General features: G+C 40.8%; 7 protein-coding genes and 2 long non-coding RNA genes across 32 annotated transcripts; 4 read left to right on the top strand and 5 right to left on the bottom strand.

Moving 5' to 3' along the window:
* Nucleotides 1-126,190: 126,190 nt before the first annotated feature.
* LOC110964455 (uncharacterized) lies at nucleotides 126,191-138,712 on the top strand. Its single transcript, XR_002596591.2, has 2 exons — nucleotides 126,191-127,056; nucleotides 136,610-138,712. It is a non-coding gene; the product is annotated as an uncharacterized LOC110964455 (long non-coding RNA).
* LOC110964452 (histone demethylase UTY-like) lies at nucleotides 138,642-173,544 on the bottom strand. Of its 5 annotated transcripts, XM_022213179.2 has the most exons (30): nucleotides 173,041-173,544; nucleotides 172,840-172,903; nucleotides 165,562-165,670; nucleotides 165,328-165,377; nucleotides 164,803-164,861; nucleotides 162,636-162,756; nucleotides 162,244-162,298; nucleotides 161,490-161,524; nucleotides 160,643-160,736; nucleotides 160,336-160,462; nucleotides 159,225-159,323; nucleotides 158,911-159,130; nucleotides 155,773-155,910; nucleotides 153,845-153,976; nucleotides 153,678-153,749; nucleotides 153,481-153,588; nucleotides 151,714-152,109; nucleotides 150,132-151,030; nucleotides 148,783-148,912; nucleotides 148,517-148,622; nucleotides 148,222-148,427; nucleotides 148,044-148,105; nucleotides 144,139-144,213; nucleotides 143,856-144,004; nucleotides 143,640-143,754; nucleotides 143,371-143,558; nucleotides 141,952-142,093; nucleotides 141,683-141,809; nucleotides 140,393-140,563; nucleotides 138,642-139,951 (listed from the first exon to the last, which is right to left on the bottom strand). In XM_022213179.2, the coding sequence occupies exons 1-30, from the start codon at nucleotides 173,217-173,219 to the stop codon at nucleotides 139,922-139,924; spliced, it is 4,458 nt and encodes a 1,485-aa protein (XP_022068871.2). In that variant the 5' UTR covers nucleotides 173,220-173,544; the 3' UTR covers nucleotides 138,642-139,921. The 5 variants fall into 5 exon arrangements, with proteins under 5 accessions (XP_022068871.2, XP_022068870.2, XP_022068874.2 ...); XM_022213178.2 differs by having other exon boundaries at nucleotides 138,642-140,563; XM_022213182.2 differs by lacking the exon at nucleotides 155,773-155,910.
* Nucleotides 173,545-173,984: 440 nt separating this feature from the next.
* Nucleotides 173,985-179,145, top strand: LOC110964454 (FUN14 domain-containing protein 1). Of its 2 annotated transcripts, none has more exons than XM_022213184.2 (5): nucleotides 173,985-174,128; nucleotides 174,398-174,566; nucleotides 175,446-175,521; nucleotides 176,736-176,864; nucleotides 177,749-179,145. In XM_022213184.2, exons 1-5 carry the CDS (start codon nucleotides 174,104-174,106, stop codon nucleotides 177,824-177,826), a joined length of 477 nt encoding a protein of 158 aa, XP_022068876.1. In that variant the 5' UTR covers nucleotides 173,985-174,103; the 3' UTR covers nucleotides 177,827-179,145. The 2 variants fall into 2 exon arrangements, with proteins under 2 accessions (XP_022068876.1, XP_022068875.1); XM_022213183.2 differs by having other exon boundaries at nucleotides 176,736-176,870.
* A 778-nt stretch (nucleotides 179,146-179,923) lies between these two features.
* cenpl (centromere protein L) lies at nucleotides 179,924-183,894 on the bottom strand. Its single transcript, XM_022213206.2, has 5 exons — nucleotides 183,533-183,894; nucleotides 182,264-182,432; nucleotides 181,904-182,158; nucleotides 180,487-181,059; nucleotides 179,924-180,408 (listed from the first exon to the last, which is right to left on the bottom strand). The coding sequence occupies exons 1-5, from the start codon at nucleotides 183,550-183,552 to the stop codon at nucleotides 180,334-180,336; spliced, it is 1,092 nt and encodes a 363-aa protein (XP_022068898.2). The 5' UTR covers nucleotides 183,553-183,894; the 3' UTR covers nucleotides 179,924-180,333.
* Nucleotides 183,895-186,761: 2,867 nt separating this feature from the next.
* On the top strand, nucleotides 186,762-233,135 carry LOC110964456 (peripheral plasma membrane protein CASK-like). Of its 17 annotated transcripts, none has more exons than XM_022213191.2 (28): nucleotides 186,762-187,772; nucleotides 197,905-198,017; nucleotides 204,700-204,805; nucleotides 205,818-205,895; nucleotides 205,983-206,055; nucleotides 211,467-211,569; nucleotides 212,423-212,601; nucleotides 213,821-213,943; nucleotides 214,261-214,344; nucleotides 214,592-214,691; nucleotides 215,670-215,687; nucleotides 217,828-217,952; nucleotides 218,118-218,195; nucleotides 219,408-219,488; nucleotides 221,043-221,231; nucleotides 221,614-221,692; nucleotides 221,968-222,053; nucleotides 223,468-223,536; nucleotides 223,633-223,701; nucleotides 223,785-223,820; nucleotides 224,306-224,344; nucleotides 224,756-224,952; nucleotides 225,145-225,260; nucleotides 227,560-227,625; nucleotides 228,784-228,864; nucleotides 229,207-229,421; nucleotides 229,799-229,882; nucleotides 231,232-233,135. In XM_022213191.2, the coding sequence occupies exons 1-28, from the start codon at nucleotides 187,708-187,710 to the stop codon at nucleotides 231,406-231,408; spliced, it is 2,829 nt and encodes a 942-aa protein (XP_022068883.1). In that variant the 5' UTR covers nucleotides 186,762-187,707; the 3' UTR covers nucleotides 231,409-233,135. The 17 variants fall into 17 exon arrangements, with proteins under 17 accessions (XP_022068883.1, XP_022068884.1, XP_022068878.1 ...); XM_022213186.2 differs by having other exon boundaries at nucleotides 186,763-187,772; nucleotides 227,545-227,625; XM_022213189.2 differs by having other exon boundaries at nucleotides 186,764-187,772; nucleotides 212,423-212,598; nucleotides 217,831-217,952; nucleotides 227,545-227,625.
* On the bottom strand, nucleotides 201,377-210,378 carry LOC110964458 (probable G-protein coupled receptor 34). The gene is made up of 3 exons (XM_022213205.2): nucleotides 209,703-210,378; nucleotides 209,498-209,609; nucleotides 201,377-208,964 (listed from the first exon to the last, which is right to left on the bottom strand). Exon 3 carries the CDS (start codon nucleotides 208,927-208,929, stop codon nucleotides 207,652-207,654), a length of 1,278 nt encoding a protein of 425 aa, XP_022068897.1. The 5' UTR covers nucleotides 208,930-208,964; nucleotides 209,498-209,609; nucleotides 209,703-210,378; the 3' UTR covers nucleotides 201,377-207,651.
* A 6,831-nt stretch (nucleotides 233,136-239,966) lies between the features above and the next one.
* Nucleotides 239,967-253,919, bottom strand: LOC127531933 (uncharacterized). Its single transcript, XR_007939148.1, has 4 exons — nucleotides 253,529-253,919; nucleotides 250,108-250,264; nucleotides 249,803-249,847; nucleotides 239,967-240,397 (listed from the first exon to the last, which is right to left on the bottom strand). It is a non-coding gene; the product is annotated as an uncharacterized LOC127531933 (long non-coding RNA).
* On the top strand, nucleotides 247,494-249,099 carry LOC110962284 (nuclear receptor subfamily 0 group B member 1-like). 2 transcript variants are annotated; one of them, XM_051942394.1, is made up of 2 exons: nucleotides 247,494-248,092; nucleotides 248,724-249,099. In XM_051942394.1, exons 1-2 carry the CDS (start codon nucleotides 247,549-247,551, stop codon nucleotides 248,957-248,959), a joined length of 780 nt encoding a protein of 259 aa, XP_051798354.1. In that variant the 5' UTR covers nucleotides 247,494-247,548; the 3' UTR covers nucleotides 248,960-249,099. The 2 variants fall into 2 exon arrangements, with proteins under 2 accessions (XP_051798354.1, XP_022065900.2); XM_022210208.2 differs by having other exon boundaries at nucleotides 247,505-248,092; nucleotides 248,718-249,099.
* Nucleotides 253,920-260,765: 6,846 nt separating the features above from the next.
* On the bottom strand, nucleotides 260,766-526,027 carry LOC110962283 (interleukin-1 receptor accessory protein-like 1). 2 transcript variants are annotated; one of them, XM_051942388.1, is made up of 11 exons: nucleotides 525,933-526,027; nucleotides 446,414-446,693; nucleotides 423,263-423,449; nucleotides 419,523-419,676; nucleotides 374,763-374,837; nucleotides 296,914-297,046; nucleotides 281,026-281,171; nucleotides 275,827-275,973; nucleotides 267,939-268,109; nucleotides 265,078-265,122; nucleotides 260,766-261,809 (listed from the first exon to the last, which is right to left on the bottom strand). In XM_051942388.1, the coding sequence occupies exons 1-11, from the start codon at nucleotides 526,012-526,014 to the stop codon at nucleotides 261,082-261,084; spliced, it is 2,148 nt and encodes a 715-aa protein (XP_051798348.1). In that variant the 5' UTR covers nucleotides 526,015-526,027; the 3' UTR covers nucleotides 260,766-261,081. The 2 variants fall into 2 exon arrangements, with proteins under 2 accessions (XP_051798348.1, XP_051798349.1); XM_051942389.1 differs by lacking the exon at nucleotides 265,078-265,122.
* Between the last annotated feature and the right edge of the window lie 50,689 nt (nucleotides 526,028-576,716).

Below are 576,716 nucleotides of genomic sequence, written 5' to 3'. Positions count from 1 at the left end.
AAAGCGCTCTCGCGGGCCTCATAGAGGAGCCATGTATCATTTGGAGGCTGCCTTTGTTTCCTTTTGCTCTGGAAAAGGTATATATCTCCTGTCAAGTGTTCCATGAGGTGCTTCTCCACTCCAGCACAGGACACACTGCGATGCACGCATGCACTTGCACCCATAAACACAATGATGTATGCACAACGTTCCTGCCAAGACACATAATCGTATCTGCTGCTCGGTATAGACTTTGTGGCGTGCTGGACTTGTGGAGGGTGGTTGGGAGGTTGATAACGGCAGCAGGGCAGTTTAAAATGGTCTGCTGAGAGAAACACAGCCACATATGCACAACTCAGCTGCTGTTAGACCACAAGCTGTGCAGAAATACACAGTGCACTAAAGCAGGAAATTAATTTTTTAGTCAGACCAATGCTGGTTTTATTTAACTGATATTATGTGAAGGTTAAACTGCAGACAGCAACATATCTGCCTATACAATAATGGTGATTGTGACTATCTAAAAAGAAAAGATGTGGAGCTTTCTATACCATCTTCAACATATTTTTTTTCCTTTGACTCCTTGATTTTTATTGTTATTGCCTTTTACTATTATTGGCATTGTGGCTTTTCTCTACAACCCATGACCTTGGTTGTAAACCCACAGCATTTTTCTCACCCACAATGCACTAAAAAGACGCGCTCCGTTGCGGACGATCACAAATGACCGCATGGTATATGATGGTTCACCCGTCATTTGTCATCTGACTCTCGGGAATAATTTTGCCTCCCAAACAGAAAGCACAGCTGTACACGGTGCACACAAACACACAGCTAAACCACGTCTGTCCACAGCTGCCGAGGCGCACACCCTGCACGTGCTCGGACCCGCAAACACCCGCATACACACATCACTTTAAATCATACGGGTTTAGACACATAAACAGGATTTAGCTCTCTAATTCAAACACAAGCTGAAAAATGTTCCACCATCTGACCAAAGCCGAAACCTGATTTGTAGTCAAAGCTATGTTTACATGCGAAGGCGACACGAAATGTAGGTCAAACCAGAGAGGCCGAAGCGGCGGTGAGCGAGTCGAGAAAAGCTTCATGTACCGTTCAATCCATCCACTCTGCAGGACTGGTTTTATCTCAGACTGAGGGGCAATGTCCCCACTTTGACATTCAATCCTTTGATTGATGGATATCCTTTGCTGTTTCCACTGGTGACTCACACCTTGTGTTTTTGCCACTTCTCCACAGCAGCGAAAATCTTGCATTTTGTCAAATAACCGCAACAAAAAGAAGAAAAGGGTTCCCTGAAATTGGAGGTTGTGTGTGTGTGTTTCTATGGAACCAGAGGTCTGATTTCCAAGCATTATTCACCTCCAAAGTCTGTGTTTTACATCGTTTGCCAAATTGTCAATTACTGTAAAAGTTAGGCCCTTTCAAAGTTGAGTATCTTTCTTATAAGGCCTTACAGAAAAAAGCACTAGTATTCAGCTAGCTACAATGATATTTGTAGAGAAATTAAATAGCATTCTAGCAACTCTTTCTAAAAACACAATATTAAAGTGGCTTATATAATAAAACAGAAGGACAATAAGAAGATCAAATGATCATGCAGGCAAGTATTTTTTGCCTGCGGCTCAGCAAAAAAATTGTCTTCAATCATCAGCCTCCTTTCAAACTGTTTCCTCCATCTTTCCGTGTGCCTTGCTTGCTTCATCTGGCTTCGTCCTGATTGCAAAACTTTTCTCGGTATCTGTAAAACCGAGCTGCCAGACAGGTCGGTTGGATTTGCCGTCACTGCAATCCAAAAGGCATCAGAGTCGAGTTCAGAATTTAGTGGCTTTTCTGAGGAGTCGTCCCCCATAAATTACTTTAAAACCCCTATTTGCTCCTGCAAGAAGTGAGCAGAATATAGTGAGATTTAGCTGCTGCTAAATAAGCATGGGGTTTTCTACAAGTTATATTTACACACTTAATTTGCAGACTCATTAGAACAGCAGGATCTTTTTTTTTCCAGCATCAAGACAGCAATGTGAGCATCTGTAAAGGTCATATTGTAGGAAGCGTGATGTGAAGTAAAGCAAAGTAACACAAGCACACCAAGCTACAACTGTTTTTGCTGCTTGATACAGAAAGAAATCTTGCACAGTTCTCATTTTCCATGACTAATCTGACTGAACATAATTTACTTTGATTTAAGGCTTCTTGAACACACAGAGGTATTTTTCTTGAACTCTGTTTACAAAACACAGAGTTTGTGGACATGCAGGTTTCACATGTGGACAGAAAAATGAGTGAAGAACGAGAGAGAAACACTGAAAAGTAAAAGGATGCACAGTTAATGGCATAAACTGACATGATTGACCATGGTCAAAATGTGTGCGCCGCTCAGAGAAAATGGCCCATGCAGCTAAAATCACGTCAGAAAACCACATCTGACTCTTAAAGCAATTTTTGGTCACACCTGTCTATGCTTTGCTGTAGTAACAGTGTGGGGAGAGCAGAGGCGCAGTATTTGATTTTTTGGCTACATAAATAATACCGTCAACCAAAAACAGGTGCATTGTTTCATCGTGACTTGTCCTTATATTGTGACTTATTGTCCTTTTATTGTGATCTTTTGTCTTTTTATTGGGACCTATTGTCCTTTCTTGTGACTTATTGTCCATTTATTGTGACTTATTGTCCTATAATTGTGACCTCTTGTCCTTTTATTGTGACCTATTGTCCTATGTTTTACTGTTATGTTTTTTTTAACCTGCCTAGGGACTGCGGATGTAAATTAGCATTGTTGCTATAATCTGGCATATTTATGTCTACTGCTGTCTAAAGAGACGTTCATTAATGTGCACTGTCTCTATCAAATAAAGAAATAAACTGTTTAACCACGTAAATCTGCACCACAAAAGTGTTACATCATATGAAAAAAAGCTCAAAACAACTCACGCCCAAACTTATCACAGTAACTTTATTTAAATTAGTTTCATTTTCTGCATAAACGCACTTCTTTTACAATATCCCTGAAGTGCATCTTCAACACTCTGACTTGTAACAACTAAATGGACATTTCAGGTGTTGGCAGGGACTTGAAGCACAAAGTTTTTTCCACCACTAAGCAGGCGAACTCCATGCACACACAACAACCTACACAAAATGCTGCAGATGATGACTCTCATCTCTTGCAAATGCCATTAGATCCCTTTTGCTGGCATGCCAGTGAGCAGGAAGCTTTGCCAGGCCAGTGTGTGCCGCCGAGTTCAGATGGAGGTACCGAGGCCAAAATGTACAAACATCGAGCTGCTGAAATCACTGGAGCACACAAGCAGGTCAATACTGAACATTGTGTGCTTCTGCCTCTAGAGGTTAATATACTGTTTGACTGCATGGCTCTCTTTTCTCTCCCTCTCTTCTGTTTCACACACACGTACTCGCACACTGCTGTTATGTAACTCACTAACTCGTTGATAGCTGCAGAGGGGCTTCAGTAGTTTTAGCCTTATGTAACATCTAAGTACAGAGAGGGACTGCTTCTTAATGTCTCCAACACCTCGTATTTCTCACTTTGAAGTCTCCCTGCACCCTTAACACTCACGCAGAACGAGGAAAATAACGCTGTTTTCATTGGGAAGTACATCTCGTCATAAATTATGATGTATTTTTAACATAAAAACAGTCTCGTTAATCAATCTTGTTATTCTGAATAAATCTGATTTTGATATTATGTAATATAGTGGTTTCTTCGATTTGAACATCTCTCATATTGAAGACGTTGACTTTACAGAAGCATTTTAGTTTCCAGCGTGTCTTTTCAATATTTTAAGCACATCCCAGCAGGGTGGTTATATGGGAGCATATTGCCTTTCTATAGTGATGCCCTCAGGCTGCTAACAGGACTTGCATGCAACATTTCAGTTTGTTGGTTGAAGGCAGGGGAGCATTTTTAGTTAGTTTTCTGGACTTGATGTTCCAACCTAGCCTAGCCGCACTAGACAACCCACGGCAACGAATTTAATTCTCTCCCAGGGTCGGTCTAGTTACCGTCGGTAAGCCTCGAGGTTGGATGCTCCTAAAACTGGCCGACGAATCACCATGAAGTGTAGAGTCAGAAGGCGGGCATAACTAAGTGACGACAGAGGCGCGACGATTCTGACAGAAACAACTGGAAACAACCATAGAAACAAGGATAGACAAGAAGATGGCTGCGCACAATAAACAGTTATCTTTCGACTCGGCTTTGGCCACACCCCTAAAAATTTGAAGCTAAAATTCAACTTGAAAGATAAACAAAGGATAATAACAAAGATAAATGAGGGTTCACCGAACTCTCGCATCTTCTTATTTCCGGCGCTCTAGGAACTACGTCAGCCTATTCGTTGCGCTGATTGGTTGTATACCTACCCAATTGCTGCAGAGTGATTTGAAAGACAACCTTTTAGCCCGCCTCCCTCCCTGTCGAGAGTTCCTAGACCCTTGCGTCTTCAGACCTAGGTCTAGCGCGGCTAGGCTAGTTCCAACCTTCATTCATATGTACCACGATGCATTTTCTTTGGACACTTTGATGTATGAATTGCAGAAACAAAAGCCATGGAGCCTGATGGGAATACAAGAAAAATGCAGCTGCAGCTTAAAGATTTGTGTTTATATATTAGTGAGTATGCCTCACTCTTATCCAGTTGAATCATAAATCGAGAACCCCCGTATTGGCCTTTCTTGACTACCCGTAACTGACATCAACATCAGCCGTGAAAAAAAAACAACATATCAGTCGATTCCTTATTCTGATGTGGAACAGTCTTTGCTAGAAGAATGAGCATTCAAGAAGTGGAAATGAAGCAAATTAATGAATTCCCAGCAGTCAACCCTAACCTTTGCTCAGCAGACATGAAACTGGGGCTGCAAATGCGTGCACACACACATAGAAATCATAGAGTTGAAAGGATGATTTCCTTTCATACAGCTGGTTAAGTATTCCCAAAGCCTGTCTTACGTTTTCCTCTACAAATGTCTCTCTGGGCTCTGAAGCGCACACAGCCACAGATTTCACCGTCACCATCTTTGGCAGACCTGCGGGGTCAGCAGTGGACATACGACTCCACTGGGCGTCCCAGTCCACCTGTAATATCAAACACTCCTGAATGTTCCGAGTCATACGTTGAGTGAGATATCAATCCCATCTCTCCTTCCGCCTCATGGCTTTAAATCATTTCCTGGTCGTAATGACTGCTCGGCGTTGCTCCAGAATCGACTGCACCTGCAGACCCGTGTGTGTGTCACACAAAACCGTGGCACAAAAATAAGCTCCGCATTAGCCGCAGTTTTACATGACGGTCGGCGCTGTTACATAGATTAACCGGAGGTATTTCATTTCACGTATATATAAGCCCCTTAAGATCGCAGTGAAAATACAATAAAACACATGAGGGATGAGGAATGTGGGTTAGCGTTGGTGAGTAAATGCAGATGATGTGGTGTGATTTTGTGTGCATGTGTGTCTAACCCATAATGTTGCGTATACCATAGTGTTTAGTGTAGGGTCTGCAAACAGGTGAAGAGGTGTTACATAGCAGCTCATAACTTACAAAAAACAATCATTTGTGCTAATGAATATCATTATATGGCGTGAACAATAGTGTGTGTGCCTATATATGTGTGTGTGTCTGGTGCTGGTGATGCCACAATGTCCTGGCACCAGGGTCGACATGTGCTTTGTCAGCAAGTGTTGAATTTGGAAACAGGCATTGTTACTTTCAGCAGGGATTTGATTATGATGTGGCGAACGTATGAACGAGGAGAGAAACCGTGTCAAAGCCAGTCAAAGCTTTATGTCACTCCTCCATGTGCTTCTTATTAAAATCTTGTTTTATATTTTGCGGTTTTGTGGGGACGGAGGCACGGCTGAATTGACTCCTCAGCTTGTTTTTAATGGAGTGCTGCTGGCTCACATGTCAGTTATTAGAGATTTGAAGCTGCTACACTGCAGCTTTGATTATCAGGGACCGTGTTGATTGACGCTGGACTGATACTGGCACAGATGATGTGTCGAATAAAGTGGATGTTAAAGAGCGCCGCCATCTTGTTATAGCCTCATAAATGATTCTATAACTGTCAAAAATAAGCATTCGGGCCTGGCTCTGGCTGGAAACAGGTTTGTAATATTATAGTAAGTCAATCTCGCTAGCTAGCCAGGCTAACTACTTTACCCTGTGTATGGCCGACAAATCTGTTATTACAGGTTATAAAATGGATGTAAAACTTTGGAATTCGACTGCCAATTTAAAATTTGGAAACATAAGATATAATTTTGTCACTCTTGCAGTGTGAACGTATTAAATACCACAAAAACTGTTACAATTACCATGAGAACAAGGTTTGTGTGTACTGGAATAGCAGCCTTTTCCTAACACGTAGAAATCATGAGCCATGAAGCAATCAGAGACATAACGTGTGTTCTGTTACTGCTAGAGGCTTTGCTTTGTCTTTTGTATCTCCAAAAAGAAGAAGAAAAAGAAATGCGGTCATCAGCTCATCATGTGATATCACATTTTGGATATGTGATAACACTTTTGATCATTTCTGCCTTGATAAAGATCTTACACGGTTGACCAGCCAGTGCTTTAAAGCATTGCTAGCTTTTAATAAAAATTCTCCTTGTTCTGCCTGCGAGCGCCTGAAGAATGCTTTTATTGAAAGAGACAACCACATAAAAGTTAACCGTGGCAGTGCTGACAGCAAAAAGACAGTCTCAGCATTTGCGTAGCAGTGACGCCGAGGTCTTTTGCTCCTTGGCCGCTACAAAGCCTTTATGCAGCTTGTATCGAACAGCCAAAGAGCTCATCAAAACGAAGCGCTCCCTGAGCTAATCTGACAGTTGGCACGCTGAAATTCATCTCAGCCTCCCATATGGCGGACGACTTCAAAGCCCTTCTTCTGAAGTCTGCCCTGACAAGCTTTGAGGCTCGTGCGCCTTAAAGAGACCGTTGCTATTGGATAGAGTAAAACACACTAAATGTATAGCAATGATCTCCATATAAATGTTGATGTTATAAAATGTGTGACCTCAGATGCACTCCAGTCCTTGTCATAACAGCGCTACAAAAATGGCTTGCATGAGCAGAGAGACAAAATAAAAAGGTTGTGTTTTTGCCAAAAGTTTTACATAACATACACGTTCAATGTGCGTGTTCCCGCAAGTCCCCCCTCCAACATATCTAATATGTCACCTGAAATCGTAAGCCTCTAATACAGCACACCTACATGATGCCTGGACATATTGAGACCTGTCAGAAACAGTCAAAACTTGACATTGTTTGACAATTTAAACCTGGAACACAGCACAAAGAAGGAGTTAAACACTGATATAAGGTTTCAGCAGTGGTGGTGTTTTCACTTCCTCCGGGTAAGAAGGAATCCCAGGACAACCACACATTCCTGGAGTGATAATACCACCATTGTACTTTCAGTCTATGATTAACACCCCTTGTTCATGGTGTCTTTTCGCCTGTTCTCCTCACGCTTCAGGTGGACAACGGGATATTGTTATTAATCCTTCAGCTCCAGGAAAGAGGCTTAATGAACAGGTTTCGGTCATCAACTGCAGCGACGAAAACAGTTGGAAGGGAAACAAGACAGCAGTCATTACAGCCAAGTGTGGTCTTCTTTCATATCAAAGCTGCTGAGTGAAGATTTCCCAGTGTGAGGATGTGGTGAGCGAAGTGACGAAATCGGACATGAAACGCACACAAAGTTAACTTTGACAGCATTGCAAACACAACACTGATACGCCAAAACGTACACAAATCTAAATTTACACAACAAAAACATGAGCACACACACACGACTTTGTAAGCAGATCAGCTGTACTGACAAGTGTGTTTTGTTTCGCCTTGCTCAGCATGGCTCCAGGGTTTCTTTACCCGAGTCTCCAGCTGAGACGGTGTAACACTGCCTGACAGCATATTCACCTCATCACACTTGTGTGCCTGTAGTTCAGCTGCCATCCTGAAAGTGCACACACTAGCAAAAAAGTGTGCAGACACTTGACAGGCAGCTTACGTGATGTGATAGATGGTGTGTAGACTGACGCCGCTCAGGGCAGCAAAAAACGGCAGCTTCCACGATTCATTCTTACAGGAGCTCACGGTAAGTCTATGATGACCTCCTCATGCATAATTTGGTACAGCATTAATGTAACACTGGCACGAATGACTCAGAATATTGTAGCATTAGTCTGATATTATTATACACACGTGGACAAAATTGTTGGTACCCCTCAGTTAAAGAAGGAAAAACCCACAATTCTCACTGAAATCACTTGAAACTCACAAAAGTAACAATAAATAAAAATTTATTGAAAATTAAATAATCAAAAACAGCCATTACTTTTGAATTGTTGATTAACATAATTATTTAAAAAAACAAACTAATGAAACAGGCCTGGACAAAAATGATGGTACCTCTATAAAAGATTGAAAACTATTTGACCAGAGTGACATGATTAACTCAGGTGTGTCATTTAATTGACATCACAGGTGTTTCCAAACTCATAATCAGTCAGTCTGCCTATTTAAAGGGGGACAAGTAGTCACCCTGCTGTTTGGTGAAAAGGTGTGTACCACACTGAACATGGACAACAGAAAGCGAAGGAGAGAATTGTCCCAGGACATCCGAAAAAAAATGATAGACAAACATCTTAAAGGTAAAGGCTATAAGACCATCTCTAAACAGCTTGAAGTTCCTGTGACAACAGTGGCTCATATTATTCAGAAGTTCAAGACCCACAGGACAGTAGCCAACCTCCCTGGACGTGGCCGCAAGAGGAAAATTGATGACAAATTGAAGAGACGGATCGTTGGAATTGTATCCAAAGAGCCCAGAGCAACCTCCAAAGAAATTAAAGGTGAACTCCAAGGCCAAGGTACATCAGTGTCAGATCGCACCATTCGTCGTTGTTTGAGCCAAAGTGGACTTCATGGGAGACGACCAAGGAGGACACCACTGCTGAAAAAAACTCATAAAAAAGCGAGACTGGAATTTGCAAAAATGCATGTTGACAAGCCACAAAGCTTCTGGGAGAATGTCCTTTGGACAGATGAGACCAAACTGGAGCTTTTTGGTAAGGCACATCAACTCTATGTTCATAGACTCAAAAACCAAGCATACGAAGAAAAGAACACTGTCCCTACGGTGAAACATGGAGGAGGCTCAGTAATGTTTTGGGGCTGCTTTGCTGCATCTGGCACAGGGTGTCTTGAAAGTGTGCAAGGTACGATGAAATCTGAAGACTATCAAGGCATTCTGGAGAGAAATGTGCTGCCTAGTGTCAGAAAGCTTGGTCTCAGTCGCAGGTCATGGGTCTTCCAACAGGACAACGATCCAAAACACACAGCCAAAAACACCCAAGAATGGCTGAGAGAAAAGCGTTGGACTATTCTAAAGTGGCCTTCTATGAGCCCAGATCTGAATCCCATTGAACATATGTGGAAGGAGCTGAAACATGCCATTTGGAGAAGACACCCATCAAACCTGCGACAACTGGAGCTGTTTGCTCATGAGGAGTGGGCCAAAATACCTGTTGACAGCTGCAGAACGCTCATTGACAAATACAGAAATCGTTTAATTGCAGTGATTGCCTCAAAAGGTTGTGCAACAAAATATTAAGTTATGGGTACCATCATTTTTGTCCAGCCCTATTTCATTAGTTTGTTTTTTTAAATAATTATGTTAATCTACAATTCAAAAGTGATGGCTGATTTTGATTATTTAATTTTCAATAAATTTTTATTTATTGTTACTTTTGTGAGTTTCAAGTGATTTCAGTGAGAATTGTGGGTTTTTCCTTCTTTAACTGAGGGGTACCAACAATTTTGTCCACGTGTGTATTGAAATGAATTATGAACAATACAGCCCTGTCTTCAGAAGAACACTGCATGTCTGGGAGACTTTTCCCTCCATGTTTAGATTAAAAAGATTCAGAAAAACTTTATTGTTGATGAAAATCTAGAAAGCAGAAAGGTAGCGGTGTACAAAACCTAGGCTAATAATGGTTCATAGTTAATCCATGATCTGTACAGATTCCCACCCAGTTTGGCATGCATTAAGCTTCAGTGTACCGCCGGCGGTACACCTACTAATTTGCATAGGAATTTCAAGAATGTCCGACGGGTGCAAACGCGATTATACAAACACTATACGCCGATGGAAAGCTTAGATTCTCATGAATCCGCCGGTATAAACCACTTTCAGATGCGATTACCACAGCGGGTGAGAAAAACACATTTGTCCGACAAAAACAAATATTCATCCATCCGTTCTCTATACACGGCTTCAACGCACACAGCGCGACTCATATTTCCGGGTTTATTATTGCACACAGAAAAAAAGATTCCACAAAAAACGGCCATAATCCAACCTTTTACATCCAGATGACACAAGCCATTAAACTATTTTGTCCAAAACATGTCCTGAAGTCGGTATAAAATCCCCGAATCGGTCGTTTTCAAGGAAATACACCTCCTGATGCGCGTCCAATATTCCCCGTATTTTTCGTAATTTTTTTATTTAAAAATAGAATATTAGCGATTTTTTTGTACTGAAAACGGCTGGAATTGACTGAAGCTTAAAGGGTTAACCCTGGATAAACTGCAGATTAACCATCATAAAGTACAGCATAGAGTACTTTCCAAAATAACAAGACGGACACTTGAAGAGCTCAGTCTATTGCCCGTTCTCACAATTAAAAACAACGTGATCTGTACTAAGATTTCTTTGGCTCTGCTCCGTATCTGCACCTAGATTCATGAAATTTGGCTGCATAGTTTTTGTGTAATCCTGCTTAAAAACAATTGAAACTATACCTCTGTAAGGAATAATTGTCTATATCTCGCTAATGTGAAGGATAATTTACGAAATAGTACATTAACACTGACAACATGATCATCTAGATAGATCTCAGACACGTTATCCAAGTTAAAAAAAACTTTCAGATAAGCTTTTAGACGACCAAAAATGATAAATGCAAATATTACATTAAACAACAATATAACCAGCTGATTAGAGACGATGTTGAACAGAAGGAAAAATCTAGTCGTACATTTACAAAAAGAGCAACTACAATACTGATCAATATCTCCACAACTTCAAAAAGCTCTTGGCTTGAAATGTATAGACAGTATGTGTCTGATCATTTGTCGTGATCCAGGAGGATCAAAGCATTACCTTTGTTTCCACACAATTTTTTTTTGTTTTTATCTGGTGTGATGATGCCGTAACCCTATATTCTGACATGGCATAGATTACACTACAATGGATTGAAAAGCAGCAAAACGGTCACACCAAAGTGTAAAGCTGTGCTCTTTTACAGGAAATGAGGGAAAAATGAGAAATCAGTCACTAGAGCACTACAGGCAGAATTTAAAAATAAAAAACTGAAGGGGAGCTGCAGAAACACAATCTAGGATGAACGCTTATTCTTGATTTTCTATTATCAAATACTGCACTGTAAAGTCAATCACTCATAATCACTTTCTTTGAGCCAACATAGCTCTTCTTTTTCAATATGGCAGCAATAATAAAGCATCTTTATATGGGGCATCTAAATGGGAAACACGTTGACAAGCCACCTTCCAACTCTTATTACCTGCTAGTGTGCATGAATGCATACGTATGTAAATGCGTGCAATCTGTTCATCTCTTGCATGGTCCGTTTCGGCTCATAGCTTCACCTGCTCTTAGCCTCTTCTGTTAGTTTAAGATCACCTATCTGCATGAGAACCCGCTCGCACACATGCACTGATGGCTTAATTCTCCATGACTGCACACACGGCTTTCACTTAAGGTGGAACAAAAGGAGGAAGATGATAGGCTTAACAAGAAACAGCGAATAAAGAGGTGAAGTTCGGACAAAAAAAGAGCAGGGGCCAATTATCCATCTGGGCATCAGTGCCGAGTGGGTTGAGTGAGCAGCAGATCAATAGATAGGCATGATGGATAGGCTCATATGTTCCCTGATGGGGTGGAGATAGGGATGTACACATAATTTCCAGACTCATGCACACACTCGAAGAAGGTTATGCAATCGGGCCTTCAGTCATGCCTGCACTCAATCTCTGGACTCCTCTTTCAAGACCTGGTCTCACCTCAAACCTTCTCGCTTGCCCTTGATCAGAGAGTTCAGCTCCAACACTAGCCAGCTGGACTTTAGAAGTTCAGTTGGCTTCTCAAGTGTGACTGATTGTTCCACCAGCTCCCGAAACTCAGTTAACTACATCTGCAGTCTCTCATCTCATGTCCTTCATCAGCATATTCCAAAACAAACTGAACATCACTGGATGAAACCACACAAGTAAAGCCAAGTTCAATCAATGCCACATTTAGGAAGCTACGCTAGCTCTTTACATGTGACGGCAGCATCTACACATTCAGATGAAATGTATACGTACACACACTAACAACCTCTCCTCACCACCGCTTTATAGCTTCCTGAATGCAAAAGCTGCAGAACAAAGTAGACCTCAGTGGTTTCTCTGTGGGCGACAGGAAGGAAAGAAGCTTTGTGGTGTGTAGGTGATAGGAAGCACAGGAACAGTATAAGAACTTAATATCATTTAATAAGGCAGCATTTTTTTCCCCCGAGATTAACACACATGGGTCCCAAAAAATTTACCATCAGCATCTTCGGAGTGTTGTTTTCCCCTATGTACACATTTATGCCTGTGGAGTCACAGGGCTGAAACAGTAGGTAATAAAACCTTTCTAATACGAAGTGAAACGGCTGCTACAGCTTAGTGGGTGGGCTGTTTATGTCTGTTTGCTGTTAACAAAAGTAGATGCTGGAAAGTTCAGCAAAAGATATGTCTGACCAGACTCGTTTTGGTGTCATTTTTTACCAAGATTGCACATTATGTGTATTTTCTTTCTGAAATGTAGTAACTTTGTAAGACCCAAATACAGAAAAAATGAGTAAATCCAATTATAGAAGAAAATTAGCAAAAAATAAAATACAATTAATAAATATAAATAACAATAGATATATATAAAACAAACATTAAAAAATGAGCAAAAATAATTAAAACCCACTGTCGTATTTCTGCAACAGTGAGTTTTACAGAGTTGAGCCGTAAAAATTAAATTAAGACTTAGAATAGTTGGTTAATGAGGACAAATGGCCTAAAAAGGAGAATTACATACATTTGTGGGAAATCAGGAGGTAGATAATAATGAAAGTTGAAGTGCGTAAAGAGAAAGGGGAACTTTTATTAGGTTATTTATCTATTAAAGTATTTTCACTTTCAGTATTAGATTGCAGTGGAAATGCTCCCTTTAGCTCCATTTAAATTCTGTGAATCAAAATTGTGTCTAGGAATCATTTATGTTTCAGTTTCCAAATGAAAAATATGTATTTTTTCTGCATTGTAGCATCTCATTGTATGTCAACAGTTCATAATGCCCTATTTCCACTGTCAGTTTTAAAACCGTCAGATTTTTTCTAACTTAAAACTACTTCTAGCTCATAAATTAATAAAACATCAGTTACGTAACCTCGTCATCCCGCTGCGACAACACACTTCCTCTGCACTACTCTACGTGCAACATAAATAGAACCATTTTATGACCAAGACCACTTAAACGTAGGAAAACCTTGTGTTTGCAACTTTTTTCTTCACTCAGAGGTAAGAGTTAATGGGAAGCAGCTCTAAATGCAGCACAAACCCCACACGTACAACATATACACTGATTTATATAGTGTGCCTGTCCTGATGTGGGGGTAATGTAGTCCTAACAGTCGTAGGCTGCTGCCATGCCTATATAAGGAGAAACGCCACTGCCATGCTGGCAGGTTAATTGCATGTTATGTTGAAGTTTGAAGTCCTTCTTTTGTGGTCGCCTTCTCAGAAATGGAATTTGCCCTATCCTTTAAGATATTTATACAACTTTAAACAATAATACTGGTTTTACGCTTTAAAATACCAGTACGGTTCTAATTAGGTCTAATCCAGACTCGGGAAGAAGGCTCTGTTTTAGTTTTTTTTTTTTTTTTTTAACATTGAACCCCCTTTTTAAAGCCATGCTGCCCTGTGCTTGAGTATAGGGACATGATGAACCATTGTTTTTTCAGCTTTAACACATTGCAGTGTATCGTATGATTTATGGTGCCCCGGCCTTCAGAGACGACACACACACACACACACACATCCAACCTTTAACTGCCGTTTCAAACTATCGCACCTCATTTAGAAACGAGGAGATTCAACATTGTTCTGTTGCTATATTCCACGCAGGGCTGCACTCCAGCTATACATTAGAATAATATGATGTTAAAACGTTACGGAGCACACAGGGGGAACTCTGTAGGACCGACTGTGATCCAGCCTTTTGCTCGTGTGTAGCTGCCAGATTTGGCAAGCTTTTGTTGGTTTGAACCTGAACTAATTTGGGCTCAGAATCAGCCTGAGCTAGCAGCGGTCCGTCGTGAAGGGATGCGAGTCATTCATCACGATCCTGGCGTTAGTCTGACAACCAGGTGTGCACGTTCAGTCAAGTGTTGGACTGAGCAACAGTTAGATACCTGTAAATTTCTACAGAGACAGACTCTGACACTTATTTCTAATCTCAGCAGTTTTATTGTGTTGTGAAGAAATGAGCCCCCGTGCAATCGCTATACTGCCGAGTCCTGACTTTAGAAATAACTGGAAAAAGCTTGAGGGTAGACACCGGGTTTGGATGTTGTCACTATGACAACTGTTTAAAAAAATAAATAAATCACATATAGAGAGGCCACTTCATGTGAAAACTGTGACAAACGCAGCCGCTGGTTCGGGCCGCCGGTCGCTAGTTGTTAGCTTTGGATTTCATGCTCATTTCACAAGTTCTGTGTGAAATGAGCCGCCACATGTGCCTCCACGCTCGCTGCCAAAAGTGCTCCATCCATCACCAATACATCCATCCATGCATGTTAAAACAATGCACAATAGAGCAGTGTGTATGTGTCATGCCACGCCCTCTCCCCACTCAAGTGCCACGATGAGACAGGTACCTAATGCCCCTATTGTTTCCTCCTTAAGACACACACACACTTATATATGGACACGCATGCACACCTTAAAGGATATGTAAGTCCCTGAGGTATTTCCTCTGTCTAAGCTGTGAAGTGATGACTTGTCAGACCCTGGTGATTTGAGGTATGATTATATAGGCAGGTAGACAGAAAAAGGAGCTCTGCACACATTTTCTTCTCCTCTGCAAGTCCTGTGTGGTCCAACACACACCCATGAAACGGCGTCACAATGAGGCTATTGTCTCTCACGGACAAGCCCGAGGCAGCCGGAATGAATACGGGAGAAGAAGAGTGTGAAACAGTGTGAGGAGATGAAGGACAAAAAGGTGGGAAATGAATCGAGAATGAAAAGAGGGAAAAAGAAAGGAAGGTTGAGAAAATGGCGCATGCTACAAGGAATACAAAGAGTAAACTATCAGGAGAAAGGATTGAGCGAGTGGATTATGAAAGGTTATTATATATAGCAGCTGTTCTTGAAGGCTTTGTATGAATTTTACTGACTGAGCATACATTTGGCTTGGAGACGGAGCTAAATGATGACACTCTGTAAATAAGGATTACATTGTACAAGCTGTTTTGTTAGCAGGCGTGTTCCGACTTCTGCTGAAAAATGGAAATCGTTGCTGTCATTTGACGCAAATATAGAAAAGAAAGAGCTTATGTTTTTTCTTTCTTTCACGCTTCTGTATATTCAAACATCCACTGGTAACCATGACATAAAAGCCAAACTATTTCAGAAGACGTTCCTGACAAAGACTGACGGTTTTCGCCACATTTTCGCTTAAGTTTACTTAATTAGCTCACCCCGGCAGCCATAATCGCATCAAAGGGCACCCGATTTTAGCATTCTCTTTTTGAAATAAATCAACCTGCACAAAAGCTTTAGAAAATCTATTTCAATTGGCATCAGGCTTGGCTATTCAATCAGCTTACACATTCAAAGCTAAACATAAAAACCATGAAGGGAGCGGTCTGTAATTAAGATACTTCAAATATCAAGACACTCCATTCATATATCACTCAATAAGGAAGTAATATATTTTAATGACTGAGTCTTGATGCACCGCTTAAGGCTCTTAAAGCTAAAACAGTGCAAACAAAGCAATTGCCTATTAAATAGGAAGAGATAATATTTTATTACCCGATTTGATTACAATGGATGAAGGCAGGAAATCCCCAGAAACCATGATTACAAAGCGCTCGTCTTTCAGTAGGAATTAATGGAAATGGCTCGGGTTTCTATGGCCGCATTCTCACAAATATCACAGACGCATGAATTGCTACCAGGCACTATAAACTCTGCGTTAACTATTGCTGACTGGATTGCACGTGTTTGATTTCAGATGCATTTTTAGAGCTTAAAGGCATTAGAGGAGATTTAATTTCCTACGACTTTGAACGTAGCATGCGCATGCGCACATACAACCTCTCCCTCACCCCCCTCTAACCTCCCTCCTCTTAACATTTACGAAGAAACGCCCCACTCCAGAAACTTGCGTAGCACTCGTGAAGTTGTCTTTTACGGCTGGGTCCCCCTGGATCTTTATCTGCCATTATGTAAAAAAAGATGAGCAAAACAAGTCGCCAGCTAACTACGAAGCTATACCAAAGCAACACATACAGAAAACACGTAAGTCCAAGGCGTACGTAATCTACGTAACTAGGCCTGAGCCGGAAGATTTTTGATTGACAGGAAAGGGAGCAAACCAAACGCCTCGGTCCGAGCGCTTTGATTGGCTGATGTTTTTCAGGTCCTGCCATGTCCACAGTTATTTTTTTTTAATTTTTTGAGACCATACATACAAGTCTACTAAAGGTCAGTATATTCATTTTATGTGAATCAAACACCGAATGGATTTTTAAGTTTGCATCTGGTATGAAAGGGACCGGTTTGCTGCGAGAGCGTGCATGCTTTGCAGACGGCGAGTAAAAAACAGATTTTCTTACTTACCTCTAGTGGTATCATGCAGATTTCTTGGTTTTGGTCCACGTTTTGACATATCAGCTTGCGGGACGCATGGCTCCAATTTCGACGCTCACAACACTGAAAAATCAGCTTTTACTGGAGCAACTTTCTGCAAAAGAAAAGGTCTCTATCAGGACTGTTGACAGTGGAGACGGACGATTTTTCAACGCAGTGAGCACCATAGACGTGTTTTTTATTCATGTCTGGTGTATTATGTCTGAAGGCATCAATCTCAGAAGCATCAAAAGCTTGAATAAATAAAATGAAAGCTATCTACAGGACAGACTGAGGTAAATGAGTATAGCCCCCATTTCTATGCACCCAAATAGATCTGCAACAAGTAGATATAAACTGTTAAATTCACTCCCAACTAACTTTCGAATCAATTCATTGATTGGAGTCATAAAGAAAAAGCAAGTCAAGTTTCTCTGATTCCAGCTTCATAAATATTATTTCTTGTTGTGTTTTTTAAAAAATCTATCACAGTAAACTGAATATCTCTGGACTTTGGACAAAACAAGTCATTTTGTATGCACTTTATAGACCACACAATGGGTCAACTAATGGACAATGAAAATTACTGTTAGTACAGATTTCAATTACGTAAAAGTTCCACATTTTGCAACATTTATTTCTCACCCAGAGTTGGATGAGATAAGTAACGTCGTAGCACAAAGATCAAGAAAGAAAAAGTTCGTCTGCTTCTGTTTAAACCTGAAAAAAATCCAAATCCTACCAGCACCACCAAAGCCGACTGATCACTCCGATTCGTATTGATTGGTGAGGTTCACAGATGTCGTTTGGTTGAACAATTTGACAGAACCGAGGTTAACATTTCCCCACATTTCCAGTCTTTATGGGACGTTAAGATAAGGGTTGTTGGCTCCAGTTGCAAGGAAGTAAATTCGCATTTTTGCCAAATGTTTGATTATTTCGCTCAGTAATCTTCTCTTTTTGCAGTGAGTCCAACATCCTCAGTGAATGAAGCAACATGAAAATTAACATATGATTGAAGGAAAATTAGGAGAGAGAGAGAAATGGCAAGTTTTAGCCAGCAACAAAGCAAAATCTGCTGTTTAAATCAGTGTGGCTAAATGGGGTATCACACAGTCACACATAATAGACGTTTTTATCAAACAACGTAACACAGGCACGTCGCCTTCACTGTTCACAGACTGATCATGGTTACTGTCCTCCACGCTGACCCCCAAAAGCACATTCTGAGCCAGGAAAAATCCTGCTGTGGGGAGTACAACTAAAGCACCACATGGCCTGGATTACATAAATTTGTCTGTGTGTCTGTGCTTTCGTGGTGCTACAGGTGAACCCAACGCTGAGGCATAATTCACATTGTAATCTGGTTTATGCAAACCTTGTGTCTTTTCACGTATGAACTTTATCTGGCTGGCAGAACTCCAATACGTACTGTTATAGCAGAGACAAAAGCAAGCACACTGATCAGCCACAACATTGAAACCACCTGCCGAATATGGCGGTCGGACCACGGACAGGGGACCTTGTATGGTGTCTGGCACGTTGGCAGCGGATCCTTTGGGTCTGGTGGGTCGCTTGCCTGGGGACCAGACAAGCCTTATATTGTGTATTACAAATACACATAAAGTCAGTCTGGAACTGCTCCATTAACCAATCTAGCCCAGAGGCGGGACTACTGATCACAGCTTGAATTGGAGAGAGCCAATCAGCGTAACATGTGTGACGCAATCACTAAGCGACCTAACAATTGCCTTTCCGCCATTGATGTTTTGTAGTTTTAACAGCTTCCTTCGCCGTACAGGGGTCCTGAGGAAAATCTAAGCTCTCCTTTCAACAGTGGAGGGCGCATACGCATTCTATCATTACAGCCTGCCGGAATTAAAAATACATCCTTTTTAAAAAGAAAAGCTTTAAGAGCTGCTTCTTGTTGAGGTTTTAAGGACAAATTCAGCCCGTGCAAAACAGAGGAAAGCGCACGAGCGAAACCTCGCTCTGTTGCGGTCGCCAACTCGGCCCTGAAGATGACGCATCGTTAACTCCCGCCTCTGGTGTTCTGATTGGTTCGGTCTGATCTGCTCGGAGCTGTGAAAACCTGTCAAAATGTGTCAGTGGAGGAGGGCTAGACCGTATCCCGTATATCCCTTATAACGGAATTACAGTCTAGCTAAGCTAGGCTAGTGGGTCGCAGGTTGGGGCCCTCACGAATCATGACTGTCCTGGTGTTGATGTTTTGTTGGATTAGTATTAGAGTTTGAAGAACGGGCTCTTTGTCATGTTCCTTGAGCTTCTCCTGATCAGTTTTGGCAGTGTGGGATGTGCTAGATCTGCAACAACATCAAAATCCACATCAGGAACCAAGGTTCCAAGCAGAAATTCGCACTGTAAGATAATCAATGTCATTCATTCAGTAGTTCTAATGTTGTGATTGATCAATGTCTATTTCAGATATAACAAATGAGACTAATTTTATCAAGAAAAGTTTACAATAAGCATGATGGTCAGGGATTAACAGCAAATATAGAGACAAAACTAAGAGAATATTCAACAAAACCATAAATATCTGAGTTAAAGCATAATGTTTGTGCACTTAGATCACATAGAAATATCCAGAATAAAGTAAAACTCAGCAAGTATGTCCTTGTAATGCATACTTGTAGCAGGTCTTTCTCAAGCAGATGAAATGAAACGACGAAAATGAAATTGTAGCACTGTGTCAAACAGACGACAGTTGAAGGCCAGAACAGAGCACACAATGGCAAACAGCACTGTTACACCTGAGACGAAACCCACACAACAACACATTAACACACAAACAGACTCAGACACAACACAGACGTAGACTAAATACACAGACACACACGCCTGGTCTCACACACCAATGCGGCCACACAAAAGCCATAAAAACAGACAGACCGAACGACACAGACAGACAGCCACTCACATTCACACACTCCATCCATAACATAGACAGAATATTCACACACAGAGACAACTATAGATACAGACACAGAACACACTGAGCCCTCGGGTCATCCACTGTTATTTTTCTGCCACATGGCTGCTCCAACTGTTTGAGAAATAAAGGCAGCGCATCACACCAGTAGAGCTGATTAACCGTCCAGTCGGGCTATTCACAACCACAGGCCATGTGTCAACTGCAAGGCCAGTGTGAAAACACTGAGAGGGGAAAGGTTAGCTAAAGGCTCCGTAAGCTGACAGTCAGGCTAGTTCAGACGTGCACCACTCAGGAGCATAAATCAGCCTTAAGCAACTTTAAGTCAAGAAGGAACGAGTTAAAGATTTTCAGTGATGCATTAGCAGTCTGTGCAAGCAGTAGGACACACAAACCCTCAGTCGACTTGACCTATTTCATGCTTTCATGTGGTACAAGTCAGAATTTATGTTAATCATAGTTATTTTAGTGGCCATGCAAACTGCTGCTGCTTAGTTTACCTTCTCCCTGTCACGGCTAATCTTAGGCCTGATTTGTGATGCATTTTGTCAAGCTGTTATTTAGTCATCCGGTACGATTTAAAAGCAAAATGTTATGGACCTGATGATCTTTGTTTGAAACGCTCTGGGAAAGATGGGGAGAACACAGTCACCACAGTTTGATTCAGTGCAAACTTTCCTGGCTTTTCCTCTGCTTTAGGCCAGACTGCATTCACACTACACATGAAGCATGCAAGAGTACACTTGGAAAGGAGGCCTCTGGCTGTCTGACAAGTTGGACTGATCTGATGTGAGAAACGCATGACCAATATGCACATTTGAACCTACAGAACAGGGCAAGAAATGTCGGACAAAGGGAAATTTGCGGATGTTACAGGCCTTTTAGGAGGAGTATACTCAACCTGTGAACAGTGCACGATGTCTTCTTTGAAGAGCGGTATCCTGATAGAACATGAGATTGAAAGATTGGATATCTCACCTCCCCTGCTACGCTGAATTTAACTATTGTTTTATTAGCCATGTTAGCAACTACTGACCACCTAATTATCACTACAGGGTGGGCCATAAGTTCCATATATTGGAACAATAAACATTTTATGTTGGACAACCTATATTTATATAATTGCTCTATATGATTATCATTGTCTCCAAAACACATATTACCCTCCTATTGTCCTCACCAAAAATGATTGTTTCTTGATATGAAAAATCCAAAAATCAGCTAAAAAAATCTCCAAATTTCTGAAAATTTGCAAACCTTCAGGAAGAAAATTCCAATAATTCATTAAAAGTTTTATTTTTTAAAAATCCCCCAAATTTTGGCAAGAAATTCTTGTAAATATTTTCAAATAGGAGTAAAAATCTTCCCAAAAAATCTACCAAAATCTAGTGAAATTCACTGGATTTTGGCTGATTTTTTTTTGTGAATGTTCTTAAGAAACATTTGTAACATTTCTTTTTTCCCACCAAAAAACTGTTCAAGATTTTCCAAAAATGTTGAAAATGTGGACATCAGAAGTTTCACTGTGAAAATGTGTTTTTTTCCCACATTTCAAACTAAAATGGTTCAATTTTGACCTGCAGGACAACACGAGGGTTACACAGTTGATGAACTTGCATTAGCACAGTTAAAGTTATGCTTGTAATGGTGTTGGAGATATGTTCCTTGAGATGATTTATGTCTCGTATCTTCACCTAATGCACCGTGGCCTTCAAATGCCCCAAAATAGCATCAAACCTATCTTCCAGGTATCTGAAACATAAAAAAATATATGTTACACATTTTCCTATGTATGGAAACTTATGCCCCACTCTGTATAATAAAGAAATGAGTGTGATCAACTTTGGAGTAGCATATATGTGGAAAAATATGAATCTACCTAAAACATCAATAGCACAAATCTGGTAAAATCGTGTTAGAACAGGAAAATATACAACACCGATGCAAAATACAATGTAACAATCACAACACTGTGGCTTAAAATGAGTTCTACCTTTTCGTCACCAACCCCTTTTGAAAATGACCCTTTGAAGATGAACAGAGACATACAGTATGGAGCACAAGGAGTCTTGTGCCTTGTGTTCTCCTGCTGACATAAAGCTACAACCCAGTGAAGCTTGACCTCTAACGCTACCACCTTCCACCTTCTCTGCCAAGCTCACGTTCACACACATGAGAATCTTTGCACACACAGAAGTCCATAGTAACTGTTGCTGTTTGGCTCCTCCAAGTCCACACAGAGCCCACCACCACCTCCAGCCAACCTTTGCTCCAGCGACCTCCACACATGTACACAACCAGAGATACGATGGCTGTAAACATACGGCCTTCAATAAAGCATCTGTGATATCGTGTCATTCTTACAGGAACAAGCAATCCACTACCTCTGAGCATGTGTGCATACCATGCATGCAAGTGTGTGTTTGTGTGTGGCCACAACAAGCTCCGACCCTGATGAAATCACAGTAATCCTCGGGCCGATAAAGCCCTGCTGGTGGCAATCCGGGAGGCCCCAGGCGCTCGCCACCCGGCCCAGCCAGGACCAAGCAGGGACCAGGAGCTGTAAGCTGCTTTCTCTGTGTCAGCCACCACATGCCGCACCAAGACCACAGCCAGCACTGGTGCTAGCAGTCAGTGGAGGACATGTACACAAAGACAGAGGCATAAACATGAGCAGAGAGATGGATCTGAAGCTGCAGAGAACAGTTTCAGTTCAGTATTATAAAAATATTTATTTAAACACTCAGCATGGCCCCCATACATTGTTAACCATCAAGCACTGGATGTTTCTGACTACGAGTTTCAAACCCTTCACAAACCACCTTAAAAACAGACCCTCCTCTTGGCTCAGAAGTGTCTGGAGAGGATTTTTCCAACAGCACAACACTGACCCAGCAGGCAGAAATGAACAACTGCATGCAAAAATCTCTTAAGGTGGACCGGCATGGATTGTGACTGAGTTTTTCAACAGGCTGAAAGCTCTGCTGAGAAGCTGAAACCCTCTGGCTGGCACTGAGGTGATACTTCACTTGTCAAACAATACAGAAATGTGAATTTGATTGGATTGGAACAAAAAGTCAGAGTTTCAACAGAAAGTGCTTTCATTGTTTCACCAAAAGAGGGAAAACATTGGTCGGGGGGGGGGGGGGGGGGGGGTCACACAATCAGTGGCAATGGCTTCAAGCTCCTCACACACACCAACACACACACACAGAGTCAAGAGCTACAGGAGATGCCAGCCAAGAAGATGGATCCGTCGTCCAAAGTAAGGCATAAACAGAAAATGTGTGTATCAGCACAAGCACAGAGTCTTCACATACAGGCTGAGGGTAAAGATATGAACCCGTCAGCCAGAAGACACATTCGGCATGTAGAAAAGGTCAAATGTCAAGCAAAAGATGTTTTTCTGTGACTACGCGCCGTTAGAATAAAATGGGGAAATTCATTCGGTGATTAATCAAGTTAAAGAGGAAACTGCACAAAGCAACAGCTCCAACACACTCACAGTTTACAGTCTGTTTTACAGCCATATATGGCAAAGCCGACATGGTGAACTTGACATGGAACAAAAACAGAAAATACATGTTTAGTTTTAGCGTATCAGCAATCTACAACTTGGGGGGGGGGGGGGGGGTACACATCGGACATGCTTCCAGCTTGTTTATTCAGCTTACAGCCCTATCTATGTATAGGGATGAAAGACCGACATCAAGCACAACAGACTAATAACCTGAGGGGCCTAGAAGAGAGGCAGGGAGCAGATTAGATAAAGTAGAGCAGATTGGAGACACAATAGTCAGAGGAGAGAGACGTGAGATAAGGAGGATCAGCGAGACACCGCAGGACTGGCTCTTTGACAGGACCTGCAGGGAAGTTTAGGCCACATGCATCAAATAATCCCATGTCAAGATGCTTGGATAAACATACCCTTTCACAGTGCATTGCGACACCAGAAGGAATTTCAAAAGACTATTAACCCTCCTGCTGTCTTCATTTACTAGCAACAAAAAATATTGTTTCCTTGTCCGAAAAAAAAAAATCAGCAAAAAAATTCACCAAATTTCTGCAAAATTGCAAAACCTTCATGAACAAAATTCCAATAATTCCTTAAAGTTTCTCCTGAGAGTTTTCTAAAAAAAATAAAATAAATAAAAATCACCCAAATTTAAAATTCTTGTAAATATTTTCAAAAATTAGTTAAAATTCTCAAAAAAACCTAAAAATACCTAAAAAGGGAAAAAAAAGCAGTTTTCACTCAAAAATAGATTTTAAGTTTCATGTAACCTCCTAATTTGACATGTATTAACCCTCCTGCTGTCTTCATTTACAAGCACCAAAAAATATTGTTTCCTTGTCAAAAAAAAAAAAAATCAGCAAAAAAATTCCCCAAATATTTGAAACTTTGGAAAATTTTCAGGAAGAAAATTCCAATAATTTCTTAAAAGTTTCCCTTATAAATTTTATTTTCAAAAAAATAAAATCCCCCAAACTTGGCAAGAAAATTCTTGTAAATATTTTCAAAAAATTAATAAAAATATTCCCAAACAATCCTAAAGATGTCTAACATGTTTACATATATATCAGCAAAACTTCTGACTTTTTCTTCAAAGCATTCACAAAAAATCACCCAAAATCCTGCGATATTTGCTGGATTTTGGTTGATTTTTTTCTGAATGTTCTTAAGAAACATATTTTTTAACTTTTCTTTTTTTTCCCCAAAAAATGTGCAAAAATTTTCAAAAAATGGTCAAAATGTAGACATCAGAAGTTTCATTGTGAAAATATTTTTTTTCCCCCCACATTTTCAAACTTTAAAACTTGTCAATTTGACCGGCAGGACGACACGAGGGTTAATACAGGAGTGCTACACACGTTACACTTCAAATTTTCATGAAGAAAAATGACAAAAACAGGACATACCTGCACATGAATGCCACTACAACAAACATATACCACTGCTCATTCACTGATTGTCTTTGAACTTAATTAAAACCTGGAAATAACACAAACATCTCTCTCCAAGAATATGACACTGCTAATGTTTTGTAACATTGCAGCAAAACTTTTCCGCATGACTGCAAACTGTTTTTACACCATTAGCATAACATTTCTGTAACAATACAAACACACCACAGCAGCTGTATTTACCGTCTGCCCTCGCTAATGCCACAAAACAAGCTTCAAAGTTTAACAGCAACTCAACCTTTTTCGCGCAATACTTACTATTTACTCCATTATAGCTGTTTTAGTCTCTTTCTGCTTTGCTAATGTGCTCACCCAGCTAGCCTAGCATGCTAACATTAGCATTAACGGCCGCACAGTTACAAACTCTCACCTGTTTTGAGCCTTTTTGAAAAGTCCAGTCCACTTCTGTTTTCCTAGAAGCTTTGTGTAACTCTTTATTTTTTGACAAGTTTCAGCTCCTTAAATGTCTCCTACTTCCGCCTAGAGTGCCTCTATAATCAGAGTCGCGACAACTGGGGATTTGACGCCATTTTGTTTCCATTCACTCAATATGGGACGCGCAGCGCGAGGTGCACATTCACGAAAACTATGGATTGTTTACTGATTTCAAGACATGTTTTGGACAAAATAATTTACTGGCTTGTTTTGTCTGGATGTCCAAGGCTGGATTATGGCCCTTTTTTGTGGAATATTTTCATCTGTGACTAGTTTTGAGCCTTCAAAGGTGAGTTGTGCTGTTTACGTTATTTGCTGTTTGTTGGACAAATGTGTTTATATTACCCGCTGTGGTAATCACATCTGAAAGTGTGAGTGTATACCGGCGGATTCATGAGAATCTAAGCTTTCCATGGGTGTATAATGTTTCTATCATCGAGTTTTGCAGCTTCGGTCAGTTTAGTAAAATACGTTTCCCGTCCGCCTGTACGGTGCTGCAGCTATGGCTAACAGCACCCTCATGCTAACGGCGGCTAACAGCCCAGAAACAAGTGAACAACACGGAGCCTGTTCGGGTCATATGAGGCTGATAAGTGACTGCAGGTTGGACGGAAAACAGAAAATAGGAAACAGAAACTGTCAGCTTTTTGTTGAATTGGAAATCATGTGAATGAACAGGGAGGCTGTTGTCGAAGCTCAGATGGGCCGCTGAAGTTTAATGGGGTAACCCGTTAAACTTCAGCGGCCCGTATTTCATGCATCTCCATGCATGAAAATGGTCAAAGTCAAAATAACCACAACTGCCTAAAATCACATCAAACTTTTCTATCTGTCATTCACCCATACATCATAACATGAAAGTACATACATGGGACTAACCTGGCACAAAAATCATGATGTAGTCGGTTTCCATCCCACTCTCCGTACTTTATTTTCCCACAGTTTCATTCTTTCACTACTCCTGGGAAATCTAAACATGTGTAATCCCTCCTCCGATCGATTTGTGCACCCAAAGGCCCAACAGCCCGTCATTTTTCAGGTATTTATGAAGCCAAAAAGACCTAGAATTACTCTCTACGTTGTAAACAACTTTAACAGGCATAACCGGCGTTCATGAATTGGAAACAAAATGGCTCCTATAGATCACGTGACCAAAATTTTTTGGACCCGTCATGTCGCCACTCTGATTATACAGGCACTCTGCTTTTACCAGTGGTTTTTTTTGTTTTCTCTTATCAAGAAGGCACAGCTGAAGCTCGTTATACTACTGACCAATCAGTGTCCACCAACATCAAGGATAATTTTCTCATTGTAACTTGTTTTTTTTTAATTGTCAGTATCTTGCAAAAATAACTTTGCTACAACTTAGGTATCAGCTTACGCCAGGTACACGTTTCACATCTACTATTCTTGGTTATTTTATTACATTTTATTGTCATGTTTTGCAGTATTTGTCAAAATAATTTACCTCAGGATTGATAGAGTTCTGTCTTATCTTATCCTATCTTATCTTATAGCCATCTGTTCTGTTAATTGTGATGCTATTTGCAAAGATATGGGAACATGTTGGTATTTCTACAGCAAAGTCTAATACAGTATAATGTTATCTGTAATTATCTTCAAATAGACTGTAAACAAACTACACTGCAAGTTTAGCCAGATTGCTTAAAGCTGATAGTTAATTATTTCATAGTTTCTGTTAAAATCTATCTAATGCTGCTCTTCTTTTTGATAATGTTGTGCTTGTGTGTTATTTTGTGTGCTAAAAACTGTGAAAAAAGACCTACTTTGAACAAAAAACTGAATTATCCTTTAGCATTAGCATCAGCTAATGTGAGTCTGTGCACGTGAGGCGTCTGCCGTCCTTTCCTGCATGTCTGTCTGTCTTCATGTGCAGCTAATGAATGACTCCTTGGCAGGAAGTTGTTGTGTTTTCTCCCTCTCTTCCTTCATTTAAGTGGGATCAAATCAAAACAACCCGATTCGGCGACTCCTCTCGTCTCGACCAGCAAATATGCTTTGTCTCTGTCCTCTTTCATTTTTTGACACAGATTAGTGCACTCTGGCGGATGAAATATGCTCGATTTCCTTCAGGGAGACGTGGCCTTAATGAAAACAGATTGCATGAGTGGAAATCCGGAGCGCTGGCCAAAATTGCAAATCTCAGGCACAAACTCGAACAACAAAACCTGATTGCGGTGAAATTGTAATTACAGGACCTAAATTGGGAAAGGCTTGGAAATATTATTATATTCCTCTTCTCAGATAAAGCTGACGAGTCAGTATGGTGGTTAAAGCAACAAGAAGATGTGATGTCAAACTTAACTCGGAGAACTTTTGTCCCCGTCATGCTCGTCACACGGAGAACAGCTGATTCATGTCCAGCAGGATTATGACGGAGCTTCACAACGTCACAACAGTCCACTCATTCACCAATCACACCACTTCTGGACGGAGTTTGCGAGCTTGTTTTGCGATCAACCGACGTCAAATCCGCATCTTGCTAACGTCACAACAAATCTGAGTGTCTTTTGGAGCCGAGAGCTGACTCTGCGGCCAAGTTAAAGCCGAGATAAACAAGGATGAGAACTGACATGTTTCGAGAAAAGCAAGAGAGCAGAACTGGAAGCCCCTGACCTCTTTTTTTCTGTCGTTGCTGTTTGGGTTTGGACATTGCTCAAACTTTAAAACACAGCTGTTTGATGACTATTATTTTTTTCCTGCTTTGGGAAATGGGAGTGCACAAAGCCAAGGATGAAGGCTTTACAGTAACTCTTTAATGCACATCTGAGTCAAGAGTTTTCATCTAATTTCCATGTAATAATCACCAGTGAAGCTCCCACTCATTGGAGTTGACACAGGTTTTACCAGAAAAACAGCAAATTAGGGGTTTTGGTGGAATATCCCTGGAAATTCTGCTGATAAATAATATTTTTGGCCCGTGTCAGTGCAGGGAACAGCCCTGAAAGTAATTCTAAAGTAACTTAGATCCTCTGGTGGAGCTCTTCTAGCTGTTTCAAGATTGAGCTTTAAATTTCAAGGTGCTTTAAGGCAAAAACAAGGCACAAAATGGCAAAATTGAGATGCAAAATGACAAAAACAAGGCACAATATGGCAAAAATGAGGCACAATATGGTAAAAATGAGACATAAAATGGCAAAGAGGAGGCATAATATGGCAAAAATGAGGCACAATATGGCAAAAGTGAGACACAAAATGGCATAAACAAGGCACAAAATGGCAAAAACGAAACGCAAAATGACAAAAACGAGACACAAATTTGCAAAAACCAGACACAAACTGGCAAAAACCAGACACAAAATGTCAAAAATGAGACACAAAATGACTAAAACAAGACACAAAATGACAAATACAAGACACAATACGGCAAAAATGAGATACAAATGAGCAAAAATGAGGCACAAAATGTCAAAAATGAGACACAGTATAACAAAAAGCGAGATGCAAATGGCAAAAACAAGAGACAAATTTGCAAAAATGAGATACAAATGATAAAAACGAGGCAGAAAAACAAACAAAAGTGAAATAAAATGGCAACGAGATGCCTTATGCTGTGAAATGGAACTGTATAAATAATACTGAACTGAACTGAATGTCCGAGTGTTGTAGAAAGAAAGAATTTTAAGATACAATCCAGGACTCCCAGAATCACACAGAAAAACTTCTTACAGAAGAGCTTGGCGTGGATGGTTCAGACTCTAAAGCTGAAAGGAAACCATTTGTTTTCCAGAAAAAAAGTTATTATCATTGAATCTAAGTGACTTTGGAATATTATTCTATTCTTCATCTCGTGCAGCTGATTAGTTACTGTGAAGGTTCTTTAGTGGTTCTTGTAATCATTTGTTTTAGTTTATTACAATATACTGGAGATAATGCAACAAGGTAGACAGTTACCAGAACCGTAAAGTCATACACCCAACGGTGACTAATTTAAACATGACACTGGTGTGAATTTGTAATACATCCTTGTTCCATGTGTTTTAATGTATTCAGTTGTGCCTGTAAACACATGGACATGACTCTCACCCTCCTCCTCCTCCTCCTCCTCTGCTCTTTGTTGTCTTCTCCTCCTGCTTCATCTTCACTGACCACCAACCTCCAGATGAGGGGATTTGTTTGCCACGGGGGTAAACAACCAGAGTCTGGGTGGCTCCTGGACTCTTCATTCCCTCGTCTTCATAGCCTTTTGAGTGCAAATCGATGAAGCCACAGATTTATTAACCCTTAACTCACTACGCAGGCAAAACTGACCATGACACATTGGGGGGTTTTTTTTCCCACTAAAACCTAGTTTCATATTCAGATGTTCCCAGCTGCTGTAAGCATTCACAAACCACCAGGGTCAGAGGCCTGCCTCTGTTCCTCTGGGGAGCCATTTCTCCCTCTGTGATTTATCCCGTAACATAAAACAGCATGTTATTGAAATCATCAGTTCCATTTATGCGTCTTCTCTTATTCGCTTGTTTACAACGCCTTGCACTTGTTGTACACTCATGTTGGACACCGCTAAGCCGCCGCACACACTCCGATGTGTTTTAATACGATCAGAGGATAACAGTTTATGTTGGCCGGACTCGTCTTCATCGACTCACTTCCTTCTTGTGTCGCCTTATTTTTGGCCCTGTCAGCTCTCTGCCTCGTCCATCTCCCTCGCCTTCACGTTTCGTCCCCGTCTGAACTTCACATTTGTCTCGTCTTTTTGAACTCTCTCGTCTGTTCCTGTCTGCTTTCCGACCACCCAGAGCCATTAACCGCCGGTTCGTGTAACTGTCCCATCAACAACACCAGCTGGGAGGAAGTCCTATCTAAAGTGACCCTCCTGACTGTCAACATGGTCTCTTAAGGTTGAACGTACACAGAGTCGGATGTAAAGCGACAAAGCCTGTAAAGTGAAGAATGTTATGCAAGGAGGTGAAATCTGACTGTGAAAACTCATTCAGATCCGATGCAGTTGTTTATAAAACTGTACGTACAGCGCAGAGGAAGTTCAAAATGGCAAAAATGAGACATAAAATGGCAAAACGAGGCACAAAATAGCAAAAATGCAAGGCAAAATGACAAAAATGAGATACAAAATGGTAAAAATGACAAAAATGAGAGGCAAAATGGCAAAAACGAGACACAAAATGGCAAAAATGAGGGGCAAAATGACATAAATGAGACATAAAATGGCAAAACGAGACACAAAAATAGCAAAAACAAGACACTGAAGGACAAAAAAAGACAAAAAATGGCAAAAATGAGGCACAGTATGGCAAAAAATAAGACGCAAAATGACAAAAATGAGACAAAACGGCAAAAACTAGACACAATTTGACAAAAATAAGACGCAAAATGACAAAAATGAGACAAAACGGCAAAAACTAGACACAATTTGACAAAAATGAGACACAAAATGACAAAAATGAGACACAAAATGGCAAAAAGAAGACACAAAATAGCAAAAACAAGATGCAAAATGACAAAAACAAGACACAAATGGCAAAAAATGAGACAAACGACACAAAACAGAGACAAAAAATTAGACAAAAAATTACATAAATGACACAAATGAGACAAAACATTTCAGAAATGGACAAAAAATGAGAAAAGTGAGAAACAAAACAACAACAAAAATAGACAAACAGCACACAAAATGACAACAATAAGACAAAAAACAGAAGCAAGACAAAAAGAAAACACAAAACAATAAAACAACAAAAAAACAACTAAAAACTCAGACAAATGACAAAAGTCAGAACAAAAAACAACAAAAACAAGACAAAGTATTACAAAAAAGAGACACAAAACGACAATGAACAATCCAGCATTTCACTTTATCATCCAAACAACTTGTCATGGTCTAGAAATTACTTTAAATTTACAATTTTACAAATTTACATTTTGCTGTTAATGTCTTCTCTGTAATTTTTACACTCTACAAAGTCGTCCTGTGGGCCGGATTGGACCCTCTGGAGGGCCGGTTTTTGCCCCACGGGCTGCATGTTTGACACCCCTGATCTAGAAACAAAAAGAAAATGAATCCTTAGATTTTGGTGCAGACGAGAAGAATCAAGACAGCAAAAAAAAGAGGGGACAGAGTGTATGTGTGCTGTATCTTGTGTATTCGCGTGCACGTCCTGCTCATTGTGGCAGAGTGTGTTCTCTCGCCATGTTCTCTCCCTCGTGTCCATTATGGCGATAAGGCTTCCATTGAAGTGCTGCCAGGCCTCAGATAAAGAGGCACAGAGAAACTTTCTGTGAACATGCCGCTCCTGCAGACCACCGCCACCCCGACCAGTGCCAGGCTCCCATCAACATCCCCCCCGAAAACCCCCCCAACCCTCCACTCCACATCACAACTCATCTGCTCCCCTTTATTCTCCTCGTATTCTTCATGCCAGACTCCTTTCCTTTGAGCTAAGGAGAGGATATTCTTACACCTTTGCAACATAGAATATGGACAAACGACAAAACCGAGACAAAAATTACATAAAGGACACGAACGAGGCAAAAGTGAGAAACAAAATGACAAAAAAATAGACAATCAACATAAGCGAGACAAAAAGGAAACACAAAACGACAAAAACATGAGACAAAAGTCAGACATAAAAGACAGTAGCCAACAGTATACTACAAAACTGAGACACAAAACGACAAAAGCGACAAACAAAATGATAAATGATGAGACAAACGATACGAAACAAAACAAAAAAGAGACAAAATTAGACAAAAAAGTTACAAAGCGCCACAAAAAATGGACAAACGACAAAAACTACATAAATGACACAAATGAGGAAAAAGATGGCAAAAGCGAGAAACAAAACGACAAAATAAAGAGAAAAAACAAGCGAGACAATATGGAAACAAAACAACAACAAAACATGAGACAAAAAATGACAAACAACAGAAAATTACAAAAATGAGACACAAAATGACAGAGACAAACAACATAAGTGGGATAAAAAACACAAAACGACAAAAACGACACGCAAAACAATAATACAGCAATAATTTAATTTATAACAAAACAGAAGCACTGGAATACGCTCTATGGGGCACAATGCGACCTTTTCGACTAAAACTGGTTTGATTTCGACTTTTACAAAGTTCGTAAGCGCTCTCAGAACTGCTCTCCTCTCTCACATCATTGTTAAATCCGACTCAGTGCACCAATTAGTCCACAGTCGCTTACTTACTGTCCACAGACAAGTTTTGAGTGCGACCACGCTTGGATAAATCTTCACAAACGCTTTACACATCGCAAGTTTTGTCGTCTCACACGCACTCTCTCATCGCTAATCAAACGGGCTGATATGCACATGCACACCTGGAGATAAATGCATTCACTCAAGCAATGAACATTATCCTCCCTACACACACACAAACACACACAGAGTCGGTCTTCAGCTATTGGAATCAGATGTACTGTGTGTGTTTGGTGCTTTGATGTGCTGCCGGGTGGGTTGGAGCCACACATGGAGGGGCGCAGCAGGGAGGCTGTCATGCCACGCTGGTCCTCCCGTTTCCTCAAAGGACCCCTGAGACCCAGCATGCCCTGCGGCGCTATTTAGCAAAGCCTGCCGACAGAAAGCCAAATTAAAGCACCAAAGAAGCTGGACTGAATGTCACAGGCGCTGCAGGAGAACCTGATGTTGAAGCTTCTACCTCTGATGAACCCCATATCTGATGTTTGTCATTTCAGTTAATAACACTAATGCTGACCGAGGAGCGGCGCGTTCATCTTTTAGTCATTTGGACGATTTTGCTGGAAAACTTTTGACAGAAAAAATGACAGCAGTGATAGCGAGATGCTAATGCATGGTTACAGAAACCAAAAGTTGGGGTCGTGCACTAGAGTGTAGCTTCAGCAGGCTGCTCTCGTTTAAAATTCAATTCAAAATTGCCCCGTTTCAAAGTTTGAAAGTGTGGGAAAAAGTATATATTTTCACAGTGAAGCTTCTGATGTCCACATTTTCAACATTTTTGGGAAATTTTTGAGCATTTTTTGGTGGAAAAAAAGAAGTGTTAAAAATGTTTCTTAAGAATATTCAGAAAAAAAATCAACCAAAATCCAGCGAATTTCACTGGATTTTGGTTGATTTTTTTGTGAATGTTCTTAAAGAAAATATTACAAGTTTTACTGATATAAATGTAATCACTTTAGATATTTTTAGGATTTTTTTGGAAGATTGTTACCAATTTTTTGAAAATATTTACAAGAATTTTCTTGCCAAATTTGGAGGATTGCAAATTTTCAGAAATTTGGGGAATTTTTTTGCTGAATTTTTGGATTTTTTTTTCAGACAAGGAAATGATAATTTTTGGTGTCCGTAAATGAGGACAACAGGAGGGTTAAATCCAAAATGTAAAACCACAAGTATTACTGTTTATTGTCGCTTCAAAAAGCAACCAAATCGCACCTATTACACTCAAAAACAGGATTCTTCTTTATAGTCTCTCGTGCTTACTGTACTTTCACGGTTACTTAGAGCTCTGACAACAAGCAGACGAGTTGTCAAGTTCTTCTCAGATGCCAGAGGAGTTTCATTCCAGCCACCTCTGACCCCTTTTTATACACAGAATTACTTCTGGAAGGAATCAGCGGAGAAAGTTTTGGCCACGCAACAATTTGAAATTTTTGTTATCGTCCACAGCGTGTTGAGAGGAAACACAGATTCTCATGTGTTTATGTGGACAGTGTGCTCATCCTGGGTGACATCAGGGGTAGGAAAAAGAAAAAGAAAGAAAGAGATGCGACCCAGTTTGTGCTCTGCCAACGCAGAGTTCGCTCTGGGCTCATCCTCCGGACCAATGGAGACAGGAGCAGAGAGGTGGAAAATCCACTAAAAGGGGTCGCTGGATGGAATGAGGATCTTCTGCTCTTCTGTGTTTGTCAATAAAGTTTCCCCTCCAGCTGTGGGGGTGCTCTATTTGGGTTTTTTCCACAGCTGTACACAACAATCCACTGGACGACTATACATCCCCACCTCCTATAAACATACATTCACAGGGCTTACTATTGATTTTCTGAGCCACATACGTCTTACTTTGAATTTATTTGCTGATTTATTTTGTGCTGCCACACATGATTAATGCAGAGAATGATCATTTAAAAACTGTAAATAAAAATAACGGTAAAATTCCAGCAGCTGTGGTTGTCAGAACTCTGCCGTAAAATTATGGTAAAACATTTTCTTCATGTACAGTCAAACACGACTAAACAACATCAAATGAGCACAACTTCCTCTAAACTTCTGTCTGAGAACGGGAGTGAAGTCTCAGTTCCTGCGCTGGATATGAATCAACAATGAGCAAAATTGCAAAAGTAAATCTGCCTATTTACCTCCAACCACTTCGGCAAACTTTTAATCTACTCGTGTGATTTTGTATGAAACGGTATTCCTGGAATAACGACTTTTCCATTTCTACTTGTGTTTCATACAATGACGCAATCTGACCGAGCAGTCCATTAGGGCTAATTAGAGGCCACACAGAAACACTCCAGCTCGTTAAATGTTCAGTTTTAAAGACTCCCTCTAGTGAAAATCAAGTCTTTTACCCTGTTAACATACCCATGCGGTGTGTCTTTTAGATGCTGGAAGACGCACGATGAGCGACATGAGCAGTCGACAACCTGACTGAGCATTTCTAGCATCTCAAAAACATCCTGGGTTTTATACTGAGCAAATCCAAAGAACCAATCCTGTCAGCTCACAGGATGGTGCTTTCTGTATCATTGCTTCTCTTAGGAATTGGTTGTAAGGCTGACTTACTTCAATATTACAACCGCTGTGACGCGTAGAGTGGTTTGACTGTTCAGTCATTTTAATGCAAGAAGAGATGATTTACTGCTAAACATGCAACTCTGATTCACAAAGATGAGTAGCTGGGAGTTAAATCAATGACCAGAGATCAAGTTGAGGTGAACATCTATGCCTTTTGATGATAAAAGGATCACTTAAAGAAGCCAAACAGACCTAGGAAGTGGATAAACTCCCAACAGAAAGGCCCAAAACTAGAGGCCTCTTACCTTCATCTACACCACTATTTCCATGCTGGCTACACAGAAGATCAATACATGTGCTACAGCTTTACGTCACATCGCTTCACTGCTCAGAGTCAGTCATTGTGGCAACATCAGAAGAGCTGGGACAAAGGCAACGAGGTACATTTGAAGAGTGGAAAGTGGGCACTCCAAAACAATCGCCCTGCTTCGTTATAAACTAACTGTCGGAATGTGTCGACAGCGACGTACTGATGATGTTAAAGACTGTCTGTGGGTGTTTTTTTTCCTTGTTAAAGCCATCCTGGTAGAGGGAGGGGAGGGCAACGTACAGAACATAGTCTTCAGAAAGTGGTTTGTCATTTCTTGCGGTCTGCTGCACTCAGTTTTATTTGTTTCTTGTTTGAGCTCTTCCCGGCAACCGCAAAGCTCAGAGACTTGAAAATGTGGCAGCTATGCTGGCTGTAATGACGCCGATTGGGATGTTTCCAAACAAAAAATTCATATATATCTTATAAAAATAACTTGACGCCTCTTCTGACACCATTTAGAGGCCGATTGCACACTGTTCCTCTGTTCACTGAGGAGGAATGGAACAACTTGGATGGAAAAATCTTCGAGTTAATCAAATTAGTCAAATACAAATAGCCTCCTCTTTTATTTAGATTAAGTAAGTACAGTAAAGCCGCTGTGATTGCATGAAATTTTTTTAAGGGAAGCATATTTTTCCGTTACTGCTGAATGTCTGCTCCAAAAAGGTGGATTGCATTGAGCTCTAAAAGCAGAAAAATCCATGTAAATTATATCTGATACTCGTGTGCTCTGCAAGCGTGAAAGGTGCAGAAGGGTGCTGCCTGTGAGAAGATGTCCTTGGAAAAGGCTCAGGTCAAATCATTTTGGCGTTTTACCCTTAATGGAGCTGAGGAATGGTGGACTCTGCGGATTTAAACAGAGGCAGTGACAGGAAAATATTACCTTCTTATCACTGCTGTGATTCTCCTCTTCGTCAGCCTTTATTTCCACCTGACCTTTGACCTGAAACTGACTCAACATATGAGCATCACTTACATGTGTCTGTCTGTGCGTCAGTGGTTGACGTATCCATCATTTCTGAGCCTGTTTGCAGTGACGACACAAGACGAACCGAGAAAAAGTGTGGAGCCTGGAGCAGTTTAACCTAGTCTGGTGCATATGGCAGCTATCTGGCTTAATTGCCAGGGATTTCCATTGCTTCTTAGCAGTTTAATCATCTCTCGCCGATTTTTGTGGGCCATCTGGAAATGATATGCTCTCAATTAAGTCTCCTCTTCCCTGTTCAAGGTTTTAAGACTTTCTTCCACTTTGAAGTCGCTTCCAGGCCTACAGCAGACGGGCTTTAGTTGAGCTACACCTACACTGCGATGTGAGAACTCCGTCGACGGAGCTGCTGCTACTGCCACACATCACTTATCTGCTGGCCTAATTTTTCCTCCTCTCTTGCTTGCTTTGCTTCACGAGCCTGGTCTTCATTACGTCCAAAAGTGGAAAATAGCGAATAACTGTTGGATGAAATTAGAAGTGGGGCATTTTTGGTGGAGTTTCTCATAAACAGCAGGTTGAGACGTCAAAGATTGCTTCACCAGCAGCAGCTCTGTTTCTGGGTTTCCCCTCGTTTTTTTTACTCTATTTTTCGTTTGGTGTGATCATCTCAACAGACAGCCCCTTCATTTCACTATCATTGTGTGATCCGGTCAGGTGTGAAACTCTTGGTGAAAGTGTCTAGTTTTACGCTTTTCCAAGCCAACATGCCTTGAGTGTTGGGTATCTGGCGAGTCCGTCTGAACGAAAGAACTGCACGTTTCTTTCGATTCCAATCTGCCACCCTTAAATAAGAAAACAAGAGCAAACAACAAAAACGCTCGTAAAAAATTATAAACGAGGATGGAAAAAGTGATGGATGTTTCACTTCATTGCTTTCTGACTCTCCTTGCCAAGGCTGTAATTTGCATCCATGCAGCGATGTTTATTTAGGAGCAGATGTGTTATTGAAAATTCGGGGGCAGTGCGAAGCTTCAGTCCCAGAGTCAATCGCCCCAGTGGCCTTGTTTTGGTTAGAAGTAAATGAGAGAATGCATATGATGGCTTTTGTCTGCGCGCCCGCATGTACACGTTCGAACCACATGTCTGGGATTGCTCTGGGAACGGGGGGAAAATCTGACTTTTTGGGTATGGCGAGCAGCTAGCTAGGTGATGGCAGCAAGCCAGCCTTCCACCTTTTGATGAGATCCATGTATCTGGTGCAACACGTGCGAGGAAAGGTCAGAGAATACCAGCGCTGCTGCATCATCACGGCGGCTGGATGACCCCCATCGTCTGTCCCTGATCCTCTCCTTTCTCTCCATTATCTCCTTCTCAGCTTCCTCGACTGCACCGTCTGGGCTCCTGTGCACGTGGGAGTCCATATGTGGGGCTGAAAAGCAGGTCACGGAATCTGGGAAGGCTTTGTTTATGCGCAGAGGTGAGCATGTCACAACAGGATTGAATGCTTCCCGTGGTCCTTGACACTCCATAGGGCCCCCTGTTCCCCCTCAGCCCTCTGTTTAGATAAAGGCCCTCCCGTCCTCCTTTCCACGGCCCTCAAGCACTTACAGCTGAGATGCAGGCTGGACTGATTATTTGGACGGGGGGACGTACACGTGCTCGGCCCCTCCTCTGTAACATTTTATGCTAGCAAACTCACCAGCTCAGCATTGTGTATCCCCACCAGTCTTCGATTTGCACCTTTTCTGGCCATTCAGATGCAACAAAAGCCTTATTGTTTATTTACTGCCGGCTTTACTGCGGCATAAAGCGCTAATGAAGCTGCTGGTCAAATTACTGAGGACCAGTGGGATTAGCAGAGTGAGTTACAAACGTAAGAAAAACGGCCCCTCGGGGTCGAAAGCCGCCACAAATCTACGAGGTGTTTAATTCTCACCTGTTTAATGTTATTTATAGCACTTACAATGCTTTAAAAGTATCAGTTTCAACATGTGGCTCTCAGTAAATGAGGCAATTTTGGGGGAAAAAAGCGTATTTCATCCCAAGGAAAAACAAAAACAAATCAGGGCCTGGTATTTTTCACGCTACACCAAAAAAAAAGGGCACATATTGACAGCTTGCATGTGTAATTTTCAGCTTTTAAATTGATTTCTGCAGACATTTAAATCCAAAAATAGTTCAGTGAGCATCACAGAGAGCAGCAGAACAGAGGAGGGAGTATAAATGAAGAGTTCATTTGCAAAAACAGGGAACTCCGTTTTCAGAAAACTCTTTTTTTTATTATTGTTTACTTGAGATACTAATAATAATAATAACACTAATAATTTATTTTTTCTCTATTTTGTCATGTATTTTTCTACTCAATCAAATCCACTCAACTTCAGTTTGATGGATATTATCTGACGTAAACAATAAAAAAAAAAGTTTTCTAAAAATTTATCAAAACGGAGTTATCTGTTTTTGCAAATGAACTCTTCAAATAAAGATTAAATGCACACCAGTGTCCGAACTTTATCAAGCTCTGTGCAGTATTATTACACTTGCTAGCTCTTATAAGCTCATCAGATCACATTAAAAAGGAGAGGTTTCATTTAACAAAGAATCCCAGCCAGGGCCTCAGTGTTCCAGACTAATTTCTAAGATCAGGAGGTAATCTTGTGTCTTTACAGCTACTCCCATCAGCTGTAAAGACTCGTGCGATCCCCTCTTAAACCTGTTTGGAACTTTTTTAAGCATATAATTCAAGTTTGATCTGACCAGGATCTGGATGCTCGTCCTTTCTGATTGCATGTGCACTGTTAGGGTCCAAAATCATGACCTGAGACAGCTTTGGCATTTTGGGAAACTCTTTTTTTGCATCTATGTGCGAATTGTGAAGCTACAGACTGAGGATGATTAGCATAGCTTAGCATCAGACGGCTGTGCTGGGGTCTCAAAAGGCCACAGGAAACAACCATAGACTGTATATAAAGTGGACGTAGCATCTGGCTCCAAAATTGAAGCCCACCTGGAAGTGTCAAAAACTTGCAATATCACGCCGTCCGCCAGGGTTGGCTCCAAAAAGCTTTTGCTCCATAGACCCCAATTCATTTTTGGAAAAAAATAAAATTTGATAGACTGATGTTCTACAGCTCAGGATTTTTTTCCCGTTAGTTTTCATGGTCAAAATGAGAGATCAGGTGGCCGATCTTAAAATAAATCAATACTGAATTTTAAATAAATCGTTAAAGTTGGGTGCGTGGCTATACTTGATTGACAGCAACAGAAGCCTCTGCGGTAAAATGTGGGTGGGATAAGAGAGGCTTCAGCCAATCCTGCCCCTAGTTGCTCTCTGGTCCAGTCTGTTTGATGACGCTTTTTACGTCACTGGCTCCAAAAAATCCAAAACGGCGACCAGGAAGTAGCAAAATCCGGGCTTCATTTTCTCGGTGTTGAAACCAACGGGTGACGTCACGGTTAGTTCACGCCTGGAAACAACAAGCTAATTAGTGACCTTTAGAAGTGCTGAAAGGTGGATTTTTAACCTTTTAGAAGCCTCATTTCTAAATAATTGTCAAGCAAATATGGAAATGTCACCGTATTTTTCCAAGCTATAGTTGGAGTAGAAAATGGTTTCACAGTTATTACTAACTTCCTCAGTCTCTGTTCAGGAAAATAGCATCTGCAAAAAGTGGATGACATATTTTCCTCTCTCACACTGATGCAACAATGGGGTTAAATTTTCAGATTTAGGCATGTGGGCATGTTTCCACTTCAAACTGAAAATTTGTTGAGGATCCATTTCCACACCACAAATAGTAAACAGTTGTTGAGAAAGTCCTCTCCAGCGGTTTCACATATCCTGAATGTGCAGTTCTTTCGCTCAGACGGAGTCGCCAGATACCCACTTTGATGAAAACCGTAGCGTAATGAGGAATGGCTCATATAGCCATGACTCACTGTGTTTATCCCATTTTTTAAAATGCCTGACCTCCACGGACCTCTGTAATTTATCTAACAGAAAGAGGTCGCATTTTAAAGTGTTTTTCTGATGTTCTGTTCATCATCTTTGGGGTATTTTGTCTCTGTGAGTTACCCTCCTCCTGCTGCAGAGAGGTCAGAGGTCAGGGTCGGAAAGTGATTTAAAATTCTACTCAGCAACACTTTGAAACCAAAGATTGCGTCCATTAATGTGCAATATTTAATCGACATGTCGTATTATGTTGTCTAATTTAAGCTACTTTTCCGTGAGCGACCCTGAATGCGACTGGGTGTTATTAAACAGGGAACAGAATATGTCCACCTGAGCCATTGAGGAAAGCCAACACGTTCCACAGATTCCTGCCTGGTTAAACAGGAAAAAAAAGAAAAAGAAAGAAGAAAAGATCATTTGTGGATAATTGCAACCACATTTTCAAGACGCACTCCAGTTCTGGGATGACCAACGAGATCAGACAAAGAAAGAGTGACGGGTGAAACTGAGGTAAAGCAGCTCCTTTCTGCCGTTCATTTTCAAAAACTTTAAAGTTCAGACGTTTTACGGCCTGCGGTCCTTCGCCTCCCTCTTATCCTCCAGTCCCACCGTCTGCAGCTCTTATCTCTGTCATATGTTTGGAGGATGAAGGGATGCCCCATTACAAGCTGCAGAAGCGAGCTTATTCTAGTAGCCATCTGGCTCCAATGAAACAGTCGCTTTGTGAGCCGGACTAGTAGTCTGACATGTCAGGGGTCCACTGTGTTGGAAACATGTTTACCGACTGTAGAAAAAGCCAGTCAGCAAAAATGTCTGCTTCCTAAATCTCATTTCAAACACTGAAATCCTGAAGGGATTATCAGCAACAGGAAACACTCTCCCCGATGTTTAAGTTGCTAATTCGATGAATGAATTGCCAACTAATTTGACGTTGTGAAAGCCGCTGAAGTTTTATCAAATGTGTATTTTAAAAATGCCTGACTAAAGCCCGGAGACGCATCTTTCGCTTAAACTGTGCAGACGCCTTTTAATAACCCTTTCTGCACAGTCAAAACACACAACTTCTATGGATCGCAGCCAATTCATGCTTCCCCGAGTTCACAGAAATGACGTTTGCATGCATGCGGACATCCGATTTATAAAGACACAGGAGGTGATGTATGTGCACATGTATAATATACACAGACATGTCGATTGCAAACATGTACACAGACACGTGAGCCTCCCAAACAGAATCCAGGTGTGCTTAATGCTGTCGTCAGGTCTTCAGTATCGGCCGTGCTTTCAGTCATCGCTCACACACAGGGGCTCCGAGTTCCTTCAGCAAATACCTCACAAAACCAGCAGCTCCTCCACACTCCATGTGGATGCAATTCTTGGGTATTTAGAGCGGAAAGTCTCCACGGGGCTACTGGAGAGAAGTTGAAATTAAAGCGCAGCACAAACACAGTACATCTCCAGTGCTAATTAGCAGTTACAAGTCCCTTGTGTCTACTGTTTGACAGCGAATAGTAAACAGAGACGCTCTTTGTTGCTGATTGATCGCTGCTTTTTTGTCCCGTCAGCTAAGATGTGGGGTGTCTCTGGACATGTGGGAATACAAATTTGCCCTCTTTCGGTGCTTCAAAGTCCCTCCATTCATTCGCTGGCAGAGTGCAGCGAGGCGTAAATGAGGAAGATCAAACCCAGTGCAGAGACAAAGGGAAGAAGAAAAAGAAAAGAAACCCTGGCACGTCGTTGGGTCTAGGATGCCTTCCTTGTTGATGAGCTGCACTCACATGTCCCTGAACTCTGGAGGACCCCGCTTTGATCCTGCTTTGTGCGAGCAGTCACCTGTCTGTGACCTCCTGACCTCTGCTCACCAACAGCTGTTTAGTTGTCAAAGCTCAGTCGATTTGTGCCATTTCACGTAATCTACACCAGGCCCCCCCCCATCCCGAGGTATATAGGGTAGTCTGAGAAAACACAGAGCGGCTTCACTGCGAAGATCCAACTTTGTCCCATTTACAAGAAACCGAGAAAGGCATCCATCCGTCGGCCCCGACATCGGCCCCATAACTCAGCTCACAGCCGGGCCGTCTGTTCACTCCCTCTTTTCTGTGCCTCAACTTGGGCCATGTGCTGCCCTCGTCCTCGGCTCTGTTTGTATCACATCCATTCATGCCTGTCTCCCCTCTTTCATCTCATCTGTCTTTCTCTCTCTGCACATTTCTCCGTCCTCTTGATGGTGGCGGAGGCTTTGTTTGTTGTCAAACTCACATTCTAGCCCAGATCTGGGCTCCTGGGTGGAACTTTCTCCGTTTCTTTTCCATGCCGGCGTCCTGAGGGAATTCTTTTCTTGTGTTATTTCCCTCGCAAGACTCATTAAAAACTTTAGTAAATATTTTCCACTCTATAAAAAGAAATTAAGTTTGGATCTACAGATTGTGTAAAAGGCAAGGGGAATACAGTAAATTGGGATAAATAGTACGTTTGATGATGCTTAAACTACAGAGGAACTCCTCATTTGATGTCTGGCTGGAGACAGAGCTACCTGCCATGAATAAATGGACTAAACAGAGCAGTCCTTGTTTCTGCAAGTCTGTGCATCAGCTCTTTTTTTCTCCCCCCTCCTTTAAACTCATATTCCTGTCAGGGGCCTCCCATATGTGCTGTGCAATGTGTGCTTTGTCAAGGAGGAAAGAGACTGAAAAGAAAAGGAGATAGATCTTCAGGGAAGGTGCAAGCACTCTCTTTTCACTGTCCTGCCTCCCTTAACGCTGAGCCTGCACATTTCACCGTCCTCCGGATTGTAATGGAAAGTTCTGTAATGGAAGAATAACCCCGACAGATCTGACACATAAGTCGAGCTACTAATTGGAGGAATGCAGTCAAGGCAGAGCGGCCGCATTGTTTTTGACACTGATTTCGAGCAAAGAGAGGCTACTGTTACTTTAGCAATTAAGATAACATAAACCTTGGCAACAAAAGGCCGAGTAAAGGGATTAATCCAAGCTACTAGATAATGTTACCCTCCTGTTTAAAGTCCTAACACTGCTTTCTTCTATATCTTCCAGTGTGTATTATACCTGCTGCTTTTGTATTGAAATCGTGACTTTAGAGAATTGCCTGTTGGAGCGGCAGAGAGATTTCTCTGCCAAACTCCACTTTGATTCCAGAAACTCTGCATTCCAGCGTCTCCGCAGCCCCGCTGATCGAGCTCTCAGAAAAACGTGAGCGAGAGGAGCTCTTTCTATTGATTTTTCTTCGGTTTGGAAAGCCATTTCCTTTCCCGGCAACCCTCTCATGTCCAGATGTTGGCTTTGAGGTGCCCAGCTGAGGTGCCCGGCCAAAGGTACGGGTCAATTTGTCTGTCAGTCAGGATAATAATAACTGCAAAGCTAATATTGCTCCATTTATGGGGTGATTCAAGGCTGCGCTGTACATCCTCAAAGCTTTCTGGAAATGTTGAGACATTTCAGATGATTTCAGGAAGCTCTCGTGTTACTAAATGTGTGACACTAACTTGTTGAGGTTTCAAATGAGGCCTCATTTTGGATTGAAAATTACTGCCCAAGTGGCAATTCTTCAGTGGTTCAACAAGCTTTACAGGGACTCTCTCAATGCCAGTAAATGCCTCGTGCAAACTTTCTCGACTGCAATTTGCGGATTCATGAACTCCAAGTTTCCAGTTCCAACAACACCCCTGATTATTGATCTTTGTCTAACCTTTGACCTCAACTTGAGAGAAAATTAAAGGCTCCAGGCAGCACTCAGTGCAAGTGGCCAAGTCTCCAAAGGATTAGATACAATATCAGCATCGAGGTTCATGCACTAGCATCAACTTGAAGCTGAACAATCACACTTGACCATTCCAACACCATTTATTTGGAAATTTTCTGTCAGGACCACTCATGCAAAACGACATCAACAGCCAAAATCTGTGCAAGCTAACCGCGAAAATACTGAACAATACTCTGCTATTCACCAGGATTGTGTGAAACACAACTACTCAGCAAAAGAAAATGAAGAAGCCAGAGGAACAACTGAAATGATGCGACATTTGACAACAGCCAGAGCCTTCAACATCTTCTATAATGACAGACACTATATTAAGAATAATAAAATTAATATGCAAAAGAAAAGATTTTAACAAGACCTATATAATATTTAACAGGGAGATGGAGATCTATTGTATGCTGGTTTCAGTTCTGCTGAAAAGAAACAGGTGGGCCCATATGCCTCCAGTTATCTCAGATTCTTGCTTCATGAAAGGAGAACTTTTGTTTCACATTCTCGAACATGTTGGGTTCATTTCAACCAGCATTCAGAGAAAATACATAGAGGGAAGTGTGTTTCTGACTAAAGGTTCTCTGCTTATTCAAGCAGAAGCCGTTGGTCAGATTCTAAGTTTGTGGGCTTCTACGTGCGAACCAGTTTTAGACGAGGACAAACACAATGAACTTAGAGTTACAAGAGAACTATAAAGTTGTTCATCTTTGCTGTTTTAGTGCTAATGCTGTATACTACTGTGCATGTATGCTTTTACATTTAAAATGAGCACAAATGGACGAAAAAGTCAAAATTTTGTGGATATAAATGCTGACTTGAGCCAAACTGGATTACAACTGTGGTCCAGAATTTGACCCCAGATCCAAAGACCCTCATGTTTGAAGGCTGCACCATCACTATGTTAGCTGGTGGTTTCTGCAGATTTATTTGTCATTACAAGGGCTGAAGACAGGGTTCTCGCCAGCACATTTCAGCGTAACGGGCCGTTACGCTGTCGTAAAGGCCGTTACGCTGATGTAACGGTCCGTTACGCTGTCAGTTTAAAAGATTACGCTGTTGTTATGAGAGTGTGTGGCTCCGTCATGAGAGAGGGAGAGAGAGCAGCGTGTGTGTGTGTGTGTGAGAGGGGGAGAGCGAGATGTCCGAGCGACCCTGAATGCAGCGCGAGGCAGAGAGACGGCAGTCGGTTCGGTAGAGGAGGAGAGAAGGTGTGTAGTTCTGGGTTGGCGGTACTGTGCGGTTCAGCCACTGTTTATAGACAATAAAGGCTGCAGTGTTCTTCGATACGGCTGGGCTCCTGTGTCTTTGCCTCTACGGCTGATGATGAAGTGAAGGGGGTTAACCCTGGGCTTCCTGACCACGGTCGGGGGCCGAACAGGAAGGGTTAATACTGTGATTAGGGCCGCTGCGCTGTTATTTTGACAGATAACGCCATGTGCGTTTGTTTTTATCGACTGGGTGCCTATCTAGGTTAATTTATGTCTCCCCACCTCAGCCGTACTTTCCTGTCGATTGACTCGTTCCCGTCTAAAATTAAGAGTCGCTTCCAATCTCGGGGTTACAATTAGCATGTCTCGGTTGTTTCTGTGAGCCATGTATGGTGAATAGTGACCTAAATCACAAGCATTTGGAGCATCTGCGTGATGCTCATTGGCTGACATCTGGGCCGGCCGCTCGCAAGATTTAATGAAGGCTATTGCGCGTGCGCATGCGGGAGGACCTGTCGTTACGCTGTAAAAAAATCCTGGTGAGAACCCTGGAAGAGTTCCTTGAATGTCCACTTGAGGCTGTCTGTAAAACTGAGTCAATCCCTCTAGACTCTCGTGTTAAAATGTCCGACATCAAAGCAGAAATAAACAAGTTTACTGCCTGGTACAAAGACGGTTTTGGTCTCTACAGCTTCATAATTAAGGCTTCATTGACAGGTGAGTGTCCAGGGCCAACAAACATTTGCATGACTCACCTTATCTCCTCTCATCCTCCATTTTTTGGTTCATTTATGGATTTGCTATGAGATAGGCAGAATGCCTTGGTGGTTTGCACTTTTGCCTTGCAGCTAGAAGATCCCCAATTTGCGTCCCGGCCTTCTTGGGATCTTTCTACATGGAGTTTGCATGTTCTTCATGGAGTTTGCATCTGTTTTCTCCGGGTTAATTGGTAGCTCTAAATTTGCCCATATGTGTGAATGCGTGTGTGATTGTTTGTCTCGATGTGTAACCTTTGCGGTAGATTGGCAACCTGTCCAAGGTGTCCTCTGCCTTCCCCCTAAGTCGGCTGGGATAGACTCCAGCCCCTCTGCAACCTGAATGAAGATTAAGCAGTGTGTAGATAATGGTCGGATGATGGGCAGAATCTGGCTCTTCCAATATATTGTCGACTGCTCCTCAGACCTATGAACGTAGGCGCCCACGTAGGATTCACCCATCATGTCTACAGTCACTCATAACAGCATGCATTTTTGCAGAGGTTTGTTTGGTCCTGACTGCCCTACAAAATCTTTTCCAGCAAGGTTTTAGCTTTTCAACCTTACAAGGTGTAGCTGTTTTTGAATTGGAACACTCTCAAACTGACCTGGCATCAGGTTTTGGAAAAAAAAAAAAAAACTGCCAACGGTTCAAAGCAGTGAGTGGACAGTGGAGTGGAAAACATGATGCAAGACATTTGATTTGTCAAGGGTTTAAACACTATAACTACAAACCTAATCACTGGCAGCTAAAAGGTAGAAATGTAACAGGGTATATATTGTTACATAAATGCATAAATATCTCATAATATGAATTTGCACAGAATTAGTGAAGTGTTGATTTTGATTTGCTGTTAAACAACATAAATGAACTTGTTTCTGGCAGAGTGGTGGACATAATTCGTGGTGAATGTGGTCACCAGGAGCCTGTTGCTCAACACATCCACCTCCGGAAAGTGTGAAACAATGACTGGAAGAGTCATACTGCCCTCTGTTATGGACCAGGGAGTTGAAACACACCGACATTAGTCAGCCCTCATTGCTTCCTCTTTTGTTTCCCAACGAGCCAAGGCGTGGTTAATGAGCTTCATCAAAAAGCTCCTTTCTCGTCCCTAGTCTTGGTCACCATCCTCTGCCCGGCTCTTCCCACAGAAACAAAGGGCAGCGTCTAGGTGCAATGAGCTGCAGAATGGCGTCACCGGTGATATCAGAGGGGAAGTTGTGGTTGGAGGAGGGTATTTTCCCTCTTACTGGCATTGAGGATTCTGGCGTATGCCAAGTTCAGGGATGATTGCGACATGATTTCTTCGGGGAAGTTGGCAGATTGGTCATTTTATGAAGGATTTCCCCCTTTCTTTGTTTTTCTCAATGGATGCCATACTTAACAGTTTGTTTTAATATCTTGTTCTTGTGAAATGAAAGAGGATGTGAATCTAGGAGCTGCTTTCTTCCATTTAAGGCACTATTTTAAAGCTGTGATGTGTATGGCCATCCATTCATTCTCAAAAACCTCCCATTTCGGCACTGTAGGGTAAATAAAAAAAGCTTTGATAGAAGGTGCAGCCTTTAATCACTGCAGTATCTACTATAAAACTCTCTCCAATCCCTCTCTTTATCTTTTTGCATCTTGCTCCGTTTGTCTCTAAAGGGTAGCGTGCTTAGGTGACTCCATTAGTATTCAAACTTTCCCTGGGAAATGGTCTCATAAACAGCTGGGAGTCACAGCAGGGACTCGGCACTCAATGCACAATGTGTTTGTGAAACTGTGACTTCATATGCCAGGATGAGCTAAAGGCTGACTCCTCCATTACACACCAACCGATGCACACTAAACGTGCCAAAGTCACCTTTATTAACCGCTTGTGTTGATGTTATTTTCACCGCGAGGCACCCAGGGGTGCACAGCGGGGCAGCTCGCATCACGAAGCACAACTCGTGACGTAGTTTGGGCACGATGCATGCAACGACGGGCTTGAGTCACAAAACAAAGAATGTTATAAAAGCAATGTGACATTTCCCTTCCTAAATACCCACGTCATTTAACTAATGATCTACTCGAAGAACTGCTGGGTGCCTGGTTAAGAGCTTTCATTGTTCCATGCCACCGGGCAGCTTAAATTGAAAGATTGCTCGGAAAGATTTGAGAAAAGTGAGATTTTTCATCCGCAATCAGGGGGCTGGTGGAAATATACACATGAGAAATACTCCACTGCACTGCTAAGCACTGGAATTTTACAGAATTGTTATTTTTTCAGTAGTTTTGAATAAAAATATCAATATATGCATTGAGTTGAATTTAACAGTAACCATAAAATTTCAACTTTGGGATAAAAATCACAAATTCATTGTATTTTCATCAATATTTCATGTTCATGTTCATGTTTCATGTTCAACAGATAAAACTATTAAATTCTAAATTCTATGCTGCAATTAACTGAAACAGAAGTGTTATAATTAGACTATAACAGATTATTTTCTGTTAAATGAGACTTTTGTTGTATAATCAGAGGTTTTCACTACAAATATGTTGAATAAATGTGTTTATGTGAAATATTTGGTGAGGTGCAAAAAATACAGTTTTAAATATTAGATATATATAATATATATATATATCATTTATCACTCTTTCAGCCCATTTTTCAGCCCACTGAAAAGCTATTTGATTCAGAAAACAGCACAGTCAACACCTTCGGGGTTTCCAAATAACCACAATCTTTACATAAATTATTTGAACTGGTTGTCTCCGGCTTAAAGGAAGCACATAAAGTAGCCTCCTGCACAGAGATGTAAAACTGCAGCTGAATCAGAATATATTGGATTTTTTCTTCAACTACTTTATTCTTCATAATCATAATTGAGCTCTAGTCATAGTTGCCGTACTCTAATATTGTAAGGAATGGTTCAGTATTAACATTAATGGATATCTACAGTATATCTGTCTGTAAAATAATAACCTGGATTCACCTCAGTGCACCTCATGAAATGTGCAACTGTTCCCTGTTTTTTCTTCCTCGATGTGTGTTTTGTTTTTTTGCAGACATATTTCAACAGTAAGCTTCTGTGACCGTCATTATTTACAACTTGGCGATGACTGTGAATGTTTGATCCGTTTCTTCGAAAACCGAGCAGGATGGACAACTTGAGGGACGCGATGTTTGGGGTTACGTAGAAGTTAAAGATTTATGGAGCCAAGTGTTCATTCAGACAGCCTCTAAGTGGGAGGGAGTGGTGACAGCTTGCCCTTTGAGTTGACATCCCTGATGATGGACATTTTGCCAGGGTCAACAACAAATTCTCAAGTTGGCTATACGAGACATGACAGCTCCTTATGTAATGGACTGTTTTCAAGGTAGGGGCTCCTGTTTGGCCATATTTCTAGAAGACAGCAGATGCTATGGCTGATAAAGAATGATGCCTTAAAAGACAGAAAAATACCATCAAAAATAAACTTAATTGGAGCAAAACAGGGAGTATATGCTGCTTAGATTGGCGGCAACTTCAAAGAACATGACCAGGCATCAAAAAAAGACCGCGACAAGTGGCAGGAACTTTAAATCACATGAGCTTGAAGTAGCAGCTTAGCTCATCTTTGAACACTTCAAGCTTCAGTCTCCTCCCCCCTGAGTGTGTGATGGTCTCGCTGCGAGCTTCGCATTGCTCTCCTCTCGCTCTGTTCCCAAAGCGGCCAACGCCTCGGGCCTCGGCAGCGACCGTGGTTACATAACCTGTGCTAAAGCTGTATATCTCCGCGACATGTTTACCTGAAACAGCGTGACCCCTGCTTGACCACGCAAAGCAACAGCACCAAGTGAGGGCCGGTTTACCAGGAATCGATGCATTTCATGAACGCATTCCCTGAGATTTTATGGGAGAAAAAAACCAACAGCTTAGCTTTTAGACACGTTTTATTTCATTAATAAAGTGTATGAAATGTATCCCCGAACTGTGCGGAGGGATGTTTGTTCAGCTTTTCGGCACTCGACACGGCTTGAGCCTGCTGAGGCCTTACCCCAACACTGGTTCAGTTAATCAGGGGCCAGCAGCTCCCACTGACAGTTGCACTCAGTTTGGGTTTACTGCCTTCACACATACCAGGAGGATGGAAGTGACCCATAGTAGTCTACTGGGCACCATAACACTGAACGCTGTATGGATTTCTGCCTCATTGTTCGAGCACATCGTCAGTAAGCCATGGAATATTCAGACTCAGAGGGCCTTAATTGTATTTTAAGGCTGTTTTTGAACCATTACGAGGCACAAATTTACTGACTCCTTATGATGGATATGTTTTGCAGTGCGAGATATAGCACTGGGCAGAGCTCCCCATTCTTTCTCATGCTTCGAATTATGCGAGGTATTTGGGGGAAAAAAAATGGAACCAAAATGTGTCCCCAGTGAATCCAGAGAGCGCGAGGGTATAAACTCTCACTTACGAAAAACACAGAGGAGATGTCATTAAAATCAGAGAGGAAGCACAACAGATGGGAGAGACGAGTTATTACCGGGAGGGAAACACAGAGTTAACCGACTCCGTAACTCACTCGGGCTCTTGTCTCTCCTCCCGTAATGAATGTCTTCTCGTGAGCGCCGTCGGTAATCCTGCCCTCCGTCGTCGGCCCACACGTTAGACATCAAAACAGTCCCAGAGTACGCATGCTTAGATAATTACTGTGTAAATCATGCCGATCAATTACCCAAGTAAGGGAGGTAAGGAAAACAAGTCAGGGAGAGTCTGATGAGGCCCTCGGTGGAAAAGAAGTCTGGTGGCACACAGGCACATCCGCGAACTTCACACACATGCAAAAGTAAAAAAAAATCTAGGCTCGGACACATGCACGGCTCACGCCCAGGGTCATGTGCCAACATGAGATGGCATCACTCAACCTCCGCTCGGGATGTCAAAGACGCATACCTGCACGTTAAAGTGAGAATGGGGGTCGACCTCCAGGACACAAGGTTAAGTGACGTGTCGGTTCACACACATTGCAAGTGCTGTAATTGTGTGTATTTGTTAATATCTTTGAAAGCATGCATGAAGTTTATGTGTGTGTGGGAGAGCGCCTGCAGGTACCTTGACGTCAAAACACTCCAATCCTCCTCCTTCGTTTAGAAACCGTCCCGTGCTGGAACTCGGGCGGCGGCAGAAGAGCTTCTCCCTGCGTGTAAACACAGTTATGTAATTGTACTACTGCGGATGATAAATGGGCAGAGGTAATGATGGGAATCTCGCGGCCGCCTACGTCAGCGCAGAGTGAGAAACCCCAGCGCCGAGGCTCCACATGTAATCATTTTTTGTGAGTATGTGTGTGGCAGACAAGAGAAGAGGAATGAAAACGGGAATGAGGGATGGACTGGCTGCCTGGGCCAAGGAGGACAAGAAGTCCCATGAACCACAGATAGAGATAGAACAAAAATAAATGAGAAGGAACAAGGCCAAGGACTGACGTCTGCTTGACCAAATGAGAACAGTCAAGATCAGAGATGGGCTCAGAAGTAGGATTTTCCACACTGTGTCGTTCGATGATTTATTCCTGCCCTGTTCTCCAGCACTCTTTGTGGTGTACCTTTCTTGTCTGTACATTCTGGAGGTATCACACGATCCCAGAGATGAGCACCGGAGCTAACAGACGTTTGGCTCCCGGTTGGGTTGTTATACACACTCGGCACATCTCCTCCCCGCCTTCCAAGCCGCATATTTAATCTTGGCGGAGGGAGGTCTTTCCAAGAAGGAGAATGAGGAGTTATTGCTCTCTCCTGATGCAGTGGATGACCTTTTTTTTTTACTCTCAACAATCAGTAAATCAGGGGTAAAACCAAAGCAGTGAGGGGTTTCATGTGCAGACTACGGACATCTGAATCTACAGAGGAGAGACGGAGTATTAAAATTTATTGTATCTTGATAGGATTTCACATGCAAAGCCAATGCATTCACATGGGGTTTAAGAACATGTCTGCAAGCTCAAATAATGACCTAGAGCAGCGGTGACAAACTCATTTTAGTTCAGGGGCCACATTCAGGACAATTTGATCTCCAGTGGGCCGGACCAGTAAAATCACAGTATAATAACCTATAAATAATTTGTTGCCTTTTGTTTTAGTGCAAAAAAGTACATTCTGAAAATGTTTGCATTAAAGGAATTAAATAATTATCTCATTAACCTGAAATTTGCTTAGAAAATAAGTTTAATTTATGCCTCAGTTTATGATTTACACATTACAACTTACAGATCACAGTGTTTCTACAAAGGAAGACAACATTTAATCACAGTTATCTGGAACTTAATTATATAGGATTTTACTTTATGATGAAAATGACAAAAGTCAGACCAAAAAACGACAAAAACATGACAAAATATACAAAAATGAGATGCAAAATGACAAAAAATGAGTGAAATAACATGAAACAAAGCAAAAAAGAGCCAAAAAAATTAGACAAAAACATTACAAAGTGGCAAAAAAAGAGACAAAAAATAACACAAATGACACAAATGACACCATTAAATTAAAAAAGCGAGAAATAAAATGACAAAAAAGAAGACAAACAACACAAGCAAGACAAAAAACACACAAAAAACAGAAATGGTGCACAAAACAATGAATAAAGCAAAATACAAAATGACAAAAATAAGACAAAAAACACAAATGGAATAAAATGTTAAATTTAATCCTCACCCTAACCAGTCGAAGCAGATGGCTGACCTCCCTGAGCCTGGTTCTGCCGGAGGTTTCCTCCTACTGTCACTAAAGTGCTTGGATTTGTTGGGTTTCTCTCTATAGTTTTATAAAGTCTTCACCTTCAGATGTAAAGTGCCTTAAGATGGCATTTGTTGTAATTTGGCTCAAGGAAAATAAATCCAAACTGAACTAAAGGCAACGAAATGTCAAATGGTGAACGGGTTTAAGAGCTTGTTTAGTGCCAGAAGTGATCTACTGGCTACCATCCGTGGATCTAGTGTCAGATTTATGGTATTTGCAATAATAAGCAACAGAAATACAATTGATTGCACTCAACAATCAAAGCGGACCTCCAATAAAAAAAAGTTCCTCCCAGCCGTCAAACCCCACCGACTGCTTCTTTCGAGCTTCTTTCCCCTCCGAATAACACATCTGAAATTTCCTCACCACACGCAACCCGGGGCCGGCAGCAGTCATTGTTGAGGGCGAGCTTCCGGTCCTGGAAGCCGCAGAGAACGTCGGCAAGGCCCTCCGACACCCAGCCCAAGAATGCAAGGTGCACGAGCAGCAATTTCCCCCGTTCTCGCCGTCTGTCTTAACACGCCACACACGGAGGCCGTCATTACTGCTGCAGCACACTGGGTTTAAGAGCTGCAGCATGAGGAGGGAGAGATGGAATGAAATAAAGGATGTGATGGATGTTACAGCAGATTTGGAGGCAAACTGAAGATATTTGCGATCTTTTGTGCGAATCGAGACGGGCTGCAAACTGTGTGGCCTTGAACCGGAGCTGGATAGAATCTGGGCAGAGTTACAAGCGGCACACTGCAGCATGTATCCTAATTCATAATTCCATATTGTTGTGTTTGTCCAGGTGTGTAGCAGCAGTCCACGGGGCTTTAAGGGGGACGTTGAAGGGGTTTATGGGGGGTCTTGTTTCTAAGATAACACAAAAACACAACTAACCCCCCATGACACACGAGAAGCACTTCCTGAGCCTCCGCTACACCGGCAGCTTCCCCTGCCAGCCATCGCTAGTGAGGGGGTCTATTGTGAAAAGGTGTGCTTACCTTGGCCTGCACTCACCTTTTTTGGCATGACCTCCCTCCTTCCCTCCCCCCACTGCACACACATACACACACACACACGGACACGGTGCCGAGTCTGCAGATGAAACCCAAACGTTCTTGCAAATTACCTTTATGAGTAAAAAAAAACCTCTCTCGCCCCTCCCATCTCCTCCCCGAGAAACCAAATGTTATTTTGTTGAATTTCCCTGGCAATTTTTGGTGCATGCTTCCCCCCCACAACCTCTTCAAACCCTGCACACACACACACACACACACACACACACACACATTCCTGGCAAAGTGCTGCAAAATAAACGGTGGGCCACTAAATTTCAACGAGCTGAGATGGAGCGGGCGAGAGAGAAAACAAGCACACGCCACCGAGAAAATGGGCGACTGGTAGAACGCAGGGCTCTGATATTTGTTGTTACAGATGGCCACACTCTTAGCAGGCCTCCCTTGATTTTCATTGTGGGGGGGGCAGAGTGAAAAAATAGAATAGAATAAAAGAATCGATTGTGAAACGCGAGACTTGGAGCAAGCGATCTGTGCCGAAGACGCTGGAGAATTTGTTGCTTTTGAATTAACCGTACAAGCTTTACAAGCACGAGGGTTCGGGCCTGAAAAGAGCTTTGTGGAACCTGGCGGAACACGAGTGTGAGCCCTTTTGTTGTGATGAAGAAGGCCATAAAATGATGGATACAGTGGAAGAGGTTGGTTCCGTAAAGACTCTGAGAACACAGACAGTAAATGTACAACATACACTGCCGTCAAACAGACAGTTTCATGTTTTCCATGAAAACTCCCACTTTTATTCATGTGTTAACATAACTGCACAAGGGTTTTCTAATCATCAATGAGCCTTTCAACACCATTAGCTAACACAATGTAGCATTAGAACACAGGAGTGATGGTTGCTGGAAATGTTCCTCTGTACCCCTATGGAGATATTCCATGAAACATTTCCAGCGAGAATAGTCATTTACCACATTAACAATGTCTAGACTGGATTTATGATTAATTTAACGTTATCTTCATTGAAAAAAACTGCTTTACTTTCAAAAATAAGAACACTTCTAAGTGACACCAAACTTTTAAACTATAGTGTGTGTGGGGGACCAAAAACACAACAGTATAAACTTTAGAAATCGATAATATGTGATGGCTACAGCCAAGGGCGTCAGTTTGTTTTTAAAAGTGGGGGGGGTGGAGACCACAGCACTTTGAGAAAATGTCGAAGAACGGCGGCAAAATGCCACAAGCTGGGCTCGAACTCACAACCACCGCACCAAAGGCGGAGGCTTAATACTATTAATTAATACTAATTCTCCCGTGCTGAAATTTTGCCCCTGCATGCCTCTGGTCGGAGCTTCCACTTGGCACAGGCGCAAATTTAGCATCTGCGCGTTTTTTTTTAGGTTTTTTTTTTTAACCTCACGAAGGTGTACTGCGTGTCTGTGCAACTCTTGGCCGAGTGCGGATGGTGCGTTCAGGAGCGTCGGAATTTTCTATACTACTGAAAATAACTGGGTTTACAACGGCTTACATGTGAAGAATTTGAATGTGTTGGAGACAAAATGACCCCTGACAAAAAGTGGGGGGGACACGTCCCCACCGTCCCCCCTAAACTGACGCCTATGGCTACAGCTTGTTTCTGCAAATTCAGGAGGTTCCCAACACCAGAAACCCATCTATCAGAAGACATTGTTGGGTCGAAAAGGTTCCAAACTGCTGCTTTTCTCTCTGGTGTGTATCCTAAAGCTGCATAACACGAACAAACTGCTACTTGTTTCTGTATGTGTTGTTTTATGAGCGGTACACATCAAGGCATCGGTGTTGAAAGCAGGACGATGAAGGTTTACAGTGAAGAAAGTGACGATCCACAGCACCTTTGGACCATTATTAGATGGAGCTGAACCTCTTCTTTTAGCACAGCTTAAACACCATATTCTGCAAACCTACTTACACACAAAACCATCTATTTGTGGTCGGCTGTGTGGCCCGATCTGTAATCAAAGATTTGTCCTGCGGAAGTCATAAACGCACACACACACGTGTACATCCACGGATCCAAATCTGCCGTGTGTACAAGTTGATATAAGTGGATGTTCATGCATCTACATCTGTGTTTATGCGTGTGTGTTTTTTTTCAAAAGCGACAGAGAGGGAGGTGAGGCAAGAGCCAAACAGCTGGCTTCACACCGACTCGTGCTCCGTGGATGCTTCGGCACCACATGCCAGCAGAAACAGCTGGAGTTGTCACAACTTTAGCATGCAGCCACCTGGAGGAAAAGCGAGAAGCGCAAAGCATTTCACAGCAAAAGGTCCTTTTGGTGCTTTGCAGACGAGCGAAGGGACATAAACAAAGAGGAAAGAGGTGGAATTGAGGCACAAAAACACATCTGCAGAGTGGCAAGAAACATAGGGAGAGCTAACCCCAACGTGGGAGAAAACAGATCATGAGGAAATGTCAGTGATGATTCTCTGCAGGTAGAGTTGAGCTTCATCACATTCAAAATGGAGAGAAATGGTGAAAGGCTTCCAGGCTGAAGTTCAAGCTCCCTTCCTCTTAGCTCTGTGGTTGCAATTTCCCCTTCTTCACTGTAACCCAAGCCCAGGCATCTCGTATGAAAACACTCTATCTGTGGGCTTGGAACGCACTTTGACGTCAAAAGGGTTTTCCCGTGAGGCCGTGGGGACCCTTCTCAACAGCGCCTGCCCACGTCAACAGAGCTGCGACCGCCAAATCTCTCTCGTCCAATTGCCAAATTACTCTTACACTCAGGACGTCCCACTGTGTGTATTGTGCTCCTCCGGGATGAAGATTCTGGCCTACATCACTGACGTGTGATTGTTATTTCCAAATGAAACATGGGCCCTCTCTGTGGTAGCGATCAGCTGTAAGATCTGTGTTTTGTTATCGCAGCAGATCTTGACGTTTTCTGCCGCTGCTCTGACATAGAAAGTGATAATTGCTTTTTTAGGGGTAAGCACATTTGCTGCTCTGGTGTTTTTGCATGGTATATTTTCCACAAGTTCTTTCCTTTGTGTATTTACCTATGGAATTTCATGCTAACTAGTTGGTTACTTTGTAATTTCTTGGATGCGCGCAACAGATCAAAACACTGACTAATAAAGGCATTACATTTTTTCTTGTGTAGATCGGTTATTTAGTTGACATTTTAGTGATGTCCAGTCATTTTTTATTAATAAGTGATTGTTTCCATATATGGAATTTGTAAAAACATGATCATGATGGACATAAAAAACATAATTTTTTAAACTTTTAATAAAAATGTACGCAAGATATATCCCATGGACTTCAAAAGTCCCTCAATTATATACTGACCCATCTCTACTTTATGTGCCAGAAAAAAAACAACAAATGCAGATACATTTTTTTCTGATGTCTCTTTTTTTTCGAGAAAAGTTGGATGTTTTCTTCCTTCTAGCACTTCATCACAAACTTTGTGAACAGTCGCTGTGATCGAATGCTCTTCAGAATGTCAAGCAGGTTCACTGCAAACTCAGACAAGAAAACAGGCCGAGACAACATCTGAGGGTTCAAACGTTCCAGGTTCAAGTCCAGCACTGATACATAACCTTGTACTCCTGCCTGGGCCTATAAAGGTCAAGCAGGAAGCGCAGGTAACACCTGTTGACACTCTCCGTCCAATAAGCAACAGCATCAAGCAAAAACAACAACAGTGACCGAGGCCCTCTAATCTCTGCTTGGTTCGGCCTCCGTCACAAGCGTGTTGGTCCATGCTGGCGAAGGCGGGAGGACCGGCTCTGCTCTGTAATCATGTCTTCTCCCTCCTAACTGACAGCTGTGTAACCAGGTGAGTCTCGGAGCTTTCATCCTAATGACAACCCCTGGCTGACTGCTGTCAACGAGGCTAAAGGGGCTTAAGGCCAACTGCAGGGAGGATTAGGAACAGGACTGGGAACAGCAATAGGTTTTCCATGCAGTGCTTGGCTTTGTTGCGTAACGAAAATCTGCCTTTTTGGAAGGCGGGCGGCCGCTGTTGGAGATAATTCTGCTGCTGATGCTGCCGCTGGTTCGGCACATAGAGGCGAGAGGCGATACAATCAGCGGCATCGAGGTGTTTTCACACCAGACGGACATGGAACCAGGTGCGTCTTATAAAAACCGAACAGTGAGGTGACTGACATTGAAAAACACACATAACGTGAATGTCAATATACGGCTAAATCCAGCCACATATCAGCGCCTGACATGTCCACACTCCCACACTCACATATGGACGGAGAAAAAGTTAATAAACGTGTGTGTGTGTGCAGGTGTAAATACGTTCCCCACACACTGAAAGGACCTGCAGGTGGAGACCAGCGCAGGAAATGTCCTGCTGCCAATAAAGTTATGAATGTCCTCAGGGAGACTTAATGTTCCCGGCTGGGTTTCGCCAACGTACCACACACGGCACCAACAAACACCACAACCGTTCCCAACGCAATCATCATTTGTAAGCAGATCTGGACAGGTGTTTATGCAAGCGTGGTGATTTGCTGAGGTGGATTTCTGATACAATATGTTCCCCCAACAATGTCACACTTGATTTCAGATTAAAAAGAGCATTAAATATCAATAATAAAACCACAGCGGAACCAATAGCCTTGGAGAGCAGCCACACAGAAATATCAGCCGTCTGAGTCAATTCTGAGTAAAAATTTAGCTTTGCATGCATTTTTTTAAGAATAATTGACCTTCTATTGCACTCTTTTCTGGTCTGCAGCTTGCATATCTTGACACTGACATTGTCCATGTGTCAGCTTCCTCCTCACACACACTCCTCCCTCCTCTTCTCCGTCCATTTCTTGGAAGAGGCGCTGGGGAGATCTGGACAGAGCATAGGCCTCCCATTCACCGTCGCTGTCCAACCTCTCTCTGCATTCAAAAGCAGCCATGCAGACCAGCCTAAATGCCACTTTTAGCCAGCTCAGATGCAAAGAAAACGTTCATAGTTTGCACTGTAGGAGACACCAAGGCTCATTCCAGGAAGACGGAGAGAGGATTTGCTTTTAATTCACAGTTCAACATGAACAGATCTCCACCAGAAGCATGTAGCACTGATGCGGTGACTCTGATATCATTGTCTTATTGGCTATTATCTCAGCCAATAGCATCATGGTGACGCTGCACTCCGGTCAGCTGAGGTTACTGTCAAGACCTGAAAAAGCTATTTTCCACAGTGCATTCCTCCAGGAGTTTTCAGAGATGCCCTTAATCTATTGACTTTTAAAGACACAGAGATCATTTTACAGGCTTTTATCTAAACACACCTGGATTACTGCAACAGACTTTTTACCTTCTTGATCGATTTTAGACTGAGCAGAATTCAAATACGTCACTTTAAACCAGAACTTGAAGGCATGACTACATTGCTCCTGTTTTAGCCTCTTTACATTGGCTCCCAGTGTGTTTTAGGATAGATTTTTAGATGTCTGAACTCCCTAAAGAAGTCTTTACTCTGTTCCAAGGGCCTGTCTGAAAAGTGAAGGGGGCAGAGGTCAAGTTGGCTGAGTTCTTAAAACATGCTTTCATTGCAGAGCTTTTCCTCATTTTACTTTTGTTGTATTTTCTATCTCTCTGTCTTTGCTATTCTTATCTTTTCCAGCATTGCATCGGTTTTTATGCACCAAATTTAGATCTTGTCTGTGTTCATTTTGCTGCCCTGTAAACCTCTTTGTTGCTTGAATTCCACATGAACAAAACAAATCTGAAGGAGCTGTATGTTTGGTAGCTATGGTGCTTTGTGGGTGGATATCTGCTTTACAATAGAGGTTTTATGTCCATATGCTAGACTTACACGTTGTGAGGAAATGCCTGTGAGTCACTGCCTCAGCAGCTGGATGACCCCGTCTTGACAGGTTGTGGAACCTTTTAGCAACTTCAGCCGAGGCCTCTCTGCAGCCGTCTCCACCTGCTGATGAATCCAGCGAAGTGAGCAAATGGACCCTGTAGGGGCAAAATGCAGTCTTAAAAATGTGCCGGATTTACTGAAAGCATCACATTAATGGTGTCTGCATGAGCCAAACAGTCACTCTCTGAAATCTGTGTTTAGTTTCAATGAGGATTTTCGAGCTTCACGGATATTTTCAAATGTGCGCACGGTAATCTAGATGTTAGTTTCTTAACTCTGGCAGTTTGGCATAAACAGCAGGGTCCAGCTCCCGAAGGAACCGTCTGCTGCTGCGAGAGGAAAAGTTTTGGTGTCAGAGTGTGTAACGTGAGAGCTGCTGCAGAGGCTTTCGTGCAGGAGGGATGAAACCATACTGCCCCCTAGAGACGGGCAGGAAAACTTCTCAAAAAAAAAAAAGATGCACAGTGAAGCATTTTGTAGTCACATAAAGGCAATATTCTGCACATGCATGGATCTTAGTTTGATTTTTAACCCTCATGTTGTCCTATTGTTCTAAACTGACCCGGTTTAAAGTTTGAAAATGTGGAAAAAAATATATTTTCACAGTAAAACTTGTGATGTCCACATTTTCAACATTTTTGGGAAATCTTTGAACATTTTTTGGTGGAAAAAAAGAAATGTTAAAAATGTTTCTTAAGAACATTCACACAAAAATCAACCAAAATCCAGCAAATTTTTGCAGATTTTTTGTGAATGTTCTCAAAGAAAATATTAGAAGTTTTACTGATATATATAATCACTTTAGATATTTTTTTGGAAGATTTTTACTCATTTTTTGAAAATATTTACAAGAATTTTTTGCCAAATTTGGGGAATTTTTTAAAAATAAACATTTTAAGGGAAGTTTTCAAGGAATTATTTGAATTTTCTTCCTGAAGGTTTGGCAAATTTCCAGAAATTTGGGGAATTATTTTGCTGAATTTTTTTTCAGACAAGGAAACGATATTTTTCGGTGCCCGTAAATGAGAACAACAGGAGAGTTAAATAAAGCTTTCATGATTGCTAAAGTAGCACAAGGGATTAATCTTTTTCAATTAAGGAATCACAGATGACTGCTGACTTCACTTTTACTGAGATTCTCCCACTCGTGGACGTTCACAGCATCCTCTGTCAAGCTGAGAAAACCCATCAAAGCATCAAGTGGCACATTCTGATGTCTCCTTACTACTGCAGCTCTTCTTCACCGGCCTCAGACATTAAATGCAGTTTGTTATCGCAGTCCTGGAAATTCATCGTTAAATATTTCATTACAAGGCACTGCTGAATTCATTTCCAGCGGCCAGATTTTGTCGGGTTAATGCAGCCGGTGTCTGAGCTTAATTCTGTCCTTGCATAATTACGCCTCTGTGAAGGATGTGTTGGTTTCAGTGTGAGGGCCGCGACAAAGCAACCACCAGACTGAGGTTTATGATGCTTAGACTTGCTAATTAACTGACTTTAGTTGCCTGCTCAACGTCGCACCATTCAGCCACATGTGCGCAGCAGCTCAGGGACAAGTCAAGGCTTTTATGCACCAAATACAACCGAGTTTCTTCCACTGAACCATGCCCTGCTGCCTTTCAGAAACCTTTTACCTTTGGAAATAATGTGATTTAGAAATATCCCGTGTTGAAGCTGTGATACTTTTTGCCATCTTTGATATAAGCTGATGTTGCCTGGCAACTACTAAAAGCACAACTAATGGAAATTGTTCAGGATGTGCCACAAGTTTTGGGGCAAGAGTGTTAGTAGATTCTTAGTCATGCAGATAATCATAAGAGCTGAACTGAAACGCAACTGGACTTGATTTTTTTGGTTCATGTTTTACAAGTTGTGTCGCATTGGGAGGTTCGGCAGTTTTTCACAGGCGTCATTGCTGAACTGAAGAAGATGAAACGTCTTCAGGAACCACAAAGAGAAGCTTTTTATTGAGCCGTGGATTAAACTTTTGAATTAAAGAAATATCCAGCGGGGGTTGACTAATTATCAGCTTCACTGATTTGCAGCATTTGCCCAATTATTTTTCTTAATTTAACCGATATCTGGTAAAAGAAATTGATTTAAATGTGCTACTTTGTCTCTGATGGAGTCTCCTCTCTATATCTGTATTCATTGTTCTTCATTATTATTATTATTCTGTGATCTCAGGCAATGTCCAGCCACAGCTCGATCTGATTCGTACTAAATGTTCAAAAGCTCTGATGCAGAATAAGCTTTGCATTGGATATTGTGTTGATACCAAGATGTATGTCTATTCCAAGAATCAGTTATCAATCTCCTGGACAGCAAATATTCAGCATCAATCCTGAAAATGCCACCAGCTGTCCGGTAATGTGTAGAAATGTTGATTATCATGCTTTTCTCCACTAAACATGAAGCTAGAAGGCTTGCAGTTTAGCTAAGCGTTGTGTGAAAACTTGTAATTGCTGGAAAACCGCAACTGTGTATTTTCCACTTTTCATTTCATGGTTTAGTTAAACAAATAAAACAAAAGGAGGTGATGGTCAGCCAGTCTAGCTACTTCCCCTCATTTCCAGACTTTATGCTAAGCTAAGCTAAGCAAACTAGCCGCTTCTTGAGTTCTCCAAAAAGGTCAAAGAAGTCCTTCTGGAAACTGATTAGATCTGCAGCATTAGGTTAAGTAAGTTTACGCGTCGAGGAGGTTTCTACCATATCGTAAATAAACTTAACGCAAAGCCACCCAGAACTCGATTCAGATGCAACAACAAAACTTGCTTCCATGAATGATGAAATAACTGAAGAATTTTGACTAACTGCAGCGACGCCGCTCACCAGTTAGCATCGCCACAATAACCACTATTAACTACCATGAAAGCTCAAAACATGTTTTATGCCCCAAATAAGTGGTTATGCATGGCTGCTGCACACGCTCCATTCCGTGCAAGAGTCTAAATTGTCTCATTCAACACTTGACGCCGACAGGCAATATAAAACATACATGCATAAAATCTTTTATTGCTGGCCATTAGCTGGAAACATGTTGGCTGCGATGAGGGATGTTTCACTTTATTGCAAATTGATGGAGCGCTCCATTGTTTCAGCAGCTTGTTACCACTTCAGGCTGCTTTGATTTTGGACTGAGATGAACTGTAAATACTCTTCTAATTGTCTCTCTTATAGGAAGGCGTGACCTGAGTGGTGGCATCACTTTGTTCAGGATGAGGGAAAAACCTCAGAGGCCGTCAGCGGTGAAAGACGAGCAGTCGTAGCTTCATGCACGCCGCAAATCAGGCTTTAAGATCACTTTCCTGGAGAGTCAGAAATCTAAATGTGGACATGCAGGGATAAAAATGGTCAATCAAAATGAAGCTACAGTGACAAAAACACTTTCTCTTTCAACTCTTCAGCCTACTTTCTAACACCATCGTATGTTCCGATCTGCTGCCCTTTAGTCTTTTTTGTCCCTCCGAATCTCTCATCCCACTTTTTTCTCCCCTTCTCTGCTTTTCTACGCCTCTTCCCATGGGGTGAGTGGGTAGGATGTGACTGTTAGAGTCATAACAAGCCGGTGGAAACGAGTCAGACATGGGAGCCAGCGGAGGAGCCCTGCTGCTTCGCCCACCTTCTGATGACTTTACAATGTGACAAAACCGCTCATCCTTGTTTTACTGAAGGGGACGTTTGCACTAACGCGAGGTGGAGCACCCAGCGTAAAGAGATATAAAACGATATTAACAATTTGGCAGGAGATTGGGGAAGACAAATGAGTTGGAGGCGAGTTTGTGCATGCAAGTTCTTTGTGAATGCCGCCGCTCCCACACACAGAGGAGCACCAAAAGGTCCAGGAAGCCCAGCAACACGTCAAAGCTTCCTTCCTTTGGGAAAACCCACCATCCCATTGACTCACTGACGAGCTCAGCAGGCATCAGGAGGCTCCAGAGTCACCATCTATCTAGCTTTCTGTCTGTAAATGTCTGTAGATATTAGCTAGTTAGAGCTATCGGGCCATCTGTTGGGTAAACTACTGAACTTTTAACCAGAAGTCTACAGTTACAACTCTTTTTTGCTAATTAGCACTAGCCATGAAGCACAGCTCTGACATTTGTTTTCTTTTGAAGAGCTGAACGTTTCCCATTTTAAGATTATTTTCTTTTGATCAATAAATTGTTAGTGACGTTTAATACACAGTTTGGCTTGAGATTATTCACAGCAATCATGTCCTCAAGTGGATGTGGTTTTAATGTGGCATATTTTTCCTCTAGTTCTCATCACATTGACTGTTTTGTGTTGCTGCTGCCAAGTTCACACGCCGACACCAGAGAATTCGCTATCAGCTTGTACCTCACAGATACAGAATGTGTCTTGTTTTCTCTCTAGTCTCAGTGTAGTTGTAAAAATCGGCTGTCTGAGGTTTGGCTGATGATTAATTAAAATGCAAAAACAGAACACTGAGTGCCAAGCTTGAGAAACCCAGATGTGGGAGATGCTGAGACGTTTAATCTGATAGTTGAAATCTACCGGTGGAGATTCAAAATCCTCACGATTTATCTTCTGGGGAACTTGAATATCATCATCAGTGTCTTAAATTCCATTAGAAACACAGCAAAAACCTTTATAGGTGCATTTTTATACATGCTTTTTAAAGAAAATGTAAATATTTTGAAGAGTTTAGAGGAAACATGATAGTTGAAAGCTTCTGGAGGCCAGGGGAGATTCAAAATCCTCATTATTTATCTTCTGGGGAACTTGAATGTCTATATCAATGTGTTAAACTCCATTACAAACACGGCAAAGTCTTTATAGGTGCATTTTACCACATGCTTTTAAAAGAAAATGTGAATATTCCTAAGAGTTTACAGCAAACGTGTGTGTGTGTGAACATCTTTGTTCATCTGAAACCAGGGAGATTTGTTGCATATCTCTGAATTTAGTGTCCATATATCTCCTATTTGTAGCAAACGATGGCTAAAAATACACTAAAATGATCCTAAAACAAAACAGAGAACCACTAAATAGACATTTTGTGCTATCTCAAGTAGATGTTTTCTTTCGTTTTATTGAATAAATGTGTCTGCCCAGTCTGACCATGTGTGGGCATAAGAAAAGAAAGGCAGACAAAAGCTAGTGTTTAGACTACCACGTCTGTTATTTTGTTTTGTTGAGCTATCTAGTGGACTGCAATCACATTGCGGTGTGCGGCAGCAAAATGCAGATGCTGCGTCTATTCTGACGGAAATTAAACAAGAAGAAGAAACAGCTCCTACTGTTAGGCAAGTTTTTGGCCAAATGCAATAAAATTTTAAACAGTACTTATTTAAAATTTCAGAAATTTCCCACTTTTTTATGCACAGATTGGAATTTGGCTCAAGCACAGCTGGGCGGAAATATTCTTCAAGTACTTTTAATACTGTGAAGGTCCTAAAGCAACACATTAAAATGCATATGCAGTGCAACAAGAGCTTCTCCAATGAGAACCTGCACACTGCGGGGGTCCTGCTGTGGTCAAGCCAGCAGCAGGAATGCAGACAGGTATCCCAGGGGCAGTGGGTTAAGAATCTCTGTCTGCGTCTCTTTTTCTCTCCTCCCCCCTCCAAAACACTGCAAGGCCGTGGAATGGTGTTAAAACAACAGGGCTCTCTTAAATTAGCCCAGTGCAAAAGTCCAATTCAGCGTTTCCTTCACGGTTCAAGAAAAGCTCGTCTTCTCCAGGCCACGGCTATGTAAACTTAATCCCAGCAGCCAGGTGATAGAGATGGAGGCCTGGTGGCGCTTCACTTTGATGGCAGTTGGCCAGCTGACCCACTTTCCATGGGACCAGTTTGTTTAGATCTCTTCACGTGTGCACAAACAATGCATGATGCAACAGGAACAACCTCTAGTAACTATCAATAATTAAGATTTAGTTAAATTCAATAACACTTTCAAGCTGAGGCCTGCTTAGTGGCTTTCCATCCACTGTCAGACCTAACAGATGGTGGGATGTCTGTTGTTTTGGTTGTATTTATCCAGACTTTATGAACTCAATGCCCGGTCCTTGGAGTGATGCTAAGCATATTGTCAACTCATCAAAGGGAGAGCTAACTGCCGGAGCCAGATCTCCAGATCTGCAATTCTCTACTCGAGCGAGTCCCTTGCCGTTTGTGCCATACCGATGATGAAGATTGATTTATCTACGTACCGTGACTGGGCTAAAACGGGATGCCGGGCTGGCTGATTTGCTTTACATCAAGTCGCGGTCCAACAGTGTGCATCTGTGCATGGTTTCCTCCCGTGTCTGTCATTTTTTTGTCTCTCACACAGTCGGATACAGGCTTGGGCTGATCCAAGTTTTTTCCCCAAAGTCAGACTGTCTTAATGGCTGCTGCACTCCAGTCAGTCGCCCACAGACGTCTGACCTGCTGACCACGAGGCCCGTCGGGGTCACGGTCATCCAAACTAATGACAGAATGGGGTCGTGACCTTGACATCCAGAGCCAAAGTGGTCATAACCAGTCATCTAGCTTCTCCCCAGAGTTCTTCTTTTCCACTTTCCTGTTTTATCACCCTCTCTATCTCCAGCCAAGACACTCTCCATATGTTGGGGTGAAGCAGATGCATCAAAACAAGCCGCGTGGTGTAATTTTTCAAGTTCGCCTCGCAATCCCGGGTGTGCACGTGACATTAATGCAAGAGGGACTGTGAATCAATCTCCACAGGCCGTCTCCTGCTCTAACACAGAACTCTCATATTGCCAAGGCTCATTACCGGCTAAAGCAGAGGCAGCAGATCAAGGGAACTCCCCAGCAGGTTAATTTCCTCAACTAACCAAATCTCCTACAGCAAATGGATCATCTTTCACTCCACCTAAGCTCTGGAGCTCTGAAGTCTGCTACTGAAACTCGGAAGACCTCCAACTTTTACTTTGAAGTCGTCGAAATCAAAGTAAAAGCCATTTGAGTAACAATACCTTAAAAAGGCATTTATAAGGAAGATAAGCTTATCAAATGGGCCGCAATTTCCTTATGAAAGATACTCCCCGCTATAATCTTGAAAGGCCTCAATTTCTGAATGATCCCCCTGTACTGTTTTAAATTGGAGCATTTCTCAATCACCGTGGCAGATTTTGCTGAGTCACAGCGCCTTGCCCATATTTCCTACGAGCTGTGTCACCTATTGTGACGGACTTCCTGACCTCCCTCCTGTATATTTTATGTGTACTCCGTAAAGTCTAATTTCCCGGTTCCTGGCACACGCCCATGCCCTTCCACAACTGCTGGGAAGAATCAAGGTCGGCCCGGCCTCCACCTGGCGTCCAACATCTGCGAAGCTTTTCACGGTTCACGCCGTGCCGTTTGGGTGTCCCAGAACAACAACCTTCCTGCACCGTGAGCACGAGCAGGGGTTAGTCAGTAACATGTGAGATATGGGAGGAAATCAGGGTGTGCTTCTGGGAGGCATAACGTACGACTTCCTCAGACAGTGAAGCGAGGTTACATATTGTTCTCGCACATCATACTCAGGTTATGACATATTCGACTGTTCCTTCCCCGATCGTCCACAGCTGAGTAATGTTATGACGGATTAATTAATACAACTGAACTAAAGATAGCAAAGAATAAAAACAGAGCATAAATTAGAACAATAGAGCTTAAGAAGTCAGGACAGAGGAGTTAAAGCGAGCTAAATTGAACTGAATGCAGCATTCAGCAATTCCCACTGTGGGTGTTGAAAGCCTCTCTGATTTGCAGTTTAGCTCTCGGTCCACAGAAGCAGCAGCAGGCAGTAACCCCAGAGTCTCTGAAAAGAGGTCAGCCTTCTGTTTGGATAAAAGCTCGCTCCAGCTGATCAATGCTCTGGGAGTAAATGGCAGAAGTCTGGAGATCAAAAGGCTTCCGCTCTGAAAAAGACTGAAGTGTGTAACATCTGAGATGTTCCTCCCTTCTTTTGAAATCGTAAAACTTTCAGATTTTATCAAAAGTGAAAAGCTTGGCACGTCTTTTTAAGAGTTTCAAAACAGCCAGAGAGCTATTTTAGAGGCACGTGAGGAAGAGTTTTAAAGAAGTCCAAAGAATGGCCCGATTTAAGCAGCGTGTTTGTGTTGCTAATGATTAGTTTAAAAATAACCTACGCCAGCTATTTTACTCCGTAAGTGGACACACATTTATTTTCTGTAAGTTCTCCAAAGTCATCATTGTGCAGGTCCATGAGTACAAATCATAGACAAGCACAGGGAACCACATCTTGAGCCCAGTTTTGCGTTCAGCACCTTGGGGCGTACCGCTAGTGCCTTGAACCACAACTTTAATAACACTTATGCTACTGGTTGGCCGGAGTGCAAGTGGAGTGGAGAGTCACAGAGAGCCAAAGTTCTTGGCTGCTCCGCTTGAAATTAATAAAGCTGGTGGGATATTTTCACTACTTCCAAAAGCAACCGATGACCCTCAGACATGTTATAAAACTAGTTTAGCTCATTTATTTCATAAATACTGGCGATTTTCTGCTTGACTTAAACAAGAGGAGAAAGTGGCGGTTTTCTTTCTGCCAACTTACTGAAAACAGGAGAATACACAATTTGCAAACTGTTTCTTGGAGTGAAGAAGTTTAAGAGATGTCATAGGAGCCTGTAACCTTTCTAAAAGACACCAGCATGATGACGGCTTACTAATGCTGTTCATATCCCCAGGCTCTGTGCTTAACAGCAGATGTTTCGTGGGACATGTGGCTCCCCAGCATTGTTCTGAACTCCTGTGTGGTGCTGAAAATGAACAACAGCCAGCTACACAATCTAGATAGGCAGAAATAGCTCCCATGTGTTGCTTATCTGTGCTACAACCCAACAATGGAGCCGTGAAAACCTGCAGAGATTGAGATCTTTGTTGACAATAACAACAACGCAGTAGGTAAGTGGGCTAATGGCGCTGGCCTGAGTTTCAGCCCCGGTGATCTGGCACATAATCGATGATTCAGTGCTTTGAGACGTTTGTCAACAATCACTTAATCACTCCTCGAGCGGCAGCTAAAGATAACTCGTTTGGGTTTCTCTGAGTGTAACTCTGCAGTCCCACAAGCTCCTGAGCCTCAACAGCCAAGGTGTTGACAGTACTCCACCTAACTGGCCTGTACTTCTTGGCAGAGGCCGTGAGGTGGCCCCTACGCCAGCCCCCCGCTCTCAACTGCACGCCCAGTCCGGTAAATGATGTCAGAGAAAGTGGCACCACCGGAAAACAACGGTTCTGTAACAACCGGGAAACCGACAAAGAGTCACCTGTTGCTAAATGTCACTCAACCATCTAAATCGGTTGACACTGCACCAAGTGGCCAATCATATTAGATAAAGAGTGACAGCATTGTGGAGGCGAGTCTACAGCCTCAGCATTTTCACTCGCTATAACTCACATCCCACGGGGAGTTTCTGTTCTGGCAGAGCTCTTTATGTTCTGCAAATTCATAGCCGACTGCCAAGGAGCCTGGGGGAAAGGAACCATATACGCAGAGGCTGAATTGGGATTCATTCAAGGAGTCTTCTTGTGTAGCACAAATGCAAAACAGGGGAATTGCTGCACTTTAAAGTTTGGAGGGGTCGAGATCAAGGGGTCTCCTGTGTGGTGTAATTCAAACCTTAAAGCTGTGACAGGAAATACAGTTATAGCCCCACCATGACAATCAATGGGGCTGTAATTATCCTTGATGCAGCCCAGGAGTCTAGTAGCTGGGGAAAACGATGGTGATATAGGATACAGACGACGTGCAACACAGATGCTTCCTGAATATCAGGAGCACACACAAACACACCGGAATCGACCTCCTTACCATTACAAATACCCTTTCTCTTGACTGGACAACAGGTAATGGAGCTCAGGTTTGATCCACGCTGATGACATGGTGGAGGAAGATGGAAGAAGAAGAGAGAGATGGTGACAGAAACCGAGAGAAAGAGGAGAGGGAGGTTGCTTCTACTCGTCAGTTTAAGGCGATGAGAGGAACAGCTGTCAGGAGCTTCCTTTTTGGCTCCGTAAATCCACACGCCCCCCCATACGCACACACACATCTTTATTCAATTGCTAAGTCAAAAGGCCTGAGCTCTCCTGGGTGGGGTGATGATGGAGGGTAATTGCAGTGACACCTTGCTGACACCCCGCAGCTCACCTCACAATCGCTGGATCTCCACTCGTCTTCCTGCTTTCTCGTCCGTCTGCAACTACCGCCCTGCAGTCCGGTGGGTTTACCACCATCAAATGGCTTCCTGACCCATTTGTCTGTAGTGGAGGGTGGGGGTGCTGCACGGGGAGGATGCACTGGGTGTGTGGACAGTGGAGGCGTGGGGAGAGGAAGGTTCAGTAGCTGTATTTTGGCATCGGATACCAAGGCCCTTTCGCTTTTTTTCCCCTCCCCTTCCTGTGGTTTTATGGCCTACTTACTGGTAGCAGACTTTCATCTGCTTATGAGAGTGGGATCTGGCAGATCTGTTGCAGAGATTTTGACAAGGGCTCCAGGCGGAAAGGGATCTCCAACAGGGCTTCTGGGTTGGGCCGGATGACACAGGGGGACTCTCTAGTTCTGGCTCGATTTTACACCCCTGGGTGGCCTGTTAAGGTGTGAATGTTAGGTAGGCCTGGTTGTGCACAAGATACTTTAGCCCAGATTGTTTGAGGACAAACTTCACCTCAGAATATTCCAAAACAGTCTGAAAACAAGATGCACTCATACCAGAAAGATCCTAATTTTGTTGGCAAATTATTCAAAGTTGCACTGATTCATGTTTGATATATCATTTTTATATTTATCTAAGTTTATTTTCTTACTTGTTCTGAGTTAAATTACCAAAGTTCATGTCTGAGTACGGGCTGCACAGTGGACGTAGTGGTTAGCACTTTCGCCTTGCAGCAAGAAGATCCCCGGTTCAAATCCCGGTCTGGGCTTGGGATCTTTCTGCATGGAGTTTGCATGTTCTCCCTGTGCATGCGTGGGTTTTCTCCGGGCACTCCGGCTTCCTCCCACAGTCCAAAAATATGCTGAGGTTCATTGGTTACTCTAAATTGTGAATGTGAGAGTGACTGTTTGTTTGTATATGTAGCCCTGCGACAGACTGGCGACCTGTCCAGGGTGTCCCCTGCCTTCACCCGAGTCAGCTGAGATAGGCTCCAGCACCCCCCGCAACTCTAGTGAGGATAAAGCGATGGATGGATGGATGTCTGAGTGCTAAATATGATACTCGAACCAGGACATGTCTAGCTTATAGTAAAGACTAAAAGCAGGATGACACAGTTTGCCAAATCCCAATCAATGTCCATCTAACAGCACCTCTTAAGTTCACTAATTAAGTAATTTACTAATTCATTAATGTTTTCTTGTGCAATTTCATCATAGCTTACCATGTAGCTGAATTAGAAAGGGAAAAAAGAGCATGTTTTGACTTCCCTTTGCAAACTATTTTGGTTTTACAGCACAAAACCTTATTCTTTGGTTCAAGTTAACCAAAAACCTGTTAACATAGCACATTTGGCCACTAAAGAGGCAGATATTTTCTTCAAACACAGAACAATAGTAAATATTAAACCTATATTTCTGAGGAGAGCAAGGACAAGAGTCCAAATAAATGCTAATGTTGTTTTTGTGTGCTCAATGTACAATAGGAAACTGTTTGCCAACACATGCTAACACCAATTTATTTCAGGTTGCAGTAATTATTTTTAAGTTTATTTATTTGCTTGTCTTGAGTTAAATAAGCAAAAGTCGTGTCTTTGAGTAAGGCTAACCACATAGCTCCATACAAAGAACTGACTGGCATGGTTAACCTTGCTCTAGTACTAGCAATAGCATGTTTTAGGCTCTTTAAGCTTGTTTTTTTCAGCTTTGCCACTCACAACTTTACTGCTTTGGGTCACCCAGACTCAAACTTCATCAGAAAGCTCGTATCAGAGCCAAAAGAAAAGGCTGATAAAACCTTAGTTTAACTTTAAGTTAAACTTAGCAACATAGCGAGACAATTAGCAGCTTAAACGCCAGTTAATTCTCTGGGGGATTTAACAAGGCTTAAAAAGTTGTATAAATGTTAGACTTGGGTTCATGAGATGAGCAGAAATGCATCTCCAGATGAATGTGACATTGTTCTTTGTTTGAACAATAGGCAACTGTTTGCTAACATATTAGCAAAAATAGCTTCATGAGCTTTGTCAGATGTGGCTTTTACAGCTTGTTCCACTGCATCCAAGTGGCCAGTAAAAGACTCTATAATTTACCTAAATATTTTCCTCTTTTTATCCTGTTCTCATGCATTATTTCGGACACTCAGGAAGAATCAGCGAGGGGACAATCAACACGCAACCTTGTGCAAACTCTCTGAGAGCCTGTAAAGCGCGACTTGGTTACGCCGCACACCTGAAACCTATTAAGCAATCGACTGAGCAGGGAAGACTGTTAACAAGTGACTGTACAATGTGAAAGCATGCACAAGGTAAAGGAACCACACACGTAGAGCAGCTTGCAGCAAACATCCAACATTCACCCTAAATGCCGTTTAGGGTGAATTCACTTCATTAGATTGGCTTTTTCCCCAGAACTGTGTATAATAATTCAACCTTGATCTATTCTGTGTGTGCAGAAGGAAAAGTGACACCTGTTTTGCACACATGGAACATGTTTTATGCAGAATTAGACATGACATGGATAATTCAAATAGGTCTAAGTGCTCTGAAAATGCAATTCTCAATAATTGCATCTATTATAAGGGGAGGTTTGTGCGAAACAGATGCAAAAATGGCTTCTATTGTAGTCAGTATGTGTTACAGCGATTAGTGGAGGATGGGTTTAATTACTCATACGGGCCACCCAGACATATAACTGCAAGCTCATCGAGTCGCATATATAATATATGGTTAACACACGCACACATACACATATATATTTTTTATGTAGCATATGTTGACATGCTTCTGAAGCCTGACATTGCAGGTTAACCCTCCTGTTGTCCTCATTTACAGCACCAAAAAATATTGTTCCCTTGTCTGAAAAATATCCAAAAATTCAGCAAAAAAATCACAAAATTTATAAAAATTTGCAAAATCTTCAGGAAGAGAATTCCTTAAAAGTTTCCCTTAAAGTTTTTTTTAATCCCCAAATTTGGCAAGAAAAAAAATAAAAAAAATTGAAATTGTAAATATTTGCAAAAATGTGAATAAAAATCTTCCAAAAAATCCTAAAATATTTAAAGTGACCCCATACATATCAGTAAAAGTTCTAGTATTTTTTTAAGAATCAATTTTTTAGAATCAACCAAAATCAAGCAAAATTCGCTGGATTTTGGTTGATTTTCTTCCGAATGTTCTTAATTAAAATTCCTTAAAAGTTTCCCTTAAAAGTTTTATTAACAAAAACTAATTTGGCCAGAAAAATTAAAAAAAAATTAATTGTAACTATTTTTAAAAATATGAATAAAAATCTTCCAAAAAAATCCTAAAAATATCTGAAGTGAAAAAAAAATCTACCAAAAAAATCTACCAAAAAAAATCAACCAGAATTTTGCTGGATTTTGGTTGATTTTTTTCTGAATGTTTTTTTTAACATTTCTATTTTCTCCACCAAAAAATGTTCAAAACGTTTTCCAAAAATTTTGAAAATGTGCAAGTTTTCACTGTGATTTTTCTTTTTCCACATTTCAAACTTTAGATTGGGTCAATTTTGACCTGCAGAACGACACGAGGGTTAAAGCAGGATTATGACAAACTGGACGTGGACAGTTGAGAGAAAATTCCGAACATAATGACAAGTTTTTTCTGTATTTTCACATGAGCTAACAAAAGATGACGATAAGCCTTGTGTTTCTAATATGTAAAGGGCCAACCCTGGGAGGTCGTGTGGGAAAACCTCTCTGCAGAGTCCCAGAGCCTGAGGCCAAAGTCAAGCATGACACATTAAGCACCGTGATCTGGATCACCTGAGAGAAAATGTGTGCATGAGAGACATGAGCTGACGCAGAGAAAGGTGGGAAAGAACGAGGGCAAAAGTCTGATCCACGCTCTGAATATCACGCTGGGGTTGTTGTCAAAACATCAGCGGGTCTCCATGTGTTTCAAAGTCTTTAAGGGAGAGTGATGTAGGTGGCATATCTGTGCTTGTAGGTCAGTGGATGGGTGGGCAAACATCTCCCAGGCAACCTCCTTTTTCCTCTCTTGCTTTCCCTTTGTCATCTGTGCATCAGGAAAAACGTGACATTTTGCAGATGTTTCACAAACTGTTATGGTTCTTCACTTTGACCGGGCACAGCATCTGGGCTGAATAAGGCCACGGTGTGTTTGTGCAATGATCCACCGCTACCTTTCCGTACCATCAGTTCAGACGACATAAATCATGACATACATTCGCGGGTAAAGTGATCCAGGGAGGAGGCACGTTTTGGTTTTGAAAGGAAGACGATCACTTAACAAGCCAATTAATTGCAGTTTCTGTGCATGCTTCTTAGATGGATGCCTTTCACTGGAGCCTAGCACGTGAAATGGCTCATCAGATGAGAAGAGAAACTGTAATGCCGATGGAATATACAGTACATTGATGCTCGTAAATGTCCTGTGAAAGTGAGCTCTGCTAGCGTCTCACCTCTAGAGAAAAAAACGGATGGAAATTGAAACTCATTTGCCAAAAGTTTGACAGCTACATTCTCCACCAACAGCCATTATTTTAACAGTTTGTATGTATTTATTGTGATCAAAGCACTGCACTGTTGTTTTATGAGAATGAAAGCTGTATATTTTAACTGTCCTGTGTATGTAAAAGCTCAGCTAGGGACAAAAGCTAAAGCCTCTGGAAAAGTAGAAGACAGGTAAACACACATGCACACACACACCAATTAATAACGGAACAATAAAACACTGAAGAACACAACAAGCTTATTTAGCTCTCCTCCATCCACACTGAAGGAACAACTCTGCTCATTTTAAGCTGCAGCCGAGACACCACACTATAAATAAGCTAACAAGGTGAAATAAAGAAGCAGACGGTGTTGACTTTGTCGGCAACAATCTTTGGACTGTGGGTAGAAGAGTGAAGAAAACGAACACATTTACACAGAGAACACACAAACTCCATCAGGTGGAGTGAACCGGCCCCCTTTGATATCCAAAATAAACCAGTTTTACCCAAATAAATCAGAATACAGTCAAAAACACTGCATCCTACACTCCTCAGAATGCACATTCCCTACATTAAACCCATGTCCCATGGCCCACTTTTTAATATTACATCTATAATTGGCTGAAGACCTTTAACTCGGTCTTCATCTCCTTGGATTTTCCTGAGCTTTCAGCCTCATCTCAAAATCTTTCCATCAGAGGATTTTATAGAAACCATTTCCAAGATCAACATCGGTGTCTCATTAGTGTAGGTTTACCCCAGCTAAATAAGGGATTGTAGAACAAAAACACCACAGCTACCTGCGCTGTGTGATTTACTATTGAAAGCACAATTCTTCTTTCTGTTTTGTTTGGTTTTCCATTTGACAGGTGTTTGTTTGGGACCTCGCTAGTCACCATTTGGTTCTCTGGTGCGCCTCTCTACCTCTTCCTTGCAGCATTTCCCCTGCTGGTACACAGAGTATAAACATTTAGACTTCATTGGGTAATTTTCCTGTCAAAGAGAGATTATGTGTCTGCTCCACAATTCCCTCCGGTCTGCTCGCAGAAGTGTGTCACCGAAAAACAGATTCGACCAGAAATCAGATCACTTTTGTTTTTCTCAGCAGTGCAAATATTTTGGGAGTGGAGAGATTGGGTTTCTAGGGGTTTTTTTGTCTTGCTTTTTTTATTTAAACACCCATCGGTCCAAATTGTCGTATTGGAAAAAAATCCTCCACGTGGAGTCTGAGCCAGGAAAAGTTTTTCCCCCAAGCGGCAGTGGAAGTCTGTTTTTATGGTGCGCTGAGAGGCTAATTGGCTTTGCAGACGGCCTTTCCCCACAGTGACCCACGGTGCTAATGGCCTCCACGCTCATCCAGCAGTGACAGCTTCACTTTAGCCGGCTGATTGGCCTGGGAAAATCAAAATTACTCCGTGGTGCGCGCAGCTTGATGCATGTTTGTGCAATCGTATATGTGTGTGACAGGTGAGGAGCCTCGATGACGAGCCACCGGGAGACCATTAGATCCAGAAACCTGCCTCAGCAGCTTCTGGAAAACGTTTCGACCCAATGCACTAAAAGGCCGAGTAGGACGGGAGTGATGTTTTTGTTAAGCCCATGTGTCTTTCACTTGTCATTTCTGCCTTTCTTTGGCTCCCCGCGCTGATAGAAATGGATTAGCTCGTTTCAAGTCCCTGACAGCTTTTAAGGCAAATCACTTCCAAACCTCCTACGTGCAACTGAATCACTCCTCATGAGAGATCTTTACAGTTGGCAAAGGCGATTTTTTTTTTTTAAATTTTATTTGTTTTAACTGACTCCCACATACATGGCACAGACACGTGGTATTCTTCTGTAATCCTGTGTGGGAGTCGAACCTTTGCCAAACCATATTATTCAGCAGTATACTGATGTATCACGGTACTACAAACCCTCACTGTCACTGAGTTACATTTTTGGATCAGAATTATCAAATAACTCATTCAGTTTCAGGATTTTAACTCTTTAACTGTAAGTTTGTTTACTGTTTGTTTCTTTCTTGAATAACAGTCTAGTCAAGTGCAAGACTTCGGTGACTTAAGGACAAAAATTCCCACGTTAAAAAGAGAAAAAAGCGATAGAAATATAAGATTTTGAAACTATTTTTCACTTTCACTCAGTTACCTACGTTCTGATGATAACTATGAAATGTTAATTCATTTTCAGGGTTTTACTGTTGTGTTTTTCGATAAAAAAAACAAAAAAATGAATTATTTCCATAGAAGTGATACATTTTTTGTTTGTTTTGTTCTTTTTGTGTAGTTTTGGATTTTGTTAAATTTAATTTTTTTTTTTAAAAACCTTCACACTTAGAACCTTAAGGGCAAAATTGTCCAAGAAAATGAATAAAATCAAAACTATTAGATATTAATAACACTTTCCACTTTCAGGATTTAACAACTTTGCTTATACAATAAACAAAAAAGTCACACTGAGCACCATGAAGACAAAACTGTCAATGTAAAAAACAAAAAATAACATTAATACATTAGATATTAATATAGTTTTCCACTTTCAAGATTTTAATTATTTAAATACCACTTTGTTTACATTTTGTTTACACGATGTTAAACACAAATTAATTATTTTCCGTATATCGCATATGGAAAACTTTTCTTTTGATTATCACTTTCTGATAGATGTCACTGATCAGCAACATTGATCCTGTTCCGGTAAAACTTTGTGCAGTGTCATATTTTTAATAAAAAGTTACACTCAGGGAACAAGAAGACAAAAATTCACCTCAAAAACTTGCTATAAAAGTATTCTACATTAAATTGTAGGAACTATGTGTGATGGTTTGATGTGAGAACACGTGAGCAGAGAGGGAGAGAGTGGGAAACAAAGATGGCCTCTCCAAATGAGCTGTGACCTGAGGCCTCGGCAAGGTGGGAGTCCCATGAGGCGATGTGGGCCAAATGAGGGCAGGGGGAGGGAACATGAGACGGTTGATGGGTGAGTGTGTAGATATGTGTGTGTGTGGATGCAAGAGTCTGTAGACGACTAAGTTTACATGGAGATCCAGTGCAGGGCAGACAGAGGCAGAAAGTGTGTGCACGTATATGTGTTAATCCTCAAAGACACTCTGTCTGCTCTCAGACCCTCTCGTCTCCAGCTGTGAACGCGTAAAAGTAGGTCACGTTTCTATTGCGTTTAATTATGTTTTGTCGAAGCCAGAGGGTTTAAGTTACCCCGGAGGATTTAGGGATGGATGTCAGGGAAGCCTCTGAACACATTACGGCTGTGAAGTGTACATAAACAAAACAGCACATAAGAACAAGAACAAACAGGAATGCTGCGACGCTCCATTTGCTCAGGAGAATTCCACTGACACGCTTTGTACATCAGGGAAAGGTCATTCTTAAGCTACTGAGAAATACAATCAGCTCTGCAGATTCTTCAATTTACATCCACGGACTAACGCACAACAAACATTTGTCATTTTGGAGCCTTTATTTGTGATTGTGTTGTCTCCTAAAAGAGCTTTTTGCATATTGTGCAATGCAGTGCACTTAAACTTCTGCAATTTATCATAAACTCAAGAGCACACAGCCACAAATTCCGCCCTATTCCCTGACAGCTCCTTAGTCATGACTCTGCCACGAGAGATTTAGAGAATGTGCACATAATCCTTATAGAAAATGATCTTTTCTTGATTGTGAGCTTCTCATGTAAATCTAAAAAGGGACAGAATTTGATTTTGTTTTGCAGTTTTCAACCGCATCAAGACAATCCCAGGACTCTTAATGCAATTATATGAACCGATTCCTTTGTAAACAATGAAATCAGTGACTCCCAGCACTGTTTATAACATATTAAATAGATGATCAGAAGATGCAAGCCTCGGAAGACAGCAGAAGAAAAGAATACACTTGAGATTATTCAGCTAGATATATTCTGTACGTACAATGTTTAGCTGTGTTTGTTTTATGATTTTTAGGAATAAAAGACTGTTTTAGTCACCATCCTGTTCCTTAGTTTTACAGTCATTGGTTTAGTCTAGCAGTAGTTTCGTAGAATCCTCCTTATCTCCACAAAAAAGTCTGTCTCGATTGTATTTTTTTTAACCAATCACAATCACCTTGGTTGATGTGAAGCCCAGAATGCAGTGATGGTGCCCCTTCAAAGCAGTGAGGAGGGAATTGTTTTCTTCCCCCCATTGTTCTCCCTGCTTTCCCATTTGCCCCTGTACTCGTCCAATAAGGCCAAAAAAGAATTACTTCAAATAAAAATCTTGCCATTTTAACCCTTTTATGCACAAAATGGGTCAAAAGTGACCCAAATCCGATGGAAAATGGGTATAGTCGGACCCACACTGCACGTCAAAAGGTTAAGCGTGTAGGGTGCTGCTCAGATGTTGTCGCTTCTTTTGGAAAAAAGTCACACAGATAGCAGAAGGGAAGGAGAAAGTTGTAGGAAACACTCAGGACAAATGACAACCAAAGTCCCCATCTGGTGAGGGAGATCGGTCCAACATATTGCTCATCCCTATATCTGACAGAACAAGGTGTCAGAGTTTTAAGTCCACTTTTTTGCCTGGCAAAAGAAAAAATACACTAGCTAAAGGTAAATGTGTGTATTTGGGCTAAAAAGCTAATGTCAACATTCAAATGTTCACAATGAAATGCTGGCATTTAACAAATACAATGACTACCATGACTGTAGAGGCTAAGCCAATGCTTGAAGCCCCTGAGGTGTTTCACTAGGACTTAAATAATTGACGAGATGACAAACTTTACCGCATCTGATGAAGAGAGCCCAAGACAATAGCTTGTGTTTCCATAATCTGTGTATTTATTGCTCCAAAGCAATCGTATTCCTACATTCTTCATCTCAATCAAACAATTCACCAAGACCGGCTTCTTCAGCGGTCAAAACTGTTTTACCTTCCAAGCAGAACTCCTGCCCAAACAAGACTGGTTCCTATTTATAATGTAGCACTCATTGGCTCCTACAATGATGATCACCATCTTATTTTAGCATGTTAGCCTGCTTACACTTACTAAATATGCATTTGGTGAGAAAGGAAAATATACAAATATCTAAATGATGGTGGTGCACAGGGCGAAAGTCATGGGATCTCTGAAGTTAGTGCAATTCAGTTTGAGAGAAAACACGTCAGTGCCACATGGTATGCTAACTTCACTCAAAATGAAGTGGAAAGGTGAGGAAATAATGAACGCCACATGATGCATTCTCAGAGGGCCGTGGTTGTCTTGTGAAACATCCCAAGACACTTGAGGCTGCTGCCAGTCTTCCAACAGTCTATGGCCCAGAGCTCTTTGGGAACCCTAAGGTTGACGTCAGAGGATCTTCATATACAGTCCACGATCCGTCCCTGGAGACGTGCCATTAGCACTACCAGAAGTACATACATTTACAACTGTCCATGCATCCACCTGCACAAACACTTGCGCTGCATCCTACAGACTGTGATTCAACATTTCCTCCCAAACCCACACTCTAACCCCAAACCTAAACCAAACCACTAACTGTAAAACAACCTCTGCTGAAAGTCAGAACCGACCACAGTGACTTAAATGTCCACAAAAATCCTAGAGGTTGTCCAGTTCAGAAGAGTACCTCAAGAGTTTGAATACAAGCACTAAACCTACCCAGAGGTCAAATCCAGCTGTTTTCTATTCGAACAAAATATGCTTATTGTCATGATGGGAGCTTTTCTGCACAGTTTTATCTTATTATCACCTTCTTGTATTGCTTCATTGTGTGTTTCTAAAGCCTGAAGACATCTTTTTCAGACGAAAACCTCAATTTCCTAAATGTCTCAGTTGTATATTTTATCACCAGATGCCTCCCTTCTCTAATGGATCTGTCAAAATTTCCTGTTCTTGTTTTCACTGTTTACCCAACTGCAAGAGGAGACAGCGATTCCTCTCATTGCTCCATAAAGCTGTGTGTCAGCATCACATTTCAATCCCCCATCAGCAACACTCTGCAGCATCTTGATCCAGTGAGTTGGTTGTTTAAAGTCGATGTCTTCGTTGGACGACGTGCTCAAATGCAGGTCAGCAGTTGTTGATGTGTGTGTGCGACTTGAAGGAAGAGGGGCTGGTAATGGCTGTTTTGGCTTGTGAGTGTTGGCAACTTAAAGCGTGTTTATGGGCCGACGTGCACCGCTTCTGACCGAGCTATCCAAATGTACAGTGTAAATAAGCTGTGGGGGCAAAGCAGGTCCACAAGCCACCTGTAGAATAAGCCGAGTGTTTGCAGAAGTTTGTGGATGTACAAGCAAGTTTTATTTGTAAACTCTCCAAGAAGAGGCATGTCTTATTGAGGCTAAAAGCTTTATTATCATCTTTCCAGTCTATCTATACTGAGCTGGTTGCTTGCCCTGACATTTGTTCTCAAAAATATACCTAATTTCATTCATTAAAGAGCAAATTTGTAGCAGGGCCGTATTATTACATGCAAATTAGGTTGGTGGTAAAATTTGTTGTGTGCTTGTCGTTAACATATGGCAAGCAGTTGGTTTTAAATCCTATTTTTTTGTTGCAGGTGTGCTACAGTGTTCACTGTTTGCAGCAAATTTCCTGCACTTTCATGTATACATACATGACCGTTCAAAAGTTTGGAGTCACTCAAAGATGTCCTTATTTTTGAAACAGAAGTGAATGTAAAGAATGGAAATTCAAACCAAATACCAATGTGGAAGTAGAGCTAATGCCTAGCCAGAGTGCTAGTTTCCCCATTCAGAAAACTGTACAGGTGGTCAAACTTGATCTCATTCATGTATTTAGGATTCAAGGTGCTGTTATGGGACAGTCTATGGGTGGGGGATGTTCGCATGGTCCACCTCACTTCCAATCAACTTCTTTGCTCATTCTTGAATTAGCCAGGTATTAGGAAGAATCAGCCTCTATTCAGAAACCCAGTGGTTGACGTCATGTTGTTGAGCGTTCATCATTCTCTACATTCAGTCAGTATTTGGGTCTGCCATCGGGATTTCGGATCAAATGTGACTTTTGTCTGTTTCTGATCAGATCGCTTGTTAAAAGATTTTAACATATACACATAAGAGCGCCTGTGCGCTTTCCGCCAGTCCATTTTGATTTGTTAGATTGATTTGTGTGAAGCTTTTATGGACATTTTCAACATTAAACTGGACGACGAGAACAGGCACTGAAATAGTCAAAAACACCGGTTTGCAGTGGCGTTCGTTTTAGAGGACTCGTGGCAAAAAGCAGCAGCAGAAATAGTCGATGTCAGCATCTGGATGACCTTCTGACACATTTCACCAGAGATGCATCTATTTTTTTAAGCAATGTTGCACAGAAACACTCAAATATCACTGCTGAGTCACACCAAACCACAGTTCATAATGGAGAAAACATGTTCCTTTGTAGCAGCGCTGGGTTTGTGCACAAGACATATTAGATTATCATTAAAAGTCCATTCGCTGGTTGTTTTGATTTGCCTTTGCTGATTTTATCAAAGAAGTCTGACACATTTGGCCGTAACTCCAGAGAACTGTAGATCTTGTATTGCTAACGGGCCTAACAAAGGAGTAAAAGTCAAATTAAGTGCACTCCTGATGTGTATCTGTTCGCCTGTTTTGGTTCTCATGAACTCGCTGCTGTCGTCTCACTGTTAAGCCCAATCCAACCAAGCACCTAATCGGATTTTGAGCATTGCTCGCTGCATGACTAGACGATCTCAAACAATGCTTATGTTATTATATTCGGCCCCTCCTAATTTTTCTTTCACTGTAACTCCTTTACTGGAGCTCAAAAATTAGGGCATGCTGTTTTGTTTCGGTTTTTTTGCTCCAAATCTGTTGACAATCTGAGTCCGAACTTTCGCTGGCCGACAGATTATTGTGTAATTTGAGCAATTTAAGCGGCCAGTTAGCTTACTAGTCAATCATACTTAACATTTAAACACAAAACAATGAGTTTTCATGTGTGTACAGACTCCAACTTACGTCCGCTCACGTGCAACAGGGATGCCTGGGAATATGGAGCTTTGTTTGTGCAGACGTGGCCCTGACCACCTCTGAAGCTCCAGAAACTGTCCAGCTGCTTCACACTGCTTCACATCTGGGACGAGTCTGTTCGCGGTTAAGATATGCACACGTAGACTCCCCCACACAGTAAATCCCCTTACACATCCATACGTACAGGAGACATTTCCCCTGAAAAACTGCCTACCTCAGCGATGTACAATTGTTTTTCTACCGCAGCCTTGTTGTGGCCTGTGACCTCCTTTTTCAATTTCTGTAAAATGTGAACAGATTTCATGTGGAATGGGGGTGAATAAACACAGCCACTGGCCTCCACTCTCCTCTTTTTTTTCCCCTTCACCTCCTTCTTCCTATACAGCTCCATCACTGTTTGTCTCCAGTAAGACTGACCCACTTGGCAGAGGAACAACAGTGTGGTTAGAGCAGGATAAACACAGTATCCTGAACCCCCACACACACACACTTCTCACAGGCTGCCATCAGGTACAGTATAGGAAACTGTGGCATTGTTTGTACAATGCTGATCAGAAGTCCGCATTTAATCACATTAGTATTAAACTAGCTCTAATGAATACTCTGCTTTCAAACATGTCTTTCCAATGAGCAGTAAGCAGCTCAAAGAAATTGCTTACAGAAAAAGTTTAATTTAATTTGGAGTGGATTTTTCTTAGACCGATAGATGTAAAAGCTTAATCCATTCATGAAAATGACCTTCTAGCTTGCCAACTGTTTTTAATGATCTCTTTTTACCTCTTTATTTGATTATAATAATGTTTTTGTGTGTGTTTCACTTCCTGCAAGGTCCATTTTGTAAAAACATGTTTGTGTCAGATTTGCAGCAAATTTGTGGCTGATTTGCAGGAAAGACACTCGTTTTCCAGAATACGTTGGCACATGTTTGCCAACGTTGGCCACCAGTGGTTGTAATGAGTAATAAACCAACAACTTGAAAACATGTTTATCGGTGGTTAGCCACCTCATCTTGCCAATAGTTCTAAACTTCTAGGAACCTTCTGGTCGGCTTGCAGTTGTTTACCACAGGTAGCATTTCAGGAAATAATAGTCTGTGGGAGACAGCTGTAGTTAATCTTTGACAATGTTGCTGTGAATCTGAGACAAGGTCATATTTTCAGTTGTAAATTAGATCTGTGGCAAACTAATGGTGGACTTCCAGCTAACTTTGTGGAAAACTTTTGGTTTTAAAGCTTTGATGCAAGAAGGTTGTGGGTTTAAACCTGCTAGTCAGCTGTTGTCCCTGTCATGAATCAGATATGAAAGGCTAAATGGTGGTCATCGATCTGAATGTAATGAATTAAATGATTGTTTTTTTTGTAGAAACCAAACACTTTTGAAAGAGTGAGCCTCCAAATTCAATTATTAGCCCACTGTGTGATTCTTAACCTCAATTAAAGCACATTTTTGTTGTTTAAAGTGTGATTTCTGTACAATATTGATATGAGAAACAGAAAATAGAGTCATTTACTACTGGGGAGTTGAGCTTGTTACCATAAATTTGGCTGAGAACCTAATATCATTCTGTTGCTACCAAAACAAATTGACTTTTTTAATCAAATGTGAAGGTTTCTAGCTCATTTGAAAGCCAGTACACACTTGCAATATTAGCAGTTAACTCTGTGGTCCTGATGAGTGACAGGCATAGCTAAAAGATTGATCATTCTTCGGTATGTTTACGACCATTATGAGGCCTTAAGTTTGGAATTTGGTCATCTACATCTTGGTCTTTTGAGAGAGGACAAGTGAAGGGGTGAATCTGACTGAGAACTTGAAGGATACATTGCACAATCCTGCTTTAACATCTATTTCACTCTGAATGGGGCCATAATTGACAAAATGAACATCATGCCGCATCAAAAGAGACTCGAAACTAACAATCGAGGCATTAAACTTGTCAGTAAAATGTTTGCTGAGCTAATAAACAAAGTGAGAAGTATGGTCTTTTTCATATACTTTACAATGAGACTTATTTTTGGAGCTGAAGGCCCCTGCTGGCCGTTAGACAGAATGCAGGTGTGAGTCACTTCCTCACTTTTCAAAACCAGAGCTATGGGATCTTTTACAGTCTGCGGTGACAGATCATAACACTGGAGCCTTTTTCAAATTTTCTGAAGCTTTGTTTGACTTTTCTTGGACAAACATACATTCAAACCATGAATGTGGATTCTAATGAGCGTAAAATGTGCGTGTAGGTGTGTAATTCATTTCACTTGTTGCCCTCTTCAACAGCCTTCTGTGTAAAGCCTTGCAGGGAATCTCATTAAGAGATTTAAGCAACAAATACACAATTAAAACAAATAACATTAAGATTAAAGGTTAGAGTGAGCTAAGGGGTTCGCTAATTTTATAAGAAATGCGAATTTGAATACACAGCTGTGCCATGGTTGACACAATTTTCAACAGCTTCTTTTATGCCGCATATCGATACATTAATGACATCAATCTAGTTACTGAGATACATACTGACTAATTAAAATCATATTTTACAAAAATGTCTTGGTCCTGTGATATAAGTAAAGTCTTATAATGCAGTATTTTTTAGTACTGAATGTCTGAAACTCCACAAATCCACTCACTTAAGCACACACTTGCACACACATGGTCACATTAGAGTCTTGTCCACACACACACGAAGAGACACTTCATTGCAAAGATAGACACTTGACATGAGCCTCTAACTAGACAAACCAATGCGCAGACATGAATGCAAACACACAGCTCCACCGTCGCCCTACCACACACTCTCTCGCCCTCTCATCTGAAGCACAGGGCGGCTTGTCAGTGTGTGAAATGAGCTGGAAAAGAGCGAAAACAAGAAGAGCACAAGCGGCGGAGAGGAATTCATCAAAATCTCCCAACACGGAGCAAAATCGCTGCCCGACAAAACCGTCCCGCCGCAGCCAGGAGCGAGCTCGCCTTGCAGGAATGCAAATACGCCTGAAAATGATCAATGTGGGCACTTCAGTGTGAACTCGTCTTCTTGAAGGCTTGACAACTGACTCATAACTTTTCCTTTTGGCCCTGCACAGGGGGCTTCCGAGCGGGATGTTGTCCCTAATTGCAGCGCCTGCCATATGCTGCAAGACGGGGAGAACGATACATCATCATTGGACACATGCATACAAACATCCATACGCACGTGGAAGCATGCACGGCGAGGCCTGAGCTGTGCCAAGCCATGATAAATCTATATCTGCGAGGTGTGCAGCAGGAGAAAGTTTTCTTGCCTGTCACATCAAAATATCAGGCCTCATAGGAAATACTGGAGTACCTGTGTGTGTGTGGGCTTATGGAATTGTTTTATTCTGGTTAGCTGCCAGATGGGTGAACTTTTTCCTCAGAGAACAACACAAGAAGTGCCAGAGAAGTTTCAGCAGTCACCAAAAAAAGAAAAAAAGTATTTGCAAGTCATTTTAGGAAACTTTTCTGTCTGAATTTCCATGATGCGGGAATACCACAGATCTGGCGCTCGAATCGGGTCAAAGCAAAACAAAAAAAAGAGGCGGCATGCGTGTGAGTGAGGATGAATGAATGAATGAATAAATGAATGAAGCCATTATGCTTATGATGCTCTATTCTGGGCGCTGTGTGTTCGCACAGGAGTCGGTGCCGTCCACCGCCGGGCCCCCTGTTCCTCCTTTAGTTACACTCACACAGCAGGCTTTGTTGGTTTTGGTCGGACTGACGTTGTCACGCAGCGGGAAGGCAGCGCCTCGCTCGCGCTCATTTCGGGGTGGAAAGTCACTGCTGTCTTCCTCTTTAGAAAGAAGCCAAACAGAAATAGGTGATCCTGACTGCCAGAGACCCAAACCCAAGCTCCCCAAAACCAACCCTTCACTGAGGACACCACTGTTCCTCTGTAAGTCAGCGAGGGCGTTCGGATTGCATCCTACACTGGAAAAAAAGCGCCTCTCAAAACAAGAACAAAAAACTTATTTCAAAGAACTTTTACCTTGAAATAAGTGAAAAATCTGCCAATAGAAGAAGTGAAAAATGACTTGGTTAGATTTCTTGAAATAAGATATATTTAGAATCTTGAGACCTTAAAATTAGCTGGGGAAATTTATTTTAAGCTCTATTTTACCAGGATTGTCAAGCTTAGGTGTCTTAACCCTCCTGTTGTCTTCATTTACGGCACCAAAAAATATATTGTTTCCTCCTCTGAAAAAAATCCAGAAATTCAGCCAAAAAATGGATAAAAAAATTGCAAAATCTTCAGGAAGAAAATTCCTTAACAGGTTCCTTTAAAAGTTTTATTTTAAAAAATCCCCAAATTTGGCAAGAAATGAACATTTAAAGAATGTAAACATTTTCTAAAAATTGCAAATATTTTCAAAAAATTAATAAAAGTTTTCCAAAAAAAATGTAAAAATCCTAAAAATATCTAAAGTGATTCCATGTATATCAGTAAAGTTGTAATATTTTCTTTAGGAACATTGGGGGAGGTGGGCCTGGGATCTTTCTGCATGGAGTTTGCATGTTCTCCCTGTGCATGCGTGGGTTTTCTCCGGGTACTCCGGCTTCCTCCCACAGTCCAAAAATATGCTGAGGTTAATTGGTTACTCTAAATTGTCCATAAGTATGAATGAGAGCGTGATTGTGTGTCATTATATGTAGCCCTGTGACAGACTGGTGACCTGTCCAGGGTGTCCCCTGCCTTCACCCGAGTCAGCTGGGATAGACTGCAGCACCCCCCGCCTCCCTAGTGAGGATAAAGTGGTGTATAGAGAATGGATGGATGGATGGACATTGGGGGAAAAAATCAATCAAAATCCAGCAAATTTTCTTAAAGAAACTTTTTTTAACATTTGTTTTTTGTTCCACAAAAAATGTAAATTTCCCCAAAAAAATAGAAAATGTGGAAATTTTCACTGTGACTATATATGTGTATATATATATATATATATATATATATATATATACATTCCACATTTTTAAACTTTAAAATGGATCAGTTTGACTCACAGGACGACAGGAGGGTTAAAATAAGATAGTTTCAAGATTGTTTGACTTAAGATATTTAAGATGCGCTGTCTTAAAACAAGTCCCTCCATCTTGCTAAATTGTCACTTCTATCCATCCATCCATCGCTTTATCCTCACTAGGGTCGCGGGGAGTGCTGGGGTCTATCCCAGCTGACTCGGGTGAAGACAGGGGACACCCTGGACAGGTCGCCAGTCTGTCACAGGGCTACATATACAGACAAACAATCACACCTACGAGCAATTTAGAGTAATCAGTTAACCTCAGCATATTTTTGGACTGTGGGAGGAAGCCGGAGTACCCGGAGAAAACCCACGCATGCACAGGGAGAACATGCAAACTCCATGCAGAAAGATCCCAGGCCCACCCCGGGATTTGAACCAGGGATCTTCTTGCTGCAAGGCGAAAGTGCTACGAACCACTACGTCACTGTGCAGCCCTAAATTGTCACTTGTTAAATGAATTTATCTTAAATCAAGTGGAATGAGACATTTTGACTAAAAATAAGACAAACAGACTTGGAAAGATTTTGAGTTTTTGCAGTGTATAAAGCAAAGTTCTCCGCTTTGTTCCAGGGAGCTCATAACCTTGATTTGCAGGGATTTGAAGACTGGGATCCTGCCGTGTAAACACAATAATCTGCTTCCAATTATCTGTGGTAACTTTAAAACCAATTCCCCTGATATATATTGGATGCTTGCTGTTGAGTCTGTAAACAAGGCCAAAAAAAAAAGCATTAAATTTTCAGGATTAGACACAAACAAGAGGCAGAATGTTGCGATACATCTTGTGAGGACTCATTCTGTCTGTCACTGATGATTAAGTAACACCCACAATCTCGTGTCAAACCTGCAAATCACTTATGACGGGGCCAAGCATGGCGGGGCACACATTTCCATCCATTACAGTAGGTCACATTCACAGCACGTGTAAATTTCACACACATTTGTAGGTCAGCTATGTGGGCATGGAAAACAGCAAAAAAAAAAGAAAGAAAGAGAGAAAACAACCCACATGAGGCAGCCATGTGCCAATCTTGTAGTCAAAGCGTCCTGACTGGAAATTCCCCAACTTGAACTTTCCATGGAGGGTGTACAGAGAGGTACTGGTGCTGCTACTACTGTGATTCATTATTCACCTTAAATGGGGTCACGGTTTGCTCACAATATTAGGCATAACCCCAGATAAATGTGCACCACGTAGCATTTTTCAACTGCACTGTATCATTGTCAAATTAACGGTAATGCCTTGGTGAAATTTCCCTTAACGGATGAAATTTGTAGCCCTCTTTTTCATGCCAGTGGCAGAGCTGCAGCTAGCATTTCTCACACTGATTTCCCATAAAGCCTCCGCTCCGGTGACGCTGCTCGAGTTTGTTTTTTGTTGGCTTTGTTTGGTTTTTGTGTGTCCATTTGCAATAGACGGTCATTCATGAGAGTTTCAACCCTTTTGTTCTGCCTCCCACCAAAGAAACAGTGACTCATCGAAGCAAACCCCAAACCTCTGTGACAGAAAACTTTTGTCCTAATGAGGTAGATGAATGGCAGCGCTGAGCCCATTAAGGTTAAACATCCAAAGCATAATTGATATAAATGTTTCGGAGACATGGAGCCTTTGCCGTTTCTGCCTCGAGCCATTAAACAGACACAAGCCAAAGTTTAATATCAGAGGAGACAGAGAATAAGAGCTTTAATGCATCTGCAGCCATTGATCCTTCAGTGATTGTACAAAATTTCATTATGAAGCAACTCTGTGACATCATCGTCTTACTTTAAGGCTCCCACGCTGCGTTACTTTCATGCTTTGAGGATATTTTTGTTTGTTTTTTTTATTCTACAGCGGGCTAATAGGAATACTAGGTGGCCAATTTAAATGGCCCAGACTCAAAGCCCAGAGGTTAGAGATTGAAATTAGTCTTTTTGTATCGTTCCTGATAAGCTGCATTTGAATTTGAACTAACACTGAGAACAGCAATTTGTTCCAATCTTTTACCTGCTTTGCATGCTCTAAGAAACACTCTGCATCTGGCAACTTTGGAGGTGGGCTGTAACTTTCTAACTAGAGCAGAAGCTTGAGAATTTTCTGTGTTGGTTTTCTGCTGACTGAGCATTTAGGTGCACATATGGGTGGCCTAGTCCCACCCAAACCCCTACATGGCCAGGCCTGGTTTAGTTTGGCTTGGTCATGTGTGGATTAATGGTTCGTGCGCTTGCAATACAGCACAGTATGTATTAGATTTGTGTTTAATTACAGTGAGCAGTCTTTGGCTGATGTGAGGCATCCATATTTGTTTGGATTTCAGGCAAGATTACCTCATAATGGGCCATTAAGTTCCCATTCTGAGCTTCCCAGTTGTAATTACAGCGTAGGTTTTGACATCAGCAATGTTTACAAGCTGCTGGTAATCGCAATATTAATTTAATATGAACTTACGCTATTAAATGTCCAATTACACACACGATTGTTCAAAAGTTTGGTGTCACCCAGACAATTTCATGTTTCCCAAGAAAACTCCCACTTTTATCCATGTGCTAACATAACTGCACAAGGGTTTTCTAATCATCAGTGAGCCTTTCAACACCATTAGCTAACACAATGTAGCATTAGAACACAGGAGTGATGGTTGCTGGAAATGTTCCTCTGTACCCCTATGGAGATATTCCATTAAAAAATTTCCAGCTAGAATAGTCATTTACCGCATTAACAATGTCTAGACTGGATTTCTGATTAATTTAATGTTATCTTCATTCAAAAAAAGCTTCTTTTCTTTCAAAAATAATGACATTTCTAAGTGACCCAAAACGTTTGAACGGTAGTCTTCTTGTACCTCCAACTTTCACAGACTTTGTAGCTTTTTTAAAAAAAAACTGGAAGCATGTACTAATATTTCAAAGTGTCACCTTTCATGGAGGATAATATCAGCCTTTAAAAACAAATATAAAAATGATAGCTATTGCACCCAATGCTGTCGTCTCATGGCACCTTTTTGGAGCATGAAAAGCCTTTTATCTTGAGTTGACTGATGCGTCTTTGCTCGACTTCCCCATTGGTATTTGATTTGGATTTCCATTCTTAGTTGTTGTTATTGTCCCTTTTTGTTCTGTTACTATGTGAACTCTTACAGCAGAACAGGTTTCCCCCTAGCTGGACAAGACACTGTTTCATGCAAATAGATCAGAATAAAACATTAAGTACGAATGCAGCTGATGGAAATGTCATGGAGTCCCCAACAAAGTGAAATTTTGACCTGATTAGGATTCATCTTTTGGGGAGTGTACACATCTGTACCCAATGTCATGTTATAAAATTTTAAAGCAACACACTGATGATGCTTAGAGACTAGTTGTGGCAAGATGGGAAACCATTCTGGCCAATCAGATGCAAGCTGAGCCTATGTTTGGATCTTTCAAATGGAAATTTGGCGTTATAGTAAATGATTCATTTGTTTTAGTCTCACAATGGGATTAGGGTTTGTCCTGAGGGTAGCACTGATGTAATGCTTGATACATTATGATTACAACTCTGGAGGCCAGTAATATCCGCAGAAAGTGTCCGTCATGCTCTGAAAAACCTACAACAGCGAACATGAAAGAAATCACTGTGATTTAAAATGGCATTTTCAAAGGAACTCTAGAGCGATAAAACAAAAAGAATCAAGCCACGACCTTGGATCTGGAAACCTTTGATGTCTCGGTTATTGTGTTACTAGATCATACCTGCACATAGTCTCCATAAAGAGGCTGACAAAATGATAGCCATGCAAATAATGATAAAAAAGACAGATGGAGCAGACGGGGGGAGAAACGGCGGGTGTACCTTTCACACCAATTAAACTGCCTAAGCCGATCTGTAACCGTAGACAGCACTATATGGTTCAGCTGTATCTCTTTCCGGATCAAGACGTGCTCCTTCAAGGGGCGTAGAAAATGAACAGGACAAGTTGATCTGACCCAGTTTGCTGTTTCAGAGAACAGAACATCACATCCTGACTGTTTTCTGACCTCAAAGCAAACAATTACTGGTTCCTCTCCTCCCTAAATAAAAGCCTACAGCAACGGAGGTAAAGTGATCTCAGACAGCTGGAGCGAAATCCAAAGTGATAGAAAAGATTACGGTCCGGTCGGTTTAACTTCTGCGAACACACACACACACACACACACACACACACACACACACAGCTGCAGACACACTTCTTCCCATCTCATGATCATCCTGCCTTGACCTTTAAGCGGGTAAACCACATCTGTACCTGCGAGAGATTAAAAGCGTGAATGAAAAATGGTGTGGAGGCACTTTATCTTCAAGAGATTAACCGCAGCCCAGCAATTAGTCACAGCCAAACCTTGTAAAAGCCATCTAGTGAGGTTTGGCGTATTCCCTGGTAGGCCTGACGGGAATGCCACTGGAACGACGGCGATAACGAAGCAAAGAGTGTGTGTTCAGAGCGCTGCAACGCTATGATTAGGAGGCAGCCATTGCTTTTATTGGCGCTCTGCTGAATGTAGGCCAAGAACTGGGTTTATGAGACCTCAGCACACACACATACACACTGTCCGTATGGCCCCCTCACCTCTCCAGCTAATGCAAGGCTGGCCCTAACAGTCTGCAGCTGTTTGAGCCCAAAACAGTGAGATGAGGCTCACATGATCAGCACAGACACGTAGAGACACCCACACATACAGCAAATGCACATACGCAGAATGACACTGACTATTTACAGCAAGCAGAGTTATGAGAAGGTTGAAATGGCTGCACTGCACACCTGCATTAAAATGATTAGTCAGCTGGCAGTCATGCAGAAGCTTATGTCAACTAACGCAAGCACGATTACGGATTACAGAGCCTCCATTTAATGTGCATCCTGATATTTCTCTGATGGCCATCCAGCCGTAAATGTGCCCAGTTTAAGCTGAAACCGTTTAAACGAATATTGCACATGGATAAAAACAGAACTTATCATTTCAAAGAACACACTTGTTAATTTAGCTTTTGTTGAAGTGCGTAGGTTTGATATGTTGCGCTCACATTTAGTTAATTTTTGTATGTTCAGCATCACCTATTACTCAGCCAAAGAATGCAGCAGAGTTATGTGTGGATTAGCGTACGTTGGTTTGTCTGTCTGTCTGTTAGCAACATTACTCAAAAACGGACTAACAGATTTGGATGAAATTTTCAGGGCAAGTCAGAAATGACACACATTCTATGTTGCCATGATTTCTGATCAACAATAACCAATAAAAAAAATGCTGCATTTCTGACAATGCCATATGGTGGAATGAACAGCCCGTGATCTTTGAGTCCTTTTTTTGTTTTAAGCTGTACTAGTCTTTTGTTCACCATTGCTGGAGTATCCAGTGGTTGTCTGGCTTTCTTCAGACAAAACATGTCATCAGGGAAGCACCAGGCTTTATACCAGAGCTGCCAATTGGACCATACCAAGTGCTGCCACTTCAACAGGTGGAACAAGTTTGCTTGACTTAAATATTACTGTATACATGTGATTTGTGCTGGATTATCAGACATATTTGGATTTGGATACTGTTATTTGTTGTTTAAGCAGATTTCTTTGTTGTTAGTTTGTGTACTGGTGTTTTATTGTTTCCGCTATTGTGTGTAACTGGTCTGATCAGCCAAGATGGATGGATGGATGGATGGATGGATGGATGGATGGATGGATGGATAGATAGATAGATATTTTATTACTTTGTCACTTGGGGAGGAAAAAAAGTTTTTGAATTCACCTACAAGTCCTCATGCTTTGCAGCTCAGTCCCTAACAGGCTACATGTAATTAAAATAAAGTCAAACGACCATCTTCTCAGACTTTCTTTAATGGTTTCCTGTGTATAATAGCTAGAGCCAATACAGCAAAGTACAAATACTCGACTACAAGTAAACATCTCAATGGAAAATCTAAAATAAAAGTACATATGTGTTAAAATCTAAGTAAAATATTGAAGTTCCTGTGATAAAATAAGATCATTAATAGCAAAGCATCAGTGTGTCAGTAGCATGTTGTACATCTACTTATACTACTTTACATACAATTTTTATGTGAGGGTTCATGAGATGAATAATAGGAGAGTTCTGATAGAACAAATCTGTTTTCAGTTTTTGGGATTTTTTTCTAATCTTTGATTTTAGTGAGATATTTGATCATTTGAACATTTATTGAAACGAAAAGGTTAGATGGAAAAATCACAACTTGGCAGAGCCGTTTACAGCTCACAGACGTCTGAAATGTCATGTCGATTACACGCCGCTTTCTGTAAGAAGAGAAAACACTGGAAACTACTTCTTAAAATTTAACAATGTGCTGTATTTTAAATGCTTATTATATTATCCATTGTGTCAATTCTTCAAAATAAAAGAATTTAAAGCTGTCAGAAAGCGTTGTGGAGTAAAAAAGTGCAATGTTTACCTCTGAAATGTAGAGGAATGGAAGTATAAAGCAACATAAAATGGAAATACGCAAGCAAAGCACCTCAAAATTGCACTAAAGTACAGTACTTGAGTAAATGTAACTTACTTGCCACCGGTGATCTGTCTGCCCTTGTGTTTCAGAGGTGAAACATGTCTGGTTACAGGGCAATAACAGAGCTTTCTGGCGTTTCATCTGAGCCTTAATCAAAAGCAATATTCACTTTCTGTTGGATCAGGGAGGAACATTAAGTTTTGGTATTATTCTGTGCATTTATTCTCAATGGACAAAAAGGAAGAAATGTCCATGAATCAAGCATAAATATCACCTGCTTATCTTGAACGAGCACAGATGAAATGAAACAACAAATACAAACAGAATCTGTATTTCTGAGTTTGGTTTTACTCAATATTTTACTCAAAATTTGTTGATTTGTTTCTAATTCTGGCCTGATGTCACTAATGTGAGTCAAGTGTGCAAATCCCATTCACCCTGCTGTTGTTTTCTTTTGTAATAAAAGCTAAATACCGAGGATTTCAGCTTTATGCTCTTTTGAAGGAACCATGCTTAATCCTTGTTTTGTTTACATTCAGTCTGTCACATTATATGAGAAGCTTGACTTTTATGATTGCGGGTTTGCAGTGATTCTCTTCACAGCAGTCAAAGTTGAGGTCGGAGGCCTACAGCGCTGCGGCTCTCGCCTCGGTCGCCTCTTTTCATGGTTGACTTTTACAGGAGGCTCATTGGATTGTCCTGGGACGCTAACTGGCCACAAACTGACACCACGACTGGGCCGCCTGGTCTGTTCATCACCAGCCTTGGGTGAAGTGGCAGAAATTCCTTGTGTTTGTTTTAATCTCCTGTGAGTAGCAGATGGGTGGGGTTTTTGCCACATTAAGACATTTGTTGTTAATTGAGGCTTGCATTCTTTTCTAAGGCTATCATAACTTTCCAGCATTTGCTATATTTTCCGACGGGACACCACCCAAAAGCACACAACATGCAACACGCAAAAAACCCCAAAAAACAATATAATCTATTATAGCAAATGCAGAAAAACATCGGCATTTACTGCAGAGGCTGTGCAAGAATCACATAAAGAATGAAGGAATTTTTTAAATTTATTTACATGAATTCACCAATCTGCAAAAGTGGCATCAAGCTTTCATGTGCCGTTAAAACGCCAGAGGCATTTAAACCGTCGAACACCTGAGTCCGCCTCACGTGTGTGATATGGGAAAATGCATCCCATCGGCACTCCAGAGAGCCGGTTCCAAGGGAGAAAAAAAGTGTCTTTGTTCATAAGCTCTTTGCACCGCTCCAAGGTTGCGGTCGAATAGTCAAAAAAATTACATCCTATGTCTTTTCCTAAACACTTTCCCTTGACCTCGATGGAAAACATCGTGAGGTCAAGGGAAAGATGTGACGGAGAATTCATGAGGGCTTCGGAAAAGGCGACCGCGGTGCTGAGAGACAGCGCACCGGCAATCATGCAGTTTCAGATGTTGTTAGTGCATCATTATGAAGGAATTATCTGCTTTCTTTTTGTAAAATACGGACCAGTGCACCTAAAAAAGACAGGAAAGAAGCTCTGACTTTGACCAGCTCTCTCGTGGCTGCAGCTTGGATGCTTCAGGGCTATTTCGAGCAGTTCCAAAAGAAGAAAGACTTTGCAACTCTGAAGAAAAACACCTATTAGAGTATCTATCTTTATTTTTAAACACTGCTTTCAATGCCTGGATTAGTGCATCAGCCTCTTTGGACCAAATCTCTATTGATCAGCTCAGCTTTTAACCAGTATCAAGAGACGTGATCACATCTTTACACTGTCTCTCACTATTTTACAGATTACTGTGAAGGCCCTTCTCTCCTCACTATGTCTCAAACTCTTTATACTCACCAATGTGTACTTTGCATGCAGACGCCTTTAATCTGTTTCTGAAAAGTAAAGAGGATGAAGTGTTTGAAGGCAACAAACTACCAGAACAATCTGCCAGAAGAAATCGGGTTCAGTCACCTCTTTTATCGACTGTCTTTCGTTCCTTCTAAAAATCGACACTATATTGGTTTCTATGACGCCAACTTCTCTGGTAAAACCTGACGATTTTATGCTGTCTTCTGAATCAATTTGTAGCTTTGATTTTGGAAAGTGGTCTGCTAAAAAAAAAAAACTTATTTCAACCTTTATTCAGGACCGGAAATGAGTAGAAAAAAGAGACAGTAATTGATGAGCATTGGAGTAGCTTGGAGGATGGTGCTTCTTTTCTGCTTGTGGTGTGAATGCAAGTGTGATTGTTTGCCTCTATATGTCGCCCTGTGACAGACTGACCCCAACGAGGATTAAGTGGTGTATAGATATTGGATGGATTTTTTATGTCGCATTCACTGAAAACTCCACTTTTCCAGTGCAGATCCATGGCAGCTTTGGCACCAAAAAGAATGGCAATTTCAAGCAAATAGACTAAATCCTGCCACCGAGCCACAGATGTTTGTCCTTTGAGAAAAACAGCAGTCTGTGACAAAATGCAACACAGAAGGCCTTTTCTTTTTTGAATAAATTAACTAAATCCTTAATGTGTTGAGGCGGCAGCAGAAGAAGCAGTCTCCAGTGTCGATGCCCACTGGCCGACGGTATGAAACTGTGGTTACACTGGGCAGCTCCTAGGGGGAAAAGTGGCTATATGTGTAATCTTTCCCTGCAGCTTCCCTCCACAAGCTGTTCCTGTAAATAGGAGAGTACTCTCAGGTAAAGTGTCCAGGGTAAATGAAACAGGCTTACATCTAGATAAATATCACACAGTTTAAATCTCTGCCGGGATGAATCAGCAGCTTGCGACTGTCTGCTGAAAGTTTGACGCACGCAGCCATGACACAAGTTGACAAAATCTTCCATCCCATCTGGTCCAGAATCACGGGAAATCACAGTGAAATTAAATGTACTGTACCAGGACTGGGATTAGCTGTTTTTCAATCTTTCCCCGCGCTCGCCGTGATAAAATCAATCGCTGACTTGCCAGTTGCTTTGGTCCTGATAATCATCACTCATAAAGATGCCACTCTGACATCTGAGAAAGGCAATTAAAGGGGAGACGAGGAACTGAACATCGCCAGTGCCATCAGTCTCTATTAGCGTCACCGCTGGAGAAGGTCTCGGCAGTGGAGCTTTTTGCAAATCCTCCTGGCTCAGGAGTTTATACGCCTGGTGTGAATTAAATTGCCTGATTTTGTTGCTGGTAAAAATCAAGAAGAACAGTAACGAAGCACATGAGTGTGACCTTCGATGACCACAAAACACATCAAAACAGAGAATCTTCAGTTCTGCATGTGACTCAGGCACATGTGCTCGTACTTTTCTTACCTTTGCTACCGGTTTGTTTTGGGGGAGTAGAGTGCAAAGAGTTTGTTCTAGAGAGTATTTTAATGAGTGACTGTGAGGAGAACAGGACATCATTGTGATCAGAGATGGATGTGTTCATGAAACAGTGGCAGAAATAGAGAGAGGAGGGGTGAGGGGAAACATGGGGTTGTAAAGATGTACACTGCCCTCCAGTGGAAGTGGGTGGAAAGAGTTTAATAGCAGTGATCATTATTACTGTGGACTGATCATAAAAAACATATTCTGTCACTCAACTGCTCCTGTATGTAGTAATTAAGGTAGTGCTGGTCTTATTTTCCTAAGTTTTAAATACCTTCTAATCAGTGAAATACAAATTAATTGAATTTAGTTTGTTTACAGCAGCGAAAAAGTGCATTAAAAATTTTTCCTCTCAAACATCACCATCATCTACTTAAAATTCACCATAACAGCCCCTCTATTGTTCTACTTCTCCTCATTGAACTCCACAGGAACCACTATCTGCCCTAGTTTTAGCCTACTAAGGGTGAATGTTGTTGTCGAAGCTGCTGGATCCTCCTATGAAGTGGAAACAGAAAGGCTGAAAGGGCCGATTTGCAGGTAAATATTGCCACCTGAATGCCACCTAATGTCAAGCAAATGTTAGGACATGCTAGACTAAGAGGTTCACTCCATTTTATAGATAGTTCATTGTTTGTAGCCTCTGTCATTTAGGTGTCACACAGAATTATCAAAGTGGAACAAAACATAGCATGAGTCCCTCTATTTCCCTCAGGGTGCTGCTATTACAGCTACAACTAAATCTGCAAGTTCATAAATGGTTATAAATCCCTAAAAATTACATTTATTCCCACTCAAGAATAAACTACTTAGTGTATTCATTATTGGGAAGTGATTTGAGAATAACCGTAATCGGTCTAATATATAATTGAGAGACTTTTGAAGTCCATGGGATGTATCTTGCATACATTTTTATTAAAAGTAAAAAAATAAAAGTTTTATTTTCATTATGATCATGTCTTTACAAATTCCATAATTATTTATTTTGAATACAATCAATAACTAATAAAAAAAAAGACTGGATATCACTAAAATGTCAACTCAATAACCGCCTGAATTTAATAACAACCACTTTCTAATTAACAAAACAATAATAACATGAGCAAAAAACAGTTTCGATTGTGTTCTTTTTATTAAGTTAAGTGAATCATGACAGATCTTTCTTGTTTGGTAATATATCAAATTTTATATGGAAAATAACAAATTGTATCTGTGTCCGAGAAATCACTTTCAACTAAGTTACCCGTTACAAAAACTCCTCTCCAGGAAGTGTGTTAATTCCAGATCACATGACCTGCTCCACATGATGTCATTTCCTCCTGAAGAAAAGACCGGAAAGACTCCAAGGCTTTCTGAGTTATTTAATATAAAGTAGTGTGTGAGCCAAGAATGAACAGGTTTACTACAATATCTTGTTCTGGTCTCTTTATCTGTGTTAATCTAATAAACTGATTACTATTATTGACATGAGCCCGCACAACACATAGATGTGGTTCAAGTATACGACTCCTTTTGTTTTTCAGCTCAGCTCCATTTGACTTAAAATGCCCATTCTATTTTTTTTTTTTAAAGATGTGTATTTTCTTCTATTTCCTCTGTGGACACTAGAGGGAGGCAAACCCTTTAAGTCCACATGAGGGCTAAATCAATGCAGCCAGCTCTACTTTCAACTAATACATATTTGTCAGTCTGACAGCCAGCAGACCTGGCTGCAGCACTATTAACAAATATTCACCTTAATACATATTTAGTAGTTGCCAGAGGGTGCGTTCTGCATTATGACATCCTCCAGACAGAATCAAGTAATGTAACCCCGGCTTTTATATAAATATTTGCAGTTCCCTGGATGCTCATCTTTTCTCTCTTTGGCAAACTCCTCCCAACTGGTGCCACAAGCGCCGCAAAGCAAACACTTCTAATTATTTGCGCATAGTGTTTGCTCTCAGTCTGAGTGCTGTGCTGCAGTCTTTAAACTGCACAGTAACAACCTTGGCAGGAAAAACAACAAGCTACTGTAAGTCTGTGTGCTCTCCACTAGGGGGGAGAAGAAAACAAGCAAGAAAAGTAAAGGACTGACAACAAAGTCTATACAGTATATGTGGTTGTTTGTCTCATTTTTAAAAGATTTTTGCTAAGTTATTTCCGGGTAACTTTCCACATACCGAGAAGTTTTCATCAAAGAAATTTGCAGAAGACACCAGATTGGGTGACAGATGTAAAAGTTACACTCAGATTAATGCGTTGGGCAGGTTTGTGTGTCTTTGCTGCATTCTGATTTGTAATCGGTATGTGGTATGCTCAAGACACACACAGATGTTGTGTCTGAATTCCCTACATGCCCATTCCTAATGCTACCAAAGTCATCTTGTCACATGCAGCATGTGACAATAAGAATCCCATCTGGGGAGAACTTGGCAGGGGAAGTGAACGAATAAACCCCCACCATTAAAGTTTTTCCCATTAGACAAAATCTAAATTAATGCAACTTTAACTGCTAAATAAACCCAGGATCAAAAGTCGGCTTATCTTTGAACTTCTTTAGCTCAGACGGCTGAACCTATTGATCCGTCCAGGTTAAAAGTCTTGTTGGTGTAACCCTCCTTTAAAGAGGTAAACTCTCCCTTCTCCATTTTTGTTTATTTGCAGTGTTTGCTCTGTCTGGCACTCAGGGCTCATCCATTTCTGGGTGTTTGCTTTACACTTCCCATAGATTACTTGCCAATCAAACAGTTGATGAAGTTTTGTCTTTCCTCATAAATAACCTCCCGTTATTGCACCCTTTAACTCATATGAACATGCTGTCTTAAATATTATAACTGTTTTTACTGTCAGATACTGTGTGTAGTCGGATTTTTTGGTCCTCTCAGAGTCCCACATCAACACCTCCATCGGTTTGCTGTTTCTTCTAAAACGTAGGAGGTTGTTCTTCTGTCATTTTTGGCAGGCATTACTCTTCTATTGAAGCAAACACTCTCCTCAGTTACTTCTATTCAAACCTATCAAGTAGTGTAATGTTCTGGTATTCTCGATTAGAGAGTGTGTGTTCTCCAAACTGAGCCACTTTAAATTCAACTGTCAAACCACCTATTAGTCAGTAACCCCACATTCCCGCTGTGACTAACTCGACTGATGAGTCCTCTTCTTCTGACTGCTTGTGGGCAGTACAATAGGATCTATGTAATCATCCACAGCCACACCATTTTGAACACTTTAAGTTAGTCATGTACTTTTTTGCTCTATTTGTTTTTCATAACTGTACAGTGTTTTCATAGCTGCCAAATGGTGTTAGCACACCCTGAAATGAGGGAACCACACGGAGCAACTGAAAGGAGACCTAGTCATCCAATTGCAGAGCTCCGGTGGTAGCAATTTCAGTCCTGCAGCTTCAACCCAATATTATTTTTACTGAAAGGCAAAAAAGACACATTTGTAACAAGAACAAATCTGCAGAAATGAAGGTTCTTTAGCTGTGACACTTGTGCCACCTGCAGCCGGCTGTACGTACAGTGGTGCAATAGAACACCTGATCTGACCACACCTCAACAGCGATGCAAACTCAAAGCCTTTTATTTTCAAAAGCAGCATCTTCATGTCCTCTGCTACAGAGGAGATTCTATACGAGGGATTCCCATGATGCACTGGGCTCCTCTCCTCTACGCTGCCACAACATTATGACCACTGACAGGTGAAGTGAATAACATCGATCATCTTGTCATAAAGGAACGTTCAGCTGGGAAATCTTGAGTCCTGACGTTCATGTGGATGTTTGACCTAAACCACCCATCTAAGCATTGCAGGTCAAGAAACCCTCCAACCCCCATGGCAACAGCAGTTCTTGATGCCAGTTGCCACCCTGAGCAGGACGATGAACCCTCACACACCGCAAAAACTCCTCAGGAGTAGCCAGGTGAACACGACAGAGCTAAGGTATTGTCTGGGTTCCACACTCCCCAGATCGAAATCTTATTGTCTGTGGATGTGGAGAAGCCTGATCTAGGTAGGTCTCCAGAGGTCTTTTGTCCATGCCCCACAGGGTCAGAGGAGTTTTAGCAGCATAAAGGGGACCGACACATATCAGGCAAGTGGTCATAATGTTATGCCTGATCGGTGTATGTCACCTTTAAATTCACTAACTCTGTGTTTCCCCCGAGGTCCGGTGTCCTATACTTATTCTCTCTGTGGATGTCTTGGATCTGGAGCTTTACATCCCTGATCTGTCACCACCTGCTGTCCTGCCACTTCCCACCCCAACACCTCCTGCTATCCCAACCCCCTCGTCATCACTTTCACCCAACAAGTCGAGGCAGATGGCCGCTTTCCCTGAGCCTGATTCTGTCGGAGGTTTATTTCCCCCTCCCCCTTTTTTGTTCCTTTGCACCATCACTCATAGGGAATCCAAAAGCAGCTTTGCATTATTGGGTTTTCTGTTCTCTGTTTTGAAGTCGTAAGTTTTGTACGTTACAATGCTAAGCGCTGTGAGACAGCATTTGCTGTGAATCTGAGGTATACAAATAAGACTGAACTGAATTGAACCACAGACTTTGTATAAAAGATGAATGCAGTGACCGTGAACTTCTGAAGCCTCAAAATTGGAATTTTTTGATCGTAACGATTTTGGTTTATTGAAGCTAGAGAGGGGTGGTTATGATTGAGAAGTCAACAAACACATAGAAAACATTCTCTCTGCTCTGCTTGGTCATCTGTTTTTTTTCATCATGTTACCATAATGTAAAAAATTAACATTCTGTGTTGAAGAAGTCTTGAAACAATAAACTCTTCGGGGAGTGGTCCACTGAGCTAGTAAATCAAGTAAGGACATTTTTACATAGACCTCTATTCAATCTGATGTCTTTTCGCAATCAGATGAGTCGCCCCCTGCTGGACACTCAATAAATGCAGGTTTAAGACACTTCTGTCTTTCAGGCCTGCAAGCTACTTCCATCTTTGATATGCAGTCTGTATGTACAACCTGCCTTACCAAGAGTGACTTTTGGATACCTGCTGAACATGGATGTATTATTTGGTAAGCTACGAGCCACATCTAAAACAAATCTGCAATATCACTTTGATGCACTCTCTTGTGATGGATGCCCATTTTCTCCATATCATTTCAAGAAAAGGTTCTGTTGAATTTCCACCTTTTCCATTCTGAATAAAGTACAGGTATGAGAAGTCAAACTTTTCCCCGATGACTCTGACTCTGGCATCAACTTTTGTTCTCAAACTTGCAGTCCGCCCACACATCAGTTTCCCTGGTCACTCAGCTCTATAGGACAAGAATGGACTCCTGGTGACTTTTATTGTGTGGCCTGTCGTCTCTTTGCAGGATCACAGCGATAACTAATTGAATTAGGGTATGTATTTTTGCCCAGGGATGGTTTGAAGTTGGACTGTGTTTGTCCTGGGAACAAATCTATACCTTCTTTAACCAAGTGAACCACCATTACATGTGACAGAGGAAGGAATTCAACTCTCTCAACAAGTCAGCCTCACAGCCTTACAGCCTTACAGCTTCTTTTTTTGCTCAGTTAACACAAACTTCACATGATTCAAGAAACTTCATTGTTTATACTTGTGAGACGTCTTAAAGAAAATCCTCCTCCCCAACTACTGTAAGCGAATTAAAGGGAATTGACCCCAGCCCTGCATGGTACTGCTGTTATCTTGTGATAAGCCCTGATACAAACACTGTGTTTCCCCTCCTCAGCCTGTGTGGAGGTGTGAGAGGGGGGCCGATAAAACCCCTCTCTATTTGCTTTCCCCTCAAAGGGACTATGTGAGGAATGCCGGGAATTTAACTGATCCCAAAGTGTCCCGGTATGGCTCCCAGCACTCCTGCCTGCTCACGTTCTGGGAACAGCCGAGCTACCTGAAACTGGATACCGGTTGACCACCCCGCCGTGGGAAAGCGAGCAGAACGAAAATACATTCATGAAATTGTCTCAAGTAGAGCTCCAGCCTTACTCGTGGAGTGCTTAAGATCACAGCGCATTTGTAGCGACTAACGGTGCAAATATCACCGGGCTCATTGAGGAATTCACTCTGCTGACGATATTGAATAAAGCATAACTTGGAATTTATTTCCTGGCATCTTCACCTGAGAAACACAATAAGCAGGCTCTAAAAGCACAGCGCAGTAAGCTAAAGCATGTGTTTCTCTGATATATATTTTGCCTGTGGCACAGAATATTTAAAAAGGCCCAAACATCCACGAGCAAAATTACTTTGGGAAAAGCAGACACCCACCCACGACTGAATATAACAAAAACACAGAAGAAACACTTAAGTTGGACACAAAGCCACAGATGATGAAAACTGGGCGCCATATTATTCCTGCGATGCTATGTGGTACTGTAATGAAGGCTCAATTCAATAGAAAAACCTCAAGGCTGCAGTCTAGTGAGAAGCAATGAATTTTCCTTGATTAGCCTCCATAACAGCCTGAAAAAACTGTTTGAAGATGTGCCGGCAATCACAGTAAATTACTGAGGTAATAGCTGAGCTAAAGCTGCTGCTAAATGAGGCCTTATCATCTTTTTTTTTATCAGACAGGTTTGCTTTATAATGTTCTGAGTATTTAAACATGAAAGTGCCACATAGATTCCTCACAACAGCTACAAGGAGATCCCAGTACCATCCTGATTCAAGATGGAAAATGCTAAATCAATGGGAGATGCCAGTGTTTACAAACAGTGACGTCACGAAGTCACGTGATTACCGCGCTGGTTGGCAAGAGGAACCAGAGGAACAATGGCTGACGATAACAATGCGAACTATTCTTCCGTGAAATTGTCCGATTATGCTCAATCCTTATCACCTGAGGGCCGACAAAGATACGTGAGTAAGCTGAGATCTCAGGGAAACAGTAAAACCTTGCCAGATCCCTACAATTTGAAGACTGGGTGGGTTGACGATCCTTCATTGTGGCCGGACATTTCCTTCACCAACATTTATTTTTACTTGACTGACACCCCTGGGCAGTTCACCCACCCAAAAATATAAAATTATTAATAAAAAATAATATATCTTCTGTTAATCTTCAACAAGATGTCAAAGAAACGTCAAGAAGTTGCTGTACTTTTTGTCTGCAGTATGGCTTCTATGTAACAGTAACAGACCCACAGCATTGGTGATCGAAAATAGGACAATTCTAAAAAACGATCGCTAGCCACATACAGAAACAAATATGGTTACAAATATGAGGCTGCTGGCTTAAGGAGATGTTATTGAATATGCTTCATTCGACTTTAGTATACTTTCATCGCCTAAAAAGCGATCGGTAACACATGACAACACTGAACCAAACCGAAAGTGTAGAGATCGCTTCACGTGAAGGATGCGACACTAAATCAATATCTTTTGGTAAATAAGCTCAAAGTTGGACATACTAAACATGCTACACTGTTGAATAGTTTACCTGAAGAAAAGTGAGAGCCACAAACACGATCTCTGCTGCTTACTGGGGTCCAATTTTTCCTGTTGATGGCTGAAGCCACCGCCACCTTCTCTCTCCTGAAATCGGTATTCGGTGAAATTTCAAGCCTGATCCCTTCTCAAAACGCTTCGTACAACCAACAACCACACACGATATTACCATTGTGGTAAATACATGTGCAATTTCATTCATGAAAAGCGATAATTTTACGTATTTGTTTCAAACCCGATACCGTTCTCGTAGCAAGCTGTTAAGTTACTGCTGGTTGTTGCCAACCAGCAGTAGTCTTGTACCACATGACCGTAACAAATGACGACACGCTGGCATCTCCCATAGTGAAGCATCCAAATGAGACACATTACACATTTCTTGACACAATCTTTCTGTAATGGAAATTGGCTTTATCCACTGAGAGTGACTGAGATGTGGTAACTGTAAACAATGGCAAGACCAACAGGCTAAGGGTTAGCATGTTAGCATGCTAACAACTGCTAATTACGACTAAACACAGTGGAAGACAGCTTTGTAGTGCTCAAGATCAGTCAAAACTTATCTCAGAAGCACTTTTGAAGGTTTTGGCATCAGTCACATTTTTACTTGTCCTGATCTTGGTCTCATAACTCTTCAGAAATTTCTTTAGTCTTCACCTACCCTTGTCTGTTCTTGGTCTCAGTCCTTCAAGGTCTTGGTCTCAGTCCTTCAAGGTTTTAGTCTCAGTCCCTCAAAGTCTTGGTCTCAGTACTCACTAATCTTGGTCATGAGTTAGTTTGTGTCTAGGTGGTCTTGACGAAAACTCTAGCTAAAGGTGATGGAGATGATGACCTATGGTGGCACCACATAAAAAGTCACATCCATCTTTGGGTTGCAAGAATTCGAGCGCGACAATATTTGTTAACATCAAATTTTGTACAATTTATCATCTGGACACCATAAATGTCAGCCAAATGTTTCCAAAATCTGTTAATTTATTTTAAGTCTTTATATATAAATATATTTGTTGGTATCTTATATAGAAATGGGCTTCTAGTTTGTGCCTTCTTTTAAATGTTTTTCTTTGTCTATCATATTGTTTTATAATTGTTTAAAATCCATATTTGAATTACTACCACATATGTCTCCTTTGTGGTCTTAAATGTCCTAAAAATACGTTTTTAGAAGCCAATGAACTGCCAGAGGTGATATAAATTTGCAGAATTTGGCTGAACTTTGAGAGAACAGACACTTGTATCTCTCGCAGAAATCCAAAAATGATCTTTTTATAAAGACAAACGCTGAATGTATTTCAGAGTTCCGGTGTTTCAGTTTTTGGGATTCACAATTGATCTTCTCAGCTTGTTCACTTGCTCGAAGCCTGCTTTTTTCCTCACCTCTCTTTCACACAGTTTCCTCCAAAATCACTTCTTGCTGCCTCTTTTCTAAACTTAATTTACACCTGTCTCATCCTGCCACACAATGTACAATTAGATTATCGCACTATCTCAGCCTGTATACAACAAAATATTGATCCTATGCACCTCCACCTCGCCTTTGACCTCTTCACCGACCTCTTCATCGGGTCATTCTTTGACGGGGATTGGTTGGGGGGGTTGGGAGGTGGAGGTTCTCGTAGCAGCGCGGCAGAAAGGGATTGTGGGAAATTGTGGAGAGGCCAATGAGAGCCCTCCAGACGGATCGCTGCCGGGCATCGCCACCCACCTATGACTGCTCTCCAGCCGTTGCCTTGGCAACAGCAGCGCTTGTTGAGAGAAGATTTTCGAAAAGAGAAGTGTATGTGCCAAACTCCTCACTGTTGACCTTGAGACTTAACAAAGACGCAGAAGCACATGTCATGACCTTTAGTTAGATAAAGTTAGAACACAAACCAAAAAAAAATAAAAACAAAACCTACTGCTGGTCCGGACGCAGTATTGATTGATTTATTTCTTCTTCTTGATTCTGGAAAAGCATCAAAATCGATTATTTGTGTGCATGTAGGTAAAGGGAAGTTTGAAAGGGAAGTGAAAAGATTCAAAGAGCTGAATGCAAAGTAATGTGCTTGTGCTTGTTTTATTAATCATTTCCCCTATTCTGAGAGAAAAGACTGTCTGTCCCGATATGTTTATGTGCATTAAAGGGAGGCAAAGAGATTGGCGTGGGTTGAGGCGTTCATGTTTATTCATAGCAGTGTTGATCTCTTCACAGGTTTGGCTACCATTTGCTCTTTTCTCCCGTCCCTCCCCCTCTGTCTGTTTCTCCCTCCATCATTTTTTATTATATCACATCCTTTCATTTCTCTCTATTGCTCGGCCGAGTCAAAGTGACCGCAAATTATGTCTCGCTTTCCTGTCTTTCAAACACTCTCTGACTGCTGTTTCCACGCTCTTTCTCTCGCCGTCGTACAGGTGTGGGTAGCTCAATAGGAGGCAGAGTTTTACAGAGCCTACACACACACATTTGGAAGTGAGTCGTGACTAGTGTGGAGTTGCAAGACATCCGAATGCACTCTTAAATGGTCCCGGACTGTGGCGAGGAAATGTAAAATGAGACAATGTGAAACAAAAAGTCACATTTTGCTCAAAACAGAAAGTGCTGTTCCCAATGACAGATGGGGGAGAAAAACACTACTAGCACATTTCTGTCCTCTTGAATAACACCAAATTCAACAGAAGATGGGTAGATAGATGGCACACAAAGAAGCGACAATGGGAGATGTGGCTGTTATCAAGGAAAAAATTGCAAAAATGTTCTCATTTTAGCTGAATTCCAAAATACATTCAAGATCTGATTATACTGCGGTTGTTTTTCCACATTCTAGGGTGTAAAAATAGCTCATGAAATTGGCAAAATTTGAAAAGCAATTTTTCGAAAAACTTGCTCACCAAGGTTTGTCCCCTTTAACAAAGAGTGAAACCTTTTTTAATAAAATCTGATATAGCGAACATTTAGCTCACTAGCGCTTCTTTAGCTTAGCTTCTTTGTCATCATACAATTCCAGTAATTACAATTTGTGCAACTGAAAACAATTCATTTTTCTCTTGTAAATGGCAATAATTTGATTTCTTCTTCTTTGCTGAGGTTTTCTTGGATTCCAAAATTTTACTTACCACACCTGCCTTTCCAAAATACGCACTGTTGCATGCATGTGTTAAACTGGGACATACAGCTTTGTCTTAATATTGCGCCTTAAGCTTTGACTGGAACACTCGTATATCCTCCAGCCTGCAAAGGGAAGTCACCAAACTGTACTCTCTCAGCAGCTCAAGCTTATTCGAGATTGATAGATGGACTTCTGTGACGCATCTTCCAATGTGCAAGGTCAAGATACTGCAAAAGGAAACAGGAAGTAGTAGGATCTACTGTTACTTTTGGCAAACTGACTTACTATGTATTGAGACAGACTAAATATTATTCTGACACATTATATCGTATGATGGTATAGGTACAGGAAGAAACCTCTGATGTTGTTTCTGCCTTCTTTTACTTTGTTTATTGCAGATGTGTAAAGGTGCATGTACTGCCACCTTCTGACTACACAATGCTGTTTAGATGATTCGTCTAATTTGCATTTTCTTTTTAAAGAATCTTTTGCGACATTTCAGAAGTTGTTATTAAATTTGCTTGACATTTTAACAGAAATACAGCTAGCAAATATGGGCTTAGCGCAGATTCTCACCTTTAATTTGAGGGTATTCACATCAAAATTGGAGGAAGAGTTTGAGAATTACAGCTTTTTAATACTCCTTTTTCCAAGAGTAACCCTAACTGACTGAAAAGCTGGACAGATGTTGCGAGTATTCCCTTATTTTTTCTTTACAAGTCAAGCACATAAATGATCTAGAGTCACAAAATCGACAGTTAGGTCAGCAACAGTGAGCTCGATAACAGAAATTTCTAGACGACTGTGGAAGTCAGCAGTGGTAGATGATCTCAGCACTCTTTCCACTGTAAATTAAAACCCCTGCACAACATCCAGTTAAGTCAAGAATACTCTCCAAGAGGTGGGTGTATCATTATCTAGTTCTACCATGATGAGAAAACTTCACAAGAGCAAATATTGAGGGTTTACTACAAGATGCAAACCCATTCCTTAGCATCAAAACTAGAAATACCAGATTAAATTTGACCAAACAACATTAAAAAAAAGCCAGGCCAGCTCTGGAACAGCATTCTTTGGACGGATGAACCTGTAGCCGGTGCATGAGAAAATAAATGGGCATATTTGGCTGCCGGTGGAATTGCTTCACTGGTGTTTATTGATGATGTGACACTAGAAGAAGCAAATTCTGAAGCCTATCAGAACATACTGTCTGCTAAGACTCAGGCGCACGCAGCAAAGCCGATTGGACGACGCTTCGCAAGTCCAGATGGACAGCGAGAGAAAACATAATGTCAAAGGACCTCAGGAGTGGAATATTCTGCAACGGCTAAGTCAGTCAGTAACTCTCAACACAACCGAGCTGATTTCCACCGACCGAAGACAAAACAGAGAGCAGAAGGAGCCCCAAACAAGCAGCAAATGAAGGCAGCTGCACTAAAAGCCTGGCAAAGCATCTCAAAGGAGGAAGCTCGGCATTTGGTGACGTCTCGGGGTCCCAGACTTTCAGGCAGGCATTGGCTGTGAAGCATTCTAGAAAAAGTCATAAAAATGGACCTCCATGAAAGCGAGGAGCTGTGCTTAAAATGGTTACAATTCATTTCTGCATCAAACCTCCGTCATTGTCCACATCTATTGGACGTAACTGTGTGTGCCACAAGATGCAATGTTTAGCATTTTATGTATTTTTTTAATGGCATAAAATGACACAAAAAAAAGCTTAAAATTTGCAGACATGACGTGTGAAAAATGTACCTTAAATGGAGTGCTACTTATTAGCAATCTCATGATGTCATGTTATGTTTTTGTCACAATTCCCTCAATACCTTTAGCTATCTTTTAATCCTCGTGTCGTCCTGCGGGTCAAATTGACCCTTTCAATGTTTGAAAATGTGTGAAAAAAAATATTTTCACAGAGAAACTGGCGAGGTCCACATTTTCAACATTTTTAAGAAATATTTGAACATTTAAAGTTAAAAATGTTTCTTAAGAATATTCACAAAAAATCAACCAAAATCCAGCAAATTTATTTGGTGAATATTCTTTAAGAAAATATTAAAAATTTTACTGATATATATGCAATCACTTTAGATATTTTTTAGGATTTTTTGGAAGATTTTTACAAATTTTTGAAAATATTTGGAAGAGTTTTTATGCTAAATTAGGGGGATTTTTAAAAATAGAACTTTTAAGGAATGACTTTAATTTTCTTCCTGATGGTTTTACAAATTTTCAGAAATTTGGGAATGTTTTTGTGGAATTTTTGGATTTTTTTTTCAGTCAAGAAACAATATATTTTGGTGAAGACAACAGGCGGGTTAAATGAACTCCTCTCACTTGTAGCTAACCATTTAATTCAGTAAATTAAATGACTGGCTGCTTTGTTAATCACTCATACACATTGTGCAGATGAATCTTGTTTCTTAACAGGAAGAAAGAAAAAATCCAACCGAATTGGAAGGAAAATCACAACTCTGAAAGACAGTAACACAAAATGCTTGGCACAGATGTGAATTAAATGCTATAAAATGTGCAAAATAATACAGTCAAGAATTAAGATGTCATGGGAGCAATGTGAAATGTAGCGCTTCTGCACAAAGCACTTCACTAAGTCAGACTTTCTCAAGTTCTTTGTCGGTGTTGATCCTGTAAATTCGCTCGGCTTCCCGACATTTTGCCAACTTTCTGACTTATTCATCTTTGTTCATTTACATAACAAAGCCAGCCATTCATTCATCTGATACCGCAGACTCTCCCCGATCGTTAGGTAATGTGCCACAGCCCTAACGCCCCGGCATCAAAACTGATCTGAAAGCCGTCAAGCAGCCTTTCTTCTTCATCACCTGCCTCCTCTTCCTCCTCCTCCACATCCTCCTCCTCTTTACCACTTCCACCCACGCTCCGCTTTTGTGGACTCTTGTCCTAAGTGAGTGTGTATCTGAGCGTGCGTTTGTGTGCCTTTTTATTATGACATTTCCCCCTCTTTTTTCTGCATATTCTTTTGACATATTTCACTGTGAATGTGTTGGAGGATTCACAGTTTTTTCGCTGTAAAAGAGCTTCACAGTCGCGGTCTGGGAGCTGCCCAGGTAGAGGAGGGGATCGACTGCCACAGCGCGTTTTACTCGGAAAAGAGAAAACAGGCAAATATGTTAATCATCATCCTTAAAGAAGCAAGAAAGAGCTGCTTCGATTTGGTTCACCGGCTTTCTAAATATATGGGATTTTGATGCAAATATACATTATGAGTGGGTGTATCTCTCCTCACCCTGTCTGAGAGAACAATAGAGATGTTGGCATGGTTTGAAAGTTTAAATTGTAATCCATTACATGTCGCTGAATGGGATTTTTTTATTTATTTCAATGCTATTTTTGTGGTTAGTTTGGGTTTGCACAGCTTAAGCGACATTATTATTACCATTACTGACAAGAATTTCTCATATTATTAATTCTCTGTGTGAGCCAACAATGGATTGCCTTTTCATTGGTATTTAATTTCTGTATCTGCATTGCGTTGGCAGCGTTTTGCCAGTCATTGCAGCAGACTACATGCAGGAATTAACCAACCAATTTCTGTACAGCACAAACACACTCTTCTCATCAACGGGATTCACACTTGACTGTTGCCATGGCTCTGCGAATCTGCCGATGTCTATCCGTCAAGGCCAGAGTGTTTGACAAAGATATTGTCTGGAACGATGATTCACTTTGCACTCAATAGCGGAGATTTGTGTGTATTGCTTCCTGTGACTCTGTGTGTGTGTGTGTGTGTGTGTGTGTGTGTGTGTGTGTGTGTGTGTGTGTGTGTGTGTGTGTGTGTGTGTGTGTGTGTGTGTGTGTGTGTGTGTGCTAGAATGCAGACTGAATTTGTGTTTGTCCAATCTATCAGGGGAAACAAGTATATGAAAGTTCAATACAGTGCCTTTCTCGACAAGCAGGAGCTCCAATAAAAGAGGATTAGCCAAGGATTCGGCCTTCGAACTTGTGTTTTTTCTGCTGTTCAGCGAGGTTAACGCTTAATACATGTAATTCACGTCACAACATAGAAATCTTGACACCGCATGCTTCGCCTTGGCTCGTTTCGCCGGAGTGTTAAAAACGCTGGATTTTAGCATCTAGGAAAACTTCCTGTTATTGTTCACGAACAAATCCATCAGAAACCAGATTCACTTAGCGACAGATTCCTGACATTCTCAGTTTCATGTTGAGAATCTTAACTGGCAGATATGAAATGTAGTGTTTCTCGTCTTTGTAAAAGAGGCAACGTGGCTGTTCTTTGCCAGAAGACGCCCACGCGGCCCATGTGTTCTTGTTTGCTCCTCTTGTACACAAGACACGCACACATATAAATGCTTCAATATACATAAAATTCATACTCTGCACAGCGATGTGTCTCTGCAGACAGTGGGAGGTGATGATAAAAGTATACAGTAAATGCTCACGTCTGTTTATCTATCTATCTATCTATCTATCTATCTATCTATCTATCTATCTATCTATCTATCTATCTATCTATCTATCTGCAGTCATTTTGAAAGCTTTATTATTTTATTATTTTTCTTCACTTTCAGCTTGTGAAAATGTACCTGGCTTTTCCAGCAGAAAACTGGTTTTAAGTGCCCCCAAAGAAGCTTTAGTCAGCATTGAAGGAAAAGGAAAAGAAAAAGAAAAAAACAGACAATAAAAAAAGCAAATACAATTTTCAAGCAGTTTTACAAATTAGATTCCATTTACTCGAACATTAAAAGTGTGTATAAACTGGTGATGACCGTGTATATCGTGAGTCTCCAATGACTCCTACAACTCTTGATTTTCGATCATGGAAGGGTTATTATAGATATTCTGTAAATAGGACAAAATATTCTCTGCAAAAAAGTATACTTAAAGTAATGCTAATATTTGGTTAAACCTCATTTGACCATTTTCACCTCAATGAGTCACTTTTAGTAGCCAACCACAAGCTTCTGGTTGTATCTTTGACCACTTGTCTTGGTGCAGTTCAAGTAAAGTTGTTACTTTTCTGACACAATCTTGTTTCTTCATCACAGTCCACTGGTTCATGATGGAATTTAAGTCAGTGTAAAACCTTAATTCGAGCCAGATTTAGCCATTTCTTTACCATTTTTACATTTGGGGTTATCGTCTTGTTGGAACACCCAACTGCGTCCAAGACCAACCCCATTCAACCCAAGAATTTGGAGGTCATCCTGCTTCTTCATTAGTATTCAGGGTTCTCGCCAGCGCATTTCAGCGTACCGGGCCGTTACGCTGTCATTTTAAAAGATTACGCTGTGATTAGGGCTGCTGCGCTGTTATTTTGACAGATAACGCCATGCGCGTTTGTTTTTATCGACTGGGTGCCTATCTAGGTTAATTTATGTCTCCCCGCCTCAGCCGTACTTTCCTGTCGATTGACCCGTTCCCGTCTAAAATTAAGAGTCGCTTCCAATCTCGGGGTTACAATTAGCATGTCTCGGTTGTTTCCGTGATGCCATGTATGGTGAATAGTGACCTAAATCACGAGCATTTGGAGCATCTGCGTGACGCTCATTGGCTGACATCTGGGCCGGCCGCTCGCGAGATTTAATGAAGGGTATGTAGGACCTGGCGGGAGGACCTGCCATTACGCTGTAAAAAGATCCTGGTGAGAAACCTGGTATTGTTTACAAGGCCCAGTTCCAGCAGCAGCAAAACAGGCCTAGACTATAATACTACCACCGCCATGTTTGATGCCTATTTTGTTTCATCTGGTCAGAGAACTTTCCTCCAAAAGGTCTTTTTTTGTCTTTGTGATCAGCTGCAAACTTCACCTTAAGGTCCTACTTGTAGAGCAGTAGACTGTAGATACTGTAGACACTGAATAATTGCATACCTGGTTTTTGGTGAGTCTTGTTGTCTTTGCTTTGGTTGTCCCCTGAGCATCCTGATTAACTGTTTCTCAGCAGCTTGTCTTTTCTTTCTGATTGTGGTGGGGACACAACTGTACCTTGCACTTTAAGTTAGAAACATTAGTTTCCACATGTGATTTCTGATCGGTAGCTTACTTTCCTGACTTATTTTAGTGAATGATCAGTTTTTTCAGATCTGAGATCTTTAGACTTTCCCACTGTAGTCTTGGTGATTGAGTCAAATGAGTATCTTATTTAAATGGGTCTAGAGAAATCAGCAGTTGTAGTCAATAATGAGCAAGCTAAGAAAATTTGGTTATAGCAGCTTCACCAAAATGAATAGTTCAAGTTGATATAAGTGCATTTTTGACCCAGTAGATATTGCCATTTTTCCTGACAATCTATAATAAATCTATGAAAGAACCAAAGCGCATGACTGTTTTTTGTTACATAGACATATGATGAATTTAAAATGTAAAATTATGAATTATAGGAGTCAAGCCAAGACAGCCATTGATGGCATGGTCTTCACAACTGTATGTCAAGTGTTGTTTACGACATATAAGGGAATAAGGTGACGCAGACTCACTGATTTTGCTGTACACGGATTGATCATGCTGATGCTGCTGTTTGTAGTCACTAAAGGCTAATTCCAAGCCAGGAAAAACCCTGATCTATATATATGATCTATGTAAAGGTGCAGGAGCATTTCAACTGTATGCATCTGGTATTAAAATGCAGCCCAATAGTAAAGCAATTATGTACCTATTGGAAAAAGCTGCATATTAATGCTCATTCCCACTGCAGGAGATAGTGAGCTCATGTAGCAAAGCAGTAAGTAAACCAGTTTTCTCGCATGCTTTAAATGAAGTGTTGGTCACATGGTTGAACGCAATTATGGACACCGAACAATGGTATGTGGAACCGAGGCGTTATGGCTCTCTCCCCATTCATTAAGATTGGGACATGGTCTTGTTATCCCGAAATAACAGGCCGGAGGTGTTACCACGGTGGCTGCCGGGTGGCGAGACTTTCTTTTAAGAACTCTGTTTAGTGTCCCTCTCCATCACATTGCTGCCTGTCCTGTGCACAACACTCTCTAGAATCGAATTGTGCAGACTGACCCGAGCCACTTTATTTTAAATTTACAGAGCCACAGGGCTGCACGCCAACATTGGATTATTTTCACCTCACACACAGTATCACTCACTTTACATTTAAATTTTAAATTAACATAGCTGCGTTGACTTATTTGATTATCAACTCAGCAGAAACTACAGGGAGGCATGTCCAGAGCGACTAGCTTCAGCAAATGGTCCATTTAAAACGGACATCTTTCACATTCTCAATACATAAACCTAATGTCGTGATGTTCTGTCCAAAAAAAACATTCATGTAGTTTTGAAATAAAGACACTCGATCTGCATTAAAGCTGTTTTTCATCAGTAATTATTCGTGTTCGTGTGGAGTGTTTTCAGAGCAGTAGGCTGTGCCTAAGTGCCTCTGTCCTCCCAGTCTATCATCACTCCAAATCTAAATTGTTTGCTGCTTTTCAATTAACTCACATTTATGCACTTAAACACGTTTTTCATTTTAGGCTCTTAAATCCAATTAAAAGCACAATTTTCCTACCTGTATCTCGGCACACGTGTTCGTTCACCGAGGCTTTTTTGCCGGAGGTGGATTTGAAAATTTCAATATGTTTGTGCATAGTTTGAATGTTGTAGAACTGGTGAAGAATCCATCTTTGAAATAGCAAAGGTTAATACATTAAATGCCGGGTATATGAAATACATTGATCTCTTTTTCTGTCTTTCACTCAGCGCTTCTTTTTCCGACATCCAGGTTTGATTTTTGCATTGCTGCTCAGTCTAGTTTGATGCTCTATGGGATTGTAAGATTAAAAACATCCTCAGAGAATAATATATGATGTACGCTTCATAATCACACCATATGGTCCACTGGTAAATGAGTCCATTTGCATATTAATGTAGAATAACAGATTTGCTTGGTTCTGGTCACAATAAAACAAACAAAAGAAGTGCTTAAACCTTCGTTTTTTTTCCACATAAAGTTAAGAGCTCCAAAAACAGTGCGTCTTCTGACAAGTTGTATTAAAAGATAATGGTAAGAAAGACACAAAAAAATGCACAAATCTACATAAATTGCTCATCTTTCTTAACCACTACCATCTACTTCCCATTCATAGATGATGATCCATCAATGCAATGAGACAAGGCTTTAAGAAAAGGTGACTTGCTTTCGGAAACAATGAAGTTCTGGCTGCTTAGATGTTATGACAGCCTACAATACGAAGACGATGTTGCACAAACATTGATTTTGAGTCACATTTTTGGCACCTCTCCATGTTTCCTCACATTTGTTTTCATTGCTAAAGTGTGAATTCCTTGCATAACAAGCCATGTTAGCTTTGCGAGGTGGAACATGCATAGTCTAAAGTTCCTCTCCTGTCATTGGTTAAACTGCTAAGAACTTTTGGAGCAAAAGAGAGGCACCGAAGCAGGTATGAAATTCTTGACAAGAAAATTAGTCGACAGGTAGAAGGTGTAAGTTTTGAAAGTTACTTTACAATGCGTTACCACATCGGCAATAGAAAAGCTATTTATTTCCATGTAAACTGCTTCACATTCTGCTTCAGTTTTGCAGGAACTTGGTGAAAGTATTGGATAAGTAGAAAATTAGCATGACGATCACGCCTCAATTCATGCATTTTCATCTGACAGTGAACATTTCAAAACAAGCTGCTGGTGTTATATGAAAAGTCAGCAGCACAAATGTCCATGAAAATATACTATTTGAACCAATCTTCATAGCAATCTTTTGTGATTTTTCATTGTCGACAAAAGTGGTGGACCGACTACTTGACTGATTTTGGCCTCCCACAACAAAAATGACCGGGAGAACCTGAGATTTTTCAAATTAAAGCAAATTGAAGTTTATATTGTAATTTCAGTTTTAAGCTGCCAGGATTCTTGACAGATGTGCTAATTGGATTGTCAGAATGCTTCAGAAACCCCTTTTTCTTTGCACCTTTCAGAACTATAAACACTTTTATTACAGTTGGAGCTTAACCTGACCCTTAGGCCACAGCTGGTCGCAACACCTCGGAGCAACTCCGACAAACTGTCAAACTAATCATATTTCAAACTGACAGAGAATTTGTTTCTAGTCTTTCCACCGGTTCGCTCAGCAAAAGTAACAGTGCAGGTTTATTTCTTGAATAAAAAGATGCAAGTATTGACCTACTGGACGGTATAGTGATGCTACAATGGTATTGGATCGGAACCCAAGTGGTAAATGAGCCGTTTAAATGGGAATGTTGGAGTAGAGGTGAGCGTATGAGCTGCTGTTGTTTTCTCTGTATTTTTTCGCTTCAGGACTATCACCCGTGTAATAGCAGTGATTGCACGTTGGCCTCTGAACGCGTCCATAACACCGCTGACCTACAGCTCAGACCTACTGCGCACGAGCGCCCCAGACGATGCATCAGAGCTGCCGCCGCTGCTCACACCGTGGTTTAAGCTTCACCTTGTCCTGTGCAGGTCCACCACAGCTATATACACTGCAACTTCACCATCAGAATATCACACATTCATGCAACCAGCGCGTGCAAAATAACATCTTCCTGCCGGTAAATGAGATCGTCCATCGATTCGACGTAACTGTTCAGTCGACAAACATGGAATGCTGGAAACAGATGAAAAGATTTTGAAGCTTCGTGGCGTAATTAAAGACATATTTCTTGGCGCAGAGTGAAAAAAAATTGATTGATGTTATTTATCTACCTGAGCGCTTGAGTTTTAAATCTGCTTCCTCCAAGGTCAGTGATCATTTATTCAGCATGACTCATTTGCCTAAAGCACAAATTCCTTGAAAGTATGAACTGCTGGTAAAACGAATGCTGCTGCTCTCACACTCGCACCCACACAATCCTGCTTGCCCACACACACACACACATAAACACACACCAGGCATGCTTGCACGTGTGACTACATACACGCTCGCACACCTACAAAAACGTGCACTCGCAGACCGTGCGTGGAAGCGAATGTTGTTCATGCATGTCTAGTAGAGTTGAGCTATGTGGAGGGGATCTTTGATCTCAGCCAGGCAGCCTACCAGCTTCTCCACTATTTGCATTTAGTCTCCTGGGTCTGTTGCCTTCTTGGCCCCTCACCAGCTTCAGATGCAGGTTACAGAGGTAGCCAGAGGGAGATTCCCACACATTCCTGTTTGCGAGAGCGTGTGTTTAAGGTCGTGCTCGTGCGATTTCGTGCGCGCACCGGCCTCTGTTGTTGTAGGGCTAAGAATATAGCCGTGTTGTGTGAGTGTAACAGAGGGAGAGAATGAAGAAAGAGGCCAGGCGGGAGTACCTGGGCCAGCACCACATCAAAGTACAGCAGCCTGACGGAGCGAAAGAGCGAGTGAGGAGGAAAGGCAAAAAGAAAAAGAGAGTGGGGAGGAAAAAACAAGCTCTGAATAGAGGAAGAGAGAGAATAAGATACAAATAGGGAGAGAGAGTGTGGACAAATAGAGCGAGAGGAGAGGGAGAAAGAGAGCGAGGCCTCTCCAGGAGGTCACTGAGTTTCTGGATCTCCGCTCCTTTTGTCCCACACCACATTCCATAGCAACAATCTGACCAGCCAGCCAGGGAGCCGCAAAAATGAAAAGAAATATAGAGGAAAGAAAAAACTCTCAGCCCACCTCAGAGTGGTATAGAAACATTTGCAGAGGAGTTACTGTGCAGCACAAATTTGGTTCGAGTTTTTAATAGACAGGCTTCAGTCGCATTCATATTTGCACTCATTGGGATTATTTACCCAAAAACTCTTCAATACTAATAGAAAGTCATCTTCAGATTTCACAGTTGTTACAATATGTGATTTTTCCTCAGTTGTTTAGGTGGAGCTCCTCATTGATTGCTTTAATTTCAGCTATAAACACCTCTGAGCTGTACGAAACCACTAAATAATAATCCCATAATAGCTGAGCATCATTTATATAATTGCTCATAATATTTTCTTATTGACATAATTGCTGCATATTGAAGCCTGAACACTCCTTTGACACACCTTCAACAGAAATGTTATTAAGTGATCTCACAGCAGTCTATCATGTGATTCGTTAAACCAATGAAGTCAGTCCCTTCATCGACTGAAGATATCCGGGGCCTGACTGAAATGTCTCAACAGCTATTGAATGGATTGACAAGATACTGTATTGATAATCCTGATCTCCAGAGGATGAATCCCCTGCCATCATCAGGTTACATCTTTACTTATCAAGTCAACGGTCTCAACATCTACTCAGTGGGTTCACACAAAATGTCAAATGAATATTCCACTCAGGAGGAGTTGCACCCAGACGGCACAGTACTCCACCAAGGCTGCTCAGTCGTTGTGTCATTTCTGACGGCTTAAATCTTGAAAAAAAAAATCATAGATGTACCCACAAACAAAACGACCTTGCGCTGAGCACAGGTGTGTGTTATGCATGTCTACGTTATGTACAGATACCAAATCGTGTGACCTAAATATGTAGCGGGAACTGATGAAGCACCAGTGGAAAAAGCACCATTTGAGATCAAGCACAAACTGGTGACAAGAGGTGGGTGTGCGGCTACCATCAGGAGAAGAAACAGCAGTTTGTATCGTGGAAAAGCCTGCTGTTTTCAAAAGCGATCAAGGTGAGTTGGGTGATAAGTGTACTGAGAGGATCCAGTTTTGTCCTGAACGTTCACTGGGTTGTGCGCCAGGAATTCGACTGTCAGGCCAGCGATTTATGGGAGCATCCTAATGGAATACGGTCACTTCAGTGCTCTGTTTTCCTGCCTATTTGACAGACTTTGCTCCCTGAGACTTCTTTGTCTTCTCCAAAACGAAATTCAATTAAAAGAGTTGCCTTTTTGACAGTTACAGATTCAGGAGTGCTGCGTAAAGACACTGCTTCAATGGGGATGACAAGTTTTTATAGGAACTTTTTCATCATGCCTTGGTTGACAGTAGTTGGTTCTAAAGCACTAAAAAATCTTGGAGTGGTTCGTCAGTATTACAAATTCCAGTTTTAGGATGTTAGAAAGCTCCACATGGTGTCTTTCTCTCTTCCCAATAACAGTGAACCAACTCTACAGTCCCACTCGTGATATATTTCTCTCTCTTGGGTTTTCGCGTGAAACTCTTTGGAGATATTCTGCTGATTCTCAAAAATAACTCCACATGAAACACGGCGGACAGTTTGAGGAAGTAAAGCCATGCAAAAAAAACAAACAAAAAAATCTGATTTGTTGTTCAGTGGAGTGGCCCTTTAAGCTGGTATTTTCAGCTATGCAAATCAGCACAGCCTAAACACAGGAATTCTAGAAATTACCTATTGCTCACTGATTTCAGCACTCTTAATGCATTTCCCTGCGCACCAAAGTCAGGGAGTTCGCTCTTGTTCCCATCGGTAATTTGAAATGTAATTACCCATCATTTCAGAGTGCTTCAGGAGCCTGACACCTACATCTCCCTTTCTGCCTCTCTGTCTTTCTTCCCCCTCTCTCTCTCTCTCTCTTCCTGGCTGTTTTTGTATGCTGCTGAAGGATTGTATATTTTCCACCCCCACACATTTTTTGAGCACTACCCCTACCATTACCTATGTAAATGACTCGGGCTCAGACAGGCGGTTTACAGAACCACCTCTCCTAAACCATGGCTAAATGAGTGCTTATACATGCACACAGGATAGTGGATCATATCCCTACTGAGGTTATGTTCAGGAAAATCTGTTTATGCGCATCTTCATGCAAAGATGTATGAATGAAGCATGTGTCAACACGGTTCAAATGAACTGGACGGGAAACAGTAGTAGCACACAGAATGAGCTTTTTGAGCTATTATATACAACAAAAAGACATTTCTAAATGTTGATGAGGTTGCTAAATTGAAATATAACATAAATGCAGACTTGTAGCTCTGTAGATTTTGTGGTTTTGTTTAGAAAAATGTTCCCAGATCTACTTTTATTATTAGCTAACAAATCATTTCCATCAATTTTACATTTGCTTGTCATGATTACCACTATTCAGTCTGTTAAAAGAAAGTTGTATTGTACTATACTGAATGTAGCGCTGGGTGTAGTTTTCTAAAGTTACAAAATAAAATAAGACTGAGAAGTAAAATTTTCAAATGCATTTTGAAAGACAGGAAGTGTCTATGAAAAACGGCTTTACGTTGAAAAAGCAGGATTCAATGTGTTTTGTGTGCTCTGTAAAAGAAATAGTTATTTTTACAGTTAAATTACAGCAGCTATGGTTGCAAGAATGCTACAGCAAAATTACGGTAAAACATTTTCTACACTTACAGTAAAGAAATGTATTGATATTATTGATTTTACAGTTAAAAATCATTGCATATTTTACTTTAAAAAAGTTTCAACCTTTAAAGACTTGAACCTTTAAATGAAAATATCATATTAAAAAAGTTTGTGTAATTTATAATTAATTCTAACTTTTTCCATTTTCAGAACAACAGTTGGTGCACTGTAAAAAAATGTTAGCAAATTTTACGGTGAAAAACTGTCAAACCATGACATTCATAAAGCAGTTTGATGCAGTTTATTTAACAATGAATCACCGTAAATAAGTTAATTAGGAGAAAACTGTATTTTTTAAACTTTTTTTCTTGAAAGAATGCGTTTCCCTTCTCTTATTCAGTTATTTAATGGGAAAATGATGTAATATTTGTAATTTTTGCATTTATTTTTCAAAAAGAACACCAGTTTCTACTAATAATGGAAACATGCTATAATATTTATAACATTTACAGCATTTATTACATAAAAAATTGCATAAAAAATACAGTTTGTACCAGCTAAATTGATGCACTTTTGTGTTAATAACAGACTTCAATATGTATGACAGCTATAACTGCATTTTTTGCATATATGTCACACTAAAAATACACATATTAAATGTTAATAAAAACACTCACTGTTGAGCTGATAATGGAAAAAATGCTGTAATGTTTATAACAGGTCACACAAACTTTATATTATTTGGTATTTTCATGTATATTTTAAAGTAAAGCTAAAACTTTGTTGAAGGTTGCAACTTTTTTATAGTAAAATATGGAATGAAGAACAGATTTATACTGTAAAATGAAGAGTTTCAATGCATTTCTTTTTCCGTAAACGAAGAACATGTTTTCCTGATATTTATGGTAGTGTTTTGCCATTACATCTGCTGAAGTTTTTCCATAAAAATAACATTTTTTTTACAGTGTCTCACATTACAGATACGTACTTTTAACAAAAATTGTGATTATGGCTGTCATAAATATTAAAGCATGTGTCTTTTATGAACACAAATGTACAATAATTTTACAGGTACAAACTGCATTTTTATATCAAGTAAATGCAAAATCGTCGGGTTACTTGTTATAAATTTTACAGCATGTTTCCATTGTCAGTAGAAACTGTGAAAATCGGTATTCTTTTCGAGAAATAAATGCAAAAATTACAATACTGATGTTGTACATATTACAGCATTTTTCCATTAAATAACTGTAGAGGAGTCAGGAAAGAAAGAACTTTTAAACAGTTTTCTCCCGATTAACTTATTTACGGCGATGCAGTGTCAAATAAACGGCATCAAACAGTTTTAGAGACGGTTTTTCACCGTAAAATATTCCAACATTTATTCCTCGTGTGCTTCAATTTCTTTAAACTTTCCCCTGATTACTTATTTTTTTTACAAACTGAAAAACATGTCCAACATTTCTCAGGTGTTACCAACACTACACATACTACAGATATTGAACTACTTACATTTTAACAGCCTCTATATCTGTTTCACACTACTCTGCACGTCACCTGTAGGAAGATGTTTCCCCATGCTGAATGTATCTTTCAACAACTCCTAATTTTCTGGAATAAAAGCACTAAATTACCGGAGTAGTCCTTTAAATTTTGGGGCTGGAAGGTTGTAAAAAATCTTGGCTGGTGCTTCAGTGCAGTCTTTCACTTTCTAATTCACTTTACTTGTGTCTAAAATCAAATCCCATTACTGCCAAAAAAATAGGATACAGTTGGGGTTGCTTAATGGAATATGAGTGGGTGGCTTGTATATTATAATATCCACTCTGGCCCTTATGTTATATAAAATCTGTACCAAAGACACCATGTTTCACCTCAGAGGGTGGAATCAAATTAGTCAGAAGAATCTCGAGTCCCTCAGATGTAATTCTGAAGTTGTACATTTTGCATCAGAGGAGGCATTCTGTCATTCTGTGTGACGTTTATTCTCTAATTCCGTCCCTTATTTAACTATACCACAGTGCACTATCCATACCCTGCTTTGTAAAAGTCTTCCCAAGTTCAGCTTTCAAGATGAAACATATTAAGCTTGGAAAACATCCGCTGAGGCTTTCAGAACTCAGTCTGCCGGTTTACTAATGAAGCAGGTCCAGGGTCCAGCCAGGTCCAGGCCGGGGGAGAACTGAGGCCAATATTATTACAAGTGTCCACTCTGCACAAACAGCAGACATTTTAATTCAGCACCTCGCACTATCTGCACCAGCATCACCTCTCTGAGAGACCGACTGCGATCCTAATCACGGCAGAAATTAAAAATCAGCTTTCTGCGAACACGACTGCAATCCAGTCGTTTCTGGCTTCCAGCTGTGATCAAAGGAATTGTGGAAATTGTTTGTATTCGGTCACATTTTCTGGAGCAGACTGATAGGAAGCGTACCGGTAATTTCCCGTTCAGCTGTATGTCATGACTGTCACTTTCACTGTGTGTATATAAATGCATTTCCATAATAGAGTGAGTGTTGTAAACATGCTGGGTTGTCTCTTTTGTGTGCTGAAATGTGCAGTGAGTCTTTGATTTGTCCGATTCATCAGACCAACAGCCACTCTAGTGTTCCTTTTTTTTTTTTTTTTTTAAACATCTTCGGCATCTTGGATTTTTGTCAGCATGAGAAAGCACTCATGCGTCACCAACTACCTGCAGAATGTGTGTTTTTCACCATGGCCTTGCTTATATTTACAGGCGTTTGCATTCACCTGCAGACAAAACAGTGATGACACGCACTCTGTCAAGTCAACCTGCCACCTCTGTGGTTGTCATGGTCAAATATTCTACTCGAGCATAACTGGGCAGATTTAATCTAATTAAACAACACTGGTGTTAGTGCTATGTCTGATATAGAAACCAATAAATAGCTTCATTTTAAAAAATTCTGATAGATTCTGTTGCTGCAACTAAACTCCTATTAATGCAGATAAATGCCAAAAAGAGAAACTGATCCCATCATATATTGTTTGTTATTTGTTCTCCAGTTACATCATGTTTTTCTCTCTTAACATTATATGGATCTCAAGCATTTAGTTTAAGGTTTAAATGCTGATTTATTTTTCTCTATCTGATTTGGCGACACCTGTGGTTACTGGCGGTAATGCAACGAGCAACAAGTTGAAGAATCCCTCTTTGAAATTCCATGTTTACTGATCTCTGAGAGCAATAAAGTGAAACAAAAGAGTAAATTTGTTTGTATTTTATGAGGACAATGTGACACTACCGTTCAAAAGTTTAGGGTCACTTAGAAATGTCCTTATTTTTGAAAGAAAAGCAGTGTTTTTTTTCCAATGAAGATAACATTAAATGAATCAGAAATACAGTTTAGACATTGTTTATGTCTTAAATGACTATTCTAGCTGGATATTTTTAACAGAATAGGGGTACAGAGGAACATTTCCAGCAACTATCATGCTACATTGTGTTAGCTAATGCTGTTGAAAGGCTCATTGATGATTAGAAAACCCTTGTGCAGTTATGTTAGCACATGGATAAAAGTGGGAGTTTACATGGAAAACATGGAATTGTCTGAGTGATCCCAAACTTTTAAATGGTAGTGTACATGGAAAGGCTACTACAGAATTAATGGCAGCTGTAAATAGTTAATGATGTCTTTGTTTGTTTTTGTTTTGTTTAGCTTTGCACATATTTAAGCTTCAATTATCTTCCAGCATGCTTTCTCTCGATGTTTTATTTATTTGTCATAATTTTAGCATCCAGTCCCGGCAACAAAAGTAAGATTAACGTTTTCATGGATCTAATAGTGCGCATTTAGGGTTTTAATACTGGCTGATATGACATCTACGGTTCCTCTTGGTATTGCGACAAGCAGCAAGTCCCAGAATTCAATTTAAACCAGAAAAGCACTCAGAGAGCGCAGTACTCTGTCGCATGTTTAGCTGGACAAAAGAGTAATTCTGCAGCAAATTACCTCCACAAACATACGTTAGCTAAGTTCGATTTAAATAAATCTTGCAAAAACACTTAAAATCAGCGGGGTTTTTTTTTTGTAAGGCTGCGTATGTTCGTGCATCAGCATCAACATTGCGATGTAAAATAAGACGGATGAACTCAAAAACATCAACTGCTACAACTTCTTTCCCCCGTTTTCAACATCTAATCACAAGAGAAGTCTGACAATCTGACTCTGTGCTGCTATCTCACAGAGACAGAAGTCCTGAACAAATCTGTGGATCCAGGTTATAAAGCGCATCGCTGTCAAAATCGAATCACTTGGTCCTCGTGTCTTTTCTGACCTTCCTTAAAAATTTCATTCAAATCCGTTAGTCTGTTTTTGAGTAATGTTGCTAACAGACAGACAGACGGACAAACCAACGACTGACGACATGCTTATTGATTACTAAAAGCAAAAAAAGTGAGTCTGAAACGTCAACTTGTGCATTTGTTTTTCAGAAAATTAGACTCCGAATATGAAAATGAAGACAAAGCAAACTGACAATTCAAACTACGATATGGAGAGGTAAACATTGAGTTTAAATAGCTGCAAATATGAAAACTGGTTGAGAATATAATCCACATGGACGGGAAGGATCAACATCAATGCCAGCATGAAACAAGACGAAAGATGCATTTAAATTTTGAACCACCACTTAACTGGCTCATCTCTTACGAATCTCTCATTTTTTAGATTTGAAATAATGTTGTGAGTGAACATTGTCCTCACAGAAATTGTGCTTTATCTATATGTTAAGGTAATTTGTTTAAAAAAAGAAAAGCATGGCTGCGGTTCATGACACTTTATTTGAGTCCACGTCTTCGTACAGACACCCACCTGATGAACTCCAGTTACCTAACAAAGCTTCCTTTTTGAGGTGCTGCTATTGGCGGCGTGTGGCTTCCATATAATTACGGGGCCCTGTGGGATTGCAAATTATTCTCTCTGGCCATTTTGAACTGACAAATATAGATATAGCTGTAACCGAATTAAAGGTAGCTCACTTTTCTTTTTAATTTTTGCCGCTAAGTGCTCAATATTACAGAGTTTTTGCTTCCGAGATGCATGAAACCTAAATCAAACGCGCATATTTGTTCAAAACAAACTAATCAAATCATTTTTAACATCCTACAGCTCCGAACGGCTGCTTCTCGATGCTTTTAAGGGTGGCAGTCTGGGTCCTCAAACCAGTAATTTCTTGGCTGTTATTAGATTTAACCCCTCATGATGCCACCACTCCACTGAATCACTTGCATTTATTCTCATCAGATGGCTTCTTCGCCTCACACAGCAGCCAGCACAGGATGAATTCAGATCACTATTTATAACCCTGTTGCGGTGCAGGTTGCTCAGATTCTCTTCGCCGAAGTATCGAGCCTCTTTCGCTTATTTCAGATTTCTAGAAATCCTTCGAAAGAGCGCAAATTGTGGGATTCTTGTCCGTCTTTGCTGACGAAAAGCGAGCATTTCTGTAATGTTCTGCTTTGCCGACAACATCGTAACAAGATAAGATGTTCGCCAAAGTTGCCTGATGCACTGTAGCTGCCTTTTTTTTCTTTTTTTTTTACCTGCTAAGCCACCAAGTTATGCATATAATGGATTTAACTCCATTCTGATCTGCTCTGTGGGAATCGAGATGAGTCACAAGTGTTCGGAGCTCTTTGCCAGAGATGTTTGGCGGCCCTTCTTGAGACGTACCCCCCTCTCCTCCCCCAAAAAACCAACTTCAGGTGACACTGAAATGTGGACTTTGCTTTTTCATTGCCCCCCTTTATGTGTAGGTGTGCGCACACATGCTGACAATTGATGCGTAGGGGTGTGGAGTGGTCAACTGATGAGGCACTGTGGAGGCTGAGAGCTCTGGAGAGTGGTGTGTGGGTTGGAAGCCTCCTCTCCTCGCAATGAAACACACAAACACACACACAAAGCTGGGGGAGGTGGAGGCAGCAGAGCTTGCTTCGCCGGCTGTCCATTGATCAGTGGAGAGGTTGGTAGACTTAAAAGATCAGTGTGGAGACCGGTGGAGAGCAGAAAGAGGAGATGGAGAGGATGTAGACGGAAAGCAAAGGGGGGACATTTAGAGGAAGAAAGACAGACAGAAAGAGGCAAAGTGAGTGAGGAGGCAGGGATGATAGGGGAAATAAAGAAGCAGATCACGCCGTCTGGGGTTGCCCCGGGGTTTTTACCCAGCCTGGATGAAGCCTGTTGGTAAGCCCCCTTGCTGTTTCTCGTGTTTGTACGTGTAATGCATGTGCCACATACCCCACCTGGGTTGCCCATTTGTATGCCTGTGTGTGTCTCGTGCTGCCCATGCTTCGGTGTTGAGCCACTGCAGAGAGAAAGAGAGAGAGAGAGAGAGAGGGGGGAAAAGGGAGAGAGGGGAGTGAGATGCCAGGCGTTTGTCTTAACAGTGCAGCAGCAGGAGTACAAATCTTCCAGGCTTTCCTTCCACTGCAGACAAACCCATTCAGTCTGTGTTGTGTTCAATTAAAAACAGCAGCGCTCCCCCGGACTGCTGTTTCTCCTGCTGCAGGATTCATTCAGATTGTGTGTTTGAAAAGGGCTCAGGGTGGGAAGAAATCACACCCAAAATTTGCAAGTCTGCGAGGTAAAGAAGAGTTTATTCCCAAGATGCAGCTTTGTGAAGGTGCGTGTGATTTATGTGAAGCTGGCACGTTGTTGGCAAATCACCACATTGTGTAGTATTCCTGTAGTGACTTAAAACATGCGCTTCATGGTGTGTCTTCAGCCCTGTGATGGAACACAATGATTCAGGGCATTTTCTCTTCTTTACAAAGGCGCTGAATGTTGATGATAACAGAGCCGCAGTCCCACCATATTTGGAATTTTTCACATTTTTTCTGTTTTATTCGATATAAAAGTCGTCTAAAAAAATCAATCGATGTGTGTATGTATTTTTGAAACAATATATAGAGAAAACAGATAGTTCTGCTGCTTATTTCTGATAGGAGGAGCTGTTGTTAAATAGCCAATGGATGCACATGTGCAAAAAGTAATATGCACCAACCAGAGATGAGCACCAGTGATGCCATTTTACACAAAAATGCTTTACTTTAGTGAGGATTTTTTGACATAATTTTTGGAACTGATTTAAAATTATGCTGCATTTTCAAACTTGCTGATCACATACCTGTGCATTCACTTGAATTCTCATTGGCAGCCCTAATAGCCTATTAGATGGAGGGATCATTCTGACTTTAATGAACTGACACTGATTTTATGCATCATTACCTCTGAGCTCTTCTTCTACATCACTTCAAACCGCAGCCACTTGTGGCTCGTTGCACTTCCACACTTCTTCTTTAAATCTGAGGGGCCCCTCGGAGGTCCCCGGACCCCAGTTTGTGCACCACTGAGCCAGGCAGCAGCTGAAGAAGCCCCCTTATGATATGGAGGCAACGCGCGTTGACGTGTCGCGCTGCGCTTGCGACCACTAGTCTGGGTATGCGTCTTGTGCACACACACGCACAGCGCTCTCATGGGGACATGCGGCCAGTAGACGCAGCCACGGTAAGTGGAGCTAGTTTCTACGTACACTTTTACCTCCAGGGAGGGTAGAACAACTTTCCCCAGCCTCGATCTCGTCGTTGTTGTTGCTGCCCGTGTTGGAGAAAGGGAAGTTTAACAGACTTTTATTTTCTCCTCCTTTTCGTTCGTCGGCACCACTCCGCCGTTCGCTGCTCTATCCATGCAGATTGCGCAACGCGGCGTGTGATAGCGCGGAAAAAGCGTGAAAACAATTCAGTATTTTTATTTTTATTCAACGCCAGTGTCGCTTACTTCGGCCACCTCATCATCTTGCTTTGCTTTGGCCATGCGGGGCTTCTCCGGGGAGCACATTTCAGCCTCTCCACTTGGCTAAAAAGGGGGATTTTTACGCAACAAATGTCGTTTTTCTCCAACCCAAAGCCACATCCACGGCTCTGCTCGACATTCACTTGAGTTTTTCTTTTTCCCCAACTTGAATGTTTCGTTACTTTGAGGGCCAAGTGTGGCGCTCGGTCCCGTGTGTGTGTGTGTGTGTGTGTGTGTGTGTGTGTGTGTGTGTGTGTGTGTGTGTGTGTGTGTGTGTGTGCGCATGTGGGGGGGCAATGCGCAAAGTGTGTGGTCTCCAAGCTCTCCACCCCCGCAGAGACGCACGGTTTTTGCGCGCACGTACGCACACACGTACACGCGCGCACATTAGTCGCACACGCGCGCGCACACACACAGACACACACATTCTGCCCGTGTCGGTCGGGCACGGGTGTCTCTGGGTCTCAGGAATGCGCCCGGCGTTTTTCTCAGTATTTTTCACATTAGGAGCAGTTTGGGAACCGCTCTCAAAGCCGCTCTCAGAACCGCTGCCACCAGCGTCAAGTACGGCAAAGTGAAACGTGCACATGCGGTTACGGTTTTCAGAATAAGTCACCCTTAAATGCAAGGATGATATGACACAAGCTCTCAGGACTTTCTGATCTAAATTATTGTTTAACTTGCATCAGCTTAATCTCAATTATTTGACTGTTTTCACTTCTGATTAAAGTAACTGCATCATTAGAAACTGCACTAAACCTTTAAAAATGCTCCTTTACACACAAGTGCATATAAAGTTGGCCACTAAAGCTCATTCTTATTATATTGTCGTTGCATTGATTGGGCTTGTTTGGTCCATGAAATGTCAAAAAATGCAAAGTGGATGTCTTAAAACTCAAGATGTCTTTGCAGAACTTTTATTTGTCCAATTAAGAGTCCAAAACCCAACAACCAACAATACAGAAATCCAAGAAAAATGGTAAATCCTCTCAGCTGAGAAGCTAGAACTTGGTTATATTTGGTTTATTTGTGGTCAAAATGATTCAAAATGCGCGACTGATTATCAAAATAACTGCTACACAACTAACTACCTTACCATCCAGCTCAAATATGCAACAAATAATAGGATTATGTGCCTACATATACAGTTTTTTTAATGTAGGTTTGGCATTTATCCATATGTACTTTTACAGAAATCCAAAAAATGCAAATCTTTTGCAATATTTGCTTGAAAATGTGTCAAAAGTTTAACTGATTAGAAAAGTAACTGCCTAACTAGCTAATATATACCATGAATAACAGCACTACAGGGCCGTAGTTGCTATTTTAAACAGAAATTTACCATTTATCATTTATTTATTTCATTCTGCACTCAATTTACAAGACTTCAGAAGTTAAATGATCATTATTAATTTACTTTTCCCCCTTGTTTTCATTGTCCAGTAGCAATAAAAGTTCAAATCTTACAGATACTCCAGTTACTTGTAACATTTTTCATTACAGCAGCAAATTTTCCTCCATTTCCCCAAGCTGGGTGCTTTTATTCTGAATGCAAACAGGCATGTAGTTCCCGGTGAACTCCGGTTGGCTTGACGCTCCAGAGGGAGGGGGGTAGCCCCTGCCTGGAGAGGAGAGAGGGGGAAATTCTTGTGTTTTTGGTATGCGATCACCCAGCGGAGAACCCATGACTGAAGGGGAGGAGGAGGAGGAGGACTGGGGTTGAGTTTAGGATAAATTCCTCGCCTTCCTCTTTAAGGTAACCACATTATTAGAGCTGCTGACATGTTGCCTCCTCACATGACGCCCCGACCAGCTGATGCATTACAACTGGACAGAGTGGTCAGATGACCTCAGCACTGACAACTACGGTGCACGGATAGCGCCGGAAAACGACAAATCCTAATCAGAAAAACACCACAGTCATCCCCGAGAAGAATAAAACAAACACAACTCGAGCGAGCACTGAAAATGCAACTTGTAATGGTCATGATTTCACCTTTGTTGGTTCACTAGTGGCAGGTTTTCAGTCTCTTCTGATTGATGATGATTTAGGGACTGTATGAAAATTACTGGCATCAATAGGAGGAGCTAAAACGATGAACGTAGATTTCAAAATGCAAGTTCTTGTGAACACAGGAAAAATTGCAGAACCACTTAATTGAACTAATTTCAAGCATACTATATGAACAGTATTATTTTTTACCCCAAAAATGTACTAAATATAAATTTTAACGTAACAGAGAGCAGTTAGCATAACAGCTACGCTTCAAAAAATAAACTGAATGTTGGCTTTTAGTTAGGGATGTCCAATATTATCGCCCCGATATTGGAATAAAAATGTAATATCGGTCAATATCGTTATGTTTTTTTTTTTTTTTGCCAATCATGAAAACCAATAAAATAATTCCTGGATTTCAGCGGCATTTACCGACACGCAAATAATGACATCATCAAATTGCATTGTGAAGCGTGTAAACAAGTGTACCACATAGATCGGTATCGGCTGCTATCGGAATCGGAAATTGAGAGTTGGACAATATCGGTTATTGGCAAAAAAGTCAATATCGGACAGAAAAACAATGTTCAAGCCTTGTTAGTTGTAAAAATCCACATTTTCTGACATATTTGTGACAAACTAGCTTGTTAAAAATAAAAAAAAACCCTGACAAAGACGTGATTGTTGCTCTTTTTAATGATTGATGGCGCAGATAAAAAAGCACGTAGCTGTTTTGTCAATAAATTTATCAACAAAACAGTTAAAGTTGACATCAAAAATAAGAAAAATCTCCTTTTCAGACCACACCCAGCACTGATAATTTGCACGCAGCCCCTTAAAAACTACGTCCACGTCATTAATTCCATCAAATTTCTTTTTCTGTTCGTGACATCTGCCTGTAAACCTTCAGGTGGTCGCACACACACACAAAGACATCCTGGTGTTAACGTCAGAAATTTCAGAAACACGGCGACATTACATCTGACATATTAAATGGTGCTTGCCAGATTTGCATAACACAAGCCGAGCGCTGCCTGTTCTTCAGCATCTCTGTCGAAGCCATAATCGCCCACTCACTAACGACAATTACTATAATGGACTGATTGTTGGATTATGCCGCGAAAGTGGTTTTAGCACACATCTGCATAATTGTTCTTAGCATATACGCGCTCGTGGGCTCCCGGCTGCCATTAGCCGTTGCGGAGAAGAGAGTGATTGAGGAGTCGCTCGACGCTCGAAGAACAGCGGCAAATTGTGTACCGACTGTGTGGGTGTTTTAAGTGTGGGGAGACTGTAGCGGGGTGGAAATGCTCTGAAGCATTGTCTTGTTTAAGATCGCTTTTGGATTAGAATTGCTGCCGACTGATTGAGGAGCTTCGTGAGGGGGTGAATGTCAATGAAAGTTCAATCTAGGGGTCAGCGTTGACTGCAGATCAGTGGCGACTCGCTGCTGGTGCACAGTGCAATGGGGTGGAAAAGTATGAATAAAAAAAGGAGCATCATGCTGAGTCAAGTTTATAAATAAAGGGTCAGAAATGAAGGTTATCCAAGTAAACATGTCATCCTCACGGAATGATGCAAATGAGCCGAGAGCCAATTAGAGCGCTAGACGCGTCCTTCCTCAAGGTTTATCAGCGGGGTTTGCAGCTAAACTGGAAATTTCAGTTGAGGCTCAACCAGATGGGCTTTTTCACCCTCGTGTCATCCTGCGGGTCAAAATTGATCTGTTTTAAAGTTTGAAAATGTGGAAAACTTATCTATATTTTTACAGTGGGACTTCTGATGTACACATTTTCAACATTTTTGGGAAATTTTTGAACATTTTTTGTTGGGAAATGTTTAAAAAAATGTTTCTTTAAGAATATTCACCAAAAAAATCAACTAAAATCGAGTGAATTTCGCTGGATTTCGGTTGATTTTTTCTGAATGTTCTTAAAGAAAACATTAGAAGTTTTACTGATATGTATGTAATCACTTTACATATTTTTAGGATTTTTTTTGGAAAGATCTTTACTCATCTTTGATAATATTTACAAGAATTTTCTTGCCAAATTCGGGGGATATTTTTCAAATAAAACTTTTAAGGAATTATTGGAATTTTCTTCCTGAAGGTTTTGCAAATTTTCAGAAATTTGGGATTATTTTGTTGCTGAATTTTTGGATTTTTTTTCAGACAAGGAAGCAATATTTGTTGGTGCCCGTAAATGAAGACAACAGGACGGTTAAACATCCTCAATTCATCATTCCTATTAGCTTTGCCACATGTGATCATATTAAGTAACTTTTTAACATTTATTCATGAAAGGTTTCACCAACTTATGCAAAAGACGCATTTTACTGAAAATGCCACGACTTCTTTAGTGATGTAATTGTTAAATGTCAAATATTAGCTGCGCTTTAAGAGTAAATACAGAATGAATAAGACGACTTTATGCTGTGCGGTCTTTGTTCGAATGCTGGTGCAGCTTTTGTCAGACATCACATTAGTGTAGCTAACGTCACATGACCAACAGATGGACAGACACATCCGTAGAGCATGGGGGACTGTAGCAGCATGAGCCAGATCAACAGCTGAACACAGCTTTCCACTCACAGTCTCTGTATAAACATGCAGCGAGGCTTCAGGAGGGGGGCGCAGAACAGAGCAGCAGTGAGGAAATCTGTCCCGCTCTCTCCTCCGTTAATTTCTTTATCAAATTCAGCGGCGCAGGGATTGAGGAAAAAAAAGAAAGAAGTCTGCACCGGTGTCTTAAACAACACCTGAAACCTGCAGAGAACGGAGGCCGCCGGTAACTTCATCTCCTCCTCGTCCTGCTCTCGTTGCTCATCTCTTGAAAGCAGGCCAACATCCCACACACACAAAAAAAATCATGCTCCCTCTTCCTCTCTCCTTTTCTCTGAACAGCACTCTGTGCTAATTACTCTCCGTTTCCATGGCGATGGGTAGCACCTCGTTTTTTTGGGTTTTTTTTTCTTTTTTTTGTTAACTTGGAAAGCCCATCACAAACATGCCACACATCATTCGACAGGCAGGTTTTGCCTTAAATCCACGTTCATTAACATTATCTGTAATTTGTCATATAATTGAGGGAGTTATTTTGTATTTATTAGTTACTTAGTGTGGCAAATGTCGGTAAAAAAAGAGTTAGAGCATCACTTACTCGTGAAAAACGGGGCAATTTCTCTCAGAGCAGTTAAAAAATCAGTTTTAAAGTCAGATTTAATAGCATGGTGCTCCCATTTTCTCTCATTATGAGTTCTGGCTTTTAGCACATAGCACAATATTCATCCAGAGTTTTGGTTATTTGGCAAGTTTCTGCGTTTGAGTTTCCATCCAGCCCTTTTCTCGCTGCCTCGACATGGGAAGTTGTGAAAGATGTGACGTCTATTCAAATGTAATGACTGTTGTCGGGTTGTTGTTGTCAAATCTCATCAATCCGGTCCAGATGAGGCAGATTTATTTTGTTTAGTGTTAAACTTTTGCACGTTTGATGCCCATTTAGTGAGAAATATTTAAGATCTGAAGCCAAGTTTTAGAGTTATTTTCTTTAACAGCGCAAACGTATCTTTTCCAGCAAATGTAGTAGCATTATTACCACCAATTATTATTGATTAATCTGTTAGGGATTGACGTTCTACAGTATATTGAATCATCAAAGGTCTATTCAGAGTGCATGAATGAGTCGCTCCCTCCCCTCCATTCAGATATAGGGCTCTGGATGTCACACTTTAGGCTGCACATAAGTGAATCATTTTGACACAGTCGCACATTTCTATATATAAACGTGTAACTCACGAGGGGCAGAAGGCGTGGGGGGCGGGGGGTAACATTGAAACCGGTCAGAAAACTAGCAAGGGTGGTAATTACAGGGAGAAGAAACAAGAATGGAGTGTCTTTGAGTAAAACCTGAGAGCAGGATGGAGGGGTTGAAAGAGCGATAGCCTGAGAAAACGAAAAAAAAAAGAAGGAGGGGGAGATTATCGCAGTCTGAGCGGCCCTCGGTTCATTACTTATTAAACACACAGGAATGTGATGTCTCCGGCTTAAGGCAGCGGGACTGAAGCTGAATTTTGACTCAAATTTGAACAAATGCAGGAGAGAGATTTAGCATCTCAGGGCAAATTGCAGATTCAGATCAGATAACGCCACTAATGTGCAGAAACATCCTCAATAAACCCCATAAAAGCTTCAGTTTCTTGTTTTCCTTTAAATCATATTTGAGCGACGTTAATTTTGCAACATCAAAATGCGGTTGAAATGTGGCTGGAGATAAAAAACGTGGGCCTACACCCCCTCCTCTTTGTGCATGCCTTAATACCACATTATCCTCAATGACCCTGGGTTTTATGAATGGGTAGCAGGGAGCTCTGTCATTGGCTGAGAGCGGCAGCCAATCCGGGGGGATCATTCGCCACGGAGGTGGGAGTGGATGAATGGACATGTTGGACATTTTTAGAGGTCAGGACCCAGTGTGTATGTGTGTGTGAGTGTGTATTCCTCATGCTGCGGGGACCTAAATGTGTGTTCAAAGTCACATTAAGGGGACAGAACAGGAAGTCCCCATAAGCCACTAAATTTTCACCCTCTTGTCGTCCTGTGGGTCGGAATTGACCCGTTTTAAAGTTTGAAAATGCGGAAAAATAAATAGATTTTCACAGTGAAATTTCTGATGTCCACATTTTCAACATTTTTGGGAAATCTTTGAACATTTTTAGTGGAAAAAAGAAATGTTAAAAATGTTTGTTAAGAACATTCACAAAGGTTTTGCAAATTTTCAGAAATTTGGGGAATTTTCTTGCTGAATTTTTCGATTTCTTTTTCAGATAAGGAAACAATATTTTTTGTGCCCGTAAATGAGGACAACAGGAGGGTTAAGGTGAAGTTTTAAGGTTAGTTAAGGTCTCTAAATCGATGAAATGTCCTCTGAAGGCATGGAAACACAACTGTGAGCATTTGTAGATGTGCATGTGCGAGTCTCACACACTGACCTACTTGGTTTATTGCAGGCATCTATACATAGCTGTGGGAAACACAGCCAGACAATCGGCCCGGTTAAAATTAGCAGTCATGGCCACCTGTCTGCTTCTCAGAAAGGCGGAAACGCCAGAGCAGGGATGGAGGAGAACAGGCGAGGACGGGAAAAAGAGGGATGAGGAAGGGGGAGGAAGGGTTGCAGGGCATTGATCATTCTGCCGGTTTAACTCCTTCTCTCTTTTTTTTCCTCCCCACTGCAACACAGGGAGACATTGTTAGGTGGTCGGGATTCGAGGACGACGGGTTGGGGGGGAGGAAGGGTTGGTGGTCCGGGCCAAATGGAGTTCACATACCACTCTGCTGGAGCTCTGCCAGATTTCACAGTCCATATAGGTGGAATATGTATATATATATATATGAAGGGAGAGGAGCAACTTTTTTTGGGCCTTTATCCCATTGAACACCTTGCATGGTGACTTAACCCCACGACATGCTGAGCTAAAAATGATGATGAACGCAGTGAAAAGAAAAATAATTTGCACATAATTGCACATCCATTCCTCCACTTGCACCCCTCCCCACGCCATTGTCACTGTAATCGCAAAAAAAAAAAAAAAAAAAAGAGTCAAGTTTCCTGCCTTTGTCGTTTCAGACAGCCAGCAGGAAGTCTTCATCTTCTTAACTGACGTTCACATAAAAACTGGCATCTTGTTTCCTAGAATCACGATTTCTCAGCCCACACTTTGTTCCTGCGCGCCTCCGCCCAAGTAAAAGTGGGTGGAGAGGCAAAATGCTGCAGAAAAGCGAAATACAACAGCAAAAAAAAAACAAAAAAATGAAACAAAAAAGTACAGTACTCATCCACACTACTTTTAATTACCAAATAAATTGACTTTTGAAGGAATGTAGGATTCTGTTTTCCTTTTCGTCCACTAATATTATAAAATACTCATCTTGACATATTTCTTTTACAGGACTCCTGTCAGACGTCGAGCAGGACAACAACTCTCCAGGAAAGACGATGGAAAAAGTCGGACAGCAGCGTCCATCTGTCCCCAGGAAAACTGATGCTGCCATCCGGGCTCAGTCAGCCATCTTGTTTTGAAGTAGAACAACTGTAGAAATGAGATGTTGGAGGAAATTTAGCTTCTTTCCCACATGCACCTCCACATAAATGTCCTTTACAAGGTTAAAGCATTGCTGTTAGATACATTAGAGCCATGCTAGCAGCTACATAAAGCTGTCTTTTGACATAGCAACACTGTTAGCTCAATGCTAACAGTGTTGCTATGAGTGTTGTTATGAGTTGTGATTACAAGATGTTGTGTAAAACCAAATGTTTAGTATTCATGAAGTAGCATTAGACAGAAGTCATGACAACGCTGCTGCCAGATAGTGGCGACAGGGATGTTACTGTTGGCATTTAGAAGCTAATCCTATAGCAGGCTAACTAGCAGGATGCTTCAGGCATAATGAAAAAATGTGGCCACTGAAAGTGTTAACATTTTCCCTACATGTTACAAAATTACAAATCAAACCTCTCCATGAATAAAATGACAACATATGAACTTACAATCCAGTGAAGAATGAACTTCCCCTGCCTTAGCAAACATGCCACATCAGCCTGCTAGCATACCAACGTATGTGCTAATTAGCATATTAAGAACACCTTATGTAAATATCAGTAGTTTAGCAGGTGTTGTTTGATGAAATGACATGCTAGTAAGAGTTATCTACTGGGTAATACACATTTCTGTGCTACCATGGCTTAAAAAAATGCATATCCTTCTTTTAACAATTATCGTTTAGTGTATTTAGATGTTAGCATGTCAGCTACCATCATTTTATGACAACAGGACATATAGTGCGTCTTGCTAATAATATTTACTTGTCACCCCTCTCCAAAGTGTCTCCAGAGGTTTTTAGCAGTTAAAGCTGTAATTTTAGTTCCTTATTTATGCTTTGAAAGGTAATATAATCTGAAAAACTCACATAGAAACACACAGACGAAGATGTTTTTCCACTGCTAGATAAACATCAAACAATACATTCTCACCTGTGAGGCTGCAGGAAGTGAGAAAAAGGTTTAATGAGCCCTGCAGAGCCAGTACACCGCAAAAAAAAAATATCTCTGATGGAAAATTGACTCCAGCAAACCAACCTTTTCACATGTTTCCGACAGAGGAAATGCGAAGAGTGAAGGTGCAAGTGGGAAAAAGGCATCTTCTGAGTTCAGACTATGAATCAATTGCATGATTTTTTTATTTTGTGAGGACATTTTGTAAATAGGGAAAAAAATGCCTGCCAAAAAGCATGAATTTTTTGTTTCATTACAAGCTGTACCCCACATCCTCACCTGCATTACATCAGCAGTGGCCTCAGCATGGATTTGTTTTCCTCCTCATCATTTCCTGTCTTGGCCGGGCCACCATTTTGGCTCCAACAGAGGAAGTGGAATCACAGGGCGCCCAGCAGTTGCTCAGTAGTCAGTGTAGATCCTGTGGGGCTGGCAGCAGCTACATCTGGCTACTGGGTCTCTGCTGGCAGCCATGTTATTCAAGAATCCTGACTGTACGCTTATCATATGTGCGACTGCTTTTCTGGTGTACTTTGAGGGCTGTTTCTGATGGGATTAGCGTATTATTTCCTACTGGTGTTTTCTCTGTGTAGTTCACACCCTCTCTCTTTTGTGATCTTGAGCTTTTAAGTTTTCTAAGAAATGTCTCAAATGCCCACCCACCGCGAGGAGAAAAAGCCCCCCGTGGAGTTAATCCGAGGGTGCACGGGTACTTCAGAGGACAGCGGGAATGTGTTTCTTGAAATTATAATGAAATTGATGTACTGAGGAGCGTGGTGAGTTCTGGACCTGGCATACAGTGTAGGATTCTGTGTGTGTCAGTCTACAGCTACATTGTCTGCTGGGTTTCAGGCCTGTACTCGAGATACATCTGTGTTTTTTTTCCAATTTTTGTGAAGTGTCAACAAACATGTATGAAACAGCATGGATAATTTGACAACTTTGTGTTTATTGACTCATCATAAAACATTCTTCAAACAATAAAACAATTTTAAATGTCCGTTTCTGTACAATGCTTGCTAAGCAATTTTATTTATATATAGAAAATGTAAGAGGAGTTGTGTTAAAATGACAAAACTCCTTCAAATTTAATGGCAGGTACTCTGGAAAAAATAACAGCATTCCATCAACAAATATTTTCAAGCAATAAATATGTATTTATAAATAGTGTAAATTTACATCAAGATTAGAAACATAACGAAACAAAAAAAATCACAAATTAAACTTAATTCCATAAGTCTATGTGCAACCCATTTTCTTTGTGACTTGGCTAGTATGTTTTTTTTCAATTTTTTTTATATATATATTTTTTTACCTAAGAAACAGAAACAGTTTTGAAAAGAACAAGACAAAAGATAAAACATAAAAGCTGTAAAAAAAAAAAAAATAAAGGAGGAAGAAAGAAAAAAAATCATCTAAATTCTTCACATTACAAATTTTTTTGGAGATTTTGCTGTCCAAAGAGTCTTAAAATTACTATCTACCATAGAAAAAAGACCAGTTAGGCTAGTGCTCCTTAAGAAGGAAATAACCGAAGAAAATTTGGGGAAAGTTCTACAAATCAAAGCCAACATTTCATCCTGTTACCAGAATAGAAAACGAGAAGAAAAAAAAGGGACAGAGAGGGAAGAAGGGTAGTCAAGTCAGTAGTCTTTTTACGGGTGGTGTTGCCAGTTGTGACAGTTAACAAGTATCTACAAAACATTTTTAATCACGCGTTAAGAATCCCACTCCTCCCCCTCATCCCCCCCGTTCCCAACCGTATTTGATTGAGTCCTCCATTAAAACAGGGCTGAACCATTGTCTCTAGAGGGGGCTGGGGAGGGGGAGGAAGGGAAAAGAGAGAAAACGAGTCCCGTTATCGAGCTAGGTTGGCGCCCCCTTCTGGAAGAGGCCCCGAGCCCCGGCGCTTCAAACAGGTTGCATAGACAGACACACTCGGCCGCCTCAGCCTCCAGCCGTCGCTATGGAGACCAGCCATATGGGAGGGGGGGCGGTGGTGGGAGGGGGGGCGGTGGTGAGAGTGGGGTGTAAGGGGGTGGATTGTGGGAGGGGGGGGGAGACGGCCTTGGCTTTCCTGAATATCAGAAATGGTCCGTGTATGTAGATGTTTTTTTTTCTCCTTTTTTAAAAAATCTTAATACAAGTTCCTGTAAATGGGCGTTTTCATGGCTCCACAGCAGAAGAAGGTAAGAGGAGTCACCTAATGTCAAGATGAAGATGAATGAAGAGGAGGGGCCTGAGGAGGAAAGTTGAGACAAGAGAGTCAGCGAGGCCACTCAGTTCATCAACGTGAGGCCTCTGGAGTAACTTCCCTCATTGTTAATACACACATATAACAGCTGTACGTGTTTCTGTTGGCATGAAATGAAATAAAGTGTCGAATTTAAACATCTAGCTTTAGGCTAACTCGTCAAAAATCACTTCTTGTAAGTCGTGCAATCCTAAATGGGAAGGCAGCCCTAGAAAACCTGCTGTTAAGTCCAAACATAAAAAAAAAAAAAAAAAAAATCACTTGATCACTGGGTTTTATTTGGATGCCATCAGCACAAGTAGCACATAAATTAATTCCACAATATATGTGAAAGAAAAAGTCATATCACGTGCTCATTTTTTTTTTTCAGTTCACACAAGAAACGAGTGCTTTAGGTCCGTCCCCTCCCTTGCTCCGATGACTTACTAATGTGAACTGGTCGTAGACCTGCATCAAGTCGTCCATCCTGTGCTGCTCCAGCACCACAAAGTCGTCCAGCGTGGCGCTGCCTTTGCGGGCGCAGTCCTGGCAGTGGACCACGTACTGCTTCTTGGACAGCAGCTCCCGGCGCACGAAAAGCAGGTTGAACACCTCCACCTGCAGAGCGCACAAACACACACCAGATGTCTGTCACACACAGACCGAACACTGGAGCTGATCCGTGGGCAAAACAAAAAACTGAGAGCAGACGTTTAATGGGACATGGCTGAAAACCCTGTGTTCAAATAAAACCATTAGCATACCCCTTAATTAAGTCAAACAAAAAGCACCTCGATGCTGTCCAGAATCAACAGAATACACAGAGAGTGCGACAATGCATGATGAATTACTCTCATGCGCTGATTTTCCTATATGATCAGATGCTTGATTGATACGTCAGAGCTCTCAGCAGTGGGATGAAACTGATTTAACCCTCGTGTTGTCCTGCCGAGTCAAAATTGACCCGTTTTAAAGCTTGAAAATGTGGAAAAAATATATATTATCACAGTCAAACTCCTGATGTCCACATTTTCGGGAAATTTCTGAACATTTTTTGGTGGAAAAAAAAGAAATGTTGAATGTTTCTTGAAGAACATTCACATAAAAATCAACCAAAATCCAGCGAAATGGATTTTGGTTGATTTTTATGTGAATGTTCTTCAAGAAAAGATTAGAAGTTTTACTGACACATATGTACCACTTTAGATATTTTTAGGATTTTTTTGAAAGATTTTTGCGAATTTTTTGAAAACATTTACAAGAATTTTCTTGCCAAATTGGGGGATTTTTTTTTTTTTAAATAAAACTTAAGGGAAATTTTTAGGAATTATTGGAATTTTCTTCCAGAAGGTTTTGTCTCCCTCAATTTTTGGATTTTTTTCAGACAAGGAAACAATGTTTTTTGGTGCCTGTAAATGAGGACAACAGGAGAGTTTAATGTGTCATCATCGACATTTAACCAACACTATATAGACAGACACCTGTGCTGAAACGCAACATCAGTATTTGTGAATCCTGAGTTGCCAAACTGCAGCAGAAACACAATCGGGGGACAAATACGTTTGGTTCTAATCCAACATGCGGGGCGGAGAGGAATAATCGGGATGTGAGCAGGAACACGAGCCAACACAATTATTTTCCACTTGAAAATAAGTGTGAGCTGCAGAGCTAGAAAATGTGAAATCCTGTTAAAATTCACACCCCTGATGCTGAAATGTTCCCGGTGAGCTCACTGACCTCGCAGATGGTGCAGTAGTGGGCCGGCTCGTCCCTGGTCCTCGGCCTCAGCACCGTTTCCTTGCCGGCCGACGCCAAGGCTTCCTTCACCCACTGGCACTGCTTCAACGTCCGCAGCAAGCAGTACCTGTGACGAGGAGACGACCGTCAGTGCCAGATTGAAAGAAAATAAAAAATAAAATATCCAGTTGATGCAAGACGGCCGCAGAGCCAAACATATAAGACAAACAATCTGCTCGGAGCTTAAAGCGACGGATCCTGTGACTCACTTGATCATCTCAAACAGCTTGTGGTCGGACACTTTGATGTTGCGTGCCATGTTCCAGGAGAGGTGCACCATGGGAACCATGGATTTGACGCTCTGGAGCTTATTCCACTCGTATCGCTCCACAGCCAGCTTGTACTGGTGGGCTAAAAAAAAAAAGAAGAAGAAGAAAAAAAAAAGGAAGTTTAAGATGCAACATTTTGTGCAACAGTGTACATGTTTGTAAAGAAGCAGGTGTAGTTTATACTGTAGGCCAAGGCTGTCAAACATGAGGCCCGCAGGCCAAAACCGGTCCTCCAGAGGGTCTGATCCGACCCTCAGAGTGTAAAAATTACAGAGAAGACATTAACTGCAAATTTTAAATTTGTAAAACTATAAATTTAAAATAATTTCTAGACCATGACAAGTTGTTTTGATCATACAGGAAAATACTAGATAGTTTATTGTTCTTTTGTCGTTTTTGTAATATTTTGTCTTGGTTTTTTTGTCTCTTTTTGTCAGACTTTTGTCGCCTGTCATGCTTTTGTCTTTTTGTTTCTGATTTTTGTCATTTTGTGTTTACTTTTTTCTCGCTTGTGTTTTTTGGTCTTATTTTGTATTTCATTTTTTTCACTGTTTTGTGTGTCATTAATGTAATTTTTTCTCGTTTTTTTTTTGTCTGACTTTTGTCATCTTGATCATAAAGTCAAACACTTTATCTTTCAGTTCCAGATACCTGTGATGAAATGTTTTATTCCTTTGTAGATCCACTGTGATCTGATCGGCTGTAATGTGTAAATGCTAAACTGGAACATAATGTTGTTGAAACTGAACTCACTTTTCTTAAAAAATTTAAGAATGTTCAAAATGTTTTGTAAAAAGATAATTCCTTAAATGTGAACTTCTTTGCACTAAAACAAAGGACACATTTAGAGTTGTGGTTATTTATGAGTCATTAATTGTATTTTACTGCTCTGGCCCACTTGAGATCAAACTGGGCTTAATGTGGCCCCTGAACTCATAACTTTAACATCCCTGCTGTAGACCAACAGCTGTGAGTGCTTTGACAGTTTTAGAAAAGATGTAAGCGTAGTAAAGCCATCATGTGGATAAACAGGTGCACTTAATTAACATGGAAGTTAATTCAGGCATACAGACGACTGAAAAATACATCTGATGCGCATCTGGAGAGAAAATTCAGCTGTAATCAGTTAAAAGGGCAATGATCTGCTGGGAAGAGATTTCAGACGGTATGATAAAGGTCAGGAGCGTTTCAGACATAATTCCTATTCAACAAGATCGTCTAATTTGGGTATTTTTTGGCTGGTGAATGCATTTTCCAGTAGAGCATGTATGGCAAAAAAGGAGGGAGAGGATGTGCCCGTCAACATAAGAGTGTGTCCGATGTGCGTGGAGTTGCCGATTCCCATCATCCCAGACGTACCGGTGAGAGGTCCTACGTTCCAGGCGATGTTGTTGCACCAGCCGATAGCCTGCACCCAGTGGACGGTGCCCGTGTTGAGCCACACCAAGTCGCCCGGCCGCTGGATGAACCGGTAGACGGGCACGTCGGCCTCGTACAGGTCCTCCAGGTTGGGCCACCACGAGCCCATCAGGAAGTTGATGTTGTTCCTGGAGGGGAGGAAGGGAAGGAGTTCAGAGGTTTGCAACGGTGAGAGGGTGAGGGAAACAATCCTGTGCGGTCCGTCTTACTTTTCACAGAAGTTGCTCATCACTCCCCAGTAGGGCTCCGGCACAGCAAACCACTCACAGTCTCCTGGTCCGATGTTGATGTTGACGGCACAGAAGTTGTTGTGTTCCTGGTGACCTGGAGGGACAAACAAATACAAAGAAAAAACTTCACTGCACCATTCTATACGCCAACAGAGGCATACAGCTAGCACAGTGGAGTAATAACATGTTCCAGACCTGGTATCCTGCTGCCAGGCACCTTCATGTACAGCTGCACCGTGTTCATGCCCAGGATGGTGTGGCCCACGTGGCTCAGCAGGTTGCCGGCCGACACGACTCGAGCGAAGGCCGGGAGTTTGCTCAGCTCCTGGAGTTGCTGTTTCCACCTGGTGGAGAACGTGCGAGAGACGAGTGGGCATGAGGAGATCGAATATGAAATGTGTCACGCATCTTAGAGAGAAAAAAAAAAAAGGTGTCAGCTTGGAGATGTGGCAGATGGTGAAATGAAATCCATACTCACTTTCTTTCGTCCGACACGTCGATGTTGGTTCCAAACTTTATGTGTTTCAAGGGCCCTCTTCGTTTGCGTGCAGCACTGAAGACACAAAGAAAGAAAAAGATTAGTAATTAAATTAACCCTCGTGTCGTCCAGGGGGTCAAAATTGACCCGTTTTAAAGTATGAAAATGTGGAAAAAAAATGTATATATTCACAGTGAAAGTTCTGAAGTCACCAAAATCATAATAAATAATGCTGGATTTTTTTTGTGAATGTTCAAGAAAATACTAGAAGTTGTACTGATATACAGTGCATCCAGAAAGTATTCACAGCGTTTCACTTTTTCCACATTTTGTTATGTTACAGCCTTATTCCAAATCGGATTCAATTATTTTTTCCCTTAAAATTCTACACATAACACCCCATAATGACAAAATGAAAAAAGTTTTTTTGAGAGTCTTGCAAATTTATTAAAAATAAAAAACAAAGAAATTACATGTACATAAGTATTCACAGCCTTTGCCATGAAGCTCTAAATTGAGCTCATGTGCATCCTGTTTCCACTGATCATCCTTGAGACGCTTCTACTGCTTAATTGGAGTCCACCTGTGGCAAATTCAGTTGATTGGACATGATTTGGAAAGGCACACACCTGTCTATATAAGGTTCCACAGTTGGCAGTGCATGTCAGAGCATAAACCAAGCATGAAGTCAAAGGAATTGTCTGTAGACCTCCGAAACAGGATTGTGACGAGGCACAAGTCTGGGGAAGGGTACAGAAAAATTTCTGCTGCTTTGAAGGTCCCAATGAGCACGGTGGCCTCCATCATCCGTAAATGGAAGACATTTGGAACCACCAGGACTCTTCCTAGAGCCGGCCGGCCATCTAAACTGAGCAATCGGGGGAGAAGGGCCTTAGTCAGAGAGGTGACTAAGAACCCCATGGTCACTTTGTCAGAGCTCCAGCGTTCCTCTGTGGAGAGAGGAGAACCTTCCAGAAGGACAACCATCTCTGCAGCAATCCACAAATCAGGCCTGTTTGGTAGAGTGACCAGACGGAAGCCACTTCTTAGTAAAAGGCACATGGCAGCCCGCCTGGAGTTTGCCAAAAGGCACCTGAAGGACTCTCAGACCATCAGCAAAAAAATTCTCTGGTCTGATGAGACAAAGATTGAACTCTTTGGTGTGAATGCTAGGCGTTTTGTTTGGAGGAAACCAGGCACTGCTCATCACCAGGCCAATACCATCCCTACAGTGAAGCATGGTGGCGGTAGCATCATGCTGTGGGGATGTTTTTCAGCAGCAGGAACTGGGAAACTAGTCAAGATAGAGGGGAAGATGAATGCAGCAATGTACAGAGACATCCTGGATGAAAACCTGCTCCAGAGCGCTCTTGACCTCAAACTGGGGCGGCGGTTCATCTTTCAGCAGGACAACGACCCTAAGCACACAGCCAAGATAGCAAAGAAGTGGCTTCAGGACAACTCTGTGAATGTCCTTGAGTGGCCCAGCCAGAGCCCGGACTTGAATCCAATTGAGCATCTCTGGAGAGATCTGAAAATGGCTGTGCACCGGCGCTCCCCATCCAACTTGATGGAGCTTGAGAGGTGTTGCAAAGAGGAATGGGCAAAACTGCCCAAAGATAGGTGTGCCAAGCTTGTGGCATCATATTCAAAAAGACTTGAGGCTGTAATTGCTGCCAAAGGTGCATCAACAAAGTATTAAGCAAAGGCTGTGAATACTTATGTACATGTGGTCTCTTAGTTTTTTATTTTTAATAAATTTTCAAGAATCTCAAAAAAACTTTTTTCATGTTGTCATTATGGGGTGTTGTGTGTAGAATTTTAAGGGAAAAAATGAATTGAATCCGATTTGGTATAAGACTGTAACATAACAAAATGTGGAAAAGGTAACGCGCTGTGAATACTTTCCGGATGCACTGTATACACACGTGGACAAAATTGTTGGTACCCCTCAGTTAAAGAAGGAAAAACCCACAATTCTCACTGAAATCACTTGAAAATCACAAAAGTAACAATAAATAAAAATTGATTGAAAATTAAATAATCAAAATCAGCCATCACTTTTGAATTGTTGATTAACATAATTATTTAAAAAAACAAACTAATGAAATAGGGCTGGACAAAAATGATGGTACCCATAACTTAATATTTTGTTGCACAACCTTTTGAGGCAATCACTGCAATTAAACGATTTCTGTATTTGTCAATGAGCGTTCTGCAGCTGTCAACAGGTATTTTGGCCCACTCCTCATGAGCAAACAGCTCCAGTTGTCTCAGGTTTGATGGGTGTCTTCTCCAAATGGCATGTTTCAGCTCCTTCCACATATGTTCAATGGGATTCAGATCTGGGCTCATAGAAGGCCACTTTAGAATAGTCCAACGCTTTTCTCTCAGCCATTCTTGGGTGTTTTTGGCTGTGTGTTTTGGATCGTTGTCCTGTTGGAAGACCCATGACCTGCGACCGAGACCAAGCTTTCTGACACTAGGCAGCACATTTCTCTCCAGAATGCCTTGATAGTCTTCAGATTTCATCGTACCTTGCACACTTTCAAGACACCCTGTGCCAGATGCAGCAAAGCAGCCCCAAAACATTACTGAGCCTCCTCCATGTTTCACCGTAGGGACAGTGTTCTTTTCTTCGTATGCTTGGTTTTTGAGTCTCTGAACATAGAGTTGATGTGCCTTACCAAAAAGCTCCAGTTTGGTCTCATCTGTCCAAAGGACATTCTCCCAGAAGCTTTGTGGCTTGTCAACATGCATTTTTACAAATTCCAGTCTGGCTTTTTTATGAGTTTTTTTCAGCAGTGGTGTCCTCCTTGGTCGTCTCCCATGAAGTCCACTTTGGCTCAAACAACGACGAATGGTGCGATCTGACACTGATGTACCTTGGCCTTGGAGTTCACCTTTAATTTCTTTGGAGGTTGCTCTGGGCTCTTTGGATACAATTCCAACGATCCGTCTCTTCAATTTGTCATCAATTTTCCTCTTGCGGCCACGTCCAGGGAGGTTGGCTACTGTCCCGTGGGTCTTGAACTTCTGAATAATATGAGCCACTGTTGTCACAGGAACTTCAAGCTGTTTAGAGATGGTCTTATAGCCTTTACCTTAAGATGTTTGTCTATAATTTTTTTTTCGGATGTCCTGGGACAATTCTCTCCTTCGCTTTCTGTTGTCCATGTTCAGTGTGGTACACACCTTTTCACCAAACAGCAGGGTGACTACTTGTCTCCCTTTAAATAGGCAGACTGACTGATTATGAGTTTGGAAACACCTGTGATGTCAATTAAATGACACACCTGAGTTAATCATGTCACTCTGGTCAAATAGTTTTCAATCTTTCATAGAGGTACCATCATTTTTGTCCAGGCCTGTTTCATTAGTTTGTTTTTTTAAATAATTATGTTAATCAACAATTCAAAAGTAATGGCTGTTTTTGATTATTTAATTTTCAATAAATTTTTATTTATTGTTACTTTTGTGAGTTTCAAGTGATTTCAGTGAGAATTGTGGGTTTTTCCTTCTTTAACTGAGGGGTACCAACAATTTTGTCCACGTGTGTATGTAATCACTTTGGATATTTTCAGGATTTTTTTTTTTGGAAGATTCACTTTTTGAAAATATTTACAAGAATTTTCTTGTCAAATTTGGGGGATTGTTAAAATTTTTTAAAGGAAACTTTTAAAAACCTTTAAGGGAAATTTCTAAGGAATTATTGGAATTTTCTTCCTGAAATTTGGGGTATTTTTGCCTGAATTTTTGCATTTTTTCCAGACAAGGAAACAATATTTTTTGGTGCCTGTAAATGAGGACAACAGGAGGGTTAATGACAATACAAAGCAAAAAATCTAAGCATGTGCATAGGATTCTCAGCTAGAAAAAAATGGAGCCTAAGGACGATGACATACCTCTCTGCTGACGCTGGCTCTGTGTCCGAGGGCTCCTTTAGTGCCTTCTTTTCATTCTCCTCCTGAAAACAAACCATCTATCACATTAAATCATTGCCAAATCTTTTTTCTGCATCTTTAAATCTCTCTGAAGTCATGCAGATATAGGAATTCTGCATGAGAAGTGACAGAAACACACCCGAAGGGATTCCTGGAAGGAAGCAGCCTGATACTGGGCATATTTGGCGATGGTCGTGTGGGCGCGGGCGCTTTCGCAGCGCCACATTTTCTTGGTGCCCGTCGGGTCCCAGTTCTCGTCGGCGGGCTGCGAGAGCTGAGTCCAGACCTCCACCAGGTGCTCCGGGTTGGCCTCGACCAGCGTCTTCGTGGAGAACAGACCCAGATCTGAGGAGACAACGAAGCAGGAAACGACTCAAAACACTGACATTTGCTGTGATATTAAAGAAAAACACATTTCAATAAAAAACATTTACCCAGTTTGAGAGCTCCAGCCAGGCCTCTGATGACAGTGACGGGGTTGGAGGGGTTTGTGCAGAATTGGTGCAGTGGGGGGAAGAAAGCATCCCTCTTGTTCTCCAGCTGCTCAATAGGGCAAGAAACAGGAAGTTGAGGGATTTCACAACAACCTGCCATTTACAAAGCCACTCAGCTACTAAAAATTATATAAGACTTTATAATTTCCTCCGTTTTTCTAGGTTTTAAAACTCAATCAGCTTTCTTTTCAGTGGGTGATACTCACGTAGATGCTGGGCGTGGGGGGGTTAAGCTTGTCTTTGGGCAGGGCTGGCGAGGGCGGAGGGGGCAGCCGTGGCGGGGGGCACTTATCGAGGAGTATACTGCTGTTGGAAAGACCGTTCTTCCCCAGGTTTCTGCACAAATAACACACAGAATGCTGTCATTCAGGGTAGACAGGTAAATGATATACTGACAAAGTAAAGCTAACAGGACTTGCAGGATGTAGAAAGTAGTGAGAATCACAGCTTATATTCCCAAATAAAGTGCTACCACAATAAATCAATTTTTGTATAAACTGCAGCCACCATCGATGCTACATCACAATATATATGCAACTGAAGATGAAAAACAACCCTAAAAAGGCCAAAAGCAGGACTTCAGCATTCATTTACCGCATTGTGGGGCCAGTTTGTGTTTGCTGTCAACATTAAGGTTTAATTCAGTTAATCGTGCTGTTAATTGCCCCTTTGAGTTTCTTCTTCACCACATTTTTCTTAATTTCCATTCACTTTACCCCCAAAATTGATCAGCATCACAACAAAGAGTGACCATTAAGCAGTGACTCTGGTAAGTGTCTGCATGTTTTATTCAAAATATCAATATTTAGTACCACCTGAAGTGCAAGAGAACATCATCAGACATCTACAGAGGGATATCAGCGGCATTAAAATGAAATTCAAGAGTGTGACGCCAAATTTCGTCAAATAAATGCAAAATATAGAGCACTGGTTTCTGCTTCAAATGAATATTCTGCGCTGACTGATATCTGCATGGCAACAAGGCTGCCCAGTAGCCTTCGGTGTTGTTCACAGTTACATAACTATTAGCCTCTGGTTCTGTAGTTGCGCTGTAATTCCACTGGGAGGAGACATGTTCAAAACAAAGCGCACACTTCAACACAGAGCTAAACTCTGCTGTCAGTTTGGAAAACAGTGGTGCTCACAAGCATCTGTAAAGCTGAAGATAAAGTGTTGAGTGAGTAAAGTGAACACATATTCACACTTCATACTTTTTTCCACTAAAGCAGCCTCACTTTTCTTCTAATCAAGCTCATTCACGTTAGCACACAAACACTGTTGAGCTTGTCCTTGCCAGAATCAACTCAGTTGACACTTTAAGCCCTGCTTAAGTTCTTGGGAAGTGGAGAATTTTACACACGCCAGAAATGTGGTCCAAGGCTTATGAACTTTGTGACCTGACTGTGTGTGATTCTGCTTTTGTCAACACACCGATCTGCCTGCCAAGACGATCCTTCCTGCCAAAAGGAATTAAACAGGGCCAGCAGGTTACAGCCTGAGTTCATTTGCAGGACACCAGGACGTGAATAAAAACAACGAGGCATTACAGTCTCACCTGCAGGCCTTCAGCACGTCTGTGGAGCTGGGGTAGATGGATATCGAAGATGATGACGATGAAGACGAGGAGCCGTGTCCGTGTGGAGGCGTAGCTTTGAGACTGGTGACGGTGGGTGGCTCAGCCTTCAGCGGGCTTTGAGAGTCCTCCGAGATGCCTCCCTTGCCGTTGCCGTTAACGGCGGGTGCAGTAGACAACGTGGTGGTGGAGGTGGTGTTAGTGGTGGTGGTGGTGGTGGGACTGTGGGCGCCTGCTTGGGTGTGTTCTGAGGATTTGGGTGACGGTGTGGCGGTGGATATGGCAGAGATGGGCGAGGAGGCAGCCGAGCTGCCCTGTGCGTGGGGGGTGGAGGGCAGGACGGCGGGGTGAATGTTATTGACTTTCTTGTGGGACTCTGGCGTGGCGGCTGCTGTGGATGCAGTCCCTTCTGACAGCCCCTCGCTCTCCTCAGGGCCCTTCCCCCCCGCCAGCAGGGCAGATAGCCTAGGATTGTCTGCGCTAAGGCTCGGCTTCTCGCCACTTTCTGCCGCCTTGCCGCCATCCCCCGAGTGGACGTGATTGGCTAGGCCGTCTGCCTGCGCCATTTTGCCGTCAGCTGACGGCAGCGGCAATGGCGTTTTGCCCTCGGAGCCCCCGTTGCCGAGGGACGCCGCTGTGGTGTTGCCATCTTTGGTAGCGGACGCACCAGGTCCTGCTCCACCTGAGGTAGAGGAGTTGGGGAGGGAGGGAGGGGATGGGAGGTGGTTATGAGGCTGCTGCCGTGGCGATGGGGCATTAGTGGAATGTCCAACCTGATTGTTGGGGTGCACAGGGGTGGTGGAGTTGGGGGTCTGGGGGTGAGAGAGGGTCCCCTCACTGCTGGAGCCTGTCGCATTTGGAACAGACCCCTTCTGAAGCCCCTAAAGAAGAAAGAAAAAATAAACGTTACACCAGAAGCAGAAGTGCAGACAGAGTAAAGCTCATTAAATCTGTAGAACATCACTCTTTCTGGTGAGGTGCCCTTTTATTGGGACCTATTGTTCTGTGTTTTATTTTATGTTTCACTGTTGTGTTTTCTTTGTGTACTTCTTGCAGTGTGCTTTTATTTGTGACTTACTGTTCTATGCATCACTGTTATGTCTATTTCTGTTTTTCTTTTTTTTTGCCAAAGGACTGTGGATGTAAATTAACAATGTTGCTATAATCTGGTGCATTTACCTCCATTGCTGTATAAATGTTCATTAATGTGCCCTGTCCCTACCAAATAAATAAATTTACGTGGCTATACCCCTGGGTTAATTTGTAGATGTGACTTTAATACATGCTTTGGCTCCATACCAGAGATTAGGGATGCGCGGAAGAATTCCTGCATACTTTAATTTAAGAGTCTCATGGAAGGGACTTCACAGCTTGTTTCATAAAAATCACTTTATTCTACTCAATGGTTTCTGACAGTTTTTACAACAGAGCCAAGTAGGTCAGTAGGATAAAGCAGATTTATATCCATTACTTAACTGAGCGACAGTGAACTTGCCAGAGGGACTTTTAATTTTGCATGTTCTGTCACAGGCGCTCAAACAAAGATGAATAGAGAGCGTCTAACCTGAGAGGAGTTTAGGTGCAGGGCCTGGCGCGGCATGGCGTCCTGTGTTTGCGTGCTTGTGCAGGTGTGAGGTAGCAGTGCTGCGTCGCCGCTGCCGGCAGGTTGCAGGTAAGGCACGTCTCCGTTGGGTCCTGTGGCCGTGGGCCCTGGCTTATTATTACTACTACTGTTACTACTACTGTTACTACTGTCACCCACAGGGAGAGAGTCCAAGTGTCCATGTGTCCCGGAGCCCACGGGCCCGTTGGCCAGCGGCTGAGGCGGGCACAGGGGCCGGTGGGGTCCGAGGTGGGGCCGCGTGGGGTGGAGGCTGGGGTTGGGCGAGGGGAGGGAGTTGGCGGTGGGGCCGTTGGGAAGCGAGGGGCGCACCTGACCTCCTGAGGCATTCTGTCTCATCTGTGGGAGAGGAAAGAAAAAAAAAAAAACAGTTTGAAATTTAGTTACAACTTATCTGTTATTTATTATGTTTGTCTGAATCCGGTCTGAGAACCAGATGGGCGAGCTGAACCACCGAAAGACGACTGAGTCAGTTGAAAAAACAAAAACAAAGATGTCGATGTTCATGTTCTTACCTGCACTCACTTGTGGTTTGGCACCTAATACTACACCACACACAGCGAGAGGGTTCTGAGACGCCTAAATCAGATCTGAATAATACCGTAGGATCATAAATCACAGTGTTTACACACACTGGATTAGAGAGTTTATTTACTTTAAGATCACAGTTAAAGCCTTTAACCGGTCTGTACATACAATCTCTATAGTCTCTGCTTAAAGGGCTGAAGAGCGGATCTGCTGCATACATGTAAAAATAAGTCTGTTTGTAAACTGATGTTTAGTGTAAACATCCATGGGTACACTGTAAAAAGTGTTTGGACATTTTATGGTGAAAAACTGACGGAAAAAATCTGTTAACTCTAAAACAGTCTGATGCAGTTTATGGAACACCCAATCAAGTTAATCAGGAGAAAGGTGTGTTTTTTAGATTTTCTTTCTCTTGAAAAAATACATTTCCCAACTCCTGCACAGTTTTTAATGGAAAAATACAGTAATATGTATCGCAATATTGTAATTTTTGCATTTTATTCTAAAAAAAAAATACAGTTTTTCCCAGTTAAATGTGCATATTGTTAACATGGCAATTTCTGCGTTACCAGTCAAACTGATGTAGTTGTGTTAATAACTGACATATGCTTTAATTATGCTGTGCAATTTCACAGAAATTATGCTGTAAATACTGCGTTCTTTTCTTCTTCTGAAGAAAATATCTTTATTTACATATATATGCACTGTGTGCTGCACTCTTTTTATTCAAATGTTCTATTTGCTGCTGTACACTGTAAATTTATTTATTATTATTTTATTTATTTGTAAATCTATCTAATATTCATGACAGCTTTAACTGCAAGTTTTGCTAAAAAATGCACAGATTCAATGTTAAATACATAAACTATTCTGGTGATAATGTAAATGGAGTTTTCTAACCATCAGTTAGACTTTTAACACGATTAGCTAACACAATGTAGCATTAGAACACAGGAGTGATGGTTGCTGGAAATGTTCCTCTGTACCCCTATGGAGATATTCCATTCAACATTTCCACCTAGAATAGTCATTTATCACATTAACAATGTCCAGACTGGATTTATGATTTATTTAATGCTATCTTCATTTAAAAAAACTGCCCTTTTTAAAAAAAAAAAAAAAAAAAAGGTGATTTCTAAGTGAGCCCAAACTTTTGAGCGGCATCTGCTGTAATATCTTTACCTGGTGCTGGTGCTGCTGCATTATGGCGAGCTGAGCCTCCAGCTGCTCCAACATTTGTAGCTGTGGGGGCTTCAGGTTGGCCCGGTTACTCCGCAACTGCTCCAGCACCTGTAAGACAGACGGCAAGAGTCGGAAACCTCGCTTGACCTCTGAAATGGCTCAAGTTAAATAATAAAGAGATAAGAAATATTACCAACCTGTAATTTCTGTGGGGAGAGGTACCAGCTGGGGACTGGCTGCTGTGCTGGATTACTGGCCCATGAATCGCCCTGAGGGGGAAAATACATGACGATAAGGTGGAATGAAAGACTGAAATACAAAACTGTAAACTGGTTAAAAACGATGCCGCCGCTGTCCTATTTACCTTGGAGGGACTGGAGGCTCTCCTCCTCTTGGCCGGGCAGGACGGGTCCTCCACTTGGCCCAGCGAGCCCACATGAGGGGGCAGAGACTGACCCGAGCCCCCGCCCTCTGCACTGTGATTGGGCTTGCAAGCCTGGGGGAGGGGGAAGGGGGATGGAGGGAGCGCAGGAAAAAAAGGGAAGCAAAACAAATGTAAAGAGGAAAAGCAGAGAGACGCAAATGGACGAACAAATAAAACAAAAGTTACGGAAGAGGAAGAAGAAGAAGTGGGGAAATTAGGTGGCGAAAGCAACGGAAAATTTAAAATAAGATGAAGGGGGGGAGTGAAAAGAAGCAATTAAACGTGTTATCAGAAGGTAGAGCAGCAAAGGGAGAAAGCAAGCAAGAGGGAGAGATGGGAAAGAGAGAAAAAAAACGAGAGCAATACTGTGATTCTGAGTCGGGAGCTTTAAAAATCACGTAGAACAAAAACACTCCTTTGTGTCTAAAAGGTGTTGCATCATAGGGCAACAACAGCCCCCGGGACATTACTCCAATTTAGAGGAATGCTTCTAGAAATTCACCACTGCTTCTTATCAACATCTGCAAAAATAATGCTGTCGGTATGGCCAAAATCACTGCACTTGTAGCCATTTAGAGGCGCAAATGCATAACTTAACCTTTTAAGCGAAAGGTTACGACGCTTCCCACACACTATCAGCCGTACTATTAGCTCTGAGGAAGCCTGCCAGGCTGATGTGACTGCTCAGAAATTTGCCATGTTTTGTTACAGCTGCTTTAAAAATCAATACACTATGAGGCCTGCTAGACTTTTCCTGTCTGAGTGTGGAAAATAAACAGCATTTGCATTTTAAAAAAAGCCGTACGTTTGCTTAGTAATGTGCCATTTTTAAGTTAAAGTCAATTTCCCCAGCTGCCAAATCAACATATTCCAGTTCAGTAACACAACAATGATCACAGACAAACAAGGAAACACAGCAGAACTACCGGCATCTACCGCATGATGGGCATGACTGGATGAAAAGTGGTAATGGAACACTAGGGGGCACTGCTGGGGCATTGTGAGCGGCTGCAGGACATCTAAGGTCAGCCACTGAAGGGATGGTGGAGGAGGGGGGAGGACGACGGACAGAGCCAATGGGAAGCCTGGGAGCGCTCTACGACAGCACGACCTCACCGATCACACTTTTCTGGCCGGGTCAAAAGCCAAAAAGGCCAAAATGTCACAGCCACTTCACTTCGAATACTTTTTAATCTCTTCCGAATCGAAATAAAAAAAGCAGATTAAGAGCAAACAGCAGTGTGTGGCAAAGGTTCAACTGGTTTGCCACCTTAAACTGGATTTGTTAATGAACTGTAGGGTGGTAGTGGAGGAGGAGGGGTAGTAATCCTGAATTCCACATTAGATTAAAAGCAGGATTAAGAGAAGGAAAATAGGAAAGAATGAGCGAAAAGCCTCTGTCGATTTGTCATTTTGCTTGAACTGAGCGTGATGGGTGAAGCCGAGCGGCTGCTGCGGGGAAAGAGAGGGGGTGCAGGAGTGGGTAACACTTGGCTGGATCTCTCCCTCGTGTCAAACGGATGCCATAAAGCAGCCACGATTTTCAGGAAGCCAATTGAAACGAAGCACAGCAAGTAGTTTATCGTTCACACATAACAAATCTCCAATTTGAGTGCAACAGAAGGTGTTTTTTGCCGGCTTCTTTAGACATCCGAGTTCACACAAACACGCAGACGAGGTGGAAGGCGGAGTGAAGCTCAAGCGTTACCCATCGGTGCGAAAAAAAAAAAACAGTGCATGCGCATGTGTTGACCTTCTGTGTGGTGCGTTCGAGTGCCTATATGTGTCTAAGTCAGAGGGAAAAGAGGGGAGGAAGGGTGGGGTAGGGGAGGGAAGGGAGGTGCAAGTTGCTCTATCTGGTCTCTCACCTGCTGTGGTGCACTGCTCAGGCCTCCCTGCCTGGAGGTTAGCTCAGCTGGGATTGGTAGACTCCACGCCTCCTCAATAAGAGGGAGCATTTTACTTTTACCCTGTGGGCTACTGAGCTGGGGGTTATTCAACTGAGCCTAGGGGAATGGAAAACGACGTGAAAAAACAAAAAAAATAAAAAAAATAAAACACAAGCCTCATGTTTTTTTGTTTTTCTCTTCAAAAAATTAAAAAAAATTAAGAAAAACGATGACCTCAAAACAAGGAAATGATCAGCAATGGTAAATAGGTAGAGGTTATAAAACAAGTGAAGCTACGTTGGAAACTTTAAATTACTCTGGCTGCATGGTCTGAATAATAAAGCTACATTATGTATCAACCACACAAGGAGGTACTTGAATGACATTCAGCAACAGTAACACAGTCACAGTTCCATTAAAACAAGCCGCTGAGCTTGTCTTAATGCCATGAATTTATGCTAACATAACTGGTGGAAATGTAACATTCCTTCATGCATATGCAAAGGAAAAATGACACCGCTCGGACAAAAATATAGATGAACAACTCAACGCATGAGGTATGGGGGCTGTGCGGACCCCGTCTGGTCAATCTGTGGGAGGCTAAGGGCGAATTTGCTCAGCTAGCGTTAGCTTCAAGGGGACAATTAATGCCTAATTAATTATTTCTCAAGGGTGCTACCATGTTGATTCTCCCTCTTCCCCTGAAACTATAATCTACAGTACAGAACGGGATTAGAGTCACTGTAACAAAAAAAAAAAAAGATTTCTGACTTTTGTTTCAGGATTCTGAGTTCATCTGAGTTTAAACTCAGAAGACTGACTTTCAAAACATTATCCCTTCTCTCTTTAAACTTGGAATTTTACTTTTATTTTCATCATTCTGCTATAAAACTCATAATTCTGACTCACAATTAGCTCTTTAAATTAATAACTATGGCTGTACAGGGGGTCCTTGAATTACGCTGGCATTCCGTTCCTACTGAGCTCCATTTTAAGTTCATTTTCAGAAGTTGGACCCCTGACAAAAATGTAAACAAAGCTGTCTAAAGGCTGGGTTACGCTTTCCGCATGAACGAGCCGCGCGGAAATCTGCTCGAGAGAACATGTGGCGTCTGCTCCCAAACTGCAGGGGGCAGTGTATCTCAAACACACTTCTCCCCAGTCTACTGTGGTACTAGAGTAGAAGAAGTTTGCCATTGTTTACAACACTTACAATATGGCATTTTACCGAATAGTTGCATTTCAGCAATTACCGTAGTTTTAATTTCACTCCATCGATTGCTCATAACCCGGTTGCCATGGTGATCTCTGTGTGATGAATCGTATAAATGCCCGTATTTTTAAAATTCTGTGGTCAGGAGCTCCTGTTCTTCCGCCAGCTTTCCGCGCGTCTCTACCCGCGTAGTTTGAAAGATTTGGAGGTGCACGACACGGAAATTTTCTGCTTGAGAAGAGCAGTGTGAGCAGGCATGGCTGCTAAAACGATGTAATTCGTCCACACGAAGCCACACGGACCTCGCGGATGCAGTAAGCATAAAACAAGCTTTATAACGCCGCGTGACGACGTATTCGTTCCACGTAACGAGTTCCGACATAACGACAACACGCCGTAGATTGAGGACGTCGTAAGCCGAGGACCCGCTGTATTCTCATAATTCTCACTTAAACCTCATAATTTCTCCTTCAATATCATACATCTCACCTTAAACTCAAAATTCTGACTTTCAACATATTATCCTGACTAAAAACTAATAATTCTGACTTTAAACTGATGTCTGACTATCTCATACTTCTGACCTTTTAATTAAAGTTTTCAACATATCATCCTGACTTCAAACTAATATTTCCGTCTTTAGACTCAGAATTCAGACATTTAACTCTTGTCTGGCTTTAACCTCATATGATTTGCTTCTATTAGTTCTGACTGTGTTCTCATAATTCCAACAGTTTTGCTCAAATGTGTCACAATTCTGAAACAAAATTCAAAAAGTTGTTTTTTTTACAGTGGCCCTAATCCTACTAGCCAATCATCCAATATGAGGTAAGATCTTGAGAGAATGGGACAAGTACAGGATATCAGAATTAAAACAGCACCAGATTCTATTCTAGTTTTTCCTTTCCTGTGGGATTCCAGGCCCTCAAAAGTCTCCTTTGTGCCTAACAGACTCGTCCAATTACATCCCTGAGGATCAACCATTTTATCATGGACTCACAGGGATGTTAAAGAGCAGCAAAAGGCAGAAGAGCACAATGATGGTAGTACAGAAGAAACCTTGAGAAAACCCCATGCTTTCGTTCCTATGCAAGTGGAAGGGAGTTTTAGGTTTAGGAAGGTTCAGAAAAGGGAGAGGCTGCTCATGCTGAGGGGTGTCAGCCTGCACTGGTTTGTTGCATTAACACGCTAAATCAAGGAAGTTCAGTTATCAGTCAGTGGCACAGTTCTGTTCATGTTTTTTCTTTGCCCACAGTCCACACACCAAACTGCTTTTAGTGGGTGAACCGCAAAGCTGCAAGAGCAAATAATTGGCTGCCAGCAATCAGGGACGTCCCCGACTAAGACAGGTGATGTTGATGGATCTGTATTTGCTGTATTAGCCTGATAAGTGTCTGAAAACGTTGAACCCAGTGGAGCAAAACTAGAGTACATAATGAAGAAACGTCAGGGTGCATTTTCAATTAATGAGATGACCGTGTGCATCAGGGAGTGTTTGGAGCAGATGTTCTCCTCTCCGCACTTTCAAACAAAATACGACGGGACACTACAAGAAATACAAGGAGGAGGGTAGTGAAGTCAGACATTTAACCCTCCTTTTTCTCCACCAAAAAAATGTCCAAAAATTTCCCAAAAATGCTGAAAATGTGGACATCAGAAATGTCATTGTGAAAATATATATTTTTTCCACATTTTCAAACTTTAAAAGGGGTTAATTTGACCCACAGGACGACATGAGGGTTAAACTGCTTCACTACCATGGGGACATCCCTGCTACTGTTGCTGGTAGATGACTGAACTTGAACTTCTGTATGCTGCCACATCTTCCTCATTTGTGAAATCAAACCAACCGAAGCCATCCAAACAGCCACAGTTACGGCCGCTTCCCGCCTCTCTCCACCCACCTGCAGGCATTTGATGCGGTGGGTTAGCGCGGTGGCGTTGGTGCAGCCCTTGCTGCGTGTGGCGTTGATGTAGCACTTGATGGCGTCATGCGGCTGGTTGCAGGACTCGTACAGCGTGCCCAGATCCATCCAGGCGGCGGCGTGGCTGTGGTCCAGCTGCACGGCGCAGATGTAGGCCTGCAGAGCGTCCATGGGCTGGTTCTGCTGCTGGTACAACACTCTGAAGGATGGAAGGGACACATGAGGGAAAGGCAGAGGAAAATGTCGCTTCAAAAAGCAAAAGAAAAAGCTGATAAACTGAAATGATCACTTACCCTATAGAGCACCAGGTATCTGCACTGGCCTCTGATTTGTCTATGGATTGCCGATAGGAGATGAAGGCGTCCTGGACCTTCCCAATACTTGAGTAGCACCTGGAGGAGACACATGCTGGTCAGGTTTGTGTTACAGATATGGAAAAAATTTTCAAAAAAAAAAAATAAAAAATAAAATTTTCCATGGGCTGCACAGTGGATTGGGGTTTAGCACTTTTGCCTTGCAGCTAGAAGATCCCCGGTTAGTGTCTCCACTATGGGTGGGAGTCTTTGGGCGACTCACAATTGGATAGTAAATCGATTATTGATGCATCTTTAATGTATGCATATTGTAGAGCAAGGGTGTTAAACATGCAGCCCGTGGGCCAAAATCGGCCCGCCAGGGGGTCCTATCCTGCCCGTGGGACAACATTGTAAAGCGTAAAAATTACAGAGAAGACATTAACCACAATTTTTAAATTTGTAAGACTGTAAATGACGGTCAGCCATGTTTGTTTTCCTCTTTGCCTGTCGGCGTGTCTGCTCCAGGTGCACATCCCAAAGCGTCCTGGAAATGACGCGTTATTCCGCATTATTTGGAACCTTCTGTATTACTTTAACAGATTTAAATCAGCGAAATCTGGACATTTGTGAATCGATTCAGATTCGTTCACGTCCGGATCGCGACGCATCGACGAATCAGAAATTTCCCCCACCACTAGTTTCCACCTTCCTGGGATCTTTCTGCATGGAGCTGTGCATGTATGGCCTTCCTCCCACAGTCCAAAAACATGCTCAGGATAATTGGTGATTCTAAATTGTCCATAGGTGTTAATCCGAGTGTGACTGTTTGCCCTGTGACAGACCGGTGACCTAAGTCTACTGGAATAGACTCCAGGACCTCCATGACCCTAATGAGGATTAAGCGGTGTATAGATAATAGATGCATGGATGTATAATTCATTCTAAAAATGCATCCCCAACTCTGCATTTGACCAAAACATTCATGGCTATATATTTGACTGCTTTCTTACAACGGTGCCAGAGAGGATTTTCTCAGATGACAGACCGACTCTGTATGACAGCACCTAAATCAACATCATTCAGATCATCATCTGTATGAGCAACACACCTGCCAAGGAAGTACCAGGACTGTCCAGAGTTGGGGTCAGCCTCCAGAGATTTCTGCAGACACTGGATGGCATAGCTGTCCCTGCTGGCTCTGTCCCCGAGCTGTTCCACTGTGTGATGCATCCAGCCTGGGGGAATAAAAAAAAACGTTCAACTAATCAGTCAGCATTTTGCATTAAGAACTTTCAACTCTCAGAATCAACACTTTCTCTGAGACGGACGTGAGATTTCTCAGTTTCGCAAGAAAATAAAGTTTCCGCAGAATATCAGTGTGCATGGCTTTCACTGCCTACACAAAATGATCTTACCTAGCTGCTGCAGGGTAGTGGCCTTCACCTGTGCAGGAAGATCCTCCGTCTGCAGAAGGCTCTCATAAGCCTCCTTGGAAGCCCGGTATCTCTTCTGGATATGGGAAGTAATGAGGCAGGACAAAGGATTGAACAGAGAGGGGTTGGTAGAGGGTGATAAAGGGCAAACAAAGGCAGAAGTTACAATCAATTCAAATTCAAATCACGACTTTTGCTAAATCATCTCTGTTTCCCATCTTCCCACTGTGCTGCAAGACAGGAATGCCTAAGTAATCACACTGATGGCCCTCCCCGCTCGTCTAAATTTAGTCACACTTTTGCATCTCTGCAAACATTATGAGACTTCCACTGCGGTGTTGTGTTCTGACACAGCACTAAAAATTAGTCGTGAAGCACTGCCTCTGCTGCTGCTCCCCGAGCTGGCGAGAGCTACTGTACCTCTCCACTGAAACCCACATAAAGACAGCGAGAGAGAGGGAGAGAGAGACCACCAGCATACAAAAGAGGGGGAGACAGACTTTCTTGTTTCCGTGGCAACCCCGTCGATCGGCTGAGAGTAATCTCCTATCCCCTCCCGCAAACCACCCACTCACGCACCCTGCTCCCTCCTAAATTTGTCTAGTTCAAAAAAACACACACACACAAAAAAAACAAGCAGGGCTATCCCCGGCGTTCACACACACCCCGTGATTTACACTTCTAACCGAGCTTTTTGCCTCTGTATTGCACATTCAATCAACATGCAGCACTTATTCTCCCAAAACACAGCGGGAAAACAAATCTAGCCTTGTGCCCTTGGGAGCGAGCAGAGCTGAAGCGCAGGTTGTGGAGAAGAGCGATCACTTACCTGAATCTCATATAAATGAGCAATGTGGAACTGAACTGTGGAAGGAGAGAAGAGGAAAAAAGTGTTAGAGGTTATTCAACATTTGAGAAATACAAGAGTCAGAGTCAGCCCTCCTCATTGTCTTCTCAAGTCTTTGGAAAGTAGTGCTGAGCTGAGAGTAAATAGGTGCGAGAAACCCCAAGGTTGCCCATCTACGTTAAGAGTACCAAACCTAATAGGTAGCTGTGCTCCTGGCGGCACCTTCCTTTGTCTGGAGCGCTGCAGTGTCTGATCTAAGCTGCCTGAGTGACTCTCAGCAGATGGAGGAAGAGAGAGAGAGAGAGAGAGAGAGAGAGGGAGAGGGAGAGGGAGAGAGAGAGAGGGAAGAAAGATGGGGGCTGCCCTTGCTACGTATGAGTGAGTGAGAACAGGAATGAGGGGGACACAATGAGGCAAAGGCAAACAGCGAGAGGCTGGGCGAAAAAAAAAAAAGGATATTGCTGTCGCCAAGGTAACAGGTACCGGGGCGGGAGAGATGAGATGGCAGCAGCATATCAAATAATACCAGCAAGTCTGCCTAGACGGAGCCGAAGCAGCTGACCACGATCTAATACTCTCTACGCTAGACGGCAAACACAAGGAGATGCCGAGTTTCCCTGCTTTTGTTCCCACTGCTGTACAGGCAGAGGGATTCCTCCATTTTATGAGCAATTGATATGAGTGTGCAGGCTGAGAATGACAGTATCATGGAAAATAATAAGAAAAAAAGGCTTACTTTCAGCTTTGGACAAAGTGCAGGGATTGGAGTCAATCAAAGCCAGCTGAAAATGCTGCGAAAACACGCACAAAAAGAATGTTTTTCTCATGGTTAATTGCACATTAACACACACACACACACACACACACACACACACACACACACACACACACACACACACACACACACACACACACACACACACACACACACACACACACACACACACACACACACACACACACACACACACACACACACACACACACACACACACACACACACACACACTACAGTAGAGCCACTGAATAGAATCCCTGCTGTTTCAGTGGCTGTCCATGATCATCCAACTCCTCCTTTGGTTGCTTCATAATGAGGTTGTGAATGAAGAGCTTCGGTTTTGGACATACCTTTAGGCTTGACTCGTAGTCTGTGTTGACCTTGAACATGAGGCCCAGGCGTAGGTGGATCTCCTTGGCCCGGGAGAACCCTGGGTCAATGTACAGCACCTCCTGGAATGCTTTGATCGCCCTGCGAAGGAGTTATATTTTAAGATAATTACCAAAAACAAGAAGCCAAGGAGGGGAGGAACATAAAGGTTTACATTCAAAGACAGACTTCAGGTGTGAACGCAACCTAAGCTGCAGCACATCTCGGCTGGACAGACAGTCGCTGCTCATTCCGGTCATGCTGCGTGACTGCTACCTTGAACTGAATACCAAACAGGTTCCTGCCACAGCGACTGAGACAACCAGAAGCAAAAATGCAAGCTTTGATTATCCTATCGTGGCAGTAGGAATGCTGAGGGGCGGCACTTAAGTGGGAATTTACAACAATATCTGAGTGGAATCTGCCTGCAGCTGCTGCTCAGAACAACGGCTGTATTTGCTGATCTTGCATCTCCAGTGTTTTTATGCGTGCAGAGGTTTATAGCGGCCTGATTCTTATTGGTAATTCACCCACAACTGACTGGTTGTGGCGTAACTATGGAAACGACATCAGTCAGCTTCTCTTCAAAGGCGTTTTTCCCCAGCTGATAATAACACACACACAGATAAACACACACTACAACGGAGCCGTGCGATCCTGATCTTGCATTCACAGCTTCTCTTTGATAAGCGATCTCCCTTGAATGGACCTGTCATTCTATAGTGACTGTTTACTCTGTGTACAGTACAAATGGGAGTGATTTATTCAAGGAATAAAAAGCACAAGTCATTTGTTTTGACATTTATGAAGTATTTCTGTGTGTCACCAACAACAGGCTGATCTGAATCCAGGTAGAAAAACGGGATTTTGCTTTATTTTTTAACATATTTTATCTTCGTATGATTCTTATGAAGCCACTTTTTCTTCTCTATTTTTTTTTTAAAAAGATAAATTTGCCTTTTAATCAACCAAAACACACACAATTCTACATCTGAAATTCCATACAGACTACTAACTAAAATAGAATGTGAGTTTATTTAGCATGCCAAGTGCACTTATGCCAGCTAAAATATCCCATAATGCCATTCAGGAGTAAAGTAAAATAAGGGGGTCATCAAACACGCCAGCTCGGCTTTAATGTCTGCTACTCTCCAATTTACGTCTCAGATTTCGGTGTGTAATGAGTTGACAGTTCTGTCTCATATGAGGCAAGCAGATGCCGGCACAGGAACAGGGAATGAGGTTGGTGGGTTACCACGGCAACGAGGGTTTCAGGAAATGATGTGTGATTAAGCCCAGCAGTGTGTCTGAACAGACACTGAAGCGTGTGTAGCAACAGTACATGTATTGAATATGTAGGACATAGTATTGAATTTTGGACGCGGCTCGTGTTTTGGTGATTTTCCCAGAGTAATTTGTCGCTGGTTGCCTGGCAACTGCTCCTAGCCGTGGAGTAATGATAAATGGGATGGATAAACAAATGAGATATAAGGTGTCAATTAGAGAGCTTTGGAGGTGGATTTTTTTTGATGTTGTTGTTCAGACCTTATGCTAAGCTGTGCTAAAGCCCTTTCCGGACACGGAATATGGAATATTATTGGTTTCACCGACTTCCCTCACACATTCATCCAGACATCCCCACATCAGCGACGGAGAGAGACACAGTACGTGGCATCACTGGTCGGTTGATCATCCAACACCAGCGTTTTCTGCTGGGATTACAGCACCATTTTCACAGCATCACTTCCTAGACTGTTGCGTTGCCCTCTGGGTCGCAGTGTTGTAATCCTGTGTGTGTCTAGCTGTTAAATTGAACTGTGTGTACTTCAAAACTTGCGCTGTGTTGACACTGAAATGACTGAAAAGCCTACGTTTCAGAGAAAAGTGATCAAAGCGCTCATTCAGACAAGAAGCACACAGATTAATGGAAGTAAGTGTATGTCTAGCAGACCATACTGATATGAGAATAGTATTAAATGCCTCATGTAACTCGATTAGTTCAAATAAAACTAAAGGCTTCTGTGTCTTCATATGGATTTCCCCAAGAATTACACACAATGCATCAATAAATAATTGCCCACAACTGATTTAAACTCACTAGGCTGCTCCGTTGTTATGCAAATGGACATAAAGAATGTTGATACTCACCACTGAAAGGCATTATAGTGGAAGTAGACCATCCCGAGGCCATACAGAAAGGCAGCATTCTGAGAGGGATGGAGAATTTTAAGAAGACATATTCAAAAAGATCAGACAAAATTCTCAAAACTTCTCCAAAAAGGTCATCAAAATTGTGCTTGGAGGTGTCATTTCCTGATGTGCAATGAAAACGTACAACTTTGTCACTCAACTAAACGAAAAGAAAATCAAGGTGGCAGAAAAGTCCCAGCGGTTAACACCTAGACGGCTCATCGCATGACCTTGCGGTCACCTGATTCAGTTGAATAATTAGGGAAACCAATAACTAGCATTCGGTCTGACCGCAAAGAGTCACTTTAACAAGGAAAAAACTCAAAATGACTCTGACATGAAACCTGAAACCACAGCTTCTAACCCAGCTGAGACCATACAAGCTTCCTGTGTATGTGTCGGGGGAGAAAACAAGGTGATGTGTGTGTGTGGGTGACAAGAGGTGAGAGAATCAATGTGAGCATGCCAACACGTGTGTCTTACCTTCCAGTAGTCTGACTGTAAACTGTAGTACCTCTGGTATGCTGATAATGCTGCAATTAGAAGGTGAGACAAGCAGAGAATTAACCCACTGATCATGAGCAGTTTACAGTCTACGGAAGCCACTCAATGGGATGATTGATCAAGCTAAAGATGGAGATCAGAGCAAATCATTTTCCAAGCATCTCTGAAGAAACTGTACGAGTCACTTGCAGGTGAACAGAAGTGATGACTCACCTTTCGGATAATCCTCCAGGAGGAGGTTGAAGTGGCCTAGCTGGCAGAATAACTCAGGCTCCACTTTGCCCTCGGCCTTGAGGATGAGCGAATCGTAGCAGCGGACAGCCTGGGGAGAACACAAAAATAACAACTTAGTGTGTGTGTGTCACAGACGCATTTGGACACAGCACTTGAGAGAGGCTGGGGTGGGGTTGGATGGGAGAGAAAAAGAACTGAAAAAAAGGACGCAGCCATCCATGTCTGTGTTCTGCAAAGAGTGGAAATCAGAGCGCAATGTCACACAGAACTTCTGAAAGTCACAGCACGGCTGACGTCAGCCTCCAGATTCTGACCAAGTGGGCTCAAATCCTTTTCAGCAGATAAAAATCACGGCAGGAAGTAGGTTTGTAGGAGATAAGGAATTTTACTTTTATGATGTTTCAGGAACAAAAAAAATCTATTACAGATCGTTTAGTTCAGATAAACAGTGGATACAAAAGCAGCCGATTCCTCTGAGGGGGGAGAGATATGAAGTCAGGAGCTATACTGGTGATTATTTTAACCCTGTAAGACCCACTGCTGCAGAAATACAGTTTTTTTGCTCATTTTCTTTTTTGCTCATTTTCTTCTATATTTATGTTTACATATTATTATATTTTTTGTATTTTGTTGCTAATTTTCTTCAATATTTGAGTTTACATATATATATATATATATATATATATATATATATATATATTTTTTTTTTTTTTTAGTTTATTTTATTAATTTTCTTTGCTAATTTTTCTATACATCTTCTCTCTCTCTATATACCGGTATATATTTTTTTGTTTTGTTTTTTCCCCCTCTCTTAAATATTTGGGTATACACATTGTCATTATTAGTATTTATATTTTTAGTTTTACTTTATTATTTTCCTATTGTTTTTCTATAGTTGCGTTTATATATTTTTTGTACATTTTTTTTTTTGTTGCTCATTTTCTATTTTAGGTCTTACGGGGTTAAACACACTTCTGAACATCCCTGGTGCTTTTATTGACATTCACAGACGTGTAATACCAGTCATCAGGACAGTACAAAAGAGCTACTTCATTAATCCTGTTGAGGGATTTGTCGTGTGCATTTCATCAATCTCAAATTCTATTTCTTTTAAAAACACAACATAGCTTAATGTCCACCTTGTGCACACTCACAAAGCAACATTAAGTGATTTTTTTTTGCATTGTGGCTCCTGGTATGCTAAGTTTTATGGAGAATTCTAGGGTTAAATGAGATGCAACTGTTCATTTTCCTGTTCTCCCCTTTATAATTAGCACAATTTCTGTCTCAGATTAAAGCAGCATTTAACCGTGCACTGATGTAGGTCCAGAAACGGGCTGTTTGGAGTCGTTAAATCTCCAGTTATCCTGCAAAAATGTGACTGAGCCCACCAACATCAAGCATATACTGTCCCTTCTATCAGGCTCATCAAAGACGGCACAGCTGGTCCTTATGTCGGCCGCCATTCTGCCAAAAAACTGAGGACAGGCAGCCACAGAAGCAAGTGAAACTGAGAAATGACTTGCAAGTTTATACAGAGCTGGATATTATTTCAAATCAGCCTCGACCACGACTTTTAAAACAGAGGACTAACCTTCAAACAGACGAGGTTTGCTGTTTGCCTTTGGTGGGTTGTGTTGCCGTTTCCACAAAGCAGTTATGTAATCAAATACATTTATTTTACACGGTTATCAGCATCGTGAAAAGACCAAAGCGGCGGATGTAGCAGCAAACATCACCAGGGGAAGGGAAACGGAGCAAATCCTAGCGAGTGATGGAACGGCCGAGGACAGATGTGCGGCAATAATGCTAAAGCATGTTTACACTGTGGAACTGTGGCTTTGTCAGAGCGATTCTACAGCCAAAAAGTGAATTAGAAAAACTATTCTTCACAAGTTCAATGCAAGGTCTTTCCTTTTAAAGATGACGTTTAATATTTCAAAGGCAGAGCGGTGTTTGGAGCGTGACAATTCACTGTTGGACACGAATTCGAGGATTATGGGATATCGTTTTAAACTAAAAGCATGTCGTGTTTAAAATAAGTAAAAATGAATTCAACTTGTATTTAGCGCTCACAAAATGTACATATAGCCGTCTTATCTAGACAGAGCAGCGATGGAGCAGAGTAAAAACTAAACGGAACAGTGAGGCCTACTTCACCTTCCTCAACGCCTACTGATCTAATGATGGCTTTTCACCAAATCATTCCTGGCAGGGTTAGCAGCCCAAGCTGACTAATTACAGTACTTTCATTAACCACATGTTCTCATCACAACAACCGTAGCCCAGAATCGTAGCTTTATGTTTGAGGACATAAATGCCGGCTGTTGTGGATGTCTTATAATATCACATTTCTATAGATTTCAAAGCCTGGCCTGAAACATTTCAACATTTCTATTTGTTTAACGTAAAGTCACAAGTTGAAACTGAGCTCTATTTAGCCAATTATCGCATTAGACCTGCAGTGCTTCGCTGATTAATCAATTAGTTGGCATTTATTCAAAAATAATCAGCAGCTATTTTGATAATTAATCAGCTCAGGCAATATTTTCTAGAAAAAGGCTGATTTCAGCTTCTTAAAAAAACAATGTACTGGTTTCTTTTAACACTCATCGATGATACGACACATTTTAGGATGTCGTGCTTGGAGAACACTGACTAACATTTTTAAGGTCAAACAACTAATTGACTCATCTACAATTAAATTAATTGCTAGTTTTGGCCTTAAATACCATTTATTTACCAATTACAAATTTAATCTGACCTATATTCCATAGCAACACATTTAAAGAGGTACTGCACCATCATTTAACACAACATTATCATGACCTCTAAAACTCACAGGTCAAGATGCAGCCTACATGTTAATGCATCCACAAAATATGGAAATACATGCATATTTATGTGTGCATTCATCTGACAGCACTGTAACATTATTTAACCTTGGTAATGACACAGTTTGCTCAGACTTATTTAAATGCAGAAACTGTGTGCACCGTAACATTTGGGCAAAGACTTGCTTGGTAACATTGAAACTTGGATTTTTTTAAAGACTTTATTCATGCATCAACCAATACAAACTGCACAAATCTAACCATAGCTTTATGAAGTAATAAATGAATCTCAAATAAATGAGCGACATTCATTTAATCCTACAGTCATTAAGGCTTAGTGATACTGGAGATGACTAGAAGATCACATGTGATTTTGCCATCATGTAAACCATCTTAAAGGCCGTCCAAAACCGAGTTAAAATTCATGTTTACTGCGACAATATCTGCATTATTAATCTGTCTGTGTGACCTCATTTGACAGAAATCTGAGCCTTTTCTTTTTTTCTCATAATTTGTAAAACAAAATTGTCCATTATGGCTGAGTAAAACCCCATTTAACAAACTAATTCTCTCTCTTGTCAGTGTGGTGCTGATGATTTTCCTTTGGCACTGGAAAAAGCTCTTAAGCGGACGCCAAAAACTTCTCTACGCAGGAAAAACTGCATTTTCATTCTGTCAGAAAGCTCTGAATACTGCATCCAGTATTCCATTTTCTTCCCCTTAACTACACCAATAAGGTCAAAAGAAATGCTGAGCAATCACTGTGTCACAGAAGTAAGATGGAAATATACACAGACTGAAACCAGTGATGTAAACATTGACAGCGACTCATTATCAGCAATTCCACTTTCTAATATGAGCTGAGAACTAGGTCAAACGCCCAGTAATAGGACAGTTAGACAGTGTTATGTAAGAATTTGATAATGTTACTAATTACCATCAGTGCACATGAAGCTACAGGTAGGTCGCTTCACTGTCAGATGTCACCATGTTGTTTACATTAAGCTGTCCTCAGTATCCTTTAATATGAATGGAGTGTACTTGTGAAGATGCATCTTTACTTTTCACATTTTTAATTCAATCCTTTCACGGTAATACACCTTCGGCTGTTGATCTACAGACAGCAAGCAGACAATCTGAACATGTAAACATAACAAGTCAGTGAGTCACGTTCAAAAGTAGGAGTTCTGCTCGAGTGTGTAGACATACTCTTCACCATCAGATCAACTAGTCTGTAGCCGCTATTTGGAAGACTTTCACTCACTCAGAAGAAATACAACCAAACACATCGTCACTCATCACTTTACTGCCATGATATCGGTCATGGACAGTGAGCTTCCACAGGTAAACAGAAGTGAAACACGCTATTTTCAGTTCCATTTCACTGATTCAAATGAATGGAAGACACAGACTTTTGAAGAACAGTCTGGATCACCACACTTGTGTACATGCAATTAAGTGAAACAGTTTGTCAAGTGTCTGTAAGCAGCGAATATTATTTAACTTAATCCCCGTGGGGAAAGCTGTCCTCTGCAAATGACCTAACTATTTTGGAGAAGAGGTCAGCCATGGTGCCCAGCCGCTGCCTCAGTCAAGGGCAATGCAAGAGCACTCCTAAAGCCTGGCAGGAATGTCTTTCAGCGTGGTAGGCCTGATCTGGAGGAAACCCTTTGCAAACATGGGAAGAACAGGCAAACTCCACCCAAAACTGCTAAATTGTCAAAGACCCTAATTGCCTACAGCGTCATACTAACAATGTCGACACACGAAGGAAGTAAAAATGAGTCGAACAGCTCTTCCGTTTAGCTATTTTACATCATTACCACCTAGTAACTGCTGGTGATACAGTGACCCAGTTCTGTCAGCAATGGTGAACCAGCTCTCATCTGCAAGTAGACAGAGCAACAGAGCAGCGACATGACTATTACAAAGTGCCAAACGGGGTTATCACTCAAAACTATTAAGTTACGAGCGGAAATGGAGTCATAAACACAGTTTCTACGTGGAAAAAAAGATGTGACCAAATGAGCTTGAGCAAACTGAGTGCTTTACATAATTCTCAGCAGGCTCAAACAAGAGCATCTCGCTGCAAGTTAATGGCTTGTGAGGTCACGTTGTGGTTCATTTTCCATTTTGTTTTCATCAGCCATGCACAGGTGAGTGTACAAGAGCGCTATTAAGAGTCGATGTGCGACAAAGCTTTAATGCTTTTCCTCTGGGGAGAGCAAAAGCCACATGGTATTAAAATTTCCATGTACAATACTGTGCTCTGTATAACTTAATGGTCGACAATACAGATATATATTCAAACTCTAGGTATTTGCATGTACTTTTTGTCTTTATCAATATCTTGTCTTTATCAACAACAGAAGAACACAAAATTGCACTTCTGTAATGTCACAGAAACACTGACAAAAAGATAACTGCACCAAATTTCTCAACTATCTTCTATGTTGAGTTAGATCAGTATCAGCTCTGTTTATATCTGATCTGTGCATCACTGCAAAATTTCGCTCGTAAGACCTGGTTAATAAATACAACACCTGTGAGGGTGGAGAGATTGTTGATTGATATAAATGTGTAATATTAAGTCCAGTACTTTCAAATCTTACATCTACACGGTGAGCAGATATAAGTGCACTGGTTGCTAACACCCAGGTAGCCACATGCTACTCTCCAGTATCCCATACAGCTTATATTAAGTGTTATTTAATCGGATCTCCCGTGTTCAGACAGCAACACAATTCACAGGCTGTGAGTTAGCCAGAGTGGCAGCAAGTGCCTGCAGAAGCTGTGTGCATGTATTGTATAAAAAAGAGCAGGGTTGTAACAGGAAAGTCTGGCGACAGATGCTGCGTATGGAGCAAGACCAGGCTTATGACACTATCAAACGGCATCGGCAGCACAATCACAGCACATGAGGCACAAAATAACCGGTTTGTACCCACTTATACCAAAGCAGTTGCACAGGATGTGTGAGAAAACATCCCCAAAGCAGGCAAGACGGGCTGTTTCAAGATGGCAGGTTTACTAGAAAACAAGGCATGCAAAACACATCAACGCCAATGCATCTGTTCCCTGATTAAAATCCAAAAGGGAGACAATTAACATACACTGGGCAATGCATTTTTATCCAAGCCAAATGCATTAATTGCCCACATTTTCTTGCTAGTATGTGGCTCTCTGCTTGTGTGCAGTTAATGCAAGAGGAGTAGTTACACTTCCTAGGTATCCCACACCACCTAGCGAGGGGATTCATGGATGGGCCCTCAAACCATGAGCTGTCAGTAGCACCATCTTCCACACATCATTCACAAGAGAAGGGGCTTTGCTCTTTGTTAGCTCGGCCATGTGTAACGCACAGGTAGGCAGTGGCTGTTTAACACGCAGCTTTCTGGTCCGAGGGCACATGCAGAGCTAAACACAGCCAATGAAACTGTAAACAAAGGACCCTGACACCACCATGGTCAGCAGCAGAGACGCATTTTTACAATGAGCCAAGACCCGAGAGGAAACCTGGGACACACTTTAGCCAAACACGGACGATTCTGGGAAATATATCCACATCAAATTGGTTATATAGCTATCGGTGTCACTCCGCCATGTCCCGCCATCTTGGACAGGCAGCCAGCCATTAACGTTACTTGTAACGTTTGTCAACTCGTTCACACGCACTCCCACAAAACAAAACGAGCAAAACACGTCCAGAAGTGCTTTAAATGAGGCGACGCAGTGCTAAGAAACAACGCAAGAAAGCGTGTTAATGAAAAAAATCAATGCAAACGCGCACGGGCTCTAGCTAACCTCGCCAAATAACGTCAATGTGTGAAGCTTGTGCACCTTGAAGAAAGCTACGTTACTCCCACCAACGTTGTATCGGTCACATAGGGATATAGACGAGGTTAGATGGGACAGGCTAATTCTTGCATTTCCACAATCACACGTGAAACTTTGCTCGTTAAAGTGCAACGTTTCTAGCTACACAAAAAACCGTGACGACGTTGTGTTGTTGGTGGTACAATTGCAACTACACAAGGATACGCTGCATGGAATAGCTATCCGGCTAACAGGGAAGGGCGGTTGCCTGACAAACATTAACATATGATAAGGTTAAAGACTAATAAAATCATGAGACACAGCGAGGTGGCTACACGGGCCACCGACACAACATAAGAGTTAGCCGCAGGTGCAGGGTCGCCGATCATCGGATGAGAGGAGCTAACTAGCGAGCTAGCCGAGTGGCTAAAAGAGGGGCTGCGGCTAGCTGGCCTTGGTCTCAGTAGCGAGTGGGCCACTTGCATTCAGTGCTGGCTTGCTATTCGGGGAGCAAATTCACAGTCGTGCACGATAGTTGATGGTACGAGTGGGTCCCGTAGAGCAGGGCGCTGCTTGATTGTGAAATACATCCAGTTATATTAGGTACCTTCATCAACAGGGCCTTCGTTCTGGCGCCATCTTCATGAAGCTTCTGAAATCCAAACAGTGAGCTGCAAGCAAGAAGACAACATAGACGGCTCAGTATCACTTGCAGAGAGGCTCGGGGACATATACGACACGGAAGGAGAGAAAACAATTAATTTTCAAACTGTGCGTGTATGTGAGTGCATGGGGTTGCTATTCCGACCTGTCGATCCCGACCAAACTGTCCCTCTCCGGGGCTGTCAGTGTCGGAAAGTCCTCCTCTGTTTCACTCGCTTTTCCCGCCGCCATTTTCTTTCCCTCATCACCACTAGAAGAAGCCGAGCCGAGACTCCGAGCAGCAGCGCAGGCAGCAACGGCGAGCGACACACCGCACGATTGCATGGAAAATCGCGACGCGGGGACGAACGGTTTGCTCCGCTGAATCAAAGAAGGAAAACTGAAGGAAACAAAATGATCAAAAACTTTTTCCCAGGATGAAAAGATGCGATTCGATGTAGTAAATCCGTTCGGGGGGACAGAAGCGCTCTCCGGGTAGCTCCTCAAACGTCACATTTTTCATCACAAAGTGATATTGTGCCGCTGTTTGAATGCGAATAACTGAGTACAATATCCAAGATGTGAGTATTTGACAATAAAATGCGTTTCGGCCGCGAAGATAAAGTTGTTATAATTGTGTCACCCAAGCGAACCCACGCGCCGCTCTGGCCACGCCCTCTCTCCCCGCTTCAGCCAATAGGAGCGTCCGCATCCCCCCATATGACCTCCCTGCTATATCATTCTTTTATCTTATATATTCATTTTCTCCCCGCAAACCACTCATCTTTTAAACCACGACTACTTTGAAAGCATTAAAAACACATTTATCCTCTTATTACGTCTCTCATGTGAATTTAAAACTCCGTATTTAACTCATGAATGCAATAAATCCAATTTTCCACATCAACTTGTGTGCAGCAATATACATATTGACACTTGCATGTCAGTTCTCGTTTTCTCCCAGTGCTGGTTTAAACGGGAACTGCAATGCATCATTCCTTCCGCCCCTTTCCCGCTATCCAACCGCTCTTCTCAAGTCCCATCCTAATTCTACAATATCTTCCCCACACGAGGTTGGAAGGTTGCATAATTTTGGTGATAAAGTTGCTAAATTGCTGAGTCCAATCAAGTGAAATGAAAGCAGCTGAACTGACGTGGCAGAGCGTCATCATGATGGGGGCGGGGCTTAGCATTGTCAACATCCTGGTGACATAACTGCTCTCTCCAAAATGGCGACGGCTGAACAGAGGGAAGGTTAGTGGGTTTGTTTGTTAGAAATACCGGTGTTATTACCCTAATTAAGATTTTAGTTTACACATTTTCCACCAGCGACAACGCAATTAGGTTATGGTCTGTATATGTGTGCATATATGGCTCTGAAAATGTTTATCTCGTGCGCACGACATGCAATTGGGAGCCATTTGACGCTAGCCAGCTAATATTAGCTTCCGAACTCATTTACATAGAACAGACAGCCCCCAAGGACTGTGATAGCTAATTAATGTGTTATTCTTGTCTCATAGCTGGTCAGGACGACCCAGAGAGCGAAGATGAGGTTTACGAGGTTGTGGACCTGACAGAATATGCTCGGAGGCACCAGTGGTGGAGTAGGGTGTTTGGGAACAACTCCGGCCCCATTGCTGAGAAGTATTCTGTGGCCACTCAGCTCATGATGGGAGGAGTGACTGGATGGTAAGGACTAGACTGACAGCTGTCATACATGTGGATCCAGTATAACATGTTCTGCTCTGTTGACAAGAGTACAGAAACTCATAAACAACTTTTAACAACAGAACAAAATGCTCCAAGCACTGATAATGCCACAGCAAATAGAGACTCAGTGGATGTGATTTAAGTCAGCACCAGTATTTGAAAAATTGACATTGCAATATGTAGTTTTTCTGCAAGATGACTTCAATAATGCCATTGGGAAATAATTCATTATTCTAGTGTGACTGCAGTGATTGTTTATTCAAGTGTATCTGCACAGAAAGTTAAAATAACCTTTCCCATATGGTGTTACACTGGCAAAAACACTAGATTTTCTTTGCATGGCTTTCAGATCTGCCTTCGCACTCATCATACAAAGCTTTATACAGCTGAATTGAATAGTTGGAAAAAGTTGTATTGCCTCATACGGGGGCATCAATCGGAAGACACTGCCGACAGAGGGCCAGTTTTTAGTGAACATCGCCCCTTTTTTAGCCAGAATATTTTCATAAAGCAGATGTTGTGTTCATTTTTGCAATCAGATCTTCCCTGTTGGTGCTTCTCTCCTGTTTCTCATTTAGTTTGTTGTCCAGATGTCACACCAGCATGTCAACAAACTCTGTGTCTTTTGTTCAAGAGTCCTTGAATCGGAGTAAATTATGTTCTCATACAGACTTTTATAGTAGATTACTTTTAGCAGATGAGAACCACACGAGATTCCTTTTCATGTAAGGAGCGAGTAAAGTTACAACATAATATTTTTGAGTTAAGCCCAAATATGAAGTGGAATTAAACGGTTCTAATTGGGTTTTTACTTTGATCATTTAAGGAAACATTCACCCTTTTTCTCAAAACTTCCAGGTGTGCTGGTTATGTCTTCCAGCGAGTTGGGAAGATAGCAGCTACTGCTATTGGCGGAGGTTTCCTTCTTTTACAGGTAACAACTTCGTAACGCTGTGGCCTCGTTAACTATATATTTACTATGTCTATGTTGTCTCAAAGTGCATCCGTTGTAAGAGTCACACTTTGCCAACTTCATTGACAACTGAAGATGCCAGCTGCACAGCATGCTGCTCAGCTGGTCGCCTCTCTGCAGCAGAAAGACCAGCATTGTGTGTCAGCTGGCGCTACATGGACACAGGCCATCTGGATGCTCATGGGGCATCGCAGTGTCTTATTTTGTCACTTAAAAGCAATCGTCATTTAATTTGACTAGCAGATTGAGTCAAAGACAGCCAGAAGATCTGAATGTAAAAAGTAGCTTGACAGCTGGTTTGTAAGAAATTTTAAAAATATTAAAAGTGAATTCACATTGAACAATATTTAGTTTTACAGCGTTGCATCTCTGAGTTTTTATTTAGGTCGACAGTCTTTCATGTTACGAAGAAACACTGAATTTTGCACCCACAGAGAAAAAAGACAAACAAGTATTTGATTGTTTAAATTGTTCATTAAACTGTTGATTATTTTCTTGATTAATCCATTGTTAAGTCAATTTAAAATCAGAAAATACGGACAAATGTCGATCAGTGTTTCCTGAACACAAACATATTTAGTAAACTGTCATAGAGGAGTAAAGAAACCAGAAACTATTCAATTTTAAGAATCTGGGATCAAAGATTTTTTACTTTGTTTCTGATAAAAATCCCCAAAGCGATTAATTGATTATCAGAATAGTTGGCAGTCCATTTACTAGTTGACCACTAAATGATTAATTGATGCAGCCCTGACAGTCAGGGTCTCAGGAAGCAATTACAGTCATTCTGATATGAAGTTTTGTGTTGGTGTTTTCTAATCAAGGTCAGAAAAAAACACCTCCTTGGCTGGATGCCTTCTAAAATCATTATTTCTACCATTTTAAAGATGACTGCTGCTTCATGTCGCCTCTTTAAATTGAATAAAAGATGACCTGCAGAGTTAGACACCAGTGATTATTCACAGAAGACAGTAGCTTTTAAGAATTGCCCGCAACTTTTAATGAATTTGAATGTTTTGTTTTAAATCGATGAAGGAAATTTGGTTTGCTGTCTGGCTTGCAGGGTGTCCATAAATCTTCATAATATTTCATACCAAAAACATTTATTGAACTTCAAAGTTGAGAGCTGAGACAAGAACAGAGGAGTGCGAATGATCTATGACTGCTTCTTACAGATCGCCAATCACAGCGGCTACGTTCAGGTGGACTGGAAGAAGGTGGAGAAGGATGTGAACAAAGCAAAGAAGCACCTAAAGAAGAAAGCAAACAAAGCAGCCCCTGAAATAAACACATTCATTGAGGAGGTAAAGGTACCTGTAACAACTCTTGCTTTCCTTCTTTCTTGCTTGCTTTTTGCTCGTGATTTAATAGAATTTTGCTGAATCTTTATAATCTTTAAATGAGGACAAATTCTCCACGCCCAGCATACTTCCTGATTTGTAATGAATAAAAACTAATGCATGTATTTTAACCCTCGTGTCGTCCTGTGGGTCAAATCGACCCGTTTTGAAGTTTGAAAATGTGGGAAAAAAAATATTTCCACAGTAAAGTTTCTGATGTCCACATTTTCAACATTTTTGGGAAATGTTTGAACATTGTTTGGTGGAAAAAAAAAAGTTTAAAAAAACGTTTCTTCAGAACATCCACAAAAAAATCAACCAAAATCCAGTGAAATTCACTGGATTTAGGTTGATTTTTTTTGGGGATGTTCTTAAAAGAAAATATTAGAAGTTTTACAAATATATATGTAATCACTTTAGATATTTTTAAGATTTTTTCTGAAAGATTTTTACTCATTTCTTGAAAATATTTACGAGAATTTTCTTGCCAAATTTTTGGGGATTTTTTTCAAATTAAACTTTTCAGGAAAACTTTTGAGAAATTATTGGAATTTTCTTCCTGAATTTTGGGGATTTTTTTTCAGTCAAACAATAATTTTTGTGGCCCATAAATGAAGACAACAGGAGGGTTAATGTGTTCTGAGTTTTTTCCCTTCTCTTCTACAAACCAGCAGTGCACTCTAGTGTTCCGTTTGCGTTACTACACCCAGTAGCTGTGACACAGCAGGCTCAAAAGAGAGAGATTTGAAACCAGTGCGGATGTTTTGCACTTTTTCTAATCCTGAATAACCTCATTCGATTCAGAATGTTGGTTTTGACGAATTTTCCATCCTTTTCCCTCCCCAAAGGCCACAGATTTTATAAAGAGGAACATCGTCTTGTCCAGCGGGTTTGTCGGTGGCTTCTTCCTGGGATTGGCCTCCTAAAGCTGCTGCACACGCTGGAGTCTCCACTTACTGTAAATCACACTATGACATAGGTCACTTTCCTCTCTGTTGTTTACCTCTCGGCCCCATCCGTTCAAAGGTTCATCTGTTTAATGACGTGAACAGGGGGGTTACGTTGAACATCATAGCATGATCTGTTGTGACAGTGGTATTAACTCGTTGTTCTTCTCCCCCCCTGTTTTGAATCATCCTAGCTAGCTATTTCCTTTTTCTGTTTGAGTGAACATTTTGAAGAGTGTGTGCCAGAGCCCTCTTGGCATATCTGGATTGTACTGTGAAGAACTCTTCTGTGGGACCCTCTGTGGATCTTTTTTGCTGAATATGTCAAGCGGCCACAAATTTCGCAGATTCATTTGTTTGCTTTTTGCAAAAGTTTAGATTGTCCTGAGTGTTTGCCTGGAGGATTCTGGTCTCAGAGGCAAGTTGGCAATGTGTGGGCGCCGTTGTAAATATATAGCCAACCCTCCTTTTCAGAGCTGTAAATACACACACAAGAGTAAATATTATATAATGGAACGCGGCAGAGTGGGAAGTTAACGCCAGCCCCCAGTCTAGTGCCTGGAGGCATTTTTTATGTAGCTGTGAAGTCTGTTGGGTTTTTAAGATTTGCCACGCTGGCTGGGGGATTGGAAAAGTTTCCACTCTGAACTCCTAACTGATGCACAACACATGTCACGAGCCAGTTAACGTTGCTTCTGTGAATATCCTCTGCTTTACAGACAACAATGACTCTTAAAGATCCTGTACTTTACACAACTCCCAGCTCCACAATGCCCTTTAATGACAGGCCGAGCATCTGCTGCACCCTAATTACCACCATCACAAGCTAAACACCAAAAGAGCCGCCAGTCGGGTCATTAAAGAGCATAACTGGGGAGCAGTTGCGACTCCTCACGCCCTCACTGTTGTCGTTGTGTGTTTAATAGTGTCAGTGTAGCAATAACAAAACAGCAATGCTGCCGAGTTGTGCTTCATCACTTCAGTTATCTAGATTGGACATCCACTCACAGGAGTCCGGTTCAGTTGATCACGAGTTGCTTACTTTATATATATATTTTTTGCCTTTTTTTCTACCAGTGCAATATACAGTATTTCAGATATGAGTTGTTTTTGCTTTGCAAGAGCTTGTTATGTCTCCATCTGGTGTTTTGTATGATCACGTTCCCTCATTTTTTCTGTTTAACGTTTTTTTGATAACTCCTATTTGAGTTTTGGTGAATTTGGTTTGTGTCTCTTTTGAAATGAAGTTGCCTCATTTTGTTTTAAGTAACAGTAAAATGTTTTAAAAAAACCTCAAACGTTTTCTGTGTGAAGTTTCAGGGATTGGTGGGGACAAAAATGTAAATGCTTAACTCTCGTGTTGTCCTGCAGGGCAAAATTGACCAAGTTTAAAGTTTAAAAATGTGGAAATATATATATATATTCAGTGAAAACGTCTGATGTTCACATTTTCGGGAAATTTTTGAAAATTTTTTGGTGGAAAAAAATGTTTCTTGAGAACATTCACAAAAAAATCTACCAAAATCCAACAAATTTTGCTTGATTTTTTTTTTGAGAATGTTCTTAGTTTTACTGATATGTGTGTAATCAGTTTAGATGTTTTTAGGATTTTTTGGAAGACTTTTACTCATTTTTTGAAAATATTTACAAGACATTTCTGCCAAATTTGGGGGATTTTTTAAAATAAAACTTGTAAGGAATTACTGAAATTTTCTTCCTGAATGTTTTACAAATTTTCAGAAATGTGTTTTTTTTTTTGCTGAATTTTTGGATTTTTTTCAGACAAGGAAACGATATTTTTTTGGTGCCCTTAAATGAAGACAACAGGAGGGTTAAACAATTTTATCGTGTAAAGAAGCAGAAATGAAGGAATTAAATACTCCATAGTAAGTTGACTGACAGAAAATGGATCAAACCATGAAGTGATCAATCTTTTAGGACACAGTAAAGCAGATATTCAGATTTGAGAGTGACGATTTGGTAATTTTTATCTGTTTCATGCCACTGTTTGACATACTGAACATTTGAAATCAGTAGAACTAAAATAAATCAACAATAAAAACACTCAAACATTAGTTGCAGCCAAAGCATTTGTCAGTCAGACTACATATTTTTTTGCTTTTATTTACAAGTTTAAAGGACAAAAATATACATGCAGGTCGACATGGATTTATGTATAACATATTTACAAAAGGCAGTGGACAACATGGTGAACTTGGAATGCACAGATTTTCTCCTCATATACTCACAATTATGGGCTTCCGAGGTTGATTCATGTTCAAGGCCTTGGTCTGGACATGAAACAGAAAAATAACCAGAATGCAACTGTGGAGTTTTTATGAAAGCAGGTTTAAAAAAGCTTTATACAAAAAAAAGAAAAAAAGAATCTGCAATAAAAGGCCACAATTCTGGTTCCTCCTGGTGGTAAGTGTTTTGAAAAAATGAAGCTGTGATTGCAATGTTTCATTGGCTGTTGCTGGAACGTCTCAGATGGGCATTTTGAGGAGGGCACATTCTGTTAGTAGTGTCAGTGTGGTGATCATGTATCTGCTGTTGGAGATCTGAAACGGAAGGAGACAAATATTTAGAGCACAAACGTCGAACTCAAAAGGTCCAAATTATGAGAAAAGCTGCAGTACCTTAATCTTGCCGCTGGACTTGGCTGATCCCAGCGTTGTGGAGACCTGGTTTAGGTTTCCTGCTGACAAGTCCAGCCTGAAGTGTCTGTAAAAGTGGCTCTTCAGCCCCTGCACGAACCTCACCACCTCCTCAATATCAATGCTCCCCGCCTCCGCCTCCTCCTCAGTCCTCTCTAGTCGATCCTTCCTCACGCTCATCCACAACTCCCACGCGTCCTGGGGGTTCACGGTGTAGGTGACCTGCAGCGGTGGCACAACTGGAAGAGTCCAGATCATTTTGAGGTGCTGGAGGTTGGACTCCGTGTGGCAGTTAGTCCATAACGCCGCCAGCCACTGCAGGCTGGTGTGGTTGATTTCCAGAGGTCCGAAGCAGCAGTCGAAGGTCCGCTGGAACCAGGATTTGACCAAAGAGGTGAGAACTTCTGCTCCGCTGCCGCCAAAGAGTGGCAGACAGGTGAAGCCTTTGGGAAGAGACTGCAGGTATTCTGGGTTGCCGTTGATGCAGGTCAACCAGCCGCTCCACACCGACTTCTGTGGTTCATCCTGCCTTGCAAACACTGGTGTTGAATAGATCTGTGGACCATTAAAGACAGTGATATGCGGTTCAGTTTCATATATGGAAATGAATTGATAATTCAGTGTTAAATATCTTAACATTTAGCTTGAGTCATGTGTCAAACCAGAACCAAGCATTGGGGCCGTGGATGTGTGATCTGTTTTATGACAATTCACTGAAGAAAACAGCGAAAAGGACATTTTGAGAAAACTTTCGGGGGTCATATCACCATGTGGTTGGTAAAAAAAAATTAAAATTAAAAAAGCAAATGAAAAATTTTAGCTTTACTTATATTTTAAAACTAGGCTAATCTGATAGGTATGATTCCACAAAAACAATAGTCTAATGTGAGATGCCAAGACGACACATCATCACAGTTGTTTACAATCTGGTCATGGAAACAGGCTCAGCACTGTCAGAGCAGAATTTAAAAAAACTTTCAATCAAGCCCTGAATTCTCCAGACCTTTGAGAATTGATCAATGCACTTTATTTATATCAAACATGTGAACACCAATGTTTGTTCTCACAGCCTTGAGTTGCATTCTTGAGTTAAAATAAGCCTGTGTGGTTAGAAGATTGGTGGTGTAAACTAATTAAAAATAAAAAGATTTTGGCTTTAGATTGTGATGTAAAACTGACCCACCCCTATGTACTTCTAGGGCTTTTAAGTGGCAAAATATGAAGGTAAAATTTATCATTGATACATAAAATATACTGCAGTTATTGCACAAAAAAAATATCAGTTGATTGTAAGGTTGCTATCGTTCATGGACCACATAGCTGATGTTGATTTAAAACCTTTCAAAAAGGTAAAAAAGTGACACTATCATCCTGAAAATCTCCTCTCTCCTGTGCTCACCTGTATAAGGACAGTCTCAGCATCATCATCTGTCGCTGCCAACCCCTGCACCACAGAGAAGGAGACTCTGAAGCCACTCTGTGATCCCTCCACCTCCATTGCCACACCTTGCTGCTTTTCTGCAGCAATGAACGCAGAGAGCTGCCTCGAATACCTCTTGAGCTGCGTGTGTCTGAACTGGTGGAGAGGAGTGACGTATGACAGCCGCCACTCTGTTTTCACCAATAATGCCAGGTGCTCCGGATTCACTTTTTCCTTTAACAAGAAAAGGACAGGATAGAACACATGACCATTCAACGTTTCCCTTTGCAGGTTTAGTAGGACATAGAATATAGTCAGGGATGGATTGGTATGACTCACAGTTATAACATGTGATTTCAAAGCTCTTCTGCTGCTGTTGAGTCTCCGTGCCGTCAACCCTGGAGTCAGGCCGAGCCTTGAAGGAGCACCTAAGCAGCTACGGTATGACTGCCGGTAGCTCTTGCTCCTCCTCTGAACTACTGTACTGTTGGGGGGAGTCCTCACCACACTGAAAATCACACACAGAGCATAACATCAGTCGTCTGTAGCGTTCTGCTGAAGTTAGAAACACAGGAAGACGTTGTATAATCCACTGTAAAACTTTTCTTACATTATCGAACTATGCACTTTTAGATAAGGAGAGAATTTTTCCCACATGCTGTGAATTATTCAACACACTTGAGAAGAAAATATTCTTTATCTTTTCCAATGTGCATCATAGACCCATCAATGTATTACAATCTGCTAATTCTCTGCATGTCGTGTTTACAATAAGTCTATCATCAATGTCCTCGGAGCATGCAAAGCGATGCTAATCTTCATTTACCATAACTGCATTTAGCTTTTGTGATTATGTATTACTACATGCATATTTAACCTATGTAAACACACGATAGGTTGCATTTATATTTACACATACTACACATATTATAGCTGTAGTGCATTATAGCAACTTGTCAGTCCTCAGGGGGGTAAATATTTGATGCTCAAAGGATATTGGATGAAGGAAAACTTAAATATTAGGTGGTCCTTCTTGCAGGAATGTTACTTTAAAAGCAGCACCAAGACTACAGACCAAAGGCTACTGTAAACATAACATAAAGAACCCACCGTTCCAATGGTGTAGATGGATTATATTCAGGTTTGTAGATAACATAACGTGACATTTAAACGAATAAATAGGTAAAATTATCAATCGAAGTGAATACAAAACAGCTTCAGTGCGCATTCACTTCTATTTGTATTATTCTGGAGGAACACAATTGTAAAAACCTGAGGAGAAACTACTCCATCCACTACAGTGCTCCCCTTGGTAAAAGATAGTAGCCGAATTGAAAATTGAAAGACAGCAATTCGTAAAATGTCTTGTACAGCATTATATTAGGTTCACGTATTTCACCAAAGGCAAGTAAACATTAAATTACTTGATTGTTGAATGCTATTCGGCGTGACTGTCTCTTTATACGGACGAGAACGGCAGCTACCAAAGCTAAACGAGCTGTAACGTATTGCTGGCTAAATCTAGCTGTTTTTGTCGCCGCAAAGGCAGACTTATTGTAAAAATAAAATCTTTAAAATGAAATTAGGTAAGACAAGTCAGACTTCTACCTGCTTTGAAGGCGCTCCATGTCAAGCAGACCGACCGAAGCTGAAAGAAACGGGAAGCAATTTTGAATGCCGCGCTTTCCCAGGAGTCTGCGCGGTCGGAATCAGCCAATCACGTCGCGTCAAAGATGATATGGGATTTGTAGTTTTTTTTTTATTTGACAACAGTTCAATTCACAATCAAGATAGGTCAAAACACTAACAAAACGGTTTCGTATTATAAAGGAAATTAATTAATTGAAAAAATTGAACAAAGATAAATGATAGAAGGGATGAATTAAGCATTTTCCAGTAATAATTTTAGAATTAATAACATTTATTGCAGTCTATAATCTTTATGTAAACAACAAAACACTAAAAATGTCCAAACTGTTTGACAAATGATGTACGATTTGGTCAATTGCATTTTAGAGTTCCCTGACCATAAATGATACATTTCAGTATAGTGGAACTCACCATCCTTTGAAAAACTGTGTGAATTTTAACAAAAAACATCTGTGACATGTTAAAATCTAAATAAAATGAAGAAATAAAAAATAAACAAGCTGTTATTTGCAGTAGAGTAAAAAAAAACAAAAATGCTGAGTGGTTGGAATTTTAAAAGGTCAGTATTTTTGTTAAGAACAACGCTTGTAAAGAACTTCCTGTGGATGTGTTTTCTCTTGTCGGTTATTGCTCCCAAGAGAAGAATATGAAGCTTTAAGCACATAGCAGCTCGAGTAGCTGCCAGTTCAGCACTCACAAATTCAAAAGACTAAATGTCCTACATTTGTGCACTGAACTGCTGTCTTATTTGGGTTGTTGCTATAACTACAGACGATATCTCAATGCCACGAATCAAAGAGTGAGTAATTTTATAATAAGATATTACATGAATGACATAAATATATTAATAATTAATCTAAACCAGTCAGGAAGGACAGCAAATGTTCTAAGACTAATCAAAACGGACTAAAGTTTAATCATCAGGCCTGAAAGAGCTCTTGTCTGCCTCATACACATTACATTTTATTATGCTTTTTGTGGTTGAGAATACCAAGGTTTAGGTCAAGTTCAACGAGCAGTGAGGTTAGGTGTGCAGTTCAGTTTCTGGGGGAACAAATGCAAGCAAATGAAACCTCCTTGTTACAAATGTGTATGTGTATTAGTGTGTGTGTGCATATTTCACTGCCAGTTTCACATGCAACCACCAAAACTGTTCCCCTCCCTGTTACCATGGAAACACTGCTCTTTTCTTTTTTCTACACACATATGGTGCCTTTCCACTTGTACTGTTTGTTCCAACTCCCCTCTTTCTTCTCATGCACTTTTGTCCTTATTTATTCTTTCTTGTCTGGTCCGGCCACCGAACCATAAATTTTCTTGTGTGTGTGTGTGTGTGTTTGCGTGTGTCGATTTGTACGTGCTGCAAGTTACAGTGCATTGAAAGGAGAGGCTGTTCAATAGCAGACAGTATGATGACCACATCAACAGCCAATCGGATGATCAGTAGCTGCTGGTGGGCTTCAACCAATGGGGGAAGCTTGCAGATGATGTGTGAGGAGAAGGGATGCGGCGCCATGGAAACTGCAGAGGGTGCCCCAAAGAGAAGAGCGCACTCTAGTGGCACCAGATGTGTTTGTTTATCCTTGTCTGCATGGTTGAGTTCATCCTTCTGCTTGAGAGAACTTCTGGTGCCCTGTGGGACTTATTTACCTGTCTCCCAGCTCTTTCTATCCTTTTTTTTTCTGAGCCAATTTTTAATTTTTGTTAGATACTTTTTGTCTCTGACTGGCACTGGAGATACACCTGAATGATCTGTCTGCTATATTCTGTCTTATTTAATTATAACAAATAGGAAGAATCATTTAAAGAACATGTCTGACTGCAAGGCTAAAAAAAATAGCATTTTAATGTCGCCACATATATTTATCCCTATTTCTTTATTATGTCATTGTTGCACTACCTGCTCTGTATGCCTTTTAAATTGTCCTCTGGGTACAAATTAAGTTTTCTGAATCTGAATCTGAATTAGTAATGCAGGTTTATATAAACCTTTGATGTATGTTTGTGGAAAGACTTGAATTCCTGATATAAACATGCAGATAAATTAATGAAATAGCAGAGAAAAATAATTGTATATAACATGATCTGCTGAATTCTGAATCTGATCTTGGTTTACTATTTGATTCATTTTAATTTAGATAGCACCAATTCACAATGTTCGTCATCTCAGGGTGTTGACAAGACCTTACAATATTGTCTTATGGCGAGAAAAAACAACAAATCCAAATGATTCCTTTTAGAAACAACCTCCAGCAGAACCAGGCTCAGGTAGGGTGCACACCCACCTAACCAGTTGAGGTGAGAGAGTTTATGATATGACAATATTATTCATGATGAATAGTTTAAAAATGGATCAAATTAGACCCAAATATTGTTGTAACGTGATTTTACACCATATTTTTTCTTTTTAAAAATCTCCCATTTCCACGATGGTTTATTTATTTCTTCCCCCCTCATTTTGTGGTGAAATGTGTTGCATTACCTTAGAGGGCATTGAAAATGGGGGCAGTGGGAGGCTACAACTCCTGACATTGCCTCTAGGGGGCATCACTGACACATCTCCGCAATCTCCGCTTGCCTTCCCATACCTGAGGAAATTCCACCTGCACCTGCTACCTACCCCAGAGGAACCCCCCTACCTGCAGAAAGATTACACGGAAGTAAATGAGACTTAATCCTAACATTATTACACTCTAATCGTCTCTAACGCTGGTCTCCAGAGTCTTTGGCCAAAATGTTCCCAATTTCAAAAAAGAAAAGACTCTAGTTTGGGTGGATAATCATACAAATTCCATTGGGTAGGGTTTTTACACAACAATACACACACCTGTGCCACTGTCTAACTATCAGATTATTTGAATGATATATATATACACTAAGCTGTCCATCATTTTTGCAGAGGAACCTCCCTGAGGACCCAGGAGAGTTTGGAAACCACAGAAAACTGCATCCATCAGTCCTTATTTTGTTATTACGAAATACATCAATTTGTTCATATGGCTGCCAGTAAATATGTGGGAAATAAGTTATTACTGAGAGAGGAGGTAATTTAGAGAGCAATAAACTGCATGTTAAATGATGGAGATGAGAAGGGGAAAGGCTGACGTAAGGTGATGAGGTTTGGATGGACCACGCCTGCGCGGGATACGCTGGATGCAGCCGTTGGAGGAGATTAGGAAACTGCGCCTAAATCGGACCCCCACTGACCGCCATCTTGGCTCCACAGGCGCTCAACCGGGACTCTGGGCCCCCTGCTCTCCCTGGCCATTTCGGCTCAGGTCGGACCAGTTTCCTGGACGATAGAGGGAGGAGCCTGGCATTTCTGGAAGTCGGAGAAACATCCAGTCAAAGCCAGCCAGCATCTGAGCCAGCGTAAGAACTGGAGCAACGGTGGACGAAGGAAGCTGTGTTGGAATATAATTCCTATATTCTCCAGCGCAGACGGTGTATGCAGCGGGGCCGTCGTGGACATGAAGCTCTCCTATTTGGGCTCGGGAAGCTGAAGCATATTGCAGCCCGGCCACATTCGGTTTTTCGGTGGGATAAGCCATCTGTGATACACTGGGTGTGCACAGCGCAATAACGGCGCGAGCCAACCGGTAATTCCATCGACAGCTAGCTCGCATTAAACCAGCTAGCCGACCATTTTCGATAGCCCCGTTAGCTTGCGGTGAAGACAGCATCTTTGGTCGGTGCGGTGAAAGAAGTGTCCGTGGATGCTGCCGGGGGAGTCCTGTACCAGACGACACCCACCAGTAAGATACAAACCCGAGGCATGCAAAGAGGGGTGTTTTTTTGCAAACGAGCGAGGAAATCTCCACGCCCTGGGGTCTGGTCTGTGGTTACTATTTAGCTAGCTCGCTGGCTAGCCAGCCTACCAGGAGAGTAGCTCGGGAGAAGGTGGGGCCGCGGAGTGACAGTCTTGGACGCCAGCTAATGTGGCTAGCCGGCTAACTTGGACTCTTGAGTGGCCACTGTTATTCCTCTCTCTGACATTTTGCGGGGTTTAAACTACCGGGAGTGTGTGGGCTGACACGACAGTAACCCCATTCAGCGAGAAAATACGGTGTCATTGATTCCTTCCTAGCCCGTGTGGGTGGGATATCTGGTGGAGAGCATCCTCGTCTACCCGAATGACCATGGCGGACGACGACGTGCTGTTCGAGGATGTCTACGAATTGTGCGAGGTGATTGGGAAGTAAGTAGCCATTATATGCCACTCGCTGTTTGCTGGTGTTTGTCAGTTTTTTTTTTTCAGGTGTGATGTATTGCCCTCTCATATTGCCACACACACATAACACAGCTGCAGGGGCATTGCTGAATTTGGCTGTTCTGATGTTTTGGCCAGCAGGTTTTTCAAGGGGAAAGTTCCTTGGGTGGGTGAAGTGAGGTCAGTGTGGTGCCATTTAACTTCACATGGGATTTAATTGCAAGTATTTGTAAATATTTCAAGAGTCACACACTGTGCCAGACATCCTGACCTCTATGCAGAAGTTTACACCTTCTACCTGAGGTGAACTTTTTCATTACAAGCTATAAAGGTGTAGTAGCTGTCATCTAACTTGTTTACTTTCACTGATGCCATTTATTGCACTTGCTGAGGAGTTTAATTGTCATTCTGATCTGACAGACCGAGTTTGACACGGGCCATGTGGACGATTCTTCTGGCTGCTCATTCAAAACAATCTGCCAGCCGCCTTTTTCCTTCTCGTAATCTGCTTGTTTGACAGTGGCCACACCTGCATGTAATTGCAGTCAGACTCACTAGCCAAACACTTGGTGGAAGTGTCAGAGGGGGCGTAGCTTTGTTTGATTTCACAGTGGCATGGACCAGGAGATTGGCACGCTGAAACCACGAGGGGCAAAAGTTTAAAGTGCCATGAAATCTGATAATTGCCACAGTTTGCATGTTGCTTCTGTGTGGTCAGACATGGCTCCTCAAGTCCTGGAGGTGAGGCGGGAAGCCTGAACAGGCCTGGCCTACCAGTCAGTCCCCTCCCCCTTGCAAGCTTTCCCCCATTGGATGTCTGAGGGTCCATTAAGTTTGTTGAAGGAAAAAGACACGCTCTCGTCTGACCCTTGGGCCCTTTTCTTTATCCTGAGAGTTCGTGTTGCCTTGGTTCCTAATTGATGGTTCATCCAGGAGCACTACCTTGGAGTCTCAAAGAGATAGATATTACAAACTCTGTATTTACATTGTTGTTCTACTTACTTACTGTTATAAACTAGGGCTGAGTGAAACATTATTGAAATTTCTTGTGGTAGAGTTTTTCACAGCTACCTTTCAATGTGTTTTCAGTATTTCTACATCCTGCATCAAGGACCACATTTGTAAAGGTAGATATACACAGGTTATCTAAGTAGGTGGGATATATTAACCTCTACCTGTGCAGTACTCCCTGCAGACAGCGTGGTGCAGTCGTGCAGGTATTGTCACTCAATCCAGACGAGTCAGTGGAAGAGTAGAACTTGAGCAAACAATAGTTTAAGTCATAATTTAAGAGTGGCGCCACATTTATGTCACAGAACAGACCAGAAAATCCCTCTCATCCAGTCAGTTCTTTTGCGAAACTGCAGTTGATGGATCAAGTGTGTTGAGTCCTGGTGTCTTGGGATGTGTTGCGGGAAGAAGAGGGGGGGATCATTTTTCCTCAGCCCTGAGGAGGAGGGGAAGAGGCTGAGGGAGATCAATGGAGACAAGTGGAGTTGGGAATGTGATGGCCCTGAGGCAAAGGATATAAATAATGCCAGCAGACATTGACTGCAGCACTCTGCCATCTCCCACTTTGTTTTTAACCTTCTGTTTTACTGTTGACACTACTGTAGGTAGTGGACAGTGTGGCGGACTGCGGTGAAACCTGAGGATGTTAATTAAAATTTGAAATGGAGGTATTTTTAATAACTACATAAATCCATCATTAAAATCTTTCCTGGTTTGTGGGTATTCCTCCCTCATTTTAGCGTAAATGTGTTTTGTAACAGAAGCCAGGACATTTTGTCATGTGAGGGGATAGTCAGATTTATCACCACGCAAAATGGATTGAAAGCAGCCTGACAATTATTTGACTGTTCATTGGGTTAAATTGATTGATAAAATAAAGGGTGCCCCTCGGCTTTTCATTACCTCATTACATTTCATTACATTTTTCAAGTCCTTGCACCTCAAATACAATTCAGAAAGCTTTTTTTTTAAGTTTCTTGAACTCAGGCTTATCTGCAAGTTCACAAACATTGAACCATTAATGAAACAAAACTGCTTAAGGAAGTGTTTCATTAACAGAATAAATATTTTAAGGAAGTGAAATTGTCTAATCCGAATAACTTTCTATTAATTAGTTTGTCCTTTACGTCCTTTGTGCGATGTAATTGTTGATTTGTCTCTCATAACTGGATGATCCTTCGCATGTGTCTCCTACTGACCTTTAACCTCAGCTCCTTTCAAACTTGTACATAAACCCTTTTATCCAGTCCGCTTCTCCCTCACGCTGCTATTGTTGTCAGAAAAGTCGTCTATTATTGTCCCTGATCGGCTTGTGTCAGAGAAGAGCAGCCCGGCTGGGTGGGATTGAGAGCATCACTGTCCAATAATCATCTCTACTAAACAGGGATTGTACAGAGAGCCATGTTCAGGGTGATTTCTACTGAAATACGGTTAGTAGCTTCATATAGAAAAAGTTTCTTAGATGAAGCTGTGACGTTATACTCTAGTTTTCCCTTTCTAGATTTTCCTGATGTAGCTGATCTCCGTTAAGTTGGTCTTGTGTTTAAGGTGCACACAGTATCCTGACTCAGGCTTTTTCTCTGCTACATTTCTCTCCTTTACCTTGTTGTTGTCATTATTTTCAATAGAAAGATGCGCTTTTGCTTTTCTGGCAGCAGTCCGATCTTTGCAAGGTTTCAAAACTGTGAGCCAAAGCACACAAAGTCAAAATATATGAACTTTTAGCACGTCAGATTCATCAGGGTTTATAGTTGCATGGCAACGGCAAGAGCTGCATATGTCTGTGTAGCATTGCTATAAAGACAGACATGGGCTGTGTCTGACTTTTACAACTCCTGTTTATAAATGTTCATTTAATTCCCCTGTCGTTATTCTAGCCTTATTTCAACAGAGAAAGATCAGACAGGTCAGGTGTCGGTTTGACTCCTGACTAGATTAACTCTGGTGAAAGATGACACGGGCTATTGACCAAGTGTAGGCAGTCCAGCCCTGCTCTTTATGTCCTCATCATTTGTAGTTTACATAGTAAATATATGATGAACATACTGCAGTAACCGCAGGCCTGTTTTTGAGATTTCAGCTTCAGTTGAAGTGTTGGTGAAGCACTGAGGCAATTTAATCCATTTCTGTCTGTAATGATTCTGTTTGAATAGGACTGAGGTTGTTGAGAAGCACTGTTGGAGTCACAGTGCTCTTTATTTCAGCCCTGGGGTGCTCATTAGAGCCAAGGATATTGGGATGTGCAACTCACTCTGAACCAATGAAGTGATCAGTCCTCTGGCTTTTTCTGAGTTGGATAATTAAATTGCTTGGGCAACATTTAGATCTCAAATTTTCATTGATTATTTTGTAATTTTTAGTGGTCTAATGATGGTTTCTTCCCAAACAGATGTAGCCTTTAGTGTACAAATCTCAGAAAAAATGCTTCTCTGCGGGTTAGGGTTAGTAAATAATATAAGGAATACCATTCTGGTTTTAAATTCATCATAGGACTATTATTTTTTCCATTAACCTGTAAATCCTTCACTTAAAAAAAAAATCAGAAAATAGCATAAATACTGTATGTTGTCATATTTTCCCAAAACACAAAGTGGTGTCTGCTTATTCTGTTTGTGGAAGCAAAGATATTCCATTTGTGGAATTTGCTCTAAATGTTAATCATTGAAATTCTTCGTAGCTAATTTCCATAAAACTGAGTGGTCATTTTAAAGCTATTACATTTAACTACAACCCATTTGGCTGATTTTGCATTGTCTCACCTCTTTGTTATGTACACAGCTTTAAGGCAATCTGCTGCTACTTCTGACTCTATGAGGGATTCTTTCATGACGTTTTTGCTAACATTGTTTCAGGGAGGTGTTAATTAGTCTCTGTAGAGATTTTGAAGGCCACGTTTGGTGTTTATGCAAGTTTAGTTTGCATGTGACGACATGTATATAGTATTTTGGTTCCTTTATGTATGTAAATGAGATTTTGGAGGCTATTGTTCAGCTGGAAAACCCAGGGATCAAGTCCCAGGGTTGGCAAGCCCTTCAGTGTCCTGAAGCAAGACACTGCTGCAGTTCCTGCTGGGATCAATAAAGTATCACATTACTGACTGTGTCATCTGGCCATCAGTTTTGTAAAGGAAGCCATCAAGAGGAAGTCATTTCTGCTTCATTAAAAAGTCATGCTTCTACTTCTTTTCAGGTTGTTTTTAGGTTAAAAAGTGACATGTATAAAATGTGACTTTTGTGGCACTATGTAATACAAACACTATACTGTTATGTGTCTCTGCTAAACTTCTACTCTCTACTCTACACTTTCCTCTCCATGTACAGTATATGCTCCTTTTAGCTGCCCACACACAGCAGATCAATAGTTGTGAATGGATGATGTAAAGTTGAGGCTTCCTTTCAGACTACAAGGCCAGACTCTACGGGGAGGTTTAAAAAATCCTGGATCCTCCTTTGGCTTTTGGAGAGGAAAGGATTTTCTGGCAAAGCTTTAAAACCTCCTGAGGGTATCTCGGCTCTGAATTTCAGTTTGTAACCCGAATGCTAATTTCACTGCTAATATTCAAAGGGTTGTTTCCCTAATTTGCATAAAGAAGTGCTGTGGATTATTGTTGCTCAGACATACACAGACTGCGGTTGCACAGCTCTGAACTTTGTTGAACTTGTTTAATTGAAATGCTTTGCTCTTAAGCTCTGTTTGGGCAATAGGGCAAACAACAGTTAGCTGGAATTTGTCGGCTGGAATCACTATTGTGTGCTCACATATTTCAAAGGACATTGCTCTGTAGAAATGTATGAATAGTCCCAGCTTTGTGTGTCTGTAGGCATCACTAGTCTTAACTAACTGTGACATTTCAAGTGTAAACCTTAAAATCAGCTGCATTTGTGGTTCACAGCAAAACTTTGACTTTACCTTTCTGGTCTGCGCATCGTTTTTGTGTGCGTTGATTTCACTGTGCCATGAATTATAGGTGTGTTTTCATAAAATAGCAAAGTGGGGGTGTGTAGAAAATTAGCACTGTAGGCTTGTCACTGATGATAATACTGAACAGGACAAAACCATACAAAATGCAATTTATAGCCCTGCACTAACCAACACCAATATTTACCTATTCTGAAAATTCATACAGATTATATTACAGTATTTTGCAGCTGCACAAACATTATCTTTCCCCAAATTTCTGTTACAAGCTAGCAGTGAATTATGCTAGCTGCTGGCCACAGCTAAAGAGCAAAATGCTGCTTTAAGCAAAGATTGTCGCTCTCAAGAGAGCAGTACCAGTAATGTGGAGTGTGCAGCTACAGATGTGCTATGTCCATGTTTGGGAGAGGAAAAAAACCAGACACCTGAGAGGAAATTTGGCTCCTGTCCATTATGGATGTTAAAAACGCACCTAGCACGCAGTCTTTGATTTCCATAAAGCAGGGAGCTGAAATGAGCCGAGGAGCAGTCTGTAAAGATTGCCACTTCGGGCTAATGTTTGATGACTGCTGCTGTCGGATGTGAGCCATGTGTGGGCGTTTTGTATGAGCCCACTCAGCACAGCTGCGGTGATGTCAGTGTGGCATGCGGCCTCTCGGCTTCCTCACACTCAGACAAACACACATTTGCACTTGTGTCTTTGTGAGGGCGCTCATTGACAAATGCATTCCCTGGCCCCTTCCTAAACCCTTCATCAAACCGAATAACGCATAACCTCAGCCTGAACCCAGCTGCAACCTTAAGTGTAAAACCAAATCTGAGCCTTTACAAGGTTTCAGGAAGTAATAAAAATGTCCTCACTGTCCTAAAATGTCCCCAAGGTTTCGAGCGTGTCCTCAGAAGGATAGCCAAACAGCTACACATGCATGGATGTTCACTCTCTCTTTTACAGTTGCTTGCCCTCTCATAGTGCCTCAATAATAGGTACAGTGCATGGCTGAATGGTCTTTTTTATTTTTTTTTAATTCCTCATGATGAGATGAATTACATTTTAATTCATTAAACTAGAAGGCATCTCCCAACCCCCTTTTCTCTTTCAACACACGTAATGTAAAAACAATCCATACAGTCTTGCAGGTTCACCCAGCCCCACCTCATTGCTTAATGGAAGTAATGACTTTTATTGACACGCTGTGTGTCCTCAAATACAAACTGGGGCCCTTTATTTACCTCAAATGCAGAAGGTAGCAGGCCTTTATTTGAAGCGGGCAAGCTTTAATTTAGTCAGCTTGACAATTGCAGTTGGTCATGTTTTAGTGTGAAGCCTCATTTTGATGCACTTCCGTATGCTGTTAATACAAACTCAACACCTCCTGTAACTGTTTAATATGAATTTCAGTGGACAGAAACTCGTATTTTCTTAACATTTGTGGGCATATCATGTGCAACAACAGCCAGATGGGATTAAAGGACAACAAAGGAAAGTGGATGAGAATGAATTAACCAAACGCAAATGCAGGAGGCCCTCGGTTTACGATGTCCTCGACCTGTAGTGTTTGCCACTACGTCCGAGCTGGTTACGTGGAATTAGTTGGTGAGTGGAGTGGACGAATAAGTTGTCACACGGTCCTATAAGACGGCTTTGTTTCCATTCGCCATTTGTAAGCATTACAGGATCCCCTGTAATGTGACAGTTGTAAACCTGTAAAATGTCCTCCTCACACAAAGATGACAGTATTGTAGACAGGTTTTATTTGTTTGAGTCAACCACGCCCCAAGTCGTTGTTAAAGACACTGCTTTTAATTGATTACTACTTTTTATTTGAAAATACAGTTCAGTCCCAAGATGGCTGCATCCTCCGACTTAACTTGCCCAGACCTTTACCAGACAGATCAGAAAAGATTGTGGTGTTAGAACTGGGATGTCAGAAGCTCCATCATGCACTCAAACAGCACTCTACACCTCCCATTTAATAATGGGTAAACACAGCTGCTACAGCACATCAGCCCAGGAGGGCAAGGGTCACCGGGGCTGTCGGATCATCAGTGGGATTCCTGTGGACTCTAAAAGGGAAAAGTGTTGCATTTTACAGTTCTCATGGCCCACAAGCTGCTCGCCTTTGTTTGTATGGGTTAATCATTACAGCAGATGTGAGAGACAAATGTGAGAGCGAATCAGCTGCAGCTCCCACACTCACAACAGGCACAGACGCCTGAACTGGATAGCTTTGACTGTTGATTTGACACTAAAATTTATTTGCTAATTCGGTTAAAGCAGTGCCCGTTAATGGCCACCACTTTGCTTCAGCAAGTGGGTGTTGCTGTGTGCGTGTGTGTAAATGGTTTAAGTCTATTTGTGTGTGTCTCTTTAGTAGCATTGGTTACACATCTGAGGATTACAGACCTGGGAGATGTAGAGACAGCTGTAGCACGGCAGGGGTTTGTGTATGTGATTGTGTCTTAAACTCTCACAGGACCACGACACAGAACATATGTAAATGTCTCAGATTTCAGTGCCTGTTCCCACAGATTTATTTCCTTTGTTCTAATGACAGAATGCTAACTCTTGAAGACTAATGAAACATAAATGTTGTCGTTCCTGCATAGACTACAGGTCAGAAGTTTGGGGTCACTTAGAAACGTCTTTGTTGTTGAAAGAAAAGCATTTTTTTCAATGAAGATGACATTAAATTAATTATAAATCCAGTCGAGGCATTGTAAATGTGGTAAATGACTATTCTAACTGAAAATCTTTAATGGAGCATTTTCAGCAACCATCACTCCTGTGTTCTAATGCTACATTGTGTTAGCTAATGGTGTTGAAAGGCTCATTGATGATTAGAAAACCCTTGTGCAGTTATGTTAGCACATGGATAAAAGTGTGAGTTTTTATGAAAAACGTGAAATTGTCTGGGTGACCCCAAACTTTTGAATTGTAGTGTGTATCAGGGCTCTGGACTAACATTTTACTGGTTGCACCTCTCACCTTGTCACAGGCAAAACTCATCACTTGCTGAACATCTCCTTATCAATAGACACTACAATTTACCAGTGTTCCCTAAACGCCCCACATTGCAGGCAGCTGTTTTTGAAAATGGTTAAACTCGGGTGTTCTAATGTCAGAGTTGTCCCAGATAAAACTGAGTAATTTTTTTCTACATGTGGTCTTTTCTATGAGCAGCACATGTAGGTGCGTTTCACAACAAGACCGCATTTTTCAGCATAAATGACGCAGTACTACTTTCCACCACTGTGGTTAACATAGTAGCTGTCTGTGTGGGTTAGAGTGACACTAACACAGTTTAATTACCATCATGTCCTCCCACAGTGCGACCACTTGAAATTTCAACTCACATGCTCTTAAAAAAAGTTACAAATGCGACCAGTCTGGAGCCGTCATACATGGCTCTGACCTGTTTGTTGTCATGAGGAATTGCACTTCCTGTAGATTGGAAGGAACCCAGGAGGAATATTTGTAGGAAACTTTGTAGGAACATCCAATAAATTAGTCTTTTGTTTTTGTAATAAGCAGTGTTGTAATGATTTAGGTAGTAACTACTTAATATGCTAGTCAGTCAACAAAAAATCAATCCAAAATGATGTGATGAGTGGAGCAGCCAGAATTAATCGACAAGTTGTCATCTTTTAAATTAGTCTCCAACTATTCTGATACCAGATTATTTGGTTTCAGAAAATCGTGAAGCTTCTTAAATTTAAATAGTTTTAGGTTTTATTGTACCTATTCACAGCTAAATACATTTGAGTATGTCATCTTGAACTTTCTGAAAGACTGATTGGTATTTATTGCCATTTTCTAAAAAAAAAAACAACCCAATCAGTCGAGAAAAGAATCAAATATGACAATAAAAGTCAGCAGCAGCCTTTGTAATTAGTAGTTTGTAATTCATCAATTAATCATTTTTAGATTGGATAAACAAATACGTATTTATTTTAAAAAAATAGAATTAAAACCAACTCTAAAATTTAGTTTGTTCCAGTGAGCGGCAGTCTTTCCAAGCGGCCTTCTGATATCAAACACTTGATGGACAGCAGCCATCACACCCTAACGTCTGACAGGAAATTGGAAAAGTCATTTCCCCCAATATGTTTGGCTACATATGCATTCACTGTTCTGGCAGGTTTTTTTTAGATCCTGGCTTTAACCTACATTCACAGGCAGACTTCCAACAGAGAAATGTTACAGAAATTCAAAGCACAACAATTTGCGTGGGACTAAAACGTTTTGGGTTTGCCACCAAAAAATTAACATCTACAGTGAGTGTCTCACGTAGTTTGGAGCTGGCCACTATTATTGTTGTAATTGTCCTCTGCTTGAAATTCCTATTAGATGTCAGACATAGTATTATTTAAAAGAGAAAATAAACCAGAGAATAATAGCAAGGGTTAAATTTGAATGGCATCAATATATCTTGGTGCAGTTTCTACTTTTTGTCAGAAAATAGATTAAATAATTATCATGTGATCCAAAAACCATGCTGTTTGGATATTACACCTCTTACTGTCTCAAGTTGTCCAGTGTTAATTTTCTAAAAATACATGAAATCTATACGTGGTGTTGGAATAGCAAACAGTGAGTTGTTTTGGAGAATTGTGTCGTTGAATACAATTGTTGATTTATTTTTTTTATGCCACAGAGCAGATTTTCTTGTTAGAATACAACCAAAATACTCTGTAATACGTTGCTGGACTACTCTCTTCATCTTTAATACAAACTTTTGAAAATTGCTTTTGGAAATAGGTCAGGAAAACTTGCTTTATCACTTCCACATGTCAGCCCCTATACGCCTATATGAGGAAACACAAATTTGCAATATGTACCTCCTCCTTTGCCCAGAAATAAACCATGCAGGGAAGGTCTGTCTTGCACAGGTCTCTATAATAAAGCTTTTATTTTAGTTTTTACAGCTGCGCTGCACCACACTGCTCTATAATTCCCACTGGCACGAGCATGGAGGCTACGGAGCGTAGCTAACCACCCACTGTAAATCCAGAACATTCTCAGGAACAACACTATGTCTGCCCATTGCACTAGGCTGCTGTATGTTCATTATTATGCGTTTATGTTGAGCGCACAGTGAACTCAGAGCTATTCCTGTGTTTCAATGTGAGGAATCGCACAGAGATTATGTGTTTTTGTAGACGACTAACTCAGCATGTGTGCGTTTTGCAGGGGTCCCTTCAGCGTGGTGAGGCGCTGCATCAACAGGGACACCGGCCAGCAGTTTGCTGTAAAGATCGTCGATGTGGCCAGCTTCACCTCCAGCCCTGGCCTCAGCACAGAAGGTGAGCAACACGGCAGACCTGGTTTGAACTGTGGCTGCGCTTAAATCTCGTGCTTGTTGCCGTGCACTTTGAGCACCAGATGGGTGGGGTTAACAGAATCAGCACAAGAGAGCGTAGTTGTTCTCAGAGTCGGTGAGTTACACTTTTGAATGGATATCTTTGAAAAGATAAAAGATAAAAGAAAGAAACCTAATGTGTGATCTGCTTTTTCTGCTGTTACGCAAACCTCACCCACCTGCTTCCCTCTGTGTCTTTAAACAAATGTTGGGAATAATCTGCAAATACTCTTTGGATTCAATATCAAACATGGAGGCACACACACAGAGTGTATAATCTCATTGTCGCACATAAACAAACGAGGCATAATGTCACGCATACTGCGCCCAGATGAGTAATATGTTGGAGCTGCATGTGTTTGCCTGTTTGCATGTGTGTTGTGTAGGATGTGATGGTGAATATGTGTGAGATACTGTGGCATGCCATATCTCACCATGTGGTTTTGTGATTTGTCACGCTGAGGTCTGTGTGTGTTTGTGCGTCTAAGAGGGAGGAAGAGAGATTGAGACAAAGATCATAGGTGTGTGTTTGTGTGTGTTGGTGTTAAAGTTGGCATTCAGTGTGAGCCATCTGTGATGCCCCAGTCAGAGATTAGCCTGGCAGCCAATAACAGCAAGACAAGGAAATGACCCAGGGGAGGAGAAGCAAAAAGGAGGAGATTTACACCAGTGTTTCCCTTAATCTACAGCCCAGTTAATTTGGATGCTAAATATATTCACCTCAAAATATAAACCACTCACATTAAAGGTTTTTTTTTTTTTAACCTCAGAAGCATTCAGACGAGTGTTGTGTGTGTGTGTGGTGTCATTTTGGTTTCCAACATCAGATGCAGCGATGGGAATGTCAAAAAGGGTGTCGAACTCTTCAAATAAATGATGGTATGATGAAGAAACACAATGATATGCTTTTTCATGTTGCGATAAGCACAGGGCAGGTCATTTCAGAAATGTGAGGGTTTACAGGTGGAGGCTGTTTCATATTGGATCATTTCAGGCTCTGTTTTGTAAATAGAAGGCAGGGTTTTATTTGTGATAGGCATTTCATTACTGTCAGATAGATACTAGTATGAGTAATAATTGTAAATCGGTGTAGAAGAAAATGCAGCCAGTTCGGAAAAGACTGTCATATACAGAAGTGTTTTCATTGTCAGTTAATTTGATGATATGTTATTATTTTGTGTTTAAAAAAAATCTGAAATGGCTGAAAGTTGCCTGAAAATGTTCCAATTAAAGACATGAACAATTAATCAATTCTTCAGTTTATTTTACTGCTTCATATTCTCTGTCAGCTCCTTAATTAACTGAGTAACAATTTCATCTCTATAAATTCTTTTTGTTGTCTGTATTATCTATAAAATTTTCTTAAGCAGTTGATTCAAATGTCATAAAAGGGTAAAAAAAAACGTCAGTGTTTCCTAAAGCCCCTAGTGACATTCTGAAATGACCTGTTTTGTCAACAACCCCGACATGTTGCTGCTTCAGATTTTTCTTGAAGTATCTCAGGGCAAAAATCACAGATCTATTTTAAGTAAAAATGTAATTGTCACTTTTCTGACATACACACGTGGACAAAATTGTTGGTACCCCTCAGTTAAAGAAGGAAAAACCCACAATTCTCACTGAAATCACTTGAAACTCACAAAAGTAACAATAAATAAAAATTTATTGAAAATTAAATAATCAAAAACAGCCATTACTTTTGAATTGTTGATTAACATAATTATTTAAAAAAACAAACTAATGAAACAGGCCTGGACAAAAATGATGGTACCTCTATGAAAGATTGAAAACTATTTGACCAGAGTGACATGATTAACTCAGGTGTGTCATTTAATTGACATCACAGGTGTTTCCAAACTCATAATCAGTCAGTCTGCCTATTTAAAGGGAGACAAGTAGTCACCCTGCTGTTTGGTGAAAAGGTGTGTACCACACTGAACATGGACAACAGAAAGCGAAGGAGAGAATTGTCCCAGGACATCCGAAAAAAATTATAGACAAACATCTTAAAGGTAAAGGCTATAAGACCATCTCTAAACAGCTTGAAGTTCCTGTGACAACAGTGGCTCTTATTATTCAGAAGTTCAAGACCCACGGGACAGTAGCCAACCTCCCTGGACGTGGCCGCAAGAGGAAAATTGATGACAAATTGAAGAGACGGATCGTTGGAATTGTATCCAAAGAGCCCAGAGCAACCTCCAAAGAAATTAAAGGTGAACTCCAAGGCCAAGGTACATCAGTGTCAGATCGCACCATTCGTCGTTGTTTGAGCCAAAGTGGACTTCATGGGAGATGACCAAGGAGGACACCACTGCTGAAAAAAACTCATAAAAAAGCGAGACTGGAATTTGCAAAAATGCATGTTGACAAGCCACAAAGCTTCTGGGAGAATGTCCTTTGGACAGATGAGACCAAACTGGAGCTTTTTGGTAAGGCACATCAACTCTATGTTCATAGACTCAAAAACCAAGCATACGAAGAAAAGAACACTGTCCCTACAGTGAAACATGGAGGAGGCTCAGTAATGTTTTGGGGCTGCTTTGCTGCATCTGGCACAGGGTGTCTTGAAAGTGTGCAAGGTACGATGAAATCTGAAGACTATCAAGGCATTCTGGAGAGAAATGTGCTGCCTAGTGTCAGAAAGCTTGGTCTCAGTCGCAGGTCATGGGTCTTCCAACAGGACAACGATCCAAAACACACAGCCAAAAACACCCAAGAATGGCTGAGAGAAAAGCGTTGGACTATTCTAAAGTGGCCTTCTATGAGCCCAGATCTGAATCCCATTGAACATATGTGGAAGGAGCTGAAACATGCCATTTGGAGAAGACACCCATCAAACCTGAGACAACTGGAGCCGTTTGCTCATGAGGAGTGGGCCAAAATACCTGTTGACAGCTGCAGAACGCTCATTGACAAATACAGAAATCGTTTAATTGCAGTGATTGCCTCAAAAGGTTGTGCAACAAAATATTAAGTTATGGGTACCATCATTTTTGTCCAGCCCTATTTCATTAGTTTGTTTTTTTAAATAATTATGTTAATCAACAATTCAAAAGTAATGGCTGTTTTTGATTATTTAATTTTCAATAAATTTTTATTTATTGTTACTTTTGTGAGTTTCAAGTGATTTCAGTGAGAATTGTGGGTTTTTCCTTCTTTAACTGAGGGGTACCAACAATTTTGTCCACGTGTGTATGTTGCGATGTTGATTTGATTTATGATCTAATTTATTTTAAGCTTCAGTTCAATATTCAGCGCGCAAGACATGTGATAGCATCAAAACATGACTGTCACCACAGAAACAACACTTCAAACCCTGAGTCACATGTGCAACATCACACATAGACAAGGGAAGTTTATTTGTATAGCACAGTTCATACACAAGGCAATTCAAAGTGCTTTACAGTTCAGAAAAAAAGATTTAAAGATAGGCATACATTATAATCATAGAAATATAACATAGGAGTAGACATTCAGGTCATAAAAATGTATTAAAAGGCAAGAAAATAGATTGAACATCTCGTAGAAAGCTGCTATAAACAATATAGTTTTCAGGCCTGATTTAAAAGAGGCGACAGTTTGAGCAGACTTCAGGTGTCCAGGAAGTTTGTTCCACAGGTGAGGAGCGTAATAGATGAATGCTGCTTCACTGTTTCTGGTTCTGGGATCACGCAGTAAATCTGTCCCTGATAAACTGAAGGCTCTGGCTGCTTCATGTGGAGCCAATAAGTCCATTCGGTACTTTGCAGACCAAGAGTAACGTTTTCAACTCTATCCTTTGAATAATAGGAAGCCAGTGTAGTCAGAACCATAAACTGCCTTTCAGTTTTAAAACATGTCTACCCAGATGAGTGACAAGTTTGAGTAACATCAGGTGGTTTGGTAAGATGTGAACAGCTTTAATGCACCTTGGAATTTGTTCTCCACGATCTCTGTAACTCTACTGGAGGAATGAACACACACACAAAAAAGATATTCCTTCATTTGGTGTTTTGTTGATGGTCATAGAGGGATGTTCTAACATGTCAGCCCAAAATCTGCCATAGCTGTTTGATTGGGTGAATGTGAAGGTCATAGTAAACGCTTCACATTATTTTCACATTCATCAAATTATTCAATGACCCCCTCATTCCTTCTGGATAGGTGAAGAGAGCTATTTAATCATAGATCAATTAAAGAATAACTGTATTGATTTGACCCAAACAATGCTATTAAAATGGTCAAATGTTCCTGTTTCTGCGTTTGTCACTTGTATGTGATGTAAAAGCAGAATTTGCATGAACGTGCAGCATCTTACCGACTTAAATCTCAATTATTTTAAATGTTGAGTGAATATTTCAATCAGAATTTGTCAGTTTACCCTAAGATTAGCATAAAGATACATTCTAAAGAAGACACAAGAAGAAATCGTCAAATTGGCCACTCGTGGCGACGAGGTAGAGAAACGGATTGCAGCCAGATTTGGAGAGTGGTTCTCTGAGACCACATACCTTCGCTTATTAAGAAAGACTCTGCGTCAGCATAAATGTGAGTGAAAAGGAGACAGAAGTGCTGGCTGGGCTGAGCTACAAGCTGGGGACCGAGCATTTCCCAGCCATGTATGAATGCATTTGTGTGTGAGCGTGCGAGAGCGTTGGATGAAGAAAAGATACATGGGATAATTAAGAGTTTGTGAGTACTGTATTAAAGAAAAATGAACGAGTGTCCGCATTTGTACGATTTTAATAAAGCTGGATGTAGAAAGCGAGCTAGTGAGCGCTCTCCATCATCATTAAAGCTTCATGGGAATTGAATTTCGGGGAAAAATACAATAGTGCAATTTGCAGTGTTATTAGTTAGATCTGTGTTGTAAGTTTAGGTAATGAAAAAAGTGGGAAGTAATTCATCAAGAGCCTAGAAAAAATAATACCAGTGCACGACCAAGATTTAAAAAATAAGTGTGATATGTGGACACTGGGTTCATACTGTAATCATAGGATCAGAATAAGAGCAAGATTGTTTCCCCTCGTCATGACAGACATCAAAGTGGAATAATTGAACATTACATCACAATAGCGTTGGCTTCATTCAGGCTGTTCCAGGCCTCTCTGGCTCCCTCCCTCTGTCTGAGTGGTTTGCTCGCTGCTGCGTCGACACTGGGCAGCATTGTTAAGCTCAAGAATAGATACTCGATGAGACGGGTGAGGATGAGTGTAAAGAGGAAAGAAATAATGGCAGCAAAGGGACAGCAGAATGGGGGCTCTGTAGCGGGGACACAGCATCGTTTCTCTGTGTTGCATAATGATACTGGTTTGTCACGACACAAAGAGCACACACACACACACACACACACACACACACAGATCAGTAGACTTGCAGATGGGGAGTGGAGTGTGTAAATGAGGTTTTTATGGACTGAGAAGCCCAACAACAGCACATTATGTCTGTCAGCTCGCTTCAGCAGTCTGCGTCTCCCTCTTAACCACTTATCTTGCCAGTTGTTAGTCAGCCTACTCAATATTGTGCGTTTCCTTTTTCTTTAAAGAGAGAAGGCTGTCCACTAATCTTTAGTGGTTTCCCTTCAGTATTGTTTTATTTAATGAGGCAGTCAAAATGCAAGGCATGCCACAGAGGCATGTTGTAATTGTATCTGCAGCGTGATCCGGTTGTAGTGATAATGAGAGGGGATGGTGTTGATGAGAGTGAGCCAGATGTGTATTTAAATGTGCAATTAAAACGGTATTCCAGTGGTAGTACGTCTGGTGATGATTGGTTTTCTGTCAAAGACCAGATTGTTCGCTTGTTTATCTGTCAGGCCGACATGTGAAAACTCTCCCCGAGTATCTCATCTTGAAAGGGGTCCCTCACTGTAAACGCTCTGTACCTCCCCCTGGTGGCGAAGTAGAGACATGGCCGGTGTGTTTAGGTGTGAAAGGAGGAGTGTGGTGTGCATGGCCTGTTTTCATCTGCTTAACCTGCCACCTAGGGTCATGGAAGGATTTAACATAACACCAACTGACCGCAAATGAGCATCTCTGCACATCTATTTATTTGGTATGTTTTCGTCACAGTGTTTTCCACCTTTCAATGAAGATAAAAATAAGAATAAAAGAGTAGAATTTAGTTTTAAACATTTGAAAAAGGTGAACGTTGAAGCCTCTCAACGGAAATTGTGCTCAGATTGTATTTGTCATGGGTGAAGATATTCACTCGGTGGGTGTCTAACACTATTTTTTGCACCAACTTAATCTTCATGCAAGCTTTTTGGCTCTCCCACCTCGTGTTTTCATAGATTTGGAGTATGGCATGAAGTCATAGCTGTTTCCCAGTGCAGAAATTCAGCTTTAATAAAATGAGAAAGCTCACACCTACTCGAATGAATGAACGCTAAATCTAAAAATGTACACATAAATCGACTTTCAGAGATCGTTTCTTCGACTTCCCAGCACCTCATTTCCCCTCAGTTTAGGTCCATATGTGCTTTGAAAATCTGCATTACAGTCACTGTTGCAATATCATGGCCACATCTTGTCATGTATTTGAGAATTAACACCTTCCCTCACAACCTATAATTACACTGGAGTGAAATGCTAAATGTTCAATGTGAAAAGTGTCTCACCATGCTGGGTCTAATTTCTGTCTGCCAGATCTGAAGCGAGAGGCCAGTATCTGCCACATGCTGAAACACCCCCACATCGTGGAGCTTCTGGAGACCTACAGCTCTGATGGCATGCTCTACATGGTCTTTGAATTGTAAGTCTGTAATGCACACTATCAAATCAGGACCTCATTTTTTAAATGATTTTGTATATTTCACGCATGGCCGTAACCACGGCAGGAAAAACCTTTATTTTTTCTTCCTTTTTTTTTTTTGTAAACCACCACCACAGCTGCTGATAAGTTCTACATGGAAAAATACTGTTTTCAAAGGCTACAAAGCAATTTATAGACGCTTTGTGGTTACCTGCTCACGCTACTGGAAAGTAGACTAACAGCTACAGACTAATTTTATCACGAGTTGGCAGATGGCTCGTGCTGGTGATTTCACACCCTGTCGCAAACACTACCTACCCCCTCATTTTGGTGCTTGCAAACTTATTAGAGCCCTTGACGGAAGCCAAATGTGTGTTGTAAGTGTGTATTTGAGGATTTATCTAGGCCAGGGGCTGTATATTGTCATGCAAGTATTCACAGTGTATTTGATTATATTTGGGACAGAGAATATTATTCTAACTCAATAGATTTAAGCCATTTTGAGATTTGTTTTGAGATTGATTGTAAGATTATGTTTTAATTTTAAAATATTGTCAAATACTGAAGGTGCACGCCTTTTGTGAATTCATCAAACTGAATTTGACAGATCTTATTCTTTTAATACTAGTGATAAAAAGCATAAGTTGTACTGCTATAAGGAGCGGCTCTCTACTCGCCCCCGGTCTTTATAAATAAAATTTTCCGAATCAAATTGCATGGTTAATTTGTTTCCTCTGCGTGGATTTTATGTTGTAAATCTGTATCCCATATCCTGTTGAAAGCCTCCCCGAGGACTGTAGAGGCTGAAAAGTGCTGTAATGAAAATACAGTGCCTCTGTGTTTATGCAAGTGACAGCAGGTCATAAAACTGCTCCCTGATGGATGTAGCTTTATGCTCTTCGTTATCTCAGCAAGTTGCCAGTTCATCTGTTCTTGTGTAAATTGCTATCTATAATTACTCGCCGCCTAATTTCGACTCGTGTCAACTCTGATCTGTTCTACTCTCTCCTAGCATGGATGGAGCAGACCTTTGTTTCGAAATTGTGAAGAGAGCCGATGCTGGGTTTGTCTACAGTGAAGCAGTGGCCAGGTAGGAGCCACAGCCCGAAACATTACTGGAGCTTGAAACGCACAACAGTTTGCTCTAAATGATCTCCTCTGCTTTCTGTCCACCCAGTCACTACATGAGGCAGATTTTGGAGGCCCTTCGGTACTGCCACGATAACAATGTGATTCATCGCGATGTAAAGGTGAGATCTGTCTCATGCGTCATGATCTAACCACACTGCAGCTAGCAGCAGAGGCCCCGGATGGTTTAAACCTTTACTAAAGATTCTCCTGGAACTGCCTTCCACTCTGGGCTGATGGTAATCTACACTATCTGTGGGCAGAGAAAGGTCGAAAGCCTGACGCGGTTTATCAGAAAACTCTTATCGACGTCCGCTCATCATAATACACCGTCATCATGATTCGGGTTTTGGAACAAACATTTTTTGCCTCAAAGTGTCCCACATTTGCAGAGCAGCGCCTCAGCAAGATTCACGTATCACACGTCAGCCGCCTGGATTTGTTAGTTCTTATTGCCAGATTAACAAGAACCAGTGATTGCAGCAGGATTAGCCAACCAACGCAGGTGACAGACACTAGCAGAGCAGATGGAGCCGTCCTGAAGCAGGTCTTTATCCACACAGGAGCCTAAGACTAATAGCTGTGCATAGTGGTGGGTTAAAAGTAGTCATGAAGTCTGTCGGAGTGATGGATGAGTGGTTTTAATTATTAAGAATGAATCAAATGCGATTATTTGACTTGATAGATGCACAGTGATTGACTTAATTTTGCAAGACTGAGGTCTTTTGAGCATCATGTGGTAAAGGAAACACTCTTTTTGTTATGTGTTTAGGTCAGTTTTTGTGGCTTTTTTCCCTCCACAAAAGCATGATTACATATCTAGATAGACTACCGTTCAAAAATTTGGGGTCACTCGGGCAATGTCATGTTCTCATACTTTTATTCATGCGCTAATTGAAGTGCACAAGGGTTTTCTTTTGTTTTTTGATTATGTTTTTGGCCTTTTTGCCTTGATTATATAGGACAGTGGAGAGAGAGAGAGACAGGAAATGTGTATAGAAAAGTGACATGACATGCAGTAAATGGCCATGGGTTGCATTTGAACCCATGACCACTGCGACGGAGGCTGTAGCTCCTGTTTTTGGGTCACCTGCTGCAAGGGTTTTTAATCATCAATTAGCCTTTCAACACCATTAGCTAACACAATGCAGCATTAGAACACAGGAGTGATGGTTGCTTTAAATATTTCTCTGAACCCTAATGTAGATATTCCATTAAAAATTTCCAGCCGTAATAGTCATTTACCACATTATTAGTATCTAGACTATAGTTCTGATAAATTTAATGTTGTCTTCACTGAAAAAAACTGCTTTTCTTTCAAAAATAAGGACATTTCTAAGTGACCCCAAACATTTAAACGGTAGTGTATATTTCAACACATGTTTAGACACACTCAATTCATCATGAGAATATCACACATTTACTTGTGAAACTTTAAAGCATTAAAGGTATTTTTAGACAAGCTGCTCTCACAGTAGTTGCTGAAGTACATCACTGAAGTGTCTTTCACACGTTTAAACAGCGATTGACCACAAGGTACAACGAGAATAACTCAGTGGTTAAAAAACATATGTATTAAATTTTTAATAAAAGACATTTGTATCTGTAGGAGTTGTTTTTTTCAGTTTGACAGACAATCAGTCAAACAATCCAGTTTAAATGTCAGATATTTAGTTTTCGAGTCTTCATGCTTACTTGGCAGCGAAACAAAGTTGCCGTCACTGTTGACCAGTAGGTGGAAGCGTTGTAACTCCTGTGCGACGGAGCGTGGAGGTGATGACACAGATGCTCGTTCTCGGGGTGAGCGACGGGGTGTTGAGGTTCGGCCCGGGTAAAGCCATCGGCATGGACGGTCGTCTAAACTCTGTCGTGGAGCTGTTAGATGTGGCTTCCTGTAAGAAGGGAATCCGGTTGCCAAATCGGTGTCCAAGTGCTTGGAGGGCGGTTTTGCGCACTGAGCCAGATAACAGCAAGTACATGATAGGATCCAAGCAGCTGTTGAAGGCGGAGAACAACAGCATCACCTCGTTGGTACGATCCACCAGGTGCAAGGAGTAACACGATGCTGTCTCACTGAGTTGGGCCAGGATGTAAATGGGCCGGAAGGCGTGGTAGGGGCCGAAGCAGATGGTGAAAAGAAAAAGCACAAAGAAGGACTTCTTGGCGGTCCGTTCATATCTCTTTGCGTTAGGAAGGTCCGGCCTGTTCCTTGAGACCCGCAGCAGCTGGGAGGCGATCTTGTAATAGGAGACGACCAACATGGTGAAGACGAGCCAGAACAGCAGCACCAGAACGGCGTTGAAGTAGGCTTTCCACCCCACTTTGACCCGGTGCTTGAACTGGAAGCATGTCTCACCCTGCTCTTTGTCCTCCGCCGTGGCGATCATTGGCACGACCCCCATCAGTGACACACCCCACAAAGTGCCGCATGCCACCCAGCTCCATGGCTTGCTGTGTCCCCACAGCCTCATCCTCATGCCTCTACGTGCTCGGCCATTCCCCTTCAGCCTCAAGTATCTGTCCAGGCTGATGAATCCCAGTAAAGCAATACTGATGTACATGTTCATGTAAAATAAGTTTCCCACCAGCTTGCAGGCTACAGATCCAAGCACCCACCGGTTTCCATTAGCGTGGAAGAACACCCTGAAGGGCAGACACGCCAGCAGGACCAGATCAGCCACCGCACAGTTGATGAGGAACACCCGCACTGAGTTGCGGCTTGAATGTACAAAGAGGAAAACCCACAGAGCGAAGAGGTTACCCACAAGCCCAAAGATGAAGAAGAGCGAGTAGAAGACTGCCATCGGCACACGGATGGCCATGTCATTAAATGAACATTCAGTGTGGTTTGTTGAGGAGGGAGAAGAAGAGGTGGCTGACAGGAGGGACGACATTGAGGCAGGGAGGGATGAAGTAGAGTCAGAAAAAGAGGAGTTAGACGATGCTGAGGCTGAAAGAGCTGGTGTGAAAGAGGAGGCAGCGTAAAATGTGGTCATGACGTGTAAGGACTGATGACTGCAGGGGTGTTAACCTGAGAAAGAAGCAAAAATCAAGAAATAAATACACATTGTCACTGAACAAATGAACAAGAACATGTAGATCATAAACAGCCAAAAATAAAGGTAAATGAAACTGCGCTCTGACTGTAAAGTGCAGCTGTGTTTTCTGATTTTGCGAGTAATGTACAGACAGGTGAGTAATCTGTAGGCTGTAGTTTTATGTTCACACACGTAATACTGAGTAATTTTTTCACTGCAAAATGGAAAGTATTGTAAGTTTCATGAAAAAGGTACAGCACCTTATAAAAGAGGAGCCCCAGAAGCAGAGTATTGACTGTTCTGTAAATTATACAAATTTTACGCAACTCAACTTTGATTTAGGTTTTTACGAGTGGGAACTGGGGTCATGGTTAATTGAAAGTTTCATGGCTGTTTTCCACATAAGTTCTGATTTCACAGCACTACACTGGAGGCTGGGGATGTGAGTGTGGACGCACAAGCATGTACGCTCACACACGGTCGCTTTCTGACTGCTACACACAGATGTTTGGATTAAGGCACTCACCGTCGATGCTCCTTCCATAGGAGATTCAACACAGCTGCAGTTTAAATGTGTAGGAATGAACAGAGAGGCATGAGAGCACAGCAGTCCAGAGTGTTCTCCTCCATCAAATGCCCTGTTTAAGAGAAATGATTTTTAGTTGCATGGATGGTAAAATCTAATGAAACTGCCATTTTTGTCCTGAGCTCATTTCTTTTGCTGTCTTCACCTTTCTCATAAAGTCTGGGGATGAGTCATAACTCCTGCAGACTTGTCTTTTTTCACATCGTTTTCACCGCGTCTGCTCCTCCCAGTCCTCTTCTCAGCTTTCTGTTCTCAGCTTGCCTTCAGTCCTTCTCTGTATTAGTCCTTGTCCTCGCTTTAATTTCCTTACAGAAAAGCTTTTTCTCAGCCTCTCCACTCTCTCTCCCTCTCACAGATATGACAGTTTAGTCTGCCGGTCCTCTCGTCTTTGCCTCTTGTTTCCTCTCTCTCTAATTTTGCACCACCTCAGTCGACATCCTCCACACCCCTCAACTCCTCCGTTACAAGAAGTAAAGAAATGTGAAGACAGGAAGCGAGCCCACCACCGCCACCACCACCGCCGCTGCTGCTCACTTTTACCACGTTCCTGAGCTCATTTCTTGCACTTATTCTCAGCGCTGCCCTGAACTGTCGCTTTGAAAATAGAATTCCTAGAATTAGCAAGAACACCAGAGTGTATGCACAGATCGGTGATGCTAATCTAATCCAGAGCACACACAGAGTATGCATGCTTTTCTTTAAATTAGTCCTAACACCTCTCATGTTGGTGATCCTCCAAGAAATCTTTACTTTATATTTGTGTGTTCAGCTGCATCTCTGAGGTTTTGCACTCAAGGGCTTGTGAGCCACTTTAGTGTGGGGTTTAGATTCTATATGACAATGGAAGAAGCTTGTGGTAACTTAATAGACGTCAAAAATACATTAATTTGGAGATCAAGACCCTGCTAGCTCGTCGAACGGAGTCTATAACGTCAGCTGTCTTGGCGAGTCATTTAACTATTTGTCCAACAAATTAGGTATTAAATAAACTGTTGTAATAATATTGTCTGAGCAATTTTACAAGCCTGCTGTTGAATGCGGTTGGCTAAATATCCTTTTGCTTTATGAACCACCTGTTGCAATTCAGCAGCCACAACCGTGGAAGACGGCAAATATTTTATTACCAGCCTCTGTTCTGCAATATTAATCCTATATAAGTAGATGAGAATATGTTACCAACACTCTTGTGACAATTAAATACATAATGGAAAGAGAAGGGATGACAGACATGCATTATTTTATAGCTCGGAGCCTATAATGGACTATATTCTACATTCTTTAGCCTGTTAGATTTGTTGTGCCAAAGTTCTTGCCCACTTTCTAATTAACCTGATCTATCAACTAAGCAGTTTTACGGCTCCAGCGCTAACGCATATCATTGCCATTTGCAGATCAAGAATAGTTCTCCTCTGTGCAGTAAATTGCAGCACGAGTTAATGTCAGATATTTGTTAATTTGACATTACTCCTCATTCTCGGAACTGGATTCAACTCAGCGCTCTGACCTTTGAAAACATCATGCATCTAAAAAAACAAAAAACGCTCATTATCCTGCAGGCGATGACTAAATCCTGGGGTGATGGCTGTTTCCTGTCTGTATTGGCATCATAATAAAAATGTGGTTACCATTGCGCGGGGTTGTCTTCTCATTGTGAAACTGAGGTTCACTTAGCAGCAATTGAGTATCTTGCACTTTTGCACAGATAAAACCAAGCTGTGCTTTGCACAAACTCTGCAGACTGCACAAAACTGTTTTCTTTCTTCATCAGTGGAGAAAAAAAAAGAAGACATTCTAGTTGTTAGGTTGTTCACAGGCTGCTCCAGTTTAACAAGTGAATAAGAATAAAGGTGCACTTGGATGGAAATCTGTTGGTTTAACTTGTTGAAATGTGTCTTTTATTCCTATGCAGCCTCATTGTGTGCTGTTGGCCTCAAAGGAGAACTCTGCTCCAGTGAAGCTGGGAGGTTTCGGAGTGGCGATACAGCTGGGAGAGTCTGGCTTAGTAGCTGGAGGTACAGTGACACGTATACTGAATGATTAACAATCAAAACAACAATGAATATTAACAGTATTGACAAGGAAAAATCAATACGTTAAGATTAGCACGCTTATTTAAACTCCCTCGTTATTCCAATTTATTTACTGGCTGTGATTCAGACGACGTGGAGTGAAATGACTGAGGCAACAACATGAGCAATATTTTAGATGCGAGTATGTTTGTGTGGGTTTCCTCCAGCAGCTCGAGGTCATTCCCACAGCCCAAAAGACGCTCCGATTAGATGAATCAGAAAGTGTAAACTGTCTGTAGTATTCAGGGTATACCCGGCCTCTCTCCCGTTGGATGGTGGGATACACTCGAAGCATTTGCAGGCCTGAAACGGACGGCATTTGTGAAGTCATAGAGAATTTGATATTGAAATAAAAAAAGCAAGTTGGTTTTAGCAGACCTGTCCAGGGTGTCCCCTGCCTTCGCCCGAGTCAGCTGGGATAGGCTCCAGCACCCCCCGCGACCCTAGTGAGGATAAAGCGGTGTATAGAGAATGGATGGATGGATGGTTTTAGCAGACAGCATTTAACTACATAACAACAGACTATTAATCAACAAATATTGTGTTTTTTTCTTGCAATTATCTATGAATTAACAGGAGTAGTAGAATATTTTTTTTTAGTTTGAGCTGTTGTTTAATTAAAACAAGCAATTGAAGATTTGTCAACAAAATCATCAAAATAAAAAAGCCAGATTAGCCTAAATATCTATTAAATTGCCACCCTTCACTTATGCAAAACCCTGTGTATTTTCATTCCCTTGTTACACCAGTTAGTTCTCCAGCATCTTCACTTAATCACTCCAAATTTGTCTCCCAGGTCGAGTCGGCACTCCTCACTTCATGGCCCCAGAGGTAGTCAAGAGGGAGCCGTACGGCAAACCGGTGGACGTGTGGGGATGTGGCGTCATCCTCTTCATCCTCCTGTCTGGCTGCCTTCCTTTCTATGGTACCAAGGAGCGCTTGTTTGAGGCCATCATTAAGGGGAAATACAAGGTAGTTGCAGACTAACAAAACGCTCTCGCTGTCTGTCAAATGCACCAGAGCTGTGCCCTTTAGCTGAAGCTGAGCACAATACTGAACTCCTCACCGTCACTGTGCTGCAACGACTGTCAAACATAACGATGAGCTGTATAGTAATATACTGCGATAGTAGTATTTGTGCTAGATCATTTCAGAACATGAGTGTGGTGTCAACTAGGGCTGGAACTATCGATTGTTTTAGTAATCGAGTGTTCTATCGATTATTGTGATTAATCGAGTAATCGGATTCCCCGCTTGACATGCACATTACAGCATCAAACGTGGAAGTATTGTACATATATAGTATAGAATAGTACAGAGGTACTATGAGTTTGAAGCAGAAAGTCTGAGTGAACAAATAAAATTGAAAACCACCTTCATACCTCTTAACTCTGACTGAGGTTTTAGTGTTTGTCAAGCCGGCTCACACAAAGAAAGCATGACTATGTCAAACTGTAATTGTAGTTCAGTCTTCTGACCTGCTAAACACCGTAAACAGTATAAAAGCTGTGCCGGTTAAAATAGAAGCGTCGCTATAAATTTAAAATCGGATGAAGTGGTAACCATGGACCGCCATCTAGTGACCTGGAGTCTAGCATGCAGTGGATTTAGTGAAGCCTCGATTCAGAGAATTTTAGTAATCGAATTTCTAAATGTAACTGAGTGGGAAAATATTAACATTTGACACTCGGGCTGAAACAATTTCCTTGAGTTATAACCTAAAGTTAACATGAGACTGAATGACACGAGTCAAATCTTAGCAGGTCTGTGAGATCAGTGTTGAATTTTTGTGTCCAAAAGTATTCTGTCCAGACCTTTATTCTTCTGTTGCCTTTGTCCCCTTTCGAAAAGGAAAAAAGAAAAAGACAAAGGTCTGTTAGATTATCTGTTTCAATCGAGTATGAATTTCCTGCTTTGTGCACTAATCTGTGGCAGATGCAGTCACAGCAGGCGACTTGATGGACGATACCGTGGTGTCGTCCATCAAGCTGCTCCTGAGCAGCTGCTGCTAAATTCACAGATATTATTTTGAAGAATCAAAACTCAAAATGAAAAACTCCGCCAGCGTTGGGCAGCAGTGCGGCTCGGTTTTAGATTAACGTTGCAGACAGTGAATTAATAATGCAGCTTTATCTTGGTTGCTTCATATACTAAAAGTATCTGTTCGTCCTCTTGGGCCTGTGCACCCGTCCAGATGAATCCCCGCCAGTGGGCCCACATCTCAGAGAGCGCCAAGGACCTGGTGAGACGCATGCTGATGCTGGACCCCGCTGAGAGAATCACTGTCTACGAGGCCCTGAACCACCCCTGGCTGAAGGCAAGATCTCCCTTTCACACAACCCCAACCCGAACCCAGAGCCGCCAGTATTAAAATGCACTGAACAAATGTTGCTAACTTTAGAAGGTCATTGTCCTCTAGCTTCCTGTCTGATATTTGAAAACCGACAAGCAGGCGTGTACCTTCATGTGGATATTCCGTGTTAAAGTGAACACATTTTGTCACCTTTAGACACGCTGAATCAGCCACACTTCCTTCTGCTTCAAACCACAGCTGTGCTTTCACATCCGCCCGATGACTGCTTTAATGTTTTTCTTTTCTCATGTCCCTGCTTTTTTATATTTCAACAACTTCAGGAGAGGGACAGGTATGCCTACAAGATCCACCTGCCCGAAACGGTCGAACAGCTGAGGAAGTTTAACGCCAGGAGGAAGCTGAAGGTCAGCACGGGGGGTTGATTTTCAACCTGACAGATGCAGCACAATTCAAATATGAGATTAGAGGAAGTGTCACCTCTTGCACACTGTGAAGCTGTCTCTAATGACCCAGATAAATTTCCTGGCAGATGTTTTCTGTGACTCTGAACAGGCCTGTCCTGATTCATACCACTATATGTTTACATCTCACAATGTGGGGCTGTGTAGGGATGCTATCTCATACCTGTGTTCTCGCTACTCTGTATCCCAGGGTGCAGTGCTGGCTGCTGTCTCCAGCCACAAGTTCAATTCTTACTATGGTGACCCCCCAGAGGAGCTCCATGACTTCTCAGATGACCCCACTTCCTCAGGTAAAGCGCACAGGAGATCATAATGTGGGTTCTTTGTTACTGTGTTAGCCAAAAAGAGGAGGCTAGTTTTGCATGACTGGATATGAAGAAGTAGAAACACACACTGAATTCAGCTTCAGATTGATGTTGTCGTTATGTAGGAGTTATTTAATGCGGTGAAAAGATGTTTAAAATATCTGCAGCGTCACGTCAGGTCAGAGATGAAACATATCAACATGTATCTGCACCAAATTACACAACTGGTGTGTTCACTTTCTTGCTCAGTTTCTGCTCTCAGTGTTTCTATTCTAGTATCTTAATGTGACAGCTGGCTGTCTGTGTAGAAGTTCCTCTGCTTAAATGAAGACAGATGTTGCCCAACAGCCTCACTTCCCTGTCTCAGCTTCGGACTTTCACTTCCTTTGATGAGAAGACTGCAGGCCATACCTGTCGATACTTATCAGCATCTAGGAGCCACTTGTGTCGGATTAGAAGCAAAGAAAGTAAAAAGAGCAGTGTGTTTCAGCCCAATAGGTGGTGGCAGTGTAATGAGCTGAGCTTTCCACACTTTCTGCATAGTTTTACACGCGGCCAGATATCCGTGTATGTCCGTTCTGCTGAGGCTAGCAGTCTGCTGCAGTCATGCTTCCTGGTGACTATTTTTACAGTTGCAGGGCTCCAGACATGCTGCTGGTCATTGACTGGACTATAGTGCAGTAGATCCCTGCAGCAGCTTGCCAGTTTATTCATAGATTTGGCTGCTTTTGCTGATTTTTCTCTCTTTGTCAGTGCTCTGTCCTTATTTCCCTCCTGCCTCCTTCTACTCTCTACCTACCCCCGTGCTTCCTCACTCTGGCAGCTCTCTGACTCTTTGTTCTCTCCTTTTCTTCTCTCGCTTTGAGGTGTTAAACTCTACATCCATAGTTGCTGTAAACCTCCTCTAATATCAGCCTCTCTTTGTGTGGTGGTGTCTTTTTTCTTCTGCAATGCTGTCTCTAGGACTGCTAGCTGCTGAAAGTACGTATCCCCCTCCCCACCCATAGATGTATGATACCATCATGACATCACTTGCTTTTTAGCTGCATTTTTTTCCCCTTTAATGTTGAACGATGTGGGTATTAATCCACCATTCCTCTGTCTCCCTCTGTCTTCTCTGCTGTCTTCCTCCTGAGAAAACCTGTTTTGGTTTGATGTGTGTGCTTTATTTACTCCAAATGCTTCCTCCTTGACCCGTAAAGACGACATATTCTGTTTACATGCATCTTCATTACTCCATAAAGAAACCAGATTGAAAGGGCGTACTGATAATTAACTTGTGAGAAGAACAAAAACAGAGGTAATAAGGATAATAACAAGCTCATTTGCTTCAGTGTCCTAACAGCGTCACAGTCAGGTTTTAGTTTGAGCTAAAAGTCATTTACAAAATACTATGAGTAGCACTAAAGAAAAGCTCTAACATTCAGTAAGGATGTTGGTGATTAACTAATGATTGAACTGTAGGACTGGTCAATACTGCGGCACATTTAACTACTAATAAACATTTATTTGTAGGCATTTCGTTCAAAAAATGCCATAGTATAGCTCATTGTTCAAAGAAGTCCATAGTGTGGCCTGAATGTTTGTTTATACGTAACAGCGGTCGACCAATTATAGCCCCGGTTTGACTACTTGAGCTGAAATTTAGCTGTTTAAAAGACTGTATTAGCCTTTTTTAAACTAATTCCTAATATATATATTTTTTAATGTGCTATTTTAGCTTGTTTATCTCTCTGTCCTCATCACTGTTTGGAGGCACGTGTGACGCACACAGCATTATCTGATTGGTTACAAATTCTGAGTAATAGTCTGAAAGATAAATAATTGAAAGTTCTTTTGAAATGACGCATAACCTCTATTTGTATCAAACTGATTACTGATACTCATTATCAGCCCTGAAATAAACGAACATACTAGTCAACTTTTAATTCCTACGGTGAGCAGATGTAATGTAGAATTTTTTTTTTTTTTTTTTTGCCTGGCATCTGAATGTTGTGTTTCATAATCTTTTATCAATAATAATTGATCTGCACAAAGCTGATTGACATTATTATTCCTTATTGGAGCAGTGTGATGCATATGAACAGACATATAAAATGTTTACCTGACGTTATTAACAGCTTAAAAAGCATGTTTTCTTCTCTGCTGTGTCTCTTTCATGCCTCACAGTAACAGTAATATAAGATGCATTAGTTTTTATTCTTTTTAATTAGCGCAGCATTACACATATTTGTAATTGGGATTATTTTCTAGAGTGGTGGCTCAGTTTCCTCTAAAGCGAGCATGGCAATAATTGGAGTCAGGATTTTAAAGTTGAAAGGGCTAAGTAACCCCTATACTCTTAATTTAACCTGAAATATTTTTAGATTGTTTGTAACAGATAAAATGTCATGTTTGACTGTAGAGACCTTTGGAAACTCCAGTCATTGTCATCATTTTCCCCTCACCTGCCATTTAATACGTGGTTACTTACTCAGTCAGATGTTTACGTTTTTCTTTAAAACTTTAGAGAGAAAACCACAGACCACTGTTCTCCATCTTCTCACAGTCTCACTTATTTCGCCTCAGGGCCACAAATGCTTCACAAAGATATAAAATTTAATATATTATTGCATACATTAAATATTTAATTTCCACTTTAGGTACCTTAATGTGTTAGATTCTTTCTTTAACTTGCTGCGCTGCATATTTTTGCATTTTTCTTGGGTGTACTGCTCCTAATCCATCATCCACACTGTGACTTTCTGAAGTGACTTTCTCCTGATGTTGTATTGATGCCATGTACCGCTGTTTCTCTGGTTTTGCTGCATGTGTGGGCGATGCAGCAGGTACTTGGGGTTCAATAGTTCTGAGTGTTTGTGTCTGTTTTCGTGTGTGTGTTCGTCGTGACTTCTGTTTTTGTGTGTTTTATTTTTTTCTTTGTGTGTTTTATTTTTGGAATTTATTTGTTTTTTGCCTGTTTATGGATGTATAAAAGGTGGTAAAATGTCATGTTCGGTGTTTGCATTTTGTGTAGCGTTGAATGCTTGACGGGACTGCTTGGTGTAGTTGAGAATGTTTGTATGTGTTCTGCGTCTCAGTCCGTGTTTGAGTGTGTTACTTATGCCCGGGTGTGCATGTGCAGGGGCAGTGTCGCAGGTTTTGGACAGTCTAGAGGAGATTCACGCGTTGACAGACTGCAGTGAGAAAGACATGGATTTCCTGCACAGTGTCTTCCAGGATCAGCACCTCCACACCTTGTTAGATGTAAGTACAACACATGAGAAGCTTTTCTTCTGTAATACCACAAGTGTCCAGTAGGTGTCAGGACATATCAAGAATCAACCACATGCTTCACCGTCTACTTGCTTACTGTGCTGTAGGTTTTTTTTTTGTTACCATCTGGACCTAATTAGATGTTTTTTGTTGCAGCTTTATGACAAAATCAACACCAGGTCGTCCCCGCAGATCAGAAATCCTCCTAGCGATGGAGTGCAGAGAGCCAAAGAGGTGAGGAAATCATCATTGCTCTAATTAAGGGAAGCTCTGGAAACCTGATTAAGACGTGCTGATGATGAGCTTGTGAGATGAACAGCAAGTTCTTTGTGTACTACTAACGAAAAGCTCCAACATTCATAAAGGATGTTAGTGATGAACTGATGATCGAACAGGAAGACACATTTAACTACTACATTTGTTTGTCGGCTGCAGCTCATTTTGTTCATATTAAATAGATTTTGAGGTCCTGAATATTCAGTCGTACTTAAAAGCGACTGACTGATTGTAAGCCTTCCAGGAAATCGCTCTTTAACTGAAACTAAATGAGAGGATAATTTAAACTAACTAGACACATTCCCAAAGTCTCTAAGTGTAGCTTTTTGATGACTACACTGATATTAAATAATTTACAGCTGTACTAACTAGGGCCCTGATGGACTCTAAGCTCCGTGTATTGGACAAACGATGCAAGGACATCATTCTGCACGACTCCGACACTTAACAATATTTACTGCTTTATGAGAAATTAAGAATATATCAGCTTTTAATCGGCACATCTGCGGCCAATGATGATTATTTTGAAAAGAGCTATAATCAGCCGGGCTCCAGTATGGAGCAGTTTGTACCAGGTCAGATTACCAATCATGAATATAATGTTAGCAGAAGCTGCCAGCTATTTGTCGGAGTTCATTAAATATCTACATCAAGAGGATCCAGATGAGTGTCTCCAAAGCAAGAGAGGTGTGCCAATTAATTTACACACATGGAACAATGGCGGCCACTTCATTAATTATTTAGAATCATAAATTATCCCGAACAAGGAGACGGGATCGATCAGGATCCAACAGCAAGTCACAATGTGTACTTTACTTCACTTCAGACGGATGAGCTGTCAAAGTTTATGAGCTGCAGTTAATTCATTTGTAAAATAGTGGAACCTTCTGAACTCCTTCACAGCTGGAGCAAATACCCCTTATATTGATATTTTACTGTTGGCAGGGCAGTAGTTAGATTGTCGTCACATCTGGACAGGATTTTCAGTGTTTAGGAAATCATAAATATAACACGCTGTTGGTTATTTAGTTTACATTTAGTCCTTTGTTTTGTATTGTGCATCACTTGGTTGGACAAATTGTTAAAGCTGTGAGAAACGTTAAAGTCTGAATGACATGTATCCTGTTTCTGAAAAGGGCTTTTTTGAGACTCTTTCCTTTCTCCTCGCAGGTACTGGAAACCATCTCCTGTTACCCAGAGAACATGGAGGCCAAGGAGCTCAGGAGGATCCTCACACAGCCACACTTCATGGTGGGATTTTGCACAAACACACGGCAGCACACACATTCTTAATTTGATCCTGAGGCTGCTTTGTCTGTTTATGTGGAGCATGCTTATTGGTGTGTGTGATTACAAGCCCACTCAGTCAGAAGTAGGGTTCTTTTGACAATCCACATAACTCCTTTAGCCCCAAAGCAGCTTAGCACCTGAGCTTGGCGAGCCCTCGAGCAGCAGATAGACACATGCAGGAGCATTAGAGGAGCAGGAAGCGCCGAGGAGGATACATGGTGAATGGCTACAGCCTACATCCTGGATGGATACATTCACTTTTGCATCAGTGCTGCCATGCACATCAGAAGAGTCTCGTAGCTGAAGCAGACCTTTGACGAATAAATGGGGAGGATACTGTTGGCAGACTTGGAAAGAAGAAATCAGTGGAGTCTTTAGTGCAAAGGTATAATGCTGTCCCAGTATGGATCGAGTGTAGCTTGTTTGGTGTTTTCGGATGCAACGGTGTAACAGCAAATAATAAGTTCAGCAAGACTAGGCTTGTTTACTCTGTCGATGTGTAGATGTTTTGGCTCGTTGTCAGTTCCTCTGCACAGCAGTTAAATGTGGTCTGACGCTGACATTATTTAGCTCGGCTAGATGCACTCAAAGTGGAGGTGTTTCCATCTGCTGATTCAGTCTGTGACACTTACTGAAGCTGTCACGCTTTAGGTTTGGTTCAATCCAATTAGCCTGTCCTGCTCTCTGACCTGACTGGCTCGGGTTGTCATCCTGCCACACACATTTAATGGCGCCGCAAGCTGAATGGGTGTTAGGGGATTTAGAATGGCAGCACATGCGGGAAAAAAGCACGTCTCACTCCACATTTGTCTTTCTTGTGTGACTACATGACGCAGTGTTGGAAGGACATCTTTTGTAGCCGTTAATTGTGAAGTTATTTTGCGGTTCTTTTGTGGGGATTCAGCGTCAAACACTTTCAGTCCATTGTTGATGCATTTGTAAGTGCCTTGTGAAGATCTGTTTTTAGCACTTGTTCTCCTCAGCCACTCAGTTTGCTGTAAGTCAGAAGCCTTTAGCGCCAGCTGTTCCAAGGCTGTATGGCTGTCATGCATCATCAGTGTACACATTGTTGCTCTGATGAACAGATGTGATCATTTGGCAAGCTGAGCTGCTGGATGTTTGTAAAAACTCACAGTGTGTCAGTGACATGATTAGTGCCCAAAGAGGATTAGTGGAAGCCTCACTCTTTCCAATGCTGCCATTATTTGTGCAATGATTGTCTTTTTTTGCAACCACTCGTACCTTCTTCCTGTCAAGAATTTGGTCAGATTTCTTTAGGTCAACTTGAGCCATTTTTGGATTTCAGTCAAAAATGTGATTTTGTGCTTCAACACCGATGCTTGCACTGATTGCTTACATTGTTTGTGTCACCCGTAAGCATTGTCGTGGGTGAACAGCGTGGCATTAATACCGTGTTAATGGGTTTGACACCCGCCTGGTTCATTTACAGAAGCATTGCAATACTTTGCACTTGTTTGCACGTCTTAACATTCGTGACTGACTGTGTACATTCAGGCTCTACTGCAGACTCATGATGTGGTGGCCCACGAGGTCTACAGCGACGAGGCTTTGAGGGTGACCCCCCCACCTACTTCCCCATACCTGAACGGAGACTCTCCGGACAGCACCAACGGAGACATGGACCTGGAGAATGTCACCAGGGTCCGCCTGGTCCAGTTCCAGAAGAACACTGATGAGCCCATGGTGTGTGGATAGAAAGATTCTTGCAGTAAATATGAGATATAAATGAATGTAGATGGTCGCTTTTTCATCCGATCAAGTCACTCTTTTCTGTCTTTACCGATAATTTACACTTCAAAATGACTGAAAATGTAAGATGTAGGTCAATTTCCATCACACAGCGAGTTATCACTCAAGATTGAGTCCTTGGCCATTTCTCAGTTGAAGTATTGTAATTATATGTTGTGAAGCAGCATTACAAATGGAATTTCCTGTCAAGTCACCAGAAAGATTATGTTTAAGTGTGCAGCTCTGGGACTAAACTGTGTCTAGCCGTCAGCACTGCCTTTCTCTGCTGCAATAATCTGCAATTAGTTCCCCCTCTGACCCTCTCTCTCTCTTCTAGGGTATTACTCTTAAAATGAACGACCTCAATCACTGTATTGTGGCCCGCATCATGCATGGCGGAATGATTCATCGACAAGGTTTGCATCCACCAGTGATATCATATGTGAAGAGATTGCTGCTTTTAATATTTGATTAAAGTAGGCAGGGTAAAAATTCTTCTGTTACACTCTCATATTTGACTGACTTCTGGTAATGTACCACTGAAATGGAACTCTTCCTTACATTAGCCGGGCTCCCCCTGGAGCCATCCCATCAGCCCCTGGGGTTTTTCTTGGCTTTGTGAAGCACTGATGTTTAAACACCCAAGATCCTCATTTGTAGCCTTTATTAATTCATTATTTCTCCCCTTCAGGGACTCTGCATGTAGGAGATGAGATCCGAGAGATTAATGGCATCAGCGTTGCTAACCAGACAGTGGAGCAGCTCCAGAAGATGCTGGTAAGTCCAGACTCTCCTCTTTACATTTGAACTGTGATTCAAATCTTTCAGCTTCTTTTACCTGATATTAGGCTGCACTGTTATGACCAAAATTGTCATCATTAATTTGGGGGGCAAAATATTTTTAATGCACATGTACATTCAAATAAAAACAGCACCGTTTCCCCTTCCATGTTTTGCTGCATTCTTGCTAGTTTACAGAAATATTACTTGAATTAAGTGCACCTCCAAGAAGCAAAATACGAAATTCTAATGTGCCAAAAATGCCTTCCTTGTTGAACATGTGCTTATTGATAGACGCTGCAATTTATCAGTGTTTTGTAAATGCCTCCTATGCAGGCTATGGCAGAGAAACTTTTATATTTAGTGCTACTTAACAATGTTATAGTAGTGTTTGTCTACGTTACTCTGACTGAATACATCGGGTCCTGAGTTTACGATGTCCTCGACCTATGGCGTTTTGTCATAATGTCAGAACTGGTCACGTGGAACAAGTTGGTGAGCGGATCGGACGAATACGTCGTCACGCGCTGCTATAAGACGGCTTTGTTTACATTCTCAGATTGGGCTACATTCGCTAACGTTTTGCCCTTCATTTTGGCTCACAAGTGTAAATCAGACTCTTGTGATGCTTCGAAGAAAAGGAAAACCATCTCCATGTGTGCTCTCTTCACTGCAGCGTAAAATCTGCAGCTGTCCAGCTAGTTAAACTTGTGCTGGCAAAACGAATCGTGAGTCGTAGCAAAGTTGACTTCTTTACTGTAGCTCCTGATATACATTACAAACAAAATGAAAACTGCAACAAAAACAGAATAAAACAACATAAATACATGCAAATAAATCCTTTCAACTGAACCAGCAAGTCCAAAAATGAAATTAATTACTTATGACGTTGCCTCTGTGGCGTTTACAAAATAGAAAGCCGTGCATCCAGAAAAGCACGTATGTGTGTAAAGCTAAACATCCAAATCGCGGACAGGAAGTAACAACTGTCAACAGACAACTTCCAAATAAAGGCTTTTTCGAAATAAAAGTACATTGATAACTCTGCCTTAAGGGCAACACAACATGGAAGTGAAATTAGATTTAATAAAACGCTCAGAACAGAGTGAAACACCGACGAACATCTGTATTATTAGATGAAGCTGTAAAAACAGTGCAACATATTCTGTTATCTTCTTGTAAAACATCTCATACATGCATAAAAGTTATTGGTGTTCATGACTTTTATGAAGAACTGATCAATATCTTGATGTATGTAACGGCTTTGTTTACATTTTCTCTGAAGTTCCAACTTATGGCAAAAATCAACTACATCAATCTGTAGGAACGGAACTCTGATGTAAGTCGAGGACCTCCTGTATTGTGACTAAAAATCACATTTTCCATGCATTATTTTCCCTTGTTTCCACAGAGGGAGATGAGAGGTAGCATCACCTTCAAGATTGTGCCCAGTTACCGATCCCAGTCGATGTCGTGTGAGGTAGGCAATCGTCACAACACACCAAAAAATACTCCAACAAATTGTTTAATATTCATTGAGGGCAATTAATTGATCATTTTGATTACTGACTTGCAGAAAGAGTCACCAGATCTGTCTCGACAGTCGCCTGCAAACGGTCACGCTAGTGTCACCAGCTCCATCCTGGTAGGTTTCCTGACAGAAGGTGGTCATTCATGAAGCCACATGTTCATCAAATCATGACTAATTAACGTTTTCATTCCCTCCAGGACCTGCCGTCAACGATCCAGCCCAAAGGCCGTCAGGTGAGTTTTCCTAATTCTCCATACCGTGACTGCACTCCTCCAGTTCAGTTGTCTGCTCCTTCCTTTGCTTTACAAATTTCTGCACTCCAACACTCATCATGACAAATTTGCATGCATGTACTGACGTGTATGTACTTTAAAGCACTCATGTTCTTCTTTTTTTTCCCCATTCCGTCTGTTTTGTTTACATCACGTACTACTCTCCGGTGTACGGTCTTGACTGTAGCGTGCCTCTTCCTTCCTTAACCACTGGAGGATTCCTGCAAAGTTATAGAAATGAGCATATATTAGAGAACAAAAGATGATAGTTGTTTTTGTCTGCTGCATGGTGCTCCAGCGTCACACTCACACAAGTATGAAATGTACTAGATTCAGCATCCGATTACGGGTCCCTCATCGCACTTCCTTTGTTTCTGCCCCCCAACATTTTCTACTGCATGATATATGTGTGTGTGTGTGTGTGTGTGATGCTCTCAACCCCATAGATCTCCAGACCTGCTGTCAAGGACAAATTGTCCATCAAGGTAAGATGCATCTAAGTGGACCCTTCGTAGACGTAGATCCCAGCTCCTCCCACCCTCCCCATCGCAAAGTTTGGTTCCTCATCATAGTGGTGTTCAGATCCCATGTTAGCTGTCAGAGCTTAGCCGTCATACTGGTGCGTCAGTGGACATGAAAGGCAACAAAACATGTGGATGTATGCGCTCAAGTCACCGGTAAAACGGATATACTCGCAGACAGAGAAGCTTAAAAAAAAAAAAGAAAAGGCGCTTTGTTGAATCATTTCTGTGCTGCTGTTCATCAGTCTAAGTGTCTGTGCCTTTTCCTGCTTCGGCTTATATACTCTTGATTTTCCCCGCTACTGCCTTTTCACTGTTAACAAGTGTCAGCAGCGCATTTGATACATTTTTTGTCTCACTGTCCTGCCCCCACAGATCTACGTACGCGCCCAGTTTGAGTACGATCCGGCAAAAGACGACCTCATCCCTTGCAAGGAGGCAGGAATTCGCTTCCGGGTGGGTGACATAATTCAGATCATCTCCAAGGACGACCACAACTGGTGGCAGGGAAAGCTGGAGAACACCAAGAACGGCACGGCAGGCCTCATCCCATCTCCTGAGCTGCAGGAGTGGTGAGTAGAAGACACTTGTTCATCTGTACTGTATTTCTGAGATTACAAAAGGTTATTCTGAACTAAAATTACAAAAAATGGCGTAAAAACACATTGACTCTTTTATGGGTAATTTGTGACCCACTTATGGAGTAGTGTAGGGTCCAATCACTCGTGCAGGTGAGAGTGAAACAGTGCATCCATTGTTTCCAGGCGTGTGGCATGTATAGCAATGGAGAAGACCAAACAGGAACAGCAGGCCAGTTGTACCTGGTTTGGCAAGAAGAAGAAACAGTACAAAGACAAATACCTGGCCAAGCACAATGCAGGTAAGCCAACGAACACAGTAGCATGCTAATGGTGCAGCGGTGCTCCACTAACCCAGGATAAGCTGTTAACTTGTTAGCTTGCAATGCAAAACAGTTGAACTTGAAGCCCATTTGTTTGTACAGTTGACAGAGTTTAGATATTATACATCAGGCTGTGGAGCACAGATTGAAGCAGCTAGGTGTAACGCTCTGAAGGGTACTGCATTCACAAAAGAAAATATGTTGGAGAATTTGTGGGATTATGAATTATCATTTTGTATAAGAGGACAGTGGGTCCTGATCAAATGCAGTGAATATGAGACAGACATTTTCTTCAGAATTTAGAATTACATGCATATATTTTTATTGAGTCATGTTAAAAGTCATCACTTATGTAAATGCAAACTTTTCCATGAAGCGAGAAGTATAATGTTGCAGAGGATGTGTAACATGGCCCCTGTTTTATATTGGCTTATACACTGCCTGTCCAAAAAAAAAAAAGCTGCCACCTGGATTTAACTAAACAAATAGGTAAGAGTCTTCCATTGGATACTTACTGCAGTGATGAATACGTTTCAGCTGCAACAATTTATTAAACCCTAGCTGATGTAGTGAGGAGCTTCTCATTTCTTAAACAACCATGCTGGAAGACACATCCTGTGGTCGTGGAAAGGATGTTAATCTGTTTCAGAAGGGCCAAATTATTGGTCTGAATAAAGCAAAGAAAACAACTAAGGAGATTTCTGAAACTACTAAAATCGGGTGAAAACCCTCCAACATATTATTGAAACCTGGAAGGGTAGTGGAGAACCATCATCTTCCAGGAACAAACTCTTAGATGATCGTAGGAAATCAACAGTAGAACTCATGGGTATGTTTAATAGTGAAAGAAAGAACATTTCAAAATGCACAGTACGAAGGGAACTCAAAGGATTGGGACCAAACAGCTGTAGCTCTAAAAAAACACTATGCTTCCTTTTCCTTGTAGAAGTTTGTACATATATTCTCGTGATGACTTTATGAAACGCTGACATTTTAGTTGAAGCTTGTATTCACTAAATTAAATCGGGTAGCACTATTACTCCTGTCTGTGATAACAACCCACACCTTTCCCCACAATTATGAGTGAAGGTCTCTTGTTTATTTCTTCTGTGTGCAATACCCCTCCATGGTAAAGAACATGTGGGATAATCACATGTTGCCCCTTTTGTGGTTAGTGTAACTGATCCAGAATGTTGCTGCATGTCTGTTGTGTTTTCCCTCTGACAGACCTCTTCTACTGCTGTCTTACTTCTTTAGTGACTAACACCGTTGCAATTAACAGCTTGTGTTACGGTGTTTTGTTTATTTTTTTGTTCAATTTGTGTTCTTATATGGTGTCTTTTTATTAACCCTTCCGCTCCCACCCTTTGTCCATATTTCATGCTGTCTCTTACCCAATGACATGGCTGCATGTAAGTAACTCCAGAGAGCTGGCATCCAGCTTCTGTGTTTTTCTTCCTTCTCTCTGCTTTCATACCTCGTCCTCTTCCTAATGTCTCCTTGACTTTTGAATGACGGCCGCATTGTTAGGGTTGCTACGAGCCGCTCTGCTCCGGTTTATTACTCGCAATGTATTCAGTCTGAAGGTAGATGCTAGTCAGCTTGATCCTGTTTTTCTATTTGGCCAAGGCTAGTGCAAATAAGCGGGTTTTAATGCTTTCTCAAGGCATTTGACCTTCATCGGGTCTGCTTGCTGCTTGTTTGAACCAGTAGTTGGTGTACATTATGGCATCATTTGAATAATTCAGCTCTAAATATTAAAGCCCATCCAACTTCAGAATCTCAGGCTTGATTTAAGCCACAGGGACAAAACATTGGAATTAATGTTAATCTCATTAGCATCGCTCATGTCCCCTCTGATTCTCTATTAGATTTGAATTTATTTTTGGAGATATGTTTGTGTCCACTAAGTTGCCGGTCTCCCAGGTTAACCCAGCTAAAATCATCCCAATCTGATACAGCAGCGTTGTGATTAGTTTTGTGTCATGAAGTAACCTGAAATGATAAGAATCAACATCTGTGTAAACAGTAGAGCCTTCAAGAAGTCCAGCTAACCACAGAGCTGTTTTATTAGACTGCCTCTTAAACTGATTACTCTGCTTGTTTACCACTGCTTTCACAATTCACTGTTAGACGTAGAATTTTTAGATTGTGACTGTTGTCTTTTTAATTTCCACTTATCCTCTGAGCTTTACATGATCCATCCTGTTGGCCTTTCACAGCTAATCGAGTATTAACCGAATGTTTTTCCTCTTTTGTGCAGTGTTTGACCAACTAGATTTGGTGACGTATGAGGAAGTGGTCAAACTGCCGTCATTCAAGAGGAAAACGCTGGTTTTGCTTGGTAAGTAGGCTTGACTGTAAAAATCGGATTAAAGTTAACAGATTTTCATTCATAAAGGTATATTGTAACATACGGTTTAGTACCTTTTAATGTTGGTTTTGTTAGGTACGCATTTATATTTGTGAACCCAAATGGTGTGCATGAAAATGGCGCTCGTTGCCGTAATCTTTCATGTCTGATGTACCTGGAATTTCTGTTGTGAACATTTGTATATTCATGTAGTAGCTTAAAGGTGCAAAAATGAATGCACAAGCATATATATTTGGAATAAAAAAATAAAATATACCAGCAGAAGTACTGACCTAAATGTGTTCAAAACCAAAATTCCAAGTACACGTGTACATAAATAGCATTACAGCAACAAACCTATATTTTCTAGCACACTTCCATAACTTTTCCATTATTATGTGAATGAAGATAATTTTACAGTTAGCGTAGCAAAATAGTGTTTAGATGGATTTAGCAGATTATTTTTTAAATCTATGTTTGTAGTGCAAAACTTGTGAGGACAGGGAGATGATGCCACTTCATTTATCGTAATAAATGAGATTTTTCCTTCAAACTTTGACAAGAAACAAGTTCGTTTCCATGGATACAGTGAGGTACACGGTGGGCAGCAAATTGCACAGCCGAATACAAATTATAAAATTTAGCTCTGAGGGACAAATTACAAAAAAAAAAAATCACAACTAAGAAGATATGTGGAGTCGAGCTTTAGGAGGTTGCAAAGTCTTATGAACTTGATCAAAGTTTTGACGTGAACTGGGAGGTTTACTCTTAAGTATGAAGCATTGAATTCAAATTATAAGATAAGGATAAATAATAAAAGTCTTCAGACGTATTAAAAGATCTCTGCTGCCACATCTTAAAGACACAAGGTGGAGAACTTGACTGGCAAATGGTTGACACTACAACAGGAACAGCAAATGACAAAATAAACGCCAAACTAAGACCAGCAACAATCAGGAAGGGATTTAAGTCAACGTCAGACGTAGAAAGATAAAAGGGACAACTCACTGCCATCGCCAAAAAACATCGTGCAACAGAGACGACCTTCTGTGCAGCGAGCTTCTACCAGGCTGCAGCTATTTGAATCATTTACTTCTACTGATTGACCAACATGTATGATTTAACCTCCTCTTCTCTGCTTTGATTCAGGTGCACATGGAGTTGGTCGGAGGCACATCAAGAACACACTCATCACCAAACATCCTGACCGCTTCGCCTACCCAATCCCTCGTAAGGACACACAGAACGCGTGGTGAAGGGGTTTAAATGTACAGAAAACCTAAGCAACACGTCTGCACTGCTGACAACAACAGCATACATTTATGAAAATATTCAAGGACAGAGATTTGTTCATACCAACATTTAAAGTAACAATTGTAGATGCAGCTGTTACATCAGCGGAGTGATGGATCTGACATTGGACTCAAGTTTAGTCTTGTGTTCAAGCCTTGGAAACACAAACAGACTCAGCATCATCATGGTCTTTCAGTCTACCCATTATGTCGAGTTATTTCAATCCCTCTCTTATCCCTGTCGCTCATTGTTTGCCCATCCATCTGTCTCCCTGCTCAGACACAACTCGGCCTCCTAAGAAGGACGAGGAGAACGGAAAGAACTACTACTTTGTCTCTCACGACCAGATGATGCAGGACATCAGCAACAATGACTACCTGGAGTACGGCAGCCACGAAGACGCCATGTACGGGACCAGGCTGGAGACGATCAGGCAGATCCATGCCCAGGGCATGATCTCCATCCTGGATGTGGAGCCACAGGTAACGGACAAGGTGTTTGTTCTTTCTAAATGCACTGACAGAAAATAAAAGTTTGCCCAGTCACAGAAAGACTACAACTACCTTCAGTTCATTAAGTAGTATTTCTTCAGCACGCAGAAATTAAATCCACTTAATAATCTAGAATTACCATGAACTAAACATTTTAATATGTGGAGAAGGTGTCACAACCAGAACATGTCATTTTTAACTGGGCACCGCTGGTCTTTAACCCTCCTGTTCCAAATAGTAGTAGTTTTACTGATATATATGTAATCATTTTAGATATTTCTAGGATTATTTTTGCAACATTTTTACTCATTTTTGATGAACATTTAGAATAAAATAACTACTGAATTAAAGTGAAAATACATTTTTTTTCCACCCACCAGGCACTAAAGATCCTCAGGACTGCCGAGTTCGCTCCCTATGTCGTCTTCATCGCAGCTCCCACCATCACCCCTGGCATGACTGAGGTACGCTCACATAGACTGTGCTTTCTCCTATGCTTGTTCATGTTTACTTCATTTTTTTAACCTACTAACTTTGATTAAGTAACCACTTGCACGGCTTTTCCGCTGACTTTCTTGTCTGAATTCGGGGGCATTTCACGCAATACTGATCATAAAAACACTCCTCAAACTTAAACTGTGTTGTGCTGCGGAAATTTATGAACAGAGAATTAATTTCAAGCCCAGTTTGATCCGCAAACGGAAGAATCTGCTTTCCATGTTCTGACAGACATTAACTTTAACAGTCTGAAAGCAGACCAACAGAACTGATGAGCCTACTGCATTCAAACAAGCAAACCCAGTGTGAAAACGGCATTAATTTCTGTTTCTGTCGTCCTCATTAGTGTTTCTCTCACTGCACATGCCCTGTTTACTTTAAGCATGTTTGTATTTTCTTTGGCATGCCTATTTTCATTTGCACTCAAGGTCCCAAAGTGGTGCAGGAAACTGCCTGTAAGTACTGATTAAATGGTGTGAGTTCAGCTCCTGTTTGGAGATTGTAGAAAAGCCCATCTGGCCTCAGTGTTTGTGTAACTAGCAGCTGTCTAGCTTTGTTCACTCCTGTTCCTTTTGATTTCCTCTAATTCCTCTAATCCCCCCCCAATGATCCCCTGATTTGGGTGCTTTCTCGGTGGTGTTTCTTCATTTACAATGCAACTTAATGCATTGTTGTCTCTTCCTGCCTCCTCCATTTTTCCCTTCTGTCCTGTTTTTCCACAGTTTGGGGTAAACGTCTGATTTGCAATTTTCTTGATCAAGTATTGCAATTTAGATTTTAGGTATTTTCCCAAAAATTTGAATACGCAACGCTTAATGAAATTTATATTTGACATTATCAGATAAAATCACTGTTGCTGGCCTTTGTTTCCAGACAGAAAAATAAAGCTTAAGTATACTACTAGCTTTCTTTAAATATTGAACTAACTTTTGACAAGAGGTTTAGTGAAAATGTTGCTTTTAGGGCTGCAGCTATCGATTATTTTAGTAATCGAGTATTCTATTGATTATTCTGGCGATTAATATAGTGTATGGATTTCTCACTTGACGTGTGCGTTACAGCATCAAAAGTGGAAATGAGTGTGCTGTGCAACAGAAAAAAAACCGTCCTGGCCAAACACGGGCAGACATCTACGGTGTATTGTACATATGTAGTATAGTACAGGGGTATTCATCTAAAACTCAGATTGGCTAATTCTGTGTCCACACACCACAAATGGAGTCTTTAGACGCCTCAAAGAGAACAAAAACACAACAACGTTTCGACTCCGGTCAAAGCAAAGCGTTGACTTTTGTTTTTCCCGTTCGGCCACCAGGACGACTCTCTTCAGCGGCTCCAGAAGGAATCGGAGATGCTTCAGCGGACCTACGCTCACTACTTTGACCAGACCATCATCAACAACGAGATTGATGACACCATCCGCCTGCTGGAGGAGGCCGTAGACCTGGTGTCCACCACCGCCCAGTGGGTCCCCGTCTCCTGGGTCTACTGACACACAATCAACGGCAGTTAGCTCGTCACTCTGAACGATCCATCTCCAGTTCATCACAGAATCTAAACTCTGTCGAACCACCTCGAGTCACGTCTCTCATCACATTTCTGTAGATAAACTGTTGTTGAAAAAGAGGGAAACAAAGAAACTTAATGACTGACGCCTCATCAAAGAGACTTCATCTTTCCACCCCGACCCCCTTTTTTCAACAGCCTCAAAGGCATATTGTTGTGTACATATATACATATATATATAAATGATAAAAAACTAAGTGAATATGGTTCTGTCCTCATATAGTTGAAGGGTGGGGAGTGGTGGGGCAGTGTAGTAGAAATTTTGTACTTTTCTTTTGTAATTGATGGATGGATGGTAATATTGGAAAGGCAATAGCGAGCATGACCATAAAGCAGTCTTATGGGGGTGCCTGTGTGTGTGTTGACCTTTAAGGCACTTCTTGTGGTACTCTGTGTCCTCCTCTCCCACCCCCCCACTCTCCTCGGCCCCTGTGTCAAACAGGCCGAACCTTGAAGCACATTAGAAGCTGCTACAGTGGCGACAAGTAACTCCCTCAGCTCCAAATGCAAGTTTGAGTGAAGCAAAAAGCACAGGAAACTTGGCAGTTTCTTTCTCCCTCATCCACCCTTATTTTATTTATTTCTCCAACCCTCCGTGCCTTTCAGTTTGTTGAAGGAGCACACTGCATCCCTTTTCGGCGTCTCTCCCCTGTTGTTGCTATTAGCCTGCTGTTCTATGCTTCCCTCCCCAACCTTCGGTGGTCTTTGTTTACATCTCAGTTTGCACAAAAATGGACAATGAAGAAAACATGTACTGCATTTTGTCAGCTCAGTTTTCATTATGTCTTGCCTACTCTCTCTGGCTGTCTTTGCCCCTCCTCCCTTGTACACAAATTGCTAATCAGTGGTCAAAAAAGACCTGGAATGTTGTTTCTGGGACACTTATCAAGCTATGAAAAAGCACTGACATCCACCACTAAACATGGCTCCTGAACTGGAAGACGACAAGGAAAAAAAAGAAGAGAATAAAATGGAAAGGAGAAAAACTGCCTTATCAGAGCCTCGGGGGATGAAGTCGGTAACACCTATGCACACCCCTGGTTCCTGCCAGGCAGACCGCCACGACAACAATTTTCTTCTTTCCTAACACTCCGATAGTGAGCCATGCTTGTTAAAAATGAAGTGTTCATAGGAATGTCTGTGTGGATGGGTAGGGCCTCATGTAGGTGGGACAAATCCAATCCTAGAGCCACCATTTTGGAACTGTTAACTGTTGTCTTTAAAAATATAAGGAGTATTCTTGTTTTGGGGGAGAGAAAAATAACAAAATTTTGTGTGTAAATGTTTCAATGGTGCGTACGTCATATGAGTGAATTACCAAGAGCCAGTGTATATTAACCCTAAAAAGAAGCTCAGTATGTGACATAACCTCTTCATGCTTGACCAAAAGTGGCACAACGCTCTCCCACCTGCAGTAACTCGGTGCGTACGGCGCATCAGTCTGAAGGCTGGAGAAAATGAAATCAAAAAAGTAAATATTTTAAACTGTGGTGCGGTTGCCGTTTTTCCACTTTGAGTAAAGCGTTTTCATTTCAAGTCCTGTGTAAATTACCTCTGCAAATGACAAAAGCAGCTCTTCTGTATGAAATGTTGTTCTTTTTTGTTATTTCATTTTTAAAAAAAATATATTTCCTTTTACGTGTTTAAAGTAAACCGACTCGTCTTGATTCTTCTTTGAAATGTGGGTGCAAGTGAGTTAATGCGTTGGTGTAATTTTGTTTTTTCTTTGTACACAAGAGCCAACAAAAAGCTATCAAACTGTTATCCCTTGCTAGCACTGTAAAGTACAGTAAAGAAAGCTGCTTTGTGGGTGAAGGGTTTTATTAACTCATATTAGCTTACATAAAACTATTATATTTGTTGACTTTTTAAAAATTAAATCCACAGAATAGCACTCTTCTATCCAGCAGGTGGGTGTAAGGCCCCCTGAGACACCCGAGACTGCGCATGCGCAACACCACATCCAGATTCTGCTGTTTGAGTTTTGAGAGCCTATCGGAAAAGCTGCTATTTCTATTAATACACGGTAAGTACATCAATACTTTTTAAACTAGTGGCGTTGTTTTGTTGTACGTTAGGTTAGCGATACGTGACATGTTGTGTTGTCTCGTGTTTGAGTACTTTGGGAGAGCAGTGTGTTCGGACGCGGTTGCGAGCTCAGCGGCTAGCTTAGCCTGCTAGCTAATTGACACAGCTGTTAGCCAGCCAGCTCGTTAATTAATGAACACCTGCGTGAATTAGTTCCGCAGCTGTTCGTGTTTATTATAGGAGAGCGGCTCAACCTGGATCTCTCCGTTGTATGGCTGGAGCTTTACGCCTGCTTGTTCTTTGAAAAAGTTATTTTACTTTCTGGTTAACTGAAACCTAATTGGATGCATTGGAGTTCAACGTCCATTGGTTTGAATTAAACCGCGCTTCACATTGTGTAGCATTACTGTTGGAGTAGATAAAAAAATTTAAAAATGATGTAAATTAAAATAAATTGCCTCTTTTAGTTTCCATAATTTGATCACACCCCTCCTTTCTTGAACTGCTCAACTTCAATACAGTTTATGAAGTCACGTAAACAGGAAATAAACTAACAACCATTGCTGTTTGTATTCACAGTAGATAAATATAGATAGTCCATGAGTCAAGTGGGTAAAATTGGGGTCATCGGTACCACTTTGGGGGGCAAATTCTCATATGCGTTTTTGTTAAGGGCAATATCCCTCGTAACTATTCCTGTGTGATAGATATGCACAAGTGGCAGTTTTCCAACTGTGGGCCTGAGAGGGTTAAAAGAATTGTGCAAAACCATGGTTATGGCGAAAATCACAAATAAGTGATAAAGCTGTCCCATCTTAATGTACTTAAATTATCCCAATGTACATTTTAGTACCACTTACGTTTGGCCACCTGAAATGGTTCCAGAATCTGTCTGGTCTATTTGTAATGTTAACACCAAGGAAAGCACACAGCGTGCCCACGGTCATAGCAACAGTATATACTCAGCCAGTTCATACATTAGGGAAAACAGCTTATTACAGGAAAACAATAAAAATATTAGAATTAGGTCATTTTTTAAAAATTTAGATAGCATTAAGTTCTGTTTTGAACACAAAGGGCCATTCCAAAATGTACTCTGGAGCATTTCTGGAGATGTTCAAGACATTCTTCCCAAACTAAAGCAAGGGATAGGCTGGTAAATGGTGAGCCCTTTTGTTCTAATGGGACACAGTCTGCAAAAACTTGCGACTTGCATAAAATACATTAAGCTGCCACTTTGAGAGGTCCATCATACCAAATTGATATATGCATGGGTAGCATAATAAAATGGCAAAGGTGGCAATTTGCCCCCCTGAGTGGTACCGACCAACCTGTCTGGCTCATGGACTATATAGCAAACATGGAGGTCTTTAACTGCACAACCCATAAAATCAGAAAAAAAGAGCATTTAGTAAATCAGTTCAACTAAAAGAAACAGGATTTTTAACTGTCCAGATTCATATTTTAGCATCTAAAACTGGATAAAACAGCAAAATTTAATATTTTTTTTCTCAAGTGTATTCTATTAACTAGTCTTGCTTTAGTGAGTTCATTGCTCGTTATGTTGGCCCTAACATTTTTGGGTTTATGACCCAAAAATAACCCCCAAAATTTCTGATTTGTATTTATTTTTTAAAATTATTTTGTATTTGTTTTGCGATATTGTTGATCAGTTGTAGCTGTTGTACCTGATTTTATATTTAAGAACTTGTATCTGGAGAGTTATATGTATATTTTTCCATCATAGATTTATGATTTTAACATAAATGCTCAAATTAATTACTGTTTGGATTAATGTTTATGTGTTTTTATTTTTTTTATCAATATTTATTTTTTACTTAGTCATCCTGTTGTCAGGATTTAAAGTCCTGATGATGTATTCCCTGCATTCCCACAATCTCAGATCTGACTACTGCAACCTGATGAGAGTAAAGTTGGTACAGCATCTTCCAGGACGATGATGAGTTCTGGTGGTTGGGAGTGTTCTCTGCAGCAGAGGTAATTATGAACTGCTCCTTGAAGTGGCTATAAACAATAATCAAAGGACAGTGTGAAAGGTGGTTTTGGCTTTATGGAGCTTTATACCGTCCTGTCCAAAACGTTACGACTTTGGAAGATCCCTCGTTCGAATCCTGGGATGGGCCTGGGATCTTTCTAAGTTTGCATGTTCTCCCTGTACATGCGTGGGTTTTCTCCGGGTACTCCGGCTTCCTCCCACAGTCCAAAAATATGCTGAGGTTAATTGATTACTCTAAATTGCCCGTAGGTGTGAATGTGAGTGTGATTGTGTGTCTGTATATGTAGCCCTGTGACAGACTGGTGACCTGTCCAGGGTGTCCCCTGCCTTCGGCCGAGTCAGCTGGGATAGGCTCCAGCACCCCCCACCACCCTAGTGAGGATAAAGCAGTGTATAGAGAATGGATGGATGGAAATAAAAAGGACACACAGAGCACAGAAAAAAACCACATACGACCGCAGTCGTGACACTTGGCTGTATCTATCTCAGTGTTCCACAGTTTGCTTAAGGCCTTTTTACAAGTTAAAATACTTAACTTACTTATAGAATCACAGTAGTGTATGTGACTGTTTTGTTGGTGTTCATGATGTTTTCAGTTGGAAGCTGAATTTGTGAGCGTTACTCCTGCTCCCATCGTCTCTAAGGTCCTTGTCCATCCTTACCAACAGGCTTCCCAGTTCAACAAGAGGAATCTGCACAAAGGAAAATCAGCATCACACAGGTATGCTTTGCCATTAATAGGAAATGGAAATGTCAGGTTATTATAAATACCTGTTGACTGGTCTGTGTGATTAGCCATAGTTGCCGGATGACCTGCCAGAAACCCATTACATCTGTGACTCTACCCATTCTTGTACTGACTTCTGCGACGTCCCTTTGTCATGCTACTGTAGTATGTCGCTCAAAAAACGTCACAGTATAACCTTTGATTAAAAAACAAAGTCATAGTATAATATGTCGCTCAAAAAACGTCACAGTATAGCATGTCACTTAAAAAAAGTGATAGTATAGCCTTTGGTCCAAAAAATGTCACAGCATAGCATGTCACACTTGAATGATCAGGGAGAACATGCAAACTCCATGCAGAAAGATCCCAGGCCCACCCTGGGAACACTTTAGGACACTTCCTACTAACATACTCCATTAAGACACTAATTTACTCTATGAAGACACTTTCCACTAACATACTCCATGAAGACACTTCCTACTAAAAGAAGCATTAAGACACCTACTACTCAGTTACTCTATGAAGACACTTTCTACTAAACTCGAAAACGAGAAAAAATAGATGATAAATGTGCAAAAAAAAGAAGGATAATAAGTATCTCAGCGAGTAGCTCAGGGGGATAAGAGGAGAGACTACTGAGTGGAAGGTAGCAGGTTCAAGACCCGGCAAACCCATTAACTGTCTGAGTAACAGCTCAGATAAAAAGAAACAACACTCCATTTAGACACTTTCTACTAAACTAGAAAATGACAAAAAATAGATGATAAATGTCCAAAAAAAGAAGAATGAGTATGTGAGTGAGTAGCTCAGGGGGATAAAAGGAGAGACTATGGAGTGGAAGGTAGCAGGTTTGAGACCTGGCAAACCCTTAACTGACTGAGAGACAGCTCAGATAAGAAGAAATAATACTCTACTAACTTACTCTATGAAGACACTTTTGACTGACAGCACAAAGAAAAAGAGTCCAACTGTGAAGGGGCCACGGTAGTGCGGTGGATTCAACCACTGAACGCTGTCTTGGACAAAGCTGTCCTGGAGCGTACAGAGATCTCACTGCTACAGAGACTGCGGGGGGGGTTGTTCCCCCCCTGGACTTTCTGAGAGATATCAGTGGGGGGGTAGTGACCGACTAAAGTTTTGATCAAAAGTTAGTACCTGACTTACAATAGGAAGACATTTTCTACTAACTTACTCGATGAAGACCCTTCCTACTAAGATACTCCATTAAAGCTGCTGTCCGGAGTTTCCGTTTGTTTTCAATTTATGTATCATTTTTTAACAAAGCTTAAATGTGTTAGTCTAGTTCGATACTATAATATAAAGTTAGTATAACGCAATATGAAAATTTATTCCTGAGCTCCGCCTTCCTCTCATAGACCCCCATGTTATTCCAAAAAGCGCCGGTCGCTGCCGACCAATCAAGTTCGAGCTTCAGCTTTGTCATGCTGTCAATCAACGGTTACGCGCACAGCAAGCAAGCCCATGCAGAGGTGGGCGAGCTACGCACTACGCAACCGCGTGCACATTTGTTTTGCTTGTGGAGGAGAGAGCATCAGGGCTCAGCAACTTCCAGAAAAGTTACCAATCCCACGGCTTGTGAGGCCAAGAGACTGCAGGACGTTTTTTGGCTCGGGGTGCTCGTGTCGCTCCCCGACCACGGCCTCCATAGCCCGCCTGACGGCTTCGTTTAGATGCCCGACCTCTGGAGGAAGATGTTGATGCGTCTGGGACATACTCTTCGTCAGAGGAGTCATGCAATTCTGAACTCTAGATAGAAATAAATAAACAATGTAACACATATACACGCGTAAATGCACTAAGTTTGATAAACGTCATCGAGAGGGATACACGAGTGTAATCACATATTGAAACTTTACTAGTTCGTCCTAGCAGATTCATGTTATTTTGGTATTAGGACAAGTTAGACTCAATACAGCATTCTAACGTAATTCCTTTATTATTTACTAAATGTACTAAATGTAGAAGAGGGGAAAACAGCAAAACAGGTAAGATGCTGCAGCACTCCGGGCACTTCTCTCATGTACTCCGCGCGTGCACAAATAAAGGGGCGAAATCAGAGGGAGGGACCAACAGTGTTTTGGGAGACGCTGCGATTCAAACTCCGGACAGCAGCTTTAAGACATTAATTTACTCTATGAAGACACCTTTCTACTAACATACTCTATGAAGACACTTCCTACCAAAACACTCCATTAAGACACCTACAACTAACTTATTCTATGAAGACACTTTCCACTAACTTACTCCATGAAGACCCTTTTGACTGACATCACAACAGCCAAAGTGAATGTCAAAAGCACAAAGAGAAAGAGTCCAATTGTGAAGGGGCCACGGTAGTGCGGTAGATTCCACCACTGAACGCTGTCTCGGACAAAGCTGTCCCAGAGCTGAGACGTGAGTTCGATTCCCATCGTAGCCGTCGGTCCTGGAGCGTACAGAGATCTCACTGCTACAGAGACTGCGGTGGGGGTCGGGGGGGGTTTGTTCCCCCCCGGACTTTCTGAGAGATATCAGTGGGGGGTTATCGATCTCCACGTAGTGACCAACTAAAGTTTTGATAATACAATAGGAAGACATTTTCTACTCAACTCGAAAACAACAAAAAATAGATGACAAATGTGCAAAAAAGAAGAATGTGTGTGTCTGAGTGAGTAGCTTAGGGGGATAAGAGGAGAGACTACCAAGTGGAAGGTAGCAGGTTCAAGACTCGGCAAACCCTTAAAACCCGTTAAACTTCAGTGTACTGCCGGAGGTACACCTACTAATTTGCATAGGAATTTAAAGAATGTCTGAAGGCTGCAAACGCGATTATATAAACACTATACGCCAATGGAAAGCTTAGATTCTCATGAATCCGCTGGTATAAACCACTTTCAGATGTGATTACCACAGCGGGTAATATGAACACATTTGTCCGACAAAAACGAATGGATCCATCCATCCGTTCTCTATACACGGCTTCAACGCACACAGCGCGACTCACATTTCCGGGTTCATTATTACACACAGATGAAAATATTCCACAAAAAACGGCCATAATCCAACCTTGGACATCCAGACGACACAAGCCAGTAACATATTTTGTCCAAAACATGTCTTGAAGTCGGTATATAATCCACGAATAGGTCGTTTTCAAGGAAATGCACCTCGTGATGCACGTCCAATATTCCCTGTATTTCTCATCATATTTTTTGTACTGAAAATGGTTGGAATTGACTGCAGCTTATATTTGATTCCCACTGTAGCCGTTGGTCCTGAAGCAGACAGAGACCTCACTGCTACAGAGACTGCCTAATTTACATTTGGCCAAAATTCATGATGATTTTGTTTTTTCCAAAGAGAACCTTACCATTTACATTATTTCATCATATGGCATATTTTTACAACATGTTAAAAAAAAATCTCATTTTTCTCTTTGTGCTTTTGACATTCACTTTGGCTGTTGTATGTCTTAGTGGAGTAAGTTAGTAGAAGTGTCTTAATGGAGTATGTTAGTGGAAAATGTCTTCATAGAGTAAATACTTTAATACACTTAGGAAAATACATCAAAACACTTAGAAATATTAATATACTTTCATACACTTATATAGATTAATACACTTGAAAATATACATTAAAACACTTTCATGCACTTAAATATACATTAAATAATATAAAAATATAGATTTAAAAAAGGACATTAAAACTCTTATATAGATTAATACACTTAGAAATATGAATATACTTTAACACACTTATACATTAAAACACTTTAATACACTTAAAAATATAGGTTAATACACTTTTACACACTTATATAGATGAATATACTTTAAACACTAAACATAATATTTAAACACTAACTAATTTTAAAGACAAATATATTTTTGAACCTTGAAAAAGTAACTGCACGGTTCCAGTGCATCAACTGTGTGGTGAGCAAGGCTGGGCCGCATACTTAGCGCCTACACAGGTTAACAGATCGCTTGTTGTCACCGTTAGGTTACCACAATCTTGCAAATGTGGGGAGGGGTCAGGTCCAACAGCTTTGACGGGTACGTTTTCTGACTCCAGTTTGCAGTCAGTCTCAACATCCTCATGATGGTACTTCATCTTTCTTCACCATCAGTCCTCTGGATTTACCTGGAAAACATGCAACATGCATTTTTAGATTTACATCTTGTTCACTGCACAACATTTAATAATAAAGAGACAACTTTTACATCCTGAACTACGGTTTTGTTTTTTTAAATCTACATACCATACTACAGCAATTTTTTAACAATATCCTATATTATGAAGGTGTTGGAAGAAGATGCCAATCTCCACCACATCACAAAAGGATCTGGTGACTGGAATACAGTGAACTCATTGTCATGATTCAAAAGGTCAGGGAAAATTGAAGTGGTGCATTATCCTGCTGGAAGTTGTAATCAGAAGATGGGTACATTGTGGTCATAAAAGGATGGACATGGTTAGCAACAATACTCATGTAGGCTGTGGTGTTTAAATGACGCTCAGTTGGTGCCAAGTAAATATCCCTCACACCATTACATTACTCTGCTCAGTCTCCCAGGTTTAATTTGAGGTGTTTTAAACCATAGTGAGGCATGCAATCAGATGGGGAACATGCAAAGGCCTGAAGAGGAGGTTTAGAGGACTCATTCAATATTTTGAATGAGTTTCAAAGCATTTATCATCTAACAAATATGGAAACACCTGCTTCACACTACTAAGTGTTACCACAGGACTGAGATGTGGTTGAGAGGTGAAACTAGGTTCCTGTAAGTCGTCATCGCTGGAATTACAAGGTTTAGTTCTTTATTCAATTATCATAATGTAGAATTCTTTCTGCTAAAGCTCTATTCATATGGCACAATTACACTCAGTGACACCGACACACATAAGGCCAGTCCAGGCTAATTTTTTACTTAATCAGCTTAAGAGATGCTCCCACAGCCTTGACTATGTAAATCTACTCTATATTCAATGTCCTGCCCACAAGCAAAGCACCGACAAGGTCTAAATAAAATCACAGGCTTCTTATAAATAATCTAGTATGGCTCTGTTTACAACTCCAGATTCTACACCAACACCCTTCTTTTAAACTTATTGATATCTTAATGCAAAAAATAAAGCTCGGTTCAATAAGCTGCCAGGCTCTGGTTAAATATACAGAAACACGTAAAAAACAATATTCTTTCTGTGTCTGGTCAGTGAAAGCAGATTGCATCGCCTCAATGGAATGTTTTTCATCATTTACTGGTTAAATCCAGTAAATGGATTTAACTAATAATTCTTAAAATTAAAGTAATACTTATTTTTATATGCAAGTTAATTAAAAAGGCAACAGTTTTCCAAATACTCAGTGATTAAATTCTATTTTGCCATCACCAGTATAGTTCAGAAATTTAAATGGTTTAAAAAAAAACATTTAAAATTGACCAAAAATCTATGGCATACTGTTATTCAAATAATCTTTGCATTGCTTGTGGCTAAAGAAGATATATTTTCAATTCTAAAAGCAGACTAATTGATATTTATTTTAGTTGTTTTGTTCTCTTTGTCTGTTCAAGACATGAAAATCTGTTTTTAAAAGTACGCACCGGTTGCCCTAAAGCACAAAGATAGACATTGCCTGAGTTCACACCGAGTTCAGAATAATGAATATCAAAGTAGCAGACTAAGGTTTGGTCATCAAGGACATGCTGAATGTCTGCCTGCAGGCTGCAGCTTCAATCCCACTGATGTAAGATCCTGCATATTAAGAGCTGCTCAGTTTGATCAGTGTTATTTAGACAGGAAGCAAAAAGGCAAGTCAGACACTCTGAGGCCCCACAAGCGGATATGAAACTGTTGTAAAACTGATCAAAGAAGAAAGGGACAGTTCATTTAAATTATGAAACACAAAACAACACTTCCTCACATCTAGTACTGTCTAATCAGGGCTCAACATTAATTTTAGAAGTGCTAGTTCTACACACGTCACTTTATCTTCACTTGCTGTGGCACTACAGTCACATGAATGGGTGAAATTGAAATGTAAACTTGTAGCAAAAGAATAGTTTTGGGTGCTTGAAACTTTCACTACTCTGCTTAACACTTAATTTCAATTGAAATATTTCATCATTTGAGTGTTCAATGATACTGAATTTCAACGTGCATTGTAAAGTCTGATCATCTTTCCTTCCCTTTGTGTTGATAAATATGAGCAGAAGTGGTTCAATTCAATTAAAATGAAGGCAATTTATTAAATGACCAATAATTGCAAAGTATGACACTTATTTTCTTTGGTGAAAGCTCAGGTTGCAAATCCACGACAGCCATCAGTGAAGATGTTTTCAGAAACATTGGGGATGTAGAAAATGAAAATCCCTTAGGTTTACCCACTTTGTCATTAATTAAACAGTGAACATTTTTTCCTCAACTTGTTAAAAGCTGACAGGAGATAAAAGATTTCCCCCTGACAGTGGTGATACGCTGCCTGTATGCTGTCCTTGTGTCCAAGGTTGATCCTTTCAGCTCAGTGCGACGCCCTGAGCAGATGACTGATGTTTTACCTCAAGAGACAGACAGGCCTGCTGGAATAACTTGGTGCCAAATGGACCGAGGAGTATGCTGCCTCATCTCACTTCACGCTGGACTGTTGTCTTTCCTCCACAGCGTGTTTGCAGAGAGGGCTGTTTGACAGTGTACCCCAGCATCGGAGCACAGATAAGTCACAGCTCGCTCTCGCAACTATGAATCGGTCGCTTTGAGCTGAGAAAGCAGGAAATCCTGCGATATGATGGGAGGTCAGAGGCTGTTTATCAAAGGTTGCATCTTCAGATTTTGCAACTCTTAACAAAACAGCACACTGGAAAAAAATCTGCCAATAGAATAAGTGATAAATGGCTTGGTAAAACTTGTTGAAATATCATATTGAGATCTTAAAATTAGCTGGGAAAACATATTTTAAGCTATATTTGACCAGGATTGTCAAGCTTAGGTGTCTTAACCCTCCTGTTATCCTCATTTATGGCACCAAAAAAAATGTTACAAAATTTCCCCAAAAACTTTGAAAATGTGGAAGTCTTCACTGTGAAAATATACTGACAGTCAATAGAAACTTTGAGGTAGAAACGTACGCAGAATTCTACTTGTAGGGGGGTTGTAATTATTCATTGTGGATTTACTGATGATCTAGTGCCCTGGTAGTTGAGATAACGATGAGTTGTCATTTTGTCATGATTCATTGCACATGGGTTGGTCACTTTGCAAAAGTGAACCAAATACACACCAAGCAATACTCAGTGAGTATCTGCACAATTTGAGAATGGGTTTTGAAGGCCTATATAAAGGCCCAAAAAAGGCCACCATTGTTAGTCCAGTGAACAGCATCATGCCGCGTCTATCACATGAACAACGTCTCCGGGCACTGGGTATGGTGGAGGCCGGTTTGAGCTCCAGTGATGTAGCCAGGCGTATGGGCTGTTCCCAACCCACAATCAGAAGCCTGGTCCAAAGCATGTGCCGACGGATTGCTGCCTGCATCGAAGCAAATGGAGGCCATACTCGGGATTGACTGTTGTGACTTTGTGTTTGGCAGGTGCCGTTTTCTTTTGTGAAATTCTTTATTTTGAAATCATTCTTGAAACTTTATATTTTTGTTTCTGTATGCCAATATGCTAAACAAATGATTCATATGAAGAAAATCCAGTTTTGGGCTTCAAAATAAAAATTATGTTGAAAAATATGGTCTCAAAGTTTTTAATGACTGTCAGTGTATATATTATTTTCCACATTTTTAAACTTTTAAATGGGTCAAATTTGACCCGCGGGATGACACGAGGGTTACGACAAGATATTTCAGATGCATTGTCTTCAAAAAAGTCCCTCCGTCTTGCTGAAATGTCACTTGTTAAGTGAATTTATCTTAAATCGAGTGGAAAGAGACATTTTGACTAAAAATCAAACAAACAGACTTGGAAAGATTTTGAGTTTTTGCAGGGTACATAGATGAGAAACAGCAGATGATATTGATAATATAGTATTAATTTTGGTAAGTTATCAAGCTACTGAATATCTGCCAAGTATTCAGGTGAGTCATTTTAAACTGTATTCAGCTGAAAACTGAAACAGTAAAATAAAAAGGTACATAACACTGTAAAAGAGCACTTTCAATGCATAATTTAGCTTTTTAATACCTTGGAAAGGACAGCAAATTGTTGACCACCCACTCTAGTGTATAATATGTTCGTAGATGCACTGTATAAAGTAAGTAACACAATCAGTAAGCAAGCCAATCAGTCCTTCTGAAACACTCCTGGTTTACAAAAACGGCTTATGAATGGACCGCATCATAAATTTCTCTCGCTCCAAGCCATCAGCAGAAGGTCTCCTCATAAACTGGATATAAAGACAAAACTGAAACAAAAAAAGAACTTTCTATGCTTTGACTCAAGGCTTTTCGCGGCATTGGAGCTTGTTTAAGTGCATTGGCGAAAGGTGTGAAAGGCCCTGACGATGAATGAAACTCTTCATAAACAACCCTGAGAAATACAGAAAAGGATCATTAGCAACGACTTTGATGAAAAGCGTTCGAGTCCTTCAGAATTCTGCATAATATTCATCCCACTTACATCCCCGAATGATCTTTGTATAATCATCACGGTTTGTTCTTGTTTTGAATTCAGACGTATGTTTTCTGCTTCACTTTGTTACTATAGAAACGGATTCCTGCACAAGGAGAAACGTCTGGCCTTGTCAGGTAATTACACACCGAGGGCAGCTTTCCTTTTATGCTTGTGTCGGTCTGCTGCTTTAAACCCTATGGTCGAGGAAATGGAATACAACTAATGGCAACACGCCTTTGTCGGAAAAACAACTGATCAGATAGAGAACTTTAGTGTCCTTCACGGTGTGTCAACAACTGAACAACAATCTAGTTATGACCTCGTTTTTCAACCCTTTCGGCTCGACTCGTGTTCAAACCTGATTTTTTGAACTACAAGGCTGTATGTGTTCAGACACCTGTGGCTAACATTAATTAGGTTTTAAGCTGATTAAGTAAAACTTAGTCCGTACTGACCTTAGGTGCACTGGTGTCACTGAATGTAACCGTGCCATATGAGTAAAGCTTTTGCAGCAACAATTAGAAGTTAAGATAACTGAATAAAAAAAACAATAAACCTCACAGTATAGCATGTGGTTCAAAAACATCACACATCAGATTTCAGACTGTCTAAAGACTAACAACTACACCCCACTGTTCTTAAACAAAATAGGAGAAGTTTTACTGATATATCTGTAATCATTCTACATATTTTTAGGATTTTTTTTGGAAGATTTTTACGAATTTTCTTGCCAAATTTGGGGGATTTTTAAAAAAATAACATTAAGGGAAACTTTTAACCCTCGTGTTGTCCTGCAGATCAATCAGATCCATTTTAAAGTTTGAAAATGTGGAAAAAATATGTCTTCACATTGAAAACTTTCACATTTTCAACATTTTTTGGGAAATTTTTGAATATTTTTTGGTGTAAAAATAAAGGTTTCTCTAAGAACATTCACAAAAAAAATTCAACCAAAAGCCAGCGAAATTCGCTGGATGTTCTTAAAGGAAATAGAAGTTTAACTGATACATCTGTAATGACTTGAGATGTCTGTGTAGGTTCTCATTCATCCAGGTCATGGTTATCCAAAGTATAAAATCAATCCACTGGACTTTAAGAAAGTTCCTTTCACCTCTCATCCAAGAGGCTTCTTCAGTTCTGGTGGTGGTTGGTGTTGCCTCAGCTTTTAAACCTCTATGAGGTGTTTTCAGGGCTTTGAGTGTCCCAGTCTATGTGGTCCACCTGGTCTGTGGTATATCCCACATAATTTTCCTTGAAGGAAAAATGCATATGGGTTCTTATGGGTTAAGTGGCTGTTTGGTTTCCCCTATGTAGAGATCTGAGAATTCCTCGCTGCATTTAACTGCATACACCAGGTTGCTCTTCTGGCTGTGGGGTCTTTTGGGTGGACCACTATTTGCCTTAGGGTGTTATTCGGCTTAAAAAAGACCCCACACCACACAGGGGGGGGTGGTCTGCGACATCATCTTTCGCCAATTTACAATCAGGTCCTTTCAAAACTCTCCAAAAGAACTACTCAGCAGACTCATGCTAATGACCAAAATTAGCACACGAGGGCTCAGTGACATCTGTGCATTTCAACGACCCCCACCAGAACTGAAAAAGCCTCTTGGATGAAAGGTGAAAGGAACTTTCTTAAGGTTCAGTGGATTGATTTAAACTACTTCGGATGACTTCGGATATTTTTAGGATTTTTGGGCAGATTTTTTAAAATAAAAATTTTCAGGGAAATTTTGAAGGAATTATTGGAATTTTCATCCCAAAGGTTTAGCTAATTTTCAGAAATGTGGGGGACCTTTTTTTTGCAGAATTTTTGGATTTATTTCAGACAAGGAAACAATATTTTTTGGTGCCCATAAATGAAGACAACCGAAGGGTTAAAGTACAAAAACTGGAGTAAAAATAATAAAAATGAGTCTGCTGTGATTAGACATTGCTTACTTCAGTTTCTGGCTCCAGTCATTAGTCACCACAGGTTCTGGGTTTAAGTTTCCAAAGACCAGAGGCCTCCAAAGTATTGGACGACGTCAAATTATCACAAAACAAACAACAGCAGACAAACAAGAGAAACACACCGATGCACTGCCTTGAAAAGCTAAACCACTGTCAATGTTTTCTGATCATTAGTAGGGAAAGATTTTTAATATCTTCTGTCCTTGTAGCTGCTAAATACCAGCATAAAGCCCTAAAGTCACCTGCCTGCTTCCTTCTACATCCATTAGTGTTTGAGAAAATTTTTCAGTTATTTGGGCTGATTCTACTTTGACAAACGGTTGCTGGAACATGCACTTTCCTAATCTAAAAAAGTATTTAATTTCTGCTGTTATTTCAAACACATTTCTGTGTGTAGCCTTCATTTACATTTTGTCTTGTGGCAAAATAAAACTACTATCATTAAAATGCCCGCTTTATGTTTTTTTGTTTGTCTTTTTGAAGAGAAGAAAAACAAATCACATTATTGGATCAAGCGATAAAATAATGAACATATTATTTGGTAGAAAAAAAACGTTTCAACTGCATTAATATAAATTGCATTTTTACATTAGAGGGGCTTTTTTTTAAGGACTATACTTGTCAAGCTTTTACTGCGAAAATACCAGTGGTGTGCGGGAGGGCTGTTGCCACAAGTGTGCTCTATAAAACACGCTCACAATCAGCGTGTGCGCTTTCAGAGGCGTCATGTCGAGCTGCGAGTGTAAAGGCACGGAGGACCCCGGTCAGGGCAGCATCCTCTACAGCATCCTCAACAGAGGCGCTCGGTGCCCGCAGGGAGGCGCGGAGACGCCCGCAGAGCACCAGCTCTGTCCCTGCGCGTCCAAGAGGAAACTAGTGGCCATTCGGGCTCCGCAGCGAGTTTTCAAAGCGGCCTCCGAAGTGCTCGTAAAAACTTTCAAGTTCGTGAAAAACGTGCCGTGCTTTCGCGGTCTGCCGGCGGAGGACCAGCTCCGGCTCGTGCGCAACAGCTGGGCGCCGCTGCTGGTTCTGGGTTTGGTGCAGGACTGCGTGGACTTCGACACGGTGGAAACGCAGCAGCCCAGTCTGCTGCACAGAATACTAACGCACGACACAGAGCGACAGGAGCGCGTCGCCGCCGAGGCTCGAGACCCCGGGGTGCCCGTCGGTGATGTGGAGAGCATCAAAATGTTCCTGGTGAAATGCAGAGGGCTGAGGATCAGCGTCAAGGAGTACGCCTTTCTGAAGGGAGCCATACTGTTTACCGCGGGTGAGAAATGACAACATTTAGCTCCAACTCCGTTAAAAGTTCGCCATTCTGACACGTCTGAATCTAAAGCACTTGAGAGTATTTATTTTCTGGTTTGTTTTGTCTTGTATTCCTGTTATGTACTTTTTTAGTCACCTGAGATATACTGGACTTATGCTGCACTCGGCTCATTACACTGACTGTATTTCTTACATTAGAGATTTTCTTCATCTTTTGTTTGGTATAAATGGCTAAAAGGTTTTCACATAGCTGTACATTTAGAGTAATAGACAGTATTTAAATAATTTGTACTAATTCCCAACAATCAGTGAGCAAACGTTGGATCAGCAGTAAAGTATAAAGCTCTGCACTATGGTATAATGTATAGTACAATCTATACTGTATATACACTGTTTGTTCTTTGTTTTATTCTTGTTATTGATATTTTTATTGTATAGTTTTTATCGATTGCTGTTGATTTTTATGACTTTTATGCCTCTGTAAAATGTCCTTGAGTTCCTTGAAAGGTGGCTTAAATAAAATGTTTTATTGTTATTATTATTATCATTATTATTACAGCAGATTTTAATGTAGGGTAGTTAGATAAAGTCACACTTTGCTCCATTTTTCTCTCCCTGCCTGGTAGAAACAGCTGAGCTGGAGTGTCGAGACTACATCCAGGCACTACAGAGAGAGGCAGAACGTGCACTTTACGAGCACGTGAGGACGGTGCACTGGGGGAGCACCGGTCGGTTCGGCAAACTGCGAACGGTCCTGAACACCCTGCGCTCCATGGACCCGGAGGCGGTGGCAGGACTCTTCTTCAGACCCGTCACTGGGAGGAGCAGCATAGACGAACACGTGCTCTCTATGTTCTTTGAGAGGTAGAACCAGAGCAACGGAAGGACACGTTTGGGACCGACTGACTGACACATCGGTGTTCATTTAATGTATTATACGTCTGTCTTTATTTCTTTTTGTGGGGAAGCAGTGCAGACACATTGACCTGAATAAAAGAGTGAATAGCAGTGACAAAGAGAAAATGTTTCTTTCTTAAATTTCTCCTACCCTGATGCTTCCAACTGATTTTAAAAGCCAATATTTAGAAGTGGCTGAAGCAGCAAACTAATCCTCTACTGATTCTATGGAGATCCATCTATGAGACAGTGTATAAATACAACACAGCTTCAATTTAAGCATCACTGACATGACAAAAGAGCAACTAACCGGTCAAGTTCAAATGCTTTTCTTTCTCCTTTAATTTATTATAGCCATCAGTTGCTGTACAAAACTATAACGAAATCACAAAATTCTGGGTCATCATCATCACCCAAAGCTCCACAGCTGCACAGCATCTGCTTCCAGACAACAAGAGGCCTATAAAGCTTCTGTGAAAACGAGACCAGAGACCACAACCAAAGGCAGTAACAGCAGGTAGGCATCGACTCACGTGTGTTTTAGAAAGCAACAAGAAAGCACTGAACGCGATATTAATCAATAACCATGGAGAGCAAGAAAGCACTGCTGCATGTGATGTGTGGCCTCGCATTTGAAAACATACATTCAGATAAGAAAGCAAGAGAACCACTGACATCAACTGAGCGCTAAATGAATCAATAAGCACAAACAGCGAGAAAGCACTGCCTCCTGTGTTCCCCAGGCATCAGAGGAATTAATCTGAGAGAAGCAAAGTAAGAGAGTAAAGATGAAGTAAGAAGAAGCACTTCCTACCATTGATGCTCAGTTTGACTTGTGGAGACGATCATCAGTCACTTTCTGGAGAACATAAGAATACAGTAAGTGTTAAAAACCCAACAACAGCTACAATTTTATCCTTTGGTTTTTACAAGTAAGTTTGAAAAGCAAGTCATCTAAATTTTACAAGCATCAGAATAGTCACAGCTTGCTTTGTCACATCTACTTTATTAATATCAAGCACATAGAGACACACTCTTCCCTTATAAAAAAAAAAAAGAAGAAAATAAGTTATGGTTGTCAATTAAAACAGGTGCCAGACGGGCTACATTGCAACACACCGGTGGTTTGGTTTCCATCTCTCTCCTCTGACAGCCTCAGTAAATATCCGCTCATCCAGGATTCGCTTGACGCCTGGTTTCATTAAGAGCACTGGGAGGCGCCGCCGAGCTGCTTCTCGTCTTCCTGCTGCTCCCAGGTGGTGGACGACGCTGCTACCTGGGAAAAAGCAGCCTGGATTAAAGCACATCTTATGATACCGCTCTCCACGCTGTGTGTTCATAATGTAAATTAACATTTTCTGTTGAATCACCTCCCAAGATGCACACTTATTTCCCACCTTTATCTTAGCTTCAGGTTGCTTTCTTTGTTATTAAAACCCTCATAGTGGGTGTGATTGGAACAGAACTGCCTCACTAATGTGTCTATTTCTCGAATGATTTTTCCACACATTTTGAAACTATTGATCCAACAGTCATGATGTGACAGCTGAACTGGTTATGATGGATTTAAAAGTCTCCTCATAGGTCATTTATAGAACTGCAGCTAACATTTATTTTCGTTATCTAGCAATTAAAGTCCGACTTTGGCATTTTCAAAGCTCAAAGAGGCATCTTAAAATTGTTATTAAGTCCACATAACAGTTCAAACCAAAGAAGAATTCTGTTCTGATTATATAAAACAAAGCAAAGCTGCTTATCTGATATGTGAGAGACTGGAAATTTAATAAAAGTTTGCTGCTGTTCCTCTCAAACTATTTTCACATTAGAAATTCCATCAGACATTAGAATATACAACATTTATGTGGTCGAAAACAACATGCATCTTAATGGTTAAGTTGCTCAGGGCATTTTGAGCTCCACCAAGTCAGAAATAAGCTGCTGTTTCTCCAATGCAGAGATTTAAAAATTTTAAGACTTTTTGCCATAAAACCAGCGAGCAGTGGAAGCATGACCCTGATCCAGTCCACTTATTAGAAAGTCAAAAACGAGAAACAACTGCAAGGCTGCTGTAACTTTACAAATCAGGGCTCCAGACTAACTTTACCAACTGCACCACCTCCACCTCCTTATTTTGGTTCGGCATTCACACAGCTATTAATCCACCACGCATGCTGAACAGCTGTTTTTGCATGCTTGCCTATTTCCTCCATTTTGGTTGAGGAACGCACAACAGCTAAACAGATCATTTTCTGCTTCAGGCAGGAAAACACAGATAGAGCCACGGAAGCAATAAAAGCCATACTGTCTACGACTATAACCCTCTGATGTGCAACATGGGTCAAAAGTGACCCAAATCCAACGGAAAACTGTAATCTCCTCACCCACACTGTGCCTCAGAGGGTTAAAGCAACAACAAAACAGCTTAATGATGATCACTCACTCACACGAATCCGACCACTAGAAATTTTAACTTAAAATTTGTGCACCTCCTGAAATATTCTGGTATTTTAACCGCAGTGACCGACTGACATTTCTGACTGCTTTACTGGAAGCTTCTCGGCTCAGCGTTGTTCAAAGTCAGGTATCACAGTCTACAAGTTCCCAACTCCACATTTACTCTGGCTGTGACAATAAGCAAATGCTGAGCACAGCTTCTGAGCTTGTTCTCCCAGGGCTTTTCTTTCCTCCGGATGCAGCCTTTCAAGGCAGCAATAGACATTTTAAGCCTAGCCTTGAGTATTAGCACCACAATCTTCCAAGCATTTGCATCAACAGCTTTTTTCCCCCCCTCTCAGCTATTGAGACTAACACCAGCTAAGCTCGTCTGAGATCACTGCGCTTCCTTTTCGTACAGGATCTCATATCAAAAACAACATAGCCTGTGGGCCTCAACATAAAACCTCAGAAATACAAATCCCAGACACTCATGTACGTAAATGCACCTTAAATGTGGACTCTCCACAAATGAACCCGGAACTTTAACACTGACATGGGATTATTACTTATTCCGATGAGCTGACAGAAAGGTACTTTGAGGAAACTACTTTGATATTCAATTAATCATTAGAGTAATTTAATAAGCAAAAGCACAAAACATCTAGTCAAAGCTATTAAAATGTAATTACTTCTTTTCAGAATATCTTTAGACATAATGGTTAATGCTGAGGATAATTTATCATTCTAAGTAATGGTTGATGTTTTTGTTCTTGCACACCTATGTATGACAAATATTACATTTCTACTGCGCCTCCCTCTGTCACTATGGTGTAAATATCTGAAGAAAGTCATGAAAACGTTAATGTAAAGTGATCTAGTACTAAAAAAAGCAAAAAAGAGCAATTATCCTCATGTTTCAGCATTCTTTTATCTCCTATGCGTGCTACATGAACAATTTCAGCCCTTTTTGCTGGGCAAAAAAGCCTTAAAGGACCAATTCAACTCCTATTACATAATTTTCTACTTGCTAAGGAGTGATGGCATTAACTACAATGTGACTGGCATGTTATTAATGCATCAGAATCACTACATGTTATTCACAAGAGTCATATTTTAGAGATATAATCCATAAGACAATCGTGAAAGACAACATTATCCACTAATTTTGTTACTTACAGTTGAAACAAGGACATTAATCACATCAAACACACCCAGTCTGAACGATATAGATAAGTATCATCTATATTTTCATTATGAATTAATCTGTTGATTAATGTATCTGGTTTAGCTGATTAGTGCATTGATTTGTAAAATCTCAAAACGGTGAATAATGTTGAAAACTGTTTTCCAAAGCTCAGAATAATGTCCTCAAATGTCTCGTTTTGTCCACAACCAAAGGACATTATGTTTTCTTTCATATGGCAGTAGAGAAACAAAAAAACACGCATATTTAAGATACTCTAAGGAGATTGTTCCCCTTAAAAAATGACTCAAACCAGTTTATGGATTATCAGACTAGTTGGCAACTGATTTAATAGTTTACAACTGAACAATTAATAGTGATGGCAGCTCTGTGTATTTGCATGTTAAGACTGTTTGATCCCTGTAAAAGCAGCTATAGACGTGCAGAAACCCAGAGACAATCAGTTTTTGGCAGAACACCTGCTACATCCAGGGATTCACAACTAGCTGTTTTGCTAACCTGAGCAAGCTGTTTGGCTAACTGGCGTATTTGCCTTATTAAGCTGCTTTGTCGGCCTCAAACTCGTAAATAAAACAAAACAAACCACAACAACACGGTTAAATTTAAAGGAAAGCAATCAGATGTCCAAATAGTCAGCACAGATACCTAAATTTACTGTTTCTGTCGTTGTTTATTCGCGACCCTTGGTCAAAACAGACGCTTACGACAATTGACACACCTGAAGCGCTTTACGTTAATGAGGCAACCGAGTCCAATTAAACGTCTTTCCGTGAATTAAACTAAAAAATACCTTAATGTCACAATCAGCGACTTATTTATTATTCATTACAAGTTCTAGGAAGAGCAACTAGACTCTCCAAATATGCTTCTAAAGTGTAAGGTTCGCGTTTATGTGCTTACCTGGTGGGACAATCCCCCAAACTCTGGTCATCCACTCTTCGTATCCAGACTGTGGTCCTGGTGCCTTGACCAGTCTATGGCCTTGACCCAATCACAGAAAAACAACAAATCCACATTACCCACAACGCCTTTCAACCCCACCTTGTGGGACCATTTCCTGTTTTCCTTTCTTCGTGTTTTTTTTTAATTAAAATAAGCAAATAATCAATTTTAAAAGTTATATCTCTGTCATGTATTGATATACGTATTACGTCATGACGTAAGAACGCATGAGAAGTGAGAATCTCGCAAGCGGCATGTTGGTGGTCCGCAGTTTTTTAATAAAAGTACCGAAAAGACAGTGCTGCATGTCTTGGTGTTTTACCTAATTCAGTACTAAGGTAGACGGTACACAACAATCTCCACACAGATATTTAAAAAGCAAGTGAAGTGAAGTTTTTGTAAGATGTAATTTCTAAAATGTAAAATACTACAAACTAATTATTTTAAGTATTTGCACCCAATATATCTCCACATATACAAACATTTTATTTTGATAGAAAATTCCATTCATTTGAAAGGATTTGATCTACACCATGCAGCATAAGTTAACATGACACAGCATATCCTTCATTATATATCCACCCGGTGCTTGGTCTGTTACTCAGACTCCAAATAATAAAAAAAAACAAAACAAATCATTGCTCATTTGGGAGCCATAAAAAGCTTTGTAAGTAGGCTAACAGCAGCAGTTTATCTAAAAGCAGGAAATTGTGCAGTCCTCCATTCATCACAATTATAGGTTTGAAATGGCAAAAAGATTTCAGCTGGGGCAATTTAGAGAAGATGTGTGTGATTTTTATCATGACTGAATGATCTACCCATCACTCCACTTTGCCCATAATGGCTCAGATTGGGCCCTTTCCTCCCAGCATGCCTTGCGAGGAGAGGTGCAGGGTGAAATATGTCCAGCAGATGACAGCGTTTCACTTTGAATTTCCTGAGGTGGCCGGTTTCCTTTCTGCATCTTCCAAGCGGAGAACAAATTGGCTCCTGCTCAAATGCAATGCTGCAACATTTTATCTTTCTATTTATAATTTAATATGACTCCACTTAGCTTTCTTTCTTTTGATATGTTCAATTAAGACATGGAAACTGCAGTAAAGCATCCTTTGATAAACCAGGCGGCTGTAGCCACAGATCAATACCAAACATTCACCTCACCGCACAGACGTCGATAATATTGTAAAATAATAAATAATTAAACATGGAGCTGCTCTTGCAAGAAGTGCATTGAAGGGCTTGGTAAGTGATCAGTGATCCATGACTTGCATCTTCCCACACACACACGCAGGCAATTATGCCGTGCTGAACCATGGTGAGTTCAGAATTACTCCAAATCTGGGTTAACAGCTGCCTGCATGCACTATCCAAATGCTTTCAGCTCTCTCTCTCTGACACACACACACACACACACACACACACACACACACACACACACACACACACACACACTGCCACCTAGCCCTGCACAGACAATTGGCCTGGTTCTTGGAGTGGAAGACATGTCACACAGGGCACAGAGCACAGGGCTCCGAGTAACAAGGCCCTGTGGGACACGGAGGGCCATGGTATACCTGCCAGAGTGAGTAATACTCCTCACCAGTAAGTGTGCACATGTGGGGAAACAAAACATCTGTGGACGTACGTGCACGCTCACAGCCTGGTCCGCTCCCGCTGCAGTGAATATCTGCACTCAACCCCCGTGTCACATGCTTTTGTTCAGGGAGCTTATTATGCGGTTGACACTGTAATGAAGTGAAAATGATTTCATTTGGGGGGGAAAGTGCCGCAGCTCAGGAGCTCCCTCTTTTCGCAGACACACACCATATGGCGACACGTCAGCTCGTATGAAAACATCTGCCGGCTCTCTGCGTTCGCACGGTCTGGATGATTAGAATGTAGCTTCATGTTGCAGGCATTATGGAAGGAAACTGGATGGAAACGGGGAACATCATGCGCTCTCTAGCTCTGTTATGTATATGAGTGCGTGGCACATTCTGCAGCTGACACAGGGAAACAGCAGTCTGACTCATGACTCCTTTCAGCGTCTTCACAGTTCTGGGAAGAAACTATAAAAATGGATGTGTACGAGTCTTGAGATGAATATATTTAGATAAAGTAGGGACTTGCCCCCAGTGTGAAACATTGTACAGAAGAAAACACTGCAAGGGTGCTTCAATCTGACTTTATAATTGGTACTAAATGAGCTGTTGGACTGTCTGTAGCTTTAAATACAGCTTCAGGAAGAAGACTCTCTCTGCATCTGTGATTGACAGCATGACAGAAAGAAAAAGTCACTTATAGCTTATTCTCTGATTTATAATATGACCAAATTTAAAACACAGCCAGCGTTTTTACCTGTGTCTGTTGCAACGTTGCAGTTCAAAAATCAGTTTTTCAGAGGAGAAGCTTCAAAAAGGTTCTGAAGTAACTGCTAGTCAACACACAATCTTAATGGACGATGATTTGGTCACTCTTTCATACTTGTTCTGTTGAGAGAACAGCTTTATTGGGAATATTAAAATGCAATATGTGAGAGCACATCGAGCATGAGGGAAGCAAAAAGATGTAAACATTAGGTGAGTTTAGGTGCCATGAAAACACAGTAACCCACCCAGTCCTTGTTGTTCTTGCGGGGAAAAGCAGTGGTAAGCATGTTCTTGATCTCACAGCTGTCGTATTGCATCTCCAAGTTTTTTGGACATTAAAAGTCTGGATGATGCTTCTTCATCGATACCAACTCATTAAAAAAGCTGTTTCCACTTAGAATTAGTGTCCTTTTTGCTAGTGGCAGCTCCTGCTTCCAGTGAAGGTTAAGATTTAGGTCAGAATTGATGAAGAAAATAGCACACCTTTTGCTCCAGATACCTTCTACTGTCACTCCATTTCATTTCCCACAGTTATCCACAATTCTTTTAGCTTTTATTTGTTACTGTCTGTCAGACCTCCTCTTACCTTTTGTTGTCTGACAGACCTCTTGATTAAATTACCTTTTGTTCTTTGTTGTCTTACCTTCTGTCACTTATTAGCAACCATATGCAAATTAACCACTATTCACCCTTGTATTTACATACTGCCCCCTTCCTACTATCTGACCATCCATTTTAAATGTGGATTCTGCAAATGTTCTTGGTCAGTTTACCTTCACAGACTCATGCTCTGGGTTGGTAAGCCCACCGTATGCCGGAATACCAATTAACACCCCACTACGGCAAACTTCAAAGCACCAAAAGTGAAATTTCTTCAACAATATGATGCCATGACCCAGACTCTTTTCCCCGACCAAGGACACACCAGTGGCTCATCATTCCAAATTGTATTGAGGTGAGGGATCCTTTTGAAAAGCCAGTTATTGTCACTGTGTGTTGTTGGAGGTCTGTGGAACTGACCTCCAAGAAGTTGACGCCATTCATGCTTTTGACAAAAGTTTGCTGTAAATGGTTGTGAACATGGGGAGTTTAATTATTAGTTAGCTTCTCTGTTTGTATTTTTGCTTGTTTTTTTAAGGGAAAAAATGCAAGTGAATCAAAGGTTCTAGCAATGAACAAAAGGTGCAACAACAAAAGGTAAGGGGGGGGGGGGATCTTACAGACAGTAACAAATAAGAAAAGAAAAAAGAATTGTGGTTAAGCACATGGAAGTGAACTAAGTTGCACTTATTACATTGTGTAGAACTTTAGGTGGACTGGATTGTGTCACGAGTCAAGAAATAGAGTAAAAATTCTAGGATAATGTGCTTCTTCCTTGGCTCACTACAGCATTCTCAGGCAACCAGTGAAGAATAACTGCATCAGGATAAGAAATAATACAAAACCTTTAACTTCAACGGATCAAACAAATGAAGCATGGATTGTAAATTAAGGAGACTGTAGTAAGGTTTTGCTAATTTTCAACGGAGCCAGGCTAATTGTTTCCCCATTTACAGCCTACTACAGCTACGGACTGCTAATGCTATTAGCTACATGCATTTTTAATATCAGTGTTTTATTTTCAGTCGATCGTACAGTTGTGAAACCAAACCAACTCGTCATCATTCAGGACGATGCACACGGAGGCTAATTAACTCTGTCAAGCAGGATTTCACGATCATCCCTCATGTGCTTCCCTTTTCCCTCCGATGCTCTCGCTTTGATCACAGCGAAAAATAAGTAAACGGCTACACTACGGGCACATCGCTGCGAGGCAGAGGAGGGAAAAAAAAGGAAGGAATTGTTTATCTGCCTCGAAGCACGCTGAAAGAAAAAGAATCCTGTTTTCTTAGAGACATTAAATGTGACAGTTTTACTGAGCAAACTTGCCTGTAGTTTTCAACGGACTAATTCCCACTGAAAAAGCCATGAAGCGGTGAGTCTAGAAACACAGCTGCATACATTACGGTGGAAACACAGTCAAAACAGAAAAATATATTCAAACATCTGCATGATCACATGAAATGACTGGTGCATCTTTTACACAAACAACAACTGCATTCTCTGTGCATCTGTGCCAGCTGTCTGTGATTGCAGCCAAAAGTGCACTAAGGTCAAACAACAATCAGGACATGGAGGTTTTTAAAGTGTTTCTCGATGCATTGACTCCCCTGATTTAGTCTTATTCTAAAAATGAGGCCTGGCTGATTCAGTCTCTGAGTGGAATAAGGAGACTTATTGATTGTTGTTTCAAGGTTTTACGGGAGACGGGAGAGTTATGGCAGTTGGGTCTGCGTCGGCTCCCCGCCAAGGAAAGGGATCCGGGCATCGTCAGCAATCTACGCCGCCTCTCCATAAACAAAGTGAGCCGGGTGGCATCTTAAATGTTTTTTTTTCTGAACAAACACAGCCTCTCACACAGCACACGCACACACAGCACGGTGAAATAACGTTACCATTAATGTGGTTTTATTAATAATAACAGTATCTCTTTTAATGAACATTGCAGATACATAATAGAAAATAAATCAGAAAACAGGAGAGACGTCGTCTCAAGAGTCGTGAAAGTGCCTGGAATAATTCTGTGCTATATATTGTCATTGTTATTCACCATCGTTATCACCTTTCCCATCAAAGCCACATCACCAGAAAGTCGTCATGAAACAAAAGTGTGTGTGTCGTCCCGCCCAGAAAATGTTTGTATTCACAGAGCTCCCCAAAGCAGCAGACTCCTGTCGAAATCTCATCGATTCGTCGCGTTTAAAACCTCCAGTCAGGATTAGGATTTCTGCTTTGAGAGGCCTTGTGATTCAATGATTGGTTTCATGAATATGGCTCGATTGTCTTCATCTTAATCATGTCATTGTCTTGATTATATTTACACAATGCCTTATCAAAGAGCACAGCAAACTGGTGGTGCTCTTAATCCATGTGTTACTTTTCATACGAGGGGAAAGAGTGGATAAATATCGGCCTGGTTTAAATGATCTATTTGAAAAAATCTCCAATAACACTGAATATCCCCCAAAAAATGCAGGCCTGGTTTGAAATATTCTCTGAAAGTAGAATTAAAACAAAGATTTGAAGGAGATAAAAAGGGGTGGGGGAAGGAACACAAGTTGTCATTTATTGTTTACATGTTCAACACTTTGCATATTTTATGGCACTAAATGAAACATCTATGAGATGTTGCAGGTATTTTTAGTATGAGGTTAGTTTCTCGAAAACAAAATAAAAAATGACATGGCACAGCTGCAGGAGGATAAGTGAGAATAGCTCTTGATTGGATGAATCACGATGGGGGAAAAAGAAAAAGCATTTTGTAAATGGTTTACTTTAGCTTGCTTTGGTCTAAAGTAGCATTTCTATTGTAGTTACATATACACCAGGATTTAATTTGCATTTCGAACAACATTCTCGTCACTTTATTTTGAAGGGTTTCATTCTAAAAGGCTTTGAGGAAAACACGCCTCATGTTGATTATTGGTCAGTAGGGCAACGATATAATCCTCTAAATGTTACTTTTATATTAATAACTAAACAATCACAAGTTGTTTTGGAATGAAACTCTTCATCATCATCATCTTCATACATACCCAACTGTGATGTGAAAGCCCTATTTTATTTATTAGAGAGCGCAACTCAACAAGAGGGAAATGGCGAACAAGTAACAGAGCTGTCATTTAAGAAGAAAATGAACGACTTTTGTAGCCCTGGACAGCCTTGTTTGGTCCTACAGAGGAAACCAGGTAGAGTAAATGCTTCGATGGATGCCATGGCTTTCTCCTCCATCCGCACTGACATCGTGGAGAGCTCCGTCCTCGCTTGTGAGTTGTTGCAGTGGCTGTGAAATCAACAAGAAATAGAAAAAAAATACAAACCCACAAAGCCTGCTGAGCTGCGATCAGTTGTGTGGTTGAAATGTCAAAAACGCCCCTTTTTTAAATGATGAAAACAAACTTTTTTTTCTCTTGCACTATAAGACATTTAGTGAATGACCTATCGATTTTCGTGAGCTATGCAGTTCCACATAACAAAACATTGTTCTTTTTTTTTTTACCCGAATCCTTCTATCACAAACTTTATAGGTATAACTTCTCTAAGCAAATATCCCTCAGTTACAAAAATAGACTTTTCTTTTTTCATAAAATAATACACATAATTACTTTTTCAGTGATATAATCATCTGTTAAGGTAAATAGCAAGGCTGTTTTTTTTAAAAAGTAAATGTTATCGTGAGAGAAACAGAGAGATGTGAAGCCTAGCACCATGTTCTTCATTTCCCCCTTCACAGAATTTTCCGAAAGCGTTCCGTCAATTTGGGTAAAAACCCGTCTGTTCCTCCGCTCTCTGGCCTTCAAGTTTTGCATATTCTGGTTGAGCCCAGATCCTCAACCCTTTACAGCAGTCAGCGGAAAACTCAAATCTCAAGTCTTACGCATCTCCTGAAGGCTTTTTGACCCTTCCCACCCCCCGAGAAAAACCCCAAAAGCTTTATAAACTACACCAGCCAAGAAATAAAGATAAAGGTAACAACGGTTTAACCAACACATCTCACAGGCCATTGCTTCACTTTTGTACAAACTGAAACAAAAAGAAATAAAAAAAAAGAGTCCAAAGTGATGATAAAACATAAAGAAGAAACAAGTCCCAAACACTGTTGCTACAAAGAATTAGAAAAACGTATGTACAGGACCCTGTATTCCTTGACTCTCTGGATGAATTATCATAGGTGTTGGCTTGTGTTACGTGAGTGTTTATACAGGCATACAAAAAGTTCTCCTTGCTTCTTTTTTTTTTTTGTTGTTCAGTAGAACTTTTGTGGTTCAGTTTCAATAAAAGCTCTTATTGGACCAAAAACAAACAAAACAAAACAAAAATCTGCCACCACCTCCTCCAGCTCCAGTTTGTCCAGTGATGCCCCATCCTCCCCTCCCCGTCCCCTCCTTTTGTTTTTATCTGGTGCAAATTCAACAGCAGCAAGTAGCTTAGTGCCATTCCGGTCCATCCGGTGCGTTCAGGGTCCAAGTGCCAATTGGTGAGTCCTCCCTGTGTTGGACATCGTTTAGATCCACAGTCTTACCCCGCCCTGCACCGTCCCTGTCACCAGATGACACTGGATATACTGGTCTCTCTGGGGAGCAGCGGCAGCATGGCGTTGTTGCCGTGGCCTTCCTCCAGACTCTGCTGGCGTGGTGACTTGGACTGCGGCCGCTGTCCGTTGATGAGCGTCATGGGGATGTTGCAGTAGGTGTGCTGGTTGCCTAGCGAGGAGAGTGGAGGGAGCGTGCCGCCGGGTGGCAGGTCGTAGTCGTAGCTACGGTAATAGTGTTTCTGCCTCATCTGGGTGTGGCAAGAGTTGTGAAAGGTCGAGCGCAAGTCCGGGTGTGCCGTCGCCATGGCGGTGGAGGTGGCCGCTGCCATGGAGATGGCCGAGACGGTCTGAAGCTCGCCGAAGGGGCCCTGCTCGCTGACGTCCAGCACCTGCTCGTGGGAGATGCTAAGGGGCTCCATTCGCTTGAAGGGCATCTCGTAGAGCAGCTGCTTCCAGAACTTGGAGTTGAGCTTGTTGCTGGACGAGCCGCGCCACTTGATGACCGTCAGCATCTTGATGGTGTGTTTGAGGGCCTCCACCTCCTGGTAGTTCATGATGCCTCGTAGCTCGGCGCACTCGATCAGGATGACTTTGATCTCGCCGGTCACCAGCATGTTGCGCAGCCGCGTCTCCAGCTCAAAGATGCTCCACCCCCTCCGCACCACGTAGCTGGGCGTCATGACGATGATGAGGCGCTTGCTCTGGTCCACGCAGCGCGCCACGTCCTCGATGTAGGCTGGACACACAGACAGAGACGGAGACAGGGATGCCTCACTTTGACAGATTAAGAGGACAAGTAAAATCCTGTTTGCTGGTCGATTCAAATAATCCTGACAAGTTTACATGTAACTACACAGAGTTGATGAGTGATGAAAATATGATGAAACATTACACAGGCTATTTGAAGAACTCTCTTGGCCTCATTGCGAATTTGTACCAAACTACTCTCCTTTTATCAAAGTTTCAAACAAACAAGGCCAATCAAGATGAGAATAAAGTGCAAAGTTTGAAAACAGGATTAAAAAATTGAAGATGTAAAAACAACATTAAACATCGGATGGATTATAAAATGCTCACTGGCTCTAAATTATTCCACCATCTGGTGTGCGGATGATGATACACGAGATGAGGATAAAACAGATCTGTGATTTTATATGCTAACTTAAATACGCAGCTACATAATCTGCGGCATTTAATAATACAGAACAAGAGAATCAATTGATTTTACACTCAAAGCAAAGCGAGACACAGGTGTCAGCTTAAACTCTCATCCGTCACGAGGAGGTAAAATAAGTTTACAGTAAATACAGTATTGTGCTCACGTCCCTAATGGGTAACTCAGCTGCTTGGGTAATAATGAATGTGATTAAGTTTCTCCCCAGGCCTTTCCTCGGTGTCAGGAGGAGGAGGGAAGTGTATGAATAGAGGCGTGAGTGCAGCTAATGCCTGCTTTTATCCCTTTCTTGGCCAAGACAAAGACAGAGTGGCTCCTCAACAGCAGGTACGCCGGATTAACTGGGCTTCGCTTCCCGATCAAAGCTTGTGACCCTCTTGTGTGTGGAGAAAAACTGCGATTAGAGAGAAAGTGTGGGCGAGCGAACAATTTCTTGGTCTTAAAGCAAACAAACGCCACATTTTTCATCTCTGACCTCCACTCCGTATCTCAGATAGCAAACTGCTTCTTTCATGTCACGCTCCCGCCTGAGGCTTGGTGATGAGAGGCACCTGATTAAAGTAAACTTGGATTTGAAGTTGCCCTTTACTTTGGCATGACAAGTCAATCTCTTTGCTGTTTGGTAATTGGTCCTCAAGCGGTAATTCGCTGCCATGTTTCCCCCGGAGCTACGGCTCCCCTGTAAGGTTACAGCCTGCTCAGTTGAGGTTAAACCAACTTTTTTCTCTTATCTTATCATGAATAAAACAAATGGGAATGGATAAATGGATACTATATAATTAGCTAATGAGCTGTAATTTCTTTTTATGTTTTGAATTGATTAAACTGAAAGTAAATCTGCCCTCTCGGGGCGCTGCCTGGTAACTTTTTATAGCTTTATAGATTAACATCATCCTTTCAGAGACTTTCAGCTGTGCAGTGTAACCGCTGCACGTGTAATAATAGAGCCATGTCTACATAAAGACTAAATCAAAGTTAAATTAAATTGGGCAGAAAATCAGTGATGCCCTGCTTTATAGTTTATCTATTTTATTAAATGCATCCAAACCACAAAAAACGATCCTGTAATAAACAATCTCTGGATAATCTCAACAGTACACTTGTAGTAAAAGACTGCATTAAAGTCTTGCTAGCAAAATAAAATCCCCTAGATATTACCAATGTTAACACGTTCCTGTAGTCACATTACATTTGACTGTAATTCAATAATTACAGCTCCTGAATTCAGTAATCACATTACAGTAACTTGTTTCTTGGAGTTATTACATTTGGTTTGACTCCTACTCTGATTCTTTGTGCTGGTGTTGATGAACTTTGGAGTTTCCTTTGCGAGAATACTTTATTCAAGAACTTAAAAGGTAGAAAGATCTCGAGTATGTTGTTCGACGTAGTTTAAAGATATGAATTTGTGTTGACAACATGAGCATATTAGGTCCTTAATAATACCAGATATTGTGCTAATATACATAAAGAAATGACTGTCTTCAGGATTAAACTGTCTACACTAAAGGACTGCATTGCTTCTTTAAAAAGTAATGTGAATAACAGTCTCATAATTGGGTATTGCAGCATGTACAGTACAAAAACTACACACATGCATTATTTAAATGTTTCCTATGCTAAACATCTGCATTTTTGTCATGCAGTCATCTTCCCTACATATTTTGTCTCTGTAAATATGAACTGTATATTAAAAGTGGATGTAGCCTCAGAATTGCTTTAAATCTGCATTCTTTATAACAGTCAGCAGGGGGCGACTAACCTGCTTGCATAAGGAGGTCTGATTGTATTGAAGGCTGAGTAAAAAGTAATTTCTCACTTGATTTCTTACTTCAGCAAACATTTTCCTGATCAGTTTATGGTCTTATATGGTATAGAACGATGTTAATGTAGTAAATTACTGTCTCATTTAGAGTAAAATAGTGGATTAAGATTATTAAGTTACTTTAAATGAAGCCATTTTTTTCCCGTATATTTGGTATATTTAAGGGCTTGACTCCTTGTCTTCACAAATCACTATGTTTTAATGGTGTTTTGTGTACTTTAAGTAACAGACAGAGGCCTTGTTTGCCTGTTAGGTCTGGTTTGAAACGCACAAGATGGCAATGACTGAATGCTTTCCATAAACCAGTCATAACTTCCATCTTTTATCTATTGGGGAAATCCTGACTTCCTACTTTGATTGGCAACCAACCATAGTTAATTCCAGTGAAGCAGCAGCTACACTTTAAGTGCAGGTTAGACAGTATGACATTTCACCTACAACCCCCTTCATTTATTTTAATTGTGCCTGATGTGTGATTGGTTAAGTTTACATCAGATATTCTGCAGTATTTAAAGTAAACTTTTCCTCATTTTTAGACATATTTACTGCAATTACATGCATGCCAGTTAAGACAACACAGAGCCTTTAAAATACATATTGTGACTTACATCTATTTACTATAAAAACACCAAAAAACTTTGGATAATTCTTTAACTCAAGTAATACCCAAGTGGAAAAAAGATAAAGAAATGATCATTTTGTTGGTCATTGTAAATAATTCATATATTTACAGCTAATGTTTTTACTGATGGTTCCGTTATATTTCTTCAATACTTAAAATATCAGTAAATACTGCGTGGTCAAGAATTAATTATTCATTGCCAATCTTGACAACGTAAATTAAGCTGTTCACCACTTGGGAAATCATTATTACCAACCTATAATCCCTCACAATTTATTACAAAGCGCCACCAAAATCTTTTTAGACAGAATATTACTGGTTTGATCAGGAAATCTGTGTCGGTGTGTGTTGACACGAACGTTAAAAGTCTGTGGAGAAAGTACCTCTAAGTAGTCTTGTGTCATCCTGGAAATGATCATTGGTGAAACCTAAACATAGATATTTACATTCAAAATTTGATCAAAAGATTTGCAGAACATTTGTTTTGCATTAAAAAAAGAAAACAACTCTGTCAATGTGGGGACATGGCTCTGGCATAAACTGTGTGCCTCCACTGATGCGCTACTGGCGATTGTGAAACGGTAATCGCGCTGACCAGTTTATTCCAGTTTAATATGGGACATGTAGCATAAAAAAGCAAAGGAAAAGAATTTTATTTGGGTGGTAGGAGTTCAGCAAAGACTCGTCCTGTGATAAAAACTACTACACGTAAACTAGAACAGTATGGGAGAAATGCACCAGAGTGGCGAGATGCTTAAAAATAATCCAGCATACTGTGGAATAACAAGTTGCTAATCAGCAGCTCAGGAGAAGGATTGTTGACATGCTGAAACCCCCAAATGGCCAAAACTGTGTTTATCTATAGCCCAGGATTATGCTTTATTATATCAAATGTTGAGATGCTAATACATTCCCAATGGGAGCTAAATATTTCTACACAGACACAATAAACCAGCGAGCTGTGCCACCAAGCTGGAATTGTGGGAGACGTACTTCTGATTCCTCTCAATCCTTGCATTTTTATGCCATTTTTCCCATATTACAACAGTCCCCCTGTACTGAGCACATAATCACAGCAAGGGATTCAGTTTATAACCTTGGCACAATGCCACTGAAGAGGAACATAATTAGTAATGGCGGTATGTGCGGGAAGACAGGCAGATGCAAGTATTCAAATGGAGGCTAATAACATAATGATATTATCAAACTCATCTGTGTGATGAGTTAATCAAAGGTAAGCATAGGGCATGGTGAGAGGCTCCACTAGATATACACTGTGGTACAACATGCATTAATACCCATGCAAAAGGAGGGCCTTTTTGTTTGATTGTACAGCTGACATCATTGCACAGCAGCATGCAGAGGCACAGCGTGTTTGGAGCTGGATCAGGAATACGGACTAATAATAGGCTGCTAATTATGTTGCATATGTAATATAGGTTATTATGCCTCCCACGGGCTTTAACAGTGTAGATCGCGCACTTTTAAAACTTTGGTACGGAAAGACTGAAGTAGTAAGTCCAGGGACTGTCTTGCATTTTAATGTGGTGTTGAGTGGAGGTGCAGTGTATTATGTCTGGCTAGCTTAATTAATCTACAACAATGTATAACTGCATGGAATTTAGTGAAGTAGAAGTGTAAAGCAGCACAAAATGGAAAAAAGGGACATGTCATTAGTTACTTTCCACTTTCCACAACTTATAATTTAGCTATTTTCCATTAATCTCAATCTATGGCATAAAATGTCTCAAGGATTAATAGAGCAGCTATTATATGACCTCTGAATCTATCTGAGCTCTTCCGTTGGGTGATTAACAGTTTAATGACCAATCTTTCATCTCAACATGTGTACTACAAAACACTAAAACCAAGTCAAACTAAACCTCAGAGGTGCTGGTGTACTTTAAAAGCTTGTATAATTGCTTGAACTAAAGGCTCCTTGAACAGCCACATGAACAGCTTCTTTCTAGGAAGTAGAACATTTGTTGTGAGATGCTTTTAGCAGAGGCGCCAACCCATACATTCAATAACTATGATTTGTCATTGATTTGGAGCACTCAGATTTAACGTTGCGGTCGAAGCTGTCAGATCCTACACAATAAAAACAGAAAGGCAGAATGGACCAATTATTCCAGTGCTTCTATAAAGGGTTACACCATGTCACACCTGCGGTGTAAAGTTCCCAATAGACACTACCAGTCATTTAAAGTGGACGTTTTTCTCTGGAGGGTTATTAAATGTCATCAATGACATAAAAATCTATCTTGCTTTTTGTTTGTTTTTACAGCTTAAGCGTCCTTGGGTGTGTTTTCATATAAAAGTTAAGCAAATTTTGAGTAAACTTTTGAAATATGTTTTCAAATATTGACAAAAACTTAAATGCGAAGAAGCTTGTTTGCAAGGCTTAACAGTGCCGTCAGAAGGTGGTGGTAAAGGTTCCATGGCCGTAATAAACAGAGTAGAAGAAGCAATTTTACCAGCTGTCATAAAAACTTGAAGAAGAAGAAACAAACTAAATTTAAATTGAGAAAAGTTCTTAGGAATTGTTTTGAATTTGGCAAATTGTAGTTATTTCACATCAGCTGGATTCGGTCACTTGAGTTAAATGATTGCTCCGTTTTTTTCAAATTTTGCAACCTACGCTAACCTTTTCAAGTGCAGTACTTAAAAATGGAAACAATGAAACTATAAGGCTGATATTGAAAAGACTGTTTCAGCCTTGTATCTACTTCTAGCAGAGAGTTTCAGCTTCCCTTTTAGTGCAACAGATATGATCAGTTTTATTGTTTTAGTTCCTTTCATGAATCTCGGCCGATATGTTTTCTCATGCTAAAGTCTTACCTGGGTTTCTGCATCCCAATATTTGAAACTTCTTTTATGAGCTGTATATTTGATACATATCTTACTGCTGACTACTGGATAAATACGATGAAAACCATGAAATTCTAATCCTTTCTTGTTTGTTTTTAACCCAAAGTTTAAACTGAAGAACCCTTAAATGAACCCCTTTAGGACACTGATCCACTTCAGTGCAGCCAGCGGTTAGAAAAAGCTCATTTCGTAATGATCAAATGGAAAAACAATGATGGTCTTACAGGTCGGTGTTATGCCACAACACAAATGCATAACAGAAAAAAACAACAAACAAGGCATCACCACTGCACTGACAACAGCAACACGAGCAACACCAAGCGACAAAAAACATTCGACACAACTTGACATCGCCGTGAGAGAGAGAGCTTACTTCCTGTGGGGATCAAATCCCTGTCTGGAATGAAGAGTTTATACCCATAATGCTTCTCCAGCACGTCGGGGAGGATCTCCAAGGCAAAACGCTCCTCCTCCCGGGTCTCCTGGCTCCACTGGTCCGGGTCCACTTTGGTGTAGGACAGGTAAGCATCATAGTCCTTGTTATCTGCAGGTAGAAGGAGGAAGGCAGATGCTGACATGGGTGTTTCGTAATAAAGCAGAAGCAGGGAGAGAAAAATGAAGCCTTGGTCTCAGAATAAACACGCTGTTCCCTTGAATACTCGCACCGCTTCATGTATGAGCAATAAAAAGCTCCCAAAACCACTTTGGTTCAATTAAATGCGCATACATTTTATGATTCCAACACAATGTTTCCTACGTTGGTCAGCAAAGTTACGCGGTGCTATCTCCCAGATGCACACAATCTATTTTCATACTGGTGCACAGAGAGCTATTCATTCACTGGGAGGCTTCATTGAGATGGGACGCCTCCGTTACACTGACCTCTGGGCACCTCTGCCCATCTGAGTGCTTTTCATTACAGCTCCGTCCCCACTGATGAATAATGTTGCCTTGATAGCTACTTTGCCCACTGCAAGCAAAACAAATTAGACTCCAGCCTGAGCTAAACGCCCAACGCTGCCTGCTAGGCCGGCACATGGCGCGCTTCCATCACCCACATGAAAGCTCTGATTGATGACGGGTTTGAAAGGGCTGAGCTGAGAGACGGAAAGTGAGAGTTGGGGGAAGACTTAATGTTTGAATCAGGAGAATGGAAGACATGAAGGTGACAGATTCCAGAGCTCTCGGCTAATACATATGAACCAATGGCTCGCAGCTCCTATGCCAATCCACAACTCTACGGCAACAGTTTGAGAAGGTCCTCAGCACAAAGCCGAGCTTGGTGGCCAATACGATGTGGAAGAACTTGACCAGCATGCTCAACTCACTGACGTTTAAACTGGACATTCCACTGCAATAGAGATTCATATTTTAAGGACTTTTTTGAAACCAGAGTTACTATAAAAGCTGTTGAAATGTCAAATTTCAATGATTTATTCAGTTGGATTCAAACCCAGTTGGTCAGAAGTAATGCAATCAGATTTCAGTATTCGGATTGGCTCAAATGATGGGATGTTTTGATTGAAACATTATCCAGATCGAACCCAGTGTGTGTTCTTCAAAACATTCTTTTAGGGGGAGTAAAATGTGATTTCTAAATCTGCATCATTCTGATCAAGATTAAAGAAAAAAAAAATAGAAACTATCTGCACTGGCGTGGGCCTGGGATCTTTCTGCATGGAGTTTGCATGTTCTCCCTGTGCATGCGTGGGTTTTCTCCGGGCACTCCGGCTTCCTCCCACAGTCCAAAAATATGCTGAGGTTAATTGAGTACTCTAAATTGCCCGTAGGTGTGAATGCGAGTGTGATTGTTCGTCTGTGTATGTAGCCCTGCGACAGACTGGCGACCTGTCCTGGGTGTCCCCTGCCTTCGCCCAAGTCAGCTGAGATAGGCTCCAGCACCCCCCGCGACATTAATGAGGATAAAGTGGTGTATAGAGGATGGATGGATGGATGGATCTGCACTGGCAGGGCTCATTAGGTTTGAGTGGTAAATGTGATTTTTTCCTTTATGGTGAACTTGCTGTTTCGGCTACAGTTGCTTTGACAAAAATCAGATACAATATGTGTCAAATTTTGGGTCGCATGAATCCGAAATGAAAAATTACTGATTCTAAGTGTTTCGTTATTCACTAAAACCATCACATCTGTGCCACAAAAAGAGGAAAACATCAGAACTGGGACACGCTGAGCTGCAGTGTGAACACAGCCTTTGAGGTATTCTCATTAGAGACACGATGCAAAGTTTGCAACTCAGAGTTCCTGTCTTCATTACCACTCTGGTCGCTCTGCTTTATAGTGGCCACCTGCAGCGGTGGAGACGTGTCGCGATAAGACACTGGAAGCAATGAGAGCTGAAGATTAGAGATTCAAGTTAAGAAAAGGTGAAGGCAGATGAGTTAAAGAGGAGAGAGTTTAGGATCAATTCTCCGTACAGAATCCCAATTTTCATTCTTCTAATATCCTCTCCTTTCTGCTTCTCTCTGAGCCGTGAGACTGTCAATAAGAGTCACTCACTTTCCAGTGGGTAATCTTGATATTTGGCAAGTTCACGGCGCTCTTAGGTGATGCGACGTAATTAATCGAACTTGTTTTTATAACTCGCGATTCATTTTACAACATCAGGGACATGTAAAAATAATTGAAATGTAACCTCGTAATCACTTAGTGTAACTAACTCTGAGGCTTATATTCTGTTGCACGGTGACATAAATCTCCCTCTGTTTTTCCTCTGCTAGCTCTTAAATGAAAGCTGTGTAGGCAGATCAGGGGCTATTTTAGTGGAGATGATTCACTCATCTGTAGTGAGAAAGGAGAGGGTGAATCTGCAAGGCGGAGTGACCTCCCTTTCCTCCATCTCCTCTTGTATCTTGAGAAATCCCTTCTTCCTGGATCCTGGAGAGGACTTTACCTACAAAACCGAGTGTTTGTGTTGGGACTGCAAAGGAAGCTGCTTGACCAACGCTCTCGTGCACATGTGGAGGGAGGTTTGGTGGACGTACATGTGCATTCAGAGCCCACAGTTAGATTGTGAACTCTTGAACTCGTGGTGGAGCGAGCCAAGCGAGTCGGAGGCGTAATCTCTGGGATATCTCTGGGCTCCATTACATTTAATGGAGAGTAGATTGGAACGTAGCACACATATTCAACTCTGAAGATACAAAAGCACATGGGCTGGACTGCGAATGAGGAGCTGAGCACTATTTTTTGTTTTTTTTGGAAGGCAATGTTTTGTTTTCCATAATTTAATTTGGCCAAAATAACATGGGTTTGCATCAGACAGCATTTTGAGATAGTTTGGTCCTCGGTGCTTTGCTTATTTGGCTCAGTTCATACTTATGCATTCTACCATGTAAGACACAAGGTCTGCTCCCATCCGTTTAAATGGAGAAAATATGTGAAATTATGGTAATTTATTAGAATTCAACACTGGACAAAAGCTAAAGCCTCCCAATAGATCAACTGGAATCAACATTAGAAAAGAATTCAGTGCAGAGATGTATTAATAGGACGCCTTGGATTAGTCCAAGGACTCTGACACTAAAAAGGCTTTTAAATATCTACTGAATATTCACCAGAGGGTTCTTGTATTTGCTATTGACGTCTAATTTATTCGTCACTCATGATGCCCACTCTCCTTTTTAGAGGGGCCATCATAGAAAAAAAGAAAATTCTATGTTTAAAAACCAATTTAAAATTTCATATATACACATAAAATGCAAAATTACCAAATATGAATGTTTCCAACAAGAAATGGACAAAGAAAAATAGCAATGTGGGGTCAACAGTCATGTTTTTGGCAATTTTAATGCCTCTATTTAACAGTAACTGTAGAGAGAATTAATAAATATGGGGTAAGAGAGTAGTAAATTTGCTGTTCAGGGTATTTACACCCTAGCTAGCTCATTATTTTTTATAGTAACCAAATCAAAAAGATTCCTTCAAGCAAACCGCCTTGGAAACAATTATGAAATAGCAAACCCATAAAATAGTAATCTGAGCTCAGAGTCCTTTCAGGATTTTCCAAAAACCAAGGTCTAAACATTTATTTAATGTTTAAACAAACCTGAGAATGTTTAAAATGTCTTCCTCTAATGTCAAAATGTCTTCTAACATAAAAAATATCTTGTAATACCAATTAATTCTCACAATAAAATATGAAACAGATTCATTTTTCTACAAGTATTGAAATCAAATCCTGTAATTATCCAAATTATCACATGAAATATTCCACATCATAATAAGAAATGTTTCTTTCTGTACATTTTTAAATCTGTATATGCATTTTTTTAACACGATAAACATCTCGTGTAGCTGGTTTTGGAGCTTCCATATTATTTTAAGCAGAAAAGCAACTATTTATTTTTTTATTTGAACAGCTGGAAGCAATGCAAGTTTGGCAAAATGCTTGTGTAAGTGACTCCAACAACTTTCGGAGCAGTAATTAGGCAACTACTCTAAATTTTACCCACACAAGAAAGTATTTCGCGCAAACTTCTTTTCTTTCTTCTTTCTGACAACACAACTCCAGAAAAACACAACACCGCTTGACCTTGCGATTATGAACGTGGTATTTATGCTGTTTACCTCTGCATTTTAAGTACGCTAATCAAACAGCGTGCGGTATGGCTCCCTGCGTGCGCGGGAAAACTATAAATGTCCAGTATCGCCAAACTCCACCGAACACAGACAGAAGCCTCATAATTCCACGCCGCGCTTGACAACTCTGACATTCGTATTTATGGCGGAGTGCTGATGAGTTCCCACCTCTTTGTCAGGCCCGCTCGGCTGTTGTCATCATGAAGCCTATTATTGATTCCACTGACACCCACACAATGTGACAAGTGAGCGGTCTTTAACTAAATTGCGCCGCTGACAAATAGGCGACAGTCCGTCCTATTGTTGCGTTAAGCTTACAATTTTACATCTGGCAGAAGAGGAGAGGCAGGCGTTCAATTAGCACTTCAAGTGGCCACAATGAAACACAAGCACTTTCTTGGCAGTGTGTGCAGAGTTATGCTGGGGAGAGAGAGAGAGAGAGACGGGGGAAAAAAAAACATTGCTGTGCATCCAGACTCTGGCTTAAGGGCTTTATTGATGAAAAATGTGTGTGTGTGCATGTGTGTGTGAGACAGACTATATCTTCTATGCAGCTATTTCGCCCCATCAGTGCAGCAGTTACCATAGAGATGGGAGCTCGGTTTAACCAGCTCCTGCCATTGCTTAGCGACTGCTTTGCCTCCACTTCACTGGCAACTGTTTCCAGTTGGGTGTAATGCCTCAGCCTTCACCTACAGAGCGCTGTCACGGGAACCCGCAGATGACTCGCCAGGTGCAGGTGCGAACACGCCGAGAGGGTGGACGGCGAGGAGATCTAATCGACCGCGGCGTGGAGGAAAGTATCACGGGCTCTCCTGAGAGCTCCAGAGGCAGCGTGCTGTGTCTTATTGAACCTGATCCCCTTATACTGGAGAACAAATTGAAAATCTGTTTCTCTCTCCAAGCACTCACTCGGGTGGCACAATTAAAGGAGACAATAGCTGTTTGGCATTAAGTTCAAGGTTTTATTTCTTCTTCTTCTTCTCGCCCTTTTTCAACACAACTGCCTCTGGGCCATCCATTAAGGCAAAGTCCCCCCCCCCATTTTTTTATCCAAGCTGGAAGCCCAACATAGCCAGAGGTAATGACTTTCATTGAAACGTCTCATGTAGCAGCCATCACAGTTAAGCAGAGCTGGGAGCACGCGAGGAGAGGAGAATGCTTTTTACCTTTTAACGCTCATAACTCTCTCGCTGTCTCTCTTTCCGCTACGTACAGTCCCTCAGCTTCTCTGAACTAATCTCATTCCCCCTGAATTCATTGCGGCGCTGGTACTTGAGAGACTCATTACAGGGGAATCAAATTAAAACTTGCTCCTTGTCTCAGTTTGATGCATTTTCAAGTCAAGACTCATCCACCAGGCCCAATCAAAGGTTTTTTTTCCTTTTACTGTTGCTGATGGGGCCCCGGAGTTAATGTTTTTGTCTGGCACAGGGGTTGTGTTTTCATTTGCTTTATGGCGAGCAGAATATATTACCCTTTCACTCATGTGCAGTTTGCATGCAGACATGAGAAAGCACACAAGCTCTGCACGATCAGAAAGCTCCTCTGGCTTTTCTGCTTTTGAAAAAAGAATTCTCACAACAGTAATTCGGGTCCAGGCACCAAATGGTGCGAAGACTCTATTGAAACCAATGGACTTTGTCTTTTTCTTCTTCGGATGAAAGAAATGCATTTTTGAGGCTATACAAATACTTGAAAACATGAGAAAATTTGCACACACAACTTGACTTCTTCTAACTCCTTCTTGACCAACTCATTCATTGTCTTTTTTTGCCGTTTTCTTTTTTAAAATAAACTTTCGAAAACGAAAAAAAAACATATTTTAAAGGGAAATACACATGTATGTGGCAAAATGGCTCCATAGCCCCCCCTGCAATATTATTACTATGAAATTTGGTACACATCTGCAACACATCAGGACGCACAAAAAAGTCTCTTGCATAAATACCCAAACCCCAACAGGAAGTTGGCCATTTTGAATTATGTGTCAATTTTTGGACCATTTTGGACCAATTTTTGCACTTTATCAAAAGCTATGAATTTAAACAGCGTAACCCTGACAGAGCTGAAATTCGGCCAGGATGTACACCAGGCATGGGTGATCAAAAGTTAACAAGATGTTCTGCACAAGTCTCAGGGTGTGGAAATGGTGGCTGGTGGAATTTCAACAATCCACCATGAAACAGGAATTGCTGTCTAACTAGCCAGTACATGCTTGGATTTGCCTAAAACTTTACATGTATGATCAGACTCCAGCCCTCAAAACATCCATGGGCTGAAATACACTCTCAGTTGCAGCGCCACCTAGTGGACATGCTTGGATTTACTGGCCAGCAAGGATGCGAGGACCCGTTCAACACTGCTTTCAGCTTTAGTATATATATTTTCCTCATAAACAACCTCAGTATTCAGCAGAGTGAAGAGCAACATTGGCGGACAAAAAGTGAACGAACCTAAGCAAGTTATGTATTACATTTTTCCACAACATAGAGAGGAAATTACTGTGAAAACTTTTAAAGCGACATTTAAACTGCTGTGTGTCTGATAAACCTTCAAACACAAAAAGAGGACTTGAGGCTATTGTCACTGGGGAAAAAATAGTATATCTGCCTTCTCTATAATGGATTTCTCCCTGTGTGATTGAAGCCATTGCAGCCCGATTCAGTGGGAGTGGCACAGAAATCTGATGATGTGCAGCTATTAAACTCCACTGCATGCTGCTCCAGAAATATACACATTAATCAAAGTGGTGTAAACCTCAGGAGAAGAGCTGTATCCCACCACTGAAGTTTTGACAACATATGCAGACATTAGCATGACGGTGGCATGTACGTTTGCAGCACATTTGGGCTTCACAAGTGACTACAATGTGTTTGGCTCATATCCAACAGAATAATAATAAGGAAAAAAAGAACCATACCAACCAAATGTCCCCTGAAATACAAAGCACATCACTAGCAGCTGCTGCATTCACAGCGTTTAAGTGATCAAGGACGCGTTTTCCCTTTAAAGCTAAACTGTGCAGCTTTGCCTGTTGGAGGTTCTGAAACGCAGCCAGAGGGAACTGTTTGAAAACCCAAACTTCATTACCCAGAAGTCATGCATTGTGATGTCAGGAAAACAGCACTCAGCGTGAGTAGTTTTACAAAGCTGGCTTGTGATTACTTTCTTTTTCATGCAAAGATGCAAATGTGACAAGAAAAAGACAACACACCAAAGATCGGTGCTGTTTAGGGGACAGTTTACTGCATATTTTGCAGGCAATTCCCGATTGAGCTCCTCCAGCGGGTCGAAAAGATTCACTAAAATTGACAACAGGATTTCTGAGTTGGAAACTATGGGCGGCTCTTTTCTGTTGCCGCCAATGTGTCATTTAGACCGATAAAACCGCGGAAACATTTACATAAAAATGCTGCCACATGCGGCTTAAAGATATGAAAAATAGCCCAGGTGTGTTCGGAGTAAAAAAATAAACCTGTGTGCAAAGCGGCAGCGATACTGTTCAGGTTTGGGATTTGATTCCTGCCGAGGGAAGAAAGGATGTTTTCACAGCAGCGCGAGGCCGCTTTAGAAATCACCCGCCAAACAGCAAACACTGTAGTATCACAGATTATACAGTGGGGAAAATAAATTACATCTTGCGTCTTATCTCATCTTACCTCCATCTATATCCTCGCTGCCAAAGTGGTTCCGGTAGAAGAGCATGAGCTCGATTCTGTAGCACTTGTACAGCGTCACCAGGCAGATCAGCAGCATCAGGATCGCTCCCAGACCGCCGGCCAACTCCACCGTGTACATCAGCTCAGCTAGTATGATAAACACAGAAAAAAAGAGAGGTTTTAGTGATTTGTTTATGCAAAATTAGGAAAACATGAGCATGAAAAGAACATTCATGGGCTGTGATTTTTAAATGTTCCTGTGATAGTCTGGAATCAACAGAACAGTCCATCAGTCACATCCAAGAAGATTACAAAAAACCCTACAAAAGGGTCGATTTTCCTGTGATTTCCAGCCACTGTGGACAACATGGGTGCTTCTCATTTGCCTTATTTGATGCGTCTCCACTCCGTTGGTGAATTGATTAGGTCTGCGATCAATTCCCTTATTTCTCTAAAAAGAGTCACCACGGACAGACCTGTCTCCAGCCATCGATTATCCTTGTATACAGCAAAATGTCAGATTTTTGTTATTTGTGATGCCCCTCCTGGCTTTTGTTCAGCGAGCATATCGAATTTACTTTTAACATTTACTGGCAGTTTAGTCGAACGGAATGAAAGATGACCCTTTTTACTGTCACATTAATCACTGTGTTTGTTTTTATTATTACACTGCAGACTCTGGATGCTGTAATGCATTTTATTCTTCACAAAATCACATTTTGCTCCGTCTTATTCTCTATGTCTGTGCACCAGCACACAGGAGCAGGTTTGTATCCCACAGCAGAACATCAATAAGTCATCAATCAAAAGGTTGTGCATGATGCAGTCATGATGGATAAGAAAAGCTGCAACCATCTGTTGTTAAAAGGTTGCATGTTGTGAAATGACTCCGCTGCACCTCCGCATTTGTTTGAAAAAGGCTTTTATGGTTCTCCTGTGGCTGTGTTCATTCAGTCTGTGTCACTTTTTCCTGCTTTTCCCCTCCATCTTTTCACGTTGCTCATTGTGGCTGGATTGGCTCCAGATGACACATAACTCAAACCGGAATGAAAGCACAACCGCTTCTATACCTGTCATTTAATGCCTCCTGGCGTGACTGGATAATGAAAAATTCACATTGAGGCAACCGCCACGACAATAGCATGTGACAGATCAGACCGCCGCGCTTATGAAGATCGGTTACGTGTGTGTACAGCTGTGGAGACGTAAAGCTCCCGGGCTGTTAGCTGAACTGCCTGCTCGACAACAGATCGAAGCGGCCCACTCTTCCCGCCATCCGTCACTGCCGTCGCCTGACATGAACCCGTGAGAACATGAAAAGGATCAGCGGGAGTTAAATACCAGGAACGGCTGGATTTCACTGATGATGGCTCGGTTTTACATCAGATTAGCCTAAACTGTGTGACTCATGCCGCTTTCAAAAGGTTTATACGGGGGCAATCTGATAGACAAATGGTCTATGTGTTGTCAGAGCTGAGTTCCTGGTTCAGCTCCCAGCTGAGCAGACCCTTGTTGTACGTCATTACCCTTATGTCTGTCCCCCGTTTTCCAATTCAATGGTATGTATATAGTGCCGTTTCACGACACAACTCATCTGGGAGCACTTCACTGAGTAAAGTCAAGTCAATACAAGACCAACATTACAAAGAGAAACCCAACAAATGCAAATATTCCTCGCAAACGATGAGGGCAAAAGAGAAGCTGCTTCAATCAAAAATGAAAGCAAAATACCACAAAGTTAGTCTTAAAAAGGTTCGTACAACAAAGATATTCAATAGAAGCTCTTGTTATTCAGCAGGATAAAAGGTGAAAATGGGCTCAACCAGTACGCTCAATAATCTAGGAAGCTGCCTTCAACCAAGTCCCCTTTTTTGTTTTTTCATGATCTAGGCTCACTTTCCAGGCTATGTTTTCGATTCAGTCCAGTTTTTCCAATTCAATTCAGGTTTATTTACACTGCTGTTAAGAAGTTTGCCGTCACTTAGAAATGTCCTTATTTTGAGCTTATTTTAGACAAGGACAGCAATATATCAGTCTGTTTATCTCGACTCTTTCTTTCAAAAAAATACATTTGTCTGCTATTAGAGGTGCCGTAAAGTTGAATAGATTTCTAGATAAATGCAGTATTCAAAAACTACAAATAGAGCACACTAGACATTTGCCCTATGCTGATATTGCTGTTTTAAGCCACAAACACATGATACAGGCCCCAAAGGCAGCTGTTAAATATGCCACTGGGATTTTGGTTTGCTATCCTACTCGATTCTAGCTAGATTTATCACATGCACCCTAATCAGGGGTCATTAGGTGTCACAGAAGACTTCGTCATGTTGTCCTTTGACTAGCTTAACTCCCACAATTTTTCTCTGCTTGCCCGACATGGAACTGGCCCCCTCCTTTGGTTGCTACAGTGCAAAACAGGAAGGGGTTCTAGGTAATAAAATAGGTACAGCAGCTAATCTACAGTACTTGAATTGCTGTATTTGGTAAAAATATTGACATCCCTTGACTCAACCATTAGGCTCAGTTAGCTCATAAGTTGCACTGAAATCAAAGTTATCTCTTTTTCAAGGATTTTTTCCCCTCAGATTCAATTAATTTTTCCCATGCCATATAGTCAGTTTAGTTTTATTTATATTGCACCAACTTACAACTTGAGTAATCTCTGGGAAATTCAGATAGTAAGGTGAAGGCCGTACAATATTATACTATAGACACACCAAAAACATTCAGCAGAGGCCAGAGTTATTCACTCAGTGGGCTCAACCATTAGGCTCAATGATCTAGTAAGTTGCCTTGAAAACCAAGTGGTTTTTTTTGTCTTTTCACGATCTTGTCTGTTTTTCAAGGTTTTTTCGCCTTTTTTACAGTGTTTTCTGCCGAATGTCACTCCATCTTTTCCCGCTCAACAATCCCCACCCCCGGCTACGCTTCACAAAATCTGGGTGGTCAGCCTTCATTGGCTGACTAATGGACAACAGTAAAAGCCTGGACTTACTGCAATGCTGCACACACACATAAACATGGATGGAGAGGAGTCGCGCATCACCATCCATCACCGACGCACATTTAACCTCGTTGGAGAGTGCGATGCCCATCCCACTGCAGCGGCCATCAGGCTGACAGCTCCCATGATGAAGGATGATGTTCTAGAGAGCTAACGAGCATGGCCCGTGCTGCTTCATCACGCCTGTCCGGTGACGACCTTCAGCCAAACTCACGGACGGACGTTTGTGCACGTACACAAACAAAAGAGCAAACAAACTCAGGGCAGCATGACCACAGGCTTCCCCATCGGGCATCCGACTCTCTCCTCTTGTCTCCGTGTCTCTCCCCTCGGCTCGGGGAATCTTGCTGAAATGTTTAGTTTTTCCATGAACAAGAACTGCAGGAAGCAACTCCACTTCTTCCCTTCACTTCCTCCTCACTGTCCTCTTCACCTCCACTCTGCTCTCCAGCCTTAAGCTCGCTGCTTCCCTGCTCTGATTTCTGGACAGTTTATAACCAGCCAGCTGCTTCTCGAGCGGCAGAGATTACAGCGGTGGAGGCCAATTCTTCCCAGCCTGGCATCCATATTGTAGCAGCGCTGCAGTGGGACAGATTAAGACAAATTAGCTGCTGACGACTCGAAGGCTGGATTTGATGGAGCAACATGGCATCGGGCGATTCATCACCTCGTTCTCTCTGTCTATTTCTGCATCTCTCTTTGTGAAGGGAGGGAGATGAAAGGAAGGAAGAAGAAAAGCCAGAGTGCTGGTTGAAGTGTAAAATGAAATTGGGAAACCTGAGTCCGCTGCTTCTCACTTTAACAAATTAGAAATCCACTTGCATGCAGTACAGATGGTTCTTTACTGCTATTGCTGTTAGTGTTGCTGCTGCAGTGCTGAAATTACAGCAGGGTTTGTTGCTGTGGAAAAAAAAGTTGGTCAGGAGAACTTTCTGACTACAAGAAGTGGAAAAAAGAACGCCTCTTCATGGTAAGATACATACAAGTGAAGACACATTCTGATTGATGCTGCTGGATTCCAAGTGTCTGCTTGTGTGACAGAAAGAGGCAAGCGGGGGGAAAAGTAAAGAAGTGCTCAAACTGAAAAGACCAAATTCATTTTGAGCGTTGTGTGCTGTTTTCGCAGCTTCAAGAGACAAGTGATGGAAACTCTGATGCGTTTTGAAGGCCGGCATAAACACTGACTGGTCTTGTACTGCACCACATATGAAGGCAGGAGAAAAAACTTTCCAGAAAACATGGAAGTGAGTCGATTTCTTGTAGTGTCGCAATCCTGCGAGGACCAGGCTAATCTTCTCCAGTTTATTCTGAGATTCGACTGTGCAGCATAAACCCCTTTAATATAGCAAATGGAGGGGAACTGGGCTGGCATCAAAGCTGGATCCAAAGCTGCGAGCTTAAAAGAGAGGAGAAATATCTTACTATGTAAATGTATTCAACACTGACAACTTTAAGGCTGCTGAGGCCCCCCCAGCCTTGCTAAAAAATAAAAAAAAAAACCCTCACATAACCACAGTGGGAGAAAAAAAAACAGAAAAAGTGCATCTCTATTTAAAATCATCACGGAATCAACTTTCAAAGAGTCATCCGCAGCGAGGCGAAATCAGAGGGAAAAACTCGCAAAAGTTTGCTTGAATAAAAGACAAGGGGGAAGGGCAGAGACAACAGTAGCCAGTGATGAAAGATGAGAAAACGTCTGAGTGAGAGTTCAGCGATCAAAGCGGGATTTGTGTGCATGTGCGTGTGATGGGGGAGGTCATCGCCAGACAGTCAAACAGCTTGTCTGGCATCATAACACCGAAGGCTGCCTCTCTCTGAAAGCAATTTCTCTTTCGCTGAAAAATAATGCTTCCCCTGGCTGCGGTGGATGAATAGGCTTTTTGCACTATCTACCATACTGTCCCATTTTTTTCCCCTCCCCGAGGCAGGAAACAACTGGTCAATTCCCAGATTCCCGCGAGTAGTTCTTCTTCATACTTTGTAAACTGCTGCAGGAGATTCACTACGTTGTCACAGTGAAGGCCCGTGGTATTAAATGGTGTTTTTCACCTCCACAGCTGCAACACGGCATTATTAAACATCAAGGCTTTTCTATTCATCCACTCGATGCACGGTGAAACACTGTATATGCTTTTAACAGCTGATCTTTTTTCATCTAACAAATGAATCGGTGTGCTTTGTGCTCGGCTCACCTTTCTTGGTGAGCTGGATGTTGGCCTGTCGCCGCCCGTTGCCGTTCTCCACATAGCAGGAGTAATTGCCCAGATCGCTCTCCTCCAGAGAGTCGATGGTGAGAGAGATGGAGACCTCCTGTTCACCCAGGTGCTCCCGGATTGTCCTGCAGGGGGCAGCAGAGAGTAGAGAGACAATAAATTATGAATGTAGCTGGTGCTTGGTGAAAAAACGAAACTCTGGGGGTGGAAACAGGGTTTGTAGACAGTAAAAGCAAAGGATGGGAGTGGAAGTTTGACTGTAAAATAATCAAAGCAGATAACTGCACTAGTCTGTATTTCTATTTGAACAATTATTATGGCAAAAAAATACAATGAGAAAAGAATCACAAGAGAATGATAACCAGAGTGTTCTACAATCTTTTTAGCTCATTGCTTTGGCTTTAATGACCAGAACTTTTGTTTTAGTTCACTCTCAGCATTTACATCAACCTTATTTTATTTATTACTTGTATTTTTATTAGAAAACACTTGGTTGAATTCTCGATTCTCTACCTGCCCACTGCCAAAGAGTAGACAAAGTTAGCAGCTATCCGATCCAAATGCAGTTAAGCATTTAGCTGCAGGGCTTGGGACACAAAGGCAAGTGAATATTAGACTTCTCAAGTAGCCAGAAAGTGACAATGTCATTTCATGTCTGCAGAATATGTCAAAAGGCAAATGGTTGACAATTGTTTTCAACTTTAAAATGATAATATTCGAATGGCTAGACTGTATATGTGTTGTAAATATCTGTAATTCAAAAGAAACTCCAAGTCTAGTCAATGGGAATGTTTCAGATATCCACATTGCCATTACTCTGTCAAGGAAGCAGCCTGAGGTCGAAGTCCTGGTGAATTTCGACCACAAGTCTCTAATAAATTGTTTGCAGTACAAAAAATGCCATATCTTAATCCCACAGTAACTGCCATTGTTTCTACATATAGAATGTCCAATAGGAAGCCTCACATGAGCAGCATAATGTGCTACAATTAAGACTAGTTATAATGAAGATTGAGATATCTGCAACTACTACTTTGACTCATAAAAATTAATGTTAAACTACAGCTTGCTATTGTCTACACCTTCTCACACTGCCTCCATGTGGTCAAAAACATCAGTTGGTGCAACTTTAAATCTGCATCACTGAATTATTTGGCCACTTGGAGGTAACACAACAAGCTGGAAACATACAACATACTTCCATATTTAGCAAACACAGACAACAGCATTACCCCTAGCTCTACTTATTTGGAAAATAGCGTCTAATTGTGTGTCGGCCTTCACCCTGCTGGACCAATAGCACTTTTTTTCAGGACAGGTGTGTCAAAACAACAAACTTAAGGAAGCCAAACTGCTTGGGTAGAGTGATATATAACATCTGTCACCCATTACCAACAGTCACTTGATTCTGAATTAATCTAGAAAATTAATTAGTGTAGCTTTAATTAACAAGCCATGATTAAAAATGGAGAAAATCTGTAACTACGCTGACAAGTAGCTGCAAGAAAGTAACAAAAGCATTACTCTAAACCTGATTTACCTCTTAATTTGCTGGGGTAGTGATGAATACACGCTTGAGTAAAAAGCAGAGCAGTTTTGAGACACGCTAAGTAAAGTGGAAAAACCAAAAGTGGAAATTGTCACATTGTAATTTCCCTTCTAGCTTTGGTCATTGTATCTTTGAAAGTGGCAGAATCAAGAATAATTGTCTGCTCCCTTCATTTTTCTGTCATTTATTTTGAGAAACAGACAGAGAAAGTGTTTCCCTGATGTGAGAAAGTCGATATTGTGGACTTTTGAAGCGATCCCACTGCAAAACCTTTCCGGCCTGATTTGGATCCAGACAGATCAGATGTTACAGGACTTTTGAGGTGTCGCAGTGTTGATGAAAGGACAAAAGACGACTTTTCAACAAGCGTCTGACGTTGGACGGCATCTATCAATTAATCAGGAAAGGCTGAAGGACGTCTGCTCGACAAGTTTTTGGACTTTTGGTCAGTAAAACCAACACAGAAGCTGTTTGGTAAAATCTGAAGAACAGCATGACTTCAAAAATGGGGAACTGACATACTAATTGTGAGGTGTACATCAAAGTAGCTTCTGACAGACTTCGCTTAGGAAGGTTGATTGATGACAAAAACACACTTTAAACATCAGAGCTGAAGTTGAGGTTTTTGCAAGTATGCTCCATGTCAACTGAGTCCAATCAACAATACTAGTTGTTCTGTAAAAACAAAAACTAAACTCAAAATGTCAAGCAGAGAATATTGTCTCTTTAATAAAATATGGATTTGTCTGACAAAAAAAAGAAAATAAAGTTTGCCCGAAGGAAATTTGAGTTGCGTCTACAGTTTGCAATCCATAAATCCTGACCTTGGAATTACAAGCCTCCATCCGGGTGGAGTGCAACTCTGAGACGGTGTCAGAGATAAGATATGCACTTTATAACCGCTGTACTGCTACACCTATCATTCCCAAGCCATAAATATGCATATGACTCCACCAGACAGAGCCTCAGTTTAATCCCAAGCTCTGTAATTTGCTGACATTCGTAGCAGCTTTTTTACTCTCCAGAGGTAACCCCTTAGTGCATCAATAAAACAAAGCTACATAAAGGTAGGAAGGAGCTAACTGTCCGTGACTGACAATAAGCCAACATCACATGAGTCATGACACATTTCCCTCCGCGAAAAATACCGCCCCGTCGACTGGCTGAGGCTCTTGATGTTGATTGGTTGTGACATGCTGGTATGGGGATAATAGTGTGACTGTCACGATGCACTACGGCGCCGACCTATCACACAGCATTTCGCCAGGAGGGGATAGTGGGAGGGGAAAAAAAAAAGAAGCCCTCGACGTGTTTGTTGCAAAGAATTCAACCATTTTCACCCAAGGAGTCGAAACTACTGCCTTGACTATTCGAAAGTGCACTGGAAGAACACCGTGAAACTCGGATGTTTGCTTTCTTTTTTACTCAGCAGGACATCCAGACAATACCAGTTTTCTCTTCATTATCAGCGTCTTCCTCATTGAAACGAGGCGAAAGAGCAGTGTCATTCTGTAGTCAACTGACTTCAATGAGCAGCCTCAAAATGTCAAGGTATAGCTCCAACGCTTTTGAACAAACTAAGCACATTTCAACTAAGCTCTTCTGTACGAGAGTCTGGCTGCTATTTAAGACTCTGTGGTTATGTCTAAATCGTTTTTCAGCTGTTGTCAGTCTACAGGTAGGTTTTAAAAAAAAAAACTTTTTGAAATATATACTTGATGCAGCCAATCTGATACTGTCAGACAATTTGTTACAGTCCTAGAATGAAACTAAAAAAACCCTCTAAGCTGTAGAAGGCGAGTCTGAGCGAGTCTATTAATGCGTTGATTGAAGCCGAGGTGCTGATAAAAAAAAACACTCAAGCTTGCTGTCAGCCACTGACAACAACACAACACAAGACTAACAAGACTTAAGAGCCTACAGCTACAATCTCAGCTGTTCGAGGCTGTGCTGACCTAAATGCTAACGTCAGTGTACTAACATGCTGGCAATTGCAGCGTTAATGCATCTTTTAGTACTCGTGGCTCTAAAGGCAAGGCGAGGGGGTCACTAAGGGGGTGGACCTATAAATGTCTGCACCAGATTTTATAGCAATCCATTTGATTGTCAGTGAGATATTTCACTAGATAGACAACTGACCTGCTGGTGACCATCATTTTCTATCACGACAACCACCGACAGCATGGCAACAAAAGACAATCATCAAAGAATATCTCTAATTGCCTGTATAGACTATCCATCCATCCATCTATAGATGGCTTATACTTCATTTGGGGCTGAAGCCTATCCCAGCTGACTTAGGGCAAAGGCAGGACACCCTGGACAGGTCACCAGTCTATCACAAGGCTACACAATTAGACAATTATCACAATATTAGACAATTTAGAATCATCATTGGGAGGAAGTTGGAGTACCTGGAGAAAACCCACCCACGCATGCAAACATGCAATCTCCATGCAGAAAGATCCCAGGCCGAGGTCAGGATGCCAACGGGGATCTTCAAGGCAGCCAGGGCAACAGTGCTAACCACCGAGTCACTGTGCAGCCCTTTATAGACTATCCCCTACTTCAAAATGTAATCTTAAAAATGAGGTAACCTCTGGGACGGAAAAATGTTGCAGTTGCTGGAATGGCTACTTGAAGCCGCCTCCAAAAGTGAGTCAATCCCCATCGAGCTACCATGTTCAAACAGCTACTTTTGGAATAAACATGTTTAAAATGTGGTACAAACTAAAGTTTTGGTCTCTGTAGCAAGGGGTCAAAGGATCATCTCGTCATATATTGTCTAAGGACCATGACTATCTGCACTAAAGTTTAGTCCTTCAACCTCAGCGTTCTGGGCTGAAAAATAAAGTCAATGCAAAGTGTCAAAACTTGGAGTTTCTCAAATGGCTTGAGGCTGTCAATCCCCATAGATCTATATCTTAAAATGTCCAACTTTACAGCAGAAACATACAAAAAATAGTCTCAAAAGTTAATATCCCCATTGGTGACAACTCTATAGTGGTCAAGCTTTACATATCTAAATTGAGTCAAGGCTTAAAGTCATGCACTATTAAGGATGTGGCCATTTTGACTGACATGTAGGTGAATCACAGGACAGTCCATGGCCCAACTCAGCTGCTCATGCAGTACTCCACCTCTTTGCTTAATTTCGGATTAGCTGGGAGTCAGGAGGAGTCAGGCATTGGCAAAATAGTAAGACTTGGAGTCACTGGGCTGGGTTTCTAAACCGTTCTTCAGGAAACTTGTAGGTGACATCATAGAGAGATAATCCACCTTTAAATACAGTCAATGGTGTTGTCCAACAGAAAAATATTGACTAGGTGCTAAGAACTGATCCTGAATCCATTCTGAACCAAAATGTCATTTGGAACTGGTCTCAAAATTTTACCAACCATTATTTCAGGATTGCACACAATGATGAATGAAAACACAAATCTCTATGTGGATTTACAACAGATTAAAGTGAGTTAAAAAATGCTTGGCCTTCTTAAAAAGACAGACGAAGGTGATTATAGAATTTTTACACAACGAACCATATCTTGTGTGTGAACAGAGTGTAGTATTTCTATCACAACACAACCAGAATTGGCTGATCCTCGCAGTGAAACAAGTACAAAACAAACTTGTATGTGGCAAAATACAGACCAAAACCTACTTAAAAAATCCATGTAAAACCATTTGTGATGAGAGGAGAACAGCAGGAAAACAATGCCGGTTAAAAGAGCAGAATTTCCCCTGCTGTGCACAAACAGGGATGATATACGAGCAGATAATGTTTTTAAGGTTACCAAAATTATAGCTATTTCAGGCCCCTGCTTAATGATGCATGGGGCTAATAGTGCGAAAAAGGTGCGAGTGCCACTTGGGTATTCATCTGCCGCCTGCTGCAGGGCATTTGAATATGAAAACTCATCTAATTCCTGTTGATCAATGAACGGGCTAAACAAAGCAGATTGTGAAGTGCTGCGGGGATAAAGACAAACTACAGCACGGCCACTGCTGCCATGGCAATATCTTTCATTAGCGTTACAAAGTGCGGCTAATAATTGGTATCCCACACAGAAAATATCACCCTGCATGTAAAATTTCTTTTATTGACCACGCAAGAGAACAACCATTAGAGGTAATCACTTTTTAGCTACCTGGAATAGCTGCTTCATAGAAACTAATAATAAAAGAGTACTTTTTAAGCTGGTGTTGTGCAGAAGAAGCATAAAGGTTACTCTGTGGAGTAAAGGTTATGTGAGTACATGTGAAAAGGAAATTAATTTAGCTTTTTCTTTTAATTCCTGTGAGGTCATCGCTCTCCATTGTGTGTCCAGTCGAGCGGAGACACGAGGCTTCACAAGGTTGGGCTATAGATCCACGCTGATGGTTTTTTAAAGAGGCGGCACCCATGTGTGACTCAACAAAGACTGAACAGAAACACTCTGGGTGCCGGCAAAGGAGCAAAATAAAAATCAATCTTTGTTTACAAAAACCCTCGCATCCATCAAACTTGTTAGTGTAAGTCTTGAGTAGAGGAACATATGAGGAATGTTGAAGCGTGACCACACCCACGCAAATAGCTGGCAAGGGGATGTGGATCAAAAAAGCAGCGGTAAACTGGTGCCGTGTAGCTGGATGGGGAATGAAATGCATCAGGAGCCTTGATGCTGCTCACAGCGAGGAGGCTGTCACACCGCTATGACTCACCGAGACGCTCCAAGAAACACACAGACACACCTCAGGGTCACCGCAAAAAGACATATCTCAGAGACCGTTTTTGTGGTTGCTTTCAATCTCATGGTAAATCTTGGTGTCAGTACATCAGAACAGGATTCACCAAAAAACGGCCCAAAGTGATGGAATCTACAGCAGCAGTGGATAAACCCTCCATTATGGCCGCAAGGCAAAATATTACAACATCATTATTAATTTCAAACATGACCAAACATCACATATCAGTGCTGATAAACAGGCCTCCTTCGAAGGAGCTGCAGCAGGATCACATTGGATCCTTTAAGCATATCTAAGCGCTGTGATGTATCTCCGCCTGATGTTATCTGGTGCAGTATTTCCCAGCAGTCTCAATGTGACACCTGAACTTTTGAACTGCACGATGTTTTCATGCTGTTCTTTTTTTTTTTCCCCCTTTCTAAACTCCTCGCTGGCTGGCTGCTTGAAAAATTTGTTCCCTGCCGTCTGAGCTTCTCCTGGTTGATTTGAATTCGATCAGTGCCAACTTGAAATGTAAAATTGCACACAATGACAGATCACCCGGTAGGCATCAGCTCGGAGTTGACATATGTGTGGCATACTGTTGCATCATTTCGTGGTAGGAGTGCTCCACTTTTTCCAGACTGTCTTGTCAAGCTTCACATGATGCAGGGCAAAGTGTTAGTACTGCTGGTCTTTGTGGACATTTGCCAAAATGTGTTTGAACATACACTACTGTTCAAAAGTTTTGGGTCACTTGGAAATGTCTTGATAGAAAAGCAATGTTTGTTTTTTTTTTTTAATGAAGATCACATTCAATTATTTAGAAGTAAAGTCTAGACATTTATTCATGTGGTAAATGACTATTCTAGGTGGAAATGTTTAATGGAATATCTCCATAGAGGTACAGAGGAACATTTCCAGCAACCATCACTCCTGTGTTCTAATGCTACATTGTGTTAGCTAATCGGGTTGAAAGGCTAATTGATGGTTAGAAAACCTTTGTGCAGTTATGTTAGCACATGGATAAAAGGGTAAGTTTTCATGGATCATACATACTTAATTTCATATCCTGATCACACACTTATAAAACCAAGATCCATTTTCACATGTGCTAATAAATACCATCAATGGTTAATTGTCTCAACCCCAAAACTTGTGATTCAGTTTGAAAGGCATGTTATCTTTAAAAAAAAGGCCAAAACCCCCAATTTTAACAAAGCCAGAAACTAAAAAAATGAAGGAATTGTTGGATTTTCAGCTGTCCTTGAACTACTCATCTGTGATACACCTATCTATTGGACACCTAAACCAAATTTAAGCATTAATTTGCAATATTTCATCAAAATCACATATTTAAAAATTGCCAAAACTAAATTGTTTGCTTAAACCAGATTCTGTAAAAACAACAAAAACAACAACAAAACGCGCTTCTCGGTGCAACTAAGAAGCCATTCATGACTCAGCAGTTCTGTGACAAAAAATTGGGGGATTTTTGGCTGATCTGCAGGCAGTGTTTAGACAGAGCTGAGAGGAGACAAGGATGTAAAAAATGCACAAGTAGTAAAATATGTATAGTTTATAAAGCCACCGTTTGTCAACTGTGGACACTTGATGATTTAATTGTTGATTTACATTTTTGTAGAATAAACAATCAAAGAAATTTTATGATAGAAAGTATTTTTTTCTTTTCTTTAATGATTTCTAGCATTAAAACTGTGTTATACTGCACAAAAGTTGTCATATTGCAGTATAAAATGGGCTCACAATGAGTTAAAATGTAACAGGAGCAACAAAAAAAATGTTAGGGGTTCAGAGGGTTGAAACATTCTTGGTCCTAATATTTAAATGATATGTTCTCCTCTGACCTTTACTAGAAGTTTCTGCGGCGATAAATCTGGTAGAGGTGACTCGCTGCAAGCCATGTACCTGAAGTGTGGCAGTGCCAAACTGGGAGGACCCCATGAAAACAATAAAGGGAATTTATCTGCCGACTGGCATGAAAATGCATGAACACGCCCTTCAGGAATTGGAGAGAGGTGATTTAGGAAGGATGTCTATACTGCTGTGGTTGCTTAGTTTCTCTGGTCTGTAATAAAATAGATAAATGGAAAACAAGCATGCTGAGGATTCCTGGGGTTTGGCAAAGTAAAGGTCAGATGCTGTGTGGTGAAATTACATAGGTGTGAAAATAGGTAACACAGAGAGGAAAGACAGACTGTAGTTAAAGTACTACTGCTTCTTAAGTTGAATTTTAACATCTGGCCTGGGAGGCAATGAGAACCAGCTTTTTTGTTAACTCTAAGTTATTTTACAGTTTGTGTTAGTAGGTACCTGTCTTCATCGTAGTCACAGGCAACAGCAACTATGTTTGTGAAGTCAGGAAATTGTCAGAGATGCTTTGATTCTTAACAGCGGTTTGTTAGTGTTAGCTTGGACATTTAGCATCAACTAGGTTTGCATCCATTACATAGCGGTTAAACAAACACAATAAGTTGATAATGATGTCAATTTTTATCTTATGGATGGTCTTAAGGTTTAATGCGAGGCAGAGGTTAGCTGTTCCTGGGCACAGTCACGATTACGCCACTAGTGGGACACAGTTGTATCGGATTTCAGCTGAAGGCATGCTGTTCTATCCAAATTATCATGAGACATTGGCATTATTATTGTGGTACACCCACCATTGTGTTGCATGCTTCTATTTAAGTGCTACTTTAATGATATAGTATCACTATAGCATGAGTACAGTACAGTCTTTACTCTGAGTTTAATAAATACTTGCAGCAGCAGGCAGCAGTCAGATGCATACAAGCTTCTCCACAGACAGAGAGGTGTGCACAATGATGCACAACGCAATGCAATACAACACAGGTTCTAATCCTAAATTATCCCTGGCATAGAGACACGATTGACCAGCATCTAATGAAAAAAGACAGAGTGTACTTTTCCAAACCAGAGTCACAGAATATGAGCTGCTGTTCCAGAGTAACACCACAGCTGAATACTGTTTCACTGGAAAAGTCACATCCTGAAGTCAGACAAGTTTTCTGTCATGTCAAGTTTTTGTATTCAGGATATTTTTCTGTTGTACAGCAGAATATTTGCAGCAGTGACATTATCATACATATGGATTTATTATATAACATGACCTCTCTCGTATATAAAGTAACATGGCAAAGGGTAGCCTAGTAACAATGAAGTTCACAAATAAACTATGGATTTTGTGTCCATAAGTGAACATGTTTCTCTAAAATGCACTTCAGTATCGGTTTTTCCTGTTCTATATTGAACTGTGCTCAATCTAAGAACCAGAAGTTAGAGTCTATAGAACAACAGAACTAATTAAATTCAGTTATAGTTGTTGCTTTCAGTGACTCCATCTGGTCTCTGTGAAACATTTCTGGAGGTGGCATTAGTTCTACAATGTTTTTCGGGCAGCTGATTCCCCCTCACGTGCACCAAACCACCAAATCACAAATGTAAACACAGCACAAAGGTTTATACTGTTCCATTTTCATTATGGCATCAATGTCAGACTGTGCTGCAGTAGAAGTACTGCTGGACCATGAAAGCACCCCCGACGTCTCATGAATATATCTGCGAGAGCATTAATTAAAGTCAAAAAATGAAATGAAATTTTACACTTGAACTGCTGCTCAAAAGGGTGCTCTATGTGCGCACGCCGGGGACCCAAACTTCTCCTGGTTTTAAACTTCTGCTGCACAGCCTTTATGCATGAATTCTGCTCTGTGACCTCACCTCAGAGATCCACGAGGCCTTGTTCTGCAGCCACAAAAATTTCATATCAGCCCTGAATATCAGTGGCGAAACGTTGTGCCAAAAGCTCCATTTCATGTATTACAGGCAGTCCTTCAGGGAATACTCCTGTGTGATTAATTTCCATTTCAAAGCTAAAAGCTCATGGAATGATGTCAGGGAGTGGGTTTGAAGTGGCGCACATTCAAATGGGAGCAGAAAAAATAAAATAAATAATAACACACAGAGGGAGACGGCATCACGCGGTGGCACACAACAAAAATATGCGTTTTTAAAAAAAACTTGAAGGCACCCACAATATGCTCAAGAGCCTCCTGACTTCGGTGCCTGCACACACACACTTTCAAAGTTGCTCAGGGTCACAGTTTTGATTTCTTGGCTTGTTACCTCATTTAACTATCATATGAAAGCAGGCTTCTAACTGCATGTGGCGCACCGCTCAGTCCTCGTCCTTCTCATCTTCTGCGTACCACCTACCCAATGCTGCCACCTGCCGCCCTCCTCCCCCTCAACGCCGCCCCCTCAAATCCACCAGGCTCTAATTGGCCTTGTGTCCTTCACAACAGAGAGCGGCGCTGAGAGCCGGACGGAGCGTGCTAGCAGGCTAATAGAGACATCTCGAAATGCCAGGTCACCAACTGGGCCGCCAGCTCTCCTCCCAGCCTTGTCATGCTGCTTACAGTTAACCTTTTCATTGGGCGGCATTTGTCGACAACAGGGATTTTCTAGTCATACATGTGGTCCGTCCAAGGAGCACGGAGGGGCGGGAGATGAAAGGGTGTGTGATGTGTTTATTTTGGTATAGATGCAGTGGCAAAAAATGTCAGTGTGAGCAAGTAGCCCTCTAGAAAATTCCAACTATTGCTATTTATGGTCTGCATTTTTTCAGCATTCATTTATTGCATCTCTATATGGTAGTTTTCAGTGTTTGTGACCTCATGCTGCAAGTTCATGGGTTTGATGTTTGACACAATAAGTAAAGTTTACCAATCCATTTTGGTTGACAGATAAATCAATGAATAGACATATACGTGTTCATAATTTAAAATTTTTAAAACGAGATATGTTGAAACAGCACAGAACACAAGCATAAGTAGTTCAAGCGCCTTCAAAAAGCTGAAAAGCCATAGATTCATCCTGTTTCCATAGTTACTGGGCCTGATAAATGGCGATGTTTTGAGGCTTCTTTTTTGAGGAATATAAATTTGTATTCATACAAATAAATATATATTTTTTACAAATTAAATCTGTATAATTAAGTTGTAATAAAGATGGATGTCGCTACCGTGATGACACCCGCTGCACTGAGAAAATGAAGCCAGGATTTTGCTACTTCCTGGTTGCCATCTTGGATTTTAGGAGCCAGAGCATAGACTGTATAATAAAGATTTTTTTTAATCATATAAATATTATATTATTATTATTTTTTAAAATCTATATTTAATTATACAGTCTAATTCTATTTAATTTTATAAATATATTTACGCTAAAAACTAGATTTTAGCTGTTTCATTTCAAGTCACATGCTTTTAATATTCTTGTACATTCACCATCTATTTTTAGAATTTTACTTATATATATATATATATATATATATATATGCATATATATATATATATATATATATGCATTTCAAAAATTGTAAAAAAAAAAAGATATATCTTTAAAATTAAACTGGTAAAATTCAATACATTCCTTACACTAATGTCTTCCAGCATTCCTGTATGTAATTGTATCTCCTTGCTATCAGCCTCACTGTTTAACATCAGTCATACATCAAGTTCCTGCTAATGCAAGGTAAATGAAACCTTGTCCTGCTGCGTCACATTACGAGCATTCAAGTGGGAAAACACACGTGAAGTCAAATGCATAAAGCAAAAACACTATTAAGGAAAAACCAACAGTAAAATCTCTTTCCTGAAACAATGTTCTTGTTTATCTGGATGCTCCACTGACTTCACTGAGAACAGCTGGAAATGCATTAGACCTCAATACTGCTTTCTGCAGACATACACAACCAGGAAATTGTTTCTAGAAACAATATTTTTGGCTCCTTTTTTTTTGCTACAATGCAAACATCACAAAGCTATATGGCAGTTTTGAAGATTCTCAAATAGAAAACTATGCATGGCTGGATATCACCGCACTGCTCTTCATGCTTTTGTTTCTTTTAGGTGTCAAAGCCGACACACCTTTGCTTTACCTTATTTTCTTAAAGCCCTGGTGATGACTGCGGAGCAAAAAAAACACATTCTTGAGGATTAAGAATTTCCTCTTCACTGCTAATACTTAATAAATTACAATCTTGCATTTTTCTAACAACATCTGGGAGACGGTGACCAGATCGCTGCACAAACACATTACATTCTGCTGCTATATGTTCATTCTGAAGCGACACCTTTCGCACCTAGATGTCTGTCAATACATTTATTTTGTATGTTTGATTTTTGTAATATTTTAGGGATGTCATCAGGCTGTCTGTGTGAATAAAGGTAAAATATAAGAAGTAATAAAAAGTGCTAGCTGATGTATTCGATCAGAAATGGCAACTGACCCTCTGAACTGCAAAAACTGCATGCTATAATTTAAAAAAAATGCCACAATCACACCATTTATCAGAGCAAGAAACAGAATGAACCCTCCGATTGGCAACAGTCCTTGAACCACTTATCCATGATGCACGTTTCTATTAGAAAATGGAACCAAATCTAAGCATAAAATTGCGGTATTTAATCAAAATCACCTTATTCTACACAGTCTCATTAAAACTTTGGTCAGAACTAAACCATATTTTAAACCTTGAAGTCAGATGCACCCAACACTCATATGACAAAAGTTCAGAGTAAGCAAACAAGATAAAAAACGATGTTGTAAATGATCTGTCTTGTGTAGATTCACCTTTTTCCAGCATCAGTAACATATGTGGGGAAAAATGTTGGACATGTAGATCCCATGTTTTCTTATATTTTCTAAGAAAATAATCAAATAAGTTAGATTTTTCTTGAAATTCTAAGAGCATCATAAACTTTCTTTACTTCTAGTCAAGGCTGTGTTGTTTCCATAGAGCTCCGGGACTTTATATTGCAGTGTACAATGAACCCACAGTGAGTTAAAGTCTGACAGAAGCAAAGAAAAAAGCTTCACTGAAGGTTTAAGGGGTTTAACACTCCTCCTCTATTGATGAGGAGACCTGATTATTCATTTAAGGAGGACGATCACTCTAATCTAGTATCTGATTGACCTTTACAGCCTGAAAATCAGCTCACAAACGATCCAACGTTGGTATAATGTTCTGCTCATGCCCGTCCACCAAACACTGAAGGTGTGACCTTTTTCCAGATGGCCTCTAATAAAGCAAAGATCAACCACTCTGCAGTTTTGGCAAGAAAACCACGTAATGTGTGACCTGCCACTCAGCTGGGCCAGTTAAATATTCACATATGAATGCCTCATCAAACTGATAGTTACGGTTAAGATGAACCATAAACTGGTTTGACCTGTCGATGAAGCCTGGTTAGACAGAGTATACGGACATTTGTTGACTCTGAAGGATCCTATATATCCTAAGTTTGTATCAGGAGGTAGAAGCAAATCTAACAAACTTGCCAGTCAAAGGTGAAAAATAGACTTGAACACCCGCTGAAAGGCTCAGTTATGCTTCAGCAAAGGCAAGCAATGTTTGCTGTCTATGGTTTATCCTAAATCAATCAATAAAAAGAGCTCCGGATGAGTACCATATGTCGATATTTTCCAGCTAAAGTACCACTTTTCTCCATATGACCAGTACACACTGCGAGCCAAAAGAAACAAAACAAACTTGTCCTTGAGCCAAAGGCAGCATGCAAGTTGAAGTTGGTTTTTAATCAGCCTGGCTGCTCTCGATCAACTTTTGTTTTGCGCAGCAAGCGCTGCTGTCTCTCGTTTCCTGATATAAAGCTGTATGAAAGGTTGTCATCAAAAACGGCTTACCGCAAGGCGACCAAAGGATTCTTTTATTTGCTTTGTTTGAAATAGGATTCTTTCTTAAAACCTGAAGTGTTTTTTTGTCACAGGACTTTAATGCAGCAAAAAAACCTAAAATATCAGCCAATTTGATTGCAGTGCTGGATGGACAACCAGTTTCAGGTGCTGTGTGTGTGTCTGAGTTTGGAATAAACAGACCTTTGCTTCCAGTGATGAGTGAAAGCCAAAAGATGGAGGTCACCCAAACGGAAAAGGAGGCCAATGCGGACATTTCAGTTGGCGTTTCCATCTGTTGTGCCGCTCTGCTATTATCGCCTCTACTTATATTTCACTGATGGAGCAATGCCTGAGCTGTGCATTTATATTGTACACGATAAAGAATGCATTGCAATCTGCATTATTAAACAGCCACATAAAGCATTCATGAATATCGTTTAGATGATAGCTTGGTAGTGGAAGGTTCCCTTTATCGTTTGGTGTGTTGATGTGCGGCTGCACAATTGTGGTAACTGGGTTTATACAGGTGTTTACCAATTCAGCCCAGGGGTCTTTTGCTGCTTTTGAAGACATTAGAAGTACTCTGTTGAAATATTAACTGGTTTAATTCCCTCTGAACCCCCAGCCATTTCTGGGTATAGCCTTGTCACATTGTATTCACAGTGGACTCATTTTTCACTGCAATATAAAGTCCTGCAGCTCCACGGAAACAGTAAAACCACGGATGGACGTATGGAGAACTCAAAAATGTCTTTGTGCTGTATGATGCAGATATAATGGCGTAAATCATGAAAGAAGAAAAAAAAAGTTGAATTTCTTTTTTGCTTTACATTTTCACATTTGCTTGACTTTGTCAAGGCTGCTCATTCATATCATGTCCAATGGATGAAGTCTTCAAAAAAATTCATGGCAGAAATCACAGCATTATAGAATGTGGCCATTTAAGATAGATATACCCACAAACAAAATGACCTTGCGCTGAGCACAGGTGTGTGTTATGCATGTTCATGTCACATATGGATACTGAATCATGTGACCTAAATATGTACTGTAGGTGGCAGCAGGAATTGATGGGACTCGGAAACATCCCCACAATTTAATCAGTTGTTCCTTGAATGACTTCTGACAAATAAGTCCCAATGAGACGGTGGATTTGTAGTAGGATCACAATCATGTGATTGTCAGCAGGCAGCTGACGTAGTGTTCACTTGTTGTCATGGTTACAGTGACGCTGTGCCGCTATCTCACAATGATGCAGAAATCTTTAACAAATCCGTGGATCCAGACTACAAGCTGCATCACTGCCAAAATCTAATGGGATGGTTCCCATGTCAAATCTGACCTTCCCTGAAAATTTCATCCAAATCCATTTGTCCATTTTTGAGAAATGTCACTAACAGATGGACAGACAGACAAACAATCGTCGCATAACTCCTCCATTCCTAGGTACTCCATTCCAAGTAAAAAACTTAGTATCGGTATTTACAGCATCACCTGAAGTGCCCACAGGTATATATTCAAGATATTTCATTATGCAGAATGTATCACAACTCAATCATCTAATCTCTATACAGTTTTCAGCTGTCTAATTTATTTTGGCTCTCAATCTCTGATTAGTTTCCATTCTTTCCATACTCTATCTGCTCAGTAAACACAGTTAAGCCAAAAACAAACAAACAAGCAAATGCTGAATTTGTGTCATGTGACTGTTATTCACAGCTGAGTCTGTCCAGAATGCTTAGTTGCGCTGTGGACTATAGAATTATTTGTTCTTTACAGCATCTGCTGCAAAGGGTTTATTTTTGTTAAATTCTTACATGAGGCATGAAGTGTTTATGAAAAAATATCACCAGTTTAAACTCTGAAGATCTTACTTGATCTCGCTCTCTTGAACCCGCTCCTCATCCAGATCTTCAATAAACTTCTCCCCCTTCATCCAGTAGATTAGTGGACTGACGTCTCCGCTGTATCCAAAGAACGCTCTGCATGTCAGGTTGACAGGACTACCTGTAGGAGACAATAGATGAAGGAGCTGTAGATGAATCTGATAGAGGATTTAGGTAATTTCAAAATGTCAGGATGCTTTAGTATGATGCACTGTTGCACTGTGGATATTCTTGCACCATCAACCATCTCGACAAGAAATAAACACAAACTAAAGCTGAACAGAAAAATCACTTGTTTTTCCCCTCAAATTATTCCAGCACAGCCTCAGCGGATTCATTGAATGACGAGTGTTGGGCAAGAACTTTCTCAGCCAACGTTGGTGCTGGCAGCTGAACACAAACAAACAGAGAGAAATCTATGAAAAATAGAAGATCGCGATGTCAGCTCTTCTCTGTCATGCCCTGGAGATGGTGGATATCTGGTGATATCTGATTCAACAAGCACCCGCTCTGAACATCTAGACACACTCTTATTAAACCTATTCTCTTTCCAGACTCCAATTTTTACACTTCACAAACTCCGTAACAGCCGCCCTGATTCCATCAATTCCTAAACCGCCTCTCACTCTCCAGAGGTGCCATCTTAAACCATCCTAGACCCTTTTTAAAGTCCCTGATGGCCTCTTAAACTTTAAAATGCTCTCTTGAACCCTCTTTCACGGCAACTTTCTGCCACCGTTGTACCTTTATAAAAGCCCTTGTGCTCTTCAATGGCCTCTTTCTTTGTCAGATCCTACTTCCAAATTAAAACCATTGTATTTCACAAGAAGTACTTTAGTATAATTTAAACGCAAAAGTAGAGCACAGCTTTTAAGGACAGTGGGTTATGCTGTTAATAAATCCATACAGTCACAATGCATACTGATATTTATACACTTTTCGGTTCATCGTAAGCTGAAGCTCCACATGCACATTATCCAGAGACCCTTATAGCTCTCTGGAAACTAGACTGCGATTAAGTCAGCCTTTATTCCTACCGTGAACATGCGGCATTTCACATGGGTAAGAAAATAAAAGGTGCTTATCACTGCTAGCGGAGGTCAATGCTGCAGTGTGGTGGCTTGATTGCACCCCAATTTTATCGCAGCCACTCCATCTATTTTCAGCGTCTTAATAGCGCATGGTGGTGGTGGATATTTAGTAACCATGGCCACCATTTGAGAAAGCTCCAAGAAGTGACTAAATAAACAGAGTGAAAACCTGCAAACTGCTGTCAAGACGACATAATAGCATCGCAAAATTGAAGAGGTTGACTCGTTTAGACCACAGACAAAAAGAGAAATAAAAGATGAGTGGAAGACAAAAACAGCTCCGTAAAAGATGTCAAAGGAAGTGGACAGAATTTGTAAAGAGTGGCACCTTCATTGAAAGAAGACTCACAGAGCTGACGTTTAAAGACGAGCAGCTTTAAGTGTTTGTGGATATAACACGGTATAATAATTCACAATGCATGTAAAGAGGAAGGATTTTAAAGCTATATTATATGTTTTTGTTTAATTTTTACCACTTAGGGCAGTGGAGGAACTATCACCTTATGCAACTGCTGCCAAAATTAGACTATTAACACATTCAGCAGACACACTCTGGAATGAATTTGACGATATATTCACCCTACTTTTAGCTCTGCTTGGTCTCCACCAGACTTGACTAAAGTTGTATTTATCTGTCTACCACTGACACAGCTAATGCATAGTTTGTTTTTGTGCTGGCTCCTCTGCTAAAAGAGGTTGCCTACTGGAAATAGAGCTGATGAATGTGGTGAAATTGAACGAAAACAATAAAGTTACAGGCTGTAAAACAAAAAAAACAAGCAAAAAAATTGCTAAAATACTCAGTAGTGGTGAGGGAACTTGAAAGTTAGGTCATTATGAGCAACCCTTCTCAAATTACACACAGCAACTTCATCCAATGTTGGTGAAATGACATTGATTTGTGCAGCTTACAGCATGTAAAGCAGCAACAATAAATCAGAAAATTAAATAAATAGTAAAATTATTAACCGGTTACTATTTTGTTGCTCAATCGGTTTGAGTTAATTCTCTATGAAAAAAATCTAAATAATCCTCTTTCAGCTTCTTAAATAGGAATATTTTCTCATTTCTTTCCTCTTCTATTATAGTAGGTAGAATATCTTTGGGTTGTGGACAAAACAAGACATTCAAGAAAGTATTCTTTGACTTTGATCAATAATTTCACAATTTTCTGACATTTTATAGACCGAACAACTAATCAAAAAAAATAACTGACAGTCTAGATGGTCAGTTTTACCCGTAATGGCATTTTAGTATTGCCAAATACACTGATCTGAAGAATATAAAAGAGTAAATGGTTAAAACATGGAGAAGACAATCCATATGTGTGCTCGTCCTGGCTTTGTAAATCTAAAACAAAGTGTAAACACTATTCCACTCTTGTCCTGTGCATGTTCGTGCTCGAAGAATCTTTCGCCAGAATCACAAACTCCACCTTTAAATGTCCTAAAATGTTGACTCTTGGGTGCATTTGGTTTAGATCCTGAAATTGTAGCTAAAATGCAAGTACTAAAAGTTGTGCAAGTGGCAATCTATAGAAAAGCACTGGCGGAAATTCCAGTTGGCAAATGCAAGGCTGGAAGAAAGACAAGTCAGATGAGGACATCTGAGGTCATCTGTCTATTTAAAAAGACTTCTTGGGATAATCATTTCCATGACAACAGAGGTTTAAGAGCGAATATCAACAGTGAAAACTCCTTTCTTCACATCAGTGGGGGTTCGTCTCTCTGCTCTCCTCGATTTGAACGCACGTCCTCCGTGAATGCAGACGAGACACAACCCCCTTCAAACACGTGTTCTTTCTCCGCTCTGGATTACAGACCTCTCACTTTTCGTTCACACTTATCACACGCGCCGCTGTAACCAATGCCACGTCCGTGAATGTGTGACCCTGTGCTGAGACATGGTGAGAAAAAAAAAGGAATCATCAAAGTCAGGGGAATCACTCTGATCCACGGAAAAAGACGCCTATGATCAAGGAGGCTCCACCAGTTGTGCGTCCGCAAAGGCAAAAAGGTGATTCAGCATCTCTTCATTAGCTCTCTTGCTCACTGGCCCTGTGGCGAGGACTCAGAAGTCTGTGAGATGGGAGATAACTGTGGCGTATAATTGGGTACTTGCTAGTTCAAAGATAATAGGGATTTTATTTTACCAAGGCCTGCTCTAATTTGGCCCTCTAGTGCAGTCTAGTGCGCTCAGATGATGGCTACACCGTTAACAGGAAAAATCTGGTTTGGAGACATGAAAGGCCGTGAAGTGGGGGACTTTTTTTTTTTTTTTTTTTTGTCTTGTGGCTCAACAAAAATATTACCCACAGTTGAAAGTGTGTAGAGTGTGAAGGAGGTGGAAAGAAAAAGTCCTTTCCTGGACCACACAGACACACATACACACACTTATTCACACATACTGCTATGCCTCGCAATTCCACCAGGGGTCCCTGTGGTGTTACAAAGCGAGAAGGCCGGTGTGTGGGAAGAGCACATAAAACAACAACAACAGCAACAAAAAAGCCCTAAACACACCATTTTGACAGGTGCAGACAACAGTAAAAAGAAACACGGATCCCTTTTTTGTCTGCCACCTTTGATGTCAAGAGGCTTCAACCCGTGGATTCGAACAGCGTGTTGTGTTGTAGCGTTGACAGCTCCACTGCTGCGCTGACACCAGCCGCAGTGTCACCCTCCAAACGGTGGGGCGGAGGGGTGCTCCGGGTGCTCGTGGTTGCATGTTATTCCCCTAACGATGGCGTGTTAATTTGGCTTAACTGCGAGCAGCTAAGACTGCAGAGGCAGAGGTAATGTGCTCAGTCTGGGAAATGCACAAAACAGCCATGCAGGGGATTTAAGCGCACCAGATTCAAACATTCAAATCCCAACCTCTGGTCTTGGTTGGTGGAGAGGGTAAAGTGAGTCTTAATGCGATTGTCTCCTGGCTCTTATCTCCCCCCACCTCCTCCCGCGCCTCCAGAGCATCTCTCTCAGTCATTGTGGCTGCAGGACGAAGGGACGTCAGCAAAGATTCCCGTAGCTAAAGCAGACAGACTGGAAGCTGTGAAAGCGTGAAACACCACAGAGGAGTGGAAAAGCAGGATGGGAGTGAGAGAGAGAGGGACAGCATGCATTTCTGCATCTGTGTGCACAGGTATAGCATGAGAGGGAAAGCTGGTGCAGGTCTGTGTGGATGAAACAAGAAGTGCTATTCAAAGGAATCACACACATGGGAGAGAACAAACCATTCTTCACGTAGAATTGAAAACCTCCTCCACTGAGTGAGCAGAGCATCGTATTGCCCTTGTGCGCCGAAGATTACATAGATTACAGATCACTACATCTGCATGCAGTGCGTGCACCATCCATGTCGAGTTAATCTGCCAGCGTTTCCCATTCAGATCCAAACAATCAAGCTCTTGAGTAGGGAAGCCTTTCTTTTCTTTCATTTTTTTTTTTTTTTTGCTTTTAACAGCCTTGAATAAATTAAGCCCTGCAGCGAGCAGGAATAATTCTTCAGAGAGGGAAGAGACTGAGGTTTTCAGACTTATTTTTTGAGAAGGGCATTTGTAATCGTAACAGCACTGAAGACACATATAGCTTTAATGTTTTGTGGTTGGGATGGGAAGCAATTTGGGAGGCGGGCAATTAAAGACAAATAATGCAACACAGTAAGAGCACACTTTTCAAGTTACTGATAATGCATAAGCGAGTTTGAGTTCTTTACAGAATGGCTTTTAAATGTACTTCTATATATTGACAAACGCACACCAACTGCTGCCTGGAAGATTGTGTCGGAAAAGCTCAATTAAAAACCTTAAAACATTCTTAACATTTAAAGTTAGCTCTTATATTTCAACTTTGTGATTGACAGAAAACTATCTCACCACAAAGTCCAAGTTTTTTTTTTAACATTTACGATCGTATCACAAGAGTGAAAAGTTCCTAAAACACTTCGGGAAAATGAAAATGGTAACTTCACTTCAGGGTAATGCACTCAATAAAGACAAAAATGTCAAGATTAAAACAACGCCAAAAAATGCTATATATTAATATTATTTTTCACTTTCAATGACACATTTCTTTTGATCTATAACAGTCCTGACCATAATTGCCAAAAGTTCATTCATTTACAGGATTTTGACCCTTTAAACACCAGTTTGTTTACTTTATTATATACTGTATTATTATGTTTTAAGCAGTGGAATATTGAAAAAATAAATTACGCTCAGGTCCTCAGGTGTATGAGGCTTAGTAAGCACAAATATGACGCCACAATCTATGGCCTTCACAGTCATCAGTGGTCAACCTAATTAAACACCTTTAGAAACTCATGGAGTGATATTTTGGATTCCACTTTCCACCAAACTCATTGAAACACCAAGCTAGACCTGCATGATTGTATTCAACTCAATTATGTGTACTAGTATTAAGACTGATTATTTGTCATGATAATTCATTAGTGTGTTTGTTGTGCTACATTCCTAGTAATATACAAATGCTTGCATCAACAGATTTGACCTTTATTCACAGTGGATCTCCATGTATCAATATAACCAAAGGGTCTCTACCGGTTTCTTGGTTATGCACTATATACACAGGAGTCTGCTTAGAGGCTGCATAAATACTCAGTCGGTCTTAACTATTGCCTTTATAGAGCTGTACACATGGACTATGCATGCATAAATCTGTGTTGTAGACGTGAGTGAAGGAGTCCACAGACTGGGTGAGAAAATGCAATTTACGTTATCCGAAATGTTGCAGAAACTCACGGAAAGGAAAACTAAATCCTGATCTTCATGTGCTCATCCTGCTACAGTTTATGTTGTTTTTTCAGCCGGTTGAACAAGTTAGACATTTGTTCTTGATCACATCAAGCGCCCCAAACACCTCCAAATAACAATGATGATCTGTTTCGAAGGACCAACTCTTCACCTTTTACTCCAGACATTTGACTGTTATTTTGTCTTGCTTCTCTCTGTGCATCACTCTTCCACTCTATACTGCAACTGCGACATCCAGGAAACATTTGCACAGGCTGCCAAAGTCAAGCCAAAACATCTTGATCGCTGTCTGGCAACAGGCCTTTGCGAAGTGCTTAATTAGATATGCAGTAGAGTTTCGTATGAGCAGAACATGTGGTTTAAACTTAAATATCGCAGTGCATCATGCATATTTAATCACGAGAGCCCAAAACTGTGACTGAGATTTGATTAATTGTGCAGCCTGAACCAAGTGAGAGGATGTCTTTTAGGGAAATTCTGTTCAGCAGAGGTCAAAGATGAGGAGGATCTATGCAAAAGAGGACTGAATCTCATCTTTTTGCTTTAATTCTTTCACCCATTTGTATAATCTCCTAAATATATAAAGATATAATCTAAAAGGTTTTCCTTCAATAATAAAAGCCTTTTTTTTTGCTTCAGACAAGATAAACAGGACGTGCTTTTAAGAGACAACCTCTTCACAAAATGTCTCTTCCATCATTTCTGCACTATGTGAATACTCCTCTTTTCTGCTTCTGTTCATTTTAAATCTTCCCCTCTCTGCTCCCTAATGAATTCTTTTCTTTAATGCAACTGTCTGGGCTCTACATAAAATAACTTGAAGATTGCCCTGTGGCTTGTGATCAGCAGGATAGCGGGAGATTTATCTGGATTGAGGAAAAAAGCCTCAAAATTGAATCAGCAGATAATTGTTGATGGTTAAGGGGCTTTCCCAGATTCAGCAGGGGCATCTGGGTGGCATGAAGCGATTCCTGGAAATAATTTCAACAGGCTGCGAATAAGGGTTTGATTTCTCATCTGCTCCTGCGACAACATCCAGGCAGCGAAGGGTTACTGCAGTGACAGAGCCCTGTAATTGCGGCGGCTGGGTACCCACTCACAGCGGTGTTGCCAGATGTGGCGCTTTAATTGTCTCTCTGTTCAGCATTCACTTTGTTTTGCTTATTACAGCCCAAGCCTCTCCAATCAAGCATTTTAAGGCAGCTATTGACTGTGCTTGTTCAGTCGTCATTTAGCTACGTCCCCCCTCATGTCTGGTCAATCTCCTGCTATTCATACTTCTACCTCACCGTTGTTAAGCAGGCAAACTACCCCCGCTGTTCCCCCCTAATTAATAGCACATATCAAGAGACACAATGCGATGTTTACACTGTTTTCCTGAACTTTAGAATCATGTTAACATGTGGCAATCATGACGGGGAATGCTCAATGATGTGTTGTGACATTACAATTTTCTCTGCTACTTTTCCACAGAGGACGAGGCATGTCTGGGAAATTAAATAAGGTAATACTGTTGAATATTGCAGGGGCAATGGGAAACAAACAGGCTCAGGGTTGGGTTAATAACAAGTCCAACGTGAGCCTTGTGGAACACAGCATGACATTTGCAAAGATCAGCACCCACCCTCTGCATTGATGTTCTCATAATGCAACGTTATTCAGCACAAAAGCGGCACCTATTACGGCTGCCGCATCCAGCAAAGAATCATTACCAATGTTAAACCTCGTCTTGCTTATAATCTCGTGTGGAGAAGTCACAGTCGAATTCTCCTAATGAAAAGCTCATTAGAAATTAATGGAACACTTAAAGGGTACTTCACAAAACATTAGAGAAATGCCATGTTTGAATGGGTGGAAACTAGGTTGTAGCACAATTAGAAAAGCATCAGATGATGACGGCAGTTGCCATGTCAACTTTGAAGCAGCTGCTATTTTTTGCTAACGGTTACACGAGGCACACGTGTGGAGCATATTGAGGCTTGATTGCTTTTGTTTTTTCCAATTGTTTGCATCAGTTCTTGCTGTTTCCTGAACGGCACCATTTTCCAGTTCATCCGTCTTTGCTGCTGATCCAAATACATGTCCTCAGACACATGAAAAACATCTCCCGTCTTCAAAGGGCCCTGTCATTTGTAATGATACAGCAAGAAAGAAGAAAGTTTGTTGAAATCCCTGTCTTCCTCTTGCCCGTCCTGATTCTTAGTCTGAAATGCTGATGCTGCCGTTAGCTGAGAAGTGAAAAAAGAAAGAAAGAAACAAAGAAAAAAAAAGGTTCCCTGATTGTGAGAAAGCAGGGATCGGATACCAACAAGAGCTGAACATTGGCTGGGCTTTGGTATAGAGCTATGCAGGCAGAGGAGGGACTCCGGCCGGGCTTACCGAAGAACGACAAAGCTGTCTGGAGAATCCCAAAGTGCCACCGTGTAGTTTAGCTACTGATAGAGGGCCAGAAAGGTGGAGAAAATGAAAAATATGGTGGGGAGGAAAGAGACAGATGCACAATGACAAAGTGAAAGAGACCGATGGTGCTAAATAGTTGGTTCGTCGAGGTCTTGCTGGGTCACCTTTGAAGCGCGCCCACACCCTGAACAGTCCCAATTCCTTGCTGAAGCTTCCTGTGGTTAGATGCTCAGCTTGGGCCCACTTCAGCAATGCTTTCAATGAATTTCTTTCTTAACTATTGTCCAGAGGATTTGAAGTGTTTTACGTCTCCAGACGCCGCGAGCCTTCTTGTACTTTTCCACCAGTGTGCCACATGACTGCAAATACAAATCCTGGTTAAAAAAAAAAAAGGGTTTCTGCTCACAAAATCTCAGCCTCGATCCAGTCTTGCTTATGTACGCTCGCATTTGCTTGTTAATGATGAAATGTTATGACTCATGGCGGTTGCATGGCTGACTTTCAGGAGCTGCGGAATCTATCAAGTACTATTTCGAGCCCCAGTCGAGCTCATTCCTGACAAATTACAGCAGTGTAGAACTGTGTTACTCACACCTACACACGCAAGTCAATGGCACTCCCAGGGAAAGCAGTCACTTCACCCACCAAACCTCAGCTCAAGTTTCTGATGCTGTGGAGGCAGAGACATTGTGGAAGAGCAGCTATTATGCGGGGATAAGATTTAACAAGCAGAAAATGTTCATGGTCATATGAAAATGAGAAATATCCGATGCAGGATGCTATGGATTCAACTGAAAGAATGTGTAAAGAGGCCCCAAAAGAGGAATGGATACGGTTTTTATGCCCTTTTTTGATTGAGTAAACAATAGAATGATAACAGAAGTGGAAGGAGAGACTGTGAGAGAACAAAGTGCAACAAAAGTCCTGAGATGTTGCTGTGTATGGCGGGTTTCTGATCTCCTGAAGCTACAGAGATGTCCTACAAACAGTCCGACAAGCAATGGTCGATGGATATTTATGATCTTTAACGTATGTCTGTGAATCCTTCCCACATCATGACGAATATTCCTTGAAGTCTGGCACAAAGAGCCCCATTTTCCAAGAAATTCTGTTCCTATAAAACAAAACTGCATTCTGATTTACTTTCTTGAAATAAACATACTTTCTCCTTTAAATGCAAGACCGTGACGTGTTAGGAAAGGACAAAAAAGAGCCACCAAATCTGCACAAAGTGGTAGGAATGGAGTCCATAATGGGCCTGAGGTTTGCATCCCATGCACAACTTTTACATTTTTGTTCAGTTTCGTCTTCAATTGTTTTTACATTTGACTTTCACTTGCTGTTTGGTCAGGTTTGGACACCAAAACTACCAAAAATATCCCGCTTTCATTGTTTTTTTTCACAACTATATTGGTCAGGTTTAGCCTCTAAAGAGACTTGGTTAGATTTAGGAAAATAGGTTCAGGTTTAACAACAAATATGACCCTTTCACAACATGTTTGAAGCTTTTCCACCATTTTTCAGGTTACCAGAGTGATGAGTCAGTGATTGGTTGGCTGACTAGGAGACATTAAATCATTAAATCAGTGCACCAAATGGTAAATAATCTGCACTTATACAGTGCTTTGCCAACCTAGACAACCTGCTCTACCACCTGAGCCACAGCTGCCTCTAAATGGCAATTTTTGTTTCCAAAAAAGTGCATAAATGGCAAAGACATTCTGATTTGACACGCATTCCGAAACTCATACGTGTTAGTAGTCCTATGCTGGTGGTAGATACATATTACACTTCTATGTGACTGAATGCCTTCCTCTAAAACTACAGGCAATAATCTGCTGCAATAGCACTGTCCACCCTCCTGGAAGGGGATTTTGCAGCAAGGTTGTGGGGATTTGCTTCCATCCAGCCACAATGGCATCAGTGAGGTCATGCACTGATGCTGGAAGATAAGACTTGGCTGGCAGCTGGAGTTGGAGTTCATCCCTAAGGTTTTGGATGGGGGTTGAGGTCAGAACTGTGGATGACTCAATCAACTCCAATCTTTAGAAAACATGTCTTTGTGCCACTCGGTCTTTGGATGTGTTTTATACGGTTTCCTACTGTTATTACACTGGAAAAGGCTAATGGAAATGGCAAAATTTTAAACAGAGAGGGAAAAAAAAACATCCTCAAGTTTGCAAATAGGCTTTGTGACTTTTTTCTTTGGTGCTTCATGGGAGATGGAAACATCTTTTCTGAACAAGACCCAACATAATGTGCATTGAACTCACTGAATGGCTGCTTCCGAGTTTCCGTGAAAGAATAATTAGAAATTTGCCCAATTAAAAACAACTCTCAGAGGGTGAGATGACCAAAGCTTTACTTCTTCTTCTTGGTTTTTCAGCGGCTGCTAAACCACATTTCAAAAGTTTGCCTTAAATTTTTTGACTATTCTATAAATATGCTGCTTTTTTGTATGCTAGAAGATTCCATTTTTGGCCATCATCCCTTTTATTGCTTGTCGCATGTTCAAAGGTACACCAAATTGGTTGCAGCAGAGTGGCCTTTGTCTCCTAAGCCATCAGTAAAAAGAATCTAGTCCCTAAATGGTCTAGTGGAGCAAACTCACCAGCAAAGCTCAAGACAGCTTACTGTGCTCAGTGAGTAAGAGAGGGAATGAGACAGAGAGAGAGAGGAAGAGTAGTGAGTGGAGAGTGAGGAAGCACTGCTATATCCATACCCTCTCCTGGGGAGTCCATGTAATGAAAACAGGACACAGCAGAGTGGTCGGGACTGTAGGTGATTTTCCCAGCGTTACAGGAGGCGCTGTGTTGGATATCTGCAGCGCACGTGAGCCGAATGAACAAGGAAGTCCGGGACAAGCGGCTTAACTGAGACGGCGACGTGGAGTGAATGAGTGGAGCGGGTTTGAACAAATCTGAAGGAAAAGCTGCTGTAACGTATCACCTCAAATCTAGCAGCAGAAGGATGTAGAGGGGAAAGAGGAGGAGGGACGAGTCGGTGTTGGTGTGATTTGGAAATCATTGCATCACATTTCTCCGGGGAGAGGTGGGAAAAGCAGAGAAGCGGGTTTACACGCCGGGACTGTGGTGTTCAAGGAGGAGGAACGCATGTACCGAGATGTTCAGTCGAAAATGCATGAGGAAATGAGATGTCGGCGCTCCATCGCAGTTTCCTTGAAATGTTCCACGCAGAAGCCAAAAGTGGAAAATCTGATTCTCTTTTTAAGCCTTTAAAGTCATGATTTCTTGTCGGGAACAGTTTCATGTACATTTTAAAGTATGTCGGCAGCTACAAGTGAAGATTTTCATTGTTAATTAAAGCCGCACTGGTTACTTTTTAATGTTTACAATTAAATGTTTTCTCTCAGCTCTATTTTTTAGATACCTTCAGCTCAATGCTTCAGTAGCAGCAGAGAACTCAGATGGTAAACAGGTTGTGAAATCAAACATGGAAAGACAAAAAATGATGCCAGATGAATCTCTCAAATACTTTTCTAACTGATTAATTATTCTAAAAAAATGTAAAAAAAGTACCTCTCATGCTATCAATTTGGATATTTGGCAGTAGAAGTTTGTACTTTTCCTCTTTTGCCTGAGTAATTGCTCAATCAACATATAATTTCAGCACTTTTTGAAACACAAAGTGCCATTTAGAGGCACATGTGCTCATAACTGGAGATTAAACTTAACATTTTCCTATAACATAAACAGCAAAATCCTTATTTCTCCATTTGATCTGAACTCATCAGCAGTCCATTTATCCATTTCTCCTTGTATTATTTTTTAATAATCTCTGTTCACCCTATTCATTTCCTCTCCTTTGTCTTCTTTCTCACCTTTCTTTCTTCTCTCTCATTGCCTTGCAGCGTGTCTTAGAAGAGTTGTGTGCATAAACAGGCTTCTATAATGAGTGCTGAATCAGGACGGGGACAATAGGACTGTGTTACAGGGAGGCCGAGAGGAACGAAAACACTGCAGGAAGGACGCTGAGGGAAAGGTTAAAGCTCTGGTGAGAGTCCTGCTGCTTTCTCCCTGTCCGTCATGTTCGCGGGAAAACACACTGGTGTTCTGGTGCACGGGCTTCATAATCGGACTAATTTGTTTCACCTATGCTGCCGTCTCTCACATTAGCATGAACATATGGGAGCAAATAAATGCATGTTCACAAGAGCATTCTGGAGCGAGTGGAGCTCTAAAACAATGCGTGTTCGATAAACACGCCATGACCAGTGTTTAAAAAAATCCTCCACAGATCCATCTGGGCGAAATTTCCATAAGATTGACACAAGCATCTGGGGACGACAAAATGTCAGCATGATAGGAAATATCTGCGGCGCAAAAAAAAAAAAAAAGGCGACAAGAATTGTCCCTGGAGGGGCGCTGACATGTCTGGTTGAACGGTGCATCTGCAAAATAAAAGGATTCTAATATTTTAAGGTCAGGAGGGTCATCGGGCCGTGATTGCTGAATGTCAGATCACCGTGGAATAAAATCAGTGTCTTGTAAGAGGCTACCTCGAGCGGGTAACCTTTGAGGCATACTCTCCAATGAACCGATGTATGGGAGATCACTCTGAATGCTAGTCATACAGAACAACCCCTCAGAGTCCATAGCTCACCCCCTGATTATTCAGACATACATCTCAACTCGTACTGTGGATAATCAAATTGATTTGCTCGTTCCCACCCACGACTCCATGCTGCAGTATATTTTCCTTATTAAGCGCTCTGGTGGCCTGACTTGTTGGGTTCGTGCTTCAAGGAGTGGACGCCGAGGTCAGAGACATGGTACGAGCTACATACGCAGACTATGAAATGAACCAATTAGCTTTTTTTCCCACCCAATTTTTAGAACACAGTAATTTCTTGGTAATGCTGTTTCATCAGACATTCCACACAGAAATGTGGTTTGGTCTTTACTGAGGGAAGCTGTGACTCCATTTAATTTAAAGCTCTTTTCTTATCAAGGCGAGCATCTCTGTAATCCAAAGCTGCTTCCTCTCTGATCCTTCCTGAGAATACACCAGCTCCTGACGACTGGAACCATGAATCCGTGGCGTCCCGACGTCTGCCGAGTTTGTATTCGCACACTGCCCAGGCCGCCTGCTTTATTATCCCCCGCTCTTCTCTTCTAAAGGTGACATTTGTCTAACTGTTCAATCCCTCGAACACGCAGCGCCGCAGTTTGGGACCTATTCGGCTTTATAGTCTCGCTTTACAGTAGGTGTGCCCAGAATTTAGAATTCAGATAAGAAATGGCACATCTTGGAACTGCTGGCCACTTAAACCCCCCTTGCCATCCATTTAATTAAAAACAATACAATAAATTACCAGCATGTGGGAGAGAGAGAGAGAAGAGGAAGGAACTGGAAGAGAGGTAAATTATGATCTTAAGCCGGAAAACATTTTAAAGCGGGGGTATCATGATGTGTGCATAAATTTAGGAGTGCAAGTGCTGAGCTGTCAATCATACGCTGCTGCCTGAACGTCGGGGGTTTAGGTCCATATTACATGGTGTATATCATGCTATAGAAATGCAAATATGCATGATGGATATGGAAAACATTTGTGAACATATATGTTCTGGCACAGCGAAGTGATACACAGAGACTAGTGGCTCTTTAGTGATAAATTATGAGATATAAGAAGCAAACATGGCAGGAAAATAATTACTGCAGTGCCAAAAATAAAGAGCAAACATTTTTCTCTTTTTTTTGGCAATTTTTACCCAACAGCACAGAGATCCACACTTGCCACCGAAAACCTTTTATCAGTGTTTGCAGCCACCGCGTTTCGCCACAAAAACAGACCGACAAACATCTGTTATAATCTGCCAACCAGCAGGCACATTTGAGCTTATTCGCTTCATCCACCGTCAGACTAGTGGCCTCTCTGCTGCCGAGACCTAAGCGGCGCTCTTATAATCCACCGTGCGATCAGCGCTCAGTAATAATCCACAAAATATCTCAAATACCGTATCCGTGGGATTTCCAATAAAATCAGAAGTGACACAACACGCGAGTTGCTGTTCGAGGACGTTTAATCACTTTAGATGACGATCTGAGGGTCAAAATAAATTATGTGTGAAGAACGAAGTTGTGTAAGTAAGACGAAGCGTATAAAGATTATTTGCTCAACTTAAAGGGGCACTGCATGAATTTTACCCATCCCAGTCGGGTTACAAGTCATTCCTGGACTCTGAAAATAGTCAAATAATGTCTTCTGTGGCTCTGGAGAAGCTTTATTAACTTGGGTAGATTCTAAAACAGACAAGCTTTCATGTTCAAAAGACATGGCATTTACCAGGAACTGAGGGATTGATGATATACGGTATTGTGTTGAATTATGGGAAGCTAGCTTAGTAGCTTGACCTTTACTATGGAATAAAAGTCAGGATATCTTGGCCTTTTGTTGCATCCATTAAACTTCCTCTCCAGTCAGTGATTTAACCCCTAAAAACTCATCTCCGTGTATCAAAGTGTAGGGTCCGAGCCCCTAAAAATACTCGAAAATGCGTGAAAATTTGCACACATATCAGGACTGGCGAAAAAATTTGATATTGTAGGGAAATCTCATACTGTAAATGTGAGGCAAAATGGCTCCATAGTGCCACTTGGAAAATTTCAAACATTTACTACAGCCAGTACGTCATCAAGATGCACAAAAATGTAATTGACATCCATGACCAAAACACAACAGGAAGTCGGCCATTTTGAATTTTGTATATTTTAAGTTATAACTTCAAAAAGGGTAAATCTGACAGAGCTCAAATTTTTCAAGCATGTACACCAGGCATGGGTGATCAAAAGCTACCAAAATGCTTGGCAAAAGTCTGAGGGCGTGGCAATGGTGGCTCGCGGAATTTCGATGTTCCGGCATGAAACAACAAATGCTGTATAACTAGCCTTTACATGCTCCAATCTGCCTGAAACTTTACATGTGTGATCACAGTCTGGCCTTCATCACATCCATAGGCCAAAATACACTCTCAGTCGCAGTGCCACCTAGCGGACATGCTTGGATTCGCTGACCAACACTGCTTGTAGCTTTAATTCGAAGTTTTTATTTGGTAATGTTACCACTTCCTGCCTTAAAATGACTTAGATGTAACTCTGCACTCATATTTCCACACAAAAAAATGCTAATTTATGAAGTCACAGCCTCTTCCTTCACCCACCATGTCTAACTCGCTGCAACTTGAGCACACCAGTTCACCAACAACACTGTAAACCTGCTATTCACTACCCAATGGAGCATTGCAATGTTGCGTTTCAAGGTGGAAATCCTCAGTCACATGTCTTCTGTCAAATAAAAAATACAGACATACAGACATGATAACGGCATAAAAACGAGATTTTCACTGGATGAGGGTCTTTAACTATTTAGGGATTACAGTTCCTCCATTTTCCCAGGCTCCAGAGTAATTTAGCAATGGACTGATAAACAGTTTCACGTCCAGTTGTGGTCTGTTTACTCATTACTTCTTGACAACTCCAGGAGATAAAAGATTTGGAGTTAATTCTGAGTGATAAATTTGCCTTCAGTAGCTGTTTATTGGAACTCTCAAGAAAGCAGAGCTGTCAGGGACATAGCAGTAACTTAAGAAGTGGCCAAATCAACAGTTTAAGAAGGAGGAGGGCACTAATGAAACCCCAGAAGTCTCATTATGAATCCATGTTTTTGAGACTCTCGGTTGGGAACTGGAGTTTCAAGGTGGAAATGCTCAGTCATGGCACCGACTGCTTATTTTGCCTATTATGTGTCTTAAAGCATATAAAAACACCATCTGGATGTTTTAATAGGATAAAAAAAAAACACAAACAAACAGTACAAGCCAGAAAATATCTCAGGAAAATATTAATCCCTGAGGTTAATGCAATATTTTTGCACTTTGCAGTAGCAGCTCCAATGTTTGGAACAGCCTCTCTCTTTTAATTATCCTCCACCACTGACATTTTCCCAAAAAAAAAAAAAAGAAAAATTAAATAAAAGGTTTTTAGCTGCACTAACTGCTCTTAATATTTCACTTTTTCTTTTTTGTGAAATTGGTCTTACAAGTTGCCGTCCTGTTTTGGCTGGGTGAACATTTTATTCAGTTTTATTTTCTTTTAACTTTATACTTTTACTATATTTTCCTGCTTTTTGTTGCTGCTTTTCTGGTAACATGCACAATACTTTGTATGCATTCAGGTTATTTTAAATGTGTTGTATGACTAAATCAGATTTGATTTTGTTCAACCCATTGAGATTAAGATAGTTTTCTTCCTTCACACATCGAAATTGCTTCATTTCAAGGTGAAATAATCTAATATTTACTAAAGAGTGTCTTTAAACATAGATTTTTGACACCTTATTTTGGAAAACATACCATTTTGAAGCCTGGTTTATCTTTTCTTGGGGCGAACAAAATGTCCAAACCCCTGAAAAATGTCTAATGTTCAAAAAGCTTCCTGATTTAGATCTGTAGTCAGAGAAGTAGAGTGCAATACTAAGCCCTGCATATAAACGAAAAGCAAGTCGACATGAGAATATGAGGTCAGTACTTCATGAGTCTTACGACAACAGCGAGTGTTTGTGCGCGGACTGGAAATGCTGAATCCGTGGGACAATGAGTGTGATGGAGTGTTTACATGATTACATTAGTCCGTTATTTGTCTACCCTGACTGCTAGACTCGTGTGCTTTATGTGTGCCTTTGTGCAGGTAGCAAAGAGGAGGGGCGGAGGCGGACATGAGCGGCATACTGATGACTTCCCAGCATGCGCAGATCAAATTACACAACCCGCTCTCTCTTTCTTTGCTCTTCGCTTGTCTTTCAGTCAATCTTGCCTGTTGCCCCGCCTTCACCCCGCTTCTCTCTCTGCAGGTAAACAACCACCTATTCCACTGAGCGATGCTGAGAATTCCTGATGACCTGAGCACATTACCTTGTCGATATGGTGCCGATCAGATGTAGTTTCTTCGACCTACACTCGCCGAAAAATACACTCAAAATACATTTCTATACATGTTTCCTGTGGACTAATGTATACTTCTGGAAACTTCTACAGCAAAACAAGGGAAATATTAAAGGAATGATCTCAAGAAACTTGGCAACATGCTGTTACATTTCATCTTGTTATCTCTGTACTGATAATAAACATGAAAACGCAGAGAGAATATGTAATCAAACCATGACTTTTTTAAAAACAAAATCACCCGATATGTTTTCAAAACTCAGCTTATTATAAGTCAAGAGGCTATTGCAAGTCATTTTTACTGTGTTCCGGCAGTTTTTATTTCAAAGCGTCCTTTTCCAGTTATTTCATTTTGACAACATGCTATATTATATCGCGTTGTTGAAAGGGGCCCTGGCAAAAGTGTGAGACCCCTCTGCTGCACCGAGACAGAAGGGGTATATACTTTACAGCCCTGCTGTTACTGCCACTGGCACAACTCACGTACATCACTTAGACAAATTGACTCCGGGTTGATATATATCAAAACTTTAAGAGAGTAAGATAAAGTAAGAAGAAAGGAGAGAGGGAGCTGAGCAAGACGAAGAGACCGAGGCCACAAAAGAAAACTGGAGTCAATCTATCTTGTAGAGATGCTGAGATGTTTCACTGGATAAATAGAAAATTCGACCTGTCGGTGGGACTGGATGAAAAGTCAGGGGATCAACGCAATCCATCCAGTAATTTTTGGGAAATTTAGTTTGAATTTGAGAGACCTAGAATCCCAACGACCAGTGCTGCTACAAAAAAAAAGGTTATATTGTTCCAAAAGAGAGGTGAAACAAGGAGGGTGAGGTAAAGAAACAGATCGATATAGACAGACAAAGAAACAGTCAGTGAGAAAAGAAAGAATCCATAAAACAGAGATTAGGCTTCCTTAACTGCTCTAATACAGAGTCTCTAATATTGCTTGCTCTGTAGTGACGTGCAGAGTGAAGGCAGAGTCCAATTGAGTCTCTTCCTGCACTGTAACCTGGGATACTGGGAGCTTATTTGGAATTGGTGCTGGGCACTGACAGATGAAATGTTGTCCTGAATGCTGATAGGCTCAGCGTGGGGCTGGACACCGGGTCTAGGTCAAACACTTTCAGAGGTGAAGCGCAGCAGGGTCGATTTACCCCGAGTTCAAGCGAGTGAACTGGAGACGGAGATGAGGTGAAGTCAGGAGGAAACCAAGTGTGTGCAGTTGTTCTAGTGGCTGCGCTGTGGGAATTTTTAGACATTGAGCGAGATACGCAGAGATGTGAGTCACCTCTACCATGAGTCACAACTTCAGGAGTCGATAGCATTGCGGGCTGCAGCTAACTTACTTTTGTCGATAATAAATCTGCTTGTTTTTGGTAAATCTCTGTATGTGGGGTTGACACATTGGTCAGGCGAATCATCAGATCTGATGTTCATCATTTTTTGATTACCAGTGTCATTTAAGGATGTCCTGATCAAGTTTTGTTTGCCCCCCTATTAGATCCAAGTCATTTAATATTTAGTATCTGCTGATATCTTTTTATACATTACACATAAAATATGTAGACTAGTTGCAGTACATGGCTGCACCACCAGATGGAGCCTCTTATTGTTCGATTCGATAGCAATCAGAGGAGGAGGGTACTTCAGGGTTCATGAGGGGGTGGTAAAGGGGCACTATCACAAAGACTTCTGTGAGGATTAATGACCTCTTGCAACAGCACATATACACAATACAGTTCTTTCTGTGTCTCAGGGGCATATTTAATGGTCATTATTGTGGCCTGCATCACTTCCCTGTAGCTTAGTCTGCAGTATCGGCATCTTTAATAGAGTATGCAGAATTTATATAATCAATTCATCACTTACTGATTGACAATGCTGCACATAGTAAGTTTTTCAACTTTACAACATGTACGATAATGGATGTAAACAAAGGATTGGATTTGAGTTTTTCAAGAAAATAAACTAATTTTAAACTAATTTTAAAACGTGCTACCTTGGCTTTCATACAACTACCTCTGTCTGGAGTCACCACTCTGTAAAAACGAGCAAGGTCCCACCTACAGCACCATCTGATTGGCTACATGTCAGGAGTGACAGCCAATCAAGACTGTAGGATAAATGTTGAAAAGCTTACATTACACACATAAACACATGTATTTCAATTTTGTGTTGAAGTTGGTGTTTTTCTACACTTTGGCTCTAAGAATTTCACTTTTACTGCAAATATATATCGGTTTCAACATAATGGCTCATCAGTTACCTAAACTATTGCTACAAAATGTCAGGAATTACTTAGAAATCACATTTTCTCAAGACCTCTCAGGTGACATCTTCCAACCACCATCTCCAATTCTCTCTCATTGAACCTGACACATGTTTTACTCAACTTTCAAAACCATTATTGATTCATTTTGTCTGTTGACTAACTGACTGATTCAGTAATAATTGCATGTGAAGGCTGCATTCATCTTTCATAAACATGTGAAATGACATCAATTATGACAAAACAAATGGAAAACAAGTAGCATACAAAAACTCCAAACATATAAAATATAGGTTATTAACTATTTGCACAATAGCAACAATAAGAATAACAACAAAAAACACAATAAGTTACTACACTGGCTCTGAACTCTAGCCATAGGATGTTACTATAAATTCCATTTGGGAGTACATTAGAAGATATCAAAAGGACAACATACAAGCAATGAAATGAAGAGGTTAAAGTAGCATTGTGAAGCTCTGAGCTGCATTGCTGTGAGGCCCGGGGATGGGGAGCGGGTGGCTGGGGGTTAATCTGAGGCTGGGTAGTGAGGCAGTAATGCCAGGGCTCATGGGGAATTACTGGGGAGATTTGGAGGAAATCTGCTGGCAGCAATTTCCCTGTCGCTTTTATTAGCCTAGATGTGCAATTTGCTGCTGGCTGCTTTTAATATGACAGGCTACATCTTGCTTGTGTTTTTACCCCCCCTCCTCTCCCTGTTTTCCCAACACACACACACACACACACACACACACACACACACACACACACACACACACACACACATGTTTGTACTTCTATCTTAGTGAGGACATCCATAGGCGTAATGCATTTCCTAGAGCCTTACCCTAACCTTAACCATCACAACTGATCGCCTAACCCTAATCCTTACCCTAACCCTAACCAAACCTCAATTCATACCTGTTCTCTAAAAACAAGTCTTCACCCTCAAACATGGCTGTTTCAAAGTGAGGACCGGCCAAAATGTCCTCACTTTGTAAAAATGTCCTCACTTTGATAGTTAAATGCAGAAAATGGTTCTCACAATGTAGCAAGTACAAGAACACACACACACACACACACACACACACACACACACAGGCTGGTGATTCAGGTTCAGTACAATCAGAAAAGAATGTATGTCACTGCATGTTTGTTATGCAACACAGAATGATACTGTACTTTCCCTCCTTAGGGCAGCTCCACATTTGCTTGCCCTCCTTGAGGAAAGGTGAAAGGTCGGCCAGCGGGATTAAATGCCTCCCTCAGGGGCACTTGAGCAGGGTGAATTCTTGAACATATGTCGTGCATTCAAAAGATGGTCTCCCTGTTTTGTTTCTAAGCCACCCTATTGCCACAAACACAGCCTGTTGGTGTGCATTTGCATGTGTGTGTGTGTGTGTGTGTGTGTGTGTGTGTGTGTGTGTGTGTGTGTTGATGAACCATATCTGTACCAACCCATATCCCCCCTTAGGACGGATACGCACATCAAAGCACCCTCCTAGTAACAAGCTGTACGTGCACCTGAGCACACATTGTCTATCTGCCTCTTACACGCACACACGGATTCTGTCCAGGCCTGTAGGCTCTTTTCCATTTAGAATGTAAAGGATAAAGAGGTGACCAATGCTGAACACAATGAGAAGAACAAAAGATGATTGTAAAGGATCACGGTCAAAATAGCGGTTAAAAAGGCAACAGATTTGCAGCAGGGTAACCAGGTGTCAATGTTTCTGAAATATGTAAGACCTGCTGACTTGCTCAAACATTACTTGGTAGGAAAGTCAATAATTTGAGAGAGAGAGGCACACTGGAGCTTAATTACTGAGTATTGTATCTTGCTGAGCCCTTCAAGTGAAGTTTGTTTCATTCAGAGCGAACCAAATCAGACCCGGAGCGCGGTGAATGATTAGTTAGCACTGAGCACATGTGCAGCATGTTTGTTCTGATTGCCGACATCGAAGACAGGCAGCTGTCCCGTACCTCCTCGTGTCTCATTAGACCAGGAGATAAACAACAATATTACACTTTTCTGCAAGATGCGAAAACCGGCGTCTTATTACGAAGGGAAGCTACACTGCGAGGAGCAACTGCAGGGAAGCCAAGAGGCTCAGCAGAACTTCAGGAATAATGTGCAGGAGCCGTGCCAAGACAAGTGGGAGTGAAGGTGGGAGGAAGAGGAGCTTATAGCGTTGCTGCATTTCAATCAACAGCGGCTTTGGATTTCTGATCCTGAGTTGGAGTCAGAGTGAGTAAGTTCGGATAGAAGGACGATGAGCAATGAAGATAACACACATGACAGCTTTAGGTGGATCATGTATTTGTATTCTCTATTGACCAGACATTCAGAAGCTACAAACTCTGAGCCTAAGTTGAAGTACAAGCTCTTAAGATGTGAGGTTATATTTGGTGAATTTTGTCAGAATAAAAGGATGCTTTGAAAACTGGCTGTTGTGTAAGTTCTATAACAGAGTCACTCAAGATGTGGTACATACAGTATTTCATGGCAGATACAATGCCTATAAAAAGCCTTCACCCCCTTTGAAATACTTTTCACTTTACTGCTTTTCAACACTAAATAATGGTCAATGTTGTTTGGTTTTTCTGAACTTCTGACAGACCACATTTGTTCCTCGAAAATGATGGTTCACCACAATTATTGCAGGTTTTAATAATGCATTGGACGGTTTTTCACCCAGTTTTAGTAGTTTCAGAAATCTATTTTGTTGTTTTCTTTGTTTGATGATTATTATATATAATTTAACATCCTTTCCATAACCACAGGATATGTCTTCCAACATGGTTGTTAAAGAAATGAGAAGCTCCTCACTGCATCAGCTAGGATTGAATAAGTTGTTGCGGTTGAACTATATTCGTCACGGCAGTAATTATCCAACGGAAGGATCCCTTGTATTTGCTTAGTTAAATCCAGGTGGCGACATTTTATTTGGCCAGGCATTGTACAATGTCTCACATTCCATCTGATCTGCACTCACATACGGTGTATCTCATCACATCATCAGAGTAACATCGTATCGTGTGGAAGGCGGCAGACAAAAGACACATCCATGGTTTGTCTGTCAGTCTCACGCTGTGTCTAGACAATAATTGGATTTTCAAAAAATTGTGGAGGAATAATGCGTGTCATTGCTGTGTTCCACCCATTTGCGCTCATTTTTTTCCTACATAAATTTCAATTTAATTATGCTATGATGACGACGGCAGCGGATACTGTAACCGCACAACTACTGCTCTTGGAGGAGGCAAAGTAACAATGTGAAAGTCTGTGTGTGTGAGCTGGCGATAGAGTCAAACCGGGGTGCCAAATGCATAACTGGCATCCAGCACTGGGCCTCAAGCAACAACATTCAGGCCTCAGTGCAGCAGCTCTGGACTGACTTCATATGGACCCTTCCACTGTCTCAGATGATATGTGTTTATGAGACTGCATTCATATTTACATGCATCGTGCCCAAGTCTGGGTGTTGATGACTTTCTGCTACTTTGTAGTGTTTCAAATATGTGCGACCAACACTCTAAATCGGAGGGAACCAATTAAGAGAGCGATGGGCGGTAAACACAATCAAAGGCAACATGTCAGCCAGTTGCACCCATCTTCAAGGCACAACTGGAAACTAAATACAAAATAGATAAAGTGTAATCTTCTGTGTTTATTTTTGCGATAGACAGAAGAAAACTTGTGATTACACTTCAAGAAGTACTGAGCTGGATTTGAACAGGCTGTAATTGCTGAAAAGGTGTTTCCCGCTGTGATGAATCTCGTATTTTTTTGGGTAGATTTCACAAACTGGCATTTGCTTCTGCACACTGTGAATGTTTAAGTGGAGACAAGCTGGATTCCAGGAGAGAAAAAAGCATACAATTGTGTGTGTGAGTGAAACTGAAAAATCATGTTTTGATTTTTAAGTACTATACCGAGGGAGATTCATTCAAAAAAAAAAAAAAAAAAAAATTAATAAGAGATTGTTTTGTTGCAATGAAGTAATACTATATTGCATCACTCTTGCAATACAGGAAAAAAAAAAGTATCAAATAGTACTTCTCATGATTCCCAAGGGAAACAAACGGTAAGAAAAATATCTGGTAGAATTGTGGCTCTGCCAATCCATATTTATATAATACAAACAGATTTGATTCTCAGTCAAGCAGATCCAGTTACTCACTGCCACTAATGGAAGGTGTTTTCTTATTCAGGAGTAAAGCCCCTGAGGGACAATGCACAGAAAACTGCCTGTCTGGCATTCCATGGTCAAAGTTTTGGAAAATGTGGTGTTAGACAAAAAACAGAGAATCAGAGAAAGGTGGCATACCTCGAGGGACAGAATTAATGAAGCAGGTAATGAATGAACCTGCCTCCTAAAACATCAGCTAGCACAGCTGGAGCATAATGGACTGCAAAAACAAATGAGTCACTTATCAGCTAAGCTGTGTCTCGCCCACCGGTGTTGTTGGCGTAAATACCAGAAACTATTAATGTCCTACTCATTATGAAAGAAGACAAGTAACTCTTTGATAAACAGAAGCAAAGGAACAGGGGATTATTAAAAGGTGTGCAGACCTTTTTTAAATGCAAATTGAAAACAACCTTTGCAGTGACGTTGTCAGAAAGGAGGTGCTGTTGTAGTTGCTTATGTGTCGGTCTGAATCTATTCCTTGCATGAGTTAATGTAGGTTTTATGTTTGTCGACACTCTCTTTAGCCAGAAGATTTCATTGTTGGGATTAAGGGATTAAATGGTATTAATTTGATATTGATGATGACTTGAGGGGATGTGTGAGATGTAGATTAGGATAATAGAAAGAAAAAGTGAAAATAAAAAACAAAGATATCCTCAACAACAGGACAAGCCGTCATAATCCGACTCAACGACAGTCTTTGTTAGACACTCCTTGCTTGGCAAATCTCGATGTATTTGCCGTACATGTAAATTAGTTGTCTCCAAACCAGAGCTGGATAATGCTGATATCACTAGAGTTGTTTTCTCAGACTTAAAGTGAGAGCCACAGAAGACATTTTACCACTGCTGTCACTGGCTGAAAATTAATTCCTGGGCTGATTACAACATCATGTACAGGATGGTAACAAAACACGCGGTGGATGTGTGTGAGTGTGTGCATAGCAGCAGCTTTTACAGCCGTCAGATTGAAGCCTTGGGTTCCCGACAGAAAGCAGGAAAAGTGAAAAAACAATAAACAGCTACAGAAAAACAGGTCGATTCATCACGGGTGAAATGGAGTGGCAGGTGGCCTCCCTATTAGCCTGGTCCTGTTGTCCTCTGGTGTCCTGCTGCCCACCTCCCGGCCCGATCTGGCTTACCAGTCTGTTCCCCTACTGGCCCCTGTTACGCCCCATCAAGCCGGGGAGCCACAGCCATGAGTCCGGGCCTCAAACACGCCTGACTGAAGGATATGTGTGTGTATGTGTATAGCTTTGGACCTTGAGGGCGTTTCCGCCTCTATCAACACAGCCCCCGCTGAGGGTGACACCTGCAAATAACAGTTTAATAGCTGAGTAATGTCTCTGGCCTCCTCCCCAGCTGTGAAGGGGCAGCCTGGTGGGCCATGAGGCAATTGAAAAGCCTTTTCTCTCTTTAGTGTATACATGCAGACAGGTCCATACACATGTGTACTTACACTGTATATTTTTTCATGTACACACACTCACATGCACACACATGCCAACGCGAGCTGATAAAACCGTCAGAAGGCTGTAAAACTAGGGCAGAAGTGCCAGCAGCCGGCCAGCAAATGGGCTTATACATCATATATCTTCATACTCCACCTGCTCCTGATGCTAATGTTTTCCTTCCATTACAGGTATGTGTGTCCGCTGGGGGAATGACTTTGCACAGCACAGTGCATTCTCACACTGTGCAATCTCTGCACACATAGCGGCTTTATTGTGGCAGCAAACATCAACATTTTCTTTTCTATTTTTGTCAAATTTAATCCATGCATATTGCGCAACAGGAACATTATAGATAAACGTTCAAGCCTGCGGTGAGTATTGATTCTCCAATCTGGTGAAGTATTTCTGCTCCTAGAGCCCCCTGATTATCCCCCCAATGAGCTCATCAAACAGTCTAAGTTTACTGTTCACGCATTCACGAGATGCTGGAGAGGATAAATATTTAAAAGATTTTCAATTGGCCACGGAGGCAGGCAAAACTAACTGAGGGAAGGTTTCTGATTTCTCTTCAGTTTTTCTTTGTGTGCATGGCTGCATCTCTGTCTCCAATGAAGCCAAATTCACAATAAGTATCTATATTTTTATCTGCGAGCACACAAAGTTTAAATTGCCCTTTCTGTCAGCCAGTGAAACTTTGCTGGAGAATTTCCAGTGTGTCCTGACAGACAGACCGAAATTCAAAAGGAATCTGGAACACCAAACGCTGCTTGGAAAATGGGGCATAAGTGAAGATGTTACAGAAAACATGCCAGGAGGCTGAGAGCAAGTAATGAAAGACTAAATTGCAAACACACACACACACACACACACACACACGAACACACTTAATAATCTCTAACAAGACAGTTCTTCATCTCTGCACTGATAAATGATTCTACAAAATAATGCTCAGGTTCTGTTCTCCACGACTGACAAAATGATTCATTCCACCAGATTTCCTCTTGGGCTTCTGTCTTTAAATAAATATAACACATTTGCCACCCCCTTACTGGATAAAATCTCTCATGTAATAGATATTCTACTTGACTGATCCGGTCTCTCTACCCTCACATAAATAGATAATGTGTGTAAATTTACTTTTCCTTCCCATTAACTCCAGTGATCTCGAGGTGACGATGCAGCAGCCAAAATCTTCCATTGTTTTTTTTTTAAACTCTCTATTCTCATGAAATTAGAACACCATTCACTGCCTTTTAAACCAAACATACTGTAATAAAAGTGTCACTGGAGGTGCCAACTCTTTCTACAGCTAAACAAAGACAGAAAGATGCTTATAAAGCTCAAAAGGAAGAGATCAATTATTGTTGAAAGTGGCCATACAAACTGTATTGGAGACCAAATAACCACTATGAAAAGATGGCTTTCTACTGCAGCATATTCTGGAGATGAATTTGAAGAAGCACAGTTACAGCCTCTACTAATAATTCTCATAATATTCTTTTTCTTTGTGGCCCCAGAGAAGATAAATCAACCAAAAAAGTGCTGTTAAGTGCTGTATAATTTGCAATTGGTCACTGGAATTAACTAGATTTTCCCCAGGAGGGATAACCTTATGATGGAGGCCAACAGTCACTAAAAAGTACAGTGAATGAATTGAAATCGGTCTGTTAAGACTTTCTAACTGCTTGTTTGATTTGTGCGAAGGGAGTCAGTCATTTTTTTTTCTTTGGTCTGGACCAGATTAACTCAACAGTGAACCCACTCTCTGTCCCACAGAGTCAAATACTGCCATTAAGTCAAAGCTGCTGGGGGGGGGGGGGGCTTTGCATCGATGCCACCTGGGTCAGTGTTCAACACCGACAGACGTATAAGGGTTTCAAAGAGCCTCATGAGGAGATTGGAGTGGTTGAGGCAAAGTAAATCGGAGGAATAACTTTCTGTCTTCTGTCGGACCATCATGTTTCGATTTTCTTTGTGAATTTTGTCTCAATTTCACTCTTCAGTTGAGTTGAGGCAACAAAAACAGCAGTTAGGGGTTGCTGAGAACTGCTTGGTTGGGTTAGCAGATTGAAAAAGTACCATAATAACACAGACTTTAATGCATTTGTGGTGTCTGTTGCTGTCCGAATTTGTTCTGGACTAAAATATTTGCCTAATTCTGATATTCATGGATTTTTATTGGGTCATTGAATTGTGTTGCATATTAAAAAATGACACTAAAAAGTATCCAGCACGATTAAATGTGACACCAAGGAGTTCTGAGAAAAGGAACTATATGTGATGAATTGGGACAGAAACTGGCCTGCTGGTGTAGTAGTTATCATAATGCTAGAGATGAATACATTGATGGATTCATCTTCATGTGATGCCTGCTTGCATATAACATAACATCCACTTCCTATGCATGGTAGGTTGTGAGGAATGACCCTGTGTGCTGACTGACCCATTACTAGATTTCTGCCCTGCCTCCCTCACATGTTGATCAATGAGGATTTATCCTGAAGTGCAGCATTGTGCTGAGGATTGATAATAATGACAATGTGACCCATCTTACTATATGCAATATAATGGGCTCTGTGGTATTTGCCTGAATAATTTGTGCCTTTTCAACCAGTCAAACTGACTTCACTGTGCAGACCAAAGCGAGAATGCCGGGTTCACCCATCTTTTGCTTAGCACATAAAGAATATCCATCAAGCAGCCTAATTATTTCTGACAGATGGATGGCAGGGTCACAGCAGATGCACCCACTTAGTACTAAAACCACCACTGCACCACTTGATCTTGATGTTCTTGTAATGTTAAAACCTCAGAGGAGCGAAATGAGACTGACAGCGGTGAATAATATGGGTGAGGGAAGAGGAGAGCAGATAACATTCTGACCGTGCAGACTAATTAGCGAGGAGAGAATGAGTAAACCGGAAAGGAAGATGAGGAATGAAATAGATTTGATAGCTAATCACAAAATCTTGTGATTTCCAGCAAGCGATAATTACCCCTCCGCAATTTCTCCAAGCTGCGCGTTGCTTCCAAACATCATGGTTTTAAAAAAAAAAGAAGCAAAAGACAGTTGGAGAAGCAGTGAGGAGAGGATTACTTTATATCTATGGCTGTCAGTAGGAGCTGAGTGGCATGCATCCTCCCTGCCTTTACCGGTCTGGTCAGTAAATCACTGTGTCTCTCTCTCTCTTTTTTTTTTGTGCCTCTCTTGCCTTCTGCTGAGGTCAGCTACGAGCAGTCCAGACGCAAGGAGGAGGCATCCATCACTTTTTTATACGTCCAAACCTTCTGCCGCTTAATGCAGCCTGAGATAGAGCAAAAGACAATCCAATCAGCCAGCTGAGATTCAATCCTGCCACATTCCTGTGATTCCGCTATTTTCGGACTCAAAAGTGCAGAGACTTGCAGAAAGGGGCTTTTAGGAGAAAAGAAAAAAAAAAAAGCAGAGATGAACGGCGGTGGCTGCATACCGCCTGGGCTGATGCATTTGGGATGGATGCAGGTAAGTTAAACACAACGTTTGTTGAGAGGGAAATAATTTCCCACGAGGCCGTCCCTTTAAAGAGACTGCAATTCAACATAAAAACACAAAATTGATGAGCACTCTCATCGTGTCACGTTAAAGAATTCCCCTCACATCAGGCTGGAACAAGATGGATTTGAAGCCATTTTGTAGAAACAGCCTCTCGAGACTAATAAGACTTTCTCTGAGACGTTCTAAGAGAATTAATGTCCACTGCATTGTCCCCGTCATTGTGTATCCCTTTAGATGTGTGTGCTTTGTCACAACAAGGAACACGAGTAAACAGATTATTCCTACTGGAAACAATGGGGGATGGCTGACATTATGCCCCAAAACTGAAAAGAGGCTATTAACCTCAGTTTGAGAAGCAGAAAAACAAGAGATAATCTACTGTGCCACCATTTTTAAACCATCAAATCTTCAGCCTGCATTTGGTTGCAAAACATACAGACTGATCCCTGAGATTGGGAAAAGATTTGGGAGGATCAGCCGGTCCAGGATCTACGGCTACAAACGCCAAACTACTCTTCTAAACAATTCCTGAATCACCTGCCTATAAAGTTGTTGCCAAGGTATTACTCAGGCTATAAAGGTTGTTGTCAAGGCAACCTTGCAGAGTTTGAATAATGCTACTGGTGCATGATTCACTGAAGGCTTTCCACAACTGTCAGACTGAACTGCTCTCGAGCTTCGATGAAAAATGGCCATTTTTTTCCTTTACTTTTTGGCTTCATATTAATATAGAGGGCATTACAAGGAGACAGGATGGTCAATAAAGCAGATATTGATTAGACACAGCTGTGAAACCAAACAACTTGATGGGGGGAATGAGGAAAAAAATGAATGGGGAAAAAAAAAAATCACACAAAACTGTTTCTCATGAGTCTACTGCTTACCAGCTTTTCATCTTCCATCATTCGATAATGAACTTTACATTTAGAGGGCGAATTTTGGATTTGCATGATAAATACTAGAAAAAAATAAATAATCATAATAATGGTTGTCTCACAAACTATAGACCTCTATGTAAACCCCGTATTGTTAATATATCATTAGCTATAATATTAAAACCACTAACAAGTGAGGCGTATGAAATTTATCAGCTTGCAATCTTCCTCTAGAACTGGGGTGTCAAACTCATTTTAGTTCAGGAGCCGCAGTCAGCCCGATTTGATATCAAGTGGGCCGGACCAGTAACATCGCAGCATAGTAATCGATAAATAATGACAACACTTAATTTTTCCCTTTGCTTCAGTGCCAAAAAAGTATGTTTGGAAAATGTTCACATTTCAAGAATTTAAAAACGAGACACAAAACGTCAAAAGCGAGACAGAAAATGACAAAAAAATGAAACAAAACAAAAAAACAGACAAAAAATTGACGAAAAAGTTACAAATTGACAAAAAAAATGGTGAAATAACAAAAATGAGACAAAAATTACACAAATGACACAAACGAGACAAAAAATGACAAAAACAAGAAACAAAATGACAAAAAACAGACAAAAAATACAAATGAGACAAAAAACGGAACGACAAAACGACTCAACAAATAAAGCAAAACAGAAAAGAATGACACAAGAGAAAAACACAAGTGAGACAAAAAGGAAGCACAAACCGACAAAACACAAGACAAACGACAAAAGCCAGATGAAAAAAACACAAAAAAACAACAAAAGCAAGGGAAAAATATTACAAAAATGAGACACAAAATGACAAAAGAACGATGAGCAATCTGGTATTTTACTTTATGATCGAAACAACTTGTCGTGGTGTAGAAATTATTTGAAATTTATCGTTATACAAATTTACAAAATGCAATCTCTGTAATTTTCACACTTTACAAAGATGTCATGCAGGCCGGATTGGACCCCCTGGAGGGCCAGTTTTGGTCAGTTTGACACCACTGGTCGAGAAGATCTTTGGTCCTGGCGTACACATGGATGTTTCTTTCACATGTACCACCCACCAGCACTGTCCAGACTGAACACAGCACTAATGGCAACACGAACATCAGATGAAGATGTTACTCTAACCTCCAAACTCAACAGATACCAACCCAAAGGAGGATCTTTAGGATCCACTGGAACAAGCAAAAATCCACAGATGCCCCACGCCACAACCCACAGGACACAAAGAATGGAAACCAGCAGAGGTCCTGTGTCCTTAGCCCAGTGGATCAGAGCTTTTCTGGTGGCAAAAACGGGATCTATAGAACATTTACATGTAGTTTTTGTGGCTGACTGGAGTATACAGCAGATATCCTCACTGAAATGCACTGTGCTCTCCTGGCTTATCTGTGACTCGTGAAATTTAGTATCTTCAGGGGAGAATATTAATTTCAAATAAAAGTAGGTTATGGAATAGATGATGATAAATGCCAATTGTCTGTAGGCATTATTTTACTCTTTTGTCTGTATGCAACCTCAGCAACCTCCACCGATAAGATTGTCTGTACGAGCTGAAGAGGAAAACCCGGGACGAAGCACTTGGTGCACCGCTCGCCGAGTGTGTTGCTTTGAGCGCAGCAATAACTGAAGGTGACTCAGACGAGCGTATTAGCATTTTTATTGACACAGGCCTTCTCTCGTCTTAACTACGGCGGCTGGACAGATACAGAACAATATTCAGGGAGGCTTTGATTAGAGAATCAACCGGAAACAATAAAAGTGAAGAGGACCAAAATAGGATTGTGCTCCTCAGTCGACTACTAAAAAAGATGTGAGAGGAAATGAGGATGTTTTTAAAGGCTGCTAAAGAGAACAGAGAGTTTGGCTGACTGTGTAGCAGTCAGAATGCTGTAGTTATACCAAAAATGCTACATTGCAAGTGTTACAGCTCTTCCTATTTATTGCAGCAACCTGTTGGTTTGTGGTAATTGTTGTGGGGTGGCAGCATGTGAAAAAGTGTCTGATGAATGAATCATTATGTTAGTCAGCAGTGGTTAGTAAGCAACATTTTAAACAGCATACAGCGTGGTTATCTAAGATCAACCTTTGCTGTTGCTCCTCTCACTGAATCACCGGGCATGCATCAGCTCTGACTTTCAGAGAGTGGGAGTCGAGCAGTGGAGTATTTGGGGGGTGATTCTGCATCCAAACCAACCGAGCCAACACTCAAACGTCGTTTTGGAAGCCCTTTCTCTTTCGGTGCTTTGTCTCTTCTTAAAAAATTTAATATGAGATACAAACTTTGCCTGTATGCGCTTGTTTGTATTCTGCCGCAAGGACATATTAAGATTCAAATCATGTCTGCCTCCCATCTTGATAAATGGAAAGAGTCTGCAAAAACTTCCCTAAATGGCCCTCTGGCATGGCTGGGGAATAAATTGAGCTAATCAAGGGTGGCCTCACAATCACCGCATCCACAAAGTAATCAAAGAGTTGAAAAGGAAACACACTGTGCATGTAGATGCAGGGGTGTGTGTGCGGATGTGTGTCAGAGTCAGTTTCAGGATATCTCCTTGTCTGGGCACTAAAAGCCACTTTGGAGCGTTGTGGCTATAATTGGCGCTTTTCCTCCATTCATTGTACACGTGCGTTGTCACGGCGCACGCAAAAAGCCTTTCTGTAACAGCTGCATGGAGGCAGCGAGCACGACGCCAAGTGTCTACATTAATAGCCACCTCATTCAGTTGACACCCGCTAAGGGCGACCCCAGGAGAAATGTGGATGTACGCACCCTCGGAGAAGATGCATGGCAAACTAAATGTTGACACTCAATAAAAACGAGCTCTTCTGCTCAAATGGCTTCTTTATGTCAGGATCCAAACCTCAGTGGATGCAAACAAATGACTGAGAGGGGCGATGACTTTGCAAAGTCACAGTTAGCTTAACCATCCCACCTCCCCACCCTCCTTCCCCCATACGGTTTACTCTGTTCAAAATGAAACAAGGCCAAACAACAATCTATTCCTGTGGGCCTGATGACCGTGGAACAAATCCTGGGACGGGGGGCAAAAACAGCGCACCTGGTTTCCTTGCTAATGGGCATGCTCGGACTCCCTCCAAAAAGTGTTTCCTGCAGCCAATTTAGTCACTGGCGAGGATATTCTCAGAGGTGGCAATCGTAGCAGGGAAAACAGCGTGTGTGTGTGTTTGTTTGCCCGGTTTTCCCCCTGTGGAGATGAAGCTGAAGCGTGATGGATAACCACTCGGCCAAGCCGCTGTTCTTTTCTGCAAGCCCGGGTCCGGTCCCAGGGGTGTGGCTGCATAAAACTAGGCTGGGAAGGCAAATTCTACACAAATTTAACTCTCTCATCTCATCCATTCTGAGCTCACAGGTCTGAGTGGTGTTTTAGGACGGATGATGAATGTTCTGCCAACCCAGAGTTGACTTTATCTTCAGGCGGCTAACTTTTAACATCTCTTGATGGTGTTTAAATGCCACATATTAGCCTCGTGTTGGTCACTATGGTAATCTTCAGTGCTTATGCTTGCTGTCTCCAAAACAGTTCTTTTCCTAATGAGCACAAAGAGCAACAGCCTGAAGCTAAAACACTTTGCAAAGGTGCATCTGGTCTGAATACACATGAGGAAATATTAAAACTGCAAGCAGACATTTTTCTCATAACCAGACACAAGATTCTTCATCATCATTCAGGGGTTAGGGTGCTAGCTTGTGTCAGCATTACAATTTTGCACACACACACTCCAACGCATTCCAGTGCCCTTACTTATCACCAATGTTAAGCATCAACTAAATATGTAAGTCACCTTCTCAACTGTCATCAAAAAACAATCAGTTCCACTAAACCAACAGGCAGTGCTCAGCTGCCGCATAATGAAAATGTGACATTGAAGTCCGATATGGGAAAAGTCACAGAAAAACCGAACCAAATCATACAGTCTAAAAGGAAGGACAAATGCAAATCTGTGATTTGAAATGGAAAGTATGTTTCACCTACAACCTCGGCCGACTCAAGTTTCACTTGCTGAACAAAGACAAATGTTTAACAGCTTTCCTGTAACCGCTCTTCCTCAAACACTTCCAGCATCCCAGCAGGGGATCTTCCGATTCTGTGCTACCAAAAGGCCCAAATGTGAAACGCAAGGACACAAATCTCTGCAGGTAGCTCAGAAAAACTTCCTGTCCTTCTTGTGTCTTGTCGGTGTGTAGAAACAGGCGCTGGTGAGCAGTACATTGGTGCAATGACCTGATGATGGGAACATTACAGTAGGGACGGAGAGGAGCTTCCTCAAATGGCAATGCACTATAATCCCTCTGTTTGTAACAACAAGAGTGTTTATCAAGACTGTGTCAGAGCTGAAACAAACTCTCCCACTCTGAGTAAAGTGCTCTTGTACGAGGCCTGCTGAATGGAGGGAAGTGAACCGAGGGAAATAGACTTGCATGTGGAAAGGAATTACACAGATATCCTTCTGGATATCCACTGTTCAGAGGGCAACCAAATCTATGTTGGGATTAAACGCGATGTACCTTCACAAATCTCCTCTGAATGCGGCAGTCGTCCTGATACGTTCTCTTTTTATTTTTTTAGTACAGTTGAATTTGATTCTTTGCAGTGTGCATATTTAGGGCACAATACATTGAGTGGTCAGTGGCAGGCAACCCAATTACACTGTGAAGCAATGTGATGCCTTTGATTTCCAATAAATAACAAATAGACAGTGATCGGTACTGCACAAACGCACATGCACACATACCTACAAATCACTGACCACGTTTTGATTGTTCCTCGCCGCTGCTCCCTCCCTTTGCTTCATTGCTCCTTCACCGACACTAGGAGCATCTTATCTCCTTCGACCCATACCTCCCTTGCTCACACACCGCTGCCTCTCCTGTTAAGAGGCGGGACCACTGTGAGTGAACAGGTCCTTCCTCTGCGCGGTGCTGATAGAGCCTTAATCTGAAGACTGATGCTCGGGAAGAGGCTGATTAAAGGGGGGGACCGATGAGAAAGAAGCAGGGCCTTATCACAGCGAGTGAAAGCATCTCAACTCTCCGGGCTAATTGGCCGGGGAGCGAGTGGCCAGCTGCTGGGCAGAGATTGGGTCACCTGATGGCTCTCCTTTCACACTGTCGCCGGGTGTACTTTTACGCACTCTCTCCCTTGAGTTTGCTCCTGTTTAGTGAACTCGACCTTGTGATCCGTTGAGTTCTTTGAAAGCCAGGCAGCCCCCACCTTTTCATCCCAGAAACACATGAACAGCCCGTGTAATTTTGTGAAAACCCGACCAGGGGAGGGATTGCAGTCTCAGAGCTACAAGACTAGGTAAAAGGATTAATTGAGCTTAACAATAGGGGGCTGGCGAATCACTCACGGGATCTCTGATACAAATGCCTTGTTTACAAAGGAACATTTCCTCATGACACCCCCTTGATATTTGCGCAAAATTGCTGAGACAATTCATCCGCTAAAATGTGTCCAAACCTTCAGGCCTCATGACAGTGTGGGGTTTGGACAACAAATAGGGCGAGAAATTAATTACTTTTTTTCTTTTTTCTCATGTCTGAGCTCTATGTGTTGCATCCTATACCAAGCAAGGCCTTTACGGAGGAGGAAATACTCAAGCCTTCACTTGAATAGAACATGAAACAGGTGATTTCATTTCATTTATGTCAGATATGTACCTGTCACTCTGGCCTCAAAGGAAAGGTTGCATTTGCACAGAAGTTTTGTTTAAATAACATGTAACCTACCTCGACCAATTGGATATATAAATTAGTATTTATGGTAATTGGACTTTCCTTTTTCCTTAATCTATGTAAATTTCCCTGAGATATGGGAAAGGACAGGCAGAACACTTCTTACAATCTCTCCAACCTCTTGTACTTTACATTGTTACTTTCTGGCAGCTCATGTATAATTAGGCCTTAAGAGGAGCGTATTGGACATAAAATGAAATAGCTAAAACCTCAAATGAGGCGAGGAGCTCTGTTCTACATGTTACCAGTACAAGACGTCTGTTGGATGAATCCTGGTCCCTTGTCATCGACCCCCTCCTCCCCTACTCTTCCAAACTGCTTGCATTAGCATAAAAGTCTTGTCAGACAGCGTGCGGGATTCAGCAGAAGTGTGACTGGAGAAAGAGAAGGCTTTCCACCCCCCCACATCACCAGAAAAAAAAAAAAAGAAGAGTGCTAGACTTGCATCAGGTTTGGAGGAGGGAAAAACTCATTTCCCCAACCCAGATCTGCACCACAAGCAGAACGGATGCGAAGCCCCTTAAACGTGCCAAGTTCAAGCCCATTTCAATATTCGCTCTTCAGCAAATCTAATACCTGTGACATTAAAATAAAGCTGCTTTCGCTGGATTTGTGCTCCAGTCCTCCCTGATAAGATCAACAGGGCACGGCAACACTTGAATACTGACAAAGAAAAACTGGCTGTGAGTGCACTTCAAATCCACATGAAAGTGAGACCAGACACCCGGTCCCCTTGAACACACAATTTGGAGCATAAAATCCTGGTAAATGTCTTGAACAGAGAACTGATTACTGAGGTTTTGTGCCACGAGAGGTAAAATAAAACACTTGTCAGCTGTTCTGCAAAACAGGAAGACGCAGAAATACGGTCGCATTAGTATGAACCCAACATCTCAGGAATCACGAGTGCCATATGAGAATCCCGAAGGAACGAAGCTACACGCCATGCATCCAATAAAGGCCGGATCACATTGTGCTACAGAGGCTTACAATAAGTGATGTCTTGCGTCATGCTCAGTATGAGACTTTTTAATAACTCGTGCGTCGTTTTTCTGTGAGTGCTTTACATGATAATTGCAAAGTTAGAGAATTTTCCAAGTTGACATATTTTAAGTCGAAGCACGCCAATTCCCTGATCGCAGTTGAAAAGTGCAAATCAGCAGGAAATCCAGGAAAAAAAGCGATCAAAAGATGAAACTGTCAGAGTTCTCAGATTTAACAACTACTGTATGTACCTCTCTTTCACTAAACCTGAGTGATAGCTCGTGAATAAAAAACAGTGAGGATACCCGTGGAGGTTTATGTGGCCGTTTTGTAAGCACCGAAGCACTCCACATCCCACCGTTTCCACACCGCACTGACAACTGAACGGCGCATTTTTACTCACTGTGCCTGGCTGCAGAACTGCCTTTATGGTGAGGATAATTGAGTCTATAAAGAGAAATGCATCACCTGAAAAGCAGCACAACAATTCATTACCTGCCCGCTGTGTACTTTTCCATAAATTCCCACATAAAGATGTTTGTTATTAACTCAGGAGTTTGTTGGTGAATCATGAAGACAAAGACAGTTTAATAATGTCATTTTGGCTTTTGTAACTCCAGCACAGTAGATTTGACTCAAGTGTAGACTTCCAGCTTTGATTTAAGGAGGGCATAACAAACGTATTGCCTTGAAGCTGCTTTCCAGTTAATTTCACCTCTAAGAACTAATTTTTGTGTATAACACATACATAATCGGACTTTATTTCCATTAAAATAATCCCACCATGTCTTTAAATGGCTTAGATATAGATCTTCCCGCTATAATGTGTGGATCTATGCTCACTAGTTAGCCTATGACTCTACCCAGAAACAGCAAAGCTACTCTATGTAACACAATGGCAAGTTGCAATATGGGAGTTACCCAGCCATGTTTGAAGTGGAAACCAATTCTGAACAATGATAATGATGTCGAAAACCTCATATGATGCAATTCCAAGGTGAAAATGCTGCTTATTTCGCTGCATTTAAAAAATACACCATATGGACATGAAACGTGATAAAGAAAGAATGCACTAGAGAGCTCAGCAACATCAAACAGCCTGGAAGACCACAGAAGCCAAACTAAAGTGGATGATTGTGGAATTATTTTCCTAGTGAAGAAAAACTCCTTCACAACATCTAGCCAAGTGAAGAACACTCTTGAGGAGGTAGCAATCCCAAAGTCTACAATCAACAGACACTTTCATGAATGCAAATACAGAGAGGTGACCTCGGCATGCACCACTGGTAACACTTAAGAACAGAAAGACCAGATTTAACCTTGCTAGAAGACATTATAAAAAGCCTGTCAAGCTGTGAAACAAGATGAAACCGAGATAATCTGTGAAACATAGTCGATGGTGTAATGATATGGACATGTATGACTGCCAATTGAACTTGAAGATGTGACCGCTGATAGAAGCATGAATCTGAAGTGTACAGAGCTGCCTTATACTTTCTGTTCAGATTCCTTCAGTGCTTCACAGTACAGATGGACAATGACCCAGAACACACACAGCAAAGGCAATCCAAGCATTTTGTAAGAAAAAGTAATGGATTGCGCTTAAATGGTCAAGTCAGTCGTCTGATCTCAACCCAACTGAGCATGTTTTCCACTCTCTGAAGACAAAACTGTGGGCAACTGAAAGCGGCTGCACTCAAGGCCAGGCAATACATCTCATGGGAGGGAGACGCTTAACATTTGGTGAGGTCCACGGATCCCCAGATTTCAGGCAGTCACTAGCTGCAAAGGATTTGCATCCAAGTATTAAAAATAATCCTCATATTGATATTTATGTGAGTTTTATCAATTACATTTGAGCCTTTACTACAATATTTTGGTGAAACCCACTGAATTTGAAGGCAACATTTTGAAAACTGTGCTCAAATACCTATGGGAATGACTGTATCCGTAAGTGAAACAAGCATTAAATTATTCCTCAAGAACACATTCAAAAACAACACAGGTACAATTAAAGAAAACCAATAATACTGGATCCCTTAAAGCCCTGAAGCTTTACTTGAAGTGAATAAAATGCACTAGTTGAAATGTCTCTCTAAACTCAGGTGTTAAAACTTTTTCTACCCCGAGGCACATTTAATCACTACACCAGGAGGGTCGTAATGTCTGTCATCGCAGGTAAAAGGTTGCTGCTGGATTAAACTTTCTTATCTTCAAAATGTCACCTTTCTCCTGATTGGAGTAAAGAGAAAGAAGGGGAAAAAAATGCAAAGTAGATATGTAATGAGTTCATTTGCTACAGGCCACATTGTTTCGGGGGACCCTCCGGTTAGAAGACATCCTATACCGCTAAGAGGTACGTATTGGCATTTCTAAAGCTGTAGTGGTCATGGTAACTGAGCAGTAGAGAGCTTTAAACAGAGGAACAACGGCTTTAAACTGTTTGCTAATGAGCTAACTGAGAACTAAGAGGTTGAAGAAGAACATATGTGCTGTTTCATGATATGAAAGACTTTATAAGCAAGTCTTGCCACTTGGCAAACATCTTGGTAAAACACCTCTGGGCAGTAAATTCGAGCGCAAAGGATTAAAGGATTGGGGAGAAACCTATAATCGTATTTTTAATGATCATTGGTAGATAAAAACTGCATGTATAGAGTCACTAGTTCAATCTGATTGGCTGACTTTGCTCCAAAATAAGGTCTAAAAGGTGTTTTTTCCCCCCCACCTGAAGGTTACATCTACTACTCATGTGCACAGTTTCTTGAGTCAATTGGCTAGATGTCTTTTTTTTGTCATAGAACAGCCTATGTTTTTCCTTTTTATTTGCAGGACTCTCCCATTCAGTATTTTTAAATTGGCAAGTCTTGATCTTATAACATTTCTGATACACTGAGTGCTGCAATGATTTATCTCTTTTTATAGACAGTCTGACTGGTGGCACCTGCAGCTACAAGCCAGTAACTTCACTCATGCACAGGAAGCTTTTATAGACTAGAGTAAGCTCCTATATCTGAAATTTGGGAATTTCCTTCCAGACATGAAACTTGAGACCAGTGAAGTGCACATGCTTTTTGATTTCAGTACAGATCCATACTGCTGGTGCCCTAAATCAGACATTTTTGTGAACTCTACAAGAAAATATCTTTCCTGCAATTCACAAGCTTCTTATATCCTTCATTATCAAATCAAATGAATCTTTATTGTCATCTTATTCGATGAGATAACGTTTCTCCAGTAGACCAGGTTAGCAGTTTAGTAAAGCTTTAGTTTTGATTTGATTTGATTTTAGATGCTGGTGTTCATAGAGGTCTAGATGTTGGTGTTCATTTGATACAACCGGCTCATACTATTCAGGTTCCTTCTTCTCAGAAAGAAGAAAGATAAGCAAGAAACAATCACATATCAGAGCGTGAGTGTTTGGAAATGACTTCATGACAACTCTGTGTTGAATGTTGGCCTCGGTCTGCTGATCTACCAGGACATTAAATGATGGTTTACACGGCAGAGAGCAGAAGAACCATCCCCGGTCAAATGAGGGCATTTTGCAAGAAGATGAAAGCAAGAACTACAGCGGCAGAGACACTAAAGGAGACAGACATTAAGAATTAGAGGTACACAGAAGCTGAACAGACAGAAAGAGAGAGGAGGGGGGAGAGATGTTTTGTGCGGCGTAAATCACTGGGCCTGAAGCATGGTGCCAGGCTGGCCAAACAGCTGCTTGGTATGCAGTGTGTAAAGCCTGTTCTCTATCGGAGCTGACATCCCGGGCAGAGGAATTATGATGAGAGATGATTGTATCATGACTGTAATTGTAAATGTAAATCCTGCAGCGCGGCCACCCTCTTTTTGTGCATAACGATGAGTTGCCCAAACAAAATTTACATTCCACTTCATATCGTGCGGCGACTGCATTACTTTGACAAACAATAACCATTGACAAATGAATAACATAAAAGAAGATGATTAACTCCAGAAAAGCAATCTGGGCAGATAATTTACGCTCTGCTCATGTGCTGAAGCTTCCCCAGGCGGCACTTGTTTTTTTTCCTGCATGTGTATGGCTATGGCAGCGGAGATTTATTTTGTGCATAGTTAGTGTGCATGTGTAGCAACACGTTCGCTTGTTATCGCCATTTAAACACGTCCGGCCTCAGATTAACTTCTAATATCCAACTTTTAGTCGGGCTAAAAACGACCAAAACACCACATGCGTGATAAAACAGCTGCTGATTCCTCTCATTATCTAAAAAACAACAAATATGTTCCACAGTAATTACAGCAGTGTAATCACTAGTCTACTGTGATTATACAGATACACAGGCAGAATAGAAGGTGTGGTTTATCCCCTTCTGCATAGGACTCCAGAGGAATCCATCTCATGCAGGCCGGCAAGGAGACTCAACGTAGCATTGATACAACAACCACAATTAGCATACACAAATAGCTGTGTGCTGCTGCTCATTTTTCATCAACCAAAGAGGTAAACGAGCTAACAAAGTTGGCCTAAATTAGCCTAATTATAAAAACTAATTGATTGTCCTCTCTTCATTGTGCTGTTTCCGTCTGTGGAGGATTGTCTATCGTGATGCAAGGGGACAGTTAAGTGAAAGATATCTTCTGACAGCAACCAGTAAAGTCATTTATGTTTCCCACGGCACTGAAAAATTACAAATGAAACTCTCAATGGTAACATTTCTTGGCAGAAACACATGTCTGCCTGAGCAATTACTATCGGTGAATTTCACTGGCAGCATTTTTTATCAAAAAATAAACTTTGTCATTGACGACAAATTGTGCTACGAGAATCACAAACCAAGTTAAATAGTAGATTTTGCTACAAAAAAAACAGAAACTGAGTCTGGCGCTCCTACATATTGCATATTCACTCCAGTTAATTCATGGAGATCGTTTTGATTTGTTCTGCCACTCGGCCATATGAAATTGCACACAAATTATGTTTATAAAATAATGCTATGGTTGTTAATGGTGGTTTTGTTCCTCTGTGGTGTCCTAATATTTGTGTTTGAACAGGCCTATTACATAATGGCTGAGCTGAACATGTACCGTAAATTGCGGAGCAGCTGCTGCAACGCAATGCTTTCACCATTATCAGTGAAAGTGGTAACAGCAGGCACAAGAGAAGGTTGATATAATACTAGCCATGTGTAAGGGTCATTTCAGGTTATCGTGAAATAAATTGAGTCATCTCGGCTAATCTGCAAGAGTCCACGTGGACCCATCTGCAAACATCAGCGGGTCAAAAACTGTTGTTTTTTTAGTTAAAGTAAGATTACAGAGGAAACATTTGCTTTGTAACAGACACAGTCTTCATCACCTTCTTTCCACTCTCAGCTAATGGTTGCATAAGAATTTTATTCCTTACAAAATCTACTGTCGTTTGTTGACGGTAATTTGAACATTTTACACAAACTCACTGAAAAACTTCACTGTGCTATGCTGGTTCCAGAAACTGAAGACACAATAATCCAAAAATGACAGAACAACAGCTACACTTCACATGGTGTCCAGAGTTGTCCTTGTGTGCATCCACAAATGAGTACAATCAAGACTTTATTGTGTGTCGCTCCAGGGACAGAAGGTGTTTTCAGTTTCCTGTAATTCTGGGGGTCAAGTGCTAAAAAGTCTGGGAACACCTGGTCTACAAAATGCAAAAAAAAGAAAAAAAAAAGAAGGACCAAATAATGTTACAGATTAGTCACTGTGAACGCAACCTGAAGCTTTAGTGTAGTAAGTTAACCAAAACACAAACCATTTCTTTTTTGTAGCTTCATCTAACTATTAAATAGGACAATCTTTAAATGCAACCATCCACAAATATCATGAATTACTATGAAAACCAAAGGAAAAGCAAGAAACAATGAGCTTTTCTTAGTTGAAACCACCAGAGCAGCTGCACTATTGATATGTAGTCCAGGTTTAAAGACAACACCTTCCATTTTTTCCACTTTTCTTTCTGTCCATATCTCCTCCCAATGAAATGATTGGCAGCACTGGTTAGCACTGGTTAACTCTGTGAGCACAAGTCCAATTACATGGAAGGGGTGTGAAGTATATGAGTCCGATTACGGGTACATCTTCCCAGAAATAAGGACTCTGTCACAGGAGAGCTCTGGGCTTCTCAGAGTCAGCCAAGCCTGGCCGCAAATGAGAGCGGTATTCTCTCTTCTGTCACTTTTCATTGTTGTGAAGCGGCTACTTCACATGCACAGCAAAGTAACCTGCAAACACGCAGTGTAGCAGAAAATGCAAAGACATAGTCTGGTATTTACATTTATCAAACACAAGAACACAAGCAGACAGATGCACAAACAAAAACACATGTATTTTCTCTTTCCTTCTCAAGTGACACACATGATTGCACATGCATGCATATTTGGACATTAAGCTGCCTATTTTTAAACGTTAATAAACCGAATTCCAGAGGAAGCTCCATCTCCCATCCCCAAACACAACATCAAGTGAACGCTAACATTAATAATGCAGATCCCATCACAGTGGTTAGTCTTATCTACTTATAGAAAATGAAGCCCACAGCATACTGCACCAAGAATACTAAAAAGCAATTATTGCTCTCAGCTGTGGTGAGCCCCAAATTAATGAGTGAGAGTTAGACGGTGGAGGTTTGGGCAAAAAATCTGAAGGATAATTTGTTTAGAGCGTTAGGAAAAAAAAAAAAAAGTTCTTCCAACAGTCTTAATTGTCTTCCTCTGGTGAAGTGAAAAGGTAAGAGTTCCCCTGATAGGAGAAAGACCTAAATGAAATATATGCAGCTCTTTTTAAGATCACAAAAACATTTATTATCTTATAATTTACATGTGAATGATGTTGTTGTAGCCAATTACGCAAGCAAGTTCTCATTATTTTAAAAGATGGCAAATGAAGCAGCAAAATGTGTCTTGATATGAGCAATGTGAAAAGAAAAAGACATCTGATGTTAGACTGGAGACAACATCGAAAGCAAGTTTGCATGTTCTACTGCAGTGTTTGAGGACATTTTGTTCTGCACTGAGTGACGAGATAACGATTGCTTGGCCCTTCCTGCTGACACGCGAACCAGCCTCTCAGCACTTAGAGGATCCCTTATACTGGTGCCACTGGGGGCACGAAGATGCTGACTTTCAAGTGGGGGGCATCTAGTCAGGGCTAAAACCTTCTCCGAGTCCCCTGGCTCTAAAGCTTAGGCTGCACACACATATCTGTGCGTGAGTGAGTGTTTATGTGGGAGGGGTGCGCACCGAAAGGTCAAGAATCAGCCCACATCCTCCCTCAAAAGGAGGAGAGAAGAAGAGAGAGCTGGGTGCTGTTTGTGGGTGGGCAACTGTATAAATACAGTAAAAAGCATGACTGTATGCATGCTCGATTCTCAGTTCGTTATTAGCAGTAAACATGTATGTAATGTGTGAATTTATTATCTTTAATAGAAAGGTTTGACATTGTAGAATAAGCACAATGAGAAACTGTCCTCCCACTACTCTGCAATGTCAGAAGATTTCCATAAATTCAAAAGTGTTTTCTTACCTTCTTACACTGAACAATGGCTAAAAATCTGAAATCAAGACCAATCTAGAAGCATATTCTAGAGCTGAATGTTTCATAATCTTCATCAACAGCAAACAAAGTATAAAAATATGTGACAAATTGAAAGGTCTGCTAATTGCATGAAAAGACCAAAACCAACAAAGAACTGTGCTGCTGCTGATGTACATTGATTTGATTTGATTGATTTGATTTGAATTTATTAAAGTGTCATGCACATTTGTGCCCAGCCCACATGGGCTTACAAGACACTAACAAAAAATACATAAAAATACATAGTGTGGCTGCAGACCACAACTTATAAACAAGAATCATATTAGACTGGATACAACAACCTTTGCCTTCTATCCCAGGCTTTACATAGATACTTGGCAATGGAAAACACATGATTTTCAAACAGGCAACTCAAAATAGAACTTATAGAACTTATAAAAGGTGCATATATCAATAGATGTAAATAGTTCCCAATAGCTGCACTACATGCTTCTTTGTGAGTAATGTTTGTGAATAGCGACAGCCCTCAGCTTTTCGAAATTAGCTAGAAATTAGCTTTTATTCATGTGCTATTCAATATTCATTCATGTGCTCATCAATAAGCCGTTTAGCATGATTAGCTACAATGTAGCATTAGAACACAGGAGTGACGGTTGCTGGAAATGTTCCTCTGTACCCCTATGGAGATATTACATTAAACATTTCTCCCTAGAACAACCATTTACCACGTTAACAATGTCTAGACTGGATTTCTGGTTCATTTAATGTTATCTTCATCGAAAATAAGGACATTTCTAAGTGAACCCAAACTTTTGAAAAGAATGAAATGCATTCTTACTCAACCTAGGCTTGCATGGACAAATCTGTTGCTACAAAAACGTCAGTGCTTGAGAACGGTGTGGCTGCACCTCATCATTCTGCTACAGGGTACAGAAAAACCAACAAAAAAACCCAAGTTGTGGGATGTTTGTGTTTCCTTAAGCCAACCACAAAGGTTTGAGGTGGTGCTAAGCCCAGGATGCAGCAACAGTGCCCCTGCAAAATAGTCTGGTCAGGATGTGTTTTCGTGGAACTTTTGCATGTAGGGATGCAAGTACTGTCACTAAAATGACGTCTGATGACTCAAACTAGAATTGACCACTTGCACTTTGGGATGAGTGCTACAGAAATAGTAAAAAAAGTGAGAAAGTATTGTTATATTTGGTCTTTGACGACATATGTTGACAAATGTGCACCAGAAGGAGCCCCAATGGTCACTTACTTTTGCATATTTTGCAATCACAACTATATATCAAAAAATCCTCATACAAACACTATCCAGTTCTAATAGGCATTATTGTATATGCATTTATTCACTGAACACCTGGAAGGCATTTTTATGGATCCATTGTTCACCACCACTTGCTGATGATAAGGTATCCATCCATTAGCTGTACCTGCTTTATCCTGTAGAGAGTCACGGGAGACTGGAGTCTATTCCAGCTGACACCGGGCGAGAAGCGAGGTTCATCTCAGGGCTAACACAAAGAGACAGCCAACCATGCACGTGCCCACTCACACCTACGGCCAATTTAGAATCACCAATTAACCTCCCATGCATGTCTTTGGACTGCGGGAGGAAGCTGAAGCACCGGCAGAGACACAGGCACGAGGAGAACATGCAAACTCCACATTAAAAGAGCCCCAGCTGAGCAGCAAAGCCAGAATCCTCTTGCTGTGAGGTGAGAATAGTAAAACATCAGTTTTACCCACTTATTGTGTAACTTTTAGTCCTGAAAAACTCAGGTCATAGAAACCACAAAGCTTCAGAGTTTTTCAATATCCATGCCTGAGAATGCTGCCTTCAAAGCAAGTAAAGTTGTCTTTGCAACTTATCTGGTATTACCCAGACACACTGAGGTTTTCATTTTGTTACGGCATGAATAAAATTCCATTCATCACCATTGTATTGGGTGTCTCAGTGCAGGATATTCAAAGCCTTGAACCATAAAGCTAAGCCTATCTACATTGCTACAACACCATGGGTACAATGTGAAATATGCTTTTTTATAATTTTATGAATTGACCCTTTAAAACAAAACAGCCACCTCATATCGACACTCCATTGACCCCCCGTGCTGCTTTCGCCTCACATCTCCCAGCAAACGTCGCCATTACAATAATCTACTTTCTTATGGGCAACTTTGTTTTCTCAGCCGCGCTGTAATCTCTGCAAACCAGACTCTTATATCAATGCCACCCTGCATTACCCCTAACACTCAACGGTGCTCTGGTAAAACATGAAATATAGTCTCATAAAGGTCTTATCAGCCAGACAAGTGGACCTAAGAGTTCCAGACGAGTGCGCTTAAAGGCTCACGGTGAGTTTAAAGGATTTAATGATGTCTGGCTTCAGAATAATTTGAGTTGTATGTATGCTACAGGACTCTTTGGTAAGCAATTAAACACTTGTCCTTTAGTCCAGTTGCCAGGTTGTTTATTGAGAAATGTCACATAAACATAAAATCAAAATTTCACAATGCTCTGAATATTTGTGTTGGATGGGATAATTCAGACTAATATGATTCCAAACAAGGCCCCTCTCATCAGATCACGTTTTAAAATAAGCCAACGAGTAGCTGTCAAAATCTCCAAAATTGGCCCAGACAGTGAAAAAATGTGCTTATTTGTTTTAACTCATCTATTTAAATCCGTGCCGTAATGATCAAAAGCCTCGGCTGCCACTCCGCTTTGTGCATGAGGCCGCTTTCAGCAGAATTGGGTCTGATTAAACAGTGGACGCCACTCTGCTCCCGCTGTGCAGCCGTTTTCTGTTTACCTGTTCCCTCAATCAAGTTCTACTCATGCGGATTCCTCCAATAATCACTAATGTTTGTTTATCCTTCGCCTTACCACCTGCTTCTCCACTCAACAGGCACTGTTCAATCAATTCACCACGAGGCAAATTAATAAAAGAAATGCAATTACTCCTCACCAGGATGATGTTCGGTCCCGCTAATGGTTCGCTTTAATCCGCTCGTGACAGTTACGCACCGGCATCATTGAGATCTTCTTTCAACAGACTCAATTACCAAAGCTCTGGCAATGACGTCGAAGATACAAGCTGAAGCTACAAGGTGAATGGAATAACAAAAGCATCATTTAAATCATCCCCAGTATTGTATAATTCAACTGACATAGCATTCTTTAGATTCCTTCTGCTGGAGAGAAAGTATGTCCTACTATGGCACTGACCTTAACCTGCTAATGACAATCGCGTGGCAGAAGAACTTAGGCCGGTAAGCTTGTTGAGATTCCTTGGCACTGAAAAGCGTCATTAAATAGGACCTTGATCAGTGTTTAATGCTACTGAAACACAGTCACAGACAAGATGGCCTTATATTAAAAAAAATGATAGACTTGGAGTTTGTTCAGATGAGTCCATTATTTTCCAAATCAGCACACCTCTGTCCTTTACCGCAACCCAAAACACAGAAAGACACTACACTTTTTAGAGTTCGTCTCTGGTGTGAGACTCTTTTCAGTTTGATTTGTTATAGCAGCAGAGACAAATGTGAAATGTGGGGAAATAGAATACAGGAATAACATGCAGTAAGAGTCTGGCCAGCAGGAAATCGATCTGGGGACATGGTAGGCAGCATTAGTGCCTATGTGGGATGTGTCCGACTGCTTGACTACTGGGTGTCTAGGTATCACTCCATAACTAAACTTGCATTCTTGTTAATGTTTTGAAAGAAATGCATTTTAGTTAAACAAACAAACAAAGAAACAAACATATTTTCTCACCAAAATGTACAACAGCAATGCAGAAGGGAAGGGTTCCAGTTAGAAAGGAGCACAAAGACCATATAGTCAATGGCACTGTCACTTTGGAAACTAGGGTTTGCACTTAAGTTTTGCTTTCACAAGTCTGTTGCTTTTGTTGCTTGGCTTTTTTTTTTTTTTTTTTTTTTTTAGTTTGGTTCGGTTTAGGTACCAAAACTATGAGTTTTTGTTTAGGAAAGTTGCCTGACTTGATTGACAATTTTACAACTTTTACTGCATGTTGTAAGTTTGGCTAAGTTTAGCACCAAAATTCCTTGGCCAAGTCTCGGACAAAGAAAAAGAAAATCCACAACATACTTGAAGCTTCTCATTCATTTTCTGGGTATACCATCGTGATGAGTCGATCCCAATCTAACATATGATTGGTCAGCTGAAAATGAGCACATACTGGTAGGAAGCTCGAACCGACTCATCGGCTGCTGCTATGAAAATTCCCACGATCACATGACTCTTCTTCATCGTCATCATCATAAGATACACAAAGACAGCACACCAACTGAGGGTCAGAGCTGATGGGGTTTTGGAGGCCTCTAGTATCCCAGTCAGTCCGGTTTCTAACCTTGTTTGCTGCCATCACACATTTTTCCACATCCTCTTGTATATTTACTCTCCTCATAATAATTTGTCTGATATTGCAAAGTTCAACATTTGTCCAGCTGAAAGGTTACTGTAATTTTTGTTTCGATCTGAACTGACAGAGTGCAAAGTTCTCATCATGACTTTTCAAACAAACTCCGGTCTGCACACACGCGTCTTCAAGACTACATTTACAGGCTACGGCTACACCTATTTTCCGTTAATTGGAAACGCTTTTGTTTGCTCCCTATCTCCAAAGACGTTATTACAACAAGTGCAGGAGAAATTATTGGACTGGCGGAAGTCGCCGAAGCCCTTTGCACACCTTATTGTTTGAGAAGCCACTGTGTAATCAGGTGCTGTGCAGATTCATTCATTTTCATTGTATCCATTCTACATAATAAGGACTTTGGTCAAATTTCACTGTGCTGCCACAGCGTTTAGGAAGAACTCAAAAAAAGGGGGTATCCAAAAAACTAGGTCACTTTGAAGTTTCACATTTCTAAAGCTCGAACAATCTACTTAGACCATAACTTCACAAAAACATTTTTTTGACCCCCCAACTACACTACTGGACATTGAAATCTATTTTTTTCTGCTAGTGCCTGAAAGCTAACAGTGATGACCAAGTGTATTCACATCAATATGGATTTTCTTCACACATATTAAAAAAAAGGTGATAGAGGGAATCAAAAATGTACAGAGGGGGACTTTTGACCAAGAGAAGAAGCTAAAAAAATTCAGTGTGGTATTAAATATAATATTTAACAAAGGCACTAGTGGAAGCTATAGAGACTTCAGAGTATTGATTTAATGAATAATAACGACAGAAGTACCTACTGCATTAAATATAGACTGCACTGCTGCCAATTCATTCAAAAAAGGGAAGCAGTCTCCTTACCAAATATTGCACAGGGACCTTTAACATCCTACAGAGTCCCTCAGCTGGCGCAGCAGAGCTGTTCAATGGCAAACAATATAGAAGACTTGGCTTGTAAAAGTCAGTTCCCAGGTGTGAAGGTGCAGAAGGATGAATGTGAAGCAGGATGTTCCTAAAGAAAGGACAGGCTGAATACAGAGTGACAAGTTGGCCTCAGAATTGATGACACACTCATGGCTTTGCTATTCAATAGGATACACTGTGAGGAATAATAAGGGCCTGAGGAAACCCTTTTTGAACAGAACGGACGCAATGGTGTTACTGCTGGTAATAAAAGTGACAAGAAGGGCAGAAGCAACTGTAGCACTGTGCAATAATCATGGACAACACTGAGGAATGAAAGGTGTCAGGTGGAACCGGATTATTTGCCATAATTTGGTGGAAAACATGTAACGGCTTATTGGAACAGTGAGGAGCAAAGCCATGATTGTCAAATTAGACTAAATTTATTGGAGTGAATGTGTATTGTGCTTTCATTTCACAAAAAGGGCCTAGAGTATCAGATCAAATTACACAAGCTTCGTACAGTTGGCAGACCAACCTCAGGCACTCCTGCACCCTTATCACTATGAATTACTGTGTTGTTATACTGTAATGCAACTGTAAAGTGTGGACTGCATTAGGACGGGAAGCCATGAATGAGCCATACCCCCCTGGGCTATAAGATTATAACCCTGCTGCTAAACCCAGGGATAATCGGAATTTTCTGTCCTTGAGTGTACTCTCGCTCAATAGAAAAGTCCTTCAAATTCTGTCAGTCACTACCTGTGGCTATAGATAATTCAACAGAGTTATCACAGCCCACCATAACTGCAGCCATTGAAGCACACTGAGGCATCTGTGTTTCTGATGTTAAGGTTTGGTGGGGAAGAAATCCAGAGTTTCAGACTCAGACACGCTTTCAAGAAGAAACAGGGACGGTTACAGCCAAAACAATGGAAGATGGATGATTTAAAATAAATAAGTTATGAAGTACTGACAAAGAAATTGGAATGCTGTTGCATATATGCTTCTTAATCCAGTGGTGGACAGCTGCTGACTACCTGCACAGGCCCAGCTTCAGCCAAGTGATGGAATAGAAACACAAACCAAGTAATATTCAACACAACTGCCCAGTTTGTGCAACACTGTGGTCACATCATGGAGTATTAAAATGGTCCTCTTACTGTTGATTTCTCTGGAGACAGTAAAAAGGCCGTGACAAAGGCTCAAACTGGAGGATATGTTTAATGTTTGCTGTTGATCTCATCACTAAATCTGCAAAGAGATTCTGGCATCTAACAGGTCTAAACTATGAGCCAAAGACGCCTCATTGACAATATCTATAGTTTAATTAGGGTAAGGTTAGGCTAACAGTGACAAGAGAGCCACATTAAATTGTGGGTTTGTGCTGTAATATCAAAGGCACCTGCACAAACAGCACTTAACAGCAGTAATCAGAAACTAGGATACAAGCATTCATTAACTATATACTAATGAATTATCACATCTATCTGTGCATAGCATAAATGCCATAACCTGAACACCTGGTCAAAACCGGGACAAGCTCCAAACAATGACATTGGTGCACATGTAAACACAAGTGTGTGGACTGTTGGCTATCCAAATAGACTATTGTATGTTCATTTGTTAGTGATAAGCTGAAACATTGCATTTTCAGCTTGTTATGCTCCCCTCAGTGGCCAAAAATATCAGTGACTGCATCAATGTTATTTTCCTATCCACTTAAAAAGTGTATTGCAGTGTCTGGGTAAGTGTTTACCAACCAAGAACGTCATCACAACCAGTGGTTATCCTGTTGCTATTGCTCCTGCTTGTACATTTATGCCTTTTATACTATAGTCATGATTTAGGACCTTGACCTGCAGCTGGTGAACTGTGCATTGAGCTCGATCTCGCTTTTCCCCTTCTGTGTCTGGAGGCACAGAGCTCGCTGGATGACCTGGATGCTAAACGGTGCGCTAAATCTGAAATGATGTGTGTTAAACAAGGTGATGTATGGAGGGGCGCTGAAATGTGTCAGAGAGTGAGATGTCTGCCATGATGCCATGAAGACAGACATGAGGAAATGCCTTTGCCCTTCATATATCCGTTGGAGCTATTCATCCCAAGTGGGTGGTTGATTTACCCATCATGCTGAAGAATTCAGACAGCTGAAACCTTGACCTTACTAGCTGATACAGATCACACGTTTGTCCCAGGAGGTTCTAGTAAGTGTCATAAGAACACTGATAACTGGATCAATCTAAATCAATACCCACAACGAGCCGTCTTAAGGTCCTCTCATTTAATTATTGCCTTTATTCATCTTCAACGAGAAGCCATTATTGCGAATTTTCCTCAACTCCACTTGATTGATGCTTAACTTGCTTCCCCCATCGCAGTCTACATCGGTTGCTGTTGTGTCCTTTGACGCATTCACCCACCCAAACACCTTGAATCGATAACCTTGGCTGTGTTTTAGCTAAAGTCGTGGAGGCTGTAATGATGCTTAACAGCCCATTAAGGTGATGGAGACCTCCAGTATGGTGTGGGTGACGTGTCAGGGTCACGGTCTGAACACCAGAGGGAGGTCAAAACACACTTTACATATAAAACACACTTTTTCTAATATATCGTGGAAATAGGAATGCTGTAAAGTTGATGGACATTTCTTTTTCTAATTTCCTGCAGAATAGGGAATCCTTTCTCTGCACACACAACAAACACACACAGTGGTTAAATGTATATTTAGCAATAAGTGAAAGCTCTGTGTTTCCCTGGCTGCAGCACGAAACAACTCCTGGCTAAGTTTTCCTTTATCTCTGCTCCATTGTTTCGTGACCTCGGTTGTATAAGAGGCTTGATCTCCATTGTTTGCCTCTGCGGTGAAATTGATTAACATTGGGCTATAATTGCAGCAAAGATTTGAGGACAAACATTGGGCACCATTATCTTTCACAGTGTGCGACAAAATGGAGCCGTAATTACTATCAAGCATTTCAGAAGACAACGCGTCTAAATCCAGTGGAAGTGCAGTCCATTAAGTTGTACACACACTTGCACTTGCATGTGTAATTGATGATTACCCCTTGCTGATCAAAAGGGAATTAATGTCGCCGCAGATGGCAATAACAGAGGGGGAAGAAGAGGTGGGAGAGCGGGAGGCGTCCTGAAAGCCAGAGAAGGGGAGCAAATGAAAGGTTAAACGCAGGGAAAGTTCTAGTGAATGTTCATGTATGTGCAATGATTTGTTTTGTTACCTCCATGTGAGCGAACCGTGCAGTTAAAATGAGACAAATTTAGATTCGCTGACAGATTCTCCACTAATATTCTCTGACACAAACATCTTGTTTGATCTGCGTTTTTCTGAAGATATGCACAAGAGGCGAAACCTACTTTTCTTGTTGACACAGTGTGATGGATGAGTTTGAGAGCTGCGACAATGATCCACACTTTGTCTCAGTTTAGACTACGCAGCTACTTAAACACACACACACACAGACACGTGTGCATTAATATACACAACGCACACAGTTTATGAGATTACACAACACGACGCTCGGCTAATCCCACATGACACAAATACATCTGGCCGACAGGCAGATTTCATAGCCTTCAAAAGCCTCACTGACGGGGGAAACACTGCACACACAGACATTGGATGTTCCTCTGAGTTTTAGCAGCCAAGTAACACATAAATAGCATCAATTTATTTCCACTGTGGGTCAAAACCAGACATTACACAACCTGGTTTTGAACTTGTCAGCTCAGGAGAAGGGGTTGAATTCAGACTCGCACGCTTCCCCGCACACAAACACACACGTACAGTGCACATAAACAAAAACGCTTCGGCTGTATACGGTGCCGCTCTTTGCCTTTATGCAGGTTGACACACTCGTTTCGCCGCTCCAGGCGCTGACCGCATTTCACTACTGGAATAAAAAGAAGAAAAAAAAAGGATCTCCATGGCAACAGCTTCTGCAGTTTGTAGGTTGTAACGTGTGTGATGACATCATCCAACAACACAGATCAAAGATACCTGCTGATGCGCATCCCCTCGCCTGTCACTCAAAACCTCATGTGCCATGTCAGACATGAAAGAAAAGAGGAAATCCGCTGCAAGGAGAGATATCGGGCCTCTGGAAGAAGATTCAACATATGTTTACAAACTGATATGATAAACACGTTTAGTGTATCAGATGCTAAGAAATTGCTTTTTTCACACAAACATTTAATAGAGAAATCAATGTCAGCATTATCAGCTCTGTTGGGACTGGAATCAAGCCAGTGGCTGGTATTATGTTTTATAGGACACCACATAATTTCACTGGACAAATTTCACTGTCACACTTTTACACACTGTACCATCAGTATATAAAGCTCTGCCACCAAACGTATCATCACTATGAGGCAGGAACCCCTAAATAAACTCTGTGCTCTATTTACTTACCCAGTCGAACCAGAACATTATGGCAAACTTGTCTTTTGATAAGCCCCATTAACCCTATGAGATATTTTCAAGTTAGTTTCACCACCTTTACTTGGATTTCTTTGGCCATTATAAGGAACAGCCACATTTGCTGTATACTGAACCTTTCAAATAACTCTACCCCTGAATTTTTATTATATCATTTCTATCAAGGAAAAAATCCATTTGTTTTTATGAAATGATTATGTATCTATTATGTATCTCACCATAAAATGCCAGCAGTAGCGATATTTTCCTTCATTGTGCATTACTGTGCGGCTGTCTGAAATCATACCGTATGTTTAGATTGTTATCCTGATACATCCTGATCCTGATGCATTTGGCTGAATCTAAGCATACAGCATCCTCTTCTATACATCAGCATTCACTCTTTTTTTCTTTTCAGTCTGTCGCATCAACCAATGCCACTGTGCCAGTTCCATTGGCAGCCATATGTACATGCTCCAGCCATATCATAAGCATCGCCATGTTTGACAGATGAGGCTGAGACTGGGCCATCAGATGTTCTTTTCCTTTTCCCCACACTTTCCTCTTTGTCATTTGATAGAGATGGATTTTTTGTTTCAACAGTCAACAGAACATGTTTTGCCACACTGCTGGTTCTGTCGGTTTGTTTTTGTAAACTGCAACCTTGCCTTTCTGTTTTTTTAGGCTTACTAGCGGTTGCGTCTTTAATCCGCTGAGGTTCTGGTCATTAACTCTTCTCTTAGCAGTTGACAAGCAACCATGTTGGCAAACATTCTAGAGAGCACTTGACTCTTGGCAGGTCATTTGCCATTTTCTTATTTTTCTGTATGTACCACCTCTTTTAGAAAGTGACTTTATGAAAGCAGATATCCTCTTGATCAACTCTGAATCATGCTGAGTTCATTTGTTCTGGTTCAACACTGACATGACATACAGCTTTAGAATATTTAGAGGTCAAGTGACCGATTACTGTTGACCCCTTCGGTATCTGTGTGTTTAAAGGCCTATTTCTCACACACATTTCCATCTATATTCAAGGAAACCTACTCAAACTAAAGCTGAGATTTGGCACTTTAATGCTGCATCAATTAATTTATTTCAAACTGAATGTGCTCATGCAGAAAAAAACATATAATTGTCCAAGTATTTACAGTCTGGACTGTAGTAAATTGGCTAAAACAGACAAAAACATTGGCATGTCCTTTAATCTTGCAATTATTTCAGAGCCATCAATAGAAACAGGAGCAGAAGGCAATTTATTTGTTTTGTAACTACATAATTTCTGTGAAGTAGTCAGAAATTGGCCACGTTCTGACTTGTTGATTGTCAATATTTTTCAATGCAGTCAACTTTCTTTCATCTGGTGGAAATTGTCTTCCAGGAGGGCAACAGTTAGACAAATAGAAATCACATTACAGGTATAGTAATGGTGGTCGTACTCTACCAGAGACTGATATATAACTATGAATGCCTTTTATGAAAGGTACCGCAAAGCCTTTTAATGCTGTGATACAAACACGGGCAAGGCAGCTAAAGAAAAGCTACACAAGAGGGAGCATGGATAAAAATGCGGGGAGAGTTGAAATGAGAAGAGTGAAATATGGCAGGGAGGGAAGACAGATAGAGAGATGCCACAAGCATGAACAGATGGCTGAGGAGAGAGTCGGAAAAGAGCGAGATAGTGAGTGAGGGAACGATACGCAGACAGAAAGAGAGAGAGAGAGAGAGGGAAGGGGAGAAAAATCTGGATCAGGCTGAAAAAAGGCCTCGAGTTCACTTTGGGGAATGCAGTAAGTAGGACAGGCAAAACTTAAATTCCAAAAAATGAGACCCAAAAATAACCCAAAGGAGAACAAACCACTCGAGCCTGGGAGCTATGCTAGATGGTCAGTCAAAACATCGGTGGCTCTCCCACTTTGAAGAACCGTCCTCTCTTTAGGATTCTTAATCTACCTGAGGATGAGCATAAAAAGGGGGTTGAGATCTTAATGGTAATTTATGCAAATTCAACTATGGGGGGAGAATATGATAAACACGGACTGTCCTGATGCAAATCAATTCTCTGAAAGGAGGCAGATTCATCCATATGTATGCTAAGGCGGAGCTATATCGTATACTGTATACAGCGCAAGATTGGAGAACTTCCTGAAAGTTGAGGCACTTGCTGCAATGGGAAACCTTTAGCGTGCAAATCAGTGCTCCAACCTTTTCTACCCGACACATTTATCCAGTGAAGGCACAGTTCTTATGCTTCCCCCCAGCGCTTAAGGCGATGGCAATATACAGTAAGAGCTGGCCATTAATTCAACAATTCCTGTGTATGGTTTAATACCTGAGAAGCCCATTTAAATGTAGGGAATGATGTGACTCATTAAGTGGGTTGAACCAATACCATTATATTGTAATATGAAACCAGCCCCCATGGCTGATATAAAGTGAGCAGTCGTCTATCGCTCTCCACTAAACCCGCTTCTTATCTCTTCTATATATACTCTACTATGCAATCTCCAAGCCAGTCACCTCACTCGTACACACACACCTCCACGCATGAAGCAACCCCAGGAGGTAGCATACATTGGAAGCCTTGACGTGCGATGAGAGTAGAGTAGAACAGCTGGCAGATTGACAGCTGTTGGATGAGTGTAGATACGAGACATTATGCTCCCACGTAAAAGTGACATGCAGATATAAAGATGTGATTTGGCTGCGTACGTATATAGCCATCTTAATTACAGCGGAAACCCGGCACGACCTCAAAAAAAAAAAACACAAAAAAAAACCCTCACATACACACATGATTGGCATGATCCAATTTGATTCTGTATTTACTGTGCGTGCCTTTGGGTATGTGCTGGTTCTGCCTTTCACTTGATGAGTCATTCTCGTTTGTGGATGAAAAAAAAAACGGCGTGTGTGAGCGTAATATGGTGTATTTGATCAGCATGTGGAGGCTTCACTTTACTACTAACAAAACGTCAAAATTTAGATCACTATAGATGATTAATAATACTAAAGTGACCTTGATTCTAATGCAACACGCCTCGAGCTTTGCCCGAACTTAAACTCTGCATGTATTTATGAATGGGAATAGCTATTATCCAAGGACAAACATTGGAAATCCAATGCTCTTGTGTCAAATTTACATATTGTTGGTGGCTCACAGCTACTAGACTGCTGTAGAGATACCATCCTGTATTAGTTTAATGGAAATCATGGTTAGATCTGGTCACAGGTCCATCCTTACAAACACAACCTGACCACAAAGGAAGCAGCTGAGATGAAAGTTGGCATTGTTGTGGCATTTTAAGATTGAACAAATGATAAAATCAGACAAATAGGATGTGTGAATCACATTTAAGAGCAGACAATGATAAGATTGGAAGACTTAACATGTCAACTGAAGTTATGAACACACTAAACAATCCTGTGGAAAGCATCAACCCAACGGAAGCCCAAGAAGCCCATGTAAGGCATAAGACCGGAAGTTCATGGCCTCTCTTGTCTACACTCATGAGTTCAAACCTAGGCCACACTGAGCTAAGAAGAAATAATAAAATATCAACCTAGCAGAAATAAAAAAAGAGGAGGTGGTTTAACTTTTTATATGATTACTTCATATGTATCATGATTGGGTCTTACGACAATGAGTTATGGCTTTCCAGCTCCTTTTTGTCAAAAGACGCTAAGTTGGTTCAGGCTACTGATTAGGATGCCTCTTTTTCTAGGTTGTACGAGTATATCCAATTGCGAGGGGACCCAGAACTTACTGGAGACATTACATATCTCATCCGCCCTTGGAACCCCATAAGATATTCCCAGGAAAAATTGAAAAAGGTTGCTAAGGAGAGGGATATCTGGAGTGCCCTGGTATAAGGGAATACTGAGAGTCATGCCTTCAACCCCCGAAAAACTTTCCACTTTTAACGGCACCCATTTTTTTCCAGCTTGACTGACATCTAGCTGGCATAATTACCCACCTTTAGCGAAAAAGCAGTAGCATTAGCTGGCAAAGGCCAAGTTCAGATGGTAACAATCATGACAAGCCGTCAAAATGTGTCTATTGGACATGCTGTCTGACAGGGAAAAATCAATACAGCATGAACCCATCGTCCGATTCAGTCAAATTCTGCAAAAAAAAACGGGAAAAAAAAAAGAAGTCTGCTCTTCTGTGTGCGTGTGATATTTCTCTCAGTCAGCTGTCAAATCATGTTGAAAATGAACCAGTTCAGGAAATACAGCAACCACAGATAACGTAAATGTTTCTGCTTATCAGTATGGAGAAATAGCTACATAGAACATTTTGTATATTGTTGGAACTAATCCAGCATGCAGAAATTGGACTCCATTACATCTAATGGAGATTTCTGCAGAACACTGATAGTAATGTAAACTGTATTTAATGGTGACTAATGGACTATACACTTTAACTGAACAAACAATGAGAGCAGAGATTAACATAAATTATTGTCTCTAATGGTCTTTTTGCGATGTATGTTGCACAAAGCACAAACATCAGCTGGTAAACCTGCTCACAACACAACACCTACTGGTTTGTCAGGAGGAGCGGAAAGAGCGAGCGCAGACCTGGCAGCACAGTGAGGAAAACTCAGGACGACACACACCAGCAATTTACTACTGTTGCGACAAGGGAAATGATGAGAGGATGCTGGATATATTTGCTGTGTGACCTAATGGAAAAGCATAGGAAGCATATGTATGTTTGTGTTGCTTACAAGGGCTCTGGATACAGAGGATTAACACAACCCCCACACACCCCCGTGACTCACAATTCGGTGCTTCTGTTCCCCTTTAAACACACAATAAAATATGAGTTGCACATCATACACACACACACACACACACACAGACACACAGACACACACACACACACACACACACACACACACACACACACACACACACACACACACACACACACACACACACACACACACTCCCTCTTCCCCTCCTGCTTGATTAGTTAGTGAGTCATAGCTCTGGGTCTTCTAAAGTGGGACAATCCGCACACTCGATACACACACTGCTTATACAATAGATGCACCAGAGACGCACCTACATGCACACACACACAAACACACACACACACACAGGGGTAAGTTGGCAGCACCCAGCTCCACAGCCTGGGGACTTCGAGGCTGCCTGGTGTTGATAGGTTAGTGCTGTTTTCCTTTCACACGTCCAAAAAAAAAATAATAGTTTGCTGAATATCAGGGCCACCTGCTTGTTCCATGAAATAGGCGAATTAAGTTTATCCAGGGAAAACCTTACTTATCTACCCTACCTACCACTGACTACAGTCGAATTATTGATCGTACAAACGGACCTAAATCAGGAGTGGACCTTGCTTTTAGGGGTAAATTCAATGCAAAAATAAGCTCCCCCGGTGGCATCAATGCAATCCAAAATTTTGCATCAGTGATGCCTTTTTCCTCTGGAATTGATTTAATTATGATCATTTGGATGCCACTTTGAAATTATAATCTGTTCGTCTGCACAAAAGCAAGACCACAGTGAGACAGCTTGGCAAAGTTTTGCCTTAGCTTGCCAAAAAAAAAAATGAACTCAAGATGTTTTGTCGGTTTAACTCGGCAGTGTAAGCAGTGACTTTCATGCTTCTTGGTAGAGCTGCACTGGGCACTTTTTGCACTTTGACAGCCCCAAGTGGCAATGAGAGATAACTAAATTTTTCAGAGTTGGGTGAACTAAAACAAAACAAAAACAATGTACACGATGTCAGCGGGAGGCAGACTTGTAGAACTTTACTTCTCTAAGTGCAAGAGGAGGAGATAGTGAGGAAGGAAAAAAAAACACTGGCAGCGAAGTGAGCAGTAATTTTGGGTGAGTTTGATTCATCTTTGCCTGCTGGGAGGGTGAAGTTTGTGTCTTGCTTCAAAGTTTTAATCTGGTCGGTTGTGTGTGTGTGCAGTGCCTGGCAATGCACGTGCTCAACAGCTCAATATTGAGCCAAACACAGTTGAAAAATACTGTTTTTAGAAAATCTCAATCAGAGCAACTTGATTTATATTAACAGCACTGGAGTTGGAGGGCAATTTCTGCACATAGATTTCATGGCGGATGTAAGGGATACAAACTCCTCAATATTTGAAGCATTTACATTTGTGCCCCCGAGCAAAACAATTAAAGATGCAGCTAAGAGAATATAAAAAACAAACAAAAAAAAGCATGAAATGGGGCATTTAAGGACCCCCAGACCCATGTTTGAAGTATGGGAACGACAAAATGAGCTCTCCCTATTTGTTTGGATGGCTGCCGATTTTTATATATCCTCGTTGCTGTGATTCTACTTGTCTCTGCACCAGGAAGTAAGCCTTCCTCAGTCATGAAAAAAAAAATACAGATCTCATCACCAAAATGTGCCAGACAGGGTGCAGGAAATGCAAATGAATCCCTTACAGTGTGGCGTTTAAGGCAGTCAATCATGACAGAACATTGGCAGCTTTTTCCACAAGGGAGTAACTGATTCCTTGAGCAAATCTCATGGAACCGTGGGACTGTTACCATGACGATGACCTTTTAGCTCACCTTAACCGAGTAGGTTTATTTGCCTAATCTCAAGCCTTAAGGGAGCTTACTGCATCTTCTTTATGTACGATTGCACATTTTACAGTATCAGTCAGGGACATGGGTGTGATGAAAAATGTTTAAAAAGCAGGATCCAGTCCTCTAAAGGAGAAGAAAAGTGAAAAACATGAAGAAAAGCAATCTTTTGTTGGTGCCTTTTCAACTCATTAAAAAAACAGCTGCACCAACTAATGGACCGGGGAGTCGATGGTGCACAAGTCCTGTGAAAAACACTCCGTCTTAGCTATGCTGTTGTCATAATTGAAATCAATACAGCATCACTACATGGAATGATGCTCGATATCGTCTATGTGGCCTGTGGTTGGCAAGGAGAGCCAATAGTGTGGTGTGTGTTTTTGCTAAAGAAGAGAGAAAGGCTTGCATGTTATGGTTAGCCTGAGTCTCAAAGATTAAACCTGAGTGCTGCCAAGGCGCCTGGCACAGCAGCTCTGGATTCTTTCACTAGGAACCACGGAAATGAAATCTTTCGACAATAAAACATTTTCTGGGCACTTTGATTTCATTGTTGAGAACATTTTGGTACCTTCCAAAAGCAATATGTTGAACAGGGAAGTAACAATTTTGAATTTCACATTGGCAAGAGTCTCTCACTCAGAATGCTCGGGGAGGAACGGCCTACTCAGAAGCCACCAATTCCAACAGAACAAGACTGTATGAATTTCCAAATTTTGTTTGGAACAATATAAGAAGCACAATGTTTTGATGCTCAGATTCCTCAGATATTAGTTGGCAATGAACTGAACAGAATACAACATACTTTGCCAATACATAGTTTTATTACAAACAACGTGACGAATGATGAAAAAGATACCAGAGCAATCCCTCTTTAATGACTACGGATGGAGTTTGGTTGCAAGTATGAAAGTTGTAAAAGTGGTTTCATTGCAAATGCCTGGTTTTTAAATTTGGAATGAAACAAAATGCATATTTAAGGACTATAAAACCCAAATATGTAATCACAAATAACCACGAAGGGTGCAACACCTGCTTTTACTATATATTATTGATACATTGGCACCAAGTATTGGTATATATTGAAATACAAAGGCATTTTAAACAGACCCACCTGCTAATCTGACTTATCAGAGTAATGTAAAAGATTCTTTCTCATGAAATTCAAGTTTGTACCTTTAAACATCTCCATATGGTCTTTTATATATGCTAGGATACAATAAGTCAAGCAGTCAGCACCATTTATTGAGCATTTCCATCTAAAAACTGCAGTGTTCTGATCAAAGTCTCAAAAATACAGATTTCACTTCTGGGATTTCATAAGTAACAAATCTAAAGAATCAATCCTGTCAACCGAATCAATATTGTTCTCCAAATGTGGTGTCTAGCTTAACTCACTAAATTACTCCAACATTACAACTTGGGGCTGTGTAGTGTTTGAGCAGAGCTGCAGGTGAGCTGGTGTGCCCACGCTGCTGTGAATGTGCAGGGGAAAACGAGACTTAATACTTTTGCTCATTGTTATAACTATGTGGATAAAAATAAAATAAAAAACAAACTTCTAAATATGCAACTTTGATACACAGAGATGAGATTTTAGGAGTCAAATTAATGACCACAGACAGACTTAAATTGACTCCTCAATGGGGGCAGAGGGGGAAAGCAAATCAGAGAGATAATTAAATGAAATTACACTTTATAAATCTGAATAATAATAATAATAATACGTGATGCCATTGTTGTCGTTATGATACCATTTCATCAAGAGTTACTCTATGATTCCCACTTCATAAAATCTCTACAGATATGGATTTGAAAGCTTAACATTTCAATCAAATCATCTCTCTTCTTCAGAAAACAACAAAAAAGATCATTGTTGAAATTGCCAAATATTTTTCTGCATACACTGTTACATGCAATGGGAAAAAACATGGTACAATAAACACCAATAATCATTCCAAGAAATGCTGCCACGTTCTGTATCCAAGGAGGCATTATTGACAACATGGTGTGAGGACAACAGCTCTTTGTTGTATAAATTTCTCCTCTATTTTATTCGATTCTATTCTCGTCTGCATGGAGGTCAGGGCCTATCTGAGCGTGTCATAATCCCTCCTACTGCCGGAGAAAAAAAATATTGCTTCTTTACCCAAGGTATAGAAACAAGGTGTTGCCTGACTCATAGCAGTTATGAGACAAATATCCACAACATTTCATCTGACACATCCTTATTCCCTGTAGCACGGCCGCCCACGAGCAAGAGGACCACAACTGGAGATACCGTGGACCAACACAAAGCGGGCGAATGCTGCATCTGTGGGGAGGAAGACAAATCTGACCATATCAGATTGCTTTAGCACATACAAATCCCCCGAGGTGACAGTGTGAGGTGGTAAAGGCCTTTGTGTGTGCGAGTGTGAATCTGTGGCACATTAGCTCGTGTTTCTGCTTGTCCTAAGAACATTCTGCCTGTTCATGCAGGAATACAGTGCCATAGTGTACGCAGCAACCGTATCTTGACATCACGTATGCCGAAGTTTGCTTCCACTGCCATGCCCCTTCCCTCCCGACCGCCATCCTGGCCCTCTAGCTCTCCTGGCAACACATCAGACGATGGTCTATCTCCCTCTGTCTCTTTCACACATACAAGAGCACATACACGATCAGAAGTTGGCCCAAAAGACCAATGTGAGACCAAAGACAGTGCAAAGGGAGCGCCATCCAAACCAAGGTCACGCCCCGGGCGGAGAGGAGACGCTCTCATCTCGCTCCAACCTGGACACACAGCGGCATAAACGCAGCCAGAAGGAAACCAATATGGCCACCTGTTTGGCTGGAAAATACGGCGAGGGCAATTAGTTCGACCAGGCAACACACACGAGCAGCCAGGGGAAAGAGGGAGAAGTTTGCAGGGTTTGCATTTTGCTGTGTTTTTGTCGTGAAAAATGCAAGCTACACTGGTTCCCTTAGCTGTCAGGAGGGGGAAAAGCTCAACAAAAATCTGCGGATGAAGTGAAACTTTACACAAAAAATGGCATCAAACAACCCAAAACATTAAACTGTAAAGGACTGGCTTCAGAAAATTAAGGTCAACTCCACCTGCTATTAGTTGAAGTTCCTGATTTGCTGCTGACAAAGGAACAGAATGAACCGCCATGTTGAGGTTAAACTGAGGGCTAATCTAACGGCAGTAAAAAATCGCTGCGTTTAACAGCCACGCACTAAAAGGTGCGTTTAAATTTAAAGCAGGTGGCTTTTGGGTGCCAAGCTGTCACACGGTGCTCAACGAGGTGCCAAGCGCATCTCACTGCCGTTGGTAATCCATATGCTGGCGTCTGCGTGAGGAGGGGCCTATCGCGGCGACGGCACAGAAGCAACTGATACATGACAGTGCTGGGAGGAAAATGAAGGAAGTGAGAGACGAGGTGAGCGCGAGACTTTTTCATTTCAAGTTCTTGGTGAGATCTGAAGTGCAGCTGTTGATGGAGCAACAGCTGGATGGAAATTGCACTGATGGCACTCTGTCAGAACATGTGCAGCGGAAACACTGGAGACAGGAGTCAGACAAAGGCTAAAACTAAAAGCAAAAGCCAGTCATAACCCCCCTCCAAAAAAAAAAAGAAAGTTGTGACTTTAAAGATACATTGTGCTGAAACAAGCCCCAAACCACCAGAGTAACAATCACAGAGCGAAGGGGTTGCTGTACTGAAACATCCTACACACACCTCGACTGCAGCGGTGACAGCCTGAGCAGGTACTGTTCAATGTTTTAGCTGTAGTTTCATACAAAGAAACAAAAGCCAACATCATTGCAGTTGTACCTCACCTATAATCCTTTACTGCAACTGATAAATGCTCTGATTATCTATATATTGTCATCACAACGCTGATGAAATCACAATATAGCAACCAAACTAACATTTCAGCTCATTCTATTTGACACCTGGATGTCTTTACGTCCAAAAATCACTAAGAGCAAGCAGGTCTCTGAGGTACTGGCTGCTCCAACAATAACAATAACTTTGGCCAGCTCGGTGCCAGTTGGTATCTGGAAAAGTTTTCAAAAAACAGGCACCAGATACAAAGAATATTATCAAGTAGGATTGTAGAATTGCCCACTAACGAGGTATCTGTCAAAAGATAAGGCTGCTTCCGAGGGTAAAAATAGAAATCTGCTCCATGGAATCTGTTTCATTTCATCTCCATCAAATTCTGACGCTGCACCTCAAGTCAGACACTCTGCAAGAGCAAAGGAAACTTCACTTTTTCTATTCAATTGTGTGTTTGTGTGATGTTAAAGTTTGTTGTTGGTGTGTTAGCAAATTAAGTTGGCATCCATTCTTTACATCTTTAACAATTTGATGAAGTATTATCTATGTTCACTCCCTTTATCCTTCATTGAAGAGCTGGAAGCTGATAATTAGTCATTCAAACTGCATACCAATCAACTGACAAGTTTGTCTGCAGGTAAAACAAGTAAGTTCACGATCTAGTTTTGTTCTTATGCTCATTAATTTAAGGTATACTCTAAAGATCCCTTCTGATAAACATAAGGTTTCATACTTTGTCAATATGTCCATTTTGTATTTTTATATGCTAGAAGACACATTATCAGTGAAATAAGGAGTAAGCTTTAAATTTCTGCCTTAAAACTGCAGCGCACCAATGACAGCCTCAAAAACACATTAAGATTTTTGAGGTTTCGTACAAAACTATGCTAAAGAACCAATCCTGTCAGCTTGCAGAGAGAGCTTTCTGTATCTTTATTCTATGTATCGCTGATTCACTCCAGTCTTACAACTTCTGATGATGTCTCATACAGTTTGTGTCAAGATTTGCACATTCTCAAGCAAACAACAGGCTCGAGGTATATCGAAGCCATTTACAAGCACAAGGGGATTGTTTCATCGACATAACTTCTGAGATGAGTTTTCAGGGGTTAAATCAACAACCAGAGAGGGACTGTAAATGTTTTATGAGTTGGTGCTTGTAACATTCTTCAAACACTTTCCCTATCTAACTGATCTGCTACAGTATGTACATCTACAGTAACCCTGGTGAAAGTACAGGTCTTGTGACCTTCCTGTATCCCTCCACATAGCACAATAACACCTCAGGCACTCAACCTAAACATAGAAAACAACATCAAACCAAACTTTCTGTAAACTTCATGCCAAAGCCCAATTTATGATTAATAGGCCTACCCAGGGATGGGAAGTATTGCTGGCACAGACAAGAGGTACTATATCTTAATACTCAAGTGCCTTGGCCAGTTCTTGATGCTATTTTCTGCTAAGGGGAACAAACGCCTTCAGCCATTTTTCCTCTTAAGTTTGCCGAGACAGGTACAAGGCTGCAGGTGGGAGCGGCTGACAGGAAGCAGAACAGGCCAAGGTCAACGTGGGACGATAGCTTGACTTTTAAGGTCAGTGATGATCTGAAGACAGGATCAGGCCTGCGGTCACGCTCTGGTGGAGCGCCTCGACTATTGAGAAAAATTAGCCTTCTCAGGTACCAGCAGGTCTTGCGAGTGTCCTTCTCATTACCTTACTTATGTAAAACACTAATGGGAGCATCCCTTTGCCAAGAATCCCTTCCAATCACCACCAGCAAACCCCACCCCCACCGATCTAATATGACAGTCACGATTTATACCTCCACGCTGCAGGGCATATTAACCATTTGGGACAGTGTGCCGTCTTGTAACCACTTTCATCTGTAATAACCCAAGGTAAGACACCATCATATTTCATCCCCTCTGTGAATCCTAAATGGTCTCGCTCACTTTTTTCTCCTCTTCCTCTGAATCTTCGCCCAAACTCCCCCTACCTTCATTTCTCTCTCTCTCTCTCTTCATCTTTATCTCACTCTGTCTTCCCCTCCCTCTGGGCCTCGGCTCATCTGGAGACTCGCCAGGAATGCAGATAGGATCACTCACAGATGTACAATAACTTGAGGGGAATAAATATGCCTTAATTGAGAGAAATGATGTAATATTGATCCCAGGGCCTCTGAACTTTTGGCATCGATGGAGCGTTCGGCCGAGCTCCGTGACATTTGGAGGGATGGCTGGTCTATATGTGAGAGTGGATGTGTGTGATATTGGGGGAAGGTGTTGCCGAAGCTGGGACTTTTGCGAAGCCGAAAATTGTTCAGAACTCTGGCTCAAACGACTGCCCAAGTGTGAGCTAGAAGAAAGTGTGAAGATGAAGTTTCCCTGCCTGGACTCGCACGCGCTCAATCCAACACTGCGTCGCATCAAGTGTTGCTTTGAAGATGCGTTCAATTTAAAACTTGAGTGGGGAAGTATCAGCGTGTGGTGGTGGCATATTTGTGTTGGTACCGTCGAGTGGCTTTAATACTTGAATCTGGTTCCAGGCTGCCTTCAGGGTTAACGTGAAAACAAACACAAGCGGCCTCATTTATATCGAGTATGAATTTCACAAACATTCATGACAAGTTGTGCGGATTCCAGGCACAAATGTGATGTGTTTTGGGAAGAAGAAAACATTCTCTAGGACTGCATAAGCAATCTAAGTCCCTACAGGAGATCATTTAGTTACCACGGTAACAAGTATACATTACATTTTCAGACACATAACAATAACTGTACCAAACTAAAGCTGCCTTTTTGCTTCCCCACATACTTTAAATGCAGCCCATTTTTTTTTTTTTTTAAATTTTAATACTGTGGTATTTCAGCCCGATCTCACGGGGATTCGTGAAACTGTCACGTAAGTTTTAGTTTCGGTTTCGTGTGCACCAACACGATTTCGTCATGTTTTTCGTGCCGCTCACCACGAAATACGCACCAATGTATTTTCAACGGCGGACTTTTCGTGCCACTCAGAATGTATTTCAAAAGAATGTGTATATTATATTTTTAATGTAAAACCGTGGCGAATCCAACGCTATATTTTGCATGACATCGTCCCTAAACATAACCCTAACCATAACCCTAACCATAACCTAACCATAACCTAACCATAAGCCGGTGGTACACTTACCAATTTGCATAGGAATTTCAAGAATGTCCGGCGGCCGGCGGCCGCAAACGCGATCACACAAGCAGTATACGCCGATGGACAGCTTAGATCGTCATGAATCCGCCGGTATAAACCACTTTCAGATGTGATTACCACAGCGAAAAACATTTCGTGGTGAGCGGCACGAAAAACATGACGAAATCGTGTTGGTGCGCACGAAACCGAAACTAAAACTTACGTGACAGTTTCACGAATCCCCGTGAGACCGGGTTGGGTATTTATATATCATGCTTTTGTAAAAGAGACCTTCATGCTGAAATGTATTAAAAGGCTGAATAAAGTTAGTGAGAGAGGTACTAAAGGCAAAAAATGTATTTTTTAACCATTAGATATTACCATCAAACTTCCCCAACTGGTTAATTATGTGAAGACAATTATTTGTCCCATTACAATTTTTCTGAATGTTTATGCATAAATATGGAAAATACTTAACTGCTCATCTAAATATGCACTAATTTGCACTTCATTTCCAAAACAGAAATCTGAACACTGAATACAAGCGGGACTAAGAAATCCTGTCAACATATTAGCCTCAAAGGTTTTACAAGTGAGACTTTTAATCACGGCCAACAGCCAGCTAAAAATCCATTTTCACTGTGTTTTTTAGTAATATATATTTTTTTTTCAAATCAGGTTATGAATTATAAATGAACAAACCCTTCTGTAAACACCTCTAAAATATCGATACAAATAAAACTGGGGAGTTTGGTGTATGTAAGGACTGCTTAAATGGAGAATTTAGGCTCAGAGTAGGAGAAACAACAGTGAGAAAACAGCTTAAATATGACATGTATTGTAAAATCCCATACATTTTAATCGGAAAGCACTATTTACACATCAATATTAAATCAAATATAAATTTCAATAGATATCGCAATGAAATTTTCCCAATTGATTATTTACATTGGTATTTTTTATATTATGTGTTTTCAGATGTTTTATTTTGAAGTCTATCAGAATAAGTACCAAAACTGGAGAAAACAAAGTTTAACTTTCTTGTTTCAGTTTGTTGGCATATTAGTCAAAGTTTGTTTTATAGAAGGAGCTTTTTGATATCTCTGTTTATCTGAAAATGTGGTCAACAGCCAGAAGAAATCTATTTTCCCCGTGTTCATAGGAATAAAATGTTCTGTAAATCAGGCTATGAATGATATATGAACAAACTCTTCTGTAAACACCTTGAGAATATAAATAGGCAGAAAATGGAAAGCTTGGCGTGTGTAGGAGGAACTGAAGTGGGGATTTCTGGGTCAGAGCAGGTGAGAAAGCTAATTCTGATTAAACAGCCTGAAGATATACATCATAAAACTCTCTATAATCTAATGGGAAACCACTTCTTTACATTTCATCGAGTAAATATGACCTTGAAACATCTCTGGTTTATGATCTAAATGGGGACAACTATGTTCTGTTTCACATGCTTTCTAAAATTCTATGCTAAAATATGTTAATGAGGTGTTTTCTTATTAAATAGGAGCTAATTTGTATAAATCTCCAATGCACACATGGTAAAATGAACACCTAAATGTGTATTCTTGACTATTTCTTTGACTTCATTGGGAAACAAAACAGGCCAGAATCTTAATAATTTCCCCAGTACATGAATAAACAATGATTTTGCCTGTAGTGTCTTAGCTTAATGTATTATGTATTTTATAAAAAACACTTTAAATAGTTTTTCCTTTGATATTTGCTTCGATAAGTTGAGCAACAAAGTGTGCAGGTATAATCTGAAGGCAGTTCATGATTTATTTGTTGCAAAAACAAGGGAAAATAAATCGATAAATCTCCATGAGAACCTTATGGCTTCCTGACCCTTCAGCGTTTACACCCATCCTTGGTATTTACCTTGAACAAGATCTATTACACATGTCCGCCTGTCTGTAGCATGTAGAGGCTTCAACCGTCTGTCGATTGTCAGCAGGACACGCAAAAACATCAATATCAATCATTAAATATTGAAAACGGTAACTGAATCGATGGGGGAAGATCCCCAACACCCCTCCATTAAGAGATTGGATCCATACGGCAACAGGAAGGAAACTGTTCCGGGATAATGATATGATCATCATTCATAGATTGAGAAAGTCAAGAAAAGGTTAAACATTTCAAAACCATCTGTTGTTCAACCATCAGTGTCTGCTGCGTGTGGTTCAGCTCTTCTTCCTAATGGTGCTTTGCTTCTCTTGCGTCTCTCAGCTCAGATTTTAAACTTGATCCGAGGTAAACTTAAAATTGGAGTCTTATAGCAACCTGACCTGAACTAGAATAACAGTGCAACCTCATTAGCAAATGATTGCGAGCTCGAATTTGATGTTGCTACGCCGACTTCAATTTAGGATAATGATAGTTTTCTTCTGACCGAGGTATCCTCTGTTTATATTATCAGGTGATGCAACGCCTTCCAATGAGTGACTGAAGACCAGTTTCCAGTTTACGCAGCCAAGCAATAAATGAGGAAGCTGAAACTTTGAGAGCAGTTCAGGCTGTCAGATTGTTACGAGGAGGCTGAGTAGAACAAAGGGAGTTCTACAAAAAGCCTTTCTCAGAGTGGATGATGGTGTCTTTGTACTGAGTGTATAATTAAAAGGTATCACTTTAAGTGTATATTTGATGTAAAAATTGCAATCAGGCTACTAATTTTTTTTTAGTAATACTACTCACAATCCAATTCTGCTCCCATAAACACAAAGTAGAATGATGGTGGGGAGAAAAGTTAGTGGACACTCTGTTGAACACCACATCTTAAAACTGTGAGAAGTGGAAACCAAAATGTCTGTGTATCAGCAGCTGTATGTGTTTGTGTGTCCATCTGCTAGCCTGTCTGTGCGCAACATTATTGAAAAATGGACCAATGGATTTGGGTGAAAAATTTCAGGGAAGGTCAGATTTGACATAGAGACCACCTCGTTTGATTTTGGCAGTGATGCAGCTTATAGTCTGGATCCACGGATTAAACACCAGAAGATGCCCTGTTTTTAAACTTACATTTACTAAAATATTATGGATATGTCAATAAAAAAAAGAAAAATGTTGTTTCACTATTGGTACACTATTAAAGAGCAGAAAATGCCCTACTCCTTTTACTGTGGACATGTTTGTTTATTTTACAGATTTATTTCTTGGAATATAGATAAAAAGTTAAAATATATGGCCAGTGGAGCAGGGAGAGTATCAAACAAAGGAAAAAGTGTCGCCGGCTGATGCTGCAAAGATATAACAGATTTATTTAAGAAGCCTGCAGGTGGTGATGATGAGGACGGTGGTGAAAAGTCGGAAACATCAGAGAGGAGTGAGTAGGAAGCAGCTAGTATGTCATGTTTATGTGCTCTGTGCTGTGAAAATGAACTGAACAAATGTTGTTTATTAACTTTGGTGGAGTCTTGCTGAGGTTTGACCATTTTAAAAGTCTGAATGTCAGACTCAGAGCACAAAATCACGAAATTTCTCGAAAACAAGCATTTGCTTAACTGTAAATAGGCAAAATAAATATGTCAACATTGGACTACTCATCAATTCTTACTGGCATTATTGTCTACAAGGTGAGTAGGGAGCAGAATAGTTTGAACTAGGGATGCACTGTTGAATGTCATTATGTGACTGTGAAGTACATTAGAGCAAAATACATTGTTTTCATGTTGTCTGGGCTTCATTAATTGTTAATTGCGTTATGACAAATAGGCTAAATGGAAATCTTTTTTCAATATTATCAATAATTCTGATTATAACAGCAGCTCAGGTGATCATTCTATTAATTTCACTTTATTTTTTTGCTTGGAAAACAAGATTTACTCAATTAATTACGATTTATTTAGACAAATTTCTTTTTTAAATGAATGATTCGATCAACAAACATATGGTTAACTGGACTGAAGCTGGCCCTGTTTTCCCTAATTTAACTACAAGAGCATTTCTGAGATGGATTAGAGATTTTTTTGGGTAATAAAGTGTCACGACGGGGGGGGTTTGGAGAACCCAGGTGCAGATATGACTGACAGACAACCGGGCATAATGAGAATAAAAGGGTTTACTAATGTAAACTTCTACAAACAGAAAACGAGACTGAAGTGGCAAAAAGGAAACTAAACTGTGGTAAACAACAGGGCTACAAAAGATACTCACACACGGAAGACAAATGACTAAGGCAAAAACAAACTGAAGTCCATACAAACTACTGAGTCCAAAAGGGGTAAATCCACAAGGGGAGAAAAGTGAAGAAGTCCATTAAACTGATGTAATCCAGAGGGGTAGGGAAAGCGGGGGAGCAAAGTCTGAAACAACGTGTGTGTCCAACAATGAGCCAGCAACAACTCAGAGAAAAGGCAGGGCTTAAATAACAGAGGAGGGGACCAGGTGAATGGAGTTGGGCTTGATTGCATCAGCTGACGGCAAACAGTAGGCAGGGTGCAGCAGACAGGGGGAGCCAGAGAAACAAGACAAGGGAGGAAAAAATGGGAAAAGGACACAAGGGCAGAAACTGGGGCAGAATCTAACAGTACTCCCCCTCTACGTGCACCTCCTGGCGCACAACAAGGCAAAACAAGAAATGTTCACAGAAGAGGAGGGGGTCTGAAACTAAAATCCAGGAAAAGCAGAGTGGGCGGAGGGGGTCCGGACGGAGGGACAGAGACAAGATGCAGGAGTCGGGTGGGTGGAGGGGGTTAGGATGGAGGGTCAGAAACAATGAGTCCAATTCAATCCACGGCGGCACCAAGGCACGCAAAAACGAGCAGGTCCAATACAACAACAAAAAACAGTGTCAGTGGTTAGTCCAAAACAAAACAAAACAAAGTGTATTCCAAGAGGAAGACTCTTGAGGCCGGCGGCGAAGTCACTGTGGAGGCCGGCGGCGGCGGACGTGACCATGACCCTCAGGTGGCCGGACTGGAGGCCGGCTGTGATGGAAGAAACGAGGACCCTTGGGAGGCTGGGCTGGAGGCCGGCTGTGATGAACCGGGAGCCCTTGGGCAGCCGGGCTGGAGGCCAGCTGCGACGGGGCCTCCTTGTAGACTCTGAAACAGGGGAAGCCACTGGAGGATCGTCAGCAGGGCCAGGTTCGTTTGAGGCGGAGATGGCGTCCACCCGCTTTGGAGCGTATGCGTCGGAGGTGCCGTCGACCCGGTCTGGGGCGAAGGCATCGGTGGCGGCGTCGACCGGCTCTGGGGCGAAGGCATCGGTGGCGGCGTCGACCCGCTCTGGGGCGAAGGCATCGGTGGCGGTGTTGACCCACTCGGAGGCGTAGGCTGAGGAGGCGGCGTCGACCCGCTCAGAGGCATAGGCTGAGGCAGCAGCATCGACCCGCTCGGAGGCGTAGGCTGAGGCGGCATCGTGGACCCGCTCGGAGACTGTGGCTGAAGCGTCTGAGGCGAAAGCGTCGACCTGCCCGGGGAATGCGGCTGAGATGTCCGAGGCGGAAGTGTTGACCTGCTCGGTGACTGCGGCTGAGGCGTCCAAGGTGGAAGCGTCGACCTGCTCGGGAACTGCAGCTGAGGCGTCCAATGCGGAAGCATCGACCTGCTCGAGGACTGCGGGTGAGGCGTCCGAGGCGGAAGCGTAGACCTGCTTGGGGACTGCGGTTGTGGGATCCAAGGCGGAAGCGTCGACTTGCTCGGGGACTGCGGGTGAGGCGTCCGAGGCGGAAGCGTAGACCTGCTCGGGGACTGCGGTTGTGGGATCCAAGGCGGAAGCGTCGACTTGCTCGGGGACTGCGGGTGAGGCGTCCGAGGCGGAAGCGTAGACCTGCTCGGGGACTGCGGTTGTGGGATCCAAGGCGGAAGGGTCGACCTGCTCGGGGACTGCGGCTGAGGCGTCTGAGGCGGAAGAGTCGATCTGCTCGGGGGCCGCAGCTGAGGCGTCTATGGACGCTCTGGGCACTGGGGAGCGTCGAGGTCTGGGCACTGGGGAGCAGTGAGGTCTGGAGTTTCTTAGAGCCCCACTTCTGTCTAGATTTCTTTCGGGAAGGAGGCTTATAAGAGAACAGGGGTTCAGGTTCCGACGGAGAACTGTCCTGGCTGGGGTGAAAATTATCGAGTCCAAGAGCTCTGTCCAACAAAAAGTCACATAGTTCACTGGAGGTAATGGTGACTGGAGGGCCATCAGCCAGACGGGCGGACTGAGTACCGGAAGGATTTGAGACAGCGGTTGGAGGTGTTATGTAGCTCCCGGGAGGGTTCAAAAATTCTAAAAGATAATCCGGTAAGTGGCTTATCAGCCAAGGCATCTTGGCGGCAGCCTTGTGTCCTTGTATTCCGGAATCGAAGCGTTAACCCACTCCCCCCATAATTCCAGCTGAAGGTCGAAATAAACAATCAAATTCAACCTCAGAAGTTTTGAATAAGGTTTTAAGACTTGTCAAATTCATCCACATCAAAATGAAAAAGCTTTTTTACTACAAGCCTGGTTTTGTGCGATGTTAATTGCAAGTAGGTGTGTTCAGACAGAATGGGAATCAAAAGGAGCATGTTGCTTGCAAAGTCAATGGAGAAGCCTGAGTGGGTGTGAACAGGTGTTTGAAAATGTTACAGTTTGAGGAAATGATTCTTGCTGCTCCTTAGTCAATGAATGGACATCAATGGGGCCGAGCTACACAATGAAGAAGCAAACCCAGAATAAAACTACACACAAGTGTGTGGGTGTCCATATTCCTTCGAAATCAACTTCTAAATGAAAAAAAAACATTCCTAGTTTTAGCATTAAAGAGCAAAAAGAAGACTTAATCTGCAACCATACAATCCCACAGTGAGATATTTATTCTAAAAGATGCAGAAATACCAAGTAAGAGGCGATGCATCCTTGACTTTTGACTCTGCTTTCACAATTTATTGTTGAGCACCTGCCGATTGTTAGTTGAGAATCACAAATTCCCCACCATCCCCTAAGGGCTCCTTAAAAACACTGTGAGAAACAAAGCTAATCATGAACTGAGGTACAAACAAGACAAAGTGTTGGTAAAGTGAACCCACCATGACAATCAATTTAATTACTCCCACACAAAACAACTCACGAGAAGCATGAATATCACACACTGACGATGCGGAACAGTTTCCAAAGGTGGATCGCTTCTTAAATGAAACCATTCGTTTGTGACCTTGGAAGCAAATCGAAGCTGAATTTAGAGAGGAGGCTCCCGTCACCTTGTTTTCTCTCGGCTGCAATTTCAGAAAACTCGCCGCGGTGTCGTAATGTCAAGCGTCAGGGGGATGAAGTGTGATATCCCAAGGAAGGAGGCGGTTGAGAGGGATTGAAGTTTTAACAGTCAATCAAGATCTCAGGGGGAACTTTGTGGGCATTCCCCGAGCGAGTGTCACAAACAGAGGCACCACAATGCTTGTAAATTCAATCTACGCCCCAAATAAAATGTCAGGATAGGTAGGCAAGTGAGGTAGCGGGTGACACGCTAGCTCTGCATGGAAAACAGCATTCTCACAAATCAAGGCTGGCAGTGGAGGTAGCAGAAAACAAGCCGGAGAAGCAGCTGTGTGCAAGAAGTTTCCTCCACGGAAAAAAACAACAACAACACAAACACATTCGGAAATTAATCACCCAGTTGTCAAAGTGTTCACAAATCGCACGCATTAGTAGCCTTCTACAAACTCGAAGTAGGTCTGCAGTCAATTATTCCTCATGTGCACGAGACAGAAAGAAAGAAAGTAGTGTGCAGTGGAGTGTCAGGCTGAATTACGGATCCGGACTGTATCTGATTTGTCCTACAGAGAGAACAGTGGAAACACGAGCCCACCAAGGGCAGAGAAGAGCATTTATACAACGCGTTTTAATCGAGCATTTTGAATTTAATCAATTAAAACTGTGGAACCCCATCCATTAGGAGACAAGAAAGAGCTGGGCCACGGATGAAAAGTGTGCGCTGATTAATTGGGTCCCCCCCCTTTTAAAGATCCTCTCTCTGTTCTTTCCCTTGAGTTCCACGACAAGAGCTTGAGAAGTGTCTCTCCACATTCGCCTTTCCTCCACTGCTGCCGCTTTCTCCCTCTCACCTGCCTAATTAACTGTCAGCCGAAGCCATGTGCACTTCTACCGGCTCGCGAAAGAAAAGAATATTAAAAATCCACCCAAAAAAGCAACCCTGAAAGAATACGTCGCTGTTCGACTGGGCTCTCCGTGGATGACAAGAGCAACGGCAGCCCAACGCTGAGAGGAAGTGATAGGAGCTTGTACGGGCAGAGAATCAAATAGGTGTTCATATATTATGTACACAGAGCTGCTGACTCTAGGAGGAATATCAAAGGGCGCACAGATCGTGGGAGGAGCATAAAAAAACACAAGCTTCTTACTAATCCTCATCTGGCGAAAGTCAAGATTTGAATTCAGTCTGATAGAGTAGAGAACCGAAAAGCTTAGAGTGTAAAAATACAGTAAAAAGTGCAAAAACAACTGTTTTTTTTCACAGCTATCAAGTAATGGAGTATGAAAAACACCGTTATCCACTATGACCATGTAATCAGATGAAAAAAAAAAGCCACGAGGCTTTTATCAATTTAAAGCCACAATGATTTGCGCCTATTTTCTGATTGCCACCTTTTACCTCTGCGAGCCAGTTGTGTTCATCGCCCATGACAAATTTACTTCAAAGGAAGCCTCCATCATGACCCATTTTCTCTTCCACCAACAGCTGAGCTTTTGCCCAATAAGGCACAAAGCGGGAATTTTCCCACGAGCCCCTGTGCATCAGAAGCTGGTAAGGCAAAGGGAAAAGATTCGGAGGCAGCCGCATGATGCTGAGTCGGAGGCAATCATTTGAAGTATCGCTAACGTCGTAAAAATTTGAAGACGATGCGAGGAGGAATTATGCGCTGAGTCATTACAGCTGAACAAACACAAGCTGCATCCGTGTCGCACAAAGTAACCAAGATAGACATGACAAGTGTAACTATAATGAAGAGATATCATAGGATGGGGGGAAGAAAAAACAACAGGCATGGCCTTTACACGACTGAATCATTTTCCTTTTCATGCACATGCTGCGAATGACTCATCGTGTTTTTCCTCCAGCCCCTTTTCTGATGGAAACTCAAGGTCCATTCACAAAAGGATACAGAAATCTAATTGGAAATGTTGCACTGAACTCTGCTCGGCTACTTCAAGCTAAATCTGTGCAGCAGCAAAAACAAAAAGGAAACTTAAAGGATGGTATTTGAATCAATACAGCTCAGTTGCTCAAAACAGGACAACACTGTCTGTCCTAACACAAAGTGAAGGTTTGTTGTGGCAACATAGAAGAATTTTGAGGGTTGGATCCACAATAAACTTCCACTGTGTTGAGGTGGAGGCACCAGGTGAATCACAGAGACACGGTGTTAAAAACAACTGGTTTTGTTGAACAGTATTTTCATGCACTTGTTATGCAGCAGATTGTGCATGAAATATTTGGAATATCATGTTTTAAAACATTGCTAGAATCCAACTGACTAATTGCTTCTACTTTGCTGATTCTTTGATCACTGTCAGTGAAACCTTAACACTCACTGGAGCTACTGAGGTGCTGGCAGACTTATTCCAAAAACTTGTGCAAGAAGATTTCTTTAACATTTCATTGTCATCTTCACAATAACAGGAAAAATGGCAAAGTTGAAATGATTAGAGTTAACTACTGAATGAAAATAGTACTTCAAGAGACTGACAGAAACAGTGCTGAGAACTGTATAGAAAGAAATAGATGTTGCCAATGCAACATGGTGTGACTTCTTAACCAAATTTAAAACCAATCGTCAATTCAATTTGCTTTGCTTTGCTTTCCTGACATGGATGCCAGGTTAACTATGTTGCCAAAGCACCAAGAATGATGTAATTAAAACAAAAACAGCAAGAGCATGGCAGCAAAGTAGTGACAAAAAATGTTGAGAAGTCTTTCAAAAAGTCTTGAAACTTCAGATTGAGACTATAAACTCATTGGAAAAATGTTAACTGACACATAAATACTCAGAGGATTTCCTCATAGACTTTATATACAATTCAATTCCTTTTTGCAGCCCCCTGCTGGCCAGTAAAAATAATGCAGGTTTGAGTCATTTTGTGTTGATTTTGCTTTTCAGATCTGGAATCCATGACCATCTTTTAGAGACAGTCTACGGATGAATATGATACAACTACTCTATTGTACTAAAAGAATGAGAGCAGAGTACAATATGTTAAATATGTTGGAACCGTTCAGTTGCCAATACCAACACGCATTCTTCAGGTTAACAGTCGTCTGTCATACCACAGTGCAATTAATAACAGTAGCTGTAAATAAAGAATTAGCACTAGATACCAGAAATTCCCTGATGAATACTTCCTACTAACATCTGACCCCAAAATTTCCACCACATATGAACAGCAAGGAAGGCTCTGGCATACAGTATATCGCTGAAAACAAAGCCACAGATAAGTAGAACAGGACCTACTTTGGGCGAATTGGCTTCGGTTGACTAATCGAGAAATCTGAAGCAATGCCACTGTGACGAGCAAGCATATGCCACAAGTATGACACTGCATGGTCCATTGAAAGAAAGGGGAAAAAACAAAACAAAACAGCAATCCCAGTGGAGAATGAAACATGTTTCCTTACCTATTGCCATCTCTATGATGCTCATTTGGCTCTCTGAAGGGAAAAGGATTTTTGGCGGCTTGTCTGTCAGGGGAGCTGTGAGAAGACAAACAGAAAAAGAGAGAAGAGAGCACATTAAATTCCACATCTTTCTCCCCCGATGGACTGTGGGAGTATGATTTATTCATTAAAGACTACAATAAAAGCTGCATTAAAATGGGAACAAACACATGGAAATATAATATTTAAAGAGTGGACAGAGAAAAAAAGGGATAAATTACTATGACTCAGAATTATCCATTCAAAGCTTTAAACATCAATGCATATACTTTCAAAGCAGCGGCTGCTATTCATTCTTTGTGTAAGCGATGATATGGCTTTGACTGCAATACTAACAGCGTAGTATATACAGTAGCTGCACAGCAAGTCAGCCATTTCTGAATCGACAGTATACCCTGAAGTGAGAATCATTCACAACTGCAGTGGGCGCATAGGAAAGTTAAGATCTGCGGCAAAAGATGCAGTACTTTCAGCTGTGCACAGCTATAATGACCAGAAAGTGGGAGTCTCAAAGTATCAACAAATAATAAGAACCTAAAACAAAAGCCTTCCCAAACAAGCAATATGATATACATGAACTGTCAACATGTCAACCATGAGCAAATTGCTGATTTAAAAGTGAACCACAGGTTACATCAGAACAGCCTTCGTCCCAACTCGCTTGCGAACGCACCAATTCCAATTAGACAGCTGCTGGGTAACAAAAGACGTGCACTTAGAGGCTCCTCATTATAATGATTCCCTAATTGGTCCTAGTCTTCAAAGTGGCATCAGAGAGGTTTTCTATCTCTGCACACTTAGAAATACTCAAAGGGATGAAGGTTTGTTTCGGTACAAATGAGTTGTGGTTCGACTGGAGCCGCTTCCCCCGGAAAAAATGAGCTGACTTCTAGTGAGAGGAGGGACGGAGCGGAGGAAAGTTTTCGAAATTTGAACTGAACTGGACGCATCATGGACTCCACGCTTGAATTCTTTGGTGATGGGAGTCATCACAACAGTAACACACCTGGATATTGACCGTTTCCTGTTTCACTAAAAATGCCTTACCATGTCGAAAACTACATATTAACAGAGTCAGGTTTTCTGAGTCTTGTGTCTCCCTTTGTGGCAAAGAGAGGGATTACACAAACACCATTGCTATGTGATTATGATGTGCGTTTTTAAGACTGAAAACCCGCCTCTGAGCTACTTTTTTTTAATCTGTAGCATTGAAACAGTTCTTCGTTGCTTCTTACGTTTTTCCATCAGACTTGTAGTTGTTGTAATTGTCTATGGCGCTTTGCAATTACTACCAATTGACTTAACACACATCGCTAGTGGTATACTAGTACGCGGCAATGTCACCACAGGAAGTCGATTTAGACCTCTGGTGGACAGACAGATTTAGCTGAGACTGATGAACTTAATTAGTGCAGTTTGAACCCATTGGCAAGAGCTTGAATCTAAAGGATGGATGTGAAGGTTGTGCACTCTAGCCTTAATTAGTTCCATTGTTTTACAAGAACTTGACATCTATGCATCATCACTTGGTACATAAAGTTTATTTATTGCGATCAAAACCTCTGTATGGACTTGTTACAGATTTAAAATTGTATTTACATTTGTACAAGTCATTCAAACTAAATGCCAAATATGTAATCGACAGTATTTTCACTATTTGTGAGCATCCTGCTATTGTTAAGGTTTGGACAAGTTGAGGCAACTAAATATACTAGCTGCTGGATACCTGGTGAAATATTCGCAAAATAAACTGTCTCCTATGTTGAAGTCACATGCTTTGTTGACTCATTCATCCACCCCAGCCTCCTCCTTAAAAGGTTTACTAGCTCTTGAAAAATAACTCATTTGTTTCTGACAAACAAAAGTGTATTGCAGGGCTGTTCGAAGTTCCTGTCAGGTAAACATATGGGTCATTTCAGACATTTGAATAACAACTTTCTGGTCTATACTTGCAACGAAGAAGCAAGAATGATTTGATTTATAATCAAACGAGTCTTTAAGTAGGTCTTCAATACTACATCAACTCCAAATGCCATTGGTAAAGTAGTTCAAAACACAGGAAACAAAGAGAGTGTGCAGATATTTCGCTTTTGGTTTCCTTCGTTGGCACCAGGTCTCTATTTGTTTGAAACTAAGTGTTATTTCAAAAGAATTCTGCAATATTTTCAGTTAAACATGCAACATCGACTCATTCGGGCTAATCAAAAAATCCTTCCATCATTCCGAAGTCAAATCAGCTGCCAGACGAAATAATATTTTGGTCTTAAGTACATGATCAGGCAGTTTGTTGAGAGTAGTGGGCTGAAAGCAGGAATAAGCGCCTATGAGTTCATTAATTACAAATTCAAAAAAAGGGCCACAGCAAATGATGTCTTTCCTTGTGCCTGGCATATTTCAACGCAGTGCAAAAAAAAATCTCATTACCTTAATTATGGGTTTCTTGATGAAATATGCTTAGATTATTTTGTTTCATAATTACATGAAAAGAAGAAGAAAAATGAGTTTTTCCACTCTGATGGTTTGTCTTCTGCAAGACAAAGCTGAATGTGAAGAGAGGAAATGGTGCACAGGAATGTATTTATAGAAACATGAAAAGAGAACTCAGCTGGGGATGCAAACATCAAACATGGAGCCACTGAAGATGCTGCTAAAGTGAAAGTTAGACATTAGATATTCCTATTATTTATAAAACAAGAGCACAGGTAAAGCTGCTACTTTATTCCATTTTATGCTGAAAATATCAACATAATAAATGCGGTAATTACTCAAATCCATAAGATCCACATTAGCCCAAATGTATGTGCTCCTGCACCGAGCGATTTTATGCCAAATGGATATTTTAAGCTCCTCTTCCTTTCAGCTGTTGGAGATTTTATTGGCCAAGTGTTGCATTATAGAGCAGCTCTCCTTGCAACTGCCTCCAGTAGCACCCGGAGGTAGGAAAGCATGATAGCGGCTGGTTACACAATGAATTGCCAGAATGCTAAGAACAGGAAAATGGGAAATGTGGCACAGGTTTGGAATAATCTTTAACGCTAACTGCTGGAAACAGGAACCAGAATACTCAGAAATATAGCCATGTGCTTTTTATTACAACACAGAGAGAAGACCAGCAGGTGTGTAATGACAACTGAGCAAGGCCATTTGCTGAAGAAGACTGGAGGAAAATGTGACAAGCTGCACAAAAATCAGGGAATATTTTGAAATTTTAACACAGAAAGCTTCAATTAGCCACATTTAATTTCCCTGTATTGCCCCTGTGAAGACTTAGAACACATCTAATAGGGTTTAGAGACTTCACAGGGACAGTAAAGCCCCATGTCAATCAAATCTTGCTAATTGTTACTTGATTTGGATGCTTAATCAATGTGCAAATTTTATTTATTGGCTTTATTTGACAGGTTAGTAGAGAGACTGGCAGCAAAGTAGGGAGTCGAATGGGGGTAGACCTGCAGCAAAGAGTCGTGAGCTAGAATCGAACCCAGACCGCTGCATCAGGAACTATAGCCCCTGTTTTTAGGTCACCTGCTAAGCAAGCTGAACTATCTGGGTGCTTCTCAATGGGCAAATTTTGTGCCAGTTTAAGGGGAGACACTACAGATGGATAGGATGAAACATTTAACTTAAGGATACCAACATTAAATTTCCCCAGTGGATTGTTTCTAGCACTGCAATGACATATTGTAATACAAGTTTTCTCAAATCACATTTGCATTTGCAAAAGAGGTTTTAACCCTCCAGTTGTCTTCGTTATGGGTGCCAAAAAATATTATTTCCTTGTCTGTAAAAAACCCCAAAATTCAGCAAAAAAATTCCCCAAATTTCAGAAAATTTGTAAAACTTTCAGGAAGAACATTACAATAATTCCTTAAAAGTTTCTCTAAAAAGTTTTATTTCAAAAAAATCTCCCAAATTTGTCAAGAAAATTCTTGCAAATATTTAAAAAAAATGAGTAAAAATCTTCCAAAAAAAAAAATCCTAAAAAATATGTAAAGTGATTACATATATATATATCAGTAAAACTTCTAATATTTTCTTTAACTGTATTTTTCAGTTTTCTGAAATTTCATATTCAAACATGGAAATCAGGCATGATCTTAGTAAATAAACACAAATTTGCATGCATCTCCAAGAGACAAAATATAGTAAAATAAACATCTAAATATGTATTTTGGATATTTTCTTATCACGATATGGAAAAAAAAATGTGTGTTATGGAAGCAAAATAGCAAAAAAGTGTAAAAATTGACCTGTGCACGTATGTCTTGCCTTAACACTGGCATAGTTTCATAGCATCGCTACTAATTTAGATGCTATCAGGGTTCATTGTGAAGCTTTCTGTGGTAACCTGAAGCTTCCAGTGCACATACTGTGAGAACGGCCTTCCCGCAGAATTACTAGATATCTCGTGTCCTGCAGTTAAATTTCCAAGATTAAAAATGTTTGCATATTCATAGATTCTGGAGTTTCCAATGAGGCAGCAAAAGTAGATGAAGGAATGGAAATGGGCAATGACAGTTTTTCATCAGATGCAGATTTTTACTACATATAACAAGCATGTCTGGAGGTTATCTTTAAGTTGCTTTACATTCTATCCAGAGAAGGATGCATATATGCAGTTTCTGTAGCTGGAAGCAACTCTGCACGATGCAGTAATTTTATTAGAAATTCAACACTCCAGGCATGACAGCCATCTACCAGATTCTGTTAACACGCTCCTCTGTCTCTATCGGGGAGAGAACAGGGATGTTGGTTGCCTTTCTTCAAAGAAAAGTAAAGTCTTGAGAGGTATTATAATTGAGAGGTTCTCCTCGATTCAAATGCGAAAGCCAGTTTTGATTTTGCAGGTTGCCCCGAACAAGTGGAAGGTGAACTCCCAAAGGTAGTTCAAAAAAGGTAATCAAAGTTCTGGCGCATTTTTTAACAAGCTCAGAGAACATGAGGCTGATTCTTGGCAAGTGTGGCGTCGTTTTAAAAAGCTAAAGGTAACAAAGTAGGGAGAAGGCTGCTTAACTCGAGTAGGAATGCTGCCCTTCATCCAAATCAAGGGCACGCTGCTGATGCGCCGCTCGTCGGCGGGTTCGCGCCGCGCTGGAAGGCATGCGAACACACATTCGCACAAATCAGAGCTGCATTAGCGAGGCTGGCTGGTCCTCAACTACAAAACCGTAATTCTGCGGCAGGTTAGTATGAGTGGGAGTGGGCAGGCTTTTTCGCTGGGGGGCGAGAACCACATCCAGCCTGACCTGCTTCACAAACACAGTGCAGGAGAGGCCTTATAGATATAGCATAAGCCCATCACACACACACACACACACACACACACACACACACACTGCTGTAAACACTGAAAGGCCTGATGCTGTATCAGGTGGGGGGAAAATCTTTAAAGTGTCCCTGTGATCTGCTCTCGCTGTGATCACATGATGATGGATGACGAGATGGAGTAATGAAATAGCAAAAAAAGAGAGAGAAAAAATGGCCTTGTTCTCGCCCATTAACTCCACCATCACCTTTTCTCCCTCCACCCGTTTACTCGCCGTACGTCTTTGTAGCTGGGTCTGTCTGTTTGAGCCGCTCTCAGGGGTGAGAGAGAGGGAAGATGAAATAGTGGGAGAGGAGGAGGGAGGGAGGGAGAGGGTTGTGGTCCTCTGTTCACACCTCATTAAAGACCACTTCAGCAGACATAGATTAAGAGGAGTAGCATGTGTGTGTGCGTCGGTCGGTGTGTGTTTGTGAGCCGGAGATCGTTAAAAGAAAGACGCAGTCTGAGTTCCACAGCAGAAAATAAATGAAAGCCGTTTTCGAGCAACTTGAGAAGCAAACCTTGTTAGTCATACGTGTACAAAAGGAAAAGCTCGGAAATTCGACACCTTTCATCTTTTTGAGTCAATTTCTTCAGACAACTGGACCGACGGGACATTCTGCTCTAAGATTTGTTGTCTTACATGTCAGTAATAATGAGTGAATTACAAAGATTACAGGTTCATAAAATGCTAATGTGAACATGCAGAAGGAACATTTTAGATATTCTGGAAAGCTAAATTGACGCAGTGGAGAAGTCTTGGGAACGGTAGACTCATCGATGTTCATGAGCTCTTTTTGGAGACCATAGAGAAGAAGGTCATGCACATATGGAGCCAAACCAAGCTTAGGAAGGCAACCCTAGAGGCAGGGGAAGGAGCTTGGGAGCTTCTTCACGTCAGCTCAGACATTTTGTTTGTCATTTTGAGTCTTATTTTTGTTGCTTTGTGTCTTTTTTTTATTTTTTTTATCTGTGTTTAATTTTGTCACCTTGTGTCTCATTTTTCTTGTTTAGTATTCAGTTTTTCTTGTTTTGTGTCCCTTTTTTGATGGTTTTGTCCCCACATGTGATCGATATTTAACTGTGGACAGCTGATGACATGATTGATCTGATTTAACTGTGTACATTTAAATAAGAGTCCAGGACAACAACAACATTTCTTGCAAGGGATAGGAGCTGATGAACTATATTTTATTGGTGCAAATGCCAGTCTTATCTGTTCTGAATTGATTTGATTTGGGTGCTGGATGCCTCCTTTTAATGTTTTTCTCATATTGTGTCTGGTTTTAGTCGTTGTGGGCCTTGCGTTACTTGGGTTGTGTCTCATTTTTTGAATTTTGCTTCCTGTTTTTGTTGTTTCTGTCTCGTCTTTCTTGTTTCATGGCTCTTCTTTGTTTAGTGTCTGTTTTTTTCTTGTTTTATATACCTTTTTTGCTCCCTTTGTCTCCACATACTATAATATATTCTCTTTTTATTAGTCATTATTGCTCCTTTCATTCTTCATTCAAAGACAAATACTGTTGCACCTACACTGTTTCCATTTTACACTCTCAAAAAACTTTTGAACATTACTCTGCACATCAGCCACATACAGATGTTTCACCATGTTAAATTTCACTCAGCTTGCTAAAAAACTGCATTATGTTATTGTTATTGAACCACTGTGTCCAGTCTGTTTGGGGACACCTCAAGACAGACTAAAAGCTGGATTGAGTTTATATATCTCATCTGGCATGGGAACCTCTTGGGATCCAGGAAAACATTGTGAGGAAGAAAGACGTGTTAAATAATCTGCTTATTCTGCTGCCATTGTGACCCGACTGCAGAACACCACCACTACCATAACCTGTCAACACTTTGAAAATAACATAAGACTTTTCAATCATGCAGACATTAATACTCATAAATGGAGGGGACAGCGGCTGGCTGAGGTTCAAAGTGTGGCTGTCTAGCTGAGACCTGATACATTACCAGACATGTCATTAAAGTGAAGACTCTCGGACTTTAATGTGTTGGATAAGTTGGCAAGAATGTCTTCAAACTGGACCGAGTCCGAAGGGAACTCCACAGAACTGGAAGAGGAATAAATTTGTCAGCAGCTGTCAGGGGCTGTTAAAGTTTTGAAAAAGTACTCGACTTCCTCGGAGCAGAGGGGATGAATGGAGAGAGATTATAGATAACCAGCAGACTGAACTCACCAAGACACTTTGTCAAATGCAGTTTTTTGCTAGTAAACAAGAAAGCCCATCTAATGAAAATAATGAAACACCATCAGGGGACAGTGCTTGAGTAAATCACATGAGCCCTTGTATTGCTGCACATTCCTACCCTCTGTACTCACTGTGCAGCATTTGGAAGTATGATATTTCTGAGAGGCTGTCATCAAGTACTTACAAGGTTTTATTGTGCACTTTTCTTTGTCATGGATAAATAAACAGGTCAATAGACTGGAAAATGCCATTGTAAATTCTTAATGTGACCTCAGCTGAAGGAAAAGTGCTTTCATTACCACACAACAGAACCGCAACAATTTTTCTTCGGCGATGAGATTTGCTGCGACGTACAGCACAGAATGCGACTCGCCGGATATACAGCGAGAATCACGACAACGAAGATGCTGCTGTGTGGGAGTTAAATGTGATATTTCAGGCAAAAAAGATGACTGTTATTTTAGCGGGAGGTGCTTGCGGCTGTTGCCCTGAAACATCAACCTCAGGGCTTCGGGTGAAATGGAGCAGAGTCGGAATGAATGCACTCTGATGATTCCTCTGAAGAAGCAGATGCTGTTGTAACCGTGACAAGAAGAACACAAGGAACTACAAAGGACATATTAAAGAGGGGATACGGATCTCTGTTAGAAGCTTAATCATTTAGCAATTTCAGGTTTCTATAGAGAAAATGGTTTTATTGTTTTATTCCCTCAGTAGCAGCTCTCAGTGACTGGCTGAGCACTGCATCAAGAGCAACTGGTTGGAGCAAATTTCTATATATGGGCCAATATATAATTGGGGGACTTTTGGAGTCCAATGGGAAATATCTTGCATATATTTTTATTAAAAAAAAAAAAAAAAAGTATTTTTTATGTTCATTATGATAGTGTCTTTACAAATTCCATAATTGTTTATTATGGAAACAATCACTTGTTAATAAAACAATGACTGGATATCACTAAAATGTCAACTAAACAACCGTCCCAATTTAATAACAACCTTCTAATTAGCTAAACAATAATAAAATGAGCTCATTCAAAAAATATTTTGATTGTGTTCTTGTTGTTAAGTTGAGATAATCATGGCAGATATGTCTTTTTTTGGCAATATATCAAATTTTATATGGAAAATAACAAATTGTATCTGTGTCAGAGAACTCACTTTTAACGAAGTAACCCGTTACAAAAACCCCTCTCAAGGAAGTGTGTTGATTCCAGATCACATGACCTGCTCCACATGATGTCATTTCCTCCTGAAGAAAAGACTGGAAGACTCCAAGGCTTTCTTAGTTATTTAATATAAAGTAGTGTGTGAGTCAAGTGTGGATTTATTGTATGTCAACAGGTGTACTACAATATCTTTAGAAATAACTTTCAATTTTACTCAATTGTATATAAAATATTTAGAAGAATCCTTCTGTAAAAATGTCATGTGGTGTTTGGTTATAGGCGGCCATGTTGATTTTAGGCCTGAAAACTGCAAAAATGTCAACTATGTTACAAAAAATCCTGCAATTATATATTGACCCATATGCAGCTCAACCACCTCCACAGACACATTGGTGTTTTAGTAGAATAGTGTCAGTTAGGACTTGCTAGCACCACCTGTTCTTAAAATAATCAGACGATCATTCGTAAGGCATTGAATCTTCTTGTTTTGAATCAGAAACATACACAAGGTGTTCTTTGGTGTCTAGTGCTATTGATGTCAATATTCAAAATGATAGACATTTCAAAGGACTTCATAAGGATTGGAGAAGGCAAAGGACTTCCCCTCCACTTCCACAGGACTAGAGCCAAAGGTTGGCTTGACTATTTACCCGCCATAACCAATAATTCCGTCCAATATATGGCTACAAGCATCCCTATACAACTGGAGTTACACTGAGGAACTACTATTTTTCCAGCTGAACTTTATTGTAGCATGCAGTATACACACAAAAGCAATTAAACAGTACATTCAACCCCCATTAAACCACATACAACCAAGTAGCTCAGACCAAATATAACCCGTTTACACTGATTTTGTAGGAATTCAAAGATTAGATATCACTGTCATTGACAGGTGTACAGACAGCATAAAACTGTGTCTGTTTTCCAATATGTAAGTAAAGAATCGTTTTGTGTGTGTGTGTGTGAGTTAGCTATGGATTTATTAAAAGCTTTTAAAGACTGCAGGGAGGAAACCTACTTTGAAGAGCTCTGGAGAGAAGTGGTACAAACTGCTGAACAATGTGAGACTGACCCAGAACCTGCAGCCAAAAGCAGGGAAGTGTAATGTCTCAACCAGGCGGCTGTCCTGGGCAGAACAAGAATAGTTGACATGAGTAGGTGCATTAATCCTATGTAATTGAAACTATCTTACGAGTTTGCTAAAAAAAAAAAAAAAAAGCAAACAGAAACAGAACTTTAGCAGTTGCTGCAGGCTTCAATCGATTGAAAGTGACATAAGAAACCTTATTATACTATATACAAGCTCTCGTATAACTCTACCTGGCAGTCTTACCTAAAGAAGTGACAGTGATGACACCAGCTGAGAATGTTTGGCCACAGACTCCTGGCATCGACTTCCGACGTTAATGAATTTTAATAGTTCTATCGAGCTGCTGGTTGAAATGTGATGCCGATGGGTCCTGACAAGGCGGCCATATATGTGGTGAGTCGGGAGTGAAAGTGTGCTTAAATAACACTGCTGGGGGAGAATTAAGGGGTTTTATAGCTACAATTAGGACATGTTGGAAGGTACAGCATGCTGCTGCTGGATTCAGAGCCCACTTATAAACCCGAACAACACTCTTAAATCAAACAGAATGAATTTGCATCAAATAAAAAGAAAACTTTTCAGTTATGGGTTCATTAGTTAGTATTGATGCGCAAAAATGATAGCTTTATGCATTTAAATTCCAATCATGGACACCATTAGTTCGACCCACTACTCTTACGCTTCAGGTTTATCAGATCACCAACAAACAGACAAAAAACAACTTCTACATCAGAGGAATAACAGAACTGACATGGGTCTTCTAGCAATGTAGCTACTACTTTATGCACCTTGTATTCATTTATTAAAAACTAAACATTTAGGTTTTTAATTGCACCTTGTATGTAATTTTGGCACGACTTAAACCATATGTTCATACATGCTCAGCAATGTGCAATATCCAGAAGTGCAACATCAGTTACACTACAGCTTTCATAATTCCCATCATGCCAAACAAGCTATCTTTAAAAGAACAAGCTATCATTTTTAATCGACTACACATTTCTTATTACACTTAAAAGAAAATAAAGTCTGATTGTGTGCTGCATAATTTTGTTGTCCACTGAAATGACAGTAAAGAAATTCTATTTTAAAAATGAAATCTACAACTGCTTAAGGGCCCAGAGTTCCAATACTAGTTAACCTACTACAAAAAATGCTCCGGATTGTAAAAATCTAGGCGTAAAGTACATTAACTGATTCAGAATATCAGCACGTTCTTTTTATTTGGCAGTTCTCTTCAGAGATTTTCCAGTAAGGGGGTAAAATAGCGAAACAGCTTCTTTGAATAACACAGGAATTGTCTGTATCCCCAATAGTGCCAGATTTAAGGCTGAAATCTTAATGCAGCTCCACACAGGAGCTCTTACATGCTTCTTTAAATACTTTGTGTGATTGCAAGTAACCAATCTAGCTTCAGATTTGCCATTAGGGGAGCATACTGTGCAACTGAGGTGATGACCAAACCAGCTATAAAGCTTATTTCATGTCACTTCATACTCAAACCTTCCACTTCACTTCCTGCTAGAATGTTCTGCTGGCATTACATGTGCAGGTTATTGGAGGAAACTCAATCCACCGTCATGTTCCTGAAGCCATCCTGAGGTGATGTGTGCTCTGTGGCATGACATACTGCTGGAAATATCCATTTACTGTGGCCACAAAAACGATCGGCAACATTATGGGGGCGCTATAGCTTTCAAATAAAGCTCAGTTGGGTTTAGGGGCTTACCTATAGAAGTCTCTCAACACTATTAGCTCCCTACCATGAGCCTGTAAACAAGGCAACCATGGATCCGTGTCTTCCGCATACTCATAAACACGGTTTTCTGCTCTACAGATATGCAGTTGTGGCGCCCGCTGTGGCCTCATTTTCTTGTTCTTAGCTGACAGCAACACCAATATGTCCTTCAGCATACAGCTCCTGCACCGTGATGTCTGGCTAATCGCCTCTGACTTTGCTCATCGATTTAACCTTTAGAAACTGATTCTATACAGTGCGGTGAGTGAAAACATCATACGGGAGAGTCATTTTTTCCCCAAGATGCTGCACCCACCACACCTGGAAGTGACAAATCGCACCACGTAGATCAAAACGCGGCCTTGCTCCGTTGTATTATGTAGCTGAAATGTTGCCGAACCTCTAGCCCGCCTTTGTCGAGTTGCAGCCACTTGTTATGATGGATATTTTTGAGGTGCAAAAGATAAATCTTTCATCTGAAGGAGGATGCTGCTTGTTAAAAATAAGCAAGATAGTCTTGGAGACTCCCCGAGCTGAAATGACGATCTTTGAAAGCACTGAGGAGAAAAAAAAAATAGACCATTGGAGAAAGAAAAAAAAGAACCCTACAGAAATGACACTGCGACACTCTCTAAGGAGACTTGTTGAAAAAATACCAATATAGCAACCCTGCAGGAAGAGCACATAATAAGGGTATATTTCCTTATTGAAAAAGGTGTTGTTTTAGAAGATCCATCAAAACAATTGAATATGAGAGGGCTCACAGGATGGGACAATACATTCAGAAGAAATCACATAAATCACATAACTGCAGGCGCTGGGAATGGCTGCTGGAGTGAATTCACTCTCCAGTGAACAGCTTTGAAAAAGGACACCGCACATAATTACTCACAATGGTCATATGTGGCGCACGCTGCGATTTTCGCCATAATGAGATGTCTGTTTGAATCTCTTTGAATTGGATGCAGATTGAACCTTGAGCCACTGTTAACATTTGCACCGCCGCACAAAAACACAAATAGATCATGTGTGACCGGGCGCCAAGAAAGAGTAGCCCGTTGATTACAAAAGCTTGTACTCATTAGTCACCTGCTTCCTCAGCAAGGGGCCACCCTGCTCCAGAAATGTGTTATTCGCTCAACGATAAGGACGGTGGGAGGAAGGGGGAGGGCGATATGTTTCGGGCCGCCTGGTCTAAAATATCCCAGAGGGGATGAGACGAGGATGACTCAAAGAGGAAGGAGATGGTGGTGGAAAAGAGTTGCAAGAAAGCTTGAGATGGTTTGCAGAGTGGGAGCCGAGGAGAGAGAGAAGTGGTTGAGCTGGTGGGAAACATGGGGAGATGTTGTTTGCTGCTACTTAAACAACATGGGAAGTGTGTGAGCGTGCGAGCTGGAGATGCTCAGCGATGGAGGATGAAGGAGGACGGCGGCCAGAGTGAACATGTGAACATGCATCTCGCCGACAGCCTCCTTGTTGATCGCCTTCCCATCAAATCCACTCGTCCTGAATCTTAAAGCATCTTTTCAAAGTATGGTGTGTAAATGTTCTGACGTTCAAGCCTGTGGTTTACAGTTGGCTTCATTCTATAGTATGAAGTTTAAAATAAACAGATATTTTACACATTTAGACATTTGAACTCCAAAGCCCAATGGCGGGTTTGAAATGTTATAGAATCCCTCCTGTTGTCCTCATTTACAGACACCAAAAAATATTGTTTCCTTGTCTTCCTTGTGTAAAAGTTGTATTTAAAAAAAATCCCCCAAATTTGGCAAGAAAATTCTTATAAATATTTTCAGAAAAGGAGTAAAACTCTTCAAAAAAAATTCCTAAAAATATCTAAAGTGATTACATATATCAGTAAAACTTTGAATATTTCTTTGAAGAACATTCACCAAAAAATGCAATTACCACATTTAAAAGTCTAGTTTTTGCCTACTTGTTGCTGAAAGTCATTACACTACTTCAAATTTTAAATGCAAAATCAAATTTCATATTATATTCTAAAATTATATCGATGCACAAACTAAAAAAAAACAAAACTGAAAGTATGTATTTTGAGACTGAAAAAAATGATTTGTAGCAGTTTAATATTTTATAATTTGAGGAGAAAGATCAGAAATGATTTAACTGGATGGCCACAGCAGGTCAGGTCTGGTCACCCTCTTTTAGATCATTTTACAAAGTTAGTGTGAATGTGACAAGAATTTTGTTCGGTGTCAAAAGACTGAATTCCCAGAGATCATGAAGAAAGCCCTGGGGTGCAAAGTCTGGAGTATTGGGCTAACATGACGTCACAAGATGGTGTGTGAAAACGTCCTGGGTATGTATTGTAGATGCTCATATTAATTCCTGATGGTAGAAAGGCTCTTCACTTGTCTCTGCAGCCTCTGAGTGTCATGCTGGCCAATGTTTGTGTGATCAATTGGTCCCAGGTGCAAACAAAGCAAGCATGGTGTTTCTGAGCCACAGCAGCGCCACTGAGTGAAAATAATAACATGAGAGGGATAAAAAGAGAGCAGGAGTCCAGAAATGGCACAACTCACCATCAATTACCCAAACAAAACAGACAAAAAAGAAAGTTCAAAGAAACTGAAAAAAAAAAATCAGTTGACACAAATGCACCTTATTGTAAACATTGATTTTAAATTTGATTTCACACACTTAAATTAAGTAAAAATACGCTTTTTCATCCCATGGGGAAAAGCTCTGGCTCTTGCATCTGTTGCATAGCAACAGATGCAAGTGCTGCCTTCACAAGTTGGAAAAAAAAAGAAAGATGCTAGCTGGATACGGGTCCTTGCACAGGTCACAAATCATATATGATTACACAGCACCTGGTTGAGGGTTGTCCTTTACAGTGTCAGGCATCAGTTGTGGGAACATGTGACTTTTGACTGAGGTGTAAATGCCATCTGGCCTTCATGGAGGATGATCAGGCAGCAACTGTGATGTTTGCACTCGACATGCAGGTTATCAAACATTCTGGATGAAAAATGTCATTTAGATAAAATCTAGCATTTACTCATGACACGGGTCATGAAAGAGTGCCGTGGCCCAAACTGCACAGCGTGAAAATTGAGGATTTAATTTCAAAATGATAAAAATGTTTTTATTACCATGGTGACATGATCGTCGGTTTGCAAAAAGAAAATGAATTTTCTTTTATTTAACTATTGTCTAAACCCCTAAAAGCTCGTCTTTAGAAGGCCACTGGTGTGAAAATAGACAGATGACATGCTAACGCAAGACTGAGAAGTATTAAATCACAGGAGTGCCATAATAAAAGATAAATCTGGCTTCAATTTCTCACTGCAGAAACCAATGGATGACGTCACGGTAGCTACGTCCATCTTTATTATAAAGTTTATGCTTTAGCCGCGCTAGGAGCTAGCGCCAAGCCGGAATCCTGTGATCAAGTATTGACTACTCATCCTGGACAGAAAGCCCTGCCCCAAAGCCATTTGATTGACAGTTCAGTCTGTCAAGTAAAAGCAAAGGCAAAAAGGCAAAAAAAACAATGACAAAATGGAAAAACAAAAAGAAAAAACAAAGGGAAAAGCAAAGAAAAAATTACCTCTATATTTCCATATTCATTTATTACATTTTTCATATATTTCCGCATTTATTTCCTCACTTTGATTCCAGATTTATTTATTATTTATTCTTTATTTATTCCTCTTTAAATAAACACATTTATTTCCTTATTTTAAACATACAGTATTGATTTATTCTTTTATTTATTCCTTTTTATATTTACACAGTTATTTCCTTATTTTTTAACAGATTTATCTTTAATTATTTTTATTTATTCTTCTTTATATTCACACATTTATTTCCTTATTTTTAACAGATTTATTTATTTTTAAATATTTTTCTTTATATTTACACATTTATCTCCTTATTTTTAAACAGATTTACTTATTTATTCTTCTTTATATTCACACATTTATTTCCTTATTATTTAAACAGATTTATCTTTTATTATGGCATTCCTGTGACCCCATAAGAAGCACTAATTTGTGTGAACATGCAGAATATCAACTTAAACTACATAAACATTCAGGAGAGTTTCTTGTCTCAGCATGAGAACAGTATTCCTGCAGTATGGAAAGAGACACAGGATGGAATGATGTAAGAAAAGTCACGAAAGGTTCGGGTGTGCAGAATTGTCAGCTTGACGGTTTATAGGACGAATTTATACAAGGCAGAGGAAGGAGTAATGGAGTTAAACAAAAAGCGGAGAGCAGATCTCTCTCCAATTTCCACTGAGCATGAATATGCTCCAGAACCTAATACAGACGCCGGCAATTTCCATGAGGCAGAGTCGAGGAAAAATGTACTATTGATTCATGCACTTTCTTCCATATACTGCGTTCTCAGCAAGCATTGCTTGCCGTTTGTCTTAGCTTTAAATCTAACCGCTCGACAGGCAATACCTATGTACTTCCCTGTAATTAAAAAGTGAATTAATCTTGAGCACTGGCTGTCATAAATTCCACCATTTTTCCCCCAGCCTGCTTTCCGGTTCCCCTCAATAAATATATTCAGAGCAATCAATAGGGGTATTACTATGTATATATCGCAGTGGGAATCAGCTTGGCAGGTTGCCTTTGGCTGTGCTACACTTCACGCTTTGCCCATGTTATCTTCCAAAATGGCCGTCTCCACTTCTATATGAGCACTTGGCTGCCGTTGAGGGGACGGTGGGAGTAACGTGCGTGGGAGTGTTTGAGCAAAGGGCTGTTTGGACGGAATTTGATTTAAAAAATATTGGCGAAAAAAGTTGAAGAAACAAAAGGGCAAAAAATAGACTTCCAGCACCTGCCTGGGTGAGAGCGCAGCCGAGAAAGGAGAGCTGGGAAAACAGAAGAAAAGCAGCTAATGGGACAAGTTCTGCTTACTTGAACAGTTGAAATAAAGTGAAAGAAAAGTTGCAATTAGGCAGATGTGTAAACCAAGACTGTGCGCTGTAATTAATCATGATTGTGTTAATTACACTTTGTTTTTCCTCATAATGAAGACTAAAAGGAGACAAACAGCAGAGAAAATACAGAAGATGAAGGATCTTATGCCAAATGACACTGTGCAGCCTCGCAGTGGCTATATTGAGATTTCATTGCTGTAGATATTAAAAATGCCAATTCTCTCCCCGCGGCAAATAAGTTCTCTCTCATTCCAGCTACCCCGGCACAGTGAATTATTTCTCTGCTCCGTCTGTAAAAACTTGTCTTTTAAGTCCATTATTTCCCTATTTTCCATAAGCAAAGCCACGTCTGATACAATCTTTTAATTAAGATTTTACAAGTTGCTTCCTCCAGCTCAAAGAATGATTTTTTTTTAGTGTTGCAGCGCAGTTCCCAAGGACAAATTATAACATCTTTGTTTAGCTTGGCAGATCACTCATCTTGCAGATCTCATCTGCAGTGAGGACTACTTTTTTATTTACTTTGTGCAGCAGTAGAAGTTCACATTACACAGATAATACACTGAGGATTCCTATAACCCTCCAATAGATACTGTTTAGAGGCACGGTGTTATCAGTGTAATTGTACATTCAGACTTTGATTAGAGATTCAAGCTTGGCCGAGCTTGATTTTTTAAATTAACTGTCTGTGTCACTATCAATTTGGAACACAATAAACTATACTCCAAATGCATAAATGCTGTGCTGCTTAACAAGTTTCACCTCGGCTCTTCCATTCGTTCTCGGCCCAATCAAAGTGATGATGGGTAATGACGGTTAATTGTGGTGTTAGAAATGATGGCCAAATAATTACAAGCCACAGAAATTACTTATTTATTTTTATCAACTTGTGTTGACAGTAGCAGTGAAGACAGACATGAAAGATGGGAGTGGCAGCAGTACAGTGACCAGCAATGAAGATAACTGAAGCTAGCGTTTTTCCAATAGTTTGAAGAGGAATGTTTTCATGTTCATTATGATCATGTCTTTACAAATTCCATAATATTTATCATGGAAACAATCATTTTTTATAAAAAAAATGACTGTAGACCACTAAAATGTCAACTACATAACCGTCTGAATTTCATTTATTTGCAGAGTGTAAATGAAATAAAAGCCATTTCAGTTCTCATTTAATGCATAGTTGTTTAATATTTAAGGCTCTTATGCAAATCAAATGCAATACAACTTGTCTGAAAATGGTAAAAGCATAATGTAGGAGAAGAAAAACATTTCATTTAAATCCTGCAAATGAAATACGGTCTTGTTTTTGTTGCTAGAATTAAGATAACTGTGACTCATAGAGTCCTTGTTGCACTACAAAAGGAAACAGCTCAACAAATAATTAATTGTTAAAAAGAACCTATCCATTCCTAGCATATACTACAGCATGTGGCGTATATTAAACTAGTTATGTTATGCTCTTGTACTAAGCTTCATCAAACAAGGTGATTTATGAGAAATAGCTGCTTTAATGGATACCACTAAACCTACTGTTGCAAATGTCATGGTCATTACCCTCTTTATATACCATACATAGTCTATGCGGTGCTTGTTCAAAAGCACATTTCAAGGTGTATAGATCTATTAACTTATGTAATGACAAACTTCATCATTTATTCTAACTTAAGCGTCATAAAACATTACTGTGTGTGCCAACTTGGTGTGCGGTCATCGCTAATATGAGTTTTTACAGCAAAATTCATAAAAAAATAACCTAATATTCCCTTGGGAAACACAAGCGGACAGGAAACTACAAATCTCTACAACAACAACAGCATAAATCCCTCTCACTGTGAGCTATTTTCAACACAAAGCTGGCATTTACGGCAGTGATGCCATTTGGAAACCATTCACACTTAAGGTCAGTGCACAGAAATGCATCACCCGGCGTAAAGATCAAAAACCCTCGACCTCTAAACAACACGAGTGATATAATGTGATGAGTCGCATTTCAACTCATTTCCTACAACTGGATCACCCAAATAATGCTTCGAAGCCATGAAGCCTGGTGACAGCAATGGAAAATGTTGAAACTAGCTGCAACCACACCGGCTGAGTCGTGAAACCAGTATGGAAACAAGTCCTCACAGCACAATGTAATGCCTATAGAACAATGACACAATCTGTGCTTAGCTCAACTCCCTGTAAGCCTTGATTTCACGATGCAATTCTTCCTGCCATTTGGTGTTAAAATGAAGGCTCAATTTAGTTAACTGTGGAAATTCTACCCAGCCAAATAAGAAAAACTTGGACAGGCATTACCTTGATGAAGATACCGAGACTTCAGAAGGTTCAAAATTGACAGTCAGTTGATGCTATTTCTATGAGAAAGTATTGTCTTTTATTTCAAATTGAGAGTCTTATGGCTGTTTCTTGATTTGGACAGTAGCCATGATGGTACCATTAGCAGGCAGAGAGGGAGCCAGGAGTTTTCTTTTTGTTTCCCACGTGACACCAATCATTTTGTGTCCTGTGTTGCTGGTAGTTGTGATGTTTGGCAGCAATACTACTTAGAGTGTATGGGGGTGAAGATTGGGTGGGAAATGTGGGTAAAAAGTTGTCCGTTTCCACTTTATGAAGAAACTAAGATTGCTGCACCGCCAATCATTGTCATTCATTGTCTCACTATCATTGATCAAGAAGAATATTTACAAGCTACCACATATTGACAAAAGGGAACTAGATCCCAATCACACCTGAAAGGAATCTGAGACTTTCCTGGTTCAATATGTCTCCTAGCACAGTTTAAATTTTAATTGCCGCAATCTATCCACCACTTGTGTGTTGGTGACCACTGCATAAAATCCATACTGTGCTTCGGGGCATGCTTAACTATGGTGGTGATGCAATAGTTACAAGATGCACATAAATGTTATTGCTATAACAGTCTGAAAAGAGATATGTAACAATCTCTGTTTTCTCCACAGTCCACTCTAAGCAAATATGAGCAAACTGGACTCGGACAAACAGGCTTCCCTCCCAATGTCCCACTCAAACAAACTGTGCTGATCCAATATTGGCATTTGACTTTAACCACTGTGGGGTTTGATTGCTGGTGCCTGAAATGGTTTTCGGCAGTGTTTTTGGCCCTGTGCTCAGCACTCAAACACCCTCTGGAGTGTACATTGAACATAGCACAGTCGGTTTGCATTATTCATCAAAGCTCCCTTCAACATACCTGGGAAAAAAACATCAACGATTAAACCGCTAGGCTTAAGCACTTCCATAAACAAGGATATGAGCATCTTTAAATAATGAAACGCTCTCAGATGGGTGTTATATAAGCAAGAAAGACACCCTTGGCCAGGCAAACAGTGAGGAGGCTTGTATCTCCAGAAAGCAGCCAACACCTGCTTGCCTCCCTGAATGTACTGTATAGCAACTGATGCACTCTAAAACACATAATATTACGAATATAACATGTGCAGCTGCTTCAAAGCAAACTGCACCTAAAACGCTGCACACAACATCCTTGTGAGCTAACTGATTCACTGTAATCCTTGCAGTCATAGCTGAGCAGATAGAATCTCTCTCATGCCCCTTTGCTCCAGTCCAAACCTGTCTTATCTCACGTATCTGACCTTCCATACAGCTTCCTGGCTCATGAACCTGAGCCGCCATTGACGTTCTCTAGCATCATTGTTGCGAGTTTGAAATGACAGCGACCCGGCAGGTGTATGATTGTGATCGAGAGACACATGCAGAGAGGTTGTGACCTCTGGATAATAGCCAGCAACACATGCCGAGTTCATTCCACTTAGGCTCCAAGATCTGATTTGAATTTGATACAAAGATTATTTCCAGTTTCTGTCAGGTTTAACACATCGCATGTGCATTATAATTATTTCAGCAGGAAAACTGGAGGAAGGATGACATGTATCGCTAATAGACATGAGGAAAAACACGCACAAAGTGTATAAATGATATTCCTAAGAAGAGAGAGAACTTTAAAATGTTGTCTGTGCAGTATGGCACAGTTATGATGCTAAAAATCATACAATTATATTTAAAAAAAATACCCATATTCCATTGACTATGGATCTCTTTTGACCCAGGTTGTGCTACAAAGGGTTAATGAAAATTTCATTTTCATGTACAGTAAGTTGATGTAATATACAATCTTTTATTTGTTTATGTGCAATATTGTAATTTCATGTGTGGTATTACTTTACTACCTCAGTGTCATTGCCAGCATTTACTTACTTTTCTGGTCTACAGTTGTATTTTAGCTTACTTATTTTATCCTCAGTGACGTACCAGCATTATACCGTATTGCTGTGGAAAAAGAATATCCTATGGGATTAATAGAGTTTTATCTTATCAACAACAAAAAATGGAATCAACATTTTTTTTCCAATTGCCAATACCAGAAAAATAGTGACTCTACATACTCTAGTAATTATCATTTGCACTACTATGTCTATATATTCTTTTCTAGATGTGTAGATATCTGTATATTCATTTTTTTATTACTACTATTTTTTATCCCAATTTATTTTTCTTCTTCTTTCTATAGTTATTTTATTATTCTCTTTCCTTATTCCTAATGTGACACCAACAACCAAAACCAAATTCCTGTCGTGCTGTGTAACCATTAAAGCTGATTCTGATTCTATCCATATTTTACTATAATTTTGCTTCAATATTTGCACGGTGGAAGCACTGCCAGCAGTTCAGCCGAGATGTGCCTGAATTTTCCTCATGTCACTGTTGGTCACAGCTGAGTCACTAATAGCTTTATGATTGTTTAGATTTTTTACAGAATGTAGTTAGCACAAACAATTTCTTTTCATACAGATTTAAAATAATACATGGGGACTAAATTGACTTTGACTATATATACATATAATGATTTTCAGCTTAAATTTGTTTCATTTTACAATCAAAAATCAGCAGTAGTCCAAAGATTACTGTAAAGTTATTATTATTATCATTTTAACAATTTCTGAGACTGTTAGATTGTGTAATTTTGTAATTATTATTTTTTAATCCCATCTTTCAAACCTGTTGAGAGGGTTTTGGGTTGCACAGGGGTAAAATTATCTTTGCTGATGTACATACAGTCTCCATCATGAATGTTTTTATTTGGTTTCAAGCTTGTAATTTTGCACTGACACGCATATTGTCTGTGTATTCTTGCAAAAGGCCAGGCCACACCAGCTGATACAAACATCTTTGAAAACTGCAGATTCAAATAGCAGGATAAAAAAAGAAAGTGATTTGACTAATGCCAGCAAACACTTATGCAAAACATGCATATCTATCACAGACCCCCACCTCACCAACCACCCTCTGCCACAAGCGGCTAAGTGCTCCCTTGTGTGAGTCTGCAACCTCCCACGCCCCCGAACACACCGCCTCAATCTCTCCAAAACACACACAGACCTTTTCTCTTAATGGAAACAAAACAGTTGGCGTCGACGTCGACCGACAATCTATTTATTATTTGTCCCGTTCACCCGTTCGCGCCATTCGCCAAAACCCGAAGTGAGCGCCTAAACCTCCCAGACTCCTCATTAAAAACTGTGTCTGTTTGACTTCAGCTCCATTCCAGCCTCCTCCCTCCTCCTCAGCTTGTTGCCAGTGGCCTGTTTAATTCCTGCTCGGTGCCATTTCTGCACAGTGGCCCCCTATTGCCGAGCTATGAATCCCTCCTCCCGGGCCCTGCCGCCATGCCTACCCCACTCTGCCACCCCTATCTCGCCCCCCTCCTCCCCCGCTCTTCCTTCCTCTCGACCCCCTTTGCCAGTAGCCCCTGCAAATCTCCGGAGGCAGGCAGTGCCAAGCGTTCCAGCTGTTTAAACAGGTCAGCGGTTGGTGCCCGGTGCCAGCAGGGGTAGCTTTGCCATTGTGGTGCCCTACATCGCTGGTCTGTGCTCACCCACCTCCCCTCCTATTGACCCCCCCAAAGGGAGGGTCCAAATTGTACCGATGCTCAGCTGAAAGATTCTGGATTTACATTCATTTGTTTTTGTTTTTGTTTGCCAGAAAGAGGATTTCAAAAGATCAGAGCTGTGTCTCAATGGCATGAAATACACGAATTTAAGTCATCAGTGTACAAGCACTGAGTGTGCGAAATGTTAGGACAGCCCGCTCTTTCCATGAACTAGAATGATCCAGGTGAAAGCTTTATTGATTTCACCTTTTAAATCCACTACAGCCATTCAGGGGGGATGCGCTATACATAGATGAAGGCAAGGACAGCGAGATATTTATGCAGAATTCAAGCCTGTGGAAAAGTGCAAAACATAGAGCGTAACTCATTACTAGAGAAGCATTTCTGATGTACACTTTTTTTCTGTAAAGCCACATTGTTAGTGTTCTGAGACACGCAGTCAGAAGAGTAGAAGGCTGGGGCATTTCTGCACCCAGCAATTATTCCACTTTCTGTTCCATTTAGTTCCAAGATGTTAATAAAAAGCTTCAAGAGGACGGGCAAAATCTTCCTGCGCTCCTCACCTGAACATTTCTTTCCAAAAAAAATAATGTCATGGTCAGGTCGTGATAATCTGACACAGCAATTTATGCAGAAATTGAAAGACATGGTGACTTTTTCTTCACATTTAGCGATAAAAAGGCAATTTTTTTGATAGCTTTAGGGGACTACCAGACTTAATATCAGACATTTAAATATGAAATGATTGTTTCATCTCGTTAAGGTTGAAGTAAAGGTTGTGTTTTGTTTGGATTGTAGAATTATATTACAGGGAGATGGAAAAAAAGGGGCAGGAGAGGTGATGACCTCTATACATATGCGCCAAACAGCTCTGATCATGTGACCGTAATCGGAGTTGAGTGTTGAGTCAGTTTGATCAAAGCGATTGTAAGCAGACTACAGGTCCATCCATCCATTCTCTGTACACCGCTTCATCCTCACTAGGGTCGCGGGGGTGGGGGGTGGGGGTGGGGCGGGGCTGGAGCCTATCCCAGCTGACTCCGGCAAAGGCAGGGGGACACCCTGGACAGGTCGCCAGTCTGTCGTAGGGCTACATATATAGACACACAATCACACTCACAGGCAATTTAGAATCATCAATTAACCTCAGCATATTTTTGGACTGTGGGAGGAATCCGGAGAAAACCCACGCATGCACAGGGAGAACATGCAAACTCCATCCAGAAAGATCCCAGACCCAGGCTGGGACTTGAACCGGGGACCTTCTTGCTGCAAGGCGAGAGTGCTAACCCCTATTCCACTGTGCAGCCCCAGACTACAGGTCCGCAGTGGAAATAAAATGCAGGTGGACGTTTGATGAATCAGAATCCTTACATATATTTAACATCATTCCATTGAGATGCACATTGGTACAGTCTCTTCACTGGAGTCTCTGATTTAAAGAAGATCCGACATTTCTGGAGCTCCAAATGACTGTTTTAAACACCAAAACGAAGGAAATAAGGCTACATAGTGGCTCGAATAGACACACACCTCTACACATCTGGGGTATTCTATATAAAGAGATATTTATTCTGCACTTCCCTGCATGTTGGATGGCCTCCAAGGGAAATGCATAAAAGGACTGTGCAGGAAAAATGTTGTCTTGCAGAATTCTGCAGCAACCCCTGCAGGCCAATTAGCACAGAGCAGAAATGCCTTCATGTTACAGGGACGAAAGAAAATCCATGTTTTGCTCATAATAATAACATCTTTCCTTCTTATTATGACATTACTTTCCTATCATTAACGGGAGTAAAATAAAATCTTTGCTCTCAATTTTAAGATTCCAAACATCTCAAGAGGTCTTTTCAAATTATTCTTGTGTGATTTTAATGTTATTTTGCTTCTTTTACAGAGAGATCAGTGAGATCATGTTGAAGTAAATTAAGTGACCTTGTTGTTGACATTTTTTCCTGCTGAATGAGGAAACTTGGAGCTGATAATGAAAATACATGTCGGTAATTTAATTCATGAGCTACATCAGGCGAGAGCCATAGAAGCACCTCTTGCTAGCAGGACAAATTCATTATTAATTGTATTCTGTTTGGAACAATATTTAAACTTCATAGAGAAACTACCAGCATTTTTGTTATATTCCTAACCAGATCTTAAATAAATGGCTGTTTTCGTGGAACAAGCTAAAAACACAACAACTTGCATTGAATGTTATCAGTTTATGAAGTCAATGTGTGACCACACTGTTGTCTTTTTTCACATTGAGTAGACAGGGAGCAACATTAGCAACCATTTTTGGACATTGTTTTTGCCCGCTTGATTCACGTCAGGCCAATAATGGACACTATTCAGAATTTTCAGGTCATAAAACTTATAAAATAGACTGACAAGAAGCTAAGATTAATAGGTCAGCGAGAGTTGCCAATGCCATGAAGGTGTTTTAATTTGAACCTGGCTAGCTCATGATGCTAACTGATCCAGAGGAGGTTCCGTTCAAAGTTTGGGATCTAAATTGGTTGTAAGAAATGTTGCCCTTTCACCAATTCCTTTACTGATAATATTCTGTATGACTGACACAGATTCTCAGCTGAGGGAACATGTTATATCTGCAAACCATATGGTAAATGCCACTGAGTGAAACTGTGCAGCTACAGTATAGGGCAAATTATTTGTGGTTCGTTGCCATGGGAACCTACATTGCGTTTAATTGGTGATGCATAAATGCGTTAAAAACGATTTTGGTTGTGCCTTTTACACGTGTCGTCCTGCATCTAATACAGCTTAGTATTTCAGTGGTATTTATGACGGAGCATATTCAATCATTAACATTAACTTGACTTTGGTTTGGCCAGAAGTCAAAGTTATATCCTTCATTTTGGGACAGTGACAGACATAAATGCATGTCTTTAGTATCATGTTTAACTGTATAAAGTTTAAAGATTAAGTGCTGTCATGTTAGAAATAAGTGGCTGCATTAAGAGCACACGATTAACAGTTTTCTAAAAGCCTTCCTCTCCGGCATCGTTTACAGTAACAGCACTTTTCAGTCCTTACATTTCTTTATTTTAACAACCTGTTCCTCTGGATTTAAGTAGGTAGCACGTGATTGACACGTCAAACACCTCCTTTTATGGGAGTGTGAAGAATAAAGTTTGGATAAACAAAGAAAGTTGAAAGCCATCGCTGTGATGCTCATCACTTCTGATTGGGGGTTTTAGGTTTTGTTGATCTGGCTAACTCAAAGAAAGTCTGGCTACGTTGAATTTGCTTTGTTGCACAACTCACAGCTCCATTAAACTGCTCATCAGGCGATAATTCTACCTCTGAACAAACTCTAACACATCAGGAATAGTCATTAGATCTATTACTGATGCCCAAATAAATCTTAGATGTGTAAGACAGGTTATAAAGAAAACCTTCCTGTCATTTCTATGAGATCTTTTTGACATGATGGCTGCCTGATATGAGGAAAAGCATTCAAGTTTGTCAGTTACCATCATGTCCACTGTGGGTCACTGTAATTGTGCAAATGCGGATGCATCATTCATCGGCAGCATTGATGCACAAACACAATACGGTATGCAAATCGCAGCACTTTCTAATGCCACACTGGGGGGCACTTATTGCTAATGATAGGTCTGCCCATGTATGTTGAGTAAGAGATAGTTCACTGGAATTACAATCTAATTTAGACATCCTCCAGATCTGTCACAGAGAGAGTAGAGATGTATTAAATCTACTTCTATAAGCCCACAACTCCATGTGAGCTGAATATGAATAAGCCGTATTTGAAGTATACGAGTGAGTTGAGTATATGGGGGTGGTTTCTTGCTCTCTCTCTCGCTCACACTCCTCCTCTCTCATGCGTCTCTTTCATATCTCTGCATGTGGCAAACACATTTCGCCCACAGATGCAGCTGACCAGCCACCTCTTTCCCCCCTTGTGGACTTGAGCTGCTCGCCCACAGACCTTCCACATCAAAGTTAATTTCCGGACTTGTTCAGATGATCAAGCAGTCTGTGAGTGAGGTCTTGGCTCTGCTGACCCGTGTGATGAGGCTTACTGCTGTGCACAGTGGACAGTGACACCGGCATGGGCAATCAGAGCAGCAGGGGTGTGTGCATATAAAGTGTTTGCAACTTCGCCCCTCCTTCAAAAAAAGTCTGACTTGACACCTTCATCACCGTTAAGCATGACGGCTTCGCTCGCTTTACCCAAAGATCAGCTTTTCTCAATCAATACGCCGCCTGTGGATCCCGTCCAACCCACATATGTGGTAATGATCACTCGTGGTGGGCGGCGACGGCAGTTTCCAGCCCCGGTGCGAGATTTTAATTGGCTGCTTTAGCTGTCAAGGACTGCGGGGACCTTTTGATTTGGCCAGACTGTCACACAGTGAGCCCTAATTGGCCTGCGGACAAAACATGAGGGAAACGTATTACTTGAAGTGCTCATGCATGAGCCGTCATAATTTATTATGGAGACATTGCAATCTGAGATGCCATTAAACTCACAATGCCATTAAACTTTAAAATAAATTAGGAACTGATTGAGGCTCTTAAGCACTCCAGCATGTCTTGTGCTTATACTATGAATCATGTTGTTTAGCATACAGTGAGGTAGAGTGGGGAGAAGAGAAAAACAGCGAAGAAGGCAAATATCAACAGCTTCTGTGGAAGTTTCCTCCAATAATAGAATTGTGCATATCAGCAAGCTGCAGATGACCTCTGATAGCAGACTGCAACTTGTTGACAACAAATGACCTCACATCACTTAACCCTCCTGTTGTCCTCATTTACGGGCACCAAAAAATATTGTTTCCTTGTCTGAAAAAAATCCAAAATTTTAGAAAAAAATTCCCCAAATTTCTGAAAATTTGCAAAACCTTCAGGAGGAAAATTCCAATAATTTCTTAAAAGTTTCCCTTCAAAGTTTTATTTTAGAAAAATTGGCAAGAAAATTCTTGTAAATATTTCCAAAAAATGAGTAAAAATTTTCCAAAAACACCCCTAAAAATATCTAAAGTGATTGCATATATATCAGTAAAATTAATATTTTCTTTAAGAACATTCACAAAAAAATCAACCAAAATTTAGGGAATTTTGATTTATTTATTTTTTTTGGAGCATGTTCTTAAGAAACATTTTTAACATTTCTTTTTTTTCCACCCAAAAATGTTCAAAGATTTCCCAAAAATGTTGAAAATGTGGACATCAGAAATTTCACTGTGAAAATATATGTATATTTTTTCAGATTTTCAAACTATAAATCGGGTCATTTTTGACCCGCAGGATGACACAAAGGTTAAGAAAGGGCAGCAGACTAAAGCTTCTCCCTTTATTATTGGTATTATTCTCCAAGGCTGTATGAGGAAGGGAAGAAACACTGGAAACTTCTATCACAGCTGTTACGTTGCAGCCATTACCTGTGTGAAGCCAATAAACAACAGATTTCATCTCGGCTGAAAATGTCCTCCCTCTCCTGTTGACAGGCGACCCCTGGGATAAATGGGCATCCACAGTATATGGCCTGTATGTACTATACTGTACCGTCACAGAACTGACACCTAAGTATACACTGAAAAGCACAAATCATCCTTTAATTATAACTTTTGTGCCGCGGCTTCAATCACCACAGCTACTTCCGAGGTGGTACCTCTCAAGCGGGCAGAAAATGGCTCAAAACTGCCACCTCCATCACCCATCCAAACCCCATCATTTTATTCTCAATCTTTCATTGAAAACTTGCCGTCTCTGCTCCTTTATTCCCTTTCTTCTGGAGAAATGTTGTGCTTTCTCACAAATAAATTTTAAAAAAAGGCCTCACAATGCTGCAAATATGCCCCGAGTCACTGCTCTGCTCCGCCCCCCTGCTTTTAAACTTCAACATAAGCCTGCTTTAGTGCCATTAAAATAACTTGTCATGACAGTGTAGCCTGGGAGCAGTGCAATCAATTTCCATTACATCAAGGCCCAACTGGGCATCACCACTGAACTAAGCGCTGGTAAGCAATCTCCCTGACCGAGGGTGGTTTGTGTGCTGGGGTTTCTATGTGTGTGTGCAGCATTGAGGCTGTGGAAGAGGATTTACTTGACTTCACTAACACAAGAGCTTTCCTGCATAAGTTCCAGATTTTACCAGCAGAGGGACTGAAAAAAAAAAAAAAAACATTCACAGGAGCTTCTTCACTCAGACTATTTGGTCATGTTCCAAAAAATCAGAAACAAACCTAATTTTCCATCATAACATCATGTGAAATTATCGCCGGCTGAACAATTCCGTCTCGTCTTGGTGCAGCGTCTGTCTCCCCGAAGTGATTTAGAATGCACCTTTTGTAAAAGACCAATCTGCAACTAATTAACATCAGAGTAATTTATGCCACAAAATTGATTTTTGCTCACTATAAATTATGCAGGAGTCCCATCCGCCGTCCCTCCCCACCTTCTTATCTCTCTGGCGGAATCAGTGGATTGACACGTGGCTGAAGTGTCCTTGATGGGGCATTTCTACAAACTGTCAGAGATAGGAGAGGCAGGGAAGGAGGGAGGAAAATATCTTCCAGGCTGCAGACGTATGTACTCCCGGCCTTGAGGAGAGCCACAAATTTAAAGTCGCTCAAAAATCAAGCCAGCAGCACAGACCTGTGGACTCGCAGACGCACAAAACAAACAGAACCCTCGACTTCAGAACAAGATCTTTATGTTCCGGTAAATCCCAAAGTGATGCAGAATACTGATCTCCTCCTCCATGTCACTGTGCTGCAGAATCACATTAACACTAGTTTAGCACGGATTTTCACATCTCAAAAGCTAAGGCACTAAGTGAGCGCTAATTAGCAGAGTGAAGGCATTAATTATGTAACACGTCATCTTAATTAGCGATCCCAGATGTATGGGGTGTCAGAGGAGCATTTGTAAGCACAGTTAGCTAATTGATTGATATTTGACAAGATGTGTGACAGAAACCTGCCACAAAGGTGACGCTCACTTCTGGGATCTTAAATCAGCTGAAATACAATCATCATTTTCACGTGTTATTTCCATGTAAATGTACAGGTCGGGCATGGAGCTGAGGTGGAAGTCATTTATTTTAATTTAAAACTTATCTTCAGTTCAGTTTTGGCTGTCAGAGAAAGAAACATTCCTCAAAAGCATCATTATACCTGTCAAATCAGGAGGAATATGTCAAATAGCTTCCCACTGTTAGTAATTAGAGCCTATAAGCTCTTGAGCCCACTTTCGTGCAGGGAGGGGATTATTGCCAGGGCTTCTATCTTCTTTCTTAAAAAGAACCCGTACAACGTGCGGCAATAGCAGCGCCGACACAGATCACCTGACCTTTTTTGGATTTTTGGCACCATCTGTTCAAACCGGCATCGCATCTGTTGCGTAGTTTCACCTGCTCCGCGAAGGCCTCGTCTCTCGGGTGACAAAGTTTTGGTGGATTTTGAGTTAAAATATGGGGTTCAGGTTTGTGTATCGCGGCTGATTTAATCATGCTCTCACAAGGACCAGTGTAAGCCGTGCAGCCACGAGCACCCAAACAATAAGCACTAAGTCACCCGCTGTTTTTGCTGCCATTTTAAGTGCCCTCGAGCACCGTGTGGAAAAGAGTTGGTGGAATGTGGAATATAAACAGCCACTAGTAGCAATGAATCATCTTCTCCAAAACCTTTACAGTGTCTGCATGAACGGAGTTTGCTACCTCACTAGCCAACTGCTGTAGGGGCTAAAATACAAAGGCAACAAGAAAGAACTCTTTTTAAAGATTGACCAGTTACCAGACCGACCAATTATTGATTCCAATATTCAGCCTTCATCACTAATTTAAAGGACATATCACAGATCACAAACAATGAAAATGTTTCAAAAAAGAGCTTGAAGTAACCAGCCAGACAAGACCAGGCAATACTATCCTTGTGCAAGTAGTTTGGTTGGTGCTTAAAGTAAAAAAAAAAAAAAAAAAAAATCCCACAATGCACCTCTATTCACAAAATCGGACTATAGTTTTTTTCAGGTCATGGCTACTATTATATGATGAAGTTTCTATCACACTTTGTGAACGTTAAGAAAGGATCATAGTACAACCAATATCAATTGTTTTAGCCACGAAAGACGAAAGCCCGACTCACCCGTCCATCACCCCAACCTCCTCCTGCTCCAGAGTATAATCATGGCTGAATGTGCTTGCCAACTGCAGACAAACACCAGACGATGCAGCGTGTGGCAACCCAGCTATTAAAATGTTTTGTTCTTCCATGTCTGATAATGATATGTACTGTATGTCAATGAGACGTTTAGCACAAAAATGCATTAAAACCTCCCGTCTACTCTTGCTGTCCCTCTGTCCTGCGATAAAATGTCAAGAGAGATAGTCCTTTGTTTGCTTAAAACAGCATTTGTGCCCAGAAAGTGCCACCTCATCAAACAAGGGGACACTGATCAAAGTCATCTCACCTTGTGGAAACCTGGCCAAGTCAAACTAATTCCTGGAGCTCTTTCTCGGCAGTTTGTTCATGGGGCCCAGATTTGCAAGGACGAGGCAAAAGAGGAAAAAACAAAACAAAACAAGCAGCATCTACACACACGTTGCCAATTCCCTGTCACCATTTCAGAGAAGCAAACAATACAAACAGAGCAGAAGACCTCAGGACACGGAGGAATACAAACGCAGCGAGACAGATTTCCCCGAGCTCTGTATCTATGAATGTTTTATCTGTGGGATTCACAGTCAAGTCATTATGTTGAAACCACCTCTTTCCTGCAAATCAAAAACACACATTTGACAGCTATACGCATATTTCAGTGAAATTACAGCCTGTGCTGATACGCAGTAACCAAGTAACCACTCCAGTCTGAGAACACCCTGCTCTGCACATGCTTCATGCTCAGATATTTTCTCTCCTGTTTCGCCCACTTCCTCCCCTGCTGTAAGCTCTGCAATCACATCTCCTGTGTGCTGCTCCTTTGATGGCACCAGCAGGTGGAAACCCACCGGGATGCTGAGTGTGCACTACAGTATACACAACAGTGCTGCCGGACTGATCAGAGCACAGGGTTGAGTTAACTCGCTGGGTTGGATAGTGATGGCAGGGGAACGCACAACAAACTGGCTGCCAAAACCACAGGGGGATGAATGGGGCGCTGCTGAAAAACAAGGGAGTTATGACAAACAGCTGGACACGGTGGAAAGTCACAGCACTGACTAGGACGGGGGATGCTGCATGATGAAAATCTACCGGAGAGAGCAAGAGCGTAAAAGTGACGTCTTTCCTATTCCAATCAATCTGGATTAACTGAAATGGGTTAAAGGGTCTTTAAATTAAAAAGTCTGGTCTCTACCTTGGTAACACAGGCATCATGTACTTTGTTTTATTGAAGAAGGCACATTTTGAGTGAAAGTAACGGCATTTTTTTAGATTTCGGTATTGTTAAAGATGTATATAAGTTGGTTCAGGTTGTTCAGTCATTGTTTTTCCCTTTATTTTCAGATGTAAAGTTAAATCAAAAGTTATTCATTCGTAAATGTTGTCAAAATGTTTTTGAACCGCACTGAATTTGTTTGATTTGACCAACAGCTATGGATTACATGCAGATGCTAATAAAACTACTATCAACATATAACACTAATATACACTAACATATAACACTAACTATATCACACGAATTCAAGTTAGACTTTATGATTTTCCGGACTTTTGCTTTAATACATTTTCTCTGACTGAACCTCTTTGAATTCAGTTGAATAGCCCTGTTCTATGGCTTCAAAGGTAAAACAAACAAACAAACAAAAAAAAACAACAAAAAACCCCCCTCCCCGACAGACTCAATTCTTTCTACTTGTCTGTAACATCGGCCTAATTCCTGCAATATTACAACTTGCCATTGTGTAGCATTGCAGTGTTCAAGGTGGGAAACTCCAGAAGAAACGGCAAACACATCTAAATATATAATTTCATCAAAAAGAAAGCCCTTCTGAATATGTAACTGATACACAGAGATGAGTTTTTAGGGGTTAAATCAGTGACCAGAGAGCTGAGCTACAGCATCCTAATGAACAGTTCCAAAAAACAAGCAATTCTTTAATTGCCAAAACAATAAAAGACCAAAATGAATTCAGCAATCATTTGTCATTTATTAAGCTAAAATGTTCTCATTCCATCTTCTCAGATATGCAGATTCCCTGCTCTCTGCTGTGTCCCTCATAGTTCAAATAGACAAAACAGAAGCAAAACATCCTCACCAAAGCGAGAAAACACATCCTGAATTGAGGCACAAATACAGAAAACCCAACCAAATGCAGAAACAATACATAGATTTTATTACACATGCGAGACAATGGATTTGGCTCTCCTTTTATTTGTGCCGCTGCTGCTGCTTAAACTGATCAATATCACACCACATTGTGTTTTTTGACACATTTTCTACCGTCTACCACTAATTAAGCTCCACCTTCCACTATTATCTGCTGCTGCTGCTGTTGCTCAGACAAAACAAGCAAACTCCTCGGGCTTTGCTAATTTATTATGGGCATTTAGATTATGTGATTAGTAATAATAATAATAAAAAGCCTGATATAGATTAATACCTAATGAAAATAAGCAGCTATCTGAAAATGTTTTGATAATACGGTGCTGGATCTGAATTAGCAAAAAGGCACGAGGAATGATCCTCCATGACAAAAACTCATTATTCTCAAAGCTATTTTTTGTTAAAGATTTCTCCATTTGACGTGCAAATTAAAGCTGCTTATGAAAAGAAATTCAACATTACAGCCACCTCACCAACCTAAAATCACAAATAAGTGTTTGAGTGCACATTCTGCACCATAAATGAGGCCAAGTTATGTCATAAACCCAATTAAATTTGCTATGGTATGGTCAGAGAAGGAGATGTTGGTGTCCCATGCTTGCGTGAAAACAATTTGTTCCTCAGCCGCAGCCATTCCAGGAAATAAAATGCTGGCCGGATGACTTCTAGGTAATGAATTGGAGCCTTTTCAAAGATAACGCCATTCAGGTTTGCTAAATTATTGGTGTCACTACAGCATGTGACACGGCATCCACTGTTCCTTTATGCGATTGTTAGTTGTTCAAAACACTGTTCTTAAAAGATGGGAGGTCACTGCTGAAATCTTTTCAGTGTTTTTTCTCTCTTTTTCTCTCTCTTTTTTTTTTACCTGGCCTCTTTCTCTTTGTCTGATTGGAGGTCAAGAACAGTTTATTAAAAGGAAAAAGCCTCAGGGTGAGGCTGCTTGGAGAAAAATCCATCCACTTGCAAGTGGACATTTTTTTTCAAACAATCTTAGCTTCAATGCCAAAACTGATGAGTTCTAGCATGTTCCAGCCTCCTTCTGCATCACAAGCGTTATTTTACCCTTATTTCAACATTGATGCAATCAGACACCCTGCGTTCACACAGCCATTGTTGAATTTAGAAGTGGAAGAGAGACCTCAGACGACAAAATATCATATTGACTCGCTGTTATCATAGTCATGCCTTTGTGGAACTACGCCCTCAATCTGGTGCCATAGTTGGAATGTAGTGAGTGTCTGATGAAGAAGAGGAGTAGAAAAAGCCACTGTCAAAGTCTGAGACGTCCCATTATTGGTTATAAAGGAAAGCCTCAGGTTCTGCCTTTCACTTCTGATTGATATTTGGTCTTGACTGGGGGTGCGAGAGTATGGCAGCGGTGGGACGTGACAAATGGCTGAGGCAGAAAATGAAGGTGATAAAAAGAATATGGCACCATAAATCTTATCATATTAAACTATAATCACAAAAAAATCAGCTGCCATTTCAGATTTTGTATTTTGTTTTGAATAATCCTGCTGTTTACTTTAGTCATTTTCTACATGTATCTACAAAAGACAAGCCTAATATTGTATTGTATTATTATAAATGTGTACGGGATGTCCTCCTCCATATTCTCCTGAGATCCCCTTTCAGTAATTCATTTAGGAGCATAAGCAGCGGGGACATGAAAAAATCATTCCAATTGATCAAAATGCCATCCATCATGTTTTAAGAGCTCTTCACAAATGCATTTCATAACAGTGTGCGGCTGCCTTCCTCCTCGCAGGGAATCTGCATGGCGACGGTACAAACTGTATCCCGCTGGTGAACATTTTTACCTCATTTCTATTCACAATATCCACTCAGAGTCCTCTTTTGTACCGTTTTGTGGAAATACGCGCATTTTTAAAGGTCAATTAGGAGCTTTGTGTTTGGAGAAAAATCTGATTGTCATGCTTTCAACTACATCTTACACTCCTAGTCCATGAATGGACTTTGGACTGCTGTCATCACGTGACCAAAGTGTGTTAATTGTTTTATTAATTGCAATAATGTATGTGGTATGTATGCTAAATGTAGCCTTGATGGCCGAATTTCCATAAAAGCTAATAGATGGGTATCATCAATGACAAAAACCAAACAAAAACATAATAAAAAAGCAAACTCTGCGCACACACACAAATCTGGAAACACTTACTATGAAGTGCAATAGACTGTGTCCCTTTGAGGCTAAAGGAGCTGTATGTGAGTATTTTAGTCAAAAACACTCCAAAATTAATACATCAACAGAATGTGAATTAACAGCAGTTTTGACTCTAAGCCTGTATTTTATGTCACATCCTACCACAAGTGCAGATTATAAATTCATCGGTACTGTAATCTATACCAGCTCTCAGAGTTTGGACATTGAATTGAGTGCAAATAGCCGATCAGTGAGATAGCTGTTTAGATTTAATAAGATCTTTACTTGGGGATTTTTACTGGATCACAACGACAAACAAATGTGTGGTTTTTTTTTCTAGCCTCAGTGAAATGAGGAGGAATTAACCAGATGGTATATTGAGGACTTATAATTGCATCTAGATTTTTAAGCAAAATATGTAAGTGTTGACATGTTGTGAACAGCTTTGATCTTAAAGTCGCTATTTAATCAAGCAAATCTTTGCTAAAATGTTTTTCAAAACAAAAAGGTTTTTCCTGCACTCAAACTGGCAAAATTAAGTAGTCATTGTTTAAAAGGTAACTTTTTTTTAACAAGTCATTAGGTGTCTAAAAATGGATTAATTTGCATTTTGTTTTAGCAAAGAAGCAAATTCAGTTCCTTTCAAACCAGTTACTTATGTAACTCTATTTTGCACATACGTGATTCAAGGGCATCTCACGTAGCAAGGTCAAGGCCCTACAATATTATAAAGAGTAACCCAATGAATGAACAATTCCGTTTGACTGAGCACTTGGCAACAATGCTAAAAAGAATTTGATTTCACAAACCTCCGACACAACCAGGTTTAGGGAGGGCAGACGTCTGACTCTACCAGTCGGGGTGAGGGTAAAGGGGAGAGACAATGCAAAAACTTCTTGGTCTCCTTAAAATACAGCTTGGTAACCTAGCGCTAGCTGGCAAATATTGTAATTATTCATGAAAGAGAGTTATTTTTGTGTAAACATGATCAACAAAATCAAAGAATTTCAACAGCTCCATTACACATACTGTTAACACTGGCCTTCCTTATTCAATACGCTACGAGAACTGTGCGGCACTCTTACATACCCACAATTTGTGTCATTACATGCTTCCTTCTTCTTAATTTTTCCATCATGCTATTGTACACCGTGTATCATAACGACAGAAACAGGAAAAAAAGTCGGATCCAAGTGCTGAAGGAAAAAGCCAGAAGGTTCAAGAAATACTCTGTAGCCCATTTCAGCAGCAACCAGATGTTTGAGTGACACTCTTAATTAATCCACCGAATTCCCACTGCGATGTGATGTGGGGTGAGAACAGCGCACATAAGGACCTGAACCACTACTTTATAGGAATGTGAGGGTGTGAAGGTCATAATGGCATTCCAAGGGCACGGCATGAAAGCGGTTAAAAAATGAAAATGAAGCAAGCACTGGGAAAAGTCTGCCTGTATTTCTTACTGGTCACGTCTGCTAATTTAGATCCAAGCACAAAAGAAGACAATATAAGTCAACATCATGTGTTGTTATAATAAATACCTCAGGTTTAAAGACTTAAAGACTCTAAATGCACCATAAACCACAGTAGGAGTGAATGAATTCAAATCAAAACTGACTTGCAGGCTAATGACAGGCTTCGTTTTTATTCATAAGCGTGTTCTCTAATAAAATGACAAAATATGAAAGGTAATGATCGAAAAAAAAAAGATGCAACCATTAATAAACCTAATCGACCACCTGCTGATTACACGGTGCCTAATTCACAAGAAGAAAAGGATTACGCTCCGAATCCACTCAGTGCATCAACTTCTCTTTTCCACTGGCGCCTTGGCCAGATTAATTATCTTCCATCAATTAAAGGACAAATTATATTCCAACCTCCTTCATATGCTAATGAGTCAACTCAGGGATGGGAGAGGAAATTGGTAATGGCCACAAAATGGTGCTGGCACGAGATTTACTTTGCAGAATAGAGGTGTAAGAGAAGCAGGAGTGTCATATCGAGCTAAAGAGATAAACAGTTAATTAGGATTAACAAGGGGCCTTGTTAACATTTTACTGTTCTCAAAATGAGCTCATACTGTAAATGTCTGAATGCTGAATAGATTATTTGTAGTTACTGAAACTCCATTGCTGCCGTTCTTGTGCCACGAGCTATTTATGTTCCTCGCACCACCACCAAAACGAATGCCACATTTATTTTTTTACTCAGCAAAACTAAAGTCGTTTGGCTGCTGTGGGAGAACAATAGACCAGACTGAAGTATTAAAAAATCGATATGTTTCAGCTGTAGCATTCATCATGGTGGCAGGTTTGCATATATTATGGATAATGACATCCAAGATGTGCCAGGCCAGGGTGCAAGAAAAAAAAAACAATAATTCCAATATTGAAAAGAAAACAAACAAAAGTTTCCCTAAAGCATCTGATGTCCCTATTGAAGGCTTACGTTCAGCTGGTTGTGCTGCTTAATGATGTCTTTGCTGTCTCAGCACTGGTGTATTTTGATCATTTCACTTCAGTAGCTTGATAAAACAGCACAGTAAGGTAGCCAAGGCGCCGTCGACGTGCTGTAAAGACTAATTTACACACTATAATAGAATGTTAGAATAGAAAGTTGCATTAGAAGAGACCAAAGGCCAAGATTTTTGCTATAGAATGCTGCTGGCCTGTTACCAAAGGATCTTTTCCCTTCACATGGCTGTTAATTCTATCAAATATCTTCAAAAATTCAAACGATACTGCCACTGTTGCAGAGTTCTTCCACATTTAAACCTGGTAACTGAACATGTTATTGAAATAATGACAAATGATTAGGATATTCTAATTTTCTCGATTCTTACCACATGGCAAATGGATTTCAATTTTCTAAATTTAAGTTTGGGAAGTTTAGAAGGAAGAGCCACTGCATATCAATACAAAGCTAGTCTGAGTGATCCCCTTTAGTCTGTACTGTTGGAAGTTTTGTCTTACAGGATCCATTGATCACAATGGGTCACTTTGATGAGTATTACAATGATGTGAATCAGTGGTCAGATCTCAACCTGACTAAACAACTATGGGAGATTACTGAACTTTTCATCATCATCAAACACCACATGAGGGCATATTTTTCAGAAGAATGGTGTTCCATCCCCCCCAGAAGAGTTCCAGAGACTTGGAGATCACAGCAATCCCAGCAGCACTTGGTGGCTCAAGACCTTATTAAACGCTCTATGTTGGTTTTTCCTTTGGTATACCACGAATATGTGTTCTACTTTGTCAATAATCTTGCTGTTTTCAGTTGTAAAACTATAGATTCTGTTGTTTGTGGCGGGTGTTGCTATTGTGTTTAGGTTTGGCTAGGGAGTTTGTTGTTTGTTTGTGTTGGGTTCCATTAGAAACTCTGTTAGAATTTGCTTAGTTTACTTTTGTTCTTTGATTTAGCAACATCCACCAGTCTAAACCTAAACCAACTACATCTGTTTTTTTTTTTTTTGTTTTTTTTACTCCCAGCTGACCCTAGCGGTTGGGTCGTAACAGGTACCTCATGGCTCCTTCGAGGGGATGAAGACCTACGAACTCTGCTCATCTTATCTGAGCTCAACTTTTGCTGGGCAGTTTCAGAGAGCAGTGAGAGGTGGGACAAGGTGACCTTTAATGTTTTTGGTGTAATTTTGACCAAAGAATGAGGCCACAGACAAACTGCATTCACACCTTATCTGGATGCAAGTCAGACCAGCACCAGATGTTTACTGAACGATTTAATTACATTCCAATTGAAATAAGTTCTCAGACCAATGAACTCTGGCATTTTTGTGCAAATTTTCTTATCCAGGTAAGAACATGCATTTGCAGAGTGAATGTTAACACAAGGCGTGCATTGTGAAAACGTTTTGCAATCGTATACCTGTCAAAAAAACAAAGCATTACCTTCATCAGACATGCTGAAAAGTGTATTTGGTTTGGTAATTTGTCTTGATGATGATAACGATAATTACAGTAATATGAATATAAGCTGTTTTATATCTTAGCTAATAGATATTTATGGCAATGTGCTCCTTCTTTATTGTATTTAGTAAACAGTTTAGCACACAGTTCTTGGGTTTGGCTGTACTCCAGAAGAAGCCGCGTGCAAGAAATGAACAGTCACCACTTGATATTCATGTTGTAAACTTGTACTGCACTTCTGATATACTTCATTGTCTACATTTGCAGAAAATAGCCCAAAGCTTGTAAATGCACCACATATCAAGGGAAAGGAGCCCATCATCCAAGAGTTGGGCCAAGTAAGCAGAATAGTTCTTTTTATTTCCAAGCAGTCTGTGCAACAATATCCAAGAGTCAGAAAGATACTGAAATAGCATGACTCTATCTACAAGAAAGTGTTGTTCACTAAAGAGGAATTGGTTTCGAACGTGGCAGACTGAAAGACTGTCGAAACAAGTGTTGCATCAAGAATTGCTTTGAGCCACAAAGCGACCAGAGTATCAGATCTGTCAATTCAAAATGCTCCGACTTTAAAGACATGTAAAGTATGGGCTGAATCACTTTAAGGAGGGAGGCAGGAACACTTTATGCTGAGAGACATTCTCGTGATTGTTTTCAACCTCTCAGGCTTTTCGGTGATTTGCATGCTGGCGCGGCTAAGCACACCCCATCTTTCCCCTTCAACCAAACACACTTCATTGCGTGCTGGTTCAAAATAAGAAAAGCAGGTTAACAGCATCAGTCCCAGCTCATTAGCTACAGTGATAGTCTATTTTACACACCAAAGTTGTTGCTCCCCTGTATATCTGTCTCATCAACGTTCCTTTATTCGGCGGCGTTTAATCTAAGACATCAAACGGCGCACCTTACAAAGAAGTCATAAAACCGCAAATTTCATTTAAAAATTAATGTCGCTTCCAATCACCCAGTGAGGGAGCTCATTATGATTTTAGTTGTGCTCATTATAATCAAATGGAATCTGACCTTTTGTCCCATTGCACTGCTTTAAGAGGGCCTGTAGGCTGTTGATAAAGAGGGGAGTGACAGGGGTTTCAGCGGTGAATTGGGACTATCTGTGGGAGGTTGATGATATTACATAAAGACTCATGCATACTTATTTCAGATTACAAAAAAAAATATAAAGTATGCAGATGGAAAGGTCAGGTCTAAACCCCAGGTTTCTCCACAGCAGGAATTTAATAAAATATAACGTCATCTGTAGCTATTATAACGTTTTCCACTGTTTCCCATTTTATTTACAAGTTTCTAGAACTAGTAATGGTTTGACAACAAGTGCTGAACTCACTAAAGTAACTTTAATGGATTGATTTTGATCCATAAAGCAGATGACAACAAAGGGAAAAATAACCACTATGCAACTATTTCACCTGTTTTGACCAAAACAAATATTTTCTGAAGCATCTTTAGCTTTTCTTGGAAAGGTGGTAATGTAGTCAATGGTTGGCATACCAGACGATTTCTCATGATTGACACAAATGTGGATAAACTGCACAACCAAAACAGCGCAGGGAATGTTTATGCAAGAGAAGGAACAACAATTGCACAAAAATACAGAATCACAAAGCACACAGTGTTGCTAACTGAACAGCTACAGCATGATTTAGCACAGCTGGACACCGCTGGCTGGTGCTGGCCCGAGCAGCGTCGACAATATAAACCTCACTTCTTACACTGTTACTAGTCCCACCGCTGTGTACTTCTTTTGCCTACCAAACAAGACGAGAACATCAGAAACAGCTCCACTGTTGCCTTTCTGGCATATATCCAAAGCACTGCAGCTTTTAAAGTTGAAACACTGGAAAAAAAAAAAAAAAAAAAAAAAAAAAAACTTATATCAAAGCCTCAAATTCTTCCTAAAGAGCTCCTCTGATGTGTTTTTTTTAACCTTCTTAGCATGGCCATATGTTGGAAGACACCATGACCAAAAATAACAGTAATCAGCTGAGCATTTCTACTTTACAATTGGACATACTGATGACTATCTAAAAATAAAAAAAAACAGTCTGTAGAGTTACAGAACGGTACAGCTAAATTAAACAAATATTACAACCACTCATATGAAACAGAATAGTTTTATAGTGTTTGAGTAGAGTGGTAGATGAGCTGGTGTGCTTCAGTTGCAGCAACAAGACATAGATCTGCACATTTTAAAGTAAGGAACATGTTGCATCAAAAAACATTTCTGGGCAGAAAGAGATTATTTTAATAAAAAAAAAAAAACTATCAAAAACATGAAAACATATAGCTTTGAAACACAGAGATGAGTCTGAACTTCCAAATCAGCACTGGCAAGGCATGGTATGTTTTAAAAAATGTCAAACTGACAACATTCATCAGACCTAGAAACTACCAGCCCGGTCTCACGGGGATTCGTGAAACTGTCACGTCAGTTTTTGTTTCGGTTTCGTGCGCACCAACACGATGTCGTCATGTTTTTCGTGCCGCTCACCACGAGCGAAACCCGCTGTGGTAATCACATCTGAAAGTGGTTTACACCGGCGGATTCATGACGATTTAAGCTGTCCATCGGCGTTTGCGGCCGCCACCGCGGCCGCCATTGCGGCCGCCACTGCGGCCGCCATTGCGGCTGCCAGACATCTGGCCGCGGCGGCGGCCGCAAACGCCGATGGACAGCTTAGATCGTCATGAATCCGCCGAATTTGCATAGGAAGTTAAAGAATGTCTGGCGGCCGCAGCGGCGGCCACAAACACCGATGGACAGCTTAGATCATCATGAATCCGCCGGTATAAACCACTTTCAGATGTGATTACCACAGCGGGTTTCGCTCGTGGTGAGCGGCACGAAAAACATGACGACATCGTGTTGGTGCGCACGAAACCGAAACAAAAACTGACGTGACAGTTTCACGAATCCCCGTGAGACCGTGTTGAAACTACAAGTACTGTAGGATGTTCAATTCCATGACAGTGGTTGAACTACACAAATGGTGAGCCGTTCCATTGGATAAGTGATCCAAACTAGCCTTAAAGTTGTTAAATACTATCACAGTAACTTTGTGTCTTTTAAAAATTTACCAAAAACAAATCATTTATTCTTAGCAGATTCAGTAAAAAAGCTGGAAAGCCACAATGTGATTCTGCTGCAACCAACAGTAATGTATTAAAAAAAAATGTTAAGATTTTTCAGTTCAACTGGGCTGAACTGCAGGCTGTGCTTACAGAGATTAGATAGGAGGCTAGTATAGCATATTATATGTATACGTATTTGCACTTAAAACCATGCTGTGCGTGTTCATCCTAAGGCTTTTTTCTATTCTTTCTTTTTGGGAAAATATACAATTGAAGAAATTCAGTTTATGTTTTTTTCTTGTTTCATGATTTAAGGTATTGTAGCTGTGACATTCTGCACAAAACACCATTCTAAGTCTTTCCTACTCCAGAGTTCAGAGGGTTAATCAGTGATCAGAGGGACTTCACAGTGTGTGGGAAGCTCCAGGTTAAAGATTTCTTTCCTGTAAAAGGCTAAAACAGATGTAACACACTGTAGGTAAAGGGTCACTATTGCTAAACTTGCCTTTTCTGCCTTAACTAGGTAGAACAGTTTGGCTGTGTTGTTACTTTTGTTCAATTTCATACTTCTTTTCACCAGCCTTCTAGATGGGATTATAATGGGGATAAATGGCTGACAATTTCCTAAACAATTGAACCCTAGGATGCTTGTTAACATGATTAATTGAGAAAATTAGACAAACTTGGTTGTTTTTCCAACACAAACAATGAGTAATAAAACCAGTGGAGGACACCGATTCAATAGGAAACCAGTGGACGTGTCAAAAAAAGTGTTATACATTAATTATCCTTTGATGATGATGCCATGAAAGTTCAAGGCTTATGGAGTGAAGAAGTGATTCACCCAAATCATGAAAGTTTCCACATTTACTCGCCTAAGCACTGTGCATAGGAGTTCTTTCCAATCCCCTTCCTTACAGGACGTGATGAAGCCGTGACAGCAGACAGAGGAAGAAGGTAGATCAAAAAGAACTGGGTAGTTAGCATGATTGGTACAGCCACCATGGCTGCACAAAAGAAAACACTCCATACGAAAAACTCAAAACTTCTTCAATCACAGGAGGGAAATAAATAAATAAATAAACCCGAAACTCGGAGGGAAGCAATTCTGCCTAAAAGGGAAAGCAACCAAGCCAAAAGCAGAGCGAATGTTGGCATTGCTTTCCAAAAGATAAAAAGCTCTCCAAGTTCAGAAAGAACAATGAGAACTTGTATTACACTTTGTTGCCTCGGGGCAAAATTGCATCTTGCGACTTACAGTAAAAGTCAGGTTGGGGTGAAACTGTTTATTTGCATCTCTGCATCTGAAAAAGGGCACAGCTTGTGACCAACTCTGGGATTTGACATTTTCTGCTCGAAACATTATAAACCAGTGAACTGACTGAGGAAAAAAACAGAAAAATCAAAACAGGATGCATATTTCAGATTTTCATTGGGACTTATGGGTTGCTATGGCGTGGAGCAAACCATACATTCATTGGACGAAAATCAGGACACACTCTGGACAGTCTATCATAAGAATGAAAAGAGACACATTCACACCTCCAGTCAGACTGAATGTGGGAGAAAAAACCCACAGAGACACCAGCTGATGAGTATATTTCTTTCTAAACAATCATAAATGCTGCTTCTACTGCCACGGCCCAATCATCAATCATCTTCTGCTACCTGTTTTGAAATGTGGAATGTCTCCAAAGTAGATAGAGAGATTAGGACTATTCTCTCAGGATGGCATTTTGAGGCTGGCGAGAAAAATGATTTATGGCTTTTGTTTGGGACTTAGCTGGAGTCTCTTTTTGTCTCTTTAAGGTGCCACAAAGTGCAATCAAGTAGGGGTTAACAGCAAACACCGGTGACCGTCACACCACGACGATGGCGGCGATGACGACAGTGTAACAAGCCCCCCAACTTCTCTCTCTCTCCCTCTTTTTTTGTTTTTGTTTTTTGCTTCAGTCTGCGTCATCCGGCATTTGTTTGTATCCTCGCAGACATGAGCTACCACAGCTCAGGCAAATGAGTCACACAGAGGAGAAGCTGTGGTTGTGTGAAATTGCACAAAGCACAGGAACACTTTCGCTCAAAAGAAACCGCTTTTTTTTGTTTTGGATTTTTTTTTAAATTACCATTTTACACCGGGGCAGAGCAGCGATGCAAGACCGACCATTTGAAATCCTGCAAGTGATATTATGTCCTGGAAGATGAACAAAGTGAATAAAATAAAACTTTAAAGAAGCTGTTTATCGATCACAAACTACCAGAACTAATTCCAAACGCACACTGTACGCTTAAAAAACAGAGATGCGTGTAATTAAGTTGTAAATTCAGGTCGCTCCCTACCCACAGTGCCTGCTGTGTCACCCTTGGCTGTGACAGTGTCCGTGACAAGCAATCTGTCACCCACTTTACTTTCGGCCTTAAATATTTCAACAGCCTTAAGAAAAAGCGCTGACGTGGCTCTGTGTGAATTCCACTACTTAGCAATTAAAGCAGCCTAGAAGTCACACAGACAGGGACTCTATTGACTGCGACACTTTGGCAAAAAGGTGCAGGGATCAGTTTTGAAAAGCAACTGTTCTTGAAGCGGCTGTTTTTATTTAGCAAATTACGATGTTAAAAAAAGAAAACAATCACCAGACAACGTGTGCGGAAGCAACAATGAGGATACTTAGTGCAGTAGCTTTTGTTTAAAAATGCATTGAATACAAATACATTTGCATAGACGCCTTCATTGTGCGATTCCCCTTCTGCTGCAGACTTTCAGGCGCTCTACCTTTTAAATGCCAAAGAATAAAACAGCTCAATAAATGACTCAAACTTGCAGGAGGAGAAGAAATGTTTCCTTACCTGTGACTGACAGCTCAGTCGTCCGTCGGACCACAAAGTTCCCAAACGGCAGTTCACAGGTGTAATTCCCAATGTCATCTTCCCGTACTTCCTTGATGGACAGTGTGTCCCTCCTCCGTTCTATGGTTTGTCTCCACTGCTTTGGCTTGCATTCCTTTCATCAGAAGACAGAGAAAAAAGGGAATAAAGTAAGTTAGCATAAAGCAAATACACTGTTTGCTTTCAATTCTAATGTTGGAAGCCAGTAAGAGACAAAGTTTGACCTCAAAATCTGAAATCATCAATCAGATTTGAGATTTTGTTTCAAGAGTAGAGGATTACAATGGGCAGAATCCTACTAAACATGCTTTGTAGTAGACAGATGGCAAACCTTTACAACACAGATGGGTCAAGATGTAATTGTGGGACTTTTTGTATCATAGTTGACATTTTTGCTGTTTTCAGGCATAAAAACAACTTGGCCGCACATTGAGTAAAATTGAAAATTATTTATAAGGATATTGTAGTAAACCTCTTGACATGCAGCAAATCCAGTCTTGACTCACACACTACTTTATATTAAATAACTTAGAAAGCCTTGGAGTCTTTCCAGTCTTTTCTTCGGGAGGAAATGACATCATGTGAGGAGGTCATGTGATCTTGAGAGGTGTTTTTTTTGTTGTTGTAAAGGGTAACTTAGTTGAAAGTGATTTCTTGGACACAGATACAATTCATTTTCCATGTAAAGTTTGATATATTGTCAAAAAAGAAATATCTGTCATGATTATCTAAATTTAATGAAAAGAACCCAGTCAAAACAATTTCTGAATAAGCTCATTTTATTGTAGTTTAGCTCATTAGATGGTGGTTGTTATTAAATTTGGACCGTTATTTAGTAGACATTTTAGTGATATCCAGTCATTTATTATTAATAAGTGTTTGTTTCCGTAATGAATAATTATGGAATTTGTAAAGACATGATCATAATGAACATAAAAAATACTATTTTTTTCTTTTAATAAAAATGTATGCAAGATATATCCCATGGACTTCAAAGTGCAGTCTGAGTGGCTACCAGTAACAATCTATCAACACTGTTGAATAAATGCTTCAAAGTTTTCTTCTCATCTCAGTGTCTGTAAATATACATCCGCTCCAAATATCATCATATAGCTATTGACTCCTTCACTAGCAATAATCAACCCTGGAAGCAGCACATAGGCCAACCACGAATGTGTAAATCAGTTGCTAGGTTACATCCTCAGAGCTGCCTAAACAGAACCAATCAGCTATGTAAACAGGTGATTATTTTTGCATCAAAAGCTCCAATGCGACAGCCAAAAATAGAAGTTCAAGGCCAATTAATTTATTAAATTTTCCAATCCCGTGGAAAGGTAGGCATGAGTTTGTTGATGGATTTGTGAATACAGACTGAATTTCCCTTCGGGGATGAATAAAGTGATTCTATTCTATTCTATCCTATCCTATCCTATCCTATTCTATTCTATTCTATTCTATATGTGAGTTTGTCCTAAAGTCCCTTATGTATCACATAGTTAATGTCATATTCATGCAACACAGAGTAAATGAGAGATATTGGTCATTCAGTCTCTTAATGTAATGCATGCAATTTCAGGTAAATTGTGTTGTTGTAGTAAAATGTGGTGATAAATTACCAAGAGATCTCCACTTAGTAAACACTGATGTTATATCTCGGCTACGTTTGACTTACAGCAGTCCAATCTCAACATGTTATATCCATCATCTTGGAATTGTCTGAGTCATTTTGTAAGTTCTGTGTCTTAGCACAGTCATGGAATCCTTTATATTATTATGTCTATTGGCTTTGACACTTTTCTTCTGACAGATGACAAGAGAGAGTCCTTCAGGAGAATAAAACTGTTCATAATGTATTGATTTGACAAATGAGTAAACCACGCTTGGGAAAGTTGCTACTTTTCACCTCGATATCGATTCAGTTGAGTACGCTTTATTGATGTGAATATCAGGAACACAGCGTCCAAAGGAAGGAAGAAAGAAGGAAGGATGGCTGGATGGATGGATGAATAGATGGATGGATGGATGGATGGATGGATGGATGGATGGATGGACAGACAGACCTTTTAATAATCCTTTCTAATCAAGCATGAGGTAAGAAAACGAAAAACAAAACTAGTAAGTCAAATTGAAAAAGTGAATAACAGGACAAAAAGAATTGTGTAAAAGAAGAAAAAAACATATGTGTGTGTGCATGTGTCATATAAATATAATAGGCTGTGTCAAAGTAATTGCCATATTCAGTGATGTTTTAATTATGTGTCGCTCAGCTTGTGAAGTGCAGTCACATATTGTGCGGCTAGGTATGCTGCATGTCCCTCTCTTAATAGAATCTGGCACTTTTCATGTGTCATCTGTGAAGTTTGGCATTAATGGGGAGAATTTAATAAAGTATTCCCATCTCATTCTAATATATTTGACACGTTTTAAGAGGGACAGCGTGCCTGTGTTTACATTACCTGTTGAACAGCGATTGTGAATTATTTTAGAAGAGAACAGCGTTAGTGTCAGCAAACATGGGAGCGTGACGAAGATACAAACAGCTGCCACAGGATGGTGCATTGATAACAAGTTAAATTAAGAACAATAAATGATGAAATCAAATGGACATATAAAACAAGACTATATTAAGAATTGCAACATATGTCAAAGTCAATACAATAGCATAAATATGGGCAGGAGATTGTATGTAAGAAGCCCATTTTCTCCTGATATCAACAGTACCGTATATGTCCCGGTTTTATGAAATGTTGAAATGGAATTACAGGCTGATGGATACCGTGTCTTACAGGAAAAACATATATATAATGACAGAGGGAGAAAAGTGAGAACTTTGTACTCTGAACTTGAACCATGAAGCTTGAGAATGACCGTTATTTTTTCGAGTTTCTGAGAGACTTCTAGAACAGATCATCTGTGAAATTTGTCCTGTATGTGCATATATGCAGTGCATTTGATAAATGAAGCACTGCACTTCATGAAGCAAAAACACTCAAGTTGAGCCTGCATTAGCTGAGTGGTTTCATTCAAGCTGCAGCCTCGGTGGCTCTTTGATACCTCAGCTGATCAGTCGGAAGCAGTATAAGAAGGATTGATGGGTCGTCTTCTCCATCTCCACAGCATAGAATACCATGTAGGTGGTGAGTATGAAGTAAGCACAGACTTCCAGAAAGCAGCCGAGGCCTCTTCAGATTTTGGGCCACCGAGGACCCGCGGCAAAGGGAAACTGGGGCACTGTGGGTTGGCCTCCCAGAATTCAATCAGCCCACTGACAAAGTGAGAGCCAATAACCGGAGGCTGTAGAGCCCACAGTCATTATCTGCTATTTTAATTTGATTCCGTGGGAAAGCGAAGCGATGCGGCCACCTAATCCGGCGCACTTTCACGTTTGATGAATTGGCCCCGGAGCTGCACCTAGCAGCTCTGTCAAAGTGGGATGTCGGACACGGGAGGTCAGTTACACTGTGGGCCTCACCGCTCTGCTTTAGGAGGAGCATTAGGCTGAAAACACAGGACGCAGTGTAGGCGTATCTATAACCAGTCTGAATACAGTTGACCCTGAGAAGGTTATTCTTCAAATAAATGACACAATTCATTAGGACTGTTAGAATTTTACCCAAAAGGCTCCATTTCTAGTAGTGTGCATCATGAGTTTCAAGTGTCGACAACATCTTGCCCTTCTCCATAAGAACGAAGGATCTTACCTTGTACCACACAATTTCAGGCTCCACTCCTGGCTGTATATAATCCTCAATGCCCGGGCAGAGGATGTCTTTGCTTTTGCTTAGTTCCGCCTTCTCAAAGAACCTCATTTTGGAGTTGTAGCAGAGGTCCGTGTCATTTTCCGCCACCGTGAGAGACATGGACACCTTCATGCAGTATGTGGAGTTCCTGCAAAGATAAAAAGGCACGGATGAGGAATGAATGAGTTATATTGAAGTGTCGCCTGTCGCTGCAGAGAAAAGCTGCCAGCAGTCCATCTCTGGTCTGGTTCTATCAAAAGCTGCTCAGATTCCACGTGAATCATTAAAAGCAGCAGAGGGAGGCCGTCCAATTAATCATCCTCGCAAGTGATGTCAATCTTTTTAAATGGAAAACTGTCCTATAACACAGAATCATTGTCATTTTAATCTGGGCAGCTATACATTCTGCTTTCTCATCTGTTGAGTTATAAATATCACAAATGAACAATGAGCATAAAAAATAAAAAAACTGAATTCTATGTACGTGTGAAAATGTGTGTGGAAGGTGCACATGGAAGGTGGTGCGACAGCAGTGAGTGTCAACAGCAGAAGATTGATTGAGCCTTTTGTTTTCCCATGCTACACAAATATAGAGCGAGCTAGCAGAAAATTACTTGCTACAATTGATGTAGTGTAACTGCTCAGGTCACATACATAAAGAAGAGAATTTATAACGCAAGGGAGAAGAGGCGTAAAATGCAAGATTACTTGTAATATTTGGAGACGACATGCTTGCCTGGGCCCCCAGATACTGGGGAGTATTCATCCACGGTGGAATAAACATTTCATTTTGTCGCGGCGCCGTGGCATACCTTCAGTGATTTGTGTTGCTCCTCTATTGGGAATGCTTCTCTTTAAAAACTCAACCATGCATATGTAGATGTGGGGATCTGATCTAGTCCTGCCTGAGAGAGTGCTTCTTCACAGCCACATGAGAGGAAAAGATACAGCTGCTAAGCATTTACAGCGATCCTGTTTGGGTCATTAATGGGACAGCGATTTTGAGATTGGATCTGCTGCTTGAGTAATTCTTAACAGAACGTGGGAATCGATGGACACATTGATTTCGCTGTGAAAGTTGTGCTATTTGAGGGAGGGGAACAGAAGCAAAGGTCCTTGATGATCAATGAATTCAATGGGAGCACCTTTTCTTCGTCCAAACTGGCTAATAAGACTGTCACAATTGACAAGTACTCCAGCACTGACTGCAGAAAATCCCTCCTGGTTAAAAGACCAAACAAATTGGCAGCGTTTAGGAAAATCTCACTGCTAATTTTCTAACTAAAGCTGGTTACACAAATTGAGCTGAACCAACAAACAATTACAAACATGTTAAATCCTTACATAATTGCAAAGCATTAGCCGCCTCGTGGATTAGCGCGACACACGCTGGTCTTCGCCACAGTATCGCCAAACAATCCCCTTGCCCTTCGAACCGGCCAGAGCCTCCCTCTTATACAGTAAGTGTGCCATTTTCGTGAAGCCCGGATGCAAATGTGACATGATGTGGAGATTATCCCAGACAACTTCTACCAGATGGACACCTGTGCAAATGAGATCCCACGGGTGCGCTCCCTTCCCTGTTAAATATTCTGGGCAGCGCTGATAAACTCGCCGGCTGGAAGAGAGCGAGAGAATTGTGTCATCTGCTCCGCATGAGTGATCGATGGTGTGGGCCAACACTTTGTCCTACGATGTCTTTCCAACATTTCACATCCATCACGATGCCTTTTGAGCCCGAAGAGCCGGGTGATCTCTTGACTATTCGCTCAGCAGCAGCAGTACACGCTAATATTCATGAAGCCTGCTTGATAGAGAAGGAGCAGGGGGAATTATCCTACTGCGGCAACACTCCAGAGACTCTACTGGCATTGCTGGAGCTCTGCAGATACAGTGATAACAAGCTAGGTGATACCATGGCATTAATGGGTGAGAGTGTCTGTCAAATGTGTCAAACTGAAGGGGATACGCAATGTCGTGGCAATGATAGCATCCTGCATACATCAACCCAGAGAAGTGTCAGCCTGACAGCTATGGTACACAGCTGGAGGGCAGGCAGAGGACTTGAGACACAATATGCGGCAAAAGCAGTGAAATTATGTGCAACGGTCAGTTAGGAGTTAAGCAGCCTGCCAAAAAGGATTATGATTGGCACAGTGTGGAAAATCCCACAGTCTCTTCTTAGTGGAGTACGCTAATTTCATTCTGAACCAGTAAGAACTTGCAGGTTAATTCACAAATGAATCCCTCTTGATCATCTAGCACAAATATTTTCCTTCTGTTTTAATGACTGACAATGAATCTCCCACACCAAAAGATGACGGAAGCTGCCCCGTTACTCAGCAACTGTGCCATCTGATATTAAATAATAGGCCGCAGAATTGATTTGAAATTCTCCCGAGAATCCGGGGCACCTGTGGGGAAATTAATGAACTAACTTAATGAATCTCTTAATTAAAATAACTCCTCTCTAATATAAATTGGATGATGAAATAATTGCTTATTACTTATTACAGCTGACTTTCAAGTAACAATAATGCTCTTGGAGAATTGTCCCAGTGTAAAACAGACATCATGAGGCGAGAAGTTCAAAAGGTTGATTAAAGGCTACATCAAAACAATGTCACTACTGGGCGGTAAAATTAACCCACCACAGATATTAACCCTTTGGGGGGTTTTACATAGCATGCCTACTTGTGCTGCACTGTTTCATTAAGATCTTCCCTCAGGATGTCATTAGCATTTAAATAGAGATGGCTGAGGTCTACCTGATGTTGTGCAATACAATTCATGCTCCGATAACACAGCAAAAATATGTCTCTTTGTTTGAAATGGCTCCTTCAAGCACTGGGAAACTACTCACAATAACTTTAAGATGTAATTTCTAGACGAGACATGTAATAGCTTGAAAAGTACTTGAAAATGGAACTTATGTGCAGAGAAGAGTGCATTTTGGAAAGATTGTCATTGGTCAACTGTCTCATCAGCATGAAGAAGAATCTTAATTCCTGCATCCAGAGAAAAGGAGGAAGATCTTGTTTGTGTTAGAGCATTGTTAATGCTATATATAGGCAAATTCTTCCAGCAGGTAAGGCTGAATGTCGATCAAGTTCATTGGAATAAAACAACTAAGGACAGAAGTGAAAATATAACAAACTCAAGGCAAACTCAAGACCTGCCTTTTAAGCTTTTGATTTATTTCAGGGATTCTATTTGTTTGTTGCTCTTTCAAGAACAAATTTGATTTATTAATTGATCTATTTATTCATATATTTACATATTTATGTTTATTTCTTCTTCTTTCAATTTTTTGTGTTCTCTTTGTATGAATTTTGACTTCTATGTCGTCTTTTATAGATCTACCTATGTACATTTTAATTACATGTATTATTTTATATTTTGCTTTATTTATTTTTAATTTTATTTCTATGTCATCTGGTATTTCCTCAGTGCATGTATTATTAAGGATAGTGTTTTCTCAGCTCCTTTGTTATCGATTCCTTCATTTATAACATAATGTTGGGGGCGGGAGCTATTGTTTGTGTTGTGTTATTGAATTTTTATTCCTACCATCTGTTACACTCCATTTGTACGAAAAGTGCTATATAAATAAAGTCTGATTGATTGATTGATTGGCACTGGACCGGCACAAATAATTCTTGATCTCGATGAACCCTGAGCTAATTTCAGGATAATTTTACTCCACTTACTTTACAGGTCCTATGTTGGTCATGATAAGGGCTAGCCATCTATGCTGTATCTTGATGGAGATGTCTTGAATTAGGCAATATCAGAACCATAATGGTGGGAGATTATATGAGAAACTGGAAAAACTATGTATATAAGAGAAATCTAGGCCAAAACACAGGGCCCCTACCTTTCCCTGGACTCCAGACAGTCTAGGATTACCACTGACCTCAACTCGTCTTTACACTTCTAACTTTTTTAGCATTTCAAATACAAGTCCACTGCTTTCTTTATTTTTCATACAGAATAGGATGTAAAGTTCGTCCTGTGTTGTAGATTATGCAGAAATACGCTGTATTTTTGACCTGGGTTACTCTTTGATGCACATAGACACCAACTACTATCATTAGAAATGTTGAGTTGTGGAGTTTATTTTAGTATTTGGAAGACCAACTTTATGAAATGAAGCAAAGTGTGTGAATGGGTGAAGAAAGATTGAAGTTTGATCTGTCCCTGAGATATGTCCAAATATGTAACAAGCATAACTACAAACCTCCATTTCCAGTCTTTCTTGTGATGTGATATCAACATGCAATGATTGCATTGCAAATATTAATATGTCTAGATATTAACATGTCTATGCAGTGATGAGTTCATGAGTAATATCAGCGACGGGTATGCAAGTTGTAACTGTGATTACATTTGGACAGGTCAAGTCACGCAGCTTCTTATTTCGAGAGCCCTTCAAAGGAGACGACATAAAGTGAATTTTGATTCAAAGTGCATCTGTCGGGTTAAATGATCCTAATGAGATCTGAGGACAATTACCACAGTTATACAGATATAAACTGCCTTAAATAGTTAAGCATGAGTGGTCCTTGTAGGTATCAACTTACTGAAGGTCATTTATACTTGTCTTTTCAATGAGACTTTGTGATGTCCCACATCTAACAACAAATCTGGCCACACTGCTGCCACCTTAGAGTGAAGATGCTTCCTTGCATAAATTGTCCAAGTCTCTGGAGCCAAACAGGAGGAATGAGCATTGCTCTTCAAAAGATATTTCCTCATTTTGGTGTTTTGATGATAGTGGTGTGTTCCCAGTTGGTGAAGCAAATTTTGATTTGAATGATTTGTGTGTGACTCTCGCCAATATAGGATCTGTGTGTCTGCTCAGCCTGTCTGATCTCATAAGTCACCAGGAACGAGAACCTCCGCTCTTTCTGCCATTTCCCTCAAGTATCTTTCCCTTTCCCCTCTCGCCTCTGCGCTTTTACGAAGTGAATTCCACCCTAGGATAAAATGCAGATTTTTCACTCAAGCTGAAACATTTTCAAATCGTAAAGACGTGTTTTCACCTCTACTTGGACTGTCCTGGGCAAACTGTCATTTAATCATACCCACTAGCATCTTCCCATCGTGGCAGATCTATATTCCTGTGTCCCGGTTACTGTGGACGGAGTCACATCAACGGCCGCCCAAGTATGTGAGTGACAACGCTTTTCATCTTGTTGCCAGTAGACATTCCATACAGCATGGGAAGCTACCTAGGCCAATAATTCACATACATATAGTGAGCTGTGAGCTGTAAATGTATATTGTCATGCATTTATTGTACATATATGCATGAATACTCATGTATATATACATTAACATACACATGCATGCATAACTTGAGAAAATGTGTGTATGAGCATATAAGGCAGCATGTGTGTCTGAGAATGCATGTATCTGTTTGCACATCTATGATTACTACCATAACATGTTGGCAAGGCAATGCTGACTCCTCCTGAAGATGCAAGCAAAGGGTATATGTAATTTTAACATTTCTGAAAAGCTGCCAAGTCCATTTCTTCTGCAGCAATCGCGACTTTGTTCAAAATTTTGTCCAAAAATGTCAGATTCCTTGATGATTACTGCAGGGTTTTGGGTTCAATCCTGCCTATGCAAAGGTGGGTGTGAGTTTAGAGAGAGTTTTGTCATTTATCGAGCAATTTCCAAGTTTTACGTACGAAACAGAATTCTGGAAAGAGAAATAAATCTGGTTGTTTGAAGTCTTATGTATTGATCTCTAAAGCAAAATCATGCAGTTTCTTGGAGGATTTGCAATGTGGAAACTCCAAATCGGATAAGGTTAATTGCTATAAAGTTAATAAAATGGAGCTTACATTGTTTGATGAGAGACTGTGATCAAGCATTTTTAATCCAGTTACACTGCTACTACAATCATCATTAGCATCCTCGAGGCAAAACCGAAAGAGCAACCACTATTTTTTTTTTGTTTCAAAAGACGTCTAAAGAGGGATTATTTTGTAATATATTCAGATTTTTAGAATATTTTAATATAACATGGTGGTGAATTCAACCTTCAAAATGGTACCCTAAAATGCAAAAATATATAGGTTTTAATGGAGAATAAAGATCCATTGGAATTATGAGCAAATCTGTTAGGAAAGTGTGTTTCATGGGACCTCAAAGTTGTGCAGAAATTCCATTAATAATACACAAAAATTTAGCTTTATTTGAAGGTGGATTTAACGAGCAATCGAGGCCCAACCTCGGAACTTTTAGCACTTCAAGCATCTCCTGCTAACGTCTAATGGGGCACCTTCAGAAGCCTTGTGAAGTCATATCTTGACTTTTTACAGATGTTTTGGTGGCACACACAAGACCTACACTATATTAGGTAGACTGCAAAGCTGTCTGGTTCACAATTTTTCCAATATTATGTCACAAAGTTACATAAAGCATTAGAAATTACAACATAATTCAAATTACATCCTTGTTACATGAATGTGTGCATATCCTTGACTGTATCTGTGCATGTGCAGCTGCTTGGTACCGCTATAAATATATGACCAACTCGAAATGCCAACCAAGCCAACGTCAAGTTGCGGAAAGCAGATGTAAAAGCAACCAAGATCTTTCCTGAGAGACTACACACTCAGCAGTTAATGGAGCCTGTCGTGATTGCATGTGACAGATGTAGCGATGCCTTTAGACAGGCGGGGGGATAAGAAATGAATCAGGTCAGCATCAGATAGTGGCTAAGACCAAGATGGGTCCAAGTTCAAAGTAGCCTGAGAAAAGCCTGAGTGGGAAAGTCACTTCGATACAAAGCGAGAGACTGCAGACAAGTGTTACAGCTCTGGATACAGGTGTGAACTACAGCAACACCTTCCATGACGCACCGTCAGTGGCGTCGGCCCACAGCAGTCCACGGTCCACGCACACATCGAGCCGAGTTGAACCCAGACCACGACACAGCCGACTCACTCATCCTAAATCAGTATTTTATGGTTCTCGCATTATTTATGGCCGGAGCGAAGGTCACAGTGAGCGGTGGGAAGACTGGGGCTGCTACCTGTAGCGCCCGCTCATAACTCACCTGTCAGCTCCAGCACCAAGCCCGGGATGATTAAGCACCCCGGCTCCCCAAATCTGACTGTGGGCCAACTTGCTCCTACTTAGCCCCTGTCTGAAAGTGTGGCACTTGTCTGCCATGCTGGAACAACCGACTCCTTCCTCAATTACAAGCCGTCCACTTCTTCTCCCCCTCACTTTCTCCCTCCTTCCTCCTGCTTCTTACGCTTTGCCTCTGTCCCTGCCTCCATCAGCCTCAGCCGCCCTTTTCTCGCTTGTCTTGTAGAACACGATTTCTCAGGGAGGAACATACACCTCTGTAGATCGTTTAGTTTTGTCACGCTGTGAAAAACACACGGCTGCACCTGTCTCTGCACTCGTATCCACATACATGAGCATGTAAACAGAAAATAAGGATAGAAAAGTAGCATCTCTGCATTGTGCAATCTGAAATTATACACAACAAACTATAACAGGATTGAAATCATCAAACTTTACTATTTACATTTTGTGGTTCATTAACCAATAAGTGAGCTCTGATACTTTAATTTTAATGTCTAATTATTAAAAATTGAGCAATAATAATGTGATTACTTAATTTGACTTGCAGTCAAAGCAATACATTGTAGATTTATTGCAAAGGACTTTGGTCAAGAGGCAACCAACTTGTTCTATTTCGACCCAAGCTTTTAAAATGTTTTCATATGTGGACATCCATTAGACCTCGTATATCCCAACATGACGACATTTTGTTCTCCCATTTTGGCTGCTCAAGTACAAATGTAGCAACAGTGTGTTCCTCTTATGCCTGACCATCACATTTGAGACACTTGAGTGTGAGACACTACCTGACACTGGGCACAGTCTTTGAGAGGCCCGCAGGGTCCTTCAACAACATTGAGCACTTAGCACTGCTTTTCCGAAGACTCAAAGGCTGGTTGTATATGACACAAGGAAAATAAAGCACATTATTTTCAAGAAAAAAAATTTAATTCGAAAACAAATATCATATAATTACGAACAAACTTCCCCCCATTAAGCAAGTTATTTCTTAAGTTATCTTCATCCTTGTTTCTTTTTTTTTGTTAAGAAATTGATTAGAAGAAGTAAAACTTTGGAAAGAGATTCATAATATTCATAATGAGCAAAAAACTGAATATTTTTTCATCCAGATGGTGAGAAAAATCTGATATCAAGCGGTAAATATTGTAAAATGATGTTCTGAATATATACTGCGGCACATAATTAGGGCTAGCAATAGATTTTGAAGACACACAGATAAATGATCTCAAACGGTTTTTACTTGTAATATTTCCACAAAGAAGACAGTTAAAAAACCCCACATCCACTTCAAAGACAAACACAGTGCATAACGTATATATGTACAGAATCAGTCATTTAATCCCCAAAATCAGCAATAGCCAAATAACTTATTTCCCAACAAGTCTGAGAATCCCTCAAAGCCTTCCCTTGAGTTGTGGGTCTCAAACTGACAAGAGCACTTCTATGCAAACGCATTACTCATTTTGTAGTCGATGCCTTCGGGGAACTCATTTTCCATTCCACGACACTCTCAAATCATCTTTATGCCAGCAACCTGATTTCATAACAAGCATAAACAATTTGTCTCCATTGTATTCTCTTCTAACTCCGTCCTGACCTTATTCATTGGTCCCCAGCCCCCCTCTGGGTGTAATGTATGAGCAGCAATCCTGCTATGCATATCAAATACAGACTAACCATCTCATACCAGTAATGCTGTTGCAGGAATGAGGCTGCTGCACTGAGGGGTTTTATTGGTGGAAAAAAAAAAAAATTGTAAATAAGTCATTCCAGAGAAAGGTGAGTGGTGTTTCGCTGCTGAATGTCATTATGGATTTGGACAAAGTAAGCAGTTTTGTTTGGGAGATGTAAGCAAGAAATGTTCCCAGCAATTGGCAAAAAAAAAAGTGAGTCACAGGGCCAGACAGCTGTCCCCAAGCTGTTGTATTTTTTTTTTAACTGTACTGTTACAAGAAGGACTAGGTAATTACTCCTTATTTATTACCTGAAACAAGTAATTACTTCATTCTATATTACTCACTGCAGCTCTATTAGAGTTGCCTGCAGTTCTGAAGCTTCTTTACACGTCTCATATTTTACATTCATTGTGTATATGTGTGCTTTTTAGGTTCAGCATATCACTTTTAAACCACTAAAGCACAAAAATCTGAGACCAAAACACCTCCTTCATCCTGTCATTTACAACCAGAAAGCCAACTAAACAATGAACAAACATGATCCAATGTCTGCACTGTAAAATTCAATGAATGGCTGTAGCCAGTTGTTGTTAACCTAAGTAACACTATCTTCACTTGATCCGTCTCTCCTTCGCTTAATCATGCCTTCGTAACAGATAAATGCACATGGACTAAAGCAGACTCATGGGAGGAAACAGACACATATAGATTTTGTTGCAACAGATATAGCAGAGTGAAGGAAAAGCAGAGAAGAGCCGCAAAAAATCAGTCGAGACCCCTACACTGAGCTAAACTGAAAGAAGTGCACATAAGCCCTGGTAAATAACATAAATATATTATTGTATTTTTTAAAAGGCAGCTTTTTTGAGGCAGCTTTTTTGCTAAAGGACCTACAAAGTGTCAAAAACTAGCCTCTGGTCAATTAGTCAAACCAACAAATCACTGAAAATGTATTGAAAGTATAAAACTACAACAAATAGATGCAAGTAATATAAATCCACCACATACTGCAGAATAGTGCAATTACCAAAAATAAATAAATAAATAAATAAAAAACTTTTATTTGAGGAGACTGGCAGGTATTTTTTTTTCTTTTCTTTCTAACTGATCCTATTTGGTTTTAAAAGATGTACATCTTTTAATTAGTATGTGAAATTGCAGGAGAAATACACTAAAACTACTGAAAACAAAGATGAAAAAACACTTATTTATGACTGCTTTTAAGGCTGGGTTTTGGTTCCGAAACAAATTAATACATTTGCTTTTGAAAAATAAATGACTGCTGAACAAAAGTCGGTTCAACAGTGAAAACACCTTGTCTAATGTTTCACAATATGTGGCATCAGTAAAATTTAAATGAGCTCTTTCAGCTTTATGAAATTTTAATGAAGTTTCTGTCCCAAGCCCCAACCACTTTCCTATTATTCTCTCACCCTTAGGATTCAGCCGAGCTGCGTGAGTTCTCTTCTATATCGTGCTTTGACTGACAGCTGTGGTATTGCAGACGTCTCGCTTGGAGCTCCGCTGTTCGCAATCCAGCGGGGAAGGAAGGGAGGGAGGGGAGGCAAGGAGGAGCGGGGTGGTGGAAGAAAAAGTTGGCTGCGGTGCCAAAGTGATTGTGCTTTGGGAATGGTATTTCTGACATTTGTCTGGCAGATAAAAACCACCATCAGATATGAGGAAGAGAAGGTCAGTGTCCCTGCTATCAGATAGCGATGGTTTGGCATCTTGTTTGATGACTTCCTCCGCTCACTGTGGACTAAGAGAGCCAAGAGGCTAGACATATGGGTTGGAGACACTGCTGAGGAACAAAATCCCTTCGCCGAGGATGTGGAAATATGTCGTTCTGGGTATTACTCTAGTGTGTAATAAAGCTCAACTGAGTCGAAACAAATAAAAAAAAAAACCTCTTACAGTGAATTGCATGTGTGGTTAGGATAAACAAAAAATTGATCCTTAAGATAAATAGAAATTGGTCATATATGACCTTCTGCTGGTTGGTCCTGGGTAGTCATGCAGATTGTGGCTCCCAAGAGCAAAATCTCCATGGTGAACCTTCTCTCCTTTTGCTCCTTATATAGCCAGGAGCCATTTGAGTCTGGCTTAATCAAATGGAATCGAGCGTGGGACAAATGTCCAATCAGGAGTAGCGTGAAGGGCATGCAGTGGAATTGGCCAAGACTGTAATGCATGCACACGCTGGATTGGATTCATATTTCAAAGACAACGCAACATACGTTAAAAGAAGCATTTGCGGAGTTTGTTGGACAATGAAAATGCAAAATTAGCGACTTTTGCAAATGAAAAATGTGTACAGACACTCACACATACATTGTCCACATACAGCACGAGTGCATTTTTCAAGAATGTTCTTCCATTGCGTCATTTTATATACTTCAGCCATATCATGTGTCATTGTTTTATGATTATATGTTCTATTTGTGCTAAAGTTGAAAAATTCAGTGATGTAGTATGTGTATTTTAAAGAAACTGTGACTTAAAGAGCTAAAAAAATGCACTTCACCGAGGTTCATGCAAAAGATTTGCTAATGATCAACTGAAACTAGATGTACACCATGAACTGACAAGAGTGCGAACAGGTGGCTGTGTTGCAGAGGGAAAACTGTGAGACGGACCAGGATGCAATTCTATGACTCACAGAAACCAATGGAATGGATATCAAAGATGGCTTGAAGGATAGCAATGGGATGCCAAAGAACAGTAGAGCTCAGTACAATGGGTAAGTGGCCACAGACTTTAGCAAATAGGTCTCACCACCATAATGCTTAAAAAAGGGTGAATAGCCACTAAGTTTATGGATTATTACCAGCGTTAGCCATGCCAATAGCACACTGTGTTTGTCGATAAATGAAGGCAAGGGTGGAAAGATCTAGATTAGATGGTTAAGGTGAGAACCATGCTGGGAATTTCAAGGGTTAATGGAGTTGGGGATATAAGGTGAGGTTTTTCAGCTCAACATTAGTGTCTACGTGCATGTACTAGCCTTAGTTTTCCGTTATTAGTTTTTTTGCTGAAACTACAGTAGACCTACCAGTTGTACCCGATTCTGCCTGCCTCTGTGTGACAGTATATTTTTCAACTTCTAGGACAAAAAGAACAAGTGTTGTGGACAACCGGAAGCTTCAGTGGCCCATCTAAAGACTTCTGCTGAAACAAAAGAAATACTAAATAATGTAACTGGTGAAAAACATTCAGCATTAGTAATGCTAATCTTGTCTTCTTGCTTTGACAAGGTCTATGTTGGGCTTTTCCTCACGCTGACAGCACCAGCCAAGACTGCAAGGTGTTAAATGCTAATCAGTGTTACAGAACTGCATTGCTCCTCCACAGCACGACAACTATTTGCAGACGAAAATGAATTCAAATGGTAAAAAGCTCAGCACTGTATGAGCGCAAACAAAACACTAGTTCAGCCATTATACACGTAATGCTATAACAGTTGGAACAAATACCATTATACAAGTAATAAAGCTGTTCCTTTGCATCCTATAGAGAAATTACCTTTGCTTTATGGCTCTAAATGTACCCATTGCGCAGTAGAGTGTCAGTAGCAGAGTACAAAATGACTGTGGTTGAACGTTAATAATGCATCTTTAAATACATACAGCAAAACCAAGGAGCCAAGGAAAGCAGTTTACGGGATGATGACACCTGATGTGAAATAAAAAAAAAAAAAAGTTTCAAATTTCCAACACACTATGAACTCCAAATCTCTACTATGACACGAATCAATGAAGTCAAACCCAAACACAGATTTTAAAAGTTATAAATAGATAAACAGTATTTGAATGCCTTTCTTCCATACGTGAAAGTCTGTTACAACCCAGGCCCTGTTCCTAAACTGTTTTCAAGTGCACACTCTTCTTTGACACAGCCATTGTAACATCAGACATCCACAGTGAATACTTGGCGAAGTTCACACAGCCACATCACAAGGCTGAATAAAGCATCGTGTGAAAGGTGGCCTAAGCCCAAACAGCAGCCCATACATCATCAGACAATGGCCATTGGAAAACAGCCTCGACTAAACCACATAGAGCCAACTAAAAGGCTGTCCAAGCACTGTGTCGACAAAGCAGTCTCTCTATACAGGTGTAAAGAATACTGAATATAGGGGAGCATCATCAATAACCTCTGGCTGGTGCATGAAGCGGCTTGGCAAATCCATATCACACAATTAACTAAAACCCCACCTGGGCAATGAGAATAACTGCTGCCAGGGGTTTGGCACCAACTCTCTCATAACCTCTTGAAGTCGCAATTTCGTTCTTGTAGTTGCTGCTTTGGTGCATTTGTGCTGCACTTCTAGCTTGGAAACCAATTCAGAGGAAGAACAATATGGGAACTCCATCCTGCAAGCTGCCACGATTGGTTCCTTAGGTTTGTTTCATATAAAACCTTGGAAATCTGAATGAGACTGTCATTGGTACACTGCAGTTTTAAGGTGGAAATGCTCAGCCATGATGTTGATTGCTTATTTTTAACACCATATGGGCATGTTAACAAGGTAAAAAGAAAACAGATTTTCAACAGAGGAGCTTTTTAACTCTATATGGCTTGGATCCAGGCCAAATATCTTAACAAATATTACTTGGATTGCCATGGAATATTGTTCAAACATACACTACTGTTCAAAAGTTTGGGGTCAGCAAGGCAATTTCATATTTTCCATGACAACTCACATTTTTTTGCATGTGCTAACATAATTGCACAAGGGTTTTCTAATCATCAATGAGCCTTTCAAACACATTAGCTAACACAATGTAGCATTAGAACACAGGAGTGATGGCTGCTGGAAATGTTCCTCTGTACCCCTATGCAGATATTCCATTCTTATTGATTTAATGTTATCTTCAGGGAAAAGACAGCTTTTCTTTCAAAAAATACTTTGGCGTTTTTTCTGTTATAGCACCTACATGTCAGAAAGTCCAGATTCATGGACAAATACCTGCAAAACCAATGACAGCTCCACGGAGCCTCAACTTGTTTTGTGGATGTCACATTATTCCTGCTAAATGTCACAACATTGCCAGTTTGAACATGTTACCATCCTGCCAAAAGCAGCTTCACAAAGACTTGACTTGGCTTCAGACTAGATTCTCTGAAGCATTAGTTCTCATGTGCTTAGAACAGCAAAAGTGACAATTCTAGTTGTCTGCATCGAAGGGCTATCAACGGCGGCAGCACCTTCATTATTTAGTAGATCATGTTAAGACTTGAACATTCACAAAACCGAAGTGCCCGAGCAGTTTCCCAAGGTCTCAAGTCTAAAGGAAATGTCATTTCAATAGCTTTGTGCTTCAATAACTTTCTATTTCTAAGCAAAACTGAGAAAGCTGGTCAACAAACAGAGCTCAGTGAATTCACAGGCAAGCTGTTGAAGTAAAAACTGCTGTGAAATGAAACCCGGAGCTTTTGTAAATCCCAGATTATTCAAAGAAAATTGATTCTAGCAATGAAGACAGGATGTGGGTTGCAAGATATTATTTGTTTTTAGCATATTTAATGAATAAAATCATTCAATGTAATCTAATTGGGACTTCAAAACCTGATCCATATGTGCTTCAGCAGTGCATCACTGAAAAACAAACTCAATTAATGAACATTCATCAGGACATCACTGTTATAGCTGGGCAAAGATATTCCACAGGGCCACAACTAACTGATTGTCTCCTGCCAGGTAGCTTATAACACAAACACCATCCTTATATTATACATCATCCATAACCCCTGGCAGCACAAACCGTCCCGGCTGCTCCTTAGTCTAGCGTCTCTCATTGGCTTTGACAGCTGGGCTGGATCAATTGGACAGGCCCTGACTGGGGCTGAATGACAGAGTGTTCCAGACGGCCCATTCTGACTGTCACTTCCCTGAGAGATCACCAGCCACTCCTGCCCACGAATACTAATACAGTCAACATGTCTGGGGCCTGGGACAGTTGGAAAGTGGTTTGTAATGCACGTGTGTTCGCTGCATTGCTGCTGTACATGCGTGCACAGGTGACCTGCAGCCACACCAGCGATTTAGGTTGAAATAAGCACATGGATGCAGACATACAGATGCAAACCTACTCCTTTCTGCTACATTCCACCTCCCATTGTCCTTTGCTGTGACAGCCCAGGCATTGCAGGACATGCAGAAAGCCCATTAATAAGCTCAGGACAGTGGCAGCATGCCAACACTGATGAACAGGGTCAGAGGTGAGACATTAGCTACCTGCCAAGCAGTGGGATCCTCCCTGTGCTGGTACATCTGTCCTTAATCTGACACTGTAATCCCTGCACTCTCTGCAGCGATCGATGCGTTGTAGACGTGTGTGTCTGCTTTGTCATTTGTATGTTCAGGACTGCTGAGTGTGTGTCTGCTGAGCAAGGTTATATCTTGTGTAAGAATGTCTCCCTGTGTGTTGATTTAAAGCCATTTAAGACACATTATGCCATTTAAAAACTACTGAATAATTACATTGCAATAGCTCGTCTGACCTGCTGCTGTCACATCACAGGCAACTTTTTCAGAGAGATGGAGGAGACTTCTAAAGGCTTTTATGGGCTTCTTGAAACATTCACAAACAAAACTGAAAAAAAGAATAAAGCACTTCCAGCCGACTTCAATCAGCAGCAATATGTCAATCTGATTTCTCTATAGCAGTTTTGAAATATCACACAATGCAGCATTAAAGATGGTGTTCTTCACAAACAACTAACTTGCCCTGCAGTTTTATACAAATATGCCAAAGCACAGAATGTAATTCCACACATAAGACACAACAGCAAAAAAAAAGAAGAAAAAAGAAAAAACAAGCACTGCTTTCATTCCATCTTGTGCTAAATTTCTGTTCATGTATCAGAAAAATGACTTAAAAATAATCTTCAACTGAATTCAGTGCTTCTCCTACTGTCTTTAATTGTAAACAACACTTTTCACTTACTCACCATCTGCTGATTAATAGACGCTATAATTTATTGATGGTCCCTAAACGCCTCACATCCAAGCTGCAGAACATGCGAGCTAACGGCCGTGCACCGGGAAGCCTCTAGTCACCACTCAGTTACTAATGCAGCAACCCAGACAGGTGTGAACAAAAATGAGTGAAAATAAAACACTGTAATGTCAGATCCCTCCAAGTCGAGTCAAAGTTCTAGATGGGATGTTCTTTATGAGCATTAGTCATCCCAAACATGAAAACTATTTCCAAAAACATGCATACATGTATTATATCAAAAATTACAAAGATTCAAAATCCAACATCCATCAGAATCGTCCTGCTTTGATAATCTACAACGTAATTTGTGTAACCGAAGCAAATCAACCCAAAAAGCATCACACATTCTCATGAGAGGGAGGATGAAGAGATCAGCATCAGCAGAGAGCGGGGCAGTGACTGAACTACATCAGAGTGAGGTGAACGTCAGGTGAGTTGTGGCCGTGAACTGAAATTCTAAAATAATACACTCTCACTCACAGTCCACCACTTTGTTGCACTTACTTTGCCATTTTCACCCAGACAAAACGATTAGACCATCTGAACAGAGTAAAGTATGATTTTCTCCTGCCCACTTTCAACACTAACCGAGACTTATGCGATCGTTTTTCAAATCATAATCAGCTCAGCACTTGTGTCTTCGCTCCATCACTCACATACAGCTCTAAATGGAAGCAAAAGACTTGCAGATCACTGTAGAACTAATTCCAAACATGTTTCCTTTTTGCTTCTCCTGTCACGTTAGCCGGACCAACTTTTGCTCGACTGTCTCAGCTGTCAGTGCGGCATAAAATGGCAGGAATTAGAAACTTTGTAATGCTAATAGGCTTACAGAAACACTTGCAGCAGTGCACGGAGAGAACCCGGATGGCTCATGTGTGTGTGTGGTTTCCGTCATTGTACAGTAAGTGACACACTCAGCCACTGCAGATGTTTTTTTTGTTTTTTTGTTGCTCTGCATACGACAGGGTTCCTCAGGGTATTACATCTGAAACAGCTGAGTGCTGACCTCGATTTGGCACATGGCTCTGCTAGTCTGCTCCCTTCCACTCCTATACTGTATATCATATGTCTATAATGCATGTAGATTCGTGTGTGTGTGCATGAGGAATAATCCAAGAGAGTGAAAGAGACAGGGATACATGTTCTGAATGCCAAACATGTGTTTTGATGCTGGCCTGCTTTTACATACAGATTCAAGGCACATTAAGTTCCTGTCAGTAGCAGCTAGTGTGTGTGTGTGTGTCTGTGTGTGTGTCTGTGTGTGCGACGGTGTATGACGATGCCCTCTGACACCCATAAGTGCAGCTGAGCAGATATACAACGATATGACGAGGCCGAACGCACGGTTTTGTCCATGTATGTCAAGAGAGGTGGGAAGGCCAGAAGCATGAAGTCACACGGCATAATGCAACATACAAAACAAAGGTAAAAAGAGCATATTTATACGCATGTTAGAATGCATCGCAGAGAAGGAAAAAAGTAAATGACGTAATAACTCAGGGACTGCATTGCACACTGCAAAAAAAAAAAAAAATCGACCAATTTAATGTCATATTTAGTCCAATTTTTCAAACAAATGACAAACTGTAGAATTCTCACAAGTCCTGAAACAAGGAACAAGCAGGAAGACGATTCGAATCCATTAAAAACCTTCCTCTTGATTAAGAAAGTACTTGAAACCAGATGATTTGAATTGGAAGTAATTGTGTTTATCTGCACGCACCCTGTTTGCACATTTTCTCCCCAGCGGCTGTTCACAGACAAAACTTTGCAAACTGCAAAACTTATTAAGATGTTTGTGTTTCTTTTCCCCCTTTCTCTTTTCCTCAGTGCAGATGTGTCTCTGTCATCATCTGTATTCTGCCACATGGTGTCCAAGCTGCTCATAAAACACATTCCTCTTTTGCTTCTGGAGGCTTTCTTTGGCAATGAAAAAACATCCAGATAAACACATCTGTTAATATGCTGCATGTTAACATCTACAACTTTCGTCTCACTTGATCTGACATGATTAAATTACGCCAATATGAATATTTTTCAACAGTTAAATAACAGAATTGTGCTGAGGAGGTTTGCTTGAGATGAATCAGACCGATGCAGAATTAACCAGTGATGATCTCAGCAGATAGATTTCTGCCCACATTGATCCTGACTTGCTTTGTCACAATCATGTCGACAATAGTGCTGCAAGATGCATGGGGCTGCAGTTTACGCAGCAAAACTTGTTGCACATAAAGAAACAGAACAGCAATTTGTAATTATAGTAGACACGTTGTCTTATTTTTTAGTCTTCCCATAATTGATTTGAGGCTTTACCTCATTCCACCACACTGATTCTCAATAAGAAGAAAGTAAAACGCTGTCACTTACCCCAAGGAAGGATAATTTCTAATGCTGTCAAAGGAGTAGATCCTCTACAATAATACCCATCATTCTCGGATAAAATTGTCTCTATCAGTACTTGCTTAGAGACAATAACATGATGGGGACGTGTAGTAAGTGGGATTGAATTGTTATAATGTGCTCAAGTATGAAATGTATCCAGTGAGAGATGATATATTGTTGTGCTGTGATTCATTCGTTCCACCACCGAGTGCTCTAATTCCCCAGGACCCTTCATGTTTCAAACAGTGAGGATCCTCAACTAACAAAGCACTGCCAAGAGCCTAATCCAAATGTGATATGTTAACATATGCAAGCGTAGATCATGTATAGGACCCATGCTCTGGAGACAAAAGAGAGCAGCAACTCGTTGATTTGGCTGCAGCAGCTGGGAATTGAAATGAGTCATACAGATATAATAGCAAAACGTGCTGCGAGGTGGGTGTAAAATTGAATGAAGCAATTCTTGGATTTTTTTTAAACATGCCATCAACCTTTGAGCAGAAAAAAATGAGGTGAATGTGGCAATAACAAAAGTGTATTTTGGGAGCATCAAGCTGTAGTCGTTTTAAGGTTAATAGTTTAATCTTTAAAAGCTCAGGTGTTATCATGGCTGATGTACTTTAGAGTGTCTCTCTTTAATCCTTGACCCTGAACAACAAGAAGGCAGAACCTCATGTGATCTATACACTGATGAGCCAAACTGTTCTAAACACCCCTGTGGGAGCTCCGCTTGACGCCAAAACATCTTTGACCCACTGAGACATGGACTCTACAAGACCTCTGACGTTGCCCTGCAGTATCTGGCACTAAGGAATTAACAACAGATTCTTCAAGTCCTATAAATTGTATGGCTATTATGAACTGGCTCCTGTCACAGTCACTCTCAGTCTTTACAATTGCATGTTTTTTTTTTTTTTTTTCTCATATTCAACTCATTGAATATGGAACAAAACTGTGCTGTTAACGTTGAATCTCTCCCAGGCCTTGACATGCGCCTCTGTTCCATGACAGCCAATACTGTTCACTTCATCTGTGAGTACTTTTGACTTCGGTTTATGTAATTCTTTTGACTTCGGTTTATGTAATTCAGAGACATTGTGAGGATTTTCTCCAACATATAGATACCCTTTTAGCTTGTATGAAGCATGGCTCCTTAGTCGTCTGGACTGAGCCCTGGACGTATTACTGTGATTCCGATCAACAGAACTCACAGTCTATGCTAATACGGGACTATAAATCATTCTAATTTGATAGTCCCATGTGGTCAATTTTGATGCATTGCTATGCACTCTAGAACACTGCATTAAACATGTGAGACACACACACACACACACACACACACACACACACACACACACACACACACACACACACACACACACACACACACAGTATCCAATAACCTAATCCTCCCAAGCCTTGAAAGCAGGCCCCTCCTCCTGTTAAAAGCCACTGTATGCCGCTGTATAGAGCTGACTAATGAGCCAGTCAAGAGAAAACGCCCTTTACCTACAAGGTTAATAAGTTATTACTATATAATCGAGCATGTGCAACTCTGCACACCATTCAGTCTACTTCCTCGACTCAATCGTTGCAAAACAGACAGCACACAGCTTGTGACAAATAAGTGTTTTTCTGTTTATTTTTTCTTGTATTTTGGGGTGTTCAATTAATGTAATGTTTTGAAATTCAAGATAAAATGCTCGCTTTTCATATTACATCCTTTGAGGAGATTTCACCATCTGGAAAGTGTAAATTCAACAATAATTTAGTATTATCAAATGGTCAAATGTAGCAGCAAACCCACCAAGAATCGCTGAGTGAATAACTTTCATTGAGTCAATTTCATGTCCACTTAGCATCTGTATCTTGGCACCAAAATGAAAAGAATTGCCAAATGATTGGGGAAACCCTCAATGTGTGACTTCACAAAGATAGCAAAAGGTACACGAAGATCAGAGACCAACTAAAAATCAGTCAAAATACTGCCACAGCAGGAATCAGGAGGTGTAGCATTGGCCACAGTACCATTAATCAGAACCACAATGGTCGTCCTCCTTAACCACTGACACTGTGCTACTTTTACAACCCAATTCTAAAAAAAAACTAGACAGACAACTGCTTCAGACTCAGCACAAGATTATTCTGTGACAGCTCAGACAGCGGGAAGGACAGTTCAAGTTGACCTCTATGGGTGGCGTCCAAGAAAAACACCTTTGCTTGCTGGTCGATACAAAACTTTAAGATTAAACTTTGCTAAGGAACAGTAAAAAAAAAAAAAAAAAAAAATCTTCATTGATGTTGGAAGCACATTTTTTAGTCAAATGAAGCCAATCTAGTGAGAATGTTTGGCGTGAACCTGACCAGAATTACCACAGTGAAAGCATAATCCTGACAGTGAAGCATGGAGGTGGGAATGTGATTATATGGAGCTGTAAAAGTTTGTCCATTTTTCTAGCTGGCACCACGAATGCCTGTGAATATACCAAAATATTGGCCTGACAAGATGACTCCCAGTGTGCAGAGACTTGACAGAAGAGGAATATTCTAGAATGCTAACAATTCGAGGCACACTGCCAAAAAATCACACAAGAGTTTCTGAAGAAGGAAAAACAAAATGAAGACGAGGACTTGGCCAAGGATGTCAGCTGCCTTGAGTCCCACAGAACATATTTGAGATATTTTAAAGAGAAAGGTAGAGGAACACAACTTCTGCAGCAAAAAAATAAAAAACTGCTGAAAAAATAGTCTCTAAAGAAAAACAGAGCATCTCTCCAGAAATGTGGGCAACAATGGTATCCTCCATGAGTCTGTCATCCAAAATGAAGTGGAAAAAATAGACATTTGAATCATTATAATTAAAGATCTACTGGCATTTGCCTTGACAGTGTGGCCCACAAGTCTAGTAAAATCAAACTGTTAGATTTTTTTTTTTTAGAAGTAATGCAATTATTGTGACATTTAAGTGATACGAAACATAAAACAAGAAAACAATCACTTCTGGTAGCATATGCTAAAATGTTAGCTATATCAACTGCATAAGGTCAAAATATCTCAAATATGTGCTTCTTCCCAAAGATGCTTAAAAAATCTGATTAATTCTGATTAATAATCTTGAAAAAAAAACATCCTCAAGTCTATCTGATGAGGGGATTTGCTGATTTTCTGTCTTTCATATCCCTGTAAATGACTATCATGAGCACGTTGAAGATGTCATCTTGGGTATGAAGAGTTTTTTTTCCCCCTTTCTTCCACCATTTTCTAATTAATCCATAATTAATGATGGAAAAATTGGCAGGTTTTAAAAATAGGTTCATCATTGGTCTACATATAATCACATCATGTGCTAGTGGGAATAGTCACATCATTGCGCAGTTGTACTGAGCTGGAGCTAATCAATGTATCACTTATCTGTTACCTATAACATTGGAACACCCCCCAGTGCAACAGATTAGTGGAATTGATTGCAGCATCCGAGCTAAATAAAGGTCAGAGCTGTAAATATTCCATTTAAGTGGCAAAGATTACAAGCTGAACGCATTAAATACTGTATGAATCGACTCTTGAGTATATAGTGTAAAAACACAATTCAAATCTGCAGAAAGCAAACAGAGGAAACAAGAAATGCCCGCAGAGAGAAATCCTCAGTGATGGAAAAGTGCTCTGTATTCGCAACTATTGTTATTCCTCTCCATGATGGGCGAATAAGTGTTGCCCCTTAATTTGGTTCTGAATGGCAGAGACTGGCGACAAAGCAACAGTGGGCTACTCATCCAAATCAAATCTCATGGGTCTACTTTCTGCGTGATTACACAATAACTCTGAGCTGACTGATTGTCTACCTCCAGAAAATGCTGCCAACGTCACTGAATGGAGAATTGTTGGATTGGTACTGCCCGGTTCTATTCACGGCAGCCGCCACAGCAAAGGGAAGAGTGTTAATGGTGTTGAATAGTAATGGCCAAACCCCGTGGAAAGGAAACCTGTGCTGAATGTAACTGCTTGAGAGCACATTATTCGCCTTCTTTTTTCCCCTCCCTTTGGTCTATGTAAAAAAAAAAATCCTAAATCATTCGTGTTTAGCGTAAAATATGAATGTTTCTGTGGACTCTTCTGAATTCTCGAAAGATTACACTGCTATCTTTGAAGAAGATGTGTTTCAAAGTTCCTCTTGTTCTTTGAAAAAAAAAAAAAAGAAACAGGTAAGGGCTCCAAGGCAGCAGCTTTGCTTTTTCTTTCTGCCTGGCCACAGACAACCTTCATGTTAATGAAAACGTCGAGGAAGCCAGAAATTTTTACCACATTATAGAACTCATAAATCAAACAATTGTCTACCTCCACTATCGGGCAAGTGGAAAAAGAAGATAGCAGAAGTCCCTTACTTTTTTCCCCCTTTTATCTTAGCTGCCTTTTCCCTTTCCTCAATCTTCCCGCGCTGAATTGCTGTCCATTCTCTTTCGTCTCACTCCCTGCTCTTTCACGTTTTCAGAAAGAAGGACTTGTGAGGGGCCGAAGAGTTATGGATTCACCAATTGCACCTAATGGCTTAGTGTCCCCGAGAGGAGAATAGAGAAATAATTTAACATATAAAGCGAAGCAAAGGGGCCCCATACTGTTAGACGACGCTCTGTGGACCAAGGACCAGCGCTCTTTTGGCTGGAGATGAGAGACTTCATTAAAAATCAACAGGGGAGGATTTTCACACAGTTTTACTCTTGCCTACAGGGTTCCAGAAAATGTTATTTACCCTGTTATTTTACAGAGTCGCTGCTGGAAAAATAATACCAAAAATGTTGGCAGAGCTTCTTGTGAACTCTCACTATATTTTATGGCAAACACAATAAAAAAAAAAAAGCAAATTTACATTTGTAGCAATAAAGAGAGCAGCAAACTGTATCGTCCCTGGGCGATGCAGGCTTAGAAAAACGTACCTTAATACACACGAATAGTATCCCACATCGTCCAACTCTGCTGGGCGGAACCATATGGCGTCCTCTTCTTTGCTCATCCTTGTGCCATCAAAACTGATTGGTTCCTCGAAGTCCCCATGGCCAGCGCTCTTGTACCACATAAGGCTAAGTCCCGTGCTCTGCGCATGGGTGTAGTTGGCCCGGATATATCCATAGAATAAAGCGCACTTAATCCGTACAGGTTCCCCCAGAAGCACTTTGTATTTCAGGTAGTCCACTGACCAATCTGTGCAGCCTTCCACTGAAAGAGAAGGACAAGAAAATAAAAATTAAGCAGGGGGATTCTTGTTTTGTTTTTTTTGTTTTTTTATTTAGTCCAATTTGCATCATCACCAAGCACAGCGGAGGTGATTTGTACTCATGAAAAGGCTTTGTGGCAACCAGGAGCCAGCAGTCATATCACAATCAATCAAGACGCTCTTTTCCTCCACGCAGCGCTAATTGTTCCAAATTCTTTTTTTGCTTCACCGGAATACACAAATCGAACGTGGCTATTACTACAACTACACACATTTAACATAAGACTTCCTTGGTGTGCCAGAATCAATTCATAGCAAATTTAAAAACACAGGGAGATCCTTATTATGCTGCTGAAATGTTTTATTACCACAATATCCTCTTCAATGTAAGACTAAACTCTCAACAAAGCAGTTGTCAGATGCAATCTTTACTCCCTGCCTTCACCTACGAACATTACTGTATTTATATTTAACTTGTGCCTCAACTCATACATAAATTGATTTTACTGGCAATAAACTCTGTATAAACCACCATCTATATCTGTTTAAATGGCAGTGATGGCACTCAACTACATTTGACCTGAGAAAATTAGAAGCTGCTGTACGTCTGTATTCATTTCCTACAGCTATCAGAATATCCTCCGCTCTCAAATGCCATTGCGTAAATGGAAAAAGTAACTCATATTGTGCCGATGCACATGCCAAGTCCCAGCAATGGGGGTCTTCCTGTTAAGACATCCAATAAAGGCCACCGACTGTCAGTGGAAAAAAGTTATGAAGATTGAATTATAACTGAATTATTCATGCAGTGCAGGTAGAAGGATGGTTTGGATTCACACCCTTATTTTCCATCTTTAGGTGTATATGAGATTCATGAGCAACAGCAGATATTAAAGTGACACTTAATCCTTGCTTTTGCACACCAGTGAAAACTCGCACAGACAACACAGGTTCCTGAGCTGGTGACTTTCACACGTAATGAGTTGTGTAAAAAGACAGAGGTACTGCAAGTAATCATCTGTGTGTCAAGCAAGCAACACATTTGGGTAGTTTTTTAATGATTGGGAAACACCAAAACAGCTACTATGGTGAGACCGTTTTATCACTTCAATGCTTGGTGACCAGCATACCAACTACGAGGTGCAATCGAAAAGTTCTGGGACTAAGACCATCACAAGTCAAGGAGCTGCACTGCAACGCCCACAGGCTGACCTGTGTTATATACATATTTATGACCACTGGGATTCCAGCATGGACCTCCAACTGGAGCAAGAGATCACATTCTGTGTTAATTAGCCACCCAGAACATCAACCTTCATGTCAGGGATCATCACTGGTGCAGAGTTGTGGATCTGCAGCTGCCATACAGAGAAGAAACGGCAATTTTCACAGTGGAAGAACCCGCAGTCTCCAAGACAAGAGGAAGGGAGTCATTTCAGGAGCACACTTGCTGTTTTCTTTCAAATCAAATGGGGTTAGCACACTGGGAATTCGTCCCCCTGTGTGACAATGTCAACATGATGTTGACTTTGGCGTAATGGCTTGTTGGTGCTCCAGTGCTCTTTGGGCTTGGTCACAGCGCTCAACACAATCATTGCTCCTCACACGCCTCGTTATCTCTAGATTTTGCCCCCTGTGACTTCTTCCTTTTCCCCAAACTGAAATCCAAGTTGACTGCTCAGTGCCAATTTACATATTGGGACTTCCACAAAATGGGGAGAAGACAAGAAGACAACTTCCATAGGGACAGTGGCCAAACCTAAATCAGATTTTAGAGTTTTCTAGGCGCAGAGTCAGAATTTTTTGATTGCACCTTGTACTCTTTGTTTTATTTAAGTGTACAGCATGTAAGACCATTCTTCCATGAACTTTCTTTTCAGAGAATATTCATGCTTTTTTTATTTATAGCAGCACTGAATATTGTACATATTGTTGCTGCATATCTTATGAGATCAAAGCTGCTGAGCTCGCAGACAAAATGTTCGACACATAGAAGCTAAATCTTCATCAAAACTTTCTCTGCTCTTTTGAGACACTAACAAACTACTTGTCTTCTATCTGAGAAACAACAGCGGTCCACGATGAAAAAAAAAACAAGCTTTCTGTCTGCTTTACCTTTCCTTTTCCATTTTCCCTTCCTGTTCCTGACATTCTCGTTTCCCCCGCTTCACCTCGCTGCATCGCACTTCCTTTAAAAACAGCTGGTGAGCACAGCTGTCTCAGGCTCAACAGGCTTCGCTAATTGAGCTTCTATAAATGTTTTATTTACCAAAGAAGCAACTCGTCCGCCAATCAGCGAGGTGTGGTGCGTGCTGCGGTTGTTGGGGGTAACTGCGGTGGGGAATCGATTAACCATGCTGATTTATGTTATTGTACTGTATTCTGTGGGGCTGTGGGGGTCACACTGAGAATAGCAGCAGGAACAACACTGGTGGGGAGAAGAAGGAAACAGGGAAAAGCATTTCAAGGGAACAGTGAAAAATGATGGCGACATAATGTCACACAGATATTTCCAGGGTGGCTGCAGTGCAGTTTAATAGCGTCGGATCCATCAGTTATTGAAAACTTGCAGAAAGTTGCAGTTATGTCAATCTGTCTGAGTCAAAGAGCAAAGTTCAATGGTCACAAATTGGGGAAGAAATAGAGGACTGAAGAGGCAGAATACCAATTTCTTCACAAAAATAGGTAGTACATCAAAATGTGATGCAATTTTAAAGAGCCCCTCCAGGCATGTGTGGAGATATATACAAGTATTCTGTTCTGAATAAAAATTGGTTTCTGATTTTTTTCATGAAATAGTTCAATTACCTTGTTATATATTCCTCTGACATATGCCTTTCTTGAGAAATTCAGAATCAGTAAATTTGTAAACATTCTTCGATTTCTAAAGTAGAACTACTTGACACAGGATGCCTGTAACAACGCTGAAAGACCTCAGTTTACGTACCCCAGCACAGAAAAAATTTGATTATTTAGGAAAGAGCAGCTCAGTTGGTCATTTTTGCCCTGGGCACTTTTGGAGTTTAATCTTTCCACGCTTGATTTGCTTGCTTGATAGGTGATTCATTTCTGTTCATGAGCTAATTGGTATTCGGTTCAGCAATAGTTCACTTCATCTATGTTGTCTTGGGGTTGTTGAAACAGAATAGGAAATAGAAACTCAGTTTAGCAGATGAATGAGGTTAAAGAAAATGGGCAAAACAGAAAAAAACAAAGCACTTTGTCCTGGAAGTGACTTAAGCCCGGATCCAAGTATTTGAGGGTAACTTCTGCTTTTACATGCACCTAATCGTCCTGTTATTCCACTTGTAGGCTGATTTTACAGCTCATTTTAGCAGTTCTGCCAAATCTGCAGCCCCTTCCTGATCTGTCTCGATCCGAAATCAGCAACAATAAGTTGCTGTTTTCATTTGATAAGCCTGACAAGGCTGCAATCATGTGCGGAGCTTTGACATAACCCTCTAAACCTCTTTTTGATTTCTTCAATTAAACGTGTCCCCCCGTGAGCGAAATTAAAAATACAGCCTAAATTGTACAAAGAGTGACTAAGAAACAAAATGAAGCAAATGCCTGGGTAGGTATGTGCTCTGTGAGCTGCCCAACAGCACAATCCTTTCATTGTGATTAAGTCTAACTGTTGCTATGGCAACAAAAGGTCTACCCTCGCTTATCGAGAATTTGCTAATTAGTTTGCGGACGATAATAACTTGAAGGCTTAAGGTAAGACAACCACAGCCAAGATGGTTTCACTTCTAATCATGTGTCCTAATTGAGACTCTGAAGTGTTTTACTCTCCCAACTAATAAAAACAGCAGGAGGGAGGAAAAGGTCATACAAGCAGGCGGTAACTCGCTAACACAAAGGATTAGTTTGGCAAGGAGAGTGAGACAGTGCTTCTGATATTTCTGTCTTAGATATATAGACAAAGACAAAACACACATACAATGCATATAAGGAATGCATGGTCTTCAATCAGGGTGAAAATTACAAGAGATTTTGGTGGAGCTTCTCTAAAACATTGACAATCAATTTTTGCAATGCTTTTCTGCTTTCCTGTGTCTTCATCACCATGGATCATGTCTAATATGAGACTTTTCTTGATGTTTGATTAATGCAGGAGGGCGACTCATCACTAATTCACTTTAACAAAGATACCAGCAGTCAAAGCATGGCAGTGCAATATGAGAAAATTCCCTCTCTGTAAGTCGAAGCTCAGAAAACAAAGCAGAAGATGAAGAACAAACTTTCCCATTCAGTCTGCTGTCCGATTGCCATTAATCATTTCTCTGTTTTGTAGTCGGCACAAAGACACATCAGAAAAGAAAACAAGGCAGCTTACTTGCAAAATTGGGGATTTACCAAGAAGTACAACCCAGTCTTGTCTGAAGACCATGCCAGGGCCACCATTTACTGCAAATGTCAGCACTGATTGAAATAATGATGAGCTAAATCAGAAGTTATAATTCTCACACTGTCTCTAGTCACAGCAGCAGCTCTGTTCTTGCAAGCAGGTTCTTCTTGCAGAGACTAGTAACAAACCAAATTATTGGATAAACAAATTGACATTTTGACATGAAACTGGCACCAGATGAAATGTTCGAGGATCACCACAGTCACTGCAATTTATCCTCTGGGAACTGTGAATATCTTCACTGCAATCCATGTGATTGTTGTTCCAATATTTTACACAAAACATCATGCTGGCACAAGAAAAGAAGTCAAAGGTTTACGAAAATCATTAGAGTGCATAATCTGTGCACCACAAATTGCTGGTCAACAGACCAAGTAAACAACGGTCCTGTGAGTACTCAAACCAGATAATGCCATGGGATGAAATGAAGTTACTTGATTTTCTCATAATAAAAGGCAGTCTGAGATTACAAAAGATTGACAGTTTGTCAAAGTTACATACAGGTGAGAACCAGTACAATTTTAACTTTGGCACAGTTGTAACACATACACTACCGCTACCATTTCTTGTTTTCCATGAAAATTCAAAATTTGATTCATGTGCTAACATAGTTGCACAAGAGTTTTCCAATCATCAGTTAGTCTTTCAACACCATTAGCTAACACAATGTAGCATTAGAACACAGGAGTGATGGTTGCTGGAAATGTTCCTCTGTACCCCAATGTAGATATTCCATGAAAAAATTCCAGCTAGAATAGTCATTTACCATATTCACAATGTCTAGACTGTTTGTCTTTAATTTGTATTTCTTTCCAAATCAAAGACATGTCTAAGTGACCCCAAACTTTTCAACAGTCGGGCACACTTGGCTAGCAACACGGACCAGCAATAGACTAGCTGCCTTGGTATCTTGTTCCCCTCACCCCACAGAGGACCGGTGGTTCTTGTGAGACTGGTGTCACCGTCTAAAACTGCCATGACCTTGTGTTCCCCACCACCTTCAATGAAGCCAAGCACTTTGTACACTCAACAGATGTTGGGATGCACATGGAGGTCAGTATAGGATCTTTGTTTGGAGATGCCCATTCTAAGTCTGGCAATTAATTCAATTAAAACAAACCTTTTTACTGCTGGTCTTTACTAAAAATATTGATAATATATACTTAATATATAACTCCACTCCAGTAGGTCTCATATTTCTTCTAAAGGTATGCTGGTTGTAATAAATTGAAGAGGAACCTGCTATTCCACTAAGTCCAACTAGCTGACCAATAAACTGATCTTTGCACCCCTAGCATATTCTGCCAGCCCGGACAGGAGAGGAAAAGACAAATTTACTCAGAAGTACTCTCAGTTTGGCTGCACAGACTGGATTTGCTAGCAGGGATAAAAAAAAAGAAAAACACAGTAAATGCTTCACTGCCAAACATCAGACAGCCTGGCTCTGTCACCGCCTTTCCCATCAGCACGGCAAATAAACACTCAGTCCACTCATTTTTTTACAGCTGAACATTTTCCATCTTACTGAAGAAAAATAATGGCTTGCAGAATGAGAAAGACGGGACTAAACTGCTTCAAAAGAATTATTTTGATGTTGTCCCAGCACCAGAAATGTGTGACCACAGTACACGAGATGATATTATGCCAAACGGTAAACATGTGTCAGCAATGGGTGGCTCAGTGAAACAAGACAGAACAATTGGGACTAAATGATGAAATTATGTACATGTCGGTGCGCAACTGATGGATAAAAAGGTGATTATTTGTATTTAACAGTTAAATTACTGTCAGACGCTTCTTTTAACCTCCCTAAGGCTTTCAATTAATGTATCGTGACTTTAACTTAGAAGTTAAAAAAATAATAAAAGCAAAAAAAACAAAACAATTTAATTCCCTTTTGAAGGTGAACTCCAGTCAAAAGTCTTGCTATATTTATCTCTAACACTGCCACGAAGAGCTTGCCAAAGCCAGTATTGTCCACCTATCCTCAAATTGCTCGTTTCAGACTTTTGACAGAGGGGTTATCGTTCATTCCAGTAAGTGAGGCTCAGGATTTAAGCATAATCTGTTAGCGGGAAACAAACATGGTACAAAGCCTAATTGAACTCGATTAACATTTTCCCTGCTCACCAGATTTCCATTCCGCTGGATCACAATTGGTAAGGGAATTGGGCAATCTGCTGAGTGATAATAACTGCGGCAGCTCTTCAGCGACTGGGGCCATCATAAGCACCGTTTGTGGCTGTGCTACATCCATGAAATCCCATGATCCATAAATAAAAAAGGAGGGTAATTCCTCAGTCGCCATCTCTGAGCGCGTCCAAGGTCCCAACATTTGTGCTTGCTGGAAAAAAACGGTAACTGTCAGCTGTCATGTTTTTGCCAAATGATCACAGAACAAATGTTTGCATGTCACTCTGAATGGAAATCAGGATTTAATAGAGTCGCACTCACTGACACGTTGAAATGGGGTCGTCCAGTCGTATTCTGACTTAACCACGCCATTAAACAAAGACGGGGCCATTTGTCACGCCTGCCTTGTTTTTATGTTAGTCATGTTTGTCTCATTTATCCAACTGTGTAAAAAAAAAAAAAAAGAGCCTTATTCATAAAATCCTTGTTCAGTGCTTGTAACCAAACCAAGGATGTGATTTATGTGAAAACAATTCAACGCTACGGGTAAATGGCTGCATAGATGTATACATTTATTTCATATTAAAATGAATGCAAATATAACCTAATGTTTAAATGCAAATACAGAGCTTAGTTTACCTTAAAATCAAGGTTAAATGAAACAATTTTACATGTTTTTCTTTCAAAATGTAGACACATGCTATAATTCTCTGCATTTCCTCTCACTGAAACACAATTTCTTGTTTTAATTTGACCCTTGCTTTTAACAGGATCCCACTAGAAATGAGCCTCAAGGCATTTTCAAGCTAACTACAGAAGCCGTTTTTTTTCTGAACTTAATATGCATTGTAGTGTGTGTGCTTTTATAGAAAGTAGTTCGTCTGTTCAGGGCATGTATTTTAAAAAATAAATCGTATGTGCAATTGGCTGTTGGGAAGATGGAGCGCAGATGCGACCAATATGCTAGTTAACATGCATGAAAAAACAGCTATGATCTGGTTTAAAGGGCACCATAGTAAAGCCAAACAAATGTTATGTCACCATGTTCCCTCCACATTTTACTGTCACATGAGAACGAGCATGTGCTCCTTCTGGAGAGGAGGTGATCAGCTCATAAATTGGGTTACAGGTCTGCTGAGGGGTAATCGTATGCAGATTGAGTCGGGTCACCGCGGAAACTCCCACAAAGTGTCTGTTCTCTCATAAGCACTCAAGGAGATGGTTCACTACTATTTTTCTCCATAAAAGCCCAAGTGTAATTCAATGAGAAACTCGTGCATACATTAAGGGCCTGGGTTGATTGAATAAACACACGAGAATCTGTACTCACATCTCCACACCCGTACAATCTATGAGGTGACTTGACATCAACCTTTACTTGCCCTCGAGTGGTGTGGTGTCTCAGCTGGATCGGCTCCAGAATCCCTGAAGGAACTTATCAACTTCACAGGCACTTTTGCCGTGGGGAAGCTGGCGTGGAGGGAGGGGTGGGAGAAAGATGTCTTGAAATCTTGACCTGCCATTTTCCACCTTGTGAAAATGCTGTCGCAGCAGAGTGGGTCTCAATTAAGAGGAAAATAGCTCTGATGTGGGGGAAAGGTAACCTCTCAGCTGCCAGCGTGCACAGGGAGATTACCTGCATGATTGAAGTACCTCCAGCAGGTTGAAAAAGAGAATGAGTCATCAGCCAATAAAGCAATCAGCCACAGCCCTCTGCATGTGAGAGTATGATCACAGACACAGGACACATGTGAGTGTGCACAGACAACAAAGGATGTCAGGAGCTGTGAGCCAGACTGAGGCATAGTGCACGGGCAGAAAATAATAAAAATGAAATTGTAGGAGAGAAATCAAGGGCTGCTGTAATGACACTGCAACAATAAGGAACTGCAAATGCTAAAATGACCACAGTGACATAAAGGAAAATCTACAACCACCTCGGTGTGAACAGTGATCTGTAAACATACAGAAAAGAGTGCAGGGGAGGAAGGAAGTTAAAGGAATACTTCATCTTACAAAATTTTCGGGAGGGAGACTGAAAACATCATGTTTGTGTGTTAAGTACGCAGCCAGAATCAGGGTGTGATGACCCTTGATGACACCTTAGTAGTATGGACGTCAATCTTCTATTTCTGCTTTATTTGATGGAAAACGCATTACCAGAGGAGGCAGAAGTCGAGGAACGTGCAGAAACTGTATTATAGACTTGCTGTAGTACCAGGTTGTGCCATCAGGTGGAGCCTCTTACTGTAAAATAAGATGGAGTTATTTGTGTGTTTGGCCAATGCCCACAAGGACCGCAGATTTCAAACACACATCTCTGCTGGGTAATGGTGCGAAAAAGGTTGTGTGGTTTAGCTAGCTACAGGTACCTGAAGTTTTGTACAAGCTAACACATGCTGGGAGTTGTGCGTGGAACAGCTGTAGCTGCTAGCACAGCAGCAACTGGACTAATGTTAACTACAAAGAACAGGTCTTTCAATATGTCAAGGATAATTTCAAAAATCTGTAGGACTTGGATGTGGTTATCTATCAATATTTGTGCTTTTTTGTCTCAATCAGTTAGAAAATTTAAACAAAAATAACATTTTTTTTGTGCCTGACTATTTCGAAATAAAAAAATCTATATAATTTGCTTTGTGTTATAGCAACATGCAGCTACATATGATTCAGAAAATTTAGTTAACTTTCACATTGTAATTATTTTTGTTACTTTTTTTTTGCATTTTAAGTCACCAATAATCAATCAATAAAAAAACATTATCTTGGAAAGCAAACATTTCCAAAAAAGTCTCTAAAAATGTCCACATTTTATGCAATAAAAAATACTGGCAAATTAGAAATGAGCAAGCCAAAATAACTTGAGATGGAAGCACCTGAGGCATCCGAAATCATAAAACTGCGGTCAGACATTTAGGTTAAAAAATAAAACACCGGGACAGTCAAACAAATTTGAAAGCAGTTTCCCTGTGACGACAGACATGAGGGCGATCTTCTAATTTCTTCCCCAGGCTAATCCTTCAAATTCAAAAGAAAGAAATTACAAAAAACCTTCAGATTTAATGCAGGCAGAAAGATTGATATTTTTGCAGGGTGACTCCAGCTGTCCAGCTTATTAAATGGTTGCGGTGACATTTACCTCCCATCCTCCTCCCTATTGCTCATGAGCAGATAAAACAGTTCTATCTCTCTCTATCCTGCCTGCACTTTACTCTCATGACACTTCATCTTCATTTGTCATTTGTCTCTCTCGTCCCAGCTCCCTCTTTTCCTTGACAGCCACCGGGCTGTTATTTATATGCAAATACTCAAATGTGATTGGGGACACCAAAAAAAAAAAAAAAGAAACATTTTCTTCCTATCGTAAAATAAACATTGCCTGCTATCTTCCTGGCTTTCCCCCTATTTCTGGATCAGATCTGGATCCCCTGATTGGACGAGACCTCTGGAGAGAGCAGTGCCTGCTGTCTCCAATCACGGGTTAAATGCTGATGGGAACAGGAAGCACAGAGAGGTAACTGATGGGAAAGGGGAAGGTGCCGACTTTGCCAAGTGGACCCTTGCAGTGAAGAGAATAAGCAAAGACGTAGAGGGGAAATAAACATACGCACACACACAAGCACAGGCGCTTTTTTTTTGGAAGAAACTGTTCAGGTAGATGGGAAACTGTTCCCTCTTACTGTCACAGTTTATGAAAGCAGCAAATGTCTGCATCTACAGATACCAATCATATAGTTTCAAATTTTTTACAAATCAATTTAACTTTACCATATATATTTTGTGATCTTGCAAAATAAACCACCCTGCAAATGCTATTCAGGCGGTCATGTCAGTGAATGAAAGCATTCAATCTACCTACATTTCATCGAAAATTCCAGCCACAACACAGGACATGGCTCCAATTTCGAGCAAAAAAGCAGCTTCATGAGGTTATGACATGCGCTGAGCTAGTTATTTCTTTATTTTAAAATGAAGGTCGAGAACACTTGACGCTTCGGCTCGCTATTTGAAAGGCATTTCAGATGCAAAGTTCTGCACACTGGGTGACGCGGTAAGAGGGCACTTGTGTGTTTGTTTCTGCACAACATTTCATGGGCTTCATCTCTCAGATAAAGTGAGTGGCACTCATGTCTTTGTTCAGGCGGAGGCAAACGCTGCTTGTGCTAACTAGTGGAGCCTGTCAGTTTGGAAACACGTGAGGGAAGACCTCAACCTGAAGTATTTTAGTAATTAGCGGTTAGCATTAGCATGTAGCACTAGCAAGTTTGGTGAGCTGGCTTGAATAGTTTCTTTGTCAGTGGTAAGCTTGCTGTGGACGTGGTAGTATTTTTGCAGCTAGCACTAGCATTTAGAGGGGTTTGGAGAGTTTCTAAGTATAGTTTCTTTGTCACTTTTTTGCAGTTGGCACAAGGTATTCAGCATCTTGCACTAGCTAACTGTTAGCATCGGCACTGCTCACTACCTGGAGTATCTTCTAAACGGGCCGTTGAATGTGGCAGCGCTGTTCGGATTGCGTAGAGTTCACCACCTCACCTCCTGGAGCTGTTGTGGGACTAAATGGACACAATAGACCTCGGTCAGGGATCCTAGGTCCTTTATTGAGTGTGTATCCTTTCTTTTGGTGCACAATTGTTTTGTGTTTAAACTAACTTATAGATTCTCTAGCATATTGAGGATACAGTACAGCAATTGAAGTTCACCTGCATCAAAACAGCTTGTAGTTAATGACGTCTGTTTTCCCTTTCCGGCTAAATACTACACATATCAAATTACTGAGGCACAAGCCATCATTGTCCGACATCTAAATGTGACAATGTGTCATATCATCTCAGCGTGAGAATCTGTGATGACTCCGACTTTAAAGGAGTGATTATGCCTACCATGCCGCATTTGGATTCTCCTGGGCAATCAAATTATGGAAATCGACTCGCATCCATATGTTTACTCCCCAGTTTGTGCCTATTTCACGGGGGAAACGTGTGACAAGGAGCAGATGTAAAAGTGAACCTGTTATGGCTGGGGTTTCTCCTCCAGAGAGAGCAGTATATAATCAGAAAAATCATCCCTCTGTTCCCAGCGGTGCCAGTAATCCTCTCATCTAACAAACAGCCTTGGGAGGCGTCGAGACACACAATATAAACAATACTGACTCCTGAAAGAATATCCGAGTGCTGCATTGCAGACATGACTGCGCACATAGGACAAGAGTGTACGGATAAGACTTGTTTTTTTTCTCCTTCTTCCCAAACACTCTCACCCACCCACACAGGTACAAAATACACGGAGAGAAAACACACACGAAGAACGGGCCGCACAATGCGCACTGCCTCCGCTGGCAGCCCTGTCAGCCTGTTATTCTGTGCTGTATCATGGCAGTGTGGGTGCGCTAAGCCGGTGACTCAGACCCTCGCCGGTCCACTACAGACACCGACACACCATTTGGGCGTTGTGCTCCGGTGCCCCCGCGAAATGAGCGTTGGTGAAAATAGAGCGTGCCCAGATGGATAGAGAGCCTTGTCACATCAGCCTCTGCGCCAGCCGTCTGTGAAATGATAAGATGGCAAGAATATGTAACAAAGCAAGCAGCGGGTGCCGTCCTGATGAGCGCTGTGTCAGCTCCCATACGTCAACTCTGACCTTATTTTTTGTCTCACATTTTTTCCCACACTGTTAACTACCAGAGCATCATCTCGTTCCCTTTCTCTTTTTTTGTGGGTTGCCTTTGTACCCTCTCTCTCTCCCCCTCTGTCTCGCCGGTTTACCCTTCCTCTATCTCCAAGCCATTCAATTCTTGAACACAGGAGTGGGAGGGTGAGGGGAGGTTACGCCGGCAGTTCAAAGAGAAAGGAAGAAAATTATGATTGAGGAACGATTCGAAGCGCCATATCGGGAAGGACGGTGAGGTCCCCAAAAGCCACACAAGTAAGGGCGTCCGTGCTGCAAATCACTGGAGGCAATCGCCAATAATTCAGCCGCAGTGGACTCTGTTTCTTGATAGATATGTCTTCAAGGTCGAGGATATTATAAAGGGGAAAAAAATTTGGAATATTGAGAGGAATTTCAGAGGTTAGCCAGCGGAGAGCAAAATGAAGTATTTCTGCCAAGCAACCTGCACATTTGCAGGACACATAAAAACACACAAGCATAACTGCATACTTACATTGAAAACACACACACACACACACACACACACACACACACACACACACACACACACACACACACACACACACACACACACACACACACACACACACACACACCTCCTGTTGGACACACACAAGCAGACAGGCATCCAGGGAAACCTAGTGGCCTGGAACAAGAGTAGAGCCAGAGCTTCCCATTAGAGGACATTACTGTCAAACACTGGAACGAAAAGTACCTGCTGTACACTGATTACCAACCCACCTCCCACTACAATTCAATTACAAACTGGATAATATGATGCACTGCACTCATTCTCTGCGACAGTGTTCAGGCCGGTGACATGGCGAAGCGATGACAGCTGGTGGAGATGTTTCCCGAAAACGCTGATGCCAATGCTTTCCACATTTCTGCACCAGGGGTGATATTTTCGGCTCGCTTTTCGCCACCACGTCCGTCGCTTTGAGTCAATTCTGTTAAGCAGCAAGGCTTCCACCATGAGGAGGCTTCAGGTAACAAACAGGGAATTTAAATCAATCTCTTTTCTTGCTTTTGTGCAAAGTTAAAATGGGGTCAAGTTTGACGTTATTCATCAGATCAGAGTATCATCAAATGGATCATTCGCTTCAAAGCTCGTCGTCCTGCCTAATAAATCCGCCACATAAAAGGTGTGTTATAGTTTTATCAGTTATTTTAATGGCAACTGAGTGACAGTTTTGAAAAATCAAAGTGTCAGTGCTTTGGAAAAATCTCAATTATTAATAGAGTATTCAGTGAAAGTCTAAGTAAAGGTCCCTTGTGATGCAAATATTAAAAAAAAATGTAAAAGCACTCTTCAGGTAAGTTTTTTGAACAGGATTTGGAGCTTTTGCAGATGGTGGTGGGTAGAATCTCATGTAGAAAAAGAACATGGCCTGTCATTCTCATTCAGGGAAGAGTTCTGACATCCACTCTGCATGTTAGCAGCCCATTAAATGGCCATCATGGATCATTCCCACATACATGGGCCAGCAGGAACCCTCTATAGCGATAGTATGTTTAGAAGCCATATTTAATATGGTTCCATTATTACGTTAGTCAGTGGTGGTGGAGGTGTAGATTTGCACTGACTAAAAGGGGCAAAAGTCAGCATTTAAAAGCAGTACAGTCTGGTGGAGGTGTAAGTGCTTGACCTTTTACCAAGGAGACTCAAGTTTTAGTCTAGTCTCAGAGAATGGGCTTTAATTTTGACTTTGGCTTCCGCCCTACGCTTACTTGCATTTTCAGTCATGCTCTGGTTCAGTTTCAGCACCAAAGCTACTTGACAAAGCTTAGAAAACAGCATGGTCTTGGTTTAAACACACCTGTTGCTACATTTAGCACATTCCAAAGCTCTATTTTGTGTGTTTCCAAGGCGTCAAAACAAGATCCAGGTTATTTTCTGTTCACTATAGATGATAACATGCTTTCTGGCCTACTAGAAGCTAAAGGAGGCCCCGACTGCGCTATAGGTAATGATAGGAATGCTCCTCATCGTCTAGGTAATGGCAATCCTGAGTGCTCCAGCTGAAGGCAACTGGACTTTTAAGCATTTAAGCTCTCACCCATGAGGCTTTCTTCAGTTCTGAGCTCTGAAAAGGCCTCTTAGATGAGGGGTGAAGTCCAGTTGCTATTTACCAAAGCTCTTAGGAATGATCTGCGATGGTAATATCCATTTAATGGGCTAACTATGGTGAAATCAGGTGAGATTTTCATTGACAAGGTGAAGTGGTCAATCCACACTGGCAGTGCAAAAGAGGAGAGCATGGAATACTAATCAGGGCTGAACAATTTGGGGAAAATATCTAACTGCAGGTTTTCTGACGGGCAACATAACCTTTAAAAGTCAAGCTTTAGTTCATTATTAACTGCAATAGATGTAAAACATGATGGAGCATTACTACATGAGATAGCATCACAAGCTGTCACACAAGGAGGAACGACATGAATTTGTAAAACCACTGACATGACAGCTGAAAAATTGGGTCAGACGTGCTGCATAACATTATCCTAAATTGCTGCCTTTGCGATCTGCATTGTTTCAAATCGCAATTTCAACTTAGAATCAATTAACTGTTGAGCCTTCAGACAAACTGAGAGAGAATGCAGGGCATGGAGCACTTACTGCCACTGTGTCAAACCGTTTTCCTCTCCAGACTGAAGATGACTAACAGTCTCAAACGAGCCCTTTTTAAAAACAAATTTTACCTCCGAGAGGAGATTCTCCTGACATTACAGCTCCAATTATTGTGCAGACTGTGGAAGACAGCGGGTCTGCAAATAACATATTACCTTATTCATACTGTAAATCTCGAGCAGCAAGCGAGTCATTTATTGTACCAGTCAAAGCTGCAAGCCCTCTGATAATAAATTATTTAAAGCTGGTCTTGAGTGTAAGCTGCCCCAAAATGTCTGCAAAACTGTTATCCTAAAGAAAATACTGCAGAATTGAGTAATGCTGTTCATTTTTCCACTCTAATTAATACATAAATAAGAAATAATGCAAATTCCAAATGAATAATATTAAAATATTGCAAACAGGGAGTACTTGTATTTAGGTCAGAAGCACTTTCAACTATGAGAGTAATTAAATAAGAGATGAACACAAGCCCAATCTGGTCATTTTGAGCTACTTTTTCGTTATATAACCATGCAGACACACCACACACACAAACACAGCTATATGCTTCACTCATTACACCCATAAATATATTTAAAAAAACCTCTCTCAATACACAAACTGCAATTCCCTTATCCCTCAGCCAACCGCCTGATAACAAGCAGTTCATTTCCCTGATTCAAAATAAGCCATCCTGTTCTGCTCCAATTAGAAGCTTAGTATAAGAATTCCATTATCATGTGCTACAACCCTCCAAATGCACCCATCGTGCAGACACGAGGAGCGGGGCGGGTGGGGGTGCCGAGGTGCATAACAGTTTAAAAAATGTATTCATGCACAGTGTCAGCAAATTAGAACCTTAATGCAAATTGAATTTACAATAAATCCACCTGGAGCTGCCACAGAAGAAGAAAAAAGAAAAGAAAAAAGGAAAAGAGGAAGAAGCACAGAAGGGGGGAAAAAAAAGAAAAAAGAAAATGAAAATGGAGATCCTGGCACTATGAGCATACATTTGCATATACATAATTAATTAAACCGGGGTTCATTGCTTTAGATGGATGACCGTCTGAGGGGGAAACCGGGGAGCGACTGAAAGTAGAACAGGACTAAAAAGGTTAAAGAAAAGGTGAGTCTAATTTCAGAATACAAAATCACTGACTCATCAATGTATGTTTTTGCATGTGTGAACTCTGTATTATATGTTAAAAAAACCAACAACAAAAAAACACGAGACACAAAGGCATGAATGCCAATTAGCACCACTCACTCAGTTAGCTTGACAACAACAAAAAAGCAAAAATAATATAAAGCCCTCCAGTGAAAGATGTCATGGGCTTGTTAGCGAGAATCGTAGGTTCGCACAAGGTAACAATGGCTAATCCAGTACAAACAAATCATCCACAGAGGTGGTTGAGAACGTTAAATTATTGCAATTGTTCCTCGGCTGTTCAGGCTGCCGCTCTCATTTGGTAAGTGGCTCCACTGTAGCTTCTGAATGTGGGCCCACTGAGAAGTGAGGGCCTTGATGGTGTCACTCACTTAAAAAAAAAAAAAAAAACAAACAAACAACAAAACAAAACCTGATTACTTTTTCAGATTTCCTGCAAAATATACTCGTATGAAACAAGGTAGCAGGTTTTGCTAGAGGTGGCTACTGTGTGAAACTCTTCAAATTCATTGGAGCTTCAGAAGAAAACACCATAACATGAGAAAACTGATATGAATGGGATGAGATCATCACACATTTGGAGCTCTTTGAACATTTCCAGAGTTTCAGTTCAGATTTTTTTTTTAACATGACAAACCCTACAATAAAAGAGAGAAATCTTTAGTACATCCAATGCTGAAATTGTAAAGTATTATGGCAAAAAAAATGGCTCTTAAAAGGATTTGGAGTTATGGCAGCTCTGTAGAAACTATAAGAAAAACTCTACTTTTACTGCAAAAAGAATTTAAATCACAGCAAATGCTTGTATTACACACTATAAGACAATTGCCTCATTCAAAATAACTGATAATATGTCTATTTTTGTCACGTTTCTCACTCCTGTTTTCACCATTTTCATCTCTAAATCAAGACAGTCGTGATCTTTTTGTCACAGTTTGATCTATTTTCTCATGTTTCTATCCATATAATTGTCCTGTTTGTTGTTTCGGTTCAACATAAAGTGCTAGCATGACTTATTCAAAGTGTGATGTTGCTAGGGCTGCGCAATTATTTCAATATTAACCTCAATCACTATTTTGGCTTCCTGCAATTAAATGAACACAATCGACTGCCGTACTGATGTTTGAAATGCACGCTCAAGCTCGTCGAAAACTTCACCTCATATCAAATCAAGCGCTTCCTAAACTAACATCCAGCCACCAGGGAGCGACGGAGATGCTGCAGCTTCACTTTTAGGAAGCTGTCGTGTCGCTAAGCATAAATCCCTGCAGTGGTAGCGTGTGCAAAAAGTTCCTGGATGTCGGTTCATGCCAGGATTGTGATGCACAACAGAAAGCAGAAGGGCGAAGATTAAATGTTGGGAGCAGAAGGTGAAAAGCTAATTCCCTCGAAACGGATCATCATCTGTTGTTTTGAATTGTCATGGATTTAGGGCAAGTGATGTTCATGAAGACCAACGAGCATGCAAAGAGTGCCACAAAACAACACAACAAGCACTAAAAACTGCAGGATAAATGCATAAAAAGCCAAGAGGATGTAAATCACTGTTCAGTGTCATCTCATGTAGCTTTAACAGTGACAACATCAGCAAATCACACGACAAAAAAGTGAAAGCAGCTCCGTTGATTACATTTGGATAACAAGGTTTGACTGTATTTTCCTTCTGGGAAATGTACTGTGAATAAGGACTAGACTTAATACCAGGAATGTCGCACAACATGGAAGTGAAATTAGTGATCAGATGATTGGATATGACAGCATCACTAAAGTGACACTGTAGAAAAATAGTGGACTGTTTTTCCAAAAATACAGTTTGAAACAGTAAAATCTGACACTTTTTTGGAGCCACAAACAAGAATTAACATTAACAGCAGGCTGCTGTAAAAACTGATGGTGTGAACAACTGAGCAAAAAAGTTAACACTGAACAACACAAATGAGACATAAAATGACACAAACACACAAAAAATAAGACGCAGCATGACAAAAACAAAACGCCAAACAACAAAAGGGAGGCAAAATTGCCCCAGAGAGACACAAAATAAAACAAACAAGACACAAAACAACAATTAGGCAAAATTACACACAAGTTAAACAAAACACACGGGACACAAAATGACACAAAACAACAAATACAAGACACAAAACAATAAAAGGGAGACTACATTGCCCGAGACAGACACAAAGTAACACAAATGAGACACCGAATAACACAAACAAGACACAAAACAGACAAAAATACACACAAGAAAAACTAAACACCTATGAGACACAAAACAGTACAAATGAAACACCAAATAACAAACACGTCACAAAACAACAATCAGACCAAAATACACACCAGAAATACAAACACGAGACATAAAATGACACACAAAAAACAAAAATGAGACAGAATCAACGCAAAAGGAGACAAAACAACATTCAACACAACGTGAAATGACAAAACAACACAAAAACAGATATAAAGCAACAAAAAAAATAACACAAAATGAAATAAATGAGACATAACACGACATTAAAGGAGACACATAATGGAGAAAATACAAGACACAAAACAAGACATACACAGAAAATGAGACAGAACACGACAAAAACAAGACACCAAACAAAAAAAGGGAAACAAAATTGTCCAAGAGACACAAATACTCACAAAATTACACAAAACAACAAATTTGAGACACAAAACAACACAAAAGAGCAACACAAGCAAGTCACAAAACCACAGTTACAGTTAATATTGGTTACTGCGGCAACACTATAAATGCAGTATAATATTGTAAAGTGTAGTTACAGTATTAAACAGTAAACATGATATGAATGAATTTATAATACTGGGATTAACTATTGAAGTGAATTTAAGTAGTAAAACTGTAAAAATACACTGAAAGCCTGGTGACCACAGCTGCTACTGTTTTATTGTAGTTTGACAGGAACATTTGTTACAGTGAAATGAATAATTATCACAAGTATTATTTTGGTCGTCACTGTGCTGCCCGACTTGTTGCATTGCTGTTTATCTAGAAAAGAACTATTATCTCTTGTAAGATTTTTATTTGCTTTGAAAACAGGATCAATTCTTAAACTTCAGCCAGCTTTCCAAACACTTTTGCCTTTTTTGTTGCTTTATCTTTTTACTAAAAGCTTTGCTCACTGCATTCATTCCTATTTCCTACCAACCTCGTGGCCTTGAAATGGTAAAAACAATAATGACGCGGCGGTTTGGCACTGAAACTACACACCAGATGGCCGCGTCAGCATCCTCAGATCTTGCTGAAAATAAAGCAAGAAGTACATCTATAAAAGAAAGATTGGGGGGCAAAACTGTGCTCTCTTTCTTTGGCAAATATAATATTTAGACCCCTATAGCTTCCTCCTTCCCCCCCAAGGCTACCTTCAATGGACAACACAAGAAAGGGCTAGAGGTCAGAGTAAAACAACTCAAACTACAGTATATCTGTGCAGAAGCTGCACTGGATTAAAAGCAGTGGCTCTGATATTGATCAAATGCTAACACTGGTGCTCGAGTATATCAATCAAACCAAACCAGCTCTGCTGTTAAGCCATCAGTAGTAAAGTATGCCTACCTGGACTGCAACTGCAACCCATTTTAGTCCTTTTTGATACCACCAGCAATATGAATAGTCCTCTTTTTTCTTGTTTTAATCTGCTTCTGTCTCATTCATCCTCCCTTGTCTGTCCCTCTGCCACTAATCAAGAAAAATCAAGGAGGCAGTGCCCTTGGTTGGACTTAATAATAAAAAAAAACACGATAAAGGAAAAAACTGGAAAAAACTAATTCCCTCACTGAAATGAAGAAGATGTCATCAAGAAAATGAATTGGATTTTTCTTGCTGTTAAAGGGCTAAAAGGTCTGATGTGATGAACAAAAGGCAGCCATTGTTAGATTTTAACACAGAAGCAAAGGTTTGACGAATGATTTCAGAAATTGTACTAATGTTGAGGATATGTGCTTCATCTGGAAGCTCTTTAAACTCTGTACGCATAAATACACTTTGACAAATAAAACAGTGTTTTACTAATTCGTATTATCAGGATCTTTGAACCTCAAAGGATTAAAACCTAATCAGGCTTTAAATAAGAGTCCCACATTACTTCAGATGTCAGTTGCACCTTCATCATTTCCTTTGTTCCCGTCAGTTCAGTGCGACCGGTCAGAGGTAAAGTCAGTGTAAATGAAATGTAGTAGATAAGCTGTCATTTCTCTTTTCCCTGAGCAGCATCGGTATTTTAACACCGTCTTCCAGTTATTCCGTGTGAAAGCTGCCTGTTTTCTGCTGTATATTGTGGAAATCTGAACAGAAAGACTGTAATCCGGCCAAATGACTCAGTTACGGTCTCAGTGTCCTTGATCAAGACACATGGCTGATGTTTAGTGGCCAACCCTGGCCTCCGAACTCCGCGAGCAAATCAAGAACTTCAAAAGCCGAACTCGAAAACATGTGCAAAGCGGCGAGGCACGTGGAACGAGGCGGGAAGAGGAGTAAATATCACGGTTTGTTATTTGACAAAAGACCCGTGTCTCCTGTCATACCGCCTCGACTTCCCTTTTTTCCCCTTCCGTCTCCTGCCATCTTGCTCGGCTGCACATTATCTAATAAAGCAGAAATGCCATAAAAATAACCTTAAAAACCCCTCAGCCTGCCAAATTCTGACACTGGCCCAATTGAGATGCCATCATAAATTCTGAAGTCTGTGATTCTTTTATAGACAGTATGGGAAGAGGTGAGCTAAATGGATGAGAGGAATGGTTGCCAGTAATGTATGAAAGAGGGGGAAAGGGAGAGGGAGATGTGGTGTGCGTGCCGAGAGAGAAAGAGACAGACGAAAATGGACTCAAAGACAGGCTGAAAGCCCATCTCCTAACTGCGTGCATATTAATGCGGCACTGCGGAAATCCAGCCAGCCAGCCAGCAGCCAAGGTCAACAGAGATTACCAGGACCATGACTAAACAGGCTAGCCAATGATTACTGACGACGTCCTGCTCTCCTCTGACCACCAGCCAATCCATCCGTGCCATCGGCCCTTAACCCCGGCCACCCCTCCGGCCCGGCGTCCGTCAGAGTCCAGCCTCGGCCTGATGGGTGATCGCTAATAAAACAACAAATTGTCTCCTTCTTGGCGATCCGCGGAGAGTGGGAGGTGGGCTGAATACATGAATTTTGATCAGGGCGCCTATAATACCCGGGGTTGTGATGATGTAACGAGACAGAGGTTCTTGCCTCCGTTCACAGCCTCCCCTCCCTCTTCCCAGCAGAGTGGGTGGGGATGACAGAAAGGAAGGCGGCAGGATCGGTGTTACTGTAGCCGCCAATCGTGGAGAAAGCCTCCAGCTACCCCCGCCTCCATCACCTCCATTAAACATCGTTAAAGGGCTATTTTAGGCCAACGTGTTACATTAGCACTCACCGCGGCTGCTCATCTGAGAAAGCAGGTTAGGACAATACGTATATATATCAGGGAGCAGCATGGGGGGGGGGACTGCTGGCAACAGATGGAAGCACCTTCACAACCCTCACAAAGCACATGCAGACGCCGTGATTGGAGTGGTGCTATAAAAGTGCCCCAGCACACACACATACTGGCATCGGTTCTCGGCGCACGACTCGCTTTCGATTAACAACCAAAGTTTCCTGCTGAGTCGGAATATACGGCTCCTCGCTGAGCAACTACGACACGATCGATGCTCCACTTTGATGATCTTCTAATGAAGGCAGTAAACATGTAGATTAGAGACTGTCAGTAGCCTTTTCTAAATGCCTTTCCGGCTCCCACTTTATCTACGAGTCACTATTTAGGAAACCGTCAAGAATAATAGATCCCGAGATAAATGGCGCCGTTTGTCAAAGTAGCAAAAAAGTTCTTTTTGGTTTAGTCGCCTTGTTGATATTATGCAAGAAACCACGGCAATTTGTTACTGTCGAAAGCAGCGAGCATATTAACTAAATTGTGACCTGGCTCTGGACCTTATGCTGCAAATCACACTTTACTAAACTGGAAATGTGTTATTTCTAATAACAAATAAATAGTTTGGTGAAAATATCAATAACTAAAAATAAAATTTCTCGTCTTTATTTTACGCTCAGATTTTGTCAAGCTCTCTGTCAAAACCCTGCCCTTTTTTTCACATTACCTCTGCTTGCCTAATATTTACAACATTCAGATTTTATTTACCAGTTTCATTTATTAAAGAAAAAGAGAATAAAAGTGCAACAACAAAAAACATACTTTAACTGTGTTATGATTTGGGGAAAAACATCTTTAAAAAATAGAGAAATGTAATGGGTATTCTAAGTTAAAGATTTTTAATGTTATTTTACTACAGACATGTAAAAGTCACAGTCAGTTTAGGATTTTTTGTTGTTTTTTGGTGTGTATGTCAGAAAAAGAAGTGAAAAATTCCACACTGTTACCCGGTCAAAATTCCTCCAATCCATAAAGCGCCAGATTTGATGGTGACCAATAAAATCATCATTACCTCCTTACCTCCATCCCCTCCTTACTTCTATAAACTATATCCCATATGGGCGTTTACTCTGCAACCAGGTTTATCCACGCCGTACTATATGTACTTGTATATTTAAAGGACTTACTGGAATTTTTACATATATCAATGTTCAATTTTTTGACTCCAGTTGCCTCCAAAGCTGAGACAATTATCTCATGACTGTTTAACCAGGTTCAGCAGATCTCTTCCCAGCATGGATGACCCAAATCAAGGACCTCAAGCAAGTATTTTATTTTAATTGAGCTATCACTTTCTTCAAATTTAATTGGCGAAGGCGTATTTGTGGAATGGGAATACACCCGCGATAATACGCTTTGGCTTTTAAGTGTTAATTACACTCAGGAATGCGAACGCCGCTACCAAGCAACAAACAGCTAAACGGACGAAGCCGACTCCTGAAGCCTCCTCATCTCCTCGAGGTGCGTTTAAGTGATTGTAGGATCTTTAATAGTGGTGGTGGTGGTGGAGGGGGAACGACATCCAGGTCACAGGAGGGGAAAAGGATGGGAGGATGCATAAGTTAGCATAATGAAACGTCCTCTATGATGCTACTGGTTGCCCCGGGGTTGCGTTTACTGCGGCGCTAAGAGTAGAACTGAACTATGAGAGAATCCGCAACAACACAACAATGGTTTTGTGTGTTTTTAAGCACCGTACATACAGCTCAGTAATGCATTGTTGGCTGTGAGGAAAGGTCTCCTGTGACAAGGGATGCATTTAATCAGACTTTGTCAAATTTTAAGCCCAGGTGTCTGAGCAGGGTTGACCTTTGTGTAGCTACTACCAGGCTGCAGAGATTCATTTGTTACTTCTGTGCACGACTTAAATAGAAACTGTTGCTACAGCAGCAACGCGGCCCATTTATCCCAGTGGTCGCATCCTCAGGTCAGACTCCCAGCATCTGTTCAGAGGGGATTTTTAATGAGTTAGATGACAGTTTTATTGAATTTAAATTTAGCAACGTGCCAATTTTTTTGTCTTTCTTTCTGAAATAAGTTCCCCATAAGGGTATGATAATTGTAATGAGGTCCTGCAGTACATTTCAATTTAATTTCTTATCCTATGAACCTTGTAAACAGCTTCTCAGATCAACACATTGACAAGTCGGGCCAGCGGTAATGACTTTCCTTTTTTTTCCACTTTTTTTTATTGGAATTAATCTGTCTTGCAGAACGTTCGCGGAGATAATTAACTGGTGCTTTCATCTTCATTTTAACTGGCATGTTCATTAACGGATTTGCCGTATCCTGTAAGAAAAGACACCTAATGTTTCTGTTAATGAAAATAAACAAATAAATTACTTGGACCAGAGGCAATCAAGTGGAGGCGAAGCTTTGGCAGGGTGACAGGTATCAAGGCACGCCGAGCCAGCTTCATTAGCTGGAATAAGGCAATCATGTAAGGATCATGCGGGCGGCACGGACATAATGATCATGATAATGTCAGCTGGCAAAGAATAAAATAAACAGGCTATTGCAGGGATATTGCAAAGGCATCTTATCTTCATTATTTTGTGCACATTTGACAAGGAATCCAAAAATTATTGCAATATTTGAGGTGGCATTGTGGCCATGTTTTGGAAAGTCATCACTCACATTTCAGGAAAACAGAAACTGCATATCTTGCATTAAATATTACTGAAAGAAGATTTACAACCTGGGGAAAGACGGGACTCTGGAGGACTAAAATTCACCTGAAAAAAAAAAAAAAACGTCAAACTGCTCCATGTCATACCTCCTCAGATGACTTATCCACCCTCGGTTCTTGCCCAAAATTCAATATAGGGTAATGGAGCCCAGCTGTCAAAGATGCTTAATCTCTCTGTCAAGAAAAGCAGATATATTCTAGGAAGGGAGAACAAATTTCCACCATCTATTCTCTGAGTGGTTTCTATATCTCCGCTCAGACACTGTGAATGGCATCTGCAATATCATATTAAGATAATAAGGGTAGTTACACAGAAAGATAAATAACAGGGCAGAACTGTGAAAACTGGCAAAAGCAGAACACTGGCTGGATGAGGCTCTTTGTATACTTTCCAAAAAAATTAAAAAAGAAGCATTTTTTTTGTGCAGATTTTTGTGCTCCTACACATTTAAATTTAGTTTCTTTTTGTGCTGTGAGGCCTTCACGGCGGTTTACAGTAAACACAGTCCTCTCATGATGAAAGCTTTGAATTTGCTTCTCAAAGAATTGCAAGAAAGTAGAAACCCTTTGAGAAAGAAAAAGAACAAAAGTGCAGATTTGTTTGTGTACTGCAAGTCAGGCTCAATTTACTATTAAAGCTGGGGTAGGCAGCAATAAATAGATAAATAAAAACTAGCTAACCCTTCAGCATGTTGTAATCCAAATGGCTTGAGAGGAAACTAGACTCGTCAGCTCCTCTTGGCTTGGCTTTTAAGCTGTAGAAAATCTAGCCAATGATGAGAGATTTTAGCCAATCACAGGGCTTTTCTCTTATCACAAGTGATGAAACAGGAAGTGGTTTAACTGAGGACTTTGAAATGGAAAAGTGGACTTTATTTACAGCACAATCACAAATGAATGCTGACTTTAGCTTGATTCGTTTGACTGGTGGGAGGGACTTAGAAGAGAGAGGGATGTATTGCATTTTAGAGATTCTTGCCTACTCTAGCTTTACTATTTTTATTCATATTGAGGGAGAAAATAATGAACTGTGTGAATTATTGCTCTGCTCTCATTAAAAGCTTTATGTAAGACCCAAATATAGAAAAAAATAGCCAAAAAAGCAATATAGATATGTCCAAATATAGAAAAAAATCACATCAATTGTTAAAATATATATAGATATAATTTTAAATGATACAAAATAATAAATCGAAAAAATAAAAGTGATGTTGTATTTTTGCATCAGTGGGTTTTACAGGGTTAAAAGTCACATACAGGGCATTTTGATCGCTTATTGAAAAATTTTCAATAGATTTTTAGTTTTGTTTTTTTATTTATTCAAGACTGGCATTTTTCTACATTCCTATTTGCAACAGTCAATCCCCAAACAGATTCTTTTCTGGTTCACAGTCGTAGAGCTTCATTTAGTGGTAATATATTCCTTTAAAAGGCTAAGGAGTGATTTTCCAAAACAGAAGGACACTCAATTTTCTCAGGGACTACTTTCAGCCGTGGATTAATACATATTCGGTCCTCTCGTCAGCATTTACAGCAGCGGTGCTTTGTGTGTGGGATTGACTCAAAATAAAACACAGTGCCTACGTTCAGCGTAATGAAGGAGTATGTGACCCAGTGGAATGGGATGCCTCGCTGATGTGTAGTTTTAGGATAACAATGCAGCTCTGTGGCACAGAGGGGGGAAAAAAGACACATAATAGAAGAAAAAGACCAAATTTATTTGTGAAAGGGATTTTTGCCTGGAAGAAAAACATTGCCGTATGAAATCCCTCACACAGGAGCTTCCTCATAGCGACAAATGTCCTGAAATCGAGGTTCTACAAATGCAGCAGCTATTCTCAGGCAATGCATTATGTATCACAAGCTATTCTTGCTTTGTGTGTACAATCAGTGTTACATTAAATGCTGCATTTGCATGCTACCTTGTTCAACCTGCAAAAGATCTTAACGCAAAGTTTAAAAAAAAATAGTTTGCTCGGTAGGTTTCCCTGTCACACTTTCAGATAGCTTTTCATACAAACGCTCTCTTGGATACCGGCTTATCGCCTCCTGTCTCATCCCCCCTCTCCCTTTTCCTTCAATCCCTCTCCTCTTTTGACTCCCCTTGCGTCCCTCCCTCCTCTTCCCGCTCTTGCTATAGCTGTACACAGTATTTGCATATCAGTCGCTGAGGAGCTGTTTCTCTGGTGGCAGTGGTTGTCGCCCTAGAGTATTCTTGTCTGGCATCACAACACAACTCGGAGATCAGAGAGCGAGCACTGTGCCTCTTAATGGGAAGATCTCCCCCCACAGGCTCCTCTACCGCATGCATTCTCCCCTGCTTTCATTTAATCCTCTCCCTCTCTTCTGCCTGCTCCTCTTATTCCTCCCTCCTCTCCTCTCCTCTTTCCTTGCTTTTTTCCTCCTTCCTTCCGCTCTCCCTCCATCTGCAATCCTCTCTCTGTCTTTTCTTATCCTCCACTTCTCCAGTCCTCGCCATCTCTCTGAATACTCTCTTAACTTTTATCCTCCTCCCCCCCTCCTTCCTCAGCCGACATCCCTCTCCGTCTTTTCTCTTTTTCTGCTCTCTTCCTCTCGTGTGCTGCTTGTTTTGAACACACCAGAACCAGGACATGGGTCTCTAGGGGTGCCGGGGCTTCTTATATAACATAATAAAAAATTCACACTTTGCATGTTCTTATTATGGAGTGAAGACGAAGAAGAAGAAGAAAGAGGGAGGAGAACTGTAGTTGCTAGATGGGGGCAGGGGAAGCTGCAACCACAAATTAAAATTAAGAGTGAGGAAAAAATACAAGTACAAAACAGCCTTCAGTGCCATTTTGGCAGCTGGGATGTTGAATCCTGCCACAATCAAAAAAACAAAAAAAAAAAACAAGCTAGCCAGCTTATACCCGCCTCTGAAATACAGTACAGGAGAGAAGGAAACGCTGCACAATTCCCTTTCCTATCCAACCGCCGCATCTACATAATGTGTACTGCGGCGCAAACTCATTTCTTCCAGATATTACTTCTCGGATGGAAGTTTCCTCATGAAAAAACAATACAATTACCATTAAATTGATGCCTGTCATGCCACGGCCCTATTTCCGCATTATCAATCATCAAAGGGGGAGTTATTGTGGAAGCTGAGAAGGATTCTGCTGCCTAATGGTGCACCACTTACAATATTCCCCCTCGTCAACAGATATGAAAGGGGTTCTGAACACACATCATAACAGAGCCGTGCCTCTCATTCATGAGGCCACTCGTTTTTTTCTGCTAGCCACAACAAGTTGAATCGAAATAGCACCAACGGCGGAGTCGTTGGTCATTTTCTTTTCTCTTTTTTCTCTCATGCGGGCGATGTAATGTAGCTGATTTAAAAGCCATAAAAGCCTGTTTACCACTGCTATTCACAGATCATCTGCAGAGCATGAATTATTAATCGACCAGAGTGTCTCTTTCTCCCTTCTCTCTCTTCCTTTCTCGCTGTTTAAAACGCTGTTCTATAATGTCATGCAGAGGCATTAGTCATTACTCAACTATCTGCTCGGCGGCGGAGGGCTGTGGGCTGAAATGTACAATGTGATTCGCTGTTGCCAAATCATTTGATCCCCACGAACGTGCGCAAGGTCAAGTCGAATAAGATAGAAAATAGGCAGGCAAAATGTTGAATTCTCAAATTTTATCTCTCTCTGTCCCCATCAAGGTAGTCCAGCTCTGCACAGACACACAAACAGGAAAATCTCACACCACGTTCCTCAGTTTTTCTGCGTTTCTTCTTGTCTCTTGGGTTGAGTTAAGGCTCACTGTTGCTGCTCAAAATGTGGCCTCGCATGGTTGTTTCTCCGCAATGGAGCCCTTATGTCTGCAGTGTTAATGAGGAATTATCAGAAATTAATTAAGATTAAAAAGGTCCCAAGGTGAAGGACTTGCTTATTACAGTGCCATGTAAATCTTCTATAATCCGCTAGAACGAGAGCCGGCCAAACACTGAAAAAAAATGGGGGAAATGCGCAGCTAGACTGCATTGTTTGAAACTATTCAGCTCATATATGCAGTAGATTCACACGTAGCAGAACAGCTGTTGCATCCTGGATTTATAGAGTCCAAATGGTGTCAGAAGAGGCAGTTATGGGATGCTGGGACAGTCTTTTGGTCATGAACAGGTGAGGAAAACAGCGCCGGTGCCGGATTACACGGTGTCACGCCGGGCCACAAATCCCGCATTAGTGATCCATCCTGTGCTCTGCGCTGATTTGTCGACTAATGGACAAATGCCAATGACACATTTTCCAGTTGCCTTCCCGCCTGTGTCATTTCTGCTGCTTGTTTCAACACGGCAAAAAAAAAGAAAAAAAAAAAGGTCACAGCTCGACTGACGGTGTCCTCGTGCAGTGCTTTTTAACTACACCAACACACACTGGGCTTCATGTCAGGGCCTCTCTCCTTCCAAGGTGGGTTCATCATTACTTAAAGGTGAACAAGCCCCTGCTGCTGATGCCACAGCGGCTCAAGGTTAATCAGTGCGTGACTAAAAAAGTAGCCGTCCATTGTAATAAGGCGCTGCTCTTGTGTCTTTCCCAACTGTGGCGCTTTATGTGGTAGACACCAGTGGGGCGATGTGACAGTTTACATCAAACATCTCTGTCTCACCCATCATGCATCTCTGGGGTACGGGCCAATTTCCCGTTTGAGATCTGGATGGCCGACATGGAGTCGACAGCAGCTCGGGCTCCGATCACACAACAGAGTCATCTCTCACAGATGCGGGAACACACTGACACAGCAGTATTCTCCGTAATAAATAGGAAATGAAAGCATGAAGCGCCGGCTGGCTGGCTTCTAAAAAGTTCACCATCAAGTCATGTGCTTTGTGGCTTTTTACAGATTCTCTTCTGCTTTTTTTTCCCCCATCCCGCTGTTTTTCTTTTTGGTTTTCTTTCTTGGGAGGCTTCACTGATGTTGACAATGTGCTGCAGTGCAGTCGCAGGTAGAGAAAGGAAGTTTAATGTTTCAATCTGTCTGGCCTATGAAGTGCTCCTTGTGAAGGTTAGGATTTTAACCTTCCAAACCCCAAAATTGGCAGGGGGGTTCGGAAAAAAAATTAGTAAAAATGAAACCTTTTATCACAGCAACAAACTAACAACAGACAGAAGTTTTCAACTGTATTTTGGGTTTTTCATCAAAATCACTCAATTTCACATGCTTCACTTTGAAACATTGCAAAATTATACCATTTGGAGGACCAGAATTCCATCAAAAAATAAAATTCCTGTTGCTTCAAGTTGCAGCTATGAAGCCTTAGGCCACTACATAGTGTGCGATTGTAACAATCTTATAAGTTCACAGCTTGTACACTGTACAACATGAATCTAATAATCTTTGGGCATGACGTAAAGTTTGATCTGTGCAGATTGCACGATTGAAACGCAACTGAATCTCAGCCTACGATGTTTGTGAGTCAACATGAATGCGGAAGAATAAATCGTCATAAGTGTATGCATCCATCCATGAAAAATAAACAATTAAGCACAAACGGTGTGCCTACCAATCACAGGGAAACTAGCGAAACACGAACGGAGTCCTTGCCCTTGTGACATTTATGTGTTTTGGGGAAAGAAATCCGAAAAAAGGAGAAGAGGAAAATGGTGGACGGAGAAGTGGCTCGGAAAGAGAGGCCGATTTTTGAAGTTCAATTTTACAAAGGGGGCTTGAAGTAAGCACTTTTAGCATCACTACAGCATCTTACATAGCATTTACTTTACGTTACTGCTGTCAGACTCTACTACACCATCTTCTTTTTTTTTAAATCCCCACATACTTGTTTTGATACATTTTCACCACAAATTATCTATTTTGGTTTAGCGCCAGTGCCGCTCTGATCAGTACATCATTCATTCGGCATTTCTATTGGTGGTTAGTTAGTTGTTGTAGATCGCAGCAGCAGTCACACACTGTGAGACGATCACCCCACATTTCTGCCACTGTCAGGATTTCATCGCAGCTTGTCTTTTAGTCACAAAACCATGACAACGGCCGTCCTTGAACCTGTTTCAGTGTGCGATGTAGTTACCACCGATTTAGAGCCAAGACCAACGATATCGCCACGATGTTATCTTCTGTCTAGTACAGCGCGAAATCAAACAGCTTGTTGTGGCCTTTAGTTGACTCTGGTGTAAACCAACAGTCATATGGTAAAAATTAGGGACTTACAGTTGAAGTCAGTTAAACTACAGGCTGTGTTTAAAAAAGTGGATTGGGGGGAAAAAAGCTTGCAACAATAAAAACAATTAGTGGAAGTAGTAACAAGTAGTGAAATATCTACAGTACATATAGACAGCTTTTTTTTTTTTTTTAAAAAAAGGTAGTTTAAAAAACTGCACAACAACAGAATTCTATTTACTTCTTAGGCATGGCGTTGCTGTTTTCTGTACAAGTACAGGCTTTTACATTGCAGTGAAAAATGAGCCCACAGTGACAAAAAAAATGTTCCCAGAAACTGCTTCAAGTTCAGAGAGTTCAATTTGTCTCTCTGCCCCAATGTTTTTTCCACTTCAATGGCTGATTTTACCATTTTAGCAAAGTGGCCAATTCACTCAAATGAAGCACACCTGGCTTAGACTGAATGCAACCATCCCAAACCATTTTTACAGCAACAATTTACAGCAAAAAAAAGTACCACAACCGACCGGATTCAACAGGATTATGAATGGCCTGCACTGACATGTGTCTTTCTACCTTTATAATGTTTCTTAATCAACCATTCAGTGCATACACACACAATGCACACTGCTCTCTATTTCCTCTTCATTACTTAGTTACTCCTCATTATTTTCTCCTCATTATTTATGACTATTTGTTTCTTCTATTTTAAGCAATGCTCTCATTGCACGGCCGTGTGGAAAGGTTGCATTGAATTTTAAAAACACGTGGGCATGTGCAGAAGTCAGGAATCGAACCGCCAACCCTGCGATCAGTGGGCAACCCTTAATTATCCCACAGTGTGTATTAATAGAATCAGAATTGGCACCACAAATGTGAAAATAGCCTTCAGTCTTGTGCTTCTGTTCTTGTCTCCAAAATATTTGACCTTCTCTCTGCTCTTTTGTGAGACGAGATGTCCCACATAAACTCTGCAATGATATCAAAGCGCAACAAACAGGAAGTTGTGTAACTTCGTTGCACTGCAGCACGGCGCTGCAACTGAATTGTGCAAGATTTTCCACATACTAACCCGCCGCTCTGACACCCCAAAGCCAATAAGGCTTTCATTATGAAGGGGAAAGCAATCTGTGAGACTGGGGAATACCAGAGCAAGAGCATGTTAAGCCTGTTTCTAAAATGGCTGAAAGATTTTTTTCCCCTTTGCTCCTTCAGTGCTGTTTTAGGAAGCAATCTAGTGTTGGGAAATTGCATTTCTTTGCAGGAGAGACTCATTAATTTGGAATGATTGTTGAAAACTGTGCCATTTGTTCCACTCTTGTGACTTTTAATGCACCGGAGACGCAGGGTTGTTGCACAGGGGAATGATAATCAGAAACCACACTGTAATTCTCTGCTTCCAACTGCAGATTCGGGATCTCTGCAGATGCGGAGATATGCATGAATTAGAGCTAACACATTTACGATGCCAGTTGTCCATTCATCTTTTTTTTTTTTTTATAATTTCACAGCTTCTGTAACTCAGTTTAATGAATTATGAAGAAAAAAATCATGTATTGATAGTGCAGGAATTGATATTTTAACAGGCATATGAAAGGATCGCATGGTTATTGCTCAAATCAACCAGTCCTAATGACGACTAATGATAGTGAAATAGATTTTAATGACAGTAACTGGGCTTCAGTTTATCAAACATGCTGTTGGTTGAGTCAGAAAAAGGAAATCTATAAAACAGACAACCTTCACTTTAGGCCATGAGCTTCTAGTAGTGACCTGTACAATAAGATTGTGGATACAAGCACCCGAACCCACGATCAAAGCTTGAACATTACATTCAAATCAAATGTGCTGCAGTAGATAACCAAAATAGTGGGCAACACTTACTTAATCCTATGAGCCCTGGGTATCTTCACTATTTCCTCCTTATCTTGGTCACTATAAGGGCTAGCCACAGATGTTATGCCTTGTTTTTTCCCCTGAATAGTCTCGTCTATAGAGATCTTACAATGTTTGTGACACCTTTCTGTTTTTTAAAATATACATTAGAGGGCTTTTTATCCCAAAAAAAAAGTGCATTATGATTTGTTGTGTCTTTACATCGACCTCACTGTAAAATGCCGTAAGAAACATCTTTGTATGACTTAGAAATTGTTTAATTGTGAGTGAAGATCACCAAAACCTTTGAAATCTTGCAATAAATAGTAATTAGATTGTTTTGTGTATATTAAACATTAAAGAGCACCAAACAACGAACCAGAAAACTTCATTTAAATTATTTCTTAAAGCCCATTTTTAACACACTTCCTTGACAAGGGTTTTGTAATGGGTACTTAGTTGTAAGTGTTTCTCAGACACAGATACAAAAGTCCCTCAATTCTATGTTGGCCCACTACAATTATGTTATTTATCTGTTATTTTATTATCATTTTTAGCCTTGTGTTTATGGTTTACCCTCTGTTTTTCTTTTATTCCACATGTTCTTTCCCTCACTTCGGATGTGGCATTTTAGTAATTCTGTCTGGTGTTGCTGTGGCAATTTATTTTGAAAACCTCATTAAACAACACGGACCCCATGACTTATTGAACCAAGAAGCAGGAATGTGAAAACGGGCGACTAAAAAGATATTAGTTTGCAGAAGTTCAAACCATCCTTGTAACAATATGACTTTGACACGTACAAATATTGAAACAGGCATAATTACAAAGCTCTAGCTCTGCTCTTTTAATGTGGTACGATATTAAAAAGCAATGATTATTATCATATCTACATATTAACATATCTATGCAATGTCAAGGCTCATGAGCAGTTCAAGGAAGAGTAATTGGTGTGGAGATGAAAAGCAGAGAAGGTTGTAACTATGATTAAATTGAATCGAAGTTCAAGATTATTCTTTCCAGACATGCAACATGTTAGAAAAGGTCAAGTCGTGGAGTTTTAAATTCCCTTGCTGCAATTATTACTTCAAGAGCAATCCAAGAGAGAAGCTGGGATGTGAATTTGAGGGTTAATGTTTTTTACGTTCACTGTATCCTATATTGTCTTATGGCAGAAGCACAAAAACACCAACCAGAAGAATTTTAGCCAAAAGCAAGGATAAAGTGTGTAATTTACTGCAGCTTCGCACGCTATAGTCTCAAACTGCAGAGCTTTGAATTTTCCGCCCATTTAATCTTAGGTGTCATCAAAAGCAAAGCAAGGAAGCGGAGAGGGCCACACAGCGGTCTGTATCCAACCAATTTACACACAATCCTACCTGAGCTGAAAAAGCCCGGTGAAGCACATTTTGCTGCTTAACTACACAAAATAGAATATTCAACATATCAGTTTTTTGATATAGCTGGCAAATTATCAAATTGCCTTGGCGGGCTCACTGTATTTTTAAGTCGCTTATTATTATACGGCGATGCAAATTGAATGTGTCTGTTTATATTGAACTCAAGGGAAAGCAAAGGCAATTTATTCACGCCGCGTAAAAGCAACTCGACGTCTCCGTGAATGCGGTTTTCATACGGACAAGGATGCATTGGAGCTTTTTCTGAAAGCTGTGGTAAAAAAACCATCCCAGCCTCTCCATTACAAGATACGAAGCATTTAAAAAGGTATTATGGAACCTGAACATGGCGGAAAACAACACAATAGGAGCCCTTTGTCCCCTAAAGATACATCCAATAGTTACTGAAATAACTTTATTTTCAAACAGTAAGTACTGCTTAACCTTAATAATTGGTAAAGTCCAGAAAAAAGGCAAGCAACAACTACTCTCACAGCAGCAACAGAGTGGAGCTTGTGCAGTCGGCCATCTCACTTCTTAAATCTTTCCAGCTTCTAAACTTGATACAGTTTGAATAAGCAGCAGGATCTCGGCTCTTATGTTGGCCCTGATCCATTAATTTAACTAAGAGCTGATTCAGAGCACAACTTAAGAACTCTGTTTGAACTTTTTATTATCGGTACACCAGCATAAGAGGGATGTTTTCTCCCTTATTTTAAAAAATGCTGAATAAAGTTTTGCTCGGTCATTAAAAATTCGGTTTTGTGGAGTAACAAAACGGCGAGGCCCTTAAAGAGTTCTCCACTCACCAGCCAATGCTGCCTGTAGGCTGAGAAAAAAAAGAAGAAGAGGGAGCCCATGTGTGACAGCGAAAGGATGCAACGCTGAATATAATCGTCACTGTCAAAAATGTACCAAAACCCTCACCACAGCCACACATTAAAATGGTAAACAAACATTTGCACCATCTTGAGATAAAAATGCTGATTCAATGCAGCCCTTCTGATTGTTTTCTGCCAACTCTGCAGCTGTGTGAAAGATTTTTTTTTTTTTTTCCTGGGCCATTTAATGAATCAGTGTCATGCAATGGCCGGCGCCATCAAGACTCGATGAATACTTTTGCACATGAAAAGCGAAGGTGGGGAAGAGGTGGCGGTGAATCCATTAGCCTTGCTATGTCTCACTGACTCCATTGTTTTATTCTGTTTCCTGGCAGCAGAGGATTCACCTCGGCGATGCTGCCACACAGAGAGGAGTGGAGGCGATAGAGGAAAAGCTCAAAGCTCGGACCACACACGGATTTGACGGGAAGTGAGCAGGGCGACAACGGCGAGGAAATGAGCGCCTGTTGGGGATGTGTGGGTCTTTAAGGTGGTATGAACTGTAACTTCTGTCAGACATGTGCCTGCAAAAAGCCTGCAACCAATCAACTCCTCAATTAACTTTACAATAGAGGGTAAATTATTCTGACAATGGTTGTGGATCATAGAAAAAATGAATTCACCTCCCAGCTTTTCCCATATCAACTCACAACCATGGCATTCCATTTATCTTAGATGATTCTGCAAGGATTCTGTGGGAAGGCATGACATTTTGGCAGATTATTTTGATATATTTGTTCAACTCAATTTTGGGCCAATACTTGGATATATGCACATATTTTTTCCTCCTCCAGACACTTGCAGGGAATCAGGTCTCTCCTCTGGTGGAATTAACACATTATTATGCCGACTCTTATCTTGACTGCATACTGGAAGTTGCAGAGATAAAATAAATTCCAGTTAAAAATGTGCATATTATCTTGCCAAAATAAGAAAACTACCTCAATTTACATATAAAGCACAATTGCCATGAGATTTATTGTTATTTTAACCACAGTTCTAACATAAAAATGAATACTAAACCTCACAGAAAGAAGCCATTTTTTCCTTTTTTTTTTTTTTTTCAAAAAAAACTGACCAATGTCATTGTTCTTTTAGGTCCATTCCAAAGTAAAACAGAAAGTAGTTCACTAGAATTCCTTTTGCTCATGTAGAATCTGATGAACCTATATCTTAAATGTAGACTTTTGCAAAGGAAGCTTGTGTTAAACATGGTTCTTGTCAGAGCCATAGTTTCCAGCAGAGGATTTGAGGAGGATTAAATCACAGGCAAAATATGAAAAGAGCACGTCAAATTAAAAAAGAAATAAATATTCTGAAGAAGAATTTAGTCTGAACTGCACTTTAAAAACACAAAGAAGTTCAACTCTAATGAGGTTCCAATGGCTTATCTGAATTTTAAAAAATGGAATTGTATTTGCTTCTCATATCAACTGAATAATTGGTTCTATAAAACATTTCTAACTTACTAAAGAATCAAATCAATGATTTCAAATACTAATTGCTTTTAAGATGAAAACTGCAGAGCATATATAAAAAAAAATGTATATTTAAAGTATAAATATAAAATGACACTATGATAACTGAAAGTAACAATGTAAAAAGTTGGTTCCAAATTGTCCATAAATGTAAAGTTTCATTGGTCTTTTAGCTCATATTTGATAATGAAAGTGACTATTATCTATTCATCCAGTGGTGTTTTGCGGCTGTAAATTAAAAATTAAAATGTTAAGAACAGTTTATCAGTTAATCAGAGATGCTTTTACTACAGGCAAGGCAAGTTTATTTGTATAATACCCTTCATGTCCTGGACAATTCAAAGTGCTTTACATAAAACAATTAAGAGCCTTACAGAGAGGGGAAGATAGTTCAACAATATCGTGCAGACTTCATGCATAGGCGCATAAGAAAAGAAATGTTTCAAACCTGGATATAAAAGTGTCCACTACATTTGGTAAAACTTTAATCTCACTTGCAGTTTGTTCACTTGTTTGCGGCATAACAGATTAAATGCTGTTTTCCGTGTTTAGTCCAGACTCTGGCCTGGACTAGCTGACCTTGAGTCCTTGGACCTAAGAGCCCTGCTAGGTTTGTTATTCTCTGAACAGATCACAGAATGTATTCTGGGCCTAAACCGTTCTGGGATTTGTGAACGATCAGTAGGGTTTTAGAATCTATTCTGTGACTGACTGGAAGCCAGTGTAGAGATTGTAGAAGTGGTGTGATGTGTTCAGATCCCTTAGTCCCTGCTTAAAACTCTAGCAGTTCTGTTAAAATACATTACAGTAATCCAGTCTACTAGAGATGAACACATGGATGAGTTTCTCTTGGTCTTTCTAAGGAGACAAAACTTTTACTTCTACAAGACCTGTCATCGAAAGTCACTCACTGCAAACCGGTTTAAATTAATTTAACACACCTAAAGGTTGCACACTATAGAACTACTGTTGCACTACGGCATATTACCATGGCATATTACTTTGGCACATTACACTTCAGGTCCACAACTCATCCATTATGTTTTGCATTAATTAGAACTCACTATTGGACCATTCCTGGTTTCTATTGGACTCACTGTTATTCAGTTTATTTACTAAGTTGAATAAAGGCTCCAACAAAGGTGTTTTTCTTATGAAAATAACAACTGCCCACTCACTGATGAGAGCAGGCCTATAATCAAACACAGCCGAACACCTCTGTGTGAACGTTTGTGTTAACATCAACCACATGTCTACATCCTGCCCCCCTCCCCACCGATGACTGTGATCATGAACAGGAAAATTGCTGAGAAAACTCCTGCGCCCACTGTGTCGGGCTTTAAGGGGTTGCGGCTGACATTTATACGCAACTGAAGCGCTGATTGCAAATAATGCCATAAGAGCCACATGCAGATGGACAAAGTTAATGACATCGTCACAGGATTGTTCAGGGAGGCCTTCAAAATGTCAGGGTTATCAGAAGAAAGAGGGTGGTTGATAAATATCAGATAAAAATTCTAAGAGTTAATGAGAAAAATTCAAATGAACAGACTTTCCTACAAAAAAGACACTTGTAATGATTCATTTGATCATGAAGTCAGTAAAAGACGAGACAAAAGCCATTCAACGTTAAAGACTAAATTAATTTTTCCCAGCTACACAAGTGAGTGTTATGTGGTTCTTCATTTGAGCTGGCCTCACTTATCTATTCTGCTGTGGACAGAAGTAACAAAATGAAGCCCTGATGAGAATGAGCAGGCAAGGAGTGGGACTTGTAGAGCGAGGGAAAGGTCAGCCAGAGTGATGAACTCTTCAGGTCAGGCAGCATCAAACTGAGCATTGATCACTCTCCTGTATGGATCTGTCTAATCAAGCTGGTGTCTTTGCTTAATACACCTATTTGTCTGCACAACACTGCTGATGGCTATAAAAAGGCAGGGAGGCAGGCTTCACAAAGTAATAAGCTGTTCTGTAATGCTGCATGCACACACACACACACACACACACAAGCGCGCCGGCCATTGTCCAACCTTAAATGAGGCCTGCAATCCGACACACTAGGTTTTTACTGCTGAAGACTGCAGCTACAGGATGGGTGTCGCAGTCCTAAATGAGTCCAAGTGCCCAAATGGGAAAACTGTGGATCCTAAATGAGGCATTACTAAAAGAATTTGGATTCCTCCCACTGCACACAGAGAGGCTGGAAAATAATATTTTATTTAGAGTTTAATTGCAGCTTCTGGCCCTGAGTGCCCCATCAGACAAACTATAATGGAATCTAATATGATCGAAACGGTTACTGTCTTCACTCTGCTTCTCTGCATGATCCCGGAGCATATGGCAAAGATTTGTCCTTTACTTTAACAGAGAAGAATGACTTGCTTTGGCGGTGATTGCAGCACTAACAAGAGACATGTAAGTCTCTTAGATCATCACTGACTCAGAACACCGGTTTATGCTGCGAACTGTCAAGGGCCCAAGTGTCACAACAAGAGCAGAATGTGAGTAAAAGTGAAAAATAATCTTGGGAATGCAAATAAAATGGGTGAATGAGCGTTAAATAGCTCCGATTAACACACAGGTCAAAGACGCTGCCCTTTAAGGCTTTCTTTGTTTTGTTTTGAAGAATTCATGCAGAGTTTACATGCTGCTTTTTGAAACGTAACTGTCATTTTTAAGTCGATGTAGAGGGGGAAGAAGGAAAAAAGCACACTCTTACCATTTCATTAGATTCTGGAAATGCAATAAGGTACCATTTGACCATTTGTACCTGCATTCGTGTCCCTCGGTAATTGCTACGACTGACTGGCTGTCGGAACCATGAGCCTACAGTGAGGCGTGTGCTGCAAATAAATGGCCAAAATTGCTCCAGCGATGAGAAAGAACCATGTGACTTCTCTGCTCATTATAGCATGTCTGACTGCGAAAGCCCTCAAGTTTCACTCACAGCAGGATTTGTCATGGGCCTGCTGTCCACTTGCTTCTCTTCCAGCTGCAAGTTGTGAAGAATTCAACATAAGAGCAGCCTTTGACTTCACCCTTTGTTAGTGAGGTAAGAGTTTGGACAAAACGGATAAAAACATTTTTAAAAAGGCCAAAAAAACCCGGTCACGAACCTGACAAAAGGATTCTTGACTCACAAAAAGGTCAGCACTACAAAGGTAACATGAAAAGAGTGTTGTTGTGACATCACTCTTTTTTAAAAACCAGCCTCATCCGTTTTTATAAAAGGCGAAGATAACAATGCGGAGAGACGAGACCGCCCGAGAAGTGATTGTCAGGAGGAGGGAGGCATGCGGCAAATGACATGACACACTTCCAAAGGCATGCCGGCGGAGACAACAAATCCACCCACATCTTTATCTGTGATCAAAGGAAAGATTTATGATTCTCTGCATTTGTAGTCAACTCTCCTTCCCCTATCTCTCTGCCTTCTTGTGCATTATCTCTCCGAGTTAGGGCCATCAGAATGAATTTGCCGGCCGACATTTTTGACCCTCCTCCCAAAGCATGGATAAAATTTCCCCAGAGTGACACTTTCATCAGGCCACTTGCTGCCTTGACCTTCCACAACTTGTGCCCTTTTCTGTGGTATAAACATAACTAATGCGTGTTAGCATCAGAATCTCAAGGCTATCTGCCTCGCTGCCTCGTCTGGACTGACAGACAGCAGCGTGAACGGACGGTGGTAGCGGCTGACGCAACAGCTAAGTTGGTAAAACTAGAAGGAACAGAGCAAACAGTGCTAAGCTGCCATCCTTGATTTGTCCATGTTGCCTGATCATGGTGATGGACACTGGCTCGGTCCTGGGAGTCTGTGAATGAGTTAGTATCAGAAATCCTCAAGCGATGCTACATTAGCCCTGTTTACACTAATGGGACACAAATACAAATGCCTTATCATATTTTTGGAGACTCAAATTGGTCTTAAACAATGTAAAACTCGGTCAGCCTTGGACTTTGAGTGTAGTAAACATTTCAGAAAAAGCGTGACCTTTGCAAGCTGCTCCATCTGGTTATCAGATGCCTAAAAATATTCAGATATATCAGTAAAAACAGATACATGAATCATCTGCTGAGCTACTTCATGAGTCCCTTGATAGTGCCGAATTAATGGGAGGCACTGTGGACAGCAAAATATAGCTGCCTGACAGGAAAAGATCTCATGCTTTCCTTGTTCCCTCAACTTCTTTGTAATTTTTCTTCTCTATCACTGTTCTATTGCTCTATTGGGGATGCTGCTCATTAAACACGATTTTAATCTAGTAGTCCAGCCTTTGCAGATATACTATTAACAGCATCACACATGATCTTGTGGATTTTAGGCATTCTTCAGTAGAAAGGTCCATCTTTCACCTGTGGTTCTGCTCTAACACCTCCAGCATCTAAACTACAGGGGATCCTGTCTTCTCTCTGATCTCCACTCACCAATGTGTATTGAAGATGTTTCCCACTGATGAAACCCAGGCCTCAAACTCTTGTGTTGCTGCCTTTATCTCCACTGCTTTAGTCACGCGCCAGTCTTCTCCCCCTCTAGACTATTTGTCCATGTACTACTCATGCTGACAATTTCTGGCCTATAGAGCACAGTCAAGAGGTTGTTTGATTAAATGATAAAAATAACTGCTTTTCTTTTAAGAGCAGTTTTGGTGTATAAAGAGGGGGAAAATGTATTAATCTTCCTTCATCAGTTGTGTTGATACTTAGATCTCTGTGCTCTCATAGACATTATGGAAATTAAGGTTGAATAATTAATTAATTTCAAATTAAAATTGTAAACAATACAATGAGCAAATGGCAAAGGGTGCAATTTAGCAGATATGAGGTTTAGATTGGAGTAAATAATGATGCTAATGCTGTAATCAAGAAGCAACTGGGGCGGAGGCTGAACAATAACATCAACGAACAAGTGCCAAAAATTGCAGCAATGTCCACTTGAGACTGCACACAAGTCAGCCATTTCCCACTGAATCCAGTGTTAAAATGTCAAAATTTACAGCAGAAATAAACATATTTACAGCCTGATACAGAAACAGTTTTGGTGTTTACAGCTAAATTCTACATTCATGACAACTGTATAGACTGGAAGTGTTTATAAAACTCACCTGAGTAAAATGTATTATGATTTAAAGATGAACATGAAGAGTCAGACAAGATGGTAGCAAGCGGAGCCACCACACTGAGCTTCAAAACTGCTGTTTGGAAACCCTATGTGTTCGTCCTGTTTTTGTATACAATCAATTACTCTCATTCAATTGTATTAATTTGAGAAGATTGGAAACTTTCAGGGGTTGTTTATGCTGCCAATTGATCAAAGTAGACTATATAGTTCAGGCTACATGGTTTGGTTCAACTGGAATTAGCCCAGTCTCATTATTTGATAGCCACACTTTATACCTTTTGCAGCACATTCTCCTTGTGTGACATTCACGCTGTGGATGACATTTCATGCGATAATGCTCAAACAATTCAAATCACGTTTGTCAGAGAAATCGTAATTACACATTCTTTCCACCTCGCTCAGCCAGACTGTACACTCAAAAAGATTACAAGCACTGTACTTAAGAGCTGAAGAAACACATCCATAAGCAGTACATCATGCTCTTCAGAGTTCTTGATACCCACTTCACCACAACATCTCACCGAGTACAGACCATATTATCGATGTTGTTTGAGAGCTGCCCCTTTCCTTCATGGACAGAACAGTTTACCAACAAGAAATGCATTAGCACAGCTAATAAACTACTCAGCTGTAAGAAAATTAGAATGACACTGCATCGCCACTATCTAAGGTTTATTTAAGCAAGCAGGTTGACTAACGGCACACTTTCATTCACAGTGACAGCCTGGCGGAATTTCTGCACAGAGAGGAGGGTTTGCAGAACTGCTATAACCTCTCAAAATTGGCCACCGGTGAAATTGGGGTTAAATGCCTAGCTCAAGAGCGGTTTCGGGAGGTATAATTGTCTGAGGTATGAAGGGAATCTGCAGCCGGAGTTTCTTTCGGTTCTCGTGTGCAGAAATTTGCCTCGTGCTTTGGGGATTTGAAAAAGCCAGTCTTTTAACCACAAATACACTTCCCTTTCCATTAGGCTATCACTGCCCTAAAACTTCATATTGGTTTTCTAGCAGACTGGAACCAATCTGTGCTGCAGGAAGCCCTCCCCAAAGCCACAGTCAGACTATCTCTGTCTCACAAACAGCTCAACAAGCCTTCATTTGTGCAGCCATTCCAATACTGCTGTAGCAATTGCTTGCTTTTTGTGACAGGGGGATGCACAATGTATGTATATATGGGAAATCCAGTCACACTACACTTTTAGACAGATGATATATCAAACTATGAAAGGGCAGAAAGAAAAGCAATCATTTATGTTGGGATTATTTCAATAAAATTCCTCAGAATTGCATGACAGTGTCAACCATCAACTAACATGATCCTTGACAATGCACAATTTAGTCATTCTTTATTCACCATTGTAGCTCATACCTCTGGGTTTAAAAGCATTTTTCACATCTAAGACGAGTTAAGCCTGATTCTAACCTGTCCGGTTCTGTTCCAGAGGAAGCCTGGCCTCAGGGTTATTGTCTGAATGTGGACTAAAGCCAGGGTTAATTGTTGCCTGTGTGAACCTCAGGTTAAGGTTCAAAATGACAAATGAATCACATTTGCATTCTTCGGTTCAACCTGATAAATTAATTTTGCCAACGCACTGGCTGTTGGGTTGTAGTGGTCATGAGAGGGGCCTTCTATCAAAAGTCCTTCAAATATTGTCACCAGTAAATTGAGGCGATTCTGTTTACTCATCCATTTTCCTCCAAAGAAGCTTGTCCACTGCAACAAATTGAAAACTGACTGTAATGATGAAAGCGCTATTATGAAATAAAAAGGAAGGCAAAGAAAGGATATAATGTGCATAGGGGGAAAGTGGGGCTCACAGACGTCTCATATCAAAGGATAAAAACCAGAATTTAGGATAACAAGCTAAGACACAAGGGATCCAGATAAGAACAGCTCAAAAACCCCAATCTGGCGGTATAGGGTATGATCAGATCAAAAAAGCAAATGACAAGCCAAAAAAAATAAAGTCTGACAACGCTTGGTGGAAAGGAGGCTTTTGTGTATCTGTGTTTGGAAGATGTTGCTGAGTTAGCTTGATGTGCTGGCTGTGTCGATGCAACGATTCCCCAGCTGAGCCATACTGCACAAATCTCTGGTACAGAAGGAACTGTGAGTTGCTTTAAATCAGCACTGCAGACTGTCAGCGCGCCCAGTGCTGCAAGGATGAACCTGTGAATGGGAGGAAAACTGACGTGCAGAGGAGGGGAACCGAGGCTTGATGTGTGTATTTCAAAATAAACACTTGACAGATTGGAGTTTGAGTTATTTAAACATTTCTCAGAGGCAGAGCTGCAGGATGAAATGATCTGACTGCTGCAGGTAAAGCTTGCTGAGGCAAAGACGTGCAAAGGTAAGAAGCTGACAAACATGAATGTCCAATGAGAGACAGGTAATTTGACAGTCGACATTCTGGGATTCTGGAGGAAGCATTTTAAAGCCTTCGCTGCATCGTTGCAAATGAGGTAATTTTAGCTTTTTCCTGTTAAAACGTTCATCAGTCAGGCTGATGAAGGTGAGAAAAGAAGCTGCAGATCAATTGAGGTTAACCACTAAAAACAACTCGGTCGATAAAATGAAGGAAGGAGATTGGTTACTAACAGACACTTTCCTTCCTCTCAGTTCCAATAATTTCAGTTGCAAAGCATTCGGTTATATGCAATAAGGGATTAACCCTTTAATTTGGTTTGCCTGGGCAGTTAGTCTCACTGTGTGAGCTGGGGTGACATTAAATCACTGTGATCACATATTTGACTTCAAGCAACCATCGAATCTCCTCAACTATACCTGAAAGAACCAAAGTTAAAACCTGGAACTGGCACTGTGAAACATATTTTAATATTTTATTTGACATTTAATGCAAATACGCTTAAGCTGCAGTCAGTACAATGTGGACTTTTTGAGTCTGTTTCAATGCATTACAGTCACAGCACCATGGTCGCACATTTTCTCATACGAGTAAATGCAAAGTCTCTCATTATTCCCTGAATATCCTGATCAACAATCTACAGAGAACAAGAAAATCTCAAGAAACCAGCAGCCAAAAACCAACTTGTTTGCATGTAGTCTGTGCTGTTTGACTGCCCAGCTTGATAAGAAGCTAAGGTGACTGCTACCCTTGAAATCTTCAGCCTGCTGAGCACCTTGGGTAAAGGCAAATCCAGGGTACAGAAGGTGCGTTTGAAAAGAGTTAACCTGAATTAGAGCTGGGGTTCGGCTATGGAGTGGCATATGGAGATCTAAGTGCAGAAGCTTAGTGTGAGTGTATCAGGCCGAGATGGGTAACAAAGACTGGGAGCGGAGTGACTGTCTATGCTCCATCTGTGTGCGTGGATGCATCAGTGTAACTCAGAATGCGTTAAGTGTGTGACTGTCACAGCAAAGTAAGTGTGTGACTGCCATTTGGACAGCTGAGACCCGCCGCGTCCTGATGTTTGCACAGCCGCCCACTCCAATATGTCTGCACAGCCATGAGAAAGCGGCTCAAAGCAAAGAGAAAAAAATATTCAAGGAAAATCTTTTTCCACAGGCAATGATCCCTGCCTGTTTGATAGCTCAAAAGCTCAAGAAGACACACACTTTAAAATATCTGCAAATATATTTGTTTTTGAAGGACACATGAGAAAGAGCCAATGGACAAAAGCACATAAAAACAGCAGCTGAAAACAGGGGAGCCTTTTCCCGAGCTGGAGTATGATTATCGACAAGGTTTTACCTTGAAGGGAATCTTAGACGTAACACTACTTAGCCACAATGGAGAAAATACTGACAGATGAAGTGAATAACATTGATCGTCTCGTTACAATGCAACGTTTTGCAGGGAAACCGCACCCTATCACCACGCAAAAAACTCCTCAGAAACACAATAAACAGCCCGAGGCGCCGACCCGGCCTCCAAGCTCCCCAGATCCCAATTCAATTGGGGATCTATTGGATGTGCCAGAACAAGTCAGATCCATGGAGGCCCCACAGCATCCGTTGCCAATGTCCCGGTGCCAAAGACTACAAGGCACACCGCACTCATTTCCAATCTCCAATGGGTCAGAGCTGGTTTCACGGCACGGAAGGGACCAACACAATATCAACCACTTGGCGTTCAAAGTTTTTTTTTAAAATCTTGTTAACACTAAAAAATCATTTTTTTTGACATAGCATGAGCAAAAAAAGCAATGTCACGACTGAGCGTTTGCACCTTGAAACTGCAAAGCACCAATGATTGTCGCCAAAACACTGATTCAGACTTACAGGGTTTCCATACATAGAAAACCTAAGGAACTAATCCTTTTAGCTGGTAGGGTGGCTTCCACTTTGAACATGTACAACTTGCCATGATGTTGTGTAGTTTCCATGAGTAGAGTTGTAGATGAGCTCTTCTCTTCAAGAATAAAAAAAAAACAAAACAATGGCACCAGTTGCCTTCTACCAAAGAACTGGTGAGCTTAAACTGCAAGGATTTCATAGATCCATGTATTCTAGAGAAGGCTAAGTTAAGTAGTTACATCTCAGGAAAGGGACTTTGAAGTTGTGGCTGATCTGTATGTTTTAGTTCTGTTTCTGAGGCTGTTTACAGTTTAAAGCTTGTAAAGTTATTCAATAAGGGGATTCCTTTTGAGAATTCTGGCTTTTTAGTGAACAGAACAGACAGTGGAAATAAAATGGGATCATTTTTTGTTACTTGCCCGTTTAACGAGTTTGACACGATGACATCTCTTTGATTTAACATTTGTATGGATGATTTGATACTGTAGGTAAATGAATGTGGCACACTGTGTGTCACTGCTAGCTGTCTCATTAACCACCTTATATATGCAGATGATAAACTGATTTTCTGTCTGTATACTGCAAGTCTCCATATTTTATTTAAATTTTGTTAATGGATTTTGACATCAAAGATATTGCAAACAACAAATATGTGACTATTAGACCGAAGAAAGACAGAAAATTGGCAATTCTTCCTCCATCACACTAGTCTTAAGATGTGAACTGAGAGTAAGCACTTACTCCATAACATAACCAGCGAGATAATAAGGACATTTATGGATGGTGTTGCAAGCTTTGTGCACAAGAAAATATGTTATTTCGTAAATGTGGTTCTTTAGAGTGGCTCTGAAGATCTCTCTTTTTGAAGTCCTCTGTGCCCCCCTGTATACTGCCCACCTGTGGTGCTGCTACAACAAAGTCAGCTTACAGAGGCTCACAGTGGCTTACAATGACAGTGTGAGGCTGCTACTGAAAGCCCCGAGAAGATGTAGCGCGAGCTAGATGTTTGCTAATGTCAGTGTACCCTCCTGCTCTCATAAGTAGATATATAGTTAGGTTATCCGACTACAAATGGCATTATATTGGTTTTAACCAGTGATTCTGTCAGGTACAAGCCTCCAATGTGAAGGCACCGGTGCTCTTGTCTGTATGTAAATGCCTCAACAGTGTAGAATGTGTCGCTTCATTGTATTTTCTGTTTTCCTATTTCATTGTTCTCTTGTTTAATATGGACCCTCGTGAGCCCTGTCTTTACTAACAATTGAATCAAATTGAATTTTCGACCATTTGCAGCCACTTTAGAAGAGGCTACAATTTTTCCCGCGCTCCGCTTCAAGCCAAAACGCCCTGTGTTTTCACTCTTCTGCTCTTATCTGATATCTATCTACTTTATTATCGGACACCTGCAGCTGTACACCACCTTTTGAGAAAGTGAGCTGTTCAAGAAAATGAACATTTCTGACTTGGGGCCATTTTGGAAGCAATCACAGAGAGCATAAATGGACCACTGACCCCTTTAGCTTAATCCAGAGAGGTTAATGCATTAAAGATGGATAATTTCCAAGCACTAAAATAAAAGAATAGTCGGTTGAAGATTTACTTCTTTTACTTTGGATGCTTAAGTACACTACTCCTAACACCTCCAGATACAGTTATCTAAATTTTGAAGGGAGGGAGTGCTATAGCCATGGTATGATTTATCTTTTAGATCAGTATAGGTTTCATGTGTCTCCTTTAACAGTGAACATCAATTCACATGCAACATAATGTACAGTATTGTATATATTAAGATAAATTTAAAAAAAACATGCTGAACATAATGATGTAGATGGCAGAAGGGCTCTTCAACTGACTCAAATGTCAAAAATAAAAATAGACTATTGAGAGACATCTGCATTTAAGTTGATTTGGACAAAAATCAAATAAAGGTCAGATTTTCTAACCAGGACAAATAAGTTTGAAGGGTCAATTCCAACAGATGTATGTACAATAAGCTAAGCTACATGCCAAACTCTATGCATTTCTTACTATTGATTGCACATCTTTCGTAAATTCTGATAATAACTATTTAATATCAAAGACTGTTAGCAAATCTGGCCTCAGAGAAATAGCTATTAAGAGTTAAATGTTTTGGGGGAACTTATCTATTTCCAATTGTTGTGGCAGACAATGCGATTTGATTCATGATATTCTTTCTTAAAGTCAAGGGTCAGTTCATTATCCCCTTTGTAATAGATTAAAAACATGACTGAACACTACCATGAGACAAATTCAAAACTGTGGCGAGTACATAAGGAGGATGGTATGGATTTGTAAAACTACTTGCATGACAGTTGAAACCCTGACTCAGACCTGTTTCATTTGTTGTAGTCTTTATTTGCTCATTTTCAAACTGTGATTGCTAGCTTTGTAGGAAGCTCTACAAAGCTAGCTAGCTAATAAGTCACATCAGTGAAAAAACTACTGCAGACAAGTTCATCATCTGAAATACTTTCCTTGTAATTATAAACATTTATAAAATCTTTCCCAGTAATTTCCATGTCTATCAAAAACAACAGAAATGGTGGCATTAGTGAGTCTTTTGCTAATGATGGGTTAGTACAAAATTAAACAAATCAAAGTGGTTTGTCCTTGTAGTAGAGTTGCAGAGAAAAGAATTCATGAGTGAAAAAAAAAAACAAGAGTGAACGTGGGTGGACCTTAAATAAAATTTTCATTCCGAGTCTGAAGAAAATAAACTGTTCCAATACCACGGACTTAATGTTGATTGTTGACACTTGCATTTAGAGGCAAAATATTGAAGAAAAAGTTGAAGTATGTACACAACATTCCTTCATTTTCTGACAACGCATTCACGGTGAGTTTAAGCTTCATCCACAACGGCCTTGGAAGCCCACTCAAGAAACATTTCCATTACTGGAGGGACCAGTTGGGCACACTTGAGAAGGATCGCTGAAGCCTGGATGAATATTGAATCAAAAAAGGTCTGCACAGTGCAGCAACGACAAACATACAGTGGCGCTTTGCAGGGTCTGTGACAGCACATAACCACAGCAGTCTCCAATGTTTAACCTGCAGCAGCATGGTGGGGAAGGAGGGATGAGGTCGGATGGAAGAGCATGTGTAGGAAGAAGGGTGACCGACGAGGCCAGATGGCACAAAATAGACAAGATGCATATGTACATAAAGATCAACAGGACAGAGTAGAAACAGAAGGGGGAGGCAGAGGGTGAAGTCTTGCTGTGATTGGTTGAGAAAGGAACAAATGTGTGCCCTGTTCCTGAGAATCTGGCTTTGGTGACGGGAGACTCCATGCCAGCAGCAGCAGATGAGGGAGCAGGGGGTGCTGGAGATGTCAGGCACCCCTGTGCGCACATATACAGCTCTTTGTGCATTCGGGGGAAAGGCCTATTTGTCACCGAGAAACAACGTTCAAGTTTTAAACATACAGCTTTATAAAATGCCCACAGGCCGCACTATGTTAGACCCCTTGAAAGGGAGTTTTAGAAAAGCTATTTTCCTTTCATTTCGCTGATTTATTTTACTGGCAGCTGTCAAATTTGCCAGGAGATATTGCCCTCTTTGTTTCCAGATTCACTGGCTTTTTTTCCCCTTTATGGGAAAATGTCAAATATTATCTTTCACTCTGTGAGGATTATTTGAGCTGTGCGTGCAATGAGTCACATCCGTACACAGTGATACACTTACATAATTTAGGGTGCTCAAGTATTCTGTTTGTTGACTTGCCCCGCATTTACAACAATCCTTACGAGGTTACATTCAAATTATGAAAGACCCAAATATGATGAGCTAGGATATGCTGATTTTAGCAAAAAAATATTGAGGCATGTCATCACTTTCTTACATTGTTTCTTGCAGCCGAAGCAAATCTGGTTTTCACTATTTCAAATGAAGTTCTGTGTCCAGGTTTAGACACTCATTTGGGTAGTACCAGTTATGTAAACCACTCCAGGACTGTTTTAGATTCTTTAAACTACTATGTACAGCAAACCTTCACTTCTAATGATGCTGACAACACCTGAAGATTAAGCTTGAATCTCTTGTGTATGCAGCTGTGGGTTCTACTTAATGTGTGGGTGGACAAAGCAGTGCTGATAGGAAAAAGTGGAGGTGGAGAGTTTTTTTGTTTTCCTCTGCTAAAGAAAAGGTAAGGGGTTGCTACAATGTATTCTGGGCTTTTGAGCCTACTGTTGCAAACAAAATTGTTATCTGTGCCTCTTCTGCTATAAATAATGACTGAATGTTGGTGAAAAATATTGAGAGGAGAAAGAAGCCGCTGCACTTCAGTTCTGATCTGAAAGTGTTTGTCTTGCCGGTAGCCATTGAATGGACACAATGTCATGTGGCATGTTTGGGCGCGTAGACACTTGAGGAGTTGTAACAGTATAAACTGGATGATTTGTCTTAACTGCATTGTCACCGAATTAAACCTCTTTCATCAAAACTTTTGAAAAACTTCTTTGAAGCGAAAATAGCTCAACTTTTCACTTGAGACCCAACGTGAGTCTTTTTTACTATTCATTATTCACCAACTTATGGCCAAGCAACCCACAAAGCAATATTATTAATCTTGAGGAGGAGGGTAATTTATTTTCTCTGGCATGTGAAGATAATTAAGCACGGGGGTGGACGGGATTTTGAGCGCGCTCACTTGTTGCCGCCTCATATGTCTTGGCATCATTCCCACCAATTTGAATTGATGTCAAAACACAAGCACTCACTGACTAAACCACCTTGTCTTCATATGGGAAGCGCTAATCTGCATTTCACAATATCACAGTTAAGATACATTTGAATGCACACAGCTGGGACGTTTGTTTCATTTAATAAGCTACGAAGCATGTGCTAAAAACCTTCAATGCACATACTGTCTTATTTTGGACTCAACATATGAATCCATCTGCCTGCCTATGCTAAGCTTGCTTTATATTCCTCTTTCGCCACTTAAATTCACCTTCAATTTTCTTTCAAGCTGCTGAGACTATTTTGCAGAAAAATTATAAAATAAAACCTGTTCTTTACAGAATTGAAGTGAGACACTCAGACTGAAAAGCAGGGCAGTCAGTGAGGTTTTCATAAAGGGATCAGCATGAATTAAGGCCAGCAAGTTGGGCACCAGAATATGCTGTTAAACAAATACATGAGTATAGAATTGTAAACATGAGACAGGCACAGTTCAGACTAAATTAAACTACGTAGTCCTTTATTTTTGCCACATTTTATACACCAATGAGCCACAGTATTAAAACCACCTGCTTGATATTGTGTAGATCCGATTTGTTCTGAACCACTGGGGCATGAACATTGGAAGTCTAGGAGGTTCCTGTGATGTCAGACACTGGGATGTTGGCAGTAGATCTTTGGGGTCCTGTGGGTTGGTTTGGGCTCCATGGAGATCTTAAAAATGCTAAATCGAATTGGTATCTGGTGAGTTTGGAGGCAATTTGGGCTGTTCCTCAGCTGTTCTTGCAATGTGTAGGAGTGTTACTGCCATGGGAGGGGTGTGTTTGGTCTGCAACAATCTTTAGGTGGGTAGTACATGTCAAAGCTAGATTGATATGAATACCAGGTGTAAGGTTTCCCAGAAGAACGTTGCATTGTAACAATATCATCAATGCTCCTCACTTCCTCTGCCAGTGGTTTTAATGTTGTGGCGGATCAGTGTATGTAATTCTGTTTAGAAAAAGTCAACATTTCTTCCTTGATGCAGACACTTTGTAGTTGGATGTGAGAACTAAAAGTCCTTGCATCACCAAGTTCTTCATGAGATTAAATGTAGATTAAAAACACTGGTGGCATTATTTTTATTGTGCCAAAATATATTATATCAGTTAAAAAAAGAAACTCTTACAACAATAATATGGCACTTTTACTGACTATCCTCACACTGCTGATTGCTAACATGAAAGCAACTCCATCTAATCCAAGCCCTCAATATGAATGTATTTTTTAAAATACTGGTTGTGAAATAATAGTTATTAAATCCATTTCAGTTCCATTTAATGATCACGCAGTAAGCTAGTAGATAATTGGTCCCAGTACAGTTTGTAACAGCACAGATTCATCAGAAAAATAAGTGAAAATAACCAATAAATATGAAATGTGTATTTTATTGCAGCTGCAGAAGTCTCTGTTTCATACAATTGACAGTAAAACTGTGGAGGTCCATAGCTGGCTGATGCTATCAGCTAATGGTAATCACTGTATTTCTCATTTTCTATTATTATACATAAAGGTCACTGCCATAAGTTAACTTCTCTGTAGAAAGTGACTTCACAAGTCTCACTTTTTGCCTGGATTTTTTTTTTTTTTTTTTTGTGAAAAAGTTTCAAACGCACTTGCCCTGATTTTAGCTTCAGAGTCAAGATTCTCATGAGAAAACATGGGCTAATTTTTATCTCAATAAAGACAGTGAGTGGGCGAGTAAGCACAGTGCAGCGCAGTTCAATATGATCTGATTATAGTGTCTGCCGAGAAAACACCGCCAACATATCCTTCACAACAGCTTTAAGACTTCCATTGTGCCTTTGCTTTTCCTACCGAGGTATCATAGGGTTCCTATCACTGTCAGTGGACAAGCTGGCAGGACGCTGGGTGCTCTGTGGTCTGCCTGGGGGGACACTGATTTCCCTACAGCCGTTCCCTGTCACAGTAGCCCATAATTGGCCCCCTGCTTCTCACCAGAGAGTGCATTCGTGTGTGTGTGTGTGTGTTGCTGTGCATTCACGTGGCGCCTGCGCACTCGCCTGTCAAGCTCTTGGATGACGCACAGATCCATGGGCACCGAGGAGCCCTGAACTGCTATGAAGACATTCTGTCAGCTTAGAGATGCTGGGAACTGCTGAGATAGTTCAATCTGCAAGCTTTTTCACAAGGTTAAAGTTGGGGATTTTCGGGAAGGATGTGCCATATCTGATCGCGGCGGAATAGTGCGGAAATAATAGATGTATGCTGTGAAAATGCACTGCGGGGAGCGAGATTTGGCCACAATGGTGGAAATGTGATACAGAAGAACAATTCTTTGTTATCAGTTGGGAATGAGGGCTGTAATGCTGAATGAAGCAGTTCATACCAAAGTCGTGACTTTAATTTGAGGAAGGTTTTAGACTGGAATATAGTGGGGATATGAAGGGCAAGGCTTTGCCTCCATGTAAACAGGGTTGTATGAGAGCTCGTACCAAACACGGGAGATAAGCAAGAACAGCAAGCAGAATTTCAGGCTGGATTCAGAAATGTGTTTTCTCTGCAGAAAACACAAACAGCCCATTAAGTTGCAACCAAGGAAAATACTGGCACATTAGGTCTCCAAAGAGGCTGAGAAAGTCGGCAATAAATCCACACGACGACACAACTACACAACACTAACCAGGCTAGGTTCATCCAACGGGGGTGGGAATCAGAGGGTAGCTCGCCATATGATGTTTATTCCTGCATGCTGCCCAGATTGACTGTGACATTATGCTGCTGGTGGTTTTGCAGTTTTGCACAACTTCTTTTTTCAGACTTCTTCTACCCTTGAGACTAATTTGAACAGGTCACAAGCTAAAAAGGTTGAGAACCACTTCAAACTACAGTAGAGCCACAATCGATTAGCTGCAAACTGGTAAATTAAGCACAATTTTTCTGAGAGATAAATCAGTTTGCGTAATTTTCAGGAGAAAATTCACAGATTCCAGCTTCTTAAATGTGACTATTTCTTGGCTCCTCTATGACAGTAAACTGAATATTTTTGGGGTTCTGTACAAAACAAGACATTTGAGAATGCCATCTTGGCCTTTAGAAAACACTGATCAACCTCTTTTTGTTACTTTCGGATACTGAAAAGACCAGACAACTAATTGATTTATAGAGAAATCGATTGATAGATTAAATGACAATGAAAATAACTGGTACTTGCAGCCCTAAAGCTAGACAAAACATTGTGGAAGAAAACATCAGGGAACCACCAAACTCTTGAAAACAAGGATCAATATTTTAGGCATCTGTTGAGAATTCATCTTGACCTGACTCTTGTCAAATCAGCTTGGCCTTCTAGGAAAATTGCAGCATTATTTTACTTCACTTATTGATAATTTCCGCCTTCAGAGCAGCGATTAAAATCTCTCCCTGGTGGCTGATTTAACCCCTTGAAGCAGTCACCTCCTTGATTGAAATGGCTTAGATGTACCTCGACACGGCTGCTTCCTCTGCAATGCATGGATCCAATAAATCCCAGCAGCTTGAGCACACCAGCTCACCTACAACTCTGTTTAAACACTCTAGAACTTTTACTCAATGGCAAAGTTCAAACCGGAAACAAATTAAGGAGAATACTGAAACAGGAAGTCCGACCCTTCAAGCTGACGACATTGGTAATAGAAGTCCAAATCAGTTGCTTCAAGGAGTTTTTAATAATGTAAAAAATAATGAATTTTCAGTGGATATGGCCTTTAAATGTAGCAACATATCTAAGAAAACCGATATGTTGTCCCAGCAAACCACTGGAGACATAATGGTGCTGCTATTATAGAAAGTGTCAAACTAAACGGCCAAATGATGATGCTATTTAAGGAACATCATCTTTTTTTTCCCCCTTCACTACTCAATGTCTATCAACATTTATCAGTCCGATCTGTTTGCCTCCTCCACTCCCCGGCTCCCTTGGGGTCAAACATTGGAGGTGCTGCTCCTGTTGACAAGTGAGGCCCTGGGGAGGTGGTGGTAGCGGAGAACTCTTGTTGCAGACACCTGTGATGTGTCCATCCTCTGGAGAGGTGAGACTGACAGCGAGAAGACCTATAAGCGGAGGTGCTGTCAGATTATGCGCTCGCCCTGAGGAGCAATGCATCCACGGTGGGTCGCAAGAAAAGCGTAGGTGTTCAGTTGTAGCTGCCGGGGGTATTTTGTGCTGGGGTTTTAAAAATAAAAAAAAAAGGATCACATGGGAAACCGGTTGTCTCTTTTGCATCAAAAGCTGTAGTTTTCTTTAAAAGCAGGAATAATTCAGAAATTATAGGTCACAGCAAGGCTCCCGTTGAGTATATCTATGTACATATGTGCAGCACGGGCAGGCAAGGACAACGAGGGATCATGGAGAAGCTAAAGAGAAAGGTTGAGGCAGGATAAAAAGACCGAGTGAGTCATCACAACACTAAAATTTTACTATACCTCAATCTGTACTAGTAAGCACATCAAGTAATAATTTTAACGGGACTGTCAGCGCAGCAGCATCGGTTTAGTGAGGTCGATACAAAATTTAATTAAGAAGAGCGTCACAGTTATGAAGAACACTGCTCCAGTTTGGTGTCAGAGGGCTGCAAAAAGGCAATTGTTACACTTCTTGATAGCAATGATTTACATTAAGATAATACTCAAAGACAGGCAGTGACAACACAAGAGGGGCACATGATTGTTTTTCCTAATTTGAAAATGTGAGGAAGATCTATCGAGAAATCAGCTGTTTAGTAATTTTGCTTGACTCCATATATGTTGTGATAAGAAGAGCAGATTTTGTGCTAACAAATCAAGAGAATAAAAGACTCTCAGCATCTTTTGTTTCTGTTTGGTGCCTCATGCATTGAGGAATGAATGGCTACCATGTTTTTGTAGACTTTTCCATCCTTTTTTAGAAAAAATGAAAAGATTCCTCACACATTTTGTTTCTGTTTGGTGCCTCATACACTGAGGAATTCTCATTAGCAGGGGTAGCTTTGAGAAAAGCATGTTTTTGTCGCCTTTTCCATCCTTTTTAAGGAATGACCAAAGGCTATTGGCATATTTTGTTTCTGTTTGGTGCCTCATACATTGAGGAATACTCACAAGCAGGCCTAGATTCAATAAAAGCATGTTTTGTAGCCTTTTCCATCCTTTTTAAGAGGTTGCACTCAACAAATCAACCCAAACTGTATGTTTACTTCATGAATAAATGACAAATTAACAGTACAACCCTAAATCCACTAATAAGCGTCCGATTGCCGACTTTAGAAAGAGCACAAATTGTCACTAAACAATCGTGTTTGTAGAACAAAAAATCATGCCACTTTGATGCAGAGATGATTAATGTAAAATATATTCAGAGCAACACATTCCAAGACAAATTATAAATAATTCACTCAATGTCACAGATCAGTTATTCCCATTTCTAAGCTTCAAAGTTCCCGGATCCCGCTGCTGACCTTATTCAACTTTCTTTTTTTTTGGACAGCTGCTGTGTGTAACAGTACAAAAAGAAAGAGACAGTATTCTAAAGGGATGGAAGTTTTATTGATGTGTGTTTTTTCATGTTTTATCAGCAGCAGCCATATCCATTGCCTGCTGGTACAAACCTGTGGGTGGCTCCTTAGGGTTCACAGGCTAATCTCACTTACCCAAAAGTGCCACTGCAACAGCAAACCTGTCAGTGCAGACTCATACGATACTCCAGTCACACAGACTAGACAGTGTTCAATGGAAGCCACCTCATTATACGGATTAACTTGTGGGTTTTTTTTCATATTCGTCTGTAATTCATACTACATTTTACTGCAGGGTTGTGTAGAGGTTGAACTCGCCTCAGCTCGTTTCTGTTTATTTGCTAGAATACACATAAAAGGATAGGCTGAAGTCATATTTTCCTTCTCGAAATTTATTTACATGCATTTTTACAACTGATTTTGAGCAGAATAAAACAAAAAAATGCAATTTATCTGATCATTGAATGGATTTCATGGCTAACCCAGCTTTTTTTTACTCCGTCTTAGCACAAGAACAGAATTAGAAAGACTTATAATTAGCTAATGTAGGTTAAAAGGACCGGTTTACATTATGGTTAATGTGCTGTCAATCATCAGGGACAGTGTGTACAGGAGATGTATGAGATGGAAGTGGGGAGACGGAGGGGACGAGGACAGTTCAGAATACTTACAGAGGAGGGCACAAAAACGAAACGTGCAGAAGGTAAAGACGCTCCGAGAGTCTGAATTAAGAGTGGAGGCGATGGGGGGGCGAGAACAGGACAAAAAAAACAGAATTGGGGGAGAGCAGAGACACAGCAGAGATTACAGATTCGCACGCAACCACTCTTTTCAGCTGACACAGGAGAAAAGCTACACTGTAGATTCGCATAACGAGACCACTGGACCATCATTAAAATCCAGAGGCCGCGAGACAAACCCAGCTCCACCTGACTGTTGGCTGGTGTTGCCCCCCAGAGAAACGCGCCTTGTTGAACCTGCTCCTCTTCTGTCAGCACTTTCATAAATAATTCACCGAGCACTCTGGGGCAAGAGAGCTATACAGTGAACAGTACTCCCCCCCCCCCCCCCCCCCCTTCTCCCTGTCTTTCTCTGCATTATTTCATTGCCCCGTATTTGCGAGTGCACAAACAGTACGCCGCTCATTTACATAGGGAGGACACCTCGAGGTGCCGGGTCACCACTACTGCCCATTAACGGGGAATTTAATCAGCGCTGTGTTGAAATGGCACGAATTTCGGGGTTGTGTGCTGCGGGACGTTTATGACTTTGTTTGTTTTCATGCGTGTTTATTACTCTAATGCAAATGGAGAGGCATCTCTCCACAAAAACCTCATCACTAGCTTGAATATTTTTGACAGACAAATGTACAAGAGAGCAATGCTACACAATGCTAGAAGAATAAACACAAACAGCAGGAATGTGGTGTCTTTTTTTGGAATCCCCATGAGTGCTCCCCACCATTACCTCCCACAGGTTGCATAGAGGTCCCTGCTCACTGACTCATCTGCATAATCAGTCCTTTACACTGGCATGAGACACTTGTTAACGTGACACCAAAGCGGTTACACTCCCACTTCCAGAAATGTTTAAAAGAAATGTTCCTTGTTAAAGGAGAAATGAAGTCGACAGTTTTTTGTGTATGCTGTTAATACTTTTTCTTTTGTCTTTCTTACACTTGTGACAAACTGATTCAAACTGTGAGGTGGCAGAAGAGAAATAAGATTTACTTTATTTCCAGAGTAAGAGAGACTACGGTGTGCTTATTCTCCCTGTGTCTCTGAAGCTACAAAGATTAGGCGCATTATACCGTAATTTTTTGTGATGTGACAAGGCGACAACAAAGTTATTATGATGCTTTTTGTGATTTATTGTCTTGCAGCTGTGGAGACGTGCAGAGGTGGAAAGCAACACTGGAGTCTCCACGAAGAGAATGTGCCTTTTTTGTATTTCATTGATGAATTAAATTCACAATTCCCCCTCTTCATCTCTCATGCACTCTTTTGCAATCCCATCGTGCATTTAGATAAGTCAGAAGGTTGGCCACATTACTGCTGTCTAAATGCCTACAAGATTAAAAGGTATTTCTATACTGGGCTAGTACTACCAGCAACTAATGCTTGTTTACATCTGAAGGAATCTTGCATGAGGTTTGACTTTTACTCTCAGTGGCACTCACTATAAGGGGTGGGACAAGATATAGATAGAGCAATATAATGTCCTTTTGTAATACATTATTGATATACTGACAAAAATAATTAAATATTGATATTTGACTGATACTGAAACAATCTGACTCACATATCGTGGTAGTGCTAGTGGCTATAGGCGGCCATGTTGATTTTAGGCCTGAAAACAGCAAAAATGTCAACTATGATACAAAAAGTTCCACAGTTATATATTGACCCGTGTATTTTTTCTTCATAACAGTTGGATTATCTTTGTTTAAATTAAAAAAAAGCCCTAAAAACGTTCCACAAGGTTCTAGTAATGTTTTAAGCAGGAAGCTTTATCTTAGTTCTTAGAAAGTTCTTTTTAAAGGTGGTGTTTTTCAAATGTTGCAGAACTTTATCAACAATAGCATTCCCAAAACATGCTCGGAATATTACAGGCAAAATGCTCCACCTTTGTTAAGGTCATCTGTTGCTTCTTCTAACAACATCCTCCAGACATCATCTGAATTTTTCTAAGTTGCCATAGTTCATTTTAAAGCTCATAGGAATATTACTCAAAATGATAAATATCTTAGATGAAAATGTTTTCTTAAAAGCTTTATTAGAACTCATAGGTAATGTTAGCCAATGTTGGAGGAACATCCCCTGCTTGCTGGGTTCAATAACACAAATATTGTGATGTATTGTTGAAAATTGTCGCAAAAATCTGTGTCTTTGTGGCACTGCTATTGTCATAAGTTTGTCTTTGACGCAGTACTGTGAAGTCATCAGTCATTCCTGGTCCCCTGCAGATCTACCAGTGTACTTGAGTCCTAACTGTAGCACTGAAACCAAACTTGGATACGGATTAACTTTTTCAACACGGGTGTTTCGGTTCCTCAGAGATTCTCTATTGGAGGACTGCATCAGCACAACACAAAGTAAAGCAGTTGCTATTTCTAATGTCAATTCAATACATAACCTTTTAAATGTGGCTCTCCTTGACTCCATGTCTACAGACAGAAAAAGGCCCAATACAATGGGCCTTAAGATGGAAAATATTTGTCTATGAACACACAAGATGCATTCAGTTCATCTTATTACTCATGCAATGTTATCCCAGAAGCAGTTAGTGACATAAAGAGCCTTGGGGGCCTTGAAATGGAAGACGTGCGCTCAATAAATATACATTCAACTTCCACCGCATGACATGCATTACAGTTGCATAGTATATTGAACGCGACTTTCATAAAAACCCCAAACACCAGCGTGCATCATAAAATGAGGTTTGTCAAGCATCATGGCACAAAACAGGCACTTCCGCCTCACATAACACACCAATGTTGCTAATTCCTGCTGAGACTGACGCCCCTGTTATTGTAACTTTACAGCATATGACCAGAAAAACTCACGGAGGCATTAAGGGAGTGAAATGGAATCTTCTTGCCAGGTAGCGCCATTCTTCACGATGGACCGGCTTGTGTTTCTTGCATGAATGATTGTACCACAAATATGTGTAGCACCACAGCACCATTCTATTTCTGCTTTATTCTACAACCTGTTTACCTTTCAGACACTTAAATACTTCAGCAAGAACATGTCGGCTTTAGTTTAATCGTTTACCAAAGTGCTCGGTGGAAACTGGGTCATGTGGAGGCTGAATGGCTACTGAACTGTCCGTCCTTACTGTCCCTTTTCCCCTTAGTACGAAACTGTTTTCTGACTTTTATTTATTTTATTTAACATTTAACATTGCACCTTCTTATCTTCTCCACCATCTTCACTTTGCAGAGTTAAGACCAGACACCAAGTAGGTGGCGCCTTAATGTCTTAAATAGCGACTTAGCTGCTTCAAAAACCTCCATTTGGCTTAAATGGAAAATAATGTATACATTTGTGTGCTATAACAGACACAGCGACTCATCAAAGTGCTCTTAAAATCATCACACAAATCATTTAACTCTGAAGAAGTGTTAAATGATCTCCTGTGTTGTCTAATATCTAGAACAATAGAAGGTCCATTAGGCACAGTGCACAGATTTGACTAATTTAATCACAGTGTATGATCAAATGAGAAACCATTTAAAAGACAGAGGAGAAGGAAATTACAGGCATTTACATCTATTTCAGCTGGAGAATCAAATTTACCCGATCCCTTGGTACTTCTCCAGTGTATTTAGGAAAAATAAAGAAATAAAAGTCCCTCTGTGTAATCACAAACTGCTTATTCTCACTTGTGAGAAACTTCTCTAATCACTAAGAGTGAGGCGCACTGTGATCTCTAAGTGCGGAAATTTACATATTCTCAGTAGCTCTTTTTGATAATCATTTATCAAACTGATGAATGGTTGTCATATTATGCGATTTGTATGGACGCCTCACAAATGTCTGATTCTTTACAGCAGCCACAGTTCACTGAGAAGTGGGCGGTAAAACCAAGCCTTATTGGTGACTGAAAGGTAATTAGTATCTCCGTGTTCTGTGTATTACAAGCGCAAAAATATGCTTCAGCTGCTAATGATGAGCTGCCGAGAGAGGAAGACACGATTTCTTTTGCCGAGCCGTTAATAAGTGGGAACAAAGACGATAATTAAACCGAAAAAAAAGTAAGAGATGAGTTTACAGTCAGACCACCGGTGCCTTTGCCAGCGTGCACACCCCAGAGAGCAATTCATGAACTTAATACTAACAAGGTCAAAACGCAGATACACAGCAACACTCCCCCTCACAGGTTTTATTACAGTAATGCATTTAGACAACTAGCCTCGTTTCTCCAATATGAGCTCATATATCTGTGTAGTTGAAGCCCCGGGGAGCCGTTGCAGTTTACCATGCAGTGTTCAATTCCTTCAAAGAACCACAAAGTTGTCCTCTCTCATCAGTCTCCTATTTTTCATACAGTATCACACATTCCCACTCCTCTTTTCGAACAGCTCTGTTGGTTTGCAGGTCAGAGGTCTGCAGAGACGACGCCATGGCGGTGGAGAAAACCAGACAAACAGGAACGAGGATTTGGTCTGATTTCATGGTAGAGCAGAGGTGACTGACAACTTGTAAGATTCATCCCCGACACATGGTAATGGAGACTTGGAATGTGGCAAAAAAGAAATGAATTGGGTCTCATAGGTCTCATGTTTTTTGGTGAATTGCTTTGAACTATTCTTAAAAGAAAATCCCTCAAGTCATGCTGTGAATATTTGCAGTGGCATCAATGGTCTTACTCAAGTGCAGCATAAGAGTGTTTCAATACGCCTGTTTTGATGTGCTTTTTGACTGTGCAAGGAGAGAGGAAAGCTAAAAACTTAAAACAAATAATTAAATTGAAATTCAATTGCAAGTGTTTTTTCAGCGCAGAGAGAATACACTCTTGACTTTTGAAATAGCAATCAACAAAACAATCTAAAATCACTCAAGGTTCCTGCTTGTTGAACTTCTGACCTCAGCAGAATTTCTAAGATTCTTAACTTTAGAAACATTTGATGTGACAGCATTAAGAGCGCAAGAACAAAGACATCTCTATCCAAGGTCATGGATATAATAAAGGTAGATTTTTCAAAATAAAAGATGATGCTGTGATAGAACTGTTTGTACTTATTTTATTTAAAAAGGAAATTAAAAGCTGGGGTAGACAGTATTTTTCTGGCATCACTGGACTAAAATTGCATTAGAACATTTTCGCCTGTTGCAATTCATGTGGACTAACAGGAGACCAGATTTCTGATTTCAGACTTTAGAAAATCTAGCCTGTGATGGGAGATTTTAGCCAATCATAGGGCCTTTTATAGATAAGATGAAACATTATGAATAGCAACTAGGGAAATGGATGTCGTTAGGATTTGAATTCCAGCTGAAGCTACAAGGTGAGACTTAGAGATGCAAGACAATCATTTATTTTAAACTCTAGAAATTATTGCCTACTGCAGCTTTATGCTAGTATGCTGACGCAAACACAAACATGAGGTGGGTTTCGATGATGAAATTGTATTCTGCAACATAAACCAGATCTTCAGGTGTTTTTTTGACTGCATCAACTTAGGGACATCCACATAATGGTAGCACACTGGAATTCACATTGTATTCCACCATCTTTTTGGAAAGTCACACAAGAATGGAACGGAAACACTTTGACAGCATCCTCCAGTCAGCATTGTAAGGGAAACTTATTCAGTCACCATAATGGATAAAACCTCCTGTTCGTTCATTGCTCTTAAGAACAGCCACTGTTCATTAGTTCAGCAAGTAGAAAAAAAAACCACAACAACTCCTTCAGGGTTGCTTCAAACTAAAGACTATTTCTCGACAACTGGACTGTTTTTGCCCAAGGGGTGGAAAATCCTTCAGGCGAATCCCTGATCCTCCTTATCTCTTCTCTTAGCCTCTCCAACCAGGTCTTATCTCCTCCTGGACAGTAATTAACAGGAATTACACAGAGCTCCTATCTGCTGAGCCCACGCCGTTACCGCGAGAGCCCTTTCCCATTTAGGGCCTGTCTGCTGGGAGATTACCACTGGAGAAGGGCTCCTCGATCAGGAGGTGCCACGTAACCGTTGTGCTTATGTGCCGAGCCCGGACACAGTTTTGCTCACTTGTGGAGATAAAGTCCAAGTTGGGTGTTGGGGTGAATTCCAGTAATGTCTCGCACTTTGGGATGAAACACAAATACAACATCATCTGCCCTCTTGTTTGTCAAAACTGGTAGAAAACCCCAATGAGAGAGTATGAAATCAATACTCATACATCACCTCTAAGGATCTGCATCATGACAATTCACATTTTATTTGAAACAAAAATTGTAATGTCTGATTTAGATGTTAAGGCCGTGTTCAACTGTGATGTTAAAATGACGCCATTATGTAAATGGAAGGTTTGCGTGCTGTATAATTTCATCACTTCCAACTGTGCTGCTCGGAGTGAAAAGATGGACAATTGTCCACGACACATCTCTTCCGCTCTCTTTCTTCTTTCCTCTGTCTCTTTCTGAGCCTTGCACACTCTAAATGTTTAACAGGATCCTTGATAAAAGCCTCTCCACTTCTGTTTCCGTGGCAACTGGCATGCATTGGAATTGATGACATCTCCTGATCGCCCACTTACTTTGCACTAAAAATGCTCTTCCAGTGAACTTTGCCGATGCCATTTCCCTCGCAGAAAGATGACGCCACTTTTCCCACAGTGGAGAGTGGAGATGGAAGGGAGAAGGAGGCTTTCCATTTGACAAACATTTTATTCCGTCCATCTCTACATAGCTGTAAAGCTCAGGACGGTATTTCAGAAGAGCACTAGTTCTTTCAATAATATGTGAATGATGTGGGTAATGGAAATACGAATGATCAGGGCTTCTAACTTTACAGAATCCAACATAATACAAGCCTAACAAGGTCCTAGTAATTCATGGTGATTTGTATACCTCTCCTACCTCGATGAATCAAGGCCTCTCAGTGTAAAGCATTATCCATTTAGCTCCACCTGCAAGCTGCAAACTTATCTGAGAGAAAGAGTGAAACTCTGTCCTTATCCGGGCTATCTAGTTAAACGCTTTTGTCCAACAGTGTCCCCATACCTCACACTTTCATTCTCTCCCTTAATTAACATAGACGGGCAGCCAGACAGCTCCGGAGGCCAGAACCCGAAGCAGGACCGCTCGCTGTCACCTTGTTACCACCATAATGGGTTCAGACGAGGTCCCCGTGACACAGGAGAGAGGGGAAATGAATTCATGGAGCCCGGGCCTTGCGTACTTTGCTCCTCATTCCTTCCTTCCCACCAACTCTCCACCTACGCAGCTTTTTTTAAACCATTGGCACCACACAACACAGAGAAACATATTCGATATAATCGCGCTACACGCACCAGCAACCCGATGCACAATTCATTCAGCTTCATTAAAACCACACACGCACGCACATGCACGGACAGAAAATTAACAAACACATTCCTAGAGTGTCCATTAAAATCTATTCATTAAGTCCGAGCCACATTTCATCCACTATTGCTTTTGTTTGTAAGAGTTTACAACTCAACAATAAAAAATGCAAACACTCGAAAAGCGTTTGGTGGAGTCGACAGCGTCAAGTCGTCCGGGGTGGTTTGTTTAAACATTCACTCAAGTGCTACTACCTCGGACAGCCAAAGGACTGCAGAGGCAGGGCGCACTGTCAAAGAGCTGGATGTCATGCATGTGAGGCAGGAGGCAAGACATTGTGCTGTCAACCCAATTAGGCTGCTCAGGCACACACTGACTCCATTCTGTAGGCTTGAAAGAGGTCAAGGAACGTATAAAACAGGCGTTTCTCAGGCACGCCAAACACACAGACTGGCAAATTTCAGATTCACCGACTGACTCGGAGAGAGACTGAAAGGCGAGAATGTCCTTTATGCTAAAGTCATTAGGGGTAGATGTGCACATAAAGTCTCTGTGGGAAAATGTCCACACATTGACCAATTAGCAGAGGGAAAGACAAACAACAAGACATGATTGCCATGTCTGCATTTAAGTTAGAAATCTTGACCATCAATCAAGGTTATTTCTGGGACACCAATCTTGTTTTAAATGAGCTTTAAAACCTCCAAGCAGCTCGTCCACCAAGGAAGTGTTTGGGGTGCCTCATTGTTCTGATTATACATTCAGCACGCTAATTTGTTTGTTTAATCCAATTATTTGGTGACTCTCTATTCTGCAGATTTCTCTGTTTTCTTTATCCGGCAGTCAATAATCCTTAACCCCCCTCTGAGCTAGTCAGAGACTCTATGAATGCCCACTGGGTTGTCAGCCTCGAGCAAATGCACTCTGATCAATTGTACACGGTCGGCGTGGACTTGTGATTGGATAATCTGCACATCACCATCTCAACGTGTGTATGTGAGCGCGCACTCGGCAATCAATATTCCAAACAACAGCGCCGCATGTACCTTGAATGCTGATTTAATATGTGCGATGGGCTTTCGATCTAAATTCAATGCACTTTGTTTCAGACTAAGCAAATGCTTGACTTGCAGACTTTGCTGCAGAATAGGTTAGCATGCTTCTTTATATGTGTTTGACACCACACGCTGTGGTGGTCACTACATCCCCTGATCTCATGGGTGAACAGACTTTCGGGTCAAAGCCTGAAGGAGGTGGAGAATCAGTAATCTTGCTCGGATCTGAGCCTGAAGTGTTTGCTGAAGGGGTTAAGTGTTCTGGCGCAACAGAGGAGGTAGCCCACACACAGAAATTAGGTCATTTAAATCACTCAATTATATATGTTGACATTACATGCCGCATTGTATGGCTCTAATGCCGGGATCACAATTCCGTGATATGAAATGTTTCCTAATCCTTCCTCCTCCCCTCCGCACCAGAGATCAAAAGAAATGCTGGAATTGCTTCCCATGGCACATTTGAAATGGTTTTTCTGACAGTGTAATACCAAAGTCATTTACCCAGCTGCATTTGGCTTTTGCTATGAATTGCAGTGATGTCGTCTTCTTATTTTGTTTGATGTGCATGAGCCATGCAGAGAGAGTCATCATTTTTTTATTTTTTTGCCATGTGGCTCAAATCAAATTCTGACACTTGCCTTCGACTTAAATTAGTAATACTGAGTCATGTTATTTAAACCTTGCGTTTTCCCTTCATGTAGCAGCTGTAACACTGTAGGCTATCGTCTACACGCTTCCTCGCTGACCTGGTTTACTCTCTGTTGGGGAAATGGTTAAATGTGATGTTGCAAAGGGGGGGAAAACAAGGTGGGAATGGTTAGCATCACCTCCCAGTAGAAACACCTCCGATGCCAAACACTTTCCCTCCAAAGCTAATCTTTTATTTGCATATTAAAGGCAATGAAAGACGCATACAGAACCATAATCCTTAGCTGTCCTTGTGTTTTTCAAGACCAGGCACTTGGTGCACAAAAAAAGCGACAGAGAGCCTTAGAGAGCATTGCGAACAGCGAAAAATAGGCCCCTTTCATGCCTATATCACACGCTTTTAAAATCGCTGAGGGTGGCATGCACATTAAACATTATAATCAGGCCATATTTGAATTTCAATGCGAAGCAAATGAAAGGTGTTGGAATTGGATTTGGATACTTTTATTTCGGAGTGGATCGGGGCTGGAACCGGGACAGATGACTTGTCAGATATCAAAATAGAATTACCATAAACTGTCTTGCTTTGTTTAGCCTTTTACGCCAACTGTTTTTGCCAGATGTGTTGTCATTAAATCTAGGCAGACAAATAGGATGTGGGTGCAAAATAAATCGAGAGCTTTAATGATTGCATGTTAGCACCGTAGTCCCCTTTAATTAATTGTCTTTACAGGTAAGGAGAAACCTGTATGGTCTTGTAAAAGGAGTGCTAATCATTCATCAGGCTATTTGATCTGTCATCTGATGTGTTGATGGGAGACGGTATCATCTCCACCACTCATTAGGCTCCATGTGAATGAAAGAGAGAAGGGAAGAAAAAAAACATCTTTTGTCAAACAGCAGCAAGCAGACTTCTCAGTAAAGCTATGGGCCTCATTACACACGCTCACAGGGTAACACTTCAAGAATCTAACTTAATTGGCTGCCTGAACATTGCATTTTCACACAGCAATTTATTTTAAGTGTTTTTGATGTCAAATGATATGCGGTGGGGGGAAACTTCTATCTGAGGCTGAATGGAGCAGGAACTGTTTTATTACCCTGTGGTGGGATCACATGCACCGGCTAAGGTTGTGGAGAGAGGAACATCTTTAATCCTGTTTCGGCGAGAGGGAAACTGTGCGCGAGGATGTGCTGAGAGCGCAGAAACACTCGGATTGTTGAGGTTGTGGCGTGCCGTGTTGCTTGGCTACTGGCAGGATACAGAGATGTAACGCCTACTAACATCTGTAGTGCCTCTCAGTTAGCAGAAGATGCTAATAAAGATGTGAAGGCTCTTCGGATGCTGCGGGCTCTGTGCTGTCATGATAAAGGCGGAATCTGAACTACGCCAGCCAGAAGTCTGGTATTGTTTTGGCCTGAGAGGCTCCCTCTGTAATGACAGTCGCTCCCTCCGTACGTCTCTTCTCTTTTTGACTCGTCTTTTCAGCGCCGGGATTAGGAGCACATTGCGGTGTTTCCCCAGGACTCAAATCTACTCTGTTCTCTTTTATTTACGTTTCACACGTTAATGGAATCTAATCGTTTTAGAAAGCCACTGGGCCTGTAAAAGCATTTCATAGCTGTTTGATCCACAGCTGAGAACTTTTCACATTTGCAGAGCTGCCCCTTATATGTCATATAAAAGGACATAAATGAAAAACACTTCTTGTAAATTACTGATGACCACTCATGCCGCTGCCTCTCTCGCTGAAACACACACTCCCAATGCGGCACCTCTGTACATATGTTCGTTTCATGAACGCGGAGGAGTTGTGGGGGAGGCTGTGCAGCACCATGCTGCACCGTGATTGGCCGATAAGAGACCAGAGTGAGGCTTATCCCAGAGAGAGGCCTTGGAGATGACAGTTTAACTTAATTAATATGTAGAATTTATTGATCATCAGACTGCAGGGAAATCAACTGCCATCTTCTACCATTTTTTGGACCCCGGAGGATCGTAAATAAAAGGCCTTAAATATTTCAACCATTGCTCCACATCAAACGCGAGCAATAAACATGACAAGGAAATATGTGACGGAACTTCACTGTAAATCGTGCCAAATGAAATTACAAGGCGAGCTTGCAGGGAATAGTTGAGCAGAATTCTGAACAGACTGGATTTTTTAAAAGGAAATTTGGTGCGTCTTAATTAAAGTAGCGCAAACAATAGGTGCTTTTTCTCTGGCTTAAATGACATACTTTCCTATGGGCGGAATACCAGGTAATTCCCTGCTAATTATAATAAAAATGCTAAGTGGTACGATTTGAATGGGACCTGCTTGTATCTTCAGAGTAAAGAACAGTGGTGAGAAAAGCAGCCAAGGCCTGGAGAATAGAGTCAACCTGGTTTGTTTCCAAAACTCCTGCAGTGCGTCAGTCTCCTGCAACCAACAAAGGCATACTCCTTGGCGAGTGAGCTTACATCCTTTCTTCCGTCCAAAAAAAAGAGGTGGAAAACCGAAAAGCCCTAAACTTGGCAGGACTCCCTTGAGACCTGTAAGGATTCACTGTGCCTCTGCTTGTTGCAGAAATAGGTTGATTGTGCTTTGACGGATCCAAATTTGACTAAAAAAAAATAGGGAGAACTAAGCTAAAGAAAATATACAAAGGAAACAAGAGAGTAGTGTTTTTTGTTCTTAGCTGTCACTGAGCGATGGGGAGACTGTGAACAGGGAATCAACACAGTGAGAGAGGATGTGTTCAAACTTTCCAATAAAGAAGCATTGAAAAAGGCCACACGCTGAGTGCCTGGCTGACGCGAGGGAGCTTGACAGCCTCATCAAATGCTACGTTGTTGGGAGACTTCCTGCATTCACAAAACTTCACCTCTCAAGCGACCACAGCCTCATTGTGCACGGTCGGGCTAATTAAAAATCGCTATTCATGCAGCTTCTTTCACAATGGCGACACTGAAGGCAGGAAAAGGCCACAAACTTCCCATCCAGTGACATTATCCGTCATCTGAATATTTTTCAAGTCCAGTCCTAACAAGCAAATAATTGGTTTACAGGGTCAAATGTGAAACGGAAAATTAGTCGTCCGCTTACACATGGATAAGCAGTTTTGCTGCTCACTAATTTTGACGTACATTTAGGGATGTCTTGGTCACATATTTGGGCAAACACTCCGATACCATATTGTAAATAGTACACACTTACAGTACACTGAAACGACTAAAATCAACCCAATATCTGAAATGCATGAGGAACACAAGCTGTTACTTAATGTTACATAGGTGGTCATTAAACTAAGCAGTGAGGCCACCATGACAAAGTCTTCTGTGATGCTTAATGGAACTCTAGCCAGTGCTCATGCATTTGAGGTCAGCCAGGATCATCTGTACAGATTTCCAGTGCCATATAGAACAAATCATGTTGACTACAGGCTGGGGTATGGTTTCCGCACAAAACGTGACGTGCGGAAATGAGACATTCGGGATAGAGTGTCTCATTTATACTGCATGCGGTGTCTGCTCCCAAACAGGGGCAGTTTATTGCAAACACACGTCTAGCACGGTACTAGAGTAGAAGAAGTTTGTCATAGCTTACACCATTTACAACATGGCATTTTCCAGAACAGTTGCATTTCAACAGTTTTAATTTTTCGCCATGAATTGTTCATAACCCGGTTGTATTTCTGAACTTCTGATGCTAGGAGCTCTGGTTCTTCCGCCAGTTTTCCGCATGTCTTAGTCTGTGTTGTTAGAAAAACTTGGAGGTGCACGATACAGAAATTTTACGCTTGAGAAGGGCGGTGTGAGGGGGCGTGGCTGCTAAAATGACATAATTCCTTCACATGAAGTCGCACGGACCTTGCGGATGCGTCAACCCTAAGACAAGCTTCAAACAGCATTATCAACAACATCCACTGCGCTTCATTTGTGTTAGCTAATTAACTATCAATTGATAATGCAGCCTTAGCATACCTGTGATTTAAAACAAAGGAGCTCATTGCGCATTTGTTTGATGAGGCAGCTCCATAGGAAAGGGACGAGTGTCTAACTCAGAAACATAAATTTGTTGGCACAATGTTTTGCCTTCATTAGGCAAATCGCTTCCAACGATTGGAATCTTAAGCATCTTGCCACAAATTGTGTTCTCACTTTACAATAAAGAAGGATCAGACTAACATCTGTGCAGGTACCGATCAGAAAAAAGATTATTTTATTTACCGCAATCCTTATCTGACAGATTGGATCAAAATATATCTTCTTCCACTGTATGTTCATCTTAACGTAGCACAGAGACCTGCATGTTATCTACATCCGTGTCTGGTAGTCTGGATAATGACATTGATCTTGTGGCCTTAAACCTAGAATTGATCATTTCTCATCATCCAACTTCTTTTGATTTCCACCACGGTCCATCTTGTTGTGTCGACACTCGGGAAGAGGGAAAATGTGCACCCACACACACAATTTAATTTCATAATAACGGCATGTACACTTCAATGGTAATTCCATTCCCTGCCCATGTTTGTAGAAAACAGTCATTACTGTATTGAACAGTTGTCGGTAATCCACAATCCTGCTCCGTGTACAAATAAGTGTATGAGAAAGCCACAGTCTCCCACACTATAAATCTTCTTTCAATTGATTTACTTATCTTCCTCCCAGTCGCTTTAAGAAATACAAACACAGTTTCCCCCCATCATTCCTGCGCATGGAGAGAAACTTCCCAAAACTCATATATAGATGTTGTCATGGCAACAAAACACTGCACTGTGCTGTGTGTATAGCAGTGGCAGTCATGTGGGGGAAAAAAAAAGCTGAAAATTTCATCTTTTGTCCCAAGCTATCAATAAAGAGAAATGATCCCTGAGTAAAGCTATAAGTCCTTGGATATACAATACATTCTGGTGTGTACAGATGGCTGAAAAAGTAATGCATGCTCTTCATAAAATAGGGGAAAACACATTTAAGTGTGATATAGAAGTAAATACGCATTTTTTCCTTGTAAACCTATTTATTCAAAATTAATTTCTGCAAAGAAATAATTCAGTAATGACCCAGAGAGAAAGGTTTTCAGGTTTTAAGTTGCTTATGCCTTTAAAATGCCCACTATTTAAAATGGAAACCGGCAGGTGAAGAACAAGGCTAATTACAGAAGTGGATAAAGTTGGAAAATGACGAGAGACAGTGTTGCAATGCAAATCAATGAACTCCCCTCAGAAATCAAACTTAACTGAGTTGCAGCAGCCCAAAACAAAGTTAGCGCTGCAATCAATAGGAAAGCAATGTACTCTAAGAGTTGCAACACTGGAATAAAAAAGACAAAGAATCGAGTGTCCGAGAGATTGCAAAGGCTGAGATAAGTGGAAGTCAAAGTAGCAGTTTGCCAGATTTCCGCAAATGATAAAAAAGAAACCCTAAATACTCTGTTTTAAAAGGAGGAGGGTCTGCTCGTCCTTCTCAAGTAAGACCCTTTATCAAGGAGGGATGTGAACTATCATTTAGCTCAATTTTACCCCACTTGAACAGATGCTGCAGGTGTACAATTTAAAGGAGAGGCATAGAATTTGGTCTCTGGTCTACATATTAGGAGGTGCTATTTTCAAATTAGATCGGCAAAAAGAAATCACAGATGCTGCTGCTGCTCTTGGATGGGGGAAAAAAAAAAACAGGCCTTGACTTTTGGTGAAATAGCCTGTTGGTCTGAAGCAGTTAAAATCTAATGATGATTATGGGATTAGGCGTCAGTGTATTGCTTTAATTATTCCGTGACTCCCCGGTGATCCTGTCTGGCCTCACCGATAAAGTCACCAATCAAAGGCGGCAATAAACCCTCGCTTTCTATGCACGGGAGGGTTGAGGAGGGACGGGCGGGTGAAACGTAAAGACAGGCGAGGTGATGGAGAGAAATGGCAGAGAGATCAGAAGGGACAGCGGCAAGATGAAGGAACTTTTTGATTTTTGAGAGGGACTAAGAAGAGCCAACTGCCATTTTCAATTGGGAGAGAAAGAGAGGCAAGAAAGAACACCTCAAAACACAAACATTGCTCGGCAGACAGACAGACGGACACAGAGTGAGGGGGAGTGCCCACGTGGATTAACCATGCAGATCAGCCCCGGGTTAAATGTGTGATATTTTTGGTTACAGTCCCATCGCCGCCTTCGGGCAATTTGCATAGTGCTAAGAGACTACACCTCCATTTCCCCCTGTAGCTTCGCTTTGTGAGAGCCAAGCAGTCAAGGGGAATTAAAATAATTTCCAGGACCATTGCTGTTTATGTCCAATTTACCCTAACCTGATTACAAATGCTATGTTATTTACTTTTCATTTTCACAGTTTTCCTTTTTTTTGGTTCCATTGGGGAGTTTTTATTTCCTCCAAAGTCTTCCTTCCTAAACCTGAGAGCCAGATTTTCTTAAATTAAGCAGTGGCCAGCCTTCTCCATGTTTAAATCCTCTTTCGGACTAAAGCTCATTATCATCCACACATATAATCTCTCAAATTGGTACCAAACGCCCCAGCTGTTAAAGTGGGCTGCATAATTTGCTAAGGGAGCCTGAAATGAACATATTATCTTTCACAGAGAAATATTAAAATGAAGATAATGCAATATATGGTATTTAATGTCGAATGCCTGCAGACAGTTGAGGTTCAAAGACAATGGGCAGAAAAAAGAAAGCACAACACATCAAGGTGGCAAGGAAACGGAAGCATTTCAATCAGAAACTGGATCTGAAAACTGTGCCTGTGAGTACAATGTTCAACTATGAGAATTTACAGAAAATTACTTCAAACAAATACTGTATACTGCGTGTTTTTCCTCATTGCACTTCATCACCCAAAGCAACCAGATAGCAGGAAGGTGTATGTTTGAATATTGACCATTTGAACATATATTATGAGTCTTCCCAATAGAAAAATAACATTAACATGAATTGACCACTCTCCAGGAAACCTATAGATGACTTAGCGGTAGGTTGATTACAGATAGTCAGTCATTATTAGTCTGCAGCATTACACATTATGGGTTTTAGACTTGCTTATGCATTGAGGTAGAATCTAGACACTCGAAGGACGATGCAGACAACATGCCCTGTGGACAATGTAACCAACCTGTGCAAGGAATCTCAAAGGGGTTGTTAATTTTTGGTAAAGCACACGCACTGCAATGAGTTTCTATTCTTAGTTGTCTGGGTGAAGAAACAAAGAGTACTGGCTTTAGGCAAGACTTACTGGGGTTTGACCCAAAGTTTAAAAAGTAAAATGATACTTGTCTATTCTATGTTTGTAAGACAACATATGCAAACTTTATTCAAGATAAACTACTGAAACCAAATGCAAGTCTTAATTTATTTCACCTACGAACATATTAAGACTAAACCAGGGCTGTGTTCGGGGGTATATCTGCTTGACTGACAGGTGTCAAGCCTTAATAGCTCCACCTACGCTTCCACCCTATTTAACAAATCTGGATTTCAGTAAACCCAAATCCAATTACACCACAAGCTTCGTCCATCCATGAAGTCAACCAAAACCCACACAATGCCTAAACGGAAAATCTCTGATCCTCAACACATCAGCATCACCGCTGCACTTGAGCTTTAAGCACCTCAACCTACATCTCCACACCCCTTCTTGGCATTTTTCTCAATTGCTGTGGTGTTGTAACATTATACAGGTCAGGAAACAGGCCACAGAGAGACGGTTCCACTCATAAATCAGGTGATTGATCATCATCCATCTCACATGGAGGGCTGTGGCATGTGTCTCCAAACCAGAACACATATCCATAGTAGCCCCAGTTGTCAAGAGGCCTACATCTGTCACACTTGTTGAGTGGTCTCTCTCTCCCTCTTTTTCTCTCTTTCTCTGCAGAGGGAAGGAAAACAACTCCATGTGGCAAGCCATTTCATTTCTAATGCCATGTGTGTGATCAATCTCCCCCCGCCATGAACGGGCGGTGCAGTGGAGGCAATCATTCAACATTTGTGACAGGTATGTGGTATTGACCGAGGGAAGATGAACCGCAGGTATGCAGCCATGTGTACCTCTGACAGAGAGAGATGCAGGCAGAGGGGGAGCTTACAGTACAAATTCCAGTCTCCAATATCAGCTGATGTTTCCTGAATTGGTTTTAGAAAGATTTTTAAAATCTAATTTCAAGACTTTACAGCCAAAGCTTTTATCACCGACAACCTCAAGCGGTGTATATTTGATCAAACAGTTCTTTTCATGTGTAAAAAAATGACACAAAAGGACACAGTTCAAGGGTCACTCCTCATGTGTCCCTTCAAAATATTCTGCTGACAGTTTCTTGCCATATTTAACGTCCTTTATTATCAATTACAAAGTCAAGTTGCTTGCGATAATTGAATTTGCGCAGTATGCCAACGTCCCCAGTTAGGCATCACTGTCTTGTCCAATTAAGAGGACCCTTATTATTGGCCAGATTGTGAGTAGCCCCATTAACGTGAAGGGGAAGAATCTATCCTTTAACTGACGTATTAATGTTGACATCCTCCCAGAGTCGTGTAGTGCAACGGGTGTGAAGACTGTAAATTTAATTGACTGTCATGGTGTCCTTGATTCTTCCAACAGCGAGAGCGGAACGAGAAAAAAAAAGTGGGCAAAAAAAGAGAAAAATATATGCCGTGGACCTACTGTTGCGGTAGTAGATAAATACAAGGGGAGACACAGATGATGAGTGGCTGCTCTCTAATGGGAACCAAGGCCTTTTTGGGGTGGAGTGTGTTTTATGTACAGCTACTATTCATCAGAGAAACAAGCTGGGCCCTGCGACCATCCAAGGAGCAGCAGCGAGGGGATTCTGTATTCCATTTTCAAATGTGAACACATGTCAGAGAGCAGCTTTTTACATATGCATGAGCAAACAGAATGATGCACTCGCAGTGAGTAAGCGTTATGGGTAATGTATTGCTGGAATTACTGGGAGACTGTGGAAAGGTAAGCATCATTTGTCAGGGGACTCATCAATGTCTGGCAAAAAAATGGGGACTAATGACTGTACAGCAGAGGGGAGGAGAGAGGCTAAATTTGTCTCAATCAATGTCAGGGAATATCATGGTGGATCTGCGGCTGTCACCAGTGTCCGCTGGGGGTACAAGTGTTAAAAGTTTTGTTAAGGGGTGACTTTTAGTGACTAGAAAATAGAAATGTTTCGTCTTAAAACTCTGAAGCAACCAATCTGTAGATGGAAAAGCTGATTGTTTGTTGGTTGTAAATAGGTCATTAGGAGTAGCCCATGACAGAAAATAAAAAAATCCTGACAATTCATTTTTCCTCCCATCAGTTGCACACTTGAGCTCTAAGCACCTCAACCTACAGCTACACCGCCCGATTCAGACGTTATCAGTCCATTAAGTGGCTTTTAGCATTGCACATTGAGCCTTGTATGCCTTTTTATTGAACTCTGCTTTGTTTTTAGACCTTTTACCTCTTTTTGCTCCTGAGTCAAGTATTTCAGTTCAACATTTGTTTATCTGAACCTTTACAGGAAGCAATGACATAAAACTTGCTGTAAAGAATTGCAACTGAACTGTATTCATCCACAAAATCAGACTAGACCGATTGTAAACTGTGGTTATTTAATACTAAAAGAAATCTAACAAACCCAATCTTGAAAGGGAAATTGACAGCCTAACAGACTTAGATGTTATCAACTCAATAAATGTCTGTTATCGCACATCATTCCTGTTCATATGAGCCGGCAGGGATTTTCTCCACCTTCTAGTGAGCAAGAATTATCATCCATTTTGATCACTGATAAAACAAAACTAACACAGAGGACACGGGCAACATCTTGCAATCACGAGAATAGGTGCATGTAAAAAAACATGATTCTTTTCTAAAACTGAGCGAGTAGTTCTGGTGCCGAAATCTGACCAAACACTGGCTAAAAATGAATAAATAATGAGTGAAAACGGAAGTCAAAATCACACTTGAAGCAAAAAATAACAGTCCAAAATGAGGCTTGAGTCTCCTGGAGGACTCCAACAACCCCTCAAATGTCCAAATGTGGACTTCTGTGTGCAAAATTGCTGCTCCACCACCATCAAATCTGCTGATATTGGTCTACTGAGTCTACTGGAGGAGTCCCCTACTGGCCCATATGTATGCGAATCATCCATGATCACAATGCAGCACTGCACACATCTTCACCAAACTAGAGCCCTCGACATGGGGCAAATAACACTATTTTCTACTTTCTACCTAATCAAATGATGGTAAAAATAGTCAAAGCATTGGCTTCACTGGGAATTCTATGAATATCATCTTGTATCTGATTAAAAAAAGAAAGCCAGGTCATTCAAGAGTTCACAAAAGACAGCAGGTCCAATCCCCAAAACAGCAGCAGACGTGCTGTAGGGATTCATCACAGTGAATTCCTGTGGATAACACAAACTCCTGATGCTGGGAAACCACAACTAGCTGCATGGAGCAAAACAGAACAGCAAAGATAAACAGAAAGACGCTAGAAAACTCCTGGATTATTTTAGACATCCTCCACCTGTTTAGTTGAGTTTGCAATGCGAGTACATTCTCTTTTTATGTTCCACTCTGTATTCAGGACTGTCTAAAGTCATTCACGGTAACCTCTGTAGCTCGTTCTCACTCTGATAGTAATCCATGTTCTGAAGTGCGAAAAAGAATAAATGCATAGTTATTACTTCAGAGAGTCTAAACTGAGACCTCGAGTGATCTCCCGAGTTTCGATCTCATATCAAATAAAATGCAGCTGTGTGGTGCAACAGCTCACTGCCAAGTAACCAAACGGGCATTTTCAGGGATTTATGGCACGCCTCGTCCAAGCATCTATTCTATACCGCGGGACAAGTGGCCGACGAGGGAGCTGACTGTGTGTTTAAGACAATAAAGGCACCACTGCCCATTTTTCATTTTTTTTAATGACCAAGGATGGTAAGAATGAAAGAAAAACTCACAAATTCATTAATTTGATGGCACCGATTGACCAGGCTGACCTCCTAATTTATAATTCTGCTTTGCATGCTAAATATTTGCCAAAAGGTGGAACATGACAACCTCCCAATATTTTTTTCTACATTTAAATGCCAGCAGTTACTGTGAAATGATGAATTAAGAGTAGATGAATGAGGTCAGTAGCTTGTGACCCTTTTTATTTCATTAGTCACTGTATCTAATTTTCATCTAAAATCATCAAATTTAAGTATTTTTAAATAGTTAAATGCTTTTCTGATCACTGTTTACTTTTCCAGTAACATTTCAAGCTGCACTTTACAACTTCAGTCTTGTGCTCTACAGAAGAAATAAAGAATTAAATCATTGTGCAGAGTCTCGCTCAAGGCCAGTTTGACAGTAGCTGTGTCACTTGTTCACTTTTCCCACGCAGATTTTCCCTGTGGGAAGGCGACAAGTCCACTTCTCTAAACTTTACACCTCTGCCATCACAGATCTGTTAAACTGTGATGTGCATTCTGACCACAAACAACCAACAGTGACTTTGACTTGGGTTTCGAATACCCGATGCAACCAAGATTCCATTTTGTGATGAACTTCCCTTATTCGGTGTCAGTCTATGCATAATCAAACAGCAAGCCTATTATTTCTACATGCATCATTTGCCATTTTGCATCACTCAGCACAGACAACCTCAATAAACCAAAATGCAGCTACAAGATGCTTTACAATTAAGAAATGGCATGGAATTACAGATATAACTCTTGGAATAAATTGTATATCACGGTTCGAACATCACTTACTGATAAAATACAAGAGTGCAAGTGCATGCAAGAGTGGAGTTTTACTTCAAAATCTAACTTGATGTGCTGTATTACGCGAAAATATACATAATTATTATGTTCGCCCAACCATTCAGGCCATATCAGCAGAACAAAGAGGAACCACAGCAGAGGACAAATGGATATGTTCTCCTCCATATGCATGCTGAGGATTAGTATGGCAGATATGCATTGTATGTTTTTGCACCCCAAGTACAAATGCAGACAAAGCATTACTCAAAGACGAGTGTTTTGAATTTAATAATCTACAGATAATAGCAGTGCACATGCAGCACTGTGCAGGGGTTTCTGGAGGTTTTTTTTTTTTGTTTTTTTTTAAGCGAGTGTTTGTGAGCCAGCGAAAGGAAAGCAAGCGAGATAGGGGATTCTTTGTCCCCGAGGAAGTCAATCAAGCCATTTAATTTCCTCTAATGGGCTGACGTTCACAGATGAAATTCTCCATGATAGAGGTCTTTCTTGATGAAGGTACAAAAACACTGCATGTTGAGAGTTTGGAGCATCTAAGCTCGCCTGATCAGAGATTCAATCTATAATCAGTTTGACCAATTCTAACTAGGTGTCCATGTTTATCCATTTTCTTTGTAAGTATCCTGATTCAAATTGAATTAATATCAATACATTTGGCTCTAAAATGGCTGAAATAAATGACCCTCCCCAGTGGATATCACAAAAAGTAGCACAAAGTTTCCTATGAGAGTCAAAGTTTAGGGTTTCAAATGAGATTATGAACCTAATTTTATGCAATCTGTAGTAAATACATGACCAAACAAACCACACAAGATTTGTATTGAGCAAAGGGGCCCCAAACCCTGAAAAACATTTCTTGGAAAATATACTTGATACTGTATCACATCGGGATACTCACCTTCCTGCCCCCACTGCTTCTTTCTGTTCCATAAAAATGAAAGCAATGCAATTTCAAACTGGCTTTCATTGCCCAGAATCCCCTTTTTACAACGGTACTCTAACTTGCGACCAGCATGGCTTCTAATAAAGCCGTACAATCTAAAAGAGAAGGAACAAAGGACGGGGGTCTGGCTCGAATGGGGTGTTCATTTATCAGTGGACACGTTTCAAATCCTTGCCCTAGGCAATGGCTCGTGAAGCATCGGAAGAGATAGCCCGTAGGGACTTCTGCTGGAAAAGCAGAAAACCCTTTGATGAGCCTTGGGCCATTTGTGCACCTGTGTCTAATATGCATGGATAGAAACCCAGACGCAAGCAGCCGCTGGATAGTAAAGAAAGAAAAAAGAAAAACAGACTGGTAAAGGGCTTCCTTTATGAACACCAATGTCCCATAAATGTCGCTCTCGTTTGCAGCTGTCCTTTTTGTGAAATTAATTACTCTTGAGTCTGTGCAGGCATGCAGATCCATGTGTTTCGATATTTCTACAAAGGCCACAGTGGCATCTTTAAATGCAAAGTGCTTCATGGATCCAAGAAGAAACAACTTATTCAATCATTTATATACTTACAGTGAACCTTTGCACACCGGGGTTGAGTTGAGGTGTGATGATGTTAAGACATGCCATCGAACCGAGATCATTGGCGTAAAGTCCGACAATACTATAGTGAGCGATGCTAATTGCATCTACTGGAAGATCATTTGAAAGAGCTGCTAATTGCGTCCAACACTATACACGTTTAAAGCAACTCTGCACTGAAGAGCTACTGAAGACAGAAAAGATTGACAACTTTACACACTACGTGGAAATAATGCATGTAGTTTGAACAACTCTCAGGATGTAATTAGTGTTTCAACCCTACAAGAAAAAACAATCTGTTCTTATCTCCTACAACAAATTAAACAAGATGTGACAACAACAGTGACACTCCGATGTTCATTGTCTGAACATCGATTTGAATAAAGTATAAATGAAGTTGTTCAAAGTGAGAGCAGCACTGTTTTACATCATGACTGGTCTCCGAGTACAACAGAATGAGACCATGCTATCTCTGTGCTGTTGACTGAAACATGATTTGTGCTTTCAGGCCAAAAAAAAAAAGAGCCTTGAAATGTTGCTATGTTCCAGGGAATCAAATCTCTGAGCCAATTAATGTATCTGTTTGTTGGATAAAGTAAGTAAACTATTTTATATCTTTTTTGTCTGGATTTTCTTTCATTTGAAAAAGAGAGAAGATACAGCAGTCAGTGTAATGAGACGAGACTTACCTGAGCCTCTCTTCGACACCACTTTCAGGCAATGGACCACAACAGCATGAAGCAGGATCAGAAGAGGAATGGGAGCTTTCATTTTTTATCAGTCCTACAAAGGAAACAAATGCATGAGTTATAAATTCATACTATGGCAAGCTGTGAATGCACTGAAACCGTCCAGAAAACATCAAAAAGAAGAGATAATGATTTTTGGCAGCAGACGCTCGATCAAAGCGAAAACACAAAGAAAATTCCAAGTCCTGAGCCAATAATTACTGAGCTTCTGCAAGCCTTAAGGTCAGCTGGATAAAATTCTCGCACCTCGATGTGCAAATTCTGTTTGTCTGCCGCTGCTTTATTTATGTTAGTTTCTCTTCGGGGACTCACTGTATAATCAGGCGAGACTGTTGATGATACAAATGTCAAGACATGTCTCTATCAAGGCGAACTGGGCTTTGCTACTTTGTCAGCTACCTGCAGCACACAAGTCCACTTCTACCTCGACTGGCATGACAAAATCAGGTACCCAGTTGGCTAAAGGTATCGCTCCGTTAACATAATTATTCAGGAAAGCTGTTTGCGAGAGGCGGATAAAGGTGGATCTGGCTTAATATATGGATAACTGCCAAAACTGGAACTTGTAGTGACAATGATGGCAATGACAATGGGAAAAACATGAGATTTAGGTTGATGTAAAAGCTGTCATTCTCTAAGTATATACTCATATGCATGCAGTTGATGATGAAAACAACAACTATCCAATCAAATTTCACAGTCAGAGGGTCAATATATAGCTGCGGGACTTTTGTAACATAGTTGACGTTTTTGCTGTTTTCAGGCACTAAAATCAGCATTGCTGCCTATAACCAAACACCACATGGCATTTTTACAGAAAGACTCTTCTAATTATTATATACACAATTGAGTGAAATTGAAATTGAACGTTATTCACAAAGATGTTGTCGATTAGTGCGATAAATCAACACTATACTTACACACTACTTCATACTAAATAACTAAGAAAGCCTTGGAGTCTTGCCAGTCTTTTTCCCAGGAGGAAATGACATCATGTGGAGCAGGTCATGTGATCTAGAATTAACACGCTTCCTTGAGAGGTGTTTCTGTAATGGGTAACGTAGTCAGAATTGGCCTTTAAAACATGACCAAACTGGATTAGACTTCAACTTGAACAGAAATGCCAAACATGTTTGACATAAAACGTGTTTTTTAGGCAAAAAACATCAAAAAGATCCGCTTCTTTGTCCACGAGAGATCACAAATAAGGTTGTTTCAATGCTAAAATCTCCACCTCAGAATATGCCTTGGGCACAAAAAATGTGTATGTATTTGCAATATGTCATGTGTTCAATTCCAAATGAATAATTCTGGCTAATTGTTCAAAAATGCTTGCTTATAAATAAAATATATCCACAACTTTAAGGACGTGCTAATGGTTGAAGTGATTTAATCCAGTTGTAGCCACATGTCAATTTTCAAATTACATTTTTGTTGACACTCTTTTTCAGCTTTGCAAAAAATGTACATTGGAGTTGAAATCAACTTGATTAAAGTTAATTCTGTTTAATCAGATTTTTCGCCAGCAGCGACAAGAATTCCTCAGCGACACTTGCTCATCAAATTCCTCCATGTGACGGCGCAATTCTTCTTTTTGTTGGGGTGCAAGTTCATCTCCTTGCTAGAGGCAAAAGTGCCATCTTTGCTTTAGCACGACGAGTTGCCCATGCACACTGCAAGGGCGCTTCCAATGGCATCTCAGTCACGACAAAGATGCTTCATATAGATTCCACAAAGCTGCATCAGAAAGCATTTGAGAGGAAACCCTGAAAAGCCATAATAACCCTCGAGACACTTGGAGGCATGTGAAACTGGCTGGCAGCCAAACATGGCGACATTGCTGTGTTCTCCTCGTCAAAGGCCTATTGTAATCAGTTCTTGCTTCCCTCAACCAGTGGCACCTCAGAAAAGAAAAAAAAAAAAAGCTTCATGCCACTACACAAAAATCTTATCTTTTTAATTAGTTTTCCATGTTGGGTGAGAGTCTGCAACATTAGCACAAAACCTCGATCTTGGGTCTGAACGCGGAGGAAATGACTGATTCGCCAGTTCTGCTCGGTATCCCTGCAGCTCATGGTGATAACCTGGATGGCTAGACATCAAAGAAAACACTTAATATCACTGAAAAGGTTAAGAATGCACTCTTGTGATGCATTGTAATTAATTGCTTGTTGATACTGACCATACTGATGAGAAAACACCACAAGTCGTCCTCTATTGGGGACGCCGATCATGTCTGTATGTGTTCACAATGTTAAAAATGGAAGTGGATTATGGGATTAAAAATATATTGAGGAATCACATGTGAAAACATGACTTTGGGCTTTGGTATGAGCTCGTGTGCAGCATATGTGAGAAAAAAACAGCTGTAGAAGTAAGGTTTCAAAAAACTGTTGTCAAGGACACCGATCACTTTCTTTTTTATCCTCCCACCAAGGCTAGAACCCTGGTATTGGGATCTTTTTCATGGGAAATCAAGAAGCATGAACCTCTTTTAGACATGTATACCACTGTATTAATCTGGTGGTATCTGGAGATATCAAAATCTTATTGTGTTAGATGTAGTAACAACATGGTCTCAAGTTTGAATTGCATCGAGTCGCATCATTGGACGGGGATGCAGATTCAACAAGGTCCTAATGGTGGAAGAAACACAAACAACTCAGGTGAGTGTTACTGATGTCAATGATAAAATTAACCATCATCTAGTAATAATATTGTTTGCTCATAGTGATTTCAAGTCATTCTCTATCATTCTGTAGCACTGACAGTTTGGCTATGCATGCCTAATTTCAAGTAATTTGGACAGTTTGAGTTAAGTTGTTCATGAGTAGCTTCTTGAACCTCGAAGCACAATCCAAATTTTATGCTTAGGGTACATATGCTGCATATACAGTGTCTTTTTTCCATTAGTGAATGAATACATGAGGAGCAAGTATATGGCAAAAAAAGGTTAAAAAAAATCAACCTCATGCTGCAGAAAATGGGAAGAAGTGAGCACTGTATTATGGCGTGCAGTTTAAGTATGTCAAAGCAGAACTCAATATTCAGGTAGTTCAATATTATGTAGAGTCAGATGTAGAGCAAGTACAGCAAGGTTAGGGGAGATCCTTGACATTTGAGCCTTTACTGGTGATATAGTTTAAGAGATCTTAGGAGTCGTGCAGCTTGAGGAAAGAAGCTGCCCCACAGTCAGCGGACCCCTGCATCTCCTGCCAGGCGAGCAGCAGGGTTGTCAGGTTCAGGCTGGAGTAGATGATGTCCTTAACTGTTCTGTGGGCTCTGTGCATCCAGCTTGTGTTGCCAGCATTGGGCAGGGAAGCAGCAAAGATGATGTTCTGGATCCTGTGGGTGGTGCCACGTTGTTATGTGGCACGTCAGGGTAGTTTACTAGCTTCACGTTGACCCGAAGTGATGCCTTTTTTGCACTATTGCCGAGATCAAAGCAAGCACAAAAAGGTGCTGAGCTCATCTGGCAGTCGAGGCTCACGTGTATTGATGCAGGTATCCTTGCTTTGATTGCCCACCACATGTCTGTGTGGTTGTTATTTGCACTGAGGTTCCTTTAGAGATGGGTGGAGTCTTTTGCTTTGTGGCCACCATGGTTGGTTGTGGTACCAGCTCAACTACAAACAGCTTCCTTTTATAACAAGATAGAAAGATTTTATCATCTTTGCCATCACATTTGATTCATGATAACACTGTTGATGTATATTCCCCTTCGCTGCAACAGTTCTGCAATTTCACAACTGATTTTAGCAATGACTTGGGTCTTGAGTAAACTGGCATGAAATGAAAAGGAAAGTGGTCTGATTGTTCAAGATAGCAGCAGAAAGGGCTTGTTGCCACCATAAATGTTTGAAGACATTGCTGTGATTTCATTGTGTTCCACTTCTGCCACATTTCTGCAATGTTTTCCCCAAATACAACAAGTAGCAGGGTTCATTTTCTTCTTCTGATGCTGGTGTAGTGCATTTAAGATGATGGCCACCTGTTTGAAGACAGCTACGTATGAGGGCTCATCGGGGTCAAATACTCAACTTGTTATCAGTAATCATGAGAAGGGTGTCGATGTATTATTGCCACTATCATCTTACTTCTTGGCACATGGTTATTAGCTAGCGAGAAGTGAAAGATTCAGTGTAGCTGTCTAACTGTCAGAGATATGATCAGGAACACAATAGAGCAGGGAAAAAAGCAAGAAGAGCTATCCCCCTTTAAGAAATGAATGGATACTGGATGTCCAAGAAAAATATGAAATCTTAGAGAAGAAAAAGAAATAGCCCTCTCTTGAAAATCCCTCTATGAAAGCGTATTCTGTCAAGCATCTCATAGTGTGTCATTCTTTAAGGAGAAGCTCATCCAAAAGGTGCTGTCACCTGCCTCTCATTCTTTGATTGTTTCTACCTCAAGCACCCACTTTTCTCCACCCACCCCCAACCCTGACAGTGTTTCCTCCTCAGCGGATTCATCCAAAATTCAATTACTTTCGAGGAGGTGTTCGGTAAGAGAAATGGGGCACTCACTCAACACTCTCGGGGTTCGGAGTTAGCCCCAAGGAATGCATCTCCCTCTTCGCGCACAAACAATTTCAGCCATCTACAACTGAGGATTTGCCACTTTACTCCGGCTTGCCAGATGGATATTGAGATGATGATTTATACCAATCTCTCATTTCAAGCCTCTCTTGCTATGTCACACATTTTCCCGGGGCTGTTCACACTGAAGGCCCTCGTGCTCAATCCTGAACCGCTGCCATATCTGATCTGTTGCTGGATGACTGTTCATATCTTTGGCGGATGTTACCCAGATAGCAACGGGAAACTGACAGGAAGAGGCAATAACAGAGATTCGTTTTTGTGCAAACTCTTCTCCCGGTTGTTTGGGGAGACATTGCAAGATCTGCCGATGGGAGTTGTGACTGAACTGGGGTGATGTTTTTGCTTGTTTTTGTGCTTCCACTTTTGTACCAAACTGTCATGAAATCATTGCTAATTTTAATGGAAAAACTGAAAATTGACGAATTTATACCTCAAGCTAGAAACCAATGAATCTGACAAACTGAACTTTACTCCGAAACCACATGACTCATAACGCTGCCTATATTTGACTCGCATAACGCAATAAAAAACTTAATTACGTGACCTGCAACACTCCAGGTTGCGGTATGAATAGACACCCTCTCTGTTTCTGTCATTACCCCACCTCCACTGCCTCTCCCCCCGCCTCACCCCTCTGCCCCCTTTCCTCCTACCTCCAGTCGGAAAATTGATATGTACTCTGCTTGGCGAGTTATTAACATTTCTATTTGTGAGAAACACTTTTCAAGCCCTTACACCCTTGGCTGACGCACACACACACCCACACAAGTCTGCGCTCTCCTCGCTGAATTATTCCATTTTAGATTATCTAATAACCCTGCAACCGTGAGCCACCATGTTCTTGACATGTAACGCGGGAAGCGAAAAGAGACGGAAGAGCAAGAGGTTGCTTCTTGAATCCAATCAATGTCTAAACATGCTTCATGCTGTGATTGTCTTCAAATAAATGTTTTTTCCCACTACTTCCCTGGAACACTGAGGGCGGAAAACATCAAGTGGTAAGATCATAATCGACAGATGAATAAGAAATGAACTAATTTGTCATATGTAGTGACATTATACAATTGCATGTCTTCAGAAACTGCTAATTTGTCTCTGTGTAAAGCAGTTTTTGTGGCTGCTTGGAACACATTTACTGACCGTGTGCTTCAAAATGTGAAGTTCTTAAGAGTTAGCGGTCTAGATACAATATGTTGTGACAGCTTGCTTGATTTTCATGACGGTGCCAAACTGCAGGGATTTAAAAATGCGGAAGTGATGGAGTTCCAAATCAACCAGCATATACAACTGGTGGATTTGACAAAATGGCACATTTAACATGCTGGGAATGAGAATGGATTGGCAAATACCCATCCACACACAACCAAAAAATGAAGCATACCAGCTGTCGACATCTCCCCTGAATTTTCCATATTCATTCAATAGTTATTTATTGAAGTCAGAATACATTTTATGCCCATTTTAGCTCCTTACAAAATGGTTCACAGGTTATTTCAAATCCCTCTACACAATAAAGGGTGGAAAAACACAAAATTAATTTAGTTTAATAAAATTTTGACCAAAAAAATTTCCAAATTTGAGAACACTGACGCCAATAATACTCATTGGCGTTTTAACCTGAGTCAGGTTAATTTCACTACCTTTACTCTATAAACTCTTACTGTGGTCATTACAGGGTCTAGCCATACAATGTAGTGTCCTGTTTTGTTTTTTGTTTTTTTTCACAACACTCTAGGCTATCCAGATCTACCTTAATTTGATACAAAAACAGTTGCAGATTTGACATTTTTGTCTTTACATGTATCTCACCACAACATTCTGGCGAGATTATACTTCATAATAGTGTCAGGGAGGTTGTCTGGAATCTGGCAATATCAGATCCAAGATGGAGGGATGCTATTTGACTTAAAAATTTGAAAAAAATGTTGTGTTGAGTGCATTATTTTATACAGGTTGAAACTAAGATTAAATTAGATGTAAATTTAAAATGAGACAAGTAACAAGGCCCTGTCGTGTGGTTCCATTCGATATGTGCTACACCTTGCTACGATAAAGACTGTAGGAGGAATTCAACTGAGAAGAAGTGAAGTGAAACGGGACATAAAGTGCATACAAAAAGCTTGCATCTTCAACTTCTTTCTTCATAAGAAGAGCAACAAAAATACAGCTTCATTATAAACATTATGTTCTAAAATTGCAGATGAGCTAAAAAGGAACATACAAGAATTAATTAGTGCTACTGCACCAGTTTGAATTTTTCTCCATTTTATATATAGAGAAACAAAAACTAGGAAGCTGACAGCTGGCTAGCTTTCAGCATGCAATCTAACCTACATCATGTCCCTAAAAATAGGAATCTATTTCCCTCGGGGTTCAGGAAATCTTCCATTTCCTAAATCTTCATTCAATATCGCTCTTTCGGGAGTAAGCATGTACAATTGATCTCTACAAATGACCAAATAAACAACAGGCTTTGGAATTAAACTGGGCTTTCGGCTTTCCATTTGACGTCAATAGTTACTAAGCTGCGTTAAAATGACAGAACCTGCTCAGTTTAGGTGAAATATGGTAGATACAGTACACTATGTATAATTTATATTTTTGGTCTCAGGAGCTGTTACCCACTAGTCAGCTGAAAAAAGTTTTTAAAAATCATTTGCAATGAATTGTACCGACACACACATGTGCTTGCTCAAACACACACACACACACACACACACACACACACACACACACACACACACACACACACACACTGTCTTTTGCGGTCACGTCCAATTCTTAGTCCCATTCCCTGAGCTGCCTGCTAACTAGATTCTTTATCCTGCCTGGCTGTCAGGGAAATAAGGATGACATTAAATGAACGGAGCTCTCTCTTTGGATATTCCAGGCCAGGGATAAGAGGACCAAGGGAGAGCTTGCTGGAGTTACTAAGAGGAAGAGGTGAAAGGGGAAAAGAGGATGAATGAGCGCTAGTAAAGGGAGAGGAAGAGGTTGAGGAGGAGGCAGCCATGAGAGGCAGTATCATGAGATGGAGCCAAGCAGCACAAAAAGAGGCTAATAACTGTGGAATACTCAGGTAGCCGTGGATTTATCTTCAAAATATCCTTCATTTTTAACATTGCTTACTGGGTTGAGTCATTAACAGTCTATAAAATGTCTTGATGTGATTTGAATCCATTTACAACAAATACTCCAGTGTTAACAGATGCTGATTTTTCCGAACAGAAACAATCATTAGGCCTGTCAAAGAAGTGTTTGTTCTCTCCCAGCTGCTATGGGCACTAAAGCCGCTCTTCAAACTGTCGAAAAGTTTTAAATTAACTCTGATGGCGATGGATTTATTGCAAAATAGCACTGAGACGACTCGCATGCCGGTAAATTAATAGTGACAATTCCTCCATCGCGGATCATTTCGAAGTCTTTGAAATGAAACTACAAGCCACAAAACAGGCTTTTCTTGTAAACATGTTGTAGGCAATCTATTTCCCCACATCGTAAAGCCCATATAGGACAATACAGAGATTCTGACAGGCACAGCGCTGGAGCTAAACTGCTCCTTTTATGCTATTAAAACAGCCGCCTACACAACATCTGGCTCATCCAGCAACTTTATTCTCTATGTGAGAAGATCTGTGTCGGCTGACTTGGATTAGCTCTTTCTCTGGGTTCCTTATGTAATAGAATCCGGCTCTGTAATACTCACGACTGTTTTCCCCCCTCTTGGCTCGATCTGCAGCGCCGATGTCAATCAAAACTCCCAAACACGGCCAACAGGTCTGCAATGGGAATCACCTGAAGAGTAAAGCGCGCTGAATGACACTTGTAAAAACCTCATGCTTGCAGGGTTATCTCAAGTTTAACATGTAACTATGACAGTGGTAAGAGCAAGGTGTATTTCAGAGGGAAGCGGGAGAAAAATGAGAATTTCCGAGCTTAGGTAGAGACTTCCAATGGCAGCGATTAGATATTCACGGGCTGAAGCGTTCCTCTCTTTATCTCCCTCGCACACACAACCCTCCAACACACATTTTTTACTCAGCACCTAAATTTAAATCTGTGACACTGAGACTGATCTGCCGCTGAACCGATGAGTCTCGAGCTAACTCTACGGTATGCTAATGCTATTCATTGGAGAGCATCAAAGTCTAAGTTCTTCAAGGAGCTCTGAGTTTAAGGAAGGAAAAAAAGAAACAGTGCATATTTTACAGTGTAACAGCAGGAGAAAAAAGAGAAAAATCTTTAAAAGAAGCAGGACTGTCGACATCCTTTAATACTACAGAGCAGCTTTTTACAGATTAAAGAGAAATATTAATAGCAATCAATAAAAATGTCTGACATTAACGTTCTTAAACCGTAAAAATGGAGAAAGTAAAGACCCACAAAAATGAGAAATAATGCCCTGGCAGATTTTGTAGTCGGCCAAATCATTTCACTACTGTCTTGTCTAAGCAGCAGCAGAACTGTGGGCTTATTTAAGGCGGAATGAAAGAGGATTGTCAGATTATTAACACAAGTTAATAAACGCCTACCCTGCAGCAACTATAATCATTAAGGCTGCTAAACATTTATCTTGCTGATTTTTTTTTTTTTTTTTTGTGTGTGCTTTTTTTCAATCAAATCAGTCACTTGGAAGAATCAACTGCAAAAAATGCACAATCCAGCCAACAGCAAGAAAACAGACAAAGCCTTTGAACAAATAATCAAAGTCTTTCTTCTAGCAAACAATGCACTTGAAACTGTACAGTCAATTGATCTGGCTTTGTGTTCAGAGGTTGTACGCTTGCTTCGGCTTTCATCATGAACGCACAATGATAAGAGGAATCAATGGTGCAGCATCAAACTATTCGATTGAAATAGATAATATGCTGTTTGATGGAAGAATAAAGCAACGCATATTTCTGATGCTTGCTTAAATATGTGTAAATCATACCCAATCACGGATGCACACACAAACCTGACAAAGCCATTTGTCTTCAGCGCAACCTTTTCTCTGTAAATGTGTCTGAACCGAACAGCCCCTGCGAGCAAAAATAAACTTAAGGGCGAAGGCGAGCAGACATGCTGTAGCTACCACTGAGAGCTGAACGGCGCAATGCAAATAAGCTTTCACACAACAACGGACGACCCACATCTCCATGTTAGGCAGCCGAGATTCAATATCGGAGGACAAGGAGTGCTGCGTCCCCAGGCCCTTCTTGTAAAGTGGTCCATAAATCAAGAACCCTGTTGAGAGCCGGTCTCAGTGGGTCTGGTCCAGGTTGTTGGGCGGTTGGGAGGGGGGAGACAGAGCTGGTTGGGGTAAAGAAAGGCACGCCAGTAAACCCCCCCCCACCAACACACCCACAGCTGGAACGCAAAAGGATGTCGCAGCGGCGTAAAATTATTGCCGTCATTAACCAAACTGGAGATTGGATTATTACTGGAATTGTAATGCCTAAATATATAGATGATGCAGCGGCGCAGCCATGGGTGTAAGCGGACTGGATAATGGTTGTTGTTTTAATATTTCAAACCTCACACGATACGGTAATGAGCGCTCGAAAATGGAGTCAATCATAGGAAATGAGTTGGAAATTAGCCGGATACAGAAGTATCTGGATGGACAGTGACACAGTTGTCATAACTTTTTCTCTGCAAACCACAATAATGACTTTGAATTAAAGCAATGAAGGTGTGATTGAAGTTAATTCAATGGGGTTGCAGAAATATTGTAAAGCAGGGATTGCTATTTTTCAATGAATGTGCAATGAATCCCAGGAATTCCCAGACATTGGCTCAGGTATAACTTCATCTACAATCTATTGGTTTCCAACCTGTCCAATTTAGACTATTACTTGTTGTATTAATAATTATCAATGCAAAATAGCACCATACTATGCTTTCTTAAGTCTTGTAACTCTGTCAAATCCATACACAAAAGCTTTATTGTGAGATTTCCCATCCATTCTTTAGGAGACAATATATATGTTGCCACATTGTTGAAAATCCATCATATGCTGCCGTCTCTCACAGTGTTTCACACAGGGAAGTGTTTTGAATAAGGCACAAATCCAGCATTCTTGCATGCCTTGGTGGACTTTCACTTTCAATTTTTGTCATGCTGAGATTCTAAATGTCACCGCAAACTGCTCGGTGAACTCCTTCCGCACAAAGTAGTTGGCAGACATTGTGGAGTTTTTGGACAATTACATGCACGTAGGAGGGTATAAGGAACGTGTATAAAGTAGATGCATGTTCCAGTAGAAACACACATATTTTGCACATATCTGTAAGGTTTATGCATCAAACATAACTATTGTTTTCTTGGATTTCTATTATCAGATTTCCCGGGAAACATAAAATTGGTTGGAAGTGGATTCCCGGGAATCCAGTTTCCTAGAATTGAATGCTGCTGTTTGTGAGTTGCAGACATCTTCACAGGCCCAAAAGCATTAGATATAAACAGAAGGATTATTTTTGATACTTGGATCCTTTGCAGCTGATGACTGACTAAAGTCTGGGACCCATGGACCTCACCAAATGCTGAGTTTCCTCCCATGAGGCTGCTTGTGAGTGTTTCTGCCCTCAGTTTTGTCTTGGGTAAGTGGAAAAAAAAACTCATCTGGGTTGAGGTAGGTGACTGACTCAACCATTTAAGAATGTTACATTTCTCTTGGGTTGCATTCGCTATATGTTGTGGCTCATTATCCATCTGCACCGTGAAGCACTGTCCCGTGGGTTTGGCACAATTCACCTAAATGTGAGCAGGAAGCAGCTCGACACACTTCAGATTCCATCCTGCTACGGCTATCAGCAGTCACATCATCAATAAACACCAGTGACCCAGTTCCACTGGCAGCCATACATGCCCATATTATAACACTGCCTCCACCATGTTTGACAGATAATGCTGTGGATCATGAGCCCTTCCTTTCCGTCTCCACACTCTCCTCTTTTCATCATTCTGATACTAGTTCATACCGGTTGAAAAAAATTGGTACTTTCAGATGTTTTCTGTCCAAAAAACATATAATGGAATCATATTTCAGTCAATAACACTTCCCTGTGCAAAATACTAATATATGGTGGATTTACATTCAACAGTATAACAAAATGTGTCAACTTCTTCACAGCAGCATTAAAGCAAGACAATTGTAGTCTCTGGAAAAATCCGTACGGACTCTCACAATACGAGCTTTTGTGAACAGACAAAAAGATAAGCTGGCAGAGAAGTTACAAAACTTGCTCAAGTGTAATATAGCTTTCTGTTGTTCAGTTTCAAAAGCCATATTTGTTTTTCTTTTTAAACATATTTCTACTTAATGCACTTGTGTGAAATACTATCGTTGCTTTTTAATCTTAGCTGAAGTTGTACCGTTGAAACAAGCAAATGACCCAGGATTTCTGCTTTCTTTCTGCTTCAAGGACAGAAAATGCCTCATTTTACACACACACACACAAAAACAACAACAAAAAAACATCTTGATTTGTTCCTTCTTTGAAATCTATTGTGGTGTCCAGAGGCAAAATCCCAAAACATCACTGTCCAAACACTGTATACCTTCTTGGCACTAACCATTACTTAAGCCATACTGAGAAGATTAAAATGCAAGGCTGTCCAACAATGGAGCTTAACCTGGCTCGTCTGCTGTGCGAGTGCTGCATACTTTGTCATGATGAAGATTTGATTCTTGCATTGCAATCAGCAAAAGTGAAGACAGAATGACTTTCATTTCATGCAATAAAGGTCAATATACATACATTTAAGTTAATATACGCATGTATATGAATGAAATGATGACAACATAGAAAGGATCAAAACAAATGACCAGAGAGCTACAACCCTGTCCTAATATATTACAAAACACTTTACAGTATTAAGCATTAGAATAAGCCTTCAAATTGGATTGCCTGGGTAGAATTTCATCTTCCTGCCTGCATACGTAGCAGTACACCCACACGTGGTACAGTTTTGGCTTTAGCATGAACTGAAATTATTTTGCTACCACTTCTGTATCGTAAACTCATTATTTGGCTGCTTGGTGAGGAGGAAATTTAGATTTTGGACACATGGATGATGACTTATCATCATTTTGTGTCATCAACGGCGGGACTAATGTCACATTTTGTTGATTTTGTGGCGCTGAGTTGCATTGCAAAGTGATTATTTTCCAACCACAAAGTGCAGTGGCGGCAAAGAGGAGACATTTCGGACACGGCCTGAAGTGCTCCAATCGAGTCCACCAGGCTCATCCTCTGTGTACTCAAGGCAGGTTGAAATATAAATTAGTATAACGTATAAATTAGCTGTAAATACTACGTTGCCCGAGGTCTCGTGTGAAGTGGCTAATGACAAATGACAAATGAAGAACTGCTAATGAAGCGCTCCTTGATTTCACTCGCTATTAATCCCTTGACGTAGCTGTTCTATTTAAGCTGCTGCCTGGCTCTGAGGGGAGAATTTGGTTCAAACACTCTCAACGTTTCCACCAAGGGTAGCCATGTGTGCATTCATATAGTGTATGCAAATAGGCTGCGCTCACGGCTGCCACTCGAGTAGATTCTGGATATAATAGTAGCAGCATTTTATTTCTGTGAATACTCAAAAGTTGCAACCACGCCGTCCTAAATTGGTTTGTAAGAAGCTCGGCTGAATTCTCTGAATATCAACATCAGCCACTTAGACTACAGGTCAAAATGTGAATACACCTTGTGATGGCGTTTTGATAACATTAGAGGGCCGCATGTCTTTTAGGTATTGCAGTTATTCTGCAAAATAACACAATAAGGGTGTCCTTTTTTTTCCTTTTTTTTCTCCCCGCCAACTGGCATTTTGTGCAATTTTTTATCTCAGCGCCGACGTATGGAATGATACAACAAAGCCTTCATGAATGAGTAAGCACAGATCCGATGGAGAGAGGAGGGGAAATGGGAGGAAAAATTGCTCATTTTGCTTCCCCTGGCATGCAATTTCCATCCTCTATCCACATCTCTCTAAAAGCTATCTAAAACACATGAACTTCATCTTTCTAGGCTGGATGGGTCTCAGAGGATCACCTCCAGACATGGCAGGACGACAGCGGGGACTGGAAAGAAAGGATGAAAATAATAATTCTGTCCTCTTGCTTATAGCAATGGGCTTCTCATTCGAGTGCTGATTAAAAAGGGGGCAGAAAAAAGCATTCATTTTAGACGTCACTCGCCTCCAGCAAAGACAAATACCATATATCGAGGTAACTGATCATGCCTCAGATGGCCGTTTCATCAGAGAGAGTGCAACATGAGTATTTCACCGCCTCCTTCTTCATTTTCACTGTTACAATTGACCAGCGCGTCGTTTAAGCTGCGGGACATTCTACACTGTGGCTGACCCCCGAGTTCTTTTATTTTCTTCCGTAACAAATGGGGAAATAAACGCTTTTAAAATGCATTTGATTCCGGTCAACTTTATGCTTTGAACCCGACTAAGTCGCACGCATACAAACACAGGAATATGTTTTCTAAGAGCGATGTAAAGAGACAGCTGGAAATGATGCCATTACCGTCCTTTTATTGAGGTCTTAAGCATTGCTCTGTTAGAATAGGAATGCCATTACATGCAGGAAGTAAATAAAGCTAGCATGGCGATGGCGGCGGCGAACGCTCGACTCAATTCACAGCCATACATGAAGGCATTCACATCAAGTTCTTAAAAAATGAGTGCCCATGAAAATGATTTGCAAGCAAGACCCTTCTTTGTGATACATCTCTGTTGAATAATAGCAGGAAAAGGGCAAACCAAGAGCTCAACAGCCTCAAAGTGAATGGGGGCCCCAATGTTGAAGGCCATTTATATTTCCATACAGTCTTCTGTTGAACCTTTTGACCTGACCTGATATAGCATATATGGTGGCGACACAATTGTGACATCTCTTATGGACTGCTGTGTTGTGGAAGAGGTGAAATCTCGGCAGAATAGAACATCTAGGTGGTTACAGATTTAGTGGCGTCCAATTATCTAAAACAAAACTGGAATGTGAATCAATTTTTGGATAAATGTAACAACAAATAGCCGTTTATGGATAAAAGACCCAAGCAAATGCGCCTGTTTTTGGCCAATCGATCAAATGAATCCTCACAAATCAGACTAATTTGTCATATTGATGCAACAATTATTTACAAAATCCAACAACAAAACAAAGCAGTCCGGCTCTCTGATTTATAACATTGGCCAATTTCTAATCAGACTCGTCTCACAAAAATATATACAACCAACCGGCATTGTCTATTATGTTGTGATGGACTTTCTGCTGGATTATGTCATCTCAAATCACCATATATTTGACATGTATCTTATTGTTTTCCTGTTGCATCTTTTCAAACTGATGCACATCTTCAGACATGCTGTGAAAAGGGACGAAAAGGATGTAAAATAACCAAAATACCATGTTTTTTTTTTTTTCTAAAAATATTGGTGCCTAAACTGAATGAAGCAGCAAGTGAAAAAGCAGCTCATTTTTTAGAATAATGGCTTCCTCATTGGAAACAAATCCCAATCTTCTGGTTAAAAGTTCTGTTGCTGACTTGGGTCATCATGTGATGTCTTTTCTTTGATTGGTGGCTTCCTCAAACTGGAAGTTTTTCCTACAATATCATAGTTGAATACAAACATAATAATCCAAAACATATTAAACATTGTGATAAATCCCAACACTAGTGAAGATGAATAATGGACACGTTCACCAAAAACTAAATATATAAACACTGGCATCGATGTAATTTCCTTTTTAACAAATAATCAACTATTTTCTCAAATAATCAATTCAGCACAATTGAGGATACCTAAAGTCAGAAAATATAAAGAAGCTCATTAATTGTAAGTTCTGATAACCCAAGGTTACATCGCCAGCTTGATTCTTTTGTTCAACTGACAAGCCAAAGTCCATCTAAAATCATTTACAGAGCAATTCTTCACAGTTAAGAAGCTAAAACTACTGAAGATTGGGCTTTTATAACGATTATATTTGTCCTTGAATATATTTCTATCAGTTTCAGAATCCATTAACCTTTTCTCAACAAGTGCTTGGAGTGTCCTTTTGTGTTTATGCTGTAGTTATATCCAGGAGTACTGATTCACCAGTGACTGCACCTTCCAGATACAAGTGTCTTTATACTACAGTCACTTAAGACACATTCATTGCACTCAGATGATCTCCAATTCACTAATTGTGTAACATTTAGCACCAAATCATTGCACCTCTGTTGAACTAGATGAGTCATTTTTAAGTGGGTGAATACTTACACAATCCCTTGTTTTGTATTTTACATTTTTAATTAATTGATATTATTTTATAGAAATGTGTTTCACTTGGACATTAAAGAGGTTTTTTTTTGGAAATTTTTGTCCAAAAAAACAAATTAAATTGACCATAATTCAATCTTCTTGCCATAGGACCTGTATTTGGCCCAATGCTATTAGAAAATTACAGATATTAGCCCTACTCTCCCTTCGATTTACTTATTTCTCAGTGCATAACCTGATTTAAAATGTACATTTTTCCATGCTTATACACGCACTTATGCTCTTTAAATGTTCAAGCCTGATGACTGAAAGCCAAAATAAGATAAATTCAAGTTCAACACCTTCATTCAATGGAAAAATGAAAGGCTTTTTACGACTAGAATTTAAACATTTAATAGTTGTAACTTCCTCAAGGCAAATATTTCTTTCTACATTCTCTAGTCATGATTCTTCTCTGAATGGGCGAAGCAGCATTCCCAGACATATTGCTATCTACCTGATCTACCATACTTGCCAATTCTTGACATGATGGCTGCAACAAAAATAAATAGCTTTGAATCAGATCAATGCCCAGTGATTGTGATGGAAAATGGAACAAGGCATGGGGAAAGAGGAATCTCATCTTCAGGGGAATTGGATTTTCAAAAGATTTAACTGAGAGCACGTCTGTTATGCATGTAGTCCTCAGCTTCTCGGATTTCACAACAGTCAATAACTCTGCACAGCAGTGCCAAGCAGCAATGGAAGGTGATCGAGCTCCAGTATGACATCTGTGGTATTTACACACATGCCACACACATACATAAACACACAGGCTGAACCACCTTTCTGTATTTCCATTTCCCCCTTTGGTTCACATTAATGTCATTTAATAGCCATGATGGAGGTGCCTCCCTCTCCAAGTCCACTCCAACATTCTTACTCACAAATCCTCATCAATTGCACCAATCACTCCTCACACCGAGCAAATATTCTACAGTCAGACAACCCTTATTTCCCACCGCATTAATGAACTCTTTCATTTGAAAGCCTCTGACTGTCCGCCCTTTGATTGCAAAGCCAAGGCCAATAGGCCTTGGTGACAGCTCCTTGAAAATTAAAAGTATCAATCAAGACAGGAAGGGAAAAAGATGGGATGGTTTCAGAGCAGTGGAAGCTCAACGGGGTCAAGTGGCATTCCAAAATGCTGTTGGTCTCAGCTCATTTTAGTGCAAGACAGAAGGAGATTGTCTCATGAAAATTCTGTTTAATTTACTTGAGGAAAGACACTGAGATTTCTGAGGCTGAAATGGCATTTTATGGAATACAAAATGTTAAATTATAATCGACTGCATGCAAATGTATTAAATCTGACTGTGCAGCTTAAATGGTCAAGCCTGGTGATTCACCTGTCGGGTTTATTAAGAAAAAAGAATCATTCAAACGTGTCGTCAGCGTTAAATGGCTTCAACCACAAATGAAAAATTCTTAAAATAAACCCACCAATTAAGCAGCATCTTCAGTCCGACATTAGCACGTCCTTTAAATCTACACTTAATTCATCAGGATGCCGAAGAGGTATTCAGTGCTGCTGGGTAAACTTGGCCAGCATAAAAAAGTGCCAATGCTGGATGACATAATCTCTGTCTAAATCAATTTCTGTGTGAGAGCACTCGACTCAGCTCAATATGTAGCTGCAGGGCTTCCGTTAAGTGGCCGCTGCCACTTACCTATTAATTCGTGTGGTGCTGGTTGCTCCTGTGGCCAAGCTTAACCCCAGATGATGTAAATGAATAAAGGTGTCATCAAAATAGCCCCGAAAACCAAAGAGATATGTCCTTGCAGCGCCAAAAACAAATTAAAGTGGAAAGATTTGGAGCAGAGAAGGATGCAAAGGGATTTGGAGATAGATGAACAGAAGGCTTACACGGCCTGTAGGCATAGGAGGTGATGATTTGTGATACATTTACAGAAAAACAAAAGAGAAACACCTCTGCAGCGGTTGTTGCTTAACAGAATCCTGCCATTCAAGGCTACAGTGCCTTCTGTAACTCATCACTAGTGGTGTTTTAAAGCCGGCATCTGCTCTAACTTTACATCAGTATCACTTCCTGAATCCCAAATATGTTTAACTGGCAAAGCCCAGTGTGGTCAGAGCCAGAGTGGAGCTCCAGCATCCATCTGGACCATCATAAGCCATCAAACATCCAGGCAGGGGAGGGAAGCAGAGGGAGAGGAGACTCGAGCAAACACTGAGGAGAAGCACACTGAGTTGACTCGCCAAGCAATCACTCAGCAGAAATAATTTGAAATAACTAAGCCCGGCTTCTTCTTGCCTCCTTCCTCTAACACGCGTGCGTGCATCTACAGACACACAATCGCGCACTTCCACAGGCGCACATACACAAACGCACAGTGCTGACGCACCGGAGCGATGTGCATATGCGTACATTCTTACACAATAACAGCCGAGAGAGAACAAAACGCACAATTCGTATCCAGTAAATGTACCAGCCGCTCTGCGTGGATAAATTAGGGTTTTATTGGAGGATACTTCAGCAGTCCACTTCCATTGCCGTACTGCAGCCGTGAACAGTTCCACCGAGGAGGTTCCGTCCACAACCAAAGCAGAAACAAGCTGCTGGGCTTCATGCGTAAAAAACAGGATCTCTCCAAATGCGCATTTAAGTGCCGCATATTAGGACTCCATTTGTTAAATCCAGCCGATAAGTGGGCGATGCATATCTGTGCATGTGAGATATCAGCGCCAAAATTGGTCGTAGGTGTTGACAAACTGGTTTTAACATATCCAAAAAGGGCAGCACGATCCAACTTTAAAAAAGAAATAATAAATCTAACTTACCCACAAGCAGTTTCCAAACGATAGCGTGCACTCTGCTGTCAGTTCTGATGGCCCCACACCATCACGATGTATCACACTATGTTCGGGTATATGGAGGAAAGCAGAAACGAGGGGGTTGTAAAAGAAAAAAAAAAGAAGGAATTCCTGATGTGAAATAGTCCACTTCTCCAAAAACAAAAAACGCAGCGTCTGTCCCCAAAATTACATATTGCCAGTCCTCGCTGGCGCAGATCAGAGCGCAAAAAACACCTGCAGCCAGTCAGTTTCAAACAGCAGGAAAGAAGAAAACCAAGAAAATCATGACAGTGATTAGGGAACGGTCGACGGAATCAATGAAGGACAGTAGCAGAGGAGGCAATTAGTCTGATTATCCTATTAAATGAGTCGCTCAGCAGCTCACGGCCACGCAGCCCCGGCAGGTGAGCTCAGCTTTCAGCACGACTACACGAGCGCAAATTTCCAAAGTGATGTGCAGAAAAAGACACATCAGATGCCGTCTCTCTCTCCCCCTCGCTCTCTCTCTCCCCGTCAGAGTGCCGCTGTGTCAAGGCGAGATGCGTAAAGTGCGCACGAGTGAGCCAAAGCAGCACAGGACACGAGGAGATTCCCTATCCGAATAAAAGCGCAACCGAGCGCGCATGGGGCGGTCATTTTAACATAAAATGAGGCTGTAGCTCCCGTTATAATGTGTTTGCACAAGCAGGGGGAATAACTGGGTCCTTAACAATAATAACTCCAGCATATTAGCGACTAAATTCATACCCTCGACCACTCTTCCGACATTAAAAGGGTTCAATACCGAGCCGCATTCTCCACCGCCGCTTTTATTTTGAAGGGCACACCAAAAGCTGTTGTTTCCTTATTTTATCTGCCTTGACACTTCGCTTCCAGTCAGCCCCTGCGTTCCTCTGGAGTCCTCATCCTCCACATAGCGCACTGACGAAACCTCCCCAACAAACGCACACGAGAATAATCATCCTCATTATGCGCCTGTTTCGACAAATAAGCACAAAATGTGGAGGGGGATTACTTTTACTGGCTTGTGCTGAGGACTGAGCGCAGACAGGCGGGCGATGCAGTGCAGCTTAAGTTTGAGGACAGATGCACTGCCGCCCAATGGAAATAAAAGCACAGGTCTGAAATGCACTGTAAAAAGCCTGTCCTTTGGCAAACCCCTCATGTCTGGGCATGTTGTTACTGTGCAATAAACGTGAAATATGTTGTAAAAGATTCATGCAAATCCACAAGAAAACACATGCACATTTTTAGAGGTAATCATAAAAAACATGCTAATCATTTAAATGAAAAATCTGAAATTTATCTCTTCAAAAGCTCATAATTACAGTGCAATTATTGTGACAATTTTCACCCGAAGTTGTGAGCCATTATGAGGAATCAAAGCTTGTTGTCCAGTCAACAAAATCATTACCATTCATGAGGAAAATAACAGAAATGCTTTAGAAACTAGCAAATTCTAGTTGAGTAAAAGACAGATTTTAGGAGCAACATCAGAACAAAGTGTAAACTGTGCAAAAACAAGAGCAGTCATTCAAGAAGATTCAGCAGTTACAGAAACACACAGTGCATTTTACAGCAATTTAGAAGAACTATTATATACTGCAGAGTAATTTAAAAGTACTAAAGAAAGCAGATCGACAAAATCCCATTTAATTATGCACAGTTGCCACGCATGAACTAGCGCAAACCATACCTTCATTTGCAGCAGTAAATGGTCTAAATGCTATGCTCCATTACCGCAAAATTAGACATTTTTTTTCTTGTCTACTTCTAGTGGGCTTGTGAAGGCCGTCGTGTTTTTATTACATTTTGAGCCAACAGAGAAAATAAAAGCATGTCCTATAACAGTGGCCGTGCCCCTACTGCCAAAGCACTTTCAAAAATATAGTAGAAGTAAAAATAGAGGTCTCAGTTGGCATCACCAGTGCAGTAAATCCACATCTTACATCTAGATTCACCCCATTGTATCAATGTTAATTGCCATCTTTTTCCCGTTCTATATTAATTACAGGCAAAGATAAAAGTGACAAAGGTTTTTTAATCACAGTTCAGGTATTACAAGGGGACTATTTATGAGTAACCAAGGTTTCACTTCCAACAGGGGAGAGACAGTCACTAAAGATGATGAATGGACAATAAGGCCGCCTTGCTTTTCCTACAGAACTGTAAAGGTGTGATCCAGTGTGAGGACTTAAAGGTAAGCTGGCCTCCATGTCGGTCAGTCAGCTTATGGAAGAAAAAAAAAAAGGGACTCGTTTGATTTCCCTCTCACTGGGCTACCCCTGTCAAGAGTTTGGCCTCTCGCACCGCGCTTCTGTGAGGCGAATTTCGATGAGGGGAGGGCTTTGAGGAGGAGAAAAACCAGCCTTCTCCGACTGAAAATGTGCACTTGTGAGCTTTCTTTGTCATATACAGATCCTGACATGAATAGAGGTTCCTTAATGAGCAAAGAAGTGGACAAACACTGCATTGATTCCCTCCCTTCTATTCGGGGGGCTTTGCGTCCGCAAATGCCCTCAACTCAATCAAATGGTTAGTGTGCAACTTTGACAACAACTCTCTAGTGAGGGCTGGTTGTTTGCTGTGGTTTTTTTCTGCCAATTTGAGGATTTGGGTGACAGACTGGAAGAGCAGTGGCGTGGCGTTTGAATAAATCCATGGATGTGTTGCAACATACAGACTTCATGGGCGTATTTTCACTTAGTTTCTGTCATTTCTTTATGCTGCATTGTTCACTTTTGCTCCTTTGCAGGCTATCATTTTGAAATCCCACTTTACAAACTGCAAAACACATCATCACCAAGCACAAAACAAGGCTGTTTTTTTTAACCTCGGAATACATTTCCTCTTGACAGAAGCAGTTAGAAGCTTTATACTGCTCCAATTAAAAATGACATCTATTGATGTGAAAAACATGCCATGTGTTCCAACAAAATTATCAGTTACATGAAGGTGAAACCCACTTCTATTTTAAAGAAATCCTAAATTGCCGGGGAACTTTGAAAGATACACATAAACTGTTCATTTGAGGTTAAGTTAATCTTTGAAAGTGTGAATATGCTGCATTTTGGAATGAAAATCTTCATTAACTCGTGATAAAAACAGTATCGCACAGACTCAAAAGGAACCTTTGAAGGAACTACAGTATCTGCAATAAATAAAAAAAAGAATAAAAAACACTGAAGCTCACTCAGATCTTGAAGCAGAATGTTAAAAGTGTAAGTGTGTAATTACATGTTGCGTGTGATGCTTGGAGACCAGAGTAATGGTAAGACGAGACGAGGAAAAATGCTTTTAATGCATCCAATTAATGACTCAAATGAAAACAGCAGCAAAACAAAACAAAATGTACTAACGCACTATCATTGGTGCAAACTAGGCCAACATCTATATTTCCCAGCTGGAGGAGTAGACGTTAAATTATTCACAAATAACTGATCAAAAAACATATCTGTCAGTTGATTATTGCATAAAACAGATAAAAAGCTCCACTGGAATGATTTGAATCTTATGAAAAGCTATTATAAAACACCAACTTAACGTGTGACTAAAGTTAAAGAGGCATCTTTGCTCCTCAGTGGCTTCTATTGGTGACCACAGTGCAACAACAGTGGTGCTATTATCTACTGTACATGTCTTGGACATGTAATCGGAAACAAACAGTAAGGGTAAATGATTGTAAGGATATCTATTCTCAGCCTGAAAAAAATGCCATTTGGATAAATACAGTCTTGTGGACACAGATATAGAGTTGTGGACACATCTAACAGGAAATTCAGGTATACAACGTCAAAGATTGTGAACTAGAATGAAAAGTTACACTAATTAAAGAGCCAATATTTGTTGCAAAAACAGTCAATAACAGCTTGAACCCCATATTTAATTATCAAGCAAAGTAGTCACAAGAAAGGGGCAGATTGAATTGCTGTAAACTATGAGGTCAGTGGTGGAAAATTGCCAGAGAGAAGAAGAGATGGGGGCCTCAAAACTAAGTATGAGGAGCTCGCAACAGCACATAAGTGATGGACTGTCAATTAAGAATCAGCATCTGTGTTCATAAAAAAGCTGGAGTTTGGTGGATTTTTGGTGGATTTTGCTAAAATTAAAGTAACTCTAAGAGGGACTCTACCTGTTTTTGTGTTTTACATTGTTTTTTTTTTTAACTTACTGAGTCTGATTGTAGATAATACTTGGAGCTAACAAGCAGACTAAGTGTTGTGAAAGACGAAGAGTTTTGCTGTAATGCTATCACTGGTTAAAAACAACTACAGATTTGGTTTGACTGTATGTAGAGCGGGAAAGTGAGATATAGTCACAACTGGTCACTTGAAACAGATTCTAATGCCGGTGGTGAACTGACGTACTCATGTTGCAGTCAATGCACCTCGGAAACAGGAATTCGAAATTGCAGTATTTACGACCAAAGTGGGTAAAAAAGACCTGGTTGTCTATGTTTTTTTATGTTCATTAACAAGAAACTGAAGCGCGAGGAAGGCACGGAAAGTTTGACGTTTTAGACATGTAGACGTTAAATTTGTTAAGTTTTGAGAGGGAAGGTTGAGAAACCTTACCCGAGTGACTGTGCAGGAAACTTTGGAGACATTTCCGTTTCACAGTTAGGTCAGAAAATTATCAGACATCTACTGGATCAGAAATGATTGTGTAGTTACATTTTAATGATGGAAATCTTTGTCAAAGACGGGCAGAGTTAACCCAAAACCTTATATTCTTACAATTCGACATATAATTTGAAGATGGTTGATGGTGCTGAATGTTTTTGGACACCAGTTGCTGCTTCCAAGTGCCACAAAAACCAGATCACAATCCGTTTTCCTCACAGCTGGCACCAACACAGGACATAAAACCATCAACAGGTTGGTTCACTGAAGACGTGAAGCAAAATAGTCATAACTTTATATGAAGTAACAACTATTTGCTTTGCAGAAATGTGTATCTACAGCAGCTGAAGCTCACATTGGGAGAAAAGGTGTGTGAGACTCCTGTGGGAATCCCAATTTGAGAAACAAACCCAGATCTCAGAGCTACGAAGGCAGAGTAAAACACCCGGGTGCATTAATAAGTAGACAGGTTTTGTTACTAACTGATCTAGCAGAAATAATGCCAACTGAATGTCGGTGTTGAACCCTCTGAAGTCCCTGAAGTCTCTCTATTGAGTGAATGCCCATCTAAGGTTCGGTCTGTTCTACCTCGCTTTCAATCACTCGGCTTCTTTCCCTCCTTTCTTTTGATGGGCACATTATCCACAGTTAGTCTGATTTTTTTTTTCATTGTTTGCCATTTCAGCAACTTGGGGAAAGTTGCACGATTGAAGACAAGCTTCCTTTAGGCTGTAAATTGAATCTTCACTTTCCGGCGTCCAATGTCAGACATGATTTCATCAAGAAAAAGAGACTTCCAGGGAAGCAGTCTAACCTCTGAATGAATGGTGGCATTACCCTGCCACCATTACATTGTGCAGTGAACATTTACTTCCTGGTAATAACTTAAAGCAAAAAAACAACTTGCCTATTGCCACTTTAACAGGTGAAATAAACTGAATTCATCCTTTTGAATTAGCTGAATTTACCTCATTACGGTTAATATTCACCATATTTTACATTCTAATTGGTAGCAATTGTGTTCTTGTAGCCATTGTGCTTTGTTCTTTTCCTTAAATGAGACTTATTTTGCAGTAGCACTCAGAAAATCCTGTTCTCTCTTACTCAGAATTACAACCATAAGTCTAGCTAACGGTTTTAGCCTGACTTTAATGGTTTGGATGAGTTGCTTGTAATTTCATTCTGAGCAATTAGATGAAAGCTACATGTGTGTCAAGATCTATTCCCTTGTTTATTCATTGCTTACATTGTAAAACACTCAATCTTTTATTGCAAGTGAGCAGTTCATGCCGATTCTAGACATTATGTCTGTCATTTTCACATATATGAAAGTCAAATTTTAGCATTGTGGGGTTTTTATGAAAAACTAATAAACATGCTTTGGTCACCACCATTTATGTTTCAATGTGGGAAGTTTTCAGAGCATTGCATCACTTACAGCAGCTAAAAGTACACTAAAATGTGGAAAGTAGGTACCTTGAATGAGTAGCAAGGCCCGTGACTTGGAAACAGTTCGATTCTTTCTGCAGATTCAAAAATCTTAGGGATGGGCCATGACACTTGTGTAATTTCTTATTGCATACAAAACTCAGCAACTTCAGCCAAGGACCACATGTCAGCTGAACCCATGGAGTCAGTGCAGCCTCAAAGTAACAACTGCAGTGCAACTAAAACGTGAATACCATCCACTATTATTAAAGTCTACTGTTTGGGTACACTACAGTTTCTGAGTTAACTACAATGACGGCAGCTGAATCGGATGGAAGCTGTGTGCTTGCATTGTTCAACTGCAGTCACTCAGTCATTTAAGACTGCATCGCATTAGTGGTACAAGAAACAAAGTGAGAGCCATGCGGACCCAACTCCTCGTGACATTGCATCATCCTCTTGCGAACAATTCAGATCCGGCCAAAGCAAAAACAAAAGCCACAGGTGTTGTTACAGCAGCAGATATGAGACCATGCTCTGTTGAGGACACAGGGTTTTAAACACCTGCTGAAAGTAATCAGGCCTTGTTACCAAGTTCCCTCTCATGATAGCAGCCTTTTACAAACCAATACAAGCTACAGTTGGATGCAATTTATCCAAAGCATCTGCTCTCAAATACAGAACATTTTATGCAGATATTTCTCTAAGGGCTGTGCCTTAATTGACATATATTTTGCATTTATTTAAGAGAACATTCATCTTGATTTGCTTTGACAGACGTTGTAAAGGCATAACCATAATCTGTTCAGTAAATCAGTGTTTGGTTATGAAAAGAAAAAAAAAGTTTAAGGTTTTCTGTATATTGTTGCTGCACCATGACCTGTGACCTCAACACAAAGGTATAGGTATATACCAAAGCATGACTTTTGTCTAAGATTACACGCCGATGGATTTCTATAAGATGATCTGAAGTACTAAAGGAGCATTTTTGCAGACTCAGAGGGTAACTATACAATTGAAGGACTTTTGAAGTCCATGCATTTTCATTCAAAGCAGAAAAGAAAAACTTTTTTTTTTGTTCATTAGGATCATGTCTTTACTCTTTTAATAAAAAATTACTGGAAATCACTAAAATGTCAACTAAACTGTTTGAATTTATATCAACCACCTTCTAATTAGCTAAACAATAACAGAATTAGCTTATTCAAAATTTGTTTTGATTGTGTTCTGTTTATTAAGTTCAGATAATCATGACAGATATTTCTTTTTTGGCAATATATCAAATTTTATACGGAAAATATCCCAGTCTAGTGGTATTTGCATTGGTGCACCAATATATGAAGGTTCATAGTTCGGACCTGAAAAGACTATTCTCATTAGTTCCACAAACAGCTGTGTTTGATTGAAATTTTACTACTGGAATAGGCAGCTGGGTTGGTGTCACTGGTGTTAAACTGCTCTACTCCATTGGTTATTTCAAATGGAATAACATTCTTTGTTAGTAAAATAATAAGAAGAGGACGAGCCGGCTGCAGCAGACTGTAAAAAGGTGGAACCATATGTCCCTGCCTTGCTTCCCCTGCTGCATCAAGCTCATTTGGACTGGGAGTGATAATCAGACATCACTTTGTGAGATGGACTGTTTTCAGAGAAGGCTACAGATTTAATTGGGGTAATGAGGTCACTGGAGGAAGCCTCCGAGCCCTTCTCCAATTACTGCCTACCAAACACCGAGTACCAAACAGGGCTGAGCAGAGAACATCTCCACATGACAAAGTTATTACAGCGTAGCATGCAGATTACCAAAGCGTGACCCTTCCTGTTAAACAAATAATGCACGTTTTAATTTGTTCCTGTGGTTGAATAATGATACGGGATACAGAACGACCTGTCATTTTCACCTTTTTTGCAAGCTGAACTTGCACACGCTGTATTCTTCTTTTTCTAATTACATGGTTAGAAAAAAAGAAAGAAAAAAGAGAGAGAGCGAGAGAGGACGTCACCCCGTCTCGCAGAGATGTGTTTTTTGGAGGGGGTGATGTCATCGTGCGGTTGATGCATAATTCACCGCTCATCTCCAATTCAGTTCAGCTCCCCAGAGGAGATTTAATGGGATACGACTTGACGTGAGTTTGAATGTGATAAACAGAATCCACAGTGCTCCTGCTGAGGTATGTGCTTTGGAGCCATTTTTCACCCCTAAAAATGATTTCAGCCCATTCAAGAGTGTTTATTTTGTAAACATAATGCTGTCCCACATTAAGATTTTTTTTTTCCAGACCACCAGCAAAATATGCCGGAGTGAGCCCTATTTGTCGACACAGAGTTCTTGAAGTTACAATGAACCCCCGCTGCACCGAACAAAGAGGGACCAGACAATTTGGGTGTGATGGACATTGATTTCCCTGACAGTATAAATCTCCATGTCATGTCAGCTGTGGGAGTTCATTTATTGCATACTGCAGGGTACATACGCCCGGGGAGCGAGGCATTCATCTGTTTTTTTTTTTTTTTTTTTTTTGTTTTGTTTTGTTCGGGCTTTTGTGTCGCTTGCTGACTATCAGAGAGAAAACGTTGCTTTTGTGTCAAACTGTGTTCGCGAGCGCCTTAAAAATAGCGATAAAGATGCACATTCAGTGGTCTACAACAAAATCCCACCTGGACCCGGTTTCCATAACAGCGCTCTTTTCCAGCCTTATGTAAGGAAGAAAAAGTCACTGATCCCGCTTTCCTAAAATAAATACTTGCATGCTCTGGCAGAGGTAAGTCTGGTTGCAGATATTTTTATAGTCCTCCTGGCCTACATCTGACAGCTCAAAGTGGTAATTCTTGTCAGGGAGCCACTATTTACTTTTAATGTGTTTTTACTCTTGAGCTTGTCTGAATGGACTTGTCTCACCAGAGCAAACAAACTGAGCAAAAGGAGTAAATGTAGGGTAAGATGCCTCTGACTTGGACTGCAGCACGTACTAAAACACGAGAAATTGTGCTCTTTAAAGTGCAGAGAGGGTCAGAATAGGAGGATATAATCCAAACCAAAACAGAAACAAAAAACAACTATTGCATGTGTAGGTCACGCTTGGATGAAAATAAACCTATTTTGACTTTCATAATCAGCCTTTCCTCCAAAGTTGAGTCACAGGATTGGACTCCACATACATGTGAATCTAATTAGGTTTTACACTAAAGCACCAAAAGCTGCTACCCGAGCACCTCGATGTAAATTTTGTTTTTTAAGTCGCGGTAAACTTTTAATTGGGCTGCAGGAGTCTAATGAAACCAATTATAGAAATGAGAGCAAATGAGACTTTTGCATCCTGGTGCAAACTAAAGAAAACAAACTGTAGCGTTGGCAGACTCCCGCTGGGCTCACCCCCCACCCTTAAAAAGCACTACCCGTATCCCACCCACCTCAACTCCAGTCTCTGCATGATGGCATGAAAGGTCTACAAGCAGCTGAGAGAAAGCTGCTGTGCTTGGCTGGGAAATGATGAAAGCAATTTCTTTGACTGCGAGCGTTTGAAGCTCGCTGCAGTTTTTTCTAAAATTTTCGACAGAAGCGAACATGCTTTAGAGTAAAAGGAACGGCGTTATGGGTGGGGTGAGACACCTGCTAGACCTCAGAAAAGACTTTATGGGATAAGTGGTCCAAAGGGTACATTAATAGTGCCTTTTTTATGTGATATTGATTTGAAATCCAATTGAAAAAGTGCTGGAACTCAATACAATATTGATTTCAGTTGTCAAATTCAACGTGCAAAGAGATCTTTCCCATGCAAAGAAGTTGCATTTAGACAAATTTCGGAAAAGTTTGCAGGCCTTTAATCATATTTTGATGATGTTGCTCATGTAGAAAATTAGCCCCTACAAATCTATCCACGAGGGAGGCAGAAATGAGGAGCAGGATATCCGAGGCAAGTGGTGATATGAGCTTATCATCTATTCTCGAAGCAAATGTTCAACTCAGTGCAACCACGCGTGAAGCACAGATTTGGGCTCTGTTCTTAAAATCAAAACTCGGTGAACTATTTATAACACTTTACAACACTTCTTAATAAAAGTCCATGTAAAAAATGTGCTAATTCTGTCATTTATTAAATGGTGTATAATTGTAGGGTTGACGCTTGGAAATCTGAGCAGTTTCTGGCTGTTTTTTGTCACATTTTTACTCACTGTGGCCCAATTTTTATTGAAATATGAAGTCCTGCATCTCTATGGAAACAGCACAACCATGATTAGAAGTAAAGAGAGCTAAAAAAAATATTTTTCCTTTATGTAGTATGATTATTTTTAAAACAAATGTGAGTGAAACTGTCATAATTATTGGGACCACATCTGGTCAACTGGAAAGAGCATTTTACACGTAATTTTTCAGTTTTTGTAAAATGAACAGAATACTAGTTAAAAATGATGACTCTACATGACATATGTTGAATTGTTTAGAATTGTAACTTGTTTCCATGCTGGCCTGTTAACTGTTCTGTGTAAACACTGCCTGCAGTTCAGTCAGAGAGTCTGTGAATTTTGTATTTTCTTCACATTATGTAATCCAAATGCATTATTTTTGTTGCATGTTTAAATGAAACATGAAGAATAAAATGACAGCTGAGCCTTAAACTGGGTTATGTTTACAATGAAAGATGACATATGCCGTTCAAAGGCCGCAAGAAAGTTGAAAATTCTTTCTGTTTTTACAATGTCTGATGGTGGTAAATGCTAATATTTTTATGGAGTTCTTAAAACACAACATCCCTGATGGTAGGTTTTGGAGTTCAAAGGGTTAATAAATAATTACATATGTCACTAAAAACATACATGGTGACTGTGTTTTATTTGTGTACATGTGCCAGGACCCTGCTATGGCGTATAATGGCTTAAAAGCAGGATATGCCACTTTACATTGTAACATGCACTACTAGTCAAAAGTTTGGACACATCTTCTCATTCAATATTTGTAATATTTTCCACATTATAGATTAATACTGAAGATTAACACTTTCGTTGTTTACAACATAACTCCACATGTATTCTTTTGAAGTTTTGATGTCTTTATCATTAATCTACAATATAGAAAATAATTCAATAAAAACCATCGAATGAAAGGTGTGTCCAAACTTTATATCTTTTTTTTCTTTAAAACTCTATTTTATTGATTTTTTTAAATGTCTAACTAGCTGGATGAATTTTGACATGCAATTTTAAGCATCCCATTGTTTTTCTTTTAGTGATAAAATTATTTTTAAACTTCACTAGCTCAGACTTTGACTTGGCCTTTTAGTGCAATTTTAACTTAAAACAAAACAAGGAAAATCTGGATTATTTTAACCTGATATATGTCACTTAATTGCGATCATTGTGGCTCTGTTTCACATTAACTATATTACTTTGCTTCTGTAGAGCTCTGAGGAAATAAGGAGTCGCACACAAACAGCTTGGGAACCTCATTTAATGCTGCTCCCTGCAGCTTTCCAAAAAAAAAAAAAAAAAAAACAGATTCTTGCATGAATCATTTTAAACATTTGTTTTCAGTCTAAGAACTGAAGGTAAACACAATAAATTAGCTGTCTGGAACAGACATTTTGCAAAGTGCCTGAGGGATCTCTATCCGGGGATGCTTACGGTCTCACCTGATCAGGAGTTAAATGCAATGCAATTACCTCATGGAACATGATGAGGATGGTTGTAATTTGATTGTCAGCCATGTTTACGGGAACAGGAGCAAAAAGCAAATCCTCTGTGATACATTTCTGCTTATACCTTGAGTCAGACTGAAAACAAATGAAAATGAAAAGTTAGATGGTGTCATTTCTTTAAAACTCTACAGTGGAGGTAGCCTCGCCGCGCTAGACAACCCACGGCAACGAATTTAATTCTCTGCCAGGGTGGGTCTAGTTACCCTCCATAAGGCTCGAGGCTGGATTCTCCTAAAACTGGCCGGACCAATCACCATGAAGTGTAGAGTCAGAAGGCGGGCGTAACGAAGTGACGACAGAGGCGTGACGATTCTGACAGAAACAACCGGCGCACAATACACAGTTATCTTTCGACTCGGCTTTGGCCACAGCCCTTAAAGATTTGAAGCTAAAATTCAACTTGAAAGATAAACAAAGGACGGCACTTAAGTGTTTCATTGAGAAGAAAGATGTATTTGGACTTATGCCGACGGGATATGGCAAATCCTTAATATACCAGTTGGCTCCACAGCTCCACTGGTTGGGAAGCTAATGGGACTTAGCCACAATCTGCCGGTGCTCTCGGAACTACGTCAGCCTATTCGTTGCGTTGATTGGTTGTATACCTACCCAATTGCTGCAGAGGGATTTGATAGACAACCTTTTAGCCCGCCTCCCTCCCTGTCGAGCTTCCCTAGACCCTTGTGCCGTCAGAAACATGGGTGTAGCATGGCGAGGCTACAGTGGAGGTGCAGATGACAAAATTAGCATGACACATTCATGGGGAATAAGCTGAAATGTACATGAAATTCTCCTTTAATCTCAAAATCATATGCTTTGAAGTATTCTAGAGATCCATCATTGAATGAGCGTTCCTGTTTTCTTCAAACCACTATCAGCTTTTTGTGTACGGTTCAACTCCAAGCATGTGGTCTGCATTCTGAATTCAAGTTCTAGATTAAAATGCAGAATATGCGAGACAGGGTTGGTTGAGCAGAAAGTCCGTTGCAGGCCAACATGCATCGAAGCTTTAAATCACGACATTAATCAAAGCCACCGCAAGCTCTTTCTGGAAAATGTTTGAAACAGAAGAAATTACAAGAGTGAATGAAAAAGGACTTATTTAATCACTTCGATTACATGGGTCACGGTGTTCAAAGCCAATTTCTTCTGTCATTTGTGTGTCCAATGGAATGTGAATGCGGCAGGTCTGATCCATCCGCTGTGCCCCGCATGTTTCCCTGAAATATTGTTTGGAGGGTAATTGAGTGATATGAATAATAAGTAATTCCCGGTGAGCCCCCGTTTGGCTTTGTAGTGGTAACCAGGCGATCTAGGCCTTGCACTTTGATTTATAAATGATGCATCAAGAGCTCCAATCAAGATATTCCGTACGCTGAAACAAAAAAATCTGCCTTCATACGGCCATCATGCCTCACTTAATTAATGGAAATAGACCCAGGTGGTCCACGTGTGCTTGATGTCAAACCTTAGATCTGATCTGAAATGCGCAACTCAAGATGAAACAAGAAATCTTCATTAACACTGGTGAGCGAGGAATGAGCTGCATGTGTGGAGTCGGGGAAATATTTTTTGCTGCAACACAAGCCCTACTGGAACAGAATTAGAATAACGCAGCCATCTCATGTGACGAATAAATGACCATTCAACGGCTGTTTCCGAAAACACATCATTGCCACCCACACAGCTGGAAGGAGAGCTTGATCTTACCACCACTGTTTGCTGCTGCTCAGTGGGACTCAATATGGAGGATTGCCATGCTCTCATCTGAGTGTGTGACGTATGGGATTATCCAATTTAAGATATTATGCAGGGCATATATCACCCTGGTGAGACTGTCAAAGATGAGTAAGAGCCACTGGTTGGGCTAAAAGCAGTGAGGCTGGTGCATTATCCATTTATTTTGGGAAAGCCTTGCTGTAAAATTGCTTCAAAATAGTATCTATGATTAGAAATACTTGTTTGATTGTATATATGCAGAGTCAAAATCTAAGTGCTGTTATTCATCAATAGAAGCTGGACTTTCTAGTATATTTCCAAGCCAAAGGAGCAAGTGTAATCTTATTTTTATAAAGACACATGATGGATGACTTTGTGGACTTGATTAAAGAGAGAGCAGCCAGCCTTCTGAAAGAGTTTGATAATGGACTTACTGGGATTGAGAGGGAAGCCCTAAAGTGAGGTGTCTGTTCGGCTTTAATTATCTTTGACTTACTAACGATCCTGTAAACTGATGTGTCACCACGCCAACCCCAGTTTAACAAACTAATGAACTGAAACGCCACTAAAGAAGGCAAAGAATAGAGGAAGTATCTGATATTTAAAAGTCTTGTACGAGTTTCTGGGAAGCCTCGTCAGGGTGACCAAGTTCATATTTCGGTTTGGATTTATGTGGCAACACCTAAGATAACATGTGGTAACAGTGACCACAGTTTTTAGAGCTTGCGGATTGGAAAGTCAAAGCCTTAAAGAGGTGTTTTTAAGGGTTTAAAAAAAACACCTGCGAGAGACTAATAGTCGACAGCAAACAATCCATAAGCAGCTTCTTTGTCAGAAATACAGTATAATTATATCTGATATATGACGTTTCAATCGCATGCAAAGAAACTCATGTCATTTTAATAAAGAAGTTCATCAAAAATTTGGCCTTTTCCATCATGTGAGTCATTTTCTGCACAACAGCAGGTCACAGTGAAGTTTCCTTGCTGTGAAGCTGGAGATGCACAGCCTGTCCCCTTAAATTGTCAACCAACGGCTTGCTCCATCACTCTTTAAAATGCCTAAAACTGACCATCTGCCAAAACATTGGTAATGTAAAACAGTGGAAACATATCTTTAAATGCTAAAGAGGAAGACATATTTAATTCTCAGAGAAAAAAGATTTTGCTTGAGGTAAGTCTTGTGGTTTCTCTCTATGAGCCTTTAAAACTACAACAACAAAAAATGAGTTTTGTTCTAGTTTAGCTGTAACAAGATTTTGGAACATCCTTGCACTGTTATTTAAAATCCATCTAAAAAAAATCCACTCGTTCTGTGTTATCAAGAGCTACAACCACCTAAAGCTGACATGAGTGAGGGGTGATGTATACTACCGTTCAAAAGTTTGGGGTCACTTAGAAAGGTCCTCATTTTTTAAAGAAAAGCATTTTTTTTCAGTGAAGATAACATTAAATGAAATTGCAGTTTAGACATTGTTAATGTGGTAAATTACTAATTCTAGTTGGAAATGGCTGATTTTTAATGGAATATCTACATAGAGGTACAGAGGCCCATTTCCAGCAACCATCACTCCTGTGTTCTAATGCTACATTGAGTTAGCTAATGGTGTTGAAAGGCTAGCTGATGATTAGAAAACCCTTGTGCAATCATGTTAGCACATGAATAAAAGTGTTAGTTTTTATGGAAAACATGAAACTGTCTGGGTGATCCCAAACTTTTGAATGCTTGTGTATGTAGATTAAAAGTAAAAGGTCCTAAAAGCAGTCCTTGTGGAACACCACAAGTTATTTTTGAGTATATGGAGAAAGTATCATGTCACGAAGTCAGAGTTCCTTTCTTGGAAACAGTAATTTGAGGTTTAATGGCCCTGACAACTCAGCAATAACTCAACCAATGAGCTTTGTGTATCCTGCATACTTGAAACAGTCAATGATGTTACTAATGCTAATTCATGCTAACATGCAGCCACTGAGACAATATTTCTTTTGCATATTATTCCACTTGAAGTGTTCCCTGTAACACAGAGAACCCAAAAAAGGGACTAAAATTGTGGAGAAACTTCAACATGAAACCAATAATGTGACATTTTGATGCCCAACACCTCCACATGTAGCCAAAGTTCAACTAATTGTATAAAAACACTGAAAGAACATTTGGCTTTGTTGTGAAAAAACTACATTACAGACAAAATGCAGTTATGTCGGAACCTCGAAGTATCAACAATTCAAGCATCTGCATCTTTTGGCACTTAAGCATTCACTTAAGCACTCAGCGTTCATGTTAGCAAGGAGCAGGCGCCACCATTTATTTAACACTTTGTTAGAAAGGCTTCCGAGCAAGTGATAAAACATTATTCTAAAACGATTCTGCAAGGCTGAGCACAAAATACACTCTCCTCTGAACTACAGGGCCGTGTTTTTGTTCCCTCTTTAACGGGGTCTCGGTTCATTTGGACTTTAAACTCATACATTTCTAATGGGAGCTTTTTATGTTGCTGCACCATGTAGACTAAATCATAATGCACCCACACCATGAAAGGCTTTTGAAAAGTTATACAAACTAGAGACTTGTAGTTTGAAATCACTCAAGTTCTGTCTTCACAATTGGATTGTAGAGGAAACAGTACTTCTTGAATATCATTATTTGAAGCTGCCATATTTTAAAACCTATTAAAGCAAAAATGATTAATGATCGCAGAGGTTTTTTTGATGAGGAAAAGGTCAAAACCTGCATACTGAAGAAGCTGCCTTTTAAAAGAGGTGGAATCCTTTTGAATTCAATGTAATGGAAATTCATAGACTTGCTATTAAACACATTATGTATGTCAGAAAATGTCCGAAAAGACTTAACTATGTGCTTCTGAATTGTTAAGTTAGATTGTTCATACTTTGTTTTCAGGATTTTTAGAAGGTTCAGAAATCACAGCTTCATGACACTCCAGTCCAACTTTGAATGACCTATCATACAATATAAACTTCAGAGGTTAGTGGGTCTCATGCTCAATCTTGCGTTACTGCATCTACTCCAGGCTACACTTTGGTAGGTAGCTGCACCGTCATCAAGCAAATGCATCTCCCATGGACCTACTGGGCTGGAGTGTGTATCAATGTTACCAGTGTGCCAAAAATTAGGGAACTGAGAAAAGTGTGATTAAATGCGCTATTTTTTAAAAAACTTTTTTTTTTCTGTCATTAATTAATCAAAATTAACGTGTTGAAGTCCCAGCCCTAGTGATTTTACATCTAATCTCCCTTTCTCTATTTTTTTGGTTTGCATAATTCACTTGGTCTGTTCAAGCCGTCACTCAGAACCTTTGGCAGACATGCTCTCCTAATTCCTTTCAAGATTTTCTAACCTAATTTTACAAACTTGCAGATTTCTTTCCCATTCATTCACAATTGGTCATGCGGTTAATCACAATAATAGTTACTTTTCCGTGGTGTGACCAACTCAGAGCACATATTTATTAGTGCCTGACACAGACTTTGAACAGCTGTCCTTGAAACAGAAAGATTGAGCCTTCAGTAGTAGAACAAAGCTTTTAACCACAATTCCCAGGGCTATGATTACGGATAAGACTTCCCTCAGGCAATTCCGAGTGAAGGGCAGATGAGAAATAGAAGCTTTGCATGTGGTCTAACTACAAGACAACTAATTGGTGAGAAAGTGAGATCCAAACTCCCGGTATACATATGGTAATCCACATTCGTAACCAAATGGACAGACAGATTGACAGGGAAGAGTCTGTGGTGCTTGTGGTTATTCTTCATATTGAGACGGAGTCTATTCATCACTTCGTGGCAGCTCTTGGCAGAAAATGGCGATCAGTCTCTGATGGCATGTAACACAGCTTTGGAGAGCCATGACGCTAAAGGCCAGGTTTGTTTGAAGTTCGCTTTGCAATGCATCAGTGGCGATGACCTAGATTTCCTATCTCTCGTTCCTCCAAGAGTGCAGAGAGAGACAGCCTCGTTTCAGCCCTTTTCCATCTTCTAACTATGTCAGCTCGCCTGTAAACATTTGGCACAGAGTCACATCGCTGCGTCTTCCCGTTTCCCCGAAGACCTTTCCTGGTGTCGGCTCTCGACTCCCCACATGTGTGTCCCGGAGGACGGAGGTGGAGGGCTGAGCGGCGGAGCTTTTCCTAAAACTGAGCATTGTAGAAAAAGACATAAAAGCAGAATCGGACCTCTCCTGCACGTGTGAGTGCTTGTCTTTCATCACTTCAAGAGTCTCCTTGAGGAAATACTTGGAAATGTTTGTTTTTTCAAGATCGTGCAAAGAAAACTCCTAAAAGAGGTATTTGACAAGATCTGGGTCAGCATGTTCTTGTGTTTTAGCTACAACCACCCCTAACCTTCCTTCAGGGATGGACCATGTGAGGTCTGACCCATGAAACACAAACACAGGCTAAAGCCCAGATGCTCCCAGAGCTGAGCAACAATATCTACCTATTTGCTTGTTTGCACATCTTCCAGTGCTTTCCTGATGGGTTTTTACTTATTGCCCGACACCACAAGAAATGAACAAATTGCAACAAGAAACTTGCACCATTTGGAGGCAGCCTCGTGCCTCTGAGGTACGATGTTTATTTTGATCGTATCTAAAAGCAGGCACTAAAAAAGAAGCAGGCATTAGGCTGCCATCTTTCCCCTCGTTTCCTCGCATCCCTTCTTCCCCTCCTGTCTCCTTCCCACACAGCCACAGGGGACAGTCGTCAGTGCAGAGTACACTACAGTGAAGGCACAAGAACAACATTAAAAAAACTGCTTCAGCTCAACAGCAGGCTCAACAAGCCAGGAAGAGTGTGTGCCACGTTTTTAATTATGCATGCTGCACAGCATTACATAGCCCCTGTCAGTCAGGGAAATTGCACCTTCCTCACAATTTCTCCTCAAGTCTTTTCTTGGTTTCCTAGGTGACCACGTAATCTGACATCATTAGATAAGTACAGTATGCTAGCCAGAGATGCCTCTTTCCAAAATATCTGCTAATTCTGTCACACCAACTGCCTCTGATTTTCATTAGAAAGCCATACGAAGAACTCCGTCAGACGTCAGGATCCCGACGAAAACAGAGCGTCTCGAGAGTGGAGGGAATTAATGTTCATGAAAAATCCGCTGCAACACTGTAGCTGTGTGTGTGGGTTTGGATTTTGGCTCGAGTCCTGGCTATTTAGCTCTTTCTGCTCCGCTTCTTAATATTCTCCATGTGCAATAGCAGGTGCAAATGAAAAAGAACAGTGGAACGTGATGGATCGCTTGGCTCCCTCGCAGCGAATGAAGACGCACTAATAAAAAAATTAATTCTGCAAAGCAATAAAATCTGTACAAGTTCCTTACACGAAGCTCACTCTCAGAAGTCAACAAGGGCTCAGTGGTTTCTGTTTGATTTTTTTATTTTTTTGCGCTGTAGAGTAATTGCTCTAAAATCGGAGCCTGTAGCACATTTTGTTTGGATCAATTTTATACGTTAACACTTACTCAACTCAGTCTCCCCGGGAATAACACTCTTATTGGACAATCCTGCAGTACATGATTCATGTCCAAAGTGAAGTGCCAACGAGTAAGGTAGCATAAGTTGTGTAATTTAAATTTAGACTGCTGCCAGTTTTTCGTGCTTATTTTTTGGTCACTTATTTTCCAGAAATTCACTGTGGTGCTAATTGGTCACAAGGCTGTGTAAAAAACTATACCAATTCTAGAGGTTACTGACCACAAAATGGATTTTTCTAAGACGGATGCCGAATTTCAGTTGGGTGTAAACTTCGCTTTTAGCTACAGGTGTGAGGAAAATGGATATGGTGATGGTTTATATGAACTAGAATAACTTTATAGCTGTAAATCAGCACATACAGCAGGTCATTAAGGACATCTGAACATTTTCTGAAAACATGACTCTCCTATTTCAACTGTGTACCTAACAGAAGACATTGTTTGTTGACTTTGCTTTAAATATGCCCTACTATCTGTAATCATTTATTTCTGCTGCTGTCACAACAATACCTTCCCCTGTCCGAAGCATTTGTCTTGCTATGTTTCCAGAATGTCTAGCTGGGGGTATTAAGTTCATCTCATTCCAATTCTTTACTTGCCTGCCACAATTACAGAAACAATGTTTCTCGTTTACGTGACCTCATAAGTAAGGTTTGACTAAGTTTAGCCATTAAAGTCCCCCTCGGGTGAAAATTCCACTTTTTTTTCCCTGTTATTGTGTCCATATGGTGTTTTTTTTTATATGCTAGAAGTCACATTACGAGCAGAAAAGCAGCTTGATAGTGAGGACAGTATCAAAAGCATGGATTTGGACATCCAGCATTGCTAACGAGAACAATAAAAACAAAAAAATCAAACCTTGACAATTCTAAATTCAACTATCCCAGCCTAAGTTGTATAAAGTTGGTGTTGTGAAAAGCTAAAATTCAAATCCAAATGTGTCATTTTGATACCCAAAGATGAGTTTTTAGGGGTTCAATGAATGAATGAATGGGGACTTTAAATCTACTTGGGTAGGATTAGTCATAAACCAGTAAAAAAAGAAAAAACAACTGAACATACATACTAGGTGGCAAAATATGAACAGCGGATTGTGATGACAAAACTCTGACCTTTTCTCCAAAGGATTTCATGGCTCTATACCAATGTCGTGCTACTTCGAACCTTACTTTTAAGAAGAAATGCACTCAACCCGATAAAAAGGTCACTTGTCAAGAAAATGTAAAAACAGGTCATTTTAAGAGACTGAACAAATGAGAACAAATTATGCCATTTTCCCTGGTGAATAAAACGACAGCATAATGGAGAAAAAAGCTCTAAAAATTAGATATTTCCAAAAGACTGAATTGGACATCGACATGGGAATAGATTTGGTATGAATATAATTTCTTTCCTAAGAGGGGGAAGGAAATTTTGATGGTCTGACATGAAAACCGCTGCACTCTGGTGAATTTTCAGGCACCAATTTGTGCTTTTTCTGCATCAGTCTCTAGTGAGAATGACCCAGACAAGACATGGCATTTCAAAACATAATAAAAGGCACAAATGCTCTTAGCCTGACGCATATAGATATGATTTACTGTTTTTAAATGTGAATGTGGCACCTTTTAACATCAATATTTAACTCATACTCACTAATTTATACTCCCCTGGACCTAAATAGATTGTATGAGTTTGAGCAAAATTTCTGTTTAAAACTTTATGTGCATCCAAAACATAATGTTGTGGCTATCTTGTTTTATTGGGGAGAATGAATGCACGTGTGGTAAATATCGAAGGGCATGTATCCCTGCATCCCATTCAAGGCTCCAACTCTGCTCAATGCATTCAAAAAAGAATCTCGCAACATGAAACATAGTTCATTTACAGTTTACATAAAATATCGATGCAATCTTTTGAAAACTTCACTGAGACTCCAGTATTTTGGAGTGTTGGTGCACTAACACACTGAGTGGGAAAATCATTTTAAAAAAGAGAACTGCTCCTCTCAGAAGCTTCGGTTGGTACCGTCATAAAAAAAAGCCTGCACATTTCTGACCTTTTGCTTCCAAAGATGATTGTCAGGCTGAGGGAGAGATGAAACACTGTGAATGGTTTGAAGTGCTTACTATGCTTGTGCCTGTTTGATGAAGTAGACTTTCAACATTTGCGAGAACGGCCTTTGATAAATGAAAAATAAAGGGAGATAAAGTGAGGAGGAATATCTTATGGAATCAGTAATTCAGAATTTAAAAGGAGACAAATTGATGAAACAAGCAAGGAGAAAAACAAGGCTTTACACTGGAAGCAAACCTGATTTAATCCACATTAATGCACCGTTACCTTATCCAGCTGTACATTATACTGCATTTATGATGGAAATGTCTACAAAAATATTTGTTTGTCAGAATTACACCCCTACAGTATTTATTATTGATGATCACTTGACTGTAAAAACCAACACAAAATCCTTAAAAGCAAAAATGATGATTTCACAAGAGGCTATGGCTCACGTCAGGCCTTTTGGCTTTAATGGGGATCAAATTTTAGGGCCGTCCTATAGACGATCAGGCAGAGGAACAGCATGTTTTTTCTGGTCTTGATCATGACATATTTTCTGTTGAAAGATTCAGCCTCTGCTGCATGAGCATCCTCCGACTCTGGCACTCCATGCACAAACTTAGATGAAATATTTAACTGAGTGTCTCTACAGAGCTCCCTTCCTCGCTTAACAAGCTACAACACCACACAGCAGTTTTGTTTTCTTTTTTCCACTCGCACAATTTGCACTGACCGGTTCCAAAGCAACAATGCTCGAGACTTTGCAGAATATTCTGGCTTGCTGTCCAGTCCCTGAGTTATTTTTCCCTTCATCCTGAGAATGATCTGTTTTTGCGTAGCCGCTGACATTTTGACAGTTGTGGATAATAGCTATCAGCGATTCACAATGTGCAGCTGCATCACACCTTCAGGCCTCTCTGGACCCTTTTATATCACCTAACCTTTGAAACACAACAGTACTGATGCATCAGCGGTAGTTACTGGAGTGAAGGATACTTGAATTTAATTCTTATCATTACAACAGGCCCTACAATCTTCCTTTGTTTGTGTGATCTAAATGTGCTAATCTGTAAATCCTGTTATGTACAAGAAGAGGAAAAACCAAGACGAACCAATGAAAGCATGTGGTAGTTAGTGTGACAGTCCAGTTGTTCCCTTATATGTCCACCCTGCGATCTTACATCCTTTTTTCTGCAGATTTTGTTGCTCTTTCAAACTAAAATCCTTCCTTATGACATCACATGTGGATAAATGCATGAATTGGCAATGCAGCTGAGTTGTATGTCATTTTGTAGAGACTGTAGAAATCTGAGTCTTGTGCTGCAGGGAGGAATGTGGTTCTTTGGTTGCTGTCAACAAACTTTCTCATTAAAGGCATACTTCACCTTCAATATGTGATTTTATGTGGAATGCTGTCAATAGTGTCAGCATTACAAACTGTTTGTTGACATTTCTGTATTTCTCTTCTCCAAGTGGAAAATACTGACCATTTTTCCCCACTTGGCTGTTCATAATTTGTGTCATATTTTTATCCCCAATGAAATTGTGTCTGAAAAATTAGGATAAACACACTTTTCAGTGCTGACTTTCATACTAACAGGGAGAAAAAAAAAAGATACTAATAACACCAGTCTTCTGATTCAGACAAATGTGTTCAAGAACCACTGTACTTCCAGTGGCTGTTTTTAACCTTTTGAAAAAGCTTTTTAGTTGGCTCTCCTGCAATTCATCAAAAATGATTTTCCACTTGCAAAAGTAAACGCATGTAAATGTCATGTGCTTTTTAGAAACCGTGGAAGAATCATGTCTAAATCCAAAGAGCATGTTGGCTAAATGACATGCGAAGTGCTTCGGTCTGCTTACATCACATGATAGACAGGGTTGGCACTTTGTTACCGAGGAGACGGGCAAAAATCAATACTCCATGAGCCGAAACAGAGTGCATCTCATACAGTAATTGGAGCCAGCTTTAATTTACTGTACATGAACTTGGTCACAGCTGAGAAATGTCTTTGTTATTGATGTCTTGACATCTTGGTTGCTACGTGCTCTCGATATATTTGTTGTCATTCTGGCTGGTATTTCATTACGACTAACATGTTTGCTCTTTTTCCTCAAGCACAAAAATTCTTCTGGAATTTCTAAAGCTACTCCTGTAGATTAGATGACACCCTCCTATGTGCAATTAGGTGACAGACGCTAGACAATACGTGTAAGAAAGTGCAAAAAAGACTAGAATAGAGGTCTGATTTTTTTTTTTTTTTTTTTTGGCCCAAGCTACAAGCCTGAATGTAACATGGGCAATGGGCCACAGACTAAAAAAGAACTGAATAAGTCTCTTGTGTTGACAGTTCAGTAATGTGATGGGTAAAAAATAGCATCATAGAATTTCTGCAAGCAAGACACTTTTAAGCTATTAATATGGCTCCTAATTAGCCATCTTTCTCAAAATAACATCTTAAATGTTATTATGCTCAGTGAAGATTGATCAAATACAGATTATTCCTCTGTCCTCAGAACCCTTCAGAGAATCACCGTTTTGGGACGAGGCCAAGTGAGGCCCCACTGATCCTACCTTCAGCACAATCTCGGACAGAGCTTTCTGAAGCTTTTGTTATCTTTATTGTCATTTTGCTGACACAATTCCCAACTCAGCACAGGTACACAGACATGGGCCCGGATTTGCGGATAGTAAAGATTCCTTACAAAGCAATACCAGCTGCTGGAGTTCACAGGAGGGCGGCTCTCTAATGATTCGGTATCAGAAACTTTTTCAAACCGAACTCGGTAAAATGCTTTAATTCAAACTAAGCGACACCTAATTTATCAGTGCAGGACAATACTCACGTCAGCTCATTCGTTGCTCACCAATATTAATGAAGATTTCGTGTTTCATCTTGAGTTGCGCATTTCAGATCAGATCTAAGGTTAGACATCAAGCACATGTGCGTGGCCATGTTGTGAATTCAGAGATATTTTCATGCAATATGATTGTTCAGAAATAAACTTGGAATGATTCGAAGTCCTTGTCTATTTTACCCCAACTGCAGAGAGAGTATCCTTCCTGAAACAGGTGGTGACAGCAGCAGTTCAGCTGCATTTAAACATACAGATACTGAAACAGCCACTGAGAACAGGGTTAAAAAGCAGAAGTTTTACTGTCATCATACAATGAACTATTTTTGCACCATATCTTGAGCTGAAAATTAAAAGACACATTCTGGGGACATGTGAGACTTTCATTAACTTGCTAAAAATGGGCACAATATGGGACTGTTAAAATAATTTCCGGCCTAAAACTCAACTAAAAATGGTGCTCTCCCTGTGGAGTATCCAGAAAGGTCAACGTGTCTGTGTGGAAATCTTGTCATTTGTGACAGTGACACTTTTTTTCGTGGAACTTTAATATTAACGATTGGTCATTACTGTCTATTAAAATAGATCACAGAACAAGCAACTGAACTGTTGTGTTTTCCAGCCATTCACATTAGTAATTGCATAAAACTGAGAAAATAGGTTTTCCCTATATGCTCATTTGCTATGGGAGAAAGTGGGAGCCAAATAATGCATTTTGGAGCAACTGAAAGGAAGGAGGCAGTGGCACCAGTCTGGCTGGTGTGATTTAGTGGACAGTGCCATGGGTCTTTGAGCCACATGATATATTAGACAATAGTTGAGTGTGAGGGTCTACTTTCAATATGTTTTTTCAGACTGAAAGAGGTCTGTTTTAAAGATGTTTTATGGGCACTGCGATGAAAAATCAGTGTGTCAGTGGTGAAGTATGGCATTGAGAGGGCGCCTTATTCATTGTCTCTACAAACCTAATTGGAAGATGGCATTAGCTTCATCTGCTGTGTTTTTTTTTGTTTGATAGTAAGATTTATCTGAAAAAAATTAGAGTGTCAGATGAATGCATTTTTGAAAGACATTGAATGATGATTGGATCAGTGTTTACAGTGTTTTGTTCATCCCATTAACAGACACAATAAGGGTGAAATTACAGGAACAGTTAAATGCAATGCAGCCCAGACCACTCACTTTGACCTCAATAATAAAGCAGAATTATCAAGTTTTTGACAACACCGACAAAAACTGAAGACATAGAAGTTACAAAAGTAGAGCTGAAAGCAGAGTTATTGTATTAGATCGTAGTTACAGCTGCCTGATGCACAGTTTCAGCATCTGCTATTGCAATATATATGTGTGTTGTGAAAGTAAAATAACTCAAACACGTCATGCAACAACTTTTTCTTGTTGTTTGACACAAACAGAAAACTCACAAGGCTCTCATTTTGCATGACTAATCTACAAGAGAAGGCTGTCTGATGGAACATAATTTACTCTAATTTAAGTGTTCTTGGATACACTGAAAAAAAGAAACAAGGACGAATTGTTGCAATAAAGAAACGCAAGCTCAGTTGTGAGACAGCACAATTAATGGAATATAAGCGATGATCATGATTCTGGCTTCTCGCAATTAAATAAACATGATCAACAGTGAAATTTTGCGACAGTTGGATCAGAGACAACCACTTAGATAAACTGTTCAGTTTCAGCTCTTTTTAAAGTCATTTAAGTCATTATTTGAAGACTCCTAGCTAACTACTACCACTGTCTTCACGTGAGGCCTTGAGTGAACATCAAAAAGCAGATTGTAGAGTATATCAATAAGCTGGCAAACCATCAATATCGATGCTTTGTTTTGGGTACAACTGTCTTTGTAATTTGCCTCTAGGAGACACAAGGATGAATCATATTTTAGGTCCTATTTGGATGCAGATTTGTGCATTAGCAGCAGTGTGGCACACCATGGAAATGAAAGCAGTAATCTGTTGATTTAAGTGTGAAAGTGCAATAAAAAAAATACCAATTGTGATAAATGAGCAGTAGGAATTTCAGTATGGATCAAAGTAATTGTCATTTTGGCTGTAACTGTGCAGCCGAGTCAGTATGGAAATATTTTGGCTAGAGAAACGTCGACCAAAAACATGAGATGTTTTCAGCAACACCCTCCAGCTGCAGCCACAACACTAATCAAGTCAAAGTAGTTTGCTATTTTAAATGCCTTTGCCAGAGTCACACCACATGAAAAAGGTTCCAAATGGTTCACACTTAAGTCTTCACAGTAAAAAGTTATTCTTCAATTTCTTTTAATCAATTTTTTAATTTTGTAAGCAAATACACTCCCCTACAAAATCACCTGAATCATTCAAGAAAGTTTAAATCTCTCCAGTTATTTGACTCACCTAGAGATAATTCCTGTGTTTTTAATTTAATAAAATTAACCATTTCATCCATGCCATTGCAATGAAAGTGCTGAACTTATCATTCAACCACTATGATTTAATGACAATTCTGAGCCCCACAATAAGAGTTCCTTTATATATGTATTGTACTTGAGGTACTTAACCAGAAGTTTTACAGTAAGAAACAAGCCCATGATTAATGCTCATTGTAATATGCATATTGTTTTATATGGTACAGAGCCAAGAGTGCAGTGGTCTACCACTATGTTTGTAATTGGATATTTTACAAAGCCACTAAAGCCCAATAACCAATCTGATCAACATAAATGAGCTCTTCTAGCAACAAGGACTGTGGGTTATCCATCGAAACTGGGACATGCTGGCAAAAAAAAAAAAAGATAATAAATAAAGCGCATAACGTGTAATTTGAAGCAACGCTAAGTCTCAATGATCGTCACAGCATCAACTTCCTTGTAGCAAAAATTTAATGTGTGGATGAATCTGCAGCACTTAAGCAGTGTGGAAGAAAACTATGCTTTTTGAATGTCTCTTTTCAGTGTTTTTCCTTGCAGAAAATCAGCTTTTAACCAGGTAATTAACATTTTTAAAAAATTACTTTAGATTTTTAAATACAGTGAGCAACATGATGCTGCTAATTGGAAGAAATACCAATGATGTTGTTGCTGGATATCTTATCAATACTCTTTCAGAATCCTCAATAACGCCTACGTGATTGACATACAGCAACTGGTGAATCCCTTTGAGGCTGACTTCAAAGTGTGAAGATTTCCTATGGCTTGCATACTACTTGTCGTCTTTACGAAAAACCTCAAGACATTCACCCGTGGTCACCATCTGAAGAACTCACGCGAAACCTCAGTCCAATAAAACAAGTTGTAAGTGTGTATTACAACATCAGGACTGCACCTGCTGTGACCTCAAGTAAAAAACTGTATTATAATCACTCTTTAGACTAAAGTACAGAGGCTTGGCTGTAGAATCTTTAAATGAAGAAACATTACAGAGATAATCTTGCAGATTACCACTTTAATGGAGCCTCCAGTACGACATATTAACCTTGTGAGCTGCGTAAAACCATAGTCTCAAATGGATTTCCATTACAGACCTCCTAAAAATACAGTTTAATTTGCACAACCTCATATTCTAATCAGCCAAATAATTACAAATCTATGCAGATGTTCTTGCTTATTAAAAACATTTCTTCTGTGTAGTTTTAATGTGATCTGTTAATGCGGTTTTCATGAAAATGTTACAGGAAGACACGTGAATCAAAGGAAACGGGTCAGGTCGAGGAAAATAACTGATCAATAATTCACTCCAAAGTGATGCGCTCATGCTGATGGCCTGACAGGTGACTGAGTGAGGAGGAAAATAGGGGAATTCGACATCAGAGCCGAAAATGAAAATAACCAAGTGGGTGAGAAATCACATAGATCACAGTGGATGAAAGGGGAAACCATGGAAGATAAACAACTGATGCACAACACTCGGGGTGAAATATGTCTTCTACATGCTTTATCAAAACTGCCTCCTGGTATCTGACAAGTGGCACTATCTCAGTTATTACTGGAAAATATTACTTCAAGTGTTTCCGCTGGTGCTGACAGACAGTTTGTACACTCTAAAAAAAAGTTCCATGTTATACTGTTTTGTATTAACTTTACAGTTGGCAAACTGAACCCAACTTCGGCAATGGATTTCACTGCCTTTTGTACACATACTCTTTACATAAATACATAATTCATGCCAATTTTTCTGATCTACAACTTATAGTGTTCATTTTATTTAAGGCAACTTGCTTAAAACTAGGAGAAATTGCTATCATGGCTCAGATAAACTCAACATTGACTGTTGGTAGGAAAAAATATCCAAACTCTTGTCAGCATGAGACACTTTTGATACAAAACCTTCCACCATGATCTCGTCTGTAAAAGATTTCACTATTTCCAACTTCATACAATTACAAATCTTGGAAAAACAAATCTCCTTTACCACATTTTAACCATAAACTGCAGACATAGCCATTGACATAGCCATTGTGATGTCATTTGCAAATGATGCACTATTACTTTGAAGCCTCAAACTTGGCATTTGGCAGTTGCCATCTTGGTCTTTCGAAGGTGGACCGATAAACTCACATTGCTTTACTGTTTATTTTTCCTTAGAATGGACCATAAGTTACGAAATAAAGAGCAGAAAAGACTGAAGGAGACTTGAAAGTATTGACTGACAACATAAACTTTGTCAGAAAATGTTCACTGTGGTAACAAATCAGTTGAGAAGTAGCATCATTTTCTCACAGATTTCAATACAATCAAACCAGAAGAGGCGCACCCTGCTGGCTATTACAAAGAATGCATGTTAAAGTCACTTCTGAATTAGCTTCACATGTTTTAGATTGTATGACTGTATATCTTATATGGAGCGTATCATTTAAACAAAGCATGGATAGAGGAGATAAATATCTATTTAAATCCATTACAAGTGACTGACACCGTGCTGCCACATTTCTGACTAACTGATGTAAGGATATTCAAGAGCTAAAGGACACATTAAAAGTTTCTTCTCAGAATGTGGAATATTCAGGGCATCTTATTTTCACATATAAATACTCAGCCTTTTAGATTTAAACCCTTTAGATGTTCCGTCGCTCTGGTAATTGGAGCTGTCAAACCATCCTCACACAGAATGGTTTTGAAACAATAGGAACAACAGAACTGGAAGTGGCCTCCTTACTGTAGGTTTTTGCTCAAACTGAGTGTGACATTCCCCTGAGATGTTCCTGGAGCTGACACTAAAATGTCAAACACAGTGGTGGTGGTTTCGGACTTTATGCACGGCTGGGGAGAAACAAAGTCTTATTTCTACTAACAACCTTGATGCTATTTATTCTCAGAACAGTCTCGTCCGTCACTTAGAACTACACTGTACAGCACTGGGAAAGCAGACAATAACAAGTAAATAATAGCAATTTGGAAGAGTGAAGCTGTTAGGGAAAACACCAGAAGTCCATTGGGGTCGTGATTAACTCCACTGTGCCACATCGAGAAGAGGGCACCAAAGGAGCCACCAATCATCCATCTTACCTGGTGGTCTACCTGCTGAGATCTAAATTGATGCACCTTGTTTTCTCAACCTGTCATAATGTCTGCATTTGTCTTCCACTGTTCACTAACTAGATCAGGGAATTTGCCGAAAACTGTCACAAAGTCTTGTTCACCGCGAATCAGTATGTCAGTTCTTCCATGTTTTTGCAGGTGCCGCCTTGAGGCAGATTCAGTCTATTTGTGTAAACTATTGGAAATTTGTTGGTCTCTTAGGCTAAAGAGCTTTTCTTCCAAATCTTGTAGATGAGAAGCCATTCCCGTAGGTTAGTTATGCTTTGCCTTCTTTGTGGCCCTTTGAGAACATGCTAAATTTAATTTTGCCCTAAGTGTATGGAAACAGCAAATCTTAGAGAGCACAAGTTGCTGTTTCTTTCAGTATACAGTGGTAGCGCATAAACAGCAAAATGCAATTAAACAGAAATGGAGGACAAATGAGGAAAAGCATTTGTGAGAACTTTGGGGAGTTCAGCATAATACCATCAGCTTCCAAGTACATTTCATCTACTTATGGAATGATGTATGGGAGAGCTTAGCTTCTTTATTTTACAAACTGCTTAAATTCTCTGACACATCAACTGTGGGTTGTTGTGTATAAAATACAATAAGTAAAGAGGATTTCTTTTCTTTCTTTCTTGTCCCCACAACCTCCAAGAAGGGCAGATCTTTTTTTCTTTTTCGGTCCCCTTCTTTCTGATATCATTCAGACAATGTCTCTGTTAGAAGTGTCCAAGGGCAAAGTGGAAATATGTGACCCCTCTCCTCATCTTCAGTGGACGGTTGAGCTCCAGCACTGCTGCCAGTGTCAGATGCCATCGCTGATAAAGCCAGAGGCAAGATGGCAACTGTCCACCCCGGAGCCTGCATTTTAAAACTGCTCCTGCCTGCAGCTTTCAGATGGGCACCAAACCGCAAAAGAAGCCTTTAAAGTTTCCTGTTTTTTCTAAGCCGCTTAATCAATAATTATCAAAATGATTAAAAAAGTGCAGTGGTGTGGCAACATTTTAAGTTTTTAATATCAGGCTAACAAATGAAGCCATTTGATGCTTCAGACTTCAACAGCAGCCTCCTTGTCACACATGAAACCACCCAGTAAACACCCCTGAACACACCCCCCAGCTGTTTTTTACGGTCTCTTCCAATCTCGAGATTGCAGATTCTTTATCTGCAAAAAACCACCTGGAACCGTGCCTTCAACAAACTGCATCACTTACATCAGAGACTATTTGATAATTCTGCCACTGAACTGCTTAACATGTAATTTAGTGGCAGAGATAATTAGTCGCAAACGCAGCTGCGAGAAAGCAATACCTTGATTTTCCAATGCGGGAACACCTGCAGGAACTTAGAGCGAGAGTGACATTCAGCCGGATTCAGCTTCCCGGTATAGAAAGCTCCAGTGACTGTATACAATCACATATACAGTCACACAAGCCAAATATAATTATATCAGCGAGGTCACCGAAACACAGACGAGGCTACTATTTCACCTTCCATTGCTCGTTGCTTTTCTTGCAGCTCAAACTGTTTTCCTTGAACGCTGACCTCAAAATGCACAACCTGCATTGAAACAATCTTGTTTTCTTTTTCCCTCCAGTTTGAGGACTTAATAAAGTGAAACTACCCTCTGGCGCTGTGCCATCTGCTTTTGACACAGCTGCAATTATCCCGAAACTCGTAAGCCTGTCCCAAAGGTTTCGGAAGTTAGATGTTGATGATCCGTTTGATTCTGCTGCGCCAGCCTTACAAAGCCGCTGTCACTCAAACCTGTAGCAAATAAACAAACTTCTAGGTCACACTTGGAGCTACTGTGGTATTAATTATGATTATTTTAACATATAGGTTCAGTCCTGGAGAAACAATGAGTAATCTCCCGCAAAAACTTGACCTGTTGTTTCCCACAAGGCCTATTCTTCTTCCCAGGTTAACCCATTACCTGAACCGCGTCATTGCTACACTTATGCGTCTAAGTTTTACATTAAACAGATTAATAGCTATCATGTACAACCTAATTAAGTATCATTTAACCTTTGTGCTGTTGCTGTGAGTGTCTCGGTCCTCTCACGCACTGAGGGAAGTTACTGAGCAGCATTTCAGGATAAGCCCTGTGACATTTAAATTTGTCTCCTGTTTATAGTAGTTAGCGCACTGATGCTGCAGAGTGCCTTCTATCTCTTAATCTCTATATGCGAGCTCATGTGTGCTAGGAAGGTACGGGATTGCGTCTTCTTTGAACTCTTCGCAACGATGGCCAGCCAGAGCTGTGATCTATAATTTATTCACCATGAGACCTGTGCGCACACGAGTGTGAAGAACGTGTGTGCGCTCGGTCGCATCGTTTCGCGACTTGGAGACCCTGGGAGTGAGGACATTTAAGGAAAGTGAGGACATTTCTGTCTGAGTTTGTTACTTTCTGACATCTTCAAAGTGCTGGTTGAGGGTTACAACTTGGGTTTAGAATTAGGTTTGGGTTATGTCACTGAGTATCCACAGAATATATATGTGTGTGTGATTGAGTGCATAGAAAAGGAGTTTTGAAAGCTGTGCAGATTAAGAGAAATGGGAATCAAGCTAATACAGGCCAGCAGTGCTGAAAGAAATATTCAAATCTTTCACTGAAGTAACAGCCCCAATG

The sequence above is a fragment of the Acanthochromis polyacanthus genome, chromosome 22 (genome assembly GCF_021347895.1).
Source record: "Acanthochromis polyacanthus isolate Apoly-LR-REF ecotype Palm Island chromosome 22, KAUST_Apoly_ChrSc, whole genome shotgun sequence".
Taxonomy (NCBI): Eukaryota; Metazoa; Chordata; class Actinopteri; family Pomacentridae; genus Acanthochromis; species Acanthochromis polyacanthus.
This window is presented reverse-complemented; position numbering and strand designations above follow the sequence as displayed.

Coding starts and splice junctions, on each gene's coding strand:
- LOC110964452 (XM_022213178.2), bottom strand. CDS start 173,219: ATGCAATCGTGCGGTGTGTCGCTCGCCGTTGCTGCCTGCGCTGCTGCT. Junction 164,862..165,327: donor TACAGTCAGACTACTGGAAG/GTAAGACACACG, acceptor CATCCCTCTCAG/AATGCTGCCTTTCTGTATGG. Junction 148,428..148,516: donor GGCTGGAGCTCTCAAACTGG/GTAAATGTTTTT, acceptor TTGTCTCCTCAG/ATCTGGGTCTGTTCTCCACG.
- LOC110964454 (XM_022213183.2), top strand. CDS start 174,104: ATGGCGACGGCTGAACAGAGGGAAG. Junction 174,567..175,445: donor ATGGGAGGAGTGACTGGATG/GTAAGGACTAGA, acceptor CAAAACTTCCAG/GTGTGCTGGTTATGTCTTCC. Junction 175,522..176,735: donor GAGGTTTCCTTCTTTTACAG/GTAACAACTTCG, acceptor TGCTTCTTACAG/ATCGCCAATCACAGCGGCTA.
- cenpl (XM_022213206.2), bottom strand. CDS start 183,552: ATGGAGCGCCTTCAAAGCAG. Junction 182,433..183,532: donor ATGGAGCGCCTTCAAAGCAG/GTAGAAGTCTGA, acceptor TGTGATTTTCAG/TGTGGTGAGGACTCCCCCCA. Junction 180,409..180,486: donor AGTCCAGCGGCAAGATTAAG/GTACTGCAGCTT, acceptor CTTCCGTTTCAG/ATCTCCAACAGCAGATACAT.
- LOC110964456 (XM_022213186.2), top strand. CDS start 187,708: ATGACCATGGCGGACGACGACGTGCTGTTCGAGGATGTCTACGAATTG. Junction 204,806..205,817: donor CTCTACATGGTCTTTGAATT/GTAAGTCTGTAA, acceptor ACTCTCTCCTAG/CATGGATGGAGCAGACCTTT. Junction 223,537..223,632: donor CCCAGTCGATGTCGTGTGAG/GTAGGCAATCGT, acceptor ACTGACTTGCAG/AAAGAGTCACCAGATCTGTC.
- LOC110964458 (XM_022213205.2), bottom strand. CDS start 208,929: ATGACCACATTTTACGCTGCCTCCTCTTTCACACCAGCTCTTTCAGCC.
- LOC110962284 (XM_022210208.2), top strand. CDS start 247,549: ATGTCGAGCTGCGAGTGTAAAGGCACGGAGGACCCCGGTCAGGGCAGC. Junction 248,093..248,717: donor AGCCATACTGTTTACCGCGG/GTGAGAAATGAC, acceptor CCTGCCTGGTAG/AAACAGCTGAGCTGGAGTGT.
- LOC110962283 (XM_051942388.1), bottom strand. CDS start 526,014: ATGAAAGCTCCCATTCCTCTTCTGATCCTGCTTCATGCTGTTGTGGTC. Junction 446,694..525,932: donor GGTGTCGAAGAGAGGCTCAG/GTAAGTCTCGTC, acceptor CTTCTCTTTCAG/TGGAAGGCTGCACAGATTGG. Junction 275,974..281,025: donor CATCCAGCTCACCAAGAAAG/GTGAGCCGAGCA, acceptor TTATCATACTAG/CTGAGCTGATGTACACGGTG.